Source organism: Pelophylax lessonae (genome assembly GCF_965119305.1).
Source record: "Pelophylax lessonae genome assembly, chromosome: 1".
Classification (NCBI taxonomy): Eukaryota; Metazoa; Chordata; class Amphibia; order Anura; family Ranidae; genus Pelophylax; species Pelophylax lessonae.
The window spans coordinates 570,097,865-570,674,580 of NC_138768.1; the positions used below are offsets into that span (position 1 = coordinate 570,097,865).

General features: G+C 41.8%; 1 protein-coding gene across 1 annotated transcript; it reads left to right on the plus strand.

Annotated features, from left to right (window-relative positions):
• The first annotated feature begins 131,976 nt into the window (after window positions 1–131,976).
• ADAMTS3 (ADAM metallopeptidase with thrombospondin type 1 motif 3) lies at window positions 131,977–396,563 on the plus strand. The gene is made up of 22 exons (XM_082244160.1): window positions 131,977–132,079; window positions 134,503–134,530; window positions 162,306–162,712; window positions 228,597–228,747; window positions 273,739–273,932; window positions 276,567–276,650; window positions 278,936–279,092; window positions 280,058–280,163; window positions 296,359–296,502; window positions 300,185–300,317; window positions 300,444–300,557; window positions 306,690–306,835; window positions 312,715–312,890; window positions 326,414–326,547; window positions 328,200–328,323; window positions 335,801–335,881; window positions 358,613–358,776; window positions 365,119–365,284; window positions 367,540–367,672; window positions 370,026–370,233; window positions 377,327–377,444; window positions 395,244–396,563. Exons 1-22 carry the CDS (start codon window positions 132,011–132,013, stop codon window positions 395,819–395,821), a joined length of 3,615 nt encoding a protein of 1,204 aa, XP_082100286.1. The 5' UTR covers window positions 131,977–132,010; the 3' UTR covers window positions 395,822–396,563.
• The last annotated feature ends 180,153 nt before the right edge of the window (window positions 396,564–576,716 follow it).

The window sequence follows — 576,716 nt, forward strand, 5'->3', positions numbered from 1 at the left end:
AGGGCCTCGAGGTCATTCGAGACTTCTTCAGTCTGAGCACCACTCACCCTGTTGGTGAATTCCAGTTTGTTTTGGATTTATTACGTTACATTCTTTCTCATAATGTTTTTTCTTTTGATGATTCCCACTTCCTCCAGGTGCAGGGCGTAGCGATAGGGACTTGTTGTGCCCCATCCTACGCCAATTTGTACCTGGGGGAGTGGGAACGTCAGCTCCTCCATTCGGATGAGTTCTCTCGTTTTTCCCAACATTTTGTTTTATGGTTACGTTACATAGATGACGTTTTTGTTTTGTGGGATGGACCACTCCCCCTTCTTCAGGAATGTCTTACTGCCATGAATTCAAATCACTTCAATTTATCATTCACCATGTCATATAGTTTGGATAAAATATCTTTTTTGGATGTAATGATAGAAGTTGCCCCCGATGGCTTTCTGACCAGTGATCTGTTCAGAAAACCGTCGGCAGGCAACACTATCCTGAGAGCGGACAGTTTCCATCCCAAACCTCTCATTCAGTCTATACCTTACTCACAGTTTCTGAGGCTGCGTCGTATTTGCAGTGACAATGACAAATTCAGACAGGCAACTTTTCAACTACGAAACCGCCTATTACATAGGGGTTATTCAAAAAACTGTCTACGTAAGGCCTACAATAAGGCGGCCTCCAAGGATAGATCCTCTCTTTTAAAAAATAGGGCAATGGACAACATGACCATTAAGCAACCTTTGCGTTTTATCACTACTTACAATTCTCAACATAATATTATTCGTAAGCACCTTTCTAATTTTTGGCATCTCTTGCAAGCTGACAAAAAAATTGCACAACTGTTACCCCCCAAGCCACTAATAACTTTCAGAAGACCTACATCTTTGAAAGATAAATTAGTTTCAAGTTCCTTTTCCTCCTCCATCTCGGTGGAAGATATGGGGAAGGCCAAGGGAACATACCCCTGTGGTGGGTGTCAATGGTGCCCCTTTCTCCTAAGTTCCAGATCTCACATATTACCCAACGGTCAAAAACACAGTTTGAAACATCATGTCAATTGCCTCTCAATAGGCATTGTCTACCTTCTAAATTGCCCATGTGGAGCCTTCTACATAGGCAAGACAAAAAGGGAATTTTGGAGAAGGATAAAAGAACATGTGACTTCTGCGGAGATAGGGGACCCATACACCACTATAGGTAAACATATTGCTAACAATCATGGCTACCATATGCCTAAACTTACCTTTTGGGCTCTTGAGGCTATGACACCTGAACAAATTGAAAGGGGGGGCGACTGGAATAAGTCACTCCTACAAAAAGAAGCGCGATGGATACACTCTTTAAAGGCTAACATATTTCCTGGGCTGAATGAAATTGTCAGCTTTAAACCCTTTTTAGATGGTTTTGTATCTGGTCGATCTGAACATCTCATGTAATCCCACAATGACCATGTTTCCCTTTTTTTCTCTCTTTCCTTTATATTTATCCTCACCCATGTATTTTTAGTTATTTTTGAAATACATCCTTTTTTTTTTTGTTCTTGTTTATGTTTATTGTAATTTCTACATTCATTCATTATGTAGTATTTTCCTTTTCATTTTTATCTTTTTGTTTTATTTATTTTCTTTTCCCTGTTCATCCAGATTCCTCTGCATGATTTTCTTAGTATTAGATCATGGACTGCGCATGTCTGCACTCTCCCGCTCTCGGATCTTCTTTTTGGGAGTTCCTCCTCCTTTCTAGGGACCGCCCGGCACATGTGGCCCCGCCCTCCTTTGGGAGGTGTCGGGGCTAGGAGGTTCCCCCCTTTGGGGTTGGGTCCTTCCTTTCCGGTGGTCGTACACCGGATACTGTGTCGGCGTGGCATTCTTTCCCCTGGTTTGCCCCGTTCCAAGATGGCCGCCGGACCATTTCCGGCTCCTGTGATGAGGTCACTTCCGGCCTGTCGGGCCGGATGTGTACCTCCGCCATGATGGGGACTCCATCGGAGACCAGCTAGCCCCGTTATCGGCAACACATGACCGCCTTGGCTCGGGGCGGTCTGGGGGATGTCTGCTACGGGGGGCAGGTGGGGTTTCTCTCCACCAGTGGGCGATGGCTGTAGGCGTTCACCTTGGTGGCGGCATGGCGGGATTGCTACATGGGAGCGAGAGGTGGGTCTTTCTTTCCCTTATATACCTGACTTCTTGGCTCAGGTGCTCATTCCCTACTTTCTGTGGGGAGGTACGTTTGTCGAGTTCCAAAAGCAGGTATGTTTTATTCTTGGTCTTTTGTTCTATTCATTCATGCTCATCTTGGCAATTCTTAACACACACTATACATTTTTTCCTTGTTGTCTCACCTCCTCTTTGCATCTACTTCTCCTTTCACTCTATCTCCTCCCCTCCCTTTTTTTCTTTTTTTCCTTTTTTTTTTTTTTTTTTTTTTTTTTTTAGTTTGGAGATCGTTGTTTCTTGCTCTTGAGGAGTGATTTTTCCTCCTTTTGCTTTTTAATATATTTTTTTGTTTGGCCTCTCTACATAGTCATCCCCTTGTCCTTTTTTGTGCTCGGGGGACTATTGACTGACAACTGAAGCAGGTACTTGGACTTACAAGTCCTTTACATTTATATATATATATATTTTTTCCTTTTCCAATCTATATATATATATATATATACATATATATATTTCTTTGGACTATTTTTGAAAAATAAATTTGGATTCTTTTGAATATTTTTTTCTCCTTCTGTATAGTCTAATATACATTTTTTTTTCCCTTTCTTCTTATTCAATTTTCTTTTTAGTTTTCCTCTTATTTTTCTTTTCACTCTATCTCTTTTTCTTCCCCCTTCCCCTCCTACCTGCCACCCCGCCATGTCTCCATCAGGTTCGGCTTCGGCCCTTCATTGCTCCTGCCCCTTGTCGTCCCCTGACTTGGATCGGGCTCTTTCCTTTCTTGGGGGTCCCTGAGGGGAGACCTGCAGAATATGCTACATGTGCAGACCTTCTAAGTGCAATTACCAATACTGAATGTAAGTGTACAATACATAATGGCCTTTCTACATAATTTTGATATTTAATATGTCAGTTAATGTGAATCTCTTCTCTACATTGTATGTTTAGATATATGTTCTGAGGAACTCTGGACCACCTTTCCCCCTGAGGAAGACTACTTAGTCGAAACGCGTAGGGGTCTTTGGGTCCAAGTTTCAGTTCCCCAGCACATGTGCATGGCACAAATTGAAGTTGGATCTGCTCTTTTGTTCTTTTGTCTTTAACAGGCATCTGGAGATATGTATATATGCCGTATACAATTTTGTAAATTTTATATGTGATTTATATGTGTTAATAAAGGATATATCTTTTTACTCTATCTACATCTTCTGCTTTACTTTAATATTTGACTATATGTCTGTACTGTTTACATAAGAGCATCAGAAACATCCCATTCCCCCGCTTTTTCCGTGCAGGAGGCCCACCTTTGGGTTCCATCCTACAGGATATTCCTTGTGATACTGCAGCAAAACTTGTGGGAAAAACAAATAAAAATAATCTTATTGCGAAAAATTTGTAGTGTTGGGCTGCATACCTGGCTGTGCCGTGAAAGGGGGGATTATAGCTGACCCTGAGCTAGTAGGTACCCATAAGGGGTTTGCCAGGGCATCAGGAAGGTAGGTTTGGGCATGGATTCTGGTTTGGTTTTTTCATTCAGTTCTGTGGAGTACATAGATCCACTTCCTTGTCTCAAGTATAGCACCCTCCTAGTCAGAGCAGGTTACTAGGTAAATTTAGTTTATCTCCTCTGTAATCTGAGGAGCAGGGGTTGATTGTTCCAGCCTGCTCGGTGCTACACAGTTTGCTGGTCTGATTGCTCCCCGTAGCCTTCTGGAAATTTCTAGACGTGCAGTGGGAGTGAAAGTGGGAGAGCAGCCTAAATATTTATGGAGATCCAGCCAATCTCTGGAGAGGTGTGTCCAGAAGAGGGCTAGAGAGTCCATAAGTAGCCTGGAGCACTAAAGCAGGGGGCTTTTGGACCCTGGGTGAGCCTGCCAAAAGGGTATCTTGTCTGAGGGCTCTGCCCTTTGGGCAGTTGGCTGGAGACACTGCTTAGAGATAATGGAGGTCCCTGCCATGGCTTTGGCTGTGGGGGGGGGGGGGGGTTGCTATTGCCTAAGCTCTGGGGTTTCCTGTTTTCAGTCTGGAGAAGCACACTGGAGAATAACAGATAGAGACTTGATGGAAGAGGGTCTTGTGGTTGGTGGTATCATGAGTCTGCATCTCCCTTATTAAGAAGAAGTGGATATTAGAGGGCGGCAACTGATGATCCTACGGGATATGAGTACTGACCTATGTTTTATGCCCCAGAGAGTGTATACAGTTCCTAGCAAGTAAAGACTTTGTGAAAGTCCTCCACCAGGATAATGAGAAGAGTCCTTATTTACTTCAGTTCCTTTGGGGTGTCCCCATACCTATCCAAGTTCTGCTCAACATTAAAAATACAAAAGATACCCCTAGACTGTTTTATTGAGCGAGAGAGAGAGAGAGAGGGGGGGCTAAGGAAATGCTTTATACCAGACTGCGTGTGTTATAAGTGGGGATAAGGGACCATTCATACCAGTGCCCCCTGTGGGGGTAGCAAGTAAATGTTCCTCAAACATTCATAAAAGCATTAGTGGCAATTTGAAAGGCAGCCTATTTTCCTACCTATTTGCTTATGGATGGGCATTGGAAAAACTGAAGAAAACACATGCAAACAAAAGGAAAACATACAAACGTTATGCAGAAAACATTTCAGGAAGAATTCAAACCCTGGTCATGGAGCTGCAAAACAAGAGTGCCATCCACTTGGCCACCATGCTCCACTACTACTTAAGTCAATTTCCATCAAAGTATTTGTCTACTAGTAAGAACTCTACATGAGAACAACATACTTACATTTATTAGATGTGTGTTAAGTTATACTGTAGTGTCACATGACAAATTCAGCCTGGCACAGACTTAAAAATGTTAAAAGCGATCATTTACTTATGAAAGGCATAAATAAAGATTTTTCACTGTTTATATATGAAAAAGTCAACCATATAGTTAGTCAATCAATCAATCAATCCACAAAAACATGTACATCAGCCATTTACCAGATCATGTAATAAAAATGAGCAATAGAAACTGACTAAACATTAATTAAAATGACACTAATCTCAATTTTTTACATCAATTGTTTTAAAATATCAAGTATACCTTGGCTCTATTATTTTTTTGTTTAACCTCCTGCTGACTCGTTCACAGTGGATGTACTGTGAGTGGATGGCATAGCCAGGCAATTCAGGGTATTTTGTGGTTTGGTGGCGCACATGCATGCGGATCCATGCTATGATTGGCTACAGCACGAGTTTATCAGCAGGTTTCAGCCAATAATTTTTTCCCGTGAACCTGCTGATCGACTGTAGGCAATGACAGCACGGCCCTGTGTCTTGTTTGCAAACACAGACATTGGATCTGTCCAGTTCTTCTCTTCTTGTGCCCCTTTCAGTTCAGGAAGAGAAGAAAGCCAAACCTGTGTGAGTAGAAACAGCAGATTTACACTTTCATACACCTGTTGGGAACATTGAACCCTTTGATTGCCCTGTCACCCAGCCAGTGCAATTAGTACAGTGTCAGTGTACACTATTTATCATTGTACAGTGCTTTAAGTGGCCCAAAAGAGGTGCCGGTACTCTATCTTGCGGCGATAGCATGTAATTCGGAGCGCACTGCTCCTTCATTACATGCGATCGGATGTGCAGTGCGAATTCAGCCATACACTTTGTATGGCTAAATTCGCACTGCACCCGCACAAAAGTCGCACATGACCCTTTTTTTCAGCCGCATCAGGATCGGATCGCACAGTGATTCACACTTGTGCGTTCCGATCCTGTGCGAACTGTCAGATTGCACTGCGATATGCAATCAAACTGGGGGTGTCGTTAACATTTAATTGACACCCCCTGCGTATTGCATATGGCAGTGTGAACTGCCAGATGTGCGTTTGCGACTTAAGCCAGGTTGGTTTTGGGCCTGGTAACTCACCTGATGTGTTGTGCTGGTGGTGGTGGCAGGAAGGATGGCACGGCAGGGCACTGACTGTGGTGGCACTGGCAGGCCAGGCAGGTGCTGTGGTGGCAGGCGGCAGGCAGGAGCTGTGGTGGCAGGCAGGTGCTGTGGTGGCAGGTGGCAGCCGGCAGACAGGTGCTGTGGTGGCAGGTGGCAGGCCAGGCAGGTGCTGTGGTGGCAGGTGGCAGGCGGCAGGCAGGTGCTGTGGTGGCAGGTGGCAGGCCAGGCAGGTGCTGTGGTGGCAGGCGGCAGGCCAGGCAGGTGCTGTGGTGGCAGGCCAGGCACGTGCTGTGGTGGCAGGCGGCAGGCAGCTAGGGCACTGTGAGGTGACAAGGAGTGGCAGCCAGGCTTTACTGTCTCTGGACACCACTCCGCGCAGGGCACTGCTGGAGGGGGTGGGGGATGGAGCACTGTTTAGGCGCGCGCGCGCGCGGAGGAATAGGTTCCTCCTCCGCTGTGAATGCTGGGGCGGCAGGCCGGGCGTATGACGTCACTGTTGTGATACACAGGAGCAGAGGCAGAGTGGTCAGCGGTGCGGCGCATCGATGGATTTACTGGTGTGTCGTGTGTGTCTGCAGAGCGGCGCCCCCCCTTTTCATCAGTGGATCGGCATTGCGTACCGTAACGCTAAAATGACGTTCTGAGCGCAGGGAGAGGTGGCGGTACTCGCAACAGCTGTTTGCAGAAGTGGCGGTACTGAGTACCGGTGCGTACCGGCCCACTTAAAGCACTGTCATTGTATTAATGTCATTACAGACATGAGATAGTATCTGAGTCAGTTAGCATCCCTCCCAGCCAGTGCCAGTTAGTGGTAGATTTGCCACCACACTATCGCAGTCACACTATAGGTTGCTGATCACTGCCATTATGCTATTACTAGTATAGTGTCTGTATGGATCAATATCTTGATCATAAACAGAACTATATCAATGTCCCCAATAGTATAGTGTTCCAAAAAATGTAGCGTTTGAAGAATTAGCCCCGATCACTGCAGACACTTGCATTTAGCCTCCCTCCCCCAACAAGTGCAGTGTCAGTATAATTTTTCTGATCACTGCCATCTCTGATCCATTGACCACAAAACTGCTGTTTTAGCAAGATCAGGCCTGATCTCTGGTAGCACTAGCTGTTAGTTTTATTTATAGCCTGCAAGCTGTCCCTGATCTCTAGCCATAAGCTCTTTTTCCCATAATTGCCACTAGGAACTTGTAAAGTTAGTGCCAAAATTGTCCTAGAAAAGGTACACTAGCGAGGAGGCCTACAGGATTTTGAGCATGACAGATGAGAGCAAAAGGGAAGCCTCACTGTCAGACTCAGGCTTAGAAAATGAACCTGTAGAAAGCAGTGGCACCCTGACAGCTAGCCCAGATGATGGTGAAGAGGTCCCTGCTAAAATCAGGCATACCCGACCCATGTTGCTGAAGTGCTAGAGATGCATAACTAAGCTCATATGCAGCAGGGCACAAGTACTAGCACTGCACTACCCTTTGGTGATCTGGCAAGCACCAGCAGCATAGCACATCCTGGCCTTTTGGACACCAGCACTGCTGTATTTCATGATGAAATGGCAGCACCAGCAGTGCAGTGCAAGTTGTTGAGTTGGCAAGCACTGGTAGCGTAATGCAACCACAGCCACCAAGAATTTGAGCACAGGCCTGCAGGGCCCATAATAGCTTTACAGAGGTGCTTGCAACCCCTAATTGGCTGCCCCCAGATTGAGCAGCACCCATTTTTCACCTATTTACAGCCCAGCTGGAGTTCAGGTGGAAACAGCCAACTTAACAACACCCCCTTGACTTTTTTTTAGCTGTTTTTCACTGAACTTTCCTATATACTGTAATCTGATTGTGGACCAAAGTGATCTTTATGCCCAACCGTACATCACCGTCAACACAAATTCAAACCTTGCCAGGCCATTCAAGTGGAAACCTTTCACAGTTTCTGAATTTAAAACTTTTTTGAGCATACCCTTTAATATGGGCATTACAAAAAATATATCACAAAATATAATTAATTGCGTGCATATTGGTTCATAGACCCGATTCTTCATATGCCCATGTTCTCTGCTGCAATAGCCTGGAAAATATATGATAAAATAATGTGTTTTATGCATTTCATTGATAATACCCTCTGCCGTCCTTGGGGTGACCCTGACTATGATCGGCTCCACAAAATTCGGCCCCTCATAAATGATCTGTCCCATACATTCGCAGATATGGTTACGCCCCAACAAAACATCTGCATAGATGAATCTCTTTACTGGTAGGCCTGTAATCAAAGAGGAGCACCACAAGATGTTGTGTCTGTGGTAAACGCAAAAAAAGACATGACGCCCAGTTTTTTGTCCCTCCTGTTCTGGCCAACCTTGCCTTTGGCTTAAGGACTGCTTCTGTCGCTACCACACACTAATGGACCCTTAGTCTAGGGTACCTCACGGCATACAATTCTGAACAAGAAGGGTCTCTAAAGATGTTGGATAGTCATGAAACTGTCTATGACATTTTGAGTAACCCTAAAATCAAAAGGCTGGAATAGTTATGGCTCTGAAAAGTTGTTGCAAAAACAAAAAAAAGTTAAAGTCAAAAATAAATAAAAAAATAAAAAGTAAAAAAAACTAAAGTTGTTGTTTATTGAGTTAATGTTATATTGTTAATGTGTGGAATTGTTAACTGTTGTTGTTTTCTGTGCAGGAATGCCAATCAACTGCAGCTCTGATTTGTGTATACTGAGAGCAGCAGGCTGCTGCTCTCAGAATACAAATGTCAGTGTCTGCAGTGTTGCAGGGGGAGGTTTTTCCATCTGCAGTTAAAAAAAGAATGCAGATGCCCAGCATTAGGAACATGGGGTGGTCAGTGGGCAGCACCTCCTACGCTTCGGCATATACCTTTTTCCCTTTTTTCTAGCGGTGACTTCTTCATCCACATCAATCAATGTAAATAGAGGAATCTGTTAGGTTCTTTTTTTGTTTAGCCCATGGTCTAATGAAAGAAAGAACATTACATGTATGCCCAGAATTAGAAGTGTGGGTGGATATGTAGCAGAAGCTTCTAATGGTGGTCATACCATACATTGTTTCTGGCAGAGATTTCTTCATCCACATCAATTAATGTAAATGGAGGAATCTGTTACGTTTTTTTTTTTGCTCCCCAAAAAAGGGGTCTTTGGGGGTGTTTATTTTGTTCTGGCATTTTAGAGCCTTTGAAAATGTGATAGATAGTCAGGAAATCCAATGTGTAATTAACGCCTCTTAAAAACTTGAAGGTGGTCATTAGATTTTCGGCCCCTGTAAGTGGCTAGGCCCAAAAAAAGTCTCTCACTTGTGGTATCCCCACAATCAGGAGCAGTAGCAGAATGTGTTTTGGGGTGTAATTCCACATACAGTGTAACCATGGCATGTATAAGAAATATCCCATTAAAGTAATAACTTTATGTTAAAAAAATAATCTTTTTTTTGTCATTTTCCAAAAACTTGTGGCAAAAAATAAAATCTTTCACGGACTCAACATGCCTTTTTAGCAAATACCTTGGGGTGTCTACTTTCTAAAAAGTTAAAGTAGCACAGCGCTGAATAGCAAAAAAATGGTCTGGTCATGAAGGGTATAAAATCTTCCTGTGGTCAAGTGGATAAAATGTATTTTACCATTATTTTCAGGCTTCTTTTTCGTCCTGTGCATGCATCACACCACTACTACTAGTGTAGAGAAAGTAGTTCCATTATTTCTAGTCACATGATCTGCTCTATGTGTACTACAATTGAGCTGGATGTGTCAGCACACAAATATGTAATTCATTTTGGGGGAGAGCAGGAAAAGATTGTTACATTCACATATGCAACGAGGGCATGGAGAACAAACGTAGCCACCCTAGAACAGGATATTTGAGAAAAGCAGAAAATAATTTGAATTTGAGTGCTAAAACAAAGTAAGAGAGAGATAGAAAGAACATTCTACTTTTATTTACACATATTAGATTTATTTTATTTTTTAAAACATGTGAGTTTAGTATCACTTTAAGAAAAAAAAATAAAGGGAGAAAGAAAGAAGAAAAACATGTTAGGTGTAAAATGCTTACCCATAAACATAATCTTGCTTCATAATTGACAAAAATCTTTTTGTCACTTGTTATACATTTATAAAGAAATCTATATGCATGGTCAATGACTATGTTATGGCTTCTTCTTTTACAAGGTAACTTTGTGAGAGTTCAATCTATAGTTCAAGAACTTAAATTCTTTTGTCCTCCAATTTACACTGGAATCCTTCTGTAAAGTCTGCAATCTTGGTGTAATGTGCCCCCTGGCAACAGGCTATAATGTGACTATTTTATATGGCCCGCTCACTTGTTTTATTGTGCTTTTTGTTCAGCATTTACCTTTGTCATTGATACAAGTATTTTAAGGGTCTTCCCAAAATCTATTATCATAAGTGGTTTCCTTTTGTTTTAATGTTTAGCCCTGGTACAAATGTATGGCATTTTACCCTTTCTTTTAATTGTTAACATATATCCTGGTAAAACAGCAGGCTAGGCAGCAAGTTATTGATATTGTTGCACAATATTCAATAGTAACACTGAAATACACCACCTTAATGAGCAATGTAGTTACGTCATTTAGACCCATTCTTTCAATAATTAACTGACCTTATCTATTCAGACATCACACCTAGTTTTCTAGTTTAAAGTACTGTGCGGATCTTTAGCTCTTAAAGCTGAATGTATGCATATATTCTGAAACAAAAAAAATAATAAATAGAACTAGAAAAAAAAGTTTGAGACAAACTTTAAGTTGGCTTGAAAAAGCCTGACCAGAAAGTTTGAAAAGTTTAGATCGATCGATTGATAGAAAAGGTTTGAAGATCGATCGATAGAAAGAAAAGGTTTGAAGATCGATCTATAGATAGAAAAGGTTTGAAGATCGATCGATCGATCGATTGAAAAGGTTTGAACATCGATCGATCGAAAAGGTTTGAAGATCGATCGATCGATAGAAAAGGTTTGAAGATCGATCGATCGATAGAAAAGGTTTGAAGATCGATCGATTGATAGAAAATGTTTGAAGATCGATCGATCGATCGAAAAGGTTTGAAGACCGATCGATCAAAAAGGTTTGAAGATCAATCGATTGATCGAAAAGGTTTGAAGATCGATCGATCGATAAGGTTTGAAGATCGATCAATCGAAAAGGTTTGAAGATCGATCGATAGAAAAGGTTTGAAGATTGATCGATCGATCGATCGAAAAGGTTTGAAGATTGATCGATCGATCGAAAAGGTTTGAAGATCGATCGATCGAAAAGGTTTGAAGATCGATCGATCGAAAAGGTTTGAAGATCGATCGATCGAAAAGGTTTGAAGATCGATCGATCGAAAAGGTTTGAAGATCGATCGATCGAAAAGGCTTGCGATCGAAAAGGTTTGAAGATCGATCGATCGAAAAGGTTTGAAGATCGATCGATCGATCGAAAAGGTTTGAAGATCGATTGATAGATAGATTAGATGAGTTTGAATGAGTTTACATTGATTAGCATCAAAGCTTGATTGAGTCTAATGGGATTTGGAGCTTGGGTCATCTGAACATCCTGTCAATGAAAGTCTATGGGCATTTTTTGGGTTTTTAATTTTAATTTTTAGGAAAACCATAACTCAAACCAGTCTGAAAAGATATAGCACACCGAGTCAGAACAGTATGAAGGTCTGTGCCGAGTTTGGAGTATGTAGCTTGAACGGTCTAGGAGGAGATAGTGTCCAAAAATTTACCGGCCAGAAAAATAATAATAAGAAGAAGAATAATAATAAGTTTAAATACAATATCAGTAAGTTGGCTTTTCCAAGCCAACTTAAAAATCACTCTCTCTGTTCAAATTTGAATTTCCACTAGAAAAAGAGGGGTAATCTTCCAACAAGGACTCTGGTGATAATTGTCTAGGAGTAGTTTTCATTGTTTGTGAATTGCGAGAGATTTCCTCAGATGGGTTAACCTTTTCCCTACTTTGTCCAAAATTAAACAAAAAAAACTGTATTTCAACCTTAGATGTACCTAAAACTTTCAAATGTGGAGAAGAAAATGATGAAGATGTGAAACAGACAGTGTGAAAGTGAGCTATAACATGCTCTGGAGCATGATCTCTACCTGGCAATCAAAAGTAGCAAGCATACTCCCCAACAATCCAGGATTCCACGGTACTGTCCCAGGGTTTCAGCCAAATCCAGGTGTCTAACAGACCTGGGCTATGTCTTGGAGTCAAGTGCCAGATCACTTCTACACTTCTTCCGACATTCAACTTCTAACAGGCCAATTGTTGGGTCCTGTACTGTATGCCTCTGCTTTCTGATCTCCAGCTCACTGGCTGGCTGCCTGCTGGATAATGTCACACAAGTGGCACTCACACCACTTAATAAGCTGGATCAGCACCCCGCGACTGTCAGGGGAAGTGTGATATAGTTATGTGTAAACAAGGTGCAACTGGCAGTGTACACTAGAGAGGCCAAGCACCTTCAGGTGGGTGACAAATGTGTACATGTAGTCTGCATATGCTTTGTTTTCGTGGAGGGTGATTACTATAGCGGAGAGGATTATCATTCTTATTAATAGTTTTGTAATCCGAAAAGCAAAATGTCAGAGGCATTAATTGGATTTCTTCTCAAGTCTATTTTTTAGCATTATTTACTGCAGATTTACAGAGGGCAAAATAAGTATTGAACACATCACAATTTTTCCAGGTAAATATATTTCTATATGTGCTATTGACATTACATATTCACCAAATGCTGGTAAAACCCATGCAATCCATACATGCAAAGAAACCAAAACAAATATGTTTAGAAATTATGTTATGTATTAAAAAAATTTAATGACACAGGGAAAAAGTATTGAACACATGAAGAAAAGGAAGCACAAAAGCATGGAAAGCCAAAACACCAGCTTAAATCTATAAATAATTAGAATGCAATCCTGCCTCTTATCAGTGCAATTTCAAATCAGCTTGTTCAGCCTCAACCGATGGCCTAAAAAAATGTGTTCCATTACCAAGGTGTCACGCAAGAAACATCTCATGATGGGTAAAAGCAAAGAGCTCTCTTAAGACCTTTGCAACCTTTTTGTTGCAAAACATACTGATGACATTGGATATAGAAGGATTTCTAAACTTCTGAATGTTCCAGTGAGCACTCTTAGGGCCATAATCCAGAGGTGGAAAGAACATAATTTCATCATAAACTGGCCACGACCAGGTGCTTCTCACAAGATTTCTGACAGAGGAGTGAAAAGAATTATAAGAAGAGTTGTCCAAGAGCCAAGGACCACTTGTGGAGAGCTTCAGGAAGACCTGGAATTAGCAGGTACAATTGTTTCAAAGAAAACAATAAGTAGTGCACTCAACCACCCTCACCATGCAAGACTCCATTGCTGAAGAAAAAGCATATTGAAGCTCGTTTAAAGTTTGATGCACAAGATTTAGACAAGCCTGTGAAATACTGGGTGAATATAGCCTGGCCAGATGAGACTATAATTGAACTGTTTGGATGCTATAATACATGTCTGCACTGCACATCACCCCAAAAACATCATACCAACAGTGAAGTTTGGAGGTTGGAACATCATGATGTGTAGCTGTTTTATACTGTACTGACAAACTTCATGTCATTGAAGGATGAATGTAAAAATGTACCAAGACATTCTTGATAAAAATCTACTGCCATTTACCAGGATGATGAAGATAAAATAAGGGTGGACATTTCAGCAAGACAATGATCCCAAACACAAAGCTAGAGATGGGCCGAACACCCCCCTGTTCGATTTACAGCAAAACTCCCGAACAAGGGAAAAGCTCTAATCCAAATGGCAAACCCAAGTGAAGTCAATGGGAGCTGAACTTGTAACTGGAAAGTCATTTTGAAGGCTTATATGCAAGTAATTGGCCATAAAAATGGTATTGGGGTTCGGGTATTGCCCTGGGGGACATGTATAAATGCAAAATTAAAAAAAAAATGATTGTTTTTTTCAGGAGCAGTGATTTTATTAATGCTTAAAGTGCAACAATAAAAATGAAAAAATCCTTGAAATATAGTGCCTGGGGGGCCTTTAGTCTGCCTGTAAAGTGGCACATCTGTAGCATGCATAGAAACTGCTGCAGCAAAAATGAAATTTCTGAAGAAAGAAAAACTAGTCAAATCACATTTACATTGACTCACAGTTGCGAATCCCGGCACCCTGCTATTGAAAAAAGAAAAAAAAATGGCGTGGGGTCTCCCCCGGTCCATACCAAACTCTTATCCGAACATGCAACTTGGTAGATCAGGAAAAGAGGGGGGGGGAGTCAACGCCCCCCTCCTGAACCAGGCCACATGCCCTCAACATGGAGGAGTTGGTGCTTTGGGGCAGGGGGTAGTATTAGAAATAAAGCTGGTATTTGATATTTCTTGTAAACATTTTTTAGCCACAAGGGGGCAATGTGGTAGAAATTATTAGTGTCCTAGTAGACTCTAGTTATCTGTCTTAAAGGAAGTAGCTGTATTCAAATCATTACTACTTCCTGGTGAAAGAGCTATGATTAAAACATGAAGTTAGAGTTCTCTTTGTAATTACATTTTCTAGATGTCAGAAAGTAATAAAGTTTCCGGATGACGTCCGCCTACTCCTCACGCTCTGAACTTTAGAGCTGGTCATCTTTTTACAAAGCTTTAAGCTATACATTGCACTGTATTAGAATTCGGGAAAGAGAATGTCGGAGAGATAATAGATAAACTCACAAGTTATGCCATTAATTTTATTTTTGTTGTGTACTAGAATTAAAGCTGGCAGACCTTTAATCAAAAATACTGTACGATTAGCCCACAATACTGTCATGATCTTTTTCCAATCTCCAATGGTACCAACCTACATGTAGGTTGTGAAGCAATGGTTTCTACTCTTAACGACTTAAGCCCCGGAAGATTTTACCCCCTTCCTGACCAGGGCCTATTTTGCGATTCGGCACTGCGTGACTTTAACGGACAATTGGGCGGTCGTGCGACGCTGTACCTAAACGAATTTGACGTCCTTTTTTTCCCACAAACAGAACTTTCTTTTGGTGGTATTTAATCACCTGTGCGATTTTTTAGATCATGCGCTATAAACAAAAACAGAGCGTCAATTTTGCAAAAATAACAATATTTTTCAAATTTTTTTATATGAAATTCCCCCCAAAAAATTTAAAAATCAAAATTTTTTAACATTTTAGGCGAATTTGTTTTATGCTACCTATGTTTGGTTAAAAAAAAAAAATCGCAAAAAGCGTATTTTGATTGGTTTGCGCAAAAGTTATTGCGTTTACTAACTAAGGGAAAGATTTTTGTCATTTTTGTTGTTTTTTTTTTTTTAACGAGTAATGGCGGCGATCTGCGATTTTTTTTGCGGGACTGCGACATTGCGGCGGACAGATCGGACCCTTGACTGACATTTTTGACACTTTTGGGGCTACCAGTGACATTACTGCAGTAATCAGTGCTATACATATGCACTGTTACTGTAAAAATGACACTGGCAGTGAAGGAGTTAACTTTATTGGAGAGGGAGGGGTTAAGTTTGTCCCTAGGGGCGTGTTTCTAACTGTGATTGGCTGTGGCTACTAGTGTAAGAACAGAGATCAACGGTCCTACATAGTAGAACCGTGTGATCTCCATTCTTACACAGGGAAGAATGACAGGCTGCTTTGTTTACATTAGCCGCCTGCCTTTCTTCCGGTGTAACGGAAGATCGCGAGTGCCCGGCGGACATCGGGTCTGCCAGGGCACACATGCGGGGGGGTCCGTGACCGCGCGGGAGCGCGCCTCCGGCGGCACGTGCTCACTCCCTAGAGCCTCACAGGCTAGCGACGTAGACCTACGTTGCTTTGCCTGTGAGGGGCTGACCGCCGCAGTAAATAGTCGTGCGGCGGTCGGCAAGCGGTTAAGGGACAGAGGAAAGATGAAATGACCTCATATATTTGAAATGACCACATATATTTCCCAGGATGCTGAGAAATCTATATGAGCTATAACAAGTGCTTGTGGCTGCTTCTTATTGCTAACCTCTACATGGTCCAATGCTAGTATCAATTCCACCAGCTGAATTCTGGGATAAGCAAATATGGTCTAAATACCAGAGGCATGTGTATTCTTATTTTTTCCAGAACAGAGTGTAGTAATCCAGTGAAAAACTTTGCCTCTGTACAGTAGCATCATGTAATAAAGACCAGTCACTGCCCTCTTTCACCTTTTGCAGAGTGACTGGTCTTGTATCCACCCTCCTCCAATAGTTTTCTGCAGGCAACCTATAGTGGGTGAGCATCTTGGGTCTCTCCCAGTGTATCCCAGTATAGCTGTGTAGCCCAGTGATTATGTCACAGGTACTTTTTCTAAAGTATATTGTCCTCGTGTTGATGGAGACAAGGGTCTCTTCCCCACAACCCTGGGATGTGGTTGTAGGGGTATGCGGACAGGGGGCTTATCGGAATCTGTAAGCCCTCTTTAACAAGGGGGTCCTCAGATCTTGCTCCCTCCCTATGTGAATGAGTATGGGGTACATAGCACCCCTACCCATTCACCCAAAATATTTCAAAAAGTAAGAAAACACAGACAGTTTTTGGCAATTCCTTTATCGAAAAAAAAAAAAAAACAGGGTCCCCCGATGTGAATCTATCATCAAGCACGTTGCTTGTCGCATCCGAAAAAGAAATAAAAAACGCTCTCGCCATCCACAAAGGTTGACCACCTATTGCAGGCTCCACCGTTTGACAGTTCTTTTTTATGTAAGGACGGGGCCACCTGGCGACATCACCTGGTGGCCCCGCCCCACTGCTATTTAAGAATTGTCAAAAAGGGGCCAGCCAGACCGTGGGAGCATTCATTGCTAGTGGACCTCTTTTGTTTTTCCTTTTTTTGGGTGAAGTGGTGCGACCTCACAATTTTTTTTTTTTTTTTTACATTTTGGCGTGGAGTTCCCCTTAAAGTCCATACCAAACCAGAAACCCATTGACAGCTGATGACAGCTTCTTCACAACTAGCTTTTACTGCATCCTGTCAGAGTGCAAAATGCACTGTGCAGCACGAAGTACATTGCAGGGTGTTCGTAGGTGCGAACACCCGCTGAACACCCTGCAAATTCAGGTGTTCGACGAACTGGGCAAACAGCCAAAATGGTTTGACCAACACTACACAAAGCCAACGAAACTCTCAATTGGTTTCAAAGAAAGAAAATAAAGCTGCTAGAATGGTCCAGCCAATCACCTGACTTGAATCCAATAGAGAATCTATGGAACGAGCTAAGGATCAGAGTTCATAGAAGAGGCCCACGGAACCTTCAAGATTTGAAGACTGTTAGTGTGGAAGAATGGGCCAAAATCACACCTCAGCAATGCATGCGACTAGTTTCTCCATACAGGAGGCATCCTGAAGCTGTCATTACCAACAAAGGATTTTGTATGAAGTATTAAATACATTTCAGTTACCGTGTTTAATACTTTTTTCCTGTGTCATTACATTTTATTACACATAACTTCATTTCTAAACGTATTTTGTTTGGTTTCTTTGTATAGATTGTATGGGTCGTTACCGACATGTGGTGAAAATTTAATGTCAATAACACCTTTAGAAATATATTTACCTAGAAAGATGGTGATGGTATATAGTGATTGATATATATACATACTGAATATTGTATATTGTTCATTAGTGGTGGTCAACTTACTACATACTAAGTCATGGCCAACATTTAATGTAATTTAACTATGCCCATTTTTCGACTGCCTCACACCCACTTGTTACCAATGAGCATGTAGCAGGCTGCAGGTTGTATTCTGGTCCTGTAAGATGTCACTCTTTCCCATGTTCTAAAGTTGGGAGGTAGAAATAAGGCAAGACACATAAGGTTAAAATGACTATAGAATGATGATGTTCTTGTTCAAATGTTCTTAGAAAAAGAAAGAAAATTGTGAATTTCATATAAATATGCCATAACAAGTCTACATGCAGTATTATTTTGTTGTGCTTCACTTTATGATGGCTCAATTTACATTATCAAAAATGTTCAGAAAAGCAGAACATATTGATATTTGATATTTCTAGTAAACATTTTTTAGCCACAAGAGGGCAATGTGGTAGAAATTATGAGTCATCCTAGTAGACTCTAGTTATCTGTTCTAAAGGAAGTAGCTGTAATCAAATCATTACTACTTCCTTTATGGTGAAAGAGCTATGATTAAGACATGGGGTCAGAGTTCTCTTTGTAATTACCTTTTCTCATTATCAGAAAGTAATAAGGTTTCCGGGATGACGTCCGGCTACTCCTCACGCCCTGAACTTTAGAGCTGGTCAACTTTTTGCAAAGGTTTAAGCTGTACTGCGCACTGTATCAGAATTTGGTAAAGAGAATGTTGGAGAGATAATAAATAGATAAACTTACAAGTTATGTCATTATTTTAATTTGTGTAGTACTAGAATTAAAGCTGGCAGACCTTTAATCAAAAATATTGTACGATTTACCCATGCTAGTCTACAATACTGTCATGATATTTCTTCAATCTCCAATGGTACCAACCTATGTGTAGGTTGTGAAGTGAGGGTTTCTATTCTTAAGGGACAGAGGAAAGTTGAAATAACCTCATATGTTTGAAATGACCTCATATATTTTCCAGCATGCTGAAAAATGTATATGCGCTATAACAAGCACTTGTGGCTGCTTCTTATTGCTAACCTCTACATGGTCCAATGCTTGGGTCAATTCTACCACTTAAAGCTGAACTCTGGGATAAGCAAATATAGTCTAAATACAAAAGGTGTGTATATTCTTACTTTTTCCAGAACAGAGTGCAGTAATCCAGTGCAAAATGGTGCCTCTGTACAGTAGCGTCATGTAATAAACGACCACTCTCCAATAGTTTTCTGCAGGCAACCTATAGTAGGTGAGCATTTTGGGTCCCTCTCAGTGTAGCCCAGTGTAGCTGTGTAGCCCAGGGATGATGTCACAGGTAGTTTTTCTTTTTAGGGGCATTTGGTGGATAGAAGGTGGTTTTACTTCCAATGTGGCTTTTAAAGATCATATTTAAATGAAAGTTTTTGTGCCTGCTGTTCAGCTGTAAGATATTGGACCATCTATGGTAAGGTTACCACCCAGCCCTGTTTCCTAGGGACAGGCTACATTTTAAGACATCTGCGATTTGTGTTATGGCTAGGGTTGAGCGGACACCTAGATGTCCGTGTTCGACGGGTTCGGCCGAACTTTAAAAAAAAGTCCGGGTCCGTGTCCCGGACTTTTACCGAACTTTTCCCGGACACCGAACCCCATTGAAGTCAATGGGGACCCGAACTTTAAGGCACTAAAATGGCTCTAAAACACCAAAGGAAAGGGCTAGAGTGCTGCAAATGGCAGCAAAACGTAATTAAGAGCATGGCAAGTGCTCTGCAAACAAATGTGGATAGGGAAATAACTTAAAACAACAAAAAAAAACAGAAAAATAAAACAATGTTCTTCTTCATCTCTGAAGGACGAGGCCCATATGGAGTAGGAGGGAGGTTGAGGTGGTGGTGGATGTGGCGGTGACATAGGCGTGCGCACAGGGTGTGCTGGGTGTGCCTGGGCACACCCTAATCACCTAGGGCACATAGCATTGCCAGTGAGGAGATGGGAAAGATCTACCTGGGACCTGCTCTGCTCTATTTCTCCTTGCCTACAGGTACATGGCCCCGATACATTACTCTCCCTGCTGGCAAACACATGCATGTGTATTTCAACTTTGGGGTGCACACCTTAATGCAATAGGCTGCGCACACCTATGGGCGGTGTAGGTGGAAGCGGCGGTGGAGGAGGACCAGGGCCGGATTAACAGCATCATGGGCTTGGTGCTGAGGATTTTGAAGGGCCTTAAGGGCCGTGCCTTGCCATGCACCCAGAGGAGGAAGGGTGCAGCCATGCATGCCTAATTCAACATGGGATGCTGTCTCTGAAGCCCATAAACACATCCATGCATCGCCAACTGTCCCTCCTTGTCCGGCCTTCACGCTGTGTGGGGAGGTTCTGAGGGTGCTGCCTGGGGAAGCGAGCATAGAAGCCAGACTTCTGTGTTTACAAGTGACAGAAGAGCGGTAACAGTGAATATGGCCAACCCGGGGCCTATATAAAAAGGTAGGGGCCTGGAGCTGCAGCTCCAATAGCCCCTACATTAATCTGGCCCTGAGGAGGAGGACGAGGTAGCCAACACTGCTTCTTTTCAAAAATTTTAAATGAGGGTACACCCCAAAAGAGTGAGAAAGAGCAAAAATGGAACAATGGGTGGGTAAGGTCGGTATCCATTGCTATTCTGCATAAGGTACGGAAAAGTCCCGTGGGATCCATGCCTGGTTCATTTTAATGAACGTGAGCTTGTCCACATTGTCTCTGGACAGGCGGCTGCGCTTGTCTGTTATAACGCCCCCAGCCGTGCTAAATACCCGTTCAGATAATACACTGGCTGCAGGGCACGCCAGCACCTCCAAGGCGTAAAGGGCAAGCTCAGGCCATGTGCCCAATTTGGAGACCCAGAAGTTGAAGGGGGCAGACCCGTCATTCACTACATGTAGGCGTGTGCACACATACTGCTCCACCATGTTGGTAAAATGCTGCCTCCTGCTAAGACGTTCCATCTGAGCTGCTGGTGCTGCTGTTTGTTGTGGCGTGCTGACAAAGCTTTTCCACATTTCGGCCATGCTAACCCTGCCTTCTGAGGTGCTGGCGGTGCCCTGGTTGCGTTGGCGACCTCCTCCTCCTCCTCCTCTGCCTTGTGCTTCCACTGTGGCCCCGCTGTCAGATGGGAATGCCAGCAGCATGGCGTCTACCAGCGTGCGCTTGTACTCGCGCATCTTGCGATCGCGCTCCAGTGAGTGAATTAAGGACGGTACGTTGTCCTTGTAACGGGGATCCAGCAGCGTGGCCACCCAGTAATCAGCACAAGTTAGAATGTGGGCAACTCGGCGGTCGTTGTGGAGACACTGCAGCATGTAATCGCTCATGTGTGCCAGGCTGCCCAGAGGCAACGAAAGGCTGTCCTCTGTGGGAGGTGTATCGTCCGTGTCCTCTGTATCCCCCCAGCCACGCACCAGTGATGGCCATGAGCTGGCCTGGGTGCCACCCTGCTGTGAACATGGTTCCATCTCCTCCTCCAGCTCCTCCTCCTCCTCATCCTCCTCATCCTCCAGAACTGTGCCCCTGCTGGACAATTGCGTCCCTGGCGTTTGCGTGTGCAGGAACCCATCCTCGGAGCCCCTTGCGAATGACTGCCCTGAAAGCCTTGGAAATGTTACCTCTTCATCCTCCTCCTCCTCCTCATCCTGTGCCACATCCTCTTCCATCATCGCCCGAATTGTTTTTTCAAGGAGGCATAGAAGTGGGATAGTTAAGCTGAGAACGGCGTCATTGCCACTGGCCATGTTGGTGGAGTACTCAAAACAGCGCAACAAGGCACACAGGTCTCGCATGGAGGCCCAGTTATTGGTGGTGAAGTGGTGCTGTTCCGCAGAGCGACTCACGCGTGCGTGCTGCAGCTGAAACTCCACTATGGCCTGCTGCTGCTCGCACAGTCTTTCCAGCATGTGCAAGGTGGAGTTCCACCTTGTGGGCACGTCACATATGAGGCGGTGAGCGGGAAGGCCGAAGTTACGCTGCAGCGCTGCCAGGCGAGCAGCAGCAGGGTGAGAACGCCGAAAGTGCGCACAAACGGCCCGCACTTTCTGCAGCAGCTCTGACATATCGGGGTAGTTTTTAAGGAACCTCTGCACCACCAAATTCAGCACATGCGCCAGGCAAGGGATGTGCGTCAAACCGGCTAGGCCCAGAGCTGCTATGAGATTTCGCCCGTTATCGCACACCACCAGGCCGGGCTTGAGGCTCGCTGGCAGCAACCACTCATTTGTCTGCTGTTCCATGCTCCTCCACAACTCCTGCGCGGTGTGTGGTTTGTCCCCCAAACAGGCAAGTTGTAAAACTGCCTGCTGTCGTTTACCCCTGGCCGTGCTGAAGTTGGTGGTGAAGGTGTTACGCTGTCCGGATGAGGAGGCGGTAGAGGATGAGGAAGCGGAGTAGGAGGAGTTAGGAACAGGAGGCAAACTGAAGCGCCCTGCAATCCTCGGTGGTGGAAGGACATGCGCCAAATTGCTATCCGCCTCAGGCCCATCCGCCACTGCATTTACCCAGTGTGCCGTTAGGGAGATATAACGCCCCTGACCGTGCTTACTGGTCCACGTATCCGTAGTTAGGTGGACCTTGGCACAGATGGCGTTGCGCAGTGCACACCTGATATTTTCCCCCACTTGGTTGTGCAGGGAAGGGATGGCTTGCCTGGAAAAGTAGTGGCGGCTGGGCACGACGTACTGTGGGACAGCCACCGACATAAGGTTTTTAAAACTGTGCGTCTCCACCAGACGGAATGACAGCATTTCAAAGGCCAATAATTTTGAAATGCTGGCATTCAGGGCCAGGGATCGCGGGTGGGTAGGGGGGTACTTCCTCTTCCTCTCAAGTGTTTGGGAGATGGAAAGCTGAACGCTTCCACGGGACATTGTGGAGATGGTTGTTGGTGACCCAGGTGGTGGTGTTGCTGACAGATCGTCTGTTTGCGGGGTGGCAGGTGCCGGTATCACTACAGATGTGGCTGGAGCGGGCGAGACTGCAGCAGAAGAGGAAGCAGGATGAGCCAGAGACGTTTCTTGGTTTTGAAGGTGTGTACTCCACTGCAGCTCGTGCTTTGCACTTAGATGCCTGATCATGCAGGTTGTGCTCAGGTTGAGAAGGTTTATGCCTCGCTTCAAGCTCTGATTGCACAGGGTGCAAACCACTCGTGTCCTGTCATCAGCACATTTTCTAAAGAACTTCCACGCTAGAGAACTCCTTTGAGCTGACTTTGGTGCGCTCGTTCCCTTGCTGCGTTGGGCAGTAGCGGGCGTAGTGTCTAGGGCACGGCCGCTCCGCTTCTGCACCCTGCTCCCTCTTCTGCTGTGCTGGTGGCTCTGTGCGACCACCGCCTCTTCCTCCAAACTACTCAGGTCACCTGCATGACGTTCATTCCATGTGGGGTCGAGGACCTCATCGTCCTCCACATCATCTTCCACCCAGTCTTCACCCCTGCCCTCCTTGTCGGTCTCCACAATGCTGAACGCCGCAGCAGTTGGCACCTGCGTTTCGTCATCATCGGAGACGTGCTGCGATGATCCTTGCATGTACTCATCTTGAGAAATAAGTGGTTGGGCATCGCTGCACTCAATCTCTTCCACTTCTGGGGCAGGGCTAGGTGGATGGCCCTGGGAAACCCTGCTGACAGAGTCCTCAAAAAGAATAAGAGACTGCTGTATGGCTTGGGGCTCAGACTGCTGGCCTGATTTGCAAGGGGGTGAGGTGAAAGACGGTTGGACATTGGCTGCAGGTGCCAACTCTGACCTTTCTGCAGTAGACTGGGTGGGAGACAATGTGAAGGAACTGGAGGCACTGTCAGCAGCAAACCAATCTACTATCGCCTCAACTTGTTCTGGCCTCATCACTTCTAGGGGCGTTTGATGCCCTACCAAATACTGATGCAGGTTCTGTCGCCTACTCACACTTGAGGAAGGTGTTTCACTTGTGCGTGTAGCTGGCACAGATCGACCACGTCCTCTCCTTGCAACAGGAGCTCTACCAGCAGCACCACGACCCAGGCCACGGCCCTTATTTGACGGTCTCCTCATATTTCTGTAATTTAAGATCTTGCCCTAGAAAGGTTTTTATTGAATAGCGGAATAGGAAATATGATCCAAAAAAGTGTATGTATCTCGCACGTACAAAACCACACTAGGCCCCAATTACTATTGTTTGTACCCCTAAAAGGCTAGATGAGGAGTAGGGGGGGTATGGAACAGGCAGCACCCTCAAACCTTCAGAAGTATGAGATGAACCCCAACAACTTGGAAAGGTGGATCTCTCTCACACGTACCAACACAGACTATCCCCCAATTTAACTGATCCCCAAAGGTTTTTGATTAAATAGCGGAATAGAAAATATGATCCAAAAAAAGTGTATGTATATCACACGTACACAACCACACTAGGCCCCAATTACTATTGTTTGTACCCCTAAAAGGCTAGATGAGGAGTAGGGGGGGTATGGAACAGGCAGCACCCTCAAACCTTCAGAAGTATGAGATGAACCCCAACAACTTGGAAAGGTGGATCTCTCTCACACGTACCAACACAGACTATCCCCCAATTTAACTGATCCCCAAAGGTTTTTGATTAAATAGCGGAATAGAAAATATGATCCAAAAAAAGTGTATGTATATCACACGTACACAACCACACTAGGCCCCAATTACTATTGTTTGTACCCCTAAAAGGCTAGGAGTAGGGGGAGTATGGAACAGGCAGCACCCTCAAACCTTCAGAAGTATGAGATGAACCCCAACAACTTGGAAAGGTGGATCTCTCTCACACGTACCAACACAGACTATCCCCCAATTTAACTGATCCCCAAAGGTTTTTGATTAAATAGCGGAATAGAAAATATGATCCAAAAAAAGTGTATGTATATCACACGTACACAACCACACTAGGCCCCAATTACTATTGTTTGTACCCCTAAAAGGCTAGATGAGGAGTAGGGGGGGTATGGAACAGGCAGCACCCTCAAACCTTCAGAAGTATGAGATGAACCCCAACAACTTGGAAAGGTGGATCTCTCTCACACGTACCAACACAGACTATCCCCCAATTTAACTGATCCCCAAAGGTTTTTGATTAAATAGCGGAATAGAAAATATGATCCAAAAAAAGTGTATGTATATCACACGTACACAACCACACTAGGCCCCAATTACTATTGTTTGTACCCCTAAAAGGCTAGATGAGGAGTAGGGGGGGTATGGAACAGGCAGCACCCTCAAACCTTCAGAAGTATGAGATGAACCCCAACAACTTGGAAAGGTGGATCTCTCTCACACGTACCAACACAGACTATCCCCCAATTTAACTGATCCCCAAAGGTTTTTGATTAAATAGCGGAATAGAAAATATGATCCAAAAAAAGTGTATGTATATCACACGTACACAACCACACTAGGCCCCAATTACTATTGTTTGTACCCCTAAAAGGCTAGATGAGGAGTAGGGGGAGTATGGAACAGGCAGCACCCTCAAACCTTCAGAAGTATGAGATGAACCCCAACAACTTGGAAAGGTGGATCTCTCTCACACGTACCAACACAGACTATCCCCCAATTTAACTGATCCCCAAAGGTTTTTGATTAAATAGCGGAATAGAAAATATGATCCAAAAAAAGTGTATGTATATCACACGTACACAACCACACTGGGCCCCAATTACTATTGTTTGTACCCCTAAAAGGCTAGATGAGGAGTAGGGGGAGTATGGAACAGGCAGCACCCTCAAACCTTCAGAAGTATGAGATGAACCCCAACAACTTGGAAAGGTGGATCTCTCTCACACGTACCAACACAGACTATCCCCCAATTTAACTGATCCCCAAAGGTTTTTGATTAAATAGCGGAATAGAAAATATGATCCAAAAAAAGTGTATGTATATCACACGTACACAACCACACTAGGCCCCAATTACTATTGTTTGTACCCCTAAAAGGCTAGATGAGGAGTAGGGGGGGTATGGAACAGGCAGCACCCTCAAACCTTCAGAAGTATGAGATGAACCCCAACAACTTGGAAAGGTGGATCTCTCTCACACGTACCAACACAGACTATCCCCCAATTTAACTGATCCCCAAAGGTTTTTGATTAAATAGCGGAATAGAAAATATGATCCAAAAAAAGTGTATGTATATCACACGTACACAACCACACTAGGCCCCAATTACTATTGTTTGTACCCCTAAAAGGCTAGATGAGGAGTAGGGGGGGTATGGAACAGGCAGCACCCTCAAACCTTCAGAAGTATGAGATGAACCCCAACAACTTGGAAAGGTGGATCTCTCTCACACGTACCAACACAGACTATCCCCCAATTTAACTGATCCCCAAAGGTTTTTGATTAAATAGCGGAATAGAAAATATGATCCAAAAAAAGTGTATGTATATCACACGTACACAACCACACTAGGCCCCAATTACTATTGTTTGTATCCCTAAAAGGCTAGATGAGGAGTAGGGGGGGTATGGAACAGGCAGCACCCTCAAACCTTCAGAAGTATGAGATGAACCCCAACAACTTGGAAAGGTGGATCTCTCTCACACGTACCAACACAGACTATCCCCCAATTTAACTGATCCCCAAAGGTTTTTGATTAAATAGCGGAATAGAAAATATGATCCAAAAAAAGTGTATGTATATCACACGTACACAACCACACTAGGCCCCAATTACTATTGTTTGTACCCCTAAAAGGCTAGATGAGGAGTAGGGGGAGTATGGAACAGGCAGCACCCTCAAACCTTCAGAAGTATGAGATGAACCCCAACAACTTGGAAAGGTGGATCTCTCTCACACGTACCAACACAGACTATCCCCCAATTTAACTGATCCCCAAAGGTTTTTGATTAAATAGCGGAATAGAAAATATGATCCAAAAAAAGTGTATGTATATCACACGTACACAACCACACTGGGCCCCAATTACTATTGTTTGTACCCCTAAAAGGCTAGATGAGGAGTAGGGGGAGTATGGAACAGGCAGCACCCTCAAACCTTCAGAAGTATGAGATGAACCCCAACAACTTGGAAAGGTGGATCTCTCTCACACGTACCAACACAGACTATCCCCCAATTTAACTGATCCCCAAAGGTTTTTGATTAAATAGCGGAATAGAAAATATGATCCAAAAAAAGTGTATGTATATCACACGTACACAACTACACTAGGCCCCAATTACTATTGTTTGTACCCCTAAAAGGCTAGATGAGGAGTAGGGGGGGTATGGAACAGGCAGCACCCTCAAACCTTCAGAAGTATGAGATGAACCCCAACAACTTGGAAAGGTGGATCTCTCTCACACGTACCAACACAGACTATCCCCCAATTTAACTGATCCCCAAAGGTTTTTGATTAAATAGCGGAATAGAAAATATGATCCAAAAAAAGTGTATGTATATCACACGTACACAACCACACTAGGCCCCAATTACTATTGTTTGTACCCCTAAAAGGCTAGGAGTAGGGGGAGTATGGAACAGGCAGCACCCTCAAACCTTCAGAAGTATGAGATGAACCCCAACAACTTGGAAAGGTGGATCTCTCTCACACGTACCAACACAGACTATCCCCCAATTTAACTGATCCCCAAAGGTTTTTGATTAAATAGTGGAATAGAAAATATGATCCAAAAAAAGTGTATGTATATCACACGTACACAACCACACTAGGCCCCAATTACTATTGTTTGTACCCCTAAAAGGCTAGATGAGGAGTAGGGGGAGTATGGAACAGGCAGCACCCTCAAATCTTCAGAAGTATGAGATTGTGTTCACTGTACCCCACAAAGATTGAGTTCACTGCACCCCACAATGATTGTGTTCACTGCACCCCACAAAGATTGTGTTCACTGCACCTCACAAAGATTGTGTTCACTGTACCCCCCAAAGATTGTGTTCACTGCACCCCACAAAGATTCTGTTCACTGTACCCCACAAAGATTGTGTTCACTGCACCCTAAAAGGATGTTGTTCACTGCACCCCACAAAGATTGTGTTCACTGCACCCTAAAAGGATGTTGTTCACTGCACCCCAAAAAGATTGTGTTCACTGTACCCCCCCAAAGATTGTGTTCACTGCACCCCACAAAGATTGTGTTCACTGCACCCCAAAAAGATTGTGTTCACTGTACCCCCCAAAGATTGTGTTCACTGCACCCCAAAAAGATTGTGTTCACTGTACCCCCCAAAGATTGTGTTCACTGCACCCCACAAAGATTCTGTTCACTGTACCCCACAAAGATTGTGTTCACTGCACCCCAAAAAGATTGTGTTCACTGTACCCCCCCAAAGATTGTGTTCACTGCACCCCACAAAGATTCTGTTCACTGCACCCCACAAAGGATTTTGTTCACTGCACCCCAAAAAGATTGTGTTCACTGCACCCCAAAAAGGATTTTGATCACTGCACCCCAAAAAGGATGTTGTTCACTGCACCCCAAAAATGATTTTGTTCACTCCACCCCAAAAAGATTGTGTTCACTGCACCCCACAAAGATTGTGTTCACTGCACCCCAAAAAGATTGTGTTCACTGTACCCCCCAAAGATTGTTTTCACTGCACCCCACAAAGATTCTGTTCACTGTACCCCACAAAGATTGTGTTCACTGCACCCCAAAAAGATTGTGTTCACTGCACCCCAAAAAGGATGTTGTTCACTGCACCCCAAAAAGGATGTTGTTCACTCCACCCCAAAAAGATTGTGTTCACTGCACCCCACAAAGATTGTGTTCACTGCACCCCAAAAAGATTGTGTTCACTGCACCCCAAAAATGATTTTGTTCACTGCACCCCAAAAAGGATTTTGTTCACTGCACCCCAAAAAGGATGTTGTTCACTCCACCCCAAAAAGATTGTGTTCACTGCACCCCAAAAAGATTGTGTTCACTGCACCCCACAAAGGATTTTGTTCACTGCACCCCAAAAAGATTGTGTTCACTGCACCCCAAAAAGGATGTTGTTCACTGCACCCCAAAAAGGATTTTGTTCACTGCACCCCAAAAAGATTGTGTTCACTGCACCCCACAAAGGATTTTGTTCACTGCACCCCACAAAGATTGTGTTCACTGCACACCAAAAAGGATTGTGTTCACTGCACCCCAAAAAGATTTTGTTCACTGCACCCCAAAAAGATTGTGTTCACTGCAGCCCAAAAAGATTGTGTTCACTGCAGCCCAAAAAGATTGTGTTCACTGCAGCCCAAAAAGATTGTGTTCACTGCAGCCCAAAAAGATTGTGTTCACTGCAGCTCACACACAGAAAAATGGATGTGGATCACTGACACCTGCCTATCTCCAATCCCACACCACACAGCAATATCGATTGTAGTTTGTAGAACACAGTTTCCCTAAAATTCAGCAGACTCTGTCCCTAACAGGATTGAGAAGAGATCGTAGATCAGGATTGAGTGCAGATTCACCCCACCCCCCACACAGCAATATCGATTGTAGTTTGTAGAAGACACTGACCCTATAATTCAGCAGACTCTATCCCTAAAATGCCTACAACTCGCCCTGCCTAAACACTCCGACCTGTCCCTCAATTCTATCCGGACACAAATGGTTTTTTCCTGCCTATCTTTCCCTAATCAGCAGCCAGCACATTGATGTGTGCTCTGTCCCTTAGCTAAGCAGCAGAATGACGCTGCTGCGGCGGCTGCCTCGAACTTATAAAGACTTGGTCACATGCTTCAGACGGCCAATCACAGCTACTAAGACATTTGCAGGCATGGCTGGGATGGCTTAAGGCACACCAGTTAAACGATTGTTGATTGGCTGTTGAAAGCCCGCCATGAAAAGAGCGCCAAAGCATGCAAAACCCGGAAATAAAACGACCGAACACGGATTTTTACCCGAACATACAGTAAAGTGTCCGTGTCCGTGTTCGGGTAAAAAAAATCCAATTATTCGGTACGAACACGAATAATACAGTCCGTGTTCGCTCAACACTAGTTATGGCTCCCTGAATGAAATAAAGGTTAAAAGATGTGTATGACATGGGGTGGTTTAAATATGCCACAATCTGTGGGTGAGATTTTTATGGGATGTAGTTAAACAGTGATGAACTCTCTGCAGACATTAATGGCAGAGGGGGAAAGAAGCAATTTTGGGATTTATTCTCTGTGGGACCCAGCATAACCTGTGGTTTACAAAAAACAGCAACTTTAAACCTTTAGAGGAAAGTATATCTTTAACCATTTTAGTGCCACCGCTGTAAGCCTTACAGCGGTGGCAGCGAGTGGTTGCGTACATACGGCGATGACAGCGAGTGGTTGTATACTCCACAAGCCGACTGTTGGCTTTCTAATTAAATCCAGTGGCAGGATTTAAAGAGGGTACTGAAAGCGGTTGTATACCCTAAAAAAACAAACAAAAAAAAAACCTGCAAGAGAATGGCATAATGTGTTTGTATTGTATAATGCGTTTGAACTAGCACATTTTGAAATACTTACCTTAGAACAAAGCCCCCGCAGTGGTGCCTGGTCACCGCTGAGGGGGCTGACATACTCCTCCGGCATCTCTTCCGGTTATGTGGGCTTTGGTGCTGTGAGTGGCTGAAACCGCGATGACGTCACCCCTCAGTTCCAGCAAGAAGCTCTGAGGTTCTGGCACGATATGCCGGAACCTCAGAGCGCATGCGCCGCTGATGTCAGTGGCTGCATGCAGGGTGAATATAAACGGTGCACATTTAGGAGATATTCATTTTACCAACAGGTTAGCCTTATTATAGGCTTACCTGTAGGTAAAAATAACAAAGTGGGGTATACAACCGCTTGAAGTTCATCTTCATTTTGCAGGCGCTTGCAAATTTAGAGCTTGACATGTTGGGTCTTTACCCAGCGCAACTTGATCTTTTATATTTTACAAAAATGGATAATATATTGCATTTTTGTGCTCTAAAATTAACTTTAGCGACTAAAGGTTTGTGCTTGATAAACGGTTGTGTAAATATCGTGTTGCATGAAACATTGAAACTACCATCATTTTATATTACATGGTTTATGCTTTCAGAAAATAAATATTTTAAACTAGAATTTAGGGCAAGAGTTTTTTTTTTTCATTTGTGATAGAGTAAGAAAAAGTTGTAACCCTTGCCATTTTTTTTTTTTTTACATTTTTTGTGTCCCATTGGAGAAATTTCCTTTCACTTCCTGTCCCATAGCTAAAATAGGAGTTGGGAAGAAAGCCCACCAAAGTGAGTGAAACCTAGGGTGTCAACAAGGTCACCAGAACTAGTGCTCCCATTGGAAGATTTCTCCTTTAATAATGTTCTGGTGTCAACCCAAAATTTGGAGTTTTCTTTTTACTTTCACTTTTGATGATAACAGTAAACAGGTCAAAGAGAGAGGGTGAAACTTCCTAACAGGGGCACAGACAGCAATAAAAACCTGGAAAATTCTCCTCTCTGTGCCTCTCCGCCTTCCTCTTTCCTCTGCCTTTCCCTCCCCTTCCCTTTGCTCGCCGGAGGGATCCGACCCCCTTACCCACGCTTTCTAGGTTTGCCTATTCTCTCCCCACTGACCCATGACCACCCTGAACATTTTGACCCTTAATGTCCAGGGTCTTAATTCCCCACAGAAGCGCCGCAAAGCCTTCTGCTCGCTTGCCTCGCTAGATGTGCATGTTGCCTGTTTGCAGGAAATTCACTTTTCTGACTCACATACCCCTAACTACCTAACTACCTCTTTCCCTCAGTTTTTTACAGCCTCTGCTACTGTCAAGAAGGGGGGGGGGTTTGATAGCTTTTCATCGGACAGCTCCATTCACGCTTCATACATCTATTGCGGACCCTGAGGGTAGGTACCTTATACTTGTTGGAACTTTACTGGACACAGACGTGACCCTGGCTTTGTACTGTGCTCACTTTCTTCAAATTGTCAAACACCATAAGAAAGGTACGACTATTCTTTGTGGGGATTCTAACCAGGTCCTCTATCCTTTTCTGGACAAATCTCCCGCGGCACCCTCTCTATCCCCACATCGACTCACCTTTCAGCATCTACTCCAAACTCATTCCCTAGTCTACACTTGGCACGAACACAACCCATCCAAATGTCAATAGTCTTTCCATTCTAATCCTCACAAAACCTCCTCACGTATAGACCATATCCTCACTTCAGTGGCGACTTCTCCCTCTCTATTGGCTTCTTCTATTTTACCAATTCCCTGGTCTGACCACAATGCAGTTGTTTCCTCTTTTGATTCCCTAATCCCTAAACAACATACTTTCTCCTGGTCCTTGAACAATACTCTTCTTGCTCACCCTGCCCTTAGACTTGAAGTAGCTACGGCAATAAAAGATTATATCACTCACAATAATACCACCGATGTTGCTCCACTCATGATTTGGGAAGCCCACAAATCTGTGCTCAGAGGTACCCTCATCAGCTTAGCATCCCGACGTAAGAGGGAACGTCGACACACCTATCAAGCCCTAGATTCAGCTTTTACCCGGGCCCATAATTGCTTCCAAGCACACCCCACCCCTGAGAATAAGAAGACTCTTGACAAGGCCACTCTAGAACTAGACCTCTTCCTCACTGATTCAGCTGAAAAACAAATCAGACGCTCCCAGCATAAGTTTTATTTTAAAGTGAATAAACCAGACACGTTCCTTGCCCTCTCTCTTTGCAACACCAACATCACCCGAAAACCAATCCACTTGAAAACTTCCCCCACAGCCTACACTAGCAACCCCGTCAAAATTCTTGAATCTTTTCGCCGCCATATCACCAAACTTTACTCCCAGTCTCAGCCCCCGACTGATTCCCAAGTCTCTGAGTTTTTCTCCAACATTACCTTGCCCACTCTGACTGATTCCCAACGCGATGCCCTGGAACAGCCTATCACTGACCTCGAAATTGGTACTGCGATCAAAAGCCTTAGGCTTAACAAACGACCTGGCCCAGGTGGCTTCACCGCTTCCTATTACAAAAATTTTTCCGACCTCTTGACCCCCATGCTCTCTAAGGCGTATAATTCTATACTTAAAGGCCACTCCTTTGGCCTGGATTCTCTCAAAGCGGCAATCTCCATGATACCTAAACCACAAGCTAATGACTCCTCCTGGTCCAATTACCGCCCAATCTCTCTTCTCAACATTGACATAAAAGTGCTGACCAAAATTCTGTCTACACGCCTTAACCCGATCATAGGATCGCTGATCCATAAAGACCAAACAGGCTTCATCCCTTGCCGGCAGACTGGAGATAATGTGCGCAGGGCTATACATCTTTCCTATCTTGCCCGTCGTCATAACATCCCTGCTTGCTTTATCTCCCTTGATATCACAAAATCATTTGACTCTCTGTCTTGGTCTTACTTGCAAACTGTACTGCACAGATGGGGTTTTGGTCCTCACTTTCTTTACTGGATCTCCTCGCTCTATTTTTCCCCGTCAGCGTTTGTCTGTTACGCTGGTTTTCAATCTTCTCCTTTCCCTATCAAATCCGGTACCAGACAAGTCGGCCCCCTATCCCCTCTCCTTTTTGCACTCGCGATTGAACCACTAGCCCTCAAAATCCGTGCCAACCACTAGCCCTCAAAATCTGTGCCAACCCTGATATCAAAGGCCTTGAGTTTTGAAAACGTCACAGGAAGTGACGAAACGCGCCAAGGTTGTGGAACGCACGTCAGCACGCTACGCACCACGTGGAACGCAAGCCGGAACACTCCGCTCGCAACTCTGCTAGGAGGTGTTTGTAAGCGGTTTCTTTGCCTGCAAACTTGGAGTTTGAGTCTTTGTTCGCTGCGATTTTTATGAATATTTGATGAATAAACTTTTAAAACGATAATACACTATCTGGAGCCTTTCTTTTAACCCCATATCCTAAGGACCGAGATCGGGTAAGGAGGAACCTAACCTGTATCCCACCAGGATCATCCACAAAGGGGATCCCTAATCCGGCCTGAACGGCCTCCAAGCGCTGTAGGTCCTAGTGCTATACAGCACATACGACCCAACAATTCTGGTAAGTCATTTATTTCTACCACAAGCCACAGGAAAAGAGGAATCCACATCACGAAAGTCACAAACTTTTATTTATTGAGCACGAAGCACTTTGCACCTGATCACCACTTGAAAAGACTTTATTTATTGAATTTTACATTTATTTTATTCACATATATTGATCACCACTGGAAAATACTTATTTATCTATTTATCAATTCATTGGAACTTTTTATTAATTTTCATGTGTTTTATTGATTTGTATTTTCACTTATACTGTAAAGATACGTTTTCAACATTGTTCACATACATTAAGTTAATTGTTTTTCTGCGGCAAGCGCTGTATATAGCCTAGGCTATTTTTCTATCTCCCACAATATGCCAAGTACTATCAGGCGGCCCAATTAGCCCAGCTGACTAAATGGCATGCCGCTCATGAAATCCCCCTTTGGGTGTCCCTCGAAGCGGTCGAATGCGATCCCCTCTCTGTTGCTAATTTATTATGGCTGACACCGCCGGACCATCGGTCTGTTTCGAATCCTATCTTATGTCATTCCCTGCATCTTTGGGACACCCTTAAATTTAAATATAAGCTCCAATCGCCCCACAACCCCCTACTTTCATTTCTACACAACCCCTCCTTCCCCCAGCTTGGGAAGCCCCATCTACATTCCGTAATTGGGCGATAGCTGGCCTCCTCAGAGCACATTCCTTGATCACATTCAACTCCTTTAAGCCTTTTCTGACGCTTTGTGAATCTTATAACTTACCAAACTCGGAAATCTTTCGCTACCTACAAATTAAGCACTTTCTGGCCAAATGTATCTGCATTGACTCTTCCTTGCCCAACATGACTTCTTTTGAACACACTTGCCTCCATGACCCACATGCCCGGGGCCTCATTTCGTCACTGTAGATAAGTCCAAAATCTGGCAATCAACTAAATCGGCCTCGCAAAATATAGTAGCCTTGGAAACAAACTACAAAGTGCTGATGTGGTGGTATTTAGTACCCGCACGCATTGCAAAATATTCGCCCTCCTACTCTGCAACATGCTTTCGGGGTTGCTTGGATGCAGGCACACACATGCACATTTGGTGGACCTGTCCACTGGTGCAAAAGTTTTGGCAGCCCGTCTTCCATATTCTCTCCACCCTGATGGATGTACCAATCTCGCCTGACCCCCTCCTGGCTCTCTTGAATGTAAAACCAGATAAGGTTTCCAAATTCCGCCACAAACTGTTCCTACAGGTCACAACAGCTGCTAAACAAACTGTTGGGAAAGCGTGGAAATCCCCACATCTACCTTTGCCTGAAGTGAAACACCGAATCACCAATGCTATGATTCACGCCAAAATTTATGCTATCCTGACAGATAAAGTCGAGAAATTTGATAGAATCTGGCAACCCTGGGTTGACAATTTTCTTCCCCCCAATTTTGATAGCTCCCTATTGATGCCCTAAACCATACCTGGGGACTCGATACCTCCACTCCTTGTGTACTGGCCCCCCCGGTGATCCTTTCCCTTCATCTTTCCCCTCCATCTACCCCTCTCCCCTTTTCTCCTTGTCCCCTCTTGTTACCCTTTTCTCCCTGTCCCCCCCTGCCCTACTTCCTCCCTTCTGCATACATCTGTTGTAGCACCTATAACGTCTACGTTTGGTTCTGCCTTGTCTTTTTCACTGCAGTTGACTGGTTACCTGTTCAACCTACTCCCTCATTCTGATTGACTGTAGCCCATGTTTCTCTTATTTGGTTGATACCCGTGAGGTTCCTTACATCCCCTTGCTCCTTCCCACACGGTACGGTAAACTTGGGTACTGTTCCCTTATAGTGTAACAATTGATTGGTTGCGCCTCCCCACATAGGCACAGTGTGATCCCTTTATGGGGTGCCTGTGGGTTGGCAGTGCCAATCACCGCTCTTTTGAGACCACCCAACTTACCGCCCCTTGTCTACCAAACCTCACACTTTACTGTAGTTCCAGTTGTTGGTTATACTATGTTACCAAGCTTTGTTTACGCTACTCCGCATTATTCTGTATGTCAAACGTTGTTACTCACTTGCATTATTCAATAAAATACCTGAAACAAAAAAAAAACCTGAAAAATGTTCTAATCCACCTCTATTCTAAACTATAAAAGAGTTTGCTTTTAGTTATACTAGTCTTCAGGCCTAAAATTATAATTTTAACACCTTTTTTAAAAAAAAACAAAACCAAACATCTCTGGCAGCAAAAGGGTTAAAGCATAGCTAAACTAAAAGCCAAAAATGTAATATATTTCAGATTCCTAGTCCTTTGGTGTAGCAGCAACATTCATTTCCTTTTTTTTTTTGTTTTTTTTTTCCCCTTTACTTTTACCTGGGGATCTTGTCTGTAACACACTTCTTGTCCTAAGGCAACAAAGCTCACTCATTATACTTTATCTGTGGAGCAGCAGCATTGCCACCTGAGGCTACTCTCCTAATTTGGACTACAAACTCCTTCTCTTTTTCTCAACTCCATTGCATAGGAAGGGGGTGTAGTAAGGTGCTAGGCTACAACAATATGGAGATGGAGACATTGCCCTTTATTGTTCTCTCCCTCTAATGAGATACTGATGTTATGCTGCACTTCCCTTCTCCAGCCAGCAGGGGGAGAGCTAAAACCAAGCAAGCCCATAGACATCTATGCAGAACGCTGAGAATCCTGGGAGTTGTAGTTTGAGACCGCACCCATATAATGGCTACACGATATGGGTAAAAACTGCATATCCCAATATGCATTTTTTAGTAGGAGTAGTGGAGAGAAGATTTTTTTCTAAACTCCCAGGGAAAGTTCTTCCTCTTGGCACTGAGGGGGTTAGAGAGAGCACCTCTGTCTGAATATTCACCTGCCAGTTAGAGACCATGCCAGTGAAGATCTAAAACTGGGAGTGAGGACATCTAGGGGGCAGAACAGCACTGCCCACATCACAGCACCTGCCCCGCTGCCACAGGGAGACAGCAATGTCCACTCACCCTCTGCTTCCCACCAATGATCACTGGAGGATTTTGGGGAGAGACTGAGGGGACCCCTCTTCTATAGCAAGAGGTCACCGTAGCATCCCAAGGACTGGTGTGAGGGCTATTCACCCATTGCTAATAATGCTAGCAGGGACTGTGCCACTCAGAGCAGGACAACAAGTGTACCTAATCCATACCAAACCCATATTGCACTCTATACCACACTTACTCTAAACTCAGACTGCACCTATATGAACCTTATATCACAATATAACCTTTACCACATCTGAACTACATCTACCTTGCACTTGTGCCAAGACTATATACCTCTACTGCACCTATGCTGCATGCATTTTAACTTTCACTGTCGTTAAATGCACCAATGCTCCTAAAGGACCCAACAATAGCCGGTAGAAGAACATCTCAAAGGACTGATCCTCCTGTAATATTTATATATGCTGCACTCAAGGTAGACTTGCTTCTGTTTATGCTGATCTGGATGTGAAAATAGATACAATGGGACTCTAATTGCAATGTACAAAGTCATATACATCTTCCTTTAAAAATATTGTTTTTTCATTTTTATTCACAATCCATATAATTTCAATGTACAAAATAATGAAGTTTATATTATGGCTGCTGTATTTGTAAACAGCATAGCATTAATGACAAACTACCTATTTGTCCATGGTTGAGGGTTTATATATACACTCTCCTTCAGTGCTTAGCTTGTCTGCACTGTTTTCAGATGCCGACAGACCCAATGCATTTCAGGGAATCCATCCTCAGGGGTATTTGGGTATGCCATGTCTACAAGGTAATTCAACATGTATTTACATCTACATTCATTCTGTAGAATTACATACCATACTCACATTTCATATTGTACACAGAGAAAAGAAACCAGCCAGAGTTAAAAACAAGATCACAATTGCCTTGCGCACATTCTCCAAACACTCAGTGAGCCGGATCCCTGAGGGGAAACGTACATCTGCTGGGGCCACCGACAGTACTGCTGGAAGGATGCAAAAGTACATTGTAAAAACTATAGAGCCATAATTTCAAAGAACAAAACATAATCAAATATAGGGTTGATTTAATAAAACTGGAAAGTAGAAAATCTGGTGCAGCTCTGCATAGAAACCAATCAGCTTCCAGGTTTTTTTTTTCAAAGCTTAATTGAACAATTGAAGAAGCTGATTGGCTACCATTCACAGCTGCACCAGATTTTACACTCTCCAGTGGAGATCAGGCTGAAGCCGATTCAACATAGCTGCATTTGTGGTGTGCAATAACAGTGTTCAGGAAGAAAGGAGAGGTGCCATTTTGTCATAGACTTGCATGTAGGTTTCAATAAGACTGCATAACTGCAGCCTGAAAAGAATCTGAAGTGCTGAGTCAAAATGTGGCAACAGCCAGAGTCACCTTGGTGCAGAATAGCGAGTAAACTAATTGCTGTGTGTAGCTGCAATATCCCCAGGTAGCAAGCAATTGTGTTGCAAGTTTAAAAATGGCTTGCTAAGCTATTGCTAGACTTGCTAGGCTTCACAAATTTGTTGCACAATTGCAGCAAGTCTGCATTGCATGACCCCAGATCAACTTTGCAAACATTCTACAAGTTCTGGTTCAGTTATATTGTGCAATAGTCATCCCACCACAAGGGACACTGTGGCTGAATTTTCATGCTGTAGACTTGCAGAGCTCTTGCTGTAGACTCACCACCACAACTTTGCTCTTACTAGACATGCCACACAAACTTGTTACAATTTAGAAAAGTGTCAACTAGAACTTGTGCTTCAAGTGTTCTGCAAATATTCAACTTGCCAGTGAAAATGTGCAGCAAGTTAACAGACCTACAATTCAACACTTCCACAAATTTGTCATAGGTTATCCTTGCTATCTGTGTCACTGGCACTGATGAGCTGCCGCTTTGGTGGTTTACTGTCTGCTGCTAGAGAGACTGAACCTTTTAGGAACTGACCATACAGCCATATAGTAGCCTTGTTGCTGCCTGCAGGCTTAACTGGGGCTATTCTCCTGTACACCAATGGTACAACTGGGCCCCAATGCTAGCTGGCCGAAGAGTTAAGATTAAAGGCTGTCCCTTTACAGCTCCTACACAGAGACCTATAGTGATTGCTAATGCTAAGAAGTTCCAGTCCAGTGGTACAGACCTCTATTCTAATTTACCTTGGCATAGTGATTATCCTGTCTAGCACCTACCGTCTGTGTGTTCATTTATGCTCAAACCACTTTTTATTCTTACCCATACCAATACTTTGAGTTAATTTACCACTAAATGGTCTTGTGTCTATTGCCTGGTGTTAAAGGTATCTATACTTGTGTTCTTATAAGTGCTTGCAGTAACTTTCATTCAACCAGGCATGTCAGAGGGACTGAGGTTGTTCTTCTCAGACAACATTGTCTTCCTTCCTTGGCTCCAAGAATTGTTTTCCTACCAAGTACAACAAAATTAAGAAATAAATATAAATCTTTCCTAGGTAAGTCCGCATGTTCACATGTAATATTTAGTTCTAAATTCATTTTCTAGTGTTCTTTAAAGAAAACCTAAGGCATTATAAAAAATAGGTAAGCTATTGTAATGTAAACCAGCCATTTCTCTGTGAGTGCTTCAGCACTCAAGACTTCTGAAACCTGGAGTATGCAAATATTGAATTCTTACCAATGTTAAAAGCTGGTCCAAGTCTTATACCAGTGACCAATTCATAATGGACAAGCTGCAAAAATAATAGCTAGGAGCAGAAGGTGGGAATGTCTGGAGTTTGTGGTTTTTCATCAGTAGCCCTATGATTATATAGATAAAATGAGGGGTATGTGCATATACCTGCAAGTGTACACCTTACACTAAATTAGCTGCATTACCATCTTTATTGAATTGATAGGTTTAATTTACAATATAGAATTTAATATGTAATATTCTTTAAATGCATGACTCCTTGATGGTGATTAAGATAAAAAATGAGTCTCTTTAAATTCCTTTGCTCTAGCTGTGTTTCTCAGAACAATAAAAAGATATATTTGGTGTTGTAAATGTCACAATAAGAGTGTCAGTAAACTCAATGAAAGACATCAACGTTGTGGAAGGTCAGTAGCGATAGAAAGCAGAAGGTTTATTCAGTGGAAGGATTAATTCCTCATAAATGAGGTTGAGTACCTATTCACTATAGTGTTTATAAGGTCAAAATCAATAGCATCAAAGTCAAAACAATGCAAGATAAAGAAGGTAAAGCTACTAGGATTAAGCCAAACACTATTACATACTGACATATACCATCGTCTGGTGACGTGAGCTATATAAATGCAAACATATATATATATATAAAAATAGAAAAAAAAAAAGTTTTCTTGGTACATTATACTACTTTTACTTATTGCCAAACGAAATCCCCAAAAATATTAAAATCTCCAATCATTATTAGTCTTGTCACTATTATGCATTTTTATTTTGAAAGTTTTTCCAGTATCTCATAAATCCTATATACTTATCAAGGGATGCTTTAACATTTAATGATTTCTGAACACTTTTTGCTATTTTGAGAAATTGTCTCTAAGCAGAGATTTTACTCAATTTGGAAATGTTAATTTTAAGAATGGTGTATTTGCTAGATGCATACTATGCCATTTTCATTAGTTAGGTGAGAAACATGACTAATATCCCTGGTACACAGAAAAATGTGCTAATCATATTGGGTATAAATAACAGAAACCTGGCTACTTTCATACTCAGAAGTCATTGAAGTAAAGTTTTCTTTTAGTATAGTTTCATTTTAGGACATATAGATTTTTCCTTTTGGTACAATGGTTTTATTGAAATATATTTCTAATAAAGTTATGTACATATTTATATATTTTGAAAAGTTGTAACCATTTTGAAAACCTTTTTTTCTTTACTAATTATATTTTTAATACCATAATTTTAGCAGACAGTTATAGTATTAAACTTAGGCACACTGCCATCTACAGCCTGTAGTAAACTCTGCACACAATTGAATGTTTATAGTGGACACAGGATTGCTTAGATTGAAAAATGTATTCACTTAGTAAATCATCCCATTGTATAATTTTAAAACTTAGCTACTATAATTACAATATGAACTTTATAAGGTGGCTATATAAAAATGTCCTACTAATTTCCCTCTGCACCAAAGAGGGTTATATCCCTCTTTTTTATTAAAGTCTTAAAAGCATCAACACTGTCCAGTTTGCATTCCCTATTTTAATGCTCATCAACATGATTTCCTGTGCTGGGCATGAAATAATAATTGTCATTTATTTGGCAGCTAACATGTCAACACTTTGCAAGACTGCTAACTGTCAAACTCGGCAGAAACCAATCATAATGGTTCCCCATCCTGTGGTCACTTTGTCAACAATTATATAGTTATCACATGCAAGGTGAAAGCCTAATTCAGAGAAAAAGGAATTTCATATGCATACAGTTCTAACCAACTTAGCAGATTGCTGCTGGTCAAAAGTGGGATGCAAAACCTGGCTAGGATAGGATTCCACATTGCCAAGGTGGCCAGAAAAACGTGGACCTGATTTCACTGTAATTTCCTCCATATAAAAGAGCAGTGTTAATTTTGGCAGCAGATTTCTATTTAGTTTTCATCTTAGTCTTAGGACTAACATGCCATTTTAGTTTTAGTCCCATTTTAGTCTTCTGCAAGTGTTTTAGTTTTAGTTGTACTGTATTCAGTCGACCAGATCTCCAGTATATTTTAGTTGACTAAAATGTCCTAAAATAATTTTAGTCAACTAAAATCGAATGTGTTTAGTTTAGTGCATTATTTAAGCATTTCTTTAGAATTTTAAAACTTATACACTCCTGGAGTAAAAAAAAAAAAAAAAACACCTAATATGTTATTATTTATGGTTTGAACAAACTACACAGACACAGCTAACATTATATAATGCCTTTACTCTTTTAAAACCAAGTTTCGTTACAAAAATATTGTTTTTTTGAGTCACAGCTTGATTCCTTGCTATAGGGGCTTGCTACTTTTCTGTTGTTGAGAACAAGTAGCCCAAAGCCCACCCACACACTGCACAGTCAATTAAATCACTGTGTGGACAAATGCTTTCACGAGTGGGACTTACCAAAGAGGAATATCCTAAGAGTTATAATAGACAATATGAGTAATATGGTGGCAGCATTTAAACAAACCACAGCAGCAGCAGAAGAACCACCCAGCTCTAGTGAGGAAAACTCCCCCATTACAGAAAGTGACTGTGAGACCAAAATGAATAATCTGTAATCGGTGAGCCATTTTTATTATTCTTTTACATAATGACAATACAGTCAATTATCAAATGGATAAGAGAAGAATGATCTTGGGGCTGTCTACTCTATTGGTGTATCTTTGTTATTTTTCCACTTTATTTGTATCTTGTGTAAAAGTATTCCCATAGGATGTTGGATTGGACACCGTGTGTTGTGTCGCCTGGTGCATACCTTGTGGTCTACATGATGCAGCAGAAGGAGACAAGTGTTAAGAGAATCTTTGATAAAGCAAGATCAATAATGAACATCTTCCAGTCTTCCATTCCATTGCAATACTGAAGGTACTGGAGCATATTGGCCTTACTTTTTTAAATGACTGCCCCAGACAGTAATACTACTAGTACATTTAACATGATCGAAAGGCTCCTCAAACTGAAAGACTCGGCCTGCCAAATCGCAAACAACATGGGATGAGACACAGCTTGCTCCTTAGTTAAATGAAAAAAACTCACATCACTGCATGACCTACTGCTTCCTTTTGCAAAGCGGAACATACTAAAACCCTCCAGAGGGACATCATGTCCATGTCCCTGCCCTCTTTGATTTACTCTCTACTCTACACTTCATAACACTAGCTTCCAAGACCTTGCTACAAGTGTATAGAAAACTAAAGAGAATGTGAACCACCATTTTGCTTCATTCATCCTTAGATCCAAGTAACTGATGAAATGTTCTCGCCAGTGCTTGTAGCAGCTGCTTGTTTTTTTTGTCTAGTCTGTGAAAACCCTTGGTGATGTGGCGGATGAGAATATTCAGGAACTGCTTAAGAAGGCAGAGGAGTATGCACATGCTGTAAGAAAATCCACATTGCCCCACTTCCAAGATGAGGATCTGTCTGAAGATGATGTGTAAGAAGAGGAGAATATTGAAAAATCACAGGAAGTGGAAGAAGCATCATTCACATCAAAGTAACCAGTCTTTCGGTTTCTTTCAAAATGTGGCAGAAGACCCAGGCAGAGCAGGAAGAGGCTTCCTTCTGGGAAGACAGCTTGCAAACCAATTTGATGCAGTGTGCGGCGTATGGTGTGAGCACTGACAGGCTGACCCCCCCACCCCTTCAACCTCTGCAGCAATGCTGGCAGCACTCATACATCTATTTCTTAAAGGCAACCTCTGGATATGACGCTGAGCACATGCACTAAACTTCTGTGGTTGTCCATGGCGAGGCCTGTTCTGAGTGTGACCTGTCCTGTTAAACCCCTGTATGATCTTGGCCACTGTGCTGTAGCCCACTTTCAGGGTCTTGGCAAAGTTCTTATAGCCTAGGCCATCTTTATGTAGAGCAACAATTCTTTTTTTCAGATCCTCAGAGAGTTATTTGCCATGAGGTGCCATGTTGAGCTACCAGTGACCTGTATGAGAGAGTGAGAGCGGTGACACCAAATTAACACACCTGCTTCCACACCTGAGACCTTGTAACACTAACGGGTCACATGACACTGGGGAGGGAATATGGCTAATTGGGCCCAACGTGAACATTTTCACTTAGGGGTGTGCTCACTTTTGTTGCCATCGTTTTAAACATTAATGGCTGTGTTGAGTTATTTTTAGTTGACAGAATATTTACACAGTTATACAAGCTGTACACTCACTATATTACATTGTAGCAAAGTGTCATTTCTTCAGTGTTGTCATATGAAAAGATATGATAAAATATTTACAAAAAATGTGAGGGGTGTACTCACTTTTGTGAGATACTGTATATATATATATATATATATATTTGTTTTTTAAATATATATATATTTAAAGTAATATATAATATATTTAATCAAATATTATTACATGCTAGTATAGCCTGCCAGAGCTTTTGCAACAAATATGTTTTTTTTTTTTGTGACCTTTATTGCATTTTGCTTGTATTTTTCCTGTTGAGTATATGCACCTGTATTGCCTCCTGTGGGTGCTGACGTCTCATCTACACAGGGAATAACCAATATAGGGGATGTGGAACACTAGACACTGAAGAGAGCAGTACTTTTAAGTGTAAATTGAAAAGCCAGTGAGGGGTAGACAGTCAACGTAACATGCAATCGACGTCCAGGGGAAGTTTTACAACTCATCAGCAACTAAAGTCAAATCAACAAGACATTTACTGGCCATAAAGAATTTAGACATTGTAAAGTTGAATACAAAATTTACCAAGAGAGTCCATAAAAGAAAGAATTTAAGAGCAAGTCAATAGAAGTCATACTAAATTTTTTACCAATCTATTTCTCGTTGTTGGTTCCTAGGAAAATTACTCTTCTCAACAGGATTTTATTAAAGTGGAGAATAACTGTTATTTTAGTGCCGTGCTCTTGGAAACTGGCATATATCTTAGAGATAAGGAAATCAGGAAAGATTCAGTTTGTAGAAGGTTCAGCCAATCCAGGTAAAAATATGAACAAGCCTGAATCCCACTGAAGTCTACTCTAGCAATACTGTTTGTTTATTCTTTTTTTTTCATATTTTACCCCTTTTTATTAATTTTTTTTTTAAAAAGAACACAGAAAGGCCACTACCAGAGGCGGCTCTTTAATTAGGCAAAATAGGCGGATGCCGAAGGCCTCGCGCTCATTGGGGCCTCGCAGCCACCTGATTTGCCTGAAGGAGGAAGGGGAGACACCAGCATCGGGAGGGATGGCGCTGGCTGCGGATGTGCGGGACCAAACTTCTCACGCCGGGACTCTGCACTAACATTGACTTGGCTGACCCCCTCCCCCCCTTAGCTGCAAGAAGCCAGGGAGAACCGAGCCCGAGGTGAGTCACTGTTCCTCGGCCGCTAGTCTGCACATGACAGGAGAGAAAGCCAGGGACCAATGAGCTGCAGGCTGCCGGGTTAACTGGTAGGTGAAGCCCCGCCCTCCAGGTGTGTTGTGCTTTTACCCGGCAAAGCAATACAGATGCTAGTTGTGATGGCGATCTGACGAGTTCAGGGATTGGGGTGAGTCTATTGAAAGGATTATTGCACACTGACAAGACTGCTCTGTCCATCGCAAGCCCCTGCATGCAGACAACTCCTCTTCTATGTGACCGGACCGACTCCTGGAGCCCACACACACCGACATCACATGTTATCCTGATCAACTACAGTGCAGAGTGCAGAACAAAAAGCCTTCTTCTCTCTTCTCTCTCCTCTCTCTCTCCTCTCTCTCTCCTCTCTCTCTCCTCTCTCTCTCCTCTCTCTCTCCTCTCTCTCTCCTCTCTCTCTCCTCTCTCTCTCGCATTCCTCTCGCATTCCTCTCTCATTCCTCTCTCATTCCTCTCTCTCTCTCTCTCTCATCCCAGGTATAGGAAGTAAGTGACAATCACTATACAGAGGGAGCTTGTGTTGCAGTGCATGTCCTGGCGTGATATGATCCAATGACAAAGCTGGACTGGCCATGGGTGAATTGCCATCAGTTCATTGTACACTGTTCAGTGCAATGTATTATAAAATTGAATTGCTTGAATTATTTTGCCATTACGGGCATGAGTGGGGCCTCATGTCTAAGTTTTGCCTAAGGCCTCACAAAGCCTAGAGACGCCTCTGGCCACTACCATGGTGGACATGTACCAATAAAAAATAAAAAAATACCTGTATATTATTCAGGACGGTATTTTAATTGGCAACATTAAAAGAAATACACAGGTCCTTTAAATAACATAAGCATGAATTCACCCTACATGTGAAGTTGCAGAGCAGTATAATATAAGTATGATATACACCTATAAAAGTCACTTTTTTAAATACATCAGAAGAGGATCTGTCACATTGCAGGAGTAGCACAGGACAACTGATCTGATTCTATTGTTATTTATTTTATTTTTTTTTTTCCATACATATTATAAAATGAAGAAACTGATTATTATGAGCAAGTTTTACATGTTCCCTTCTTCTGGAAGTCACAATATATTCTGTAATTACAGCAATATGGATTGCACATTAGATGTTGTTATTTTCTTATACTAAAGAATGATGGATGACTGCCATCATTTGCTCCTGGAACTGCAAATTGCCTGGATATCATACTGAATCAGAGGCTTCCATCAGGACCACATTTATACTTCCTGTCCTTAGATATCCTGAGACAACCGCATCCTATTCCATTCAACTGGTATCACACTTTCAAGGTCAGATATCATAGCCACGTAAAGAACACTAAAACAGATGTGGAAATGCAGTTTTCCCTCTCTGCATCAATACACCTAGATCTATGACTAATAGATTTGTAGGGAAAACTATTACCTACTTTGTGAGAAGTTCAGTTCTCATCCCACAGATGCAGAGAGAGAGAGAGAGAGAGAGAGAGAGAGAGAGAGAGAGAGAGAGAGAGAGGGTGAACTCTAAGAACACAGTGCACTATTCCACCCTTTACACTATTCAAGACATCAGTGGACCCAATCAAATCGCACTGGCAGGCAAGGCACCAGGGTGGAACCTTTTATTTAATCACTTAAGCCCCGGAAGATTTTACCCCCTTCCTGACCAGGGGGTATTTTGCGATTCGGCACTGCGTGATTTTAACGGACAATTGCGCGATCGTGCGATGCTGTACCTAAACGAATTTGACATCCTTTTTTTCCCACAAATAGAGCTTTCTTTTGGTGGTATTTGATCACCTGTGAGATTTTTTGATCATGCGCTATAATCAAAAAAACAGCGACAATTTTGCAAAAATAACAATATTTTTCACATTTTTTATATGAAATTCCCCCCCAAAAAAATGTAAAAATCAAAATTTTTTTAAATTTTTGGCCAATTTATTTCTGCTACCTATGTTTGGTAAAAAAATCACAATAAGCGTATTTTGATTGGTTTGCGCAAAAGTTATTGCGTTTACTAACTAAGGGAAAGATTTTTGTCATTTTTGTTGTTTTTTTTTTAATGAGTAATGGCGGCGATCTGCAATTTTTTTTTGCGGGACTGTGACATTGCGGCAGACAGATCGGACCCTTGACTGACATTTTTGACACTTTTGGGGGTACCAGTGACATTAATACAGTAATCAGTGCTATACATATGCACTGTTACTGTAAAAATTACACTGGCAGGGAAGGGGTTAACTTTATTAGAGATGCAGTGACTATGTGTGTCCCTAGGGGCGTACTTCTAACTGTGCAGGGATGTGGCTGTGTGTGTAACAGCACAGATCAACGGTCCTACATAGCAGGACCATTAGATCAGTGATTTTACACAGGGAAGAATGACAGGCGGCTTTGTTTACATTAGCCGCCTGCCTTTCTCCCTTCACAGCGGACGATCGCGAGTTACATATACTGCGGCGGTCAGCCCCTGCCAGGCAAAGTGATGTACCGGTACGTCACTAGCCTGGGAGCCAATAGCGGGCAAACGCGCGCCGCCGGAGGCGCGCTCCCGCCTCGGCTCGTTCACGGACACCTCCGTGCGTGTGACCGGCGGACCCGATGTCCGCCGGTCACACGCACGGAGGTGTCCGTGAACGAGCCGAGGCGGGAGCGCGCCTCCGGCGGCGCGCGCTCGCCCGCTATTGGCTCCCAGGCTAGTGACGTACCGGTACATCACTTTGCCTGGCAGGGGCTGACCGCCGCAGTATATGTACTTGCGGCGGTCGGCAACTGGTTAAATGGGGATCTGTGATTGACCATTATGCTTTGTGGGTGTTCGTGTGCTGTCCTTGGTATCCCTGCTGTTGGTTTTACAGAAATCTGGTCCTAGCCTGTGTACTGTCTGAGGCACTGACCTCCAACAAGTACAGGACTTTATGTGGATCAGTAGTTCTGCAAGTTACCTTCCTGAGCTGCATGATTTATCAGGTCAGTAACTCTGAAAGTATTAAAGCAAGAGTGATCAGACAACTAGCATTTTCAGAAGGAGGTCAGCCATGGCAGTCTCTGTGGGGATGATTTGCAAAAACTGGAGAGTGCAAAATCTGGTGCAGCTTCCCCTTTTTTTTTTTTTATCTGTCAAAGCGTAATTGAACAAGTTGAAGTTAGAAGCCTATTGGCTAACATGCACAGCTGCACTAGATTTTGCACTCTTCAGTTTTAGTAAATCCAACGCTGTATGTCCCAGCATAGGTTTCCTTTAAAGTGTTACTAAACCCAGGACCCTGCATTCACTATATCTGCTCTCCTACAGTACACAGATTATGGTGATGCAATTATTTTAGTAAATATAAACTGCCATAAATGCCTTTTCTCATCCACATTATATAGCAGTCTTATGACTTCTATTAGTGTCTGGTTAAAGCTTGTAGGAGGAGTATTCTTTCTCCTCTCACTGTCCTATGAGGCTGCGGGATCCCTGACCCTCTGTCTGGACAGTGCTAGTTGGCCCTTGTTGATCACATGCAACCTCCAAATAAATAAAAAAAATAAAAAACTCTCTAGCAATACACACCAAACTGAGCATGTGCAGAGTGCCTCCAAGGCTTTGTTCTATCAGCAGATGGATTGGGGACAGTAAAAGTAGGGGAGGATCAGAGAAGACAGGATCAAATAGCCTTTTTACACAATGCAGAGGATTAACCCTTTGGTTCCACAGTGAGTATAACAAGCATGCTTTACTGCATATTATTATTATTATTATACAGGATTTACATAGCGCCAACAGTTTGCGCAGCACTTTACAATGTATATACAGACTGATTTTACTGTTGTGGGTTTAGTAACACTTTAAGGCTCTATGAATACCAGTTCTGGTTTCAATTTTCTACTTTCCATCCAACTTTAGAATTAAAAATATGCTAAAATCATATTGTACAATATTATGTGCTGGGACATCAATGGGCTCCAGTTTAGAACTTTACATTTTCAATATAGCATTTTTATATCTACTCACACACTGTGTGTATTCTGTTCATGTTCTTCTCCCGAAAAACGGGAACCTTTATAGAAAACTATCCATTTACGTCAGACAAGTCTGTGAAACCAGTCTTATCTTTGTGCTTCCACTAATGTCTAAATAAGCTTTGACAGCCTGTCACTTCTTTCATGTACAAAGATTAACATGAGTCCCTGTGGACTCCAGCCTGCTGGATGAAGTTTATTAGGCTGAGTTAGACTAGTGTGCTGCTGGAAAATCCACTCATACCACTATCACTATTACTCACATTATACCAAAAGTTGAAACGAATATAAAAAATTACAAGATTAATTAAAGGTGCATAGTACCTTACAAGATACAAGGACATATTTTATATAAACCTTAGGTGAACTCTTTTTAACAGTTGATGATAGACATTATGTGATGGCTTCATTTAATTCTGCCTTATACTGAACCTTTATATCTGCATCATCTAAAGCCAGGCTATTAACAGGCTTGAAAAGGAAACAAAGAAAAGATTAACTGAATTGCTAGCATATGTTAATGTTTAGTAGCAATGGCTAAAAAAATGGAAACACTTGAGGAAATGGGGGTTCATATCTGGCTTGAAATTAACATTTCTATACAGTCTGCTGGGATATTATAATGACTTATCTTGAAAGTCTGTTTATTTACAGGCTATGTGCCTATGTATTTAATTTTACTTTAGAGACGTTTTTAAATGTTTGTGGTAGGTCCTAGCATGTGCTTTTCTGCCTACAGTGACAGGATCCAACTCAGTGTAAGACTGGACAGCTATATCAAAGATACATGGTGGTTGAATGGATATACTATAGAGTTGGGCAAACGGTTCTCCTCGAGCATGAATTCATCCCGAACATTGGCTATTTGCCCATTTGATAAACACCCGAATTGTCGGGGTGTTTGACTGTTTGTTTAGCCCACCGAAAGACCCCAATGCACTGCATTAGAAGCCCTGATTGGCTGAAGCAATGTAAGCTTTGCCCAGTCAGGGCACAGAGCACTGTCAGAGCTTGAAGAAAGTAATGATCACTCTATCCAATCATGGCTCGTTGCTGTAATTCCCACCCCGCACTATAAAAATATTCTCTCCATAGCTGGCCTTTTTCAGTGTGATATTGGCATAGAGAGATATAACAGGGCTCTGTTGAGTGCTACTAGCGAGTTAGTGTGCTATAGTGTGCTATTGTGATTCTATTGTCAGTGTAGAATATTATTTTGGTGTGAATAGAGTGATAGGGCAGTGTGAGTGTAATTTGACCAATTATTTTTACTTTAGTGTTAGTTTATTTTGTTAGGGCAGGTTTCCTACAGTATATTTCAGTGCTTTACTGCACATTTAACACAGTATATTTCAGTGTGTTACTGCACATTTAACAAAGTATGTTTCAGTGCATTACTGAAAGTTTAACGCTGTTTATTTCAGTGCAATGCTGCACGTTAAACTCAGTACATTTTAGTGCATTACAGTACATTTAACATAGTATATTTTAGTGCGTTACTGCACGTTTATCGCAGGCTGCTATTTCAGGGTGTTACTGCACGTTAAAAGCAGTATATTTCAGTACGTTATTGAACGTTTAACGCAGTACATTTCAGTGCATTACTGCATGTTTAACACAGTATATTCAGTTTGTTACTGCACGTTTAACGCAGTATACTTCAGTGCGTTACTGCACGCTTAATGCAGTATATTTTAGTGGGTTACTGCTTGTTTAAAGCAGTATATTTCAGTGCATTACTGCATGTTTAACGCAATATACTTCATTGTATTACTGCACATTTAACACAGTATATTCCAGAGCTTTACTGCACATTTAACCACTTAAGCCCCGGAAGATTTTACCCCCATTCCGACCAGGGGGTATTTTACGACTCGGCACTGCGTGACTTTAACTGACAATTGTGCGGTCATGCAATGTGGTACCCAAACGAAATTTACGTCCTTTTTTTCCCACAAACAGAGCTTTCTTTTGGTGGTATTTGATCACCTCTGCACTTTTTATTTTTTGCGATATTAATAAAAAAAGAGCGAAAATTTTGCAAAAAAATTACATTTTCAACTTTGTCTTTTAAAAAATATCCAATATACTCAATTTATGTATTTTTTTTGGCCAAAATATATTTAGCTACATGTCTTTGACAAAAAAAAATTCAATGAGCGTATTTTTATTGGTTTGCGCAAAAGTTATAGCGTCTACAAACTATGGTGTAAATACAGAAATTTACGCAGCTTTACTTTTTGACTGCCTATCTCATTTCATGAAGTGCTAAAATGGCAGGGCAGTACAAAACCCCCCCAAACTACCACTTTTTGGAAAGTAGACATCCTAAGGAATGTTCTGAGAGGCATGTTGAGCTCATTGAATATTTCATTTTTTTGTCACAGGTGTTTGAAAAATGACTAAAAATTTTTTTTTTTTTTTTTTTTTTTTACACAAAGTTGTCATTGAAATGATATATTGCTCACACATGCCATGGGTATATGTGTAATTACACCCCAAAATATATTCTGCTGCTTCTCCTGAGTACAGGGATACCACATATGTGGGACTTTTTGGGAGCCTAGCTGTGTACGGGACCACAAAAACAAATCCCCACCATCAGAATTTCAAAGGGCGTACATTTTTCATTGCATTTTCTCACTACCTCTAACGGTTTAGGAGGCCCTGAAATGTCAAGATACCACAAAAACCCCCCAAATGACCCCATTTTGGAAAGTAGACACCCCAAGCTGTTTGCTAAGAGGCATGGTGAGTCCATGGAATATTTTATATTTTACCACAAGTTTTGGGAATATTACTATTTTTTTTTTTATTTTTTTTTTTTACACAACGTTGTCACTAAAAGATAAAATTCTCACACATGACATGGGTATATGTGGAATTACACCCCAAAATACATTCTGCCACTTCTCCTGAGTATGGGGATGCCCCATGTGTGAGACTTTTTGGGAGCCTAGCTGTGTACAGGACCGCGAAAACCAATCAACACTCCCAGGTTTTCTAATGGCGTAAATTGTGCATGTCACCTCTGCACTACCTGTCACAGTTTCGGAGGCCCTAAAATTCCAAGATAGCACAAACCCCCCCCAAATGACCCCATTTTGGAAAGTAGACACCCCAAGCTATTTGCTGAGAGGCATGGTGAGTCCATGGAATATTTTATATTCTGCCACAAGTTCCGGGAAATACATATATATATATATATATTTTTTTTTTTTTTTTCACAAAGTTGTCAGTAAATGAAATATTGCTCACACATGCCATGGGTATATGTGAAATGACACCCCAAAATACATTCTGCTGCTTCTCCTGAGTACAGGGATACCCCATGTGTGAGACTTTTTTGCAGTCTAGCCGAGTACAGGTCCCCGAAAACCAGTCCCCGCTTTCAGGCTTTCCAAGGGCGTAAATTGTTGATTTCACTCCTGACTACCTATCACAGTTTCGGAGGCCCTAAAATTCCAAGATAGCACAAAACCCCCCCAAATGACCCCATTTTGGAAAGTAGACACCCCAAGCTATTTGCTGAGAGGCATGGTGAGTCCATGGAATATTTTATATTTTGCCACAAGTTCCGGGAAATATATATATATATATATATATATATATATATATATATTTTTTTTTTTTTTTTTTTTTACACAAAGTTGTCAGTAAATGATATATTGCTCACACATGCCATGGGTATATGTGAACTGACACCCCAAAATACATTCTGCTGCTTCTCCTGAGTATAGGGATACCCCAGGTGTGAGACTTTTTTGCAGTCTAGCCGAGTACAGGACCCCGAAAACCAATCATCGCCTTCAGGCTTTCCAAGGGCGTAAATTGTTGATTTCACTCCTGACTACCTATCACAGTTTTGGAGGCCATGAAATGCCAAGACAGCACAACCCCCCCCCCAAATGACCCCTTTTCGGAAAGTAGACACCCTGAGCTATTTGCAGAGAGGCATGTTGAGTGTTTTGCAGATCTCACTTTTTGTCACAAAGTTTTGGAAATTGAAAAAAGAGGAAAAAAAATGCATTTTCCTGTTTTTTCTTCATTTTCCAAAAAAAATTAGAGCTGCAAAATACTCACCATGCCTCTCAGCAAATAGATTGGAGTGTCTACTTTGCAAAATGGGGTCATTTGGGGGGGGTTTGTGCAATCTTGGCTTTTTATGGACTTCAAAACTGTGATAGGTAGTAAGGAGTGAGATCAACAATTTACGCCCTTAGAAAGCCTAAAGGTGCGCATTGGTTTTCCGGGTCCTGTACGCGGCTAGACTGGCAAAAAGTCTCACACATGGGGTATCATTGTACTCAGGAGAAGCAGCAGAATGTATTTTGGGGTGTCATTTCACATATACCCATGGCCTGTGTGAGCAATATATCATTTACTGACAACTTTGTGTAAAAAAATAAAAAAAAATAAAAAAATTTTTTTTCCTCGAAACTTGTGGCAAAATATAAACTATTCCATGGACTCACCACATGGACTCACCATACTTCTCAGCCAGTAGCTTGGAGTGTCTACTTTGCAAAATGGGGTCATTTGGGGGGGTTTTGTGCCATCTTGAAATTTCAGGGCCTCTGAAACTGTGACAGGTAGTCAGGGGTAAAATCAGCAATTTACGCCATTAGAAAACCTGAAGATGTGGATTGGATTTCGGGGGCGCGTACACAGCTAGGCTCCCAAAAAGTCTCACACATGTGGTATCCCTGTACTCAGGAGAAGCAAAAGAATGTATTTTGGGGTGTCATTTCACATATTCCCATGGCATGCATGAGCAATATATCATTTAGTGACTTTCTGTAAAAAAACAACAAAAAAAAAAAAAATAATAATTTTCCCGAAACTTGTGGCAAAATATAAAATACTCCATGGACTCACCATGCCTCTCAGAAAAAAGCTTTGGGTGTCTACTTTTCAAAAAGGGGTCATTAGGGGGGTGTTTGAACAGTTCTGGCATTTTATACTCAATCTTATCCACACATCACCCACTCTTCTAACCACTTGAAAACCAAGCCTTTTCTGTGCCTTTTTGTTTACATGAAAAAATATTTTTTTTTTACTAGAAAATTACTTTGAACCCCCAAACATTATATATTTTTTTAAAGCAGAGGCCCTATAGAATAAAATGGTGGATGTTGCAAATTTTTTTGTCACACGGTATTTGCGCACAGATTTTCCAAACGCAATTTTTGCGAAAAAAATACATTTTTTTTTAATTTATTGCACAAATACACTATATAATTCCAGTTTTTTTGGTAAAATTTAAAAGATGATCTTATGCCGAGTTCATAGACACCTAACATGACATGCTTTAAAAATTGCGCATGCCTGCGCAGCGACAAAAACGTATGTACATTTTTGAAAACCTTTAAAAGTCTCTACAGGTTACCACTTTAGACTTACAGAGGAGGTCTACTGCAAGAATTACTGCACTCGATCTGGCGATCGCGGCGATACCTCACATGCATGCTGCAATTGTGGTTTACATATGACACTAGACCACCGCTTGCGTGCGCCATTGCGCGCAAGCACCGGGGGTAAGGGGGGGGGCTCAATTTTTTTTTTTCTTTTTTCTTTTGCTTTTTTATGTTATTTTGACACCTTTCCTTTAATTTTTTTTTTTAAATCATTTTTATTGTTATCATAGTGAATTTAAATATCCCCTATGATAGCAATCTGTAGTGACAGGTACTCTTTTTTAAAAAAATTGGGGTCTTTTAGACTCTAGATCTCTCCTCTGACCTTAACGCATCTGACCACACCAAAATTGGTGTGATAAAATACTTTCCCAATTTCCCAATGGCCCTGTTTATTTCTGGCGAAACAGAAGTCATAAAATGCTCGTAGCCTCCGGCATCTTAGGCCATAGAGATGATTGGAGCCATTCTCATCTCCAATTAGCTCTATGGTTAGATAATTGAACCACCGGCTGCACTCTCGGGTTAACCGGTGGGACAGGAGAGCCAGAGAAAAACCATGGAAGGCTGCGGAAGGCGGCGGTGGGGGGGGGGAGGCCCCTCCCACTGCATGTAAAAGCAGTCTAGCGGCCAATTACCTGCTAGAATTGCTTTTACATGTAAGCCGACCGCTGGCTGTAAAAAACGATACCAAGATGATGCCTAAATCTGCAGGCATCATCCTGGTATAACCACTCAAAGTCCAGCAACGTACCAGTACATTGCTGGTCCTTGTTTGGCATATAGGTTTTTTTTTTTTTCATGCAGCCTGTGGGCTAAACGGAAAAAAAGAGAACCTATCAGAAATCAGCACAGGAATAATGCGTAGTATTACTCATCATTAACCGCCCAAACAACCACCCACTGAATTTAATGATGGGTATACACGACACTATCCACGTATACCAAAATAGGATTTTAACTGCAGTGCTGAAATCAGAAAATCACCACAGCTGCTATCAGCAAAGGTATCCATATATGCTGAGCGCAAACGCTGTTTGTGTCAGAATATATAAAATCAATGCGTGGTAGCCGACGAGGGACCTGCAAGAGAAACAGGTCACAAAAGAATGAAAAAACAAACAAAGGACATTGAAAAAAAGTATAGTAGGAAGGAGTAGAAGGACATATAAAATGACTGACAACAACAGTTTTTGGATCTTCATCATTAACCGCCCAAACAACCACCCACTGAATTTAATGATGGGTATACACGGCGCTATCCACGTATACCAAAATAGGATTTTAACTGCAGTGCTGAAATCAGAAAATCACCACAGCTGCTATCAGCAAAGGTATCCATATATGCTGAGCGCAAACGCTGTTTGTGTCAGAATATATAAAATCAATGCGTGGTAGCCGACGAGGGACCTGCAAGAGAAACAGGTCACAAAAGAATGAAAAAACAAACAAAGGACATTGAAAAAAAGTATAGTAGGAAGGAGTAGAAGGACATATAAAATTACTGACACCACAACAGTTTTTGGATCCTTTTATTTTTCTTTCTAACTGTTCCTTTACTTCTTGATTTGGGAGGGACTGCGATCATCTGCGATCTTCTCTTCCAGCTTGGGTCTCTCAAAATGTCGATGGACATCCAACATCCTTCGAGACCCTGTGTTTATGTGCCCTACACTGTGTCGTGCTGTACCCTACGCTAATAATCCACTAGTGTATGGTAGCGCTCGAAACATTCCCCGATGCAGAGACCAGGTTGGTCAGGACATTTGGGACAATAATAACGGGTGTCACGCCTAAATCCGCGCTTGCTACAGACACGACATCTTCTTTGGGGCCATCTTTGGGTAGGGGTACTCGGGAGGACATGTGAAAAATGCCTCTCATGCAGCCGGCTCACTGCATCTGGAAGGGGAAGTTGGGCAGGCATGCCTCCTGGGTACAGGTAGGCAAGGATGATCTCTTCCTGGAATTCCCGGAAAGATCCAGTTCGTCCTGACGCCCTGTATAGGACAAAGGCGTTCAGCATAGCCAACTGGTATAGGTAAACAGACACTTTTTTGTACCAGCGTCTGGCTTTACGGGCAACTAAATACGGCGCCAAAAGCTGGTCGTTAAGGTCCACCCCTCCCATGTTAAGGTTATATTCGTGGACACAGAGGGGTTTCTCCATAACGCCAGTTGCCGTAGGAATTTGGATCGTCGTGTCTGGGTGAAGGGAGGACAGAACATAAACATCCCGTGTATCCTTCCACTTCACCGCAAGTAATTTGTCCGTTTTCAAGCAGGCTCTCGCCCCCCGACTAAGACGGGAATCTACAAGCCGTTGGGGGAAGCCCCGGCGATTAGGTCGCACGGTGCCACATGCGCCAATTTGTAAATCGAGAAGGTGACTAAATAGTGGCACGCTTGTATAAAAGTTGTCCACGTACAAATGGTACCCCTTTCCGGATAAGGGTGACACCAAGTCCCAAACGATCTTACCGCTGCTCCCTATGTAGTCTGGGCAGTTGGGGGGCTCCACACAGCTATCTTTTCCCTCATAGATAGGGTTGAGCGAACACCTAGATGTCCGTGTTCGACGGGTTCGGCCGAACTTTAAAAAAAAGTCCGGGTCCGTGTCCCGGACTTTTACCGAACTTTTCCCGGACACCGAACCCCATTGAAGTCAATGGGGACCCGAACTTTAAGGCACTAAAATGGCTCTAAAACACCAAAGGAAAGGGCTAGAGTGCTGCAAATGGCAGCAAAACGTAATTAAGAGCATGGCAAGTGCTCTGCAAACAAATGTGGATAGGGAAATAACTTAAAACAACAAAAAAAAACAGAAAAATAAAACAATGTTCTTCTTCATCTCTGAAGGACGAGGCCCATATGGAGTAGGAGGGAGGTTGAGGTGGTGGTGGATGTGGCGGTGACTAGACATATGCCGGTTTTCGGTAATTCGATATATCGCGGTATTGCATAGCCACGGTATTGTTATTGTGGCATTTTTAAAATACCGAGTTTCTCTGTCAAGTCTGCCTGACTTGTGAATTGATACATTTCAGTGAGCTGGATGACTCATTCACTCACTCAGCTAACACCTTTCAGCATTAAGTCTCCTAACTATAAACAAAAATGATTACATTTGTATCTTTTCCTTCCCTCTGCCAGGGAGAAAGGAAGTTTAACCTCTTAAAGACTGGATCTTTTTCTGACACTTGCTGCTTGCAAGTTAAAATCAGTTTTTTTTTTGCTAGAAAAGTACTTAGAACCCCCAAACATTTTATATATTTTTTTAGCAGAGACCCTACAGAATAAAATGGCGATTGTTGTAATATTTTATGTCACACTGTATTTGCGCAGCAGTCTTTCAAACGCAATGATTAGACTTTAATGAATAAAAAAAAAAAAAAAAACGTAACAGTAAAGTTATCCCAATTTTTTTTTTTTTTGTTACACAGAGAATCGTGAGAGAATCGTGATCTTTATTCCAAGCTAAAAAATCGTGATTCTCATTTTGGCCAGAATCGTGCAGCTCTAATAAATATATATATACACACACACACGCCTAGCAGCCCACATTACATTATTATATAGCCATCAAGCAGTGTCTGGCCTACCTGGTGATGACTGGTCCTGGCGCTCTGATCCGATGGCCTGGTCTTTAAAGGGGCAAATCCTTGCGATCCAGAAGTGGTTAAACCTGCAGGAGGACCGGTGTTTTTATCTATTAATGACTTTACTATTGCTTTAGGCCTGGTTCACATGTATGCGGGTTGGTGGTTCACATGTATGCGGGTTGGCGGTTCACATGTATGCGGGTTGGCGGCCCACATTTGCACAGGCATAGCAGCCCATTGATTTGAACGGGCTGCTATGCCCTCATTTTCCGCAGAAAAAAGGTGCATGCAGCATTTTTTTTAAATTCAGTGGCCTTGAAATCCATCCTGCTTTTGCACCATGCGACTAACCTGCAGTTCCTGCTCTGGCAAGCTTTCTGCATTTTTTGTATACGTGGGCACGGCATTTAAAAATAAACAGTTTGCGTGTGCAGCAACGGCAGGTAAGTCGCATGGTGCAAAAGAAGGATGGATTTCATGGCCACTGCATTTTTTTAAATTCTGCATGCACCTTTTTTCAGCTGAAAACGCAGGCATAGCAGCTCAAGCCCATTCACATCAATGGGCTGCTATGCCTGTGCAAATGTGGGCCCCCAACCCGCATACATGTGAACCAGGCCTAAAGCAATAGTAAAGTCATTAATAGATAAAAACACCGGTCCTCCTGCAGGTTTAACCAATTAATGACTTTACTATTGCTTTAGGCCTGGTTCACATGTATGCGGGTTGGGGGCCCACATTTGCACAGGCATAGCAGCCCATTGATGTGAATGGGCTTGAGCTGCTATGCCTGCGTTTTCAGCTGAAAAAAGGTGCATGCAGAATTTAAAAAAATGCAGTGGCCATGAAATCCATCCTTCTTTTGCACCATGCGACTTACCTGCCGTTGCTGCACACGCAAACTGTTTATTTTTAAATGCCGTGCCCACGTATACAAAAAATGCAGAAAGCTTGCCAGAGCAGGAACTGCAGGTTAGTCGCATGGTGCAAAAGCAGGATGGATTTCAAGGCCACTGAATTTTAAAAAAATGCTGCATGCACCTTTTTTCTGCGGAAAATGAGGGCATAGCAGCCCATTCAAATCAATGGGCTGCTATGCCTGTGCAAATGTGAACCACCAACCCGCATACATGTGAACCAGGCCTAAAGCAATAGTAAAGTAATTTATAAACAACACCTCCTTCAGGTTTAACCACTTCTTGACCACAAGGATTTGCCCTCTTAATGACCAGGCCATCGGATCGGAGCCGAGCGCCAGAACCAGTTATCACCAGTTAGGCCAGACACTGCTTGATGACCTATTTTAGGCCTGGTTCACAGAGTCTGTACTGACTGACTATATAATAATGTGCATAAGTGAACCAAAGCCCCTAAATTCAGCAATGAAATTGAAGTGAGGTGGAAATTTAATAATTTAAATTTAATAATAGAATACCGTGATAATACCGTATACCGTGGCAAAACCTTAATCAATTAATCGCAGCATGAAAATCTGATACCGTCACAAGCCTAGCGGTGACATAGGCGTGCGCACAGGGTGTGCTGGGTGTGCCTGGGCACACCCTAATCACCTAGGGCACATAGCATTGCCAGTGAGGAGATGGGAAAGATCTCCCTGGGACCTGCTCTGCTCTATTTCTCCTTGCCTACAGGTACATGGCCCCGATACATTACTCTCCCTGCTGGCAAACACATGCATGTGTATTTCAACTTTGGGGTGCACACCTTAATGCAATAGGCTGCGCACACCTATGGGCGGTGTAGGTGGAAGCGGCGGTGGAGGAGGACCAGGGCCGGATTAACAGCATCATGGGCTTGGTGCTGAGGATTTTGAAGGGCCTTAAGGGCCGTGCCTTGCCATGCACCCAGAGGAGGAAGGGTGCAGCCATGCATGCCTAATTCAACATGGGATGCTGTCTCTGAAGCCCATAAACACATCCATGCATCGCCAACTGTCCCTCCTTGTCCGGCCTTCACGCTGTGTGGGGAGGTTCTGAGGGTGCTGCCTGGGGAAGCGAGCATAGAAGCCAGACTTCTGTGTTTACAAGTGACAGAAGAGCGGTAACAGTGAATATGGCCAACCCGGGGCCTATATAAAAGGTAGGGGCCTGGAGCTGCAGCTCCAATAGCCCCTACATTAATCTGGCCCTGAGGAGGAGGACGAGGTAGCCAACACTGCTTCTTTTCAAAAATTTTAAATGAGGGTACACCCCAAAAGAGTGAGAAAGAGCAAAAATGGAACAATGGGTGGGTAAGGTCGGTATCCATTGCTATTCTGCATAAGGTACGGAAAAGTCCCGTGGGATCCATGCCTGGTTCATTTTAATGAACGTGAGCTTGTCCACATTGTCTCTGGACAGGCGGCTGCGCTTGTCTGTTATAACGCCCCCAGCCGTGCTAAATACCCGTTCAGATAATACACTGGCTGCAGGGCACGCCAGCACCTCCAAGGCGTAAAGGGCAAGCTCAAGCCATGTGCCCAATTTGGAGACCCAGAAGTTGAAGGGGGCAGACCCGTCATTCACTACATGTAGGCGTGTGCACACATACTGCTCCACCATGTTGGTAAAATGCTGCCTCCTGCTAAGACGTTCCATCTGAGCTGCTGGTGCTGCTGTTTGTTGTGGCGTGCTGACAAAGCTTTTCCACATTTCGGCCATGCTAACCCTGCCTTCTGAGGTGCTGGCGGTGCCCTGGTTGCGTTGGCGACCTCCTCCTCCTCCTCCTCTGCCTTGTGCTTCCACTGTGGCCCCGCTGTCAGATGGGAATGCCAGCAGCATGGCGTCTACCAGCGTGCGCTTGTACTCGCGCATCTTGCGATCGCGCTCCAGTGAGTGAATTAAGGACGGTACGTTGTCCTTGTAACGGGGATCCAGCAGCGTGGCCACCCAGTAATCAGCACAAGTTAGAATGTGGGCAACTCGGCGGTCGTTGTGGAGACACTGCAGCATGTAATCGCTCATGTGTGCCAGGCTGCCCAGAGGCAACGAAAGGCTGTCCTCTGTGGGAGGTGTATCGTCCGTGTCCTCTGTATCCCCCCAGCCACGCACCAGTGATGGCCATGAGCTGGCCTGGGTGCCACCCTGCTGTGAACATGGTTCCATCTCCTCCTCCAGCTCCTCCTCCTCCTCATCCTCCAGAACTGTGCCCCTGCTGGACAATTGCGTCCCTGGCGTTTGCGTGTGCAGGAACCCACCCTCGGAGCCCCTTGCGAATGACTGCCCTGAAAGCCTTGGAAATGTTACCTCTTCATCCTCCTCCTCCTCCTCATCCTGTGCCACATCCTCTTCCATCATCGCCCGAATTGTTTTTTCAAGGAGGCATGGAAGTGGGATAGTTAAGCTGAGAACGGCGTCATTGCCACTGGCCATGTTGGTGGAGTACTCAAAACAGCGCAACAAGGCACACAGGTCTCGCATGGAGGCCCAGTTAAATTAAATAGCGGAATAGAAAATATGATCCAAAAAAAGTGTATGTATATCACACGTACACAACCACACTGGGCCCCAATTACTATTGTTTGTACCCCTAAAGGCTAGATGAGGAGTAGGGGGAGTATGGAACAGGCAGCACCCTCAAACCTTCAGAAGTATGAGATGAACCCCAACAACTTGGAAAGGTGGATCTCTCTCACACGTACCGACACAGACTATCCCCCAATTTAACTGATCCCCAAAGGTTTTTGATTAAATAGCGGAATAGAAAATATGATCCCAAAAAAGTGTATGTATATCACACGTACACAACCACACTGGGCCCCAATTACTATTGTTTGTACCCCTAAAAGGCTAGATGAGGAGTAGGGGGAGTATGGAACAGGCAGCACCCTCAAACCTTCAGAAGTATGAGATGAACCCCAACAACTTGGAAAGGTGGATCTCTCTCACACGTACCGACACAGACTATCCCGCAATTCAATTGATCCTCAAAGGTTTTTATTGAATAGCGGAATAGGAAATATGATCAAAAAAAGTGTATGTATCTCGCACGTACACAACCACACTAGGCCCCAATTACTATTGTTTGTACCCCTAAAAGGCTAGATGAGGAGTAGGGGGGGTATGGAACAGGCAGCACCCTCAAACCTTCAGAAGTATGAGATGAACCCCAACAACTTGGAAAGGTGGATCTCTCTCACACGTACCGACACAGACTATCCCCCAATTTAACTGATCCCCAAAGGTTTTTGATTAAATAGCGGAATAGAAAATATGATCCCAAAAAAGTGTATGTATATCACACGTACACAACCACACTGGGCCCCAATTACTATTGTTTGTACCCCTAAAAGGCTAGATGAGGAGTAGGGGGAGTATGGAACAGGCAGCACCCTCAAACCTTCAGAAGTATGAGATGAACCCCAACAACTTGGAAAGGTGGATCTCTCTCACACGTACCGACACAGACTATCCCGCAATTCAATTGATCCTCAAAGGTTTTTATTGAATAGCGGAGTAGGAAATATGATCAAAAAAAGTGTATGTATCTCGCACGTACACAACCACACTAGGCCCCAATTACTATTGTTTGTACCCCTAAAAGGCTAGATGAGGAGTAGGGGGGGTATGGAACAGGCAGCACCCTCAAACCTTCAGAAGTATGAGATGAACCCCAACAACTTGGAAAGGTGGATCTCTCTCACACGTACCGACACAGACTATCCCCCAATTTAACTGATCCCCAAAGGTTTTTGATTAAATAGCGGAATAGAAAATATGATCCCAAAAAAGTGTATGTATATCACACGTACACAACCACACTGGGCCCCAATTACTATTGTTTGTACCCCTAAAAGGCTAGATGAGGAGTAGGGGGAGTATGGAACAGGCAGCACCCTCAAACCTTCAGAAGTATGAGATGAACCCCAACAACTTGGAAAGGTGGATCTCTCTCACACGTACCAACACAGACTATCCCCCAATTTAACTGATCCCCAAAGGTTTTTGATTAAATAGCGGAATAGAAAATATGATCCAAAAAAAGTGTATGTATATCACACGTACACAACCACACTAGGCCCCAATTACTATTGTTTGTACCCCTAAAAGGCTAGATGAGGAGTAGGGGGAGTATGGAACAGGCAGCACCCTCAAACCTTCAGAAGTATGAGATGAACCCCAACAACTTGGAAAGGTGGATCTCTCTCACACGTACCGACACAGACTATCCCCCAATTTAACTGATCCCCAAAGGTTTTTGATTAAATAGCGGAATAGAAAATATGATCCAAAAAAAGTGTATGTATATCACACGTACACAACCACACTAGGCCCCAATTACTATTGTTTGTACCCCTAAAAGGCTAGATGAGGAGTAGGGGGGGTATGGAACAGGCAGCACCCTCAAACCTTCAGAAGTATGAGATGAACCCCAACAACTTGGAAAGGTGGATCTCTCTCACACGTACCAACACAGACTATCCCCCAATTTAACTGATCCCCAAAGGTTTTTGATTAAATAGCGGAATAGAAAATATGATCCCAAAAAAGTGTATGTATATCACACGTACACAACCACACTAGGCCCCAATTACTATTGTTTGTACCCCTAAAAGGCTAGGAGTAGGGGGAGTATGGAACAGGCAGCACCCTCAAACCTTCAGAAGTATGAGATGAACCCCAACAACTTGGAAAGGTGGATCTCTCTCACACGTACCAACACAGACTATCCCCCAATTTAACTGATCCCCAAAGGTTTTTGATTAAATAGCGGAATAGAAAATATGATCCAAAAAAAGTGTATGTATATCACACGTACACAACCACACTAGGCCCCAATTACTATTGTTTGTACCCCTAAAAGGCTAGGAGTAGGGGGAGTATGGAACAGGCAGCACCCTCAAACCTTCAGAAGTATGAGATGAACCCCAACAACTTGGAAAGGTGGATCTCTCTCACACGTACCAACACAGACTATCCCCCAATTTAACTGATCCCCAAAGGTTTTTGATTAAATAGCGGAATAGAAAATATGATCCCAAAAAAGTGTATGTATATCACACGTACACAACCACACTAGGCCCCAATTACTATTGTTTGTACCCCTAAAAGGCTAGGAGTAGGGGGAGTATGGAACAGGCAGCACCCTCAAACCTTCAGAAGTATGAGATGAACCCCAACAACTTGGAAAGGTGGATCTCTCTCACACGTACCAACACAGACTATCCCCCAATTTAACTGATCCCCAGAGGTTTTTGATTAAATAGCGGAATAGAAAATATGATCCCAAAAAAGTGTATGTATATCACACGTACACAACCACACTAGGCCCCAATTACTATTGTTTGTACCCCTAAAAGGCTAGGAGTAGGGGGAGTATGGAACAGGCAGCACCCTCAAACCTTCAGAAGTATGAGATGAACCTCAACAACTTGGAAAGGTGGATCTCTCTCACACGTACCAACACAGACTATCCCCCAATTTAACTGATCCCCAAAGGTTTTTGATTAAATAGCGGAATAGAAAATATGATCCCAAAAAAGTGTATGTATATCACACGTACACAACCACACTAGGCCCCAATTACTATTGTTTGTACCCCTAAAAGGCTAGGAGTAGGGGGAGTATGGAACAGGCAGCACCCTCAAACCTTCAGAAGTATGAGATGAACCCCAACAACTTGGAAAGGTGGATCTCTCTCACACGTACCAACACAGACTATCCCCCAATTTAACTGATACCCAAAGGTTTTTGATTAAATAGCGGAATAGAAAATATGATCCCAAAAAAGTGTATGTATATCACACGTACACAACCACACTAGGCCCCAATTACTATTGTTTGTACCCCTAAAAGGCTAGATGAGGAGTAGGGGGAGTATGGAACAGGCAGCACCCTCAAACCTTCAGTATGAGATTGTGTTCACTGTACCCCACAAAGATTGAGTTCACTGCACCCCACAATGATTGTGTTCACTGCACCCCACAAAGATTGTGTTCACTGCACCCCACAAAGATTCTGTTCACTGTACCCCACAAAGATTGTGTTCACTGCACCCCACAAAGATTGTGTTCACTGCACCCCAAAAAGGATGTTGTTCACTGCACCCCAAAAAGGATGTTGTTCACTCCACCCCAAAAAGATTGTGTTCACTGCACCCCACAAAGATTGTGTTCACTGCACCCCAAAAAGATTGTGTTCACTGCACCCCAAAAAGGATTTTGTTCACTGCACCCCAAAAAGATTGTGTTCACTGCACCCCAAAAAGATTGTGTTCACTGCACCCCAAAAAGATTGTGTTCACTGCACCCCACAAAGGATTTTGTTCACTGCACCCCACAAAGATTGTGTTCACTGCACACCAAAAAGGATTGTGTTCACTGCACCCCAAAAAGATTTTGTTCACTGCACCCCAAAAAGATTGTGTTCACTGCAGCCCAAAAAGATTGTGTTCACTGCAGCCCAAAAAGATTGTGTTCACTGCAGCCCAAAAAGATTGTGTTCACTGCAGCCCAAAAAGATTGTGTTCACTGCAGCCCACACACAGAAAAATGGATGTGGATCACTGACACCTGCCTATCTCCAATCCCACACCACACAGCAATATCGATTGTAGTTTGTAGAACACAGTTTCCCTAAAATTCAGCAGACTCTGTCCCTAACAGGATTGAGAAGAGATCGTAGATCAGGATTGAGTGCAGACCCCACCCCCCACACAGCAATATCGATTGTAGTTTGTAGAAGACACTGACCCTATATAATTCAGCAGACTCTATCCCTAAAATGCCTACAACTCGCCCTGCCTAAACACTCCGACCTGTCCCTCAATTCTATCCGGACACAAATGGTTTTTTCCTGCCTATCTTTCCCTAATCAGCAGCCAGCACGTTGATGTGTGCTCTGTCCCTGAATCTAAGCAGCATAATGACGCCGCTGCGGCTGCCTCGAACTTATAAAGACTTGGTCACATGCTTCAGACGGCCAATCACAGCTACTGAGACATTTGCAGGCATGGCTGGGATGGCTTAAGGCACACCAGTTAAACGATTGTTGATTGGCTGTTGAAAGCCCGCCATGAAAAGAGCGCCAAAGCATGCAAAACCCGGAAATAAAACGACCGAACACGGATTTTTACCCGAACATACAGTAAAGTGTCCGTGTCCGTGTTCGGGTACAAAAAATCCAATTATTCGGTACGAACACGAATAATACAGTCCGTGTTCGCTCAACACTACTCATAGACCCGGAAACTAACTGTATAGCCTGTGGCCCTGTCACACAATTTATACAGTTTGACCCCGTACTTGGCACGCTTGCTGGGGAGGTACTGTTTCATAGCAAGGCGGCCAGTAAATTTAATCAGGGACTCGTCAACGCAGACAACTTGTTCGGGGGTAAACAAGGCTGCAAACCGCTGATTGAAGTGGTCTATGAGGGGCCGAATTTTGTGGAGCCGATCGTATGCAGGGTCTCCCCGAGGACGACAGAGTTCATTGTCGCTGAAATGCATAAATCGCAGAATTTGCTCGTATCTCGTCCTGGACATAGAGGCAGAGTACATGCGCATATGGTGAACTGGGCTAGTGGACCAATATAGCCGCAATTCACTCTGTTTAGTTATGCCCATGTGGAGGGAAAGGCCCAGAAAGATCTTAAATTCGGAAACCGTTATAGGTTTCCAGCCGAATTGTCTGGCAAGGTGTGAATTTGGGTTGGCGGCGATGAACTGTTGTGCATATAAATTTGATTGATCCACAATAGATCTGTAAAGATCTTCCATGAAGAACAGCTCAAAAAAGTTCAGGGGCGTAAAACCAGCTGTCTCCACGTGGATTCCAGGTTGGGCGGTGAATGGGGGAAGTACTGGCGCTGTAGTATCAGTGGGTTGCCAATTAGGAAATGCCAGCGCATCAGGGAGGGCACTATGGGCCTGTCTTCGAATACGCGGTGGCTGCGGGCCACTACTTGTGCTAGCCACCGCACCAGCTTCAACTGCACTTAGGGGACTCGCCACGTCACCAGGTCTTACTGCAGTGCTGGTTGTACTAGGTCCAGGTTGTACTAGGCCGCTGGCGCTTGCCAGGTCGCCAGAAGGATGAGCGGCACTAGTACCCACACTCTGCTCCATACGAGCACCCTGCGATTCCTGCATCACAACAACTTCAGAATGGGGTCGGGTACGCCTGGGTCTAACAGGGACCCATCTGTCGTCGGAGCTATCTGTCAGGGAGCCGCTGCCGTCATCAGGTTCATATACTGACACTAATTCGGTCATTGTAGCTTCCCCTTCGCTATCAGATGACTCGGTCAGCATATAACTGACAAGCTCTTCATCCCTGTACGAACGTTTGGTCATTTTGGTAACTAAATTTACTCGTACAGTGATGCGACTCACAGGTAATAAAAGCACCTGGTTGTCGAAGATTATTTCAAGCGCTACAAAAAAAACTGCTAATGCTAGCAGGGATCAGGCCTGACTCTGCTAACACAGCGGTTTTGTGTCTTGTGTTTTTTTGCAAGTGACAGTAATCTATTGATTACTACACTTGCCTGGTTGAAAGGGTTAAACGCAGGTGCTGGCCGGAATCAGTACTGATCGTGCAAACACCGCGTTTTGGGAACCCTAAACTATGGGGGCGCTAGTATAGTTCTGATCAGATCAGATATTGATCTGTTCAAACACTATACTAGAAATGGAAGTGTAGGTGCGTGCGTGCGTGCGTGTGTGGCAATCAAGGGGTTACTTCTAAACTATGCGCTGGGGATCTGGGGGGGGGTGGCGGGGACCCTAAACCTCCTTTGGGAAAGAAACTAGCTAGCTAGCGCAACCTCAAGTCACAATGACACCAATACAAAATACAGTAAAAACAGTATATTATGTGTGTATTAGTGCTAATGTGACAGAGGGTGTAGGGGTTAACGGGATGTGATCAGGGGGGGATCAGGGGTTTAAATCTTTATTGGAAGGGACTGGCGGGTATCCTAAGGATAAAAGGAACGGTGGCAAGCGCTAAACCTGGTCACAAGTCACACTTATACGGGTATATAGAAAATGCTATATACTGTATACAGTGTGCGTTGTGGCAGGGGGTGTAGGGGTGATCAGGAGGGGATCAGGGGATTAAATCTTTATTGGGCGGGTGGCGGGGACCCTAAACCTCCTTGGGACACAAACTTAGTCGCCTGCGCTAATTCTGATCACAATGACACTAATACAAAAATACAAAAACACAGTATATTACGTTTGTATTAGTGCTGATGTGACAGAGGGTGTAGGGGTTAACTAGCGGTGATCAGGGGGGGATCAGGTGGGATCAGGGGCTTAAATCTTTATTAGGGGGGGGTGGCGGGTAATTCAAGTGGAAAAAGGGGGGTCGCAAGCGCTAGACCTGACCACAAATCACACTTATACGGGTATATAGCAAAATGCTATATACTGTATACGGTGTGTGTTATGGCAGGGGGTGTAGGGGTGATCAGGGGGGGGTCAGGGGCTTAAATCTTTATTGGGCGGGTGGCGGGGACCCTAAACCTTCTTGGGACAGAAACTTAGTCGCCTGCGCTAATTCTGATCACAATGACACTAATACAAAAATACAATAACACCGTATATTGCGTTTGTATTAGTGCTGATGTGACAGAGGGTGTAGGGGTTAACGGCGGTGATCAGGGGGGGGTCAGGGGAGATCAGTGGGTTAAATCTTTATTAGGGGGGGTGGGGGGTAATTTGAGTGGAAAAGGGGGGGTCGCAAGGGCTACACCTGTTCACAAATCACACTTATACAGGTATATAGGTATATGCTATATGCTGTATATAGTGTGTGTTGTGTCAGGTGCTGTAGGGGTTAATTGGGGGGGCGATCGGGGGTGAAATGTGCCTATCTAACTGTGTGTGGGTGTGCTTGGTGCAGTACTCACAGTAAGATGTGCTCTCCTCTCACGCTGGATCCAAAAAGACCGTTGTGGGGGGAGGGCACATCTCCTCTAAGCCTGTGTTTACATTTCACAGGCTTAGAGGATGATCTGATTGGGCAGGACCGATCAACAGGTCCAGACCAAAAATGATTGGCCTGGACCTGATGACTGATCGGTTCTGAACCCAATCGAGTCATCATCGGCGGCGGGGACGCGCGGGAGCGCGCACAGGGCCGGCAAATTGTGCTGACGTAGGCCTACGTCAGTTTGCCTGGCCGGGGCTGAGTGCCGACGTAGATCGTCGTGCGCCGGTCGTAAAGTGGTTAACACAGTATATTTCAATGAATTACTGCACATGTAATGCAGTATATTTCCGTGCGTTACTGCACATTTAACACAGTATATTTCACTGCATTAGTGCACATTTAACGCAGTACATTTAAGTGCGTTACTGCACGTTTAACAAAGTATATTTCAGTGTGTTACTGCACGTTTAACGCAGTACATTTTAGTGCATTACTGCACGTTTAGAGCAGTATATTTCAGTGTGTTGGTTCACATATGCCAAAGTATATTTCAGTGCGTAGGCGCACGTTTACCGCAGTGTATAGCAATGCATTGGTGCATATTTAATGCAGGATGTTTCAGTGCTTAGGTTTAACACAATACATTTCAGTGCCTTAGTGCGTGTTTACCACAGTATATTGCAGTGTTGAGTGCTACTAGCGAGTTAGTGTGCTATAGTATGCTATTGTGATTCTATTGTCAGTGCAGAATATCAGTTTGGTGTGACTCTAGTGATAGTGCAATGTGAGTGTAATTTGACCATTAATTTTTACTTTAGTGTCAGTTTATTTTGTTAGGGCAGGTTTCCTACAGTATATTTCAGTGCTTTACTGCACATTTAACGCAGTATATTTCAGTGTGTTACTGAACATTTAACAAAGTACGTTTCAGTGCATTAGTGCACATTTATTGCAGCATATTTTAGTGCGTTACTGAATGTTTAACGCTGTTTATTTCAGTGCAATGCTGCACGTTAATCTCAGTACATTTCAGTGCATTACTGTACGTTTAACATAGTATATTTTAGTGAGTTACTGCACGTTTGACTCAGTCAGTTTGTTGGTGCACATATACCACAGTATATTGCAGTGCATTGGTGCACGCTTAACGCAGTATATTTTAGTACGTAGGTGCACGTTTACCGCTGTGTATAGCAATGCATTGGTGCATATTTAATGCAGGATATTTCAATGCTTAGGTGCATGTTTAACACAATACATTTCAGTGCCTTAGTGCACGTTTACCACAGTATATTGCAGTGTGTCAGTGCATTTTTACTGCAGTATATTGTAGTGTGTCAGTGGAGTGTGTCTGTGTAGTGAGTACTTAAGCTAAAGTGCACCAAACACAACTTTCTATTGATTACAGTGCATCTATGTACATATTTCCACACGTTTATTACATTTTAATAATAAGCGCCCCCCCCCCCCATCATGTCTAGGAGGCCGACAAGGAGAGGCAGAGGTTCTCATGGCACTGTGAGGGGACCAGCAGGGTATGTCTCCCCAGGCAAACACATTTTGTTTGTTTTTTATGTCTCCACGGACAAAGGTGGATGTGGTTTGTCATCAGGTAAGGCAGCATTTCCTCTGTTTAGTGATGTTGCCTGCGCTATTCAGCCACAGCATGCAGAGGAGGTGGTGGATTGGCTTACTAAACCATGCTCATCCTCCATCACCCAAGCAGAGACTAGTGTGCAGTTCACTGCAGCTTCCAGAGTGGCTTATTCTGCCTCCTTGTCCAAAGCTACTCTGGCCATAGCCCCAGCATAAGGCACGGATGCGTCAGCTGAGTTATTTACACACAGCATCAGCCACTTGCTCCTTGACGATGCACAGCCATTACTTGATTCAGATTTTGGTTCTGAGGCTGAGGAAGGTAGGAACATTAGCCTACAGAGAGGGGAGAACACTGGTAAACAACAAATTGGCAGTCATGTTCCCCCCAGCCGCAGCGTATTACCAAGTAGTCCCCAGTGATAATGAGGATGGAGGGGATGATGATGATGAGGTTACTGACGCAACCTTGGTGCCTAATAGATCAGAGGAGGAAAGTGAGGGTGAGGCACAACGCAAAAAATGCAGACATCATGAAAGAGTAGAGAGCAGCCACCCTATTCCACCAGGTTATGGAGCTGTTATCTCCCGCCCACTTCCCACAGCTCAGCTGTTTTGGCCTTTTTTTAGCACACGTGCAGCCAATCACACTTTTGCAATTTGCAAACATTGCATCAAGCAGATCAAGCGTGGCAAAAACACCAGCCATTTGGGTACCACATGCTTGACAAGGCATTTAACCTCCCACCGCTCAGCCCGTTGGCAAGAGAACTTGGAAGCCACACAAAAGGCATGCAGTTTTGCTCCTTCTCTCTCCTCACCTTTCTGGTCTACCCCCACTATACCTCATGACCTCTCAACACCTCCACTGACAGGGATGATGGTATAGCACAGGGTGTCCCAGGTCCTTGCAACATGCCTGCCAGTAGCACACTATCACCTGTACACAATTGCAAGCACATTTCTCTGCCTCATCTGCTGCCACCCACATGCCCAGCATCTAAATTCAAACTTGTCAGAGCTGCTGGCTTTACAACTCTTGCCTTTCCACTTGGTGTATTCTCCCCCCTTCCGTGAATTTTCAGGGTGTGTTGTACCACAATGGCAGGTTCCTAGTCGCTATTTCTTTTCACGTAAGGCCATTCCAGCTTTCTACCTTTACGTGGAAGACAATGTTGTGGCATTGTTGGGCAATGCAGTCAGCCACAAGGTCCATGTTACTGCTGACACGTGGTCCAGCAAGCAGGGTGAGAGATTATATATTTAGTTCACAGCACACTGGGTAACTCAGAACTGAAGGCTTCCTCCAGGCCTGGGCAATTGTCTTCTTGGCAGAAAAAAATAAATACATTGCCAACTTTTGCTGATAAGCATAGTGGCTTAGGATAGGGCAGTGCAGCAGGGCTAATTTAGCATCCTTTCGGATAATCAGATGTGTAGCAGGCTGAGATTCGGGACCAAAAGCCCATCAAACATGGGCAGATCCACCATATGCATAAAACCTCCCTGCGATGGCCACAACCCCAGAAACAGCAGTCACTAGAGCCAGGATTGGCATGAGCAATATGACCCGGGACCCAATAACATTGTAGGGGTACTTTATATGCTGCCTCTAGGGTGGCAGAGGTAAATAAACATTTTGCTACAGAGGACCAGGCCTTGTTCCAGGTGGCTAGATCTATCTCGGACGCCATCTCCCGCTCGCACTGAGAAACATATGAGAGAGAAGTAGGGGGGATGCTCTACTATTCAGGAAACCATAGAGGATGAGACCAGGCAAATCTGGGGAGTGTTAGCATATGTGTTCGAAGGACTTTTTTCAAAATGGGTAGGTAGAGGTGCGACGGAGGGATGATATCCAATGTTGGAGTAGGAGGTAGCGGAAAGGCTCTATTTGAGGAGCCTCATTGGTCACGTTAATTTTTTCATCCACAGGGTTTTTCATAGCAATGACAGTGTCTGTCAAAGCAAAAAGCAATTAAACACACATGAAAACAGAGATGCATAGCAATGAGTTTCTAAAGGTTCTTTTTCAAAAAATCTAAAAAACAAACATGCTATACTTCCCTGATCTGTGCAATTGTATTGCACAGAACATCCTGAGTCTTCTCATCTATGGCCCCCCACCAGTGCTCTCAGTACCTCCTCTTCGCTGTGTGCCACACATGTGAGCTTTCTCCTGAGCTGGGCTATGTGCACCTATAGACACACACACAGCGTGGCTTGGCCCCGCACAGTCCAAAGTATTTGATTGACAGAAGCAGAAGCCAATGATTACCGCTGCTTCCAGCCAGGCTTGTGAGAGCGGGGGGATAAGAGAGAAGACCAGCATCCGGGCACAGCACTGGATCGATACAGTACTCAGGTAAGCATTTGGGAAAAGGGGGGGGGCAGCAACTGGAAGTGCTTTTACATTAATGTATAGAATGTATTAAAGTGGTAGTGAACTATCTTTTTTATTTTTACCTACAGGTAAGCTTATAATATTATATATAAAGCTTACCTGTAGATGAAAAATGAATATCTCCTAAATGTGCACCATTTAGGAGATATTCTGATGAGCAGTAGCCAGTGACATCACTGGCGCATGCGCTCTGAAGGACCGGCATACCCGTGCCGTTTTTTCAGAGCTGTGTGCCGTGGCCGAGACTTCTGTTACGCATGTGCGGTAGTGACATCATCGTGGCTCTGTAGCCACAGCCTGCAAACCCAGAAGAAAGACTGTGTGAAGAAGGTAGCAGAAGGATAAAACATTTTTTTTTTTTTTTTAACGGGAGTTTGCTACCACTTTACAACCACTTTAGGTTGATGCACTTGACAGTAACCTTGTCTTTTCAGTATTCTTGTACATCTAGTTACAGTATTCAGCAATCCGATTTCCCTGCCATGTAAAAACATTTATCTTTTGAAAAAAGTTATGTACACATTCTTAAAATTTCCATTTGTTTCCCTAAGTTTTGAATGTATATGTATATTTTTCATAGGGGAAATTATTTTTTTTTTACATACATTACAAAGAATTTCAAAGCAGCAATAAAAAGAACAAAATGAATCCTGGAAGAACTTGGATAAAAAGATTACCCATTCTCTACCTAAAGTGCACCTATGCCCAGACTATGGATATTAAACTATTTACATGTTCTTAACAAGCAGCAATAAAAGAACTGTAAAAGACGCCTTTATTTGCTTGTCAAACTGTTTGGAAGTAAAGTAATTTATTCTCAAAGATCCTCAAAGCTTCTAAGCCTAGGTTCACACTAATGCGGTGTTGGAAACCCTACGATTCGTGTACTTTTCCCACGCCCCATTCAAATTTTGCCCGCACCAAACTGCAGTGCGCACTGGTTACAATGCAGTTCCTAAATTGGTGCATGCACAACTTTGGTGAAATGCAGTGTGATTTGAGCCTATTCAAAATTAATGGGCTCAAATTGCACTGCACTGAATTGCATGTGAATTGGAAAGATGAAAAAATGACTGAAAGTCTGCGTTATGTATGCATAATCTGGGAACGGATCATGACATTTAATTTTATAGGGGACATTTTTGATCTCAATGGTTCTTCATAAAATCAGTTCAAAAAAATGTATATCAGTCATAATGTCAAAATCTGATATGCCTGGATATCGAATATTAGCTATAAGAAATAAAGATATTACTGTACTTTTTGTAGATTATTATTATTATTTTATTTTTCTAGATATCCTAGCTTTCATATCCCATGTAAATAAAATATGTGCATGCGCTACCTCAGTGAACATTAGGGTATCTCCAAAACAAACAATAAAAAATCTACAAAAAGTACAGAAAGATCATTATTTCTTGTTACCAAAATCTTATTTTTGTAGCTATCAGACAGCATTAAATTAAAGGAGATGTACAGTCAAAGCTCAGTTAGTTGTACATCTTCTTTGGATCACGGGAGTGCAGTTTGTTCTTCACTCCTGTGACCCGTTTTCACAGGAGAGTCTGCTCTCTGCTGATGTCACAGAAGTCGGTCCAGGCATAGCATCATCGCAAACACGGAGTCGGCATCCGCCAGGTGCCTGGACCAATAAGTGGCTCACCCTCTCAGCGAGCCTACTGAGAGCCTGGGCTGGCCATTCCCCGTCCCTCCACAGCCCAGCGCTCCAGTGAGTGAGAAGGGGCAGAGCAGAGAGCTGCTGACTGACAGGGAGCTGTCAGAACTGAGCGAACACCGGTGTTCGATCAATCTGTTCTCAGTGTAGAGGCGCCGAAGGACAGATGCAACATTTGACCAATGCTGCATCCACCTAGGTAAGTTTGAATGGGGAAAAAAAAAAAGAATCACATACATCTCTTTTAAAAGCACTAAAAAATACATGCAGCCACGCTTCCACATAATCTTCTCATCACAATTGGAACAAATCAACCAAATCTACAGTGCTTTGCCAAAGTATTCACCCCCCTTTTTTTTAATCTGAATTTTATGTGATGGATCAGAACACAATAGTCTAAGTTGGTGAAGTGAAATGAGAAAAATATATACATAAAACAATTTTTTAGAAATAGAAAACAGAAAATTGGCATGTGCGTTTGTATTCACCCCCTTTGTTATGAAGCGCATAAAAAGCTCTGGTGCAATCAATTACCTTCAGAAGTCACATAATTAGTGAAATGATGTCCACCTGTGTGCAATCTAAGTGTCACATGATCTGTCATTACATATACACACTTTTTTTGAAAGGCCCCAGAGGCTGCAACACCTAAGCAAGAGATATAATTTATAAAGTGCACATGTGACTCATAGTTTTCAGAGACTATTTATAGTGAAGAAACACACATACCCTGTGCCTTTAAAAAGTGCGATAATAAAGTGCATAAGTGCTAGTGCAAAACAAAAGACACAAAACTGAAATAGGGCAGTGGTTTTTTATTCTTCATTAAACATACCATGTGTGATGTGTGTCCAATCTAGAGAACAAATCATAAAGTGGTTGTGCACAATAAAAAAACTCTCAAAAGTTCTGTGCTGCAGTGAGCAGAAATGTGAAAAAATGAAACATTCAGTTGAAAATGATTGTGAACAAAAGGACTTTAGGGCTGCAGACACCTGCGTGACCGCTAGGTGTCGCACCCTGTATACAACCTGGTGAGGTTTTTCTGCTGGATGGATACCGTGTAGGGGTTATTTCCTCCTCTGGTTTCCTGATGTGCCGCGTGGTGCCTCAAAAAAGAAACACAGAGAAGAGAACCCCCTGGTGCCGTATCTCAAAACAAAGGCAGAAAAAATGTAGTGACTCACGGGGAAGATGCAGGCTGTCCGCGATCAGTGGTGGTGTGTGCCGGGAAGCTTCCGCGTTCCACGGCTCTGGCTCCGAATGCCGGAAATGACGTGTTGACGTCGAAGACTCCGCCCGTCAACACGTCATTTCCGGCATTCGGAGCCAGAGCCGTGGAACGCGGAAGCTTCCCGGCACACACCACCACTGATCGCGGACAGCCTGCATCTTCCCCGTGAGTCACTACATTTTTTCTGCCTTTGTTTTGAGATACGGCACCAGGGGGTTCTCTTCTCTGTGTTTCTTTTTTGAGGCACCACGCGGCACATCAGGAAACCAGAGGAGGAAATAACCCCTACACGGTATCCATCCAGCAGAAAAACCTCACCAGGTTGTATACAGGGTGCGACACCTAGCGGTCACGCAGGTGTCTGCAGCCCTAAAGTCCTTTTGTTCACAATCATTTTCAACTGAATGTTTCATTTTTTCACATTTCTGCTCACTGCAGCACAGAACTTTTGAGAGTTTTTTTATAGTGCACAACCACTTTATGATTTGTTCTCTAGATTGGACACACATCACACATGGTATGTTTAATGAAAAATAAAAAACCACTGCCCTATTTCAGTTTTGTGTCTTTTGTTTTGCACTAGCACTTATGCACTTTATTATCGCACTTTTTAAAAGGCACAGGGTATGTGTGTTTCTTCACTATAAATAGTCTCTGAAAACTATGAGTCACATGTGCACTTTATAAATTATATCTATTTATTTAATATCAAGCACTTTCAATATTTTTACGTTATTTATTCACCAAGTGTATTTTTTAACACGGTAGCGCCGTTCACAACCCCACTAGCACATATTTCACTCTTTAACCCTTTTGGGTTTGGTTGTTGGCAGCTTACACCGTACCTACTCTCACTGTATATTCCATAGCGCTGGTCACCTTAGTTTCAATTATTACCTAAGCAAGAGGCACCACTGACCAAACACTGCCATGAAGACCAAGGAACTCTCCAAACAAATAAGGGACAATGTTGTTGAGAAGTATGGTTAGGTTATAAAAAAATATCCAAATCTTTGATGATCCCCAGGAGCACCATCAAATCTATCATGACCAAATGGAAAGAACATGACACAAGAGCAAACCTGCCAAGAGACGGCTGCTAACCAAAACTCACGGACCGAGCAGGGCAAGGATGGCATTAATCAGAGAGGCAGCACAGAGACCTAAGGTAAACCTGGAGCAGAGACTGGAGTATCTGTACATAGGACGACAATAAGCCGTACGCTCCATAGAGTTAGGCTTTATGGCAGAGTGGCCAGAAGAAAGCCATTACTTTCAGCAAAAAACAAAATGGCACGTTTTGAGTTTGCGAAAAGGCATGTGGGAGACTCCCAACATGTATGGAGGAAGGTGTTCTGGTCTGATGAGACTAAAATTGAACTTTTCAGCCATCAAAGAAAACGCTATGTCTGGCGCAAACCCAACAGAAAACATCACCCAAAGAACACCAGCAGCCGGGACTGGGAAACTGGTCTGAGTTGAGGGAAAGATGGATGGTGCTAAATACAGGTAAATTCTTGAGCAAAACCTGTACCACTCTGTGTGTGATTTGAGGCTAGGACGGAGATTCACCTTCCAGCAGGACAATGACCCCAAACACAATGCTAAAGTAACACATGAGTGGTTTAACCACTTAAGCCCCGGAAGATTTTACCCCCATTCCGACCAGGGGGTATTTTGCGATTCGGCACTGCGTGACTTTAACGGACAATTGCGCAGTCGTGCGACGCTGTACCTAAACAAATTTGGCGTCCTTTTTTTCCCACAAACAGAGCTTTCTTTTGGTGGTATTTGATCACCTGTGCGATTTTTTGATCACGCGCTATAAACAAAAAAAGAGCGTCAATTTTGCAAAAATAGCAATATTTTTCACATTTTTTTATATGAAATTCCCCCCCAAAAAAACGTAAAAATCAAAATTTTTTAACATTTTCGGCCAATTTGTTTTATGCTACCTATGTTTGGTAAAAAAAAAAAAAAAAAAAAAAAAAAAAAAAAAATCGCAAAAAGCGTATTTTGATTGGTTTGCGCAAAAGTTATCGCGTTTACTAACAAAGGGAAAGATTTTTGTCATTTTTGTTGTTTTTTTTTAACGCGTAATGGCGGTGATCTGCGATTTTTTTTGCGGGACTGCGACATTGCGGCGGACAGATCGGACCCTTGACTGACATTTTTGACACTTTTAGGGTTACCAGTGACATTTCTACAGTAATCAGTGCTATACATATGCACTGTTACTGTAAAAATACACTGGTAGTGAAGGGGTTAACTTTATTTGGGAGGGAGGGGCTGTGTGTGTCCCTAGGGGCGTGCTTTCTACTGTGATTGGCTGTGGCTTCAGCTGTAAGGACACTGATCAACGGATCTACATAGTAGATCCGTGTGATCAGTGTCTTTACACCGAGGAGAATGACAGGTGGCTTGTTTACACAAGCTGCCTGCCTTTCTCCCTCTCCCCCGCCGATCGCCGAGTGACCGGCGGACATTGGGCGCGCGCTCGCTCCCTAGACCCTCACAAGCTAGTGACGTAGCCCTACGTCACTTTGCCTGTGAGGGGCTGACTGCCGACGTAGATCGGCGTTAGGCAGTCGGCAAGTGGTTAAGGGGAAACATGTAAATGTGTTGGAATGACCTAGTCAAAGCCCAGACCTCAATCCAATAGTAAATCTGTGGTCAGACTTAAAGATTGCTGTTCATAAGCGCAAACCATCCAACTTGAAGGAGTTGGAGCAGTTTCGCAAGGAGGAATGGGCAAAAATCCCAGTGTTAAGATGTGGCAAGCTTATAGAGACTTATCCAAAGCGACTTGGAGCTGTGATTGCCGCAAAACGTGGCTCTACAAAATATTGACTTTATGGGGGGTGAATAGATATGCACATTGACTTTTTCTGTTATTTTGTCCTATTTTTTGTTTGCTTCAAAATAAAAAAATAAAAAAAACACCCTCAAAGTTGTGGGCATGTTCTGAAAATTAAATGATGCAAATCATCAAACAATCGGTGTTAATTCCAGGTTGTGAGGCAACAAAACACGAAAAATGGCAAGGGCGTGAATACTTTTCACTGAAGGTCTTTACCCCGAATGTGCAGTGTCACCAATACTGTATCATTTGAAGAAACATATATAATAAATACTTCATATAAGTCGAGCATGGCTATAATGCTGTAATACTACCTGGAAAATGTAAATGTCCAGTAAATATGCAAAATATAGCTTTGAGCATCATAAACAACGATAATCCTGTGAGGGCATTTTAAAGGGACTGTCTTCTCTCAGTGAGAGAGTTAAGAATCACAACAGTATCACAGTATAGTGCACACAAGAGCTAGATCTCCACATGAAATTGTTGGGTAAAAAAAGTACATATCAAACAGAAATGGGGGACATCAGTTCTCCAATTAACTTAAGGTGCACTAATTATATACTGTTTGATTTATAAAGGATGTTAAAGATATAACTCTTGATATCCCAGACCTCATCAGGATAGTGCTATATGAATAATACTTATGAATATTGCTTATGATTAGTACTAGAGAGATAGCTTCACAACATGCCGATGCAGAAACACTCAAAATAATAAAAAAATAGTTTAATATATAGCGTAGAAAACATCATATAATAATACAATGTAAATATGTAGAAAGTGTTTCACCAAATCCTAGCTATTAGGTTACTGGACACTGCACAAAACAGGGCTTTAATCCAGCAAAATGGGACACCAATCTAGCAGAAATTAGATTATCAATACCTCTATAACTGCATTTTGAGGAAGAATTGGACAGTTACAAAAATTCTGTTGGGTCTGTTGGTCCGTGTATACAAATATATGTGCATACAACTAAAAAGAAGTATATATTATACAATAAAGTGCAAAACTAAAGCGTCCGTTTATTAAAATTCCACAAAAAGTGCAGTAGTGCTGATATCTTCAACAAATTCAAGCTTTATGCCCTTCATACAGTGAGGTTGATTTACTAAAACCAGAAAGTACAAAACCTGGTGCAGCTGTGCATGGTAGCCAATCAGCTTCCAGGTTTTTTAGCTCCCATGAAAGTAAACTCTTCCAAATCTTAGAACGGTAATTGTGGCCCAAAAAGGCTCCCAGTAAAGATCTAACACCATGTAGTCCCTAAAATATTGCCTCTTCGTATACAACAGATAACATGCATGGGAGCCTTTGTGGGCCACAATTACCATTCTAATAACTGGTAGAGTTTACTTTTTTGGGGATTGACCACATTATCTACTGTATACTAAGGCAGGCTATTATGGGCATGCATTTGAGCTGCCATTGAGATTCTTCCATATTTTCAAATAGATTACATATGATATCATTCAAATTGGTCAGTTTCCGGTTTTCTGTTCATTTTCCTCTTCTACAGAACATTATAGGATGGGATTAGGCTGTTACACTAAGTTTGTGGTCCTTTATTTCTCCTGTGTATTCCTTCTTGGGTTGGTCACATTCGGGTCTCCTATGTCTGTGTGTTTGTACCCTCACAAATTATCGGTCTTGAAGAAGCTACAAGCTAAGCAAAACACGCTGACCTCCTAGAACTGGACAAAAGTATCTGGAAGATATGTATAAGCGACAGACTATAAAATACTTATGGCTACTCTTATATACCCTATAGGGGGTGTCCCTTTGGTTGAGGCTCTTTGTGAAGCCCCATTTTTCATATTTATGAAATAAAATATATTTTTATATATGAGTGTGTATGTGTCTCAGGTAGTGCCTTTAAAATCCACCTTTGTCCACACAGGGTTTCCTTTAAGGGATACATTGTTTTATGTACTATTATTAGATGTGGCATGCTTTTGAAAGCTGATTTGCTGCAATCCCAGTGTACATATTATGAATCCTGTTGAATTCTCTAATGTTCACTTCATGAATACATGCAGACAATACACGTCTTCAAGTTTTTAAGAAGTGAACACAAGAGCACTTTTTTTTTCCTTTCAAAATTTTTTATAGATTTTTTAGTAGAAGAGCCAAACAGTATGAAAAATCCAACAAACAATAGAGCGTGTACAATGGTTAAACATGGAGCTTAAAGTTGACAGAATATAGATAACAAGCAGTCGAGAGTATTGTGATCTGAACTGAGATCTAATTGTAAGTGGAAAAAATGGGGTCTGTCATCCCCCTGACACCCCCAGTGGGAACAAACTGTGTCATGGGGGTCAGACAACACTCCAACCCAATAGGAATGAAGATATATGCCGTAGGTTACCGAAAAATCCAGAAACCACAATATACAGATTACAGAAGGCATGTTGATGGAGAAGGCATTAAAAGGTTTTAGACATAATACATTATAGGCATACTGGTGTGTGAAGAAGGAACTGATTAGCCACTCAAATAAGCAGAGGTCAGCCCTTCTCCCTTATGGGTAGACCAAACCCCTAATGAAGTAACTGCCTAATAACGTAAAAATGCTAATACTTGTTGAGCCAGATAAGAAAGAAAAGAACGGGGTAAAGGAAGGAGATCTCAGCAAGAGGGATCAATGAACAACAGGATGTCCATATAAGTAAAAAGAAGAGGAGGCACCTAGGAGTCCCACAAGGCAAAGTAACTTGAGAGGAATAACAAAGGTTGCTGTATGTTGTTCTTCCAAGGATCCCAGACTGCTTTGAATTTTTCAGATGTGTCCAGTAGAAGATTAGCTGTCTCCTTCTGCACAATTATCCAGGATACTTTTTGCTTAGCTGCTGTAAAGGACACTGAAGGTTGTTTCCAAGCCCTGGCTAACTTAATCTTAGCCCCCAATAAAATAAAGTGAATGAGTCTCTGGACTGGTTTGGAACAGCTGGCTGGCCTACTATTGAGAAGGGCCAGCTCGGGGGATTTTGGTAAGGTTAACTCAGTAACTTTACACAAAAAAGATCCTATTCCAGAAGCCCCAGTTTCGAAGGCATTCCCACCAAATGTGTATGAAAGATCCCAGGAGGCCACAACCTCTTAAGCATAGTGGGGAGGAGCCTGGGAAATATGTGGCCAGGTGGGAGGGCACTAGATACCAACAAGTTATAACCTTAATGTTAGCCTCCATAAGCGAGACATTTACCGTTCCCTTAAAGGATTTTTGAAACAGAGGGAATCAGGTCTCTGCCTCCCAACTGATCTCCAAGTCTTGCTCCCAGCTCAACGCATACGGGGTTTGTCCAAGGTCTCCGTCAGTGAGGCATAGATCAAAGAAATACCACCCCGCTGATTCATAGCTTCAGAACACCATTTTTCATAGGCAGTAACTCTTGGGGGAACAGATTTTGAATCCCATATAGATAGCAGAAAATGGCGAATTTGATGTAAGCAAAATTGTTCGGGCGCAGGCATACCCAATTTACTGACACAATGGCTAGCCGACAGAGGTCCTAAGGATGAAAGGAAATTACCAATCCTATATAGGCCCTTACTTGTCCACAACTGAAACGTCCGAATATCTTGACCCGGGGGAAAAAAAAGAGGGTTATGAAAGAGATGTGCTAAAAGTTTTAATCCAGAAACCAGGTAAGAAGATTTATATAAGGAATCACATAGGGCTATCAAGTGAGAGAGGGTGGGGGAGAGGATTGGGGGCCTGTCTTTAGCAGGGACCCATACCAAATAATCATTATTATGACCTGGAATCGCCTGTCTCTCTATATCTACCCAATCTGGTTTACCCCCCTGGTAGTATATAACTCAAAACTAAGCTAATTGGGCTGCTTGAAAATATTTCCAGAGATTTGGAACCCCTAGACCACCTTGAGTATGTCTTCTATATAAAATACTCTTTGGGCATTGATAGCCTTTATTTCCCCAAATAAATTTTGTTATCTTCCTCTTTAAAACCTCTACAGGGCGAGGAAGACCGTGAGATACCAATCTCATGTGTTACACTTGTGGAGCCTCCTTGGTGCCTGTTAAAAAAGAAGAAAAGTGAGATGAGAAGAAAAGAAAGAGATAGAACAAACAATAAGAGAGAACTGGGAAGGTCACGGATAAAAACTACCATTGACCTCCCCCAGAGGGAGGCGCATAGAAACTGCTCCAGCCCCACCAACCCCCTAAAGTCATTAAAAATTGAGAATATTGAAGGGCCCATCTGTGTTGGAGTGACCTGTAGTTGAGAACTGAGTGAAGACCCTATTATTCCCAAACACCCCCGAGGGTTTCTAGAGCCAGTGGGAAGTCGAGGGGAAAGAGATACCCCAAAATAAGGATACTAATCCCACCTCACCTCCCAGGACAGGTGATCACTAAAGCAAGGCATTGTCTCCATGCCTAAGGGGAAACTTATAACGATGGAGTAACCGGAGCCTAATTAGACATGTGCAACTGTAGAATTTTAACCCAATTCAAATCCCCACCAAGAAGTATCCAGAGACTGAAGATGGAGGTCAAACTTTGTCCCACACCCTAGTCCCAGGTCCTCCCAGGCAAGCAGAGGACTGGGTCTTCAAAGGACCAGAAAAACAATAACAAAGTATGGAACAGAGACTGACATAGGAAGAGTGAACTGTTGCATCTCTGCAGTATAAAGACCAATGTATGATCTAATAACACCATAAAAAGGAGTCATTTAGACCAAGAAAAGATTGGAGCCCCTGAATAACAAACTCAGGGGAAACATGTTGAGAAAAATGTTGAGAAAAAATAGGCAAAAGATAGGAAGTGTTGGAGGTCATGGCGGGTGCGAGTCCTTGGACCGTTTTGATTGTTGCTTTCGCCAGATCGGATTAATAGGGCTCTGCGGTGAGGGTCGTTTGGCAGAACCAACATTCTTGTGGCTTGAGGTCGAGGACGATTCCAAGGAGATAAGTTTGAGCTGGACCAGCAGACGTTCCCCATTATGGAAAGTAGAGAAGCCGTGAGTTTTGTTTCTGTATGAAAAGGAAAGACAAAAAGGAAATGACCACCAAAGCTTGATAGATTTTTGGGATAACATCTGGAGAAGGGGTTTCAGTGATCTCCCCGGCTGAATGGTGAAAGGCGATAAGTCCGCAAAGATCTGGACTGGGTGACCATGTATGGAAAGTTGAAAGTTATATCTTGAGATCTTGAGAAACACATAACTTCCTCCTTCACCCCATAAAAGTGCGGTTTGACCACTATGTGCCTGGGTAAGCCATCAGAACAGGGGGGGGGGGAGCTGGAGTGCTCTAAGAGCTCTGTCCAACTCCAAGCGATGGTCCAGGTTCTCAGGAATCATTTCTGTAATAAAGGCACGGACTACCCCTTGAACTTCTGTAATTGTTTTGGGTAATCCCCTAATCTGAAATTTATAGCGCCTGGAGCGATTTTCCGGGTCATCAATTTTGGAGAGGGGCGTGTCCAATTGATCTTGTCATTCTTGTATACAGGCTTTATTTTGGTTAGTCCTGGAGACTGTCTGTTCTGCTGTTTGCTCAATGGCCTCAATCTTGGTGCCTGGGTTTTGTAGTGCAGCTTGTATGGTGGAGGTAATTTGGGCCGCCGTATGGGCCAGCCCCCTGGAGAGCATTTTAGAGAATGTATTCACCATAATGTGAAAGTCCATCTGATTAGCAGGAGAATTTGGGCCTATTAAGTCTGACATGGCTGGACTAGCAACTGTGTCCCTCACTGGTGAAGTTATCAGCTCATCCAGCATTCTTTTTAGGAGGGAGACTGTGGATGCTGGTAATAGTAGCTGAGGGAGAAGATTACTCACTGCCTTATGCCCAGGAGGTGGATTGGCTTGTGGGTTCCCTGCACCTGCCTCCATGCCTTTCTCCCTTCTCATGTTGAGCTCCGGGCGCCATCTTGGTGCACCTGGGGCCGGGTTGCCGAATCTAGGCTGCCGGGACAAGTCTCTCCTGTCCGATCCCGGGCGCATTGGGACTGTTCCCTGCCTCTGCTGTCAAATGAGCCTGGGAGGAGAGGTCAGCGATCGAGCTGTTAGCTGATGCGCGGCTGGAAAGGCCGGAGTGGGCCTGAAGACCATTATCACAGAGGCAACATTTTGAGTTGTATAACAGAAATAGAGGGTATATCCTTCAATGTGGGCATGTGCTCTGGTGACAAATGTCCAGTAGAGAATTTCTTTCACTTTGGAGACATTTCTTATAAATTTTTGTTGTGTTTACAGGACCAGATACAGATATAAAAAAAAAAAAAAAAATTGAAAGGCTTTTAATCATTCCCTATACAAAATGAAAGAAAAAAAATGGGCCTTAAAATACTTTAGGATCACATAACATTCCACTGAAATACGACATGGAAAGGTTCCTGATAAAAAACCTAAAATACAAATTATGAAGGTTAAACGTATCACCAACGTCTAGGCATTTGAATTAAATTTTATTTTATAAACACATATATCAACTAATTAATCTAAACATAATCCAGTGGTCCGCATTTAATTGGCTTCAACCTCCTTCCAACTCTTCAAAACCTCTACCTAAGACACACACCATATACCTTTAAACATAGAAAAAGGAAAACAAAGAAAAAATATAACTCCCTTTTAAAATCACACAGTCAAATGGCCATTCCAGAGATGAGATGAGGGATCCACAATACAGCTAGCCTTTTCTTCGAAGTCTTTGTAAAAGGTATACAAATAACCCCTTTTGGAATATGTTACTTTTTGGATTCATAACATATAGTGGATCCCCTGGATCCATTCCTTAGGCCGGGTTCACACTAGCTGCGGCTGCAGTTCGCACCAGGGGGTCTGGTACATCCCTGTTCTCCATTTCAGGTGCGGATCAGGTCCACATTTTTGCCTGAATTCGGACCTGAAACTTGAGCCAAAGATGCCCAGGACCCTTTTCCAGTGCGGACAGCGACTGCTCCAGAGGAGTGGGAACCAGCTCCATTTAGAGCTGGTCACAGTCCTCTGTCATGCAAACCCGCATCCGATTCGCAAAGTGTAAACCCAGCCTTAACTTAACTGGAGTTACCAAGGAAGTCCATTTTCAAAAATAACTTCCTAGCTAGGAATGGAACTTCAACTGAAAAAAGAAACCTTTATTGATTGCTGGGTTTATAGTTGGAATATCTGTTTTTCAAGTAGGAGACCTCGAGAACATTTGCTGCCACCAATAAATATCATGTAAATTTTGAAAGATGTAAAATCTTATTGTAGCCAGCTAGATCACAAAGATATATCAATGGACTACCCAGAGACCAGTTTGCTAAGAACAAGGCAAGGGGGAATATCTATTATGCACAGTTATAGGACAGAGTTATAGAACAACCGTTTTGTCTACATCTTAACTAGCGAAAATCGAGTGTCAGACTGCCTACACATGTACACTACTGTCCCGTAGACTGGACTGGAATGTTACTGTTGCAGTACAGGTACATAAATAGGGCCACCATCTAGAAAGTAATTATGCACCTTCAGGGAAGATGCTTGGCTTAGGATATTTAAGGGGGTGCTATGGAGGTGGGTTGGTGGGTTTACTTAGTAAGGGAGCCTGTTCTATAAGCTATGGACCTGAAATGTGAAAAAAATTAATAGTGTTTGCTGGAAGGGAACAAACCAGAATCAAAGGCCTTCAAAGGATCTTCCCACAGCTTATAAATCAATTACTGCCGAACTGCAGACAGATATCTAAAAACACTAATTGATACAGTAATGTATTCATGAAAAGTTCATTAAATGTATTTTAATTGTGGTTAGTGTCAATACCTAAATTTGATTTGATTTCAGCATCTTGCAGCAGACCTCAGCAGAGGGAAGTGTAACAGTATGTGTCAATTCGTAATCTTGCATTTACATGAGCTGACAAGGAAAATACTGACATAAATGTCTGCTGTCAGATATGACAGTTCTGACAATTAAAGATCACCTTGAGATTTGTTGAGAAAAATAATTTAATTTTGATAATCTGTACATATTTCAAAGAGAATGAACATAGTAATGGTGGGCTTAAGTAAAAAAACAGAAGCTATAAGTATGTGTGTCTCTGCCATTTAGAAGGGACAGTAATCTCCCCCAAAAAAGAATATCTCACCGTTTATAGTCCTACTTAGAGCACTCCCCGCTGACACTGATCGCCGCTGGTGCCTGCCTCTCTATATACCCCTAGTGACGTCCCGTAGTGACGCCACATCACGGTCCAGATGCCAAAGAGGACACCACTCCCACTCAGCCAGATCTCCATCTGTAGAGAGGAATGTTTAGTCTTTTCCTGGGTATAACACCCAGGAAGGCTGTGCCTACCACAGTCAATTAAACATATTAGCAAAGCGGCCCCAATACAACAGAGCCATCTAGTGGATATGTAGCAAAAAGGCTCAGTAGGTTACTGAGCCAAGCAAAGAGTCTCTGTAAACACTACATAAGATTTTTGTTTATTGAGGGGAAAAGAACAAAAGGAATACAAAAATGAATAAAAATGTTAATTAAAAAATAATAAAAAATTAAAGAAAAAATCCTCCTTGTATTAATGTAAGTGTTACATAAAAAATATATATTGACTGACAGGGGCAATATAAAATTTGGGAAAGGAAGTCCTTAAAATGCACCCAGGGTAGAGAAGACCATTAAGTCAGAAAGACCGGAGTGGATCATTCAACTACTGGCGCCTGGATATCCGTATGGTTGACATATTAGTTGTTTGTTATCTGTTGGTATCATTTACCTGGTTATAGGCAAATTATAGTATTTGCTATAATCTCTTTGTTGGAGACAATTTTGTAAAGCTTTAGCCTCTCTTTCAAAATCTAGGGAGTTATTACAGTTGCATTTTATCCTCAAGTATTGACTATAAGGGATGTTAGAGGTTAGAGATCGGGAGTGTGAACTGGTTGCATGAAGAACTGTATTGCCTGCTGAGGGCTTACGAAACAAAGATGATCCAATGTTGCCGATTTTGGAAGACGGTCATATTCTTTCTATTTTACTCTGTTCCATTGCTTTCCTAATCTCTTATTTTCTATTCTTTTTTATTCAAATTCATTCTATTTGAAATTTGAATTTCTGAAGATGGTTAGGTTATATTCTTTCTATTCTATTGTTTTTTTATTCTATTCTTTCTATTCTCCTATTTTCTATTCTATTCTTTTCTATTTTTCTATTTTTGGATTCCATTGTATTCTATTCTGCACTGTGACAGATGTGCATGGGGCACTGGTGGTACCCTGTGACAGATGTTGATGGGACAATGATACACTGTGGCAGATGTTGATGGGGATCTGGTGATACACTGTGACAGATATTGATGGCGCACTGATACACGGTGACAGATGATGACAATGCACTGGTACACTGTGAAAGATGTTGATGGGGCACTGGTGCACTGTGACAGATGTTGATGGGGGCACTGGTACCCTGTGGCAGAAGTTGATGGGGCACTGGTACTCTGTGACAGATGTTGATGGGACAATGGTACACTATGCCAGATGTTGATGGGGCACTGGTGAACTCTGACAGATGTGCATGGAGCACTGTGGGGCACTGTGACAGATGTTGATGGGATAATGGTACACTGTGACAGAAGTTGATGGGGCAAACCTGTTATATTCTTTCTATTTTATTCTATTGCTTTTCTATTGTATTCTTTTCTGTTCGATTATTTTATAATATTTTGTATTCTATTCTTTTATATTATATTGTAATCTTTTCTATCCAAATTCATTCTATTCAAATTTGAATTTCGGAAGATAGTTATATTATAACCATTTCGAATTTCGAATAGCATGAATTTAAATTTAAATAGAAAAGATTAGAATAGAATAGAATATAATAGAATAGAATAGAAGAAAATAGAAAGAATATATAACCATGTTTCGAAATTTGAATTTCGAATAGAATAAATTTGAATTCAAATAGAAAAGATTAGAATAGAATAGAAAAGAAAAGAATAGAATAGAAAAGTATAGAAAATAATAAAATTGAAAATAAGAGAATAGAATAGAAAATCAATAGAATAGAATAAAATAGAAAGAATATAATGGTTATATTATTTTTTTTATTCTATTCTATATTTTTTGTTTTTCAATTCTATTCTATTCTATTATTTTTTATTCTATTTTTTTTCTATTATTTTATATTCTAATATTTTCTATTTAAATTCATTCTATTAAAAATTTGAATTTCTGGAGATAGTTATATTTTTTATATTTTATTCTATTCTGTTGTTTTTCTATTCTATTCTATTCTATTCTATTCTAGGGATGGGACGAACGACCCCCTGCTTGATTCGCACCAGAACTTACGAACATCACAAAAATTCAGAAGTCTATAGGACCTGAACTGGAAAAATCAAAAGTGCCCATTTTAAGGCTTATATGCAAGTAATTGGGCATACAATGGTTATGGGGATCCGGGTACTGCTCTGGGGGACATGTATCAATGAAAAAAAGTTTGTAAAAAAAACATCATTTTTAAATGAGCAGTGATTTACTGATGCTTAAAGTGAAAGCATCAAAATGAGAAATAACAATAAAAATGATAAAATTTCTTTCAATATAGTGCCTGGAGGATCCCTTTAGTCTACCTGTAAAGTGGCACATCTGTACTGTGTATTGAAGCTGATGTAGCAATAATTGCATTTGTAAAGCCCAAAAAAATAAAATTTTCCCTGCAAGTTTTTTTGTAAACAACGGCTAAGGGAGCCAATCTATATGATGAGGCCACAATGATTGGAGATTTTTTGAATAAATTCTGGTGGCTCTTCCACAGACTTTTAATAGAAGTAACAGGTGTGGAAAAATTGGTCTTTGTGTGTAGAAGGTGCCTTCACACCATAACTCTATAGAGGTACTCTTGATAAATGCAAGTATTGCCTTGCTGTCAAAAATTTTAATGATATGCAAACACATGCGGAAAAATTGGTCTTTGGGTGGTAATTGTGCCCATGAAACCTACACCAAAAAATTATTCCAGGTGAAATCACCCACAACACTAGGCAGCCTAGAAGTATTGCAGAGATTCCACATCCCAAAAACACTTAATCAGTGACATCAGCATCAGGGGCTTCATAACTGCTGGTAACCCAGGACTGATTCATTTTGATAAATGTCAGACAGTCCACGGAGTCTGTGGACAGATGCGTTCTATTATCAGTAAAAAAACCTCCAGCAGCACTGAATGCCCATTCGGAAAGCACACTGGATGCAGGGCAGCCCAGCAGCTCAATTGCATACTGGGGAAGTTCTTGCCAGTGGTCTATTCTCATGACCCAGTGGATAATCAACTGAAAAAATTCAGAAGCCTCAAAACATGACACTGTAATCTACCAGAGTCGGGAAAAGCATTAGATAAACTCCTCTTTAAAGTGTCCTCAATATATTTCATCTTCTGCACCCTCTGTGGGGACAGGATGAGTTCTGAGACTTTCCCCTTTTAACGATGGTCAAGGAGGGTTGCCAAACAAAAGTGATCCTTCTCCTTGATGCCACTTATTCTTGGGCCCTGTCGCAGGCTTTGAAGAATAAGTGAGCCCATGCACCACAAGTTTGCAGAGGCATGAGAAGCAGGCTCCTCACGGTCACTGAGGATTACAGTATCTGGACCTGCCTCCTTCCAGTCATGTACTACTCTCAAGGGTCCTGGGGATGGAAAATGATCTGTTGAGGGTTGACGTATGTCTTGCTCTACTTTAATGCCTCCAAAACTGCCAGAATCCTCCTCCTCCTCCATCTCCTCTTGTGCATTCTGTGGTGTAGGAAGAATGGTGTTTGCATAAAGCAGGCATTGAGAAGAAAGGAAGTCCTCCTCTTCCTCCCGCTGAGGATGCATTGTCACGGCTCACCATCCTTGTGGCCTCCTTTAATGGTGACAGTAAAGTCCATGCATCCTTTATCAGCAGCCATTGGCATGGAGCATTGACAAAGTCGAGTACTTTGTGAGCATGTCACAAATCAGGCAGTTTACAGGCATGTGCAATTCCCGCTGAATTTCAGCCAACCAAGCACTTGCTGTGTATGACCGCTTGAAATGTCTACAGACTCTTCTGACCTGCTTCAGAAGATCTTCCAGCCCTGGGTACCTATTTAGGAAATGCTGCACCACCAAATTAGGGACATGTGCCAGGCATGGCACATGTGTCAACTTCCCCTGTCTAAGGGCGGACAGGAGATTTGTGCCATTATTGCACACCACCTTTCCTGGTTCCAGCTGGTATGGCGTGAACCACCTCTTGGAATGCCCCTGCAGAACTGCAAGAATCTCTGCTCCAGTGTGTTTCCTGTCCCCAAGACACACCAACTGAAGCACTGCATGGCACCTTTTAGCCTGACTCGTTGAATAGCCCCTTGAACGCTTAGGGGGAAATTGTGGTTCGTAGGACAATTCAGCAGAGGAGGGCATGGAGGAGGAAGAGGGGGTAGAGCTGACAATCTCGCATTATCACCACTAGCTGTATGGAGACATGGCGGCACAACAAGTTGCAGCACTGGGCCCTGTCCTGCATCCTTCCAAACTGCAAGAAGAGTTACCCAGTGTGCTTTGAACGAAATATAGAGTCCCTTGCCATGCTTGCTGGACCACATGTCAGCAGTAACATGGACTTTGTGGCTCACTGCCTTGTCCACATTTGCCACAACATTGCCTTCTACGTGAGGGTACAGAGCTGGAATAGCAACTGGGAACCTGCCATTGTAGTACAGCACATTCTGCAAATTTATGGAAGGGGGGCAGAATTCACCAGATGGAAAGGCAGAAGTTGTAAAGCCAGCAGCTTTGATAAGCTTGCATTTAGATGCTGGGCATGTGTGTGGCAGTGACTGTATTTTTTTACGCTGCAGTAGATGGGGTAGAGTAATTGCCAGCTATAGTCTACAGCTGGTGGTGTGCTACTGGCAGATGTGCTGCAAGGACCTGGGACACCATCATGCCTGCCAGTGGAGGCTGCTGAGAGCTAATGAGGTATAGCTCGGGTAGACTGAGGTAAGTAAGGAGGAGGAACAGAATTGTGTCCCTTTTGTGTGGCTTTCAGGTGCTCTTGCCAACTGGCTAAGTGGCAGGAGGTTACCTTGTCAAGCATGTTTTACCCAGATGGCTGGTGTTTTTGCCATGCTCGATGTGCTTGAGACAAAGTTTGAAAATCGCAATGCGATCGGATGCACATGTGTTAAAAAAGGCCCAGATAGCTGAGCTGTGGGAAGGGTGCTGGGAGATAACAGTCCCACAACCTGGTGGAATAGGGTGGCTGCTCTCTACTCTTCCATGATGGCTGCCTTGTTGGATTTGTTCCTCACCCTCACTTTTTCCTCTGCTCTATCCAACACTCAAGTCACCCAAGTAACGTCAGTGACTTCATCATCATCATCTCCTCCATCCTCATTACCACTGGAGACAGCTTGGCAATACGTGGTGGCTGGGAGAACATGACTGCCAATTTGTGTACCAGTGTTCTCCCATCTGTAGGCTCATGCTCCTACCTTCCTCAACCTCAGAACCAACATCTGAATCAAAAAATGGCTGTGCATTATCAAGGAGCAATTGGCTGATGCTGTGTTCAATTAACTCAGCTGACTCTTCCATGCCTGATGCTGGGGCTATGGCTGGAATAGCTGTGGACAAGAAGGCAGTTTAAGCCACTCTGGCAGTTACAGTGCACTAGTCTCTTCTTGGGTGACGGAGAATGAGGAGGATTAGGGTGGTTTATTAAGCCAGTCCCTCACCTCCTCTGCATATTGTGACTGGATAGCACAGGCAACACCACTAAACAGAGGAAATTATGCCCTGCCTGAGGACTGACTACGTCCACCTTTGATTGTGGACACATACGCTGCTGGCCCCCTCACAGTGCCATGGGAACGTCGGCCTATCCTTGTTGGCCTCCCAGACATGATGGGAAGGTGCTTTTTAACAAAACGTAATAAAGATGTGGAAGTATGTAAGTGGACTTTAATCAAGGGAAAGTGGTGTTTGGTTCACTACACAGACACACTCCACTGACACACTTCAATATACTGCAGTAAAACTACACTAACACACAGAAATATACTGCGCTAAGTGTGCACTAATGCATAGAAATATACCGCGTTAAATGTACACTAATGCACAGAAATTTACTGTGTTAATTGTGTAGTAACGCACAGAAATATACTGCGCTAAACGACACGTAATGCACTAAAATATACTGCGTTAAATGAGCACTAACGCACTGAAATATACCGCTTTAAATGACAGGTAACACACAGAAATATACCGCGTTAAACGCGCAGTAATGCACAGAAATATACTGCGTTAAACATGCATTAACGCACTGAACTATGATGCAGTAAACCTGCCCTGACAAACCAAACTGATACTAAAGTAAAAACGAATGGTCAAGTCACTACACTCACACTGTGATGTGTAAAGAAAGTGCGCTGGAAAAATAGAAAAGCTGCGACCTTAGAAAATATATGTGATGTAGAAAATGTGTATCAGGTGCGCTAAACTATTAAATAATATGTCAAATATATAATCATATAGTGACAAATCAACAAAAATGGTGAATAGAGTGAAAGGACAAACCTTTCCACAAAATGATAAACAAAATGACAATCTATAAGAGGAATAAAATCCAAAGTGGAAAACAATCATATAAATATATATCAAAAATGTGAGTCCATAAATCAATGGTGAATGTCCAAAATCATGTTTAACCAACATGCATGTGAAGAAAATCCAAAAGTGCAAAATCCAATTAAATGGATGTGGGCAGTGAAGACCTCCACCGTGATTGGATAAGCCCCTTACCAGATGAAATAACACAAGGGCATGAGTGTTATCACATCCAATATTAATACCCAGGGAAGATAGGAACACCCTCAAATCCCTCTCTCCAAAAGAGAAGAGCAGGTCAGCCTCTTACCAGATGGTTAATGATTGTAGGCAAAGAAAGGTGAATTTCGCCTGTAATGGCAGCCTGTTTTCTTGCCTGGGATGGATGGATCTCTGAGCTCTGGTCATTAGGTATGGTCCCCCCGGTGGCCAAAAAAAGAAAAACGCTGATAGTGTAGTATTTCCAACAACATTTAATAAAGGAAAGGTAATGCACTTACAGTACACTTTTTTTTATATTCCTCTTATAGATTGTCATTTTGTTTATCATTTTGTGGAAAGGTTTGTCCTTTCACTCTATTCACCATTTTTGTTGATTTGTCACTATATGATTATATATTTGACATATTATTTATTAGTTTAGCGCACCTGATACACATTTTCTACACTACACTCACACTAACTGAACTATCACTAAATTCACACTAAAGTGACACTAAAGTAAACATGAATGGTCGCACTACACTCACACTGACTGAACTATCACTAGATGCACACTAAACTGATATTCTACACTGATAATAGAATCAGAATAGCACACTACAGCACTCTAACTCTCTAGTAGCACTGAACAGAGCCCTGTTCTATCTCTACCCTCACCAATATCACACTACAAATGGCTGCTATTGAAAGAATACTTTTATAGTGTGGGGTGGGTCTAAGAGCAATGAGCCATGATTGGATAGAGTCATCATTACTTTCTTCAATCATGGCTCTGACAGTGCTCTGTGCCCTGATTGGGCAAAGCTTTCTTTGCTTTAGCCAATCAGGGCTTCCAATACACTGCGCGGCGGCACAGTGTATGTGGTAATTCGACGGGCTGAACAAACAGTCGAACACCCGAATAATTTGGGTGTTCGTCGAACGTGCGAAGAGCCAATGTTCGCCCCAAACTCATGCTTGGGCCAAACCATTTGCCCACCCCTATTTTATTCTGATCTATTCTATTCAAATTCAAATTTAGAAGACGGTCATATTATATTTTATTGTTTTCTTATCTTTTAAATTCTATTCTATTCTTTACTATTCTTTCATGTTTATTCTATTGCTTTATTATTTTATATTCTATTTTATTGTATTCTTTTTAGAAAATCAATTTAAATTTTTTTTCAAATTTGATTCAAATTTTGTTTTAGAGTTCGATTCAAATTTAATTCCTAATTTTGGTTCATTATTTCGGATTTTTTAAAATTTGTTACTGTTGTAATTTGGTAATTTGGATACATCCGAATTTCGGAATAACTAAAAATTTTCTGAATTTCAATTTGGAACGAAATGGACCGCACATGTCTACCCCTCATTCTGTCCACAGAATGCCTCTGGAGTATCGGTGGTAGAAAGTAGAGGGTGAGAGAAAGCTCTGGTCTCCCTCTGGCAACATTGCAGATGCATTTGCATCAGGTGTCTCCAGTGGTCTGGCCTATCAGCAGTCTGGTCAGTATGCAGTAGATGTTCTCTCTGTGACAGACCTAGCAAGGGCAAGGCCTTTTGGAGAGGACTGGAAGCAAGCCTCTTACCCACTGACTATGGACCCTGGCATTTAAGGGAACACTACTCTTTGGAAGGTGTATGCCTGGGGGATCTGTGGAGTGGTCTTGTTTCTGATTGAAGTTCATATCTCCCCAAAACACACAGACTCTGGGAACTGATGTTTCCATATCCATATATGGGGCCTCAAGGCCTCAAACGAGCAATGATTGTAGATGTTATTGTAATCTTCTCAAACCACTCAGGTCCTTATAGTCTGTTGCCTACTAGTCTGAGGAGGGGGCGAGATCTCTGTTTGTATTGTTAATTGTCCTAATTAACTCACCTGTTTGTATTGTTAATTGTCCTAATTAACTCACCTATTGTCTGCTAGGGGATATATTTACACTTGGAATAATGTGTATTGTACTTTGTAAGCTCGATGCCGGCAAGTCTGACCTGGAATGAGATCTCTGATTTTCCAGGTGGCTAGTTATTTAATTAACTTAATGTGTATAATGTTAATTATATTTCTGTATACAGTTGTGTTTGCATATGATAATGGGAGTGTGTAGTGTATAAAAAGCATGTCAGTTTTGCAGTTAAACTAGTCCTGCCTAGTTATTGGTTGCAATGACGGAAGCACTCAAGTGGAGTGTGGGACTGTTTCATCACACTCCCATCGATTCCCTCTGCATCAAGAGGGAAAGTCTAACTAAACAGTCTCAGAAAAGCAGCTTCACTCCTTCACCTTGATTCAGTGTCTCTTGGAAATTATAGCACAAATGATTCATAAACTTCACAATATGGTTTACTTCCTGGTCTTCAAATTCTATGATCCTCAGCATTCTGAATAGGAATCCATAGGCTTTTCTGGCTATAGTTCTCTCTCTGCTGACTAGAGGGGTTAATGAAAACTAAACATTCTGCATAACATCAGAAAGTAAAAATAAACTGATTGCAAAGAGGGAATTGTCTCCTTCTGCATGGAGGTCGCAAAATAGTAAATATCTTTCCAAGGGGATGCTGTGCCTGATTTAAGTGTGGACAGGCACAACTGCAGTAACAGGAAGGTCAAGAAATCGTCCTAGTATTTAGATTCAAAGTACATCTTGCCAGCATATTGTGGATCGCCAAGATAACATCCAATCATTTTATAAGAAATTCACATCTTACTGCACCATACTGATATTATTTGATCTTCTTAATAAACATTTGGACATTATCATGAAAATTCATGGTGTTGGCAATACATATTTTGATTCATAGTATCACCAGTCACCAGCTGGTATCTGCTACAGCACCTACTTACGCTTTGGCATTTTCCAGGAATGTGTGCAATGGGAATATTGTATGAGGTTTTAATTGCAGGAGTCTAAAGCAGGGTATGCCAGCGAGTTAAACAAATAAAAACTGACTCATGCAAACACCTCCCCCCCCCCATCAGAATACACATCACTGTTGATCAAATGCTGGTTTTCCAGCAGGACTATTCGACAGAAGTCTGTTGTTAGATCAGCTTCTGTTGAACAGAGAGGAGTATACACATACTGAAAGTCTGGGGCTCACAAGGTACCCGTGTACTCAGCTTAAAAGAATTGCCTCAACAGCTTAAGATCAAAGTAGCCTCATTAGCTATGAAACTCTCGTAATCAGTTAAAAAAATAAAACCAGATACTGTAACATGGTCTGTAAACATGAATGGTCAGGAAAAAAAAGTCAAAGGTCAGCGAACAAAGAAAAGTGAGCAAGGCAGGAATCAGATTTAAAGTGGAACTTCATTCTCTCGATCAACATGGACTATTTCTAATCCTTATGTTGCCGGCGTTAGTAAATAGATAGCAAAGTATATCATATATACCTGTTTTACACTTTTCTTTTCATTTCTTCAGTTACTTCCTGGTTCCCATGCCTCGGCAAACAATTTCATACATCCCAGGAGTCTTTAGGAGGGGAGGGAAGGTTCTCAGCTCAGCCAATGCCTGAGACGGATTCCATGAAGTAAATGCTACATGAATCATCTGCCCTTACTCAAGATGGCCACGGCCAGAAATGCCAAGGGGGCGTTTTTAAAATAATTTCTCAGCAAAATAAAGCATGGAGACATGGATGGATGGGGGGGGGGGTTGTTTTAAATACTAAAAATAAATAAAACAACAATTTTTGTTTGTGGTGTCCAGATGCAATGCAGTTCCACTTTAAGTTAAACCAAAGCTGATTTTATATAACTGGGCATTAAGCAAAGTGGTGTCCTGATCAACATTCTAGCAAACCACATTAGCCAAACACGTTGTAAAAGCAAATTACATTTATGCAACATGTGGTTTACAGTGAGATTTTTTTTATATTTTAAATTACATTAAGGATCAAAACTGGAGCAAAAAGAAAAATGAGCACAGAAGCCAAGTTGTTGCCTGTATTGACCAATTGAAACCTTAATTGAATCGTTTCAGCGCTATTGCATTAGGGTGTGCACTCTAAGCTCAAACACACATTCATGTGTGTGTGCACACTGTCACGATTTTCCACGCCCACGGCGACTAGCTAACCGAGACGTGGTTTTGTGACTGGGGAGTATAAGGGAATAAAGGAAATTCCTACTGAGTAATAAGGTGTGAGATGGTGTCGCGCTAGTCCAAATACACAAGAAATGCTGATATAAGAGAAAAAACAAGTCCCAAGTGCAATGGCGGAGTCCACATAAACCGTAGATATGGAGGGGTGCAAAACAGGAAAGTCCACCACCGAACAGTATAATGAGGTACTCTTACCAACTTGATAGACCCCACAGGGTCAAAACACGCCCAGAGTATATTGAAGTCTCCCACTAGCGACCAGATTGGGTTCCCCCAAAGACTCCTTCAGTATTTGTGCTTCTACTGTGAATCAGGAAGAGCCAGAGTCCCAGTATAATTATCCAGACCAACAGAGATCAGAAGCCTCTATGTTATTGCCTTTCAGTTGTCTCTCCAAATCTCTGGTTAATAGATACAGATCACTGCACGCTGTAGCTTCCTGTTTCCTGTGCTCAGACTCTCCAGTACCATGTGACACAATTTGACCAATGGAAAAAGACAAGAGTAGGGCTGAGTAATAAGCCTGGCCACCACTAGAGGGAGACTCCACACCAATCCAGCTGGCTGACCACACACAGGCAGATACAAATCTTACATACAATCTGGTGCACTCTAAGGGTTGGGGAGCAGTCTAGCAATTGTTACACACTACTAGGATTCCTTCAGCTATCCTACAAGCTAGAACCCCGGTGTTAATCACTCTTCCCACTGTCCCCACACCCACACACCACAAACAATAACCTGCCACCACCCAACAGTTTGTCCGCAGACTGGTCTGCTGGTCCACCACACACACGCAGATCTCCGTCTGGTTTACAATCTGCATGCAATCTGCCAACACACAGTGCAATTGCATACAGATTGGCATGTAGCTTAGACCAAGAAATTAGGCACTAAAATGCAACAATCTCTCCAGAGATATGAGTCCTAGCTTAGTACACAGAAGTCACTTATTAATTTTATAATTGAATATCCCAAAAGTGGACAGTGCATAAGAAATATATACAAAGCAAAAGGAGTTACAAAAAATACAAAAAGATAAAGACACACAATTGGCAAATTGCTATGAAAATAAAAAGGAATAAAAACAGAAATAAACTTTACCGAAGCATATCCCTTGGTAGAAGCATACCGGAAACCGAGTGGGGACTCCCCAGTTTAGAACTGGCTTCATGGAAGAACAGTGTTCATATGGTTGTGGGCTGGACTTTAGCCCTTGGCCAATCAACCCCAGGGGGTTGTCCCCGTCTCACCCACAGGAGGTTTCGTGTTCTGAACTGACCAGAGATGAATTGACCCAGAACGGCGCTGACCGCTGAGTCAGGGATAAGAATTCTGACACCAGCGCATCGGTTTGATCGCGACAGTACCAAACACTGCCTGCCTGCCATAATCAGGTGCCATATAACGGTTTTGTGCATTTCTGTAGGATCCTACACACACACACACACTACAAATACAGATTTACATGTACTTGTAGCCCAACACGTGAGCCATAAGAAGGAATTATTTTCATCTCTCTGCCACTAATATTTTAACTTTTATGAGAGATAAAATACATTCCTTAGATCTGATGATACCAACCCGAGCTCGCAGACCATTTGGAGCCTCTACTTGTCCCCTCGTAGCCAAGATGTCTAGCAGTTTCCTTTGAGGCCTCAGGAAGGGGACAATTCCGTCTTCGAGGCTCCAGGAAGGTGACAATTTTGTTTCCTTGCATCGGAGACTTTTATTGCCATGTAGGTGTCAACTCTATCCTAGAGAATGGTCCTGTCCCTTTCAGATGCTAATAACAGGACATATGTGTATGACTGATACTAAATACTACAATTCTTAATAACCCAAAATGACACTACATCTAAAATTATACTATTTCTACAGATCACTTCATATCTCGCTAATGCAAAGCTACCCTACTCTGACATTTATGTTACACACACAAACACTGGTATAAATAAACGTAAACAAACATGGACAGTGTCAGTTGGGCAGTGGACGGCGTCAGTAGAGCAGTGGACGGGTCAGTAGAGCAGTGGATGGTGTCAGTCAGCAGAACAATGGACGGTGTCAGTAGTGCAGTGTATTTTGGGGAAATCTGCACTGCACAGTGTGATTAGGGTATGCCCAGGCACACCTGGCACACCCCCTGCGAACAACTATGACATGATCGGTTTCTGCAGTCTTGTGTTTTCTTCTGTCCAGTGATACTGAATCAGCCCCAACGTTAGTTGTTATGAATATCATGAACATAGGCAAGGGGCTTTAGTAATTGATGACAACAGATGAAATAGATTGCTTAACCACTTACCGCCCGCCCGCCGACGGGACGGCGGGACGGTGCGGCTATTATCCTGGGCGGACGTCATATGACGTGACCCAGTAAATGCAGGGCAGGCGCGCGATCGCGGGCGCGCCGCCGTGCACTGTCGGTGTCGGCGTGTCCCCGGGACACAGCCGGTCACCGGCAGGGGGGAAACAGCCAATAGGCATGGCTGTTTCCCACATGATCGGCTGTGTTCCAATGACACAGCCGATCACAATGGAGGCGCCCGGGAGATGACCGCGCATGCGCGATCGGGAGCGCGCAGCGCGGTCATGTCGGTGGCACTGTGTTCCCTAGGAACACAGCTGTCACCAGCAGTAGTAAACAGTCACTTACAGTGACTGTTTACTAAGTGATCGGCTGTGAATCCATTCACAGCCGATCACAAAATGTAAACAAAGAGCAGTAACTCACTGTTACTAGCTCTTCTCCCCTCATACAGTTTCCAGTATGAGGGGAGCAGAGCTAGAAATAGTGAGTTACTGATCTGTACACCTGTCAAAAGTAAAAATCAAAGTAAAAATCACACAAATAAAGGTCCCCACACAGTCCTCAGCCCCCCCCAATGTCACCTGTCACCCAACAGTCACCTCATCAGTGCCCAGAAATTGACACCCGCGATTGTCACCGCGATTCTGCCCGCGATCCGGAAATCATTGCAAATTGCGGGGACGCCTGTGCGTTGCCCGTGATTTGCAATAGCACCCCAAACGCTGTGCGATGTTGCCGCCATTTCCGCCTGCCGAATCGCGGTAACATCGCGCAAACATCGCATGACGCCCAAAAAAGGTACAGGAGCTTCTTTGGGGCGTCATGCGTTGTTTGCGTGATGTTACCTCGATTCGGCAGGCGGAAATCGCAGCAACATCGCACAGCATTTGGGGTGCTATTGCAAATCACGGGCATCGCACAGGCGTCCCGCAATTTGCAATGATTTCTGGATCACGGGCGGATTCGCAGTGATTCTGCCCGCGATCGCTACGCTCACATGTGAACGTAGCCTAAAGTTCACCGGTCACCAGAGACTGCCATCAGTACCACCGTGCACCATCGCCCGTCACCTGTCACCCATCAGTCACCATCGCCCGTCACCTGTCACCCCATCAATCACCGTCACCTGTCACCCCATCAGTCATCGTCACCTGTCACCCCATCAGTCATCGTCATCTGTCACCCTATCAATCATCGTCACTTGACACCCCATCAGTGATCGTCACTTGTCACCCCATCAATCATCGTCACATGTCACCCCGTCAGTGATTGTCATCTGTCACCCCATCAATCATCGTCACTTGTCACCTCATCAATCATCGTCACCTGTCACCTCATCAATCATCATCACCTGTCACCCCATCAGTCATCGTCACCTGTCACCCCATCAGTCATCGTCACCTGTCACCCCATCAGTCATTGTCACCTGTCACCCCATCAGTCATCGTCACCTGTCACCCCATCAGTCATCGTCACCTGTTTGCCATATACATGCAATCACTTACTGACCGCCTAACGACTATATGCGTCAGCCATTAAAAGCTAAATACTGGGGTTATGGCAGCAGATAGCCCCCATAACCCCGGTATTTTTTGAAACGGCAGGCAGTCGGCTTTCAGATAAGGGTGGTCCCAGTGGCAGATTCGCCGCGGAATTACCCTTACGGTGCAGGGGAAGAGGTGCCCCCCCCCCCCTCCTGCCACGTCCCAGACGTTTTCCCAGCTTACCGGACCCGCCGGCAGCGGGGAAAACTATCCGGTCCCGGATCCTCAGAGACAGGAAGTCGAGTGAGGGCAAGATGGCCCTCACTCAACTCTATGGTCTTGGAGGACCGGAGCTACGCCAAAAGACGTTGCCTAGCAACCGGTTTAAAGGGCCGCTTTTTTTTTTTTCTTTTTTTTTTTCCTCTTTCAACAATTTTTTTTTTTTTTCTTTTTTAGTGTAGTTGTGAGGTGTGAGGTCTTTTTGACCCCAGATCTCACAATAAAGAGGACCTGTCATGCCTATTTCTATTACAAGGGATGTTTACATTCCTTGTAATAGGAATAAAAATGATCAAAACATTTTTTTTTAAACTGTGTAAAAATAAAAAAATAATAAATAAAATAAATAGGAAAAAAAAAAAAAATTAAAGCGCCCTGTCCCCGTTAGCTCGCGTGCAGAAGCAAACGCATACGCAAGTCCCGCCCACATATGTAAACGGTGTTCAAACCATACATGTGAGGTATCGCCGCGATCGTTAGAGCGAGAGCAATAATTTGAGCCCTAGACCTCCTCTGTAACTCTAAGCTAGTAACCTGCAGAAATTTTTAAAATGTTGCCTATGGGGATTTTTAAGTACCAATGTTTGGCGCCATTCTGTGAGCATGCGCAATTTTGAAGCATGACATGTTGGGTATCTAATTACTCGGCGTAACATTATCTTTCACATTATGGAAAAAAATTGTGCTAAATTTACTGTTTTCTTATTTTTTAGTTCAAAAAAGTGAATTTTTTTCAAAAAAATCGCATTTGGAAGACTGCTGCGCAAATATGGTGTGATAAAAAATATTGCAACGATCTCCATTTTATTCTCTAGGGTCTCTGCTAAAAAAAAATATATAATGTTTTGGGGTTCCAAGTAGTTTTCTAGCAAAAAAAATGATTTTAGCTTGTAAACACCAAGTGTCAAAAATAGGCCCAGTCTTAAAGTGGATAAATGGACAACTTTGTGTAAAGCGCTACTTGGATGTTAGGCCTATGTATGTGGCCAGGCTGTGAAAAAGTGTTACACATGTGGTATCGCCATACTCAGGAGGAATAGCAGAATGTATTTCGGGGTGCAATTTTTGCTATGTACATGCTATGTGTTAGAAATATTGCATAAATGGACAGCTTTGTGTAAAAAAAATGTGTTTTCATTTTCTTTCCACATTTTCCAAAAACTTGTGGAAAAAAATGACATATTCAAAAGACTCATTATGCCTCAAAAATTATACATTGGGCTGTTTGCTTTCCAAAATGGGTTCATTTTATGGGGGTTTCCATTGTCCTGGTGCTCCAGGGCCTTCAAAAGTGCGATAGGTTGTCAGGAAATTATATGTGTAATTTGTGCTCCTAGAATGCCGGACGCTGCTACTTGGATGTTAGGCCTCTGTATGTGGCCAGGCTGTGAAAAGGTCTCACACATGTGGTATCGCCATACTCAGGAGGAGTAGTAGAATGTGTTTTGGGGTGTAGTTGCAAGTATACATGTGCTGTGTGAGAGAAATAACCTGTTAATACGGCAATTTGTAAAAAAAAAAAAAAAAATCTTCATTTTGCAAAGCATTGTGGGAAAAAATTACAACTTCAAAAAACTCACCATGCCTCTTATTAAATACCTTGGAATGTCTACTTTCCAAAAAGGGGTCATTTGGGGGGTATTTGTACTGTCCTGACTTTTTAGTGTCTCAAGAAATGAGATAGGCCTTCAGTACATCAGGTGTGATCAAGTGTGATCAATTTTCAATGATTCGCACCATAGCTTGTGGACTCTATAACTTTCACAAAGACCAAATAATATACACTTACTTGGGTTATTTTTACCAAAGATAAGTAGCAGTATAAATTTTGGCCAAAATTTGTGAAGAAAAATGACTAGTTTGCAAAATGTTATGACAGAAACAAAGAAAAATGCGTTTTTTCACGATATTTTCAGTCTTTTTTTATTTATAGCACAAAAAATAAAAAACCCAGTATTGATCAAATACCATCAAAAGAAAGCTCTATTTGTGTGAAAAAAAAGGACACAATTTTTGTATGGGTACAGTGTTGCATGACTGAGTAATTCTCAGTCAAAGTGTGAGAGCGCTGAAAGCTGAAAATCGGTCTGGGCAGGAAGGGGGTGAAAGTGCACTGTAGGCAAGTGGTTAAGCAATGCATATAAAAAAATCTATATTTTAGAAGATTTAGTTTTTTTGATATTTTGATCTCCTCCAGCCCTCACAAAGAATCTGGCCTGGGTGGAAGAACTGCCAATTTTTTTTATCAATCCCACTCTTGCACATAGCGAAGATTCTGGTTCTCGTATTTACCTACAGGTTTAGCGAACTATCCTGTTTGAAGAGGGCCATTTGTCATAACTCCCCATCCCCTAAAAGAGGGCTACATCTGTTTTTACAGTATCTCACATAAGTGAGTACACCCCTCACATTTTTGTAAATTATTTATTATATTTTTTCATGTGACAGCACTGAACAAGTGAAACTTTGCTACAATGTAAAGTAGTGAGTGTACAGCTTGTATAACAGTGTAAATTTGCTGTCCCCCCAAAATAACTCAAGACACATCCAATAACGTCTAACCCAGTGGCAACAAAAGTGAGTACACCCCTAAGTGAAAATGTCCAAATTGGGCCCAATTAGCCATTTTCCCTCCCCGGTGTCATGTGACTCAGTGTTACAAGGTCTCAGGTGTGAATGGGGAGCAGGTGTATTAAATTTGGTGTGGAGTGCACGTGCACGTGCACGTGCTTAGCGTCATATCCAGAGATTGTCTTTGGGAAATAGACATATGAGTGCTGCCAGCATTGCAGCAGAGGTTGAAGGGGTGGGGGGTCAGCCTGTCAGTGCTCAGACCATATGCCACACACTGCATCAAGTTGGTCTGCATGGCTGGCATCCCAGAAGGAAGCCTCTTCTAAAGATAATGCACAAGAAAGCCCGCAAACATTTTGCTGAAGACAAGCAGACTAAGGACATGGATTACTGAAACCATGTCCTGTGGTCTGATGAGACCAAGATAAACTTATATGGTTCAGATGGTGTCAAGCGTGTGTCGTGGCAACCAGGTGAGGAGTACAAAGACAAGTGTGTCTTTCCTACAATCAAGCATTATGGTGGGAGTGTCATGGTCTGTGGCTGCATGAGTGCTGCTGCCACTGGGTGCTACAGTTCATTAAGGGAACCATGAATGCCAACATGTACTGTGACATACTGAAGCAAAGCATGATCCCCTCCCTTCGTATACTGGGTTGCAGGACAGTATTCCAACATGATAACGACCCCAAACACACCTCCAAGACAACCATTGCCTTGCTAAACTAGCTGAGGGTAAAGGTGATGGACTGACCAAGCATGTCTCCAGACCTAAAATCTTTTGAGCATTTGTGGGACATCCTCAAACGGAAGGTGGAGGAGCACAAGGTCTCTAACATCCACAAGCTCTGTGATGTCATCCTGAAGGAGTGGAAGAGGACTCCAGTGGCAACCTGTGAAGCTCTGGTGAACTCCATGCCCAAGAGGGTTAAGGCAGTGCTGGAAAATAATGGTGGCCACACAAAATATTGACACTTTGGGCCCATTTTGGACATTTTAACATAGGGGCATACTCACTTTTGTTACCAGTGGTTTAGACATTAATGGCTGTGTGTTGAGTTATTTTGAGGGTACAGAAAATTTACACTGTTATAAAAGCGGTACACTCACTACTTTAATTTGCAGCAAAGTGTCATTTCTTCAGTGTTGTCACATGAAATGATGTGATAAAATATTTACAAAAATGTGAGGGGTGTACTCACCTTTGTGAGATACTGTATATTAGGTGATGATGGTGTGGTGACTTCAAGGGCTCATTTACACTTGCTTCAACTTTAACACACATTAAAACGCCTACAGATTCAACATGCTTTTTTTTACATGTTTTTGATGCTTCTGTAAAGCTTTTTTGAAGCTATAATGAAGCTTTTAAAATGCCATGTGTGTGTTAAATGTCAGTAGTACCCCCACTTAGCAGATCCTCAGCTCATTAGTACCCCTGTTCAGCAAATACCCAGCTTATTAGTACCCTTGTTCAGCAGATCCCCAGCTTATTTGTACCCTTGTTTAGCAGATCCCCTGCTCAAGTAGTACCCCCAGCTCTGCTGATGCCCCACTCAGTTGTAGCCTCAGCTTTGCTGATCCCCCGCTCAGTAGTAATTTCCAGCTTTGCTAATCCCCCACTTAGTAGTAACCCCTAGCTCTGCTGATCCCCCCACTTAGTAGTAATACCCAGCCCTGCTGATTCTTTGGTTTGTTCATCCTCTCTCTCTGGTCCCTGCTCACCTCCCACTATATTGCCCCTCTCAGTAGTAATTCCCAGCTCTGCTTATCCCCCACTTAGTAGTAACCCCTTGCTCTGCTGATCCCCCACTCATTAGTAATACCCAACCCTGCTGATTCTCTGGTTTGCTCATAAACCTCTCTCTCCTGTCCCTGCTCATCTCCCGCTATATTGCTTCCATGCTGCTCACCGCGTGTGACTTCTGCTAGTTTCTCTTTCTCTGGTCCCCCAGCTCTGCTGATCCTCTGCCACTCAGTCTTCTCTCTCCAGTGCCTGTTCAGCTTCTGTTATAGCTTTCCTATGTTGCATAACACATGTCTACTAGTTGCTCAGCTCCAGTCTGGACCCCACTCACCTTCCTGCTGCTCCACGCTGCACACCAGATGTGACATCTGCACCAGACACTTCCAGGATTTATACACATGAACCAGAAGTGACTGTTGATGATGTATTTTTATTTGTTGGTTTCCCAGTGCATCCTAGGATATTTTATACTTGCAATACCTCCAAAAACAAAACAAAGCTAACACTGAATAAAAGCCCCTCAATAGCTTTAGGTACTGCAAACAAGCTTTGTCATAGACTTCTATGGAGGCTTTGAACATGATTTGAAGCACCAAGAAAATGACATGAGGTATCATTTGTGAAGTGAAGCACAGCAAAGCCAACTCAGTGTATGAACAGGACTATAAGCTTACCATTTTATTTTGTAACAGATACTGTGAATATACAGTGCTTTAAAAAAGCCTGTCCAATGCCACATTTTGACACAAGTGTACACAAGCCCTAAAATCCATTTTGTTAATAAATACCCATTTGACAAACGCACCTAAAAAACATAGGAACTATAAACTTCCTGCGCATACTGCTTTATTATAAACTGATGTGGGCTACTGAATTCTGCAGTCCAGTAGCAAATAGCTAGCATATTTCACCAAATAGTTTTTAGCATCCTTTAGTCTTTGATCTACATGAGGCATGATAAGTTTTGCCGCGAGTTTTGGGAAAATGTCAAACATTTTTTTTTTTACACAAAATTAGCACTTAAATGATTTATTGCTCAAACCTGCCATGGGTATACGTGAAATTACACCCCAAAATACATTCTGTTGCTTCCCTTGAGTACGGAAATACCACGTGCGTGAGAATTTTTGGCAGTCTAGCCATGTACAGGATCCCGAAAACCAATCACTGCCTTTAGGCAAATTGTTGATTTCACTCCTCACTACCTATCACAGTTTTGGAGGCCATGAAATGGCAAGACAGCACAAAAACCCCCAAATGACCCCTTTTGGAAAGTAGACACCCCAAGCTATTTGCTGAAAGGCATGTTGAGTATTTTGCAGATCTCACTTTTTGACACAAATTCTTAAAAATAGAAAAAAAAATACATTTTCCTATTCTTTCTTAAATTTCCAAAACAAATGAGAGCTGCAAAATACTCACTATGCCTCTTAGCAAATACCTTGGTCTGTCTACTTTCAAAAAGGGGTCACGGCATTTGCGTACAGATTTTTCAAACGCAATTTTTTTGGGAAAAAAAAAACACTTTTTCTTTTTAATTTAATGCACAAACACAGTATATATTGCCAATTGTTTGTTAAAATATAAAAGATGATCGTATGCCCAGTTCATAGATACCAAACATGACATGCTTTAAAAAAGCGGCAACAAACTACATACATTTTAAAACACTTTAAAGCCTTTACAGGTTACCACTTTAGATTTACAGAGAAGATCTACTGCAAGAATTACTGCCCTTGATCTGACGTTCGTGGCGATACCTCACATGCATGCTGTAATTGCTGTTTACATATGACACCAGACCAATGCTTACGTTCGCCTTTGCGCACAAACACGGGGGGACAGGGGTGCTTGAATTTTTTTTTTTTTACTATTTACTTTACTTTTTTATTTTATTTTGACACCTTCCTTTAATTTATTATTAATTTTTAAATCATTTTTATTGTTATTGCAGGGAATTTAAATATCCCCTATGATAGCTATAAGTAGTGACAGGTTCTCTTTTTAGAAAAAAAATTTGGGGTCTATTAGACACTAAATCTCTCCACCAAGATTGGTGTGATAAGATGCTTTCCCAATTTCCCAATGGCGCTGTTTAGTTCTGGCGAAACCGAAGTCATGAAATGCTCGTAGCTACCAGGTGAGAAAAGAGAGTCCGAGAAAACTGTGGAAGGCGGCGGAGGGGAGGAGTCCCCTTCCACTGCTTGTAAAAGCAGTGTAGCAGCTAATTATCCACTAGAATTGCTTTTACATGAAAACCGACTGCTGGCTGTAAAAAACAATACCGACTTCCGGTTCCGGCGCCACATGGAGTAGTCACACTCCACCTCAGCTCCCGCACCCGGCTTAAAAATCTGCTTTTCGCCCCCCGCTATCATATCCCTCGGGGACCCGCAGCCCGGTCGCGCGCTCACCCGCCACCACGATGGACCTTTTCCTAGAAAAATCGGGTCCGCGGTTATCCCAGGAATCGCCCGCTGTCCAAACCGCGCCTTCCTCACAGCAAACGGCAGAGGCCTCGGAGCCTGCCATGGAGGTAGGCGGCCCCTCCTCTTCCCATCGATCGGGTGAACCCGACGGATCGCTCACAGGCTGTTGCCTCCCTGCTCTCCCCTACCATACAGAGCACTGTGGAGAAAGCAGTGCAGTCTGGAATGCTACTAATAAAGAAGGAGCTGGGGGAACATGCCACCAGATTAAACGAAGGCTGAGCAGCATATTTCCAGCCTGGAAGATGAAATCTACCACATGCAGGCACAGGAACAGATGCAGGAAAAGACAAAACGTATTCCTATCACAGAAACTTGAAGACTTGGAAAACCGCGCCAGGCGCAGTAACTTAAGATTTGTGGGGGTCCCAGAAACACTACCTTCTTCAGAGCCGATTGATTTCTGTTCCCGCCGCATCCCAGAGGCGCTTGGTCTGACCGGTGTTCATGTGGTGGAGCGAGCTCACCGCATTGGGGCTCCTTCTAGCGACCGCAAGACCCCTAGGCCCATCATTGCTAAATTTCTCAATTATGCTGACAAGAACTTGCTACTGCAGAAATACAGACAATCCAAATCTCTCCAGGTGGATGGGGTCAGAGTTTTACTATTTGCTGATTACTCCATTGAAGTGTCAAAAAAACGGAAAGCCTTTTGCTCTCAGCTTTTCCAACAGCACGTGAAGTTCACTCTAGCCTACCCCGCCATTCTGCATCTGAAGACATCTACTGGTGAGCAGCTGTCATTCCAGGACCCCTCTGATGCAGAAACATATCTAAGCTCTTTGCATCCGGACGAACAGCAACCATTTACCCCTAGACCTCTCTCCTTCCCGCGACCTGTGGATCAACGGAGCCCCCGAAAGGACTCGCCAAAACGCCAGCGCTTCGCTGATCCGTCTTACCGCCATAGGCATCGCTGACCTTTCTCCTGCATCTTCAGTCACAGTACTCTTGTAGTATGAATTTCCCATGTTTAACAGGTCTCCGGCCTGCCTGTTTTGCAGCTGAAGGTAATATGTTTGGTTTTTGTCCTCCATTTTCACGTACTCTCCTTTCAAGCTGGTATTTGCTCGCCTGACTATTGAGCCTCTCAGTTGCCTCACTCACCTACTTTATTTCATTTTTATAATACTTTGTTTGTTTGGGAAAACGTATTTATTTTTTTTCCTATGACTGCATTAATGTATTTTGTCATCCTTCCTTTTTCCCCCCTGGGTCGTTGGCCCTGCCTCTCGCTCCATCTCTCCCAGGGCACACAATCTTTTCCCCCCTGTCTTTTTCAGTAGGAGAAGTCATCCTTCTTGACCTCCTTGGGGCAATTTTGTGCGCATCTGCGTGGGCCGTTGTGAGTGGGAGGCCTCTCGATTGTGACCCCATATGGAAAAAAGAGAAGTCAGTACTGCATTTCTTATGTTATTGTTTTATACTTCCCTGCCTCTTCTCCTTATATCTAACCGTATACCCCATTTCCCCTTTTCATTATGGTGAAGGCCTCTACCCAGTCTATCTGCGTACCATCGCTGTTACCCCATCTAGAGTCAGTTACCTACACTCTGAGCTTCCAGCAATGGCGTGCTTATTCCCACTTCCGCGACCATTCCTTTATCCTGATTACCCTCCCTGAAGTTAGTATCATGGAATGTTAAGGGCCTCCGGTCCCCCCTTAAGCACATGAAAATCTTACGTCACTTGCACAGACTACATGCAGACATTGCCCTACTGCAGGAGACACACCTCGCCCCCTCAGACTTCCACCGGCTTAGGAAGCTCTGGGTGGGTGAGGTGCTGGGCTCAGCAGCTCTAGGTCGCAAAGCTGGGGTCATTATATTAATCCATAAAAGTTTATCCTGTGAAGTTCTGTCAGACACATCTGATGATCATGGCCGTTTTTGTATGGCTCACATTCAGATCGGCTCCACAGAATTGTCGATATCCAATGTCTATGCCCCGAACACACCGGACAAACCATTTTTGGAGAAACTCACAGCACATCTCCTGACTTTCCCTCAACTTCCCCATCTTATAGGTGGCGACTTTAACACTGTTATGCACTCCTTAGACGATCGGTCCTCTCCTAAATCCTTGTGTTCCACCTCTGCTGAACCGGCGCCTACACTCCTTGCCTCACTTGCTGACACACTCCATCTCACAGACTTTTGGCGTCTTCATCATCCCACGGATAGGGAATTCACCTTTTATTCACCACCCCATCATGTTTTCCCGCGGATTGATTACATCCTAGGTACTGATTTATGTGACCCTCCCGACCATCCATGACATTGCAGTTTCCGACCATGCACCGATTTCTGTTGACCTTGACTTCCCAGACACCCCCTCCACCCCAACTATATGGCGATTCCCTTCTTATCTGGCCCAGAACAAGGACTTTCAGTCCTATTTGACGAAGGCATGGGAAGATTACTAACTGATGAATGCCCCCTCGACTGATAACCCCCATCTGTTTTGGGAAGCTGGCAAGGCTTTCCTTAGAGGCAAAATTATCTCTTACGCCAGTGCCTACAAGAGACAATCCGTGCAACGCTACAAGGCGGCAAGCACGCGCCTGAGACTAGCCCAAAGAGCCCTTCTCACGCAAACCAATCCAACGGCCAGAGACGAATGGCAGGAAGCTAAACGCGCTTTCGACTCTTGGACTACCACACTAGAACTTATCAAACATAACCGATTCGCAGCTACTCTGCATAGATTTGCAATAAGGCGGGAAAGCTCTTTTCCAGACTATGCAAACATCCATTCCGTCCCACTCATATTGTAGCATTACGTAGCTCCAACGGTACAATAGAACACACCCCTAAGCGGATTAGTGAGGCAATGTTGGACTACTATTCCATGCTTTATTCTAAAGACCCCATTGACCCCCCGGCTGCCCGTGAGTTCTTGCAACGTACTACGATGCCTAAGGTGTCCCCTTCACAGCTCGAAGCTCTCAATGCTCCTATTTTACCCGATGAATTGCGTGCGGTCATAAAATCCCTACCCTCTAATAAAGCCCCTGGCCCTGACGGTTTTACCGGCGAATTCTTCAAAACCTTTCACGACGTTATCCAACCCACTCTCCATCAGGTTTACACCAACATTTGGGAAGGCGATGACTATCTGCCGACAGGTAATCAAGCTTTAATAAAACTCTTAGCGAAAAAAGGAAAAGACCCTTTTGACCCAGGTGCTTACCCCCCCTTTTCGCTTCTAAATTTGGATGTAAAAATTTTATCAAAACTAGTGGCGACCAGATTAGCCAATCTTTTACCCTCTTTAATCCATTCGGCCCAATCAGGTTTTGTGAAGGGCAGAACGGCCATGCTAAATATCCGCAAGGTTCTCGTGGTTTTGGAACAGGCCCAGCTCCACCCTGGGGAAGACCTGGCCATCATCACCTTAGATGGCGAGAAGGCCTTTGACAACATGGGCTTTTACTGGTTGTCGATGGTCCTTAACGACATGAGCTTTTCTGGGGTCTTCACCCATTTGATTGATTCCATGTACAAGGCACCTACAGCCAGACTGGTAGTGGCAGGTCTCCCACGAGACAAGGCTGCCCCCTCTCGCCCCTACTCTTTAATTTAGCCTTGGAACCTTTATCCCGATACCTAGCAGACCGAGCCCCTTTACATGGCGTCAAGGTGGGCGATCACGACCTCCGTACAGCCCTTTTCGCTTATGACATGCTCATTTTCACGTCCAACGCGGCTTCTGATATACCCACTATAAAATCCATCTTTGACACTTTTAAAATATGTTCGGGTCTCCGCATTAACTATCAAAAAAGCGAAATATTACCTATCACTTGTTTTCCAACCCGTCAATGGCCACAGACTTCGATATTCTCTATTGCCAAAACTCACATAACCTATTTAGGCATAAAAATTGGTAAGACCCCTTCCTCACTTTATACACTAAATTTACCCCCGTTGATATCCAAAATTGTGTAGGAATTGGGCAGCTGGATGGAATTGCCTCTCTCTCTCCTTGGCAGATGTCACCTGGTCAAGATGGTAAGCTTTGCTAAACTGCTTTATCCGATGCAAACCCTGCCTCTGTTGCTGAAACATAAGGATGTTCAGGTTTTAAACAAGGCTATTTCTCGTTTTATTTGGCGAGGCAGGCGTTCAAGGATATCTCTTAAGAAATTGCACCTGCACAGGAGAGAGGGGGGCATTGGTCTTCCCAACATTAGAATTTACAACTTATCATGCTTGCTTAGGATATGCATTGATTGGTTAACTCAGTCTAGCCGCTACTCTTTATATTCTTTGGAGGCCACTATGGTACACCCTGTCTACCTGTCGGCCTTGCTACACTGCAAATGGAAAACCTTGGCTCCTGTTCTTCAACATAATGTACTGCTCCGTGATACTGCCATTGCATGGAGGGAACTTAGAAAGCTCCTACATCTTCCTCTCCACATTTCTCGGCACCTCCCGATTCAGGGAAACCCTATGTTCCCACCGGGCATGGACTCTGGTATCTTTTCCCTCTGGAAATCCAACGGCCTCACAAAATTTTCGTATCTGTGCGACGTCACCTCTGGAATCCCTTTGGATTTTTCTGCTGTAGCCAAAGCCTTTTCCCTACCAATTTCTCATCATTTCTACTACAGACAATGTTTGAGCTTTCTTCGAAAGTCATGTGGATCTGACTCTGACCGCTTACGCCACTCCATCCTAGACGATTTTCTTACTGACAATATAAACACTATTTCGGGCATGTATAAACCGCTCCTTCTGAAGTCCATGCCTCCCTTATCTGAATCAACAGTTTTGAACTGGGGTACAGCCTTTCCGCATCCGGATCTTCTCCTCCGGCTTCAAGCAGGACTTATTGCAACTCTTCAACTGACACCGAATGAAACTTAGAGGGAAACTCAACTGCGCATCTTGCACCATGCCTATATGCCATTCTCTACGGATCCTCATAACCCACAAGGTGCGATATGCCCACACTGCAGAGTTCCATGCCCCACCCTAGCTCACCACTTTTGGCAATGCATGGCTATTTCTGGGACCATGTTTTATCCTATATCTCTGGAATTACACAAGTCCGCATACCCAAGGATCCCTTCCTTTTGCTCTTTGGATACTGGGTCCCACAAATTCTTTCCAGACCCCCGGACATTATTCTCCCCCACAAGGACTGGATCTTACTTTGCCTCCTTATAGCCAGGAAATTCATTCTGAATAAATGGACCTCCCCTCTGTGCCCTAAAATCTCACACATAAAACAAGCGCTACTATTGTGTCTCTACAATGAAAGATTATCCATGGATGATGGGAATATTACCTCTTGTAATCGCTTCTCCACCCGCTGGAATGCTTTTATCCTTAATACGCTCACGAACCAAGAACAAATAGACCTTCAGGATCGGCCAGCGTACCATACTGGCCATCTTGCTCAGCTGCAAAGGATGGGCTCATTGTAAGAATTCACTCTTAGAATGCTTAGATTGTTTTGCCAGTCCATCCATCTGCCCATGTTACCTTTGGTACTATTGTTGGTTCCTTTTATTTGTTTGAAGATTAGTATATTTTATCCCTACTCTAGTTGTCTTCAAACTGCTACTGGCCGCCTTCCATATTTTGGGCCACAGCACCTTCTGGATACAGAAGGGCTGTGATGATCACGTCCTGGAATTTTAGGAAGGATCCTCTCCTTTCTGACGCTTTGTACAGCACATAAGCTTTCAGCAGAGCCAATTGGAATAAGTATACAGACACTTTTTTGTACCAGCATCTGGACTTATGGACAATTAAGTAAGGCGCCATTATCTGGCCGTTGAAGTCCACCCCTCCTATGTTAAGGTTGTATTCGTGGACACAAAGGGGCTTCTCAGCAACACCATTTCCATTGCAATTTGAACTGTCGTATCTGCGTGAATGGAGGACAGAACTAAAACATTTTGTGTGTCCCTCCACTTCACCGAAAGCAATTTATTACACTTCAAGCAGGCTCTTTCCCCCCCTGTCTACGTCAGGAATCTACAAGCCATTGAGGGAAGCCCCAGCGATTAGGTCCCACAGTGCCACATGTGCCAATTCCAAAATCAAAAAGGTGACTTAAAAGTGGCACGCTTGTGTATTAATTATCCACGTATAAAAGGTACCCCTTTCCGAATAAGGATGACACCAAGTTCCAAACAATCTTGCCGCTGCTCCCCATGTAGTCTGGGCAGTTGGGGGGCTCCACATTGCTATCTTTTCCCTCGTAAAGCTAGAAACTACGTGTATAGCCTGTTGCCCTGTCACAGAGATTATACTTCTTGACCACATATCTGGCACGCTTGCTGGGGAGAAGCTGTTTGAAAGCAAGGCGGCCAGAAAATTTATTCAGGGACTCATCAACGCAGACAGCTTGTTGGGGCGTATACAAGCCTGCAAACATTTGGTTGAAGTGATTTACGAGGGGCAGAATTTTGTGGAGCCGGTCATATCCAGGGTCACCCCGAGGATGACAGAGTTCATTGTCACTGAAGTGCATGAACCGCAAGATTTGTGCATGAACCGCAAGATTTGCTTGCATCTAGTCCTGGCCATGGCAGCAGAGAACACAGGCAAATGATGAATTGAGTCAGTGGACCAATATGACTGCAACTCACTCTTTTTAGTAATACCCATGAGGAGGGATAGGCCCAGAAAGGTTTTAAATTTGGAAACAGCAATACATTTTCAAATTCTCTGTCAGGGGTCAAATTTGGATTTGTGGCGATGAATTTATCGACATATAAATTTGGTCCACAATAGATCTGTACAGATTTTCCATGAAATACAGCTCATGAAAAACAAGGGGAGTAAAATTGGCTGTTTCCACCTGAATTCCAGGTTGGCCAGTGAATGAGGGAAGTACGGGCGCTGCAGAAGTGGTGGGCTCCCAATCAGGATTTGCAAGAGCATCAGGAAGGACACTATGGGCTCTACGGCCTGTCTTCAAATTATTGGTGGCTGCAGGACAATATTTGTGCTAGCCACCGCACCAGCTTGAACTGCACTTATGGGACTTGCCACATCACCAAGTATTACTGCAGTGCTGGTTTGACAATGACCAGGATGTCCTAGGCCGCTGGTGCTTGCCAATCCACCAGAAGGTTCAGTGTCACTAGTAACGACACTCTGCTGCACATGAGAACCCTGCGATTGTTGCACCTCAGCAACAGAAGAACGGGGTGTCGGGTACTCCTGGCAGATCACTACTCCATCGTCAGAGCTATCTGTCAGGGTGCTTCTGCTCTCTACAGGTTTCGAACACTGAGCCTGATTCTGACAGTGAGGCTTCCTCATCGCTCTCATCTGTCATGCTCAGCCTCGAGTAGGCCTCTTCACTAGTGTAACTCTGTTTGGACATTTTGGCAAATAAATTTATAGGTACCTAGTGTGACTCACAGGTTAAAAAGCACCTGGTTAAAAAAAAAAAAAAAGCACCTGGTTGTCTGTTTGAACCACTACCAAAAAATGTAACTGCTAGTGCTAGCAGAGATTAGACCTGACTCTGCTAATGCTGAGGTTTAGTGTGCTGTGTATCGTAAGTGACAGTAATCTGCTGATATTGCACTTCTTGGGGGATGGGTAGAGGGGCTAAACGCAAATGCTGGCAGGTAACAGGGCTGATTCTGCTAACATTGCATTTTGAGAACACCATACTAAACTATTGGGGGCGCTAGTACAGTTCTGATCAGATCAAAGGTATTGATCCATTCAGATACTATACCAGTAATGAAGGTGTTTAGTGTGTGTGTGTCACTGGCAATCAAAGGGTTAAAATGTATTACTAAATATGGGGCGGACAATCCGACGCTATCCTGTATTGACGCTAACTAACGTTAACACTAACTGATGTCACCTGTGACACTAATAAAGTGATCAGAAAAAAAATCTGTACACTATAATAGTGAAACTGTGACAGGGCAATGCAGGGGGGGGGGAAGGAGTTAACTAGGGGTGATCAGGGGGATACATCTTTTTTAGTGGATGACTGCCTCTAACTACCACTAACTGTCTCTCACACTAACTGAAGTCACAAGTGACACTACTACAGTGATCAGTAAATTATCTTCATACTGTATATAGTGTACACTGTGACAGGGAGTAAAAGGGGTAACTGGGGGGTGATCAGGGGTTTAAATGTGTGCCTGTATGTACTGGTGTCAGTGTAGTGCTTGTGTACTCACAATTGATGTTCTCTTCTCCCACGCTGGAATCGAAAAGGGCTCCAGGAGAGAAGATTGCATCATTTCCTGTGCCTGTGTTTACATTACACAGGCACAGGATGTTCTGCAATTGGTCAGAACTGATCACCAGGTCCAGGCCAAAAATCATTAGCCTTGACCTTGTGACTGATCGGCTCTGAACCGAATCAGAACATTGCAGGGATGGTGGGCATGCGTGCCCACGCTCTCTAGCCCCGTGCACAACCGATGTACAGTTACGTTGGTTCGCGCAGCCGAGCCACCTTGCTGCAATAAAACTTTGGCGGGTGGTCGGCAACTGGTTAAAATGGTAAAGTCACAACTAATTTATTCTAAGCAAAAAAACCCAAAAAAACAAGCGCACTAGAATTACTCTAATGTTTCTTCATAAACATAAAATAAGTTAACTGAGAATAGCCAAAAATATTTTTTTAGTGCAATGCACAGGCATTTTCATCTGGTTGGTTGAATATATTTTCCTTATTTGTTTTTTGTTGCTCAAATGTAAATGACTGCTAGAAAAAAAAAAAAAACAGAACAGACTGCCAAGGGATAGCAAAGATTATTTTTTTATTTCTATGCTTCAGAAAGACAAAGCATTCCTTATATACAGTAGTATATCTGTATATTTTAGCTGGACAAACTAGTGATGTTGATAACGAAAGAGTAAATAAAATTAGTTGCTGACATGCAAATGCTAATTTTTGTGTCACATAAATTGCATTTAATGATGTTATATAAAACACTATTGTTTTAATGCCTTTTTGCTATGCATATAGGAGAAATCAAAAACTACACACAAACAGTATTATATAGCATGATTTGGTTCCCAGACGTCCTGTATAAATGATGAATTGAAGCACTGTGCTACTACACATGGGGTTGATTTACTAAAAGAGTACAGAATGTTAACTTAGCTTATTGAATAAGGAGAAGCCATGTTCACATGAAATACTCAATTACGTGTAAAAGAAATTAAAAAGACAGGAATTTTTCTTGCACACGATCAGATAATTGAAGAAAATAATGCTTCATATTATTCACTAAACTTTTTTAGCAAATTCACCCCAAGAAATGTTTATGTTTGTGTAGGTTTTGTTTTCGGTTGCTTCAGTTTCTTACCATAATACTCACAATAGTATACACTGCTAAAAAAAAATGAACGGAACACTTTTTAATCAGAGTACAGCATCAAGCCAATTAAACTCCTGGGATTTTAATCTGGTTGGTTAACCACTTGCCGACCGCCGCGGCGGTCAGCCCCTCCTGGGCAAAGTGACGTACCAGTCACTCGCCCACGAGCCTGTAGGGGGCGTGCGCGCGCTGCCGGAGGCGCGCTCCCGCCTCCGCTCGTTCCCTGACATCCCCGCGCGTGTGACCGGCGGCTTCGATGTCCGCCGGTCACTCGCAATCTCGTGCAGGAGAGGGAGAAAGGCAGGCGGCTGATGTAAACACAGCCGTCTGTCATTCTCCCTGAGGTAAGTACAGAGACTATACGATCCTGCTATGTAGGATTGTATGTCTCTGTGGTTACATCGCAAGCCACGCCCCCCCACAGCTAGAATCACGCCTCTAGGGATACATTTAACCCACTGATCACCAATAAAGTTAATCCCTTCCCTGCTAGTGTCATTTTTACAGTAACAGTGCATATTTATAGCACTGATTACTGTAGTAATGTCACTGGTACTCCCAAAAGTGTAAAAAATGTCAGTCAGGGGTCCGATCTGTCCGCCATAATGTCGCAGTCCCGCAAAAAAAAAAAAAAAAACGCAGATCGCTGCCATTACTAGTTAAAAAAAAAAACAATAAAAATGACATAAATCTTTCCCGTAGTTAGCAAACGCAATAACTTTTGCGCAAACCAATAAAAGTACGCTTATTGTGATTTTTTTTAGCAAAAATATGTAGCAGAAAACAAATTGGCCTAAAATCTTAAAACATTTTGATTTTTACATTTTTTTTGAGAATTTCATATAAAAAAATGTGAAAAATATTGTTATTTTTTCAAAATTGTCGCATTTTTTTGTTTATAGCGCAAAAAGTAAAAATTGCACAGGTGATCAAATACCACCAAAAGAAAGCTCTGTTTGTGGGAAAAAAAAGACGTCAATTTCATTTGGGTACAGCGTCGCACGACCGCGCAATTGTCCGTTACAGTCACGCAGTGCCGAATCACAAAAAAGGGCCTGGTGTTTGAGAAGCCAAATCCTCCGGGGCTTAAGTGGTTAAGTAGCAGAGGGGGTTGTTAATCAGTTTCAGCTTTGGTGTTAATTAAATTAACAACAGGTGCACTAGATGGGCAACATTGAGACAACCCCCAAAAAAGGAATGGTTTGACAGGTGGAGGCCACTGACATTTTCTTTCCTTACTCATTTTTTCTGATTGTTTTTTTACTAGTTTTGCATTTGGCTAGGGTCAGTGTCACTACTGATAGCATGAGGTGATACTTGGACCCTATAGAGCAGGGGTCTCCAAACTTTTTAAACAAAGGTCCAGTTTACTGTCTTTCAGACTTTAGGGGGCTGAACTGTGGCTATTGGAAGTAGAAAAGGTCCCAATGTCTGTGGTAAATAAAACAATGCCCCTGTTTGGTGTCAGTGGGAGGAATTGTGCCCCATCATTTGTGTTAGTGGGAAGAATTGCACCCCTTCCTTGGTGTCATTGGGAGTAATTGTGTCCTATCATTGGTGTCATTGGGCCCCATTGTTTGTGTCATTGGGAGAAATTGTGCCCCATTTATGGGTATCATTGGGAAAAACTGTGCCCCATCATTGGAGTAATTGGAATGAATTGTGTCCCATCATTGGGAGAAACAGTGCCCTATCATTGGTGTCTTTGGGCAAACTTGTGCCCCATCGTTGGGGGTCATTGGGAGGAATTGTGCCCCATACTTGGAGTCATTGGGAGGATTTTTGCCCCATCGTTGGGGTCATTGGGATGAATTGGACCCCTTCATTGATGTCACCAGGGGGAATTGTGCCACTTCAATGTTGACATTGGGGGTAATTATGCCCCATTATTGGTATCAATGGATAAAATAGTGCCTCAAGGGCCATATAAAAGCGAGCAAAGGGCCACATCTGGCCCCCGGACTGCAATTTAGAGACCACTTTTATAGAGGTTGCACAGGCAGTCCAACTACTTCAGGATGGCACATCAATACCTGTCATTGCCAGAAGGTCTGCTGTGTCTCCCAGCACAATCTCAAGAGCATGGAGGGAATTCTAGGAGACAGCCAATTACTCTGGGAGAGCTGGATGGAATCGTAGAAGGTCCTTAACCCATCAGCAGGACCAGTATCTGCTCCTTTGTGCATGGAGGAACAGGATGAGCACTGCCAGAGCTCTACAAAATGACCTCCAGCAGGTCAATGGTGTGAATGTCTCTGACCAAACAATCAGAAACAGACTTCATGAGGGTGGCCTGAGGGCCCGACATCCTTTAGTGGACCCTGTGCTCACTGCCTGGCACCGTGAAGTTCGATTGGCTTTTTCCATTAAACACCAGAATTGGCAGGACTGCCATTGGTGTCCTGTGCTTTTCACAGAAAAGAGCAGGCTCATCCTGAGCATGTGTGACAGACTTGAAAGGGTCTGGAGAAGCCAAGGAGGATGTTATGCTGCCTGTAGCATTGTTCAGCACGACCGGTTTGGTGGTGGGTAAGTGATGGTCTGGGAAGGCAAATCCATAGAGGGAACGCAAAGACTTCTACAGGCTATATAATGACACCCTGACTGCCATTAGGAATCGGGATGAAATCCTTGGACCCATTGTCAAACCCTACACTGGTGGAGTGGGTCCTGGGTTCCTCCTGGTGCATAACAATGCCCGGCCTTACGTGGCGAGAGTATGCAGCCAGTTCCTGGAGAATGAAGGGAATGATACCATTGAATGGTCCCCATGGTCTCCTGACCTAAATCCAATAGAACACCCCTGGAACATTATGTTTCGGTCCATCCGACACTGCCAGGTTGCACCTCAGTCTGTTTAGGAGCTCAGTGATGCCCTGTTACAGATCTGGGAGGAAATACCCCAGTAGTTTCATTAGTAGAGATGATCGAACGGTTCGGGTCGACCATCGGTTCGACCCGAACATTGGGAGTTCGAAATTCGGCCAAATTCCGAACTTTTTGCGGTAAAAGTTCGGAATTCGGTCACCAGAACCGCCCAGAATGCAATGGGACAGGAAGTGGGCTTTAAAAGCCTGTGATTGGCCCAGAAACGTCAGTAAAAGCCAATGAGGGGGCAGGAGTCTGCTAGGAACGTGATTGGAGTGACTACGGGGACCAGAGGCCAATCAGGAGTGAATACGCCCCCCAGTATATAACATAGCCCCGCCTAACCTCTAGCACTGTAATACAGAGGCTTTGGAAGAGAGTGGAAGCATTTGTGTTACTCCTGCTTTGTTAAACAACGTTTGCTGCATAGCCGATTGCTTGTAAAGCTCCATATCAGCAGAAGAGCAGTCAGCTTACAGAAAGATTGTCAGTGTAGTTAGAAAAAAAAATATAAAGGGACAGTGTCAGTTATAAATTATCTTCTGCTGTATGGAGCTGTTCTTTTAGTGTGAGGAAAGGGATATGCAGTGTAGTTAGGGTACTATATACCCCTATAGTTAGATTCAATAATCTAGTTTTTGTAGGGATACTTTTAAGTGTTAGGGTTCCGTCTAGTGAGCACGTTGCACTGCTGATATATCTACAGCAGGTGTACGTGCTTGCTAGTCAGCTATTGTGCAAAATACATTTCAGCGATACACACATCTGCTGTATTTAGCGACAACTTTGAGTCGCATAGCAGTGTGCGTTTTGCAGGTGAATTTCACCGTGCAGAGTTGCCAAAGCCTCAGTGAGAAGTTAACGCCTGTGCAAAAGGCATTGCTACTCTGCGTCACACACATCTGCTGTATTTACCGACAACTTTGGGTCGCATAGCAGTGTGCGTTTTGCAGGTGAATTTCACCGCGCAGAGTTGCCAAAGCCTCAGTGACAACTATACATAATCTAAAATTCATCACACAAAAAAACAGAGTATTTTTCTTAGAATTTCAGTAGCACAGGGATGGTGTTATCCTCCTTTCATAAAGTGCAAATAAATAAAGTGCATAAATTGCATAAATAATCCAAAACATCCAACTAAGCGAGTCCTTCAAAAGTCTTTGTTTATGTAGTGCCAGAGCAATACACAGTGCCTTTAATGCAGGGTCATTGGTGTCAGTTATAGGAACCACCGTACAATGTCACCAACACCAGCTCTGGCACTACATAAACAAATACTTTTGAAGGACTCTCTTCTTCCTTAGTTGGATGTTTTGGATTATTTATGCAATTTATGAACTTTATTTATTTGCACTTTATGAAAGGAGGGTAACACCATCCCTGCGCTACTGAAATTCTAAGAAAAATAATCTGTTTTTTATGTGATTCATTTTAATTTATGTATAGTTGTCACTGAGGCTTTATCAACTGTGCGATGTGAAAATCACCTGCAAGACGCACACTGCTATGCGACCCAAAGTTGTCGCTAAATAAAGTAGATGTGTGTGACGCAGAGTAGCAAAGCCTTTTGCAGTGGACTTAAAGCCTCAGTGACAAGTTAACGCCTGTTCTTGTTGTAAGCATTAAGTCCACTGCAAAAGGCGTCACACACATCTGCTTTATTAGGAGCAAAAGAAAGGCGCGGTTAAGCAAAAAAGTCATTTTTGAAGGTTTGGCATACTATAATTCTGGTTCTGGACATGCTACAGAGCTGAAACTTCACAGGTACACTTTTTAGACCACCCAGGCACTAAATCCAAAGAAATCTAGTTTTTTTTTCAATAATTTTTTTAATTATTGGCTCTCTATCAAAAACGACAATTTTTAAGAACTTTTTTTTGCTTGATTCATAGTCCCTGGGGCATGACCTAGAACCCTAGGCACTTTTTAGGGGCATTTATTAGATTTTAAGGCTTCAAAATGGTGTTTTTTGATTCCTGAAGTTCGGGTCCCGTTGATTTCAATGGGGTTCGGGAACCGAACTTTCGGGAAATTCGGGTGTTCTGGTCAAACCGAACTTTTCAAAAGTTCGATCATCCCTACTCATTAGGAGCATGCCCAGACATTGTCAGGCATGCATACAAGCACGTGGGGGCCATACAAACTACTGAGTACCTGAGTTGCTGCAATGAAATTTCAGCAAAATGTACTAGCCTGCTGCATCATTTTTTCACTTTGATTTTTGGGGATGTCTTTGATTTTAGCCCTCTGTAGGTTGATCATTTTCATTTTCATCAAATGATGTGGCATATTTCCTTCCTAACACATTACCCAGTCTGTATCATTATAGATATCCAGCATGGTATTTTTCCCCATTGAGATCTGATGTGTTTTCAAAGTGTTCCTTTAATTTTTTTGAGCAGTGTATATAGTTTCTCCTTATACAGGTCATAAATGATTAATTTTCTTTCATTCAACCAGCGGGTTGAATGAGAAAACAATAATTGATTCCCTCCTCCACAAAATTGAGGTGGATAGGGAAATTCCTCACGTGGAGCTATTGTTTTCTGATAGCAGGGAAGCTTTCCCGCCCTCAGAACACTTATCAGCAACGCCGGCTATAGCCTGCAGCACTGATCAAGCAAAGATTGATCAACAGGCTGGTTGTACAGAAGTCAATTGAGAGACTGACTTCTGTACAACCAGCCTGCCTATAGATGGATTGGCTAGTCCCTGCTGAACTGGTCAAATTTTGATCCATCTATGGCTGTGTTTTAATTTTTTTTTTACAGAAGATCTGTATTAGTGTTTTAACGTATGGTTTTAAAATAATGGTAAAGAAATTTCAAAATCCAGGCTAAATTAATATTTTGTAAAATGGTCCCCCAAAAGATTTCAAAATAAAAAAAGCAGCTTTTGCTGCAATATCGACCCCCTATCTGGTGCTGTCCAGCACAACATAAAATACACACTGGGGTGACCCACAAAGGGGAGGAGGTTATTGGCTTATAGGAGGGAGCCTGAAGTTGGAAATTTAGTGTCATTGTTCAAGACCTAAAAATAAATAAGATTATCTCGCTTTTTTTTTAATACACCAGATATGCTTCAACAAGGCATTTAATATTGTCTTCAATTTGTTGGTCCTAAGTTTAGTAGCCATATAGAGAGGTTTAGGTACTATAATGTTCACTAGCTTGAGGTCAAGTACTGTATGTATATGTCCAGGGGATTCTGTGTCTGTATTGGCCTACCTTGAATATATAAAAGAGAGTTGTAAAAGGGATAGAAAAGGTTACATTTCCTAGAGTTTCCTACTCCAGGTTAGCTATGATTTGTGATATGTGCTCACAGTCCTGTTTGGTTTTTAAACAAATATCCTGCTACCAGGTGGATAAAGACATATCAGTACATATGAAACATAGTTCCTGGTTGCACACATGACCAGAAACTGGCCAAAAATGATAGACATTCTTTTTGGATCAAGGTACCATCTACTGTATAAAGAACCTTAGCGTTTGCTTCTATAAGTGACACACTGAGGATTGCTTTAAATATGTGGTTACTTTGTTTATACCATGTTTGTATGGCCACGTTGTGGTCCATGTCTGCCTCCCAGGCCCTCATATAAGAAAGTTTGTTTGAATTTCTAGCCACCTGGCTATACAGTATTGAGATACTGGTCTTTGACCCAGACATCACACACCCTACTTTTGGAAGATGATATTGTTTTCTTTTTTAACACTTTTCTGTAGCCTAGTTAAGAGGAAAGTAGTTTCATATTGTTCTGGAAGTACTTTACTGAGTATATACCTTTATAAATATTAGAATGGCCTATACAGCAAAAACCCTTATTTGACCAAAAATGTAATTCCATAGGTGCAGGGCCAGTGCTAGACCCCAGGTAAGACCAGCTACTTGCACCCCCCTCAGTGGCGTCACTAAGGTTGGTGTCACCTGTTGCGGTAAATGGTGTCACCTCCTCCCCCCTGGTGGGGTGACACCATGTTGTCCTGCCATTACTCCTAGCACAAATTCCCCCCTAATCCCCCCTCCTAGCACAAATCTTCCCTCCTTAACCAAATCCCCCAAATCCTCCTTCCTCATACAAATCCCCCAAATCACCTCTCCTAGATATGGACTAGCCTGCTAAATTTAAATATAGCTGCCCCCAACCCCCCTCCTAGTACAAATCCCCCCAATCACCCCTCCTAGCACAACCCCCCCCCCCCCAATTCTCTCTCCTACCAAAAATCCCCTAATCCCCCTCCTAGCACAAATCTCCCCAATCCGCCCTCATAACACAAATCCCCCCCAATCCCCCCTCCTAGCACAAATCCTCAAAATTCCACTTTTAGCACACATCTCCCTTCCTCACGCAAATCCCCCAATCCCCTCTCCTAGCACAAATCCCCCAACCCCCTCTCCTAGCACAAATCCCCCCAATCCTCTCTCATAGCACAAATCCCCCAATACCCTCTCCTAGCACAAATCCCCCAACCCCCTCTCCTAGCACAAATCCCCCCAACCCCCTCTCCTAGCACAAATCCCCCCAATCCTCTCTCATAGCACAAATCCCCCAATACCCTCTCCTAGCACAAATCCCCCAACCCCCTCTCCTAGCACAAATCCCCCCAATCCTCTCTCATAGCACAAATCCCCCAATACCCTCTCCTAGCACAATTTCCCCCCCAGTACAAATCCCCCTTCCTCAACCAAATCCCCAACCCCTCCCCCTCACACAAATCCCCCTAATTCCCTCTCCTATCACAAACCCCTCCCCCCCATCTCCTCTCCTAGTACAAATTCCTCTAACCCCCATCTCCTAGTATCCCCCATATCCCCTTTCTGAGCACAAGTCAACCCAATCCCCCTTACTAGCACATATCCCCCAATCCCCCCTCCTAGCACAAATCCCCCAATTTCCCCTCTTGCACAAATCCCCCCGATCCCCTCTCCAAACACAAATCCCCCCTCCTAGCACAAATCCCCCCAATCACCCTCCTAACACAAATCTCCACTCCTCGCACAAATACCCCCAATCCCCCCTCCTAGCACAAATCCCAACCAATCCCCCCTCCTAGCACAAATTCCTTCTTCTTGCACAAATCCCCCAACTCCCCTCTCCTAGCATAAATCCACCCAACCCCCCCTCCTCGCACTAATCCCCCCAATCCCCTCTCATCTGTCTAGGCCTGTCACTTGGATATATTATACAGGTTCTTGCCTGGGACCTCTTTCCACAGTAATCCAGCCCCATACTCTATGTATGGGGTGTATCATATAGGTGTCCCCCCCATGTCATGTATAATATAAGGGTTCCCCCCATGTCTCCCCATCCAAAGCAGTGACAATAGATGGGACAGGACAGATCCCAGTCAGGGATGTTGAGGTCTCACCATGGGGAGGGGGGGGGGGGTGAGGGGCAGGAGGAGGATAGCTGGGCTGGTCACAGCTGCTCTCTGATGATAACAGACAATGGTATGGGGGATCTGGGTAGAATAGGATCTGGTACTGCAGACAATGCAATTTTGGAGCAGACAATGGCATTGATTCGGAATCGGGATGCGGATAGGATGGCTGCGGGGATTATGCTGTGGGTGCTGGCAATCGCAGCAGTCAGCCCGGCAGCAACACACCTGGATGGATGCCTGTCCCTGGCACCAGTCAATGTCATTAGCCCCTCTCACATCACAAGAGCTCAGCTACACCAGGGCGGGGAGGATTCAGTGCACCTGTGCTGCCCAGGTAATTGCACGGTCACTTCTAAATACAAAAGCTGGAAGTGACAGCAGTGAGAGGAAAACACAAGGCTAGTGTCGGCTGAAAAAAAAGCCTCCAGGACCAGGAACCATTGCCACCCTTGGAATGGTGTCACCCCTCTGGCAGTGGCTGGTAATGACATGTAAGAGGGTTGCTAGTTGGCCTCTCTCTTGCTGAGAGCCACATAGGTAGATCAATAGGTGTAGATTTGGAAAAACTGACTCTTAAGTCCAGTACTCACGAGCCCAATTTTAGGCTGCATCGGCCAGTTCAATAGAAACCGGATGATGTCTTGGCCCTTGGGTCCGACAGAAGCCGGTCTTTTGTCCGACTTCTATTGATGGGGCATGGCTGACAAAATTCTGCCGATCGGCTCCTGATCAGTGCTCTCAGCCAATTGCTGAACGACATTTGTTCATTAGAGAAAAAATTTCCATCCTGCTCCTTTGAATTTTCTTGTCACTGGAGTCAAAAACAAACACTGATTTGACCCACTATGATTAGAAATTCGAACAAACACTCTTAAAGCAAAACATTTCTAACTAGATTCTACTAGTGTATAGCCAGCTTAAATCACTATTAAAACCACAAGTAAAAACATATTCAACTGCAACTTACTAATTCTTAGATGTAATGGCTGCATTAGTTTTCTTTTTTAGTTTTTCTCTCTTCTATTTTTATCTGGTGATCTAGCCAATAAGTCTGGTGTTTAAAAAACAAAAACAAAAGAAAAAACAAGCTCTCTTGCAGATGTATCAGTTAAAGGGATGAGTCAAACCATTCAATACTGACAGGAGTGCTTACAATGATCATTTTAATTTATGTATTTATTTATTTATTTATTTATTTATTTATTTAAACCCTTATAAACCCATTAAACTCAAACCCAAACCCGTTATTAAACCCAAAAAGTGAAAATAAAAACAAAAAAAGTTTGCTATAACTGTTTATAAAGTTTTAGCTGGAGTTTGGCTTCAATTTATAATCTAAATCTAAATCTGTACATCTAAAGCCTAGTACACATGCAACAATTTTCCGCCGACCGATCGTCCGTCTTTTGTCCAGAGTGGTGTTTTGTTGGTTGGAATGTGCTCTAGACTGCACTGGACTTTTGTCGACCGACAAAATTCTACTTCAGAAGTGATGTCATGTGTTGGTTTGCTTTCTTTGTGTTCTTTCTTCTCTGAGCATGCCCAGTCTTACTCATAAGATTTTTCCTGTCGAAATCTGTACTGACTGCATGAAAATCGGCCGTGTTTTGACAGAGGACAAAAATTTTATAGCCTGCACACCAGATTTTTTTTCGGCGGAAAAGTCGGAGTCGGTTGTCGGAAGCATCGTATTAACAAGCCGAAAATCGGCAGATCAGTCGTCGGACGAAAATTCCCTGCCGAATTTTGACGCGTGTGTACGAGGCTTAACACTCTCCTCCCACCAGATTGACAATGCTGCCCCCGTGCTCCTTCATCCCGAGTGTAAGTATTCTAAATCCTGGTACACAGGAGAAGTTTTTTCTTTGTTCAACCCAGCAGGCTGAATGAAAGAAAACCTGAGAAATCACCATAGTAACACAAGTGATGTTAGTGTGGCGATCTCCCTCGCTGTGCTATTGTACTCTGAAAGGGGGACAGCCCTCCGGCAGAACACACTGATCAGAGCAGGCAGCCATTGGCTGCCAGCGCTGATCGGATGCGATTCAGATGCTGGTTTTCCAGCATGCCCGTTTGACAGAAGCCATTCGTGAGACTGGCTTCTGTAGAACAGACAGCTGTACACACGGGTCAAAAGTTGGCAGATTTCTGCTGAACCGGATGATTTCAGCTGATTTCCGACACGTGTGAACAAGGCTTAATACAGAAGATGTGTTACTGGTCAGATCACTAGGTGAAAACAGGGGGAAACAAATGGAACTACCAAATCTAATGATAAATAAGGTGCAGTATATTAGATTTTTGGTTTTGGGCTTAATACAGTTTTAAGATGGCAAACAGGGAAATCTATAAGCACACAGCATGTTGGCAAATGTCCCATCCTTAACCGCTTGCCGACTGCTCACAGTATATTTAAGTCGGCAGTCAGCCTCTCACAGGCAGAGTGACGTAGATCTACGTCGCTAGCCTGTGAGGCTCTGGGGAGCGAGCGCGCGCCAGCGGAGGCGCGCTCCCGCTCCCGCACGGTCACGGACCCCCCCGCGCGTGTGACCGGCGGACCCGATGTCCGCCGGTCACTCGGCGATCGTCGGGGGAGAGGGAGAAAGTCAGGCGGCTTGTGTAAACAAGCCACCTGTCATTCTCCTCGGTGTAAAAACACTGATCATACGGTTCTACTATGTAGAACCGTTGATCAGTGTCCCTACAGCTCAAGCCACAGCCAATCACAGTTAGAATCACGCCCCTAGGGACACACACAGCCCCTCTCTCTCAAATAAAGTTAACCCCTTCCCTACCAGTGTATTTTTACAGTAACAGTGCATATGTATAGCACTGATTACTGTAGAAATGTCACTGGTAACCCCAAAAGTGTCAAAAATGTCAGTCAAGGGTCCGATCTGTCCGCCGCAATGTCGCAGTACCGCAAAAAAAATCGCAGATCGCCGCCATTACGCGTTAAAAAACAAAAACAACAAAAATGACAAAAATCTTTCCCTTTGTTAGTAAACGCAATAACTTTTGCGCAAACCAATAAAAATACACTTTTTGTAATTTTTTTTACCAAACATAGGTAGCATAAAACAAATTGGCCGAAAATGTTAAAAAATTTTGATTTTTACATATTTTTTTTTGAGGAATTTCATATAAAAAAATGTGAAAAATATTGTTATTTTTGCAAAATTGACGCTCTTTTTTTGTTTATAGCGCGTGATCAAAAAATCGCACAGGTGATCAAATACCACCAAAAGAAAGCTCTGTTTGTGGGAAAAAAAGGACGTCAAATTCATTTAGGTACAGCGTCGCACGACCGCGCAATTGTCCGTTAAAGTCACGCAGTGCCGAATCACAAAATACCCCCTGGTCGTTTAGCAGCCAAATCCTCCGGGGCTTAAGTGGTTAACAAATATCCAGTTACGTAGATCATAAGGAGTTCATGCCAGAATGATCAAATTTACTCCATTCTTTTTTTTTATACTAGCACTTAAAAACAACAAATGAAATCATTTTGAGGGTGGAGGAAGCATTTAGTGCAGAATAATACCATAGCTGGTTAAAACTCAGCCATGTTTTTTTTTTTTTATTGCATTGGATAAAGGGGGGGGGGGAGGAATTAGAAATCCGCATGATCTGATAGCACTGTCTGTGTCTTCCTGTCCTGGCAATACCTGTGCACCCAATTGCTTGTTGTATGTGTCACAGGGACAGGAATTGAAAAGAAATATACGTAAAGCAGAGTTGTATAAAGTACTCGAAACCCATACTTGAGTAAAAGTACAAGTGCTCGATCAAAAAGTGACTTGAGTAGAAGTGGAAGTGCTCGATCAAAAAATGACTTGAGTAGAAGTGGAAGTGCTCGATCAAAAAGTGACTTGAGTAGAAGTACTAAAATATTCAACATTTTTTTTACTTAAGTATTGCAAGTAGTTTTTTTTTTAATTTTGCTACTCAAGTACTGAAAGTAAAAGTACCAGTAGTTTTGAAAAAAAAATGCTACTCAAGTACTGAAAGTAAAAGTACAAGTACAAGTACTGTGTTATATAGTTATTAAAGAAAGAAGTCAAAAGATTGAACATCATATTGTTTTTTATTATTTCAAATGCAGCTTTTATTTATACATACAGTAGCATTTATTTTCGTATGCGCTGATAATACACATGTTTTGAGCTTCATGAAACCTGCCATCTACTGTTCTGGCAGTGGTAATTTTTATAATTGTAACAAGTAACTATGCAGCACAAAAAAAAATATCGGAGTAGAAGTATTGAAATCATTGAAAAAATGTAGTGAAGTAAAAGTGGAAGTAGGAAAAAAAATTCTACTCTAGGAAAGTACAGATACCGCCTTTCGGTACTTAAGTACAGTAGTGAAGTAGTTCTACTTAGTTACTATACATCTCTGGTTACTCATTACTATTATAAAAATTACCACTGCCAGAACAGTAGATGGCAGGTTTCATGAAGCTCAAAACATGTGTATTATCAGCGCATACGAAAATAAATGCTACTGTATGTATAAATAAAAGCTGCATTTGAAATAATAAAAAACAATATGATGTTCAAACTTTTGACTTCTTTTTTTTCAAAACTACTGGTACTTTTACTTTCAGTACTTGAGTAGCATTTATGGGTTTTGAGTACTTTATACAACTCTGCTCACCGGGGATCGATCCGCTGATCCCCGCTGAGCAGGCGGATGACAGTTCCGTCTTGGCTTACTTTGCAGAGACAGACCTGTCAGAGCCCTGCTCTCTTCTATGAGAGATCGGATGAAATTTTTTTTTCAAAACTACTGCTACTTTTACTTTCAGTACTTGAGTAGCAAAATTTAAAAAAAAACTACTTGCAATACTTAAGTACAAAAAATGTTGAATACTTTAGTACTTCTACTCAAGTCACTTTTTAATTGAGCACTTCCACTTCTACTCAAGTCACTTTTTGATCGAGCACTTGTACTTTTACTCAAGTATGGGTTTCGAGTACTTTATACAACTCTGTGAGTAACTATGCAGCACAAAAAAAAGTAGAAGTATTGAAATCATCGAAAAAATGTAGCTGAAGTAAGAATCTGATTGGCTACTATGCACAGCTGTACCTGATTCTGTGTGCATTAGTTTCAGTAAATTTCCAAGGTCTTTTATCCAGCTATTGTTCAGTAAATTTCCCCCATTATGTCAAAAGAAAGAATAATACAAGTCTCTCCACTAGGGCGATGGATCTATGAAAAGATTAGCGTAGATTTTAAAGCGGAATACACTAAAATCTTTATTCTGACCCGACTTTAAATCAGTGAAGTCAGACACAGTCACACTATCATTTGCTGATATATTTAAAATCAGGGCTAAGTGGTGCCAGCCAGGGTGCATACTGTCATTTCCAAAGGATCATGAAAGTTGTGTTCTGTAAGAATCCACTGTATCCCAGCAGTTAGTTGATGATTTGCATCTGTGGATTGTTTCACACAGGAGAAGGAGGGGGGGAGGTTGACGTGTTCTGGGGGAGGTGTCTGCCAGACCCGTATTAGATCTTTGGGAGGCTGCAGGGGGAAAGCAGACAGCTCTCTGAGCAATAGAGTCACACATTGACTCTCTCCCTTTCCCTCCTCCTCTTCCTCTTGCAGGCTTTGCTTTCTTTTTTGCTCTTTTACATATAGATCTCCTTTTTAGTTGCTGCTTTAACTGGAAAGTTTACAGTTGTAAACACCTTTTATATACCTCCTTTATTTATCCTGGGCAAGAGAGTTTGAACTTTAAATTAGGGCACATATTCCAAAGAAGCAGGCTGAAAAGTTCTGACTGCCTGCCTTCCTCCCCGTCTGATTCTAAAGGGCTAGTTCAACTTAAGCTCTTCTCACCTATTAAAGTAACACTCAGACTGGAAAAAAAAAAACTTCCTGCTAAAGGACCCCCATTTCTTAGTATTCATTCTTTTCATTTGACAAGTCTTGTCTACTTCTCAGGACCTGCGTTAGAAGTACCCCACGACACTCCCATTCAAAAGTCCCAACCTAGAGACTGGTCCTTAGGGACCTGAGTGCAGAAGCAAGCAAGAATAAGAGAAGAAGTACATTGATTCATTCAGATGTGCTCCTGATGAAATCTCTTTAGATCTATTCCTTAAAGCGTCTTTCTTTTTATTTTTTTTGTGTGCGAACACATTTTTGTGGAGGATTAGCTGTAGACATTACCGGACTCGTGATGGTTCTTCTGTCACTTTGGTTTATAGTAGCTGTGGCTCTGATAGACTGCAAGACTTCAGCTGAACAGGTAAGTCAAATTTTAGTAAATTTTAGTTTGAAATTTTTCTTTGCTCAGATTTGTGCTGCTTTTTTAACAATATGGATTATATTAAATACCGTTTTAGTGATGGTTTGTCATATTGGATTACCTAAGCCAAGGGACTTGTGTATTTGACACATATAAAGATTATACATTTTATAAAGATGCTACTAATGGCTCAATGATAAGTTTCAGAAGTAGCATTACTCAGGCTGTTTAAAAATTGGATTAGAACTTGCGTAGATGTAATTTTTTTTCTGAACGTTGCCTTTGCGGTTCAACGTCACGCTACATGAAGGCACGTGCTCGGACAAACATAGTTGAGGGCTTAACCTTCTAGTCCCAGGTGTAAGCTGCATTTGGCTGTAGTGGAGAAACTTTTGACAATTCAAGCATTGATCTCAATCCACAAAATTGCACACATTTAAGGTAAATTAAAATTTGTAGGCTTGTGATTAATGTGTACTCCAAATTAAATTAGGATGCTAAAAAACAAAGTCAATTTGCATAAGCCCAAAGACATGCATATGCCACCCATAGCAACTGATGACTTCCTTAATGTCTCACAGTGCCATTTATTAAAGGACCTAAAAACTGGGTATCAGGAACAACAGCTCTGTTTATTCTTTGCTTAAACTTTGGTAAATCAGCCACAATGAAAAGTATATTCTTCTGAATGCTAAGTTTGTCTCAGGTGCATTCATCTGTTAGCAGATAATGGAGATCTCTGCAAAAATAGGCATAGGATGGTCATGTTTAAGTATAACGGAGAGTAGCTGCTACACGTGTCAGTATCAAGATGTAGACTACTTGACAGATCCGGACTACAGGCTCCCCCTACCTGACAAGTTCAGTTTCACATGTTCTGAAGTTCTTTGCCCACGATGATACCTTCAACCATGGTTTAATTTCGATTTTAAAGTCTTGATCCGCTCAAAGCTGGCATTTCAGTTTTTGGTAGTTGACGTGATAGTTTCTTAAAACTCTTGGAAACTTCACTGGTGAGGTCACTGCACTTGAGTTTTTAAGTCTGCACACCTGCTGGGGCCATGTTCCTACTTTACTGGTTGGACTTTTATTTGCTTTACATTATGGAGAACGTAACTGGAGGTGCTGGAATGCAAAAAGATGGGTGGAAACACATAAATCTTTTAGAGGGACAGGATCAAAATGGGAATTATGGCAGGGAGATCTTGCTCCAAGACTAGGGCTGACCACTAGGCTCCACCTATAGCTAAAATACAACTTTTGGGTGGACTCAGTGGCGTAGCGTGGGGGGAGCAGGGGGGGGGGGCGGCCGCACCGGGCACAACATCTGGGGGGGGCGCATCCGCAGTGTCACTCTGTCTGTCTGACTCTGACATACACAGTTCACACACTGTCTGCGGCTGCCTCCATCTTTAGGCTGGGATAAGTCCAGCGCGGCCGCCCTATGGCTGAAAATGGCGGGTCGGGCGGGGCTGGACTGTGCCTCACCTGTCCATTGGTGTAGGGTGGGGTGGCGTTGCAAGCCAAGCCTCACCTATGCCATCTCACGCTGGTCATTCTGCATTGAAAGGGGGCACGCTGGTCATTCTGCATTGAAAGGGGGCACGCTGGTCTCTCTGCATTGAAAGGGGGCACGCTGGTCATTCTGCATTAAAAGGGGGCACGCTGGTCATTCTGCATTGAAAGGGGGCACGATGATCTCTCTGCATTGAAGGGGGGCACGCTGGTCTCTCTGCATGGAAAGGGGGCACGCTGGTCTCTCTGCATTGAAAGGGGGCACGCTGGTCTCTCTGCATTGAAAGGGGGCACGCTGTACCTTGATTACTGAAGGCCCCTTTCACACTTTTGTGACCTCAAAGTCGGGTTAGGGGGCGCAAATTACTTGCCTTGCCCCGGGTGCTGACAACCCACGCTACGCCACTGCGTGGACTGACCCTTTAACCATAAAGAAAATAAAATGTACGAATGTTCTATTCATGGTACAAGTTACTATAAGTTTGGTGCATTTGGTATCTGGCTTTGTTTTCAGCCAGTTACACTGTTAGAAAATATATTCATGAATTAACAGGATGTGATTGATTTTTCCACCAGAAGTCTGAAGCACCCACAGGAATAGTTAATTAATTTTAAGGCCTTTGGCTACTGGATTTGTTGGCTCAGCCTCAGTGATTTATTGAATAGTGTAGTCATTGCTGAGCTTTCTTGGGTTGACCTATCTATGTTAAACACATTATGAAAGCCCATGGACTATAGGTGGTAAGACAGATGTTTATTGAGCTAGGAAAAACCCACCAGTAAACTTAAAAGTTGCCTGCAGCAATTTTGGTTTTCTGCTCAGCACAGAGCATGCAGTGTACTGTTAACCGTGAACTGTCCAAACAGTTAAATAAAACTAATGTTCTCTGTCTGTCTTTTCTTTTCAGGCTGGCAATGAAGGAAACACTCGAATAGGTAAGAGCATTCAATGACATTTGGAACAATTGTTGATTTCTTCTACAAGAAATGCAAATATCCTAAGAAGCTATAGACAAATATAAAGAATGCAGTCATCTGAGGGGAATGATTTACTAAGGAGTGAAAGAATTACACTGTTCTTTCAAATTTACATCCACTTGCATCCACTTCCAAGACCCAAACAAGTTTAAAGTCAGCCATACATGAAACAAAATCTGTCCAGTTCAGCAGGGAGTTTAAATCAATGGATGGGCAGGCTGGTTGTACACAAGCCGATGTATCGACTGACTTGTGTACAACCAGCCTGTTAGAAAATGTTCTCTTGATCAGCGCCATTGGCTATAGCTGGTGGTGCTGATCAGTGTTTCCAGATAGCGGGGAAGTCTCCTCACTGTCAGAATACAATAGCTTAGCAGGCGTGATTCCCCCATTCACCTCAAGTGTGTGGATTAGGGAATGTAGTCATTTTCTTTTCTTCAAACTGCTGGCTGAACAGAAAAAACAAAACATGGCCAGCTTAATGCCCCATACACACGTGCAGATTATCTGAAGACTTTTGTCTGCAGACTTACCAAAACCATATAATATGAGGTCAAACCTAAACACTTTCAATTTGTATGCAATCCCAATTTGTATGCATAAGGCCCTATTCACACATTTACATGTTAACCTGCACTTTGGAATGTGCTAAAGTGCATGGGTCATCAAGGGCAATGTAATAGATAAAGCCCACTCACGTCTGTGAACTGCATTGCAGTGCGTTTTTTTTTTTTTAGTTTGTGTATTGGTTCACAGAAGGTAATTGTAATGCATGAATTCAGCCCCTGGTAAAAAGCCTAAGGCTCGGTTCACACTGGGGCGGCACGACTCTGTACTACTTCGGGGGCGACTTGTGCATTCCCATGCACCACGACTTCGGAGCGACTTGCACGGACTTCACATAATGGAAGTCTATGCAAGTCGCTCCGAGGTCGCCCCGAAGTAGTACAGGACCCTTTTTCTAAGTCAGAGCGACTTGTGTCGCTCCTATTAGAACAGGTCCTATAGCAGTCAATGGACCGCGAGGGAGCGCGACTTGTCAGGCTGACAAGTCGCCTGACAAATCGCGCTGGTGTGAATGGAGTCTAATGCCTTGTACACACGCAACGATTATCGGCCGACCGATCGGCCGACTTTTGTCCAGTGTTGTTGTGTTGGTTAAAATGTGCTCTAGACTGCACACGAATTTTCTCGGCCAACAAAAATCTACTTCAGAAGTGATGTCATGTGATGGTTTACTTTCCGTGTGTTTTTTCATTTTTGAGCATGCCCAGTCTTGCTCATCAGATTTTTGTCTGCCGAAATCTGTACTGACTGACGGAAAATCGGCCGCTGTGGTGACGGCCAACAAAAATTTTATAGCCTGCACACCAGATTTTATTCGGCCGAAAAGTCGGAGTCGGTTGTCGAAAGCATCATACTAACAAGCCGAAAATCGGACGATCGGACGTTGGCCGAAAATTCACGGCCAACTATCGATGCGTGTGTACGAGGCATAAGTAGTTTTTTTATTGGCCAATATTAAAAATACACAATGCATTAAAATGCATTAAAAGTGTGAGTCAACTCATGTGCCAAACACATGGTTTGAACATAGACTTAGGAAAAGGGAAATGCAGAGGATGCCATTGCTGACTTCTGTAACTGGAAATGCCAGTTGTCTGGCTGTTATGATGGGCCATCGGCTTCCGTATTTTTTGAGTCACTGAAGTTGAACAAGTTACCTTTCTGTTATTTCCTCACTGCTCTGTTCAGCTGCTTGGAGTTAAAGGAAAGCCCCCTGGGATCTACAAGTTACTAGAATGGCTTTCTTTACCTGGAAGTACTTGGTATTTCATTAGGCTTATGTCGCTAAACAGAGCTGCATGGCAGAAAAGGAAAGCATGTACAGTATATACTACAGGGCATGAATAAGGAGGGGGGGGGGGGTAAAGTAAAGCTGTTGCTTTGCCCAAATGGTCAAAGCATAATAATTGCTTAAACCCAGAGACTGCCAGAAAAAAAAGGTTTCAGAAAATGATCAACAATGGCAACCTCCATTTCTCTCTGTGTTAAACTGTATATTTAGCCAACATTTTATTTTATTTTTCTAATAGAGTAGGCCCGCAGGGGTTTCAAATTGGCGGCCCTCCATCTGTTGCGGAACTACAAGTCCCATCAGGCCTCTGTCTGTGGGAGTCCTGCTTGTAACTGTCAGCCTTGCAATGCCTCATGGGACATGTAGTTCCGCAACAGTTGGACGGCCACCAGTTTGACACCTGTGGTAGGGAATGGTTAGACCCCCTGTCAGTGAGGATAATCCCCTCTTAGTTATCTGTCACCAGAAAAAATGACAAATTGGATGATTTTCCCTTCATCGCCTTGTCTGGTCACTACCGTGACATGTTGTATATTCCATTAATTTGTGTCCCTGAGAAAATAGTCCCTAGGACAAAAAGAGGGGCGATTCTCACTTGATGGACACAGACGGCACTAAAAACCTGACGTAGGATCCCTACTCTATCCAAAACAAAATAAAAATTCCATTAACTTGCCCAGCAAGCATCTGCTAATAGGCAGTCCAAAAAGCAGTTTCATGGGTTTATTGTCTACAAAAAAAAAAGAAAGAAAGAAAGAAAGATAAAAAAGCCTTGGCCAAACGCTGAACGTTGCCAAAAAGAATGGTGCCATCTTACCATTACAGAAGGTGCCACAATATTGAATAGTCTTTCAATTCTGCCGTAATATATTTATAGATGGAGACATGTTGGTTTGTTATCTATAAGCTTGGATAGAGAAGGAATGCAGTAGTTAGATCGTTGTTTACTTGTTCAAAATTTTTAAGTTTTCAGAAAGAACAATAATGGAAGGTAAACAATATTTACCATACTTTGCGGCACTGGATATAGGCTCACATGAATGAGTACAAATGACAAAGCAATGAGTTAGATCATTGTTTAATGTGCACCTGGAAGTCTTTTAATTTCTTTCACCAGGTACATTTTCGGCATGTGTTATCTGTAGATTGTTGTGTGATTAGTTTTCATATAAAGGATCAATCTTTCAAAATTTAAATGATGGGGTTTGTGCTGTCCTATTTTTTTTGGGACTCCCAAAGATTTGCCAAGTATATTTTCCTTGCTAATGGGCCATACACACTATAAGATTTTCTGAAGACTTTTTCCTTTAGATTTACCAAAACCATATAATATGAGGTCAAACCTAAACACTTTCAATTTGTATGCAATCTGGCAGGCCCTTGCACTACATAGAAAAGGTAAATCTGAAGGAAATCTAACCACAAAAGTTGGATAGTGTGTATCCAGCTTAAGCTCCTGATATAGTTTTACTGTTCCCACCCATTTTAGGAGAGTGGGACTCCTTCCTAATGGCTGTGGCAGGTGTGTAGAGATCTTGCCAACTGGGTCTCTAATGCCCCGTACACACGTGCAGATTATCTGAAGACTTTTGTCTTCAGATTTACCTTTTCTATGTAGTGCAAGGGCCTGCCGGATTGCATACAAATTGAAAGTGTTTAGGTTTGACCTCATATTATATGGTTTTGGTAAGTCTGCAGACAAAAGTCTTCAGATAATCTGCACGTGTGTACGGGGCATAAGAGATATAGGAAACTATATGAAAGTATAATTCTTCAACTTTCACCAAAATGTGAAATGTTAGTTTTGGGTGGACGAACACTAAAGTCATTGTTCGGAGCAATGATTTTATGTTTTTATCACACAGCTTTTGAGTTAGCATCAGAATACTTTTTCTTAGAAATATATCAGCGATTGCTAGAAATCTTTGGAGACCAGGAATGATATTAGAGGAGTGATGGCTCAGGAATGTCTATAAATGGTTCTTTCTGCTGATTAACGAGTATGAATATCATGATGGCAAACGACTAGCAAGCTTCAAACTATTTTCCACTAAAATATTGCCACTGGGTGGCATTGTTTCATTAAGTGTGTATATCTAGTAGTTCCTAGATATTTTTGAATACAGTCATTTTTTTGCCCTTTCTTGGAGCTGGTAATAGAAAACAGAACATGTAAGTTGCACAAGTTTGTATATACAGTACACAGTAGATGTATGTATGATATATCACTTGTTAGGATTTGTTACATGCAACACTGGGATAGTTAGGTTTCTTGGATTGTTTGGCTTTAATGTCCTCATTAATCCATATATTTTATTAACTATCTAACTGAAAACCAATTTCAACTTCACTCCCTCCTGCTGGTTTTTTTTCACCTTCCTCTGGATCAACTGCGGGTATAGGATTGTGTATAGGATTGTGTATATGGGATTGTATGGTTGGGTTTTCTTTACTGTTTTTTTTGTTTTTTATTTATTGAGCTAGATGGACTTGTCTTTTTTCAACCTGAGTAACTATGTACTGGCAGCAGTGCGGCCGCTTTATGGGGGGGGCAGACCAATTTACCTCCAAGGCCCTGCCATCCGGCCCAGTCCGGCCCGTACCGCAAGTGGTGGGGACTCTTTTCGTGCAGGAGATGGGAGTAGGCTGTTTTTTTCATGCAGGGCTTTTTTGTCGCTCCCCTTGCAAAGTGCCATCCCAGGCCTGGGCCTTGTTGGCCTAGGCCAAAATACAGCGTTGCTCCCTCCCCATCCCTATTTTTTGCCCCTCCTATTTTACCTGTAAAGCCAAGTTGTGCACATAATGCACATTGACACGCCTAGTGATCCAGTGCTGTTCCCTCCGGATCCACCACTTTGCCGCAGCACATCTGGTCCCAAACCAACATCTTCTTCTGATGTCACCAGGGGTTGCCAGCTTTCTCCTCTGAGTAGTGCAGCGGCGCCGTTGTGGCATTCATGAGCTATTGTGCATCATCAGAGAGGCAACTGAAAAAAACATTAATAGACAGTCAAGCCCCTTTATGAGCCTGTGTGGTACAAGCACCGTAGGGTACCCGGCAGCATCCTGGGACTTATGATGTGGATATTCCAGGGGGTTGTGACCACTGCACACGTAATTCTTGCCAAACCAAGTAATAAGGAAGTGTGGAGAGGGGTCCCCAAGAATCCTATTTCCCCTCTCCCCCACCGAAAAAAAAAAAAAATTCTGCTACCATAGGGGGGAAAGGTGAATGATACAAAGTTAATGCAGAGGATGAAGTTCCGCTTAAGAAGATGTTGTCAGATAAGCGTTAGGGATAAAGTATCAGGATTTTCACCTAGCTCAACCCCCCCCCCCCCCTAACAACGGTCAATCACTAGGCCTGAACACTGTCATATGGGGTAGGATTCCATTACATCATTTATCTATCTAAAGCTAGTCATACACAGCTAGATTTCTTATGTTTGGTGCACAGCCTGAACAAGGGAAAATCTATTGATTCCCCAATCCATGGTAAACCTCACATATAGAGGAATCCCCACTGCTGGCTACTGATAGGATGCAGTCAATGTTCAGCTGATAGTTTTCACCTGGCTCAATCAAGTTTTAAATTGACTTTTCTGAGCTGGGTGGTGCTCGCAGGAACACCCAAGCATTAAAGTATAACTAAAGGCAAAACTTTTTTCTTAGTTTTGGATAGAGGGGAGTGGGATTAGAACATCTGTCAGGCTTTATTGCTGTCTGTGCCTCCATTATGGAGAACGACCCTCTCTATTTGCCCTGTTTACCATTTTAATTGAAAGTGAAAGTAAAAGAAAATCCTACGTTTCGGATCCTCCCCAGAAAAGTAACAGAGGGGAAATCTCCCCAAATGAGACAAAGATGGCCCAGTTAAACCTTACAACGGTTTTTAATCCTCACTTACCCTATCCCAAAAGGAAAGGTTTTTGCCTATAATTCTACTTTATTTTCAGGCAATTCAGCAGTGTTTGGCCAGCTTAAACTCTGACAACACTCGACACCAAAGTTGCCAATGGAGCCTGGCTGTATATGTATACATGCCTGTAAGGTGGGATATGTGCAAACACTGTCATTTTGCACCTGAATGGCTGACTCTGCCTTCAATTCTTCCTTAAGCCCCGTACACACGTACCGATCGTCGGCGAACGATCGGCCGTCTTTTGTCCCCGGGCTGTCGGTGTCTGTTGAAAAGTGCAAAGACAGCACAAGAATTTTGTCCGCCGACTACAGCCGACTGCAGAAGTGATGTCATGTAATGGTTAACTTTCCCTGTGTTTTTTCTTTTCTGAGCATGCCCAGTCTTGCAAATCTGCGGTCTGTCGGCCGAATTCTGTACTGACTGGCGAACAATCGGCCGCTCTGGTGTCGGCATACAAAAATTTTAATGCTTGCATGACAGATTCTTGTCGGCAGAATGTGCGATGACGGCTGTCGGAGGCATCATACTAACAAGCGTACGATCGGCAGACGCTTGTCTGCCGACGATCGGTACGTGTGTACGGGCCTTTAGTCTTCGACCCAACAACAGCTTGCAACAGTGAAGTCAAAACTGAGTTATGCGTTTGTTTTGGAAATATTCTAGCTTAGAAATCAGCTGAAACAGCTGAGCAACTAACATTTTCAGAAGACAAGATTAGCAGCGATTCATATTTCTCTTAGTGCCGGCTTTGTTGGGGTTTATTCATGTTTGGACCCATCTCCCCTGCCTCCTTTGCACGATAATTTAATGTCCAGCTCCACTACCGAGAGAGACAGAGTCAAGCTTAAGTTTTTTATTTATGCCATACCTAACTGTTTCAGGAAAGGTCTACATATTTTACTGCTTTAGCTACCTATATGCCTGGGTCTACTGGTCTTTTTGACATGCAGTTTCCAGTGAAAAGAAACCTTTACTTATCTTAACCCATGCTTAATTTGAATCACCTAGGTTTATGCTTCCCTCTTGACTACTTTATGTATGATAGTTGCAGAAGGAAAGCTAGGTGTCCCAGAAATGTTTGGGATTACAGGAAGGGAAAAGTAAACCAGCTTTACTGAATAATGGCCAAAACTATGTACTGGCACCCAGCTGAGCTCAACAACTATTCTGTGCCAAGTCAGGCAGACCCTTTGCATAGTTGTTGGTAAATCTAAAGTATATTTTACAACCAGATTGTAACATGCATATAGAGCTTTACAACATACTCTCTAAATAGCACCATGGTAACAAAAACTGGATATAGATTTTTCATCTCTAGGCCAGCTACCTTGTACCACCACTTCCCACTCCCAAATATCTTTTGCATACTTCTTCTCCCCCCAATATTTCTTAACTGCATTGAAAAATAGACTTCCCCAAATAACAGGACAGAAAAACAGAAATGTCTCTGGAAAGATGCAATCGGTAATTGCTGACACAACTAGGAATGGTTCTGCAGAAACACAATCAGTACCATAGTGACACAATTAGAATCATTGTTTAATCTATCAATTTTAGTTTAATTCTCTTTAAATTAGAAAAAAACAGCATATACAGTATGTTGTTATATTTGTCCACATATTAGTATCTAAAGTGTAATGTAATGATTTTGTCATCTAATATTATTTTTGAAAATAACCCTAACACAAACCTCACAATAACCCTCCCTGTAATCCTTAAATTATCACTTACTTTAACCCCTAACACTAACCATTCCTGAAACCCCTGCTCTCACATTAACCCTAAAAATAATAATAACTTTCCCTAATTATACCAGTGAGCTTCATATTACCTATCTATAATCTTAAAGTCCAACCCCAGGAAGCACTGACTCTCTCTGTAATCCTGACACTAACCTTGTCTGTAATCCTAACAAGAACTATCAAATTAATCCTCCCTATAACACGAACCTTCACACTAATCCTCAGTGTAATCACAACACCAACCCTCACACTAGCCTTCCCTGACACCATAGCACTATCCTTCCCTATAACTCTAACATTAAACCTAAAACTAACTTTCCCTGCAACCCACACATTAAATCTCCTTGTGAACCTAAAACTATGCTTCCCTGCGACCTCAATACTGGCCTTCACACTAAACCTCTATGTAACCCTTAAACCAGTTTTTTTTTAACCGGGGTGCTGCAGCACCCTTGGGTGCCACAAAGAGTTCCTACGGGTGCCCCGGCAAGATGACACAAAGCCCTGTACATTCTGATTATGAAAGGGTAACTGTGTTAAGTTCTGTGTACAAAGAGGAGGGAGAGTACTTCCCATTCCTCCTCCGGGCTCTCTTCCCTTCTATGCTGTTTTCTTTATTTTGCTGGCAAAAGTTAAAGCGTGTAAGCCGCCCGTCTGCCCGCGTCCTACCAGCTGATGATGTTATCAGTTGCAAAGGGGAAGGAAGGTCAGGCGGCCTGTACAGCTTTTCTGGCAAAAATTTGATAACAGCTTAGAAGGGAAGAGAGCCCAGAGGAGGAACGAGATATGGTCTCCCGTCTCTCTGTACACAGAACTCAACACAGTAACTCATGATTGGACTGTACATAGGGCTTTGTTTCATTTTGATGTAGCAAGGGCAAAGAGGGGGTATGAGGGAGAAGGTGTCAGGAGGGGGGATCTTTTGGAGGGAGGATTTGTGCTACATGGGGGATTTTTCTTTTGGGGGGGGGGGGTGAGGGAGGATTTACAGCCTACTAACCACTTACCAAACTACATTTTAGGGCTTTTTCACACCAGGTACAGTTTGGAAAATGTGTGAAATTGCTTGTTTTCCTGCATCACATAAAAATTAGTTGCCTTTTTCAGTTGTGCATGGGAGCCTTTAATTCTCAATGGCACCCCTACACATCCACCCATTGCATGTTTGTTTGCACTCACTTAAACGCATGGTCCTGCAGTACCATGTTTTTTGGTAGGGCCCTATTTAAAAATCCATGTCAGCACCTTTTTTGCGTGTTTCACGAGCATAGAGCAGCGCAATAAAAATAGAACGTGCAAACAAGCCCTGGGGCTCGGATACACCTCTTTGTGTGAACAAGTCCTCAGACTGGTGTGCTCCGGGGTCGTTCACAATTCTAAAGGGTGCCTTGACTACAAAAAGGTAAAAAAACACTGCCTTAAACTAATGCTGCTCATACACGCACAGAATTTTGGCCGTTTGTAGACTGAAGATCATTAGTCTTTCGAAAGCAAATTGTCCACTAACTGATAGAATAAACTTGTTTATATGATTGTTTCCATGTTCATAGTGATCATTCGATAACGGTAAAAACATATAAGACAAAATATTATTTTTGTTTCGATTATACCATACACGTAAACACTTTAGTTGAAATGGTAAAAGTTTTTTGCTTCTGATCCAACAACATTAGCCGGGCCCATGGTCAAAATCGGCGGTAAAGTTGGATTCACTAACAGCACGAATGTGGAACCTGCTCTGTAACAATCATGTTAATCCTCTCTGAAACCTAAACATTAATTCTCTTACTTATCCTCAGTACAATGTCAGAATCCAATACTTTGTACTGTTTCACTTTAAATAAAGCTTGCTTGTTACTATTCAACTTCTGGATTTAAATCTAGGAATTTTAATTTTATTTACTTTTGAATCTCAAAGGAGCTGGAATGCATTGTTGTGTTCTGATGCAGTAACATTTATTAGGAACTTTTCAGTTTCTGTACTACACAAACAAAAGATTACATGCACCAGGATAATTACAGTAAATCCCAATCACTACCCAAACTAATAGGAACTATTTGCATCTTTAATAATTTAAATAAAGGTGACGTTTTCTTCTAGAATCCCCTAGAGTTTGGACTCTTTCTTCCTTGTCTGGGTCTATATGTTACTCCTATTATAATCACTAAACAAAGGCTCATTCGAATATTATATGCCAAATAGGATTTGGCAAGTAAATGGCTCTGAAACCACCTTGTAAATAGAAAAGACTGTGAACTTTGTGGCATTTTGCCTGGTTAACCTTATAGAAAATACATTCAAATAAATTGAGGTTGTATGAGGTAAAAGCTGATGTTGGCCTCTATAAGACTTTGCATAAAAATTGAACAAATAAAAAGCTTAGACAGACATCATTTAGATTCCAGATGCTAAATTCAAAAACACATTTTCTAAAAAATAGGCATCTGATTTCAAAATCTGTTTGATATATGCAGTGCCCTTATCTTTTCTTTTTCTGAATTGGTCAGTCCACCCAAATGTAATATTTCAGCTTTTACTAGATGCGGGATGAGCTGTGTAGCAGATTCTCTGCTACCATAGATTTGAGGCAAATCCTGTATGCTCAAGATTTATGGCTCCGATGAGATTATGGTGACTTTTGCCCAGGATAATTTTTTGAAAGCATCATGCATTGCATAGCTATTGAATTTAGTTCAGCTGGATTAGAAGGGCCATTACTGGTGGCTTTGCAATGCCCTTGCTCCTTTTTTAAAAAAAACTTAAGTTCCCAGCAGCCTTTTTATTTACAAAGTATTTTCTTCTTTCCAGAGGCTAAAAGAAGTGGTGGGAGAGTAAGGGAAAAGTATATGCAACTGGGTTGGGGGGGGGGGGGGCATTAAAGTGAAACTGTTCCTGTACCCTAAGGGAAACCTGTCAGGATAGAACTATGGGTGCTGATTTATTTTAGAGGGTGCATTCCCATGCACTGTTATTCTTATCCTTTCATGTGTACAGTAGGAATGGGCGAACGGTTCGGCCTGAGCATGAGTTTGGGCAAAACATTGGCTGTTTGCCTGTTCGACAAACAACCGAATTATAAGGGCGTGTCGACCATTTGTTCGGCTCGCCGAATGGCCACAATCCACTGAGCCGCTGCACAGTGCATCGGAAGCCCTGATTGGCTGAAGCAATGAAAGCTTTGACCAATCAGGACACAGAGCACTGTCAGAGCCATGATTGGAGAAAGTAATGATGACTCTATCCAATCATGGCTCATTGCTCTTAGACCCACCCCACACTATAAAAGTATTATTTCAATAGCGGTCATTTGTAGAGTGATAGCGGGGTGGAAAGATATAGAACAGGGCTCTGTTCAGTGCTACTAGTTAGAGTGCTATAGTGTGCTATTCTGATTCTATTATCAGTGTAGAATATCAGTTTAGTGTGAATCTAGTGATGGTTCAGTCAGTGTGAGTGGATTGACCATTCATTTTTACTTTAGTGTCACTTTAGTGTGAATCTAGTGACAGGTCAGTCAGTGTGAGTGTAGTAAATGTTCATTTTACTTTAGTGTGAATCTAATGATAGTTCAGTGGGTGAAGTGAGTGGCCATTTATTTTTACTTTAATGTCAGTTTGTTTTGCACGTTTAACGCAGTATATTTATGTGCGTTATGTACCGTTTAACGCAGTATATTTCTGTGCGTTAGTGCACATTTAACGCAGTATATTTCTTTGTGTTAATGCAGTTTTACTGCAGTCTATTGTATAGTGTGACCGTGGAGTGTGTCTGTAGTGAGTACTCGGGTTAAAGTGCACCAAATCCCACTTTGCATTGATTAAAATTAAACTACATACCCATTTCCACATCTTTATTACATTTAGTTAATAAGCACCTTCCCATCATGTATTTGAGGCCAACACGGAGAGGCAGACATTCCCATGGTACTATGAGGGGGCCAGCAGCGTATGTGTCCACAGGCATAGGTGGATGTGGTCAGTCGTCAGGCAGGGCATAATTTCCTCTGTGTAGTGATTTTGCCTGTGCTATGCAGCCACAGCATGCAGAGGAGATGGTGGACTGGATAAGTAAACCATCCTCATCCTCCTCATCCTCCGTCACCCAAGCAGAGACTAGTGGGCAGTCCACTGCAGCTGCCAGAGTGGCTAAATCTTCCTCCTTGACCACAGCTATTCCTGCCATAGCCCCAGCATCAGGCATGGAGGAGCTAGCTAAGTTATTTGAACACAGCATCAGCCACTTGCTCCTTGATGATGCACAGCCATTACTTGATTCAGATGTTGAATTTGAGGTTGAGGAAGATAGGAACATGAGCCGACAGAGAGGGGAGAACACTGGTACACAAATTGGCAGTCATGTTCCCCCAGCCTCAGCATATTGCCAAGTTGTGTTCAGTGACCAGTTTTACACCTGTTACTTCAATCTAGTCTGTGGAAGAGACACCAGAATTTATCCAAAAAATCATAATCTTGTTCCAAGTGCACTACATTGTGGCCTCATCGTATAAACTGGCTCCCCAAGCCGTTGTTTACAAAATAAAGAAAGCTTGCAGGGACATTGTCATTTTTTGGCTTTATAAATGCAAATATTGCTGCAGCAGCTTCTATACACGGTACAGATGTGCCACTTTAAAGGTAGACTAAGGGGACCCCCCAGGCACTATATTGAAATGAATTTTTCATTTTTATTTTTATTTTTTTTTTTCATTTTGATGCTTTCACTTGAAGCATCAGTAAATCACTGCTAATTTAAAATGTTTTTTAAAAACTTTTTTTTTTTCATTGATAAGTGTCCCCCAGGGCAGTACCCAGACCCCCATAACCATTGTATGCCTAATTACTTGCATATAAGCCTTCAAAATGGGCACTTTTTGTTTTTTTTATTCGGTTCCGAACTTTTGCCATGTTTGAAAGTTCTGGTGCGAATTGAACAGGGGGTCGTTCGACCCATCCCTAGTTTACAGTAAATTAGGGGCTAGGTTGGTGAATAAAAAAGTAAAGGAGCAAGGATAAGGTTGATAGCCATAGCAACCCCCAAAACAAGCCAGTGAAAACTCCTATATTTCTATTCTGACGGGTTTTAGGATTAGGAATAATACATTTGACAAGAGATGTGCAAGTATTGTGTCCAAAGTTTTTCAAAACGTTGTACTCTAATTTGTAATACAGTTACTAGGCAGTGTGTGTTCTGCCTATAGGTATTTTGGTACAGGAAAGGTGAAGGCAATATTAGCAATCTAGGTTTATGTAGCGGCCTGTGTCCAAACATCCTAGAGCGTTAAGTACACATCAAAAGGTAAAAACAAGCTGACCACTAATACTGGAATGCCAATCCAAACAAAGGTCCCTGTGCATAAACTGTGTTCACAAGATATCATTGGAAAGCAGTTCAGTCTAGGAGCATGGCTCCAGTGACTCTAGAGCGTGCCAAGAGGCTGAAACATTCAAGACCATTTTCTACTGACAGAGCAGTTAGATCGCAAGCAAGAAAATACTTCATATTCTAGCTATCATTGTGAGTCAGCAAACAGAGAAATTACTGTCTTTTTTTTCACAAATGTTATTGCTGAAATAAGACAGGAAGTTGGGAATGGATCTAGGATTACCATTATTTTGGAGAAAAGCTATATACATGATATCACATGATAGGCTTCCCAGTGAGTAGGGCTTATACAGCCTATATAATAATTAACTTTATTTCGAGACAAACAAATCAACCTAAATAGCTTATGGTGGCCAAACATGCTTCGATACATAATTGATTTATTTTCCGATTAATATCATCCAAAAGGACAATCCATAATCAGCAACCCATTCGATATGACACACAGGACTTAGTGAATTTCGATCTACGTATAGTAAGGATATGGTTGTAACTTGCAATTGTAAGTTACTGAATGCATCTGTGTTTCCACCATGTACTGTCATCAATCGAAATATGTTTGCATTCATGAACAAAGTATCAGCTTCCAATGGATGCAAAATGCTGACAATATTCCATCCTGGCTAATTGACTTTGTTTGATCGAATCAAAGTGGATCGGTCAAAGCTGAGTTTTAATCGATCAGAAGGAAAGTTATGGCTTTTTGATTGTTTGAGAATTTGATCGTTTTGATCAGAACGCACAATTAAAAAAAGAATGAAGTGTATGTGGCCACCAATATTTTAGATCCTCCAGAATGATTGGCATGTCTTATGCCAATTGGCTGTTATGAAACTAAAAGGTAATAGTGACCATCTATTGATCATAGTTAAATTCTCTGAAAAGACTTTTGACAGAGAGCCTAATGTAGGTAAAAGCCAATCTGAGACCATCAAAGAAGTGGTTTGTGATTGGTTGCAGGACCATACTGTCACATTTACATTGTTTTTTGTAAGATTCCTGCTACTTTGCATATTGTCTTTTTTTATGGACCACAGTATTATCGCAACTGTAATCTATTTACAGTATTCCCTCACTTATTAGCTTGTATGTGCAATCACATGGTTTCTCCACTTTCAAAGAAAAAGTATGAATTCCTTTCATGCTTTAGTGGGGCATTTGTCTTGTATGATGGGTGCTGTGTTGCCTGCAAAGTTGACTTATCAGAATAGAAGGGGTGGAGGACTACTATACTTTTGAAAGGACTTAAATTACTTTATCAAATTTATCATAATTGTATGAACAATTAGGAACACTGTGGTCATTTAATGGGATTTGGGGATTATCAGTTATTTTTTTTCATTGCTTTGAACACTAGTAAAATATCTTTTTTTGTACTCCAATTAGTTGTTTATACTGATAACTTTTCGATTGTCTGCAGAGATGAATTTTTCAACATGTTAAAGTATAACTGAAGGTAAAACTTTTTTAAAATTTTGGAAGTCAGCAGGGCAGTGTACAGGGGTCAGCAGGGCAAAGGATAGGGTTAGCAGTGTGTAGGGCAGGGTACAAAGGCTATTAGTTTGTAGGGCATTGACAGGGATTCAATAGGGCAACGGATGGGAGCTCAGCAGGGGTGTGTACAGGAATTGGCAGGGTGGTGTACAGGGGGTCAGCAAGTAAGTGGAAAGGGATCAGCAGGGCAGAAGACAGGGGTCAGCAGGGCAGTGTACAGGGCTTAGCATGGTGTAGCACACGAGTCAGCAGGGTGGAGGACAGGGCTTGGCAGGGCAGTGTACAGGGGTCAGCAGGGCAGTGTACAGGCATCAGCAAAGACAAGGATAGGAGTCAGCTGAGTTGAGGACTGGGGTCAACAAGGTGGACAACAGGAGCCAAAAGGTTGAAGGACAGGAGTCATTGCTGGCAGGGCAAAAGACAGTGTTCATGGCTGGCAGGGCCGAAGACAGGGGTCACTGCTGGCAGGTCAGAGGACAGGGGTCACTGCTGGCATTCAGTGGATAGGGATCGCTACTGGCAGGGCAGCCGACAGGGGTCACTGTTGACAGTGTAGAGGACGAGGGTCACTGCTGGCAGTGCAGTGGATGGGGGTCAGCAGGGTGAAGGACAGGAGTCAGAAGGGTGGAGAACAGGAGTCATTGCTGGCAGGGCAGAGGACAGTGGTCATTGTTGGCAGGGCAGAGGACATTGGTCATTGCTGGCAGGGCAGAAGACAGGGGTCAGTGCTGGCAGGACAAAGGACACAGGTCACTACTGGCAGGACAGAGGACAAGGGTCACTGCTGGCAGGACAGAGAAAGGTAATCACTGGTGGCAGGGCAGAGGACAGGGGTTACTAATGGCACAGCACTCCTGCTCTGCACACAATCTGAGCACAGGCAGCAGAGTTCCTCCTCCACACACTACACATAGTTGAGGTCCCTTACACATAGCCATGATCTATACAGTATGTAGCTGGCTGTGTGTAAGGTCAGGTCAGATCTGCAACATAGCACAGGATGTGGCTGTGGGTAAGGGAATGGGATCTCAACAATGTGTAGTTTGTGGAGGAGGAGATCTGCTGTCTGTGCCCAAGCTGTGTGAATTTCAGGGATAGTACAAGGAGTTCGGCGGCCAGGCACAGTGGCTGGGCAGATTGTCCAGGGTGAAGGAGGGGTGGGTGGAGGGCTTTGGGTGGGGCACAACTGAAATCTGGGAGGCGCAGTCCACCTCAACACCCACCTACATCCATCGATGCTTGAAACACATGCATGTCCCACCTGCCAACAAATTGTGTTATTCTATTCACTTTTGTGATTTATACAACTCTGTTACACTGAATAGCCAGCAGGTGCACCACATTTTCTTTTTGCAATTTTATATGTCCCATTATCACTTCTTTGACAATGAAAGAGTATTATCGCACTGCAGATGTGCCATTGTAGTTGCTTAACCCCCCCCCCCCCCACACACAGTTTCTAAAAACATCTTAGATCAGTTTGTAGCTAGTAACAGGCACACAGGGTACATTCCTCACACCTAGTGCGGCTCTGGGTCTTAACGCTGCCCACCATTTTTTCTCCATTCAACTGCCAATCAGACCTGATTTAAAACTCCTCCTTCAGCTCTGTGCTGTAGGTCTGACAGGCGGTGAGTAGTGACAGGAGATGGTTGCTAAGTGTGTCCTCCTACACTCAGACCCCATGGTTAGCAATGATATCATGCACAGCATAGATGCTGGCTGCTTATATGCTGCCTGACCGTGGCAGAGACCAAGCTTGGCAACTGAGCCTGGGCAGTTGAGGAGTCCATAATTGTTAGGTGAGCTGTAAACATATTCTGCACTCTGAACATTTTTCTCCACTCTCTTTCACTTCCTTTCTCTCTCCCCTCTTTTTCTCTTCCTCTCTCCCCACTTCCCTCTTCCACCTTCCCTCTCCATGCTCTCTGTGTCTCACTCCACCCTCCCCACTTTCTATCCCTCCCTCTCCTTAGCTTCCCCCATCCCCCTTCACTTCTCCCCTTTCTCTCCTTCACTCTCTCTCTCTCTCTCTCTCTCAACCTCCCTCTCTTTCACCCTTTTCTCTCTCCACTCCCCCTTTGTCTCTCTTCTCACTCCCTCTCTCCCTCTCCCATATCTCCCCCTCCCTCTGTCGTCTTTTTAATATCTTTTTTATCTTTTTTAATATCTTTTTATGTGACAACACTGAAGAAATTACACTTTGCTACAATGTAAAATAGTGAGTGTACAGCTTGTATAACAGTGTAAATTTGCTGTCCCCTCAAAATAACTGAAGACACAGCCATTAATGTCTAAACTGCTGGCAACAAATGTGAGTACACCCTTAAATGAAAATTTCCAAATTGGGCCCAATTAGCCATTTTCCCTCCCCGTGTCATGTGAATCGTTAGTGTTACAAGGTCTCAGGTGTGAATTGGGGGGCAGGTGTGTTAAATTTGGTGTTATCGCTATCACTCTCTCATACTGGTCCCTGGAAGTTCAACATGGCACCTCATGGCAAAGAACTCTCTGAGGATCTGAAAAAAAAAACTGTTGATCTATATAAAGATGGCCTAGGCTATAAGATGGTTGCCAAGACCCTGAAACTGAGCTGCAGCACGGTGGCCAAGACCATACAGTGGTTTAACAGGACAGGTTCCACTCAGAACAGGCCTCACCATGGTCAACCAAAGAAGTTGAGTGCACATGCTCAGTTTCATATCCAGAGGTTGTCTTTGGGAAATAGACGTATGAGTGCTGCCAGCATTGCTACAGAGGTTGAAGGGGGGGGGGGGGGATTAGCCTGTCAGTGCTCAGACCATATGCCACATACTGCATCCAATTAGTCTGCATGGCTGTCAACCCAGAAGGTGATGCACAAGAAAGCCTGCAAACAGTTTGCTGAAGACAAGCAGACTAAGGGCATGGATTACTGGAACCATGTTCTGTGGTCTGATGAGACCAAGATAAAATTATTTGGTTCAGATGGTGTAAAGCGTGTGTGGTGGCAACCAGGTGAAGATTACAAAGACAAGTGTGTCTTGCCTACAGTCAAGCATGGTGATGGGAGTGTCATGGTCTGGGGCTGCATGAGTGCCGTCGGCACAGGGGAGCTACAGTTCTTTGAGGGAACCATGAATGCCAACATGTACTATCACATATTTGTCAGGCTAGGAGCAGATAGGAAACAGTTAAGATGTGTTGACATGCAAAGAGTTCAATAAACAAGCGCACATACCATGAGCAGGCCTGAGCAGAGCAGGTCAGTTGGAACTTGTAGTTCACTGCTGCAGATGTAGCAGGAGGTTGGCTGGTACTTGTGGTTCACTGCTGCAGATGTAGCAGGAGATTGGCTGGTACTTGTGGTTCACCACTGCAGATGTTACATGAGGTTCAGGGCAGCCAAGTAGTAATGCTGAGTCTGGCACTATAGAAGAGTCAGGCAAAGCATAGTCTAGACAAGCAGGGTCATACACAGGTAGATCAGAGTCCAAACAGTACAGAATCAAAAACGAGCAAAGCAGGGTAAAACTAGCCGGGTCATACACTATATAAATATATCAGATATTAGCTGGGTCAAGCAAGAGCACATAAGATAACAACGCTATCACGAGCACTGGTGGTGTGCTTATACAGGTGATTTAAAGGTGAGCTGGCCAATCATCGTTGATTTCAAGTCAAAGGCTGTGTCAGGTGAGGTTCGCTTGGTCTTAAAGGGATCTTAGTACTGACAATACTGAAGCAGAGCATGATCCCCTCCCTTTAGAGACTGGGCACCAGGGCAGTATTCCAACATGATAATGACCCCAAACACACCTCCAAGATGACTACTGCCTTGCTAAAGTACCTGAAGTAAAGGTGATGGGCTGGCCAAGCATGTCTCTAGACCTAAAACCTATTGAGCATCTGTGGGGCAGCCTTAAACGGAAGGTGGAGGAGCGGAAGGTCTCTAACATCCCCCAGCTCCGTGATGTCATCATAGAGGAGTGGAAGAGGACTACAGTGACAACCTGTGAAGCTCTGGTGAACTTCATGCCCAAGAGAGTTAAGGCAGTGCTGGAAAATAATGGTGTCCACACAAAATATTGACACTTTGGGCCCAATTTGGACATTTTCACTTAGGGGTGTACTCACTTTTGTTGCCAGCGGTTTAGACATTAATGGCTGTGTGCTGAGTTATTTTGAGGGGACAGCAAATATACACTGTTATACAAGCTGTACACTCACTACTTTACATTGTAGCAAAGGTTAATTTATTCAGTGTTGTCACATGAAAAGATATAATAAAATATTTACAAAAAAGTGAGGGGTGTACTCACTTTTGTGAGATACTGTATGTACAAATAGGAATATGTGCTTGTAAAAAATTATTGTTGTATTTAACAGATTGTTACATCCTCCATTAATGGTCTTGAAGGAGCTATGCATTATAGTGAAATTGCAATGACCAGCGGAGGGGACCCAATATACAGACACCTTCAGTGGTTTATGCAACCTGTATCGCTCTATTACCTGAGAGGTGGTATATAGGGGGTCACACTCAAGATTGCAACATCACATTTATTGTTTTAAAGTTTTATGTTTCTTGGATGCTATGTAAGCGCCTTTCAAAGATATGAACTAATACATTTTTGATACTTTTATAAAAACAGTCTTGGTCTCGTGTAATGTGCCAGTAAAGTCCACCAGTTGCGAGACTAGTTCTTGCACTTTTTCTGTAGGCTTCTATTCGTGTTCTTGTTTATTTTATTTAGTGTATACATATTTTTCTCTCTTTCTCAACATTCTGTGTCTGTTTTTTTTTTGCTTGCTGTAGTTGCTGCTTGATTGGCATTGCATGCTGCTATTAAGTCTGTGATCTACCAGAACACCCAGACCTTTCTCTGTCATTGATTTGCCCAATTGAACTTCCTCTGGACTGTAGGATTTGAAAATAAATGACAATAGTGTTAATGAATACATACAGTAAGTAGACTGAAGGGCGTTTTTTTACACTCTCATGGAGTTCTGCTTTATGCTACTGTGGGTGTTTCCTACTTTCTCTCTGAGAATGGAAAACCACCTAAATTAGCATGGCTATTTTTATATCAACATGATTAAAAACAGATGGAGTAGACCCTGACCTAAAAAAAAATAAAAAAAAAATCCTGTTTGGTATTAACCAATTAATAGTCTTTCCTAGAACTCTATTTCTTTCTGTGCTGTTTTATCCAGCTGTAGTGAAAATAGGCGAATTATATCTCCAATACGTGTATCGCATAATACTACAAAATACATAAGCTGCTATTACAAACAGATGGTAAATAGTCATGGGTCATATAAACAGCTGCACACTATGCTCCTTCTTAAATCAAAGACAGCCATGATTCATTAGTAGTGGCTCCTCCATAATTTATAATTGGAAACATGTTTTATGTCTGCTTCTAGGATCAGTATTCTTCATACCATCTAATGCCTTTCCGCAATCGCCTCTATGTCATAGCACTTTGAGGCCTCATTTAGACTTGCAGTTGGAGGGGCAGCAAAAATGCATGGTTCAACTGCCTTTTTGACACCCAACAACTGCACCTCCTTAGGCTGCAATAGGCAGGATGATGCAATAGAATGGGGATGTTTACATGCTTCACTTCGCACCCATGGCAAAGTTGACCCAATGTCAGGTACCTGACTCAAGGCCAAGGTGCTGAGAGGGCTCCCCTTGCGGCTAAGTGTGGTACACCCCTGAAGGTGGTACAGGAGCATGGGTTGCCAGCAGAATACAGATGAGTAGAGCTGATGAACTCCAGGAGTTTGCTTGGAAGAGTAGCAGGGTATGGTCTCCAGGGAGTCCTGTGAGGCCAGACAACCTAGTGCAAAGGTAAGTCCAGGCAGGGGGTCAAACACAGGAATCAAATCTGGAGGTAAGCTGGGTAGAAGAAACAGGAACAGGCCGAGGTATTTGAGTAGGAGAATGCAGCAAGGTCCACGGTGGAAGCCAAGGTCAAGCACAGAAGATAAGCAGAAGCAAGTCGGTGGAGAGAGCCAAGGGTCAAGTCAGGTGGAGGAGATCAATCAGAGCCAGGAGCAAGCTGGGTCACAACAGAGAATCCAATAGCAGAAGAACAGGAGGCACAGGAACATGGGGAAGCTGATGATAATCCAGCAATGAAAGGCATTCCACAGTCACCTTTTATAGGCCAGCAAAAGGCTCCGTCTGTCACGCATTGCGTACGCCAATTCGCCCATTCACGCCGTTGCGATAGCCTGCACGCTATTCATGCGCAAGGGCGAACAGATATGCGCCGAGTGTGTCCATTGGTACTACTGGCAATGCTGCAAGTTCTCTCACAGCCATTTCCCTGACACCCAACATGTATTGATATAACATAACACTATACAATCAAGTCAATGGGTAGGCACCTCAAATGCCACACATTACCCCCTGCATTGCATGCAGTTGCGGCACATTTGTCAGCAAAAGTGGGGTTAAAACAGGCAATGAGGAGGCATGGCATCTCTTGCTTGCTGCCTGTCAGTAGCCTCTGAGGCACAATCCGAATACTGATCAGGCTTCAGAGGCAAGGGAGTATTAGATGCATGTCTAAATATACTCTGAGTGCTGGTACTAGGCATTGTTCACACAGGGCTTTAGGTTTTATATAGCCAGCATGTTTTATATGTACAACAAGCTTTACCAAAGCTTTTGTTAAGCTTTCCCAAAGTATATGTGTGACTTTCAGGATGTTTTGAGGAGCTTTCTTGAAACTTTTAAAGCACCCTTTAGCTTCAATTTAAGAATGTTGAACACAGATCTTAAGGTGGATCTTTCTCCCTTTCAGTAAACTTCTCAGATCACAGAAAAAAAAAGATGAGTGTATTGTTGTCACACAGCGCATGTGCAAGATGAGGAGCATTCCATAATCTTTTGAAGTAAAAAACTTCCTTTCACAAGATACCTAAGGAAAGTTTTTTGTCCTTCAATAGATTAATGTAATGTTGTTTGGCACATGACGTCATGTGCCTCATCCCATGCATATGCCATATGACGTTACACTCAAGATAGAGTGCAAATGTGACCATTAGGCCAGCAGAGAGAAAGGGGGAAGAAGCTGGCCCCTGATAACATTATTTTTCAAAATGGCATTAGGGGAGCGGGCAGAGCCAGGACATATTCAAAGTGGCAAGATAGGGAATAATGGCGCCTTTTAATTGCCCTTGTTTACCTTAATACTTTTAGATAGCGCTTGGTTTTAAAAGAGTTGGGGTGGGGGCATGCTTTATTGTGTTCTGATGGTCGATTTAGACAAGCTAATACCAGGTAATGGTAAGTTTCAACACTGCTTGAACTTTTTGGAAGCCTGTTAAAGTCTTTTTAGTTTTTTTAAGCAGCAGTCAGCACTCCAGTGATACTTTAAAAACTGCCTAAGGGCTCTTTCACACGGGCGTTCCGTATGTCCGTATATCACCCCATCCATTTGCGGGTGATATGCGGACATAATGCATGTCAATGGGATTGCGGATGTCAGTGGATGACCATCCGCTGACATCCGATTTCCGTCCTTTCAGTTCTGTTCCATTTTTTGGAACGGAACAGAACCCTATTTTTCTTCCGTTAAAAAAACGGAACGGATGCAAAATCGGACGCAGCGGTGTCATCCCCTGACATCCAAAATCCCCATAGACATACATTATGTCCGTATATCATCCGCAAATGGATGGGATGATATGCGGACATACGGAGCGGATGACACAAGTGTCATCCGTGTCCGTGAATAAAAAAAAAAGTGCAGCTGCGGAAGAAGAAATCGGAGCAGCCGTGTGAAAGAGCCCAAAATCTCTTTGAGTGCTTTGTAAAGCTTGCTTATGCTGCTGGCCAGTAGGTCTATCAAGATTCTGCTGGCATTGGATCACTAGTTCTCCTTTTGGAGTGATCAATTAGGGAATAGCAAACTCAGGTTGTCAAAGGCCTATCACCACTTAAGTCCTGATCCCCCAACTGAAGGCCAGTTGAGAGGGCTATGATTTGGTTGAGAGGACTAGGATTTACATGATTGCTTCATCAAAAGGCCAACAGAACCATAAGCAGATGCTGACCCTAGATGATGCATGAACAAAGATACGGTAACCATATCCTTTAGGGCAGAAAGGGAGAAAACATTGACAATGGTATTACTGTTATAATATTGAGAATTATATTACCTGTAATTGTTTTACTTACACCTTATTTAGCATGCATGCACCTTAAAATGAAAAAAATATCTAATGATAGGCATTGCCTTTATTATTAAATATGTTATCATTATAAAAGCCAAGCTACAGGACAATATCCTAGTTAGGCTTACAGCAGTTGGCCAGCATCCCTTTCACTGCTTGATGTGTAAGCAGAAAATGACTTGATTGATAATGGACCAATAATTATCAAACAAGGCTTTCATGAGTCACATTAACACCTTTGTATACACGTTTTTAATTCACAGTTCACGGTTTTTGGAAAGTTTATCCTTTGAAAATGTTTGACTTTTTATATTTAACCATAATTATGGGATAATCTAGATACTTTTTCCTGCAGAGATTGAAGTACCTGAATGGGCCCATTATTATTCCATATGTCATACTTTCTCACTTTTTCACATTCATATTTATGTTTGATTTGACCTGGTATAACCTCCTACAGAGCCAAATGAGGTTTTCTGATGTGTGAGGATTTCATACTTTTACCAGGTGTAAAAATTAGAATTAACGAAGAGCTGTAGCCTTAAATAAAAAAAAAAGGTGCAGAAATTAATTATAAGTACGAATGTACTTACCATTTTCTTTTAGTATCCCTGCAAAGTCCTGTAAATGCTTGTAAAGTCTGCCAGTGAAGTCCATCTATAATAGCTTCCTGTGATGGTCTGGCAACAATGCTGCTCTGCTCCTGAGTTCAGAACTGCTTGCACACCATACATTACAGTGGGATTAATTTATGTTGCAGGGGGTGTGGCTCAGTCAGAGAAGTTAAAGGAGGTTTTCTAATTTACTTTATGAGAATTTTGCATTATGTAGTAATTGGATTTGTAGCCTTGAGGTGTTATTTAAAAAATAATATAGATACATTTATTATAATTTGTTTTCCGAAAAGGTAGAATGTATCTTACAGCCCATTCACTGTGCGCTACATCACTTATTCTGGTTCAATACATTTTTATCGAGGGTTTGTAATTGTCATTAAGGTAGAAATATTTGTATTTATTGCGGCAAATTGGGTAGTACATTGCCAAGAGATGAAGATATATAATCATAAACAGTCTTAAGGCCCGTACACACAATACGAAAATTGGAAGTAAAATTTAATGTAATGAACGATCAGTCGATTTTTGGATTGTTAGTACAGTGTTTTCGACATCCGATTATGAATTTTCGGATGACAAAATCTGGATGTGCAGGCTATAACATTTTTATCGTACGCTAACACAACATCCGATTTTCCTTTAATTAGTACAGTTTTCCTCTGAAAAAAAATCGTAAGAGCAAGACTAGGCATGCTCAGGAACTTACAGACATACAAAACAATTCAACACATGACATCACTTCTGAAGTTGAATTCTGTCATACGGGAATTTTCGTATGAAAGTAACCTCTTCACTTTCGATATGAAACTAGCATGCAACAAAAATCGGACGCAAGATCGTTCGATAATCTGATCTTGTGTACGAGGCTTTACAGACTGTACAGCTCAGATATGTATGTAGCATCAAAACATACAAGTACATAGATTTTCTTAGTAGTGGTTGAATTTGAGAAAGGCTTTCTTTAGTACTCAAGAGTAAGGTGCTTGTGCAGGAGAGTGGTAACATGGTGGAATATAAGGTTGCCCTGCTTGTTTCCCGGTGATGGGTTACTTAGCGTATGACCATAAGCTATGGGCTTTATTAAGGCGTTGCAATGAACAACTAATCAAAAGAATAGTCAAGATGTAAAAAAGGAGTAGCAAATAAAATGTAGATGGGAAGGCATTGGTACAGGTGTCAGGGTAATGAGTGGGGATAAAAGCAGGGTGTAAATCTCTGCCAGAAAGCAGTATCATGGAGGCCAATCATCGAACTCAAAGGGCCAATAGTGACCAATCAACATATTTAGGGATGTACTGTTCTACTCATGCGATCCACATCCACTCAAATGTACTTATTGTATCCCTAAGAGCGTCACTTCACACTTCACAAAGTATTCATTGTGGTAAGGGAAAGTAAAATGCAATTTGACCCCTCACAAGGCAACACATGTACCACAGTGCAATGCAGTGCCATTCGTTGTAAATTACACCTAAATTCACTAACACAGTAGTGGGCCATGGTCATGCCTGCTTTTTGCCTAATTGTGGTGCTTTGGCTTTCCTTGTGCAATGCATGTTAACATACAACACATTTGACCCACGTTCCTTAAAGCACCACTAATTGGCCCTTAATATGCCAGGGTATTTGTTTTTATTGTCAAATTAAAATTAGCAACTAGGGTATCAATTATCTTAGTGCTGGCGATCCTGAGAGATGTAAGATACCATATATATTTTAAGCCAAAACCTAAACAGCAACATTAGGTGAAAAGGTCATTTAAATAGGATATATAAATTATCAATAAATATAAAACAAAGCTAAGATCGTATATGAATTGCTAGGAAGGTGACACCATCCTTCCTGCTACAGTTATGACACTTTCTGGTGTCACTGTCCACTGTTTAGTTTTTTTTTCTTCACACCCCAGTTCACAGTGCCTTAAGCATGTTGCACTAGCAGCACCATGTATAGTATTGGAGCTGTAATGGTTTCTCAGCACAAAACCTCCCACTCAGGCCAATAAATTATCCAAGTTCTAAAGTACAATGTATTGCATTTTTATTCATAGGTGGTTTTAAAGCCTAAATATTTTTAACTTTAATACTGTACATTTCCTGCATTAAGTGCCCGTTCACATTGGTGCGATGCGGGAACCCTGCAAATTCACTGCCTGTTCCCGCATCTCACCCGACTCGCAGGCAGTTCACACTGCCATATGCGAACTGCTAGGGGTGTCAATACAAAGTTAACGACACACCCAGAATAGTTTGCATATCGCAGTGCGAACTGTCAATTCGGACCGGAATTGGATTGCATAGGTGTCAACACCCATGCGATACAATTCTGGTGCGGACCAAAAAAGGGTCCTGCACAACTTTGGTCCGAATGCGATGCAAATTCAGCCATACAATCGCACAGACATTGCATGGAATTTGCATAGCAGCGTGGTGCGAATCACGTGCAATTTCTGACATCGCTATAGTGTGAACCGACACTTAGGTAAAAAAAAACCTTGCAACAGCAGCTATCCCAAGCACCCCCTTCTTCCTGGTCTCATAAGCTTTCCTGATAGCAGCAGGAGCCATTGGCTTGGAGTCAATCAAATCCTATGAGGAGGGAGCCTTCTGATTGCAAGGACAGTCAGGTTGGTTTCTTGGAACAAAATATTACCAAATTATCCTTAAGTAATTATAACTAATAAAGCTTTTGCTTAAAACTGACATTGGTTAACATACTAACAATTTAAGGACTGTTTGTGGAATTTATTTAAAGTGTGTATAAAAAATCCATGTACAAAATCCACATACAAAATACTTTAACGTATTGCAACTTATCAGTCCTTAAATGTAGTGGCTTAATTGGTTTTCCTTTTTATCCAGGATTTTTTCCATTATTCTCACCTGGTAATCCAGCCAATAATACACTGTGAGCTCATTCACATGGGCAGCAGTCCCTACCATCCTACTGAAAATAGGTCCACAGTGGATTGCTTTTTGGAGGTGTTTTGTAGTTTTGTAGGCATTCAGAGGTTTATACTACTGCCTCCTGAATGCCTTTTTTTTTTCATTTTTTTTTCCAGCCAAATAAGGATTTTGCAGTAAAATACTGCACTGCAATCAAGTTTTTGGCTTGTGGTTGTGGCGTGGTCCTATTGGCTTCAATGGGCAATTTTGTTGGGCAGTGCCATCCTAAGCATTGTGGGCGTGGCAATGTATACTCACCCGAGTGGTCGCTCTTTTTGTTAAGAGGTAGTAGATCGGGGGTGGTAAAAGCCGCCCATGTGGAGCTAATCTTCTTGTCGTAAGGATAGTATTTTAGCACTACCTCTCCTCCTCTCCATAACATGGGGGTCTTCTGTAGTCCAGAGAAAAAGCTAAAAACAGTGCTATTAGATAGCCGTCAGCACACACATAGTTTATAGCTATCAGCTTGCAAAATTTCTGGCAGAAATGCAACAGGCATCAATGGGACAAATACAGTATTGCATAACACATTTAGTGGTATATTTACCTTACCATATAAAGTAGCAAATATGAGAGCTTACACACATTTTAATGCTCACTGAAATTTCTGACTTGTCCCTTTACACTTGAGGTTGGGGTATGGTAAAAATAGGCTTTTGAGTCACATTTTTAATGCCCCCCCCCTTAAGCTGCAAAGGCTGCCAGATAAGGTTGTACACATGCACACATCCCTAATGCTTTGCAGTTTGGCAAAAATAAGGATCCCCATTGTCGCAGTTGGCAAGCAGTACTGCTGCTGAACCTGATCCATTCAAGTGAATGGGGCCACACCACAACAGCAAGCCAAAAGCTAGGCTCTAGTTTACAGGGCAGTATTGCCATTCAAAAATGGCATTTGGCTGTCAACAAAAAAACAAACGGCATTCAGAAGGCAGAAGTATCACATCCTGAATGCATGTCAGCCATTCATTCTCTTGAAAGGGATCCACTGTGGACCATTCTTCAGACAACAATGCAGATGTAAATGAGTCTTTCCTCCTACAGTTCTCTCGCTGAGTTTGCCCACAAATGTCCACAGGTGGACAAAAGAGAGAAAAGTAAAAAAAAAAATCACAATTTGTACAATTGAGGCTTGGTCCAGATTCCTTTTACCTTGCTGTCCTGGCCAAAGAGTATCATTATGATAATAACAATTCTAAACAATAATACTTTTTTGTTCAAATAGTTTATATATAACAGCTGTTTTAAGACCCGGTTCACACTAGCGCGACTTGTCAGGCGACTTGGTCGCCTGACAAGTCGCGGTGGGTCGCGTGCCATTGATTAGCACAGGACCCGTTCTAATAGGAGCGACACAAGTCGCTCCGACTTAGAAAAAGGGTCCTGTACTACTTTGGGGCGACCTGGAGGTGACCTGCATAGACTTCAATGATATGAAGTCCGTGCATGACGCACCGAGGTCGTGGTGCGCGCTGTGCACCGCGACCTCACAGGTCGCCCCAGCAAGTAGCATCGCCCCTATGTGAACGGGGTTTTGTGTACTTGTTAATGATAATGCATTAAAGTTACAAAAAAAAATTGTTCCTTTTTTTTTCAGATGTAGGCAGGATACTAGGAGAATATGAACTGGTAACACCAATAAGTACGGACGCAGAGGGACACCGCGTTTCCAATGTTGTGTCCATAAGTCAGAAAAGGAGGTTAAAGAGAGACACATCACATAGCCGTCAACCTCTCTACTTCAATGTTACGGCATTTGGAAAAGAATTCCACCTCAAATTAAAGCCAAACACTCGACTTATTGCTCCAGGGGCTGTTGTGGAGTGGCATGATGATGACCCTGGGAACAGTGAAAACAGAAGCCATATTGGAAATACAACCTATGCTGCAAATAACACAGAGGACATCTGGAAAAAAGAGCCACTGTGGACCAATTGTGCTTATGTTGGAGAAATAACAGATATTCCTGGTGCATCTGTCGCATTGAGCAACTGCGATGGTCTGGTAAGTTTAGCTTTCCTGTTTTTTTTCCTCCATTATTTGCTTTGATCATATGCATTTTTATGCCATATAATGGAAATCTGCATAGATGATAAATAGGTACAACAAAGAAATCTATTTATTTATGGTGGTTTATTTATTTAAATGTAGGAATGGTTATGAATATGATGCCATAAACAGTAAATGATTGCAAAAATAGGTTCATTCTTGACACATAATCTGGATTGGAGTAGGGCCATGCTAACATTCAACCTCTGCCATACAAAATAATGGCTGTGAAAGGGGATTAAAGGGAGAGTTCAGTGTACTTTTTTTCTTATAATCATGTTTGCAAAGTTTACCATGAACCCATTTAAAAAATATGAATATGTAACATTTGTACATGCTTGATCCCTCATATTTATTAACATTGCGTTGACCAACTGCTACCTGATCCAAACAGCTTCATGCATTGTGTATAACGTGTCAGCTGACAAGAGTTGTATAAAGTACTCGAAACCCATACTTGAGTAAAAGTACAAGTGCTCGATCAAAAAGTGACTTGAGTAGAAGTGGAAGTGCTCGATCAAAAAGTGACTTGAGTAGAAGTACTAAAGTATTCAACATTTTTTGTACTTAACTATTGCAAGTAGTTTTTTAAAAAAATTTTGCTACTCAAGTACAGAAAGTAAAAGTAGCAGTAGTTTTGAAAAAAAAAATTGCTACTCAAGTACTGAAAGTAAAAGTACAAGTACTGTGTTATGTAGTTATTAAAGAAATAAGTCAAAAGTTTGAACATCATATTGTTTTTTATTATTTCAAATGCAGCTTTTATTTATACATACAGTAGCATTTATTTTCCTATGCGCTGATAATACACATGTTTTGAGCTTCATGAAACCTGCCATCTACTGTTCTGGCAGTGGTAATTTTTATAATTGTAACGAGTAACTATGCAGCACAAAAAAAAAATATTGCAGTAGAAGTATTGAAATCATCGAAAAAATGTAGTGAAGTAAAAGTGGAAGTAGGAGAAAAAAATTCTACTCTAGGAAAGTATAGATATCGCCTTTCGGTACTTAAGTACAGTAGTGAAGTAGTTCTACTTAGTTACTATACATCTCTGCAGCTGACTCACAGACTTGAATTGTAAGACGGATAAGTAAAGCACATCCACTGTGTAGCACTGCAAAGAAGACAGCAGAGCTTTTTTGTGTAATGCAAAAATTAGGCAGCCCGATGTGCATATGTAATTACATACACAGTATATGTAATCATACACAGTGAACATTTTTTTCATCACACACACTGCCTGGCCAAAAAAAAAAAGTCACCACCAAACAAAAAGGTCACACTCTAATATTTTGTTGGCTTTGATTACGGCACGCATTCTCTGTGGCATTGTTTCGATAAGCTTCTGCAATGTCACAAGATTTATTTCCGTCCAGTGTTGCATTAATTTTTCACCAAGATCTTGTATTGAGGATGGGAGAGTCGGACCACTGTGCAAAGCCTTCTCCAGCACATCCCAAAGATTCTCAATGGGGTTAAGTTCTGGACTCTGTGGTGGCCAATCCATGTGTGAAAATGATGACTCATGCTCCCTGAACCACTCTTTCACAATTTGAGCCCGATGAATCCTGGCATTGTCATCTTGGAATATGCCCGTGCCATCAGGGAAGAAAAAAATCCATTGATGGGAATAACCTGGTCATTCAGTATATTCAGGTAGTCAGCTGACCTCATTCTTTGGGCACATGCAGTGACTATCCAATAGGATAATTACTGCATGCTTAGTTTAGGTAGTTGCTTAATTAATTCCAGGTGGCGACTTTTTTTTTGGCCAGGCCGTGTATATTGATATGATTGGCATCAAACTAACTTCTTTTATGCACATATCACCTTTATTTGTTTACTTCCTCACTCTGTTATCATGAGTTTTAGTTACTAAATCACACACCCGCTAACTGGCCTATAACTCTACTGCAGTGAAGCAGGGCTGTCTGTTTTAGGAGGTTAAAGTGGAAACAAACTTCCACTGATTGTTTGTACCTAAAGTGTAAGCCAATAATAAGGCTTACCTATAGGTACTGTAAATATCTCCAAAATGTGCACTGTTTAGGAGATATTTCCTGCATATGCTGCCGATGACGTCATCTGCGCATGCGCTTTGAAGGAACGGTCGCCTGTGCCGTTTCTTCAGAGCCCCATGCCATGACCGGCGGCTCCCGCGCCCATGCGTCCTTGGATCCGGAAGGAAGACAGGCGAAGATGGATGCGGCCTCCTGCTGTGACAACAGGGCTTCGTTTGCAGGTAAGTTTCACATAATGCCTTTATTACGCCAGCACGTAATATAATAATGTTCATAAGATGGTGTTAGATATTTTAACGTAGTCTTCCTTTCACCAGACATCTAAAGTAAAGAAAAAGGCCATGATAAATCTAGCTATCTAAGCTTCTGATTAATTGCAGTTAAATTATAAATATTTTTTCCAATTAAAGCATGTTTAAAATAATTACAAATACTAATTATTAGATTATTTTGAGCTTTGCTTGTATTTATTTGGTCATTTGGTCATGAATTGCAATTTGCAATAAGAAAAGCCTCAAACACTCATTATTGCAAAGGAAGATTTAATCACTTTTGAGATTTTCGATCAATTTAGACTACCCTGTGTCGATTAGCACGGCGGAATTGTCAGTCGCTTCAGACCACTTGAACAATTACACTCACTGGCCACTTTATTAGGTACGCCCCCTTTTGCCTTCAGAACTGCCTTAATTCATTGTGGCATAGATTCAGCAAGGAGTTGGAAACATTCCTCAGAGATTTTGGTCCATATTGACATGATAGCATCACGCAGTTGCTGCAGATTTGTCGTCTGCTCATTCATGATGTCAATCTGCTGCTCCACCACTTCCCAAAGGTACTCTATAGGATTGAGATCTGGTGACTGTGGAGGCCATTGGAGTACAGCAACCCCATTGTCATATTCAAGAAACCAGTGGTGAGATGATTTGAGCTTTGTGACATGGTGCATTATCCTGCTGGAAGTCGCCATCAGAAGATTGGTACACTGTAGTCATAAAGGGAAGGACATGATTAGCAACAATACTCAGGTAGGCTGTGGCGTTGAAACCCTGCTCAATTTGTGCAAGGGGGCCTAAAGCGTGCCAATAAAATATCCCTTACACAATTACACCACCACCACTAGCCTGAACCATTGCTACAAGGCAGGATGCTTTCATGTTGTTTACGCCAAATTCTGACCCTACTATCTGAATGTCACAGCTGAAGTCGAGACCCATCAGACCAGGCAATGTTTTTTTAGTATTCTGTTGTCCAATTTTGGTGAGGCTGTGCAAATTGTAGCCTGAGTTTCCTGTTCTTAGCTGACAGGAGTGGCACCCAGTGTGGCCTTTTGCTGCTGTAGCCTATCTGCTTTAAGGGTTGATGTGTTTTGTGTTCAGAGATGGTATTCTGCGTAGCTTGGTTGTAATGAGTGGTTATAATTGAGTTACTGTTGCCTTTCTATCGTCTCAAACCAGTCTGCCCGTTCTCGTCTGACATCAACAAAGCTCACTGGATAGTTTCTCCTTTTCAGACCATTCTCTGTAAACCCTTATGTTATGCATGAAAATCCCAGTAGATCAGCACTTTTTGAAAATACTCAGACCAGTCTGTCTGGTACCAACAACCATGCCACGTTCAAAGTCACTTAAATCCCCTCTCTTCCCCATTCTGATGCTTGGTTTGAACTTCAGCAAGTCGTCCTCACCATGTTTAAATGCCTAAATGCATTGAGTTGCTGTCATGTGACTAGCTGATTAGAAATTTGTGTTACCAAGCTATTGAACAGGCATACCTAATAAAGTGGCCGCTGAGAGTATCTATGCGTGTAAACCACTTTTAATACTGATACATGTATGTTTTTAATTAATTGTTTAAATTTATGACTGATTGTAATTTGGATTGTTGTTTACTGATGATCCTAAATACAGATGCATGTGTTGCATCATTTTGAATGGCAATGCAATGCACTAAAGCAATGTACATGTGTTGCAGCATGCTTCGACACACAGGTATACACTACCAAACCAAGGTCAGGTGTGGCTTTCTGTACTGGGTACATTGGCAGTCCATTCAAAATGAATGGGCTGCCCTAAAGCAGAACTAAGCCCTGGCTATTTCTAATCATATCAGATTGTAAGGGGAACAATACAGTGTCTCACAAAACTGAGTACACCCATCACATTTTTGTAAATATTTTATTATATCTTTTCATGTGACAACACTGAAGAAATTACACTTTGCTACAATGTAATGAGTGTACAGCTTGTAAAACAGTGTAAATTTGCTGTCCCCTCAAAATAACTCAACACACAGCCATTAATGTTTAAACCGCTGGCAACAAAAGTGAGTACAACCCTAAGTGAAAATGTCCAAATTGGGCCCAAAGTGTCAATATTTTGTGTGGCCACCAATATTTTCTAGCACTGCCTTAACCCTCTTGGGCATGGAGTTCACCAGAGCTTCACAAGTTGACACTGAAGTCCTCTTCCATTCCTCCATGACAACATCACGGAGCTGGTGGATGTTAGAGACTTTGCGCCCCTCCACCTTCCCTTTGAGGATGCCCTACAGATGCTCAATAGGGTTTAGGTCTGGAGACATGCTTGGCCAGTCCATCACCTTTACCCTCAGCTTCTTTAGCAAGGCAGTGGCCGTCTTGTACATGTGTTTGGGGTCGTTATCATGTTGGAATACTGCCCTGCGACCCAGTCTCTGAAGGGAGGGGATCATGCGCTTCAGTATATCACAGTACATGTTGGCATTCATGGTTTCCTCAATGAACTGCAGCTCCCCATTGCTGGCAGCACTCCTGCAGCCCCAGACCATGACACTCCCACCACCATGCTTGACTTTAGGCAAGACACACTTGTCTTTGTACTCCTCACCTGATTTCCCCCACACATGCTTGACACCATCTGAACCAAATACGTTTATCTTGGTCTCATCAGACCACAGGACATGGTTCCAGTAATCCATGTCCTTAGTCTGCTTGTCTTCAGCAAACTGTTTGAGGGCTTTCTTGTGCATCATCTTTAGAAGAGGCTTTCTTTCGGGATGACAGCCATGCAGACTAATTTGATGCAGTGTGCGGCATATGGTCTGAGCACTGACAGGCTCACCCCCCACCCCTTTAACCTCTGCATCAATGCTGGCAGCACTCATACGTCTATTTCCCAAAGACAACCTCTGGATATGACGCTGATCACTCAACTTCTTTGGTCGACTATGGTGAGGCCTGTTTTGAGTGGAACCTGTCCTGTTAAACCACCGTATGGTCTTGCTGCAGCTCAGTTTCAAGGTCTTGGCAATCTTCTTATAGCCTAGGCCATCTTTATGTAGAGCAACAATTCTTTTTTTCCAGATCCTCAGAGTTCTTTGCCATGAGGTACTATGTTGAACTTCCAGTGACCAGTATGAGAGAGTGAGAGTGATAACACCAAATTTAATACACCTGTTCCCCATTCACACCTGGGGCCTTGTATCACTAACGAGTCATATGACACCGGGGAGGTAAAATGGCTAATTGGGCCCAATTTGGATATTTTCACTTAGGGGTGTACTCACTTTTGTTGCCATTGGTTTAGACATTAATGGCTGTGTGTTGAGTTATTTTGAGGGGACAGCAAATTTACACTGTTATACAAGCTGTACACTCACTACTTTACATTGTAGTAAAATGTCATATCTTCAGTGTTGTCACATGAAAAGATATAATAAAATATTTACAAAAATGTGAGGGGTGTACTTTTGTGAAATACTGTATAATCATCCACATCAAACATATGAAAAGAAGAGTAATGGGGCTTATAGCACTCAAGAGGTATACAATGCATACATTGTTTCCAAAATAATTTTATAAATAGACATGCACAAAACCCCAATAGGTAAAAACCATCTAAAGTCCATATGTCAACATAGCTCAGCAAATTGATTAACCAGTGCATCGCCTTCCCTGCTGTCAACTGCTGCCTAGCTTACCGTGCGCGACCGACGTAGACCTACGTCGGTTTGCGCAGGAGAGCCATCCTGCCGCAGTAAATAGGCGGCGGGTGGTCGGGAAGTGGTTAAAAAATAGGGAACAACCACAAAGAAGAAAACACTAAAACCTAAATAAATAAAACAAGGGAAAATTTTAACATATTGTATAAACAACAAACCAAATGTTTTTTTAATGAACAATCACATAGCACAAAGTTGAATACACAGGGCACTTCAAAGCAGTATTTACCTCCCTCCAGTGATGTGACATCAATGTGCTGCCTTATTGCTGATGACATCTTGACTAGGGTTGCCACCTCATCCCTTTAACCACTTTACCACCAAGCCTATTTTTGACACTTTTTGTTTACAAGTTTTAATCAGTATTTTTTGCTAGAAAACTACTTAAAAACCCCAAACATTATATATATATATATATATATATATATATATATATATATATATATATATATATATTTTTTTTTAGCAAAGACTCTGGAGAATAAAATGGCGGTCATTGCAATATTTTTTGTCACAGCAATCTTTCAAACGCCATTTTTTTGGAAAAATTACGAAAAATCACATTTCACTGCATTAAAAAAAAACTAAACAGTAAAGTTAGCCCATTTGTTTTGTATATTGTGAAAGATGATGTCACGCCGAGTAAATAGATACCCAACATGTTATGGTTTAAAATTGCGCACACCCGCGGAATGGCGACAAACTACGGTCAATAGAAATCTCAATAGGCGACGTTTTAAATTTTTTTAACGGTTACCAGTTTAGAGTTAGAGTGTAACTCTTTTTTTTTAAATTATTGCTCACGCTCTGGCGATCACGGCGATACCTCACATGTGTGGTTTGAACATCGATTTCATTTGCAGCGCGACTTCCATATACGTTTTCTTTCGTGCGCGAGCTAACGGCGACGGGGGCGGCTACATTTTTTTCCCCTATTTATTTATTTCTTTTTTTTTTTATTTTAACACAGGTTTTTTTTTAAAAAAAAAAAATCTGATCACTTTTATTGCTGTCACAAGCAATGTAAACATCTCTTGTGACAGCAATATGCAGTGACAGGTACTCTTTATGGAGGGATCGAGGGTCTAAAAAACCCTCGATCCCTCCACTACACTTCCATGTATTCAAAACGCCGAAAACGGCACTTTTGAATACACTCGTTTTTTTAATCTGCCGCCTTTAGCAGCAGAGTAACCGGACGTGACGTCATGGACACCGCCTCCGGGTTACGTCATTGGAGACCCAATCGAAGCCGCTTCCAGCATTGATCGGGACTCCATCCAGCCCACGGAAGGGGGGACGTCCCCTCCCGCTCACCAGGGTAACGATCGAGCGGCTCCCGGGCCGCATTGGTTATTACCACCGGAAAGCAGACCGCCGGCTCTAAAAAACGGTACTGGGGTGATGCCTCTAGCTACAGGCATCACCCCGGTACAACCACGCAAAGCCAGCCGATGTAGGTCTATGTCGCTTGTCGTAAAGTGGTTAAACAAGGACACAGATTAATCTGCACAGGTTCTGAGGCTAATATAATGCACATAAGGTACTAAGTGAATTTAATTATCACCTTAATCAGCCACAGAACCTGTGTAATTAATGTGTGTCCTGGTTTAAAGGGATGAGGTGGCAACCCTAATCTTGATCCATCCGGGCCTTCTTCTAGAATTAGTATCTTTGGTTATCTTGATTGGCTATCCTGGGATGGTGTCACTCCATGCATGCCAGGATTGATCACATACTAGTTGTGCATGTTCAGCTCAGTGTACAATCCTTAGAGACCTGTTAGCAGGAAGGTAAGAAACTTTCATAACAGAAGGAACATACAAAGTCTCCTCTTCAATAAAAGTGTTTATACTAGCCAGTTTTTCTTTTATAACTAAAGATTCAGTTTAAGTAAAAGCTTATTGTTGTGGTAAATGCACAGGAATATGTATGTGCACAGTTTAAAGAGTACCGCCTTACTGAAACCAATGAAGCAAGCAGCAGATATTCAAATCTATCAGGTATAAAGAATGAATTTATATATCTTTTGTGTTTTTATTTTTTAATGAAAGCCTTGTGTTGGAAACGCAAAGAATGAGTTAGAGACTGTTCTTTGAGCACATTTTTGTTTACCCGTTCATTTGCATGTGCTGTGAAATGCACCAGGACTCCTTACACTTTCTAGCAGCAAGAGATCAGATTTAGTAAAACAGGTCCACTGTGTATTGAGAAATCATTGGCCAATGGATCGCTCAGAATCTGGTTTTGCTAAAGACTGTTTGCACGCTGCCTTATTTGGCAGATAGAAAGAATTATGTACGGTACTGGAAATCTTCTAATAGTTTGGTAATGGTCCAGAATACAGATATACATACTGAGTGTATGAAGGCAGTGATTTAGAAGAGCTGTAAATAACATGGAGGCCCTGCTAGCCTGTCTAGCAAAGAATGAACGACTATAGAATGTATGCACTTTCTACAGCAGATATACACTTGGTCTTCATTTTAACAGTATATACAGTATATACTGTATATATACAGTTAGGTCCATATATATATATTTGGACACAGGCACAATTTTCATTCTTTTGGCACTGTATGCCACTAGAATAAAATTAAAACAAAATAATCCAAATTAATTTGAAGTGCAGATTTTCGGCTTTATTTCAAGGGTTCGAACATAAATATCAAGTACAAATTTTAAGAACTGCAGACATTTTTATACACAGTCCCCCCATTTTCAGGAGCTTAAATGTAATTGGACAAATGAATATAATCATAAATAAAATACTCATTTTTAATATTTTGTTTAGAATCCTTTACTGGCAATGACTGCCTGAAGTCTGGAACCAATGGACATTACCAAAGACTGGGTTTCCTCCTTTCTGATGCTTTGCCAGGCTCTAACTGCAGCTGTCTTCAGTTTTTCTTTGTTTGTGGGTCTTTCTGCCTTTAGTTTTGCCTTCAGCAAGTAAAATGCATGCTCAATTGGGTTAAGATCAGGTGATTGACTCGGCCATTGCACAATATGCCACTTATTTTCCTTCAAAAGCTCCTGGGCTGCTTTTGTAGTGTGTTTTGGATATTTGTCCATCTGTACTGTGAAGCGTCATCCAATCAACTTTGCTGCATTTGGCTGAATCTGGGTTGACAGTATATCTCGAAACACTGCAGAATTAATCCGGCTGCTTCTGTTTTCTGTCACATCATCAATAAACTCCAATGACCCAGTACCACTGAAAGCCATGCATGCCCATGCCATCACACTGCCTCCACCATATTTTACAGATGATGTTATGTGCTTTGGATCATGAGCTGTTCAAATCCTTCTCCACACTTTCTCTTCTCGTCATTCTGGTACAGATTAATCTTTGTTTCTTTCGTTCGAAGAATGCTTTTCCAGAACTGATCTTGCTTTTTTAGATGTTTTTAGGCAAAGTCTAATATGGCTTTTCTGTTCTTCAGGCTTATGAATGGTTTGCACCTTGTGGTATACCCTCTGTATTTGCTCTCGTGGAGTCTTCTTGATTGTAGACTTTGGCAATGATACGCACACCTCCTGGAGAGTGTCCTTCACTTGTCTGGATGTTGTGAATGGGTTATTCTTTACCATAGAAAGGATCCTACAAACATCCACCACTGTTGTCTTCTGTGGACATCCAGGCCTTTTTATGTTGCTGAGCTTACCAGTGCATACCAAACTGTTCATTTGGTCACTCCTAATATTGCTGCTATCTCCCTGATGGTTTTGTTTCATTTTTGAAGCCTCACAATAGCCTGTTTCACTTGCATGGACAGCTCCTATGAACACATGATGTCGGTTCACAGCAAAAGATTCCAAATGCAAATACCACACTTAGAATTACTTCCAGACCTTTTACCTGCTTAATTGATGAAGAAATAACAAAGAAGTAGCCCACACCTGGCCATGAAACAGCCTTTGATTCAATTGTCCAATTACTTATGGTCCCTTGAAAAAGGGGGAAGGCTATTCCTAAGAGCTTCAATTCCCAAAACCTTCCTCTGATTTAGATGTACATACCCTATAATTAAACCTGAGAGTGTGCACTTTCAGCCCATATCTATTACATAACTATAGCTTAAATATGTTTTGGTGAATACCTAAAAAAATCTAAAATTGTGCCTTTGTACAAATATATATGGACCTAACTATAATATATATATATATATATATATATATATATATATATATATATATATATATATATATATATATATATATTGCCCCTACTATGTGTATGTATGAATGTGAGTTAGGGACCTTGGATTGTAGGCTCCTTAAAGGGTAGGGGCGGATGTGAATGTACAATGTATATGTAAGCGCTGCATAAATTGACAGGGCTATATACAGTAAGTACCTGTAATAAATAAAATAAATATATATATTTATATACATACACACATACACAATTAGGGTATATAGGTAGAGGTTATCACTGAACATATTGTATATCTAAAGTCACAACTTTTTTTAATTGAAATATCAATTGATGAGATTTCCCTTCATGTCCTACTTAAGAAACGCAAGAGGAAATGAGAGGAAATCTCTTCAAAATGAGTGGAAACCCCTGACAGTTGTTGCCAGAACACGTTCCCCTGTGACAATCATACCAGAAATGTGGGTGCAGAAGTCACTGGCGCAAGAAGGCACCAAAATAGTCAGAGGTTCCAACCTGTCCTGACTCTACTATAAACAATTTTTGTTTCTTGTCCCAATAGAAAGGGAGCGGAAATTTCCCCAACAAGAAGCAATAAAAACCTTTATACAGAAATAGTAAATAAACAACCAACTCTTCAAATAGTATTTCAAACTCCAGATTGTAGGGACCAGGAGCTTTAGTCGCATTCCCCTAATGGGGCATGTGATACCCCTGACCTGAAAAGGATAAGTTGAGGATTTATTGATGCCTGCTAAGACAGTGATTAGCTGGCATAGTGGGATGTCAGAGTTCATCTGTGCAGGAACAGCGCAGAGATTGTCTCCCACAAAGGTGCTGTTCCTGGACTAATATGTATGCTGGGACGGGTGCCACTGCTGTAGTGGAGTACCCATTTACTCATAATGCTTACATGCAGGCACAGATCCCAAAACTCCATTTCCCACAACTCCTTGGTTTCCTGGATATGTCTCGAGAGCTCCTCTGTGATTTCCACCAAATTAAACCAGCTACGGAGAGGTGGCCCTTTATCCATCCCCCCAGCTGTTCACCTGTTTTACCAGAGCTACCACAGACTTCACTGTGATGGATGTTGTCTATAAGGATAGTCACAAGTAGCTGTGTTCTGAAATTGTTTACCCCCAAAGTAATGTATAAAAGCTTATAGAGACTACCCGTCACATGTGACTGATTGAGTCACAAAGACATTGTTGTGAAGAGTCCATGCTTGCACAGCTTTCTTAATAAGTTTTGTATTATTCTGCAGACAGTGTATGCATGCTCTTTACCTTCCTGAACCTGTTTTGCATCATTGCTTATAATTTTATACCTGTTTAGTAAACCGCAGGTTATAGTTGCTTCCAGTCACATCATTCATCTGAATGCCTATTCTGTTAAACTGCTACTGGGAAAATGTAAAAAAATGGAAAGTCTTTCTGGCACAAGATTAACAGCTTAATATTATGTTTTTTCAGTGAGGACTGAACCTTGTTTTGCCATCTTTCGATCATTTGCAATCAATTTTCTTGCAAGCAATTGGATTGGTTGGAAAATATTAAATGATTTTCAATTAGGAGGTAGAATGTGGAATATGGAATTATAATCAATTTTTGTGCTCAGATCGGTAAGGGCTCCTTTAAAAAGTTGTTTTCCTGTGTTTGATGTTTAAAATGCATGTCAAATGCAGGTCAATGGAGTCAAATGCAGAATTCTATTGACGTCAAGGTCCTTTTGACCTGCTTTGTGTTTTTTTGGGCATGGCAAGTCCTATTAGGAATCGGATGCATTTGGATTGCAGGAAAGCAGAACCTTTTCTAATCAAACATTGCATATTGCATTCCAATGCATGTGCTTAAGTAGAACTACATTCAAATGGAAAAGGCGGAGTTTGACACAAACACCTGTCTACATGAGTCCTTAAAACATGGGGAAACAAAATGAACAAAATACGATTTATACCAGTCATAACTTGGTTTGCAATTGCAATGGAAGTTCTCATTGATATGATAAAATGGGAAACCCATGGTCAGCAAGTCAAATGAATGAAATGCCAATTGATTAAAAATGTGATATTAAGAGCCAACCTACTAACCTGTGCTTAAAGGTCAAAAGAGAAGTATGGCCAAAGTTTATTTGTCCGTTATTCTCTTCTGGGTCATAGGAATGCACTTACTTTTGCTCTCCTGTGACCCAGAGTCAGCTTTTAGCGGGCTGTTGCCTGCTATTAGCTGATGTCACAGAGCCACTCTAGGCTCTGGATAGATACCAACCATATTGTTGGGATCCACCCAGCTGTCTGATTAACAGCTGGCTCAGGATCTCAGCACATGGCTGAGAGCTAAAGCCAACTGCGCATGCCCCCTCTTCTGCCTGATGCTCCAATGAGTGCTGGAGAGGCAGAAGCTGACTGAGAACTGTGCAATCAGCAGTCATGTTATTGCTCAGTTCTTGGATGCCAAATGCACCTTATTACCAAAAGTATTGGGACACCTGCCTTTACACACACACATGAACTTTAATGGCATCTCATTCTTAGTCCGTAGGGTTCAAAATTGAATTGGCCCAACTTTTGCAGCTATAACAGCTTCAACTCTTAGAAGTGTGTCTATGGGAATGTTTGACCATTTTTCCAGAAGCGCATTTGTGAGGTCAGGCACTGATGTGGACTAGAAAGCCTGGCTCGAAGTCTCTGCTCAAATTCATCCCAAAGGTGTTCTATCAGGTTGAGGTCAGGACCGGTTAAGTTCCTCCAACCCAAACTCAGTCATCTATGTCTTTATGGGCCTTGCTTTGTGCACCAGTCCAAATCATTTGGTGGAGGGGGGATTATGGTGTGGGGTTGGTTTTCAGGGGGCGGGCTTAACCCCTTAGTTCCAGTGAAGGAAACTCTTAAGGCGTCAGCATACCAAGACATTTTGGACAATTCCATGCTCCCAACTTTGTATGAACAGTTTAGGGATGGCCCCTTTCTGTTCCAACATAAATGTGCCCCAGTGCACAAAGCAATGTCCACAAAGACATTGATGAATGAGTTTGGGGTGGAAGAACTTGACTGGCCTGCAGAAAGTCCTGACCTCAACCTGATAGAATATCTTTGGGATGAATTGATGCAGAGACTGTGAGCCAGGCCTTATCATCAGTGCTTGACCTCACAAATGCGCTACTGGAAGAATTAACAACCTTTTCTTTAGACACACTCCCAAACCTTGTGGACAGCCTTCCCAGAAGAGTTGAAGCTGTTATAGCTGGAAAGGGTGGGCCAACTCAATATTGAACCCTACGGACTAAGACTGGGATGCCATTAAAGTTCATGGGCCTGTACAGGCAGGCGTCCCAATACTTTTGATAATATAGTGTATGTAGATTGTTAAGACATTTAACAGTCCTTTGTTTCTCATGATAAAGTCTGTATATTTGACAGATTTACTTTTGCAGAACTACATACAGTATACACTGTATAATTATTTACTATTTTTCAAGAAGTGGTTTTAAAATAAAAGGTAATGCATATATCTACTCTATATTTACTATTTTTCAAGAACTGGTTGCAATATAAAAGGAAATACCTTTTTTTTATGATTAACAACATTTCCATGTTCCAATGTCCAAACTATATTTTTTATTTATACCCTTTTTTTTAGTAAAAGGTTAGTTTACATATTCTCATATTTCTGCAAAACACACTGTATCATATCATATACTTTGCTGTGCTAGCTTCAGCGTCTTAAGCTATGGTCCCTTAACAATTTTCCATACTTTTCTAAGTGAAAGTTACTTTTTCCGCTGAAGCTGTCCATTTTTCATAAGTACAGAGTGCTGGCTGGCCCCTAAGATTGCAAAAATATTATACTTGAAAATGTTAAAGTGTGATCAGTGTTTTTTCCACCGGAGTCAAACATGAGTCCTTTAAATCACAAAAATGACACTGTTTGGCTGAAATTTTTTCAGGATAAATTCAGATTGAGGTCACTGCCAGGTATACTGAAAGACACTTTGGCCTGCAACTCTATGCCACACTAAACAGTATTTCTGCAGAACAGCAGGAATGGGCGGGTATTTACAGTGGTAACTCAGTGGTCTACCAGGGTAAACATTTTGAAATCCCAGATACACACTGCTTGCAAGCCACATGTGCTACAAATACTAAGTCAATCAGTTGTGCAGAGCAAAAACAACAGCAACTATTTTGTGTTCATGTAGTTACAGTAGAAACTCCCTTTCCCAAGAGACCACATCTAAAAACATATTGGAAGCTGACCTTTGTCAATGGACCGCTTAAAGGAGACTTTAATGGAAAGCTTACTTGCTTTCTGTAGTTAATGAAAGTCAATGCTATTTGAATGTCTGACTCAATTTGCTTTGGATTTATGCTGGTCTGTATAATTATAAGTGATGTCACCAAAAATGCTTTGAAATTAAATTTATATTTCTATGGACACATTGTTGAAATGACCTTATTTAGATCTGAGTAGCTCTTTATCTTTGGTAGTGTGTACCCTAGTATATCAGCCCCGTTTCACCTTCTGAAACTTAAATGCTCTGTTAAGAGAAGCTTTGGTAAATACTCTATGTTGCCAGATCAGGAGTTCTGAGCTATAACCATTCCTGGACCATGGTGTATGTAAAAATATATTTCTATTACTCTTCCATAGCCCCATTCACTCTTCCTCTTGTTTAACTTTTTATAGGAACCACTTATCTAATTGTGTCAGTCCTTATTTCCTATGCAACTACTGTAATTGTAACACTTGTTTTTATCATCTATGTTTAGTAATAAGAAAGGGCAACTATTGTGTGATCAAGATCTGATACAGTAAGAATTCTCAAGTGGTACATTTTGTAAGACTAAATTTGTAGGCATATGGGGAAAAGAAATACTCACCCTATACTCTTCGCTAGGCATAAGTGCAATTGAGCATTTTAATTTTCTTAAAATTTTGCTGAGAATCTGGACTTTTTTGCAAACTAGTGCCATTTTGGGAGAAGGCTATGTGTTTTTAGGTTGTTTTAAGGATGCTATTGGCCTTAAATGGCTTTTGAAGGGTATACATGCTAATTTGTACTAAAAAAGCCTTCCATGGCCTCATTGTTTTACTTTTTGGACAGAAAGAAAAATTAAGCAGTAAAATAATAATCAAATATACAGTTCCAAACAGGGGAAACACCACAAATACAAAGAAAGCTAAATGGGAAAATATCCCAAATACACCCCAAAGAAACACACTAGAAACACATCTAAAAAACAATCGCTCCCCTCATCTCTAACCCCTATATTCACAGTAGTGGATACAATGCATTAGCTGCTACAAGTCTATGCAGTTGCTTGGCCATGCATTAACCATGTCTCCAGCCAGCCATGGATGGTGTTTTTTTCTTTCCTGCACCCACAGTCAGTTTTGATGTGGAAATCCCTCCCGCAGAGCAATTGTGTTCTCCTGGCAGGGTAATGCAGGGAGCCATCCCTGCCAGGAGAACACAGTGATTATTGCCAGCAGCTATAGTAAATAGCTGCTATATAAAAATCTGGTATGTTGGTTGTACCCAAGTTGTTTGATACATTCAGCCTGCCCATAGATGATTTGAATCTTGGGCCAGTCCCTGCTGAACTGGCCAAAATTGGAACCTATGGCCGGCTTTGGTTAGGCATTACATTGTATTTTCCTGGCTCATGATGGTCGCACACCAGGGGTTTGCTCTGCTTCTAAACCCCAAAGAACACATTTTCTTTTCATATGGGTCAACCCTGCTACTGCTCATTGTTTTTTTCTGTCCCTCCATAGACAGGTTATCTGTTTTCCTTTTATTTTTTCATCCTTACCTGTCATTTTCCTGCAGCTGGCCAGCCAATTTGAGTCTCCATCATTTGTTTCTATGTTTTCATCTCCTGTGGCTCCTATTCATTTCCCCACTCTCCCTTAGCTCTTCCATGCATTTCTTCAGCAGTGGGGGATTATGCTCTTGGCTCAAGGTGGCAGCCAAGCTGCTTTTTTCTTCTACATGTGCTAAGAGACAGGCCATGGCGGTGGGCTTGAGCTGCTCCCAGTAGAGTCATTTACATAATGGCAGCTGAGTGCCTGCCCCTATGCTGCCTGGAAAGTTCCACTCTGCCATTTGGGTCTGCCAGCTTTCACCTTATCCTACTGGCCTCCTCTATTGCTACTCTCTTGCATCTGGATTCTCAAAGGGTTGAATTTACTTTATCTACTGATAACTTTCTTTCTGCATACATTTTTTCTACCTGTATTTTTTTTCCTTCTTTGGTATTATGATGGACAGCATTGTTAAAAAAAAAATAAAGACACTACCTCCTCTAAAAGGTAATAGTGGGGTAAATAAAAGGAAAAAAAAAACAGAGTGTGAGATTGGGACTTATTTCATAAAAATTTTATGATTTTACAGCCCTCCTGCAATAATCAACACGTACTGAGATGCATGTCACCTTCTTCAAGACGTTATAATTTTCACACACACACAATCACTCATGTTCATACCAACAGAAATGCAGCTTTGGTACACATTTACGGTACAAATACCCTAAGATTTCTTGCTGGGTCTGTGGTCATCTTGCTCTTCCAGACAAATTGGTTTGTCATTTGTGCCTAATTGAGAATAGTCATGACCAGGTGCTGGCAACTCCAAATGTGATGGTTTAAGACTCCATCAGGGGACACTTCTGGAGGGCATTACGGTGATCACTTAGAAGAGCTATGGCCCACAGGATTTGATTTCAGCTTAGAAGAGCTGTTTGTGGCAGCAGTTAAGGAGGACATTGGGAGTTTCCTATTGAAGAACCTACAGAGTACAGCAATATTAACCCCATTTAAACAAGTCCTTTCTGTACATGAAGGAGATAAAAGAAGTTATCATAGAGGAAATCAAAAAAGTTGAACAGAAACCTATACCTTGTCAAAGAAAATTAGATATGCTAAGCTGAGCTCTCCCCAATGTGAAAGCCTCAGTTATGTTGTAGGATTGCCATGATACTGTCTCAAGACAGAAAACCTTACAGCCAGAGGCAACCGAGAGGAGACCTGGTCAGAGATAGATCCAAAGATTCACACCCAATCATTTATTTGATGATGTGAATGTCCACTTCTCTCTGGTGGTTGCTCATATTCAGGCATTTGCTCGGGTGTGAATGAATACTTTCAAAGATCCATGAGCGATTTCCACTATTTCAAAAGGCAATTTTTTGGGCTTTCAGGTCTTGTCCTCCTCTAAACCAGACAACTCTACTGGTCACATAAAAAAAATCTCAGATCTTCATCCAATATTTTCAGATGCACAAACAGAAATATTCTGTAGCATCTACTTTCTTTTTTTTTCTTGATAAAGAAAGAAAAGTGAGTTAGGATTAGTCCTAGACCTAAAGTATGTCTCAGCAAATGCATCCAAGTGTCATGCTTTTGTATGGAGCCTTTCCAGTCTATCATTCCACCAATCATATAGGGGACTGAGTGCTATCATTTGATCTCTCAGATGCATATCTTCACATCTTTATCCATCCACAGTTTCAGCATTTCTGTGGTTTGTGGTCCTGAAGAATGCAGTAATTCTAGATATGATTTCCTTTCACAATGGGACAAAAAAGATTTAAGACAGAAAATCAAAATATCATAGAGAATAAAGAACTCGCTATGGTAATGAATGCACCAATTAAATCTGTTCAGGCACTGCTCCATTGCTCCAGGGCAGATTGCTATGCTGAGCTCAGATGCTAGTCAGTGGAGCAGGGGTGCTCATTACACAGATTTAGCAGGACAAGGACGAATTTCCAAGCTTCCAGACTGATACCAAATATACTGGAGATCAGAACAGCTGTTATGGTCCTACAGTCCTTTGCTCCCCTGCACCAAGGGAAGTTTTAGGACAACTGAGGATGAACAACAGGACAGCTGTAGCTTATATTCACTCACAGCTATTCCATGAGAAAAGGGCTGGAACTAATTCTGATATGGCTCTGATCTAGGCCCTAATTGAATCTATGGGATTCGGAAGCAATTTATGTCCCAGGAAAATAGAATGATCTTGCCAATTTCCTCAGTTGCACCTGGATAGACAAACACCAGTGTGCCTTAAACACTGAGGCATATGAGCATATCGCAAAACTTTTGGGAATTTCCTGGTCATTCCAGAGAACTCGTAGTGCGGAGCCTTCTTAGGGTGGTATAAATTCCCAGAGGCTTGGCGTTTGAATGCCCTGACTTATCCCTGGACATTCTCCCTAGGATATGCCTTTCCTCAACTATGTAACCCTGTACCCTTTCTTATTCATCTAGTGGGGGGTAGAAATCCTGGAGCCCTTATTCGAAAGTGCAATAAGTTCCCTCTCCACAGACCCCCACATCCTTTTGGGGGACAAGCAATGGGGATGAGGCCCTTGTCGTCATTGACCAAATATGGCAAAAATTCCATCTGTTATTAGAAGATCGTTGAGCACAGTGGGTCAACGTGTCAGCAGGTCAGCACTGTCAGGTGTCGCTCAACGTGATTGATGTGGATTGGCACCACTGGATCATGTGATTGACAATTAATTAACATCACAGGACATGTTTTAATTTTTTTTTCTAATAAAGGATTTTTTTTGCCATAAGGGCGCTTTTGTTTTTGTTTTTTTTTAAATAAATGAGTAACAAAGTCATTGATAGGGAGAAGAACTTTCCGTAAGGGTGTTTTTATTTTTATTATTTTAAATTAATGAGTAACAAAGCCATTGATGGGGAGAAGAACCTCAACTATGCATACTCATTCACCTAGTGGGGCCAGATTTCTTGGCTAATATGACAACAAGGTGCCTTGAAAAGGGGGGGTTGGGGGGGGGCTTTTCCTCCCCTTACTTGCAAGGTACCCTCCTTGTTGAGGGCATGTTGCCAGGTATGGAGGTGGGGGGGGGGGGCACATGATTGCTGTCCCCTTTCACTGGCCTGCTGTGACTGGATATGGGTCATTTATGAATTTAATAGGGAACTCCATACCATTTTTTACTCATAATAATAATAATTATAATACTAATGAAAAACTGTTGAATTATGACAGAGGAAGGATTTAGTGTGCACCCCTTCCCTGCCCTCAACATTGGGATGTACCTTACAAGGCATACTGTTCGCCCAGATATCACTCCCCCCCCCCTCTCCAATAGTACCATAAACACTAGTACAAAGCCTCCTCTCTTGCAAGGGCCTTATCCCCACATCCTGTCCCCCAAAAGGAATGTGCAGGTTTGTGGGGGGGTACTTTAGAATCAGGAGGCCCCAGGTATCCCCACATCCTGTATTCCAAAAGGGATGGTTGGGACTTCAGGGGGAGGGGACTTTGAAAGCCCTTTTTAGAATAAGGGGGCCCCAGATAAAAAAAACCCCAGGTGAATGAGTTCCATGTTACTTATTCTAAAAAATAATATGAATAGTGAATAAAAACACCCCAGTGATGAAATAAGTTCTTTATTAGAAAAATAGTTAATGTCCATCGATGTAATTGCAACATGAATCACTTCATTCAGCAATGCACATCCATGTCAATCATGATGAGCAGCACCCATAGATGTTGACCCAAAGTCATATCGACTTGCCAAACCCTATGATATTCACCCACTGCTACGCCCATCGCAAAGGACAGATCCCCAGTGCTGATGGAATATAAACACAGCAGCGGGATCCATATTTGGTCAATGATGTAACCAAGGATCCCTGCTGGCTTGTTTACAAACAGAAGCTAGCGTTGATCTATAATGTCATTTAGTGGCAGTAGGACTACCACTTCCAAATGACAGATTTCTGGCTACATAAGCTCAAAGTCCGGGCAGGTGGGTGAACTGACCAAATATGGCCAGTTTGTTCACCTTTTCATTGAACTCATTCTCAACCCGAAGCATACCTCTAGCTCACAACAATAAACAGTTGTAGTCCATGAATGTTGAAAATGTTTTTATTTTTCATGTGTTTATAGAAGCTGGAGCAGAACAAAAAGTTGGCTTAATATAACCTGAAACCTGTCAATGTAAACTAGGTCCCTCAAGGGAATATGGAACAAGTTCAAACATGCAAAAAGTGCTTGATGATTGACTTTCTTATCTTGGCTTCTCCAGTTCAAAACCATATCCTCAGTTGTCCGACACCAGATGAAAGACATATCACAGTCATGTTGCTGAGTTACAGTTTTGGCAAGAGTTGATGTGGTTTTGTTTTTTATACATGCAAATAACATCTCTGCTCTCTTCTTTTAAAAGTCACATCTTGTAAGCTTCTAAAGTTTTTTTCTGATACAATTTAACTTAGATAAGTGGTAACAGCTCCCTGATGTTCATCTTGGATTTTAACTGGTACACAGTTTTAGTATAAAAAAAATACTTAGAAACTGAAAGTGTCTCAGCTGCTCACAGCAGCTACAAAGCTAGCTGTCAATTTATGTAGTACAGATTAGAAAATATTATTGGCAACAACCTAATTTTCATAACCTGATGTTTATTCTCAAAAGGCCCACAGTTTTTTGCACTTCTCATTGCTGGTATGTAAAATTATCACTCTCACAATGTTTTGCATTCTCTGACTTTGGAATTGATTTACTTCAAACAACCAATTATATGCAAACATTTCCCTTTATTTTTTTACATTTTTGTCCACTTAATTGGGTAAAATTGACTCATTTAGTAAATCAACTAATTTAATATCATCTTTTCTTATTGTAAAACTTTATAGAATATTTTAACAATAGTATCAATGATTTGCTTAGCACCACCGAATTGCCCTTTTCCTGCTTTCCCAGGAGGAAATAAGATACTGAAATACAGAAACTCAGATCCTTAACATATTGAGTTATACTGGCTCATGGCCAACATCTGAAAAAAAACTCAATGTTTGCAGACTTACTCATTAAAACTTTTCCGGTCTAATTTCAGAAAAGTGAATTCTGATTGGTTGCAATAAGCTTGATATTTGGATTAAAGAAATCATCGGACCAATTACAGCATTTTACAACTGCATTGGGAGATTACTTTCTAATCATTGTTGATCAGATTTCAGTCAACTTCAGCAGCCAGTTTTATCTCATGAGCAAGAGAATGTTAAGGTAACCCAATTCTAAAATGACAAAAATCAACCTTTGTTAGCCTACTGGTTGCCTGTCTGAGTCTGAAAAAGATACTTTAGAAGAAGCATCAGATCTCTAGTAGTTTAGAGATCTATAGATCTCAGGATCCCAAAACCTAAAAAAAATAATTTATAAATAATTAAAGTGGTTCTAAAGGCAGAAGGTTTTCTTTTACCTTAAGATCCCTTTCATACCGAGGCGCTTTTCAAACGCTTTGGCACTAAAAAAATCACCTGAAAAACTCACGAAAACCTATTCCCATTGAAATCAATAAATACTTTTACACTGAAGCGGTGCCCTGGCGGGGTGGTGAAAAAAATCCTGCAAGCAGCATCTTTGGAGAATGTTTTAAAAACGCCCCTCTCTATTGAAATGAATGGGAAGCGCCTGAAAAGCACTTCAAAAGCGCCTCAAAATGGTTCTTGAAGCAGTTTTTCAGTCACGTGTCCTTAAAAAAAAAGTGCACCGCTAATGCCTCAAAAGCACATTAAAAGCTCCACAAAAGTGCCGCAAAAGTGCCAAAAAAGTGCTGCAAAAGCACTCGGCGTCTTATAGCCATTTTTCAAGTGTGAAAGGGCTCTAATGCATTATGTTAAAAAAGCTTTCTTAGTTCAGCCTCCACCTTCAAGCCACCCATACTTACCCAAGCCCCATCTCGATTTAGAGATGTGCACGAGAGCAGCGGCTCTCCCAGGTATCTCTCTCCTCATTGGCTCACACAGCAGCGGAAGCCATTGGCTCCTGTTGCTGTCAATCACAGCCAGTAAGCCAATGATAAGAGAATGTGGGCAGTGCCGAGCAACACCCCATGTGTCAATGGACAATGTCCATTCACAAGAGCATGGCTCAGGAGCGAGCCTTCTCAAGTGTTCCCATAGCAAGAGGCCACCAACAGTGGACCCATAAAGAAGAGGATAGGGGCTACTCTGTACAAAACCATTGCACAGAGCAGGTAAGTATGACAAGTTTGTTATTTAAAAAAAAAAATCACAAGCTTTAGAGTCATTTTAAGGTCCATTTTCTATTTTTAAACTACTTTTAGTATACTGCTCTCAATTTTATTTTTTCCTGATGAATGGTCTTTGCACTTACCCACAAAGCCACAGTCACATTACTAACACGCCTAAAAAAAAACGAGCTTACAGACTAGTGCATGTGCGGTGGCAGAGATGGGTCTTGCCGTAAATTAAAATGATTGTCTCATGAACACAAAAATGAGTTCACTGGTGGATTGGCATTATACCGTAGAATACTAAGTCTTGTTTTCACCCCTGCATGTATACTTTTGTGGGGTAAGTGCAGAGATACACTAAAGTTGCATTAGATTGTTATCATATGCCTATGCTATCTTGTAATCTGGCCATACCTGAAATCTTGCTGTTGTCTGAGATTGAATTTTCTTTTTCTTGATTTGGTAAACAGCCTTTTACCTAACCCATCTATTACTGGATGTCTTAATTTGTCTATATTTTAAGGTCATCCTGGTGTATATTCTATTAAGTTTGATGAGTCATTGCTGTCCATATCACAAATGAATGTGTGAATTATACAGTATGAATATGTGCTAAAGCTCTAATACATTCTAATAATTTTTCCGATAAAGCGGATTTTTACATACAATCACATATTGAGATTTCACCACAGTTCTGCTTGGACTGAATACATTTTAGAAGTAGTATTTATTGGTTTCCCTTCTGATTTCCCCCTCCTGAAAACAATAAATTCTCTTTACAGTTACCAAATGCTATGTATTACTGAGACGTTTTTTTGTTTTTGTTTCCTGTAAATCATATGGCTTCCACCTGGTTTTAAATCAGTCCTGAGAATTATTATATTTAATTGCAACTGAAAATATTAAAAACAAGCCATCTAAGTCATATTGCATTAATCACTTATTACCTTCTATCAAGTTTGAGCCAACTCATGAAAACCATTTAGACAGTCTTCAAATATAATTTTGCTGATATTTGTCCTAAACCTCCTCGGTGGTTCATTCATTATCATTTCCATACATTTTGTTGTTCGCCTTTGTTGTCCTTTTCTGTTGTCAACCATTCCCAACATAATAGATTCTTCCAAGGAATCTTGTCTCATATTGTCTCCAAAATAAGTTCACTTGCTTACCTTGGCCTGGATTGAAAGGTCAAGCTGAATTTGGTCAAGGCTCAGTTTGACTTCTTGGCTGTGCACAGTATTTGTGAGCGATATGATTAAAGTGGTTGTAAAAATTACATATAACCAGTATTGTGACTAGACTCAGGTAATACACAGAGATGAAACAAATCCTCTTACATAAGTTGTACCTGTTTATCGGCAGCCATTTCTTTTGTAGACTGTTCTAAAAACACACAGATCAAAGGATTTTTTCTCAGCTCTAGCAGCAGTCAATGGGGATGTGACATCAGCCACACTGCAAAGCTTAGAGTTCCCTGATATCTGAAAGCTGATTGGAGGAAAGGTACACATCCCCATCTACACAGAGTTACAGGCTCATAGAAAAATACACAGAGCTAAGGCTTTGAATCACCTTGTCACATACCTTGGTTGGAGGCCAAAATGACAAGTGGTTCCCCTTGTGTTTCTGGTTGGAGCACCCCTGAGGATGGAGACAGAGGCACAAGGCACAAAGTATCATAGGTGCCAATAATCAGGTAGAAGGTAGCAGTAGAGCTTGTGCTGTAGCCAGCAGTGGTTGGTAGTCTGCTGAATGGCACCCAGAAGCAGAACTTTGGCAGCCTGGTGTGGAGTCCACCTAGAAGTGGGGTGCATTGAGTGCCAGGCTCCAGGAAGTAATCAGGAGGCAAGCCTAGATCAGCACAGAAGTATAGCAGGGATGTGGTCAACAGCCAGGCCAACGTCATACATGGAGGAGCAGGTGTGAGCACAGTCGAGCGGAAAGCCAGGGTCAGCACTGGAGACAGCAGAGGGGGATCAGAGAAAAGCTGAGGTCAGGATCCAGAATTCACAGTGCAAGATCAGGAGCAAGCCAGGTCAGCAGTGGAAGGTCAGTCAGCAGGAACAGGAACAGGAACACAGGTCATGGGGGGGGGGGGGGAGGGGTAAAAAATATCCAGTGATTTGTGACCACACCTCAGGGCCTCTGTGCCTCAGCGCCTTTTTTATATAGGCAGCTTAGCGCCATTCCCGGGTTTGGACGTGCACGGTGATGCGCACTGTTGCAAACAGATGTGCCAACATGTCAGCCCATGCCGGTTACTGGCCAGAGTCCATCTGTGTGCTGGCACATGTGAATGAGCATTAGTTGCACAAGCATTAGATCTATGAGTATTAGTTTCCTGACACACCTGCTTTGTTCAGAAGGGGGGCAGGGCTGCTGTGTCTGGAAAAACTGTCAGAAGTGACTCATTCAGATAGCAGAGAGAGGAGACATCAGAGAGGAGCCACACTTGGTGCTTTGGATTCAGGGTGGTACACACTATAGTGGGATGTGCTTTGTTAATTTTTCGTGTCTGAGGTTTACAACCACTTTAAATCTTTGTCTTTAAAGATAATTAGTTGTTTCTGATAATCTTCTCTAAGCCTATTACTGTAACCCTGCCAAGCGTTAGCCTGTGTTGTAACTGACTTAAGCTAGTGTCACACTTGCAATCCTGTCGCAAGCAAGAATTCACGAACAAAGGGATCGCTAGACAATGCAGGTAGGATGCTTACCTGTTTTTTACATGTTGCTTTCTTGATGGCTTTGGTATCAAGGTGTCATTCCGTTGGTGCCAAAAACATTTCAAAATGTAGGCCCCCAGCAAAAAAATGAAACCTGGAGACTGAGCAACACATGGAAGCAGGTAAATGTTTCTCCTCCATGCTGTGTCTACAATTTCAGTATGTTCATTGTTAACTTATAAACTGATCGTCACACCTTTTATCATCATTTCTTTTTAGATTTAGGCCTAAGGCCGGTCATAGATGGTGCAAATTTCTTTCCTGCAATTACGGAAATTCACATGATTTCCCCATCAACACAGGCAGTGCTAACAACAGAATCCCACTTGCCAAACAATTGCCTTCTCACAGGAAGCCCTTCCCACTGGGAGAAGATAGGGATTTTTGCTAGCTGCTATAGCAGCCGCTAGCGAAATTCGTAGGCAAATCTGACAGGGCTGGTTGTACCCTAGTTGACCGATTGATCAACTTGGTACATTCAGTCTGCCCACACCAATCTAATCTCGGCCGGTTCCTGTTGAGGGACCGAGATTCTAACCATCTATGGTTGCCTAACCCATGCTTCTTTTTTTTTTTTTTTTGAGAAAACATTTTATTGAAAATTCCATAAAATACACAGAAATCTTAACATTATGAACATAGCCAAAAATGAACAATCAAGAATCACAGTATATAACTCCTGGCTGGTTGGAATGCATATAGGAAACAATAAGGTACACTTTATGCATATAGTGGGATGAGGATACAAACAGTAGGCACAGAGTCATGTACAGATAGATAAATAAAAATAAAATAAAAAAAAGAAAAGGGGGAGGGAGGGGTGTAATTCATCAACAGATGACATTTAGGGCACTGCTAACAAATGCTGAAGAAAGAGCTCCGACACCCCCAATAGGGATCAAGCTGTGTCGGAGACCAGAGGGCCACCGCTGATCAACATATAAAGACATCTCAAATTCATGATACTGGTTGGATGTTAGCTCAGGTAGCATAAACATAGATAGTCTGACAGGTAGAGTGAGAGGGGGGGCAAGGAAAGGAAGAGAGAGAGAGAGAGAGAGAAAAAAAAGGGGGGGGGTTTGTTGAGGGAGGGAGGAAAAGGAGGGGTGAGGACTAGGGGCCGAGGGTTCCCAACCACTAGTTCATTCTTGTGGGCTCTATCTTGCGGGGTTCGCAGTGAGATAACCCATGCTTATTTGACTAGTAGAGCCATTAACCTCTTTTTGCCATAAGTGTGGTGTCATCTACAACCAAGGTTGTGGTTGTTTCTTTCATTGATTTAGAAGCCACATTCATGATTGTGTAATGTAGCTTTTCTAATGGTGTGCACAATTTTTGTATTAAAAAAAAACATTTCTTTAAAATCTTGACACCCAACAAATGATAGCATAAAAAACAAGACAACATTTTGAAGAAATTATGTAATATGATATTATGTTACCTTTAGCTAATTAAAAAAAAAATCCGCAAACTTTATTTGTAATAACACAAGTACAAAAAGATTTTTAAGTAGTCTGTCCTTAATGGGAAGTATTGCTAGAACAAATCAAACAATCTGCTCATTTAACATGAAGTCAACACATTTTTTTTATCCCAGTCGCTATTGCTATGGAAACCTGTCACTAATTAATGCATTGGCAGTTCTGAGACTGATGTATGGAGTTGCCAAAGTAATATGGTCTGGCATTCTCGTAGATTGTAAAAGAAGAAAAAAAACTAACAATGTAATTTTCATTTCAATGGGACGTTAATCTCTTAAAATAAGCTCTTTTTAAAATATAAATTACACTGTGCTTGCCAAAAAAACGTACCAGCTCAGTACTTCATTAAAATGTACTTATGACTCTATTGCTTTAATGTGCTTTTCATTTTTTTAGAAGCTTTTGCATAGCAGCAAACCCATAAAGAGAACTAAATGCGTACGCTTTTTGTCCTTTGCTGGGATAGCGGAGTAAGCACATTTTGTAAACTCCACTTATAACCCCCCTATAATATATTGTGAGAGTCCACATTTTATGAGACCATTCAAGTTCTCTTAGCAACTTTTACCACATTTCTTTACTTTTTCAAATAAGTTGAGAAAATCACATTTATATTAGCAGTTGTTTCTAACCTCTTACTATTCTAAACTCCTTGATTTAATGGAAGACTTACCCGTCCCCATCATGACCAGGCCATTTTTTTGTGATATGCAACAGCATTACTTTAACCGAAAATTGCTCATGGAACGCTGTACCCAAATAAAATGTATGTAATTTTGTCCCCACAAATAGGGCTTTCTTTTTGTAGTATTTGATTACTACTGTTTTAAATTTAGGGCACTATCCATCTTGGTACAAATTTTGGTAAAAAAAAATCTCAATAAGCATATATTGATTGGTTTATGTGAGCGTATAGCGTCTATTTATGGAATTTTTATTTATTTGTTTATTTATTTTTATAGGAGTAATGGCGGCAATCAGTGACTTATTGGGGCGGACAATCTGACACTAACTGAGACTTCTGACATTTTGCGTGACCTAGTGGCACTAATACAGTGACTAATGACACTGGCTGGGAAGAGGTTAAACATCTATCAATCAAATCAATCAAATGGTTAACTGTGTGCCTAGCCAGTGTTTTGTGTACTGTATGTGCTGCTTTTACTAGGGGAAGAGATGGATTTTATTCCCTGTTTTGCAGGGACACAACATCTATCCCTTTTCCCTTGTCAGAACTGATATCTGCCTTATTTACATAGTGTGTTTTACCGATGATCACTGGTGCCTGCGGACATCCACCCATCCAATAATCACAGCAGAAGCAGGCCACAGGCGGTGTGTGCATGCACCCCCTAGATGGAAATACAGAGTCACATATATACATGATTCTGCACAGGAGGGCTGCCCTGTAGCAGGAAATCTGCTATAGGGTGTTCTGGAAGTGGTTAAACCATGTTTACATATAAAGTAACTATGTACGTCAGCATTTTCAATCATGACTAAAGCACTGTATATCACCAACAATGGCCGCATGCTATTTCTCATAGCAAGTTTACTGATGGGGACAACAGCGGATCTTTCCTGCTTAATGCAGGTTCATATGCTCCACTTATAGTCTCCATCGGAAGCCCATCTAAGAACATAACAACACAGGAGCAAAACTGGGAGACAGGAATAATGTGTTGTCACCTCCTAAGAGGATGTTCCCTACCAAGGACTTTCATGGCAGATTCACAAAGAATTGTTTTAATGAAAGCCTCAGATTAAAAAGATTGAATTATGGCTTTTAAAATAACAATAACATGGTTAAGATTATAATTTGCATATACTGTATTTGGGTTTACATCTAGCTTACTTCAACTTTAAAGTGTAGTTGTACCTAAATTAATATATTCGTTGACTTGGACGCCGCTCAGAGATATTTATGAGTGTTGTCTAAGTCCACTATTTATTCTCTAATATATGCACAAAGTTTTTTTTTTTTTTTTTGTGGCAGATACCTGCCCATACAAGGGAGGAGAACCCCAATACTTTATGCATATCTTTGGATCTTGCCATAAGGTCTTATAATATATTTCTAGTTATACCTAAAGCCTAACATAGCCTATCATACCCCAATTATAATTTGAGAAAAACTACTGCCTTCCTATGAAATCAAGTTAATCTAATCCTTCTTAGTGCTTACAAACCACCATATGCTGGGATTCCAGTTTCATTCCTTTCAGATTTCATATGTGAGTTGAGCTAAGTATAAACCACAAAAAAAAAAAACATGGGAACATACTGCAATGCAAGTTTCATCCATTAAGGTTGATGTACTTGGTGCCTATGTCAACGAGCTTTGGGCTTGTGTTAAAGTTTGACATCAGTGTGAAACACTTCTAAAACCTTACAGAATTCATTGATTGGGCAGTTGGATGCAAAAACCATCGTATGCGATCAAAAGCCCATCAATACAGCCTCTAACGGAAGTGAAAGTGTAAACTGTTTTTTTTTTTTTAGGTGGTTTTTTAGCAGCTCCTCATTTTAAAGCAATACACTACTGTTAAATTAAAGGAAACCTTTTCCAAGACATGGAGGCTGCTTTTTCTCATTATGCAAATGCTAGGCTCTTGGCTATCATTGATACAATGGGTATCTTACCTGGAACAAGCATGCTAAAAGGGTATCTGACTTTACAGTGAATTTGCAGATCTGCCTTCTTGTTCGATGTCAGAAGAACCCAATTGATCAATGTACTAAACCAGCGTTTCTCAACCTTTTTTCCTCCAAGGCCCCCTAAAATTATGCACAATCTTGAGGAACACCATTCTAACAGGTAAAAAAAATTATACTAATAGTTTTACATAATGCAGCAGGATATACACGTGTAGGACACCCAACCGTAGAGGTGATTTATTCTTCAGACGTTAATACATCTTTGCACACTGGTCTTGACTAATATTCCAATGTTTCTCTTCTCCCTCAGTTTATCTCCCTTAGGCTTCTTTCACACGGCCGCTCCGGATTTATTCTCCGCTGCGGGACTTTTTTTTTTTTCACGGAGCGGATGACACTTGTGTCATCCGCTCCGTATGATCGCATATCATCCCATCCGTTTGCGGATGATATGCGGACATAATGTAAGTCTATGGCATTGCGGATGTCAGCGGATGACACCGCTGACATCCGATTTTGCTTCCTTTCCGTTTTTTGAACGGATGAAAAAATAGGGTTCTGTTCCGTTCCAAAAAACGGAACAGAACTGAAAAGAAGAAAATCGGATGTCAGCGGATGGTATTCCGCTGAAATCCGCAATGCCATAGACTTACATTAGGTCCGTAAATCATCCGCAAAAAAATAGGATGATTTGCGGACATACGGAGCGCCCATGTGAAAGGGCCCTAATTCAGCTAATCTAAACCCCAGTGCTAATGGAAACGGGCAGGGGAGCGGCAAATAAGGGTGCTGTGCAGGTGCCAAACATCCTCCTTATTAACCTATGACATCATTGATTATTAGGACGCTAGAAGGTCGTAATGGTGCACAATGAAAACCTGTGGCTTTATGTAACTAAAAAGCAGGCTTGATCAATTTGTTGACTTGTGTACAATTTTTGGCCAATTTGTGGCCAATTTTTAGGCATTTTGCCAAGGCACCCTTGCATAAACCTTCCCACCATCCCAGGGTGGCTGAGGACCCTTGTTAAAAAAGGACAAATAGCAACAACAGAAAGAGATTGGTACTGGCAACCCTGTGTTTACTTTAAATGTAAAACCACTTACACAGTTTGGTCACTAAATAAAGATTTCATCATAGAATGCCAGTAGACTCCTTGTGCAGGACAATGGTAGGTGTGAGCTGCACATTTGTGGAAATCCAATGAAGATAGTGGAATTACTTTTGTGAGCACAGCCCTTCAGCTGATGGAAGAAGTGAGGGTAATGCTGGATCAGCCCCTACGATATGTGTGCTCCACAGAAGCTATACTGAATTTATTCCTGCCACTGTAATTTTGTAAATTGAAAAAAATAGATACTAGGCGGTAGCCAACGCAGACCTCCTTTTGAAAATGCTAGCTCCCGGGCTCTTTATGGCTTCAGAGCTTTCTGCGTCATAGACCTGGAACAAGTATGCATGCAGTAAAGTCAGAATTTATATGCTTCCTAGTTTGACGTTGGTGAATTACGAGGCAATGAAGCCAAAATGTCATCAAGGCAGCCAGGCAGCTAGTGTTTCAAAAGGATGTTAGCAATGGCCGTATTTCTTAAATGACAGGCTTCCTTTAACCCTTGTCCGCCGATGTAAGACATTTATGTGGCTCCACTGTATTGGGCTTTTCTCCATGGGGCCGCATATATGTGTATCTCCCTTTGTGCTGGGAGTACACTGCTCACTCAACGAAAGCCCCGGGCCCCATACTAACAATTGAGACTCAGAACCCCCCATTCTGGGTCATCTAATCGCTGTGGTAGCCTCTGATTGGCTACCATAGTGATCAGTCACTGTGAGCCCCGCCCTTTGTTTCTCTCTCTGTGAATGGAGAGGAAAGATACATTGTATCTTAATCTTTCCTTGCAAAGAGGAAAAAAAAGTGTGTGTAAAAAGATAAATAAATAAAAAACAATGAAAAAATACCTAGATCAGGGTTTGATGTAGGTTAGTGATGGGTTAGTGTTTGGGTCAAGTAAAGGTCAAAGGTCAGGTTCATTATATGTTATAATATATGTTATATAATGTGTTATATGTTATAATATATGGTATATAATAATATATATATATTATATTTTGGGCTGGATTTTTCTTTTTTTTCTATTTTTTTATTTATTTATTTATGTTTTTTTGGTTATTCTTTGGTGGCAGGTTATGGTAGTAACTAGAAATAAATAGCTACATTTTTTTAAAATTATGTTGATCCAGTTTTGATTTGATAATGAAAAAAAATCAGGAGATATCTGTAACCGTTTACTACCAAATGAAAGCCCAATTTGTCCTGAAAAATCAAGGTATAATCCACCTGTATGCACAAAGTACTTGTGATGATATGTACGATTTTACTAACACATGTCAAAGTTGCAAAATTGTGCTTAGGCATTAGGAATTATTTTACCCTTAGGCGCAAAGGAGTTAAGGAAACACACATCTCATTTTTTTAAAAAGCAGAAAAATTGACATGTAAACAGCAAAAATGTATTGAGGTACAGCTTGTTCTATTGCCAGAATAACAATTTACATTCTCAGTCTATCTCCCTCCAGCACCACGCTATGGAATGTATCCAGAATCTGTGATTAATAATTATGTAGAGCCAGAGAAAAAAAAAGTTATTTTCAGTGTCAGAACGGGATCATATTTCTTATACACTAAAGCATTGTTTATCTGATAACCAGAAGTATACATCAAATAGTGTTATTTAATATGTCTGATATTCTACCTCTGCTATACCTATGCTATTCTACCTATGCTAACGAAATGAATATTTTCATAAACTTAATCCATGGGATTCCTGGGAAAGAAAAGGTTTTTGCCATGAATGAAATGAGGAAACTGCATAGACACAGAGGGCCTCTTGTGTGAAAAATTGTTCCAAAGGAAAAGTTTTCTTGTCATCTGTAGAACCAATCATATACTTCATCATGTTAATGGCATCCCCTAGCAGCCTGCACTGACTGCTTGGTTCTTGATTAAATGCCTCCTACCTGCCCTATTGTTTCCTCTGACCCCCCCTGCACCTTTCCTGTGTCCCCCTGTCCTTTCCAATAGGAAGGTAAAGTTTTACATCGATTTAACTGATGATTAATTAGAGCTTTCCAACAAACACAATTCTTTCTAAGGCAGGGGTGTTTCGAAGCTTTCGGAGGCAAAGAGTTAAAATTCTTAGCCCTATCTGGAAATAGGGGTTTTGCATCTACCCATTTTCATTCATTCATGCAGAACTAAGCAGCACTGTAGCTAACAGGTCATAAAAAGCTCTGAAACACAGGGGGAAATCAAAGAAAAAGCTTGTGTCTATGTTTATTTAAATGGTTGTGGTAGGGTGGGTGTCAAAGTGCTACTGGGGCGCAATGCCACATCCCGAAAAAAGTTTAAGAGAAAGAATAAATGGGGGCCCCCATAAGGATTTTTAGGGCATGGGCCAACCAGAAATAGTAAATAGGTATATAACAACAGTATAAAATAAATACATTTTTATTAGAAAATTGATATAAACAACACTTAAACCAGAAAAGCTATAAGAACATGTGAGAAATGTAATTACAAATCCAGTATAGGACGTGATGATTGTTGAATATGCTCTTGATTCTAGAACTTGAGAATTGTCTTGTACAGCAAAAGGCCAATCTGGTTCATGATATACATACATCCCAGCATGTTTTGAAATTTGAAATAATCTCTTCTTCAGGGAAAAGGAATGAAAGTAGAGCATAGTCTCCTTTCTATTAATATAATATTAGTAGATATTAGCATAATATATATATATAATCCAAAATAGATATAGAGTCGATCCATCATACTCACACTGTATCAAAATCTCAGTAGTGTAGGTATACATATACATAATATCTGGATATACCTCTATTTTGATTTTATACTGTTCTTATATACCTATTGACTATGTCTGGTTGGTCCTTTCCCTATGCTTATTTAAAAGAGCATTAGAGAGAAGAAAAAAGTCAAAGAAAAGGAGAAATGCACTAAAGGCAAATGTCCCCTTGCAACAGAATTTTCGCTTAAATTCGTGCATGTGATGAAAATTCTCTTTATAAAGAATACCCGCAATCACGTGCAAGGAAAAAAATAGTATTTTTTGCTTACATACTGTATGAGTGGATGACGAAAGTCAGCAAAACTTCATCTCATTCAGTAACCTAGGGAAATGTTGCCCCTTTCAAAGTGAGCATTTTCTTGCAAAGTGATCAGCCTATTTACCTTTAGTAAAGTAACTCTATAGTGTGCAGGAGGAATGTAAAATGAGATATCTACATAGTGTGAGACTGTGGTACCCAGGGGTCAAAATTAGGTGAAGGCCCACCCACATATAAAGGAATACACATTGATAGGCAGCATACAAGAGGACAAAAAGTAGGTGTGGCTCAATCTAAACATTCATGTTTAAATAGGTATTTATAGGAAGGTGTGGCCAATTCTAATCTCTTGCCACCCATGTACTGCATATGTGCAACAGCAAAGAGGGCAGTCTTTGGCGCCCACACACAGCACACATGCATCCATGGATGGACGAAGGTTCTGTGCTGTGAGTGTACCCATTGAATGCTCTCAACACAGTAATCGAGCTGTCAACTGTCATAAACAGCCTTTGGTTTTCCTGCTCTAGGATCAGCTCAAAAAATACCCAACAAGACAAATCCTATTCAATTTAATGGCCCCTGTTCACATCTGAGCGTTTTGACGTTTTAAGCAAAACGCCCAACGCTCAAAAAAGTACATGAGCTTCTTTTTGGGCAGATTACAGGCGTTTTTATTTTTTTTCCATTGGTCACTTGTCAACCTAAAAATGCCTGCACAAAACGCCTGTAAAACGCCTGAAAAAACGCCCATAAAAACGCCTGAAAAACACCTAAAAAATGCCTATAAATAGCAACGCCAAGATGTGAACGTAGCCTTTAAAGAAGTATGTCAACCTTGTACTTAGTAACGGCTTGAACCACCTTTAGCAGTGCACCACATTTGTTGTAGCGGCCTATTATTTACACACATATATACTGTATATACATAAATTAATAAATATATATATATATGTATGTATATATATATATATATGTTTATATATATACTGTATCTCACAAAAGTGAGTACACCCCTCACATTTTTGTAAATATTTTATTATATCTTTTCATGTGACAACACTGCAGAAATTATACTTTGCTACAATGTAAATTAGTGAGTGTACTGCTTGTATAACAGTGTAAATCTGCTGTCTACTCAAAATAACTCAACACATAGCCATTAGTGTCTAAACTACTGGCAACAAAAGTGAGTATACTCCTAAATTAAAATGCCCAAATTGGGCAAAATTTAAAATTTTCCCTTCCCGGTGACATGTGACTTGTTAGTGTTACAAGGTCTCAGATGTGAATGGGGAGCAGGTGTGTGTGTTTGGTGTTAGCACTCTCACTCTCTCATACTGGTCACTGGAAGTTCAACATGGACCCTAATGGCAAAGAACTCTCTGAGGATCTGAAAAAAATAATTGTTGCTCTTCATAATGATGGCCTAGGCTATAAGAAGATTGCCAAGACCCTGAAACTGAGCTGCAGCACAGTGGCCAAGACCATACAGCGCTTTAACAGAACACTCAGAACAGGCCTCGCCATGGTCGACCAAAGAAGTTAAGTGCACATGCTCAGCATCATATCCAGGGGTTGTCTTTGGGAAATAGAAGTATGAGTGCTACCAGCATTGCTGCAGAGGTTGAAGGGGTGGGCAGTTAGCCTGTGAGTGCTCAGACCATACGCCGCACACTGCATCTAATTGGTCTGCATGGCTGTCGTCCCAGAAGGAAGCCTCTTCTAAAGATGATGCACAGGAAAGCCCGCAAACAGTTTGCTGAAGACAAGCAGACTAAGGACATGGATTACTGAAACCATTTCCTGTGATATGATGAGACCAAGATAAACTTATTTGGTTCAGATGGTGTCAAGCGTGTGTGGCGGCAACCAGGTGAGGAGTTCAAAGATAAGTGGGTCTTGCCTACAGTCAAGCATGGTGGTGGGAGTGTCATGGTCTGGGGCTGCATGAGTGCTTCCGGCACTGGGGAGGTACAGTTCATTGAGGGAACCATGAATGCCAACATGTACTGTGACATACTGAAGCAGAGAATGACCCCCTCCCTTCGGAGACTGGGCCGCAGGGCAGTATTCCAACATGATAACAACCCCAAACATACCTCCAAGATGACCACTGCCCACTGCCTTGCTAAAGAAGCTGAGCGTAAAGGTGATGGACTGGCCAAGCATGTCTCCAGACCTAAACCCTATTAAGCATCTGTGGGGCATCCTCGAACAGAAGGTGGAGGAGTGCAAGGTCTCTAACATCCACAAGCTCTGTGTTTCTAACCTGGCGGGTACTTTTCAGTTTGCTTTCAAAGTACATTCTTCAAACCAGAAGGGCCAACATGCAGTATATTGTTCTGACTACCTGGCCACAAGCATCCATAAACATTTTTGAAACATCAAACTTCAAATGAATACTTTCTTTCATACTCTATTATATGCTCCAGGTATACATCTACAGAAAAATAGATTAACATCCAGATTTGTGCAAATCCCCAGAAGATAGGATTTTATATAATTTGATCATTGCTCTTTATGCAATAGATTTAGGTTAAGGGTGAGTTTAAGGTCAGAATGTGTCTATAAACAAGGGCATACATGGCTTGATTTTCTCTCATTTGGTCTGCGGGATTGAGAACTTTTTACTGCAGGATGGGGCCTGCCTAAATAAAGTGGCTGTACCGAACAGCGAATAACCCAGCTCAGTTATTGGCTTGCAGGGCCACCCATGGCTCAATATTTGTCTGAACCAGACAAAATGTGAGCCATCTAAGAGTGTTTTTACTTTTTGAGTGTGATTTCTAATTTTTTTTGGGCACACTAAACACATTACACATACAGTAAATATTATTGTGCTAAAAATGTTTGTACAAAATGTATAATTGCTAAACCAAGCCAAATTTCAGAAAATGAAAGTAAATATACTGGATTGTGTTTATTTACCAATATTCAGGAGATAAGAAAGGAACTCACCGTCACTCGCAGAATTAACCTAAGATTTTAGTAAAACAAATAGAAATTAAAATGGAGCTGTGACAACAGTGTTAAGTCCAACCGGTCATTGGTCATTTTACGTGGGGACCCCTATGTATTTTGAATACTCAGCTTGCTTACAGTATATGCTAAATGATTGCTGGCCCTAAACATTGTTTTCTGTTATAATTTATAAGCTGCAAACTCATTTACCTTTAACGGACTGTTTCTAGGTAAAACCTTATTTCTCAGCATACCATTTCTGCAGGACCTCAAATTTTAAGGATGCCGTGTTCAGCTCTAGATAAATTGTCCTAGAGAATATTTCAAAATAACTGAAAATTAGTAACACATTCTGTGGACATGTATATTAAGCCATTGAATGATGGTTTGTTTTTTTAGCCATTTTAAAATTTGATGGCAGTGTTCAAAGTAATCGAACCATTATTGCTTTTTCACATGATTTCACGATGACTCCAGCAAAATATTGCCTGGACTCAATGATTTATCTGTTCTGTAACTTTAAAGTGATTTATCATTTGATACAATAAAATATTGCGTATCTAACCATTCCCTGAATGATTACAGATCAATGGGATAAATGCATATAACATTTGTAAGAGTTAAAATTGTAAAATGCATAAAGAATATTTTAAATGATTTATAAACAATAATTTATTATGGCTTGGTTAGACTTACATGTATGTCACATTTAAGGTATATTTATAATAATATAGTATAAGGTTTAGAGTATCTTAGACATAAATGCTATTTGCCAATGGATACATGCAGTGGAATTTATTGGCTATGCTGCTAATTTGTCTCATTGTTCAGGAAACCTTTCCAGTAAGCTTTTCTCATTCTACGCTGGTGTATAAGAATAGGAGTCAAAGTCTTTGTATTGCATCATTGTGTTCCAAACATTGTATGTACAATGTGGGTGTTCTGAGATTTGTTTTCTCATTACTCAAAATCATTCCAAATGTAACTTTGCTTTATGTGTCCACCCCATACAAGACCAGGTCACCCTCATTATGTCCCTTGTAAAACAAGAAAAATGCACATCCTCCAATGCCCTGAGTAGTATCTTGTCTTTACCTAAATGTGTAAACTTTCTTTAGACTGTTTCCTGAAAGAAAGTGGCTCTGTAACTTTTTCTGCAGGGACTAGATATATTCAGTTTTAGGGACGGGCTTTATATTCAAGTCGAATGTAAGTTCGACTCGAACATCAGCTGTTCGTGTGTTCGCTGGCTCGGCGGGAAGTTCGCTCGCCAATGAGTGTCCCATAATGCACTGCGCTGTTTCAGTGCATTGATTGCTGATGATTGGCCAAAGCATGCACCTGACCTGTATGCTTTGGGCAATCACAGCACAATGTCCTGTCAGAGCCATGATTGGCCAAAGGCAGGGTACTTTTAGCCAATCATGGCTTAGGGGCCACGCCCCACACTATATAAGATTGCTGCTGACACTGAAGCCGTGTATAGTGTGTTATAATAGAGATTAGGTAGGTAGTTAGTGGATAGTGTGTTGTGTTAGTTTAGTGCAGTCAGTGTAGTGTACAGGCATAACCCCCTTTAAAATGTAGACGCCAATATAAAAGAGAGGGAACAGTGCTATGTCAAGCTGTCCAATATTTTTCATAGACGCCAATGATAAAGACAGGGAGCAGTGCCATGCCAAGCTGACCAATATTTTCCATAGATGCCAATGAGCATTTAAAGCTGAAAATTGGTCTAGGCAGGAAGTGGGTGAAAGTGCTCTGTAATTAGGTGGTTAAGGGTTACCCTATGACAGAATTAAAAAAAAAAGAAGAAGAAAAAACAGCTTTGGGTCTGGTACAGATTTTAAGGGGAATTCCACGCCAAAATTAAAAAAAAGAAAAATGGCATTGGGTCCCCCCCAAAATCCATACCAGGCCCTTTGGATCTGGTACAGATTTTAAGGGGAACTTGACACCAAAATAAAAAAAAACGGCATTGGGTCCCCCCAAAATCCATACCAGGCCCTTTGGGTCTGGTACAGATTTTAAGGGGAACTCCACGCCAAAATTAAAAAAAAAAAACGACGTGGGGCCCCCCTAAATCTATACCAGATCTTTATCCGAGCATGCATCCTGGCAGGCCAGGATAGGGGGGGGGATGAGCGAGCACCCCCTCCTGAACCATACCAGGCCACTTGCCCTCAACATGGGGAGGGTGCTCCCCAAAGCACCTTGTCCCCGTGTTGATAGGGACAAGGGCCTTTTCCGACAACCCCGGGCTGTGGTTGTGGGGATCTTTGGGTGGTTTTTTAAAATTTTGGCCTGGGATTTATCATAAAAAATATACCAGACCCGAAAGGCCTGCTATGGACTGGGGGGGGGGGGGGGGAACCCTACGCCGTTTTTTTCATGTTTTTTTATCCTCGTTGCCAGGAGCTGAAAATACATTGCTGCCGCAAGCAAGTTTAAATGACATTTTTTCCTTTAGAAATGTCAGTATTGCTGCAGCTGGCTACATACATCGTACAGATGCGTTACTTTACAGGCACATTAAGGGGACCCCCCCAGGCACGATATTTAACAAAATTTTTCATTTTTATCGTTTCACTTTAAGCATCATTAAAATTACTGCTCCTGTAAAGATGATTGTTTTAAAAAAAAAAAATGTTTGCATTGATACATGTCTCCCAGGGCAGTACCCGGGTCCCCATACACTTTTTGGGCAATAACTTGCTTATAAGCCTTTAAAATGAGGACTTTTGATTTTTCATGTTCGTGTCCCATAGACTTTAATAGAGTTTGCATGTTTGCTAGAACTTTTTCCCTGTTCGAGATGTGCTGGTGTGAACTGAACAGGAGGGTGTGCAGCCCATCACTATTCAGTTTATCCTTGTACATGCTGTTTTGTATAGTGCTAGCTCAATGGTGAATATCCACTGTCACCATATAAGTATCTATTCATTTTCCATGTAAATGATACCTTTTTGAACTACAGAAACGCTCTTTAAAACTTATTTATATTGGATAGATGATACAATTTCCTATTGCCTTGTGTCCCCATAAATATGGAATACTGAAAATGTGGACAAAGAGGAAATAATAACGACAGAGATGGACAAAAGCTCCACTTTTGTTCCCATTTTTGTTTCTACAGTTATAAAGTGTAAGTGTCGGTTCACACTTGGCGATCCAACCTCGGGGGCGACTAGTGGAGTCGCCGCGCACCGCGACTTTGGCGCGACTTGCACAGACTTCACATAATGGAAGTCAATGCAAGTCGCTTCGACTTCGGTCAAAAGTAGTGAAGGAACTATTTTCTAAGTCGGAGCGACTTGAGTAGCTCCTATTAGAACGGTTCCCATAGCACTGAATAGACCGCGACTTGTCAGGCAAGTCGCGGTAGTGTGAACCGGGACTAAGAGAACTTTTAGGCCCCTTGCATCATAATTTACTGATGTTTACTCAGGATGTGTTGACAGAAATCCCCTGAGTAAAAAAACTGTGTGTAAAGACCTGAGTAATGTTGAGTATAGGCGTGTTAAGGTGCGTAAGCGTATAGATGAATACAATTCTTCTTCATTGTCAGTGTTGTAATATGCTTATACTCACGTAAACATGCTTATGGATGAGTAAACATGTGTATGCGAATACATTACTGCACTAAAATGTAAAATTTTCAATTTTTGTTTTACTGCTCTGTACTCAACGCTATATTAATGATCTTTACTCAGCTGTGTGCATTGTTCCATAGTAAAAAACATGGTGTCTTTTACTTCCGTGTGCAAGAGGCTTTAGTGTACTTAACTTTCTTAGGACCCTTTGCCCTTCTCTAGTTTTTTTGCATAATATATTATATTTACTTAAAATGCAAGCTTTGTTGTGCGGTGGGCCCAACACTATACAGCAGTTCTTCAAAACCTTCTCAGTACTTTTAACTGCTTGACAGAATGCTGTTGGGTTTTGTTCCTTCAGGTTTCCTACAGCTGGTTGTCAATGGCAACGGGGATGCAGCACTAAGCCCAGGACTTGATTTGATCAGCTTCAGGGTTTCTGATCCGACTTCAGTATACTGTATATTACAATGCTTTGCTATGCTTACCAGGGATTTCCTGAATATGTAATCTCTGACATCATCAAAACTCCTGGAATCTCTGGGTAGAACTAATCTAACTCTGCAGCAACTAATCCTTGCCATAGTAATCTAATGACTGATTATAACAATGAGGTATATATCAATATTACAAATTATATTTTGCTGCAGAAGGGTGTGCAGGGCTACATCCTCCCACTGCAAAAATGCCTAAAGCAGGACTATCAAGTCATTTCTGTCTGCTCCAACCTTGCTCATTTTTATTTTAGTACTATGATACCCATTTATACAAGCTAAATATTTTTGATTTTGTAAGTTGCAACATTTTATGAAACAAAAGCTTCTTCTAAACTAGTTACATTTTGCCTGCCAAATAACAGAACGAATTTTGCCTGCTAAAAAAGTAAAAAGGCAGACAGTCACTGACTTATGAAACAAAAAAAAAAGTCAGTCAGTGATAAACCTAATCAATCACTTGCTAAAAATGTGGAATTATATTTAATATTCAGAATATCTAGCCTTACCGCATCTCCCACTAACAATATTTTTGTTAAATCCAGCATTTTATCCAAGCCCCAAACTCATACTAAACCCCACATTTTTTTTTAACAATTGACAGATGCGGGAACACATTATCTATATCATCTCCTATCAGATTCAGGAAAAAAAACACTTTCCCAATTTACAAGAAACGTATGCTCTTCCAAGCACAGAAATATTCCATTATCTCTAAATTAAAAACTTTGAAGTGTCGATCTCACCTTGATTCCTAACAATGTTTTGAAATGACCTGACTGGTTTTATTTCTCACACCTTTCACCTGCCTTATGCCCAAAAAAGGGAAAATGAGCTAGGAGTGTATTTGGAATGGAAAGAATATGATCAATTACCAAGTTTCACTGCTTGCTTTTGAATCAATATGGAAGATGGAATCTAATTTAAGCTGCTTAGATGGTATCTGGTCCCCGAAAACCTTAGCTTTTTACTCTATGATGCTACCGGGGCTGTCCAGAAGATGGTACTTTTAAGCAAATCTCCTAGGACTGGCTACAGTTTTACCACTTTTGAAATCTACAAAGATCTACACAGTCTTGGAAACCCTTTACCCAAAAACCCATCTGATGCCCTACTTAACAAAAAAACCTGGACTGCTGAGAACACAACAAAAGCTATCAATAAATCTTCACTAGCGCAAAACGGACAATAGCCACAGCATGGAAATCTGCAACTTTTGACTTCACAGCTTCCAAAAACTGTTTAACCTGTACAACAATCAGCAAAAAACAGTACTCACAGACTCTATTCCAAAATTTAAGAAAAATTGGTCCCCCTGGATAGATATTTATTTGACAAAAGTCTTTGATAAGTCTCATTAACCACTTTCGATAGATCACTACAGTGAGACTCAGTTCCGGGGTGGCATCCATAGACGTCCTCCCAGAACCACATTGGGCACTCTGTGATCGCTGTATCCTTTGGACCAAAGTAGAATTCAAGCTTTCATTCTTTGTTGTTAATTGATTGCCCACCACTCAAAATGAAAAATACAGCTTTAACATTCTGTCTTATGTTGTCCTCACCAGATACTCTACTCCCAAGTCCTATTACTGGATATTTCTTGGGTTGAGTGATGCCAGAATTCCCAAGCGTTGAGCTCAAGCTGTTGTGGACACATTCTGGGGATGTGTCATCATGCCAGTCTGGGCCCATAGGGGAATGCTGCAGATTTTCAGCATTCAGGATAACTGTAGCAGTGAAAGGACCCAGGACATAGTGTGACCAGCTAGAGGACATATTTATGCAGGATTTTTTTTTTTTTTTCATTTTGGTGGGTTTTGTGGGGTAAAAGCCGGAAACTGGTTTAGAAATATATTAAAAAGGAAAAAAGCACTTGTATTCTCATGGGATAGAAGGCTGTTGCCCTAAAGTGGTTTTATATGTGGATAGATTCTGTGGATGAGTGGAAACACTGTAAGATTTAGTTCCAGAAAGCACATACAGCAGATAGGTTCCTTGATTTATTTTGCACAATTGCACCTAATCATCTTGTCTACTGACTCCATCTGTGTTCATGTATATAAAATTTGTAGTTTTGCAAAGCTGTGGAGTTAACTTCTGGGATGTGGTGAGGTTGCATGTCCATCTCCAAACAGCCAGTTCCCAAGCGGTACTATTTTATTTGTGCCCTAAAGTGTTTACATACAAAAGAAGTAAATAATCATGTTATCATGTCATCAATGATTTCCAGTCTCCCAGTAGAGTCCTTTAAAGTCTCGAATATAAAGGTGCAGTTATTTAGTCCCCGTTTACACCTGAGAGATTTTCTGCTTGAAGCTTGTAGCTCTAAAACGCTCAACAAGCCAAATATGAGTGTTCTGTCGCCTAAAGCAAAACACTCGTTGCTCAAAAAAGTACATGAGCTTCTTTTTGGCAGATTACAAGCATCTTTGGCCCCATAGGCCTCAAGGGAAAAGCCTGACTTGAGCGTTTTACCAGTGTTTTACCAGCGTTTTGTCACTCATTTTAAAATCAAACAGCAGCTCTCCATCCCATACGCTCAGGTTTGAATGGATCCTGATGCCTCGTACACACGCATCGATTATTGGCCGTGAATTTTCGGCCAACGTCCGATCGGCCGCTTTTCGGCTTGTTAGTATGATGCTTCCGACAACCGACTCCGACTTTTCGGCCGAAAAAAATCTGGTGTGCATGCTATAAAAATTTTCCATCAGTCAGTACAGATTTCGGCAGACAAAAATCTGATGAGCAAGACTGGGCATGCTCAGAGAAGAAAAAACACACGGAAAGTAAACCAGCACATGACATCACTTCTGAAGTAGATTTTTGTTTGCCGAGAAATTTTGTCTGCAGTCTAGGCACATTCCAACCAACAAAGCACCACTCTGGACAAAAGTCGGACGATCGGTCGGCCGATAATCGTTGCGTGTGTACGAGGCATGAGACTTAGTCATAATTGCCTGCATTAGGAATCGTTAGTCTGTTAGATCCAGAAAACCCAGAAAAACTCTGATCACATTTACAGCAATTAATTCCCAAAGAGGGGAAAAACTATTTCTTCCCAATTTTAGATACGATTATTTATTTATTAGTCTATTATAGTGTGCACAGGGCTATGCCAAACAAGGCACTTTTGAACCAAACTTTGTGCATTCGATTTTTTCTTCTTTTTTTTCTTTTAATTCCTTGCACCTTTTTAGAAGATGTTGATGGTTGGATCATTTGTTGTATATTCTTTCCCCTCCCCGGGTACTGCTATGTGTCCTTATCCGTATGCTTACTGTGTGTATATCAAAAGTCGAGAGAATACAAAAATACATTTATTGAAAGGGATAGGGAGGTCTCTGTCTTGAATGTAATCCTTTTATCGTGGAACTTTTTGGCAGAATGTACCTGTTTAGACTAATGCAGTGTTTTATTCAGAAAAAATGTGCATTTCATAGGAGAAGCACAGATTCACTTCACACGGCGCCCAATCACTACAGTGCCCAATCTGGGGCTGTCCTTTTTGTTATTGCCTTGTTACTGAAGCACTTCTCAGGAACAAGTATGGAGGCCAGGGGTCTCAAATTATGCTGGTTGTGTTGTGTTGCTGTTATATATTAAAGCCTTTTCATCTTTTTGAAATGTATAAATTAGGAAAGCCCTTCTTAGTAGTTATTGTTGTAGAAGTGAATCAAATAGCCTGCTGAATATTAATTGGTAGTGCCATTGACAACAAGGAAAAAAGATCTTGCATACATGGGTTTTTGCTTATGTCATAATTGTTTTTGTACCTGTATTGTACCTGTATTTGTACCTGGATTTAGGGGGAATACAAAAACAGCTCAGAAGGAGGACAGAAACAGCTCAGGAGGAACTTGGAAGCCCCGCTGGTGCATTCCAGCTGCAAACTGAGTAAACCTGAAAGCATTATATATTTACTCATCTTAAGTCCTTAAAGAGAAGGGCAACCAAACTAATAAGAGGCATGGAGGAGCTCAGCTATGAGGAAAGATTAGAGGAACTGAATTTATTCTCTCTCGAGAAGAGGAGATTAAGGAGGGATATGATCAACATGTAAAAATACATAAAGGGTTCATATAGTGAACTTGGTGTTGAGTTATTCACTTTAACCACTTGCCGACCGGTCACGTTGACCGTACTGTGGCAAAGTGGCACGATTCCGTCCAGCGACGTAGACCTACGTCGCTGGACTCCTCCCCCTGTAGGCGGCGCTCGTGCTGAAGGGAAATCTCCACAATTGGACACAGAAAAATATTCTGACAGGGCTTATAACCCTCCCTTACTCTATCCAAAATGTCTATATTTTAACAATTAGATGTCTGTTGTTTATAGAATTGTAAGTTCAAAGACCAACACATGAATCATGGTAGAGAAGGGTCAGATGTGGCTGGTAAAGCAGATAATGTACTCAAACATGATGGATATGGAGTCTGACATATTGCAGTTACCCAACCTTTGGATAAAGGGAAATTGGATAAATGGGATCTGGATAACAAAACACAAAGCACACAAGATGTAGGTAAGAATACACTTACCTCTTGTATTTAGGCAGTATTTTGAAAGAGGATGATAAAAGAACAACTGCATGTGAATAGACGTGTGAGAGGGAGATAACATCAGTACAAAAGGCTGGCAACGTGTAAAAAGGGGATGGATACATGCTTTGATTCGACATGTGGAATAAGAAACACAATCGATTATGGAGTTCTGATGTGCCGTATACATAGGTATGATAAAATCATGGAGTGCATTAACATGGCACTGGAAGAAGAAATAAATAGGTAATGAGCGTGCCTAAAAATCAGATAGTGGAGCTTACTTCCAGAAACCTGTCTAGAGTTGTAAAATAAAATCTAGAAAAGGAGACAGAAGTTGGATACACTGATGCTGACAGTCTGGTGGTGAAAATAAAAACATGAATAGGATATGACGCTGTTGGCAGTGAAACCTCTGAATCATCTGAATGTGTCAGGTACGAGGGAAGTTGTACATAGCCCAGGTCCCTGTTACAGCTGTGAACTATGTTTTCAAGAGTTCATTTGGTGTTTGGTTGACTAAGCCAATAAGGAAAAATGAGTGCTCCATGATACCAAATGAAAGTGTTTTCCTATTGTAGAAATTGGCCTCATTTGATGATTAGCTATTCCTTCCAGCTGTCATTGCCTCATACAAGCTGCTGTCTAAGACTGTCCCACTCACTAATAAAAAGAAAAGTATTTCCTGCATTTTTGAACTAGAACTGATGTTTAAGATATAATGCAATTATTTTTTTGAATGGTGGCAATGTAAAACGGTTTGTACTTAGTAGTTTACATTTTGCAAACAGCTGTTGTTTCATCAGCCATGCATTTTATAGTGTTGTTAGATAAACCATCTGTTGGATGTAATCATAATCATTTCCTTTAGCAGTGGAAATCTTTTAATCATAGGTTGGTGTTGTATCCTATCTGTTTCACTGGGATGTCATAAAATGGTTATTTTTGTAACCTAGACATCCAAATTCTAAAAACAGGCTATTATGGAAGTGGATAAAACAGGTTTGTTTCCAGTCATTTTATTCTAGTGCAGGTTAGAAAATGAAAGCAGATGTCTGAATGTTTGCTACAGGTGGCAAACCCAAATATCATCATAGTTGAGGGTTTGGAGAATTGGGGAGAAGTTAAGAAATAGTTACACATAGAAATGTTTCAAAAACCATCACTGCAATATATGCATTAATTCATTTTGTTTAGATTTATGTTTTCACAGTATTATTTCCTCCCATATTTCTAAAGGATGCTTAGGTACTTAGACCTTTTTGGGTTCATATAAATAGCCTAAAAAAAAAAATACCATGTTTTATTATGCACTTAGCTGCTTTATGCTATATAGTCAAACTTTTTAAATAATACGTAGTTGTTTATGTCAATGAAAGCTCTACGCTGGAAGGCAGTAAAAAATTACTCTTGCAGTGGGGCCTCCCAAGACTGCAAGTATTAAATGCTGATTAAGTCTTTCGTTTAGAAGAATCACCTGTAATACTTACCTTATTCTTTGCTCCAGCAGGCTTCTGACTGTGCGACTGCTCCCTTTAAACCTAGTACACATGATCAGAAAATAGTACAAAAAATACCACTTTCGAATGGATTTTATGATAATCTGATCAATATTATACAGCTTTTGTCAGAAATGACCTGAAGGGACAAGCACAAACATTTTTCTCGTACGATACCAGATCATACGATTTTCATTTAATCAGTACAGTTTTTGTCTGAAAATACAATACAAATATAATACAATGCATTATATCTGTCACGCTTACCCCCTAGCGCAGGTGGTCACTCAGACACTATAACTGGCTTCTGTGTTCTTCACCTATAACAGTCACCTTTCCAATAGGGCAAGCAGGTCTACCGGTACCTGGCTACAACACCAGGTCATGCATGAACTGAGCAAAGCAAACAGGTACTTGTGGTTGGCTAACACGCAAGGTTCAGAATACTCAAGGTCAAAATCCAAAGTCAAAAAGGCAGGCAGAGTTCAGAGAGTACACAATGTTAACAGGCGCTTGATCACATATCGAACCAAAAGTCCATGGAGTTAAAAGTCATTAATGGCACAGGGGGAGAAAAAGTCCACCATGTAGGGCAGCCATCCAGAAAACAAAAGCCAGGGGTTCCACAGGGCTAAAACAAAGACAGACAGAGGCGCCTCTAAGTGCAGACTTTATGCAACAGGTTTAATGAATAAAATTATGCACTCACGTTAGTAAGCATATATTCATGCCCATAAAACAATGTTCCAGTGTAGAGAAGTGTACATCATCCGGTCATAGACATCCGTCCTGCTGGAGCCGAAATCCTTTCGCCGTGGCCGGCTTGTACGGCAAGGTTAGAACCAGGAAGTAGGCTCGGTGTATTTGCTTGACAGTATATATACTTGCCGTGAAGAAGGAGCGCGGCTGCCCTCCCCCAGGCAGCAAGCACGCTCGGAAACGCGTCGCATGCAGATGACATCATCCAGGTTCGACTATCCACCAAGCTTCGCTGTCAAGCAAATACACCGAGCCTACTTCCTGGTTCTAACCTTGCTGTACAAGCCGGCCACGGCGAAAGGATTTCGGCTCCAGCAGGACGGATGTCTATGACTGGATGATGTACACTTCTCCACACTGAAACCTTGTTTTATGGGCATGAATATATGCTTACTAACGTGAGTGCATAATTTTATTCATTAAACCTGTTACATAAAGTCTACACTTAGAGTTCAGAGTGTAGTGTCAGGGTGCCAGGAAATCAGACTAAATGGAGATGCAGGTAAAATAAGGCAGTTTATTGGAGCAAACAACAATAAACGCACAGCAAAAGAAAGGAGCGAGATCAGGAACAGCCAGGGTCGAGTCCAAAAGCGGGTAGTCTGCCGATGCCGGGTCATCTGCCGATGTGGTGTAGAGAGCTAGGAGAGTCATCAGCCAAGCCCGGTCAGACACGAAGGAACACAGAGAACAGAAGACTGCTAGCAGTGATGCACCTTGGAGCACAAACACAAGGGCAAGGACTGCAACCCTTCAGGTGATTGATATACAGTATCTCACAAAAGTGAGTACACCCCTCACATGTTTGTAAATATTTTATTATGTCTTTTCATGTGACAACACTGAAGAAATGACACTTTGCTACAATGTAAAGTAGTGAGTGCACAGCTTGTATAACAGTGTAAATTTGCTGACCCCTCAAAATAACTCAACACACAGCCAATAATGTCTAATGTTGGAAAGTACGATGTTAGATGCATTGTCTGTGTCGGGCATGTGAAACTATCATACTCTAATGTCTATACTCGAATGGGTATTTCTAATAATACTATGTGCTGGTATTGTTATTACTCTGATTGGAAATCTCCACTTTTGCAACAATCAGAGTAATGGGGCAGAGGAAATGTAGAAAATACTTCCTCCTAACTGCAGCAGACTGATGACATCATTCTTTCACATTCCTTCTCTAAACCTAGGTAGAATTGCTTCCCATACCTCAAAGCCTATATTCGGAATGTTGGAAAGTACGATGTTAGCTAAATTGTCTGTGTTGGGCATGTGAAACTATCATACTTTAATGTCTCTGGGTATTTCTAATAATACTACGTGCTGGTATTTTTATTACTGTGATTGGAAATCTCCACTTTGTAACTCTTTTTAAAAAATTCCAAACACCTACTTGACATCCATGCATACTCTAGCAAATAAACAGCTCAGTGCTTTTTAAGTATTTGCACTTTTAAATCATTGCACTCCTGTTCCCTTTGCTCCCTTCATGCACCTCCAGACCATGGAGCTCCAATTTCAGATATAGTTGACTCCTGCACTGAATGAACGCGCTACATTAAAAAGTCATTACTGAATATGTCCTCTGTACATAGCTAGTTCAGAATGCACTTTCAAATTCGGCATAAGCTTAGCAGTCAATAAGAACTTTGAGTCAAGTTACAAGGATTAACCTGTGAAGAGATTGACTATTTCAGTACCTGTTTACGTCGAAAAATCGACAGTATTTCCCTGTGCACTAAAATGTGGGAAGAAAGGGATTTACTGTTCAGTGTCTGAGTGATTGAGTACAAATAGCAATTTAATTGAAGTTAAAATACAGTTATTGCATTTGTGATAGTACGAGGTACAGTTCACAGTACAGTAAAGTTTTTTCTAGACTTTGACATTTATTCATTGAGTTGGGGAATATACATTTAGTACAAGTTCAAGTGTGTACAGTACACGTAATCCACTATTTGCCACCATTGCTTACCACCTGCACAAAATGCATTCATGGGTAAGGGTACATTATGTAAATGCCACAAAAATGGAAAGAGAAAATCTGATGGATGAAAACACAAGGACAAAAGGAAAAATGGATAAGATGGACACATCATTCCTTATGGGTTTTAACAGACAATATAAGGATATTGAAAAAATTATCAGGAAGCATTGGCCCATCCTAAAAGGGAATAAAACGCTGAAAAATCGGCCTGAAATGTTAAAAAATTTAGATTTTTAATTTTTTTTTGGGAATGTTATATAGCAGAATGAGAAAAATATTTTTTTTTTTGGTGATCAAATACCACCAAAAGAAAGCTCTATTTGCAGGAAAAAAAGGACATAAATTTTATGTTGGTACAGCGTCACACGACCGCACAATTGTCCGTTAAAGTAACGCAGTACCGAATCGCAAAATATGGCCTGGTCATTAAGGGGGAAAATCTTCTGGTCCAGAAGTGGTTAAAAACTTTGTTGTGGATATAGCCCCAAGGACAAAGCTTACCCCTACTGAATTGTATCCCATATCCTGTTGGCTGTTGCATGCTGCAGAAATCTTCCCTTCACTGATGCTGGATATTCCCCATTATGGTGATCTTAAGGTACTTTGGGGTTACGATAAGTGGCTAGGACTTTGAATGCTACTTGTCCTCCCCTTCCTCCTCTCTCACCCTCCTTCTTCAAATAACTCATAGTATTCTTTCCCAGAATGCAAAACACTCTGTGATTGGAGGATGTGGATCCTGTCATTCATCCTCCCCTCCTCCATTCACCGAACACCATGGAAATTCTCAGAAAAAAAAATACTATAGGTTCATTAGAGGTTAGTCCCTGGTGCTATATCCACAAAAAATGTTTAACTAAACTTTTGCTTTAATATACACTCACCGGCCACTTTATTAGGTACATCTTGCTAGTAGTGGGTTGGACCCTGTTTTGCCTTCAGAACTGCCTTAAAGTATTTGTAAACCTTTAATTTAAAATAAAATAGAAATAACAAACACACCTATACTTACCTGCTCTGTGCAGTGGTTTTGCACAGAGCAGCCCCGATCATCTTCTTCTGGGGTCCCCTGCCGGCACTCCAGGCACTTCTTTTTCATCAGGTGCCCCCACAGAAGGTTTTTCACCTTAATGCATTCTTGTCAGAACCTGGAAAAACATTGAGGCTTCAGAACCACTTTAATTCTTCCTGGCATAGATTAAACAAGCTGTTGAAAACATTCCTCAGAGATTTTGGTCTATATTGAAATGATAGCATCAGGCAGTTGCTGCAGATTGATCGGCTGCACGTATAAAATGCAAATCTCCCGTTCCACCACATCCCAAAGGTGATCTATTGGATTGAGATCTGGAAACTCTGTAGGCCTTTGGATTACAGTGAACTCATTGTCATGTTTAAGAAGCCAGTTTGAGATGATTTGAGCTTTGTGACATGGTGCATTATCCTTTTGGAAGAAGCTATCAAAAGATGGGTACACTGTAATCATAAAAGGATGGACATGGTCAGCAACAATATTCAAAGGTAGGCCATGGTGTTTAAACAATGCTCAATTGGTACTAAGGGGCCTAAAATGTGCCAAGAAAATATGCCCCACACCATTACACCACCAGCACCAGCCTGAACCATTGATACAAGGCAGGATGGATCCATGCTTTCATGTTATTTATGCCAAATTCGGACCCTACCATCTGAATATTACAGCTAAAATCGAGACTTGTCAAACCAGGCAACGTTTTTGCAATCTTCTATTGTCCATCATTGGTAAACCTGTGCGAATTGTAGCCTCAGTTTCCTGTTCTTAGCTGACAGGAGTGACACCCGGTGTACTCTTCTGCTGCTTCAAGGTTCAATGTGTTGTGCGTTCGGAGATGGTATTCTGGATACCTTGGTTGTAACAAGTGATTTTTTGAGTTATTGTTGCCTTTCTATTATCTCCTATAGATGGTTGTGCGTGAAAATCCCAGTAGATCAGCAGATTTTTTAAATACTCAGACCAGCCCGTCTGGCACCAACAACCATGGCACTTTCAAAGTCACTTAAATCCCCTTTCTTCCCCATTCTGATGCACAGTTTGAACTTCAGCTTGTTGTCTTCACCACTTCTAGATGCCTTAATGCATTAAGTTGCTGCCATGTGATTGGTTGATTAGCAGTTTGCGTTACCAAGCAATTGAACAGGTGTACCTCATAAAGTGGCCGGTGAGTGTATATCTAAAGCCAAAATTTTGTTTTAAGTTTGCATAGGTTAGGATGGAAGAAACCACTGTCAGCTTTTCTTTGCCATATATATCTAATTAGGGAGACTATGCTTCACCCCCTGTCCTGAAGACTCAACTGTAAGTAAGAGGATATCTCTCCAAGGTGAGAGAAATCCCCCCTCATACAGAAATGTCTCCATTGGAAGATTTCTCCTTTATTCCTGCTTTTTATCCTGAAGATTTACTCTGCCATTCATTTCCAGTGACATATGTGATCAGGACAATTAGAAAGTGGAAATGCCCTTATTGGGACACAGACAGCGATACAAACTTGACAGGGTTTTTATTCAAATAAAAAAAAATTGCCTTTAGTTATACTTTAAATATTATATAAGTTACAAAAATTAGAAATTTCAATATCAGTCTGGTTCACTACTACTTTAGACTTGTGTCTATACCCTGTGATTGTTTTTAGTTTGCATATAGATACATATCTGTTCATTTCTCATCTTTGCCTGATCTGACTACAGTGAAAAAAATTAGAGCGCTATCCCTTTAAGTAAATACTCAAACATGTGCAAAGTGTTAAAATGTAAACTATACAAAATTGCATACAGGTGTGTTTCATAAATTAATGTGCAAAAATAACAAGATAAACTTATTTGGTTCAGATGTGTCAAGCGTGTGTGGTGGCAACCAGGTGAAGAGAACAAAGACAAGTATGTCTTGCCTACAGTCAAGCATGATGGTGGGAGTGTCATGGTCTCGGGCGACATGAGTGCTGCCGGCATTGGGGAGCTACAGTTCACTGAGGGATCCAGGAATGCCAACATGTACTGTGACATACTGAAGTAGAGCATGATCCCCTCCCTTCAGAGACTGGGCCGTAGGGCAGTATTCCAACATAACGACCCAAATCACACCTCCAAGACAACCACTGCCTTGCTAAAGAAGCTTGGGGGAAAAGGTGATGGACTGGCCAAGCATGTCTCTAGACCTAAACCCTATTGTGGATCTGCGGGGCATCCTCAAATGGAAGGTGGAGGAGCGCAAGGTCTCTAACATCTCAGTGATGTCATCATGGAGGATTGGAAGAGGACTCCAGTGGTGCTCAGTGATGTCGTCATGGAGGATTGGAAGAGGACTCTAGTGGTGCTTAGTGATGTCGTCATGGAGGATTGGAAGAGGACTCCAGTGGCAACCTGTGAAGCTCTCGTGAACTCCATACCCAAGAGGGTTGAGGCAGTGTTGGAAAATAATGGTGGCCACACAAAAAATTTACACTTTGGGCCAAATTTGGACATTTTGACTTAGGGGTGTACTCACTTTTGTTGCCAGCGGTTTAGACATTGATGGCTGCGTGTTGAGTTGAGGGGACAGCAAATTTACAGTGTTATACAAGCTCTACACTCACTACTTTACGTAGTGTAGGAGCTGGTTGTAACCCTGTGATTTTTTGCATCTGTATATCATTGGAAAAATGTCCCTTCATTTTCTTTCCTGTAGACAAAACAGGAAATGTAAAAAAAGCATGTCTCTCAAGGTTCTCATCCAGGTCATGGTATGCCTAGTAGTAAGTCATGCTGAACTTGACCTATTCTGTAATGTCCACATTTATAGCTACACTAATCACCTGGAATGTGTCAAGACAGGTGTTGAGGGCAACCTGGAACAAAAATCCCTGAACAGGGGTGGGGGCCTTTGATGCCCATCTGTCTTACCCATATAATGCCTTTTTACCCTGGAAAATTGACAAGCAATTCATACCTTCAACCATGTAAATACAAAGATCAATACATCATACCGCCTAGTATAACATAATTAGAACAGAGTGGTTGTGGACTATCACACCTCCCATCATGTTCTTGGACAGTCAACATCTAACATTCCATTGCGATTGGATTAATGTGTTTAACTGTGTGGATGTAAATGCTGCTGGGGTATGTTCCTGACACTTATTGGAACTAAAGAAGCTTGGAAAATATGTGAAACCTCTTCATTATTACAAGTCCAGTTGAATGTGGCTAACTATTACTAGCATAATAAAAAAATCAAATATATTTTAAAAAATGCCATTGGTTTCCTCAGTTTAAGAGAGTAAGGTCTTTTTTTTTTTTTTTTACAATGTTTCCTGTTACATTTTTGTGGTAATATGACCTCTTTACCATTTCACTTAAAGAGTGCAGTTGTGATTTTTTTATTTTGCAAAGTAAAAACCAGCAAAATGCTATTAATTGAAGCATGTCCAGACTTGTTCCTAAGGTCAGCATCACTTCTTTTTCCTTTTAGCCAGATGTGGATGTTGACTGATGAAAATGAATTCAGTTGTTACGTGATTTTTTTCCATGGATGCTGTCTTTTTAGGCTTCTGTGCACTTATTAGCACAGTTCTTGAAACAAAGCAATTAATCTGATAAAGATACAACCTTTGGAGCCCTTCTATTTTTTTAATAATGAGTTTCATGAAAATGATTTGTCATTGTGATTGTTTGCTCTAGTGTTGTCACTGATTTCTACAACAACTCCATAGCCTCCTTACTTTCTTTTATTGTTCACAATGATAACACATTTCATTAACAACACTCTAACAAGAAAGATTTTGTTCGGTTGGAAAATGATGCTGTCCAATATTGTGAGTTTATGTACCATTTATTGATCCTTTTTGCACAGTATGTGCAGTATGACCTGCATTTCAGAAAACGGAGTAAACCCACAGGATATAATAGAAGTCTATGGCTAAGTGCAGCTAACCTACAGAAAAGCCACAAGTTCAGTGTGAAAGCAGTCTAATTAGCCTCTTTTTTAGAAGTGCCCTGTAACGGATCAACCGGCACCCCGACCGGGTACCTCCGTTGACGGATGCTCCTAGTGCTTCCCGAGGGCTCCAAGCACTCCACCAGACACCATAACCATGTCAGACCCCACGAACCGCCACAGCTTGGTTGGGGTCTTGGCGTCTCCTACCCACCCTGGACCTACGACAAGGCTCCAGGTTCCCGTGGGTGAACCTCTCTTTCCCCAGAGAGTGCAGCAGGAACAGGAACAAGCTCTTACACAAGCTCTTACAAGAGCTTAGTGATCATCCAAGGGAGTATGAAGAGCATAGCGATCCCTTGTAGCACGTTCCCCCAATGAGAGACAGGACTCTAGGTTGAGGGTGAAGTAGAACTCTTTATTGAACAAGAAACATACTTTTATACAGTTTTCCCCACAAGGGAACGACCCAGGTGGACCTTGTGGAGAACTGAACATGACATTCACAAACCAATGAAAACAGAGTTTTACACACCCATACAGTGTACACAACCCCTCCCCTCTGCCTGATTACAGTAGCATATGCAAATGAAAGTTTATACAGGAACAGAATTAACCAAAACGAATTATCTAGCCATCTGTACAGAACAATGTGAGGTCATTAACATTTAACAATGGGACAGGCACAATCCACATTCCCTCCCACACAAACAATAGGACAAGGCTGCTAGTGACAGTCTGTGTGTCTCTCTCACATTGAAGCTGAAATACACTTTAGCATCACTTGTAAATACAGACCCCATTTGAAGCAATCCAAACCGTCAGTCTTTCACTCCCAGTGTAAAGTGGGAATAAATCTTCATATTTCTATATGAAGATATTGCTGACAAATATTACTTTCCCATCTCAAGCAATTCAATCCATTAGGTATCTGTCTTTTAGTCATAGTGATGGCTAGTACCGTCGCATGCCCATATATCTCTCTATATCGGGTTTCCATTGGAGGTGTATGACATCATCTGGCACACTTTCTATTGATTTCTAAGTAAGCCTGAAATCCACACGGATACTTACAGCCACATTTTTTTCATCTAGCCCTTCAATGGACTCTATGGACATTTAATTATTATTTAATGTTTTGATCACATATAGCGCAACTTATTTTTATTATTGTTCTTTTGGGGTGTTGGTCACACTTGAAGTCGCTGCTTTACATATATACAATTTTTTGGTTGCACTAGCGCAGTTGTTTTTTTTCTTTGTTACATGCCCATATATATGCCTGTTGGAAAACTATGATGTTTAATGCAAAATATGCCCACTGACAAACTGTGTTTATTAAACTGACGTTTTATCTTTAAGAGTTTGCTGGCATCGCTGGCTATTAGAAAGACTCCTTTCCCAGGTGGTGTGATGCCAAATGCACTTCACCTGGGAAAGAACCAGTGCTATAGAGGAAGAATCGGCTTATGCATCTCCTACTCCCTCCGCAGCCACTTGCTTCCTCTGGTGTCAGCTCCATCCACTCTGATGTGCTGGGATGGCGGGTTGGCAACCTGCGATCTGGGCTTGTCAATCTTTCATCCCAGAGAAGGAAGTTGCAGGCCACATCAGAGGGCTCCACGGGCCAAATGTGGCCAGAGGACGACCGGTTGGGCACCAATGTACTACAGTAACTGACAACATGGCAGTGTGTTTGCTCAGATACTTTCAAAACATATGTTTAAACACATATGTCCCCCAGAACATCACTTATAAATGTAGGGAACATGTCAGCCCCTCCCATGCTTAGTGATATCACTGAAGGTCCTGAAGGTTACAGAAGGTTTGAATTAGCTAATAGGGTAAATATACATAAACAATGAATTGTACAGAGAGACACACTGCAGTTACAGTTGAGCTCGCATTACCAAGCAAAGTCAGCTTTTTTTTCCATGCCCCTAGCCCCCACCCCTCTCCCATGTCAAAACACTGTAGTAAAATGAAAAAGAAAAAAAAAAGTACGGTAATAAACACACTTATCTCCCTCCACCTTCCATGCTGCAGAGGGTGATGTCACTATCTTCCAACGAAGGTATCCAAGATATTGTGAGAAAGTAGTCCAGCATTTTGCAATGTCATCCTGCAAGATTCAGATCGGGTAGTGATATCACCCTTGGATAACTTTATTTACTATTTTTTTTTTCCTATCAAAGGTTTTCCTTTTACTTCAGGGTTTTTATTATTGGGAGACCATGAATATAATTCCCTGCTTTTTTGGTGCAAGGTCGACTTTAACGAAAGGTTTGCAAGGCAAGCAACAGGTTTGCTTTAATCCCCCCTAGCTGCATATAATTACTTTTCCTTTAGGCCGCTGCTGCTTCATTTAGTTACAAGAACTAAGGAAATACTTTTGGGCGACTTACTCCATGCAATGTCACATGGGGATTCTGTAAACCTCTAACCACAGCAACTTGTGTCACTCCCACAGGAGAGTGAACACAAAATGAGCATTTACTGCTGGTGAAGGGTCTTTAACCACTTCTGGACCGGAAGATTTTCCCCCCTTAATGACCAGGCCATATTTTGCGATTCAGCACTGCGTTATTTTAACAGACAATTGCGCGGTCGTGCGACGCTGTACCCAAATAAAATTTATGTCCTTTTTTTCCTACCAATAGAGCTAACATTTTGGTGGTATTTAATTACCTGTGTGATTTTTATTTTTTACGCTATAAACAAAAAAAGAGCGACAATTCTGAAAAAAAAAAAAACAATATTTTTCACATTCTGCTGCATAACATTCCCAATTTTTTTTAACATTTTAGGCCAATTTGTTTTCTGCTACATATTTTTGGTAAAAAAAAAAATGCAATAAGCGTATTTTGATTGGTTTGCGCAAAAGTTATCACGTCTACTAACTACGGGAAAGATTTATGTCATTTTTATTGTTTTTTTTTTTTTACTAGTAACGGTGGCGACATGGAATTTTTTGCAGGACTGCGACATTGTGGCGGACAGATCGGACCCCTGACTGACATTTTTGACACTTTTGGGGGGATCAGTGACATTACTACAGTAATCAGTGCTAAAAAATATGCACTGTTACTGCAATAATGACACTGTCAGGGAAGGGGTTAACACAGTAAGTGATCAAGGGGTTAAATGTGTACCTAGGGGCGTGTTTCTAACTGTAGGCGGGGGCGTGGTTTGTGAAATGATCACAGAGACCTGTGTTCCTATATAGAGGGATCACAGGCGCTCTGTGATCATTTCAGTGAGAAGATAGGTCAGCTGTGTTCACAACAGCTGACCATCCTTCTTTCTCAGCAGGGAGCGATTGCGGGTATCAAGAGGCAATCGGAGCCACCTGCCCCATGCATCGGCATCCCCCCTAGCTGCAGGTGCGCGAACTAGGTATACCTACGTCAGTTTGCACAGGAAGGGCTGCCTGCCGCAGTATAACTGCGACGGGCGGACGGGAAGTGGTTAAAGGGAACTCCTTGCTTTATCATGCATGAAAACACAAATTCACTAAGCCTATCATTTTTTCTAATTTATTTCAAAACACTAAACACTGAACAAGTCATATTTCAGGATCTATTGTCTTTGGTCAAGGGAACAATCAATATCTCTGCTTAGAAGCTTGGAAAAACTATTATAGATATTTCAAAAATCAATATGGTATGTAGCAAATGTACATAGTATAGATTCTTGCAGTTATAGAGGTCATCGAGTGCATACAAGAGTAACATACTTCTACAGTCTAGACTTTCCATATGGTGACCTATTATATTTAATTAAAGACATTGCATGAAGAACGGTTGCATATTTTACATGGTTGCCCACACTACCAACAAGATCTGCAGGTTCGAAGACTGCCAGGTGATTAATGTCAATCTTTTTTCTTTTTTTTTTTAAAGTGCAAAGTATAGCTTATGCACATGCAGAGCTCCAAGAAATATTTGCCTTTCTAGTCTGAGAAGACTGAATATATTTCAGGAATTTTCCTCTCATCTACTACTGTTCTCTTACTTTTCATAACTCCCTCCTTTTTTTTTTTTTAGTTGGACAATTGCAGGTGGTTAATAGAGCCCAAACCTGCCATTACCTAAATAGAAGTCCCACTGAAAGGATCAAGAGCTCTGTGTTTCATCAATTTAATATCCCTGCATTAACGCCAGCCAAGCAGACACAGAGCACATGCCAAGAGAAACATATGGGACTCAGCTGAAGGGGGGCCAGTTTTTAGAGACAGCTCTGTAGTCTAAACTTCTTAAGGAGTTGGTATAAGCGTGCTTTCATTCAAAAGGTGTTGCTTCGTCTAAAAACACAAATTCAGCTCAAACACTGCTACCTTTCACTCTCCCTGTTAGCTTAAGGTGTATTTAGTTCAATGGTTGTGCGATGCCTGCGTCACAGATACCTGTAGCTTAGTTTTTTTGCTTTCTCAAAATTATATATTTTCACAGTATGTTAAAAAAAAAAAAAAAAAACTGTCATAAGAGAAATGTGAGGGCTGTCTTTGCTGACCTCCCTATGAAAGTGCTGTTTAAAATGTAGGTAAGCCCAAATAATGAAAATCTCTTATTTTTTCCCTTTTAGTTTGGTAAATATTCCATGAAAAATAATTGTATTACTGGCGGGATCACCAGGTAAAAATAAATTGAAAAAGTCAACTACTTTTATGAAAAAAACTCCAGCGCTAACAAGTATGTGCCCAGTGAAAGTGTGTGGTTTGATGCGTCACAATGATCCCCTGATGAAATCACGTGACATTGTGACGCAACGCGTAGGGCAGTGGAGCCAGTGACGTTGTGCCGCAGAACGGAAGTACACAAACAGCCATTTTGTTGGAAGTACTAGAGTACACAAAGGTTGCATCCTTTTAAACACATATAGGCAAATATTCTTCTTATAATCTGTGAGTGCATATTTGTATATTTAAATATAAAGACATAATAACAGTAAAAACTACGAGGAGTTCTCCATTTTTGGTCTTAAATAGAAATTGAGGTTAAGAGGAATCAGAATGTCAATGGCTTAACACTGAAGAGTATCCTGCACCAGTAATGAAAGATCTATATCTGTCTAGAAATATACACATAAAAGAGCACAACAAGCCCATGCAATAGGACAATTTGACCTAGTAGATATTGTGTCCATCTGCTGAAGTGTTATAATGGTGGAGGGATCAGTGCAATCAAAATCCCAGCAAGCCTATATTTTCCACGGGTGAAGCAATTTTTTTTTTTTTGCACGAAGTTACTGTATATTGTTTTTTTTTTTTTTTGCACAGACTTATATTGTTAATAATTTCTTGCTACTAAAACAATGCATAAATGCAAATAGACACAAGACACAAATAGATATTAGATTGAATTAACATTTTTATTAAATTAACTGTTTATTTTCTGTATGTATACTTTTTCTTTATCCATTCCTTTTTTGTGATAAACATTTATTATGAATTGCACATGTTATGGCACAATAAGCACTTTATTGTATACTTTCCGCTGATTAAACTTTATTTACAGCGCAGGCACAGTTTCTATATTTTAAAAAGTAAACTGATGCAGCCAGCACATCTAAGGACTTGCAAGCTGCAATATATTAACATTTTTTTCTTGGTTCTAAATAAACTTTTTCTGCCTCTCTGATGTACCAAAAGGGGGCCTAAAAATGTCTGTTTAAACGTTGCCAAAGATAAAACTTGTTTAGGCTGTACAAGCTCCTTTTCTTCCCCATGCGACAGTGTTGAAGTCTTGTGGCTGGCTACTCAGGTTGAGTTTTCTGCACTATGTGAAGCTGGTGGTGGTGCAGTGGTGGAGTGCAGGGTAGGTAAGCACTTATCTTGTGTTAACCACTAAACCTGTTATTTTGACAAGTCCAGGCAAAGCACAGATTTGCTTCAAACATTTTGCCCATTCAGGTAAAATGTCAGGTTTTCTGCAAAGAAAACTCCCCTCGCTCACTTATTCTCATGTCCCTTCAGCTCTTCTTCTACTCTGGTGGTCTGCTAGAGTCCCGAGTCCAACCCCTGCATAAGCTCCATGTTGGGAGGTGTTGGAGTTTACATAGGTTTCTTCACATGACAGTGTTCTTGAGCAGTGTTTCTCAACTTCGGTCCTCAGGGCACACTAACAGGCCAGATTTTAAGTATTACCTTGGGGAGATGCAGACTACAGTACTGCAATCACTGGGCAGCAAATTATATACATGTGATGCATTTCAGTTTTCTTGCAAATCTGGCCTGTTAGTGTGTTCTGAGGACCGGAGTTGAGAAACACTGTTCTAGAGATTGGCCACACTACATTCTGGGAGGAAAGAGTAAGAGATTACATGTTTTACAATACCTCAAAGCTCTGACATAAGAAGTATAATGTGGGAGTGCATTAAAGGTGAGTATTAGGACCTGTACACTCCATCAATATGCAATATAGTGCAACAACACATGAAAAAGGCATTATTGTGATGCATCACCATTAATTCTAAATGATACCCCAATGCATCTTCCAACAATTCATGGTGTGAATGGGTCCCCGGTGTTTGGTTGCTTTCTTGGATTTGGGAGCCAGCTTCCACTTCCTGTTATTCAGGGAGTGACAGTTGGCTCCCTAATTCTAGATGGCAGCACTGGACACCTGATGACGCACTGCAGATTGTGTTCCTGGGATGCGAGACCCAGCTGCTTGTTGGCACATATATTGGGCTCTAGATAGCTGGAGTCTGTCTTTGAGCCTCCTGGAATGCATGGCATACAGTATCTCCGGAGGCGGTAGGCAGCTTGAGGCTATATCATTCTCACCTAGGTGAGAAATATGGAAGTGGAGGGACAGCAATTCCAAAAAAGGTAATCAATTAAAAAACTGAGAGGGTGAAAGTCCGCTTTAATTGCATCATCTGAAAAATGAGTTTTCTGCAGAAAATATAGAAACTAGCATCATTAGTGTTGTAGTAACCCCTCAGGCTTATTCTGACCTACAGTGGGGATCGAAAGTTGGGGCACCCCAGGTAAAATTTTGTATTAATGTGCATAAAGATGCCAAGGAAAAATGGAAAAATCTCCAAAAGGCATCAAATTACAGATTAGACATTCTTATAATATGTCAACAAAAGTTAGATTTTATTTCCATCATTGACACTTTCAAAATTACAGAAAACAAAAAAAAAATGGCGTCTGCAAAAGTTTGGGCACCCTGCAAAATTTATAGCATGCACTGCCCCCTTTGCAAGGCTGAGACCTGCCAGTGTCATGGATTGTTCTCAATCATCGTCTGGGAAGACCAGGTGATGTCAATCTCAAAGGTTTTAAATGCCCAGACTCATCTGACCTTGCCCCAACAATCAGCACCATGGGATCTTCTAAGCAGTTGTCTAGAAAACTGAAACTGAAAATAGTTGACGCTCACAAAGCTGGAGAAGGCTATAAGAAGATAGCAAAGCATTTTCAGATGTCTGTACCCTCTGTTTGGAATGTAATTAAGAAATGGCAGTCATCAGGAACAGTGGAAGTTAAAGCAAGATCTGGAAGACCAAGAAAAATATCAGACAGAACAGCTCGCAGGATTGTGAGAAAAACAATTCAAAACCCACGTTTGACTGCACGATCCCTCCAGAAAGATCTGGCAGACACTGGAGTTGTGGTACACTATTCCACTATAAAGAAATACTTGTACAAATATGGTCTTCATGGAAGAGTCATCAGAAGAAAACCTCTTCTACGGCCTTTACCACAAAAATCAGCGTTTGAACTTTGCAAATGAACATATAGACAAGCCTGATGCATTTTGGAAACACGTTCTGTGGACCGATGAGGTTAAAATTGAACTTTTTGGCCAGAATGAGCAAAGGTATGTTTGGAGAAGAAGGGGCACAGAATTTAATGAAAAGAACCTCTGTTCAACTGTTAAGCATGGGGGTGGATCAATCATACTTTGGGATTGTATTGCAGCCAGTGGCACAGGGAACATCTGACGAGTAGAAGGAAAAATGGATTCAATAACATTTCAGCAAATTTTGGATGGGAACTTGATGCCATCTGTGAAAAAGCTGAAGTTAAAGAAAGGATGGCTTCTACAAATGGACAATGATCCTAAACACACCTCGAAATCCACGGGGGATTACATCAAGAGGCGTAAACTGAAGGTTTTGCCATGGCCTTCACAATCTCCTGACCTCACCAACATAATTGAAAATCTATGGATAGACCTTAAAAGAGCAGTGCGTGACAGACAGCCCAGAAATCTCAAAGAACTGGAAGACTTTTGTAAGGAAGAATGGGCAAAGATACCTCAAACAAGAATTGAAAGACTCTTGGCTGGCTACAAAAAGCGTTTACAATCTGTGATACTTGCCGAAGGGGGCAGTGCAAGATATTAACTCTGCAGGGTGCCCAAACTTTTGCAGACACCATTTCTTTTGTTTTCTGTTATTTTGAAAGTGTAAATGATGGAAATAAAATCTAACTTTTGTTAAAATATTATAAGAATGTCTAATCTGTAATTTGATGCCTTTTGGAGATTTTTCCATCTTTCCTTGGCTTCTTTATGCACATTAATACACATTTTTACCTGGGGTGCCCAAACTTTCGATCCCCACTGTATGGTTAGCTTCATAATTACTTTATTAGGATAGTAATCAGCCAAATTATTAGGAAGTAACTGTAACTTGCCAGTTGCTAAACATGTACAAAGCATCAAAAACACAATGTAACCAAATATAAAACACAGAAGTCTTAATATATCAAAAGTGAATGATTACCTATCTTTAGTGAGTATTATTGTCATGATAAAACTGATAGGATGCTTTCTCTGAAATACTGCTTCAGTCCACAATATTCATGCTGTAAGAATGACAGACACACTTTAGTAAACCACAATCTCATATGATGCATGTGAACCTCCAAGCATACACATATTTGGCATAATCTGCTTTAGTAGACATTTAAAAAAAAAAAAAAGAGACTTTTTTTCTTTGCTGCATAGCATTTTGTCCACGTGTTATCCTAATAAGTCAAAAATAAATGGAAAATGGCTTTTTCAGACAATGGTTTCTGTGAGCCAAAGTAAGACATCAGTTTGTTAGCATAGCAACTCTAAGGAATGGTTTATTTAGCATATGAGAAGAAACTGTTTGGCATACCTTGCCATGAGTCTTGCCAGCCAGATATTAGCGCACCGGAGTGGGAAGATGACCATGATACAACGGCTTCTTCCAGACTAAAGCCTCCAAGGTTCATATGGTTCAACCTTTGGAACTGGTAAAGAAAAATGACATATTGTAGTAGCCACGGATAGACAAGTTACATAACATCTGAGAATAAAAATAAAGAAAATGATAGAAACAGATGACTTTATTATTTCAATGAAGCCTTAGTCATACATTTGGGCTACTTTACCTGAAAGAAACTTTGAGAGCAAGCTGGGCAAAACATGTATGGACTGACACTCAATTTAAATGCAACAGATAGTCTTTAAGGTAACTTGTAGGAATATGGGACCTGTCATAGTTGAGTTCTTTTTTTTAAAAGGTGTAATAAAGGCGTAAGGTCCTCACCCTTGCTTCTCTTAGTGAGTCACGAACCCATAATAAGTGTACAGGTCAAGGATCGTAAATACACTTTCTGCATACTTATTTGGTTTGGTAACTACCGTATTTTCCGGTGTATAAGACGACTGGGCGTATAAGACGACCCCCCTATTACATGATCTACCGGTAATACTTATACTTAGGTTACCTTGGAGATATTATACTTGGCGTATAAGACGACCTCCCATTTTTGGGGGATTTTTTTGAGGTTCAAAAGTAGTCTTATACGCCAGAAAATACAGTAAGTAAAAAAGGGATAATTTTTATAATATATATAGGGTAGCAGGGATACAGACAAAAGTTCCACAACCTTTACATTTACGAGTCGGAGTGGCAGGTTTTGGATTTATGTCCTTAGAGATTCTGTTTAACGCAAATTAACATTCAAGCAAAAAAAAAAAAAACATACCAGCACTGTACAATGTTGAGGGAAGCTATCTACCTCTTTTTAATATTCATATTTATTGCAATGTTTGACTTCGTTTTTTTTTTTTTATTAAATCAAGCTCTGGCATTGGGTGAGCTTCACGTCATTATTAAATAGTGCCGCTCAAGGCGCCACCAGGTTAGAGTGCAGACAAGGACAGAGTTTGCCCCAGGTCTAGACATCTAATGGAAAAGCATTTCACTCCAGCCATGGAGCTTAGTTATGGAGCTCTACATGACTAAGCTCAGTGGGTGTAGTCAAACATGTTGGGGTCATGGCCTGGTTGGAGCCCAGGCCATGACCCCTGGGCTCCAACCAGGGGTCCAACCCAACATGACCCCAACATGTTGGGGTCATGGCCTTGTTGGAGCCCAGGCTGAGGCTGTCCTACACCTTCTTACAGGGTTTTGCAGAGATGGAAGACTTCCAGGACTTTTCCCTAGGCTAGTGCTTTACATATCTGCTACTCATTTTTTTTACTTGATTATAATACCTGTGGTACAGTGCAGTGTACTCTCATGCAATCTGTAAGATACTCAGAATAGAGCTAGGGGCCAGGGCGATTTAACTACGGTGCACATGGGCAACAGTCACATCATCACTGGTTGCCTAATTTCTCTAAGAGAACACACGGGGCCAGAAGAAGACCAGTAACAAAAGAGTGGAGTAGTGGATGAAGCAACACTGGTATGTGTGATACTTGCATGGATAGAGGAGGTCATACTAGTGAGTAAAACGATACAAACAGTTTCCCCAGCACACCTTCAAGCTAGCAAGCAAAAATTGTCTAAACTACTGCGGTTAAAACAGAGTTTTTTTTATGTATACTGTACATTTTCAAATATTAATTGATGCTGCAATTTCTCGTGAAGCCTCTGTAAATAGTGGTCTCCAATTCAGAACTAGCCATGTTGAGCGGATGCCCTGCTGCATTGTTAACAGTGGAGGGTACTAGCTTGGCATAGGTGTGTCATCAAGAAACACCTTTTCATTTTCGCAATGAATACAAAGTGTTCACTGGTTAAATGAAGTAGAAAGCAGGGGCGTCAATCTCACAATCTCCACCTCATCCAAACAGACTATGGCACAGAGTTAAATCTGATATTTCATATTTTAATGGGCAAATAATATATATATATATATATATATATACAGTATATTTAGGGAAAATGCTTGTACCGGAGTGATGCCTGCAGCTAGAGGCATCGCCCCGGTACCGGCGTCCATAGCCGATGGTCGGCTGTCTTATAATGACAAACGATGCTGCTGAGAAGCCGCTCGGCTGTCATTACAAGGTCCGGGAGGGGACTCCCCCCCCCTCCCGCCACCTTCCGCCGCTCGCCCGGGTCTCCTGTCCCACCGGGAGACCCGGGCAACCAGCCTGCACGGCCACCGAAGAGAAGACCCGATCAAAGCCGCATTCAGCTCTGATCAGGTCTCCATGTAAAAACCCGGAAGTGATGTCATGACATCACTTCTGGGTACTCGGCGCCACATTAAAAAAATAACAGCATTCAAAACAGCCAAACTTAGCGTTTTGAATGCTTTTAAGTGCAGAGGAGGGGTTTGGGGTCTTTTAGACCCCCCCCCAGATCCCTCCACAAGAGTACCTGTCAAAAAAAATAAATACAGTAAATAAATAAATACAATTTTTTTTTTAATGTACGAAAATATCGGCTGATACCGATATGCGATGACCAAAATATCGGTATCGGCAATAAAAAAGCGATATCGGTCGATCACTAATATATATATATATATATATACACATTTTATTTTCATTCTGTATATAATGCTGCTATATTACACACACAGGCTCATTCACATCAGTAATGATTTCTTCATTTTTAGGCTGGAATGATACGCACAACTGAAGATGAATTTTTCATTGAACCACTTGAAAAAGGTAAACAAAAGAACGAGGAAGACGGCAGAATACATGTTATATACAAAAGATCAACTGCAAAGAAAATTTTACCTGAAGACATCCCAAACAGATCAGGTCAGTCAAAATTTACACTATGGGTCTACATGCGATGCTTGAAAAATCCATTTCCATTTCTTTATTACTTCTGTGAAACTTTTTGAACTATTTCCTGATGGTGGTAGAGTATGAGCTGGTAGTTATGGTTTACATTTTATTACTGAAGAAATATATAGAGATATAGATCGGTATGAAGCATAATGTTATTTAATTGATTGGTACAGTAGGTAGGTGTGTTTACATCAGTGCTCTATTCACTTTTGGCACTCTTTGCAAGCTATGCTCCAGGTAAAAAGCTAAAAGATATACAGCTGAAATATACTTTCCAATTGGTTTGTAATTCTGTTCAGAAGTATTTGTGGTTCATACATCTCTGCCAGACAGAACAGTAAAAAGGATGGCATGATTTCTCTAATTAAGGTATATGTGAAGTCACATACACTATATTTTCAAAAGTATTGAGACGGCTGCCTTTACATGCACATGAACTTATTTGGCATCCCAGTCTTAGTCTGTAGGGTTTAATATTGAGTTAACCCACCCTTTGCAGCTTTAACATCTTCAACTCTTCTGGGAAGACTGTCCACAAGGTTTAGGAGTGTGTCTATGGGAATGTTTGACCATTCTTCCAGAAGCAAATTTGTGAGGTCAAGCACTGATGTTGGAGAAGGCCTGGCTCGCAGTCTCCGCTCTAATTCATCGCAAAGGTGTTCTATCGGGTTGAAGTCAGGACTCTGTGCGGGCCAGTCAAGTTCCTCCACCCAAAACCTCATTCATGACTTTATGGACCTTGGAATTAGCATTCAGTCTGCAATAGTAGTATCAGCACATAATTATTTCAGATTGCAGTTTATGGTTCACATAGACTACTTCTCTTTGCACATACCATTTGGCCTTTCCACTGCATTACCGAATAAGTAATCGAATGCAGCTTATTTAACCACTTACAGACCACCAGTCGCAGTTTTATGTTGCTACTTTGACGTTTAATCGCTGCCATAACCCCGGTATTTTACATTTTTTTACGGGATGGTAGGTCCTCTTTCACATAAAAGTTGTCCCAGCGGCGGATTCACCGCAGGATCACTTTTATGGGCGGCGGGAGAGGTGCCCTCCCCCTCCCACCACTTCCCGGTCTTTTCCCTGCTTACCAGAGCCATCGGTAGCGAGGAAAATGATCCGGCCCTTTCCCCTCCTTGGCAGGAAGTTGACTGAGGGCAAGCTGGCCCCTACTTGGCTCTATGGCCTTGGAGGACCAGAGTGACGTCATATGCCGCTTCCTCCCAATGACCTTAAAGGCCCATTTTTTTCATGATAAAAAAAAGATTTTTTTTTTTTTTTGCTTTTTAGTGTAGATGTGAGGTCTTTTTGACCCCAGATCTCACATTAAAGAGGACCCACCCTGCTTATTTCTATTACAAGAGATGTTTACAGTCCTTGTAATAGGAAAAAAGTGATAACATTTCTTTTTTAAAAGGGACAGTGTAAAAATAAAAGAAAAAGGTAAAATAAATAAGAAAAAAAAAAAAATATTAAAGCGCGCTTTCCCTCCGAGCTCGCGTGCAGATAGAAACGCATACGTAAGTCACGCCCACATATGTAAACGGTGTTCAAACAACACATGTGAGGTATCACTGCAATTGTTAGAGCAAGAGCAATAATTCTAGCCCTAGACCTCCTCTGTAACTCTAAACTGATAACCTGTAGAAATTTTGAAAGCGTCGCCTATGGAGATTTTTAGGTACTACGAGTGTGCGCAATTTTGAAGCATGACATGTTGGGTATCTATTTACTCAGCGTAACCTTATCTTTCACATTATAGAAAAGGATTGGGCTAACTTTACTGCTTTCTTATTTTTTAATAAAAAAAATATTTTTTCCCAAACAATTGCGTTTGTAAGACTGCTGCGCAAATACCGTGTGACATAAAGTATCGCAATGACCTCCATTTTATTCTCTAGGGTCTTTGCTAAAAAATATATATAGAATTTGGGGGTTCTAAGTAATTTTCTAGCAAAAAATACTCATTTTAACTTGTAAAAAGTGTCAGAAGAAGGCCTGGTCCTTAAGTGGTTAAAAAGCAGCCTAAAGATCACTGATGACGTTAATGTAATTGCCATTGCACTTTCTGTTGCACTCTTTCCTAATGACACCAAACCAGTATGGTATATAACTTTGATTGCTAGAATAAACATCCTACTGGCTTTATTGTTATTAATGACAAATTATTTTCAATGTTTTTTTAAATGTAATAAAAACAAAAGTGTACTTGGGCATTTGAGATAAAACTTCTGGCTAAAAGTACCTTAGTCTGAATGGACATTTAATAATGACCTCTTAACGTTGTAAAGGCCACTAAGTGAGTCTTTATCATGCTTGCATTAAGCGAGAATGCTTGTTTATATGATGGGGTTGTCATGACGCTGGGTGGCAGTGTCTTTGTCACAGGTGGGAAACACGCACAAGTGAAGGATGATTGGAGTGTTGCTCCTGGTTGCTTGGGAATGCATATCTTGGAGCTGGACCTGACACAATAGAACATCTAATGAGCCCCTTCTGTCTAGGATCTTGCAGCGATTTAAACTAATAGGGATCTGAAAAGAAATTTGAAGGCTTTATATTTTTGACAGTCATGGAGAGGTCTGGTTATTTAGAGAAGGGAATAAATAACACTACATTATCAGTTGCTAACATTTCCCCATAGTTTTAATAAAAAAATATATATATCTATATATAAAATATAAGATACATACAGTGCATTGCGAAAGTATTCGGCCTCCTTGAACTTTGCGACCTTTTGCCACATTTCAGGCTTCAAACATAAAGATATAAAACTGTAATTTTTTGTGAAGAATCAACAACAAGTGGGACACAATCATGAAGTGGAACAAAATTTATTGGATATTTCAAACTTTGTTAACAAATGAAAAACTGAAAATATGAGCGTGCAAAATTATTCAGCCCCTTTACTTTCAGTGCAGCAAACTCTCTCCAGAAGTTCAGTGAAGATCTCTGAATGATCCAATGTTGACATTAATGACTAATGATGATAAATAGAATCCACCTGTGTGTAATCAAGTCTCCGTATAAATGCACCTGCACTGTGATAGTCTCAGAGGTCAGTTTAAAGTGCAGAGAGCATCATGAAGAACAAGGAACACACCAGGCAGGTCCGAGATACTGTTGTGGAGAAGTTTAAAGCCGGATTTGGATACAAAAAGATTTCCCAAGCTTTAAACATCCCAAGGAGCACTGTGCAAGCGATAATATTGAAATGGAAGGAGTATCAGACCACTGCAAATATACGAAGACCTGGCCGTCCCTCTAAACTTTCAGCTCATACAAGGAGAAGACTGATCAGAGATGCAGCCAAGAGGCCCATGATCACTCTGGATGAACTGCAGAGATCTACAGCTGAGGTGGGAGACTCTGTCCATAGGACAACAATCAGTCGTATACTGCGCAAATCTGGCCTTTATGGAAGAGTGGCAAGAAGAAAGCCATTTCTTAAAGATATCCATAAAAAGTGTCATTTAAAGTTTGCCACAAGCCACCTGGGAGACACACCAAACATGTGGAAGAAGGTGCTCTGGTCAGATAAAACCAAAATCGAACTTTTTGGCAACAATGCAAAACGTTATGTTTGGTGTAAAAGCAACACAGCTCATCACCCTGAACACACCATCCCCACTGTAAAACATGGTGGTGGCAGCATCATGGTTTGGGCCTGCTTTTCTTCAGCAGGGACAGGGAAGATGGTTAAAATTGATGGGAAGATGGATGGAGCCAAATACAGGACCATTCTGGAAGAAAACCTGATGGAGTCTGCAAAAGACCTGAGACTGGGACAGAGATTTGTCTTCCAACAAGTCAATGATCCAAAACATAAAGCAAAATCTACAATGGAATGGTTCACAAATAAACATATCCAGGTGTTAGAATGGCCAAGTCAAAGTCCAGACCTGAATCCAATCGAGAATCTGTGGAAAGAACTGAAAACTGCTGTTCACAAACGCTCTCCATCCAACCTCACTGAGCTCAAGCTGTTTTGCAAGGAGGAATGGGCAAAAATTTCAGTCTCTCAATGTGCAAAACTGATAGAGACATACCCCAAGCGACTTACAGCTGTAATCACAGCAAAAGGTGGTGCTACAAAGTATTAACTTAAGGGGGCTGAATAATTTTGCACGCCCAATTTTTCCGTTTTTTTATTTGTTAAAAAAGTTTGAAATATCCAATAAATTTCGTTCCACTTCATGATTGTGTCCCACTTGTTGTTGATTCTTCACAAAAAATTACAGTTTTATATCTTTATGTTTGAAGCCTGAAATGTAGCAAAAGTTCGAAAAGTTCAAGGGGGCAGAATACGTTCGCAAGGCGCTGTATGTTATTAAGCTAATTACATAATTTAAAGTGGAAAACCTGTAAAGAAATTCTAATATGTAAAACATATTAACTTGTAAATCATAGCTTTTGCTTCCGATTTTTACACAGCGGAGTAAATTATTACCAGCCCTGTGAATCCCACATACTGCACTTTAATACCCCACCTGCAGGAAAAAAAATTGTAGGCTGGGCCCAAGGTCCCCCTATTTAGACCAAGTTTAAAGAAAACCTATGATGAGAGAAATACCAGGACTTTCATTGTTGGCCTTCTGAAACTGGCTGCTAGTCTGAACTAATGGCTTGAATACTTTTTGACCCACCTGGAGGTGCGTCATCAGGCGTCCCTGGACTCTCTAACAGTGTCATTACCTGAGTGATGTTCTCTGAAGTATTCAGAACTAGCCACTGCTGGAGGAAGAAGAAGAGGACCTGTGATGTCACATACCTGGACTGAGGATGTCAGGATATAGGGGGGATATACAGGTAAAATGGGTGGGGGTGGGGGCTTGCCAAACCTGGAGTTTGAGTTTATTCAGTTAGACTGGGTAGGGGTGAGATAGGAGTGAATAGCATGTTAGGTAGACCCACAGCTGCTCTGTATTGCTAACATCAAGGTTAGCATAGTTTTATTCACTTTAAAGAACCAGCTGAGGTCAGTGTCCCTGTGCTTCAGGTCATACGACCCAGAACTGAAGAATTGTACATACTGCTAATTAAATGGCAGGTTCATTCACTTTCATGGCCCTTTCCATTCTTTTTGGTACCTACCTAATTGAATAAAGCAGATTAAAGTTTATAATAATTTTAAAGTGAAAAAAAAGGTGAATTTTCATTACAGATTACCATTACTAAAAGCAGCAAAATAATTTACTAATGTAACACTTTACGGTTCTTATATTGCTCTTTATTCACATCATGACCTCTGCAGGTTGGTGAACTTTGAGTTGACTTCCAATAACCTTAGAACAACAGTATATTATTAGATGTGCTATGTTTAACACTATTACTATCACAGACAACTGAATAAATACAATACCTAGCTGACCAGAATAAGCAGAATGACTCAACTAATGGAAATGGTCAAATATTAACAATGGCTAAAATGAAGGCTTTGTCCTTCTTCTGTATTAAAACATCACGTCTAAATGTGTAGGCAAGTCACCCATTTCCCCTTTCCACAGAACTGGGACAAATGGAAAGACAAGTGATCACTCTTTTGCTCTGAGAGCCTGGCTAGACAATAGTTTTTATTGAACGCCTTGTAAGTGGCTCTGATGGCCATTTGAAGTTTTCAAAAGAATCCTCACTGTGGTGGCTGGTCATGTTCCTTCTTTTTCTTCCCAGCCTTTTGCTGCAAGTCTTGTTTAAGTGTCATTCACGCAGAGGTCAGTCTGAATATCTTTTTATTATGACGAGACCTGCCCATTCTGCATCTCTTTCCTGTGGGAAATTGCCTTAATGAAAAATGGACTGGTTAGCCAGTTTGACGTAAATGTTAACAGTTTCAGGCTCTTTTAGTAAGACGGTGAAAAAGAGCAGTGGTGATGTCAAAAGTGAACCATCAATGCCTGTCCCTCCCTGACTCTAGTAAGCTAAAGTCTGGATGGCTGACATGGTTTATTATACTTTGTATTTCATCAATGCTTTTTACATTGCCTTTTTATTTATGCCTTGATGATTAACGTACAATCTTGCATGGTGTTTTTATATATTTATCTACTTGGCTTGGTTTACATTAAAAACAATATTTTTACTTTTTATAGACAGCTAAATAATGAACATTACTTAAAAAATTCCTATTGACAAATCTAGCTAACATGTTTTCCATGCTTGTCTTGACACCCTCCACACCCGCAAAGTGGGTACAAAGTGACATAACCTGTAGTACCCAGATAGGAATTACTTTGCACAACCTATTTTGTATTAACCTGTTATTCATTTTATGTAGTTTGCACATTTCAGAAGAGATGCTCAAATTACTAAGCCTTGTGTTCCAATGGCTATTTAATGGAATGCCTATTTACACTTGTTCATTGTGGCAATGCGTGCTAAATGCACATGTTAAAGCTTGTTACCATAACCCATGGCCTTGCACCTGCTCTATGTGTGGTAAGCACCCCAACACATTGTACTGTAGAGGCCAACACAACACAGCACCACAATGCCTAAACAATGTGTTTATGTGTGTTCCATTGCCTTACGTCAGCAGCCTATTCATAATGAATGAGCTGTGTTAACACAATGCACATTACCGTGGGTGCAGTAATGCACTCCAATTAACCATTTAAATGAATGGGCCCTAAAAGATATCCAGGCAGAAAAAAAATAATTTAAATTAGGATGGAATATGAATAGGATAAAGATCCAATGTGTAATTATACTTAAGGTATATCTAAAGCTAAATTGCTTTAGTTAGAGCAGGGAAGGTTTAGAATCCCTGTCAAGTTTTTAGTGCTGATTGTGTCCCATCTGCAGAGATTAACCCTTTCTATTTATCCTGGTGAACAATAGCATCCCAAAAATTTCATTTGTCACCAGAACAGGAGGTAAGGAGAAATCCCAGAAAATGTGCTCTCTAGAAACCCGGGGTAATTATTGCTATAATCCCATAAATTTATTATCCTTTTTATCCTGTTAAGGAAGGGGGGAAGGGGGGAAGGGGGGAAGGAAGGAGCTTATGAGTCAATCGGATGGTATTGTTTTTACCAAACCATTTCCAGCCAGGAAAGCTGAGTCTCCTTACATTCATTGCCAAATGTTGTTTAATCTGTCTTTCCGGAGGTAAAACCCTCCAGGAAAGGTCTGAAACTCTCCAATTCATTCAGACCAGGGGGGTGTGGCCTTAAGGCGCCTAATCCACTGCATTTGGTGTTGGAGCAAGGTCTTGTTCTAGTCTCCTCCCCTGGTCGGAATGTGCAACCTGTCCAAAGCCATGGGGATACCTATTCCATTGACATTTGTCTAAGAGGCACCTTCTCCTTATTTTAGAGATATTTCCTTTTACTTCCTTTTGTGTTAAAAAACAAATCTCTGCAACATGGCACAGATAGAAACAAAACCCTGATTGAGTTTTAGATGATCTGCTGCTCTTTCCAACCTAAACAAAAAATGTGGGCTCTGGATATACAGAACTTTAACATTGTAAAAGCTCAGTGACAATTATCTGTAGGGTTTTTTTTAGCCCCAAAGTGGTAAAGGGGATGGATTGCTAGTGGAACTATGGGGGGTGATTTACTAAAATTGAAGCACTCAGAATCTGGTGCAGCTGTGCATGGTAGCCAAACAGCTTCTAACTTCAGCTTGCTCAATTAAGCTTTGGCAATAAGTGTAGGTTCAAACTGAGGCCGGTTTGAAATTGTGCAAGTTAGGCTGAACTCGCATGATTTCAAAACAGCATTTTTAGTCTGACTTCAGAGGTGATTTCACAGACATCAGTGCATGCTCCTGCACCGATGTCTATTGAAATCACCCCCAAAGTCACCAAAAGTAGTACAGAAACTACTTTTTTGGAATTGGGATGGCACGGCAAAGTCAGCGTTGCACTGATTCGAACGGTGCCAATGCTGGCAATTGGCTCCGAATTGACATGCACTTTGACATGTCAAATCACATGTCAAATTGGACCAATGTGAGTGTGGGCTTAAACCTGGAAGATGATTGGTTTCTATGCACAGCTGTGCACGATTTTGCATACTCTAGTTTTAGTAAATCCCCCCATGTGTCTGGATAGCCTTGTTAAGTTTTACATTTTGTAGGTATAATTTCAAACACAAGCATGTCCCTTTCTTCCTCCGACCACAGCCTAAATTAGATTTGGATGAATGTCCAATTTACTATTTCTCATTCAGTTCTGTTTTGAAAATATCGGTATTTCTTTGTCAGATATTGTACTATTATGAGGCACTTTTATTACATTCTATTTAAAAAAATACATGCGTCAGAAGGAATTCAGCCTGCCAATGCTTTTATTAGGATAATAGAAAATTTTTGGCATAGTCTAGAGAGCACTGACTCCTCCACAAAGCCTGTGCTGGACTAAGCAGTAGCGTGCTTGTGATTGCCATAACACTATACACGTGAATTTTTATGAAGCAGCCATGTTAGAGCATACTTTCTTACTCTTGGGATTTTTAACCTCATGCTAAATTTTAGATTTTCCTCAACTGCCTCGAACGGGAACTTTTGTTTTTTTAATCTTAATACCCTCTCACACCATTTTATTCCAATTCTATGAATAAATATGGTTTCATATATATTGGTGCGTTTTTGTTATATTGCATATCTTCTCTTGTCTTCTTCTTTTTGCAATGGAAGGATCATGATCAACAATCTATTCTTGAGTTTTGTTGAAACTGCCTAGTAAATTGAAGCCCTCAGTCCAGCTCTGAGTAGTAGCACCTGTTTGCTCCTCTCAATCTTTTATATTGTATGTTCAGGTAAAACTATTCTTTTTACATATTGGATTGAGTTTGAGTAGATTAGTGGGTGTTAACTTCCCTCACTCTGGGGTTGATTTACTAAAGGCCAAAAGACTTTTGCAGTTGCTCCATAGCTTAGCAAAGGAGGCAAACCTTCACTTTGCAAAGAATATCCAATTATGAGCAAAGGAAATAAAAAAATGACATTTTTGCTTGCACATGATTGGATAATTGAAATCAGCAGAGCATTTGCTCATTTACTAAGCTCTGGCGCAACTGCACATGTACTTTGCGAAATACACAGTCTATTTGAATTTAGTAAATCTACCCCTCTCTCCAATATGAAAAAAAGTTTTGCTTTGTGCTAAGAATTCACCTGCAGGCTTGCTGCTATGACTTTGAGTAAGTACTAATATAAGTGTGCGTGCTGCAAACTACAGCAAACAAAGGGGCGTGGAGGCCTAACAAAACATAGGAGGAAGAAACCTTTCCATATCCTTATTTATCACTTTGCTCAGTACAAATCTGTGATTGAAGATAACATAGCTTATTACATCGTACAACTTTATTACATTTATTTATATATTTTAAAAATAAATTTAAAAAAGGCAAATCTTTCATGTGCAAGTATATCACCGTTTTCTATAGTAACAGTTTAAATGAATATCCTACGTTTGCCTGTTAAAATTTGTTGACAATAAACAATTACCATGGATGTATTACTTTTTTATATAACTGTATCTTTTGCTGTACCAGGGAAAATATATGTTTCAATTATATGGGCATTGAGCAACAACACTTAAAAAATACTTTGTAGATGGATATCACTGTACTTTACATATGGATCCTATGCCGTGGTGCAATTTTCTGGTCAGATTTCTGTCAATGCTGCTAGATCCTCACATTTGAAAGAATTAAGCAGCGTGTTTTTCTTTATCTTTTGTATATGCTCCTCACATCTGCTTTGCAGGTGGGCATGGAATTGAGGACAGTTTTTAGCTATTACAGTGGCATGCGAGATGTAAGACATGTGGTTGAATCCTGTTAGGCACAGGCAGAACAACTGTGCAGTCAATGCTGCATCATTTTAGATCAGTTGTGTATATAATCAATAATTTCCCAAGACATCTGAAATTATACAATCTGGTCCCATGAAATTAATATTCAGAAAGTATATGTAAATATTGATTGTATTTATCTGGTAGGCTGCTACTAAAAGATTGTGTGTTACCACAGTTTTGGGTTTCAATTTGGTAGATTAGTCTTTGTCTTTAGTGCCAGACCTGTTTACATAGTGGTCTCTGTATCTGCTATTAGAACCAGGTGAGAAAGAAACGTGGTGCCAACTATTGTCAACTGTTACCACCTGTTGCACTTTGAGTGACAAGTGCACAGTCATGCAATGCTCTACCCAAACAAATTTTTTATCATTTTTTAAAAACAGATAGAGCTTTCTTTTAGTGGTATTTAATCACCACTTGGTTTTATTTTTTGCTAAACAAACGTAAAAACACCAAAAATTAAAAAAAAAAAGGAAAAAAACGTTTTTCTAAGTTTCTGTTATAAAATGTTGTAAATAAGGAATTTTTCTTCTTTGCTGATTTGGGCTGATGAGACTGCACTGACGGGTACTGATAGGCTGCAATGGTGAGGCGGCACTGATGGACACTGATGAGGAGGCACTAATATGCAGCACTAATGGGCACTGATAGGCGGCACTGATAGGCACTGATAGACAGCACTGATGAGAAGGCACAGATGGGCACTTATTGGCATTACTGATGGGCACTTATGGGCATCACTGGTGGCCATCACTGGTGGGCACTGGGCACTGGTGAGCAGCACAGATGGAGAGTGGTGGGCACTGATGGGCATCACTGTAGGGCACTGACAGGCATTACCAATGGGGATAATCTCCCCTGTGGGGAAAGCTACTTATCGGCTCTCCTCACACGCTGTCAGTGTGAGGAGAGGAAAGCCGATAACCGGCATTCCTATTTACACTGTGATCAGCTGTGATTGGGCACAACTGATCACATAGTAAATAGCCTACATCATAGGCTCTTTACCGAGATAGGTGACCATAGATTCCTGCACTGCACGCTCTGGGGGTGTGCAAGAGCCACCCATTCTGAAGGACATCATATGACATCCAATTAGAAGGGTAAAGCCCCCGCCCGGCCTTTAGCAGAATGATAGTGAAAGTGTTAAGCAGGATTCAGTTGTGAAAAGAAAGGTGACAGGGTGGGGTTGCTTTACTAATCCTGTAGAGTGAAAAGTCTGGTGCAGCTGTTTACGGTAACCAATCAGCTTCTAACTTCAGCTTGTTCAATTAAACTTTGACAAAAAAACCTTAAAGCTGATTGGTTCTATGCACAGCTGCACCAGATTTTTTCACTCGCCAGTTTTAGTAAATCAACTCTACTGTGTCGAAAGTATACTTGCTTGCTTTCTAGGCTGCTATTAGTAAGATTTGTATATGCAGTTGCACCGTTACTTGGCTGTTTCAGCATGGGTCCCTTTTCCAACTGTATTGTTTTACCATATTCTAAAAGGTTATGATACCATTGCTAAACCTTCACTTACTGTATAAGTGCAAATAAATACACATAGTTCACACACATTAACCGCTTGCCGACCGTCGCACGACTATTTACTGCGGCGGTCAGCCCCTCACAGGCAAAGCGACGTAGGTCTACGTCGCTAGCCTGTGAGGCTCTAGGGAGCAAGCGCGCGTCGCTGGAGGCGCGCTCCCGCTCCCACGCAGTCACGGACCCCACCCCCGCGTGTGCCCGGCGGACCCGATGTCCACTGGGCACTCGCGATCTTCCGTTACACCGGAAGAAAGGCAGGCGGCTAATGTAAACAAAGCCGCCTGTCATTCTTCCCTGTGTAAGAATGGAGATCACACGGTTCTACTATGTAGGACCGTTGATCTCTGTTCTTACACTAGTAGCCACAGCCAATCACAGTTAGAAACACGCCCCTAGGGACACACTTAACCCCTCCCTCTCCAATAAAGTTAACTCCTTCTCTGCCAGTGTAATTTTTACAGTAACAGTGCATATGTATAGCACTGATTACTGCAGTAATGTCACTGGTAACCCCAAAAGTGTCAAAAATGTCAGTCAAGGGTCCGATCTGTCCGCCGCAATGTCGCAGTCCCGCAAAAAAAATCGCAGATCGCCGCCATTACTCGTTAAAAAAAACAACAAAAATGACAAAAATCTTTCCCTTAGTTAGTAAACACAATAACTTTTGCGCAAACCAACCAAAATACGCTTTTTGCGATTTTTTTTTTTTTACCAAACATATGTAGCATAAAACAAATTGGCCTAAAATGTTAAAAAATTTGGATTTTTACATTTTTTTTGGCAATTTCATATAAAAAAATTAGAAAAATATTGTTATTTCTGCAAAATTGACGCTCTTTTTTTGTTTATAGCGCATGATCAAAAAATCGCACAGGTAATCAAATACCACCAAAAGAAAGCTCTGTTTGTGGGAAAAAAAAGGACGTCAAATTCGTTTAGGTACAGCATCGCACGACCGCGCAATTGTCCATTAAATTTACACAGTGCCGAATCGCAAAATAGGCCCTGGTCAGGAAGGGGGTAAAATCTTCCGGGGCTTAAGTGGTTAAGGAACAAAGGATTGCTCATTGATTTCTCATAGGGTGGTTTATGCAGTGCCAAGACTGTGGTGTTTTGTTAGAAAAGGTTCCAGTCTATAATGGCTCTGAAATCTGGCCAGGGAAACACTGGGTCGGTTCCCTGGCCATCTCTACTCCTTAGGGGTTACCACAGGTCAAGGGATAAAAGTGGGCCAGTGCTTTTTGATAGAAAAACCTGTCCACCATGGTTGTGTGAAGTAACAAACACCTGTACCTGACACTCAAAAAGCTAGATATCTTTTATTATGATCAATGTATCCTAGTTGAGAAGACTTTATGCTACTTTGCCAGAAAGCCCTACAATTTGTTGCCAATCTCTAACTATACATTATCACTATTACTCAAACGTGGACAGAGTTGTTAGTCCCGAAAAATCATCAAGATGGCTGCATTCCAAAGTGGATAAAATTGAAATGTCTTTTTTGAGTTTATCCAAATGAAATCACAGAGACCACACACTTTCCAGGACAGCCAGTAAACGCGTTTTCACACGTCAGTGCTTATTCATTAAGTTGTTAATACCCTTCCATGAAAAAAACAAACACTCACAATTTTCTCTGAAATAATTTGAAACTGATCAAAGCAATTGGTATCCATTATTGGTTAGTTCCATATTTTATATATACACACTGTGCTGCTCTTTCTACAAAAAAAAAAGCTTTTCCCAAATATACAACAAACTATTAATAAACAATGTGAAAAACACAATAGTAATACTAAATCTGTGCTTGTTAATATTGTGGTAAAGCCACACAGAATTCACCAATTCCTAACTGTGAAATTACACTTTAATCATCAAATCCAAAAGGTGAAGTCCAAACAGTGATGTGAAATCCCCATATCACTGTTTGGATTTCACCTTTTGGATTTGATGATTAAAGTGTAATTTCACAGTTGAGAATTGGTGGACAAGGTGTGACTTTACTACCTTTTGGATTTGATTAATAAAGTCTGGATACAGTATAACTTTATTGCAATGTTAACAAGCACAGACTTACTGTTACTATTGTGTTTATTTTACATTGTTTATTATTTGTTTTTTGTATATTGGGTAAAAACGTTTTTTAGGATGTGCAGCACGGTGGGCATATATGTATATTCGCTATGACAAATATCTTATAGCGTGCTAGCCGCTATTTTTAATTTTTATTTGTTTGTTTATTTATATACTTCCACAAGCGCAGTTTCCTTTGTAGCATATGGGGGAAAAGTGCAGCGCCTCCTAAGTACAGCAACACATTTTAATATGGTGTAAAGAAGTAATACACTCACATAAACAGGTGGGTTAAAGGCACATCATGAGGAAATTGAGATTTCTCATCTGGGGCATCACTGGAGCAGAGGGTCCTGGTAGTGGAGGCAGGGGGTCCCGGTAATAGAGGCAGGGGTGCAGTGGGGCGGCCTCTGTGGTGCGTCCCGCATCGCTGCAAGAAAGTGACGTCAGGATCCCAGGACACATGAGGCTCTGCGTTCCACCAACCAATAGGGAGCCCATTGGCGCCACCAAAGCCTCCCTACCGCACATGGAGGAACACCCCTGCCTCCACTACCAGGACCCTCTGCCCCAGGTGAGAAATCTCAATTTCCTCACAATGTGCCTTCAACCCACCAGTCTATGTGAGTGTATTACTTCTTTACACCATATTAAAATGTGTTGCTGCACTTAGAAGACACTGCACTTTTTCCCTCTTGTCTCCCCCCCAGAGATCACTTCTGTCTCTCCTGCCAGCAGCTGCTACAGTGGACAGCTATCCCCTGACCTCCTTGGCTTTTTTCCCCTCCCCTACATCCCCCCTCATGGTCCCCAGGACCAGCCCACACTGAGACTTCCACTTGCGCCAATTTACCACAAACTATCCTTTGTAGCATATGTTTCATATTTAATAAAAATGAGACTTTACTTTTGATTTTTGATTCAACACACAAATTATGTGACCCTTAACCTAATATTTTGCTACTCAAGCTTTGGAGGTAATTACTGCAAGAAAGCTTTTCTGAAGCTCTCAGTAAGACTTTGTTACCTGCCAGTGGGTAGCTTGGCCTACTCTTTTTGAGCAAATTGCGCTAGATATCTCACATTTAAAGGGTGCCTTCTCCAAACAGTATGCTTCAATTCTTTCCATATGTGATCCATCAGGTTCCGAACATGGCTCATGGAAGGCCACTTCAAAAAATCCAATATGTTCTTAGACGTTCTTGGGTGCTTTTAGCTGTGTTTTTTGGGTTGTTATCCTGTTGGAGGACCCATGACCTATGACAGAGCTTTCTGACACTGGGCAGTGTGTTTCACTCCAAAATTTCTCGATAGTCTTGAGATTTCATTATGCCCTGCACAGATTCATAGCACACGTCCTGGACATGCCATAAAGCAGCCTCAAAACATAACCAAGCCCAGGCCAGTTTTCACAATTGGTAGGGTGTTCATCCCTTTGAAAGCTTCATTTTTTAACTGTGAACAGTTGGTCGCATCTGTCTAAAGGACATTCTCTCAGAGATGCAGCTTACAATGTGCATGTTAGTAAAGGCCATTCTGGCTTTTTTATGTTTTTTTTTTCAGCGCTTATTTTCACTGATGTACAGTGGGTACGGAAAGTATTCAGACCCCCTTAAATTTTTCACTCTTTGTTATATTGCAGCCATTTGCTAAAATCATTTAAGTTTATTCTTCTTCCTCATGAATGTACACATAGCACCCCATACTGACAGAAAAACACAGAATTGTTGACATTGTTGCAGATTTATTAAAAAAGAAAAACTGAAATATCACATGGTCCTAAGTATTCAGACCCTTTGCTGTGACACTCATATATTTAACTCAGGTGCTTTCCATTTCTTCTGATCATCCTTGAGATGGTTCTACACCTTCATTTGAGTCCAGCTGTGTTTGATTATACTGATTGGACTTGATTAGGAAAGCCACACACCTGTCTATATAAGACCTTCCAGATCACAATGCATGTCAGAGCAAATGAGAATTATGAGGTCAAAGGAACTGCCTGAAGAGCTCAGAGACAGAATTGTGGCAAGGCACAGATCTGGCCAAGGTTACAAAAAGATTTCTGCTGCACTTAAGGTTCCTAAGAGCACAGTGGCCTCCATAATCCTCAAATGGAAGACGTTTGGGACGACCAGAAGCCTTCCTAGAGCTGGCCATCCAGCCAAACTGAGCTATCGGGGGAGAAGAGCCTTGGTGAGAGAGGTAAAGAAGAACCCAAAGATCACTGTGGCTGAGCTCCAGAGATGCAGTCAGGAGATGGGATAAAGTTGTAGAAAGTCAACCATCACTGCAGCCCTCCACTAGTCGGGGCTTTATGGCAGAGTGGCCCGACGGAAGCCTCTCCTCAGTGTAAGACACATGAAAGCCCGCATGGAGTTTGCTAAAAAACACCTGAAGGACTCCAAGATGGTGAGAAATAAGATTCTCTGGTCTGATGAGACCAAAATAGAACTTTTTGGCCTTAATTCTAAGCGGTATGTGTGGAGAAAACCAGGCACTGCTCATCACCTGTCCAATACAGTCCCAACAGTGAAGCATGGTGGTGGCAGCATCATGCTGTGGGGGTGTTTTTCAGCTGCAGGGACAGGACAACTGGTTGCAATCAAGGGAAAGATGAATGCGGCCAAGTACAGGGATATCCTGGACAAAAACCTTCTCCAGAGTGCTCTGGACCTCAGACTGGGCCGAAGGTTTACCTTCCAACAAGACAATGACCCTAAGCACACAGCTAAAATAATGAAGGAGTGGCTTCACAACAACTCCGTGACTGTTCTTGAATGGCCCAGCCAGAGCCCTGACTTAAACCCAATTGAGCATCTCTGGAGAGACCTAAAAATGGCTGTCCACCAACGTTTACCATCCAACCTGACAGAACTGGAGAGGATCTGCAAGGAGGAATGGCAGAGGATCCCCAAATTCAGATGTGAAAGACTTGTTGCATCCTTACCAAAAAGACTCCTGGCTGTATTAGAACAAAAGGGGGCTTCTACTAAATACTGAGCAAAGGGTCTGAATACTTAGGACCATGTGATATTTCAGTTTTTCTTTTTTAATAAATCTGCAACAATGTCAACAATTCTGTGTTTTTCTGTCAGTATGGGGTGCTATGTATACATTCATGAGGAAGAAGAATGAACTTAAATGATTTTAGCAAATGGCTGCAATATAACAAAGAGTGAAAAATTTAAGGGGGTCTGAATACTTTCCGTACCCACTGTACCTTGACCTTAACCTGTAGAAGTTTTAATTGGCTCTTTGTCTGTTATTCACACTATCCTTCTGTGCAATCTGGGGTCTATTTTCCTCTTCCAGCCACGTCCACAGAGGTTGACAAATTTGCAGGAAAGTTCTTTGAGAAGCTGCTTGGAGATGGTCTTATAGCCTTTATAGACTTCACCTTTGACATGATGATCTACACGTTTCTTTCGGACCTCTTAAGATAACTCTCGCCTTTGCTTTTTCTGATTCATAATCAGTGTGGTGCAAAGATCGATACAAAAAAGCATAGTGACTACTTTTCTAAATTTGCATAGACTGACATGTGTGATACTAGGTGGAGAAAAAAACATACATTTTCAATAGTATCCAATTATTTATAATCTTTTTTAGGGCTAGGTTCCAGGTCATTTTGGAATCTCTTTGTGGATTAAGCAATAATTTATCTATTTTAACACTTTCTTTGCATTACTCCGTGGCATACCAAAAGCAATCAGGTTTTTATTTAAAGTGATAGTAAAGGTTCGTTTTTTTTTTTTTAATAACAAACATGTTATACTTACCTCCTCTGTGCAAGGGTTTTGCACAGAGCAGTCCCAATTCTTCTTTCCTGGTGTGCCCCAGCGTTGCTCCTGGCTCCTTTTCTTCGGGTGCCTCCACGGAGAGCTGCTTTCCATGGGGGCACCCATGCGGGTCCGCTCCCGAGTCCATTAACACAGACAGCAGGATTCAGCCCTGCCCCGCCGATCCCATATCACTGGATTTTATTGACAGCAGCGGAAGCCAATGGCTCCTGCTGCTATCAATCTATCCAATGAGGACCAGAGACAGCGGCTGGAGCTGCTGGGCTCAATGCTGGTCTCTGGAACAATCGGGTTCAGGTAAGAAAAAGGGTGGGGGGGGGGCAGGTGAAGCAGAAAATGTTTTTCACCTTAATGCATAGAATGCATTAAGGCGAAAAACGATGAGACTTTACAACTCCCTTATTTGCTTTAGGAGGAATGAAGCATTGTTTCAATTAGCTGTAGGGATACCAATAAATGAGGTCATGTCTGTATAGTGAATATTTTGCATCAAGGGTCAGGGACTCAATTCACCTGTCAACTTGCAATCAAGCGCTATTCTGGCCTATTTTACTTAAAAGAAAGAAAAAAAAGAAAAATTTTGACAGCAGGTTTCCCAGCAGGTTTTAACATCAAATTAATACCACAGACATTCTTTCGACTCCTGGGATGAGCCCTGACTGCCAAACCAAATATGTATTTTTTGGGGAAAATGCCTATCCAATCTCACATCTGTTTAGAGACCGTTTGCTAATTATTTGCTATATACTGGATTGCTGAGGTTGGCCCTGCTACATGCACCCTGGAGGAAATCGTCAAATGACTCACCTTCTCTGGTATATACACATATACACTGTGCATACTCCCTCCCCCCCCCCCGATGTGTGCAGTGAGAGTATAACAGTTAGAGACAGCAGTTTCTTTACATCTCACACTGCAGATATTCAGTTATATGCATGGGAGTGCCTAGTCACCCTCACATACCAGGAAGTGAGCTTCTATTTGTCAGGAGGAATTCAAGACCCCAGGTACATTTTTTAGGGTACTTCCTACAACTAAAATTTCCAGATATTGCCTATAACATATAAAATCTTTAATTTATAGTTTAGATCCAGATACTGTATGTCAAGCAGTAGTACTAAAGGTCAGTAAGGAAAAAAAAAATAGTTCAATTTTTGTCAGGTACATTTGAGGTACTTCTCAGACAAAATGGCTGACAATTTGAATAACTTTTTAGGATAGATTGAGACAAAGAAGAGGAAGACTTGGGTGTTTTCTTTATACAAGTAGTATTGTAGGTCAAAGGAAGTGATGAGCTCAATATGAGTGGTTGTGCAAAAGACTAAAAGTATTGGGCTGAGGACTGGACCTCAGGGTATTCCAACAGAAGAGTATTGAGAACGATAGTGTACTAATAAAGAAGATCATGAAGGATCATTTCAATAAGTATGAGGAAAATCAGCAGTGATTAGTGTGCCTCTGATGCCAGGAGAGTGAAGGTGGATGTCAGCTTCAGATGTGGCATTTGTCTGGAGCTAGTTTGATATATTGAGATGTCATGTGTCATTGTGGATTGCTTTTTTTTTTTTTTTTTAAGTAATTTACAAAGTCTTAAGTAGTGAGGACAGCAGTAATAACATGATGGATTGAATAGAGAAGTGAGTCAAATGTGGCAGAGAGGCAGCATGGATTAGAGGCTGGGAATATATGAGAGTCAATTAAATTTGCATGGCTATATTAAGAGCAAAGTAAGGTTACGTCTTGATACATGCCTAGACATGCTAAGACTGATTAGAATAATGCTAGTAATTGCAAAGAGAAGGTTGTCTAAATCTTGAGATCGTTACTAATGCAAGGAACAGGTGCTCAAGTGTATCATATTCATTTTAAATCAATTGTATCTAACAACCCTGGGAAGAATTGTGTGTTAATCCTATCGTCATTTCATGAGCAAAATGGAAAACTAGAATGGTGCTAGAAGTACTGTCCTCTAGCCTCTCCCTATTTATCTGTGTTTCTTTTAGATTTCAGAATTCCCAATATCTGAATGTGGTTTCTAGCTGATTTTTTATGATTAATAGCTAATGTTGGGTCAATTCTTAAATATATCCCATTTCTAATTTTATCTGTTTTACAGTATCTGTAAATTCCAGTAAACAGCTTTGATGTGAACATCCAAACCAGACATATATTCTCAGAAAACTTTCACAATAAAAATATGAGAAAGGTCAGGTGTCATAGTTATTGGACTTCTTTCTTAGCATTTCGACATTACTTAGCATTTAACAAAGCAGTTTTTTTTTTTTTTTGGGGGGGGGGGGGTAACTGAAATAGCAAATCTTAAAGTGCTTTCACCTTGTGACCTGTGAATCATGAATTAGTTAGAATAAAATTCTGATAGTTTAGTCTAGCTACTGAGATCATAGTTTAGGTGCATATGGATTTTTCATTACTTTCACAAGTGTTTTTTTTGTTTTAGCTGTACTACATTTTCCCTTGTGACCCAAATCCCCCACTAGCCCACTGGATGAGGTTGCTATATGTTTAGGGCCCTAAGGGTGTTTCACTTACTGGTTGCAGATGTTTTTTTAGGGCAGGGTGTAGAGATGTGGAAAAGCAATATTCTTAAAAATGCAGGGTGGGGTGGCAGAATTAAAGTGGAATTCCAGGCACCTCCTAACTAATCCTAAAAACTCTCCCTCCCTCCAACACCTAATCTGACTAACCTGTTAAAGAAAGGTCTGTATACTTACCTATTTTTAAGCCGCTGCGGTCTGGACATGTGATCCAGTTACTCTGTGTCAGCCAGTGCGGCTTCAGGGGAGAGGAGGACATGCCGACAATGTATGTGTCAAAGTAAGCCTATCGGTGATGTTACCGCTCCAGGCTTTGCTAGCTGTTTTCGGAGTGCTCTATCCTCTCCTCTGCAACTGAGCTGGCTGACACAAGGGAGATCAAATGACCAGACCAGAGCAGTCTGAGAATAGGTAAGTATACAGATCTTTCTTACAAAGGTTAGTCAGAATAGGTGTTAGGAGGAGGGAGAGAGCATTTTTAAGATTAGTTAGGTGGGGCCTGAAGTTCTACTTCATGTTTTTAGGCCAGTTCTTGTTGAAGGCAACAGGTACAACTAGTATGCCTCAAGTAGAACTGTAGCAATGTTACTGTATACCAAATGTTCACAATGTAACATTAGGGCTCCATATACACAAATAGCGAGAGGCTGACAATATGCTGGGTGTAAAATTTTGGCCATTTTTCTACACCCATGGAGCCACAGGTACTACAGCCTGCCATTAAAGAGAATGGCTGTACATGGCTATAGTCATGTAAACACCAATGCACAGATCCATCATCATTTACTTGTGCATGTGTGTATGACATTTTTTCCATACATGGGAGTCTATAAAATACATCATATTTATATGCGTGGGTACATGTTGATGCACAGAAGCATTGGCATATAAAAGAGTATGGCCGGGTACAGCCATTTACCTGTATGGCAGACTGTATGAGGCACCTGCTGCTCCCCAGGTGTGGGAAAATACCTGGAATTTATGCTCAGCATATTTTCAGGCTTTTATGCTCAGCATAGTTAAGTAGTTACAAGTAAAGCTTTTTATATATACTAATTTAAAGCAGATGTAGGCAAAGTCAATTTTCTTTTTGTTTTTTTTTTGTTTTTTATTTTTTTAAAGATATATTGATTAAGGTTTTGCATAAACAATAGACATTACCATTAGCGGTTGCAATCGCAACCAAAACCTGACAGTGCCTCCTTAGTCTCATGTACAAATTATATATAGAAGGGAACACATTTATAGTAATCTGACTTTTAGTAGAGATACAGCAGCATACAACAAATCATTTAGTCACGCGGAAAGGTAAATGATAGCAATAATATAGACTTGTCTCCTGAGCCCAAAGATGTCAAGGTAAGAGGGCTGGACACCCATCTATTCTATATTTTATCGAAAAGAAAGGGTCATTTTCGCAATTCAATTCAAAGATATAGAGGCGGGCTATTGGTAATCAATTGGCGCCAGGTGGTTATAATTGGCCCCGAGGTCTCCTTCCAGCTCAGGAGGATAGTCTTCTTAGCGAAAAAATATAAAATACGTAATAATCGTTTAGTGAATGTAGAGACTGATAGCTCACCAAAGATACCAAATAAACAATTTTGGATGTAGGATATTAGGAACACCCAGAACGGTGGATAGAAAGGTATTGACTGCGGACCAGAAAGAAAAAAACAATGGGCAGGACCAAAAGCATTGAATAAAGTCAGCCTCAGCTCCACAACCTCCAAAGAACTCCGAAATGGATCTTAATCCCATCTTACACATTCGATAGGGAGTGAGATGGCTGTGATGAAATATTTTAATCTGAATAACTCTACCTCCAGAGGCTATGACTGAGCTTTTGTAAGTATCTGCCAATTCGGCCCAATCATCATCAGTAAACTGGATGTCTAATGTAGCCCAACGTGCCTATGCCACCACAAATATAGGTTTAGAATCAGCTAGCAATGCCAAGTGATATTGGGATATCAGTTTGATAGTATCTGTGTTCCTAAGTAACTTCTCTAGGGGTCCATCTGTAGTGGAAGTGAGAGTGAGCCAAATTGTGCTCTTAAAGCATGGCGAAGTTGAAAATAAAAAAAAACAGAGAAGAGGGGGGTAGACTAAATTCTTCTCGTAATTGGATAAAGGACTTGAGGCCTTGTTCCGTATACAAGTGGCAAAGGTATTTAACACCCTTGACAATCCAATTGTGTGGGTGAGGGATCGTTATTAACCACTTTACCACCGGAGGATTTTGCTGTCTTCCGTCCAGGCCACTTTTTGCGATTCGGCGCTGTGCGACTTCAACTGACAATTGCGCGGTCGTGCGACGCCGTACCCAAACGAAATTTACGTCCTTTTTTTCCCACAAACAGAGCTTTCTTTTAGTGGTATTTGATCACCTGTGCGATTTTTACTTTTTGCGCTATAAACAAAAAAAGAGCGTTTATTTTGAAAAAATAACAATATTTTTAACATTTTTTTATATGAAATTCCCCCCAAAAAAGATGTAAAAACCAATTTTTTAAAAGATTTTTGGCCAATTTGTTTTCCGCTACCTATGTTTGGTAAAAAAAATCGCAATAAGCGTATTTTGATTGGTTTGCGCAAAAGTTATTGCGTTTACTAACAAAGGGAAAGATTTCTGTCATTTTTGGTGTTTTTTTTTAACGCGTAATGGCGGCGATCTGCGATTTTTTTTGCGGGACTGCGACATTGCGGCGGACAGACCGGACCCCTGACTGACATTTTTGACACTTTTGGGGGTACCAGTGACATTAGTGCAGTAATCAGTGCTATAAATATGCACTGTTACTGTAAAAATGACACTGGCAGGGAAGGGGTTAATTTTATTGGAGAGGGAGGGGTTAATGTATGCCTGGTGCTTACTGACGTGTAGGGGGGGAGGTGACTGTGTGAGTCATGGACAGATCGGATGTCCAGCTATGCTGAACAGTCCGATCTGTCACTCCCTGTCACTATGGAGATCCGCCCGCTGTGTTTACACACAGCGGGCGGATCTCCAGACTCGATCCCCGACGATCGGGTAAGAGCAGCGGCGATCGCCGCTGCTCCTCCCCTGGCCCGACTCCCGCTGTGAATGAAAACAGCGGGAGCGAGCCTCCGGCGGCGCGCAAGCGCCGCCCAGAAGGGGGAGTGTCCAGTCACGTTAATACTACGTGGCTGGACGATAACGAACCACTCTGCCGCAGTAGTATTACTGTGAGCGGTTGTAGAGTGGTTAATTCTTTCGGCATGGGGTTATTCCAAAGTGGATTGTTGGGAGAGGAGGCCCATGTATTTTTGGAAAAATGGATCACCAGCTGGGGGTTGCTTACGATATATGATATTGTGTAAAGTCCCAAGTGAAGAGGCTATAGCGGTTTCAGTGGTAGTGCAGGCATTATGTGGAGAGGGATGCAACCAGTCCTGCACCACCACCAGTTGATATGCCAAATCGTAAAAATAGAAATTTGGGAAAGCTAACCCAGCTAAATGAGAGGGCAATTTCAGAATGTCCAGGGCCATTTTTGGAGCACGTCGGTTCCAAAGGAAGCTCATGCAGAGAAAATCAATGCTCTTAAATAGAATTTTAGGGATCTTACAGGGGCATTAGCCATTACATATAAGAGTTTTTGGAGAAAGATAATTTTTAATAAATTGACTCTACCCCTGAGGTCTGATGGGAGATTCAGCCACTGGCTTATAGCTGTGTAAAAAGAGGACAAAGATTATTAGTCACATAAGAGTGTAAAGGTAACTGTACCATCACACCCAAATAGTGAAATGAGTGGACCTCCTGGATTTGGGAACTCGGAGAAAGCACCTACTCCGCCCTGAATCTAGGGGAAAAAGACTGTACTTGTTGATGCGGAAACCCAAGAATCCACCAAAATTCTCGCTCTCCTGTAAAAGGGTTTACAAGGCCTCAGAAGGGTCAGTCAGGTATATGAGGGTATCATTGGCATATAATGAAATTTGCTCTTTTATAGTGCCAACAATGAGGCCTTGTATATTAGAAAAAAAGCGGATACAAATAGCTAATGGTTCAATGGCCAATGCAAAAAGGAGAGGAGACAGGGGGCATCCCTGCTGTGTTCCCCTAGAAATGGAGAATGTTGGGGAAACCGAGGTATTAACTCGAACCCTGGCCACTGGCTTAGTGTACAAGAGCCATATCCAGGCAATCATCAGAGGACCAAATCCATAGAGCTGCAAGACCCTAAACAAGTAGGACCATTGAACACTGTTGAATACCTTACAAGTGTCCAAAGACACAATTACTCGGATAGAAGAGTGGTCATGGGGATATTGCATGTTCTTAAAAAGTCTACATATGTTCATTCTTGTAGAGCGACCAGGGATAAAACCCCCTTTTTCATTCTGTACCAGAGAAGGAACTATTCTGTTTAGTCCGTTGGCAAGTACCTTCGCCAATGCTTTCACATCTACATTAATGAATGAAATGGGTCTGTAGGAGTCACACTCCAGTGGGTCCTTGCACGGCTTAAGAATGAGGACGTTTAGAGCCTCTCTCATGGAGGGAGGAAGGATTCCTGCTTCCAGAGCTGCATCAAAGGTACGAACAAGGTAGGGACTCAGCAGATATTTAAATGTATTATACCATTCTGCAGGGAATCCATCTGGAACAAGAGTTTTGTGCTGTGGCATTTTTCGTGATAGCTAGTTCAATGTCCTCCTTGGTGAGAGGAGCATCCAACTCATTCCTGCATTTCTCAGTTTGTAAAGGAAGAGGAATATGAGCTAAATATGCAGATAATAATTTGTCATCATAGAGTGCGGTTGTCGAATATAGTTTGCTATAAAAGGGCATGAAGGCATCCAGAATAGCTTGGGGAGTGTCAATAATGTTATCTGGGGATGTTGCAGATTCTTGGGATTGAGGTAGGAGCGTAATCTGGACATGCCAGATAGGCCAGCAATCATCCTGCCTTTTTTTCCATGCTTAAATATTTTTATGAGAAGTGTATAGCATGCGTTTCTGTTTAAGATCTAAGAGGCAAAGTTCATAACTTCTACGGACATGTAACCAGGTGGCATGTGTATGGGGAGTGGGATTGGTATTATAGTCAGCCTCTGCTTTCAGCATGATACATTCAAGTTCCTCAGTGCAAAGTATAGTTTTCTTTCTAGGCACCTCAGTAATGGACATGAATGTGTCATGGATTGAGGGTTTAAATGCCTCCGTATGAGAGTTAAAGTAGTGAAGACTACGAGTCCAATAACCTGTTATGCCCTTCATGCATGCATTAAGGACTATTTGATCATCTAACCATTGTGGGTTTAAACGCCACAGGGGTGGGCAAGAAGGGGGAAGGATATCAATCTTTATCATAAGTGATGCATGATCAGATACCCCACGGGGCAGGATATTGGCACTCGATATGAGAGGGAGGGTGACGGGGGTGGCAAAAGCCATATTGATACAGGACAGCATGCGAAGGAAGTCCGAGTGGCGGGTAAATTGTCTAACATCTGGATGCCTCCATCTCCAAACATCCGTGAGATTATATACTTGTTTCCAGTCTAAAAGAGACTGAAAGGTTTTCCCCTCCCTCTGCAAGCAGTCCAATCACTGCACTGAAATCGCCAATGTACATCACTGGGCCATTAGGGAGATAAAGAGTCAACGAGGCAAGCTTAGTCAGAATTTCAGCTGAAAAGGGTCGAGATATGTCAAGATTGTTTATGTTTAAGAAGGATCGGCCAATCTGTAGTGATAGAAGGACAAAATGACCCTCTGGGTCAGTTTTGACTTGGATTATCTCAGTCGGGAGGGATTTGGCTAATAATATGGAGGCTCCTCTAGAGTAGGAGGTGTGAAAAGCATGGAAGGAGCATGCAATCCAAGCCTTTTTCAGGGCAAGGTGTTTAGGGGCCACTAAATGAGACAGATTATGTGAGGTTTGTGTTTATTAAGGAAGGAGATGACCAGGGACCATTTGCGGGATGAACCCCAACCTCTAACATTCCATAAAAGAATCTTCAAATGACTAGCCATATTAAGAAAACATAAGAGTATTTGCGAGTGTAGGACACTCCGTAGGGTGTCTAGCAGCCCTCAGCCAGCATGACAGAGCGAATTTGGTAATTGAGAAACAAGGGAGGCACGTAAAAGCAATAAACAACAATAGTAAAAAACAACAACAACAAAAGAGAAAAAAAATAATAGCACAACCCACCCACCCTGCTCATCCATCTCAATTATAGAGAGCTTATATCCCAAACGGGAAAGAATAGTCAACAAACCCGTGAAGCGGACATCACATACAGGTAGGGGGTTATAACAGGGATGAAGGACGGAAAATCAGGTGTCACTCTCTTCGGAGAAGTTGCGTGAAATGCAACACTCCTGATATAATCAAGGATTGAGTTTAGTATGGTTCCTCATGTGGGTCGATACCCAGAGTAAGGAGTATGAGCAACGTTGCAATGAGAGAAGGGTTAACAGTGCATCCAGTAAGAGGATTGTCCTCCAGCGAGGTAAAGAGAGTGAAAAGGATGAGTGTAGATGTACAGCGCATTGGCAGTAACAGCAAGATCATCATCATTCAATGTCTGCGAGGGTGTTGTGAGCCACCGAAGGTTTCATCCAGCCAGGAGGAGGCATCAGTAGGTGAGATGAAGAAATGAGACTTGCTCGCATGGATAACTTAAAGTTTTGCTGGATATAGCATGGAATGTTGGATTTCTTGAGCTCAGAGTCTGGCCTTAATGGAGATAAAAGAGACGCGCTGTTTTTGCACTTCAGTAGAGAAATCACGGAAGATGTGAATGATCTGGCTGTTGTAGCGTAGTTCGCCTCTCATTCATGCAGCGTGGAGAATAGCCACTTTGTTTTGAGAATTAAGAATGCAAGCAATTAGAGGTCACAGTGGAGTGCCCACAGGAGGAGGGTGAGGAGGAGTGAGGTGCGCCTGTTCAATGGCAAAGGAGGCAGGATGACATCTTGGCCCAGGGTTCCTTTCAGCCAAGCAAGTAGGAATTGCTCCAGGTTGGTCCCCTCAGATTTTTCAGAGAAATCCACAAAGCGTATTAACAAAGTTATTTCGACAGGACCTATTTTCAAGGTCATCCACTTTAGCTTGAAGTGCCATTAACTCACTGAAGGTTTCCCGCATGGTAATAATGATGGGCGCAAGGATGTCTTCTACATTACTTATGCAGTCCTCAGTGGCCCCAGTACGATCAAGCAGATTCTGAACATCATGATTTAATAGTGAAAAGTTAATATGCATGTTCTCTATTTGTGCAGTCAGTGTAGCTTTACAGTCCTGTATGGCAGACATGATCCGTGCCAAAGTGGTTTCTGCAGAGGGAATTGCAGTCTCACCTGGTTCTGCTGTATTGGGAATGAGTTCCTACATAGGTACAGGGTCCTGAGGGGAGTCAGGAATTCCAGAAGCCTCGGATTGAAATACATATTCCTGTGTATTCAGTAGGGGAAGTGAGGCTGCTGTAGCTGAGGAAGAAGCGAGGTCACCGGCCATTTTGAGTGAGGGACTTGTCCAGTGTTCAAGCCGCTGCAGGCGGTTTATGTGGTCCTATCTTCACCATTCTGTGGGCTCAGTGGAAGCACGGGATGTTGAGGAATCTAGCGGTGTAATCCAGAAGTGAAACCGAGCAGGATGGACAGCAGGATGGGAAGAGGGAGTTCAGAGCCTAGAATTTAGTGTGCCAATCGGTCTGCCATCAGGCCACGCCCCCCAGACAAAGTCAATTTTCATTATTTAATGGAGTGGGCAGATCCCAACTATAGACTACATTCTCTTCCCTTGTTTTGTATTTGCATAGAAACACCATTCCTTATTATATCCCATAAATCATACTAAGCAAAGTAAGTTTGACACATGCTGCTCAAATTGAAACTGCTGACATGACATCGTTGGTGGTATTTGCCCAACGGAAGTAGGGAACTACTGTTTTCTACAGGATTTGAGATTGGTATGTGGGCAATTCACTGTGGAATTCTGAAGCAAAACTGGCTGTTCATTGAATGTTAGACTGTCTGAGTTTTTCTGCATCTTGAAATCACTGTTGGAACCCTGAAAAAGAGAAAAATGAGACACTTAAACATATTTGTCTGCTGTTGAGATACTGCTGCTATAGAGATGAAGCTATTTGATACAGACTTGGGCTGAGATTCCTGTATCGCTGCCGGCTCAAAATATTGTCAATTGTGGTTTTGCTTTGTGTGTCTTTTCTGCCAAAACCTATACAGTTAAGCCCTGTTCTGATTTAACGTGATCATAACTTTGCTTTTTCTAATCCATACTAAGTTTGATTTGTTTCCAGCAGCATGCAATTCAAGCATGTTGGGGGAAGAATAGCAATAGTGTTGTTTCCAAATAAAACTTGTATTAAAGCTATGCAAATAATTCTAAGTTTTCTAAGCGGAGACGCCAAGATTTTTTGTTTTAGATTCAATTGGGCGTAGCAAGTGTATAACAGCTTTATTTCTTGTAAATTGTTACTGGCGAGGAAATAAAAAAAAAATTAAAAAAAAAAAGCATTTGCAACAGTGTTTGCCAACCAGTGTGTCAGGATACATTTGTTAATTGAAGTAGTAAGCATCTGCATCAGTAGAATATAGGTGTGGCCTAATGCATCACCAGAATATAGGTAGTTGAAAAGTAGTCTTCGAACAAGTACATCTGAGTGTTATTGACAGATACATTTTCAATATCTTTTAATTTTTACTTTCTGGCACCTACATCTTTTGTGGGACATTTTTGGCATATTTTTGTCTTTTTCCACATTTTTTCCATTGTATTCCTAAATAATGTAATCTGCTTTTGATCAGCAGAAATCTCTCTCAGTTTTCTGCTTTTTAAGATGGATGATTTTAACCAATTTTTTGTTGTCATGTTTTAATTTTCTATTTTTTTAAAAATGATAAGTTGTAATTTAATGGCGAAAGACATCAATGTTACTAGTTTACTACTAGTTACTTGCAATACAAGACTCTACCTGCTTCTGAAATGCAAAGTTGCAAAGTTTGACCACTTTTTCTAAAAAATTTAAACTTTTGCTATTGAGTTTCATATAACAATTTTGTTGTATTTTTTCCATTTTGCCCGTTAGCTGTTTACTGCTTCTTTTTTATTATTATATTTTTCCACCATGCTTCACATCTGTGATGAAGTTTTGGTGTGCAGTTATTTCCAAATATTAATGTCTACATTTAGGCTCCTGAGTGTAGCGAATTACTGGTGGGTTTTTTTGGGTGGTTTTTTTAAGCTTTTTACAAGCATTTTGAAAGCGTTTTAGAAGCGTATTACAAGCGTTTTACAGCTTCATGCGCTTTTGTTTAGCCAGTAGAAAGCACAAGGGGGAAGAGGAAGTGGAAATTAGGGGTGGAGAGCTGCTGTTTGACAAGAAAAAGCAACAAAACACATGTAAAATTCTCAAGTCAGGCATTTCTATTGAAGTCTATGAGGCCAAAAATGCTTGTATTCTGCCAAAAAGAAGCTCATGTACTTTTTTGAGTGAAAGGTATTTTGCTTCATGAGACCGAATGCTCATATATGAACAGGGGCCATTCAAATTAATGGGATTTGGCTTGTTCAGCATTTTAGAGCTATAAGCTTCAAGCAGAAAATCGCTCAGGTGTAAACGGGGCCTTAACAATAAAAATTAAAGTGTAACTAAAGGCAAAGCTTTTTAGTTTTGGATAGAGTGCAGAGGGATTAGAGTGCTTGTTAATTTTTACTGCTTTTTGTGCCCCATTAAGGGGATTCACCCTCTCTATTTGTCCTGTTTACCATTACCATTCAAAGTGAATGTAAAACCCACATTTTGGGTAGTCCCCAGAAAACTAATAGAGGGGAAATCTTCCAATGGAGACACTAATTCTGGTGACCTGGGTGTCCTCAAAGATTTCTCTTAATTTGCAAGATTTTGTATCACTTCCTGTTTGGCTATGGGGCAGGGAGTGAAGGGAATTCTCTACAATGGGACACAGATAGTGAAAAAAAAAACCTGACAGGGGTTAAAACACTCCCTTGTTCTATTCAAAATGTAAAATATTTTTGACAGGTACCCGCTCCCACTTCCGGGTAAGATCACTGATTGGCGATCTAAGAGCATTTCCGGCCCCTCCTCCTTCCCCCCACTGCCTTCTGGGACATACACAGGTCCCAGAATATGGTGGAACCATTCAGAAAGTGCAACGCAACTTGTGCATGCACAGTAGGAAACCAGCTGTGAAGCCTGAAGGCTTCACTGCCGGTGTCCATCACTTACAATGCCAGTGTTCTGCCGAAAACCCCAACTTGCCGAGAACGCCAACAACGTTATTTTCAGTGAATGTACACCAAAAATATTTGAAGATTTTGACCGCTTGGTGTTTTCACAGAACACCGGCAGCCTTTTATACTCCATTAGATGCTATAATTAGTGGAGATTGTTAGTCCGCCTGCTAGTTGTCGCTGTCTTGGAGACGGGCATGTTTTTTGGTTATTAGCGGGCAGACTAACGATCTCCACTAATTATAGCATCTATCGGAGTGTAAGGGCTGCCGGTGTTCTGTGAAAACACGAAATGGTCGAAATCTCAAATTATTCCTGGTGTATAGTCACCGGAAATAACGTTGTTGGAGTTCTCGGCAACTTGGAGTTTTCAGCAGAACACCAGCACCTGCACCCAAATCCAATTGACAAATCAGCTCGGGGTGCCGACATCACGGGATAACTGGACAGGTAAGTATCCTTATATTAAAAGTCAGCAGCTACAGTATTTGTAGCTGCTGACTTTTATTTTTTTTTCCACACTGGAGCTCCTCTTTAATGATTGATATATGATACCTTCTTTAAATTCTACAATATTTTTTTAGTTCTGTATGTATTTTCCAGGAGTGACCTCATACTTTCTTTGCAGTATTCTTAGCACAAGCATTATTAATTTCTAAAAACAACCTCTATCTGACATTGTCATAATACAGTAGCAGACAATTTATCTCAGTAAGCTTTTTAGGATTATGGTGGATGTCCTGCGTTCTTCCAGGACAGATCTGTTGGCTGAGATTATTCCAGCTAGAAGCTTTTACCCTGTTATTGCAAGGTCAATTGATGTTTACAGCTAAATATATACACCAAGATGTTCTTGGAGTATGCAAAAGTCTTTTGCTGTTTTGTTTTACTGTACATTACTTTGATCTATTTATCGATCACCTAAAGTTTATTTTTGTACTATACAGTAATATCAATAAAAGATTAAAGAGTAACTCCCCTTTCGTGGAGAAAAAAATAGCAAATAAAAGAAAAAAACAATATAGTGTATACAATTGCGACACAAATCATATTGTAATTAAATGTTATTAAAAATTGCATTTCCTTTTCAATCTGCAGCTGTTGTAATTTTTTGAAAATGCAATGTAATAATGTCCCAGAACCTGGAGCTGTTCTGTATACAGAAAGTGTACTGACCACACCCCATAAACATCACTTCCTGCTTGTGTAATTGGCTCACCAATTTTCCCAGAAGTCTGCCTAAGATACAAGTCAGTTTTCTGGCATCCCCTGCAACAAAAATGTCATTTTTGGTGAAATGCTCCCAATAGGAACATGTCTAAAGGGATGCAGGCCCAGCAGCTTTCCTCATTAGAGCCCTGCAGCTGCCACAGCTGATTGATAATTACGAAACCACTCCCATTAGACCCACTCAGAGGTCAAACAGGGATTTCTTCAGAATAACAAAAGGTAGGAATCTCCAACAAAGTTTTTTAAAATCCTTGTAATGTACATAGATCAATGTTTTTTTTCTCAACAAAAGTGGCGTTATGCTTTAAAGTTTGGCCAATAAACTTATAACACCACATTGCCCTTTTCTCTGCTAATTGCTGTTAGGAATATATATATTTTTTTAATTACACACCAACTACCCATTTATACATCTCCAGAAATCGTGCCAAAATAACCCTTAATAATAAACAGCATGAGATGAAGACTCAATGTGCTTGGATAGCCCCAGTACTCTGGCATTCAATCGTCCAATCAAAGAGAAAAAAAATCTGGCACCATGATGTCTCCAAAATAAAACATACAATTTTATTAGATGCATCCATTAAAAGGAATCAATACCTGTAATTATTGACACGTTTCAGCCTCTTACATAGGTCTTAGTCATTTGTCAAACTTAGTCAACTACCTGTTAGTTGCTTTAGGGCTCTTTCACACGGGCGATCAGTTTTTATTCTCCGCTCCGGTCCTTTTTTTTTTTTTTCACGGAGCGGATGACACTTGTGTCATCCGCTCCGTATGTCCGCATATCATCCCATCCGTTTGCGGATGATATACGGACATAATGTAAGTCTATGGGCATTGCGGATGTCAGCGGATGACATTTTGCTTCCTTTCTGTTTTTTGAACGGAGGAAAAATAGGGTTCTTTTCCGTTCCAAAAAACGGAACAGAACTGAAAGGAAGAAAATCGGATGTCAGCGGATGGTATTCCGCTGACATCCGCAATGCCATTGACTTACATTATGTCTGTAAATCATCCGCAAAAAAATAGGATGATTTGCGGACATACGGAGCGCCCGTGTGAAAGGGCCCTTAATGTAGCCATTGGAGAGATTACCCCACAAACTGTCCTGGTGAGAGGGGATCACGTGAACAGGAAGTGATTGGATATTTTTCCAGTGGGGACAGAGACAGCAAAAAACACACAATACGTGTTGCATGGATAATCTCTTTAAAGCGGTAGTAAACTGCCACTGAAATAAAAATAAGGTGGGCCCTGTGCAGGGTTAAGTCATAATGTACTAGCATGCACTGCATACTAGCAGATTATGATAGACTTCCCTGTAAAGCGGTCCCCTCCCACGCAGTGCTGTCACGGATCCCCGGAGCTACCATCTTCGCCCGGTCTTCCTTTCCCGGTTCGCGGAACATCACTCCCACGCATGCGCAAGGGAACCCTCTACTCCGGCATGGGGCTCTGAAGATATGGCATGGATATGCCGTCCCTTCAGAGTGCATGTGCTGGTGACGTCACCAGCAGCATTGCTTGTGAATATCTCCTAAACAGTGCAAGTTTAGGAGATATTCATATAGATACCTATAGGTAAGCCTTATTATAACCTTACCTATAGGTACGAGTTCAAAAGTGGACTTTACCTCCACTTTAAAAGAGTCACATAGAACTGTAAAAAAACTTATCAAATGTTCTTAGCTTTCACCATTTTATTCAAACTAAAAAATTAGTTTGAAGTAAACATATTGTTCTGTTACTCATTTTTTTTGTTCAATAAGTTTTTATTAGAAAGAAACCAACAATATGAAAACATATTACAGATCCAGATCAGCCATAAAAAAAACAAAAAAACAATACAGCAAAGAAACAAGTTATAAGCATCCAATAAGTGAAAAAAATTGTTTAGCTAGTAAATTAAAGTCAGTATAACGAATATAAATACTTGTAATATAACTGTTGTAAGGCAGATTCTGTTACTCAATTACAGTATGCATAAATTAAAAAAAATGCGTTTTAAATTTAGCGCCCCCCCCCCCAACTTCCGGAGGCCTGGTGATGACCCCCAGAGACAGAGAGGGTTGACATTCCTCCTCAGGGTGCAGATTACTAGGCATGGTGGATGGTGAACAAGATAGAAAGATGGGCGCCAGTCACTTTTATGCTTAAACAAGGAGAAGTTTATTTCTCACAACAGGAACAAAAATGGGAGAGAGGGGTAGGACACAGGACACCCTTAGTGAAATTAGCAGATTGGCAGACTCCTTACACAAAAATGAAGTATAGGCAGACAGCAGTACAGGAAAAGAACCTTTAAGCTTAGACTGACCTGGGAGGCAACTCCTCTCCCCTGGGTCCAGTCTCTTGTAGCAATCTGTACTTTGTAGAAGCAGCTGTCTCCTATAGCAAGAGCAGGTAACTCACGGAAGGTGCAGGAATTCTGTGGATGTTTCCATCTTGACACTTTCCCAGGCTCTCCATCATATGGCAGAGTCACCTCTGCTACTTCATCTCAGGTCTCCATCCTTCCTTCACTCTTCCAAGCAGTGTACAGGCTCTCCCTTGCAGAGCCCCAGCACATGGTTAGGCCTTAGGCTTCAGGCCTACCGAGCAGCAGCAATTACACACACACCCACCCCAGACAGGGGTCTGGGTGGTATGAGACAGATCACCTGACTTACTCCATATAAATAGCCTCTCCCAGCATGCTCCACTACCAGTGTGATTGGCTGGGAGAAACATACATATTCATAACCTGATTGACTGTAATGTATCACTATAATGTCAAAGGCAACAGTGCCACCTACTGACATAAGGGAGAACTACGGCCAAACCAGGATTATGAGGGAAATCCAATGACCACAGACTATAAATCAGCCAGGCTAGTTACCACCTAGCACACATAAATTTACTAGCAACCCTGCTTATGACAAGGGTGGGTGCTACATAAATATGCTTAGACATTGACATTAGTATGATATATAATACAGGAGCTAACTGAACAAACTGAAAGTGTAACTAAAGGCAACATGTTTTTTTTTTTTTTTTAGTTTCGGATAGAGTAGAGAGGGATTATAGCACCCATCACTTGTCATTGCTGTCTCTTTCCCCATTAGGAAGATTCACCCACTTTGTTTACTATTGTCATTGAATGTGACAATAGCAAGATGGCTTACTAGATGGCTGCAGCACCCATCCCAGCAGCATCTGTTCACCACCGACTCTTCTCCGAGAACTGAGCAATTAACACCACTGATCACTCAGTTGTCCACTTCCACTCTGAGCAGAGACCAATGACTGTTAGTCACCACCTCTCTGCTCTCCCTCTCCAGCATTTACTGGAGCGCCTGCCCGTGGAGAGGTTTGGAGGGGCTGGCTCAGGCGCTCAGAGGCATGCTGAGAGGTTGAGCCAGCTGCCTAGCCAGGCATCTGGGTGGATCCCAATTATGAGTTTGCTATCTTTCAGACAGTGGTCTTTCATCTATCGGCTGAAAACGGGTCACAGGAGTGCAGAATGAACTGCACTCCTGTGATCCTTTAGGGAGGAGTATAGCCAAAATAGCTTTGGGTATACTTCTCCTTTAAGAGAAAATTCCTAATTTTGGGTTGACACCAAAACAGTAATAGAGGCAGTGGCTTATCATCCATGTGTGTAGGGTGTTCACTGCACACGGGCCCCATAGGGGGGGGGGCCACTGTGACCCACCCTGCACACATGGAGGGCCCCCTGGTTCACAGCTGGAGTGGCAGGAGGTACATCTGTCAGCACCGATCTCCCTGCATGGCTTTTCAGCTGACAGCCACTTCTCCTCCTCTCCCCTCCGTGGCTGTCAGCTGAAAAGCTATGCAGGGAGATCGATGCTCACAGCTGTCCCTCCTGCCACACCGATCTCTGGCTGTTCCCTGTGTCCTCCTCGTCTGCCCCTCATGTGCTCCTCTGGCCCCCTGTCCTCCTTCTCCGTCCCCCTCCTCAATAAATATAAAAAATAATTCAATTTGAAAAAAAAATGATTAAAAATTAAAAATAAAAAACTACTATAGAACATAGTCTATAAAGATGCTGTAAAAATCTTCAAAGAGACTTTGTACTTCTTTAAATAAGTTTCTCAGATACCCAGAATTATGGTATTTAGAGGAGGTCCAGTCACCTACGTCATTAAGATTATTTTACTCCATGTTTTATGGTTACAAATTGCAGTATTCCTTCAAATGGCAGTATAGACCACTCATGTCTGAAGTCCGGTCCAAGGGACACTGCTGGCTTTCTCAATGTCTCTCTGAGACCCGTCAGATCCACGCCCCGATGCCCATGCAATGGCTCGGGGGCGGGACCTCGCTGCCTGTGGCCTCCCTCGGCAGCTCGGCTGGGCCACTTCCGAGTTCCGCCGAGTCCCGCTCCGCCCCCCTGCATCGCTCTATCTGGCCGGCGCCGCCCACAAGTGAAGTGGGGGTGGCGAGAGACACGCAACTGCGTGGCTGCGGAGTGTGGAGTGATCTCTGGGCCCTGACTAAGAGAGACTGAGACTGAGGAGTGGACTGACTAGTCGATTGTGCACTGCAGCACCATCGCCAAAGTGTGGGAGGAGAACTGGATGGAGGGAGGATTTAGACTCTGGAGGAATAAATTCTTGGAGACTAGAGAGATAGGCTGTTCTGGAGGACCGGAGACAACAGCCTAAGGTAGGCGAAGTAAGAAGAGAACTGTCTTGAAGTGCAGAAAGAGTCACTCACTACAGTACTCACTATGGATCAGATGTTTTCTATGGGGGAGAGACATATCCTGGCCTGCTCTAAGGGGATCTATAATGGGAGGGGGACTCTGGCCTTTTCTAAGGGGGATCTATAATGGGAGGGGGACCCTGGCCTGCTCTAAGGAGATCTAAATTGAGAGGGGGACCCTGGCCTGCTCTGATGTCAGGAAAAATGGTCGGAGATACAAAGTGCTGTGTGCTCATTTGCTTAGATCAGAAATAAATAAATAAATAAAGTGCTGTGTTTATAGTGTCCATATATATAGAGATCCAAAATCAGATGTCATTCCCTTCGATATCATTAAATAAAACAAGGTGCTCTCATGCAAAGTATGGGTGTTGTGACTTTTTGCCTCCACCAGGTGTCACATCTAGGTGCTCTATCTTCTCACCTCAATAAGGTGTATATTGCGCCTGTATACAAGCTTAGCCTCCGAATCTCATATGGGCTTTACTTATTCCGGTATCTTCCTCCACTTCCAAGTGTTTCCTGTCCTGTCCTCCTTACACCGGTCCAAAAGCTTTACCACTGCGCATGCGCAGAGCCTCCGTTACCGTGACAACACATTGCTACCCAGGTCTGCAGCTTCGGATTGGGTAGCAATGTGTAGCAATGTGTTGTCACGGTAACGGAGGCTCTGCGCATGCGCAGTGGTAAAGCTTTTGGACCGGTGTAAGGAGGACAGGACAGGAAACACTTGGAAGTGGAGGAAGATACCGGAATAAGTAAAGCCCATATGAGATTCGGAGGCTAAGCTTGTATACAGGCGCAATATACACCTTATTGAGGTGAGAAGATAGAGCACCTAGATGTGACACCTGGTGGAGGCAAAAAGTCACAACACCCATACTTTGCATGAGAGCACCTTGTTTTATTTAATGATATCGAAGGGAATGACATCTGATTTTGGATCTCTATATATATGGACACTATAAACACAGCACTTTATTTATTTATTTATTTCTGATCTAAGCAAATGAGCACACAGCACTTTGTATCTCTTTTTGAAGTATTTTCATTTTTATCTTGTCTACGGTTTATTTATTTGATACTTTTTAGGAAAGTATAAACACTCAGCACTTTATTGTATTGAAGACAACTGAATAGTTTACTTATATTGATATATATATATGAGATATAAATGAAGTATTGGATCACCTTTTATTAATCAACACCAACACTTTTTATCACTAGAACACTTTTTACCACGCCAGTTTATACATTTATTATATTTTTTCCTTTATATTCACTTCTGAAGCGCATCACCCACCTAAACTGTATACATTGTATTAACTGGTTCCTGGTACCAGTACTGTGGTGCAGCAGTAAGAAGGGAAAAATATATATCCTCAGATAGCGCAGGAACCACCCATACATATAAGGAAAAATGGTCGGCCTTCATGCATGTTCACTTCATCAAGTCTGGCCCTCTATGAAAAAAGTTTGGACACCCCTGCTATAGACAAAATCAATTGTATTTTTTAATTTGATTTGCTTTTGTCTTTAAAATATGTAGCGCTGTCCTCTAATTAGGTTGCTAGGCTAAATTAGTTTTTGACTTCACTGCAGTCAGAGGAACAGTGATATATTATTTTTGCCTGGTCAGAGTTTCCTAGCTGGGTGTTTGATTTATCCCTCCTGTTTTTGGAAGAAGCTTTCAGAATAGAGTGTAAAATGTCCAGTTTGAATGTTTATCATGCCCCAGCCAGTCCCTGGAAGGAGGTGTCCAGAAAATAGCTGGGGAGATGATAAATATTTGGGAGGCCTTTCCAGAGTGTTCCTTCCTCTTCAGGAAGGGTTCCAGTCCTCCTGGGACTGCTGCCCCTGGGATATAACTAGTGAGACAAGAGATTACAGTTGGAGCCTTAGAAGGTGCTGAACTGAGGGCATAGAGAAGATTACTAAAAGTATTTTTGCTGGAGGGCATGGTCCAAAAGTTATGGCCTGGAGAAGGATTTTTTGCTTACCCAATGAGGGTCTATCTGTGGAAGCTGAGTGGCAGACAGCTCCTAGGACATTGTAAGTAGGACCTTTATTTGCGAATTTCATATGTGTCTGCAGCTATAAAGATTTATGCTAGAAGTTGTCCTCTTATTGATAGTTTTGGAGCATTCTGATCCCCTGAACCCCTCTTCTGTTTCAAGTTACTCAGCAATAAATTATTCCCTAGACTGAGCCTGTGTTGTTGATGTGCATGGAACTGTGTCTGTGGCAGGCAGGCAGCCTCCATACTAGCAAGGGAGATCTGAGCATATTCTCAGTAGCCCCTCCAAGGATGAGCACTGCAAATACATATAAAAATATTTACAATAAAAGAAAACCCCAAAAGGAAAGCTTGTTTCCTCGCTTTCATCTCAATCTGGCATCATAAACAGTGACAATGATAAAGATATTGCTAAGTCATTATGTCTATAACTGAATGAAATATTTGATTTGGCATGTAAGCATGTTATTTTTTTGTTTTCATGTACTTTTAGTTCCGATACATAATATTGATCCCGCCAACAAAGGCAAAAAAAAAAATCATCTTCCTGCAATATGGGGACAACGCTCCAAAATCTCCTCTGATTTCACATCCTGTGTTGTCACCCTCTTCAAAGTGTTTTTTTATTGAGTTCCAACATTGCTAGCATTGTTACATCACTATGCTGTAAACATTATATCAATTTATACTCTATTGGCTCTATCTCAACTGTCACAGTTTTGAAGTGGAGGAATCTTCAAAGTAGATCTATTGATTAGAAATGCCCCAGCCTCTTACAAAAACTACTGTAAGTGCTGGGATTTGCATCAACAGAGAAAGGAAAGAGCACTGCTTACTGACCCAGTGCATGAATATGTGAATGAGTGTGGCCTCAGCCAGTGCTGCTTCAGCCACTCCTTCTGACATGTTTCGCCCCGCACACTGGGGCTCGGTCACAGACCAAGTGACCAAGCCTGTGTGTGTGTGGGGTGAAACATGTCAGAGGAGCAGCACTGGCTGAGGCCCACTCATTCACATATTCACACATAGTCAGTAAGCGGTGCTCCTTCCTTTCTCTATTGATGCTTCTACACCCATGAATTATGCATAGGCACCTGTACCCTTCACTGAAACCAACAGGGAGATCTTTGTCTCAGCATAGAGCGGCACTGCAAGGTTTACCTGGATCACTTGCTGGATATTGCTAAGGCATACCTTACCACACAGTGTGGTGGCACAGTGGTGCTGCAGCACACTCATGTAGGCAAGACCAGCTCCATAGGTACACGAAAGTAACAGGGTAATATAACAATATGTACTGAAAATTTAAGCACTGTACTAAAGCAATTGTTTTTGTTTATAAATAATTACTATATATTGCTCATTACAACAACATGCTCACCTACAACTTTTTGCTTTTTAGTACTACACAATGGTTGTTCTACACCTAATTTCTATGAGTCAGCTAACATATTGGTAACAATGCACTCTTTTCGTAATGTATATCTTGAATCATCAACTATTAATCCAGGAGGCAGAGGTATTGCAGCTGCTAAACTATACTGCTTTGAGTGGCAAAGCTACAAATCTTTATATTCAATGCAGTAAAAAAGTATATAAGTATGTTCAAATACAGTATCAAAATAAGCATTGCAATAATAATGTTTTCACTAAAACTACAGTACACTTCCCTTTAACTACATTGTAAAATACATATAACCCTTCGAGTGGATAACCACATGGCAGGTTGTAACATAACGTTCTCAGTTAGTACAACCGTGGACATGCGCATGGTCAAAAATCAGATAAACAGGCGACAGCTGTAAAGGTATTTTATTCTAGAATTTGCATATGGATTTGCCTTTTCTTTAAGAGCAAAATTGATCTAAAAGTTATTTTTGTATATCATTGCATTAGAATGCGAGAACTGGTGGCTGAGAAAGCTATAGAAGATGGACTTGAATATTACTGAAACATTTAGCATAGATGTGTGCATTCACTTTGAAGCATTTTTTTTTTCCCAAACATTTGCTTTAAATCATTTTGCAAAATGATATTTGTGTATAAAATGCTAAAACTGCTGCTCCACATATGAAAATATACCTATACTATAATATACCTCTAAACTAGATGGGAAACATTTTAATTATAGGCACCAATTTGTTTTGTAGTTTAAATACTTTCACATACCACAAAATACTGTGCAAGAAACATCATTCTTGGTGTAGAACTACAATTTCTTTGTAACCTTGTGCAGAGCAATGGTAAATTCCAGGTTTAGGGTCCCACAGCATCGAACCAAAAGTCATCTTTTGCAGATGTCTTTTTGCTCTAAGAAATATTAATGTTCATCTTTACCTCTTTAAAGAAAAGTCATACACAAATGTGTCTATGTTCTTTCTGTATACCTGTATGCTAGAATCTACTAGAGATTTGTAGCCCAGTTATTTATGGCAGTGTTACGTGTACAGTGACAACATCACTGAGGGGTTGGTGAATGGTTATGTATAAGCTTTTGTTACATGTTGAGGTATTTTTGCCCACAACAAACTTTCATTGGTAGTGGTGAGGAACAAATTATTTTTCAGGTGCCATGGGGACATTTAGTCCTCCAATAAAACAGAACTTTCTACAAGGCATGCATTTTAAGACATGTCTAGTGCTCCATCAAGCCTACAATTTTTATTTTTTTTTCATAATTGTATATTTATTGAGTTTTACAATAGCGAGAAGTAAAAGATAACCAATTTACATAGCCTAAACTTTTTTCTTTCATTGGATAGAGTGGGGCAGGGTTAAAACCTTTGTCTGGTTCTAGCAAGGTTGTGTAGGTTGCTATCTGCGTCCCAATTTTGTAGCTGGACCCTCACTGTTTGTCATGAAGACCATTGTAACCAGGATAGAAAAGGGAAATCCAAAATTCTGCAGATTATCAGTACAGAAGCATCTGGTATATTTTCCACAACATATTATACAAATGTGGGGCATAGAGGTGAGTCTTAGTCAGACACTCCAGCAATGAAGAGATGCCTCAGACAACTATTTCCACTTCCTCTATTTTAAGCCTTGATGCCCTCCTAAACAATCACAAGCTCCACTTTTTGAAAAGAATAATGAATCAGAGCCACTCACATCTTTGTATCTCCTTTTATTGCTGTTTTCAACCGAGGCTAAAAGCATTCAGACCAACAAGGTCATTGCCTGGATTGTGTTTAGCCATCCTTTGAAACAACAATTAAGTACATAAAAAGCAATGAATGCCACACATTCCATACTTTTTGAAAGAGAAAATATTTTCCACAACTCTGACAGCTGTCAAAGGGACTGCTCACTTTGGGAAGAAGTCTACTACGTACTTCCTAAAATGTCTCTGTGATAGAAAGCAAAGGGGATTTCCCAAATGGGGACATTTCTCTTAGAGGTATTTACACATTATGGTATGTTCACAACAAAATATTTGTTACATACCATGATAAAGTTGACTCTGCATGGCCCAAAACATCAGCCTCATGTAACTTTTACCTAAAAAGGAATAAGCATTGTCTGTTTGGAAGACTGGTGTGCAAGTGACATACACTTAAACTGTATCTAGTGTAAACCTAAATTTTTTAAAAAGGTATTCAACACGTTTTTCCCATGTGCTCATGCTTGTGTTTTATGTATTCTTAATCATTTCTTTCTCTTGATATAACTTCTTTGAACCCGTTGATCTTGCCAATTACAACCTCTTTAGAAACTTTCTGTTATCGAGTAACAATGCAACATGAGCAATTCACTAAGCTCACTGAACAGCATTGTTGCCCTCAGAATGCATACTTCGCTGTCTACTACAATCAGATATGCTGACACACAGCGTCTCCACTGGTTCTGCTTGATAGTGCACAGTTAACCCTTGTCCATTTGCACTGCCCACACCCCCTATGATGGACAGCGGCTCATCTATTTACAAGTCTGTGTTCCTGACCTTACCACTGTTTAATGTCCTTGTTCATTCTCCAGGTGCACAAACATAAAGTTAAGATACAGCACTATGCATGGCACTGTGAATTTCATAGTTGTAAAATGTAAGTTTGTATAAATGATAGATTCAGGTTGCATTGTATAGCAACATACATTATGCACGTTGGTGCGCTGCAGTGCCTTTATTTCTAAATGGCACCCCAACCTACCTTGCTGATGAATGAACATGCATTGGGGTTCAGCTGCTGCTACTGCAGGTTCTTTTGTTGGTGTTTTAGACAGTACATTCAAATAAATAGGCTTCTTTAAAGGAGAAGTATAGCCAAGGCTCATATGGATGTACCTCTTCTGTGGAATTCATTCGGTACACGTGTGACCAGTTTTTTTGCAGACAGTGGGCTGAAGCCCACTGTTGGCTGACGTCACAGAGCCGGTCCAAGGTTGGGAAAGATCACTAAAATATGGTCGGGATCTGCCCACATGCCTGGACTTGCACCTAGCTCAGCCTCTCAGCAAGCACTCCAGTGAGTGCGGCGGGGGGGGGGGGGGGGTGGGGGGCGGGGGGAAGAGCAGAGAGCCAGTAAATAACCGAAAACCAAGGGATCGGCAGTCATTGATCACTCTGATCACTCTGTTCTCACTCTTAGAGCCGGTCGGAGACAGATGCAGCATCTACGTAGGTAAGTATGATTAAAAAAAAAAAACCCATACTTCTCTTTTACCATACCCTAACTGACCTAACTGGGCCCACGATGCAACTGTAAGTTACACTACACTAATTGAACACCACCATTTTTACTTGCTGATATGCACATTCTACGTTTTTTCTAATTACCATATGTTACTCAAAATCATTTTTCACTTGTATCATGAAATGTGGAATGAGCTGCTTGGAAATGCTGAATAAGCTGTTTATAAACGCTGAATGAGCTATTTATAAAAGCACTGTATGGGATATTCACTTGTAAGAGACTCCCACCCATCAAATGCATTTTCACCAGAATGAGTGTTCTATTTAAAGGAATGTGTATGGCTTGTTTAAACTCTATTCCCATGGCATGCTATGCTGTGTCACCTATTTCACCCCCTGTAAAACAATTTTTAGAACATGAGCCAGTGTGTGAAATTGGCACCTATGTGCTGTCATACTGTTCTTCTAAAACATAACTGACTTCTGTGGTATTTGGTTACATTTTGTGAATGATCACAGTCACCATGTTAATATTTTGCACACAACACAAAGAAACTATTTGAAGTACGAGCTCTAGAGGTAGCATATTATATAGGATGGTTGAAGATCACAATGACAATGGTGACATGTCGCAGTTGTCCAGCGATCATTACAGAAGTTAATGGGTACTGTTAGATGTGGTTTCTGGAAGCTGTTCTCAGTCTTGGTTATGAAGCTGAATAATTTGACTGTGTTGCTAAGACTGCGATGGGTTGACAAATTTGTGAGTTAAAAAGCCTAACTCCAGCCAAACATGTTTTTTCCTAATTCCAGGTACATTGGGATAGAGTTTAAAGCTCTGCCATGTGAGCAATTTTCCCTCACTTCCCATCCCTGTGAGGCAATTAAAGGAAGTGGGGGTAGTGCTGGTTACCAGCACAGGAAAACAACATTGTTGGTAGTTGTAATCCTTCCTTGCTCTACTGAAGATTTATTTTGGTCTGTATCGCCACTGGTGATAGTTTCCATCACTTCTTGTCCTGACAAAAGGGGCACAGATGGAAATATAAGTTTGACACTGACTCTAACCCTTCACACCTCTATGAAAAACTAAATATAAAGTTTTGATTGGAGTATGGCTTTAAGGATTTATATTTTGCAGATCAGTATTCAGTATTTTAGCAGCAAGTCCAACCAAAACCTTCCCTTTTGCTACTAAAATTAGAGGACCTTTTGCACAGTTAGATAAAATTAATTAAAAAAAAATTATAAAGGGAAATTATAAAAATAAATTATTAAAAGTAGCGTAAAGGGAATCACTTTATTATGTAGATAGGCATTACTTTCTGCTGACTATGTCTGGATGTTACACTTAATTACTTTCAAGGTCCAGCAATGAGAGCATGTCATTTCCCAGAGCAGGTTTCCTGATAGTAACACCAGTGGAACATGCCTGAAAGATGTATGTTGTAACAGTCACTTGTAGTGAATGGGAAGCCAATGTTACACGGTGACAATGCATAGGCACACCCAGATAGAGTGTTGTCATCATATAACAGGAAGTATCTGAACATGGATCTTCATGACAGGATCAACAGGTATTATTTTAAGGAACTCTGCAGATTTACAGGTATTTAAAATTACTTTTGAAATTGTATCTAAAGCATACATGAGGCTCTAGTAATTGGTTTACATATACTTAGATAGATAGATAGATAGATAGATAGATAGATAGATAGATAGATAGATAGATAGATAGATAGATAGATAGATAGATAGATAGATAGATGGATGGATGGATGGATGGATGGATGGATGGATGGATGGATGGATGGATGGATGGATGGATAGATAGATAGATAGATAGATAGATAGATAGATAGATAGATAGATAGATAGATAGATAGATAGATAGATAGATAGATAGATAGATAGATAGATAGATAGATAGATAGATAGAGATAGATAGATAGATAGATAGATAGAGGAGATAGATAGATAGAGGAGATAGATAGATAGATAGATAGATAGATAGATAGATAGATAGATAGATAGATAGATAGATAGATAGATAGATAGATAGATAGATAGATAGATAGATAGATAGATAGATAGATAGATAGATAGATAGATAGATAGATAGATAGATAGATAGATAGATAGATAGATAGTATTAGAGTTCGGGAGGGTGTCAGGTCATGTAAACCCTATGTGGGTGATCTGGTCTTGGAAGGAGATATACATTTATAGAATCAACATTAAAGCTAGTTATTTCCAAATATCTGCAATCATTGCAATGCATATTAAATATTTTATTTTTTCTGTTTAAATTATCTATATATTTTTAAATTGCAGATTTGTCTGGCCTTGATGATTTGGACAGTGTGTACAGCAGTGTGGAGAGACAAGTGAATGAGACTCTTAGACGACGCAGGCACACAACGGACAATGATTACAACATAGAAGTACTGCTTGGAGTAGATGACTCTGTTGTCAGGTTCCATGGTAAAGAACATGTTCAGAACTACCTCCTTACCCTCATGAACATTGTGAGTATCCCTATCATCAGTCCTACACCAGTTGTGTCTGCTTGTTCCTTTATCCTTTATAATGCAGGATAACACAAAGTAACCAATTTGTACTCTAGTTGCTTTATTTTTTCATGCAAACCACTCCATTCATTGTTTTTTTTTCTCTGATCAACTAAAGTTAGCCATATAGTGATCAACATTCGGCAGGTTCACTAGGGACTGGCCAAATTTATATCAATGCGTGGCTTTGGCAGTCCCCGATCAACAGAAGTCAGTCTTTTGCTTGAGTTCTGTCGAAGGGACATGCTGGAAAACTCTTCTTAATCAGTGGCTGCAGCCACTCATCCATGTGACTTGACACCTGCGGGTGCAGTTGTCCAAATACAGCTGTTGATTTTTTTCATTTAGCCTGCTAGCAGAATTTAAAAAAAAAAAATCGAACAATTTGTTTTTATTGCTCCTGCTTTCCAGTGTCATGGAGCTCTCAACAGCAGGGCTGAATTCACCCGCTGGCTTCCTTTGGTCATCTTTTTTTGGCGCTCTCTCCTCTTCCCTCCATCACACAGAGGAGCTGGAGCTTCTGCGTCATCTGACATTATTTAAACAGTTTTGGGGGATGTAATTCACAGACATGGCTTGGACAGTGAGCATTGAAGACCTTAAAGGATTTGCGACTGTTCGCACAAGAAAATGTATGAATATTTACTTCAGTTATCCAATCATGTGAAGGGGAAAATCCCTTTTACCTATTTCATCTGCATGATTGGATAATTGATCTTCACACAATACATTTGAACTTTCACAAAACCTTTAGTAAATATGTGGAAGACAAAGACAAAAATGATGGTCCCCTTTTAATGTGTCCTTAGCTATATTTTTTAATAATGGCTTGCTCTATTACAATCCTATATATGTTTTTTCTTCTATTAAATTGCAGTCTACTGTATATCAGTATGGGAAACCCTGAATTTATCCCATTTCTTAAGTTCCAGCTTTGGTTTCTATATTTCAAGTTATTTTCCTTAAGCAGTCTGTTTTTTATCCAGTGGAAATGTTTCTATTGAAATTATATTTAAGAGTTCTGACTTCTAGGGGAGTTAAAAGTATTGCCTGCGACTGCTTTTACACATTTATAAATGGAAAAGTTGCATAGACTAATGATGAACTGCCAGCCTGCCAAAAGGATGTCCTAGTTTCCCACTTCAGAACATAAAGGAATGTTCTCCATTTCCATCATGAGGCTGGATTCTCCTGTGTTTTTTTTTTTTATGTTCACAGTCAAAATCCAGCCAAAACCTTTTTTTTTATTTTGTGGTTAGACCCTGAGACATCTTTAAGGTGCTTTCTGTGATCTACAGTATTTGGGAAAACTCTATTAATTTTCTGCAGGAACTGAAGTTCCACTTTAGGGCCCATTTATTCTATAAATGCACATAAAAAACTATAAAAACGAATCTCTGCTGGCCTGCATGCATTTCTGCGTATCCTTGTGTGTTTTTATGTCCATTTCTCTCATTTTTATGCTCGTTTGTGTTTTTTCTGCATAGTTCTTTTTTTTTTTTTTTTTTAAGGCATGTCATTTGTGTTTTTAAGTGAGGAAAAATGCAGGCATTTGCACAAAGTGTGAACTTGTAAAAAGTTATGTATCAACCAATCCCTTTTACTACAGCCTGCTCCTGGCTGTCGACTCTGATGTTTGTGCCATAGATGTAAACAGGCCTTCTGATTGCTCCCCTTTCCCCCAAGGTGTACTCATTGATCTATATTCCCTTACCCCTCCCCACTTTATCCATTGCTCTAATGGATATGTGTGACTTCAGACTGCAAATGGTGCCAAGAGATATTGCCATTACATATTTGCTGCCATAATCAATATTATATCACAGTTCTCTTGTCAATAATTAGACCTTGACAACAATTGAACATCCTCACTTAATTTCTGTGCTCAGTAAATCCGATACAAACCCCACGTGGTGTCTGTCCAACATACGCCTGACCACAGGAACATCTAGGAAGATATAGAACTCTTTTCCCTGTTTTCCCTGTTCTTGGGTGTGTGAAAAATTAGATTCTAATTACAAAATTGAATTGAACACAATGCCAGCATGGGCGCATGCCCATCTAACGAGCAGGGCCCTCTGATTCCTCCTGTATTGAATTGTATTGTAACTGTACTGTCTGCCCTTATGTTGTAAAGCTCTGAGCAAACTAATAATAATAATAATTGGTGGCTGATGTGTGTGCAATCATGTAGCACCTAAAATCGGCGGCTCAGTGTTTGAAAAAGCAGCATGGACCAATATGTCTCTAGGATTCGTAATATTTTATATGAAAAGAGTGGGGGCTCTGCCTGACAATTTTAGGTCTATGTTCTGGGCATTCCAATGCTTCTTTATGATATGATGCACATGAGGATCACAATTATTTAAAAAGAGCCGTAGGTATAATCATTTTTAGAAGGGGTTCCCAAGACCTCAAAATTATTTCAATGGTTCTTCAGGAGTAAAAAGGTTGAGAAACACCAGTTTGAATTCTAGTAAGAGATTTTCATTTAACTAATATTTGCTGCATTGGGTGTGTTGTTAACATATTCATGTTTTCAGTTAGTAAATAAGGTTAAACTCATTAATGTTGTCATTATCTCTTCTGTAGGTTAATGAAATTTATCATGATGACTCCATTGGTGCTCACATTAATGTAGTCCTGGTTCGAATGATTATGCTTGGTTATGCAAAGGTAAAAAAGATGATTAACATGATCTTCTGTTTTGTAAGCTAAAGCTGTTCAGGGTGACAATTGTCATGAAGGTTTATGTAAGCTTATATGTATAAGAAATGCAATGACCATAGTGACCAATCACATCCCAATCAAGGTAAGGCAAACTTGCTCTGGATAGGACGTTTGCTATAAGACCATACATCCTTAAACTGTAGCCATATGCTAATATTTTGGTTGGTCCAATAAAAGAACAAGCAATAGGATATTTTAAAGACCAGTCCTAAACAGCCCTAATCACATGGGTATTTTTTTTATTTTTGCTGGTAAACAAGTTAATTCAAATCTTAAGCCTCGTACACACGCGTCAAAATTAGGCCGGGAATTTTCGTCCGACGACCGATCCGCCGATTTTCGGCTTGTTAGTATGATGCTTCCGACAACCGACTCCGACTTTTCGGCCGAAAAAAAATCTGGTGTGCAGGCTATAAAATTTTTGTCCTCCGTCAAAACACGTCCGATTTTCGTGCAGTCAGTACAGATTTCGACAGGGAAAAATCTTATGAGCAAGACTGGGCATGCTCAGAGAAGAAAGAACACAAAGAAAGCAAACCAACACATGACATCACTTCTGAAGTAGAATTGTGGCGTGCGGGAAAATTTGTGTGCAGTCTAAGCACATTCCAACCAACAAAACACCACTCTGGACAAAAGATGGACGACCGGTTGGCGGAAATTCGTTGCGTGTGTACTAGGCTTAAGACTGCCTGCAAACATGTTCAAACACATTGGGGGAGAGTTACTAAACCTGGTGCACACAGCTTTGTGCTTTAGCCTGTTCAGTTAGGCTTTGGCAATCAAACCTAGAAGCTGATTGGTTATTATACACAGCTGCACCAAATTCTGTGTGCACCAGGTTTGGCAAATCTGCCCCAGTGTGACGTTCAAATGTGCAGGCAAAATCTGACCAGTGAAAGATCTTTTGCCTGAAACCTTTTTCCATGCACATGCATGTTCAGTTTATTCAAATGTTATTCAAAATTAACCACTTGATGACCAGCCGCTGCAGATGTCATGCCGCAGGCTGGCTCTCCCAGGCAAAACCCCGTACATGTAAGGCGCTCACCTGGGAGGAGCTAGGGGGCGGGCGCTCGCCGCCGGAGGCAGGCTCCCGCCCCCGCTCGTCAGCGGGAAAGCTGGCACGAGTGTCAGGTGGCTCTGATTGCCGCTTGACACTGGCGATCTCCCCATGCTGACAGAGAAGGACGGACGGCTGATGTAAACACAGCCATCTGTCCTTCTCCCTGAGATGATCACAGAAACCATGCGATCCTGCTATATAGGATTGCATGTCTCTATGGTTATCTCACAAGCCCATCCCCCCACAGTTAGGATTACTCCCCTAGGCTTATATTTAACCCCTTGATCACCCATAGTATTAACCCCATTCCCTGCCAATGGCATTATTACAGTAACAGTGCATAGTTTTAACACTGATTACTGTAGTAATGTCACTGGTACCCCCAAAAGTGTAAAAAATGTCAGTTAGGGGCCCAATTTGTCCGCCGCAATGTCGCAGTCCCGCAAAAAATCGCAGATCGCTGCCATTACTAGTAAAAAAAACAAAAGCAAACCAATCAAAATACACTTATTGCGATTTTATTTTACCAAAAATATGTAGCAGAAAACAAATTGGCCTAAAATGTTAAAAAATTTTGATTTTTACATTTTTTTGGGGAATGTTATAGTAGAATGTGAAAAATATTGTTTTTTTTTTCAAAATTGTCGCTATTTTTTGTTTATAGCACAAAAAAAAAATCACACAGGGGAGCAAATACCCCCAAATGAAAGCTCTATTTGTGGGAAAAAAAGGACATCAATTTCGTTTGGGTACAGCATCACACGACCGCGCAATTGTCCGTTAAAATAACGCAGTGCCGAATCGCAAAATAGGGCCTGGTCATTAAGCAGCAAAATCTTCCGGTCTTAAAGTGGTTAAATATAGAGAAAGAAGTGTAGCATTGTGAACAACCTTTCCCCGTGGCAATTTATTTGGTGGAGGAAAGACAAATTGAACAATATAATTTTGGCTAGAAAAATCCAACAAGGCAGAACTGCTCTTTCCCTAAAAAGGTTCATTCAGGGGAATTTGGTAAAGTTAGAGGCTGCTTATAGAGAATATACCGTTTTGCCTTAAAGCGAACCTTGTTGCTATCATTATGACAACTACAATAATGTTCATTAAATCATAGTGTAGCATTGCTTACTGTTGGGATTTTAGCGTATTATCTCTTCATTTCTTGTAGTCTATCAGTTTGATTGAAAGAGGAAACCCATCGAGAAGTCTTGACAATGTGTGCCGATGGGCATACCAACAACAAAAATCTGACCCCAACCATTCTGAACACCACGACCATGCAATTTTTTTGACAAGACAAGATTTTGGCCCGGCTGGAATGCAAGGTACACAAATTCTAAAAACAATAGCCAGTATGTGTACATTGTCCTTGCAAAGATTGTTTTCTTAGTTCAAATGCAACAAAGGAGGTCATAAATGCTTTCAGCCTTAGAAAGGAGGAGGATCAGAGCCTCCTCAAATTCTTTACTTTGTTGAGGGTCACCACAGGGCATGGAATCAGTTTTGTGCATGGTAAATGAGTCATTGCATAGACCCCCTCTGGTTTTAAGGGGCTGGTTGCAGTCGTGAATACAATTTTTATTATGTCATTGCATTATAAATTATAAAGAATTTTATTATCCACACTATCTGCGTAGCCATGCAATGGGCAATAGCACTAAATTGGAAGTCTAATGTGGAACCATTTTTGCAAGTAATTTCTTGAATAGACCAAATTATGCAGAGGGAACAATTTTTTCACACATTATATGATTCTAAATCCTTTTTCGATACTAAATGAGCCCCATGGTTCCTTTACAGGCATCCAGACTGATATGGCCTCCATAGTAGACATTACCCTATCCATTCACACCCAACGTTTTTCTGTTCTTACATAATGTTCACAACCTGCAAACCAGACATAGTACTATACAAAGATGCTATCCTCTTTTATGTATTTCTTTTCTTTTCACTTGTACACTTATTATTTTATTATTTTGTGTTTTTGTTTTCTTTTATTTGATAATAATAGATCGATCCTCCATACCTTACAGTATACTTCCATATGAACATTTAATATATACATTATTTTATTATATTTTTTCTTTACGATTTGTATAAACAATTGTATATTATTTTTATCATCTCTTTATTACCATTTCACTGTAACTTATTAATGTCATTTTATCATCAAATGTTTGACCTTTATATTGTTATAATGACTTTTTTTTTCAATACAAAAGTTTGTAAAGCAAAAAAAAATTATAAAGAAGTGAAAAATGTTATTACTATCTTGTGTTTGTTATACAAGGCTATGCTCCAGTGACTGGAATGTGTCATCCTGTAAGAAGCTGCACGCTGAACCATGAAGATGGTTTCTCTTCTGCCTTTGTGGTTGCCCATGAAACTGGCCATGTGTAAGTAGAACTGTAAATAAGAGGGTGGCTAATAATGATAAGCAAGTCTCTTTTCCTGACCAGGTTATAGTATCTGGAATGGCTTAGGAAAGGGTGTATCCCAGTTTGGATTAACAATTTATTGACAGTTTATTCTGTTTGAGTGAACGTCATAAAAAATTCCTGTGTACATTCTTTTTTCTTTTTTAAACAATTGAATTTTATTGAAAAAGAAAATTAAATAGCATATTCACTGAGAAAACAAATAGGTAGTATGTAATCATTATACAACTGATGTTGTATTGAGAAAGTAACGTTGAATATAGAAGTCTAATAAAGCTTATATATTATGACACTGAAATATAAGGAGTATTCAAAATTGACAAGATGCATTACTTTGATAATCTTATCATTTAGAAATCATTACAAAATGATGTTCTAGTAACAAAATTATTAGTAATACATTTTTGATAAGTAGTTATCAAAATCATTAGGGTTATTGAGGTTATTAATAACCTCAGAATTGAAGTCAAAGACAGCTATTCTTTTTATATAATATCTTTTAAGTAACCAATAATTTCCTGTATAAGTTTGAGTGGGTAAAGTTGTACCAACTACTCCAAATTTTGTGATATCTGGATAATTTATCATTGGGTTTGTGTTGGGGTGGCAAGTTATACAAGTTGGTATAGAGTTGTTGGAAGTTGGAGACTATTGATTTAGTGTTATGTTCTAATTGACCCTTGCTATTTTTAATGTTGAATACATTTTCCATATTTTTGGCATCTTTCAATGCTTTAGCAAGGAATTTTCCACTTTTGTCTCCTTCATAATAGATAAATTTTTTGAAGAACAAAGAATGTTTAAGATTGGAATCAAAAATATTTTGTAGCGCCTGTCTAGCCTCAAGTAATTTTGAAGTAAAGTGTGAAGCAAGTGATTGTTTATGATGAGACTCTAAATTGGCTATAGTGGAAGACAGTTCAGCTATTTTACTCTCACGCTCTTTCTTCTTTATAGCCACCCATTTAATAAGCTCACCACGTATCACACATTTGTGTGCTTCCCATATATTTAGGTTTGTTGAATCTTCTGTTGTATAAATGTTAAAATATGTTTTAATGGAATCTGTGATACTTTTAAAAATGTCAGGGTCTGTGAGTAGAGCAGGGTTGAGTCTCCAATTTAAATTTTTTTCAGTTTGCTCTGACATGCTTAAATGAAGCTAGATTGGGGCATGATCTGACAGAGTTTGTATGCCAATCTGTGTCTCTTTTAAGCTGGGGAGATCTCTTTGGGTAATAAAAAAAAATCGATATACGAGCATCTGTCATGGGGTGGAGAATAGCAAGTGAATTTTTTTCCCATAGGATTTAAAGTTCCCTATGTGTCTACCAGTAATAAAGAGCGTAGGAGATTTTTGATCTTTTTCAGCACCCTATAAGCAATGCATGTCTTCCCATTAGACGTATCCTGGAGTGGATTGAGCGGGATATTAAAATCACCTCCTAAGATCAAACATCCAGAAGCAAATTCATTCAATTCGTCTATCAGACATTGACAGAAGGTGGTTTGAGCCGAATTTGGAAAAAAGGCATTTGCTAATGTGACAGGTTTACATGCCCATGAGCCCTGTAAAAACAAATAACGATCCTCAGGGTCTATTGGATGGTCTATTATAGAAATATTTACATCTTTACTTATTAGGATAGAAACCCCTTTTATCCTGGCTAAAGCATTGGTGGCATGGTACATTTTAGTGAAAAAGCTTTTTAATAGGGTGGGAGTATGATGGGTTTTGAAGCGTGAAGAAACACTACCCATGGTTTAGCTCTTTTAAGTTCTCTGAAAATCTTTTTTGGGTATGTCTTTTCTGGGATCTTTTTTGGGTATGTTTAGACCCCTGACATTATATGAGATGACAAGGGTTATTTTGCCTAAGGAGGAGTATGCCATGTTTGATTAATGAATATGCTGTCTTGACAATAAAAAAAAACAATGAAGAGAAAGGAAACAAAAAAAAAAAAGATTGAACACAACAAAGATTAAAGAACAAGCTTTGCACAACCTTTGATTAGTGACATAATCAGATTGATCAAAGGTTAATTATAGTGGTAGGAGATTCTGTTTAGAGCTGCAAATTTAACTAAATCAGTATATTTAGCTCCGCCAGGTGCAGGGGTTAGGTGTCTATAAGTATGCTATCTAATGATAAGAAAGGTTGAAGAGCATGTTAGGCCCAGTTTTGATTATCTATAAAATAAGGCAATTGGATTAAAATAAAAAAAGTTGCATCTTTTTTTTTTTTTTTTTTTCAAAACGTTTTATTGAATAATAAAGATACAATACAGCAAAGTAAACAACCATATGCGAGCAAACATGCACATACAGTAGATAACAAAACAATTAAGTCACCCACCCACATATGCAAACATAAAAGGGCCAATAGGACTCAGGACCAACTCCAATCATTGCATACTCCGATCTATACAGAACGGTCCTGGAGCAAGTACTGAGTCTTGCATAGAATGTATAACCCGCAAGGGTACACCAAAAAACCCACTATAAGGCACTCAAAGCGAACGGGTCATGACCCTGTTTGTGGACGTGCCCTGGGCCCAACCGGCCCAGGCACAGCATCGAGGGGGGGGGGTAGTACCAAAAGAGAACATGAAAAATGGTCGTTAGAAAAGGCTGAGGAGAGGTGCGAGCCGCGTGGGCCAGCCAGACGGGTCAGAGCACCCAAATAAGGTAGGGGGTGGGAAGGGGGAAGGAAGGAGGAGGGAGGGGAAGGAAGGAAGAGGGAGGGCAAGGAGGGGGAAGGGGAAGGCGGTGAAAAGGGAGAGGAGAAAAAAAAAAAAAAAGGGGGGGGGGAGAAATGGGGACACCCAGAAGCTAATATCTATCCGTGTGTAATGATAGCCAGTCAAAATAGAAACATCGGGTATGAGGGCATCGATTCGGAAAACCAAGACATAATCTATGTAGCCTCAGTACGGGATGTCAAACCTGAAGGTAGCAGGAAAAGAGCAAATACAATTTAAGCGATAAGTGTAGAAAATTCCGGTGTGGTTGTGAAGTGAGCCCAGCACGCCCATTTCTTGTGATATTTAGTGGGGGTATCATTGGCTATGTGAATGAGCTCCTCCATTTCCGCAATAACAGCAATTCGATGCAGCCACTGTTTAATCGTAGGTGCCTGGGTAGAATTCCACAAAACAGGAACGCATTGGCGTGCAGCATTGATCATCTGAGCAGCAAGCGATTTCGTGTAGGAAGCATGCGAAGTGGGGGAATGGTGCAAGAGAAATTGAGCCGGCGAGAAGTCCAGATCGTCCGTAGTCACCTGCTTAATAAGTCGGTGGACCTCCGTCCAGAATGCTGTCAGACGCGGGCAAGACCACAGAACATGGATAAGAGAGCCGGTGTCCGCTAGGCACCTCCAACATGTGGAGGGTACGGAAGGTGAGATCTTATGAAGGAGCGTCGGAGTGCGGTACCACCGTGAAATAATTTTATAACCGTTTTCTTGGGTCGTAACGTTTCGCGAACATTTGTGGTTATTCAGGAAGATCTGCCCCCATTCGTCCTCAGAGAACGAACAGGCAAGGTCTTTCTCCCAAGCTACACAGCGGGAGCGTGTGAGCTGACCCGAGTCCTCAAACAGGAGAGAGTGCGTGATGGAGATGAGTCTACGGAGGGGGCCCTCCTGTTGACAGAGCCCATCAAACGTGGTCAGGGAGTCCTGACAGGGGAACCTCCTAACAAACGCTCGCACGTAGTGAGCCAGCAGAAGGAAAGACCAAGGTGGAATGGGGGGTTTCCCTGCTCTCTGAGCAATAGAAGAGGCCGGAAAGACCTCTACTCCATCGCTGACATGGTGAATGCACAATTGGTCCTGCGGTCAGTGGTCAAGCAAATAATGATGGTGCATTCCGGGGGGGAAGTCAGGATTGAGTCTGAGCGGGGTCATCGGACCCTGGGCCCACGAGACGCCACGCGCTTTACATGTCGTGCGGAAAGACTGGAGAGTAGGACCAATCAGAGGATGAAGCCGAAGAGAGAGCGGCAGATGAGTGGGACGCAGCCACGGGGATGTAGCCAAATCGAGTGTAGTAAAGCCACCTTCCAGGGACACCCAGTCCTTGTGCAGCTTGTGGACGTTCCAATCGATGATTCTGGTTAAGTGACACGCCATGTGATAGTTTTGAGCATCAGGAAGACCGATACCCCCTTTATGTTTGGGCAAGCAAAGAAGGTCGTAATGGATGCGGGGATGTTTATCATTCCATAAGAATGTGGACACAAGACGTTTGTAGTCCCCAAAGAAGGACCGCGGGATAGCTGCTGGAACCGTTAGGAGAACATACAAAAGCCGCGGCAGAACGTTCATCTTTAAGACCGCAGCACGCCCAAACCAAGACAGAGGCAGTCGAGTCCAAGCGAGGAGATCCTGCTTGATTTTGAGGAGAATTGGGGGAAAGTTCCGGAGGAACAGGTGTTGCAGATCAGCCGGAATCTGAATGCCTAGATACGTCAAAGAGTCTTGCTTCCATACAAAGCGAAAATTGGTTTTGCACATTTGTACTTCTTGAGGGGATAAGGAGACATTTAGCGCAAAGGATTTGGCAAAATTGATTTTCATGTTGGACAAAGAGGCGAAATGACGGAACTCCTGCATGACCGAAGGAAGAGTAGTAATAGGGTCAGTCAAAAACAGCAAGAGATCGTCTGCGTAAGCAGCTATCTTGTACTCCTTGGCAGCAAACTTAACCCCACGAATAGACGGGTTACCCCTAATACTGTTCAGGAGAGGTTCCAAAGTCAGCACAAAAAGTAGGGGGGACAAAGGACACCCCTGTCTAGTCCCGTTACGAACGGGGAAGGCACTCGATAGGGTGTCGTTAACCCGGACCCGGGCACACGGATTAGCGTAAAGGGACATAAGGAAGCACATCATGCGCGGGCCCAACCCCCAAGCGCGAAGGGCAGCTTCCATGTAGTCCCACGACACCCTATCAAATGCCTTCTCAGCATCCAAGGAGAGAAGGAACCCCCTCTGCTGGGACACCGAAAGAACATGGTGAAGGTTAATAGCTTTGATGGTATTATCCCTGGCCTCCCGACCAGGGATAAATCCAACCTGATCCAGATGAATCCCTTTAGAGAGGAGAGGAAGCAACCTGTTTGCCATAATTCTAGCAAAGATTTTTATGTCCACGTTTAATAACGAGATCGGCCTATAATTGGACGGAGAGGTCGAGTCCTTCCCCTCTTTCGGGATAACAACTATGTGAGCTTCCAGCATACACGGTGACAGGGGCTGGTCTGCTGAAAGAGAGTTAAACGCCTCCAGAAATGGGGTGGATAGAACATCTGCAAAAGATTTATAGTAAGCCGCAGACAGGCCATCCGGGCCCGGACTCCTGTTCGGCTTGAGCTGTTTAAGTGCTAACGACCACTCAAGTTGGGTGATGGGGGCTTCAAGAGAAGTCTTGAAATCCGACGAAATCCCCTGAGTCAGGTTTCTGTTAAGGAAATCGTCGAGGACATGCATTCTCGACTCAGAGGCAGAGGAGGGGGAGTCCCCACACGGGAGATTATACAGCTGGCGATAATACCTCTCAAATGCACCAGCAATGTCCCTATTATTGGAAATACGCGAGCCAGAATCAGATCGAAGGTGATGAACGACCGTTTTGGCTTTTCGGGCATGCAAGGCCCTCGCCAGAAGGCGGCCACTTTTGTTGCCGTGCTCATAAAAGAGCTTCTGAGACAGTAAAAAGCTCCTACGCGTCCTCCTGTCTAGCTCCAGCCGGAGCTTTTCTCTAGTATCCATGAGAGCGTCGTGCGTTGCCTGAGCCAGCGTCCTCTTGTGAGCCCTCTCCAGGGCGGAGATTTGAGACAAATACTCAGAAATGGTCGCTTCCCTCTGTCTTCGTAGTGCAGAGGAGAGCGCCAAAAGTTTTCCCCGGATCACACACTTGTGCGCAGCCCACTGGGTGATCAGGGACGTGTCAGGGGTAGAGTTACAGCGAAAATAGTCCACAAGGGCGGAGCGGATTTCGGCGAGTCGGGCAGGGTCCGTCAGCAGGGAGGCGTCCAGCCTCCAGATCCTGTCCCGCGGGGCATAGAGGGGCAGAGTCAACAACATCGTGATCGGGTTGTGATCGGAGATAACAGATGGTTCGATCGTAGCGTCCGTAAGATATATCAAGTCCCGCTGTGATAGAAAGAAGTAATCTATCCTGGAATACTTCTTGTGAAGCAGGGAAAAGAAAGTGAAATCTTTATCACGTGCATGCATAGTGCGCCAAGAGTCATGCAGGAACAATTCCTGAAGGCTCAGTCTAATTTGTTTCAGTGCCTTGTAGGGAAGGCAAGAGGAGCCCGTGGAAGTGTCCAACAGAGGGTCCAGAGGGACGTTGAAATCGCCCCCAAAAATGAGAGTGCCCTTTTGGAAGGGAATCAGTTCAGCAACCACAGCGCGGAAAAAGGAGACTTGAGAGGAATTCGGACTGTAAACATTCACTAAAGTAAGAGGCTGATCTCGAATAGACCCAGTCAGGAAGAGGTAGCGTCCCTGAGGGTCCACTAAAGAGGCCGAAATGGTTAAGGGAACAGACTTGGCAATCAGAATCGAAACCCCCTTAGTCTTAGAGTCAGCTGATGTAGCGTGAAAAACAATAGGATAATATTTGTTGTAACAGCGGGGAATGGCATCAGAGCGAAAATGGGTTTCCTGAAGAAAGACCACGTCCGCTCGGAGTCTACGCATATGCGTGAGAACCGTGGATCGTTTCTGTGGCGTGTTAAGACCCTTAGTGTTGAGGGAAACTATTTTCAGTTTTTGGGCATCCGGGTCTAACTGAGGGATACGCGGCATGGTATCAACAGGTACAATCCAAACCAAAAAAAAAAAAAAAAAAAAAAAAAAGGGGGGGGGGGGAAGGTAAGAAGAAAGGGAGGTGAGACGGGGGAGGGAAATCAGGGAAAAACAAAGAGGAAAGGGGAAGCGAGCAGGGGGACAAAGACCGAGGGTATTAGAAGACCAGCTGCTTTACCCCACTAGGGAAGGGACAGGGAAAGAATTCGGAACTAGTTCGGTAGAGGTATATACCTCAGCCGTTGGCGAGTGTGGAAGGTAAAAAAAAATCCAAAAATGGGAGTCAGCACCAAGCACCTGATAAGGCCTTTGAAAGCTAAAAGTGGAGCCCAAGAAATGCAGGAAACCAGGGGAGCAACTCCGGTATACAAGCCAAAGTATAGGGGCCTACAGCCTAGATTTATAAGGAAAAAGCGAGGGGGGGTAGCCCTACATGCAGGAGTACAGCAGTAGGGCACGGAGGGAGGGGCAGAACCTATCGGGACACGGAACAGCCCTGACAAAATAGCCCAAGAAATATCACAACCCTAAACAACAGTGAACCCTGTGACATTACTTAGATATAAAGGGATGGAAGGAAGAAAAGGAGGTAGAAAGTGAGCATCCATTGTCGCCCAGAAATGAGGGAGGGGAGCCTGCCAAACAACCGTATAGCCTAACACCTGTAGAGAGAAGAACATTAGTGAGCAAAGAACCCTGAAAGCAACATACATGCCCCAATTATCTGGTCACAAGAGGAGAATATTCCAAGGAGTTAGTGATAAAAATTCCCCCAGAGCCAGTCTGCCCCCCAGCACCCCCCAGATGGCGGGATCACCCCTACCACCAAGGGAAAGGCCGGAGTGCAGAGAGGCAAAGAATGCAGTGAATTAAAGGCAACAATAAAACAACCATAGCTCGAGACACCCAGCCCCCCCCAACCACCGCCATCACCCCCTCATCCCGTCCTCCCCAACCTGAGCAGAAGAAAACAATCCCCTCAAAACAGTCCCATCCAAAAGGCCGTCAAATAGGGGGCCACACACCGAAGGAGCCAGCCGGCATGACAATGCAAGACACAGCTCACATCCCTCAGTGCACGACACAGCATCGACAGCGATAGAGCAGGACCTTCCGAGAAAGGCACAGTCAGCAGCATCCAGAAGGAAGTCAGCGATGTCAGCAGGCAGTAAAGGTAAACTGGAAGCGGAGCAGTCAGTGGTAAGGGATGAGGCTTCACGTCCGGAGAATAGGAGGATCGTTCAAGTACAACACCGTGAGCGGGGACAGAGTCCGGCGAAGGGGGGGGGAAGGGCAGTCCCCACATCACCATCACGCAACAGCAGGGAAGTAGAAAGCAGCGTAGGGGGAGACCGGACATCCAGGGGAGCGAGTAATCCATGGATCAGCAGGTGAGGTGACCGAAACAGACAGTGCAGAGACCAGCAGGGTTACAGCACAGCATAGCGTCCGGAGGAAAAACAAGCTGGCAGGGAACCCCCTCGAACACAGCAACAACACAATGTCCAGGCCATGGAAAAACGGTAGTTACGGTGCGTAGGTGATGGGGATACTGAGCAGGCAGACCGTATCCGGAAGAACACAGGAGAAGTCGGGGCAAACTGACATAGGGGACAACCGGTACTCACGCTAGAGAGACTGCATCATTCAGGGCGTACATCGCGCTCGGCGATGGTCAGGGGACGCCGTCGGACTACCGTTGCGGGGTAGGCCTGCTCTCTCAGCCGGTGGAGAAGAAGGCGGGTGAGCCCTGCGTCTGCTGCTGCCAAAGTTGAAGTTGCCAGCCGGCTGTACGCCCTCCATCGGAGCGTCACGCTGAAGAGGCGAAAGGCGGAATTCACTGTACCAGTCAGGTAAGTGGACATAGGGGATGGCCAATGTGGAGCAGAAATGTTCCAAGTCCTCCGGAACCCGAAGAATAGCGGTGCGGCCCTGGGAAGTTGCCGAGAGACCAAAGGGGAACTTCCAGCGATATATGATAGCTCTAGAGCGAAGCTCATCCAGCAGGGGGCGCAGTTCTCTCCGTCTTTGTAGAGTTATGTTAGAGAGGTCCTGAAACATCTTGATTTCGGCGCCATGATATGTGAGGTGTTGGCGGACTCTGGCATTCCGCAAAACGTCCTCCTTCACCTGAAAGTTTGCCAGGCAGCAGACCACATCTCTAGGTGGATCATTGTCCCTGCCCCGAGGGCGCAGGGCACGGTGAATCCGCTCCAGGACGACAGGCGTTTCAGGGGGTCTGCCCAACAAATCATTACAAATGGCCACCACAGCCTGTGGAAGATTTTGGTGTTCCACACTCTCAGGGATGCCTCGCACCCGCAAGTTCTTTCGTCGACCCCTATTGTCCAGATCCTCCACATGGCGATTCAAATCCCTGAGGAGGGCTGCATGGGATTCCGTGACTTGTTGGACGTGACACAGAGAGGCATCATGGCGGGCCGTAGTGGATTCCACTTCTTCCACACGCATTGCCATAGCCTGGAAGTCGCTCCGGAGTTCCGCTATGGCCGCAGAGAAAGTAGCTTTAATGTCCAGTTTAATGTCCGTGGCCACCATCTGCAAGTCCGCAAATGACAGGGAAGCCGCTGATTTGGGTATAATCGCTTCAGGCGATGAGGCGCCATCTCCCGGGGGGGGCCCTACTCGGTGAGCGGGAACGAGGCAGGCTGGAAGGAGAAGGAGTAGGCCGCTGAACATCTTTAGCCTGGGAGCGGAAGATTTCGGGAATATTTCGGCTGATCTGGGTCTCCGGTTCCCGAGGTGACCGGGATCGGGTAGCCGATGAGTTCCTGGAGGTACTCCCCATGATGAAGTAGCAGATAAGGGAAGGTTTCGGGCAGCAATCAGAAAAGATCAGGCCGTGAGGTGCAGGAGCCCGGAGCTAAGCGGCCATCTTGGATCGGGACCAAGCCACACCCTCCAAAGTTGCATCTTTGCCAAATGCTCTCAGCCATAAAATTAAATTCAAACAAATAAATTTGTAAAAGGCAGTGGGATTTAAATAAAGCAATAATGTATTACCGTAAAGATCATCAAACTATTTATTCAGATAAAGCAAAAAACAGGTATGAGTATTAACTCTCAAATGTCTTTGTATGTTCTCAACTTTAAGATCAGGTATGACAACACCTCTTTGACCAGTTCCGAGAACCATAACTTTTGAGGGTTTCAGGGGTAGTAACCTTTCAGCCAAACAAAGGAACTTAGAGCTCAAGGAGGTGATTAATTTGGCTGAAAACCCTGGGAAACCAATATTTATTTGCATTATAAAGGGGTGGCAAAATTCTTTATGCTACCTCCATGTATGGGAAGTATTTATGAAGCTAAATGGCAGCAGTAGTTCAATTGTCTCTGAGCTCACTGCGACATGTATGACTGGAAATTTGCATTTTTCGGTGTATCCTCCATATCCTCTCTGTACCTGGATTGCTTGGATTTAGGGGATGAGAAATTGGATTCGGAACCATTCTGCCTATGCTGTTTATTTTTCTTTTGTGGAGATTTGGGTGGTGATATCTGCACAGTTGTTGGAATGGTATATGATGATATAGCAGGGATTTTCAATTCCCCATACTATGTAGGTTTTTGGCAGGAATTTGGTATTTCATTTGGCATTTTTAGCGTGTGTTGTTTTCCGTTGTAGGTTGCCTGCAGGGCAAAAGGAAACCGCCACCTATATATGATTCCTTTTTCCTTTAAGGAGGTCAGTAGGGGGCGCATCTCCCTTCTATTTTTCAAAGTGATGGGGGAGAGGTCTTGGAAAAGGGATGTATTGTCATCATTAAAAGTAATGAGCTCGTTTTGCCTGGCTTTTCTTATTATGTCCTCTACCAAACTCTATTTCTGTATCGTTGGGTCTTTCAAGCGGGTTATTAAAGATGGTTTGTAACACAGGCTTGACTTGCTCTGCCGTGACTGTTTCAGTGACTCTTCTCACTCCGATATTATTACTCCTTCCCCTGTTATGTAGGTCTTCCAGATGTCTGTTTATTGCAATCAGATGAGCAGAGTGTGTTTCAGTGACTTTCTCAAGCCTGGTAATAGCACTATCTCTTTGTATGCCTGCCCTCTTGTGAGATGCCATCTGCTCAGATAAAGTAATTATATCTGACCTTAGATCAGTAATCGCTGCTGGGAAAGATCTCTTCATATCGGCCGCAATGTGTGTAGTTTCTGGGTATGTGAGTAGCTGTTCACAAGCTATATATATATATATATATATATATATATATATATATATATATATATATATACAACACACTATTACATTTATATGCTAAAACCAATAGTTATAATCATGTTGTGACCTTGAGATTTAATGGTAAATTGTTTTTAAATCTTGCAAAAGTAAAGTGGTTCTAAAGGCATAGGGTTTTTTTTATCTTAATGCATTCTATGCATTAAGATAAAAAACCTTCTGTGTGCAGAAGCCCCCCTCACCACCCCTAATACTTATCTGAATCCCATCTTGATACAGCAAAGTTGCATGAGAGCCTCGGCTGTCCAGGACTCTCTCTCCTCATTGGCTCCTGCTGCTATCTATCAAAGTCAGTGAGCCAATAAGGAGAGAGAGGGGGCAGGGCTGAGCCGAGGCTCCATGTCTGAATAGAAACAGAGAACAGTGGCTCGGGTGCCCTAATAGCAAGCTGCTTGCTGTGGGGGCTGGAGGGAGGGGTCATGCCCCAGGGACTAAAAAAAACACACAAAAAACTAGTTCTTAAAAATTGTAATTTTTGATAGAGAGCCAATTATTGAAAAGAAAAAAAGAGATTTTTGGATTTTGACTTTGTATTTAGTGTCTGGGGGGTCTAAAAAGTGTACCTGTGAAGTTTCAGCTCTGTAGCATGTCCAGAACCATAAAAAAAAGATAGTTTGTATTAGGTCACTTAGAACAGGGATATGGCTCCGCTATTTTCACACCTTGCCAGTTTAGTAGCAAGCGTTTTTTTGGGCATTTTTTGGGGGTCTTTGGAGGCAGGCAAAACATCTGAACTTCTGTGTAGGGGTATATATACATACACCCATGTCTGTATATATACACATACACATATATAGGTGTGAAAATAGCAGAAATCTATGCTTGCGCTAATTCACACTAATATGGCTTCTCTCCTATAACACCTATATATGTGTATGTGTAAAATACATATAAGTGTGTGTGTATATATAACCCTATACAGAAGTTCAGATGTTTTGCCTGCCTCCAAAGACCCCAAAAAAATGCCCAAAAAAACGCCTGCAAGAACACACCTGGGCATTTTTTTTTGAAGCAGGCATTTTTTTGGGCATTTTTTTGGGTCTTTGGAGGCAGGCAAAACATCTGAACTTCTGTATAGGGTTATATATATATATATATACACACACACTTGTATATATTTATACACATACACACATATAGGTGTTATAGGAGCGGAGCCATATGCCTGTTAATTATTTAATTAGCGCAAGCATATGTTTCTGCTACTTTCACACCTATATATGTGTATGTATATATATACCCCTACACAGAAGTTCAGATGTTTTGCCTGCCTCCAAAGACCCAAAAAAAATGCCTGCGCCAAAAAAAAATGCCCAGGTGTGTTGTTGCAGGCGTTTTTTGGGCATTTTTTTGACGTCTTTGGAGGCAGGCATAACATCTGAACTTCTGTGTAGGGGTATATACACCCATGTATGTATATATACACATACACATATATAGGTGTGAAAATAGCAGAAATCTATGCTTGCGCTAATTCACACTAATATGGCTCCGCTCCTATAACACCTATATGTGTGTATGTGTATAAATACATACAAGTGTGTGTGTATATATATAACCCTATACAGAAGTTCAGATGTTTTGCCTGCCTCCAAAGACCCCAAAAAAATGCCCAAAAAATGCCTGCGCCAAAAAAAAATGCCCAGGTGTGTTCTTGCAGGCGTTTTTTGGGCATTTTTTTGGGGTCTTTGGAGGCAGGCAAAACATCTGAACGTCTGTATAGGGTTATATATACACACACACACTTGTATGTATTTATACACATACACACATATAGGTGTTATAGGAGCGGAGCCATATTAGTGTGAATTAGCGCAAGCATAGATTTCTGCTATTTTCACACCTATATATGTGTATGTGCATATATACATACATGGGTGTATATACCCCTACACAGAAGTTCAGATGTTATGCCTGCCTCCAAAGATGCCCAAAAAATGCCCAAAAAAAATGCCAGCTACAAAAACGCCCAGGTGTGTTTTTGCAGCTGGTGTTTTTTTGGGCATCAAGTATCAAGTATACTACACTACTATACTACAAATATAAAAAAAAAAAAAAAAGGGGGGGGAGGGGGGATAAAGAGTAGGAAATGGAAAAGGAAAATTAGATAGGTTACTAGTCAGATTGACACAATATAAACTATAGAGATCATATAACTGCCGGAAGTCGGCTCTAGACAAATGAGCCAGTGGTGGATATGAATTGGGAAAAAGGAGAGGTAAGATGGTAAATCTCATCTTATCTAGGCAGAGAGTCTTCTAAGGAACTTATCTGAGAATAAATAATGGTGCCAAACGTACCACAGTTTGTTGTGGTTTTCCCATTTGTCCAGTTCTCCAACTTGCATCCCCACCATTATCATGGTGTCATTCATAAGATCCACCCATAAATTTAGGGGAGGTGTAATGTTAGTTTTCCAGAACCTGGAAATAAACTGTTGTGCAGCTGATAAGAAAAATCTAAGAAGGTTTGATTTCTGAGATTTAATGGAGCCTGGTAGGATAGATAAAAGTGCGATCTTAGGAGAAGCAATGAGAGAATCATCGTAGCGTTCGCCATATATCAGGAAGATTTGTTTCCAAAATGGAAGAATTCAGTTACATTCCCACCATATGTACAGAAATATTCCTCTCCCTTTGTTACAATGCTAGCAGATGTCTGAAGAGTCAGGAAAGATCAAATTGATGGAAAGAGGGTCCCTATACCATTGAGATAATAATTCAAATTGTTTGTCTTGTGCGTAGCAAGAGACCAAGAATTTATGAGTAAACATAAATGAGGTATGCCAGGTATATCTCCAGGTTCCTTGACCACAGTTTTGTGTAAGTGGGGAGCGCACAATGGGTATGAAATAGAATTTCTTTATATATTAGGATATTGTATAGAGTCTTCGAGAGAGAACACATTATTTCAAAGGCCTTTAAGGGTCTATGGACCTGTCCCAACGTGTGTAGTAATTTACAGTATTTCATCAAATGTAGGTTTTTCAGCCAGTTTAGAGGAGCTATGGCACCATCTGTTTGAGTTCTGAAGAGGCCAAGTGTGGAATGTACAAATGAGCAGGCAGTGGGCCACGATAATCTTTCATACATGCCATAAGCCAAAGTTCCGCCACTGTTCGGTAATGAAGAATCATCAAATAAAGGAGTCAATAGGCTTGGCTCCATGGAAAGAGAGTAGGGCCCTCAACGACAATACCAGACAGATAGTACCACAAAGATCAGCGGGGAGAGCTATGACAATGAATGATGTGTGTTACTATAACCCCACAAAAATGCTTGTAGGTCCACTGGGGACATATCTTGTTCAACCAGATTAAAGGACTTTGTTATCGGACAGTGAAACCACTCAAGTAGACAGGAAAATGGGGCTGAGGCGTGATATATCTCAAAATTGGGAAGGCCGGTTCTTCTGTCAAGTTTAGGGTCACAAAAAAGTTTGTGTTTCAGTGTACATAAACATTGTTGCCACAAAAACTTGAGCTCGAGGAATTGTAAGAAGTGAAAGAAAGCTGTTGGGAGATTGATAGGTATAGCCTGAAAAAGGTACAATAATTTAGGTAAAATATCCAAAATATCCAAACCAGGAAATTTTCAAGTGGTGCCAAGATTCTAAAGATCTACTAATTTTAGTTAATAAAGGGCTGTAGTTAAGGGAATAAAGGTCTTGTAGGCAATGTGGAATCTCGTTGCCTAACTGCTTAATTGACTTGCCAATGAAAGTGGAAGTTATTCTGAAGACTAGACAGAACGTGTGTAGGTAATAAAATATTCAAGACTTCAATTTTGGAAATGTTCAGTTTTAAGTTGCTTACCCCAGTCGCAGTTCTGCAAAGCGATGTGCGGTTAAGTTGTTTCGCAGGACAGAGCCGACCTGCCACAGTATATGTACTGCTTGTGGTTGGCAAGTGGTTAAATGATTTAAATATTTTGATCATACTTTAACAGCCCTTTAACCACTTTAAGACCCGAGGATTTGGCTGCTCAATGACCAGGCCCTATTTTGCGATTCGGCACTGCGTTATTTTAACGGACAATTGGGCGGTCGTGCGACACTGTACCCAAACGAAATTGACGTTTTTTTTAACCACAAATAGAGCTTTCTTTTGGTGGTATTTAATCACCTGTGCAATTTCTTTTTTTCGCTATAAACAAAAAAAGAGCGACAATTTTCAAAAAATAACAATATTTTTCACATTCTTTTATATGAAATTCTCAAAAAAATATAAAAATCTAATTTTTTTTAACATTTTAGGCCAATTTGTTTTCTGCTACATATTTTTGGTAAAAAATTGCAATAAGCGTATTTTGATTGGTTTGCGCACAAGTTATTGCATTTACTAACTACGGGAAGGATTTATGTCATTTTTATTGTTTTTTTTTTTACTAGTAATGGCGGCAATCTGCGATTTTTTGCGGGACTGCGGACAGATCGGACTGATATTTTTGACACTTTTGGGGGTACCAGCGACATTACTACAGTAAGCAGTGCTAAAAATATGCACTGTTACTGTAAAAATGACAAGGGCAGGGAAGGGGTTAACATTACTGGTGATCAAGGGGTTAAGTGTGACCATAGGGGTGTGATTCTTACTGTAGACAGGCGTGGCTTGTGAGATCATCACAGAGACATGCGATCCTATATGCGATCCTTGATAGGAACTTTGCAAGTCTCTTTTGCCAAAAAAAGACATTTTTTTTCCTACTAATGGTTTGTGTGTACACTGCCTGCAAGCATGCGCAGGAATTCAATAATTAATTGCTACACAAAGACTGACGAAAGAAGATATAGGTTTTAAAGACATAAAGGAAAAGATGGCAGTAAAAGCCAAAGAGTGGCAATGAGGAACACAGGCCTGTCAGCAATGGCAGAGGGAAAAACCCAGATTTAGGATCTGGCATAATGTGAAAATACGCTCTGCAAATTATGGCAAGAGCTGCAAAAGGGCAACTCCACTAAACTTTTAATAAACCTAATTGCGATATAGTAATATTCATCTACTCCTGCTTGTACTGGTGGAATATCAATATCAATGAGCTTCATCCAACATCATTTGTTTATACATCCAGTCTAGGAATGGAGCATGATGGACAAGGAAACCGATGTGGAGATGAAACAAGCATGGGCAGTGTAATGGCTCCTCTGGTGCAAGCAGCGTTCCATCGGTATCACTGGTCTAGATGCAGTGGTCAGGAGCTGAAGAGACATATACAGTAATTCGATGTTTACCTTTTTTTTTACCTCTTTAGAGTTTCAAAGGCTCTTTTATATACACCTGCTTAGCACACAACACTGTAAATGACACACTTCTGGGCTCATTAGTCTTTAAATTTCAAGGAATTTTCAGGAATACTTCAATTGTTTTAATCATTATCCCTTCAGAACATTCATTGTTCTTTTTCATCCCCCCTCAGAGCAGTGTTGCCATCCGTCAGTATTTTTACTGGCAGCCAGTGAAAAATGGGCACTTTTCTCCTGCCAGAAAAATGCCAGTGGCAGGAAAAGATTGCCAGTAAAAAATATGGCTATAATGATAGGCTCAGAACTGCGCACGCGCGGTTCTGGTCCGGAGCTGGTCGAAGCCATCTGAGTGCCTACTACAGTGTGTGCGGGCGGTTACTTACTGAATTGAAAATAAAATAAGGAATATTTGAAAATATTTATACCCCTTGAAATTTTCCACATTTTGTCACGTTACAACCAAAAACCTAAATGTATTTTATTGGGATTTTATGTGGTAGAAGAAAAAGTTGCACACAATTGTGAAGTAGAAGGAAAATGATAAATGGTTTTCAATTTTCTTTTACAAATAAATATCCTAAAAGTGTGACGTGCATTTTTATTCAGCCCCCTTTACTCTGATACCCCTAACTAAAATCTAGTGGAACCAATTGCCTTCTGAAGTCACATAATTAGTAAATAGAGCCCACCTGTGTATAATTTAAACTCAGTATAAATACAGCTGTTCTGTGAAGCCCTCAGAGGTTTGTTAGAGAACATTAATGATCAATTAGCATCATGAAGGTCAAGGAACACACCAGACAGGTCAGGGATAAAGATATAGAGAAGTTTTAAAAGAAAATAGTAGATGGGGCCAACAAGCTAGACCTTCAACAGCACCAACATCCCTGAGTAGATAAATAAACAACATGGGGAATAGAGACTTTATAGGTGCCTGAACTACTGCATTTAGTTATACAGCAAAACAAGTTGAACTATATAGTAAAATAATAAAATTTTTATTAGATATCAAAAGTTATAAAAAGCTTGTAAAGATAAAAATATGCTGAATGAGGACATATTACATATATTGGTCCATTACACTTTACAAACTTTGACTGGTTTTGCCGGAAAGGCTTCTTCAGAATATAAGCGTAACTGGAAATCCCACTATCAAATAAACATACATAATCAGTATAGTTATTTTGAACAGATGAAGAACATAGTCGCATTAACACTTGTTGTACACACCAGTATTTAATGCCAATGCAAGCTCATGCAAAATACTCCACAAAGTCTAAGGAGATGGAACAGAAATGGTCCATACCTGTGGTGTGGAACATATATTGGGAAGACAGGAATGTATGAGCCCGAACCTGGAAGCCGGGAGCACCTGATAAACGCGCAGACCCCATCGGGATACCTGATAAACGCGCAGACCCCATCAACAATGTTCTTCATCTGTTCAAATTAACTATACTGATTATGTATGTTTATTTGATAATGGGATTTCCAGTTACGCTTATTTTCTGAAGAAGCCTTTCCGGCGAAACCGGTAAAAGTTTGTAAAGCGTAATGGACCAATATATGTAATATGTGCTCATTCAGCATATTTTTATCTGTACAAACGTTTTATAACTTTTGATATCTGATAAAAATTAAGTTATTTTACTATATAGTTCAACTTGTTTTGCTGTATAACTAACTGCAGTAGTTCAGGCACCTATAAAGTCCCAATTTCCGATGTTGTTTGTTATGGAGAAGTTTAAAGCAGGGTTAGGGTATAAAAAATATCCCACACTTTGAACATCTCACATAGCACTGTTCAATCCATCATCTAAAAATAGAAAGAGTATGGCACAACTGCAAACATACCAAGACATGGCCGTCCACCTAAACTGACAGGCCAGGCAAGGAGAGCATTAATCAGAGAAGCAGCCAAGAGGCCCATGGTAACTCTGGAGGAGCTGCAGAGATCCACAGCTCAAGTTGGATAATCTGTTCACAGGACAACTATTAGTCATGCACGCCACAAATCTGGCCTTTATGGAAGAATGTTGAAAGGAAGCCATAAGAAGTACCATTTGCAGTTTGCAAGAAGCCATGTGGGGGACACAGAAAACTTGTGGAAGAAGATGCTCTGGTCAGATAAGACCAAAATTTAATTTTTTAGTCTAAAATCAAAATGCAATGTGTGGCGGAAAACTGCTCATCACCCTGAATACACCATCCTCACTGTGAAACATGGTGGTGACAGCATCATGTTGTGGGGATGCTTTTCTTCACCAGGGACAGGGAAGCTGGTCACAGTTGATGGGAAGATGGATGGAGCCAAATACAGGGCAATCTTAGAAGAAAACCTTCCAACAGGACAAGGACCCTAAACATACAGCCAGATCTACAATGGAATGGTTTAGATCAAAGCATATTTATGTTTTAGAATGGCCCAGTTGAAGTCATGACCTTAATCCAATTGAGAATCGGTGGCAAGACTTGAAAATTGCTGTTCTCAGACACTCTCCATCCAATCTGACAGAGCTTGAGCTATTTTGTAAAGAAGAATGGGCAAAAATGTCCCTCTCTAGATGCGCAAAGCTGGTAGAGACATCCCCAAAAAGACTTACAGCTGTAATTGCAGCGAAAGGTGATTCTACAAAGTATTGACTCAGGGGGGGCTGAATACAAATGCACGTCACACTTTTCACATATTTATTTATAAAATATATTGAAAACCATTTATCATTTTCCTTCCACTTCACAACTATGTGCCACTTTGTGTTGATCTATCACATAAAATCCCAATAAAATACATTTACGTTTATGGTTGTAACATGACAAAATGTGGAAAATGTCCAGGGGTATGAATACTTTTTCAAGGCACTGTACTTGTTTGTAGCCTAAATACTAAAATTGGCACTTAAAACTGTAATATTGTAACTTTTGGAAATGTCAGAAAAAACTTGGCTTTGCCAATTTACTTCGGGTGTTGTGTCAGTAAATTTTAATCTGGTAGGTTGGCAACACTGCTTCAGAATGATCCCCATTTTTATCAACCCCTGTCCCCTTCAGAATGTTCCTCATTTTTCTCACCCGCTACTGTATGTACTGTATATATTGGTCATGATTACAAGATTTTCAAATCTCAGCAATGTTTACTGGTGAATTCTGGTACTGCAGAGCAACCATAAAAAAATTATTGTGTGAGTATCTGTAAATGAAAAACTAGACCAAAGTCTGCAAAACATTATGGGTGAGGTACTTGTTGCTGTAATCAGACAAACGACTGAGTACACATTTTAAATATGCATATCTTTACTGGTTAAGCCACCAAATACTTTGTAATTCTATTCAGCCAGTCTTGTGATCAACATAGCTCTGGCACAGAGCACACTTAGTAAGGTCACCAAACTGTTCCTAGTTCAGCTATACATTTTCCTTCTGATTCACTGTCTAATGAGCAGAATGGAGGAGTAGAGGTGATTCATCCAGCTGCAAACTGAACAAGGAAGAAGGATGACACATTATGGAATGGGGTGCTCGAATCACAAAAGTGGCTGAACAGAATTATACATTTTACATATAATAATACCTAAAGTCATGTGAGTAATTTGGGCAAAACATAATTTTGGCAGGTAGTGATAAAATCACTGTTAAGCATATTTTTATGTTTTCCAGTTTGTATGATTGCCTCCTGGATGACCCATTTGAGCACGACTGGCCGAAACTTCCAGACCTCCCCGGAATTAACTATTCCATGGATGAACAGTGCCGCTTTGACTTTGGTGTGGGCTACAAAATGTGCACAGCTGTACGCTATACATATTTTAAATGTTTGGTTTATATGTTTATTTGTATATTTTTTACCTTTTTCAGTTTCCATTAAAAGCTGTCTTGGTTATTTAAAGTTAATATTATGCATATATATTTTTTTCAGTTCCGTACATTTGACCCTTGCAAACAATTGTGGTGCAGCCATCCTGATAACCCATATTTTTGTAAGACCAAGAAAGGTCCTCCTCTCGATGGGACAGAATGTGCTCCCGGAAAAGTAAGTTACCATTTGTCTATATGAGATTAATCAAATGCAACCTTTTTAACCACTTAAGCCCCGGAAGATTTTACCCCCCTCCTGACCAGGGGTTTTTTTCTGATTTTTTACTGCGTGACTTTAACGGACAATTGTGCGGTCGTGCGACGCTGTACCTAAACGAATTTGACGTCATTTTTTCCCCACAAACAGAGCTTTCTTTTTGCGCCATAAACAAAAAAAGAGCGTAAATTTTGCAAAAACAACAATATTTTTCACATTTTTTTTATATGAAATTCCCCCCCAAAAAAATGTAAAAATCTAAATTTTTTAACATTTTTGGCCAATTTGTTTTCTGCTACATATGTTTGGTAAAAAAAAATCGCAAAAAGCGTATTATGATTGGTTTGCGCAAAAGTTATTGCGTTTACTAACTAAGGGAAAGATTTCTGTCATTTTTGGTGGGTTTTTTTTAACGCGTAATGGCGGCGATCTGTGATTTTTTTTTGCGGTACTGCGACATTGCGGCGGACAGATCGGACCCTTGACTGAAATTTTTGACACTTTTGGGGTTACCAGTGACATTACTGCAGTAATCAGTGCTATACATATGCACTGTTACTGCAAAATGACACTGGTAGTGAAGGGGTTAACTTTATTTGAGAGGGAGGGGTGGTGTGTGTCCCTAGGGGCGTGATTCTTACTGTGATTGGCTGTGGCTTGAAGTGTAGGAACAGTGATCAACAGTCCTACATAGTAGAACCGTATGATTACTGTTTCTACACAGGGGAGAATGACAGGCGGCTTGTTTACATCAGCCGCCTGCCTTTCTCCCTCTGCACCAACGATCGGCGAGTGACCGGCAGACATCGGGTCCGCCGGTCACACGCACGGACTTGCTGGGGAACGAGCCGGGGCGGGAGCGCGTCTCCGCAGGCTCGCGCTCGCCCGCTATTGGCTCCCAAGCAAGGGACAGGCTAGTGACGTATATATACGTCACTTTGCCTGGCCGGGGCTGACTGCCGACGTATATCGGCGTGCGGTGGTCAGCAACCGGTTAATGTTACATGCACAAACACCAGCAGCTTAGCGTTATTTGCATAAATGATTATGCATTTACATTAATTGCGTTAAAACACATAAAAATGTTGTGCCACTGAAGACATTACTTGAGGATTACAGTCTATGATTACAACTATGCTAACCTTTGCAGCCTTATGTGATCAATCAGCTCCATTAGGTTCCATAGTGATCTGCTCCACCTTGCTTGGACTGCTATCTTTAGAAATTGATGTCAGCTTTATTGACTTTACTGAGGAATCATCTGACATAACATAAGCAGAAGCACAGAGAGTGGAGATCATAGAAGGAACATTACAATGCTGAAACTAAACAGCAACGTTAGAAAGATAAATATCATTTCACTCAAATGCTCTTCTAATTACCCCTTATCCCAATCAATTTTAATAGTTTTCCTGGCGGTTCTCTGGTAAACCTGCCTTGAAAGAAATATATAGGCTGCCAAAGCTGAGCTCAAGGAGGCACTTAACACTAGACAATGTTTACTGACAGAATGGTCTTCACATTGTTAGGTGAAAGCTTTATTAATAAAACTGATAGAAGGGCTAAACTTTGTGCCTATCTTTTGGTGTGTCAGAAAACAAATAAAATAAAACATCGCAGGGAGCACTGTAACCAATTCAAATTTTGGATAGGGGATTTCAACCAAAATGTGCAGATTTCTGCAAAGTTTTGCAAATTTTGACAAAATGGATTGAAGCCAATGATAATATTAAAATGAAGGTGGGTATTGGTGGTGTTTAAGGGTCTAAATTACTTTAAATAGCTTCTGAGTGTTAGAGGAGCTCCTTTTAACTATACTGGACTTTATCTTGGGCCAAAAAAGGCTCATCCTCAGCCTCATTATTTGCCTTTTTCAGAAAACAGCAAACAAGTAGAAAAAAGTACAAAAATATAATCTAATACACCAAAAAATGAAAAAAAGTATAAAAAATACTATACTAAATAAACTATGCTAAATATTCCCCCTCCCCAGGAAATAAAAGGAAAAGGAGTAGATTTTTTTTTTTCCAAGAATTTTTGGGGTAAGCCACTCAGTGTGCAAAATTAAGCATTTCTGCTTTGTGAAAAATCAGTATTGCCCGGATTATATCTTGCCTTGGATTGGTGTATCTACAATAATGTGAATTCTGACTCACTGATGTGGGCTACTGCACTTTACACTTAACACTTTGCTTATGTGACTGAGCAGGATTTCAGTAAGCCTGTCATGAGTGAAGTAGAGGAAATGTCCTCCTTCTAAAAATATTAGCTGATTTTCTGTTATATCGACCCACTAGTTTTTATTTAATTTACTTAAAGTCAATAACCTGGGAAAAGTATACAAATCAGGCAAGTTGCAGAGAAGCCAAAAGTCTATATCTGCATACCTGTTTTGGATCAGTTATTGAAAGTACTGAAGTAGCAAGATAAACATTATAGACAGGCAACTAGCTTTTTCAGAAGGGGATATCAATAATTCCTCCATGCTCCCCAAATGACAGATTTACTTAAAATCCTAAATCTGTGCATGCCCCTCCTTTTTCCCAAGGACAAACAAAATGGACTGGCGCAACAAGGACTCAGAGGTGAACCTCAATAAAACCTCCTATGGAAACATGTGGGAAGGTAACGGACCTGAATGATGTCTGAAAAGTCCATAAAGTCCATAAATACACTGGTCTGTGAAATCTTGAAGGCAGCTTGATCACAAGTGGAGAAGAAGAACTTGCAGGGTACTAGGAGAGAAGACAAGCGCCACTCTAAGTGCAGTATGACTCGGTATTTATTAAACATTAACCATACTGGGTACTCACAAGATACAGGAAGTTAAACATGGTGAATATATGCTCAAGAGATAGGTTTGTCCAATGTCTGGGCGAGAAGGGACTGATGTGCTCCGAAGATCCGTGTCTGACCGTGGGAATCGGCGGTATCCGGACCCAGGGGACACCTGCAGCGCTTCCGGCGGCGGACTTCCGGGTTGGACGTAGAGCGTGGGGCGTGATGACGTAGGCGATGCGTTGTCGGAGCATGCTCTCCTTCCTCAGGCCTCTAGGAGCTAGAGCATATATTCAACATGTTTTAACTTCCTGTATCTTGTGAGTACCCAGTATGGTTAATGTTTAATAAATACCGAGTCATACTGCACTTAGAGTGGCGCTTGTCTTCTCTCCTTTTTCCCAAGGACCCCCGCCTTGACACTGGGAGCATTTCTGCACCCTTAAGAAAAATTGTGTATGCATACCTTTTCCAAGATAGCAAGCAATTTGAAAATGACTTGCTAAGCTATTGCTAGACTTGCCAGGCTTCACAAGTTTGTTGCAGGATTGGAGCAAGTCCGCATTGCATGACTCTAGATCAACTTTCTTTACACACATTCTGCATGTCTGCTGAAAGTTATGGTTCAGTTATGTTGTGCAACAGTCATACCACCATAGGGGTCACTGTGGCTTAATTTTCATGCTGTAGACTTGCAGAGCTCTTGCTGTTGACTCACCACTGCAGTTTTGCTCTTGCTGGAGTCTTGCCATGCAAATTTGCCTACAAATTGGAAAAGTGTCAACTAGAACTTGTGTTCAAGTGCTCTGCAAGTTTAAAACTTGCCAGTGAAAATGTGCAGCAAGTTAACAGACTTACAATTCAACACTGCCACAAATTTGTGGCAAGTTATCCTTGCTATCTGGGTTCCTGGGTGTATTCGGTTTGGTCTGCTGATGGTACATGTCCTCTTCCTTTTCTTATTCCTCTGGTGGTGGGTAGATCCTAAAAGTTGCAGAGACTGTAATTACATGATACTGCTGTCTTCTGCATTCTTGAGAAGGTCAAAGCTTCCTTGACCTGGGCTTACAGCAAATTGGTTGAATGGTGTTTGGCATCATTCAACCAGGAAGAGGACCACGACAGCATTGCTGGATCAGTCTGCGGAGGGCAGGTCCAGAGAAAAGGCAAGTATCGCAACGGGAAAGCCAGAAAATGGTGTCTTGGAGCCAATGTTTAACATTGCATAATCATTCTGTTCTGTTCTGTTCCACCAAACTTTAAATTCATTACATTGCTTTAAATGAATCATTTTAATTTATAATTTCTGTAAACCAATTGTCATTTTGCTAAAAAAAATTCCCTAGTATTTCTATGCAAATATAATTTTAACATCATTAATCTTGAATTTGGAATTAGAAATATTCAATGCAGAATTGTGTTTACCATTGCCCAGTTAATTTCACTTACAGCCGCTCGTAGCAAGACCAGTCCAGGTCTAGCCAGGCCACTGTATATATAGTGCTTTGCATTCCAGTAAGAAAGTTAAAATGTATTCCTATTTGGCTAGACTGGTGCCAATGTCATTCCATATAAGCAATCACTTTGCATATACCATCCTAAAATAACAAACCTTTAACTGAAATGACATAATGATGGTGGCTTCAGCTGCACATCTCAACCTGCCAAATACAGACTCCTGCTGCTTTATTGGAGACTTTTCCTGCCAATATTAGATGGTATTTTTATTACTATTAATTATATGGATATTCCTATTTTTACAAGGATTAATTATATGACAGCTTACCTTTTTTATTAGAATTTTTACATGGATTCCCGTATTGGCTAAAGTGAACCTGGTAACTGTTTGGAATATTGTTTTTGCAGACTTTCATTTTACAGTTCACATGTAAGTGGTACAGCACATCCATGCTTTATATCACTCAAGGGTACCTGGCGGCCCAGTTTGGACTATTTTATGCTTTCTAGACCAGTACCTAGTAAAGATTGTACAAGCCTGGACATAAGACCACACAAATTGGAAGAAATAGTGTTTTGTTTTTTCCAAACAGTCTTGCATTACAGCGTAGACAGAGAATAAAAAAGAAAATTCACATTTACCTTTAAAGAGAACCTGCCTCCAGTTTGTAACCTGACAATCTGCTTTTGATGTGACTACAAAACTGTTGTCTGCTGCCCCAATTTCCTAATTTTATTTATATATATATATATATATATATATATATATATATATATATATATATATATATACAGATATATATATATATATACAGTATCTCACAAAAGTGAGTACATCCCTCACATTTTTGTAAATATTTTATTATACCTTTTCATGTGACAACACTGAAGAAACAACACTTTGCTCCTTATACCATATTGGGTAGACTTGCTTGATGATTTATTATAATGAGAAAAATAACCGCGCTAAGTGAAAATAGAAAAATGGGAGCTGCAGCTTCAAGTGTGACAACACCCAATAAGTAATAAAGTAAAACAAGCGCAGCTTGCTTGATGATTGTACTTTTTTGAAACCGTATAAAAGAATTGATGCCCGAAATTTAAAAAAACTAATATAGATTGGATACCAGAATGCTGGTCATATATTTCTGATATACCACTACAATGTATAATAAAAATAATTATATAAAATAATAAATAATAAAAATTAATGAACTAATCATCTTCTCAATTCAGCCAAAACCTTAATTCCTTTACACTGGAAATCAAGTTCAATCTACTCGGTAAAAGATTGGTTGTACAAAATTAATTCTATATGTGCCATAGAAGAAACTAGAGCCTTGTCTTCAGACACTTTATTTCAGTTTCTCAAACTTTGGCTAAACTGGTACCTATTCAGAAATTCACCCGGATTTAAAGGATTACTATCACATTCTCCTAGATTTATTCCATGCCCCTACTCTTTATTTGTCTTACTAATATCCTTCTAATTTTCTCTTTTATTTTATTTTGTGAAGCAAGAAAATCATAATCCTTCAGATTTGATGCTTTTTCTTACATAAAAAATTAAAGATGAGCAATCAGAACACAATACCAACTTTAAGCTCTTTATTGTGGTGATTGTATATGATATACAAGGCCAGTCATACAGATTATGTATTTTTGTTATCATTACATAAATGCATTAGATATCATATCAATGTAATCTTTTATTTAATGTCCACATTTTCTGTATTGATTTAGAATGTATTATATGAACATGTTTTACATCTGTTTTCTTTTCTTTGATAAATTCAATAAATAGAATTTGAAACACATAATCACACTGAATTATTTTGTCATGTTCTTTTCTAGTGGTGCTACAAAGGTCACTGTATGTGGAGAACCACTAACCAAGTCAAACAAGATGGCAACTGGGGAGCATGGTCAAAATTTGGATCCTGTTCAAGAACTTGTGGTATTGGTGTCCGATTTAGAACACGTCAATGCAACAGTCCAATGTAAGGATAAATGTGCATTTAAACCTTTATATGAACACGTTTTCTAGGGATGCTTCTTTAGTTTACTGTTTCTCCTTTTTAGGTAGCATTTCCTGTTTATTATACATATGCTACTGGGCCCAATTTTGGCAGAGTTTCTGTCATATTTAAACTTTGACGTCACCATAATTTGGAGCTTCCCTTTTTTTTGTATTATTTTGTATTCTCTTTTGTTACATTTGACTCCTGTATTCAATTATGTAAGGGTCCCTGTCACTTTTAAGCCTTAACATCACCATGTTTTCTAAGGATGCTTCTATAGTTTACAGTCTCTCTTTTTTTTGTGTAAAATTTTCTATTGATTTCACCTAATAATGTCCAATTATGGAATGGCTTCTAGAAAGAGATACAAATATTTGCCCAAAAGTCCTGTGTATGTTTTTTTAATCTGGGCCCACGTATACTAAAATTTCCATAATGTGACATCTTTTACCATTTTACCTACCTAACGTAGAGGTCAGCAACTGATCAATCATGATCTACCTGTCGATCGTGGACATGGTGGGGACTATTTTGTGTTTTAGTCATAGTCATTTTTAAGTTTTTGAAAGAAAAAGCAACGTGACAGACCATAGTCATATCAAACAATGTTTAAAGGCAAGAGCCTCCCATAACAAAACATAGACATGATATAGTATAACAAAGTCAGGACCAATGACAGAATATATGAACAGAAATTACATGTACATGAGGTGTCCTATTCCTTCAATCAGACATTAAGAGGAGTCATATTGGGTCTCAAAGTGGGCTATTACATTCATAATGTTTAGTAATCAAATAGCACTTACAGGGGAACAGTAAGAACCACATATCAACGGTATAAGTAAAGATCTATAATAACGGTCCATATTTGTAAAAAACAGCGGGGGAGGAAAAGCAACAGGATAGGTTGAAGAGGGGTCGTAGAGGCCTTGACGGACCAGCATCCCCCGAGTACCCCAAGTGCTCATCATCTATTTGAATCGCCCAGGCAGCCTAAGAAAAGGTTGATGGGATTTGAGTAAAATCTGCAGACTTCTGGAAGTGGAACCAACAAGCCCACGCCTTAGTGAATTTTGTAAGTGTGTTGTGAGCAATATTACCAAGCTCTTCTATTTCTATCTGCCAAATGCGCTTAAACCCTTCCTGGAGAGATGACGGAGATGTGGTATTCCAATTGATGGGGGTGCAGCGTTTGGCTGCGTTAACCATATGCATGGCCAGGGATTTGTATAGGAAGAGAGTAATGCAGAAATTATTGAGAGGGGGTATAGTCTAATGCATGGGTGTCCAACCTTTTGGCTTCTCTGGGCCACATTGAGTGTAGAGAAATTTTCTCGGGCCGCATATAAAATATATACTATAGTTAAGGTATATAAGTAATAAAATGCCGCTGCGCCCTTCCCACGCCGCCACGCCCCCAGCACTAATTTAACACAACTAGAGGATGATCAAATGAAATGGAATGAGTATACAGAGGTTTACTTCTTCTGAGCGGTAATAAAGGAACACTCTAACCACCATGACCACTTCAGTGATTTAAAGTGATCATGGTGGTAGGAGTCAGAAACACTGCACATGCTCCCCTCCCCCCCCTCCCCTCTGAGGCAGCCTCTGCCTATCGTTAGTTGTCAGCTGCTGTGTCCATGCCCCCGACCTGACTTCCTTCCTCCAAAGCAAAAAAAAATTGTCAGGGGCAGTGGGCCGCATTGTCTGAGTTTCCGGGCCGCATGCGGCCCTCAGGCCGCAGGTTGGACATGCCTGGTCTAATGTATAGGTAGTGACTTTAGCAATAGAGTCATGTACCCCCTTCCAAAAGGGTTGACCACCACACATGAAGTGGAGAACGGGTTCCGATCTGCATCTTAAGTACATGAGTGACGAGGAAAGGGAGAATTTGTTTATCTCCCATTTCCTGTGTGGAGACATTCACAGAGCCCTTATGAAGATAGGTAAAAAACATTTCCCAGTTCTGCTCTGACAGATCAAGGGTAAGGTTTTGTTCCCATTTCTGAAACAGTCTAGCAATGGCCGGCTCATGTTTAGGAAAAAGGAGGGAATATATTGTGAATATCAGGTGTCTTTGAGGTGTGGATCTAGTACAAATGGCCTCAAACAGAATGTGCAGTCCTGACCAAACAGTGGAGACTATTTTAGCTTACAGTGATAGTAGGGACTAATACAATTTAGGTTAAAAACGTTGCTTAACCCACACTGTCCACTGTTCGTAAATGTGTTCTGGGTAAATGCCTTTTTTTTCATAGCTTCAGCGTCACATGACCTGAAAGCTGTGACTCCCCTGTGTAAGCGAACGACTCACCAACACTATCCGCTGCATTGACACAGGGGAGCCAGAGCTTACAAATCACATGCTTAATTCACCACCAGAGAATATTGGTAAAATTCACATTTACTGTACCTTTTTGTGTTTTTAGTTTTTCAGTTACTTTATTCTTGCTAATCCTATCCCAACTGAATTAATCAGTTTCACCGCTTCCTCTTGTACCTCTGTATAAATACAGTTTATTCAGTTTGCAAGCATAAACACTTTTATTTGCAGTGTAATTGACCAATAAATGAATCCACATTAAGAGCTATTAATTATTATAAAGCTGATGTTTCATGATTACATCTTTTTGCAGACATTGAAGGCAGGAGTATATAATTAAGTGATTGCAGTACTAAAACTGGGATCTGGGATTTCCAACTATTTGATATGGACCGTTTAATGCAGCAGAAAGAAAAAATAAATGTGGCTGCCACATTTCCATAGGCTTTTATGTGCACGATTCTCATTAAGTGCATACATTATCAAACAGTTTTACAATCATATTGTGACTGATTTACTAAAACAAAAGAAGAAAAGAAGACATAAACCGTGAAGGAACACTTAGTTTGTGGGCCAGCATATGTGCGAACATTAATGCATCACTTATTTAGCTGATTGTACAGAGATATTCAATGCATATGGTGGAGTGCTAGTCCTCCGTGCACATTAATCATACAAATAATGTTGCCTTTTTTCTTATGTTCTTGTAAGGTAAATCACAGAATGTCACAGAATGTCTACACTAATATTTTGCAGAAAAATAAAGGAATTGGTAAAACAAAAAACTACCGGAATGGGCTTGCCAAGCGATAAAATGTGAATGTACCAAATTGAAAGGCATGTCTAAAATGTATATACCATATTCTATCATAGGAATAAGGCAGCGTATGTATGGGTGTTTATCACAGGAATCTGTATTCTAAGTGCCATCGCTAGCCTCCTACTGAAAATATTATTTCTCTGTCGCTCATTGACAGACGCAGTCCTCTTTGATTAATATCAAATTGGGTTATACTGCCCTCTACAGGAGTAGGACACTAGGCAGAAGAAAACGTTCTGGCCACACCTTAGGGGCAGTCCCAGAGGGTATATCCTCTCTCTCTTTGCTACAGGATGTCAGTTTTTTTCTGCAAAAGGGGGTTGAGCAAAAACTGTCCTTGAGCATCATAAGGGTCAGGTTTCAGCGTTAGCAATCTTCTTTCAGAAGCCTCTGGCTACTCATTCCTTGATGCGGAGTTTCACCCAGGGAGTGCGGCACCTGGCTCCGCCGGTGCGCGCACCCTTGCTGCCCTGGGATCTTAATTTGGTGTTGTCGGTTCTTCAGAAACCTCCCTTTGAAAATATCAGGGAGATTCCCTTGCTTACTTTATCCCAGAAGGTGGCCTTCTTGGTGGCTATCACTTCTGCACGCAGGGTGTCAGAACTGGCCGTATTATCCTGTAGTTCCCCATATCTGGTGGTTCATAGGGATAAGGTTGTTCTTCGTCCGAATCCATCCTTCCTTCCTAAGGTAGTTTCAGAGTTTCATTTGAATGAGGACATTGTATTGCCTTCCCTGTGTCCTAAGCCCACTCATCCTCGGGAATTCGCGTTGCATTCCTTGGATGTGGTTCGGGCGATCAGGGTATACTTGAATACTACAGATTCATTTCGTAAGACGGATTCACTTTTTGTGATCACGGATGGCCCTAAGAAGGGGTTGCCTGCATCTGCCGCAACTATCTCCAAATGGCTCAGACAGACGGTGGTACAGGCTTATTCTATTAAGGGTCGGGACCCTCCGTTCCCTGTTAAGGCGCACTCCACTCGGGCGCTTAGTGCTTCATGGGCCTTTCGCCACCAGGCTTCAGTGCTTCAGGTTTGCAAGGCGGCTACATGGTCGTCGGTGCATACCTTTGCAAAATTTTATAAAGTTGATGTGATGGCATCGGCAGATGCCTCTTTTGGCCGCAAGGTTCTGCAGGCTGCTATTTGAGGAGACCGGTGGTCTACCTCGAGGGTTTTTTTCTGTTGGGTTTTCATTTGAGTCTCATCCTTTTGTCTGATGAGCCTTTAAGACTTCTAGTTGGCACCGGTTGGGCCTTCTGGATTGGATTTTGATTTCCGTTATCCCTCCCCTCATTTGTGGCACTGCTTTGGGACGTCCCAATTTGATATTAATCAAAGAGGACTGCGTCTGTCAATGAGCGACAGAGAAAAATGGATTTTTGTAAGAACTTACCTTAAAATCCTTTTCTCTTAAGCTCATTGACAGACGCAGTACCCGCCACTCTATTTTTGAGTTGGGTTGGGTTAAAGTCTCTGACATTGCTTTGTGATATATATAACGTTATAACTGACATCCTGTAGCAGAGAGAGAGAGGATATACCCTCTGGGACTGCCCCTAAGGTGTGGCCAGAACGTTTTCTTCTGCCTAGTGTCCTACTCCTGTAGAGGGCAGTATAACCCAATTTGATATTAATCAAAGAGGACTGCGTCTGTCAATGAGCTTAAGAGAAAAGGATTTTATGGTAAGTTCTTACAAAAATCCATTTTTACCTGACTGTCACTGTTTAAATTTACATTAATCATGGACAAGCAGCAAGTAAACTTCAGAACTCCTGATATACATACCTGCTCTAGGTCAGCAACCCAGAGGGCACTGGACCTGGAGGATTAAAATGATAGACAAGCAATATAATAATGCTTTTATATTGTTTAAAAACAAATAAATAAGCTTTAAAACAAGACCTAATGACCCATTTAGCTGTAGGCACTTTGGAGTATTTTAGTTCAAACTTTTTTATATTTGGCCCCCAGTATTCCTGTACTCTTTCTTGCGACACCAAAGGTCACCTTTCACACAGACTTTGCAATCAGGTCAGCCTGTTGGTTTTTGAGATGGACCCGATCAGAAGCATAATGCGGGTCTATGGGTGCATGTAAACAGAATTCCAGACATCCAGCTACAACAGAAAAAAACAGAAAACTTTATCTTTTTCCATTTTTTTCAGACCTAAATGTGATGGATAGGCCATAGCCTGATGTAAACAGACACAAGTCCATATAAATCCAGCCACCCATTAAGTCATCATGGGTCTGCCACAGTCCGCTGTCAAAATGTGGACAAAAAACGGAGGGGCATGAATGTCGCAAAACTAACATTTTTCTAGTTCAGCTCTGATTCAGCAGGTGATCTGCTCATGGATCCCTTCTTGAACAGGGTGGAGCACGCCCAGCTTAAAGGACCCTAAGAAATTATTGTGGGGTCCCATTTGGGGTCTGGGTACACAGATTTTACATCTAGGATCTAAAAGCATAAGCATGTCTTAGTTGCCAATAACTTTCCAAAAAATTTCAAAAACACTAGGATGTAACTTGAAAAGAATCAACTTTTGGATAAAGTGGACATTTCCCTAATATTAATGTAATTGTTGCGTGAAAATATTTCAAGAAAAGTATTTACCAAAAAAATTTGGTACATTCTTAACTTTTGTGATTGTTATTGTTGTTACACAATTTATCTCTGATCATGTTCTTTGTTTTTCTTAGGCCAGTGAATGGCGGCCAAGACTGCGTTGGATTGAACTATGAGTATCAGTTGTGTAATACTGAAGAATGTCCCAAGCAATTTGAAGACTTTAGAGCACAGCAATGTCAGCAGAAGAACTCCCACTTTGAATTTCAGAATTTAAAACATCATTGGCTGCCTTATGAGCATCCTGATAGTAAGTAAATATGTTTATTTTTTTTTTAAATATTAGATTGCATTAAAAGTATTATTTGTATTTGTTGTGGAAAAAAATACTTAATATTTGCAAAAAAATTATTTCAGCAAATTATAATGGTAGCCAAGAGGAATTTAAAGCCACAGTTAAGAGAAAAGTAAATGTTAGTGCTACAACTACACTTAAAATAATGAGAATCAGGTGCTTGTGCTTGGGCATAGGCTGGATATATTGTCCAAGAAACTGTAGAAAATAAAAGTCCAGCACCAAGTCATCCTGGAATAAAATCTTGTCCTTAATTGAAGATCCATGAAGACATAAAAAAAAAAAAATTCCTACAGTGGAAATGGACACATTTCAGCTATAAAGGCCTAACCATAATCAATGAGCCCCCACCCCCCAAAAAAAAATTAATACCAGATCCTTTGAGGAGGCTCTACTCCTCCTCCATAACTACTTACCGGTGGACACTGATAATGAAGTACTGGTGTGGGAGGGTGGGGTGCTCCACCCCTAAAGTCTGGTCAGGACTCAATGTGTCCAAACAAACAAAGGGTTGGGGGGGGGCACACCCTAAACATGCATTTCTAAAGCTGGTGCTGCTATAAAGACTAATATGTATATATATATATATATATATATATATATATATATATATATATATATATATATATACACACAAATATATATAGAACCACAGAGAATAGCACACACATACAAAAGGAGTAACTTTGAAATCTTACAAGGCTATTTAAGAACACCTGATCTCTATGAGTAAAAATGGGGATTTAGTCACACCATATGGCCATACTGTGCTGAAACCCACCACTGTGTCAAAGTACCCCATTTTTAGTGGGTCCTACACTATCCATAAGATGAAAAATAAATACCACTTCTCTTAACCATGGGAGATACTTACACCTTGCATGGGAGAAATGTGCTAGCTGCAGAAAACACTGATGAAACTGCACTATAAAGGGACTCCTCCTATAACTAATTGCTGGTGGACACTGATAATGAAGTACTGGTGTGAGAGAGTGGGTTGCTCCACCCCAGAAGTCTGGTCAGGACTCAATGTGTAACAAACAAAGGGTTAGATGGGGGGGGGGGGTGGTGGTAACTTTGAAATCTTCGAAGGCTACTTAAGAACACCTGATCTCAATGAGTAAATATTCCCCATATTTACTTACCTTTATCTTTGCCTTTAATTTAGTCACACCATATGACCAGTGCTTAGGGCCTGTAGGTAATTTGTCAAGTAGTCCCGAACCACTAACAAGTCTAATCGGTTCTGTGTAAGGGCGGAGTCTCCGGGAGAGCCCTTTGCCACTGGAATAAAATCAAGTAGTCTTCGTGTGGGTCAAAGGACTTCTCGTCCATTTATTACATTCCAATAGATCTTATACAAAATACACAGGATACAAAGTAAAGGGGCGTTGGTCTAGGGTAGGTTACTTGTAATTGGTTAGTTAGTCTTAAATACTTCTAAGGCCTTATATGGTGGCCACTAAGTCACTAAGTCTATTGGTTAAAACAAGAAAGTTAAGCAATACTGTTTTCAAACTAAACTGCGTCAAAGTACCCCATTTTCAATGGGTCCTACACTATCCTATAAATGAAAGATAAATACAAATCTTGTCCCTAATTAAAAATCAATGAAGACATTAAAAAAACAATTCCTACAGTGAAAATGAACACATTCCAGCTATATAGGCCTTAATCATAATCAATGAGTCCCCTTTGAGGAGGCTACCTCACACAAAATAAACAAAAAAAAAAATGTGTGAGGTCTCTCTAAAATTCCATACTAGAGCCTTAATCTGAACATGCAATTTATTTTGCCAGGAAAGGATGGAGGGGGGGGGGGGGGAGGAAGCAGCATGCACACCCCCTCCTCCATAATCATACCAGGTGACATGCCTTGGCAAAGCACCTTGTTCCCATGTTGATGAGGACAAGGACCTCTTCTCCCAACCCTGGTGCCAGTGGTTATGGGGGTCTGTGGGTGGGGTCCCCTTTACTAATAAGGGGGCCCCCAGTTACACAAAAATAATTATACCCTAGAGACACCTAAATCTTTATTAGTAAAATAAAATTCCCCCCAAAAAGGTCCCTCACTGTAAGTTATGGGTGCTCATCCTGTGAGCCACCAGCTGTTGCAGAACCACAAGTCCTATGATGCATTGCAAGCCACTGACAGTTACAAGAATGACTTACAAAGGCAGAGGCATGATGAGATATGTAGTTTTGTAACAGCTGGAGGGCCACAGATTGAGCACCTATGCTGTAAATCCATTACCAATCACAACGCCAGCTGACTCGCCAAACAAACAAAAAAAAAAACTGATGACTCATAGCCCAAGGCCAGCTCCCTGAGCTGTCATCATCTATGTAGGGGAAGGGACAGGGATGATGGTGACATCATTGCCAGTGGCCATATCTGGGAAGTGACATCACTGAAGAAATAACACTTTGCTAGTTACAATGTAAAGTAGTGAGTGTACAGCTTGTATAACAGTGTTCCCTCAAAATAACTCAACACACAGCCATTAATGTCTAAACCGCTAGCAACAAAAGTCAGTACACCCCTAAGTGAAAATGTCCAAACTGGGCCCAAGGTGTCAAAGTGTCCAATAATTCAGGTACTTTAAAGTAATTTCAGTTTTTGGATAGAATAAGGAGAAGATAAAGGCCAGGTCAGTTTATGTTTTGCTGTCTGTTTCTTTGCCTTTAATTCCTTTCAATGAAATGTAATGGAAAATGTGGGGAAATCTCTACAAATGAATTCCCCCTTGACAGTTGTCACTTGAACAGGAGGCCCCAATAAGAGATTTATCCTCCCCACGTGTTCTTGTGTGGACACAGGCATGAAATATATATATATATATATATATATATATATATATATATATACAGTATCTCACAAAAGTGAGTACACCCCTCACAGTTTTGTAAATATTTAATTATATATTTTCATGTGACAACACTGAAGAAATGACACTTTGCTACCATGCTACCATGTAAAGTAGTGAGTGTACAGCTTGTATAACAGTGTAAATTTGCTGTCCCCTCAAAATAACTCAGCACACAGCCATTAATTTCTAAAGCGCTGACAACAAAAGTGAGTACACCCCTAAGTCAAAATGTCCAAATTGGGCCCAAAGTGTCAATATTTTGTGTGGCCACCATTATTTTCCAGAACTGCCTTAACCCTCTTTGTCATGGAGTTCACCAGAGCTTCACAGGTTGCCACTGGAGTCCTCTTCTACTCCTCCATGATGAGCTAGTGGATGTTAGAGACCTTGCGCTCCTCCACCTTTCATTTGAGGGTGACCCACAGATGCTCAATAGGGTTTAGGTCTGGAGACATACTTGGGCAGTCCATCACCTTTACCCTCAGCTTCTTTAGCAAGGGAGTGGTCAAGAGGTATGTTTGGGGTCATTTTCATGTTGGAATACTGCCCTGCATCCCAGGGAGGGAGGGAGGGAGGGGATCATGCTCAGCTTCAGTATGTCACAGTTCATGTTGGCATTCATGGTTCCCTCAATGAGCTGTAGCTCCCCAGTGCCGGCAGGACTCATACAACTCCAGACCATGTCACTTTCAACACCTTGCTTGACTGTAGGCAAGACACACTTTCTTTGTACTCCTCACCTGGTTGCCGGCGACACACGCTTGACACATCTGAACCAAATACGTTTATCTTGGTCTCATCGGGCCACAGGACATGGTTCCAATAATCCATGCCTGCTTGTCTTCAGCAAACTGTTTGCGGGCTTTCTTGTGCATCATCTTTAGAAGAGGCTTCCTTCTGGGATGACAGCCATGCAGACCAATTTGATGCAGTGTGTGGTGTATGGTCGGAGCACTGACAGGCTGACCCCCCACCCCTTCAACCTCTGCAGCAATGCTGGCAGCACTGATGCGTCTATTTCCCAAAGACAATCGCTGAATATGACGCTGAGCACGTGCATTCAACTCTTTTGGTCAACCATGGCGAGGCCTGTTCTGAGTGGAACCTGTCCTGTTAAAATGCTGTATGGTCTTGGCCACCGTGCTGCAGCTCAGTTTCAGGGTCTTGGCAATCTCCTTATAGCCTAGGCCATCTTTATGTAGAGCAACAATTCTTTTTTTCATATCCTCAGAGCGTTCTTTGCCATGAGGTGACCAGTATGAGAGAGTGAGAGAGATAACACAAAATTTAACGCACCTGCTCTCCATTCACACCTGAGACCTTGTAACACTAACGAGTCACATGACACCGGGGAGGGAAAATGGCTAATTAGGCACAATTTGGACATTTTGATTTAGGAGTGTACTGAGTGTAGGAGTGTTGCCAGCAGTTTAGACATTAATGGCTGTGTGTTGAGTTATTTTGAGGGGACAGCAAATTTACACTGTTATACAAGCTACACACTCACAACTTTACCATTTTAGCAAAGTGTCATTTCTTCAGTGTTGTCACATGAAAAGATATGATAAAATATTTACAAAAATGTGAGGGGTGTACTCACTTTTGTGAAATACTGTATATATATATATATATATATATATATATATATATATATATATATATATATACATACAGTATATATATATAGATATCGATATAGATATAGGTATATAGATATAGATATATACAGTGGGGATCGAAAGTTTGGGCACCCCAGGTAAAATTTTTTATTAATGTGTAAAAAGAAGCCAAGGAAAGATGGAAAAATCTCCAAAAGTTATCAAATTACAGATTAGACATTCTTATATAATGTCAACAAAAGTTAGATTTTATTTCCATCACTGACACTTTCAAAATTACAGAAAACAAAAAAATGGCGTCTGCAAAAGTTTGGGCACCCTGCAGAATTTATAGCATGCACTGCCCCCTTTGCAAGGCTGAGACCTGCTAGTGTCATGGATTGTTCTCAATCATCATCTGGGAAGACCAGGTGATGTCAATCTCAAAGGTTTTAAATGCCCAGACTCATCTGACCTTGCCCCAACAATCAGCACCATGGAATCTTCTAAGCAGTTGTCTAGAAAACTGAAAATAGTTCACAAAGCTGGAGAAGATAGCAAAGCGTTTTCAGATGTCAATATCCTCTTTTCGGAATGTAATTAAGAAATGGCAGTCATCAGGAACAGTGGAAGTTAAAGCAAGATCTGGAAGACCAAGAAAAATATCAGACAGAACAGCTCACAGGATTGTAAGAAAAACAATTCAAAACCCACGTTTGACTGCATGATCCCTCCAGAAAGATCTGGCAGACACTGGTGTTGTGGTACACTATTCCACTATTAGGGATGATCGAACGGTTCGGGTCGACCATCGGTTCGACCCGAACATTGACTGTTCGAAATTCAGCCAAATTCCGAACTTTGTGCCGAAAAAGTTCGGAATTCGGCAACCAGAACCGACCAAAATGCAATGGGACAGGAACTGGGCTTTAAAAGCCGTGATTAGACCAGAACCATCAGTAAAAGCCAATTGAGGGGCCAGGAGGATGCTAGGAATGTGATTGGAGTGACTAGGGGGTCCAGAGGCCAATCAGTAATGAATACGCCCCCCAGTATATAACATAGCCCCGCCAAATTTCTAGCACTGTAATACAGGGGCTGTGGAAGAGAGTGGAAGCAGTTCTGTTACTCCTGCTTCAAACGTGTCATTTAGCAATTATTAGTGAGGAAAGGGATATCTAGTGTAGTTAGGGAACTATTTTCCACTATAGTTAGATTCAATAATCTAGTTTGTAGGGAAAGTGTTAAGTGTCAGGGTGACCGTAGTGTAGTGTAGGGTGAACTGACTCTGACTGCTATGGCAGGGTGACCAAACTCTTCCATGTCAGGGTGACCGCCATAGAAAAAAGATCGTTTGTCTTAGAATTGCAGTAGAGCGTGCATAGGGCTCCGCTCCTGTCACACCTGGCCGTTTTTGTCACATATAGGTGTGAAAGTAGCAGAACCCTATGCCTGCGCTAATGAAATTATTTGCAGGCATAGGGCTCCGCTCCTATCACACCTATATGTGTGTATGTGTATATATACATATATGTGTGTGTGTTTATATACCCCTATACAGAAGTTCAGATGTTATGCCTGCCTCCAAAGACGCCCAGAAAATGCCCAACAAAAACGCCTGCAACAACACACCTGGGCGTTTTTGTTGCAGGCGTTTTTTTGGGCATTTTTTGGGCGTCTTTACAGGCAGGCATAACATCTGAACTTCTGTATAGGGGTATATATATACACACACACATATATGTATATATACACATACACACATATAGGTGTGAAAGTAGCAGAACCCTATGCCTGCGCTTATTAAATTATTTGCAGGCATAGGTACGTTTGGAGAAGAAGGGGCACAGAATTTAATGAAAAGAACCTCTGTCCAACTGTTAAGCATGGGGGTGAATCAATCATGCTTTGAGGTTGTATTGCAGCCAGTGGCACAGAGAACATCTCACGAGTAGAAGGAAAAATGTATTCAATAAAATTTCAGCTAATTTTGGATGGTAACTTGATGTCATCTGTGAAAAAGCTGAAGTTAAAGAGAGGAGGGCTTCTACAAATGGATAATGATCCTAAACACACCTCAAAATCCACGGGGGATTACATCAAGAGGCGTAAACTGAAGGTTTTGCCATAGCCTTCACAATCTCCTGACCTCAACATAATTGAAAATCTATGTATAGACCTTAAAAGAGCAGTGCGTGACAGACAGCCCAGAATTCTCAAAGAACTGGAAGACTTTTGTAAGGAAGAATGGGCAAATATATCTCAAACAAGAATTGAAAGACTCTTGGCTGGCCACAAAAAGGGTTTACAAGCTGTGATACTTGCCAAAGGGGGCAGTACAAGATATTAACTCTGCAGGGTGCCCAAACTTTTGCAGATGCCATTTTTTTGTTTTCTGTTATTTTGAAAGTGTAAATGATGGAAATAAAATCTAACTTTTGTTGACATATAAGAATGTCTAATCTGTAATTTGATGCCTTTTGGAGATTTTTCCATCTTTCCTTGGCTTCTTTATGCGCATTAATACAAATTTCTACCTGGGGTGCCCAAACTTTCCATCCCCACTATATATATATATGATTCTGCACAGGAGGGCCACCCTGTAGCAGTAAATCTATATACATACATATAAAGTGTATTTAATAGTAAAACCTTGTTTTTGCTTTGAATAGTGTGGGTGGGGTTAGATCCTGTGCTTAATGATTTTTTATTTTTTATTTTGTCTGTATCCCCACTGAGGGGATTCATACCTCTGTTAGAAAACAAGTTCTAATTCAGAGAGTCACCAAAGCAAAAGGCAAAAATAAATCATTCAAATGGAACAAACAGTTTGGGGAGATTTCCTCCTATTTCCCTATACTGTATCCAAAACATGAATTAAAGGAAAAATCCAGCAGTAAACTGAACACAAAAGATAATCTGATTTATTATTATTTTCCCCACTCTATCCAAAATGAAAAAAAAAAAGGCTATACACACATGTATATGAGCAACATTCAACTATAACAAATAATTTTAGACCAAAATGTTAAAACCAGTTTGAGATATGTGTGTATTCCAGGTCTCTCTTGTGTTTTATGTGTCGCTCTCTGCATGACAAAACAGAAATAGTTAAAATAATCTTATAAACATCACGCTAGTATATTCAGTTGAGCAGGGAATTTGTCTAAACACTTAAAGTACCATAATATTTGTTTAAACATACCATAGACATAGAAATAAAACAAAACGAAGTTTATATAACAAATGGATTATAATTAAAAAATTTGAGGGGGTTAACCTTTTACATAGCTGAGTTTATCTGATCATCCGTTTATGGGAGTATAACAAAATTATTACTCACTAACTACAAAGTATAACTACATATTATTTGTCTTATTTAATGAAGTAATGATTTGCAGAGCCTGGAAACAATCCAACTGTGCCGTTTTTCCCATGTCGTTTGAAACGAAGGATCTTATATAGAGTAAAGTAGTACCCTCGGCATGTTTTAGGTTTAAGACATTGAGCACAATAAAGTAAATATTCCCCAGTAAGTAAACCGTTGGCTATAAAACTTACCCCAGCACTTGCAGTTTACACATTTCAATGAGGCTGGCTCTCACGCTGCTGCTTCCCTAAGCCTCCAGTCTTTACCGGAAATAATTAAAGTCCATCCTTAATCAAAAAGACTAAAAGATTTTTATGAATCAGGTTTACATCCACTTTAGACTAGTTTCATGTCTCTGTATCACCTGAGGCTAGTCACTTCACTGGGTATATGTAAGGGTTTACAACCACTTTAAATACTGCTTTAAAGCAATTAGCTAATCCACTATAGGACAGTACCTAGAGGGTTCAGAAATTACAAGGGTCAGGATCCTTGGTTAGGAGATGATGCATATTTTTTCAAAGGTTTCATGGGTACACCTTGCTCTATTTGGGCACAGTACAGATCGACCCTACTGTACAACATGCCAGCACATAAGGATAGGCATGTTACATCTTTAATATCAGAAACAATGATCCCAACACCTAGTACCCAGTGCTAGTGGCCATCATCCCTGAATCAATGTATACAAGAAAGACTCCCCAATGGTGTGGGACTATGAATGCCACTAGACACTGTATATCATAATTAAAATGTCAAATTGTATTAATCAAAACAGACACAGTTGTACAAACAAGAATAACACGAACATAAACTTCACAAGAAAAGCGGGGCATATAAAAATCGCATGCAATTGACAGACCATATACCAGACCACATTTGAAGACGCTCAGGTGCACATGGTAGCCTTGAACCGGAAACACGACCCTACGCGTTTCGGGCGTAAAAACAGCCCTTCCTCAGGGGTCAACCAGAGTTCAAAAAGCACCTAATATGCCTGTAGAGATTGATAACTTTTTAGTAAGTTATACAGGTAATGTATATACACAGCAATCACCTATATTATGGTGCATTCTCACAATAAGTGACCTACCCTTGACGTCTATACAAAGGATTGGAATGATCTGTCGTTTAAAAACGGTAACTAAGTACCGTGGGGAGGAATGCCCAAGTTCCAATGAGCCAGTTAGAGGCAAAAATGAGGAAGAAGATAAGAGGTATAAAAACTTTACAGATTGAGATTGGTAAGGTTTGCCACCATCCCGAGTTACATATAAGAATTAAATAAAGGCATTCTCCTCAAGGTGGGATTTTGTCGGCAAACAAGACAAAATATATAGAAAATATGTGATAAAATCATTCATTTTATTAAATAACATGAATTTGCAATTAGGTATTACATGATTTACATACAATAAAAAATGTATCAAAAAGCATTAAAGAGCTAATGACGTGCATGGATCAAGAGAAAATCCTTGGGGTAGTGAGCCCCTACAGTTGAAAGTGAGAAAAAGTCCTACTCCAACGCGTTTCAAACTTTTGGAACTGACAGTTCCGTTCTTCCTCAGGGAAATGGACTTAAACTCTAAAAAAAGAAAGAAGAGACATGGTATAATGATGTAATATAACTGCATATAGTGGGTAAGGCACATCCCTCTGTGAGTGCCAATATATGTATGGATATAAGCCAAGATTGTTAGACTGACCATATGAAGAGGGGGGGAGGAAATATGTGGAAAAAACATCCCAACAGATCCTTTATCCTTCCAAAAATTTGTACCCATAAATGCATTTACAAGGCTTGTATATTTCCCCAGTGCGTGTCTCACATCCTCCTTTTAAATTCATATGGTCAGTCTAACAATCTTGGCTTATATCCATACATATATTGGCACTCACAGAGGGATGTGCCTTACCCACTATATGCAGTTATATTACATCATTATACCATGTCTCTTCTTTCTTTTTTTAGAGTTTAAGTCCATTTCCCTGAGGAAGAACGGAACTGTCAGTTCCAAAAGTTTGAAACGCGTTGGAGTAGGACTTTTTCTCACTTTCAACTGTAGGGGCTCACTACCCCAAGGATTTTCTCTTGATCCATGCACGTCATTAGCTCTTTAATGCTTTTTGATACATTTTTTATTGTATGTAAATCATGTAATACCTAATTGCAAATTCATGTTATTTAATAAAATGAATGATTTTATCACATATTTTCTATATATTTTGTCTTGTTTGCCGACAAAATCCCACCTTGAGGAGAATGCCTTTATTTAATTCTTATGAAGATAAGAGGTATAGTAGTTGCCCTGGGGGACCATCGGGGACCACGACGATCGGACGAGTAGCTCAGAAAGGACCACTTCAAGGGAAGATCTCACTTGTGTAATCTGAGTAATTTGTAATAAACCTAATTGGGTAAAAAAGCAAGGGGGATAGGCATAAAGTCACTACTTGGTTATCAGAATTCTGATGTATGTACTAAAATGTGCATTTATAATTACCTGTGAGGTTTGAAACAAATATAATGACAGGAAGTCATGTGTAGAGAAGGAGTAATAATTCCGTATTTGAAGTATCACAGCATATGAGTATCTGTGAAAATGAAAGGATTGCTTGAGAGGAAATAATATCCAACTTATTTGATTATTATTCAACTAACCATTAAGATGGGAGTTGAAAGATAGAGTGTATATAAAACGAGGAGGGGATGATCAAATCATGGCTACCTCCACGGTTCGGAGCCACTCTCATCATTCCTTGCACGTGTGGCATGGCAGTTTATTTTATTCCTGTTTTTTTCTTTCTTCGCACATCTATTTTGGTGATTTGATCATCCCCTCCTCGTTTTCATAGTCCCACACCATTGGGGAGTCTTTCTTGTATACATCTTTAATATCACAGCTACCAATACCGGCTTTCATTTGTTTATTAGCATATTCTGTAGAATTGTATAAGTGAGGATATATCACACACCGTCTTATACTGACTCTGCTACTCAAATGACAAGCGTTGTCGTTTTTCCCAAGTAAAAAGAAGTTAAAGTTTTTGTAAACCCCAACAATGAACTTCTTTGATCTTATTTGTTTCCTTTTGGTCTGTTAAAGATACCATTGAAAGCTTTTATTATATCAGTTTACTAAATGTAAAAATGTAAAAAATAACGGTTGAGCATGTCAGAAATTAGGATCTCTCCTCCCTACACTTTCTGTGGTATCTCAAGGAATTCTCCCAGTTCTTACTTCTGGGTATCAATTAGCTACTGTTGTGGAGGTTAGGAGAGCGGAATTCAGTAGTTTAACAAAAGACAATAGAGCAGGGCTGACACCAATTCTTGCAAGTTCAGTCCACAAAAATGCTGTGCATTGTCAATCCACAGCAGGAGATTTCCAGGAGATCAGCAGGTATTTTTCTGTTCTTGCAGGGTTAAAATTGAAACATAAAAATTGGCAGGTAAAAGTCTGGGCCTTTTCCATCTGATCCATTAGTGTGATCGATTGTTAGGTTGGAGAATGTTATTCTGTGTTATCAAAGTTAAAGTGAACCTAAGAGTTGCCTTGAATAGGAAAAACACAGGGCTGCATGAAAGTACAGTATAACTAAAGGTAACACTTTTTTTTTTAGTTATGGATATAGCGGAGAAGGATTAGAACACCTGTCAGGTTTTTATTGCTGTCGCTGTCCCCATTAGGGAGTTTTGCCCTTTCTATTTGTCCTATCACTGAAAGTGAAGTAAAAGAAAATCCCAAATTTTGGGTTGTCCTCAGAACAGGAACAGAAGGGAAAACATCCAATGGCGACACTAGTTCTGGTGACAACCAGCGATTCCCTCACATGGGAAGGATTCTCACTTTCCCACTTTTGGCCATAGAACAGAAAGTTAAGGGAAATTTCCTAAATGGGATACAGATGACAAAAAAAAAAAATGACTGGTGTTATAACTCTCTCTTACTCCATCCTAATCCAAAATAATAAAAATAAAGGTTCTTATTTAATGTGAACCAGCGCTTTGCAAAGGAAGAGGTTCCCTTTAATGAAGGCCTTATTAGCTGCACATATCCTTACCTTTCCTTTGCTCTCCTTTGCTCTCCTGGCACTAAAGAAGACCAAATATATCCTTTTAACAGGTAAGTACACATAGAGCCATGGCTCGGCCCCGCCCCCTCTGTTTCCTGATTGGCTCACTGGCTATAGGTGACAGCAGTGGGAGCCAGTGGCTGCCAAAAAAACAATCAGGAGTGTGAGTCCTAGGAGAGGCAAGGCTCTCATGGACATCGCTGGATTGAGAGGGGGCTCAGGTAAGTATTAGGGGGGTCAAGCATAAACAAGTAAAATAGCAGCGCTCAAAAACGTAGATTGCAGGTAGTCCCCCAGTGAAATAAATATGAACACTGTGAAGGAGAAACACCGGTATGTCCACCACCAGGAGAGCAAAAACATGCAGCCTCCTACCAGCTGACCCAGGATAAACAGCAGTCAGATAGATCACATATCCATCACTTGGACGTTTAGATTAGATCCAACAGGACATATATCAGTTGCTTGAACGTTAAGATCCAATCACATAATCCATGTGGGTATTTACTCCAAGGTGTATATATAAGGAAACAATAGAGCAATCATTGCGCAGATATCTTAAAAAAGATGTATTAAAGCCAACAAAAGCCTGCACACAGAATACTCCAAAACATTATTTCCAAGACAACAAAGTAAAAATGGCAAAGAAGTGGTGTGGGTTTGTTTCAAGCCAAAATCATGGCCGACCTCCAGTAGCATGCAATGCCAGTGTCATGTGGTTAAGCTCCTCCCAACATGTTTCGTCATAACTGACATCATCAGGGGGCATGACCATACAGCATATCCCATCTCATTAATAGGTACTACACCGGAAATGGGCGGGGATCGAAGGTCAGAAACAAATAAGAACTATTTACGTATGTTAATAATATAAATAGTTAGGGCCATTAATTTACCTAAACAATATAAAGAAGTCCCCAATAATGTGTAACATTAATGAGGTGGCGCTCGGACAGAAGCGGTGTAAATATCAACCACTCTGTCCAGATTCTGGACCGGAAATGACGTTCCGCCAGAAACCGGAAGTCATCATTCTCGGAAACCCTGATCGAAAATGACAACACAGCATTCCGGAACTGGCCACGGGAGGATGCTAAATGCGTTCCACGGCCCGGAAAGGACTAAGACCAGCAACTGAAACATCCGGGACCCCGCATGGAGCATAACACTTACATCCTACTGGGGGCTTGGGGGGGGGGGGGGCTGGGGGGATGCTGCATACAAAAGATTTTTTACCTTCATGCAAAGAAATCATGAAGGTAAAAACCCTTGTGCCAACCACTTTAATCTGTTGAAGTCAGACCAGTACAAGAAGGATTCTGGCTGGTTGTCAGTGATGAATAAACTTCAGGGTTAGCACTTGGGAGCTAGAACTCCTTAATTAAGACTGAAAGTTCTTTTTACTACCTAATGTATTTGTCATTTGCTTGTTTTTGAAAGTTTTCCACTTTTTTTTATTAGCAATTTTTGCCTAATTCCCTTTTGTATGTAATTTATGAATCTAAAACTCTCTATACTGTTAGTTTTTCATGTTGTTTTTACTAACCTATGTGTATCTTGCAGCCAATAAAAGATGCCAACTCTATTGCCAGTCCAAACAAACCGGAGATATTGCATCAATGAAGCAACTTGCACATGATGGGACCCGCTGTTCCTACAAAGACCCATATAGCATTTGTGTGAGAGGAGAGTGTGTTGTAAGTTTTCCTGCATTTCTTTATTTACACTGGACTTGTAATACAACATTCAGAAGGCTGTCTCTGATATTTCTTTGATATGCAGTTACTGTTAAACGAGTTCTGTTATTCTAATGTAAATTCCATTGCACACTCCCCTGTGTATGAAATGTTATGTTAGCCATGCATGTCATAAGTATTTTGTCAGCCTCGGTTGTTCCATTTTCATTTAATATGATATTTTACTGTTTGCATAACATAAGGGAAATAATGTCTTGTCCAGAACAGCCATGGGGATGTTGGTTCACCAACTTTATACAGATGACAAATAACTTTTCTTCCATTTTAGTGAATAGCTTACTAAAAGTGAGATGTGGACTAAAAGGACCTATTCCCCAGTTATATTAATGCAGGCAGATCGGTAAACAGGCAGTCTTGGGATTCATTTTTTGATTTGCTCATCTTTGTTTGTGACTATTAAAAAAACCAAGTGACTATAATGTGAATCAACAAGGGAGAATTTGTGGGACTTTAAATGAAGTGCATGGTCAAATATGCCATACACCTCCTGTTAAATGGGAAAAAGGAAGGAAGTTGGGACTTTTAGTGAGAGGCATGACGCAACTGGTAAAAGAAGCAATACCACATTTATTGAACATATAAATATAAAATAGATACATAGCACATTCCAAATAGCACAGTAGAAATGAATGAATTGTAACAGGGATGAGCTGAAATGTAGTCCCCAAACCATTGACTAACAATAGTAACTGCGTCACAAAGCTCAACATGTTTCATGGGTAAAGTAACCACTTCCTCAGGAGCAGGCACTTAATGCATTAAATTTCCTGCTCCTGAGGAAGTGGTTACTTTACCCACGAAACGCGTTGAGCTTTGTGATTCAGTTACTATTGTTAGTCCATGATTTGGGGACTACATTTCAGCTCATCCCTGTTACAATTAATTCATTTCTACTATGCTATTTGGAATGTGCTATGTACTGTATTTTCTGGCGTATAAGACTACTTTTGAACCTCAAAAAAATCCCCCAAAAGTGGGAGGTCGTTTTATACGCCGAGTATAATATCTCCAAGGTAACCTAAGTATAAGTATTACCGGTAGATCATGTAATAGGGGGTCGTCTCATATGCCCAGTCGTCTTATACGCCGGAAAATACGGTATCTATTTTGTATTTATATGTTCAATAAATGTGGTATTGCTTCTTTTAACAGCTGTGTCACGCCTCTCACTCAAAGTCCCAACTTCCTTCCTTTTTCCCCCGTAGTGATTATAATGTGGTGCATGCTGGAAAACTCTTGAACTAACAGCCAAAGTTTTCATACCTTTTACTGTTTTTTCTGTCTCCCGATCTTTCTCATATACTATTTGTCTGCCTGACCATCTAAATTATTATTACTATTATAAATATTATTTTGATGATGATGATGATGATTATCAAATTACTGGCAGAATTTACTCCCTTGATGACAACTAACAAATGTTAACAAAAAGTTGCTGGTTCAGGTGATATGAACAAAATAATCTTTGCATCTATTTCAAAGGTGATAAACCAATTTTATGGATTTGTAAATGAGTGAAAATGCCTTCATACCTTCCAGTTTATCATGAATTATTAGTAATTCTGCTTTGCACACTCGTTTCTATATTGCAGAAAGTTGGCTGTGACAAGGAAATTGGATCAAATAAAGTAGAAGATAAGTGCGGGGTGTGTGGAGGAGATAACTCTCACTGCAGAACCGTGAAGGGAACATTTACAAGAACACCAAAAAAGACAGGTACTGAAAGACTTGTATAATGTTTGGTATATTGCTAAGATGTTTACTGATTGATATCAAACTTCTGTTGGCATTTAAAAAAAAAAAAAACAAATGTTACTTCTGCATTTAAAGCAGAGAAAGTAATTTTTTTTTTTTAAAATAAGCATTCAACATAACTCTAAAAGGGGCTGTATTTGTATCATACACCAGTCATTAATTCTTATTTTGATAGAGATTGGTATATTGACACAATAAGGTCTCTAAATGGATACCAAGACCGGTCCATGGCATTTGAGCTTCCTATCAGTCTGCATTTTACTTGTGCTCTACCATGGCCAGAGCAAGGTGTGCACCCAGAAGTGGCAGTGACGATTGGTGGAAAAGAAGCAAGGTAGAGAGTTATACACAGGTGATGCCGATGCCTCTCCCCCAAGGAAGTTCTGAAGGATTATTGGTGTTTTTCCTATTTTCTAAGCTACCCTAATTATCAGTTATATTTTTGGTCATATTTATTGTTTTAAAAGTTATGTCTGGACAAAATAAAAACATAATCAATATATTTGTGTGATACATAGACTTTTCCTGATGTTTGGTCTGTCTTAAAATAGTGCAAGTACAGAAGAGTACTAGGTGATCTGCCTGAAATCCAGGAAGCCCCTAGGTTTCTATAATGAGCAGACAGCTCTGCCTCTGTTGCACTAAAATCCCAGTCAAGCCTCGTACACACGCAACGATTGTTGGCTGTGAATTTTCGGCCAACGTCCGATCCGCCGATTGTCGGCTTGTTAGTATGATGCTTCCGACAACCGACCTTGACTTTTCGGCCGAACAAAATCTGGTGTGCATGCTATAAAATTTTTGTTGGCCGTCACCAGAACGGCCGATTGTTCTTCAGCCAGTACAGATTTCGGCAGACAAAAATGTGATTAGAAAGACTGGGCATGCTCAGAGAAGAAAAAACACACGAAAAGTAAACCAGAACATGACATCACTTCTGCAGTTGGTTGTTGTTGGCCGACAAAATTCGTGTGCAGTCTAGAGCACATTTCAACCAACGCAACAAGACTGGACAAAAGACGGCCGATCGGTCGGCCAACAATCGGTGCGTGTGTACGAGGCTTCAGTGTTGTCAGCTGTTCGCAAATTCTCATTGGATTTCTGACAGAATCAGCAGGTATTTTTCTGCACTAATAGTGTTTATAAAGAGACAGCATATGGGGAAATGTGTATTTATTACAGATATGTATGGGGTATGTTCCTATTTTTTTTTTGCCTGGACATTTACTTTAAATCTTGTCATCTTTAGCCCCTTGTTCCCACTGCCATGGCTTCAAAGTCACGCGACATTAAATCCAACATCCCAGCGTGACTTCATTGCGGCTTGCATATAACTTCTTTAACAGAAGTCATTGCAAATCGTGTTGAAGTTGCCCCAAAGTAGTGCAGGAACCTTTTCCTAAGTCAGAGTGACTTAAGTCACAACTATTAGAATGCCTTCCTTGGCCAATAATGGTGCGCTACTTGTCAGGCAACTTTGAACTCTTAAGTCGCATGACAAGTAGCGGCAGTGTAAACCGGGGCTTAATGTAATTTTGTTGTTTCCATCTAATACCATTATTATACGCCTGTCAATCCATAAAGTTGCAGACTTTATCTATACTGGCAATACAGTCATTAAACAGTTGGCCTCTTTCAACAGGGAAACAATTAAGCAAGCGGTGCCAAAAAGAAATCAAGTTACTGGAAAATGAAATTTGCAAGTATCCTCTAATCACTTACATTATTTCATTGACTATTACTTAATATTAAGCACACAATTTAGTCCTAAATACATTTGTAATGGTTCTATTCAAACATGCTAAAGGCATTAAGAATGCATGATAATGCATTCAAAATGCCATGGGGATATGTATCAAATTATGGAGCTTGGGCTAATTTAGGAATTAGTGGTTTTCAATGCTATGTTCACTATTTTAAATGTAGGTTATGGATATAGTGTGGTCAGAAATCAGTTTTGAGTTAGGATGCTGTGGGTGGAATGTGCTACTTGTTAAGAGTCTGTCATCTTTTTCAATTGAAGTGGACATTGCATCTATTGAACAATGCCACCTTGCTCACAGTTTTGAAAGCGCAGCTTTAAATCTACACTATCATAATGCCTGAAAAGAAAAGCATTAATCTGCTAAGTATTACACTAATATGTCTGCTCCCCTGACTGCCAGCAGCTTTTTGGAAACACAAGTTGGATGTAATGCACAAATGAGATGTTGATATCTGGCTCACATTATGGCTGCCTTAGTATAAGGCTGAACTTAATGTGCTTTTCACTGATGCAATAGCAATGAGTGCTGGTGGTTTTCGGCGCCTTGCTCTGAGGCCTGTCTCAAAAAAATCCTCACCATAATACTAACACTAAGCCTCACTGTAAACCTAACATTAACCCTCACAATAACACTACCCGTAACCCCAACACTAGCCCCGCACTGTAATCCAAACACTAACTCTCCACTCTATCCTGAACGTTAACATTCCTTATAACTCTAATAGTAACCCTCCCTGTAACTCCAACCGCATACTAATCCTCCCTGTAACCCCTACACTAACTTTCCCAGTAACCCTAACCTAAGCCTCATTATAACATTACCTACAACCCTAACACTACCTAGTCCTGTAACCTTGACACTAGCCATCCAAGTAAACCTAGCACTGGCCCTCACAACAACTTGTAATCCAAATACTACCTCTATGTCTTACACAATAAACCTTCCCAATAACACTACCTATAACCCCAATAAAAGTTCTCCCTGAAATCCTAACACTAACCCTCACATTACCTCTTTCTTGTAACCCCTACACTAGCCCTCGTTATAATCCTAACACTAAGCTTCCCTTGTGACTCTACCGCTAACACTTCACTGTAACTCTAAAACTAACCTTCCCTGTATCTCTAACTCACATACTAATCATCCCTATAACCCCTACACTAACTTTCCCTGTAACCCTAACCTAAGCCTCATTATAACACTACCTACAACCCTAACACTACCTAGTTCTGTAACCCTGACACTAGCCATCCAAGTAAACCTAGCACTGGCCCTCACAACAACCTGTAATTCAAATACTACCTCTACATCTTGCACAATAAACCTTCACAATAATTCTACCTATAACCCAAATAATAGTTCTCCCTGAAATCCTAACACTAACCCTCACATTACCTCTTTCTTGTAACCCCTACACTAGCCCTCCCTATAATCCTAACACTAAGCTTCCCTTGTGACTCTACCGCTAACACTTCTCTGTAACTCTAACACTAACCTTCCCTGTATCTCTAACTCACATACTAATCATCCCTATAACCCCTACACTAACTTTCCCTGTAACCCTAACCTAAGCCTCACTATAACACTACCTACACTCCTAACACTACCTAGCCCTGTAACCTTGACACTAACCCTCCAAGTAAACCTAGCACTGGCCCTCACAACAACCTGTAATCCAAACACTACCTCTACATCTTACACAATAACCCTAACACTAGCCCTCCACTGTAACCTGAACGTTAACATTCCTTGTAAATCTAACACTAACTAACATTCTAATCCTCCTTGTTACCCTAACACTACCTTCACCACAACACTACCTGTAACCCCAATTATCGTTCTCCCTGGAATCCTAAAACTAATTCTCACACTAACCCTTTCTTGCAACTGTTACACTAACTCTCCCTATAATCCTAACTCTAAGCTTTACTTGTGACTCTATCGTTGCCACTTCACTATAACTCTAACACTAACCTTCCCTGTATCTCTAACTCACATACTAATCATCCCTATAACCCCTACACTAACTTTCTCTGTAACCCTAACCTAAGCCTCACTATAACACTACCTAGACCCCTAACACTACCTAGCCATGTAACCCTGACACTAGCCCTCCAAGTAAACCTAGCACTGACCCTCACAACAACCTGTTCTCCAAACACTACCCCTACCTGTAAGTCTTACACTGACTTTCCCCAATCTTTACATTGCTTGCATATTCACTTTTCCTGTGCCAAAGACAGAAATACCTGCCCTGAAAAATATTAGAGCTAGAATTTACTACTTAGGCACGTTTTGTAAGCAATGTGCCAGATTCAAGCATAGTTTATGGAAATTGGGTAACGATTGAATCATGGAGATTAGTGGAGATAATAAATCCTTCTGACCATTTCAACTTGCTGGAAATTCTCTGTGCAAGCAAAAACATATCCGTTTTTCTAACTAGAAAAAGGAAGCAATTGCTTACTTTGCACAGTTAAAACAGACAGACATAGGGGTGGATTCACTAAAACTGGAGTGTGCAAAATCTGGAGCAGCTCTGCATAGAAACCAATCAGATTACAGTTTTTTTTTTTTTTTTGTCAAAGCTTAATTGAGCAAGCTGATGTTTGAAGCTGTCTGTCTGACATGCAGAGCTGCACAAGATTTTACATTCTCCAGTTTTAGTAAATCAATCCCGTTATGTTCATCCTGTTGTATATCCTGTTGCTCTAAGTGAGACATTGCTTGTCTGTGGCTTCCATACTGAGAAGTCTGTGAAGCTGATTAGTTGGCCTCTTCAGTTTAAAAGCCAGCCAATATCTCAGTGCAAGGGGCCTAGCCAGGGGGGTGGTGTGCAGATTTAACAGCTGTGAGCTTTGAAACATTTTTCTGTTTTTGGCCATCTTTGGGATTGTGTACAAGGGTATGAGACTCTGAAGCAAGTCAACGCAGCATGCTTTTGTATAGTTTCAAAGAAAAGTAGCTTGGTTTTTAGACAAGTCTGAATTTCTATAGATTTTGTTTGCATTTACATTAATTGATATGGGGAAAAAAACTCAGATGCAGAATAGGACCTTAGCATTTACCCAAAAGCAAAGCAAATATAGTAGAAAAAAAAGTGAACATAGCAGAATAAAAGCCAGTTAAAAATTTGAAAATTCAAACTTTAAATTCCCAATACTCGAAATTATTTTTGGAGTGGGGTATTACCCAAGTATTATTCAGAGGGTACCACATAAAGACAGCAATGTCTTTTTTTTGTTTTTCAAACTCCTGCTTTTTGGCTGTGACTTGAAGCAAACACTGATTTTCTTTTAATCAGGTATTTCACCAGACGTTACTGCTTGCAAGGACTAATTTTTAATAATTTGTTATCCATACATATAAATATAAATAGAATTTAAAAAAAAATATCCTGTCTATGGCCAGAATGAGAATGAATGAGAATTAAATCAATTTGTAAAGGAGAGAAAAAAATGGTTTAGATATTGGATTGATTGAGTGGAGAAGAGTGTGCATTGAGATTCAGATGTGCAAATACTCTGTAAATTGGCACTGTCCGGTATTTAAAACATTCTTACACATTCATCCCTAAATATTTGCAGTAAATAAAATGAAATCCCAAAGAATAGAATATAGTTGATATCTAATTAATTTAAACATTTTTGTCTTTAGCACCCAGTGTATGTCTGCCCAGAGGTCGTACTTTAGTTAAACTGTAATTAAGGGTCTTACACAGAGGTCACTGAGCTCATTCAGCTTAATTCCTGGCTCAGGTAGCCCAAGTGCAGTATACATCAGGTTCTTAACATTAAGGCTCCATTCACACCTGAGCGTATAGTTTTCAGGCATTTTCTTGGGCTTTTTCAGGCATTTTTTCAGGTGTTTTTTGGGGCTTTTTACGGGCATTTTTTTTTTTAGGCGTTTATTTTAGGCGTTTTTTGCAGGTGTTTGGAGGCAGGCATTGACATCTAACAAAAACGCTTGCAATCTGCCAAAAATAGAAGCTCATGTATTTTTTTTGAGCTTCAGGTGTTTTGCTTCAGGCGAAAAAACGCTCATATGTGAACAAGGGCCATTAAAATTAATAGGATTTTGCTTGTTGGGGGTTTTGAGACTTTAGAGATAAGAGTTTTACGAGCTGAAAACAGGGCCTTATGGTTGTACGCTTCTGTACCTTTTTATATGTATGGTGCTATCATAAACATGTGTACAATGAACAGACGTATGCAAAAAATCAAAAATATTCTATTTATTGCATATGTTGGTATGCTTTACGAGGTTTTTTTTGATAGCACCACAGTATACACGACTATAGTGTCTCACAGCAATTCATGTTATAGACAGGCTGTATGCTGCCCCTGTTCTAAATATACCAGGAATTACACTGAATGGGCTCAATGACCTGTGTTCAAGAGCACTAAAAATGTTCTATCTTACTTCTGGTGGTGTAATGAGGCAATGGAACAGGGTTTGATCAATAAACTTTACAGCTCTTTTGCACTCTCACAGTAAAAAAAATCCCCCATCTCCACATGGCGGTGGCAGGTTAATCTTAGTATATTAACCTTGAGCTGCTACCTACTGTGCTGAAGGTTCCTAAGTAAAGACCCGCAAGGATTGCCAACAGTAAAATGCCCTACAGATCCTAATCTCTTTTAACCATGCCAGGATTAGGGGTAATCCATTGTAAAAGCTGTGTATACCCTGTTGAGGAGTAAATCCCACCCCTCTGCATTCAAAATAGAATGTCTTGAGTAGGACTAAGACGCACCTAATGAAAATCTATGCTGTTTCTTTTTGTACCTTGCCTGACTGTTCACCTGTATGAAAGAGCCTTTGTTGAGCAAAAAAATTAAAAAATTCTAAAATTTGATACATATCCCCATATATTTACAATGCCTTCTAGCATTAGTCATATTATTTCAAAACATTTAGAGTAGTCAATGAAAAAAGTGTGTTTTTCAGTGGACTAATTATAAATGATCTATTTAGGGAAAACAAGAGGAGCATTCACATTACCTAAGGGAGCTCGAAACATCTCCCTTACTGAATCAAGAGGGTCAAAAAATACAGTGGGTAAGTGGCATCACAGACTTCAGAAAGTCTGTGATGATGACTGTACATGCCAGTAGGTTCTAGCAGGCTTCTCTATAGGGAAGACAAAGCCCTTTGTTTAATAAGGCAAAGAGCAATGTGCAGTACCGAGCTCAGCCAATCAAAGGCCATCTTTCACTGGTCAGACTCTAATACTGTTATAATCTGATTGGTTCAGTACATGTAACTGCACATTATTGCTGTTTGTAAAACCCCTATTAAACAAAGGCCAAAATGTTCTTTTTTTTCTTATGTCCATGATAGCTTTAAAAGCACTATAACTTAAATACTGTATACTAATCTGGAATTATCAGCAACTTCTAAAATGTAACCATCATAACATAAGAAAAATGAATGTTTTGTCCCTTGCTGTTATTTTTCATGTAATCATGGAAAAAAAAACAGACACCCTCTTTTTTTCTTAAGGGAAAATTAAGCCATTAACATTTATTATATGTATTCATGCAACTAATTAAAATGTATTCTTTCACAGTCCCAGGAAGGTCCAGTTGATTGGGCTTTTTTACATAAGGCTATACTAACCTCTGCTGTTTTTCTTTTGTTTCCCTCTGCTTGAACACACGCATGTGTAGGGTATCTTAAGATGTTTGACATCCCCCCTGGTGCTAGACATGTGTTTATCCAAGAAGACGAGGCTTCCCCTCATATTCTTGGTAAGTGTTTCATTTGGGGAGCTGGACCCAGTTCTTAAAAATGTAGAGGGAAACTGCTTATGAAAATGCTACACAAAGCTGAAAAATAGCCTTACTTTGCACAGACTGGTATCAAATGTATATTTATGCATTTGAAAATTCTTGCTAAACATTTAATGCTTAAGCTGCTGAAGAAGATAACTTTATGTAATTGATGTGATAGTAGTTAATCTCCAATTTTCTAAATCTGTATTTAATTGATAATTCCAATGAAAACTTTAAGCTATGGGCAAAGTCTAAACGTTTGCTGGTTTTCTATCTCTGTGAATCCTTTATCAAGACCATTCCATCAGAGGTCCCACCTGACTTTACCTTTCTACATAGACTCACTTTGTCTACAGCAGCTGGAGGTGTCTCATTCCTTTTATCTCATTCTCCATAGTCTAAAAAAAAAAAAAAAATGGCTTTGAAAGTTAAACACTCAGACCTGGGAATTTAGGTTGAAGCATCTTCATTGCAGTTTTAAAGAGTATATATATTGGAGCGTTTCAAAATGCCAACATCTTCTCAGAGCAGAAAGATTAAGGTTGAAGGCCCCATTAAAAACAGAACTAGTAGATTTTTTTATTGGACATAAGTGGATTTGATAACTTGCAGGATTCTTAAAGTTGTTCATAAAGCAGGGTTTTTTTTTTTTACCCTAGTGCATTCTGTGCATTAAAGTAAAAACCTTATGGGTGCAACAAGTGCCAAGATAAGGTCATCCAGCGCCAAGGGCAAAGTTTCCAAACTGCACCCCCCCTTTTCCTTAGAGTTAGGGTCAGGGTGCCCCCATCCCTGCAATAAACCATTGCTCCCAGGACAGCTTCCCCTCCTGCCCACCCCTTGTGCCAGCCCTGGGTGCAACTTCCCCCAGCCCCCCTAAAACTTATCTGAGCCCCATCTTGATCCAGCGATATGCATGACAGCAGCGGCTCTCCAGGTTAGGTCTCTCTCATCTCATTTGGCTCTGACAGCAGCGGGAGCCATTGGCTCCCGTTGCAGTCAATCATGGCCAGTGAACCAATGAGGAGAGAGTGGGATGGGGACATGTCCATTCATAGGAGAGTGGCTTGGGCTTGCTGTTAGGGGCACTCGGCAGTGGGAAGAGCCAGGACTGCCAGAGGGGGAACCAAAAACAAGAGGATCGGGGCTGCTCTGTGCGAAACCATTGCACAGAGCAGGTAAGTATAACATGTGTGTTATCTAAAAAAATAAAAAACAAGCCTTTAGTTGTTGTTTTAACTAGGTAGGTATAAGTGTAGTTATCATTGTGTTGTTTGCTTTAGTTATCTTGTAATTATGGGCTCCCATGTTGTGACTGCAGTTTGTAGTGCCTTGGCTGATCGATTCCCTTTTGTCCATGTATTCATTCATCTAGCTTGTCCATACTTGCTAAAATTGCAGGCATCTTCTTGTTCTGGGTCACAATCCAAGCCTCCCCATTTCTTTGGTGTTGCTTCACAAATGTGGGAGTGCTAATGTTATGACATATTGCGTGGTGGTGTTATATTCTCTGCTTGCCCACCTAAGAAGCACTAGACTGAGAGATCCATTGCGGAATGTGTAGTTTCCTCACAGTTAGTGTCAGTTCTTATTATATTATAGATAGAGGTCATGCATTAATCTGTGCAGCGCCATGCTGTATTCCTCATGTTTGAACACAGAAGAGAAGTTTGCTGACACTGAATTGTCAAGATTTACTCTACTATAGACTTTGCATACAGAGCAACAAAAGACACCTTGAAGTTACAGGATCAATGTACATCTTAGGCAGGTGAAGAACTTAAGGTGCAGGTAGGAAGGTTTATATTGCTTTAGGAGAGTTTTCCCACATTTATATCCATGGTTGCTACAGTTTTAGCCAGGAAAGGATTAGTCTGCAATAGGGACACAGAGACCAATAAAAAGCTGACAGTGGTTGTAGCCTTTACCTGCTGTGTTAAAATGCGATTACTGCTGCCAGGGACTCTGTTGCAGATTTTTATTCACTTCCTGTCTGATAATACATTGTCAAATGCACATATAAGTTATGGTAAATTTCTCCAGTGGAGTCCTGGATAGCAGTAATAACCTGACAAGGGTTTCTTGGTTGTTCCAATTTTATCCAAAGCTGAAAAAAAATTTTGTCTTGGCATACATTTTTGTTACAAAAAGTGGTCACCTCCCCAACCTATAACTGGTCTTAAAGCGGAGTTCCACCCTAAAATTATACTTACCTCCATCTTCTAGCTCCGGGTCACCTGAAAAACAAATGGATAATCGCAATTTTTTTTTTTTTTTACTTACCTCGTTTAGAAGAAAATATACTTACCTTACTTCCTCCCCTCCCCTCTGCGATTCGTCACTTCCTGGCTTGCAATGATTCCTGGGAGCTGAACGTCATCGCTCCCAGGAATCAATGTGCCTGTACCGGCCCCGACGTCAGTTCAGGTGCAGGCGCCGTCATACCTTGCTAAACAGCTTCTGGGCATGCCCAGAAGCTGTGTAGGGATGACGCTGCGGCACCGGAAGTGACGGCAGGGCCGGTGCAGTGCATCGCGGGACTGAAGAAGACGGAAGAGGACACAGAAGAGGACGCGCTGGCTTCAAGCTGCCCACACCTGAGATGGCAGCGCTGGACAATACATTTTCAAGGTAAGTATTTCTTCTAAAGGGTAAGTGCAACCCGGGACAGATCAGAGGCTAGCCATTGTGGAATGCACTAGCCCTGACTGTCCCGGGGGTAATTTTATTAAAAAAAAACTTTCCCAGGGTGGAACTCCGCTTTATCAGTAAGGAGCTCTGGAAGCGCAAATGCAGATCAAAAAAGCAAGGGGGTTTCCAGTCACTACTTACCAACCAGCCAGTGACCAACCAAATTAACCTGTCTAACAGTATGCGTTAAAAACAGGGGTTTAGTTGCACACATTTGCAAATACATGCACAAGCTGCAGGCTACCTCAAGGCACCCTAAAATCTGCAGACCCTGTCTCTACCTTTAAAGAATCTCCACAGTGAGAGCACATGTATTCTGATGGATAGATGGAGGACAGGTGACTGGAGGGAGCCCACCCCTCCTTAAAGGCACAGGGTCACACTGAACATCAAGAACATTGCACAATGGCAGCAAAGGTGTCAGAGCGTTGCCTGACCAATATAAACGATATTGCAAAAAGTGGTCACCTCCCCACCTATAACTGGTCTTAACAGTAAGGAGCACTGGAAGGGCAAACACAGATCAAAAAAGCCAGGGGATTTCCAGGCACTACTTACCAACCAGCCAGCGACCAACCGAATTAACCTGTATATATGTTTGTTAGTAGAATGAAGGTGTTAGGTTTAAAGCGGAATTAAACCTCCTCAACATTTGGGCCTCAGGAGCTTTTAGCCATAATGTGCTAGCATGCTTTTTGGCAGACTTACCTGGCAAGTAAGTGACTCAAAAAATCTAAGGCCACATGTACACTTGTGTGCAGGTGTTGTAGCATGTAATTTCTTAGGAGGGATTGAGCTGTATGTGCAATGCCATTCTTTTCTAATGGCACCCCAACTTAAATGGAGGGAGAAAACAAACTTGAACCACAGCACAGAAATAAACACATGCATTGTAAGGAAAAAAATAAAGCTGAGCTATACCTTCCTGTTCTTTACACAAGTAAGCTGCTATATTTGCCTTGATCAGTTAGGACACCAACCATTTTACAGGTATTATTCATGGCATGACTTGAATATAACTGGTTTGGAAAACCGTTAAATCGATGAGTTTAGTTCTGCTTTAAAGTGGAACTAAACCCATCAATTTACCTGCTTCCCAAAACAGTTATATTCAAGGGATGCCATGAATGATAATTGTCACAGTTGCTAGCATGCTTATTTTAGTTCTCAATGGAACTGTCCAGCCCTCGAATGACTGATGTCATAGCTGATCACATTGCTGCAGCAGCACCATGGCAGCTGCAGAGCAAACAGAAGCCAAGATGGCAGCTTTCTTGGTTGTAAAGGATGGTTTGTATACTATGTTAAAATTAAAAACGAATGGACACATAAAACATATGTTGGTGTCCACACAGGTGTGAATGAGCCCTTAAAGCGGTTGTATACTCATAAAAAAAAAAACCTGTAAGATAAAGGTATAATGAGCTAGTATGCATCACATACTAGCTCATTATGAAATACTTACCTTAGAACGAAGCCCCGGCACGGTCGTCTGGATAACGCTGTGGGAGCTGACATGCTCCCTAGGCGTCTCTTCCTGGTTTGGCGGCTCCGGCGCTGTGAGTGGCTGGAGCCACGATGACTTCACTCCCGCGCGTGCGCGCGGGAGTTTCACTTTCCGGCAGGGAGCTCTGAAGGTCCGCCGGATTCAAAAACTGTCCTTACAGTGCGCCTCCCCCAGCACTGCAAGGGATAAAGGCTACTTTTATTTTATCTAGGATTCCATAAAAAATCAGTTTTACATACCACATTCTACACTCCAGCAAGCTTCCTATTTCCCATGGACAGCTCTGCTGAAGCTGTTCCTCTTTGTGCTCCATCCATCAGTTGCACTTTGAGGTCCTTACATGCAATGTGGAACCAGTAGTCCTGTATTGTAAGTGAGGATGCTGAAGGTCTCCCACAACCCAGAGTGTCGGAGAGAAAAGGAAAGTGCTGGCTGAGGAAAAGAGGTATATTGTAAGTAAAATTGCTTTTTAATAGTATTATAGTCATAAATGAGCATTGAATTCTTGCAGTGTGAGGGAAGCCCCACTGCAAGGATAGTTTTAAATTGTCCCCAGAGTTCAGCTTTAAAGGCTAAGTTCACCTTTAGAACATGTTACATGGTGCAGGAGCCAAAGAGACTAAGCGGTTAGCACTTTCGACTAACAGCCGAAGGTCATTGGTTCAAATCCCAACCATGGCACTACCTGCCTGGAGATTGCATGTTCTCCTTGTCCCTCCCACACCCCAAAGTAATGCTGACAGGTTAATAGGCTAATGTCTAAATTTGCATGTATATGTATGTATGAATGTAATTTAGGGACCTTAGATTGTAAACTCCTTGAGGGCAGGGACTGATGTGAATATACAATATACAGTATGGGTAAATCATTGCATAAATTGACTGTATAAGTACCTGTAATCAATAAAATAATAAGTATATCTCACTGCACGGGAAAACTTTTTTGCCCCGTGTTGGGCTTTAAGGATAACGAGGGCTGTAGCAACAGCGAGCTGGAAAATGGAAACATTCTAGATCAGTGTGCCAGCACACCACAGATCCTCAAATAACGTACAAAGGTTTTTATTGAAGAATGACCACATCACAGCAATGTTTCGGAGCTGCGCAGGACCCCTTTGTCAGGCATGTGATGTCACAAGCATGACGATGGGGTCCTGCACAGCCCCAAAACACTTTTTTGCTGTGATGTGATCATTCCTCCAAAAAAAACTTTGGATGTTAGTTGAAGATTTGTGGTGTCCACCCCCATGACAGACAGGCTTGTAGTTATCAATGGAATATGAGTGTGGTAATCAGCACACTCGTAGTCCATTGACACTTCCTCCAGATTTCAAACTGAAAGCCCATACAGAGATATAGGCAGGCATCTGGAGAAAGATTTTGCAGAAGCGTGGCACTGCACCCGCGATAGACTGATCATGTGTGCAATGCTTTGCAGGCTTTAGCGGAAAAAATAATAAATGCACATTTTTTGGGGGAAAATTCTGTGAATTATTTTTTTTTCTATTAAAGGTCTAAATGATTGCTACTGTGCCCTCTACGGCGTGTGTTTTGCTTTGCATTGCAGTAACATGCTTTATTTTGTGGAATCGCAACACAACAAATTGAATGGGCCCTAAAAGTAATAGAGTAAAGTTTTATGCGTAAATGGTCAGGATTGTTTGTATCAGGCACTTATATTTCAGAATTGTGCAGTCAACTACTGACTGTGCATTGGAGAATGGTAGAGCTTCTTTCAACTGGTCTGTTCCACCTTCTGACAGAGACCATATCACTTCTTGTGTCCATACAGCCACTTGACTGTAACATGTGTGGTCTTGTGTATTTCTCAAGGATAATAGGCACTGCGGCCCCATGTTATCACTACTGAGCCTGGGAACAACTCTTATCTATTACTGAAGTTTGGTCTTATCCCTTTCTAAAGCATCTGCACCTATTATACTGTTAGGCTCATGATAAGTCTATGTGGAATTTTTGTTTTTAACATTTGTTCTTTACTTCAGTGCATCTGACACTAACGTGTTGAATGTTCCCCTTAATACCTGATTCTTTCTCTTCCTTTCTCTGTCTCTACATTCCTAATCTCACTTTTAAGTGTCATTTTACTTTATACGGAAGATAAGAAAGGTGATGGCTTACTACTGGACCAGACTTGCTGGGTACACCCAAAGTTCAGGAATACATTTTGGATGGGCTTTCCTTTTGAACTGTTACATAGTTTAAAAAAAGATACAACATGAGTTCAGCATCAAGAGAGGAAGGCTGCCAGGAAGCAGTTGAGCCACAGTTTTACTATCCACCTAAAGCCTGCTATAGCACTGCAGGGGACTGTTTACATGATTCGGCCACAATGCTTTGCAGTTTGGCCACAGTAAATTTAACAGGACATGTCGAACTCACCTATTCAAGTCAATGGGGGTAATGCCCCAACTGCAAGCCAGATGCTTGACTCATAGGTGCGACTAGACATGGGGTGATGACCCTCGGTTCGGTTCACGGCAGAACTTTCGAACATCGCAGAAGTTTATTGGAACCGAACTGGAAAAATCGACAGTGCCCATTTTGAAGGCTTATTTGTAACTAATTGGGCATACAATTGTTATGGGGGTCTGGGTACTGTCCTTGGGGACATGAATCAATGAAAACAAAGTTTAAAAGGAACATCATTTTTAAATGAGCAGTGATGTGCTGATGCTTAAAGTGAAACCATCAAAATGAGAAATAGCAATAAAAATGAAAAATTCCTTTAAATATAGTGCCTGGGGGGTCCCCCTAGACTACCTGACATCTGTACTGTGTATAGAACCTGCTGCTGCAATAATGGTATTTATAAAGCCAAAAAAAAAGAAATTTTCCCTGCAAGCTTTCCTTATTTTGTAAACAATGGCTTGGGGAGTCAGTCTGTATAATAAGGCCACAATTTAGTGCACTGGGAACAAGATTAGAGATTTTTTGGATATATTGTGGTGTCTCTTTTGTAAGACTTTGGATTGAAATAACAGGTGCGGAAAAATTGGTCTTTAGGTGTCGGTGATGCCTGGACACTGTAACCCTTTAGAGATGCTCTTGATGAAAGCAAGATTGGCCTTACTGTCAAAAATTTAAATTATATGCACCTGTCATACAGGTGGGGAAAATGTGGTCCTTGGGTGTTAATAGTGCCCATTAAATCTACACCAAAAAATTTCTTCCAGTTGAAATCCACACCCACAAATCTAGGCGGCCTAGACAGTCTTTCAGTAATTCCAGATCCAGAAAGCACTTAATCAGTGACAATGGCATCAAGGGCTTGATAGCTGTTGTTAATCCAGGACGCGCCCTCTTATCTGTCACAAAACCTCCAGCAGCACTGAATGCATGTTTGGAAAGCACACTGGATGCAGGGCAAGTTCTGGACAGTGGTCTATTCTTGATCCAGTAACCCAGTGGAACTGGAAAGCTCTCCATGTCTGTTTTCGCCCCTAGATAATCTCCCACCATATGATGCAAACGCTGCTGATGGGATGTGGTAGCTGACAACCCTGGGTGCCGAGAACTAAAACATTTTTGAAATGCATCACTAAGGCGGCCCCTCACTCCTGGCTCCTCCTCTTCATTGGGTGCCCCCACAAAGAGCCACTTTCCATGGGGGCTTCCTGCTGCTGCGTCCATTGTCACAGACAATGGGACTTGGCCCCGACCCCGCTCCCTTGTCACTGGATTTGACTGACAGCAGCGGGAGCCAATGGCTCCTGCTGCTGTCAATCTATCCAATAAGGACCCGACACAGCGGGCATGTGCTCATTGCTGAAATGATCGGGTTCAGGTAAGAAAAAGGGGGGGTCTGGGGGACAGCTGTAGCACCAAAGGTTTTTCAGCTTAATGCAAAGAATGCATTAAGGCGAAAAACCATGAGACTTTACAACTCCTTTAAAAGTGCCACCCATGGTTCATATATAGAAGCTACAAAAATACCTCTACTATATTTAACTTTTGGCTCCCGCCAAACAAGGGGGGCCAACACAGCCAAAGTTCGGTCCGCACATAGGTTTGGACCAAGCCGTCGGCTCTTCCCTACTAATAGCTTTGATGGCAGTGCTGTTGTGGTCACCTAAAGTAAATAGATTTAGCTTCACAGCCAAGGAATTAGTATTTGGCTATGGGGGTCTGAGAATAGCAGCTTTTATTTTCGCCTTCTCACACAGATATTTTGCTCTTTGATGGAATCCCTAAAAAAATGATACATTAGTTTACTAAGCTAAAATAAGAAAGTTATAGCGGTGATTGTGACAGACTTCCAGAAATAGCATCATCGTACAACGTATTTTCCAATTAGTAAACCTAACTTATTGATTTATGGCTATTAACAACTATTTCATTTTGTAAAACTCATAGTGGTTTACTAAAATTGCTTTTTTAGTTCAGTATCTGTTATTACAAATTTGCTTCTGCAAGTGGCTGTAAAACTAGCATATGGTACTTGTTAAATGTGCATTTATTTGTGTAATTCTGGGAATATTAGTCTTGGGGCTTCAATAATTCCTGGTAGTACTGCAGGATACACTACTATTACTGTTTCAGTAAATAGATTATTGCATTGCTCTTGCTTGTTCTATATTCTGTTTGTCAATGACATGGAGAAATACTTACGCAAGACAAGACAGCCCGTGTTAAATGTTCTCAACCACACCCACAATGCAGTTATTGTTAAAAGCCTTGCTGTAAAGTGGTCATTCATGGTTATTCATTACCAGCAATTTTTTTTTTTAAAAAACCTGATTGTTTTGTTTAATCACTTGAACTCTAGTACCTTTACCTCCTATGGACCAGAGCAATATTTGAATTTCTACAACAGGCCCATTGTAAGTGGAAGTATGTATTATTTAAAATACCAAGGTAACTCATGCATTGTTTTTTTGGGGACAAACTAGGCTTTCTTTTGGTAATACTTAATCAAAAATGTAAAGAGAGAAATGCATTTTTCTATTCGGACCAATGTTAGTTTAAAAAAGTAATTTTACTGTAAGTAAAAAGCAAACATTTTATTATTTAACCCCTTCACAACCACACAATACATTTATGCGGCATCCAGGAAGTGGGCTTTGATCCTGGGTGCTGCGTACTTAGGCTAGGTTCACCATTGTGTGGGCCATGGCACGATAGCCCATTGAATTGTCTGTCATGCCACGTGAAATGCAGTTAAGAAGTCCCTGCACTACTTTGGAAATCGCACCCCGTATGGGAACTGCGAGCAGATTGCGGTTCCCAGTGTAGGTGTGATTTACAGTGCTGGCAGCATGCCATTAGGATTAATGGCATCCACCCACGGGTTCCTCATTTCACTGTGCAAGTGGTCACAGCTGCCGGAATTTGCATGGGTCCAGCAGTGGCACCATCAGCACAGGTGTAAACCTAGCCTTATATGTGTCCCTGTGTTTGTGCTGGAAGTGCACTTGATTGTGCCTCCATAGCACTGAGACCAAGCTCTCGATAAAAGCTCTAGGCCTTGTACTAACAATCAGGAACCAGGATACCTGCTCTTGATCACATGATCACTGAGATAGCCAGTGATTGACTATCACAGTGATCATTAACTCTATAGTCTGTCCCTGTGTTGTTTCTCCTTGGTGAAGAGGAGAAACAATAGACTGCTCCTCTAGGGAGGAAAAAAAGATAAATTGCATCGTTCCCTCCTTGCTAGAGGAGAAGTCTGCACAAACAATTTCTGTTGAAAAATTAAAAAAATTAAAATAAAGAATAACTAGATCAGGGCTTGATCTCGATTAGTTAGTGTCAGTTAGTTACAGTGTAAGTGTCAGTTGGTAGCAGTATTAGTGCCGGTTCACACTAGGTCGCTCCGACTTCGGAAGCGACCTGTGAAGTCCCGTGCACCGCGACTTCGGCGCGACTTGCACGGACTTCATATAATGAATGTCTAATCAAGTTGCTCCGAGGTCGCCCCTTGTGTCGCTCCTATTAGAAAGGGTCCTGTAGCACTGCATGGACCGCGACTTGTTAGGCTGACAAGTCGCCTGACAAGTCGCGGTAGTGTGAATGGAGCCTTCAGCCTCGTACACACGCATCGATTATTGGCCGGGGACTTTCGGCCAACGTCCGATCGGCCGATTTTCGGCTTGTTAGTATGATGCTTCCGTCAACCGACTCCGACTTTTCGGCCGAAAAAAATCTGGTGTGCAGACTATAAAATTTTTGTTGGCCATCAACACAACAGCCGATTGTTCGTCAGTCAGAACAGATTTCGGCAGACAAAAATCTGATGAGCAAGACTGGGCATGCTCAGAGAAGAAAAAACACACGACAAGTAAATCAGCACATGACATCACTTCTGAAGTAGATTTTTGTTGGCCGAGAAAATTCGTGTGCAGTTTAGGCACATTCCAACCAACAAAACACCACTCTGGACATGAGTCGGACGATCGGTCGGCCGATAATCGTTGCGTGTGTACGAGGCATTAGTGTCAGTTTGTTGCAGTGCCAGTTAGCATTAGTGTCAGTGTCTGTTGGTGACAAAGTGGCAGTTAGTGGCAGTGCTAGTGTCACCTAGTGGCTATGTTAAGGTCAGTATGCTTTAGATAAGAAAAAAAGGTTGTGTGTTTAGGAAGAACAAAAAAAAAAGTGTACTACTGTTTTTTTAGCCCCACTATGGGTACAAAAAGCAAGTAATGCACATATATGTCGTATTGCTGAAATATTTAGGAGAAAGAGAATTTATATATTGGGCCACTCTTTCTTTTATAATAAAACTAAATCAGGAGATATCTTTCTTATTTTTTCACGAAATAAAAGCATAAAAAAAAAAAAAATCAAAGTATAATCTACCTGGATAAACTACCGTAAGAAGTTGCAATGAAATGTACAGTTTTACTAACGCATGTCAAAGTTCCAAATTCGGTTTGGGCATTAAAGGGTAACTCCACTTTCATGGGAGAAAAAATAGCAAATAAAAGAAAATAATATAGCATACACAATTGCGACACAAATTGTAATTGAATGTTTTTAAAAATTACATTTCCTTTTCAGTCTGCAGCTCTGTAATTTTCTGTAAAGTGCAATGCAATATGGTTACCTGGAGGTGACCACACATCACAAACATCATTTCCTGTTTGTGTGATTGGCTCACTGATTTTCCCATAATTTTACACTAAGATACAAGTCAGATTTTTGGCATCCCCGCAACAAAAATAGGAAATAACGTCTAAAGGGATGCAGGCCCTGCCACTTTCCTCGTTAGATCCCTGATTCTGAAGCAGCTGGTTGATAATTATGAAACCACTCCCATTAGACTTACTTAACACAGAGGCACAGAGGAACAAACAGTGATTTCTTCAGAATTACAAAAGGTAGGAATCTGCAACAAAGTTTTTTTAACCACTTTACCATCGGAGGATTTTGCTGTCTTACGTCCAGGCCACTTTTTGCGATTCGGCGCTGTGCGACTTTAACTGACAATTGCGCGGTCGTGCAACGCCGTACCCAAACAAAATTTACGTCCTTTTTTTTCCCACAAACAGAGCTTTTTTTGGTGGTATTTGATCACCTGTGCGCTTTTTACTTTTTGTGCTATAAACAAAAAAAGAGCGTTTATTTTGAAAAAATAACAATATTTTTAACATTTTTTTATATGAAATTCCCCCCAAAAAATGTAAAAATCAAATTTTTTTTTAAATTTTTGGCCAATTTGTTTTCTGCTACCTATGTTTGATAAAAAAAAATCACGATAAGCGTATTTTGATTGGTTTGCGCAAAAGTTTTTGCGTTTACTAACTACAGGAAAGATTTCTGTAATTTTTGGTGTTTTTTTTTAACGCGTAATGGCGGCGATCTGCGATTTTTTTGCGGGGCTTGCGACATTGCGGCGGACAGATCTGACCCTTGACTGACATTTTTGGCACTTTTGGGGGTACCAGTGACATTACTGCAGTAATCAGTGCTATACATATGCACTGTTACTGTAAAAATGACACTGGCAGGGAAGGGGTTAATTTTATTGGAGAAGGAGGGGTTAATGTATGCCTGGTGCTTACTGACGTGTGGGGGGGAGGTGACTATGTGACACAAGGACAGATCGGATATTCAGCTATGCTGAACACTCCGATCTGTCACTCTCTGTCACTTAGGAGATCCGCCCGCCTCACTCGATTCTCCGACGATCGGGGAAGAGCGGCGGCGATCGCCGCTGCTCCTCCCCTGGACTGAAAACAGCGGGAGCGCGACTCCGGCGGCGCGCGAGTGCCGCCTACAGGAGGAGGAGTCCAGCGACGTAGGTCTACGTCACTGGACGATAACGAGCCACATTGCTGCAGTAGCAGCAACGTGACTGGAGGTAAAGTGGTTAAATCCTTGCAATGTACAGAGATCACTCAGAGAGGAATGTTTTTTTTCTTAACAACAGTGGAGTTACCCTTTAAGGTTTTAACTTTGGCCATGAAGCAGGTAATACAACTGACACTAAAATTATGTTTCTGGTACACATCATGGCAAAGTTCTGGTCCTTTTTATTTTGTACATTTTTTGTGTGACACTGATAAAAAAACAAACAAAACAAATAAAAAAAAATAATAACTATTATAATGGTTAAAAAAGAAAGGAAACAATAGAAAGAAAAATATTGGCTAAGAGAAGGAAGGAGGTATTTAGGGCTGATTAAGATTAACTAAGGGTTACTAGGGATTAAACTGGAATACATTTTAATTAAAAAAAGTTTTTTTACCCACACAGTCTTTGTAGAAGTCCAGCAATTTGTAATACTTGTAATATTTGTAATACTTCTTCTTCCTCTTCTCTTTGCATAGCTTGTGGGACATACCGAACAATTTTTTAGTAACAGCTGCCAATAAAATATTGGCGCTCCAAGATATTATTGTGGTACAGATAAAGTATAGTCAATTGCACGGACAAAGTGTTTATATTAAATGGAATCTGTGTAAGAAGGCTCAGATGGAAGTTTCTATTGTCTGACATTTAGCCTTGAGCCTTTAGTTCATGAGAGCAGAGGCAACCCTTGCAGTACAAGCTGAAAAGCTTTTGGTCCAGATAATGTAAAAGTAGCAACTAGTCTGCTACATCTACACTATATTGTCAAAAGTATTGGGACACCTGCCTTCACACACGCTCGTGAACTTTAATGGCATCCCAGTCTTAGTCTGTAGGGTTCATTATTGAGTTGGCGCACCCTTTGCAGCTATAACAGCTTCAACTCTTCTGGGAAGGCTGTCCACAAGGTTTAGGAGTGTGTCTATGGGAATGTTTGACCATTCTTCCAGAAGCGCATTTGTGAGGTGAGGCACTGATATGGATGAGAAGTCCTGGCTCGCAGTTTCTGCTCTAATTTATCCCAAAGGTGTTCTATCAGGTTGAGGTCAGTCCTCCATCCCAAACTTGCTCATCCATGTCTTTATGGATCTTGCTTTGTGCACTGGTGTGCAGTCATGTTGGAACAGGAAGGGCCATCCCCCAACTATTCCCAAAAAATTGGGAGCATGAAATTGTCCAAAATGTTTTAGTTTGCTGATGCCTTAAGAGTTGCCTTCACTGGAACTAAAAGGCCAAGTCCAACCCCTGAAAAACAACCCCACACCATAACCCCCCTCCACCAAATGATTTGGACCAGTGCATAAAGCAAGGTCCATAAAGACATGGATGAGCAAGTTTGGGGTGGAGGAACTTGACTGTCCTGCACAGAGTCCTGACCCCAACCCGATAGAACACCTTTGGGATGAAATAAAGCAGAGACTATGAGCCAGGCCTTCTTGTCAAACCTCCGTGCCTGACCTCACAAATGCGCTTCTGGAAGAATGGTCAAACATTTCCATAGACACACTCCTAAACCTTGTGGACAGCCTTCCCAGAAGAGTTGAAGCTGTTATAGCTGCAAAGGGTGGGCCAACTCAATAGTGAACCCTACAGACTAAGACTGGAATGCATTAAAGTTCATGTGCGTGTGAAGGCAGGCGTCCCAATACTTTTAACAATATAGTGTATATTATTGCACTGTTTCCCGATTCACAGTTATTGAGCAGGATAATCTTAAAATATTATGCATCAGCATTATTGGAAGCAGAACATGTCATACATTGTGTGGCATTATCCTAATGCGTGCTATTAAAATATGTAAACAAGACCCTGTCAAAGTACAATAATGATTCAGTCTTAATGCATGTGGCTAACAGGTCAATTTTAAGTTCTTTTTTAGCTCTAATGTTTCTGAGGCATCTGAGGACACATCACCCTGTGCCAGCTTACTTTGACTGCAACTTTCCTAGTTACAGAAATGGTAGCCAAAGTACAGCTTGTTAAACTGACTGACTCTTTTGCTGATCTGTAAAAGAAATAAAGAGATAATTGTGAAAATGCTCTGCTGCCCTCTAGAGGCACACATATGAGCCATCACCAGACCATTTCAATCTAAACCCAGAATATGTAAAGTTCTCATGCTTTGTCAAAAATGTTTCAATAAATACTTTTATGGAAAAAAAAAAAATATTATTGTATTACTAAAGGCAAAACATTTTTTTTTTCTAGATTTAGATAAGATTTGTGACGCGGGAAGAACCACTGTCAGGTTTTTATGGCTGTCTGTGTCTCCATTAGGGAAAGTCACTTTCTCTAACCACTTAAGCCCCAGCCCTATTTCGGACACTTTTTGTTTACAAGTTAAAATCAGTATTTTTTCCTAGAAAACTACTTAGAACCCCCAAACATTATATATATTTTTTTAGCAAAGACTCTGGAGAATAAAATTCAGTCATTGCAATATTTTTTGTCACGTGGTATTTGCGCAGCGGTCTTTAAAATGCCATTTGTTTGGAAATTTTTTGACAAATCAAATTTCACTGCATTTACAAAAATACTAAACAGTAAAGTTAGCCCATTTTTTTGTATATTGTGAAAGATGATGTCACGCCGAGTAAATAGATACCCAACTTGTTGGGATGGCGACAAAATACGCTTTACATTTTTTTAATGGTTACCAGTTTAGAGTTAGAGTGTAGCTCTTTTTTTTTAATGATTGCTCACGCTCTGGCGATCGCAGCGATACCTCACATGTGTGGTTTGAACAGCGATTTCATTCGCGGCTCGACTTCCGTATACGTCTTTTTCCGTGCGCGAGCGAATAATGACGGGGGGCGGCTAAAATTGATTTTTTTTTCCTATTTATTTTATTTCTTTTTTTTAACTTTATTACAGGTTTTTAAATGAAAAAAAATCTGATCACTTTTATTGCTGTCACAAGCAATGTAAACATCCCTTGTGACACCAATATGCAGCGACAGGTACTCTTTATGGAGGGATCGAGGGTCTAAAAGACCCCAGAACCCTCCACTGCACTTTCATGTATGCTAAACGCAGAAAACAGCATTTTTTCATACAGCCGTTTTTTAAATTTGCCGCCTTTTGCAGCAGAGTAACCCGGAAGTGACGTCATGGATGCCTCCTCAGGGTTACATCATCGGAGACCCGATCGAAGCCATTTCCGGCTTAGATCAGGACTCCATCCAGCCGGTGGATGCGCCGGCTGGGTGCTCGGGTCTCCCGGTGGGACGGGAGGCCCGTTCAAAGTCGCGGGAGGGGGGGGGGACGTCCCCTCCCGCTCACCCGGGTAACGATCGAGCAGCTCCCGAGCCGCATTGGTCGTTACTGACGGAAAGCCGACCGTCAGCTGTAAACCACGGTACCGGGATGGTGCCTCTAGCTAGAGGCATCATCCCGGTATAACACCGCAAACTTTGCCGACGTAGCCCTACATCACTTTGCGGTAAGTGGCTAATTGTCCTGATTTTTAAGGTCACCTGAAAGGAAAGGGAGGGTAAATCCCAATTTTCAGTTGCCACCAGAACAGAAATAGAGGAGACATCTTCCAATAGAGGCAATTGTTCCTGTTTCAGCTCCATGCTGAGCTTAACTGCTTCCCACCCACATGACGTCATATGACGTCACAGACTTTGGGTGGGGATATCTGATGGATACCTGCAGTTACAGGCATCGATCAGATATCTTCTTTTCCCGCAGGCGATTCCCTGCACCCTAAAAACAATCATAGTGGCTTTTCAGCTGCTTGATTTTTTTACAGGCGGCAGAAGGGGACATCCCACCCCTCCTGCCACCCTCCGGTGCTTCTACCGGCTTGCCCGTGCGATCGGCTACCCATGGCGCCGGAAGTTCACTATAGAGAATATCACGGGCCAGATGCTCCCCGGCAGTCTCTATGATCTTTCAGGGGCCGGGCGGGATGTTATGACATCATACCCGGCCTCGGCAGTCTCTACAGCCTTTCAGGGGCCAGGCGCGATGGTATGACATCAAACCTGGCCTCAGCAGTTGTAAACACTGCTGTTGCCTTGGCTGAGAAGCCGAGATTGCTTTTTTTTAAATATTTTTTTATTTTAGGCTTTCCAGCCTAGAGGGGAGATCTGGGAACTTATAGACCACAGATCTTGCTGTAAAGAGGACCTGTCATGCCCTATTCCTATTACAAGGGATGTTTAAATTCCTTGTAATAGGAATAAAAGTGATTAAAAAAAAACTAAAAGGAAAGTGTCAAAATAGAAATAATAAAAGTAAAATAAACAATAATAAAAACAAAATTTAAAGCCCCCCGTCCCAGTAAGCTTGCTCGCAGAAGCAAACGCATACGTAGGTTGTGCCCACATGTGAGGTATCAACGCAAATGTTAGAGCGAGAGCAATAATTCTAGTGCTAGACCTCCCCAGTAACTCTAAACTGGTAACCTGTAAAAAATGTTAAAGCGTCCCCTATGTGAATTTTTAAATAGCGAGCTTGCCGCTATTCAACAAGTGTGCTCAATTTTGAAGCGTGAAGTATTAGGTATCTATTTACTCAGCATAACATCATCTTTCATATTATGCAAAAAAAAAAAAAAAAACCTGGCAAATTTTAGTTTTTTTTTTTTTTAAGTGCTAGGTAAAGATATAACGGGCCTTGTCTGTCTAACAGCAGGGCTGTGATTTATTAGTCAGGGTGTCAGGGTTTCCAGGTGTGTCTGCTGAAGGGGGAGTCTCCCCACTGGCTCCCGTGAGAGGCTTCTCATAGGGCAGTGGAGGAAACCCAATCAGGGGACACATCCAGGCTTGTAACTACCCCAGAAGGCAGATTGTGCTGCAAAGGATTCTGGGAGTAGGTATACATTTGGGGGTGGCACATGACACAATGTCTTTGGTGGGAGCAGAGTCCCAGGAGGGAGAGGACGGCTGTCTCTCCTCCTGCCTGAGGAAGGTGGATGTCTCGGGGTGTCGCCTGAGTGTCCAGAGCGTGCTGAGTTGAGCTGAGGGAATCCGGTGTGCCGACAGCCTGCGGAGAGAGAGAGAGGGGTCCAGTCCCTGGAAAGCCTACACAGGTCGGGATTACTGAGGATTGCCCCTGGGGGTCTGCCTGAAGTTAGAGGGGACCACTCCGGAAGAGGTTCTGGGATCCAGTGCCAGCTAGTTGTAAAGGGGGTACCTAGGTTGAGGACCCTGAAGCTACAGAGGGGGTACATAGTCAGTGGACCCTGAAGAGTTCCAGTTAAAGAGGGCACCTGCAGTTGGGCCCTGAACTGTACAGAGTGTGTCAGTTGCAAGCACAGCTATACAGAGTTTTACTTCATACTACCTCAAGCTGGTCAAAGCGGGGGACAGTATTCAGTGACTTCCACAGCACAACAGTGTCAGGAGTTCTACAGTTCTCAGTCCTGGATCTTCTGGACAAATAGTCGAGGATTCAGCACTTCTGTGTTCTACAGGATATTCACAGCATTAGTGAGTGTTGGCTGGCGCCGGCTGGTTCCGGCTGGCATGAAGGAAGCGCCAACGGGCATTTTCCAGGAGTAAAGTCCCACATGTAATTAGTTCAAGCCTCAATGAGTATCGTACTCAATCCCTTCTCCCATCCCCTTTAAATCAAATAAAAACCACAAACAAAGATGCCGGAGTTGTCGCTGCTTCAGTTATCACACCCAGGGGTCACAGCTTACATGGGTTGGAGAGAGTACCGGTACTAATGGCAGATCCACATCAGGCCACAGGCCTGGAAACTGTGCTACAAATGCATGAAACGACCACCATTTTATTCGGACAAAAGTACAAGAGAAAGGCAGCGCATGAACCACAATCCCCTGGCTGCTTTCCGGCTTTGTGTGCACACACTGCTCAGCAGTCCTGGGAGACTGACCTCCTCGCACTCGTGTTGCTTGCTGCAGGGTGCCCTTGTCCACTGCAGCCCAAGAGGATTGTGGTTCATGCGCTGCCTTCCTCATGTACTTTTGTCTGTATCAGCACCCTTCCTATGCTCATTGGCTAGCAGCAGAACAACCGCTAGGGAGCCTCACAGGCTTACTTCTATCCCTCCACCCTACAGGCACCCCAGGAGCACCTGGTTTGTGAGTATTGCTTTGACCACCATTTTATTCCCTAGGGTCTCTGCTTAAAAAAAACACATATAGTGTTTTGGGTTTCTGAGTAATTTTTGAGCAAATAAATGATGATTTTCACATGTAGGAGAAAAGTGTCAGAATTGGCCTGGGTGGCAAGGTAAAGGACAGGAAGTGAACAGAATTCTCCCCAATGAGACACATATGGCCAAAAATAAAACAAAAAAAACTTTACACACACAGTTTCCAATAAAAAAAAAAAAAGGTTGGGCTAATTTAGGTTATATTTTATAATACTATAATATAATAAATTCTATAATACCCCAATTTCCCATAATGGTGTACAACAGCAATTTTTAAAGAATGTATCCCACTGAAAAAAGCCATTGTGTACCAGATTACGTTGTACATGTATACCCTTACATGTATATATAGAGGTGTTGAAGCTCCTGTGATAGACCAGTCCACATTTCCAAAGTACTGCAAAGAATCATTTCCAAAAGCAGGGGCTTAACCTCTTAACTCCAGGATGCAAGCCCAGATAGCAAGCAATTGTGCTGCATGTTTGAAAATTAGTGATAAATTATATACTGCTCAATAAAAATAACACTCTGCTTTTTCTGCACATAAGGCAGGTGCCAATCCGGCATGCATCAGAGACATGTTGAAGACGAAAGTTTGGACGGCCGTCCACTGTTTTAATCACCTTTATTGGTTCCAAATATTAAAATGACAATCCATACAGCAAATGGTAGTAAAAACAGATTAGCTAACACATTTCACACCTTTCCTGGTGCTTAATCATATGACTAAGCACCAGGAAAGATGTGAAACGCGTTATCTGATCTGTTTTTTCACTACCATTTCCTGTATGGATTGTCGTTTTAATATTTGGAACCAATTAAGGTGATTGAAGCAGTGTATGGCCATCCAGACTTTCTTCTTCTACAAGTCTGAAAATGACTTGCTAAGCTTTTGCTAGACTTGCCAGGTTTCACAAGTTTGTTGCACAATTCACCACCGACTCTCCATAAGTGATACCTCAACAACTAGCCATACAGTGCTATAGACAACAGGGAGTCACAGATCAACCACCTACCAAGTAGTTATAAATGAGGACCAACTGTGGTATTACCAATTACATTAGCTTTATTAGTTTACTAAAATTTAGCAAAAAATCAGCCAAAAGGTCATAAATCCTCCAAACAGCAGAATAAAAAAGTTTAGACAATGTTGTCGCCCTAAAAAACATACACACAAGGGCCCAGGCAACATAGCCAATGCAGATAGCAAAGCTACAGACTCACAATACAGGGGGAACACAGCCAGTCTGCCCTATACAAGGCTAGGGAAGCATATCAGGGCTGCCCCTATGAAGGGGTACAATGACTGACAGCCATTGATAAGTTTATCCCTCCACAGTGTGGCAGCTCTGCTTGTTATCTGCTAACCCCTTGCTGTGTACTCCATTGCAGGTGGATCAATCAATAGCTTTGACACTGATAACAGTGCCTGATGTGCCTCCCTAGCCCTGTATAGGGCGGGCTGGCTGTGCTCCACTTGTATATGAGTCTGCAGCTTTGCTATCTGCATTGGCTAGTACTGCAGTTTGTCCTAATTTATAACTACTTGGTAAAAAAACATGTCTATTATGAAAAAAAAAACAAAGAACCTGAGCCTTTACAAATGCTGCCTTTTTTCAAATATTAAAGTAGTTCTATGGTCACAGAATACATTTTGTGAGTGCTGCCTGTCTGGTGGTCATCAATTTGCACAACTTCCGGGATTCCCTGCAAGCTTTGTAGTTTCTCCTCTGCTGTTTACTTTCAATTTCAAAAGGACCCAATATCCCCTAGTACCATGCTGCCTGCTAACTGTGATTTCTGTCTTTACACCTCTCAGCACCTCTGTAGTTCGGAAGGCAGGCTCTGTGAAATGTGTGACACAGCATAGGACATAGTGATAATGTGTTACAAAATCCAAGGAAATAAATTAATGTAGATCTTCATATATTTTTCAGGCTTCAAGATGGTTTAAGCGGAGTTCCAACCCCCCCCCCCCCCCAAAAAAAAATTTAAAGTCAGCAGCTGCAAATACCGTAGCTGCTGACTTTTAATATTAGGTCACATACCTGTCCAGGGACCCAGCGATGTCGGCACCCCAGATCAGCTCTTGGGTGCTGCTGCCGTCATTCGTGGACCGTCTCTGTCTCTGCTTTCTTTGCAGAAACAGACCGGTCAGATCCCTGCTCTCCTCTATGGGAGATCGGATGAAAATGGACCGCCTGTCCGTTTTCATCCGATCCTATCAGATCCGATCCTACAGGCAGATGGAAAATAGGATCACCATCCATCTGGATTTCACTGCATGGAGCATCCGAACAGGTCCACCTGAAAAACTGACAAGGGGGGAGATAGAGCAGAGCTGCTGCTCAGGGAGCTGTGAGAACTGAGCAATTGGCAGTGTTTGATCGCTCGGTTCTCAATATTAGAGCTGGCGGGTGATAGAAGCAGCATCAGACCGATGGTGCATCCACCTAGGTATGTATGAATCTTGGAAAAAAAAACAAAAACCCATATATCTCTTTTAACCACTTAAGGACCGGAAGGTTTTACCCCCTTAATGGCCAGGCCATTTTTTGCGATACTGTACTGCGTTATTTTAACTGACAGTTGCGTGGTTGTGCGACAATGTACCCAAATAAAATGTATGTCCTTTTTTTCTCACAAATAGAGCTTTCTTTTGGTGGTATTTGATCACCTCTGCAATTTAATTTTTTTGGGCTATAAACTAAAAAAGAGCGACAATTCTGAGAAAAAAAAAAAAACAATATTTTTTACTTTCTGCTATATAACATTTCCCCCCCCCCCCCAAAAAAAAAATGTAAAAATCACATTTTTTTTTAGTTAAAGCCAATATGTATTCTGCTACATATTTTTGGCAAAAAAAAAAAAAAATCCCAACAAGTGTATATTGAATGGTTTGCCGAAAAAGTTATCACGTCTACAAACTAGGGGAAAGATTTATGTTATTTTTATTTACTTATTTATTTTTTACTAGTAATGGCGGCGATCTGCGACATTGCAGCAGACAGATCGGACACCTAACTGACACTTTTGATGCTTTTGGGGGGACCAGTGACATTACTAGAGTAATCAGTGCTAAAAATATGCACTGTTACTGTACTAATGACACTGGCAGGGAAGGGGTTAACACCAGGGGCGATCAAAGGGTTAAATGTGTGCCTACGGGATGCTTTCCAACCGTGTGGGGGATTTAATTACTGGATGAACATAGAGACCTGTGTTCCTAAATAGGAGGAACACAGGATCACTGTGTTCATCACTGACAGAACAGCGATTTGTCGTGTTTACATCATCAGACGTTTCTGCAATAAATGTCATTTATCACTATGCAGAGAGCACTAGATTTTATATTTTATTTATTTTTTATATTCTAAACTTCTATTGGTAACACAACTATAGTATATAGCAAAAATAAAAGCACAATATGTATTCTGTACCTAAAGTGTACTTGTACTGTCCATATAACTAACTAAAACATGTTTTAAATAAAAAAATCAGAACATCTAGTCATTAATCAGGTTGTCTCTGCTACAGGGCTTTGGAGGGATGACATTCAATAGATTAAACCACTACAAAGTACCTTTTGTAGACATTATTTACCATTGTCACCTTATTTGCAGCATATTAAAAATAATGTAGTTCATGTAAAAATCAGTGGCATGGCCATATCAATGCTTTATAAAGCACAGCAGTGTGTTTTACAAATGTGCTTAGCGCTGTGAAAAATGCAGACAATGGCATGGAGTAGAATTATTAAGCGTCCATTACAAATGAGCCCAATGTCATGCTGATGAGCTGAGAGATTTAATTGCCCATGCAGTTCTAACTCTACAGGGATTTCTTCACCTCCTTATCCAAAACTAATTAAAAAAAAAAAAAAATTAAGAGTGGAGTTGTATTTATTTTAAAAAGCCATAAATAAAAGGAAAACCAGAAAAATCTATTCTCAGTTCTGATTATCAGTGAACATTTATATGAAAGAATAGGTGCAATATTATACTTTGTCATAAACAGGATGTAACATTCATTCTTTTTTTTGTTTCCTTCTTTTTTGTAAGCCATTAAAAATCAGGCTACGGGACATTACATTCTGAATGGAAAAGGAGATGAAGCTAAGTCGCGATCCTTTATAGATCTTGGTGTGGAATGGGAGTACATAATTGAAGATGATATTGAAACTATACACACAGACGGACCTTTGCATGATGCTATTGTAGTTTTGGTAAGGACATTTTTGCATTTCAGGATGTTAAATGGTATCAGTAGTCTATCATTTAGCAACAATTGCTGCTGTTCTATACAGGGCTTCAATTAAAGCAGAATTCCAGGATGTACGCTAACAAAGCCACTTGATTTACCCGCACACTGTGTATCATCTCGTTTGCATTTAATTTATGTTGCCTATAAATACACATAAATCTGTACTACTCCCAAGTGCTATTGCTTCCGCCTCAGTGGTTGGGTGGCTGGAAGTAGCAAAGCAAAAGCATAGTCTATCTCTCTGATATTCACATAAAGTGCAGCGCTAAAATAAAAAAACGATCATAAATACAGTGAAAAAATGAATATCACAATATAAACAAAAATTACATATAATAGAATAAAAAGTGTTTATAAGTTCCCAAGAAAATCCAAATCCAAACAAAAATAATAACAGTCCTTCCTTCTGTGACACCCAGGGAATGTGTAAGGTGGGGACACCACAGTGCACTAATGAGGGTAGCAGCTTACCAAAAAGCCGTGGCTACTCAACTTAATGAGAAAGCCTCACCAGGTAAAACAAATCACAGGAAATCCAAGGAACCATGAGCAGCGCCGTGAAAAATTAATTCCTTAAGGAAGCTCCATAGTGGTCAGATGGATATATGGAAGAAAGTAATAGAAAAGACCATTGCGTAATCCCATCAAGATTAAAATGATGTTTATTAAAAAAACTACTCACATGGATTTAGCACAAACAAGCACATAGAAAACGGTATGCTGGAGATTCGATCGCGGCGTCCCGCAAGTAACTCATCAGCATTAGACAAACAGCCGGCTCAGAGAAAGGGGCGTGTGGATGTTGCGTCTGGAGTCTCCAACGTTTCGTCATCAAAATACGTCGTCTGGGCGTGACTACCAGACGCAAGAGACACGCCATATACCCCCTTGAGCTGAATGAGCGGTATGCATCTCAGCCAATAACAGACGGGCAGGGGCGAGAGCCACACCCACACATCGCATGGACCGTAGGGTGAATGACAGATGGCTCAGCCTATCCCACTGATGTAGAGGCGGAGACTTGCATGCCGTATCGACAAAAGCAAAGTGAGTAGCGTATGTATACGCCCACCACTCTCTCTGTCTATCTCTATCTCATCTATCTCTCTGATGCCTGATGACTTTGCTCGCACACTACTGCTGGCCAAGCAAAGTGATGATGACACCTCCTGAGGACTGGAAGGGTTCTTTTTTTACCACCTGACTGGTTGGGTGAAGCAAGTTATCATGCAGCTTTGACATTAAAGCCCTATTAAATTCTGTTTAAATTGGCTAAATACATTCCTAGTGCATTACAAAGGTGATCAAAGTCGTATAGTTTGTTTTCTTTCAAAATCAGCCACAGACTGTGTGGGAAAGCCTGTCCCCTGCCAAAATGGTGTAGAGTGGGACCTTGGCCCTTTGTGGGGACTGGGGAGGTAATGATCTTTTCTCAGAGGTCTGACACATGCCAGAGCTCTCCAATAAGCAGGGAGCATGTGCTTTACTGATTGTAAAGCTATAGTTTTGATGCAGCAGGGTGTGTGTTGGGACCTCTGTAATGAGACCACTGCTTCCCCACAGAAAGCAAGGGCCCCACTTTGGAGCCAACGGGAGAGGACATACTTTTCTACTGAGGCAGTGGCTGCTATAGAGACAAAAGGAACTTTTAGACATTGAACATGTTTTATTATGATGCACCTGGAATGTACTTACCTGATTTAAACATAGGGTTCATTTGTACTTAAATCAGCACCCACTGAAATGCATAGAAGGTTAAAGGTAAATATTGGGGGGGAAAGAAGATAATTGTGCTGAAGACTGATGCTGTTATACAAAAACAAAGGGCTTGCTTGGGATGACATACTTTACAGACCATGGATGGTAGTGGTGTATCTAGCATATCTGGCATGCTGGACAGCTCTTTTTTTTTTTTTTCAACTAGCGTCAGTGGGTCAGGAGTACTTAAAACAGAAGTTCAACTTTTGGGTGGAATTCCGCTTTAACATTACCACCTTCTCCTTTACTTAAGTTTTGACAAAAAAACCTGGAAGCTGATCGGGTTCTATGCAGAGTTGCACCAGATTTTTACTATCCTGTTTTAGTAAATCAAACCCAGTGCTAAATATAAGTATCACTACTGAAAGCCCAGTGGGGACACTGCATGTTCAAGCATTAGGTTCTCTCTGAAGTTTCCTGATGCCAGAGGAGAGGGTATAGGAGAACGAGGTGAGCTGCGTTAAGAGATATTGGAAAGAAGCAAAGCAGTTTAAAGTAAGCTGGAATAGGAGAGAAAAAAGTAGAATACAGATAAAAGTAAATCAGCTGAGTATGGAGAAAAGAAAAGCAGCTTAGCTGTACAAGATAGAGCAAGACATCCGTGTAGAGATAAGCAGAGCAGCAGAACAGGAACATAAAAAAAAAGCATTAAGTAGTGTTATATATGAAGACTGATAAAACAGAGCTAAAGTTTAGAGGCACCATAGGAAAGTAACATGGAGAAGTCAAGTCAGCAAAAGGCAGGACATATATGGGATCATTCTTAATTATGCCATCTTTGTAAAACCTCATTACTACAGTTATCTTTAGGCAAATTGACCCCAGGCGGATGCACTTTATAGTGCACATAACACTTCCCTTTACTGTATAACACAGTAGAAGCAGTGTGATGTGCCGTTACAAGACATCACAGCGTTTATTTCTCATTTAAACTTGTTTGAAGTTAACACAATTTAATTCAACCAACCAACTTCATGCACCATAGTGCATTGAGACACACCGCAGTGCATTGGCATGAGGACATACAATTTTATACTATGCACACCGATGTATATGTAAGGTGTGCAGAAATTTTCAGAATGAATGGCACCCCGTTGCTTCAGCACTCTTGACATGCATTGTGGTAAAGTTCACTGTGGGGGGCCCTGTCAGGTAGGTTATATGAGGCCCCATGAATTGTAATAAAGGCCTTGGTTCTGTCCTGTGTTCTACCTTCTTGTTAAATAGACAGCTGCATTTGGTAAAAACAAGTAACAACTAGCTGATAAACTGATATGATGAATGATAGAGAGAAGAAGGGATAGACCTGTCTATTACACTCCTGCACTGGAGCGATTATCACCCTAGCAAGCCGTGCTGCTGCTATTGAGCCCCAGTCAGGATGATGGGGGTGTTGTTGAGACCCCAGGGATTAAAAGTGTCTGGCAGGAGATCTCCTGTTCTGCCAGTCACACTAGACCGTCCGAGCCCATCCAGGCCTCCAACAGTGTGGATCCCTCACAGGACTTGACAGCGTACCTGATCGCTGGTGCCATATGTAAACACAGAATCTGTCAGAGGAAGACTTCTACTACTATCTTTCTCTGTCGAACTCTACAATAGATGTTTTTCAGAGTCACAAATGAAGTAAGTAGTGGAAGACTTTCTGTGTTTATAAATTACAGCGGCGATTGGGTTAGCTGTCAATTCTGCATGGGTCCTGTGCTGGTGGAACTGGGGTTGGGTGGCCCAGTGTGACATAATAAATCATATACTGTAACTTTGGAGAAATTAGGTTATGGAGTTATTGTATGTCCATAGGCTGCTTTATACTCACCATTTATACATTTAGAAAATAGGTATACATTGAAGAGATTTGTTAAAGGGGTTGTAAATCTTACTTTTTTTAAATTAAATAAACAGGTTTATACTTACCTGCTCTGTACAGTGGTATTGCACAGAGTTGCCCCAATGGGGTCCCCAAGTTCCAGGCTCTTCCTCGTCTTTGTGTGCCACCATATAAACCCACTTTCTATGGTGGCACACATGCGGGTATGCTCCCGAGCCCTACTGTGTGCATCCATACACACACACACAGCGCAGCTCAGCCCTGCCCTGAGGAGAAAGCCGCTGCAGACTGGCACATTGCTGGATCAAGTGAGTATTTAAGGTGTGAAGGGGTGATACAAATACTGTAACATTGTTTTACCTTAATGCGGGGAATGCATTAAGGTAACATTTTTTTCCTTTAGAACCACTTTAAGAAAACATACTTCAATAAGTATGGCATAACTGAAGATAACAATTGGAAAAAAAACAAAACACATAAATGCTTAAACTCAAGGCCCTATAGTCTTAAACAAATGACACAGACAATACATTTAGTGCAACAAGAAAATGTGCACCTTTGACATGCTATGTAAGGAATGCATTTAGAAATGTTTTCCCTTTAGAGCCACCAAAAAAAAAAAAAAAAAACATACATCTAAGAAGTTTGGTGACTGGTATCAGAAAACAAACAAAACAAAGATACCAACAAATTACCTTCAAAATAATCATCATTCTTCACAATACACTTTTGGCAATGTTCAGAAAGCTTCTGGAAACTGTCAAAAAAGGCCTCTTTAGGAATTGATCACAGAACCACTGCTACACATTCTTGGATTTTTATGAGTAAGCGATCGGTAGAATCGTGAAACGCGTCAACCTGTCCCATGTCTGTGTGATGCACCTGTGTATTTAAGTTTGTGGGAATAAACACCTCTAGTTCATCTACTCCAGAGTGCGGTCAATTTTTCTCTTTGAATACCTGACTACTGGATGGGCGGGTCCGACCGGCACCGGAGTGCCTTGCCTCACCTGAGCGGCTTTTTTGTGTTTGCTACATTTGTTTCTCCATATCTTTGGATAGCCATGTGTATGTGCGCACCTGGCCCATGTTGCCGTTCAGATATTGGACCATTTATCAAACTTTTTATACACACCTCATACAGTAAATGCATCAAGAAAGTGTGTTGCCTTTACTCACTATGTACAGGTTACATTAAAGGCATACCAGCTATGCTAGGTGCTTTGTGTTTTTTTTATACATTTTGCACTTTCAAGAGGTCTTGAAAGTTTAAAGGATGATACATAAGTGGGTGTATTATCTGTTTTCTTTGAATAGATTAAGTTACCTGGTGTCTGAGGTTCAAAGGCACTACATCCCACCACACAAGTACAACAATTTTAGAGGAAAACTGGATTTTTAAGGTGCCAACAAAAATGTAATATAAAATCAAAAATGTTATTGAAATAAATGTATTTTTTAAAATAATCAATTCCATAAAAACCATCACAGAATATCCATGCGGTTATGGCACACATGCAATAGTTTCAGCTCAACGTGTTTCGCCAATCATTGGCTTCCTCAGGAGACTCTTTGGGCTACTGCACACAACTGCAGATAAAAACTTAATGTGTAAGTAAACAATAAACACATGCAGCGCATCTAAGTATTTTATTTGATGCAATATAAGAATTTTATTACTACTATAACACCCTAGGTGAGAGAGCCTTCCAAGCAATCTACTCATACTATATTTGTATAGGTGTAATAGTAATTATACAATTCTTGTATTGCATCAAACTATATACTTAGATGTGCTGCATATGTTTATTGTTTACCTACACATTAGGGTTGATTTACTAAAGGCAAATCGACTGTGCACTTTGCAAACTGCAGTTGCACTCTGCAAGTACAGTTGCTCCAGAGCTTAGTAAATGAGGTAAAGTTTCACTTTGCAAAGAATACCCAATCACTTTACAAAGTTCACACTCTATTTCTACCTATGTTTTTATCTTTAGTGACATTTTGTGCAACATCCCAAAGAGTCTCCTGAGGAAGCCAATGATTGGCGAAACATGTCAAGCTGAAACTACTGCATATGTATCACTGGATATTCAGTGATTGTTTTTATGGAATTGTTGATTTTAAATATACATTTATTTCAATACAATTTGAGATTTTTATATCACATTTTTGTTGGCATCCTGAAAATCCGTTTGTCTTTATCAAGGACAATTTTGTGCTTTGAGTGGATTGTCTTCTCTTATATCACTTTGCATCACTAAGCACCAAGCTGTAATTACTCCAGCAAGGCTTCCACTAAAATGAAAAGCAGATGATTATTATACTTTTGTTTTATGTTGTACATACAAGAGAAGCAATACAGTGGGACAAATAAATCCACATATGAAAGAAAACACCATCTGGTACTATTTTTCAGATTTATTTTACTTTTATTGACTGCCTCCTCTGTCTGAGAAACAAATTAAAAGGAAGGATCTAATGAACTCTTTCTTGGAGCTCATTAGTGGCCAACGGCATATAAGTTTCAGCAACACAAAAAAACACCAGGAGTATTCATGGAAAAATGTTCGTTTGGCTGCCAGGATCATTTGGAGGCAGAAGTGTTTTGTATTCTCCTTGCAGAATGTTCTGATTTCCAGGTACTGTCAGAATACGGTATTTCAAATTGTTATGAGACGCTAACTTAACACTTGCTCTGTGTTGTGGTTTGTGAAGGTTATACCCCAGGAGAACGACACAAAGTCCAGCTTAACCTACAAATACATCATTCACGAAGACTCCTTGCCATCCATAAATAATAACAACGTACTGCAGGAAGAACTTGATACCTACGAGTGGGCTTTAAAGACTTGGTCTCAGTGCTCAAAACCATGTGGTGGAGGTAAGAATTTTACTGAATGTTTGAGATGGATGTCAGCTGAAATTTTCATTAACCTCTTCTGGTGCAGAAACACAAAATTGATTTGGGGAAGCCTATTTATTACAATCTTGTTACATTGTTTAAAGTATATTTTTTCACTATTTTATTTATTAATTAGTTTAATTATTAATAATGAATTCTTATTAATAATACTACTACTAATAATAATAATAATAATATTAAAATATTAATTTTTTTAAGGATTATTGTGTTTATAAATACTTATAAAAAAACCTGATATTTAATACTACTCAGTACTCAATACTCTGTATGCTGATTTTTGCTTTCCGCACCCAGTGCCATAAATCTTATAACTACTGTCAATTGTCAGATTTAATTCTGCTAAATGTATGTGAATCCAGGCATGGTAATATGTAGATACCATTTTGAAATAGAAATGGAGTCACTGCAATGCGACATCCGTATATACAATAACATATGGAAAAGGAAAAAAAATGTTGTTGATTAGACTTTAAAGGCAATTGGGACACTGAATCGTATAAAACCATATTTTTTTTATTAATGTACAAAACTTTAACCAAAACAAAGCACTGAAAACACGTGCATTGAAAAAAACATGTACTAAGTTATGTATAACAATGACAGTGATGATACACCAATCACAGTAATGTACAATTGAGTGAGTCCTTGTGCATCAACGCGTTTCGTTCTACGCTTCCTCAGTATACACAGAAGGACAACATAAGATTCACTTGTCTGAAGACATAAACACACACAGGAGAAAGCTTCCTGGGTGGGCACAGTGGCACAAGAAGAAACAGCTAAATATCACCCCATAACTGTAGGGATAAGGCAGTAAGATTACACCAAAAAGGATTTAACATATATAAAAAGAGGGAGGAAATGCTGGTCCTGCCCCCCCCCCCCCCCTTCACTCCCCTCTTGTTTGAGTAACCCTATATGCTTCATAAAAGCTATACCCAATTTGCAGCCAATAAATGGAACTATGCAATATTAGCGTCAGCCAGTGGACAGCATTTCACCTTTTTATATATATTCTATCCTTTTGGGGGTGATCAACCATCTATGAGCCACAAGATCCAGCACTTGTATTCACTTCCAGAATATATGATCAAGTTTCCACCATCTTACTGCTCTATCCCTACAACTGTGGGGTAAAATTTGGCTGTTCCTTCTTTTGCCCTGGTGCCTACCCAGGGAGCGTTTCCTCCTGTATGAGTTTGTCTCCAAACAAGTGAATCCTATGTTGTCCGTCTGTGTATACTGAGGAAGCAGAAAGTAGAACGCGTTGATACACAAGGACTCACTTGATTTATTTTATTTTTTTTTTTTAATATTCTATTGAATTATAAAAATGCAAAGTTACAAGCATACAATCAGCCAAAGTTGGCAAAAGTAACAGAACAGAATTGCATATAACAAACGTCATTGGTAGCCAAGGGGACCTAGGACAACTTCACTCTGTGAGGCGCATACAGTCTAATAGGGACCTGAGGTGAAAAGAAGTGGGTGGTAAAAGTAGAGGTAAGAGAATGAGACACAAAAGAGGAAGCAAACCACCAGGAGAATATAGCAGTCGAGTCGGGCAGGTCCGTGTTGAGGCCCATACCCTGGGTGATCAAAACCCAGGGACGGGAGACAGGGGAGTCGTCCGGGAGGGGGAATGACGAAAAAGCCACTAAATCGTGCAGAGGAGGGGGGGAGCTAGTTGACCGGGGAGAAGAGGAAGAGGACTCACTTAATTATATAGTTCTTTGGAACTCCACTACTGTAATTGGTGTATCATTACTGTCATTGTTATACACATCTAAGTACATGTTTTTTTATCAATGCACGTGTTTTTGTTCATTAATAAAAAATATATACTTTTATACTATTCAGTGAACCAGTTGCCTTTAAAGTCCGACCAAAAATATTTTTTTCCTTTTCCTACGTAGATACTATTTTTTAATTACAACTCAGTAATTTCAGTGCGTGAAAACAAAAATAAATTTTCATTGCTAACCAGGGGCAGTCCAATCTTCTTTCATAATCATAAGCACATGTTTTCCATAATATAGGAATTTTTTAAATATTTATTGATAGTAACGGAGTTGGTACAGTCGTGGTACTGGATTTGGTATATCCTTCATTAGCACATGTGTGTTCTGTTTGTATAGTGAAATATTAGCTATAACAAGTGGGCAATTCTGTTTCCAAATTGCAAATAATTGTTTTCAATTTATGTTTTGAAGGTTTTCAGTATACAAAATACGGTTGCCGTAGAAAAAGTGATAACAAAATGGTTCATCGTAGCTTCTGTGAAGCCAACAAGAAGCCAAAACCTATTCGCCGAATGTGCAATTTACAGGAGTGTACACAGCCAGTGTGAGTGTTCCTTTTGTATAGCATTAGCTTTTGTATGCACTAGTTCTTATTCATATGTTTCCTGTAGTGCAGCACTGTGAAATGAGGAAAACCTTATTGGATTTATTTAAAAAAATATTTGTAGAAGTTTATGTAGGCACCGAAATCTGATGTGGCAATACACAAAGTAAGAAATACAAACAAGGTTGAATAATACCTAATCCTAATCCATAAAACAAAATGACGGTGAAACTTAAAAACAAGATACAATTGGGAATGAAAGTCCTGCTGAGAAAAGCTTATAGTCAAGAGAAAATAAAATGATAGCTATATACAAAAACAAATATGCCTCACAGAAATAGCTTATTATACTTAAAGTGAAGTTCCAGTCTCCTGATTAAAAAAAAAAAAAGTCAGCTGCTACAAAAACTTTAGCTGCTGACTTTTAAAAACCAGCCACTCTTGCTGCCTTTGCTGCCTTTCCTCTGCCCCGGCATCTTCACTATGTGTACCTAGCTGTGACAACTTGTGGCTTTACAGCCGGGTACCCACTGCGCATGCGCGAGCAGAGCTGCGCATTGTGAATGGTGGATGCATTGGATCCAGTTTCCCAGAAAACTGGAGGGAGGGAGGAGAACTTCTGCTCTAATCGCCTAGGTGAAGGGGTACCTGTCCCTGTCAAAATTGGGTACCCGTTCTCCCCTGCTCCTCAAAAGAGCCAATTCTTCAAGAGGAGCATAGGACAAGTCATTAAAACAGGACTTCCCCTTTTTGGTGGAGCTCCGCTTTAATGCAAGAAGAAGTAGTTGAATATGTTTCCTGGATTGTTTCATTAATGTTTTTTAAGCTCCGGGTACATATAAAACACCCATTATTGCAGTTAGGTATTTGCTATTTTTATTGTTTTCATTGTTTCTAAATACAATGAATATAATGCTGGCCAAATGTCTTAGAGTCCAGTCACACTGCCGCGACTTGTCAGGCGACTTGTCAGCCTGACAAGTCGCGGTCCGTCGTGGTCCATTGACTGCTACAGGACCCGTTCTAATAGGAGCGACACAAGTCGCTCTGACTTAGAAAAAGGGTCCTGTACTTCTTCGGGGCGACCTCGGAGCGACTTGAATAGACATTCATTATATGAAGTCCGTGCAAGTCGCGCCGAAGTCGCGGTGCACATCGGTGCACGCGACTTCACAGGTCGCCCCCCCCCGAAGTCGTGCCGCTTCAATGTGAATCGGCAAGAGAAGTGACACAATCCAATTTGCAGATTGTCACTTTTCGATAAAAACAATTGGCAATTGATTCAAATAACGGTTTAGCTGAATTGATTTATGTAAGCTATGATCCTCTCATCCAAATAATCATAAGTTGAATAGTCATATTGTTACACATATATATATATATATATATATATATATATATATATATATATATATATATATATATATATATATATATATATATACATATATATATATTGTGGCAGGTCGAGTCTGTGCCACTGTGTGAAATGGCGGTCTGGGAAACAGGCACACTAACGGAGCCATTGTGTGCTGCATATATGTTAGAGACAGAGTTAGACATCAGAGGCCCCACCATCCCAACTGGGTCAATAAGTGAAAGGAGCTGTGAGGTGCAAATCTCATCATACTGTCCAGGTCAGGACATACAAAAGGCCCGAGCCTGTGAGGATGTAACAGCTGGGAACTGCAGGGGGAACAGTCAACCTGACAAAGGAAAAGCGTTTTGTGCAGGAGCACTGGGACTGTGTTTGGCAGTCTGGAGGAGCAAGGTATGAGGCTTGAACACTAAAGCTTCAAAGATAGAGCAACAAGGCTGAATTCTATGTTTTGTTGCATTGATAATGAGAACCCCCCTGCGTCGGAAACTTTTTGCTGTTTTAAAAGAAAGGGGGCAGAAAAGCCCTAAAACGTACTTCTGGCATGGAGTAAACTCAGTGTTTGGTGCTACCAATGAGCTACAAATTCCCCAACTTGTTACTATATATATTTATATATATAAACTGTATATGGCCAGTATATGTTCCTTAACTTGCCTTAATACCCAGCCACCCAGCCCCTTCAATAAAATATACCGCATTTATCCAGTGGGGTTCTTGCAATTGGAAAACCTATCTCAGTGTTGCACTGAACCCACTGGGTGAAACCTTATTAATGAGGATAGACAAACTTCAAAACGGCAGCTAGTTATTAGTGTAAGCCGCAAGATGTGAGCAGCAATGCAGCGTTCATTTAAACCATAGGATAACAAGAATGGTCAGTTTGTTGCTGTATTGTCCAAATCTAGAGAAAAAATTAAATGTGCTTTCTCTTCTCCACATTAAGTAATAATAGTCTAAATGTGTCTCTCATAGCTGGGTAGCTGACGACTGGGAACACTGCACAAAAAGCTGTGGGAGTTCTGGATATCAGATTCGTGTTGTACGGTGCATTCAGCCCCTTCATGATGGTACAAATCGCTCAGTTCACAGCAAGTATTGTAGTGGAGAGCGTCCAGAGAGCAGACGAGCATGCAACAGGAATCCCTGCCCTGCACAATGGAAGACAGGTGCTTGGTCTGAGGTCAGTGTTATATGTCCACATCATTTGTTATAGATATACTACATTAATCACATTAATTACAATAGGTAGTGAAGCAGGGAATCGCTGTAGAGAAGACTTCACATCAATGTTTCTTAACTAAAAACCTTTTAACAAAAATGAGCACTATCCTCATACTGTATAAACAACACACAAAAAAAAAATAGAATAACAGAATTGTGGTGAGTATGTGAAAGCGCAGAACCAAATAAATGACATACATCCGCAAATCCTGCTTGGAACCAACCTAGGGGTAAAATGTGCAAGGAACCCAGTGCCTCAAAGCTAAATTTGATCTATGTTGGAATTCCCATTAAAGATTGGATTCCTATCCGATAAAGAGGTCTAGGTGTCCTGCTGGCGATCTTAAAAAATTGACCTGGTGGAGATCTTCAAAAAATATTATGGACTTATGCTGTGAATAAGGGTAAATTGAAGCTTAAGCATTTGCTATGATTTTATAGTATTTCTATATCTTAATGAAACCATGCCAATGCCAGAAGACAGGAAAAGTATTCTCACACTCCTATTATAATGTATTTTTTTTTTAGTATGATATAACTATTTTCTAGATATACCTATTGTATTGGGACGCATGCCTTTACAAGTACATGAACTTTAACTTTAATGGCATCAGTCTTAATCTGTAGGGGTTCACTGGTGCATAGTCATGTTGGAACAGGAAGGGGCCATCCCCGAACTGTTCCCACAAAGTTGGGAGCATGAAATTGTCCAAAATGTCTTGGTATGCTGACGCCTTAAGAGTTCCCTTCACTGGAACTAAGGGGCCAAGCCCAACCCCTGAAAAACTACCCCACTCCATAATCCCCCTCCTCCACCAAATTATTTGGACCAGTACACAAAGCAAGGGCCATAAAGACATAGATGAGAGAGTTTGGGGTGGAGGAACTTGAGGGCCTGACCTCAACTCGATAGAACACCTTTGGAATTAATTAGAGCAGAGTCTGAGAGCCAGGCCATCTCGTCCAATATCAGTGCCTGACCTCACAAATGGAAAAATGGTCAAACATTCCCATTGACACACTCCTAAACCTAGTGGACAGTCTTCCCAGAAGAGTTGAAGCTGTTATAGCTACAAAGAATGGGCCAACTCAATATTGAACCCTACGGGCTCAGATTGGGATGCCTTTAAAGTTCATGTGCATGCAAAGGCAGGGGTCCCAATTCTTTTGACGATATGAGTTATTTTTTATAGTAAAATTCCCTAATCCATATATATTCAATATGTTATATTTAACATTAGCAATGTATAGGTGTCAATTTATATTATATAGCTCACAGCAGTTTACAATGAAAATATCAGATGAGGCCAATAAATGTAAAAGCTTTCTTCAGTATCTGCTAAAATTCCATATCTATCTATAAGCTAATGCAGGGAAAAATAGCCTCAATCATTGAGGGTGTCTACAAAGCTGTAACTTTTGGAACCAAACAGGTGTTACTCAATGAAGGAGCCAGGTTTGACTGTGCTGCCTGGGAGTATTTGTGACTATCTAAAAAATCTGGCCTTTTACCAACCACTGAGGCTGAAAGTTATGCAGACCTGCAGACTGATTAAATATAAAGCAGAGGCTCACAATCATTTTTTCCATTTCCCGTCTTCAGCTAAACTTGTTTATATTTACTAAAAACAAAATCACTCTAGGAATGCTTTCCTATTGAGAGTGCTAATACAATATATTATTAACCAATAAATAAAAAAATGAAAATAATCCTTTAATGGAACACTGAACAAACAAGCAAAGATGAAAATGTAGTAACAATCATACAGTTTCACTTTATTTTCCTGATTAATGCCATATTTTCTAAAGTAGGGGTTAGGTCTGCCAGCAAGCGTAAAGTACATTCTATTACACTTACTGAACTGTGCTATTGATGGATAAGTTATCCGTGATCTATTTGTGCTAAATCATAGGAACATCAGATATAAACTGGTTGGAAAGAACAATATATAGTATCATATTAAAGTATACAGTATCTAAAGCCAAAAGCTTTTTTTTTTTTTTTTATCCATTTTGAGCAAGGTAGGGGAGTTTAAAACTGCTGTAATATTTTTTTTTTATTGCCATCTGTGTCGGTTTTACTAGGTACTGTAGATTCAGCATGAAGTGAGATCCAACAAAAAATGGTCCAGGCGCTAACCCTTTAGACAGGTTCCTGAGAGGTCAAAAAACCAAATGGCTATGGCATTGTTGATAAGACCAATAATAAAAGTTACACCCAGGCTGCCAAATCCCTAACACGGGATGATGTGTAAACTGTCAAAACTATGGGAAAGAGGGATGGCGCACTGTGGTGTACATATTAAAAAATTCTGCATAAATTACTGGCAAAAAAGTGTCAAGATGAAACAGAATTTTAATGAGTGCAAGTTGAAGTTAAAATAACAGCCAAACCGATCCTGGAGTCTCCGGTATCTCCCAGGGGTGCTGTGGGAATCCCAAGCCGTGGAAAGCAGGGCAGTCCAAATCCAAGAGGTGGTGACAGACAGGGAGAGGTGATGTAGGACCTTCGGTGTGCCAAAGGACGTTACTGCGGCTGGAGAAGCCTGGGTAGGTACTGTGTGCAGCCGCTACATAGACCCAGAGCCGGATCCTCTGCGATCACCGGAACTGTCGCGCAGATGACGTCACCGGAAGTGATGACCGGAGCCTCGGTGGAACGCTTAGCCGGATGTGGACGGTGACACGCACGCTTCTGGTTGCCGCAACTACATGTTTCGCGCGCATTTGTCTGTCACCACCTCTTGGGTTTGGACTGCCCTGCTTTGCACTAAAATTCTATGTTTCATCTTGACACTTTCTTGCCAGTAATTTATGCAGCATTTTTTAATATGTACACCACAGTGCGCTAGCCCTCTTTCCCATAGCATGAAGTGAGAGGCTATCTTTCAAATGTGGAGGAAGTCCCCATTTCGTCTTCAGGCAATATGTGTCCCTATTGGAAGGGTCTTCTACTGGTGGCATCTCAAAACATTAGAATTACCCGTACCTACATTCCTAGTGACATTGTTGATCAGTAAAATTAGGGAGAGTTAAAGTGATTGTTTTGTTTTCTATAAAAATAAAAAACATGGTATACTTACCTGCCCTGTGTAGTGGTTTTGCACAGGGCTGCTCAGATCCTCCTCTTCTCGCCCCTCCCTCCTTTTGAGTGTAGTTGCAGCAAGCAGCTTGCTATGGGGGCACCCGATCTGAGCTGCTGCTCTGTGTGTCCATTCAGACACAAAGCTGTGTCTCGGCCCCGCCCCCTCTCTCTCCTTATTTGCTAACTGACTTTTGATTGACAGCAACGGGAGCCAATTACATTGGGAGCAAGGCTCCAGTGGCACGCGCACACGCCCCAGATTTTGTGCACAAAATCACATACAGGTATGTGATTTTGTGCAGCCGGGCAGCCCTGCCGCCGTATATATGTGGCAGGCGGCCCGGAAGTGGTTAATGATGGATGTACATAGTGGGACACATTTCTGGGATTAATAAAGGGCTTGTTTGTGTGTCTATATTTAGTGTTTTTTTTGTGCGTGAATGGATGGGAATACTATGTACTACCCCTTACTCATTCATATAGGTGGGGGGGGGGCAGTATCTGGGTACCTTATTATTATTAAAGTGGGCATCCAGATTCTGATAAACCACCGTCCAAAGATCCCCACAACCACTGGGCCAGGGTTATGGGGAAGAGGTTATATGAATAAAGCCGGCACACGAAAAAACTTCTTCCAAGTAAAATTCTTTATTCCAGCATGGATAGAGGTGACAACATGACAAATGCTGACGTGTCCATGCTGGAAAAAGAATTTTACTTGTAAGAAGCTTTTTCGTGTGCCGGCTTTATTCATATAACATTTGGTTTGGACGTTCAGCCTGAGCACCGACACTTAGCTCTTTATCTTCTCACTAGCTAGGGTGAGTTGTTGCTTATGGGGAAGAGGTCCTTGTACTCATCAACATAGGAATAATGTGCTGGCAAGGCCCCCCCATGTTGAAGACATGTGGCCTAGTATGGTTAAGGGAGTGGGGGGAGTGGGGGGGGGGAACTTTCCAGGTCTGTCGGGCTTCATGCTCCGATAAGGGTCTGGTATGTATTTTTTTTGGGGGGGGGGGGGACCTCACAATTTTTTTACTTGTTTTTTTGCATGGGGCTCCACCTTAAAATTCTTACAAGCTCCTCATCTAGTATAAGGGTCTGGTATGTATTTTTATGTGGACCCCCATTTTTTTGTTTGAGGTCCCTCATTAACAGCTATATGGGATAAAGGTTCTGGTATAGATAATATTAAAAACACTCCTCCCGCCATATAGAATTATTTTTAATTTTTTACTTTTTTTCCTGCTTTGGTACATATTCCCCAGGGTAGTAATCAGTCTCCCTTGCCACTTGTTTGACAAACCTCTGCCTATTAGCCTTGAAAATGGCCATTACAATTTTTTAACATTTGGCTCCTATTGAGTTCAATGTGGTTTGGATTCGGAACCTGAACTTTATTCATGGTGTGCAGAACCTGCCTCTAACCAAACCCAGATACATTCAGCTCATCCCTTTGTACCACTTTGGCTCTTGTGTTGCCCCAGAAAAGCTGAGGACTGAGTGACTTCTAAACCTGACTCTGCAACCAGCCTGGCTGTAACCAGGGCATTAATTTAGACATCATGCAGCCCTAGACATACCTGGATGATTATAACCATTTTCTTTTATGCAATTATTTTATTAAAAATTAAAGAAAGAATATGTTATTGCAGTATTCATACCACCTGCTTTATTGTCACAGTTTACTTTTTAACTTGTAAAAAAAAAAAACGGGAAATGTTTTTATTTTATTGTTTCTTGAACCGTACTTTGCCTTCTTACTCCTCCTAAAGTCCAATGCTGGGAAACTATAAAATAAAGCTACAGCCCTACTGCAAGGGTGAATTGATTGTTTAGGTCTGGGGACACAGAAAAGCAGATTTACTCACCCTATCCTTTGCAGCTAGACCAGTCTTCGCAGTGTCTTCTCCTCTACGCTCCACTGGTCTAAGGTCCTGACATCATCAAGATCAGCACAGGGCCCATAGCCCTGCTCTGGACATGAGAGCGCCGAGGGACAGTCAACCATTGGAGCATGGAAGGGTGCCATCTGCTGGGGAGCAGAGGATCAGGTAAGTAAAGTTTCTCTTCTCCCCCAGACAATATAACCATTTAACACTTGCAGTGCAGGCACAGTCCCACTGCAGGTGATCATTTTTATAGTTTCCAGGAGTGGTGTTTTAACAACCCCTGCACACACTTTATCGTATATAGTTTTCACTGAATTAAACACAAATTAGAGTAACAAATGCAGCTTTAGCTTTCATGCACACTGGCCATGCATGCAATCCCAGTATTTTGGAGAAGGCATAGGCGCATCATCCAGTCCCATTGACAGCAGCCTGTAAAACTCTTTGAGCGGCTGAAAGCTGCTGCCACTGGACAAGGCTGGATGGTACACTAAGTGGTGCTAACATTTAGGCAGTGTGCTCCCAAGGATGAATGTGCAGAATGTAAACAGCAGTTCAGTTCATGTCAGAATATTGCACAGTCATTGGCTCTCTGGACAATATACAAAGCCAATGCTTTGACATATAGGGGTTGATATTCTAAAGGCAAATAGACTATGCACTTTGCAAAGTACAGTTGCACTCTGCAAGTGAAGTTGCTCCAAAGCTTAGTAAATGAGGGAAATCTTCCTTGTGCAAAAAACACCCTATCACGTACAAGGTAAATAAAAAAAAAACAGCATTTTTGTTTGCACATTATTGGATGATGGAAGTCAGCAGAGCTTCTGCTCACTACTATAAAAAGAAAAACAGAAGAGCATCTCCAAGTGTAATATTTCAATATATGCAAATGGGACAATCAGCCAAATAAAAACTCACATGGAGTACAAATATAAATATAAAAGGCTCATCTGGGGGTGACGATCTAGCAGCGGGGAGATCCGTGCATCCAATTCAGGTAGATGTAACGCCGCGGTATAGCGGGAAACTTGTCAGCAAGGACAGAGTAATTCAGGTTGAGAGCCAAATGGATGACAGTGTGGAGAGCAGCGCCAACTGGCGTGGGGAGCACTTAAGAAAGGAGCGCGCATGCTCTGTATGGGCCTTGCACATGCTCTGAAATGCGTTGTGTCTCCTTCGCATTGGTGACGTCACACACCAGTCGGCGCTGCGCTCCACACTGCCATCCATTCGGCTTTCAGAATTACTCAGTCCTGCCTGGCGAGTTCCCTCTATACCGCGGCTTTATATCCACCTGGATTGGATGCACAGATCTCCCTGCTGCTGGATCGTCACCCCCAGATGAGCCTTTTATATTTATATTTGTACTCCCTGTGAGTTTTTTTTTTTTTGGCTGATTGTTCCATTTGCATATTTTAAAATTTTACACTTGGAGGCGCTCTTCTGTTTTTCTTTTTATGCTATATTCAGAGTCGGCTTCACTCCAAATTAGAGCTGTGCCCTTAGTGTGTGTTTACTACCTACAGCCTGTTTCACGGGCCTTTTCCATTTTCTATAGACATTGTCATGGACTTTGTGTACCTTTTGATGTAACAATTACTTTATATCCTGAGCACTAGCATTTTACCTTTGTCTTCTGCTCACTTACTAAGCTTTGGAGCAACTGTTCTCGCAAAGCGCAAGTCTTTTTTCCTTCAGTAAATCCACCACACAGTCAAGCTTTCTGTTAAATAAAAATAATTTAATAGAGAGAAAAAAATATCTGCTAAAAACACATCTAATTCTGGGTAAATCAGCAGTAAAGAAAACTTGGTGGCCCAGGTGGTAGTACTTTTCTTTTGTTTAATTTGTGTGAACTCCATAAAATAACAGTCATTACTGTGATGTACAAAATGGACTGGCTGGGTTTCAAACAAATAAAGAATCCTGAAGCAGATAAGAGATCTATATTGCAGGAATAAAGAGAAAACAAGGCAGAAAAATACCGTCTTATAGTTGTATAGAGATGAGGTTCACTATTTTATTACTGCTTGCTTGTTGCTGATCTCAGCTGTGATCTTTTATTTCCGATGCAGTGCTCTGTAACCTGTGGTGAAGGTATTGAAGTGAGACAAGTCCTATGTCGTTCAGGTGATCAATGCGATGGAGAGAAACCAGAATCTGTAAGGGAATGCAAGCTAGCACCTTGTAATGGTATGTATTGCTCTTCACAGTTCAACACTCTCCTTTCAGGAACTGAATTAATAAAGTTGGCAAGCAGAATCACAAAGCTTGTAAAGCCAAGAGCTCAGGGTACATTTTTCTTTCAGTACTAAGGAAGCATTATTGATGTTATTTTTACATTTGTCCCCTTTGTTAGGAATAGATGTACAAGTGTATTTTACTGAAGGTGTTCTGGGTGACTGATAGGAACTAAGACAGATAGAGATCAAAAACAATGTGATACAGATGATTCCTGCTTAAAGATGGCCCGGTAAGGTTTGTACTAAAAAAAAACTATAGAACTACAGAACAGGGAAATCTACATTGCTGTACAGTAAATTAAACCCTCTAAAGATGGAAATGACCAAACACTCTAGGGCAGGGGTGTCAAACTCCATTTAATCGTGGGACACATCAGCAGTATGGTTGCCCTCAACGGGTCGGTTGAATTCCATAAGACTAGTTGTCCAGAGCAAGCCGCCCCACCGTCAAAAGTCAAGAGCCCCCCCCCTTCTACTTTGTGCTGCTGCTGGGAAGAAGCCGGTCTGGAGCTGGAAAGCAGAAAGTGCAGGATTTGAAGGAAGATTAGAGGAGGGTAGGAGTCTGCTGACTGCTGAGACCAGTGAGGCAGAGATGAGGTGGTGCTGCGGCTGCACAGAGAGGCGCAGGGTCTGTAGGAGGATTCCTGTCCTCCTCTCTGCTGCCGACTGCTGAGATGGGGGGGCAGAGACAAGCCTCTCTGTGGCTGCAAAGAGAAGTGCAGGATCTGGTGGAGGAGTTCTGTTGTTCTCTCTGCTGCCAACTGCTGAGACGTGGTGGGGGCAGAGACAAGGGGGGGGGGGTGTGAGGGCCTCATAAAATGACCTGGGGGACCGTATTCGGCCCTCAAGCCTTGTGTTTGACACATTTGCTCTTGGGTTAGTGTAGTTTCTACAAACCTCCCAGCAAGTGTGGCAGGAAGAGATAGGCCCACCTATCCTGGCAAGAATAGCATGCCCCTGAGACCCGTTGAAGTCTGTTGCCCTAATTCAGCCATTGTTTGTGGTGCATATGTACCAAGTAAATTTGCACATGGGCATATATGGGGCGTATGTTTATACAGAGTAAAATATGCCTGTTTTTTACATGTCTAGGAATCACAGCTACTATATAATTCTACCCATACACATATGTTACAGAATCCTCTATATATACTGTATGTGCATAGGTATTCTGTAATGCATGTCTACGGATTGAATTACACAGCAGCTGGGGCTCCAGGATGCAGCCAATACACCACACGTTGGGTAACCAACATTAAGGTAATAGATCCATTCGTTTGTATTTTTCTTTGCTCTACATGTTTCACACCAATTGCGCTTCCTCCAGAGCATGTAATTATGGGCCAGACCACTACTTCTATAAAAATAAGAAAAATACTTCATATTGTAGTTATTATATAAACATTCACCAATTCTAACTACACATATATAGGTATTCATACATATAGCACTACTTACAAAACTGCTAAACTGTGGTCGACATTTCTAGATGTGTCCCTGTAGTGGCTGCCCCGATGGAAAGAGGGGTTTCGCCGCCAGAGATGTTCTCTTCCCCCTAGTGGGAGGGATGCTGTAGAGTAGAGCAGGAAATGCTCTTACCAGAGCTAGTGATTTAGCGATCCAAGCAGAAGAGAGATAGAGCTGGTATAGCCTTCTCCCACAAACATGAGATGAGACTCTATTTTGAGGGTAAGCAAGAAGAACTGTTTATTGAACCTACACACACACATTATATACACTAGCAGGTCAGGTGAGTCTGGTTACATTAGCATATGCAGATAGATTTGTATACAGGGACAGAATAACCCTAAACTAATTATCTAGCCACCTGGCCAGAACAATGTGGGGTCATTAACATTTAACAATGGAACAGGAATACACATTCCATCTCAAAACACAGACAGTATTAGCATGTTTAACAATGTGTGGACGACAAGTGGCTGAGCCGATGACATTAGCAGTCTGCCATGAGTCTGACTGAGAAGATGAATAAAGTGAACATAAAATGAAATAAAAGGCAATGTCCCGAACTCATAGGAAAATGATACACAGGGTTTTTACCATCCAGGGACAGGTTGATCCGTCACACAGACCTCATGGCAATTGTCTATAACAGTCTACGTTTCCCAGTGTAGGATTGAATCTTCACATCTCTATATGAAGACATTGCTGCATTGCAGTACAATACACGTTAGCATCACTTGTAAATACAGACCCCATTTGAAGCAATCCAAACCACCAAGTATCTGATTTTTTAATCATAGTGACGGTTAGTACCGTCACAGTCCCCATCTCCTCACAATGGGATTGGATTCCCGTTGTTGTTTTCCCCCCTCGCTGTCAACCACAGTTGAGCAGTTTTGTAAGTAGTGCTATATATATGGATACTTATATATGTGTAGTTAGAATTGGTTAATTTATGTATATATAATAACTACAATATGAATTATTTTTCCTATATTTTTGGAAGTAGTGGTCTGGCCCATAATTATATGCTCCTGAGGAAGCGCAATAGACGCAAAACATGTAGAGCAAAGAAAAATACAAACTAATGGATCTATTACCTTAATGTTGGTTACCCATACTTACTGTTTTACAGGAAGCGTTGATGTTTAGGCTTCAATATATTGGTATATTCCTTGTTAGGATCAATATTTAACACCTGGGTTTAATATTCCATTTAGGGCCACTAATAATTATAGAAGACACTACTCCACAGGGATAAATGTCGTTTCTATATATATGTTTTATTTTTATATTGATTTTTGTAAAGGAGACCTTTTTAAAGATTTTTTAATTTTTAATGGTTTTGGAATAAAATACAATTTTTACATAAACTAGTGTTTTGTATGACTATGTTGTGCCATCAAAGTCCATTTTGTTCTATTGGTTTTTCGCTTGTAAATATTACATCATTTGAGCCTATTACTTCGGTGCTGTACTTTTAATGAACACTAGATGGCAAACTCTTCTCACTATTAAAGCCATCTGTAAATTCATGGCATAGTTGAAGAACATGAGGATTACAGTTTCGTTTAGTACGTTTTTCCCCAAATGCTGTAGAAACCATTTATTGGTGTTTTTAAGGGTTAAATGTGAAGTCTGGCAAAAAATGATACTTAGGCTTCACATACACGTGTGTTGTGGAAAAAAATGCAAAATCAAGTGCAACGCACAAAAACGCACAGCACTTTTGTAGATGCACGGTAGTGACAACCCACACATCTTGCTAATGCTAGTCTGTTTGCAGCAGCACCGTAGACTTTGGTGTGACACTCTTTTTTAAATTGGGTCAGGCAGTTCTTTTGTGCTTTTCTGGTGCATAGGGCAACCCATTGAATTACTTAACTGCCCTAAACACTATGTGTGGAAATGCCCAAAAAAAGCGCACATTCTGTCCCACCTGAAAAGTTTGCCTGGAGCCTTAGATTAGCTTCTCATCCTAACAGGATGACATTTACTTTGCTAAAGCATAAATTCCCATGTTTTTAAATAAAATAAAGTTTTTACTTCTATTTCTTCCTTTGTTGCATCACAGTGCTGCTGATCTGCTCCAATCTTTTTCAGCCACTACAAGCCCTCTCTCCAGTAGCAGGTGCATGTCATTGCTCTGCACTGGCTTGCTAATAGTGAACATGGTGGGCAATGCCTGTACAATGTCTGTTTGATCCACCTCTTGTAGCCCTAACTGGGGTGACCATGCAGGGGTGACAACGTAGGAGTACAATATGGAGAAAGTTGTCACCCTTTAAGAGGAAGTGCCTGAACAGCTTCATGGTAGAGGATCTTTTTTTATTATAAGTGGCATGTTAAAAAAGATTAAAAACAACTTTAATTTACTTGTTAAGCATATATGAAATTTAAAGAGATTGTAAACCCACTTCACAAACTTTTACCTATAGGTAAGCCTATATTAAGGCTTACCTATAGGTGCTATAGATATCTCCTAAACATGCACCATTTAGGAGATATTTAGAGTGCATACTGCCGATGACGTCATCAGCGCATGCGCTCTGAAGGAACGGTCACCCGTGCCGTTCCTTCAGAGCCCAGTGCCGTGAACATCATGCCTCCTGCCAATCAGATGGCCGGGGGACGCGAACCCAGAAGCAGGACGGCTGGACATGTCGGCCGTCCTGTCGCTGAGTGGGCTGGATTGGCGGGGGGCTTCATTTTAAGGTAAGTACTTCATAATGAGCAAGTATGCGGTGCATACTAGCTCATTATGCCTTTCTCTTTACAGGGCTTTTTGTTTCTCGTTTTTTTTTAAGTGACTTTACTTCCTCTTTAAACTGTTACAAAACCTAAACAGTAAAATCAGTCTGTATTTGCAGTGCATGCATGCTTGTTATACTCACTGTGCAACCTATGGGGTTAATCATCTGCATTGTGTAAAAGGGCTGTTTGATCCTGCCTTTTCTAGTCCTCCCCTTCTTTTACTTTCCCCCATCCATATGCTGGTAGTACAGAACCTTTGGGGGCAAGCTGCACATGTTTAGTTTGGTGTATATTTCTAGAGAGTTTTTTTACTTGGGAGAGTGCATGTGATCAGCACAAGGTCAAGCACTCCCCAGACAGAGGATCAGGGGTTCTGCAGCCTCATAGGACAGTCAGGGGAGAATTAAATCTCCTCCTACAAGCTTTAACCAGACACTGATAGAAGTCACAAGACTGCTGTAACTGCTGTTGAAAAAAGGCATTTATTATTTTATATTTACTAAAACTCTTGTATTTCCATGTTCTGTGTACTGTGGGAGACCAGATATAGTGAATGCAGGCTCCTGGGATAAGTACCACTTTAAGAAAATGGGTTTGGATTTATTTTAAAGTTATTCTTTTCCAAACTGCAAACACAGTAAAAATAGTAGTACCTTTATCATTTTCTCCATCTGTCGTTTCACCTGCAATCTTCCATTCTGCAAAAGGTGCAGTATAACCTGTCAAAACAGCCTGATTACTGATATACAAAATGTTACTGCCAAAAATCAGCAGCAGCTAAGCCTTAATTTCCATGTTTGTCTGCTGACATCTGCTGAGAGCACTAACAAGTGGTTGTCAGAGGAAGGGCAAAGGTAACTTTAAAGGGCAATATACCAGCGCCCAGTGCTGGAGTAATTCAATCTCAAGGATAGACAGAGAGGAGTTTTTGTTCTGTGGTTATTGCCCGGTAATTTGTAACTGAGCTAAATTGTTCATATTTGGCAGCACTTTCAGTAAACATCAGCTAAGGCAAGGATTTCTTTAAAGTGACTCTATCTACAAAATCAAAACTGTGAATAAAATTGTGCCCTGCAAAGATCGTAAATACCTCTCTCTCTCTGCCTTCGCTGCTGAATACTGCTGTAATAAAAAGAAATCGAAGGTCCTTAGAAACCACTCCTTGTCCCCTTCTGTGCTTGGTGGCGAAATAGAGGTTAATAGAAGGATTTGCTAACTTAAGTGGTGACTGGCAATCCTGGAAGTGTCTGTCTGAGGCCTTCATTTCTTTTTCATTATAGTGATGCTCATCATCAAGTGAAGTAAGTATATACTAGCTTCTCTCTATGGAACACTTTTATTCCCAGTTTGATTTCAGCAACTGTACAGTAAAATAAATGCAGACCAGGTGATGGCTGGATTGCAATACTCACAAAAAAGTGCAGCGCTCTCCTTCAGTAAAGTGCATTCAAATTATAGTGCATAAATAAATACCTGAAAACAGTGTAAAAATCATCTATGTATAATAAATTATTTAATTAACGTGAGTCCATCTTTTCTTTTAAATATATATAGAATCCATTAATAAATGATTCAACGTCCGTGAAAAAAAGGGTTGAAGTCCCATACATCAGAAGCTCCAAGGTAATGGCCTCTGATCACCACAGTGCCCTTCACCCCACCAGGGGAGGACTGGGCCAGGGGGCAGGAGGGCTTCTCTGCTGCCCCGTAATAAGGCTGCACTGTTTCTGCCACAGACATGCCTAAAGGATTTTTGGAGAAGAGAAGTAAAAAGTCCCCACTGCTAACTTACTGAGTGCAAGATGAAGACAAGGACAGAGCGCAGGCCTCTCCCCCCAGCATGGATGGTGTAAACTGTGTCTGAGCAGGGGCCGGTTCCATGCCCCACTAGAGACTCTCTTTCGCCAGGCAGCTCCAACCTAGCTGTCCCAGCTCCCCCCAACTGCCCCTTGCAGGCCAGGTCGGGAACCCGGATTTGGCCAATGAGTAGAGAGTACCTGGAGCGGAGCTTTAGCCTGGAATGGGGGTCAGGAGGAGGCCGGGAAGAGGGAGAGTGGGAGGGGGGCCAAGTCACTGCACCATGGGCCTTTGGTTTGTACTTGCCCCCTGGGCTGAAAGTGGCCAGTCAGCCCCTGCACCCCACCTATGGGTGTCTTCTCACCTGCTTGAATGGACCTCACTAATTAAACGGAGGTCCATATGCACTTTGCAGTGTTATAAGTGGCACCGATCCCACTAGCCATACACTCCAAATCTGTGGCTCTCAGCGTGGTGTCAATCATATAAGAGGCAAGAGAAAAGAACCATTGTGCAAATTGCTTATAAAAAGCATTTATTTCCATATAAAAATCCACTCGCATTTCAGAAGTAAAAAACAAGCATTTCACAATACAATCCTTTGCATACACAACTCCACCTAGTCCCAGCGTGATTATGTCACCGCCCACCTCTTGCGTAGCACCCATTGGGCTTTCTCAAAGGTTCAGCCTGAATATCAGCAATTTGCGCTATGGTTATTTCCTTTTGCCTCCTATATGATTGACACCACGCTGAGAGCCACAGATTTGGAATGTACAGCCAGTGGGAGCGATGCCACTTATAACAGTGCAAAGTGCAAAAGTGCATGTAGACCTACTTTAACTAGTGAGGTCCATTCAAGCAGGTGAGAAGACACCCAAAGGTGGGGTGAAGGGCACTGTGGTGATCAGAGGCAATTACTGAAGAGTTTCTGGTGTATGGGACTGCACCCCTTTTTTCACAGACATTGAATCATTTATTGATGAATTGTGTATATATATTTAAAAGAAAAGATGGACTCACGTTAATTAATAATTTATGAATAATTTATTATACATAGATGATTTTTCAGATATTTATTTATGCACTATAATTTGAATGCACTTTATTGAAGGAGAGTGGGACACTTTTTTGTGACTATATATATACTTTCTGCAATTTGTACAGGTGGTTGGATGCATAGTGGTGCTATCTTGTTAATTTTACTATTTTATGTAGCGCTACCCCTGCAGGAGCCCCTTTCATATATCTGGTTCTGTACTCTGCCTCTCACCCCAAGAACAGTCTTAACCTCTCTAGCACACCTGACAATAATGTTATTGTAAACACCACCAATGAAAGACACACATTATAGTAAAAAACAGATATAGTCTTTACTGTGAAATGTCTTTGAGATGGTAATAAACAATGGCGATATGGCTGAACAGTAGACAAATATATCTCAAATAGGTCAACAGTATAGTAATGACCAAGAATCAAAAGCAATAGAACTCTATGGTACTATCTGGCTGCTTTCAGGGGACTCCTCAAGACGAGTAACCCCGAGAGCAGAGGCAAACACATTAACAATGACAGATGACAAAAATAGCAAACTCTGTAATAAATTGGTCACCGCTCTACCTCAATTAGGATCTATGAGTCCAGGTAGGAGGAGAGCAGAGGAATGACCCTCTTTTATGTCAGACCTCTCCCTTCTGATCCCTGACACCACAGGCCCGCAAAACCATAAACACTGCACCCAGTTCAGTGGTAAATAGCGTAACTCTTAAGTCAAACTACCCTGCTTATACACTACATAAACTGAGCCCTGAGTATCTTTATGTGTGATTATATGGCACCAATAACTTCAGTCCCTTGGAAGAAGAATGCCATAAATCTTCAACTTGCCACTTTAGTTGGTGCACTTAGAAATCCTATTTGGTAGGAGTGATGCAAAGTGCACTGTGTAACTCCTGGAGCAGTAAGAACACTTTTACTGCCTGGCAGAGGATGAATTCAGCACAGTGTTGTTCTAGTGTAGGTAATCACAGGCAACGTTGTCTGCATGCAGTATCTCTGTAAAATGGACAAGGACAAGTGGTAATGGGCAATGGGCTCTCCAATCCTGCGACTGAGGCCCAAAGGAATGCCCTTTATCAAGCAGACGCTTCAGGTAGCTCAACTGGCTACGACTGGAACTCTTCACACCATCTGTACAGGTGCACTTGGAGAATGCACTTGGGATCCCCCTCTCAGGCAGGATGTCCCCGACTGGCCGTAGGTCTGTAGGAGAAATAGCACACCGACCTGGGGGGCAGCACCTCTCCTCTGGGTCCAGTCTTCTCCCTTCTCTTGTGGTGTCTCCCTAGCTCCCAGCCAGCCCCTGGTGTCCTTTCTTTATTTTCTCCTGAGGTCAGCTGCTCTGTGTAGTTTTTGTCTCCAGGAACTGCTATGGGGCTGTTTGTGTTGAGACAGTGAGAGGAGGAGAGGGAGGAGAGGGATGGGGTAATTCTTCCTTAGCTGCTGACAGGCACACTCTCCCTGCAAAGAGCCTGCCACTATTTGTGTCAGTCCCGGCAGCGGTCGGCGAGAGGTGTGGGGCCACGGGCAGGATGAGCGGAACCTGCTACAATAATATAGTTGAAGTTACAAAAAACAATGTGCTTGACTCACTAAAGTGTATTGGGAAAACATTGTCTAAGACAATCTATGTTACAAACAATAATCAATAAAGTTCTCCCTTCAAACAAGTTAGGCCCATTTTTAGTTTCTTAAAGTGACAATAAACAATATACTTATTTTCCAAAAATAATCCATACATGTCCACTACTTTATGGCACTGTGTGTTTTGAACAAGCAGTGCACGTTAGTTGTGGTCATGTGCACTGCTCTATACACACTAACAATCCCATAGTCTATAGTCCCCTGTCCTTCTCATGAGCAAGAAGGAGAAGGTGGTTACATTCCTACATTCAGTGGGACCATGAAAATGAACATAGCCACCCTCTAACAGGAAGTCAGATCACAGCAAAAAAAAAAAAAAAAAGGAGGAGGAAAAAAAAAGATATGTGGAGACTTGTAGGAGGCTGACAGCAATAGAAGACACTTTTTGAGTTAAGAATAGATATGCAGCGCCCTCTTCCGGTTAGGCTGTAAGGTAAATTTAGTTTTTGGCTACATTGCATGTGTGAATCGAGCAGTGATTGAATGATTGGTAGATCTGCTCAGGTATTCAAATGAACAGTTGAAATTTATCATGCCCCAGCCAAACCCTGGAATGCATCCAGAAGGTGGCTAGAGAGTTTTTGTGCAGGAGACCTGAGCAGATTTTATTTTCCCTCAAGGGAGGGTTCCAGTCTCCTGGGGGGTTGTTGCTCCGGGAGTTAGCCGGAGAAACAAAAAATTGCATTCTGGGCCCTTAGCAGCTGCTGGGCTGAGAGCCTGGAGAAGATCGCCTGAGGGTTACTTTTGCTCGAGGGTACTGCACTGAAGTCCTGGGTCTGGAAAAGGATCTAGGTAATATCCCACACTGAGAATCTACCTGCAGATGCTGGGTGGCAGACACCTCTTGGGACATTGTGAGTAGAGACTTTGCTGGGGACTGATAGCTGTGTGAGCGCCACAGGGGAACTAAGTGGCAGAATTGTTTTTATGGACTGCTGCTGTAGAGTCCTAGATTTATACTGGCCATTCCCTGCTACCTCCAGAAAAGTTGATATTGAAGAATTAGAGAAGTTTGTCCTCTTAGTGTTGTTATTGATCATTTTGGCCTATTGTGGGGCCATAAATCCCTCTCCTGTTAAAGTACTTCAACAATAAATACTAAAAAACCTAGACGGAGCCTGAATTGTCAGTGTACATGGCACTGTGCTTGTGTGACTGGCAACCTCTGTACTACTTTGGGAGATCGAAGAAAAGGAACTCACTGCTCAAGGTGGTATGAAAGCCTGATGACACACACCGGTGCACGCCCCGGCTCGCCTCTGTGGATAATCAAGGAAGAAAAAGAATTGGCTACACTCCAGATGAGGTCAAAATCCAGATTTATTGACTGGACATCCTGGGATGTCCAGTCAATAAATCTGGATTTTGACCTTATCTGGAGTGCAGCCAATTCTTTTTCTTCCTACTACTTTGGGAGACCTGGATATATTCTCCTCAGCCCCTTTGGCAGTAAGCGCTAAACATCCTGGAATAGATTATTTTTCTTTTGAAGCCTGAGGTTAGTGTCACTTTAATAATAGTATAAGTAGTATATCTGATCTGGTTTAGCTTTCTATCCTCACATAATGAATACTAAACACCAAAATACTAGTATTGGTACATAGAATGTTATATATTAATTCATTTATTTAAAGAAAAACAAAATATTTACTAACCCATATTTTCATATTAAAACCTCTTTTTCATCTTTACTGATGAATCAAAATGATTTCAACCAGAGAGTAACCCCCCCCCAAATCAATACGATTGTGTAAATTCTGTGAATTCACCTATAAAAAAGGGATCAATGCCCATGTTTGATACAGCAGACTGGATCTAGATATGGTACGCAACTAAGACCTCTTTGCCTAATGTTGTGGCGGTAGAAACAGTCTAAGAGTGCTTTGGATTACAAGCATGTTTCCGGAACAAACTATGCTCACAATCCAAAGTTTTACTGTATAAGGTCCTCACCTGGTGGTACCTAGTCCCAGCCAGAATAGCGAAATACACTCCCAACTACTCAGCGGCTTGTTTTTGTGGCTGTTCTGACCCTGGAACACATCTCCATGTGTGGTGGGAATGTCCGGTGGCACATCATTTTTGGAAGGCTCCCTCAGAGGTACTCGAGAATATGATCCAACCTGACCCTTCCATAACTCTTCTGAACCTAAAGCCAACTACCTTTACCCGTAACCAATTCAGACTTTTGTTACAGCTCATAACCGCCACAAAACAAACCATAGCTAAAGCCTAGACATCCCTGTCTTTAATTGTAACTGAAACTAAACTTAGAATGAATCAGGTCCTGATCCATGCTTAACTAGAAAGCCATTGCTTACCATCCAGTTTTGACAATTCTTGGCCAATGCCTTGGTAATGTCCTCCCCTAATCACCCTTATATGCACCTTGGTACCTAGGGCCTCACTACCTTCAGGGAACCAACCTCTCTCGTCTCAGCTTCCACTCCACCTTCAGTTTCCCTCTTCCCTTTCTTTGTCTTTCTACTCACCTACTCGCTTATTTCCTCTTTCTGTTCTCTGTTCTTCCAGCTCCAAGTTATACTGATGGTACTGATGGTACATAGACATTAGAAAGACCATCAATCTGTCGCACTATTTTTGTTAGTCATCTGACGCACACCCTGGTAGTCCTTCCAATAGTGATTTCTTGTTAGACATTTCAGATAAGGCAAAGGCTTGTAGTGAATTTTATCTGTTTGATGTATTTTCTGTTATGCTGTAACTGGCAGTAACCCTTACTTATGTACTTTTTATCTTTATCTGATGAATGTATGTACCATTATCTTTACCAGATACATGTATGTTAGGTTTTGTTATGCTCAAAAAACGAATAAACACATTTGACTTGGAAAAGGAATCAATGCAGTTTACATGGTTCAGTATTTAGTTTGGTAGTAGTTACTACTAAAACATTTTTTGAAGAAGATCAACTCCCATAATAATGAGCCAGGAATAAAGAAAAAAAATAACGAGCCAGGAATAAAGAAAAATAAAATGACTGAGCAAATGTAAATTATACATTTGGGCAGGTGAACTTTATGTCCCTAGGCAAAATCTATAGTTATCTAATCCAGGTATTAAAATTTTTGCATTATTATTTTATTTTTTACTGTCTTCAATTTGTACCCATACATTTTTTTAAAGTCCCCTTACTGCACATATTGTATAAAAATACAAGATCAGCTTTACTGACAACCCCTTTTCCCTTCAGTAAGAAAAAGTTAGGCTTTAAAAAATAAAGCCTTGTAATGAAAAATAAAAAAACCCTCAAATCTGGCTTTTGCCTACTTTCTAGACATGCCAGCACATTGCTGGAGCAGGTTCTAAAGGGATTACACGCACCAAGCTTTCCTTTGTGGCAATGATCATACACAGTGATGGCACCGTCACCCTATTGAAGCATGCAGAAGCCATGTCAGCAGTAGATATTTTTAAAACTTTTTTCCTTGCAAAGCTTTTTTTTTTTTTTTTCCAGCATTCACTAGCTGTTTTTTTTTTTTTTTAATCCAGAGGAAGGTGGCTGCATTTTCATGCAAGGTCTGCTTTAATTGAAAACAAGTTTTATCAGTTCTTAGAGGTTTCATGTTTTGTTCTAATGAGCCCCAGAATGCCATGACTACTTTCATAGCTACACTCTTAGCTTTTACAGCAACTAGGGATCATAAGATATACAGTATATCATAGTTTTTTTACAGCTGTGTGCTGTCTGCCACAAAACATGAATTAATTAGTATGCAGTGACTAATGTTCGTAGCTTTTAAATACCTTCCTCTTCCAAATGGAGAAAGTCAGAAGACATAACGGGCATCGAGAGAACTTTCCAGTGCTAAAAAAACAACACATAATGTTCCCTGATGTGTAATTTATTTTATATCCTGTTCTAAATGTATTTAAATTACACATATACTGTATATGATGCAATTTGGTAGCGGTTTCCCTTTACTATAAATTAAAGACAACATGGCAGAATCTGAAATTTGAAAGGAGTTTTCAGAACTAAGCACCAGAAGCAACTTTGTATTAATATAAAACTGTATATACCAACATCTAGAAAGAAAAAGAAATATTTTGGCATTCATATTATTCTGGTAGATGCTGCTTCCTGTTATACTTGTTTTAAATATCAGCATTTTTGATAATCGTCTGACACTTTTATATGCTTATTCAAAGATATTATTCAAAACTCTTACATAATCCAAAACATTAGAATTCTGAGTTTGGATACCAACCTCACTGCAGTTGAAGAGGACTTTAAGTGTTTTTTTTTTTTTGTTTTAGACTTGAGATCCACTAATTTTGTTTTTAATATAAAATTGCATTTTATATGCATTTGGGGTCCACTATCTTATAAATATAAGGGTACATTTCCCAGTGACTCTGATATTAAAAAAAAAAAAAACACCATGCAGCTGTTCATATTATATTTGCATAGGCTGTAGGTAACATGATGATAAATAAATACATTTTATGATTAACAAATAAAATACTATTTGGTAATGGTGACAGGTGTTCTGCTGAGAAATTGTATTGCATCTGTCACAGGCTTTTCCCACAGTTCATGCAGGTGGAAAGTGCAGCCATACAATCATAAGAAAAAAGGAATTTTAAGTACATTTAAAGAAAAAGAAGCTTTAATGCGTTTGGGACCGTTTAATTCGATTTTTTTTTTCATGTATAAATTTCAACCCAAGGTTTAATATCTGCCTTTTTACTATTTATATAACATCTTTGTTTTACAAATTACCCTTTAGTAGTAAATAGGTCACTGTGGGGTTGGTTTACTAAAATTTGAGAGTGCAAAATCTGGTGCAGCTGTGCGTGATAGCCAGGGCCAAAACTAGGATGGAGCAGGGGGGACACATGCCCTGGGTGCTGCATCTAGAGGGGGGCCGCTGTTGGAGCCGCCCCCACCTGCACTGGGTATCGCTGCTCTAAAGGTGCCACTGCTGCCCCATCATGTGTAATGCACAGGCAGCGCCTGCAGCATAGTTCAGCAAATACCAGAGAAACAAATAGGGGGAGACCACACAGTACTGAATAACTCATTTCCTCCTACCCGCTCGATAGAAAAGCATTCCTGAGCTACGCTTTAGCTTCTGTTGCTATGCTGCTAAGCAACAGTAGCTGCAGCGTCGCTCTGGAATGCTTTTCTATCAGGCGGGTGGGAGGACCGGAATGATTTAGTGCTAGTGTGCTGTGGGGTCTCTCTCTGCCTGTCTTGAGTTGATCGGGCAGCAGTGGCACCCTTAAAGGAGCTGTACCCAGTGCAGATGGCATCCCCGGTGTTGGAGCGGTGCAGAGGAGTACCCAGACTAGAAAAGGGGGGGGGTTGATAAGGCAAAGAATTGGGGGGCCCGAGGATGCCCTAGGCTTTGGGGGGGGCGTGCAGAGGAGGCCCGAGACTGGGAGGGGTGTGCAGAGGAGGCCCTGGACTGGAGGGGGTTGCAAAGGAGGCTCTGGACTAGAAAAGAGGGTTGGTTAGGCAAAGACTTTGGATTATAAGAATTGAGGGGGGGAGGGTGCAGAAGAGGCCCTGGACTGGGGGGTGCAGAGTAGGTCCTGGACTTTAAAAGGGGATTGGTGTGGCAAAGGACCTGGATTGAGAGGGTAGGGTGCATAAGAGGCCCTGAACTTGGGGGGGGGGCTGCAGAAGAGGCCTTGGACTGGGAGGGGAGGGTACAGAGCAGGCCCTGGACTAGGAAAAGGGGGTAGTTGTGGCAAAGGCCCTGAATAGGGGGGATAAAAGGGAGATACTGGACTAGGTGAAGGGGGTGCTTGAAGCTCCCAGATTAGGAGAGGGGTTGTCTGGAGGCCTTGGACCAGGACAGCTGGTGCCTGGAGGTTCAGGACTAGGAGAGGGGGGATAATGGAGGCCCTGGACCAGGAAAGAGGGTGCCTGAAGGACCTGCCAGATTCAGGTAGAAAGAGCCGGGACCTAAAGCCTGATCTGAGGAAGAGCCTGCCTGGGCCCTGGAGGGTGAGCCTGAAGTCAGTGAGTTCACAACATTAATGGGGACATCTGTCAATTGTTGCAAGTAATGCCAAACAGGAGCATAGAGACAAGTTGTGTGAGAGATTTATTATTTACCTGACATCTCCTCTTTCCTGCCATCTGACCCAGATGGCAATTAGGCCTCATTTGCATGGAGCGTATACATCCATGCCTCGTGTGATGGCAGTGTACTGCATGGGGATGCATGGTGTTCTGTGCATTCCTGTGCAGACAGTTCAATCAAAGTCAATTTGGATGCAGCAGCTGCATGGACATAGTAACGTGCTAAATGTGACATTTAGGCAGAAAGGGATGCATGTATCTGAATGCACAGTGTCTGCATTCAGATCTGTGCACCCACTTCTATGGATGAGTCTCTGAGGTGCAGCAAAAAGTGGCTCAGCATACATGACATGTCTTAGCACCTATCTGAATGAGCCCTAAGCCCTTATCAAAACTAAAACAGTGCAACCAATCAGCTCATAGCTTTCATTTTCAAAGCTTAACTGAACAAGCTGAAGATAGAAGCTGATTGACTTCTATGCGCAGCTGCTCCAGATTCTGAATGCACCAGTTTTGATAAATTCCCCTTACTGTGTTTTACATTTCATACTCCTGACTACTTAATTCCAAGTAAATCACATTCTTTGTTGAGGCAGGATGTGTGTAGAAAAGGATATGTATTATATCATTTTAATACCTCTTGCAACACCTGCCCCACCCCATTAGATTGTAAGCTCTTCTGAGCAGGGCCCTTTTAATCCTCTTGTATTTTATTGTATTGTATATGTACTGTCTCCCTCCAATATTGTAAAGCGCTGCGTAAATTGCTGGCGCTATAGAAATCCTTAATAATAATAATAATTAAAATTAGTGTGCTGAGGTTTGTATGTGTCTGTTACATACTCACTTGTAACTTGTAGCACAGTCACTAAAGCATATGTCCCTTTAAGCCACTCCCACTGTTCATGCAATCTAACCACACCCACATTTTGGTGCGCCGTTATGTTACCACATACCATTTTTTGGGGGGGGGGGTGCAAAATAATGACCAGCCCTGGATGCCAGATGTGCTAGCTACACCACAGGGGGCAGCCAGTCAGCTTCTAACTTCAGCTTGTTAAATTAAGCTTTAACAAAAAAAACATGAAAGCTGATTGGTTTCTTTGTAGAGCTGCACCAGGTTTTACACTCTCCAGTTTTAGTAAATCAACCCCAGTATGTCATGACATAGAAGTGGATTAGTCACTGCCATGACTCTCTCGGTTGTGTAGGTATATTTTAGCATAAGCTACTGAGCTCTGATTTTTTTGTCCAGCAAATCACATAAGGACAACCTGATACATGTGAAAAGTGGCTCAGAGCTCTACCTGTGGGCTGAAAATGAAAGTACAACCCTTTTTTTTTTTTACCGCAGTTCTTGGGTGTGAGAGAAAAGAAAGCGTTTTATTTATTAGTAATGACTGTAATAAATATGTATTTCCAGCAGCCACAATGTAATCTTCTTAACTCTCAGTATACTGTCAATCTGAAGTGATTGCCTGACATCTACTGTGCATCTGCAGCTCTCCCTATACCCCTAACGTATCACCAGGTGAAATTATATCAAATTAGTACAAAACCAAATGCAGTCCAGAAAAACAGTTTTTTTTATCACTTCTAAAATGTATCAAACAACCTCTCTCACATTCATAATGTGCTTTCCACTCTTCACCTTTTAGTGCTTATGTGCATCAAACTTGTTACTCACCCATTACAGAAAAGGTAATTTAGCTTTATAGAAAGGTTTCTCTGATCATTATTCACATGCAAGATTCATCACTTCATCTTGTTTTCCCCTTCAAATTACGGAAAGGTAATAAAGTGAATCATTCTCACGATGATTCACTTTCGTACAAAGTATTCTGGTAAAGGATGGAAGATGAGAGATCATAGAGTGTAAATCCGTTTTAATATAATAGCACACAATAAAAGGCTGTTACACGTATGTGTTACAAATGTTCACAGCACTACAGTAATCCCTGTGTTTGCTCTAAACAACTCATCTGGTTCCGCCTGTTGATTTTGGCCCAAAGTTGGTAATTCCTGAATCCTGACTTATGTGGATTTCTGCTTGAATGGTTTCCAAACATCGATTTGATTTTTATCTTAGTCTTTATTATAAACCAAAGACAGGCAGTAATCATAGCAGTTTACATTGCTACAAGTTAACCTATAGCCAAAACTTCTGTTTTAGTGCTGGGTAGAGTGGGGAAGGATTAGAACCCCTGTCAGATTATTCTGCTGTCCAGAAAGATTTTCTCCTACTCACTGTCCTGGGCATAGTGCCCAACTGTCCCTGATTTCGAGGGACTGTCCCTGAATCGCAACAAAGTTCCCCTGTTCCTCTTTCCTCCCGTCTGTCCCTGGTCTGATCTATATAGCTGTATATAACCAATCAAAAAAAACTTTTTTTGTACAATTCACTTTTAAGGGGGCATGGTAGTGGGAGTGCCGTATGCCTACATACTTTTGTCAATAGGCGTCCCCTCATTCTCCTCTCAAAAGGTTGGGAGGTATGGTCCTGGGAACAAACTTTTCACCAGACAAGAAGTAAAGGAAACTCTCTAAGGCCCCTTTCACACTTGCGGACCGTTCAGATCCGCCTGTCAGTTTTTCAGGCGGATCTGAACGGATGTCCCATGCATCTCTATGGGGCATCGGATGTCAGCGGAGACATGTCCGCTGAAATCCAATCTGATCCTGTCCGTCAAATCCGGATGGATGGAAAACCTATTTTCCATCCGTCTGGCAGATCGGATGGGATCGGATGAGAACGGACAGGCGGCCCGTTCTCATCCGATTCCCCCATAGAGAAGAGCGGGGACCTGACAGCACACAGAGCAAGAAAAACCAAGATTTGAAGGAAAATATGTAACCCCCCGTATTTAAACCCACAGGACCTCAGTTATCTACCTCTTCTCAAATTAGTTTTTTTATTTGTTCAGTTTAAAGTTTGGCTGTAACTAATATAATTTATTTTCTGTTGATTTTCAGATGAACCATGCTTAGGAGATAAGTCCATATTCTGCCAAATGGAGGTACTTGCACGGTATTGTTCAATTCCAGGGTACAACAAGCTCTGCTGTGAATCCTGCAGCAAACGCAGCACTCAGTCACCCCCATTCCTCACAGAGGCAGCAGAAACTGAAGATGAATTTTCTTTTGATCCCAGTGCATCAAGAGCAGGAATGATCCCCGCATCTTTATCATCTGACAACGAAGAAACTGAATCTGAAGCTAGAAGCCTTTTGACTATTCTTTCTTCAATAGAAAACAATGCAGATCTTGGCCTAGTGTCTCCAACAGAGAATCGTGCAAAGACAGCAGATCCAGCATTTAGAAGATCACAACTAGCAGCAAGCAAGACTTTTAAACTTGTTGCTGTCCCCCCATCTGCAGCAACTCATAGCAGCAACATCCATGCACATAAACCATCAGGAGCGGCCATGCCGCTTGCAGCAGGTACTAACATCAGCTCAACAGGTGCTGTTTCTTCAGTAAAAACCCTGAAGAGAAATGATAAGCCTCAAGAGAGGAGACGTTCTTTACAGCCATCCTCAATAGAAAGATGAACTTAAATATTTAGGGACTGGAGCAAAAGGACACATTGGTGCTTTCTGCTTTAAAAAAAAGTGCAAAGTGCTGGTTCACTTACTCATTCATCCATTTTCCAACTGTTATTTGCTTTCATTTGTAACTTGAAATTATTGTAGGAAAAACACCAAAGATTCCCAATCACGATTTGCTGAAGATTCCTGGCCGTTGATGGGTTTATTCGCTGGCCCATATACCATGAATCAGTTTGGTGTTCTTTTTTTCCTTTTGAAACCAGGAGACACTTTTTTTTCCACCTTCAAAGACAAATTTCTCCAGCTGTTGTGTAGATGTTTGAATGTTGCAAAGTCAGTATTATTTTTCATTTTTTTCTGATTATGTATTGTTTACTGGTTCTGTTTTTTTTTTTTTTTTTCGGTGCTATATGCCTGTCAGTACAATCTGCCTTACATTCCACGAGGTGAATCTTTTCAATGAATCCTAATCGAGTGGTTCTATACGACATGTTGATTTCACAAAAGTATTCCTCATCATCTTGAATGGTATTGTAACTGTCATTTACAAACATTCTGGAACATCTCATTGGCAAGACAAAGCATGTCTTTTAAAACCACTTTGCTTACTATCACTGTACAGTTATCCCTATCTGCACTTGGTGTTGGTTATATTATACTGGAAAAAAAAGATGGAATAGAAGAAAAATACACTCATTAGATAAAGGAAGTTAATAGATACATCTCCCAATGTTAGAAAACCATTCCTTAAGGCTGCATTCACATGTCAGCGTATTGATCGCTGGCAGAATCGCCGCGATCCGGAAATCATTGCAAATTGCGGGACGCCTGTGCGTTGCCCGTGATTTGCAATAGCACCCCAAAGCTGTGCGATGTTGCCGCGATTTCCGCCTGCCGAATCGCGGTAACATCGCGCAGAAAAAAAATTGCGGGACGCATTACGCCCAAAAAAGTACAAGAGCTTCTTTGGAGCGTAATGCGTCACGCAATTTTTTTTTGCGGGATGTTACCGTAATTCGGCAGGCGGAAATCGCGGCAACATCGCACAGCGTTTGGGGTGCTATTGCAAATCACGGGCAACGCACATGCGTCCCGCGATTTGCAATGATTTCCGGATCGCGGGCGGAATCGTGGCGATTCTGCCCGCGATCAATACGCTGACATGTAAATGCAGCCTAAATGTAAGACCAACCTTTTGTTCATCATAACCATGCCTAGAGGCACCAAACTAAATTTATGTTTTAGAAAATCTAAATTTTTTTTCAGTGAGGGCTTCCTTGTTGTAGTCCAAAATTAGAACTGTCCCACCAAATAAGGTTGGAGGATATTAAGTAGAGTCTAACCTACTGAGAAGAATATGTTTCATCTTACATTTGGAAGATGCACATGGAACAATAGTTAATATTGTAGGAGGAACTCAAATGGACAACCTCTTTATTGAGAGGAAGTAAAGCGAAGTAGAATAGACTTACTAACAAAACGACAATTTCATTTTTTCTATTGAAAGGAGCCATGAGCTCCAAGCAACAAGTAACTAACCACAGTTTAGTCATTGCACATCTTTACCATAAAAGGAATCATTATTCCAAATACCAATCATAGACCAAAGAGAGATATTTATTTTATTATTTTATTTTTTTTTTTTTTGCAAAACTCACCTCACATTTCACAACCACAATGCTTCTGACTGCAATAATATATTTGCAACATGGTCTCCAAGATCATATTTTTCACCAATTTCACCAGTCTCGCTCTCTCATGTAGCTGTAAAGTACTTGTATATAGAATATAAAAGTGAAGATATTTATTAAAAATTGATTTTCTTGATAGATTTTATTTACTGAATATTTACAATGATAGCATCCGCATAGTATTTCTTGTCTATATTAAAAAGCAGGTAAGCAATTTGCACGACAGTCCTTTGCAAACATAGGTTATAAGCTAAACCAGAAACTACTGCATAAAATATGGAGCTATTTGATGAATCCTTTTCATGTAAAACCTAACTAGTTTAAAGTTTGACAAACAATTTCTATTGAAAGAATTGTCCGTGATTATGACAAAAACGTTACACATCAATGATGTGTATAATTAGGTTTAGAAATCCAATGTAAAATTTTGAAGATTAAGTAACGCAACGGAACAAAGTCAATATGAAACATACCTGTAACTAGACCTTAGAATTAAATTGTGGGTTTTTTTCCCATGTAATGTTTTGTGCATAAGCTAACCCTAAAGTATTGACTTGACACCTTCAAAGGCTTTATGTGACACCATTATAAAGTTTAGAAGGTCAGAACTATAGTCTAGATTTGTATTCAGACAACCCCTGACCACAGACAGACAATTGAGTTTTTGACTGCCAAGACAGAAATTAAAAAAAAATGTTTTTCTTCATACCCTATTACTGTCTGGATGTAGATATTCATTATGCTGTATGTCGCTTTTTTTACCATATATTTCTTACAGAGCTCATTTTGTGACCTTTTTTAAGTGTACACTACTGATGCTGTTTGTTATATTGGGGAGCACTTAGCAATAAAAAGCTTTAATATAGTGTACATTGTCTTGCTTGTTTGTATATCCATTATGACTGTTTATTCAATGCCCCTTGTCCAACAGATTTTGCAATGATAATATAACCTTATTATGTTAAAGTACCCACGCTATGGCTCCTATTTAAATCAAAACATAAACGAAATTAAATTCAATTTTGACTGGTAATATAACCTTGCAATACCTAAGAGGTTGCTTTATGGACCTTGACATGTTGGAACAGGAAGGGGCCATCCCCAAACTGTTCCCACAAAGTAGAAAGCGTGTCCAAAATATCTTGGTATGCTGACACCTTAAAAGTTCCCTTCACTGGAACTAAGGGGCCAAGCTCAACCTCTGAAAAACCCTACACCATAATCCCCCCTCCACAAAATTATTTGGACCAGTGCACAAAGCAAGGTCCATAAAGACATGGATGAGCAAGTTTGGGGTTGCCGAACTTGACTGGCCTGACCTCAACCTGATAAAACTTATTTGGGATTAATTAGAGCGGAGACTGCGAGCCAGGCCTTCTCGTCCATATCAGTGCCTGACCTCACAAATGCCCTTCTGGAAGAATGGTCAAACATTCCCATAGAAACACTCCTAAACCTTGTGGACAGCCTTCCCAGAAGAGTTGAAGATGTTATAGCTGCAAAGGGTGGGCCAACTCAATGTTGAACCCTACAGACTAAGACTGCGGTGCCATTAAAGTTCATGTGCGTGTAAAGGCAGGCGTCCTAATACTTTTGGTAATATAGTGTATATCTAATGTCTCTGACTATTGAAAACTGCTGTGTCAAACATTCACGCAGCTCTCCTTTTTTCCTGCACAAAGCAATATTTATAAAGATTTTGCATTATTAGTTGCAATCCCATCATTTTGAACAAACATTTTAGCAAGTGGTGACCATAAAATACCATCACTGCAGATATAACACATATCTAGAATCCAGGTAAAGTATGCATATTTAATGTATGACAGGATCACTTCCAGATATATACCTTATTCAAACAGGACAGATTGGAAGGTAAAATAGAAATCCAAGGTAATGCTCAGCAATAGCATTCCTCCTGGACAAATTAAAGTGCTTGTCTGTGTTAGGGCTCTTTCACACGGCCATTCAGTTTTTTTTTCCCGCTCCGGTGCTTCTTTTTTTTTTTTTACACGGAGCGGATGACACTTGTGTCATCCGCTCCGTATGTCCGCATATCATCCGATCCGTTGGCGGATGATATACAGACATAATGTAGGTCTATTGGCATTGCGGATGTCAGCGGTGACACCGCTGACATCCGATTTTGCATCCGTTCCGTTTTTTAAACAGGACAAAAATAGGGTTCTGTTTCATTCCAAAAAACGGAACAGAACTGAAAGGACGAAAATCGGATGTCAGCGGATGGTCATCCGCTGACATCCGCAATCCCATTGACATACATTATGTCCGTATATCATCCGCAAAAAAATAGGATGATATACGGACATGCGGAACGGCCGTGTGAAAGAGCCCTTAGAATGTCACCAAAGTTATGCAGCACAATGTGCAATACAACGCTTCAGGTGTTATATCAAAGTGCAAAGCATACATTTAAACAAGATGAGTCAAATTGTATTGCAGTATGTGGTAGAGATTCCAGTAAAGGGGGAAACATTTATTATATTGCAGCTTACCAATTCTTAAATGTGATGGCTGCATTAGTTTCCTTTTTTAGAATTTCTTTCTTCTATTTTCATCTGGTGATCCAGCCAGAAAGTCTGCTGTGCTTCACAAGAACAAACTCTCCAGCAGAATGTATCAGATTACAGGAATGATACAAACCACTTAACACTGGTGCCTAAAATGATCAGATTTTATTTATTTCTATAAAACCTTTATCCCAAAAGGAAAAAACAGTTTGCTGTAACTGATTATAAAGTGCGAGCTGGAGTTTAGCTTTGATTTGTTAATGTATCTAAATCTGCTAATACATCTAACACTGACTCCCCCCCAGGTTGACAATGCTGCTGTCTGCTGTGTCTCCTGGGCTCATACACCCAGAGCTGTGTCTCACTAATACAGGTGGTGTGTTACTGGCTAGATTACCTGGTGAAGGCAAAGGGAAAAAAGACAAAGAAATAAAGCTAATGCAGCCACCACATCTTAGTTTTGGAGGATTGGTAAGCTGCAATATAATATTCTTTTTGTTTTGGGTTCCATAACGCTTTAAAATTGACCACCAAGCAGATATAAAAAACACCTATGAAGGCAGTAAGGTGTTATTTTAGTGTAGTGGAGTGCCCATTTACTTAGCATGCTCAGATGCAGGCCTTGACCCCATGACCACTTCTCTCAACACTCCCTGGATTCCTGGGCATTCCCATACAAATATATAACACACCAATGAAGGCAGTTATGTTATTTAAAAAATGAATAAATGCAACTAGTGTAGAGTATGTACCTGTTTTTGACTTGGCATCAGCCTTCTAAGTCCCCTGTGTACCAGCACTTGAAATGAATGAGGAAAGGGCAATTCTAGGAGTCAGCTGGGATCTTCTTACGCTGGAAAAGGACATGATTACAGAAGGAAAGCATTTACTTATCCTTGTGATTTTTTGCCTTCACTGCCTAATTACATGCTGGGGGTGAGGAGGTGGCCTAACTGTATTGCTAAACTGCAAGAAAATGGTCAGGTCGACAATCTGGCTCCGTAGTCTGGTAGTGCCCTGTATTTCTTTGCATGAACAGAAAAATAACACAGCACCCATATATATACATTTCAATATCTATTTGCTTGGAGTTCAGCTTTAATACATATAGCCCCCATATAGGCTTTACAAGAACTTGCACAGTTTCATCGGGGAGAATTGTGACTGAGGAATAGTTTGATTTATGACTTATTATGAGCAGCTTATTATATATTTTTTTCATAAGTTTGCTATTTGTGTAGTTGAGAATAACAAATCCGTCTTTTTCGGCTGGTTTGTCTGACAATCCGACAGACTCAATGATGTTGAGATCAGGGCCCAAACTATCACTTCTAGGTTTTCTTGTTCTTCTTTAGCCCCGGTTCACACTACTGCGTGTGCGGGGTTCGCATGTCATGTCGGAGCGCACTGCTCCGACATGACATGCGATCAGCTGTGCGGTGCGAGTTTAGCCATACAGTTTGTATGGCTAAATTCGCATCGCACCCGCAGCAAACACGCACAGGAGGCCTTTTTGCTGCCGCATCAGGATCGGATCGCACAGCGGTTCACACTTGTGCGATCCGATCCTGTGCGAACTGCACGATCGCACTGCGATATGCGATCAAACTGGGGGTGTCGTTAAGATTACATTGACACCCCCAGCGGATCGCATATGGCAGTGTGAACTGCCGGGGGTGCGTGTGCGATGCGGGAACAGGCTGCGAATTCGCAGCCTTCCCGCATCGCATCAGTGTGAACCGAGCCTTACATTGAAGATAGTTCTTAATGAGATTGGCTGCATGTTTGGAGTCGTCCTGCAGCAGAATAAATTTGGGGCCAATCACACGCCTTCCTAATGGTATGGCTTGATGGATAAGTATCTGCCTGTATTTCTCAGCATTGAGGACACCACTGATCCTGACTAAATGTCCAGCTCTATTTGTAGAAATGCAGCTCCAAACTTGCAAAGAACCTCCACCTTGCTTCATTGTTGCCTGCTGACACTCATTATTGTAGAACTTTCCAGCCCTCAGCAAACAAACTGTCTCCTGCTACAGCAATTTTTTTTACATTTGGACTCTTCACTCCAAAGCACCTGCTGCCATTTTTCTGCACCCCAGTTCCTATGTTTTCATGCATAGTTGAGTTGCTTAGCCTTGTTTCCATGTCCTATGTATGAAAACATAAGGGCTGGGGTGCAGCAAAATGGCAGAAAGTGCTCTAGAATGATGATTCAAAATTTGTGTTATTTGGCTGAAGCAAAAGGGTGAGTTCCTTAAAAAACTGAGTGCAAGTCTACCTAGAAGAATTTATGCTTTTTTGAAGGCAACGGGTGGTCACACCAAATATTGATTTGAGTTGGATTTCTCTTCTGTTCATTTACTTTCCATTTTGTAAATTGAAAAAAAATAAACTACTTGACACTTCTATTTCTGAAAGCATTCTTAATTTATAGCATTTTCCACACCTGCCTAAAACTTTTGCACAGTTCTTTATATACCTAGATATATGTGCACAAATCCACCAGGACTTCTGTTGGGCTCATTTGCTAATGTTTTATGTTTGTATGTTGGATGTACTGTATGTTCTATTACTAAACTTGTATCCTATAAAGTTTGTATTGTTTCTATACTGGTGTGTATCTATAAGTTTATAGTTAAGGTTGTATGCTGGTTGCAGTAGTTCCCCTGCTCCTAATTACTTTGCTTGGATTCATTTCCCAGGAAGGGAAACCCATCTGCTCACAGAGACCCTGTCCTAGGTGGAGGTACTGCCAAATTTATTATCAAACCAATTTTTCCACTTAGCAAAGGTTCTGGTTCTCTTTTTTACCTGCAGACTTAGTGCCACATCCTTTTTAGGGAGGGCCATTCTACCATAACCCCCACCAAAGAGGGCTACTTTTACTTTGCAACTCCTTCCATTAAATTGATTAACATTTTAGGACCACAAAGATGTACACTTACTGGCCACTTTATTAGGTACACCCATTCAATTGTTTGGTAATATAAGCCAATCACATTGCAGCAATTCAATGGATTTGGGCATCCGGACCTGGTGAAGAAAACTTGGTGAAGTTTAAACAGAACATTAGAATTGGGAAGAATGCATAAGAAAGGGGATTTAAGTGACTTTGAACATGGCCTGGTTATTGGTACCAGACCGGCTGGTCTGAGTATTTCAAAAACTGTTGATCTACTGGGATTTTTACGCACAAACATCTCTAGGGTTTACAGAGAACGGCCAGAAACAGGGAAAAATATCCAGTATGTTATATCCAGCTGCAGTTGTGTTGTCAGAGGTCAGAGGAGAATGGGCAGACTGGTTTGAGATAATAGAAAGCCAACAGTAACTCAAATACCACTCGTTACAACCAAGGTATGCAGCTTACCATCTCTGAACGCACAACACATTGAGCATTGAAGAAAATGGGATACAGCTGCAGAAGACTACACTGGGTGTCACTCCTGTCAGCTAAGAACTGTGTCTGTATTTAACGCTTCTACATTTCCCTTTTTGTACTTTGTACTTAAACGTGTCAATAAATGAGAATTTGCTCCATTCAAGCTCCTTTGTGGTGTGCGGCCATTTAGCTCTTTTTGTCAGCTAAGAACAGGAAGCTGGGTCTACAATGTGCACAGGCTCACCAAATATGGACAACAGAAGATTGGAAAAACAACCTCTGCTCTGATGAGGCTCAATTTCAGCTGTGACATTCAGTTGGTAGGGTCAGAATTTGGCATAAACAACATGAAAGCATGGATCCATCCTGCCTTGTATCAATAGTTCAGGTTTTGGTGGTGGTTGGTGTAATGGTGGTGTGGGGGATATTTTCTTGGCACGCTTTCGACCCCTTAGTGCCAATTAGGGAACATTTAAACGCCATGGCCTACCTGAGCATTGTTGCTGACCATGTCCATCCCTTTTTTATATACAGTGTACCCATCTTCTAAAGGCTACTTCCAGCAGGATAAAGAACCATGTAACAAAGCTCAAAATCATCTCAAACTGGTTTCTTGAACATGACAATGAGTTCACTGTACTCCAATGACCTCCAGATCTTAACCCAATAGAGCACCTTTAGGATGTGGTGAAATGGGAGATTTTCATCATGAATCATCATGGTCAACGAATCTGCAGCAACTGCGTGATGCTATAATGTTAATATGGACCAAAATATTTTGAGGAATGTTAACAACATCTTGTTGAATTTATGCCACGAAGAATTAAGGCAGTTCTGAAGGAAAATGGGTGGTCCAACCGGGTACTAGCAAGATGTACCTAATATAGTGGTCAGTGAGCATGGATTGTGAAATATCACTGGTTTGAACATGGATCCTGCTCTTATTAATGTCTGAATGTGCAGAGTATCTCTACCCAGGGCCACCAGTCTAACCTATAAAGTATTATTTGTATTGACCAGGGGGAGCGAATGCCTAGTCCTCCCTTGGTGCCAACTACATTTTTCAGTTGAAGGCAGTGCATGTGAACCAAGTTGCCCACGCTGTGCTTGTGCTACAGTTGGAGTAAGAGCCCACATACCATTAAATATTATTGTATTTTGCTAGTGGAAACATGATTTCAGTCAACAAATAATACTTTCTGACCATTATTTTATGCTATTTGTACACCAGGTGTTTCAGTACCAAAGATTAAATAGCCTTTCCATTAGCGTGGGAGGCCAAGAACACCAATTACAGTTAAAGTCCCACAGGAATGTATTGTGCTCAACTTTTTACATAAAGACTTCCTTGGAAATTACTTTTTAATTTCACCAACTAAAGGTTTAAAAGCAATACTATATTTTTATTATTTTTCTGCAATTATATGCATTGTTTACTCCACAAGTATTCTTTATCCCAAGCCATTTCTAAAGCTATTTTAGGGTTTAAATTTGCATACGGTATAGGCATAGTTATTTTATCATGTGGATACAAATGAATGCTAATTCATAAAAATCAAAACAGGGAGGCTACAATTTACTTTTAGTTAGACAATTTGTTTTTTTTTTAGCTTTTGTTTGACTAGTAGATTTAGGACTTTAATTTGTAGACTAAGGTAATAATATATAATGTTTCATTGTGTGTTGTAAGCTCTAACGAGCTGTATTGAATTGCATTGTAACTGTACTGTTTGCCCTAATGTTGTAAAGCTCTGCGCAAACTGTTGGCGTTATATAAATCCTGTATTATAATAATAATATTAATAATAATAATAGTGTGATTCCACCCATGTTGTGATATATTCGTCCATGAGATTTGACATTTTCCAATGCAGAAGAAACTTGGCCTGTGATTAAATTAAAGTACAACTAAAGGCAAAACCTTTTTTTTAGTTTTGGATAGGGTGGAGAGGGATTAGAACATCTGTCAGCTTTGATTGCTGTCTGTGACCCCTGTTAGGGAGATTCACCCTCACTATTCAACCTGTTTACTGTTATCATTTAACCACTTCCCGACCACCCGCCGCTTTTTTACTGCGGCAGGGTGGCTCTCCTGTGCAAACTGATGTAGGTCTACGTCGGTTACGCTCGGGAAGCTAGGGGGTGAGCGCACGCTGCCGCCGGCGCACTCCTACCCCCACTCAGCAGCGGGGAAGCCGATGCACGGGTCAGGCGGCTTTGATTGCTGTCTGACACCCGCAATCGCTCCCCGCTGAGAGAGAAGGACGGTCGGCTGTTGTAAACACAGCTGACCATTCTTCTCCCTGCAATGACCATAGAGCCCATGTGATCCTTCTATATAGGTACACATGTCTCTATGGTCATTTCAGAAGCTAGTAACTTGTAAAAAAAAAAAAAAATGACATAAATCTTTCCCGTAGTTAGTAGACGCAGTAACTTTTGTGAAAACCAATCAAAATACGCTTATTGCGATTTTTTTTACCAAAAATATGTAGCAAAAAACAAATTGGCCTAAAATGTTAAAAAATTTAGATTTTTACATTTTTTTTGGGGAATGTCATATAGCAGAATGTGAAAAATATTGATTTTTTTTTTTCAAAATTGTCGATCTTTTTTTGTTTATAGCGCAAAAAAATAAAAATCGCACAGGTGATAAAATACCACCAAAAGAAAGCTCTATTTATGGGGAAAAAAGGACGTCAATTTTATTTAGGTACAGTGTCGCACAACAGCGCAATTGTCCGTTAATGCAAAACAGTGCCGAATCACAAAATAGGGCCTGGTCATTAAGGGGGCAAATCCTTCCTGTCTTAAAGTGGTTAAAGTGAAAGTAAAAGAAAATCCCTGTCCTCAGAAAAGTAATCGAGGGAAAATCTTCCAATAGGGACACTATCTCTGGTGACCTGGGGGGTCTCTTAGGAGTTATTTTAATTTGCATGGGTTTCCTCTTACTTCCTGCTTGGCTATGGGACAGTAAGTGAAGGGAAACCTCTGCAATGAAACAGAGATGGCAAAAAAAAAAAATCTGATGGGGGTTATATATTCCTCCCATACTCCAAAATGAAAACAAAAGTTTTGCCTATAGTTGCACTTTAAGTTCTGATGACTCCAAACTAAGAAGGGAGAATTAATAAGTTGAATTGCACACAATGCAATGGCACTCCGTTTTTAACAAAAAAGTCAGATTGAAACCTTTTGATAGCAAGACACCTGTTAAAATCCCTACTAGAACATAACTCACATTAGGACACAAAGCAAACAATGTTAGCTAGAAGGCAGAAGTATCATAAATGCATACAACATACATACACACTGCATACAACATACATACATACAAACAACATACATACACACTGTAACACACTTCATTCACATGCATTAAATATACATGCAACATGCATACATACTGCATAGAACATTCATACAATATACACACACACAGCATACAGATACACTGAAACACTTACCTCTTTGTCGGTAATGCTGGCATCTTCGGTTCCCTGTGTCCCCCGCACCTGCTAGTGGCAACAGTTTTTATGCTTCCACTTATGGATGCTGTTTAGCCCTGCCCCATCAACTTTGCACCCAGCTCCTCCTCCTCTCCTTTCCAGCTTCTCCCCTGGCAGCCAGTGATTACTGGGCGCAGCATGCATGGACTCAGAGAAATGAGGTTATGCAGGCTGCACTCTGTTTATTTCACTGTAATAGGAATTCCAGAGATGTAACTATTTTGGTCATTACTGGTTTGATTCTGGTACGTTTCCAGGTATACATGTTTGATCTAATACTAAGGATGATGTTAGAGCAAGTAAATTTAAAGAGCACACCTCTCCACAGTTCTCTGCACACTTAAAACAGAAGTACGGCAAAAGCATTTTTGACCATACTTCTCTTGTGGGTCACAGGAGTATCTTTTGCTCACTATCAGCTGACAAGTCAGAGCAACTCCAGGCTCTGTAAGGATACCAACAATATTGTTGGGATCCACCCAGCCACCTGATTGACAGCTGACTCTGCCAGTCAGCACACAGCTAAGAGCCGGCGCTAGCGACAGCTGCCCCTCTCCAGCCCAGTGCTCCAGTGATACTGGAGGAGTAGACCAGTGAGCAGTGACTAACAGTCACTGCTCTCCGTTCTGGGCAGACTGAGAGCTGAGTGATAAGTGGTCACATGATTGCTCAGTTCTCAGTCTTAGAACCAGCTGAAGCGTCGCTGCGATCATTTATTTTTCATAACCCCATACTTCTTTGCCTGACCTTTACTTTTAGGTTGTGGGCTTAAAAAAAGAAAAGGAAGATTTTTCTCTTCCACTGGGAATGTTTTCAACACAATGGGAGGAGATACATCACACAACAACTGTGACAGCTCTGGATACATTGAGTTAAACTAAAGCCTATCTCCAGGCAAATTTTTTTTTTTATAATTTTGGATAGAATGGGGAAGAATTAAAGTTTTATTCTGAACATTTACAAAAGTTTTTCTTTTAATTCAAGAAACAGATTAGTTGGAGAGGGGGGCTTGGAGAGGGAAAAGCCTAAGTGTTCAGTATTCAGCTTAAAACTTTTTTGTAAGCATTAATACTTTGCTTCATTTGTTCATAGAATCAATTCGTTAGAAATAGTAAGATAATAGAAAACATCCGACAACTAAGTACTATAAAATAACATTTTTTAACAATGAATGTAGGAGATTAGAAAATGAAACCACATTGTACTATTTTACTGGATTTATGAACATTTTTCATTGTTCAGAACCTAAAATGAATCTTGTAATATCTTTGGTTTGCCATTTTTTCATTAGACAGATTGTTTAATGACTTCAGTTCAAAATAGGCATTATGTACTGCACAGATGGAACAAAGCATGGTGCTGCAATATTCTTCACAGCTAAGGCAGATGATGAAGTAATTTGTAAAGCAGCTGGCTGGCTGTCAGTAAAAAAAATCTATCGGGTGTCGAAAGATGAATGTTAATCAAGTTAGAGAGGCAACTCTCATAATCCTTTGCCTTTATATTTTTGCTAAAACTTAGGAACGCAGAGTTAGATTAAGGCAATACAATTTGTGATAGTAATGAGTGAACCAAGCAAAACTTTTCAGTTGAAAAAATGTACAAACCCTGAACATAGTGGTAAACCCCATTATAAGAGCCGAATCTTATAATTTTTTTTCTAGCCTTTTTTTAGGGAAAAAAGAGGCATGGGCACTGGCACGGGGGACAAGTAAAACTTCTTTAAAAATTCAAGTTTAACCTTTTTTGAAAAGGTTTAAAGCAGAACATTTTAAAAGACACAATTCTTTTAAATAACATGCTTTGGGATGCTTTAAACTTGCAAGTGAAGTGGCACATCTGTATAATGTACTAAAGCAGAAGGGGCATTTACAAAGAAAAAAAATAGCATATATAAACAAAGCAGCCGGAAATTACCCTCAAACATCTACACCAGAATTAGTACCTTAGTTTAGATGATGGACTAATATGGATTGTAAGGGGGAAGCCCTCAGCAAAAGAATGACATTAATTTCCCCCTAAAAGTCCATAGCAGACCCTTATCCTTGATGAGGGTCTGGTATGGATTTTTAGGAGGTTAACCCATGCAAAAAAACAAAAAAGCATGACTCCTCCCAAAAAATTCACACCAGAGCCTTATCCAAGAATTTAACCTGGCTGGCCAGGAAAAAGGATGAGGGCAGCAAGCATGCTGCCCCCCTCCTGACCCATGCCAGGCCACATTATTACCTCCTCCCACCTTGCCAGGTATATAAATGGCCCGGGTGAGAGCACCATCGTTCTTAGTAGACATACCCGGACATCCCTAAGAAGAAGCGGCCGCGAGCCCATGCAACGACACAATCCTGTAAAGGCTGTGATCACAGGACACAGCCAAGACGAGATCGGGGTATGGGTGCTGTAATTGGCCCTCCCAATCATGTGATAGCTGTGTCCAATCACAGCCTTCACAATGTAAACAGAGACACTTGTCTCTCTTACAGTTATCCCCGCTGAGCTCAGTGAAAGATCAGTGCTGGGGGGGGTAGGGGGTTTTGCAGGGGAATCTGCAAGATCTGTGACACCTCTGTGTGTGAGGATGATTTTACACACAGAGCTGTCACAGATCCCCCAAAAATAGTACACCAAGCACCACTGTCACCCTTGCCCCTATAATATCTGTCAGTGTCTCCATAAAACATCTGTACCAGTGCACAAAACATCTTCAGTCCCCCATCACATCTGCACCAGTGCACAAAACATCTGTAAGTCCCCCATCACATCTGCATCAGTGCACAAAACATCTGTAAGTCCCCCATCACATCTGCACCAGTGCACAAAACATCTGTAAATCCCCCATCACATCTGCACCAGTGCACAAAACATCTATCAGTCCCCCATCACATCTGTACCAGTGCACAAAACATCTGTCAGCCCCCCATCACATCTGTACCAGTGTAAAGGCAAATGCACACATTTGTCCTGTACACATACGTAAACAGAAATATGTGAGATATCGCCACGACGTCAGAGCGAGAGGAATAAGTACCAGACCACCTGTGTAACTCTAAACTGGAAACCAATAAAGGCTTATAAAATGTTACCTATGGAGATTTTCAAATACCAAAGTTTGGCACCATTTCACAAGCATGCACAATTTTAAGCCTGATATGATTGGTATCTATTTACCCAGCGCAACACCATATTTTGTATTTTACTGAAAATGTGGGTATTATATTGTCTCTGTGTGCATTGAAATTTATTAAAATGTATTTATGCATTAGTGTGTAAAATTGTGTTTGAAAAACTGCTGCGCAAATACCGTGTGACATAAAATTTGTAAAACCCACTATTTTATTCTCCAGGGCCTCTGCTGCAAAAATATATAATGTTTGGGGGTTCTAAGTCTTTTTCTAGCAAAAATACAGATATTTACTTGTAAACAAAAAGGGTCAGAAGAAGGCCTGGTCTTAAAGTGGATTATGGTTGAAGGTGCTTTTGTGATGTTGCGCTTATCTATGTGGCCAGGCTGTGAAAAAGTCTCACACGTGTGGTATCGCCATACTCAGGAGGAGTAGAAGAATGTGATTTGGGGTGTAGTTGCAAGTATGGCATTTTGTGTGTATGAAATAACTTGTTAATATGACATTTCTGTGAAAAAAAATAATAATAATATTAATTTCCTAATTTTCCAAAGAATTGTGGAAAAAAATTACAACTTCAAAAAACTCGCCATGCCTCTTGCTTAATACCCTGGACTGTCTAATTTCCAAAAGGGGTAATTTGGGGGGTATTTGTATTGTCTTCAAATGTTAGGGCCTCAAGAAATGAGATAGGCCATCAGTACATCAGGTGTGATCAGGTTTCAATAATTGGTACCATAGCTTCTAGACTCTATAACTTTTACACAGCCCAAATAATATACCCCGATTTGGGTTATTTTTACCAAAGAAATGTAGCAGTATGCATTTTGGTCAAAATTTATGAAGTACTTATTTATAGTACGTATTTATAAATTACTTATTTGCAAAATGTTATAACAGAAACAAAGAGAAACGCATTTTTTTCAAAATTTTCAGTCTTTTTTTATTTGTAGCGCAAAAAATAAAAACCCCAGTGGTGATTAAATTCCACCAAAAGAAAGCTCTATTTGTGTCATTTGGGCATAGCGTTGTATGACCGCATAATTGTTGTTCAAATTGTAAGAGCACTGAAAGCTGAAAATTGGCCTGGGAAGGAAGGCGGTCAAAGTGCCCAGATGGTTATAATGTCCTTCAAGTGCTACACTCTAACAACCTATCTCCAACTAATTATGACGGGATCAACTCTGGAGTGTCTGACCATACGCCCCAAAGTTTTATACATTTATTTGGGCATCTTCTATGTTGATAAACCATATGTTCTCTTTGTAGGACTTAATTTACTGATTTTACCCACGAAGAGTAAGTTTGGGGAGCCATGGAAATCCATTTCTGCGCTATCAACGTTTGCAATATATACAGCAAACAGATAATCACTGTATACATCTTAAGGGGTATAAAACTCTCCATCCAGCCACCCCAATACAGATATCTTGGGCTCCATCAGGACATTTGTCCTGAACAATTTGTTAATATTATCCAGGACTAAGGTCCAATACCTAACCAACTTAGGACATCTCAACATCATATGCACTAAAGTACCAACATACCTTTCACATCCTGGACATAAAGGGGTATCCCTCTTATGCCACTTAAAATGTTTCTGAGGGGTATAATAGGCACAATGTATGTAATAATGCATGTAAAAATGGGTAAGTCTCTGAGATGCAAAAAGAGATACTTATCCTACATTATTAGGAACATCCTCATCACAAAGGGGAGCAATGTCTTTTAACCAATATGTCCTGCACCTCAGAGAATTCAATTTTGACATTTTCTGTAACAATGCACTATACAGCTTTCTTATTTGTCCCCACTTAGAAGTTGCTACTAGACTTTGGTTAAGAATTGTGGGTGTAATATAAACCCAAGGGGTCAATCTTGACTGTGTTTGAATAGCATGACGGAGCTGTAAATATTTAAAAAAAGCCAAATTCCTCCTGCAAAGTGTGAAAATCTTTCAAAAATTGACTATATAATTGCGTGAAGTACACTAAACCTCACTCTGACCAATAATTAAATCGTTGCTTTTAATAGCTCAAGGTATTTAAAATTCTGAAAAATGTGGGTTTAATCAGTATATCCGTTATAATGACAATAATCTTTAATCCTTATCTATCATGACTAACGTGAGGTATTGCCTAACAATTCTAAATGTACCCGCCTCTAAACAATCCATCAACTTTTTACCTAAAAGTACCATAGATAATATTTTCCTAGTTAAATCGATGCTCAAATTCTCATCCCACCCCGTGAAATGCTAGAACTGTGCTGACAGGTAATATAAATGGGTTGGGAACAGCCAGCCCAGCATTCTCTTTAGCTTCCTGCAATGTTTCTAGCTTAATATGTGAAGTACCCTTTTTCCAAATAAGCATACATAATGTAGTGTCCATTGGTTTAAAAAAAAGTTTAGGAAGACAGACCGAAAGTATTATGTAAAACTAGAGATGCAACGAAATTTTGGCAGCGGAAAACATATTTGGTGAAAATTTCGGCATTTTGCCCATAGAGAAAAAAGGTGTAGATAATGACGCCTTACATGATTTTGTAAGGCACCGTACATGATTTTGCTGTGATTTAAAATGATTTTACCACAATTTTTTGCGATTTTATCATGATTTTACTGTGCTCATGGTAAGTTTTTCATAGGTCATGTGACTCAATAACCACATCAAAAACGTAGTACGAGTGTGTTATTGATGCAACAATAAATTCATATTAATTAAAATTTATGATATTCATTATAAAGTCGTAAATAATATAATTATATGTACAAATATATATATATATATATATATATATATTTTAAACTGTCATTTTCAGTTTTGGTTTTCGGCCTGCATTTTTGGTTTCAATTTCGGTTTCGGCACCAAAATTTTCGGTGCACTTCTATATAAAACATATATGTGGCACCCATATCATTTTAATGAGGTTTATCCTCCTTACTATTGAAGGGGGTAGTTTACATCGCATTGTGGTTTTCTGTTTTAATACAATAAGTAGTGGGTTAATATTCAACTATATGCTCACTCGTCGCCCCCCCCCTTTTCCTGACCTGTCAGGCTGCATACTCGGATAAGGGTATGGTATGGATTTTGGGGGTACCCCACGCAAGTTTTTTAAAAAACGTTGGCGTGGGGTTCCCTTTAAAATCCTTACCAGACCCAAAGGGCCTAGTATGGACTGAGGGGGGGGGGGGAGGGGGAAACCTTGTGCAGTTTTTCTTTTCATTTTTTTTATCTCTATTGCCGGGAGCCGGGAATACATTACAGCAGCAAAGTTTAAATTACATTTTTTTCCTTTAGAAATGTCAGTATTGCTGCAGCTGGCTCCATACATTGTACAGATGCGCCACTTTACAGGCAGACCAAGGGAACCCCCAGGCACGATATTTCAAGGAATTTTTTATTTTTATTGTTTTACTTTAAGCATCATTAAAATCACTGATCCTGTAAAAACGATTGTTTAAAAAATGTTTTTTTTTTGTATTGATACGTGTCCCCCAGGGCAGTACCCAGGTCCCCATACACTTTTTATAGCAATAACTTGCATATAAGCCTTTAAAATAAGGACTTTTTATTTTTCATGTTGGTGTCCCATAGACTTTAATAGAGTTTGCATGTTCACTAGAACTGCTTCCCTGTTCGAGATGTTCTGGTGCAAACCGAACAGGGGGGTGTTCGGCCCATCACTAGTCTGGAATGTAGTATATGTTATTCCATGCATGGAAGCTACCTAGGTGCATATTATAGATTGGACATATTATGTTAAATGGTGTAGTGTCTCTATGCTTGCTATGACATGAATGACGAATGGGACTTTGAAGGTTGCTGTTCACTGTAACATTTACAAATACTCTGCTGGATTTTGTCATCTGTTGCAAGTACCTTATGGACTGTTTTGGAATATGGAATCTAATAAATGTCTCTCTCTGGGAAAGAACCATTGAAGTAATTGCTGCAGAGATTTGTTTCATATTAATTAATATTCACTCATCATCCTCTCTATAGGACAACAAGTAGGTTTCCTAACATTGTATTATAATGAAAAATGTCTCATAGATTAGACACAGATGGCAAAAAAAAAAACCCTGACAGCGGTTTTAATCCACCCCTACCCTATCCAAAATTAAGACATGGCTTCAGCTATACTTTAAACAGTTCCTGTGGGCGGGCACCATGAGCCGGCTTAATCATGTATGTCATCCAGCCTGTTCCAGGTTTAGGGCATGCGTGGCCCCCAACCGATCTGTGCTGTATTTCATTACAGTTTGTTAGCAGGTTTTGGCCAGTATATATACCATAGTTTGCAGATGCTATAACTTTAACACAAACCAATTAATATACACTTACTGGGATTTATTTTTTACCATAGACAGATAGCAGAATACATTTGGACTACATTGATAAAGAAATTTGATTTCTTGAATCAGCACTGTCCAGACAGAGCGTCTTGGATCCTGCAGCCTCATAGGACAATAGGGGGAGAATGAAAACTCCTCCTACAAGCTTTAACCAGTCACTGATAGAAGTCACAAGACTGCTATATACTGCTGATGAGAAAAAGTATTTAGCAGTTTATATTTACTAAAATAATTGCATTTCCATGTTCTGTGTACTGTGGGAGACCAGATATAGTGAATGCAGGCTCCTGGGTTTAGTAACACTTTAAGCATATACTCTTAACATTTTTTTTTTTTTTTTCAAATAATTTTTATTGAATTTTCAAGATAATAACAAGCAATGGAGAACCGTAAGATAACGTAGTACAATACACATAAAGGGTAATGTAATGCAATACAATACACAAAAGAGGGGAGGGGGGGGGGGGAGGACAGTCCGTCACCCAAGATACAAGGAACAGGGAACAAGGAACAAGGAACATAGTGTCATAGCATCATAGTGTCATTTCGCAACAAAAATAGTCACATAAATGTATGGGTAGTATAAGAAAATACAAGCAATTTTTCTGGGCACAAAAATGACTATTGCCGCAGCCTGGAAGCAACGAAAGGTGCCCATGAGACAAATCAGAAACAAAATCACGTGGATTATGTCCCAAGAAAAGATGGTGGCATCCCTGACAGACACGGTAACTACGTTTGAAAAGATTTGGGAACCATGGGCTGCTTATGTGGGAATATCCCTTGTTCCGGGATTGACTTAGGCCATGAGGTTGGGGCGTGCCTCTCTGGAGTTCGGCTGCTTCCCCCTCCCCCTTTTCTCTCTTCCTTTTTCTACTTCCTTCACCTTTCCTTTCTAGCTTCACTCTCTCTGTTCTTTTCTTCTTCCTTATGTTCAGCAGTCTGGGTCAGTTTTATCTTAGATAGGTCCAAATTTGTACTATATTTCTATGCAGTCCTTGACCCACCCAACGATGCTGTAGATTCCTCCCACCTACTCAGCTATGAGGGAGCTTGGACTCTTTAGCCATAACTTAGACTGTAATTACTCTATGCAGTCAGTCCTTCTCCTTATTGTTAACTTAATTGGTGCGTACTTGGTATCACAGCTCCCAGATACATCTCTGTTGTATTTCTCACTCTAGCCTCATCAACGCATTGTCATCAATGTTGGATCTGCTTTATTGTACAACAATCTTATGTAACCCAGATTGCAAATGTTTCGATTGTTATCTTCTTTATGTTCTTGCTTTTGCATTATTAAAATAAAATATTTGAAAGAAGAAAATACAAGCAAGGCAATAGGGACATACTGTATTTCAGGGAGGATGGGGAGCCCGGGGGTATTGCAAGAGTCCCCCACGCGTAGGCTGCCCTATTGGGTCTCCAGCCCACGTGTGAGAGCCAACCGCCATCATGCAAAGTACAAATTATGCAGAGGTCCAGAAGTCTCAGCGGTAGTCAAACCTTTTTAGAGACATATCATTTATAGCTATAGACCGTTCAAATCTGTGATTAGTTTGCAGTAGTGAAATTACTTCCTGCATGGTTGGGGGGGGGGGGGTAGTGGTTTTCCACTTTTGCAAGATCAGAAGATGTGTTGCGATAAGTGTATGTGTAATCCAGGCAAGGAAACAGTATGGGTGGTTTTCAATGCCCAAGTGGAGAAGACCCATTGCTGGATTTGGGGTTATAATACAGCCAGTTTGGGATGCTATGTATTCGAAAACAGTGTTCCACAGACTCTTGAAGGAGGGACACTCCCAGAGAATATGTAGAAGCGTCCCTGTGCGGCCACAATCCCTCCAGCAGAGGGGGGAATAGGCATGTAAGAAGCCAGCTAGGCGGTAAGGAGTATAGTATCACCTGTTAGTGATCTATTCTTCATAGCCATTTCCCAGTGGGTAGCACAATGAGTATGTTTGTGCACTATCCTCAGGGCCTGTTGCCACTGTGTGATGGAGAATGTTGTGCCGAGGTCCATTTCCCATTTGAACATAGCAGGGGTTTTCAAGAAGGAGGTATTATCTAGAAGGATATCATAATAGTATGGTGGCTAATCCGGACAGCGGGATCTCCTCGGGCTCTACATCGCCGCCATCACCCCCTCTGTCACCCTCTTCCAGGAGCCCAGCTAAGAACAGGCCTAGAATGGTCTCTCCACCTAGGCCTCATCAGCATGCAGGTATGAATGTTACTCAGTCTCCCCATGCTGCAATGACTGTGTCCCAGCCTGCTTCTGACCCCTTTGCTGCCTTTCCATCAGGGGACCATCCTGTATCTGTATCTGTCCTAAAAGACATGCTCCTTACGCTGAAAACCTCTATGCACACAGACATGATGTCCTGTATGCATCAGTTTAAATCTGAGGTACACTCCTTGGGCTCCAGGGTGGACAGCGTGGAACATGCAGTATCCACTCAAGCATCTTCTTTCAATGACATGGTGGATGCCTTTAATACCCAGAGAGAGGAAATTCAGTGGCAGTGCACAGTCGCCACCATGTTTAAGGAACACTAAAAAAAACCTGAACCTTTGGAGCTGTGTCCAAAAAAGCAACCAGAGTGCAAAGCATTCCCTTGTAGGTATGGTTTAAAGGAGTTGTAAAGTCAGAAGGTTTTTTATATTAATACATTCTATGCATTAGGATAAAAAGCCTCCTGTGTGCAGCAGCCTCCCGAGCACCCTTAATACTTACCTGAGCCCTATCCCTATCTGGGACTTGCCCTCCTGATTGGCTGAGACACAGCCACTGGGCCATTGGCTCCTGCGGCTGTCAATCAAAGTAATTTAGCCAATCAGAAGAGTGAGGGGGAAGGGCCGAACGGCAGCTCTGTGCAAAAGCAACTGCACAGAGGAGGTAAGTAAAACATGTTTGTTATTTTTATTTTAAAAAAAACTGAGACATTACAATCACTTAAATGACTCGCCATTGTCTTGTGCCATGTACTCTGGCCACTGTAATTACTTGTGAAGTTGGAGCTGTAGTAGGGAGCAGGAGCCGCATAAGCCAATGCCTCCTCTGTAGTGCTGGGTTCTGTCCCATGCGGAGTGATACCAACTGCACTCCGTCTCTTATCCCGGCTAGCAATCTCCAGAGTGGTGCCAGCCACAGGAAAGAAGAGATCTTCAGGTCAGTGTAAAGCAATACACTGGGCATAATAGTATAGGGCTGCTTTCACACTGATGTGCTGCGGTTTACCCACACCGTTGGTGCAATGCAGTGTACCTGTTTGCTGAGCTTAGCCATACACTTCTATTATATCCTGCAGGATTGGTGCACTTTCTAAATGCAGGAGTCTTGATGTGCTTTCAGAAACATGCACCACACCTGCAGGATATAATAGAAATATATGGCAAAGTGCAGCTAATCCAGCAATGTTGCAGATGCACTGCGCTGCATCTGCGGTGCAGATAAACCGCAGCACATCGGTGCGAAAGCAGCCTTATAAGGGGCTCAGAACAGTAAATGTTTATTTACATTTGCAGTTTGGGGGGGGGGGTAACCCCATGGTTAAGATGTGTTTTTACCACCCTGCCACAACCACACCTCCTTTAGCTGCAGTGGCCAGGTTTATACACACAGCTGCATCAGGAGATATATGCCCTGTCATAGTTGGTGGGTGTAGCACCTGCCAAGCATGACTCATTCAAGTGAATGAGGCTTCTCTGCAAGTGCCCTGCAACCTTGTGCAGCACAGCAAACAAGGGGTTAAAGCAGGCAGTGCTGTGTTGCTTTCTCACTATCTGCTTTAATCCCTTGGACCCCAAAAAAGCATGTAGTTGCAGGGCGCTTGCAGAGTGGCCCCATTTACTTGAATGGGTCGCAATTGGCAGGCGGTAGCACCCATCAAAAGCAACAGGGGGCTTAATCCCTGCTGCGGCATGTGTACACCTTTGGCTGCTGCCTCAGGAGCTAAAGGGGGTAGGAGTAGGGGGCAGTAAAACTGGAACTAAACTGCAGGGTTTTACCACCTCCCAACTTTCAACGAGCCCTAAGGATACCACTGCTGAATGCAACTAAGGGCTCATTCACAAGTCTGAAAAGTGATCACAGTGTGTTTGACAGGTGATGAGGAGACGATATGTTGCCTCCTCACCACCTGATTTAAACCCATGATTGCCGTGCAATGCACATGATTGTAACACGGTAGCACGGCAATTAGAGTTTTAAATCAGGTGTGAGGAGGCAACACTGTTCCCGGTGATCTTTAACTTCTCCCATATTGTTCAGGTAGATCTCCACCTTTTTGAAGTTGCATACCGCTCAACAATGTACAAAGATGAAAGGTAGGTCACTATTTCCAATTTCCACCTCTTTTGCTAGTCATTTGTCACCCAAATGTGTTGAAATTGCTAATATGTGTAGATTGCTATCTAACGTTACCACTTAGCCTCAGTTTGCATGCTTGCTAATTGAACATTATAGATAGTCTGGATAGCATGGAAAGTACAGACTTCTTTATATGATGACTATGTCAGAAGTTCACATTGTCATAAAAATAAATAAATGCTCAGTACTAAATGTTCCTAATGTATCTAACATTGGAAGAGTGAGTGGCCCTGTGGGTGCCATAAATAGCTTTGTCAGCTTCCAGTATGTATTATACCAGAGAAAAAGTATGCCTTCTTTTTAAAAACTTCTTTATTCTTGCCAACTCCAGATCACCAACAGGGATTTTGTAACAATGTTTAAAAGCTTTTTTTCCCCCCATGTTTCCACTAGTTTTTTCTTTTCTAGGTCTATTTAAGATTTGTGTAGATGAATGTAAATGAATCTCTGACGTAAAAGCTAATAATCTACCTAGGGATGATAGATTGAGAAGGCTAAGTGGTGTTTAGCATTTAATGTTGTTTTCTTTTTTTTTTTTTTTTACTAACAGAAAATGATGATTTCTCATCTCCTTTGTGTTCTTTCAAACAGATCTGCCTTGCATTTATGTAAATAGACATAAATGTTCCTAATTGTCTTTGTACTGAAAACACCTCCAAAAGAAAACATTTTTTGATATTATGTCTAACTATATATTATACTAGCTCGTTTGGGATGGAAAGTATTTACATCACTTTTCTTTACAATGGTTTGCATGATTTGAACGTTACTGGGTCTTAAACACTTGAAGACCAGGCTTTTTTCTGGCACTTTTTGTTTAGTTAAAATCAGTATTTTTTTTTGCTAGAAAATTACTTATAAAGTTATAACTCCCAAACATTATGCATTTTTTAAGCAGAGACCCTAGGGAATAACATGCAGATTGTTGCAATTTTTTAGAATCACACAGTATTTGCGCAGCGGTTTTGCAAACTCAATTTTTTTTGGGAAAAAAAAAGACTTTATTGAATTAAAAAAACAAAACACAATAGTTGCCCAAATTGTTTTGTATAATGTGAAAGATAATGTTAGGATGAGTCAATATATACCTAACATGTCACACTTCAAAATTGTGCACGCTTGTGGAATGGCGACAAACGACGGTACTTAAAAATCTCTATAGGCAACGCTTTAAACGTCTTTACAGGTTACCTGTTTAGAGTTACAGAGGAGATTTACAATTAGAATGATTGCTCTCACGTTCATGGCGATACCTTACATGTGTGGTTTGAATACTGTTTACATATGCGTATACGACTTACATGTGGGTTTGCTTATGCGCGCGAGCACGGAGGGATGAGGGTGCTTTACATTTTTTTATTATTATGTATTTTACTTTTTATTTTTACACTGTCCGTTTACATTTTTTTTTATCACTTTTATTCCTATTACAAGGAATGTATCCCTTGTAACAGAAATAAGGATGACCATTCCTCTAAATGAAGAGATCTGGGGTCAAAAAGATCCTAAATCTCTTCTTTACCTTTAAAAGCAAAACATTTAAAAAAAAAAAAAAATGTATCTTTTGCCTTAATGTTTTCTTTTTTTTTTTTTCTTCCAGCCTGGACTAGAAGTGATGTCATGACATCACTATGGTCCTCCAAGGACATAGAGATGATCAAAGAGTGTTAACAGCCGCTCCACCGGATCGTTTCTCGGGCAAACTGGAAAGAATGGTAAGCAAGAGAAGCACCGGCAAGCGGCTCATTAGCCACTCGGGCCGGAGTCATAAGAAAACGCGCTGTCAGCTAAAAAAAAGAAATGGTGCTAGGGGGTTATGATATCTTCAGTCATAATCCCGGTAAACCACTTGCAAACTGTCCATTGAGAATCTCCCTCCACATTCGTCACAGCTTTGATATAAGAAAGTTCTTTATTGACTATTCACTCAAAATCACTTAGAATTCACTATACCCAGCAACAAAATTAGTTAAAAAAGAGGAAAGGAAAAAGAAGGTGGAGTACGTTAGGTTTGAGAATAAAAAATAAGGCTGTTTAAAAGTACACTTTAACTACTTGCCTATCAGGTCAATGCTGACATTTCTCTTACACATGTAAAAATCTACATTTTTTGCTAGAAAATTACCCTCAAACATGATAAATATTTTTTAATCGAGGCCCTAGAGAATAAAATGGTGGATGTTGCATTTTTTTCTGTCACACGGTATATGCGCATCGATTTTTCAAACGCACATTTTTGGGAAAAAATAAACGTTAATGAATTTTAGGTAACACAAACAAAATATAATACCTAATTTTCTGGTAAAATATAAAATATGATATTACGCCCAGTAAATATATACCAAACAAGTCATGCTTTAAAATTGCGCACGTCCGTGAAACGGCGACAAAACTACAGTAAATTAAATTATCAACAGGCAACGCTTTAAAAACAAAATATGATTGTGCAGCGCTCAAAACTATGATGCAAAAAAACCCCAAATAAAACTATATATCCAAACATTAACAGAGAAATTGCTCATAAAGTGCTAAAGTGTTGCCAATAACTGGGTATACAACAAAGTAAGAAATTACTTGTAAAGTGCTTGAGTACTAACCAAAAGCAAAATAGAAACAAATGCAAGCCACTCTCTCATAAAGTGTTGTTGTGTAATTATAAGGTCCCAAAATTAACATGTGCAGCATTCATTCTTCTCTATCATAATGTGCATAAAAAGTTCCCAAAGTGTAAAAGGCACTCCACTCCATCACCAGTAGTGTGCAAAACCAGCACTTCCTCTATGCACTCACCAGATGGCTAAGATACAATGGCATGTATAATAGCTAACCCTCTATCATCAGACGAGGACGAGCATGCACATGAAATGCATTGGGAGGGACCATCACATGCTGACTTCCCGCAGCTGTTTCTGCAAGTTGGATGGGCGGTCATCAGAGTGAGTCCGGACTGTTTTTTATATTTTGTTTTATCACATGACATATTTTATGTACTGGCCATTTTATTTACAATAAAATACTGCACTATATGTTCTATCGCTGGGCGCCATTGTGTGAGCTTTTTTGCTTAGGAGATTGATGCTGTCGTCTGAGGCTGGAGTCAGGGCCAACTTTAATATTGATTGGACCCTGGGCAAACATTTTCTTGGGCCCCCCATGCAATTTTACTCCCCCCCCATCAATACACAGAATACCTCTGCCATACTACCCCCATTATTACACAGGACCCGCCCTCCTACATCATTACACAGGACCCCATCCCCCCCAGGGAGGTTATTGTTGGGCTTGGAGAGGCGGGAGGGGAGTTATTGTTGAGGGTGGAGAGGCAGTGAGGGGGTTATTGTTGTGGTGGAAAGGTGAGAAGGGGTTTATTGATGAGGGTGAAGAGGTGGTGGGCAGTGAAGGGATTGTGTAAACAGCGGAGTTGATCAGCATTCAATGAGGGGGGGTTTGTGGTAGGCAGCGAGGTGTCAGTACTGGCAGAGGAGAGGGCACATGCTGCACTAATTTACTGTACTCAGGGATCACTCTGATTGGCTGCACTGGTGGTCAGTCAATGCTGGTTGCCAGGAGACCTCACAGACAAATGCAGGGAGGGAGGAGGGGAAGGGAGGTATTCAGGGCTTGCTAACCCCACAGATGCCAATCACTGCCCGCACTACAACACCCAGCAGCCCCACCTTCCCCCCTCCAAGATGTTCTGCAGCAGTTGAGATTCCCTTGGAAAGTTATCAGAGGTGGGGGGAAGGGGAGCCTTGCTCAAGGCAGCACATGTTGTCACCAAGGGAGACACATTACTCACTTAGCAGAACTGAGAAACCCAGCAGCTGCCCCCAGTGGAGGAGGTGGAGGGGCAGGGCACAGTATGTCGCTGGAGAAGAGATTCAGACCATTCCGACTGAGCTAAGGGGGAGGGGTGGGGTCAGTAAAGGAGACACTGCGGAGATGTGACTTAAGCCATGTCCTGCTGGATACACAGTTACTGTACCGGGAGAAGAAAACTGCATACAAAGTAATATTAACCAAAACCGTTTGACTTTTTCAGCACAAGCTCAAAGGACAGCTGCTTTGGGCCCCACAACAATGACTGCTCCTTTTGACCTGTCTTAAAGACGGCCCTGGCTGGAGTACTGAGGAGTACCTGGTGATGTTACACAGTTACATAGTGACATAGTTTGTGAGGTTGAAAAAAGACATCGACATCAGTTCATCCAGTTCAACCTATGATGTGTGTGTGTTTGCTGTTAATCGTATACCCCTGTATGTTGTGGTCTTTAACGTGATGCAGGATTAGCTATCATACACGTCATTGTATTTTAGCCATCTGATGAGTGCATAGAGGAGATGGAGGTTTTGCACACTACTAATGATGGAGTGGAGTTCCATTTACACTTTATGAACTTTTTATGCACATGACGGATTTAAGGCTGCACATGTTAATTTTGGGATCTTATAATTACACGCCAGCACTTTATGAGAGACTGGCTTGCATTCATTTCTGTTTTACTTTGGTTAGCTCTCAAGTACTTTATGAGTCATGTCTTACTTTATTGTACACTTTGTTGCATACCCAGTTATTGGCAACACGTTAGCACTTTATGAGCAATTTTTCTGTTAATGTTTAGATATCACATCCCTTGTGATAGCATAGGCCATGACAAATCCTCTTTTTTGAGAGATTAGACTCCAGATTTCTCCTCTGGTCTCTAAAGCATCTGATCAAACCAAGATCAATTTGATCAGATGCCTTCACAAGCCATGTAACGGCTTGTATAACAAGCCAAAACCATAAGTGGCTAAATCCTTGTTGCTTCCTGTTTCTGATATCACACAGTGGGAGGAACAAAATCAGTTCCTCTCACTGTGCCCAGGGAGGCCAATGCTGCGAGTTGCATCCTTACCTGGCTTCCCCAGTAGAGGCAGTGGCCCCTTACACCACCAGTAAAAGTGATGCAGTAGCTGTTTAGTCGCTTGGATGATTCAGGGCTGATCCTGGGTGGGTGAACAGAGTGCACCGCGCCCAGGCGCCACAAGCTGTCACAGAGGAGGGGCACTGAAGCTCAAGTGCCAGGGTCCTCCCCTCCCTCCCTCCCTCCTCCTCTCCTTGTGTGTGTCACACATAGTGGGCATCTCCTGCTGTGACACAGAGCTTAGGTCTGAAATGCCGGACAGCCATTGTAACAAAGTCCCGCCTCCTAGACCGGGGTCTGTGATAGGCAGTACACTGATCCGATGTCAGGAAATTGGATCACTGTGAGGGGTATCATAAGAGCCAGTCTAAGAGGCGAGACCTTGTTACGGTGGCCGTCCAGGAAGTTCAAAAGCTCTGTGACACAGCAGGAGACCGCAGCTCTGTGATCCAGGCACTAATAGGCTGCATTTAGTGGGCACTGATAAGTCTGCATTTGGTGGGCACTGGTAGGCTGCATTTGATGGGGACTGGTAGGCTGCATTTGGTTGGCACTGGTAGGCTGCATTTGATGGGCACTGGTAGGCTGCATTTGATGGGCACTGGTAGGATGCATTTGATGGGCACTGGTAGGCTGCATTTGGTGATGAGGCTGCATTTGGTGGGCACTGATAAGGCTGTATTTGATGGACACTGGTAGGCTGCATTTGATGGGCACTGGTAGGCTGCATTTGGTGGGCACTGGTAGGCTGCATTTGATGGGCACTGGTGAGGTTGCCTTTGATGGGCTCTGATAAAGCTGCATTTGATGGCCACTGATGAGGCTGCATTTGATGGGCCCTGTTGAGGCTGCATTTGATGAGCACTGAAAAAACTGCATTTGATGAGCACTGATAAGGCTGCATTTGATGGGCACTGGTAGGCTGCATTTGGTTGGCACTGATGAAGCTGCATTTGATGGGCACTGATGAGGCTGCATTTGGTGGGCATGAAAAAGGCTGCATTTGATTGGCACTGTTGAGGCTGTATTTGATTGTCACTGATGAGGCTGCATTTGATGGGCACTGATGATGTTGCATTTGATGGGCACCGATGAGGCTGCATTTAGTGGGCACTAATGAGGCTGCATTTGATGGGCACTGTTGAGGTTGCATTTGATGGGCATTGATGAGGCCTCATTTGATGGGCACTGATATGGCTGCATTTGATGGGCACTGATAAGGCTGCATTTGATGGGCACCGGTAGGCTGCATTTGATGGGCACTGGTGAGGCTGCATTGATGCATTGATCTCTTGTATCATGTCTGCAGTCTCTGACCATCTCTTGTATCAAGTCTGCAGTCTCTGACCATCTACTGTAGTATGTCTGCAGTCTCTGACCATCTCTTGCATCATGTCTGCAGTCGCTGACCATCTCTTGTATCATGTCTGCAGTCTCTAAACATCTCCTGTAGTATGTCTGCAGTCTCTGACCATCTCCTATAGTATGTCTGCAGTATGTCTGGGGGCTCTTTCTAAAAGACTCTCTAACAGAGACCCTCTTTTTGTCCATTAGAGAGACCCCCCTCCAGGTCCCTTTAGAGTACTCCGCCTCTCTTCTATTTTGTTTATTGTTGAAAGATCAGGGTAGCGAAGACTCCTTAGGGAGCATCTCTGTGTTTATGTCGTTGCCATAGAAACATTTGCAAAGGGGAAGAGTTATTAAGATGACCGCGCCCATGAGGGGGCACCAGAAATATTTCTGCACCCAGGCATCTGTGACCCTAGGATCGGCCCTGCTTGAATTACTTTTACATTGTGCAGAGTTGCCTGCTGTAAAAAATGATACAGGGATCATGATTTCTGCACTATACTTAACCTGTTATTACACCCAAGTCTGCCCTAAGGAAAAAAGAAATCAATTTGCAAAGGGTTTCCTTTTGGAATGATGAAACAAGGAGGGATGTGAAATACATGTAAATTAGATTAAATTGTATGTTTTATGTTTGTGTATTCTGTATTGTGTGAGAGACTGGCAATAGAGCCCTCATCAAAACCCCTTGCAGCTGCAACTCTTACTTAGACTTCAGCTATGTGTTAACCAGGCCTTTTTTTCTCAGAGAATAGGTGCACTCACCCTGCCCCTTCTCAGCCAACTCTTTGCCCCCAACCTTGTCAAAGTAAATTGGCACCAAAAAATGGGTGTGGTCAAGACTCAGAACTGGATATTGCACAAGGCGCAAGGTTAAGAAATGTGTAACAGAGTACAGGACTCACACAAGGTGCAGAAAATAATCAGCACATGGGACACTTTCAATCTTTTGTGCTGCTGACTGCTGTTCTAGTTGAAATGTCAAATCCTCTGCCCCCTGTGACAAGTCCCTTGGCCTTTTTAACCCCCGCAGCACTGGAAGTTGTGGGGTTATATGCACACACAATACAGACAATTTTTTTTTGTCCTCCCCAAACAAAATTCCACCTTCTTTCAAGTGTCCCCCCAAAAACTAACCACCTAAACCCCCTATCCACAACTCATCTATGCTACCCTCATCCACAGCTCACCTCTTCCATCCCCTATCCAGGAAGCTGGCAGCTGGCACTGGTGTTGCCTTATGCTGAGAGCTCAGGAGGAAATCTGCAGGGGCATGCGCTAGAGCCCAGGACCAAGTGCTGAGGCACTGTGCCATACTGTTGCTTGCACTTTGCAAAGCATATCTGCCTGAAGAGAACAGTGAGAACTGTTGGACCACGTGACTGCTGTTAATATCTACTGTTCCAGTGTTTTGGTTGTTTCAGAATGTCCCAGTGTTTTGTGGAGTGATCCAGTGGTTCCAATTTTTCTGGTGTTCCAGTGTTCCAGCTGTTCCAGTGCAGTGCTACCACTGCAAGTGGGCCTGCTATTTTACAGAGAGTCTGCTGTGTTAGGAAATCTATGGGTATTGGTAGAAAGTGCAGTCATAATTCAATGCCGTTCGCTTTTCCAGGGATCACCTGAGGCAAGGACCATCTCTATCAGTGGTGAGAGACCTATTTGCCACAAGGGACTGTTTTGCAGTGTATCTAGGCCCATTTTCCAGTGGAGTAAGGATTAACAGGGCCTCTTGCTCTTAGCTAGAGCCTTTGCTTAGGATAGGCCATCTTTATGCCAAGGGTTTTGTTGTGCTGTAAACTGTTTGACCTTGTATTTGTTTGCCTAAACTATTTCCTTTTTAGGGCTTCCCTTTGTTAATAAAGCCCATTTATATGGTCCAGGTTTGTTTAAGTAATTTGGGTCCAAGTAACGGTGGGTCATCATTGGTGCAGGGCAAAGGGGCAAAAAAGGACCCAAACAATCCAGTGGCCTCTCCAGTAGCACCACACGCTACTAGAGATGTCGCGAACATAAAATTTTATGTTCGCGAATGGCGAACGCGAACTTCCGCAAATGTTCGCGAACGGGCGAACTGGGCGAACCGCCATAGACTTCAATAGGCAGGTGAATTTTAAAACCCACAGGTACTCTTTCTGGCCACAATAGTGATGGAAAAGTTGTTTCAAGGGGACTAACACCTGGACTGTGGCATGCCGGAGGGGGATCCATGACAAAACTCCCATGGAAAATTACGTAGTTGACTCAGAGTCGGGTTTTAATCCATAAAGGGTATAAATCAGCTAACATTCCTAAATTGTTTGGAATAACGTGCTTTAAATCATCCAGTGTGTGAATATGATCAGGTATGATGTTGTATTGATCAGGTAGTGTAAGTGTTATGCCCGCTTCAAAGTGACAGACCAAACTCTGACAGACCAAACTCCCCGTTTAATGCACCGCAAACAACAGCAAACAGTACAGTCTGTGGGCCTGACACTCACTGGCAGGCAACTGCAATTATATTACAGAGGAAAAATTAAAATATATAAATATCACTACTGGTACTAAATTGATAGACAATGTTGTAATCCACTGCGCTTTAGGAAATACAGGTAACACAAACCTGACAGAATAACACAAATAACACAAATTGCTGCTACTTAAATGAGTAAATATATTAAAAAATAAAATTCATGCAGAAAAAACAGGAACTGGCTTTTTCATTCGAATTTCAGTAGCGCAGGGATGGTGATAACCTCTTACCAAATAAATAGGATGATAACATATACCAAAATATATGGATCAGATGTGATAAATATAAGCATAAAATCATAAATACATAAAAGCATGAAATCACATTAATAGGAGTCCATAAAGTCCATAGGAATAAAGTGCATAGAGCAATGAAAGTGCAAACATGAAGGATCACAGGTGCAACTTATGGGGGCCACCCTTGCTTGCCACCAGCACACAGTGCCATGAGAAGTATCTGAAATTCAGACTCACCAGATGCCCATGCCTAGCCACTCTCATGGACTAGCCAACAACAGCATATAGTAAAATCAGGTTTCCTCCAGATCTCTGAATTGTGCTGCAAAGACTCTTCTGGAAGATTTCCTGGTAAATTTATAGTGAGTCTGAATTTCAGATACTTCTCCCGGCACTGTGTGGTGGTGGCAAGCAAGGGTGGTCCCCATAAGTCGCACCTGTGATCCTTCATGTTTGCACTTTCATTGCTCTATGCACTTTATACCTATGGACTTTATGGACTCCTATTGATGTGATTTCATGCTTTTATGTATTTATGATTTTATGCTTATATTTATCACATCTGATTCATATATTTTGGTATATGTTATCATCCTATTTATTCGGTAAGAGGTTATCACCATCCCTGCACTACTGAAATTCGAATGAAAAAGCCAGTTCCTGTTTTTTCTGGATGAATTTTATTTTTTATTATAGGAAAAATTAAATAAATTTTTTATCTGCAAGGTGCTGTGCCACCCTATATGAGTGGTGGGCAGTGGGCACAGTACAGTCTGTGGACCTGACATTCACTGGCAGGCAACTGCAATTATATTACAGAGGAAAAATTAAATTATTTTTTTTTATCTGCAAGGTGCTGTGCCACCCTATATGAGTGGTGGGCAGTGGGCACAGTACGGTCTGTGGGCCTGACACTCACTGGCAGGCAACTGCAATTATATTACAGAGAAAAAATGAAATTACTTTTTTATCTGCAAGGTGCTGTGCCACCCTAAATGAGTGGTGGGCAGTGGGCACAGTACAGTCTGTGGACCTGACACTCATTGGCAGGCAACTGCAATTATATTACAGAGGAAAAATGAAATTATTTTTTTATCTGCAAGGTGCTGTGCCACCCTATATGAGTGGTGGGCACTGGCAGTGGGCACAGTTCAGTCAGTGGGCCTGACACACACTGGCAGGCAACTGCAATTATATTAAAGGGTAAAAATTAAATGACTTTATCTGCAAGGTACTGTGCCACCCGACATGAGTGGTTTGCACACAGTACAGTCTGTATATATATAGAAAAAAATAAATAAAAGCAGACTGATATACAAGCCCTAAAAAGGGCTTTTTGGGGTGCTGTCAGGGTGCTGTCCTTACAGCAGGAGTGGACACAGAACACTGGCCTAGCTAATGATTTCCCAATTAATTCAGCAGCAGCAGCACTCTCCCTGCTCTAACTAACACTGCAGCTTCAGAATGAATCTAAGATGGATGCTGTCCTTGCTTTTTTATAGGATGTGGGAGGGTCTGGGAGGGATGGTATGCTGATTGGCTGGAATGTGTCTGCTGACTGTGAGGTACAGGGTCAAAGTTTGCTCAATGATGATGTATAGGGGGTGGACCGAACATCGCATATGTTCGCTCGCCGAGGAGAACGCGAACAAGCGATGTTCGCCGGGAACTGTTCGCGGGCGAATAGTTCGGGACATCTCTACACGCTACATACCATAAATGCGGTCCTGGTTATGACAGGTCTTTAACATATGCTTCAGCATGTTTTCTGAAGTACAATTAAAAGAAATTGTAGCAAGATATGGATGTATTTGAAGTAAAAAAAAAAAGCAAAAATTAGCCGACACTACCTAATCTCTGTACATGAGCACTGATTTGTGAATGAACGCCTCAAACTGTTTTTAGTTTTCATTCATAGAGGAAGGATGGCCAGACCTCCTGTGGCACAGGGCAGGACTTGGCAGTCAAACTTACCAGTGCAATCTGCAGGACTAAACTGCCAAACAACCCTCCTGGTGGTAATCTGCGGGGTACCACTGCTAATTTGATAAGTTGTCTTTAAATGCTCTGACTGAATTGGTCCTAACTAGAACTCGTTTCCACAATTGAAAAGCCCTGTTAAAAATGTAACTTCAGGGAAAGTTTAGGGTGAATGTTTCTAGTATCTTTCATATATTGTGTATATATATTTTAAAGGAAATCACAATTACAGTACAACTTTTTTTTCAGCTCAAAGCAAAAAAAGGCTAATTAATTAAACAAGAAGTATGAAAAGAAAAGGAAAAACACAAAATATTGGTACAAGAATGTACTATACATACTGTAGGTATTCATTTGAAGGTCCCATTTTTGTGGATATCTCTCAAGTCAAAGGAAAGGCAGCAAAGTCACTTTATATAAGTAAGCTAATGTAAGTTATGTTTTTTATGGCATATATCTAACTCACTTGTTTATATTACAATATATGTAAGAAAGTGTGTGGTCCCAAAAACGTCCGGACATCTGCATCAATGCAATTGTTCATTTATATAGACTTATGTAAACCAGAAAAGATGATGCCATATCCCAAAAGGCAATAAATCCACACATGTGATGTTTACTTCTCAAAAAAATAAATGATTGGAAATAGTGAGGTTACACAGAAACAATGTTTGGTTAATTTTGACAATTTAAAATTCAAAAGAATTACTGTAATTTTTGCTACATGTTGTAGGTTTAATATATTATCAAAGAGTAAGCACTTTTCCAATATGTCTTATGGACACCAGTAATTCAAATGTACATTATAGCACTTTTCATTCAATTGAAAAAAATAAACTGAAAAGCTCGCCGTCTGAGATCAAATTCAAAAATGTAATACACATTTATTTTATTTATAAAAATACAGACATAACATTATCGGTCATCTGGTTCAATGCAGATACAAGAATGGTAAGAAATATTTTCTTTGTGACATAAAGACCCCTGAAGATAGACAAAGATTTCAAGCACTTAGTGTTCAGAAAATATGGTGCATATTGAATAAGAAAAAAAGAGAACCTTTTAATAGCTAACTTTTTCTCATTCCAATAATGATCTATTCAAAAGTTTTAAAAAATGTACTTTGGTAATGGTTATATAAAATGATCTCTTTGTATTGTTTAGTTAAACTGTGAAGCAGAACAATAGTGCACTGTTTATATTATTAAGCTGGAAACGTATTCCTTGAATAAATGGAGTTTGAAACTGTATAGACATGCAAGTCCTAATTAAGGGAAACTGTTCTTAACCCCAGAAATGCATTTTGGACTTTAAAACCAGTGGTTTGGTGCTACCATTATTATTCTTGTCTTTTAACCAATTTAGGACTGTACCCACTGGACTGCAATGCTGTACCCAAATTAAATTGATGTTTTTTTTTTCCCCACAAATAGAGCTTTCTTTTGGTGGTATTTGATCACCTCTGCGGTTTTTATTTTTTGCGATATAACTAAAAAAAGACTGAAAATTTAAATTTTCTACTTTTTCTTATAAAAAATATCCAATAAACTCAATTTTTGTCATACATTTAGGCCAAAATGTATTAAGCTACATGTCTTTGATTAAAAAAATCTCAATAAGCATATATTTATTATTTTGCGCAAAAGTAATAGGGTCTACAAACTATGGTGTATATACTGGAATTTATGCAGTTTCTTGAAGTGCTAAAATGACAGGGCAGTACAAAACCCACCACAATTACCCCTTTTTGGAAAGTAGACACCCCAAGGAATTTCCTGAGAGACATGTTGAGCCCATTTAATATTTAATTTTTTTGTCACAGGTGTTTGAAAAAATGCCAAAAAAAAATATATATATATTTTTCTTACACAAACTTGTCATGGAAATGATATATTGCTCACGTATGTCATGGGTATATGTGGAATTACACCCCAAACACAATTGTTGATTTCACTCCTCACTACTTATAACAGTTTCAGAGGCCATGAAATGCCAAGATAACACAAACCCCCCCCCCCCCCCAAATGACCCATTTTCAGAAAGTTGACACCCTAAGCTGTTTGCTGAGAGGCACGTTGAGTCCATGGAATATTTCATATTTTTCCACAAGTTTTAGGAAAATGACAATTTTTTTTTTTATACACAAAGTTGTCACTCAAATGATATATTGCTCAAACATGCCATGGGTATATGTGAAATGACAGCCCAAAATACATTCTGTTGCTTCTCCTAAGTACGGAGATACCACATGTGTGAAACTTTTTGGCAGTCTAGCCTCGTACAGAACCCTGAAAACCAATCACCGCCTTTAGGCTTTCTAAGGGCGTAAATTGTTGATTTCACTCCTCACTACCTATCACAGTTTCGGAGGCCATGAAATGCCAAGACAGCAAAAAAAAAACCCCCAAATGACTCCTTTTCAGAAGGTAGGCACAATAGGCTATTTACTGAGAGGCATTTTGAGTATTTTGCAGGTCTTGCTTTTTGTCACAAAGTTTTTAAAATTGAAAAAAGAAAAAAAATACATTTTCCTTTCTTTCTTAATTTTCCCAAAAAAATGAGAGCTGCAAAATACTCACCATGACTCTTAGCAAATGACTACTTACCGGGGGGGGGGGGGTGGGCTATCTTGGCATTTCATGGCCTCCAAAACTGTGATAGGTAGTGAGTGAAATCAACAATTTACGCTCTTAGAAATCCTGAAGGTGGTGATTGATTTTAGGGGTCCTATACGTGGCTAGAATGCCAAAAAGATGGTATCCCTGAACTCAGGAGAAAAAGCAGAATTATTTTAGGGTGTAATTTCACATATAGCCATGGCATGTTTGAGCAATATATCATTTGAGTGACAACTTTGAGTATAAAAGAAAAAAAAGTTTATGCCACACATCACCCCACTTTTTTAACCAATTAAAGGCCAAGCCTTTTGTGACACTTTTTGTTTACATGATAAAATTATTGTTTTTACTAGAAAAATTTTTTGAATCCCCAAACATTATATATTTTTTTAAAGCAGAGGTCCTACAGAACAAAATGGTGGGTGTTGCAATTTTATTTGTCACACGGTATTTGCGCAGAGTTTTTCCAAACGCAATTTTTTTGGGAAAAAAAACACTTTTTTTTAATTTAATGCACAAAAAAACTATATATTGCCAAATTGTTTAGTAAAATATAAATCTTATGACGAGTACATAGATACCAAACATGACATACTTTAAAATTACGCACCCCCGTGCAGCAGCGACGAACTACATACAGTTTTAAAGCCTTTAAAAGCTTTTACAGGTTACCACTTTAGATTTACAGAGGAGGTTTACTGTCCTCAATATTATGTCTAACATGCATGGTGCAATTGCTGTTTACATATGACACCAGACCGATGCTTGCGTTTGCACGCAAACACGGTGGCACAGGGGTGCTTGAATGTGTTTTTTTTTTATTATTTATTTTGCTTTTTTATTTTATTTTCACACCTTCCATTTCATTTATCTTTTTTTTTATCATTTTTATTGTTATCACAGGGAATTTAAATATCCCCCATGATAGCAATAAGTAGTGACAGGTACCCTTTTTTGAGAAAATTGGGGTCTATTAGACTCTAGATCTTTCCTCTGCCCTTAAAGCATCCGTCCACACCAAGATTGGTGTGATAATATGCTTTCCCAATTTCCCAATGACACTGTTTATATCTGGCGAAACCGAAGCCATGACATGCTCATAGCTTCCAGTATTTTAGGCCATAGAGATGATTGGAGCCGTTCTGGTCTGCAGTCTCGGGTTACCGGTGGGACAGAAGAGCCCGAGAAAACTGTGGAAGGTGGCAGGAGGGGGGGGGGGGGTCGTCCCACTGCTTGTAAAAGCAGTCTAGCGGCTAATTAACTGCTAGAAAGTGTGTGGTATGCCCACCATTAGACCTCCCAGCATCCACTCACTTCTAATGATGGACATACATGCAATGTTCTTTTTTTTTCCTTCAGCCCATCACACATTTGATCGATATGGATAAAGAAATCTCTGCCAAGAAAAGCGTTAAAAAATATATGGCAAAGAATAGGGGAGATCAGCCCTCTTTTTTTTTTTACCGCGGTGGTGAAATCACCTCCTACAGCACTGCAATCATTGATTTACGTATATACTGAGAGTAAACGCTGTTGCTGTCAGAATAAACAAATCAGTGATGCAGCTGATGGGCGTACCTGCAAAGCAAACAAAGGTTAACAATAAAACACAGTAATAATAAACCATTACAATATAATAGTATACAGTGCAGTAAAACAGTTGAATGGTGGTATCTGCCAAGAAAACTATGGTTAACAACGAAAAACAGTAACAATAAAACATTACAGTATAGCAGTATATTATAAAGTACAGTAAAACCGTAAGAAAAGAAAATTAACTCAATAAAACGACAACTAGTTTTGGCCGGGGCTGGGCAGAGGGGCTAAACTCAGATGCTGGCAGGTGTCGAGGCTGATTCTGCTAATGCTGCATTTTGGGAACACTATATTAAATTTTTGGGGACGCTAGTATAGTTCTGATCTGATCAAAGATATTGATCCTTTCAGACACTATTCTAGTAATGGAGGTGTTTAGTGTGTGTGTGTGTCACTGGCAATCAAAAGGTTAAAATGTAGTGGATTGGTTTCACAATGCCCCCACTAAACTGTGGGTGCAACTTGAAAGTCTTCTTGCCCCCTTTGTACATCTTCGTGGTCACACTTCCTCTTTCAACACTTTAACACGTCAGACCTTGCGGGTCTGGGATTGCCTGAATAAATCGGGCCGTCTCTCAGGTCCTCAGGGCCCCATGACGCCCTTCTTTGGCACCCCAGCGTTCCCCCCGGCAGCCTCGTGTTCTAGATTTGGACCCTGGACTGCAACGGATCATCGACGGGTGTCCCAAATTCTCCGAACTGACCCGTCCTTGTTGATGACTCCTGCTTCCACCACTTCCGACGGTGATCTTGTGAGCTGGCTGCAGCGCGGCCAGGCTCTCTCCTATATATGCATCCTGCTCTCGCTGACGGATGTTCGGGGAGACCCTTCGGAGTTTGACTCTATCCTACTTCAGGATGTTCCCCCCATGCACACGGTATCTTTCTTATATTCCTTACTCCTACGTGCCCTCCGCCCTGACCTGCCGACATTTACTGCTGTCTGGGAAAATGTGTAAAATCCGCGCTAATGGCAAGTGGGGAGGGTGGCTGCAGCCTACCTTCAAATAGAAGTATATACCTCTAGAAGGGGTAATATACTAAAAATAAAAAAGAAAAAGGGGGAACGTACTTGACGCTGCCACTAAATAAATGAGGGTAGTGAATGTGAATAATAAGGTGCTGATGGCAATAAATACAAAAGAAAAAAATGATTATACAATCAATGCATAGTATAATCATGTACAAATATATTGAATATATTAAAAATAAAAATAAAATGCAACAGATGTCCCGTGATTGGTAATAAAGTGCAACAGTGAAAGGTGCAATTGCAAATAAAAGTGGGGGGGGGGGGGGGGGTTTGGAGTGTCCCCAGAGATGGCAAAAAAAAAAAGTGCCAGTGCTGAGAAGAAATCACATAAAGTGATCTGTGATCAAAAGTGCACAAATAAATAAGTGCGTAAGAAAGGGAATATAGAACAAAAAAGGGAAAATGTTTATTTTTTTTTCATACGACGAAACATGTAGAGCGTCCTTCCGTCACGTCCGCTTGTACCTGTGAACCGCATTTCCGGTGTTTGGAATGCATCGCGTTCCGGAAGTACCCGGGAACGGTATTGAATCATCTGTATTTGAATTGCTTATGTTTCACCGCTAAATTGTGAGTACCTTTTCAACTTTAAATAAAAAACTCATCATACAGTACTTCACTATTATAAGCCTTTTTCCTCCCCATTCATGATCCGGACCTCTTAATGTATACATGACCGCTACATGCCATGAGGGTTGATGGGATTCTGGAGACGATGCATACTCCCAATTGAGGCTATTGTGAACTCCTACCCTTGATATTCAACTCTTGTCACCCCTGTAGGGGTACCTTTATCTGGTGAGTGCATAATTCATTGGGGGACGACAAGAATTCACCTGCACGCATCACCGTATACAGAAGTCCCACTATAGACCATCACGGCCCGCTATTGGATGATTGTCATTTTCTTCAGATTATGAACTTTTGATTCCACATGGAATCACCTGCTTAGTCACTTTTTTCCCCATACTGGGCATTCATCAATATTTAAAAGTGTCATTGGTTCTTACCTGCATACCATATTGATACTGTTGTTTACTTCACGTCACTATTTATAAAAAAAAAAATTAAAAAATGTTTTCCGTACTTTGTTCTATATTCCCTTTCTTACGCACTTATTTATTTGTGCACTTTTTATCACAGATCACTTTATGTGATTTCTTCTCAGCGCTAGTGATGGACGAACATCGGCTGGGGCGGTTCGTGAACGCCATTGACTTTAATGGGAGGCGAACTTTGAAAACATTTAGGTCATATTTGCAGCCAAAAAAGACGTACTAGCTGTGCAAAAATGGTCCCAGCACATGGGCAATGTCATAACAGAAGTATTGCAATTGAAAAAGTTGCCCTAAATGTTTTTTTTTGTTTTTTTACAGCAAAATATATATATATATATATATATATATATATTTTTTTTTTTTTCATAAATCAGCCAGAACTGACAGCAGCCGGTAAATACATTGTCTAATACATATGTCCATTCACACATCTGTGTAGTAAAGAGACTAATAGACCCTAAAACGACATTGGAGCATTTTAAATGACTTTTGTGGACATTGACAATCGATTTGTGTGTGACTGCAGCCGATCTCTAACTGCCCCTAAAGCAACCACAGGATATCTGCCCCTATAGTAAAGAGACTGTAATAGACCCTAAAATGACATTGGAGCATTTTAAATTACTTTTGTGGACATTGACAAAGCAATTTGTGTGTGACTGCAGCCGATCTCTAACTGCCCTAAAGCAACCACAGGATACCTGCCCCTATAGTAAAGAGACTGTAATAGACCCTAAAACGACATTGGAACATTTAAAATGACTTTTGTGGACATTGAAAAAGTGATTTCTGTGTGACTGCAGCCGATCTCTAACTGCCCCTAAAGCAACCACAGGATACCTCTCCCTAAGATCAAAAGATACTAGTAGACCTATACCGAAAAATACCAGCCCTGAAAAGGACTTTTGTGGATCTTCACAGCACTACATGTGTCTAGCAAACTCTCCCTGATGAGCACAGCAGACCTCTCCCTACACTGGCAGAAAGCGGAATGTGAAATGACCGCCAAATCGGGTCTAATTATAGGGTAGGGGGACTGTCCATGTGCTGGAATGTTTCAATTGGCTGTCCCGTTCCACCTGACAGCTGTGTCATGGGTCAAAGTTATTCTGAATGAAAAAGAAAATGGCAGCGCGGACATATTCGCGAACATCGGCAAAAGTCCGACTTTTTGCGAATTTGCGAACAAGCAAAATTCGCCACGAGCCGACCGCCGGGCGAACCGCAAGGCCATCTCTACTCAGCACTAACACTTTTCCTTTTTGCCATCTCTGGGGACACTCCCAACCCCCCCCCTCCATTTTTACAAAGGCGCATCATCATTTTTATTTAGTGCACTTAGCCACTTTTATTTGCAATTGCACCTCACTGTTGCACTTTATTACCAATCACGAGACATCTGTTGCATTTTATTTTTATTTTTAATATATTTCATATATTTGTACATGATTATACTATGCATTGATTGTATAATCATTTTTTCTTTTGTATTTATTTATTGCCATTAGCACTTTACCATTTGCATATTTTGTTTATTGCCATCAGCACCTTAATATTCACATTCACCACCCTCATTGGGGTTTTGCACACATCCACGCATCCACATTTATTTAGTGGCAGTGCCAAGTACCTTCCCCCGTTTTCTATATACTGCTGTCTGGGACAGAGACCTGGGGCGAGCTCTTTCATCTAACTAATGGTACAAATGCTTTGCGCTGACCCACTCGCTGTCTCCTGCTACACAAGTTCAAGAAAAGGGGTTCAAACTCTTGAGCAGATGGTACAGATGCCCTTCCTCAGTTACCTATATTGATCCACTTCAGTCGGACCAATGCTGTCGATGCACGTCATCTAGGGGAACACTTCTTCATATTTGGTGGGAATGTCCACAGATCCATGAATTGTGGACTAGAATTATTGCTCTGTACTGCAAGCTCCAGGCAACCACAGTTTCTGCGACACCGGAATTGGCCCTGTTGTCTTTGTTACGGTCCTTCCGGTCGATCAAGAGAGACGTCCTGCGGTTTTCTTGGCGGCTGTTAGGACGGTGATACCCAGGCACTGGAGAACCAAACACATACCCTCTAAACTTGAGTGGGCTCTGGAACTAGACAGGCTTAGGGACATGGAAAACCTACTGGCACGAGAGGGGGGCAGGGAGGAACAGTTCTCTGCTGTGTGGATGTCCTGGGACATGTTTCGGTGTTCGGATGCCTTCAAGTCCTGACTCGAATCACCTGTGTCGCCGGGTGCTGGGGAGCAGTAGTGGGACGCGGGCGGCCCCTCCTGATTTCCTCTACCTTCTTCACCCTCTTGGCTCACCTCTGTTTTCATCCTCCTGCTTTATCCCACCTCCCTTCTCTCTATCCCCCTCTTTGGCTATACCACTGGCACCATAAGGCAATCCTTTTTGTGCTTACTTGTTGTTTTTAGGCGCTTCTCAGCAAGAAGCCTGAGTATTTACTAATGCCTTACACACTACACACCATCTTCTAATGCAACGCCAGCTATGGCGGTGTCTCTACCAGTGTTGTCCTTTGTTTGTCTTTTCTTTTGCTTATGTTGACTGCTGTTTGTTAAGCTGCGATGCAACTGTGATCCAATGGACCTGGTAGTTACTCAAAGTTCACTATCTGTCATGCCTGTAAAAAAAAAAAAAATTCTGTATGTTTTTTGCTCCCTCGCTTCTCCCCATATTCTGTAAAACCCTTCTTTCTCAATAAACTAAGATTGAACTAAAAGGTTAAAATGTATTACTAAATATGCGGCGGGCAATCTGATCCTGTCCTGGATTGACGTAAACTAACGTTAACGCTAACTGATGTCATCTGTGACACTAATACAGTGATCAAATAAAAGATCTGTACTCTATAATAGTGACACTGTAACAGGGCAATGAAGGGGTTAACTGGGGGTGATCAGGGAGTAAATCTTTATTAGGGGATAGATGGCTGGTACCCAAAACCTATCTGGGACAGACACTAACTACCACTAACTACAGGCATTTGAGCTTTTATTTGAGCTTTAAGAAGCTTGTGCTTCTTTGTACTCTTGTGCACATTTGTATTGAGCTTCTTTGAGCTCCTTTAAACTTCTTTGAGCATAAGCGTTTTTTTATTTCACAAACCCCCCTTAACCACTTCAATACAGGGCACTTTCACTCCCTTCCTGCCCAGACCAATTTTAAGCTTTCAGTGCTCTCACAATTTGAATGACAATTACTCAGTCAAGCAACACTGTACCCAATCAAAATGTTTCAAAAAAAAAAAAAATTGGTGGTATTTAATCACCACTGGTTGTTTTTTTTTTTGTTTTTTTTGTTTTTTTTGCGATTTGTTCATATATTTAGGCCAAAATTTACACTGCTACATATCTTTGGTAAAAATAGTCCATTATATTATTTAGTCTGTGTGAAAGTTAGGGTCCTTTCACATGGGCTTTCCGCCCAACAGACTCCATTTTGCTCAGCAGGGATTGATTTGCCGATCCCCGCTGAGTAGGTGGATGACAGGTTCATCTCGGCTTACTTTGCAGAGACGGACCTGTCAGATCCCCACTCTCCTTTATAGGAGATTGGATGAAAACAGACCGCCTGTCTGTTTTCATCCGATCCTATCCGATCCTCCAGACGGATGGAAAATAGGGTTTTCGATCCGTCTGGATTTCACGAACCTGATCGGATCAGATAGCAGAGGGTGTCAGTGGACATGTGACCACTGAATTTCAGCCGAGCACTGGCTGTGTATGACCTCCTAAAATGCCTACAAACTCTTCTAGCCTGCTTCAGCATATTTTCCTACCCTGGGTACCCATTTAGAAAATGCTGCACCACAAATTTTAGAATGTGCCAGGCATGGCACATGTGTCAACTTTCCCGGTTTAAGGGTGGACAGGAGGTTTGTGCCATTATTGCACACCATCATTCCTGGCTCCAGGTGGTGTAAACCACCTCTGGGCCTGCCCCTGAGCTGCAAGAATCTCTGCTCCGGTGTGGTTCCTGTCCCCTTAAACACACCCCGACTGAAGCACTGCATGCTTTGAGGAGACCGAGGTGCACACATTGATTCTCCTGTTTGCCCATGTTCTGAGGTTGAGGAAGGTAGGAACATGAGCCTACAGAAAGGGTAGAACACTGGTACACAAATTGGCAGTCATGTTCCCCCAGCCACAGCCTATTGCCATGATGATGATGACGAGGTCACTGATGCATCTTGGGTGCTGGATAGAGCAGAGGAGGAAAGTGAGGGTGAGGGAACAACCCAAACAAAGCGGTCATCATGGAACAGTAGAGAGCAGCCACCTAATTCAGTCACATTGTGGAGCTGTTATCTCCTGGTACCCTTCCCACAGCTCAGCTGTCTGGGCCTTTTTTAGCACATGTGCAGCTGATCACACAGTTGCAATTTAGAAACTTTGTCTCAAGCACATCAAGCTTGGCAAAAACACAAGCCATTTGGGCACCACATGCTTGACAAGGCATTTAACCTTCCACCACTCAGTCCGTTGGCAAGAACACCTGAAATCCACACAAAAGTGATGCAATTCTGTTCCTCCTCCTTACTCACCACAGTCTACCCCTGCTATACCACATGACCTCTCAGCAGCCTCCACTGACAGGGATGATGGTATAACGCAGGGTGTCCCAGGTAATTGCAGCACACCTGCCAGTAGCACACCACCAGCTGTAGACTACAGCCGGCAAATTTCTCTGCCTCATCTGCTGCAGCGGGAAAGAAAAATGCAGTCACTGCCACTCACATGCCAAGCATCTAAATGCAAGCTTGTTAAAGCTGCTGGCTTTATAACTTCTGCCTTTCCATCTGTTGGATTCTGCCCCCTTTAGTGAATTTACAGAATATGCTGTACCACAATGGCAGGTTCACAGTTGGTATTTCTTTTCACGTAAGACAATTCCAGCTCTGTACCATCACGTGTAAGGCACTGTTGTGGCATCATTGGGCAAGGCAGTCAGCCACAAAGTCTAGCTTACTGCTGAACCGTGGTCCAGCAAGTATGGGTAGGGACACTAATTTCTTTCACAGCACACTGGGTAACTCTGCTTGCAATTCAGTAGAATGCAGGACAGGGCACAGTACAGCAGCTTGTTGTGCCGCCACATCCCCATACAGCCAGTGGTAATGATGCAAGATTTGTCAGCTCTACCCCCTCCTTCTCCTCCTCCATTCCCTCCTCTGCTGAATTGTCCTACGAACCACAAGTACCCCCTAAGCGTTCAAGGGACTATTTTAGTTATACAGCAGGGGTGTCAAACTGGCGGCCCTTCAGCTGTTGCAGAATTAAAAGTCCCATCATGCTTCTGCCTATGGGAGTCATACTTGTAACTGCAAAGACTCATGGGACTTGTAGTTCTGCAACAACTGGAGAGCCGCAAGTTTGACAGGAACATTGAACTGGGGGCAAAAACAGGAATGCTTTAGGAACATATTAAACAAAAGTATCGCACAGTGCATTCCAATGGGAAATACATTTAGAAGAGCCAAGGTCAAACCAGGGTGGCTAAACCGTAATGTAAAAATGCTTATTAGAGCAAAAAAAAATGGCCTTCAAGAAGTACAAATCGGAGGGGACATTATCAGCTTTTCACCAATACAAGGAATCTAACAAGAAATGTAAAAACGGAATCAGGACGGCGAAAATTTTATTTCGAAAGATACATAGCAGAGGACAGTAAACAAAACCCTAAGAAATTCTTTAAATACATTAATAGCATAAAAGCGAGGTCAGAGCACGTTGCTAACAATGATGGGAGGATGGTTACAGAAGACATAGAGAAGGCAACTGTACTAAATATTTTCTTCTCCTTGGTTTTTACACATGAAAAGGAGGGGTATACAGACCAGGACTGTCTGGTTAGCACAACACTGCAAGACTTGCCGCAGTGGCTATCAGAGGGCGAAATCAAGGAAAGACTTGATAGCATTAATACTAATAAACTGCCTGGACCGGATGGCTTGCACCCGAGAGTACTCAAGGAACTCAGTAGGGTTATATCTAGACCGTTGTTCCTAATCTTCACAGACAGTATATTGACAGGAACTGTACTGGGTGACTGGGGGAAAGCTAATGTGATACCAATATTCAAAAAAGGGAGGAGGGATATTCCCGGGAAACTATAGGCCAGTCAGCCTGACATCAATTGTATGTAAATTATTGGAAGGATTGATAAGGGACTACATCCAAGAATTTGCTAAGGACAACAGTATCATCAGCAGTAATCAGCACGGGTTCACAAAAGGACGTTCTTGCCAAACCAATCTGCTAACATTTTATGAGGAGGTGAGGTGTGAGCTAGATAGGGGGAGACCTGTGGATGTGGTGTATCTAGATTTCACTAAGGCATTCGACACTGTTCCCCACAAACCCTTAATCTACAAGCTAAGGTCTGCAGGCATCGACCTCAAGGTTTGTTCTTGGATAGAAATCTGGTTACATGGGTGGTAATATATAACGTGTACTCAGAATGGTCTGGAGTGGTAAGCGGGGTGCCCCAGGGCTCAGTCCTGGTACCAATTTTGTTTAATTTATTCATCAATAATATAGAGGACAGAATCAGTAGCTCAATCTCAGTTTTCGCAGATGACACAAAGATATGCAGGGCAATAAATTCTCATCAAGATATAGAAATCTTACAGAATGACCTGAACAAAATAACAGAGTGGGCAACTACGTGTATGCATAGGAATAGCAATGCATGAGGAATGCATGAGGACACGAGGTCAAACAATGCATTTAGAGGATAAGAGATTTAACATCAGGCTACGCAGGGGGTTCTTTACTGAAAGGGCTACAAGACTGTGGAATTCCCTGTCACAAATGGTAGTAACTGTGAGGAGTATGGCTACTTTTAAAAGATTGAAAAGAAAGGGGTGCGCTGATTAGGTGAAAGGCTGCAACCAGATGATAGGACGTGTATATGTTTAAAAGTGATGGTGCGCTTTTCTTAAATGTGAAAAATCATATATTGAACAATATATAACAAAAATGGGAAAAAAAACCCAATCGAAATCACAGTGATGAGTGAGTAGGTGTAAAATGAACAAACAAAATTATCAAATAACACTCGATGTGACTATACAAATATTAAAATAAAAGTCCATTGAATAATGTGATCCAAAATGTGAAAAATGGTGAAGAGAATCCAATAAAAAATCAAGGTGATGATGTAGTGTTCCCTCCTTTTAAATATTTTGCATATTCAGGATCCTTCCAAGAGAGCAGGTATTACAGATAATTAACAAATGACTTGTCCTTGAAGAATCCCCTTTGTGCTAGAAAGTTAAGGTAATTAGGATTTGCCAGGCACTAAACAAACTCCAATTCCAACTGGAACCGATATCAGGCTTGTTCATCTCCCAGTCAGCAGAGCACAGCCATGGTTCCAGTTGGAATTGGAGTTTGTTTAGTGCCTGGCAAATCCTAATTACCTTAACTTTCTAGCACAAAGGGGATTCTTCAAGGACAAGTCATTTGTTAATTATCTGTAATACCTGCTCTCTTGGAAGGATCCTGAATATGCAAAATATTTAAAAACATCGCGGGGAGTCTATAACCCCAAAAGGATAGGAGACACACGTTGGCTTATACAGAGGGAAGAAAGTGTGAATGATTTCATCCATCCATGGTGTTAAGGAAGCATCCTCATGATCAGGATATTTAGAGGCTTGATTGTCTCTTACATCTGGTAAGAGGCTTGTATTTATTTATCACCCGGGTGACCTTGCACTTGTGCAGGTGGAATTAGAACACTGGTTTTTCCATATTAGAATATCATTATCAGGCACTTACCTTCTTTCCGCCAGGTAAGGAGGCATTTCACCCGGTGGAGGGAACACTACATCATCACCTTGATTTTTTATTGGATTCTCTTCACCATTTTTCACATTTTGGATCACATTATTCAATGGACTTTTATTTTAATATTTGTATAGTCACATCGAGTGTTATTTGATAATTTTGTTTGTTCATTTTACACCTACTCACTCATCACTGTGATTTAGATTGGGTTTTTTTTCCCATTTTTGTTATATATTGTTCAATATATGATTTTTCACATTTAAGAAAAGCGCACCATCACTTTTAAACATACTTTTAAAAGACTCTTGGACGTACATCTCAAGGATCTAAACATTCAGGGGTATAAGAAATGAATACATCCACACACACCTACACAGATTGAACTGGATGGACTATTGTCTTTTTCTATTCAACCTCACCTACTATGTAACTATGTAACTATGTGGCAAATGAGATTTAATGTAGAGAAGTGTAAGGTATTACACTTGGGGGCAAAAAACATAAACGCAAATTATGCTCTAGGGGGGGAACCTCTGGGGGAATCCAGAATGGAGAAGGATTTGGGGGTTCTAGTGGAAGATAAACTAAGTAATAGCATGCAATATCAAGCTGCAGCTGTCAAAGCTGGCAGAATATTAGCATGCATAAGAAAGGGGATATACTGCAAAGATAAAGCTATAATCCCGCCACTTTATAAAACCCTGGTCCAACCGTGCCTGGAGTATTCTTTTCAGTTCTGGTCACCAATCCTCAAAGGATGTGCTGGAACTGGAATCAGTCCAAAGAAGGGCAACTAAACTAATCAGGGGATTGGAGGACCTTAATTATGAGGAGCGATTACAAGTGCTTAATTTATTCTCATGGAAAGTAGACGCCTGAGAGGGGACATTATAGCGATTTACAAATACCTCAATGGCGATCCTAGCATAGGTAGAAAACGATTTAGCCCCAAGGAGTGCAAGAAGACACGTGGCCACACAATGAGATTAGAGGGGAGGCGGTTTAACTTTAAGCTGCGTAAGGGGTTCTTCACTGTAGGGCGGTGAGAATGTGGAACTCTCTTCCACAATTGGTGGTAGCTGCGGGGAGTATGGCTACGTTTAAAAGACTCTTGGACGTGCATCTCACAGATCACAATATTCAGGGTTATGGGAAATGAGCAGGACACACACACACACACACACACACACATGAACCCCTCACTAGAATCGGACGCATAACCATCCGAAGTAATCCTAGTAGTCCTAGCAACCAATGCTTCTTCAAACATCCTCAGATCCTTCCTACATACCCCTGTTCCATTAGAAGCGCGTACGCAGTCAGGTGCAAGAATCTCAATGTTTTCATTGGAAGCTAAAAATGTGCTTGCAAAAATAGGAGTATCTATACCAACATCTGCCAATTTCTGGGTGTCCTTTTCTGATATAGAACGGGGACAGGGCTGGCAACAGCCTTGGTAATTTCCAGGCTGTTTTTCAGGGAAGACCCTTCGGATTCGCCTGGCCTCCATTGGGAGAGCCTTAGACCTATGGGGTCTGATTGGGCAGAATGTAATGAAATGTCCTCCTTCACCACAATAAAAACAAAGGCCACAGATTCTCCTGTGATCTCTTTTTTCTTGTAAGGACAACTTAGTATGTACGGCACCAATCTCCATAGGCTCTTCATCCATCTCTGTAGGATCAGGGTTCAAATGGGATGTGTCAGAGTGACAAGGCTGACTGTTTAAGGCAGGCTTGGACCATGACCAGGCAGGATCACCATATTTATTTGGTTTCCTATTTTCCCTAGGTAGCCGGGGTCTGTGGTTACCTGGAGCAGGTTTAGGAGTGGGGTCAACGGCCGAAATCCGAGAAGAACTGGATAATGGCATTCCCATTTTTTCAGACTTCCTTTCTCGTAGTCTTCTATCTATGGTGATACTGAGTTGTATCAATGCATCCAGGGTTTTTGTCAGATCCGCTCGGGCCAGCTCGTCTTTAACGGCCTCTGATAGGCCAAGCCTAAATTGGGTTTTCAGAGATGCATCATTCCATTCTGAATCAAGGGTCCATCTCTTGAATTCTGCGACAAAGTCTTCCACAGGTCTCCCACCTTGGTTCAAGGATCTTAATTGAAAATCGGCAGTACTCTGCCTGTTGGGATCATCATATAGGCTAGTAAGTTCTGCTAGAAACAAGGCATAGGAGCTGAGAAGCTGGTCGTTTTTCTCAAAAAGAGAGTCTGCCCAGGCCCGAGGATCGCCTGTTAGGTAAGAAATAATAGTACAAACCTTAATATGATCAGTAAGGTAGGTACGGGGTCTTAACAAGAAAAGTAACTCACATGCGTTTTTAAATTCGCGAAATTTTTTGCGATCGCCTGTAAATACCAAAGGAGGATTTATTTTGGGTTCAGGGGACTGAGCAGAGGTAAGTTGTGGCAGTCTAATTACCTGCTGCGACAGAGCCTGATTGTCTTCTTTTAATTCAGCAAGTGCGTGTATTAACGCAGTTACTTGCTGTTTTAATTGTGTCACCTGAGTGGTTATTTCTGCTGAATCCATTTGTAGGTTCGTTCAATCTGTAACGCTCCTGCGTTTCATGTATGGTGTGGATTTTCAGCTGCAGAAATATTCCACTTCAGTAGTCATGTAAGAGAGATGCTGATTCCCAACCTCAATGACTCATCATGTGTGGAAGGTCTTAATTCAGCTAGTAAATACACACACTCAACAAGCTGGTTCCTAGAGTGACTTTATGTATGTAGTAACACAGTGATGAAGATTTAAGAGACAGGTTGAGTGGAGGTGGTAGGTGACAGACACTTGAAGGTAAGACAGTAGCAGATGGATGCAGGTAGGTTTAGCAATCATGTATGGTAGCAGATGACAGAGTAGCAGGTGGACATACAAGAGAGATCAACCCAGTGCAGGAATAAGTAGCAGTAGTCTTCAGAGCTAGCAATCTAGATATGCAGATGTGATAAACAGTCTTTACTATGCAGAGCTAGATAGTGTAAGCTTAGTATAAGTTTATAGAGGGTTCCCCTGCGGGGTACTTAGCACTAATAGCAATACAGCCGAAGGTTGGTTCAGGAGGAGCGGATGATCCGGAAGCGGGATGCAGGAATCAGCGCAGCGAGGTTCCGTCAGCGAGGTATGCTTGCAAGCACGAAAGCTTCAAGCCAAGTTAGCATCCAGGTAAGGGTGTTTGAACGAACACATGTCAGTGAGAACCGGCGATTTAAATAGCCATCTAGTCCGGCGCTGAGTGATGACAGCATCAGTCTTAAAGGGAAACACACCTATATGTGTTTCTTCTATCTAGGTAGATGGAAATCACCCGGAAATAATGTGATAGGAGGCACTGAGAGTGCCAGAACCTTACATAAATACAGTCACCCAGCATGCTTTGAGTCACTTTCCTTTACCAATGGCCAGGGCTGTATCTACACCCATGCTCCAATTTGTCAGGTTTCCTCCCACTGTTCAATGTGCTCCGTCCAATTAGACCAGTGTGAATCAGGCAGACAACATGAGCACCATCTGATCACACTGAGCAGAGCCTATAAATGGATCACTGCTCCCTGTTAGGCAGAGAGTTCTTAAATGTGCCTGACAGTTCCCCTGGTAAGCAGGGAAACCCAAAAACTATGCACTCTCTAGCACCTACCTAGGAGGGTGCTACACAGGTAAATAGCAAGTCTAAACAATTTTAAATGCACATATAATCCTATAGCAAGATTTTTGTTGAAATAAATGGTCTAGCAACAGGACCTCTTTGAGGCTGAACTTCAGCTAGATAGAAAAAAAAACATAAATTAATGTGGGGATGTGTTCATTAAAAATACTTGTAAATAAATATGTTTGTACAAACAACTAGATTAAACATCTTAATAGGACTTGGAATCTGACTCTTGCAATCCACTGTAGAGCAGAGCGTAGACTGGGAAAGGGGCATAAGCAGCACAAGTAGCCAATCATGTTTTGCTGCAGTGCTTTTATGCTAACAAGAAAAATACTAACAGGATCGAAGAGCAGAGTGGCAGAGAGATCAGTCTTCTGCTGCTCCTTCAGAGTTTATTTACAGGCTGGGGGCAACAATAATACCTAGCTGTATTATATTTTAACTTTTGTATTAGTCCTCTTTCACACTAACAGACCAATTGGGTCTGCCTGTTCCTTTTTTTTTTAAGCAGACCTGATTCGATCATTCATTGCTCTCTATGGAGTGGAGGATCTGCTGACACCTGCCGACATCCAATCTGATTCTGTCCACTAAAAACAGATGGTAAGGGGATCCGCTTCTCGTGCATCTGGTGGATCGGATGACAGTCAAAAAAAAAAAAAAGACAGGTGGTCCATCCCTATAGAGAACAGCGGGCTGTGTCTGTGTCCGTTCTGCATCAGCTGAGTGGACACGGACCTGTCATCGGCCTGCTCAGTGGGGATCAGTGGGCAGATCCCCCACTGAGCAGGTGGATCCTCTGGTAGAGTTTGCCCCATGTGAAAGGGGCCTTAAAGTAGATGTGCAGCTTTCAGTGAAGTTTAGATACTTTGTTTTCATTACCAGATGTATTGGCTGTGTGAGCTGTATAAACTGGATGTAGCCTTAGCTATATACAGTATGCAGCTCAGTGTTCCAACAATGGCAACTTCCTGTCCTGCTCTGGGAATGAATATGAATAAATACAAAACTTCCTCTGACGGGCTGAGCCAGAGAGGCAGGCGTATGTTGTCATGATCTTTGCCGCAGTGAATCAGAAGAAGCTTTTTATTTATTTATAGAATACAAAACTCAATGTGAAAGGTTGAACAGTATTCAGTCCGACTTCATTTTGTTCCAAGTGGGACAGGAAGTTTACATTCCTTTTCTACAACAAAGCGCTTCACTCTGTATGTAGCTGAAGCTACAGTTTATAAAGGGCTCAGATACGCTGCATGTTAGTGAAGGTAATAGTTTGTATTTAAAGCGGAGTTTCCGGGCAAAAAATTTTTTTTAGATAAAAATACCCCTGGGGCAGTCAGGGCTCGTGCATTTAAGCAATGATAGCCTCTGAACTGTCCCCTGTTTCACTTACCTGTAAGAAGAAATACTTACCTGGAAAATGTCTTGTCCAGAGCTGCCATCTCAGGTGTGGGCAGCTGAAGCATGAGCGTCCCTCTTCGTGTCCTCTTCGGTGATGTCAGAGTCCCAGAATGCCCTGCTCGTCACTTCCGGGGCAGGCCTGTCATCCCGCAGCTGGTTCTGCGCATGCCCAGAAGCTGTTCAGCAGGGAATGACGCGCCTGCACCGGAAGTGATGATTGACACTGGTGCAGGCGCATTGACTCTTGGGATTGAGGACGCTCATCTCCCAGGAGTCAATGCAAAGGAGGAAGTGATGTGTCGGGGGCCACGGTCGCAGAGGGAGGAAGAGGAAGGAAGGTACGTTTATTTTCATTAAAAACAAGGTAAGTAAAACAAAAAAAAATTATTATCCAATTCTTTTTTAGGTTTTTTTAAGCTAACAGATGGTTGAAAGTTCATTTTTAGAGTGGAACTCCGCTTTAAGCTTCCCTTAAAACTGTAGATCAACTTTAACTGTGGTAGAGAAGGGTTACGTTTCCAGGCTTGGTATGACGAGATTGTGTGAATCTCAGAAATGAATAGATTGAAATAGAAATGATTTGCCAGGTTCCACCACTGTACATTTACCGTACATATTTCATTTATGTATAACACAAACATAATGTAAGTCAGCAGCCCAAAGTACCTGCTATAATAATATACTTGGATAAGATAACACCAGAGAATTAATGTATTAATCTGCCATCAGCTTTTGTTATGACATGGATTACTTCACAGATAAAAAGAGTTCAGATGAGCTAAAATGAATAATGCAATGCATTTTTGAAATTATACATTTATTTTTATGATATTATTAAAAGCATGCAGGCAATGGATGTCACCTGGAGTTGGGTAGTTTGTTTAATGTTTCTCTTGTATAACATGATAGCTGTAAAATAATGTATTTATGATTATGGATGGTAATTACTATATATAGTTATGATATTTTGAACAAAAGCAGTGCCTTCTATATGTATGTATTATTTACTTTAAATTATGTTACAAGTATACAGTTTTTGATAAATACTTCACAGCATTTAAGTTGATTCAAACAATTATGGGAATATTTCTCTTAACAAAAAGCGGGACATTCATGAAAAGCAGGCTTCCACAACTGCTTGCCTATATTTCCCCAAAGTATTTCTGAGTGTCCTGGAGCCACCAAAACCCAGTGTGCTTCTTATAAAGTAGAGCAATTTTCATAACTCAACGATGAGCCTATTCCTTTGCCAATAATGTTGCTCTTTCTTATGATAATGCAGTAATACATCATTCTAATATAATGAATATGTTTGTATATTGACGTTGTCCTTTTTCATGTGCAACTGGGGGTTAATGCTTCCAGTCTTGAATTTGTCTGTAGAAATCACAATTTTGGTACGCATTGGTTATTCTGCTTCTGCATTCTAAGCACTGAAAGCTTGATCTCTATAACGGATCCAGTTTTGGTGAGATAGCCTAATTTACAGTCTCAGTAGCTTGGCAGACATTGACTCAATCCAAATGACATCTTGCAGATCATAGAACGTTTTCATTAAAAACACGTGTGCCGATCATAACAGATGAACAGCAGATAGGTAAAAAAATCATAGTGTGTCTAGCTTCAGCAGAATACATTACATGCAGTGAATTGGGGCAAACGCATGAAGAAGGATGGGACTACCTATATAGAGCTACCCCTTGCTACAGAATAAGGTAGGAACAAAATTATTTAAAGGCAAACAATGCATCTGTAACTCTCTGCCAAATGGGGATGACCATGAAATTTCCAGAAAATGCAGTAGCTGAATAGGTAACGTGATCAGCTGGGTTGAGGTTTTTAGGCCCATAGTGCCATTGATCAGAATTAGAGAACCTTTTTTATTCATTCTACTCTGGTTCTGGCATACATATAGAACTGTTTTCTGTGCTTGTGTATGTATAATAACACTATCTTGCTGTCTGTATAAAAGTGAAAAACAGACTATTTCAAAGTCTATTTTACATTTTATAATCTCAGCAATTTCAATTGCTTTTAAGACTACACTGTTTCAGCCTTGTGATGGTATGTGCTTGTTTTGGGTTCAGCCTCCCCTTACCAAGGACAAAACCCACATTTGGTAGTCTGTGACTTTATCGCTGACATTCATTTGGTAGTCTATAACTTAATCGCTGACATCATTGTTGCAATATCATCGGAACCTGAGGTTCCTGTTGTCTTCTTGAATGATAAAACAGTGGAATATTCACTGAATGTTTGCCATAATAGCAAGTGGTCCTTGTTTGAAGAAGAGAAAAACTCCTGTAAGGTTGTTCAGATTAGGCCCACTGAGAAGGACGTTGTTGAGGTAAACACCTTCATATCGAGCACTTGAGTCAAAGGCCACTCCGATCTGATCTGGATGGCAAGGATGGTACATGCCAAAGCATGGGAGTTAACAACATTCCTCTCCTTCCTTGAGAGGTAATACAGGCCCAGCAGTAGCTCTCACAAACACCTTCTGCATAAAGTCAAAGTGCTCTTTCGTCACAGGTTTTCTGTTCAGGTTGCATTATAGAGAAATAAATTGTGCTTCTACATGCTATACAGTCTTAAAACTTTTTTGGGTTGAACTTTGGGGCATACAACAACTAAGCATATTTTAGCACAGGTTTGTCACAGAGTCCTTCTCCAAAAACATCTGTACATAAAGTGAAAACTGTATGGGGCATTGGTGATTTGTATTCTTGATATTCTTGTTCCGATCAGTCTTTTCAGGGACTGTAGTAGATGCAGGTAGAATATCAGTTCTTTTTACAGACACTGGACCTATGTGAAATGCGTGAAATTGCATTCCTTGGTGAAGGTGGACTGAGAGGGTTGGACTCCTCAAAGCAGAAACTTGCATAGTTCTTAGTATCTGCAATTCTCTTAATGAATTTGCAGAAGTAGGATAAGTGAGGAAAGGAAACTTTTTCTTTCTTGTATCTTGATCAGTGATGCTACTTTTTCCTGCATATCATAGGGTAACTTGAAGACCATTGGGTTAACACCTCAAGCGTTATCTGTGTAACTGAGGCCAGGTAGGTGAGCATCAGCTTTGGCAAGTTGAAGAACCAAGAGAAGAGCACTGAGCTCTACAAACTTTACATTGTCTCTGCTAGATATTTTTGGGAAGTTTTGTAGCCTTTTAAATAAAAGATCCTCAATGGCTTTGGGGCTGCTGAAGCTATGCTCAGATCTGTCTCAAGAAGTGTTAAAGTAATGCTTAAGGATAAAATTGTATTTTTTAGAAATACAAGCATGTCAAGCTTACCTGTTTTGTGCAGTGGTTTTGCACGAAGCAGCCGCAAACCTCCTTTTCTAAGGCTCCTTAGTAAACCACTTGGTATGGGGTAATTAATGCGTGCTCACTTCAGAGCCCAGCCCTCAATTCCTCCTCACTGGTTGTGAATGTCTCTGAGCCAATGAGGAGGGAGAGAACCAGGAGAGCAGTTGCTCTTGTGAACATCGCTGGAACGAGATTGAGTTCAGGTAAGTATTAGCGGGGGGGGGGCTTGGGGGGAAGCTGCATGTATAGAATGCATGAAGGTAAAAAACCTTCGGCCTTTAGAATCACTTTAAGACCAGTGGTAGGGCTGTCAGTGTTAACAGCTTTGAATCATTTGATACGTTCAGCATATTGAGGACCTAGCCACCTGATAAGCAGATCTAGTTCTTCTGTAGTTGTGACATCTAGTTTATTGATTATGGCTTTTAGCCTTGGTTCACACTACTGTGATGTTAGACATCGCATGTGATTTGCATCGCATTGCTACAGCTGTATGGCTGAACTCGCTGTGGATTCATACGAAAAAGGTGCAGGAACCTTTTTTTTCACCAAACTGAAATCACCCTCACCCATGCGATCTGATTCCTGTTCAAATTCACAGTTCACACTGCGATCTGTGAACCGATCTGGGGGTGTCATTAACTTTGTATTGACACCTGCAGTGGTTCACAGAGGGCAGTATGAACTGCCTGTGGGGGAGATGTGATGCCAGAACCCACACTAGAATCGTGCGGGTTCCCGCATCACAGTAGTGTTAACCCAGGCTGAAGGTGGATTTGCAGCCTCTGTAGTTTTCTGGTTTGTCGCCAAATTTAGTGAGACCTGTCTTTGCAAACCATGTATTTAACCCCTTGCCGACCGCCGTAATGCGGTTTCAGTCCAGTTGCCACAGGATACTGACTGCTGGGAAGGGAGCCAGATCACTGATCTCTTGCTACTGGAAAGGCCCCTCACCTACACCAGGTACCTCGCTTGACGACTGGCTGCAATGTACCTTGTTGGTTACACATGACAACTGCATGACCCCTCCTGTTTGTCTTGCAGAGTAGACCTTTTTGTAGTAGCTTTGCTTCATACCCCACAGGTGCTTTACTGACCCTAGTTCTTTCATACTTTCATTCTTTCCCAGAACCATCATGGACTTCTTTAAATTACTTAGAACATGCTTAGAACAGTTGATGCAACTTTTAATTGAACTGTCTGCATAATACTGTCCAACATGAACAATAACATAAGAATGTACCTAGCTATCTCTAGCATGCTGCCCAGGCATACCTTGACAAGAGGATAGTCTATTTTGGCGTTCTCCAAGATTGGAAGATCTCCAGACTCCCAGTGCCTCAGATGGACTGCCAGAGGCAGCAGTCCCCCTCTGCAGCTATCACATCCTTCCTTTGGGTGGGAACCGGCCTGCCCTGGACCCCATCCTTCTCCTTTTTTGAATATCGGAGGAATAGGCTAGGCCTAAAAAGCCTGGGAACAGCAAAGTACAGTCTTAACCTTTTCCCAGCCTGGGTTAGCCACTGTCTAGCTAGGAAACTGTAGGCAACCTGCCTTCATGGTTGATATAGTGTTTGGTATTAGCGCTGCTTATTCTAGAGATAATCTCAATATACCAGTGCTCAAACAGTATATCCTAAAGTGCAGTGCATAAAAATTATACAATAATTCATCAAAAATTATTTAAAAAATTAAATTAAAGTGCAAAGTGTAGATTGTCCTTTGTGCTTAAAAGTGACAGTGCCTAAATTTGTAAATAAATAGCCCTTCCGTGCTTTCAAAGTGCCAGTGATTAATACATATATCGGTGAATCACTCCGTGCTCCCCTCTTGAGTCCCTACTCACCAATAATATGATAAACATCAGCATATAGTGCTATATAAGCACTGTGGATTATGGAGATATTCCTCCTTCTCCTTCCTGTACTCAATTAATTGTAAAGAAAGTGGTGCAGTTCCACATAGGATATACTGTTTGAGCACTGGTATATTGAGATTAGCTTTAGAATAAGCAGCGCTGACACTGAACACTATATCAACCATTTTGCGAGGCTCATACCTCTGTAATCAGCAGCGGCTATTTTAAATATTCCCCTGTGTATTTAAATTGAGCGTGGGTACACCCACACTTAACCTGCCTACATTTACCTATTGAGAAGGTACCTGTGTTAAAATAAAAAAATAAATAAACTAAACAGGAAAAAAAAAAATGTTGCCGCCCCGTCGACCGTGAGCTCGCGCACAAAAGAAAACGTATATGGAAGTCGCGCCGCAAATGAAATCGCTGTTCAAACCACACATGTGAGGTATCGCCCTGATCGCCAGAGAGTGCGTAATAATTTTAAAAAAAGAGCTACACTGTAACTCTAAACTGGTAAATGTTAAACATTTTTAAAGCGTCGCTTATGGAGATTTTTATTGACCGTAGTTTGTCGCCATTCCACGGGTGTGCCCAATTTTAAACTGTAACATGTTGGGTATCTATTTACTCGACATGACATCATCTTTCACAATATACAAAAATAGGCTAACATTATGGTTTAGTTTTTTTAAATGCAGTGAAATATGATTTTTCGTAATTTTTCCCAAAAATGGCGTTTGCAAGACCGCTGCGCCAATACAGCATGACAAAAAATAGTGCAATAACCGCCATTTTATTCTCCAGATTCTTTGCTAAAAAAAAATATATATATATATATATATATATATATATAATGTTTGGGGGTTCTAAATAGTTTTCTAGCAAAAAATACTGATTTTAACTTGTAAACAAAAAGTGTCAAAAATAGGCCCGGTGTTGAAGTGGTAAAAAAAGAAAAGAAAAATAATGCAGTCACCACAAGGACTGTACACTGCAACACATTACATTTCTGTTCTAGGGTTTGGCTATCCTTTATTGTACACATTTTCATTAGCTGAAGCTTGTTTAGATAGCCAATTCATTTTGAATTGCCTGGCAGTACACCTGTATGCACAAAGTGCTGACCCTGCAGCATTTTTGATAAAGCAGCACAGCACAACGCACCGTATGTGTGTTGCAGTGTGTAGTCACATGAATGCATTTTTTCCCCACTTATTCTTCCATTTTTACTCCTATCACTGATGTATATTACAAATAAATTGTATGGTATTTTCTTTGTGTTGTACTGTTATTTATTACAGACACTGTGTTATGATAAAGGTTTTTTTTCTGTATGCATGCATAACTGGATCCTGAAGAAGCTCAACGATTGTGAGCGAAACGCGTAGATCCACAGCTAAGATCATATGGTCTATTCTTCTAAATTCTAAATCTACCTTTACATTCTGAATAAACATGGAATAACTTCTTTTAACCCATTTTTGTTATTTATGTCCGGGCACACTCAAATCCCCATATCCAGGTTTGGTTAATATACCCCCCTCTCCTTTCCTCTTCCCCCCCTCTCTCCTTCCCCCTCCCTTTATCCTTTCATCCTTCTTACCTCTCCCACCACACCTGGTCATATCTACATAGTTTCTACATTTTGAGGGGATGGTTCCAGAATTTCACAGACAGAGCCTTTCTCTTCATCCAATTTTCTGGCATCTACTATATACATGGACTGGGTGCCATTCTAAATAAATAGAAACACAACACAAGAGGATCAATTCACAAAGTTAAGGATAAGGCTCCTTTTTTTCAAAAATTGACAGGTATTTTCAACAGCATCTAAGATCTATGGCAGAAAATAAAGATCTATATTCTTGGGCAAGGGTCCATAAACTAAGCCTATAGTTCCACGTTGGCCTTTGATAACGTCTTATGTGATGACGAAACGCGTCAGTTGCGCCGGCCCGCACGCAGACACGCCCCTAGCCGTGGCCATCTTGGAACTTTTGTTTGTTGTCATATACCATAATGTGAGGAGTTCACTTTGTCTTTGTTAATTTAATAAACCAAACGTACTTCACCATCTGAGTTCCATTTGTTTTTTGGAGGGGCAACCTAACCATCTATGTAAGGGACTTAGGAGAAGTGAATTAATTTGGGAATAACACCTTTAAGGACCGAATGTGATTGATCTGGTGCTCACACAAAGAGATCTGGTATCTCTTTGGAGATACCGCGCACTCTGGGTTTCAGGCTCTTTTGATCTATGCCTGTTTGACCTCTCTTGACTGGGGGTCAAACATTCTGGTAAGGAGACATCTATTACTAGAACATGTGGTTTCTCCAAGATTTGAGATCTAAGCTGTATCGTGTTGGATTTTCTCTTTCCACTCACTACTGACTTTATGCACCTGTTTATGGACTTTGGTCTTTATTGAGTTTTTTAATATATGTTTTTTATATATGTTATCAATTTATATTTGGCGCTGTACACCTTTTTAGCTATTTCTATTCGGTCTGATTTACCTATGTACTGGCTGCCTTGTAACAACTAAGCGCCCCCCCCCCCCTTTTTTATTCCACGTGTAAACATGCATTTCAGTAAAACAGGCTTTTTTCTAACACATAAGTGTGAAGCTGGCTTTACACATTACTATGGACTGCAATTCATTCCTTTTTAGTACAAATGGCACAATATCACACGGTTCCTTCCAACATTGTTGCTAGTGTGGTGAGCATTGCTAAACTTTTTAGTATGCAAATTCAATTGTGCTGTGAAATTTAGCTATACTGGCGGCTATGTGACCAGTAGGTGGCGATGCACTACAATTTTTAATTAGAGCATTACAGAACATCGAGAAGAACAATTACAGATACCAGTCTTGGTTAGCAATTTCACTGAAAAGACAACTGTATTTTCAGCAATAGCATATCTTTACCGAAAATTGGCTAGCAAGCTTACATTTAATTTAAGAGCATATTGTTAATATGAAATTAGCAATTGCAGCAATTCAATAATGTCAGCAAACAGAAACTTTCAGTGCCCACAATTTTAATAAGTGCAAATACATAAAAAAGGGGCATTTAATAAAGGGAAAATAGGTACAGGATCACCAGAGCAATAACCATTAGGATACTTGTATGTAATGCAGCTTGGATCGGGAATATACATTTCTGTCTCCTGTAGTGTTATGTAGCTGGTAAATTCCTAGATTTAAAGTGTTACTAAACTCAGGATCCTGCATTCACTATATTTGGTCTCCCACAGTACACAGAACATGGAATGCAATTATTTTAGTAAATATAAACAGAAAAATACCTTTTCTCATCAGCAGTATATAGCAGTCTTGTGACTTATATCAATTCCTAGTAAAGCTTGTAGGAGGAGTTTTTATTCTCCCCTGATCCTCTGTCTGGACATGTCTGGACAGTGCTGATTGGCCCTGTGCTGATCACATGTACTCTTCCAAGAAAAAAAACTCTAGCAATACACACCAAACTCAGCAGGTGCAGCCCTTCCACTGGCTCTGTAAATATCATTTTTTTTTTTTTGGAGACAGTGAAAGAAGAGGAGGATCAGAGAGACAGGATCAAAGAGCCTTTAGACACAATGCAGAGGATTAACCCCTTAGGTTCCATGGTGAGTATAACAAGCATGCTTTACTGCATATACACACTGATTTTAATGTTGTGGGTTTAGTAACACTTTAAGTAGAGTATTTTTCCCCCGATACGTGGTTTCTTCTTTCTCCTCTTTTTCTTTTTTTCTTCTCCCTCCCTTCCCTTCTCTTTCTTTCTTTTATTTTTTATCTTTCCTTCAAAACTTCTACTCCCCTCAGTGCACTGACCGATGGCAAACGCCTCCCCCAGTTCGGTATGCGATGGTGGGATTTGGGGGGTGGGGGCCGCTTCCCTCCTAGGGCGTAGTGTGTTCCCGTAAGGGGCGCTGGGGGGGGGCTGGGGGGGCCCGTGGGCCACCCATGGGGCGGATTGGAGGCCCTATTTCCATTTTGACTTGAGTCACCATTCTACGGTTTACTTTGTTTACCTGGTATTCCTTATTCCCTGCAATATTTATATTTGTATTTCTCTAATCCATGTCTTGAAGTTGCTATGCCATTTCTGCCATGTATGACTGAGCCCTATGGGCATACTTTGCACTGTTGTAAGTTTTGTTTACCTTTTTTCATAAAACCTTAATAAAAATATTGGAAATTAAGTAGAGTATTTTTTCTTTAAGGCAAATCTATTTATAAATAAAATAAGAGAGCTTTTATCAAATAACTGGCACTGGCAACTGGCACTGCAAAATCAGAGTAGTTGACTGTATCCTTGCATGCCTACTGTTCCTATCCAACATGAAAACATGGGTGGCAGAGCAAATAACATGCTCAGACATTGTCATATCTATCCTCAGTTCCTCCTTCTCTTCCAATAAGAGGGAATTATTTTTACCTTGACTTTCCACCTCCAGTCCTTTCCTTTTCTCTCCTGTTGGGTCGCATTTCCCCCGTTTTCAGATCTGGCTGACCTAAGGGTGCACCTGCGCTCTCTGGACTTTGTCACCAGACATAGTGTTTTTTTTTCTTTCCAGTTCTCAATGCTCCCTTTTAATTAGACAGACTCTGAACAATTTTGCTTCTGAACTGCTACAGGATTTACTGCATGGAGTACATTGGAGCTTTCTTCCTTGCATGTAATAGCTTTCTCGTATAATGTCTCACATTTTCTAGCAGGCTTAACCAATCCTCTTATGAAACATCTTATTGTTACTGCAGCTTTTACCAATTCACTGTGCACTGTACTGATCTGTGTAACCATACTTTCTGAGCTGTATTTTCTCGTGTGCATATCAGAAGTATTACTTTTGTTACATTTTATTGTAAATTTCTGAAAAAAAAAGACAATGTCATTTGGGGGGGGGGGGGTGAACATGCATACTCTTATTTAGATAACAATTTGCCTAGCCGATGGCTTTAGATGATGATGACTCAGAATTGGTTATGTGCTGTCGTATGCATCTAGTTACCACCTGCTGTTATTTTTTTTTTTTTTGTTATTTTTACGAATGGCTTGAATTTTTGATAGTGCTATATTAATAATTCAGGGCCATGTTAAAATTATCTCTAAACATCTGTGGTGAACAGATCTTTACTATTGGGAACGACAACACCCAATGCCACTGTAAATACTATTTCAGATAAGACAGTTGAGGGGAAAATTAGCATCTGGATGGTAAAATGGCAAAACAGAAAAAAATTTAAAAAAAAACCCTCAGGCTTCTGGTCAATTTTGAATACAGAGTAATACATGGGACCATGGCTTAGGTTATCTGCAACATAGAACGCAGCATGTTTCCTGGCCATTCTACTTCACAATATTTTTCATCATGTTGTGTATGCTGCAGTGACCAATGCATCGGTTGCTGTTGGTAGGAGCTAACAGGTTTTGATGGTGCTGGCAGATGTAGGGTTGGTAAAGTTATGATAAAGCAGAGAGGGGTCTTATCATCTGAAATGGTCCTTTGGGACATCTACCAAGTGTGTGTAAGGTGGAAAATGAATACAGTACATACAAATTGATAATATCTTAGTAGGGCCCAGGCTCAAATGTGTGCAACTGTGAAATGTATCACTCCATTGCAATCAAGAAGACATATAAGTCTCCCATCTTATATCAGATGCATAGAAAAGATTAATTGGCTTCCTGAAACTGTGCAACAGAAGCCTTGCCTTGATGCTGTTGTTAATAATCTTGTTGATGCTAGTTCTGCCCTTTTTAAGGCAGACATATTTAATGTTGGTGGGGGTCAATTCATAGTGCCATTTCTGTATACATATTTCTATAAGGATAATTAAAACATTTTTGACATTTTGATGGTTGTCTCTGTGGAGGCTTACTATCGCAGCTGCCATATAAATATGTTTTTCAGTGCAACACAAAATGAAAAAGATTTTATTTTAAAATTCAAAATGTGTATTTTGAAGACAAAAATTTTCGTCAGAAGTAAAGGTGTCTATTAATCACTTAAGAATTATGCAACTTTTTTTCAAGATTCATGCATGTTTCTAAACTAATCATACGTAAAAAATTGGTAAATTTTAGATAAAAACATTTATGGATACATCTCTAAATATATGATATCTTAAATCTTTCTATTTTACTAACTCTGTAAGCAAAGTATTTTGATAGTTTAAAGGAGTTGTAAAGGCAGATGGTTTTTTTAATCTTAATGCATTCTATGCATAAACCACATTACAGCGGACAGATCGGACCCTTGACTGACATTTTTGATACTTTTGGGGTTACCAGTGACATTACTACAGTAATCAGTGCTATAAATATGCACTGTTACTGTAAAAATGGCACTTCCCTTGGCACCTAACTGAAGCAGGGTGCCCAAGGGAAGTGCCTTTTTGGCCAGCTCCAGACTAGCCCTGCATCAGGAAATGAAAAAACAAAACAAAAATACAGTCTTTTTAAATCCTATAAATATTTTAGGCCAGTTTCCCTTTGATAATAAAAAAAAAAAAAAAAATCAGAAGATATTCATTACCATTTACCCCCAAATGAAAGCGCAATTTGTCCTGAACAAAAAAAAACCACGGTATAATCCACCTGGATGCACAAAGTAGTTGTGATGATATGTATGGTTTTACTAGCACATGTCAAAGTTGCAAAACTGTGCTTATGCATTAACATTTGTTTTACCCTTGTGCACAAAGGTGTTTAACGCCACTTCACTTAGGTTTAGGGATCCACTCTAAGCCAACCCACTTCTTGCGTATCTGATTATAGATTTATGTTATATGATATTTTTTTCAACAGTATAAATCTGTAAACGTAAGCATGAATCAAGTGAGTACCATCCTGTAATTCAATGGTCAGTGCAGAAATTGCATTTTATGTATTAATCTTTTGCGTGTTTGATATCCTGCATGTTTAGGCCTTTATAGCTAATATTTCAGTCCTGGCTGTTCTATCCATGAAGGTATTATTTGTTGTTTACAAAGCTGAAAATCTGCTAAATGGCAGAAAAGCTCAAAAGATGCTATTGGTGGCAGAATATTCTTTCTACATAAAAAAAGTAAATAAATAACATACTATCTTTTGGCTTTAAAACCTTAAAATGATTTTGCTGAGACTCACATAGGTATCACAAAAAACTTTCCAAAAGAATTCCTTCATAGGTTATTGTGTTTTAATAGTAACAATCTTATTAAAAAAAGATGACAGCATTGCAGAAATTCCACAATACTGAGCATCTGGAAACCCAGGAGACAAAATAGATTAATATGCCTTCTTTTTCCTTTTATAGTAAATTTCGAAGTCTTCTATCTCAGCGTAAATTCATGTTGGCTAAAGTTGATCAAAACTTCTATACCTAATAACAATACTATGAAAAAGATAACAAGGCTCATACTTTTTGGGCCAATAAACTTAGATATAAAGAAGATCAGAGCAAATATCTTCCAAAGTTAAGCCTGGTACACGCTAACAGTTCTTTTTTCTCCCCTCCACCAAATAATTTGGACCAGTGCACAAAGCAAGGTCCATAACCTGTCAGCTCTGCTGTACGAACCGATGTGCGAACCATCCGACATTAGTACAGGTCTCCCCCACTGAGCTCTTGCGTTCTGACAGGGGGATGACCCCGCCCCCGCCAGAACAGTCTGATCAGCGCTCTCTGCCATTGGCAGAAAGCCCTGATGAGGAATCCGGTCGGCTGCTGGTTTTCCATACATGTCGACATACACACGGGACGAATGTCAGCCATTTTATTGGGGGGATTGTTTTTTAGGGGTTGTGCTTAGCCCCTTAGTTCTAGTGAAGGGAACAGTTTGGGGATGGCCCTTTCCTGTTTAAAGATGACAGTGCACCAGTGCACAAAGCAAGGTCCATCAAGACATGGATGAGCGAGTTTGGGGTGGAGGAACTTGACTGGCCTATACAGTCCTGACCTCAGCTCGATAGAACACCTTTGGGATGAAAAAAAGTGGAGACTGCCAGCCAGGCCTTCTTGTCCAACATAAGTGCCTTACCTCACAAATGGAAGAATGGTCAAACATTCCCATAGACACACTCTTAAACCCTGGGAACAGCCTTCCCAGAAGAATTGAAGCTGTTATAGCTGCAAAGGGTGGGCCAACTCAATATTGAACCCTACGGACTAAGACTGGAATGTCATTAAAGTGTGCGTGTAAAGACAGGCATCTCAATACTTTTGGTAATATCACACACACATATATCTACAGTGAGGCCCATAAATATTGGGACATCGACACAATTCTAATCCTTTTGGCTCTATACACCACCACAATGGATTTGAAATGAAACAAACAAGAGCTTTAACTGCAGACTTTCAGCTTTAATTTGAGGGTATTTACATCCAAATCAGGTGAAAGGTGTAGGAATTACAACAGTTTGTATATGTGCCTCCCACTTTTCAACCACTCAACCCCCGGAGGATTTGGCTGTTCAAAGACCAGGGCCTATTTTGCGATTCGGCACTGCATGACTTTAACGGACAATTGCGTGGTCGTGCAAAGTTGTACCCAAATGAAATGAAATTGATGTCCTTTTTTTCCCACAAATGGAGCTTTCTTTTGGTGGTATTTGATCACCTGTGCGATTTTTACTTTTTGCGCTAAACAAAAAAAGAGCGACAATTTTGAAAAAATAACAATATTTTTCACATTTTTTATATGAAATTCTCAAAAAAAAATGTAGAAATCAAAATGTTTTAACATTTTAGGCCAATTTGTTTTCTGCTACATATTTTTGGTAAAAAAAATCGCAATAAGCGGATTTTGATTGGTTTGCGCAAAAGTTATTGCGTTTACTATCTACGGGAAAGATTTATGTCATTTTTATTGTTTTTTTTTAAACTAGTAATGGTGGCGGGCGATCTGCGATTTTTTTTGCAGGACTGCGACATTGCGGCGGACAGATCGGTCCCTTGACTGACATTTTTGACACTTTTGGGGGTACCAGTGACATTACTACAGTAATCAGTGCTATACATGTGCACTGCTGCTGTAAAAATGACACTGGCAGGGAAGGGGTTAACTTTATTAGTGATCAAGGGGTTAAGTGTGTCCCTAGGGGCGTGATTCTAACTGTCAAGGGGCGTGGCTTGTGATGTAACCACAGAGACATACGATGCTACATAGCTGGATTGTATAGTCTCTACAGTTACACCAGGGAGAATGACAGGTGGCTTTGTTTACATTAGCCGCCTGCCTTTCTCCCTCTCCAGCAGGAGATCGCGAGTGACCGGCAGACATTGAGCCACCGGTCACTCGCGCGGGGATGTCACTGAATGAGCGGGGGCGGGAGCGCGCCTCCGGCGGCACGCGCTCGCCCCCTAGAGGCTCGCGGGCAAGTGACGTAGCGATACGCCGCTTTACCCAGGAGGGGCTGACCGCTGCAGTATATGTACTTGCGGCATTTGGCAAATGGTTAAGGGACCATAAGTAATGGGCAATTGGCTGCTCAGCTGTACCATGGCCAGGTGTGTGTTATTCCCTCATTATCCCATTTACAAGGAGCAGATAAAAGGTGCAGAGTTCATTTCAAGTGTGCTGTTTGCATTTGGAATCTGTTGCTGTCAACTCTCAATATGAGATCCAAAGAGCTGTCACTATCAGTGAAGCAAGCCATCATTAGGCTGAAAAAACAAAACAAACCCATCAGAGAGATAGCAAAAACATTAGGTGTGGCTAAATCAACTGTTTGGAACATCCTTAAAAAGAAAGAACGCACTGGTGAGCTCAGCAACACTAAAAGACCCGGAAGACCACGGAAAACAACTGTGGTGGATGACCGAAGAATTATTTCCCTGATGAAGAAAACACCCTTCATAACAGTTGGCCAGATCAAGAACACTCTCCAGGAGGTAGGTGTATGTCTTTCAAAGTCAACAATCAAGAGAAGACTTCACCAGAGTGAATACAGGGGGTTCACCACAAGATGTAAACCATTGGTGAGCCTCAAAAATAGGAAGGCCAGATTAGAGTTTGCCAAACAACATCTAAAAAAACATCTAAACAGGATCCTATGGACGGATGAGATCAAGATAAACTTGTACCAGAGTGATAGAAAGAGAAGAACATGGATAAGGAATGGAACTGCTCATGATCCAAAGCATACCACCTCATTAGTGAACCATGGTGGTGGTAGTGTCATGGCGTGGGCATGTATAGCTGCCAATGGAACTGGTTCTCTTGTATTTATTGATGATGTGACTGCTGACAAAAGCAGTAGGATGAATTCTGAAGTGTTTCGGGCAATATTATCTGCTCATATTCAGCCAACTTATTGGAGCAGAACTCATTGGATGGCGCTTCACAGTGCAGATGGACAATGACCCGAAGCATACTGCAAAAGCAACCAAAGAGTTTTTTAAGGGAAAGAAGTGGAATGTTATGCAATGGCCAAGTCAGTCACCTGACCTGAATCCGATTGAGCATGCATTTCACTTGCTGAAGACAAAACTGAAGGGAAAATGCCCCAAGAACAAGCAGGAACTGAAGACAGTTGCAGTAGAGGCCTGGAAGAGCATCACCAGGGATGAAACCCAGCGTCTGGTGATGTCTATGCGTTCCAGACTTCAGGCTGTAATTTACTGCAAAGGATTTGCAACCAAGTTATCGTTATCAGTTTTTGCAGATGACACAAAATTGGCCAGGGCAATAACTGCACAGCATGAAGCAGATATCCTACAGAATGACCTGGACAAAATTACGGAGTGGGCAACGACATGGCAAATGAGGTTTAATGTGGAGAAGTGTAAGGTTTTGCACTTGGGGACTAAAAACATAAAAACACAATACACGTTAGCAGGGGAACCCTTGGGGGAATCAAAAATGGAGAAAGATCTGGGAGTCTTGGTTGATGATAGATTAGGCAACAGCATGCAATGTCAAGCGGCAGCTTCCAAAGCCAACAGAATATTAGCATGCATAAAGAAAGGGATGTATTCCAGAGATAAGACTATAAACCTTCCACTTTATAAAACTCTGGTCCGACCGCATCTGGAGTATTCTGTCCAGTTCTGGTCGCCAGTCCTCAGGAGGGATGTGTTGGAGCTGGAGAGAGTCCAGAGAAGGGCAACTAAACTGATTAGGGGGTTGGAGGACCTTAACTATGAAGAGCGGCTGCAATCGCTCAATTTATTTTCCCTGGAGAAGAGACGTCTGTGTAACGTTCATTCGTTTTTGTTTGTGGATGGATTTACAGCTGCAGAATTATTACACTCAGTAGCCTTGTAGAGAATCTGTTGAACAACATATCCAACTCTCAGGACTTCATCACCGTGTACAGCCTTTTATATACTATATATATATATATATATATATTAGTAGATGTTTACTTGGAGGGATAGAGTATATGAGGATATATAGATGAGAGACAGGCTATTGTATGGTGAGCACTAGAAGTAGTATAGGAGAGTTGCAGGTGATGGTAAGCAGATAGGTTCTGGTGTCAAGTATAGTGCAGATGGTAAGAGGACACAGATGGAGTATACTTTAGACAGAGTAACCTAGTGCAAGGATAGTTCAAGGTAGTCCCAAGAGCTAACAGTCTTATGCAGATGATAGTAAATAGATAGATATAGATAGTCTTGGTAATTGCAGTAGATGACAGTAGGAGATTGGTTAGTAAGAATCCCCTGCGGGGTACTTATCACTTAGACAGGTTAGGAATAACAGTGTCCATTGGAGAGGGGTGATCCCGTAGCGGGATACGGATCACCAGCGAGGTTTCCGGCTTTAGTTCAGCAAGGAAGGTATGTCAGCAGCTCCGACTTCTCAGGCGTAGGTGCGATGAACATGTGGGTTTGAACGAGCGATGAGTGAGAGCAAACCGGCGATTGAAATAGCCGCTTATAGCGGCGCTCGGCAGTGATGTCATCCGTTCTTAAAGGTGTATGCGTCCTTTGTTATACAAGATGGGACGCAAGGAGAGGAGAAATATAGGAACAAGGGTACCATAGGTACCGGAACATTACAGTCTGAGAGGGGACATGAGAGCAATTTATAAATATCTTAATGGGGATCTCAGGTTAGAAAAAAAGCTGTTCATTCGAAGGAATTGCATGAGGACTCGAGGACATACAATGCGATTAGAGGAGAAGCGTTTTAACCTCAGGCAACGAGGAGGGTTCTTTACTGTTAGGGCTACAAGATTGTGGAATTGTCTACCACAAGAGGTGGTTTCTGCGGGTAGTATGGTGACTTTCAAAAGACTTACATCTCAAGGATCAGGACATTAAGGGCTATGTTAGCTGATTACAGCCACACACACCTACACAGGTTGAACTGGATGGACTATTGTCTTTATTCAACCTCACCTACTATGTAACTATGTAACTATGTAACTAAGTTTCAAAAAGTGAAAGTTTGATTTATGATTGTTAATCCGTTCCATTACTTTTGGTCCCGTAAAAAGTGGGAGGCACATATACAAACTGTTGTAACTCCTACACCATTCACCTGATTTGGATGTATATACCCTCAAATTAAAACTGAAAGTCTGGAGTTAAAGCACATCTTATTTGTTTCATTTCAAATCCATTGTGGTGGTGTAGAGAGCCAAATAGATTAGAATTGTATCAATGTCCCAATATTTATGGACTTGACTTTATATCTATATATATATGTATATATATATATATATACACACACAAACATACTGCTCAAAAAAATTAAAGGAACACTTTTTTATCAGGGCACAGCATCAATTCAATTAAACTCATGGGATATTGATCTGGTCAGCTAAAGTTAAGTAGTGGAGGGGATTGTTAATCAGTTTCAGCTGCTTTGGTGGTAATGAAATTAACAACAGGTGCACTAGATGGACAACAATGAGACAACCCCCAAAACAGGAATGGTTTTACATGTAGAAAATATATTTTCTCACAATTTTTATAGAATTGTGTACATGATAATTCCCACCATATTTTATCAGAAGAAGATTGTACTACACGTATGCGAACTCGTATGCGCTGACTCACTTTTGCGATTTGATATTGATTGGTATTTGGTGAATTTACCAGGGCTGGCTGCAGGTGGGATAGGATTTTATCCTAATCTCATTATCATCACCAGTTGCAACACATTTTAGGAATTCCTCCTTTTTGAATACCCAAGTGACAGCGCACATATCACCCCCCAATCTTTACATGTGGAGCTACTGAAATTTTTTTCACTACTCATTTTTTCATGACTGTTTTTCACTAGTTTTCCATTTGGCTAGGGTCAGTATCACTACTGATAGCGTAAGGCGATACCTGGACCCTATAGAGGTTGCACAGGCAGTCCAACTCCTTCAGGATGGCACATCAATACTTGCCATTGCCAGAAGGTTTGCTGTGTCTTCCAGCACAGTCTCAAGAGCATGGAAGAGATTCCAGGTAACAGGCAGTTACTCTAGGAGAGCTGGACAGGGATGTAGAAGGTCCTTAACCCATCAGCAGGACTGGAATCTGGTTCTTTGTGCATGGAGGAACAGGATGAGCACTGCCAGATCCCTACAAAATGACCTCCAACAAGCCACTGACATCCTCGACATCCTCTAGTGGGTCCTGTGCTCACTGCCAGGGACTGGTGAGCTCAGTTAGCATTTGCCATTAAACACCAGAATTGGCAGGTCCACCACTGGTGCCCTGTGCTTTTCTCAAATGAGAGCAGGTTCACCTACAGCACATGTGACAGACGTGAAAGGGTCTGGAGAAGCCATGGAGAACGTTATGCTGCCTATAACATCGTTCAGCATGACCGGTTTGGTGGTGGGTCAGTGATGGTCTGGGGAAGCATATCCATGGAGGTACGCACAGACCTCTACAAAGTAGACAATGGCACCCTGACTGCCATTAGGAATCCGAATGAAATCCTTGGATCCATTCCTCCTGGTGCATGATATTGCCCGGCCTTATGTGGCGAGGCTATGCAGCCAAGTCTTAGAGGATGAAGGAATTGATACCACTGAATACCACGCTCGCCTGACCTAAATCTAATAGAACACTTCTGGGACATTATGTTTCGGTCCATCCGACGACACCAGGTTGCACCTCAGTCTGTTTAGAAGCTCAGTGATGCCATGGTCCAGATCTGTGAGGAAATACCCCAGAACAACATCCATCGTCTCATTAGGAGCATGCCCTGATGTTGTCAGGCATGCATACAATCAGGCGGGGGCCATACAAAATACCATTTTCAGTTACTGCAATGAAATTGCAGCAAAATGGACTAGCCTGCTGCATCCCTTTTTCACTTTGATTTTTGGGGATGTCTTTGAATTTAGCTCTCTGTAGGTTGAAAATGTTAATTTCCATCAAGCGATGTGGCATCCTTTCATTCCTAACACAATACCCAGTCCATATGAGTATAGATATCCAGCATGATATTTTTCCCCATTGAGATCTGATGTGTTTTCAAAGTGTTCCTTTAATTTTTTTGAGCAGTATATATATATATATATATATATATATATATATATATATACACATCACTTCCAGCCACTTCCTTCCTTCATGCACTTGCTTCAACACTAGCTGCATATCATTGCTCTACATATGCTTTGTTTTAATGACAGCAGCAAACTATGCCTGCACACTGTGTTGATATGGCTGCTTGTAGTTTCTATGTGGGAGCATGCGACAGAGTGACAATGCAGGGGCACAGTTGGGAGATAGTCCACAATATAAGCGTCTGACTAATGAACTATGTGGCAGGATCACCAGGTATTCTTTTAATGGAAGCTACAGATAAAAAGGATTGAAAAAAACATTAACATGTTAATACTTTAAGAAATTATAGTGATGACATTTTTAGCGATTGGGTTGAGATCTACAAACGACTTTTTTTCCCTCTAGATGGCACTGAAGACATTTGTGAGTGTCATTCTTGTTCAATTCAGTTTTTCTTGCAGTTAATATTTTTGCTTTCTATCAAATGCTTTTGTTACAAAACACATTCAGCAATTACACGCATTTAATTAAACATATATTCAAACAGTTTATTTGATGTGTATTTTTAAAATTGTGTCTGCATTAGCTACAGTACATAAAGGAAGCACTTAAAGTAAATTAGAATCAAATATGCAAAATAAATGTCTGTATGAATTTGATTCTATCTTTTAAGGCTTAAAGCAGTAGTAAACACTGCTTGGTGACTTGTACCTATAGGTAAGCTTATAATAAGGCTTACCTGTGAATACAAAGATTATCTGCTAAATATTCACTATTCACTATTTCTGCAGCTGGTTACGTCAAGAGCACATACACATTGTGCTCTGAATGAACAGCATAATGAGTATACAAACAAAGATATTTGCCTAGGTTAATACGGGCTATGAATACGTTTTTTTTTTACTGAAACGCGTAGGCTGCTGAAATTTGGACACTGTACCCTTTATCAATAAGGTACTTTTATCGGGACGATGAATTGCTGGCTTTTCACCTTATACAAGCATAATGAGTATGCTGTGCATTCAGAGTGCTGTGCTGCGACAGTGGCTCCTGTGCGCATGCGTGGGAATGATGTCATTGTGGCTCGGCTATTCAAATGTCAGGAGCTCACGAACCCAGAAAGAAGACTGGGTAAAGATGGAAGCCCTGTAAGCGGTTACAGGTCATCACTGGAGGGTTTCGTTTTAAGGTAATTATTTTATAATGTGTTAGAATGCGGTGCATACTAGCACATTATGCCATGGGGGAAGTTTATTTTTATTTAAAACCTTTCCTAACATTTTAAATGCCCCTTGAAGTAATTGTAAATGCTCCATTTATTAAAATAAAATACCCAACAAACGTAGCTGCTAATTGAAATGGTTTTGCACAGAGCAGCCCCAATCCTCTTCTTCTGGGGTCCCCCACAGGCGCTCCTGGCTCTTCCCCCCTGCCGAGTGCCCCACAACAAGCCATTTGCTATGGGGCCACTTGTGCAGGCTGACTTCCAAGCCCTGCTTTGTGTGTCCATTGACACGCAGAGCAGGACTCTGCTCAGCCCCTCATCCCTCCTTTTTGGCTGTGACTGACAGCAGCGGCAGTCACTCCTTCTACTGTGTCTTAGCCAATGAGGAGGGAGAGAGCTGCTGCTCTTGAGCACATTGCTGGATCAATATCATGCTTAGCTAGGTATGGGGGGGGGGGAGCTACATGAAGATGTTTTTTTGCTTTAATGCATAGAATACAATAAGGGAAAAAAATCCTTCTGCCTCTAAAGCCACTTTAACTGAACATTTCTTGCAAGCAAACTACGTTTACTAAGGCAATCTCACTCCTGCAAGTACTTTGCAGTAAATGCCTTCTCTTTAAAGTTGAAAAATTGACAACTTACTGTGTAATGATATAAGGCTACAAGTTCTGACTAGATGAACCATTACTCTTCCAGAGCTTACTTTTAACTGCTGAATAGGTCCTCCTACTCATTAGCTAAACCAGCTAAACCTTTAAACTCTTCAGCTCATCAACTCCTTCAAAAAATTTCTCATTTCTGATCAACCTCTACATATTAATGATATACAATAGTTTAATAAATCCTGCTTTAAATAACAGTACAACAAGTATTAATAATCTTTGAAGCCAAACTACAGGTAAAAATGTTATTTAAATAGTACATTGCACATCAATTACCCTACTTCTTAAGGCCCGTACACACGTAGTGATTGTCGCCGTAAATATTCGGCCACCGACCGATCGGCCGATTGTCGGCTTGTTAGTATCATGCTTCCGACAACCGACTGCGACTTTTCGGCCGAACAGAATCTGGCATGCAGACTTTAAAATTTTTGTTGGCCAACACCAGAACGGCCGATTGTTCCTCAGTCAGTACAGAATTCGGCCGACAAACAGCAGATGAGCAAGACTGGGCATGCCCAGAGAAGAAAAAACACACAGAAAGTTAACCATCACATGACATCACTTCTGCAGTCGGCTGTTGTTGGCCGACAAAATTTGTGTGCAGTCTTTATCACTTTTCAACCGACAGGACAGCCCTGGACAAAAGATTGCCGATCATTCGGCCGACAATCGGTACGTGTGTACGGGGCTTTAGTCTTGATTCCAAACATCTCTTCCTAAGCCATCCTACTGTGTAATGAATCCTAATCACAGCCAAGCTAATTTCCTGAGGAACAGGCATTTTTCCTTCCTCTTTAAATTTAAGTTCTCCTGCCTCTGCAGCCTATGAGAGAGGACCTAGCTGCTATAATTGTCACCTCTACTAATAGAAGATAACTTCATTGTGATTTGGAGACCTGTAGAAGGACTTCAGGAAGTAAAGAGAAGAAGAGAGAAGGATCATCATATGACCATGGCTTAAGGTTTGTAATACACATGTGGATAGTTTTTTTTTTTCATGCCATCGGTAATTTAGAGGGTGGCAGGAGGGAGGGTTGCTAATATCCAGTTGTTGAGCTTTAATAATAAAAAAAAGTCCTACTTCCATTTTTCTATTTGGAGGAACAGAAATAGAGGCATACGCAACACAATGCCTCTGTTTTCAGTCCTCCAGTGGAAAAAAATTAGAAGAGGCAGTGTTCTCAACGCAGTAGGTACAGTGGCCATTTTGTTGTAGCTCAGAAGTAGTTGTGGAGTCCCTTTGTGGAGACGAGTGTGCCCGGTGAGGAGGAGGTAATAATGCCTGCATCTAAACTGCAAGAAGATCGCATCCTTCTTCTTTAGGTCATGAAAGACTGCTGCAGCCATCCCCACATTGCTTTCTGGCCTTGATTTTACTATTTGGTCTGTCAAGGTTTAGAGAGCAGTCTCAGTAGTAAATGGTTGTAGTGGCACAGAAAGCATTCTGTCATCCTTCAGGCAGCAGTGGCTGGTGGAAGGGAATTAAAAGATACACATAGTGGCGCAAGCAAAAAAGGTGTAGGAAACAAATAAAATGTCCATAGGGTAGTCATGCAGACTACCCTTATTGTCCCTATTGTATGTGGGGAAAAGTCTTTTTACTCAGGGTCAGCCTAGTGGAGAGCGGAATCAATCTCCAAACATGTAAGAAAAACAAGGAAATACAGGCGCATCTGAGTTAAGACTGTGAAGATTTATTGTTGCAAAGTACATTAAAAACTTACATGGAAGTAAGTAAATGCAGGTGCACAGATGATCCGGGTCAGCATGGGGTCACTTCTTGGGTTGGCTGTACTTGCTCGTCTCGAGTTTCTGTCTGGCGGGAAGTGGTGATGACGTTGGAGGATGAGCCCGAGGCCAGGACCACAAGATGAGCCACAGCATCTGCCATCTGGGAACTTCCAGCATGCTCACAATGCATTTTGGAGCATTCGAAGGGAAGGCTTCCCACTCTGCATGCAACTTTGGTTAGTGGAGGGATGGGAAGATGGGGACAGACAGCGGAATAGCTGAGGGTTCTGCTGTCATGCCTCCAGGTAAGCTGGGTATACACTAGTAGAATTTCTGCAACATTTTTCTTTATAAGAATGTTGTAAGAATGTTTGTTCGCTTTTCTAATCATTAGTGGGGTAAAAATGTTTGTTTCCGACTGCAGCGTCATAGTAAAATTTGAAGGAGCAGGATCAAAAAGTTTTCTTGAATGTACAAATTTCTAACAGTGTTTGTGGTTTTTGTTTGGTAAAGCCCATTTATTCCAAAATCAATTGTTTTTGCTTTTGGAGGGGACTGCAGGGTAGCTTCTTTCCCACTGACCTTGGACCCTTGCATTTGTGGGAGCTACAAGCATTCAGGAAGATGTCCTGTTAAAAAAACTGCAAGATGACATGTTATTACTACCTTTAACAGTCAAGGTAGCCATGATGGTCTCTGCCAACTTGAAACTCAGTGAGGAGATGAATGTGAAAAGAAAGCTGGTTAATGAGATTTGGATAGCCCTGGGTCTTCTTGAATACTGAGGGACTTGTTTCTGGGCTGTCTGGGGTGGACTCCCTGACCAATCAAAGCTGTCTGGGTGCCTGGCTGTTGAATACCGTCTTGTTACTTAAAATACTGTTTTAAGTAGATAACTGTTAACTGCTAGCTGTTTATTAGATGTATTATTAGATGTACTGATGATATTACTGTTTATAGTTTGCATTGTTTAGGATAATGTGATCAAGCTCTGATCTGATTTTATGTGGTATACAATATTTGTGAATTTTCAATAAAGAGAGTTCCACCTAAGCTAGTGTCATCTAGTTCTCAGGTGCAATTTTCGGTTATAATACCTGGTTCCTGGTTCCGGAGTGGAGGAAGCTGTATCTTGGTGGGGGGACCCAGGCGGGGTGCTAGGCATTCCATTAAAAAAAAACAAACACAATCTTGAACTGCTTTCAAATGACATTAAAATGTTCTGAGAATTTTCATACAAATTTTCCCTAAAGTTTTATACAAGTTTTTGGTTGAAATTATACTAGCGTATGCTCACCTTTAGTGTTGGGGCTAAGTAGTGACTAAGAGTGTCAAAAACTCTGGAAAGCTTGTTCAATGCAGGTATTTGTGCTGATGGCAAACTCTCTGCTCCCCCCCCCCCCAATAATGTCAGGCAGTTTTCCTCTACACTTTTAGCCCCCGTCCTTCGGCAGTCTCAGCCTGCTGTCCACTCATTGTCCCTCAAACCTCCTCCCTGCAATCTCAGCCAGTCACCTCACCATGCCCCCCCCCCCAATAATGTCAAGCAGTTTTCCTCTACACTTTTAGCCCCCGTCCTTCGGCAGTCTCAGCCTGCTGTCCACCCATTGTCCCTCAAACCTCCTCCCTGCAATCTCAGCCAGTCACCTCACCATGCCCCCCCCCCCCCAGAATCTCAATTTCCCCTTTCAAGTGGTTGTTAAGCTACTTTATACCATCCTGTCTCGTCTGTTTAATAATCGTGTGCCTGTGTGTCTGTGTATGTGTTTTAAAAAAATAGGCTGTTCTTTACCAGTTTTCAGAGGACCGAGCACCGCTCACATGACCCGTTGGCTCTCTCCTCTCCCCGTCTGACAGTTGCCTGCAGCAGGTGGGGCTGAGGGTTGTCTGATGTCAGAAAGGAGGGGAGGAGGAGAGGAGGGGGAGAGGAAGAGAGAGGCGGCAGGTCACGTGAGCGGTGAGTGGCGCTCTAAAAACTTGTAAAGAATGGATTATTTTTATAAAACACAGACACAGGGGCACACAGGATTATTAAACAGACTGTAGATAGGATATGAAACTTTAAATGAATCTACAGCAGCAGGAGAAGGGGGGGGGGCGGGCATTGACACGGGAGCAGACAGGCAGAGAGAGAGGGGGGAGAGAGGACAGAGGGGGACAGGATGGCTGTGGATGATGGAGGCACGTAAACTGACCACAGTGTCAGTGCTCAGCAGCCATGGTATACCGTGGTCAGTTTACAGAGGGAACGACATAGCCAGGCAGGATCAGCCAGGTATGTTACCCACTAGGTTAACCCCTTCCCTGCAAATGTCATTATTACAGTAACAGTGCATATTTTTAGCACTGATTACTGTAGTAATGTCACTGGTACCCCCAAAAGTGTCAAAAAGGTCAGTTAGGGATCCGATCTGTCCACCGCAATGTCGCAGTCCTGCTAAAAATCACAGATCACCACTATTACTCGTAAAAAAAAAATAATAATAATTAAAAATTACATAAATCTTTCCCCTAGTTTGTAGACGCAATAACTTTTGCGAAACCAATCAAAATACCCGTATTGTGATTTTTTTTAACATAAATATATAGCAGAATACAAATTGGATGAAAAAAAAGGTTGACAATTTTTTTGGGGGAATGTTATATAGCAGAATGTGAAAAATATTGTTTTTTTTTCAGAATTGTCGCTCTTTTTTTGTTTATAGCGCAAAAAAAAAAAAAAAAATCGCAGGGGTGATTAAATACCACCAAAAAAAGCTCTATTTGTGGGAAAAAAAGGACATCAATTTTATTTTGGTACAGTGTCGCACGACCACACAATTTTCCGTTAAAGTAATACAGTGCCGAATCGCAAATAATGGCCTGGTTATTAGGGGGGCAAATCCTTCTGGTCCAGAACTGGTTAAGGACCCTTGGGTGTAAGCCATTTGGACCCGGTGACTTATTTATGTTACATTTTTCAAGTCTATTTTTGAGTCCGTCTTCTGTTAACCATGAGGGTGTTTTCTGTGACGTGTTACTAACATTAACGTCTAGGTTACTGTATCCCCCCGTTAATTTTGTGAAGACTGAGGAGAAAAATGTATTCAAAACCTTTGCCTTCTCTGTGTTCTTTGTAGTAAAATTCCATTCATTGGGTTTTTGGTACACGGACACGGACACGAACATTTTACTGTATATTCGGGATACAGTCCGTTGTTCAGTTGTTTTGGCGCGGTTTCAACAGCTGCAGGGCAGCCAATCAACAAGCGTTTAACTAGTGTGCTCTTAGAAGCCATCACAGCCATGCCTACTAATGGCCTGGCTGTGATTGGCCAGTGCAGCATGTGACCCAGCCTCTATATAAGCTGGAGTCACGTAGCGCCGCACGTCACTCTGCTCTAACTATTGTAGGGACAGGTCCCTGCTTTCTGCTTATTTGAGGGAGAGATAGGAGATTGTAGGGGCAGGCTGGAGATTGCTTTCAGGGAAAGAATAGGACACAGGACAGAAGAATGTTCTTTAATCAGACAGCGATCTACATCGATTTTATTGTGTGGTGGTGCAGTGCAATCTTGTGGCCCTGACCTGAGCCCAGTGAGGAGGAGGGAGAAGAAAAAAAACTTTTATCAGTCTGTTTGGTGGGCGGCGTGCGGCGGACATTTAATGCAAGCTCAGTGCATATGTGTCTGCTTAATTTGGATTTAAAAAAAAAATACAAATTTTTCCTTCATATTTTACTGTGACATACCGCGTTTAGACACTGCTGTTCTAATCTGCTATTCAAAAATCACCAATTTAAGGGAAAAATAATTATTTTTCAGTTTTTTATTAATTATTTACTGTGACATACAGCGTTTAGACACTGCTGTGTTCTAATCTACTATTCAGAAATCACCAATTTAAGGGAAAAATAATAATTTTTCAGTTTTTTATTCATACTTTACTGTGACATACAGCATTTAGACACTGCTGTGTTCTAATCTGCTATTCAAAAATGACCAATTTAAGGGAAACTGTTTTTCAGTTTTTCATTCATACGTTACTGTGACATACAGCCTTTACACACAGTGCTGTTCTAATCTGCTATTCAAAAATCACCAATTTTAATTTTTTCCTTAATATGTTACTGTGAGATAAAGCCTTTAGACACTGCTGTGTTCTAATCTGCTCTTCAAAAATCACAAATTAAAGGGAAAAATAAAATGTTTTCATTCCTACGTTACTGTGAGATACACCCTTTGGATACTGTTGTTCTATTCCGCTATTCAATAAACACCCATTTAGGGAAAAATAATAAATTGCGGCCTAGTCTGCATATGTTACTGTGAGATAAACCCTTTGTATACTGTTGTTCTATGCCGCTATTCAATAAACACCCATTTAGGATAAAAAATATTAAATTGCGGCCTAGTCTGTAGCTGTATGTGTGAGATACACCCTTTGGATACTGTTGTTCTATTCTGCTATTCAATAAACACCTATTTAGGGGAAAATTAATAATTTTGCAGCGTTTGCTGATTATGTTACTGTGAGATACACCCTTTAAATTTGTTTGGCGCATCTCCTTCCACCACCGAGGATTGCAGGGTGCTTCAGTTTGCCTCCTGTTGCTAACTCCTCCTACTCCGCTTCCTCATCCTCAACCTCTACCGCCTCCGCATCCTGTCAGCGTAACACCTTCACCACCAACTTCAGCACAGCCAGGGGTAAACAACAGCCGGCAGTTTTACTGATTACTGATTTAACTGATAACAGATACTACACTTGATCTTAGCCAAAAGGTCGAGAAGCGAAGCTGGTGGCATTCCCACCTGACAGCGGGGGCACAGTGGAAGGACAAGGCGAAGGCAGTGGAGGAGGAGGTCGTCAACGCAGCCAGGGCACTGCCAGCACCTCAGAAGGCAGGGTTTGCATGTATGAAATGTGGAAAAGCTTTGTCGGCATGCCACAACAACCAGGACCACCAGCTGTTTTTATTTTTTTAAGCCCGTGGTGTGTGAACACACTCAGACTATCACCCGGTGGGTGCATTAAAAAGTGTACACCAAAAAAGTGAAACACAAAAAGTGCACAGGGTGTACACATGGTCCCTGACCCTGATCCCCGGGGCACAAGGCTCCTGACAGGGACTCGGGTACTTACACTGGCTAACCTGGCCGAAACCAGGCAGCCCCATTCTTTAGGAGGTCTGCTGAAACAGACCACCCCAAGTACTAGGTGGGGCTCTCCCGAAGAGAGACCCAATGAGAGAGGGCGAACCAAGCCAGAAGGCCATATCCACCCCCTCCCAAGACTTTCAGGGACAGGCCCAAGGACCTACACCCTACTAATCACGCTGTGCAAAATAAAGTGTACCGCCACAATAAAAAACACAAAACGTGAGACACACAACACATAAAGGTGGGGAAAGGGATAGTGGAGAAGTGCAAGGTTAGTGCCACGTTGCAATACTATGGCAGGCCCTTCGGCCGGGAATAAAAAATTCCTATGGTCCTGACTCCTGACCAAAAGGCCCGGCCCTAGAGGCAGGTGTGAAAAACGTGTGTAGGAAGTGCAGTGTCCTTGGTTCCATACTCATAGTGTTGCCATCCACTGTGAATTATGGCACCCCTGGACTGCCACTGCAGGGGCACATACACCACAGGTTTTCAGAATCCCGGTCCCTGGCAAGACCAGTGCAGCCCCGTCCCTACCAGAAGGCCTCAGAACGTAGACAGCTTTGGGAGAGCCCGGCCCACAACCAGGGACACATACCTTTTCCAAGGCCAGACTCAACCCAGAAGGGGGAAAAAAGCCCCCCCCCCCCGCCGCCATCACCGTTCCTTACCAAAAACCATATACAGTTCCTTACCGTTCCTTACGTACTATACACGTACTGAATGACGGGTCTGCCCCCTTCAACTTCTGGGTCTCCAAATTGGGCACATGGCCTGAGCTTGCCCTTTACACCTTGGAGGTGCTGGCCTGCCCTGCAGCCAGTGTATTATCTGAATGTGTATTTAATGTGGCTGGGGGCGTTATCACAGACAAGCGCAGCCGCCTGTTCAGAGCCAATGTGGACAAGCTCACGTTCATTAAAATGAACCAGGCATGGGTCCCACAGGACTTGTCAGTACCTTGTGCAGAATAGACATGTATACCGGCCTTACCCAGCCATTGTTGTATTTTTGATCTTCCTCACTCTAATTTAAAAAGAAATAAAATGAAAAACAAAAACCAGTGTTGGCTACCTCGTCCTCCTCCACCGCTGCTTCCACCTACACCGCCACATCCACCGCCACGTCAACCCGCTACTCCATATGGGCCTCGTCCTCCTAGATCAAGATAATTATTTTTTTATTTTTATGTTTTTTATGTTATTTTAAGTTATTTCCCTATCCACATTTGTTTGCAGAGCACTTGCCATGGTCTTAACAAGCTTTTTCTGCCATTTGCAGCCCTCTAGCCCTTTCCATGTTTTTTGTAGAGCTATTTTAGTGCTCAAAAGTTCGGGTCACCATTGACTTTAATGGGGTTCGGGATTGGCTTTAAGTTCGGGTCACAAACCCGGACTTTTTTTTCAAGTTGCCGGACCCGCCGAACCCGGACATCCAGGTGTTCGGTCAACTCTAGTCATGGACAAATGATGCAAAGCACTCTGACAAATGAGGCCAGTAACAATACACAGTTGATACAAACAACTCAAGACCTCTCTCACTGGTGGCTGACCATCTAACTCTAGGAAACACTGTCTAGTTGCTATCGGAATCCACTTCAGTACTAGAGACTGGTATAAAGCTTTACAAACATTTAAAAAATGTTTCAACCTTAATTAATCTTTCATCATTTATTGATTACCTATTGACCCCTAGACATTTACTGACCCCCCTTTTGATCCCAGGATATTTCATTGACCATTTGGATAGTTCCATCACCCCTCTGAGATCGATAATAATTACTATGGGGAATGCAGAGCTAAATATGACAAGCTGTCCCAATTATTAATGGATTTATGGATTATAATTACAGCCAGAAAACAAAAATGGATTTGGTAAAAAAACAGGCATGTATGTAGACATACATTAAAGAAAAGCCTTCTATCAAGGGATATAGGTCTCTCTCAATGTAGTTGCTTACTTTCCCCAAATGGACACCACCATGATGGCCGCCAGCAACTTACCACTGTGTGTGCAGCATCCTAAAAGGTGCCACAATTTGGGCAACAGCCAATCCCGACTCGCGGTAATTGCGCGCCAGACCCGCCGTCAAACTGAGCACGTGCGAACAACGCGCATGCGCAGTGCCAGTTTTCCAGAATGCGACAGAATCCTTTTTGCACTTATGTGAATTGTGGGTTGAGTGGCTGTCCTCTAGGGTGCCATTACATCTGCCTGGGGGGATTTTGGTGTGGTCTGGTTGTTTCCTCCTCACATTCCATCTGGTGGTGGTAGCACTGTATGGTAAAACTCCAACTGGGAATTTTTGTAATCATTGGCGCATTTCTGTTAATTTGTATTTTTGGATGTCTGACATTTTATATTTTATCCACCACATTGTATAAACTTAAACTTCTGAAGAAGCGGAATAAATCCGCGAAAACATGTCAAGTAAATAGTGGATGGGCACAGACCATGTTTCCACATAGTTGCAAGTGGTTTCGGTCTGGCAGGTCTTTTGATCATGATATTTACCAGTCCGTAGCCCATATGACATAATTCAAGCTGTATCTGGTGGATGTTGTATATGCATATGTGTTATGGATACACAATGTATGAAAAACATTGTTTTAAACTTTATGCCTTTTTGAAATAAAATTATGTTTTAAATATTATTATGTGTGTCTGTATCCCCTTTTTTTTTTATTCATTCAATTTTATGGCACCATTAAAGTCCTAATTGCCCCACTTTTTGAGTCTCAGCAGTGCACCTGTATGAACCCAATATGCCGAGGAGATCTATATGCGCCACTCTAAATCACGGTATATGTAGTTGGCTCCTCAGAGTTGCCCTGTAGAGTACTATTTTGTTTGTCTATATTGTATTGGATGTAGGTGCCTGGCTCTATTAACTTTAAACTAGCCTTATGCAAAAATCCTCAATAAATCATTATTGAACATCAAATGTGCATTTTTGTGCATTAATATGATGTAGGAAGATGGAAATATGATTGACACTAGTTTTCATTTTTTAGGTCTTTTTTTACTTTACATGTATTAGCAATTACATTAGATATAATTAATACAGATTTACAATAAAACTAAGCTTTTTGTGAGTTTCTTATTGAATGTAATCAATCAGCATACTATATCCTGCCCTCATTGTGTTTAGAAATGAAGAGGACCTGGAGGAGGACATGGAGGAGGACATGGAGGAGGAGGAGGGAGGGGGCGAGTGTCAGTTACCACCGTGTATACACCCACATTTGGAACTCTATAGTCATGTGAGCTGAACAAGAGGAGGAAATCAAGAGCTTAGAAAGGAACTGAAATTGAGCATGCTCCGTAGAGGAAACCAGAAAGTCTACACAGTCTCAGGCAGAGGGATAGCTAAAGGACGGATTAACCAGGTTTATTTCACTCCACACAAAACAAATGGTGGCTTTGTGAGTATGCACACTGTTATAAGCATGTGATGAGAGTTTTTTTTTTTTTTATAGTCTGGCTTTAATGACACTTTAAATAAAGAGTAATTAGACTAAACATTTTTATGTCCTAAGTGTTAATTGTAAAGACAGAATAGCATAGTTACTATTAATAATTCATATAGAAGTGGTCTTAAGCAGCAGAGCAATTCTTTTTGATTGTTCAAGGTTATTGCACTTAGCACTAGTGTTGAGCGAACACGGACTGTATTATTCGTGTTCGTACCGAATAATTGGATTTTTTGTACCCGAACACGGACACGGACACTTTACTGTATGTTCGGGTAAAAATCCGTGTTCGGTCGTTTTATTTCCGGGTTTTGCATGCTTTGGCGCTCTTTTCATGGCGGGCTTTCAACAGCCAATCAACAATCGTTTAACTGGTGTGCCTTAAGCCATCCCAGCCATGCCTGCAAATGTCTCAGTAGCTGTGATTGGCCGTCTGAAGCATGTGACCAAGTCTTTATAAGTTCGAGGCAGCCGCAGCGGCGTCATTATGCTGCTTAGATTCAGGGACAGAGCACACATCAACGTGCTGGCTGCTGATTAGGGAAAGATAGGCAGGAAAAAACCATTTGTGTCCGGATAGAATTGAGGGACAGGTCGGAGTGTTTAGGCAGGGCGAGTTGTAGGCATTTTAGGGATAGAGTCTGCTGAATTATATAGGGTCAGTGTCTTCTACAAACTACAATCGATATTGCTGTGTGGGGGGTGGGGTCTGCACTCAATCCTGATCTACGATCTCTTCTCAATCCTGTTAGGGACAGAGTCTGCTGAATTTTAGGGAAACTGTGTTCTACAAACTACAATCGATATTGCTGTGTGGTGTGGGATTGGAGATAGGCAGGTGTCAGTGATCCACATCCATTTTTCTGTGTGTGAGCTGCAGTGAACACAATCTTTTTGGGCTGCAGTGAACACAATCTTTTTGGGCTGCAGTGAACACAATCTTTTTGGGCTGCAGTGAACACAATCTTTTTGGGCTGCAGTGAACACAATCTTTTTGGGGTGCAGTGAACAAAATCTTTTTGGGGTGCAGTGAACACAATCCTTTTTGGTGTGCAGTGAACACAATCTTTGTGGGGTGCAGTGAACAAAATCCTTTGTGGGGTGCAGTGAACACAATCTTTTTGGGGTGCAGTGAACAAAATCCTTTTTGGGGTGCAGTGAACAACATCCTTTTTGGGGTGCAGTGAACACAATCTTTTTGGGGTGCAGTGAACAAAATCCTTTGTGGGGTGCAGTGAACACAATCTTTTTGGGGTGCAGTGAACACAATCTTTTTGGGGTGGAGTGAACAACATCCTTTTTGGGGTGCAGTGAACAAAATCCTTTTTGGGGTGCAGTGAACAAAATCATTTTTGGGGTGCAGTGAACACAATCTTTTTGGGGTGCAGTGAACACAATCTTTGTGGGGTGCAGTGAACACAATCTTTTTGGGGTGGAGTGAACAACATCCTTTTTGGGGTGCAGTGAACAACATCCTTTTTGGGGTGCAGTGAACACAATCTTTTTGGGGTGCAGTGAACACAATCTTTGTGGGGTACAGTGAACAGAATCTTTGTGGGGTGCAGTGAACACAATCTTTGGGGGGTACAGTGAACACAATCTTTGTGAGGTGCAGTGAACACAATCTTTGTGGGGTGCAGTGAACACAATCATTGTGGGGTGCAGTGAACTCAATCTTTGTGGGGTACAGTGAACACAATCTCATACTGAAGGTTTGAGGGTGCTGCCTGTTCCATACTCCCCCTACTCCTCATCTAGCCTTTTAGGGGTACAAACAATAGTAATTGGGGCCTAGTGTGGTTGTGTACGTGTGATATACATACACTTTTTTGGGATCATATTTTCTATTCCGCTATTTAATCAAAAACCTTTGGGGATCAGTTAAATTGGGGGATAGTCTGTGTTGGTACGTGTGAGAGAGATCCACCTTTCCAAGTTGTTGGGGTTCATCTCATACTTCTGAAGGTTTGAGGGTGCTGCCTGTTCCATACTCCCCCTACTCCTAGCCTTTTAGGGGTACAAACAATAGTAATTGGGGCCTAGTGTGGTTGTGTACGTGTGATATACATACACTTTTTTGGGATCATATTTTCTATTCCGCTATTTAATCAAAAACCTTTGGGGATCAGTTAAATTGGGGGATAGTCTGTGTTGGTACGTGTGAGAGAGATCCACCTTTCCAAGTTGTTGGGGTTCATCTCATACTTCTGAAGGTTTGAGGGTGCTGCCTGTTCCATACTCCCCCTACTCCTAGCCTTTTAGGGGTACAAACAATAGTAATTGGGGCCTAGTGTGGTTGTGTACGTGTGATATACATACACTTTTTTGGGATCATATTTTCTATTCCGCTATTTAATCAAAAACCTTTGGGGATCAGTTAAATTGGGGGATAGTCTGTGTTGGTACGTGTGAGAGAGATCCACCTTTCCAAGTTGTTGGGGTTCATCTCATACTTCTGAAGGTTTGAGGGTGCTGCCTGTTCCATACCCCCCCTACTCCTAGCCTTTTAGGGGTACAAACAATAGTAATTGGGGCCTAGTGTGGTTGTGTACGTGTGATATACATACACTTTTTTGGGATCATATTTTCTATTCCGCTATTTAATCAAAAACCTTTGGGGATCAGTTAAATTGGGGGATAGTCTGTGTTGGTACGTGTGAGAGAGATCCACCTTTCCAAGTTGTTGGGGTTCATCTCATACTTCTGAAGGTTTGAGGGTGCTGCCTGTTCCATACTCCCCCTACTCCTAGCCTTTTAGGGGTACAAACAATAGTAATTGGGGCCTAGTGTGGTTGTGTACGTGTGATATACATACACTTTTTTGGGATCATATTTTCTATTCCGCTATTTAATCAAAAACCTTTGGGGATCAGTTAAATTGGGGGATTGTCTGTGTTGGTACGTGTGAGAGAGATCCACCTTTCCAAGTTGTTGGGGTTCATCTCATACTTCTGAAGGTTTGAGGGTGCTGCCTGTTCCATACCCCCCCTACTCCTAGCCTTTTAGGGGTACAAACAATAGTAATTGGGGCCTAGTGTGGTTGTGTACGTGTGATATACATACACTTTTTTGGGATCATATTTTCTATTCCGCTATTTAATCAAAAACCTTTGGGGATCAGTTAAATTGGGGGATAGTCTGTGTTGGTACGTGTGAGAGAGATCCACCTTTCCAAGTTGTTGGGGTTCATCTCATACTTCTGAAGGTTTGAGGGTGCTGCCTGTTCCATACCCCCCCTACTCCTAGCCTTTTAGGGGTACAAACAATAGTAATTGGGGCCTAGTGTGGTTGTGTACGTGTGATATACATACACTTTTTTGGGATCATATTTTCTATTCCGCTATTTAATCAAAAACCTTTGGGGATCAGTTAAATTGGGGGATAGTCTGTGTTGGTACGTGTGAGAGAGATCCACCTTTCCAAGTTGTTGGGGTTCATCTCATACTTCTGAAGGTTTGAGGGTGCTGCCTGTTCCATACCCCCCCTACTCCTAGCCTTTTAGGGGTACAAACAATAGTAATTGGGGCCTAGTGTGGTTGTGTACGTGTGATATACATACACTTTTTTGGGATCATATTTTCTATTCCGCTATTTAATCAAAAACCTTTGGGGATCAGTTAAATTGGGGGATAGTCTGTGTTGGTACGTGTGAGAGAGATCCACCTTTCCAAGTTGTTGGGGTTCATCTCATACTTCTGAAGGTTTGAGGGTGCTGCCTGTTCCATACCCCCCCTACTCCTAGCCTTTTAGGGGTACAAACAATAGTAATTGGGGCCTAGTGTGGTTGTGTACGTGTGATATACATACACTTTTTTGGGATCATATTTTCTATTCCGCTATTTAATCAAAAACCTTTGGGGATCAGTTAAATTGGGGGATAGTCTGTGTTGGTACGTGTGAGAGAGATCCACCTTTCCAAGTTGTTGGGGTTCATCTCATACTTCTGAAGGTTTGAGGGTGCTGCCTGTTCCATACTCCCCCTACTCCTAGCCTTTTAGGGGTACAAACAATAGTAATTGGGGCCTAGTGTGGTTGTGTACGTGTGATATACATACACTTTTTTGGGATCATATTTTCTATTCCGCTATTTAATCAAAAACCTTTGGGGATCAGTTAAATTGGGGGATAGTCTGTGTTGGTACGTGTGAGAGAGATCCACCTTTCCAAGTTGTTGAGGTTCATCTCATACTTCTGAAGGTTTGAGGGTGCTGCCTGTTCCATACTCCCCCTACTCCTAGCCTTTTAGGGGTACAAACAATAGTAATTGGGGCCTAGTGTGGTTGTGTACGTGTGATATACATACACTTTTTTGGGATCATATTTTCTATTCCGCTATTTAATCAAAAACCTTTGGGGATCAGTTAAATTGGGGGATAGTCTGTGTTGGTACGTGTGAGAGAGATCCACCTTTCCAAGTTGTTGGGGTTCATCTCATACTTCTGAAGGTTTGAGGGTGCTGCCTGTTCCATACTCCCCCTACTCCTAGCCTTTTAGGGGTACAAACAATAGTAATTGGGGCCTAGTGTGGTTGTGTACGTGTGATATACATACACTTTTTTGGGATCATATTTTCTATTCCGCTATTTAATCAAAAACCTTTGGGGATCAGTTAAATTGGGGGATAGTCTGTGTTGGTACGTGTGAGAGAGATCCACCTTTCCAAGTTGTTGGGGTTCATCTCATACTTCTGAAGGTTTGAGGGTGCTGCCTGTTCCATACCCCCCCTACTCCTAGCCTTTTAGGGGTACAAACAATAGTAATTGGGGCCTAGTGTGGTTGTGTACGTGTGATATACATACACTTTTTTGGGATCATATTTTCTATTCCGCTATTTAATCAAAAACCTTTGGGGATCAGTTAAATTGGGGGATAGTCTGTGTTGGTACGTGTGAGAGAGATCCACCTTTCCAAGTTGTTGGGGTTCATCTCATACTTCTGAAGGTTTGAGGGTGCTGCCTGTTCCACACCCCCCCTACTCCTAGCCTTTTAGGGGTACAAACAATAGTAATTGGGGCCTAGTGTGGTTGTGTACGTGTGATATACATACACTTTTTTGGGATCATATTTTCTATTCCGCTATTTAATCAAAAACCTTTGGGGATCAGTTAAATTGGGGGATAGTCTGTGTTGGTACGTGTGAGAGAGATCCACCTTTCCAAGTTGTTGGGGTTCATCTCATACTTCTGAAGGTTTGAGGGTGCTGCCTGTTCCATACTCCCCCTACTCCTAGCCTTTTAGGGGTACAAACAATAGTAATTGGGGCCTAGTGTGGTTGTGTACGTGTGATATACATACACTTTTTTGGGATCATATTTTCTATTCCGCTATTTAATCAAAAACCTTTGGGGATCAGTTAAATTGGGGGATAGTCTGTGTTGGTACGTGTGAGAGAGATCCACCTTTCCAAGTTGTTGGGGTTCATCTCATACTTCTGAAGGTTTGAGGGTGCTGCCTGTTCCATACTCCCCCTACTCCTAGCCTTTTAGGGGTACAAACAATAGTAATTGGGGCCTAGTGTGGTTGTGTACGTGTGATATACATACACTTTTTTGGGATCATATTTTCTATTCCGCTATTTAATCAAAAACCTTTGGGGATCAGTTAAATTGGGGGATAGTCTGTGTTGGTACGTGTGAGAGAGATCCACCTTTCCAAGTTGTTGGGGTTCATCTCATACTTCTGAAGGTTTGAGGGTGCTGCCTGTTCCATACCCCCCCTACTCCTAGCCTTTTAGGGATACAAACAATAGTAATTGGGGCCTAGTGTGGTTGTGTACGTGTGATATACATACACTTTTTTGGGATCATATTTTCTATTCCGCTATTTAATCAAAAACCTTTGGGGATCAGTTAAATTGGGGGATAGTCTGTGTTGGTACGTGTGAGAGAGATCCACCTTTCCAAGTTGTTGGGGTTCATCTCATACTTCTGAAGGTTTGAGGGTGCTGCCTGTTCCATACTCCCCCTACTCCTAGCCTTTTAGGGGTACAAACAATAGTAATTGGGGCCTAGTGTGGTTGTGTACGTGTGATATACATACACTTTTTTGGGATCATATTTTCTATTCCGCTATTTAATCAAAAACCTTTGGGGATCAGTTAAATTGGGGGATAGTCTGTGTTGGTACGTGTGAGAGAGATCCACCTTTCCAAGTTGTTGGGGTTCATCTCATACTTCTGAAGGTTTGAGGGTGCTGCCTGTTCCATACTCCCCCTACTCCTAGCCTTTTAGGGGTACAAACAATAGTAATTGGGGCCTAGTGTGGTTGTGTACGTGTGATATACATACACTTTTTTGGGATCATATTTTCTATTCCGCTATTTAATCAAAAACCTTTGGGGATCAGTTAAATTGGGGGATAGTCTGTGTTGGTACGTGTGAGAGAGATCCACCTTTCCAAGTTGTTGGGGTTCATCTCATACTTCTGAAGGTTTGAGGGTGCTGCCTGTTCCATACCCCCCCTACTCCTAGCCTTTTAGGGGTACAAACAATAGTAATTGGGGCCTAGTGTGGTTGTGTACGTGTGATATACATACACTTTTTTGGGATCATATTTTCTATTCCGCTATTTAATCAAAAACCTTTGGGGATCAGTTAAATTGGGGGATAGTCTGTGTTGGTACGTGTGAGAGAGATCCACCTTTCCAAGTTGTTGGGGTTCATCTCATACTTCTGAAGGTTTGAGGGTGCTGCCTGTTCCATACTCCCCCTACTCCTAGCCTTTTAGGGGTACAAACAATAGTAATTGGGGCCTAGTGTGGTTGTGTACGTGTGATATACATACACTTTTTTGGGATCATATTTTCTATTCCGCTATTTAATCAAAAACCTTTGGGGATCAGTTAAATTGGGGGATAGTCTGTGTTGGTACGTGTGAGAGAGATCCACCTTTCCAAGTTGTTGGGGTTCATCTCATACTTCTGAAGGTTTGAGGGTGCTGCCTGTTCCATACCCCCCCTACTCCTAGCCTTTTAGGGGTACAAACAATAGTAATTGGGGCCTAGTGTGGTTGTGTACGTGTGATATACATACACTTTTTTGGGATCATATTTTCTATTCCGCTATTTAATCAAAAACCTTTGGGGATCAGTTAAATTGGGGGATAGTCTGTGTTGGTACGTGTGAGAGAGATCCACCTTTCCAAGTTGTTGGGGTTCATCTCATACTTCTGAAGGTTTGAGGGTGCTGCCTGTTCCATACCCCCCCTACTCCTAGCCTTTTAGGGGTACAAACAATAGTAATTGGGGCCTAGTGTGGTTGTGTACGTGTGATATACATACACTTTTTTGGGATCATATTTTCTATTCCGCTATTTAATCAAAAACCTTTGGGGATCAGTTAAATTGGGGGATAGTCTGTGTTGGTACGTGTGAGAGAGATCCACCTTTCCAAGTTGTTGGGGTTCATCTCATACTTCTGAAGGTTTGAGGGTGCTGCCTGTTCCATACCCCCCCTACTCCTAGCCTTTTAGGGGTACAAACAATAGTAATTGGGGCCTAGTGTGGTTGTGTACGTGTGATATACATACACTTTTTTGGGATCATATTTTCTATTCCGCTATTTAATCAAAAACCTTTGGGGATCAGTTAAATTGGGGGATAGTCTGTGTTGGTACGTGTGAGAGAGATCCACCTTTCCAAGTTGTTGGGGTTCATCTCATACTTCTGAAGGTTTGAGGGTGCTGCCTGTTCCATACCCCCCCTACTCCTAGCCTTTTAGGGGTACAAACAATAGTAATTGGGGCCTAGTGTGGTTGTGTACGTGTGATATACATACACTTTTTTGGGATCATATTTTCTATTCCGCTATTTAATCAAAAACCTTTGGGGATCAGTTAAATTGGGGGATAGTCTGTGTTGGTACGTGTGAGAGAGATCCACCTTTCCAAGTTGTTGGGGTTCATCTCATACTTCTGAAGGTTTGAGGGTGCTGCCTGTTCCATACTCCCCCTACTCCTAGCCTTTTAGGGGTACAAACAATAGTAATTGGGGCCTAGTGTGGTTGTGTACGTGTGATATACATACACTTTTTTGGGATCATATTTTCTATTCCGCTATTTAATCAAAAACCTTTGGGGATCAGTTAAATTGGGGGATAGTCTGTGTTGGTACGTGTGAGAGAGATCCACCTTTCCAAGTTGTTGAGGTTCATCTCATACTTCTGAAGGTTTGAGGGTGCTGCCTGTTCCATACTCCCCCTACTCCTAGCCTTTTAGGGGTACAAACAATAGTAATTGGGGCCTAGTGTGGTTGTGTACGTGTGATATACATACACTTTTTTGGGATCATATTTTCTATTCCGCTATTTAATCAAAAACCTTTGGGGATCAGTTAAATTGGGGGATAGTCTGTGTTGGTACGTGTGAGAGAGATCCACCTTTCCAAGTTGTTGGGGTTCATCTCATACTTCTGAAGGTTTGAGGGTGCTGCCTGTTCCATACTCCCCCTACTCCTAGCCTTTTAGGGGTACAAACAATAGTAATTGGGGCCTAGTGTGGTTGTGTACGTGTGATATACATACACTTTTTTGGGATCATATTTTCTATTCCGCTATTTAATCAAAAACCTTTGGGGATCAGTTAAATTGGGGGATAGTCTGTGTTGGTACGTGTGAGAGAGATCCACCTTTCCAAGTTGTTGGGGTTCATCTCATACTTCTGAAGGTTTGAGGGTGCTGCCTGTTCCATACCCCCCCTACTCCTAGCCTTTTAGGGGTACAAACAATAGTAATTGGGGCCTAGTGTGGTTGTGTACGTGTGATATACATACACTTTTTTGGGATCATATTTTCTATTCCGCTATTTAATCAAAAACCTTTGGGGATCAGTTAAATTGGGGGATAGTCTGTGTTGGTACGTGTGAGAGAGATCCACCTTTCCAAGTTGTTGGGGTTCATCTCATACTTCTGAAGGTTTGAGGGTGCTGCCTGTTCCACACCCCCCCTACTCCTAGCCTTTTAGGGGTACAAACAATAGTAATTGGGGCCTAGTGTGGTTGTGTACGTGTGATATACATACACTTTTTTGGGATCATATTTTCTATTCCGCTATTTAATCAAAAACCTTTGGGGATCAGTTAAATTGGGGGATAGTCTGTGTTGGTACGTGTGAGAGAGATCCACCTTTCCAAGTTGTTGGGGTTCATCTCATACTTCTGAAGGTTTGAGGGTGCTGCCTGTTCCATACTCCCCCTACTCCTAGCCTTTTAGGGGTACAAACAATAGTAATTGGGGCCTAGTGTGGTTGTGTACGTGTGATATACATACACTTTTTTGGGATCATATTTTCTATTCCGCTATTTAATCAAAAACCTTTGGGGATCAGTTAAATTGGGGGATAGTCTGTGTTGGTACGTGTGAGAGAGATCCACCTTTCCAAGTTGTTGGGGTTCATCTCATACTTCTGAAGGTTTGAGGGTGCTGCCTGTTCCATACTCCCCCTACTCCTAGCCTTTTAGGGGTACAAACAATAGTAATTGGGGCCTAGTGTGGTTGTGTACGTGTGATATACATACACTTTTTTGGGATCATATTTTCTATTCCGCTATTTAATCAAAAACCTTTGGGGATCAGTTAAATTGGGGGATAGTCTGTGTTGGTACGTGTGAGAGAGATCCACCTTTCCAAGTTGTTGGGGTTCATCTCATACTTCTGAAGGTTTGAGGGTGCTGCCTGTTCCATACCCCCCCTACTCCTAGCCTTTTAGGGGTACAAACAATAGTAATTGGGGCCTAGTGTGGTTGTGTACGTGTGATATACATACACTTTTTTGGGATCATATTTTCTATTCCGCTATTTAATCAAAAACCTTTGGGGATCAGTTAAATTGGGGGATAGTCTGTGTTGGTACGTGTGAGAGAGATCCACCTTTCCAAGTTGTTGGGGTTCATCTCATACTTCTGAAGGTTTGAGGGTGCTGCCTGTTCCATACTCCCCCTACTCCTAGCCTTTTAGGGGTACAAACAATAGTAATTGGGGCCTAGTGTGGTTGTGTACGTGTGATATACATACACTTTTTTGGGATCATATTTTCTATTCCGCTATTTAATCAAAAACCTTTGGGGATCAGTTAAATTGGGGGATAGTCTGTGTTGGTACGTGTGAGAGAGATCCACCTTTCCAAGTTGTTGGGGTTCATCTCATACTTCTGAAGGTTTGAGGGTGCTGCCTGTTCCATACCCCCCCTACTCCTAGCCTTTTAGGGGTACAAACAATAGTAATTGGGGCCTAGTGTGGTTGTGTACGTGTGATATACATACACTTTTTTGGGATCATATTTTCTATTCCGCTATTTAATCAAAAACCTTTGGGGATCAGTTAAATTGGGGGATAGTCTGTGTTGGTACGTGTGAGAGAGATCCACCTTTCCAAGTTGTTGGGGTTCATCTCATACTTCTGAAGGTTTGAGGGTGCTGCCTGTTCCATACCCCCCCTACTCCTAGCCTTTTAGGGGTACAAACAATAGTAATTGGGGCCTAGTGTGGTTGTGTACGTGTGATATACATACACTTTTTTGGGATCATATTTTCTATTCCGCTATTTAATCAAAAACCTTTGGGGATCAGTTAAATTGGGGGATAGTCTGTGTTGGTACGTGTGAGAGAGATCCACCTTTCCAAGTTGTTGGGGTTCATCTCATACTTCTGAAGGTTTGAGGGTGCTGCCTGTTCCATACTCCCCCTACTCCTAGCCTTTTAGGGGTACAAACAATAGTAATTGGGGCCTAGTGTGGTTGTGTACGTGTGATATACATACACTTTTTTGGGATCATATTTTCTATTCCGCTATTTAATCAAAAACCTTTGGGGATCAGATAAATTGGGGGATAGTCTGTGTTGGTACGTGTGAGAGAGATCCACCTTTCCAAGTTGTTGAGGTTCATCTCATACTTCTGAAGGTTTGAGGGTGCTGCCTGTTCCATACTCCCCCTACTCCTAGCCTTTTAGGGGTACAAACAATAGTAATTGGGGCCTAGTGTGGTTGTGTACGTGTGATATACATACACTTTTTTGGGATCATATTTTCTATTCCGCTATTTAATCAAAAACCTTTGGGGATCAGTTAAATTGGGGGATAGTCTGTGTTGGTACGTGTGAGAGAGATCCACCTTTCCAAGTTGTTGGGGTTCATCTCATACTTCTGAAGGTTTGAGGGTGCTGCCTGTTCCATACTCCCCCTACTCCTAGCCTTTTAGGGGTACAAACAATAGTAATTGGGGCCTAGTGTGGTTGTGTACGTGTGATATACATACACTTTTTTGGGATCATATTTTCTATTCCGCTATTTAATCAAAAACCTTTGGGGATCAGTTAAATTGGGGGATAGTCTGTGTTGGTACGTGTGAGAGAGATCCACCTTTCCAAGTTGTTGGGGTTCATCTCATACTTCTGAAGGTTTGAGGGTGCTGCCTGTTCCATACCCCCCCTACTCCTAGCCTTTTAGGGGTACAAACAATAGTAATTGGGGCCTAGTGTGGTTGTGTACGTGTGATATACATACACTTTTTTGGGATCATATTTTCTATTCCGCTATTTAATCAAAAACCTTTGGGGATCAGTTAAATTGGGGGATAGTCTGTGTTGGTACGTGTGAGAGAGATCCACCTTTCCAAGTTGTTGGGGTTCATCTCATACTTCTGAAGGTTTGAGGGTGCTGCCTGTTCCACACCCCCCCTACTCCTAGCCTTTTAGGGGTACAAACAATAGTAATTGGGGCCTAGTGTGGTTGTGTACGTGTGATATACATACACTTTTTTGGGATCATATTTTCTATTCCGCTATTTAATCAAAAACCTTTGGGGATCAGTTAAATTGGGGGATAGTCTGTGTTGGTACGTGTGAGAGAGATCCACCTTTCCAAGTTGTTGGGGTTCATCTCATACTTCTGAAGGTTTGAGGGTGCTGCCTGTTCCATACCCCCCCTACTCCTAGCCTTTTAGGGGTACAAACAATAGTAATTGGGGCCTAGTGTGGTTGTGTACGTGTGATATACATACACTTTTTTGGGATCATATTTTCTATTCCGCTATTTAATCAAAAACCTTTGGGGATCAGTTAAATTGGGGGATAGTCTGTGTTGGTACGTGTGAGAGAGATCCACCTTTCCAAGTTGTTGGGGTTCATCTCATACTTCTGAAGGTTTGAGGGTGCTGCCTGTTCCATACTCCCCCTACTCCTAGCCTTTTAGGGGTACAAACAATAGTAATTGGGGCCTAGTGTGGTTGTGTACGTGTGATATACATACACTTTTTTGGGATCATATTTTCTATTCCGCTATTTAATCAAAAACCTTTGGGGATCAGTTAAATTGGGGGATAGTCTGTGTTGGTACGTGTGAGAGAGATCCACCTTTCCAAGTTGTTGAGGTTCATCTCATACTTCTGAAGGTTTGAGGGTGCTGCCTGTTCCATACTCCCCCTACTCCTAGCCTTTTAGGGGTACAAACAATAGTAATTGGGGCCTAGTGTGGTTGTGTACGTGTGATATACATACACTTTTTTGGGATCATATTTTCTATTCCGCTATTTAATCAAAAACCTTTGGGGATCAGTTAAATTGGGGGATAGTCTGTGTTGGTACGTGTGAGAGAGATCCACCTTTCCAAGTTGTTGGGGTTCATCTCATACTTCTGAAGGTTTGAGGGTGCTGCCTGTTCCATACTCCCCCTACTCCTAGCCTTTTAGGGGTACAAACAATAGTAATTGGGGCCTAGTGTGGTTGTGTACGTGTGATATACATACACTTTTTTGGGATCATATTTTCTATTCCGCTATTTAATCAAAAACCTTTGGGGATCAGTTAAATTGGGGGATAGTCTGTGTTGGTACGTGTGAGAGAGATCCACCTTTCCAAGTTGTTGGGGTTCATCTCATACTTCTGAAGGTTTGAGGGTGCTGCCTGTTCCATACCCCCCCTACTCCTAGCCTTTTAGGGGTACAAACAATAGTAATTGGGGCCTAGTGTGGTTGTGTACGTGTGATATACATACACTTTTTTGGGATCATATTTTCTATTCCGCTATTTAATCAAAAACCTTTGGGGATCAGTTAAATTGGGGGATAGTCTGTGTTGGTACGTGTGAGAGAGATCCACCTTTCCAAGTTGTTGAGGTTCATCTCATACTTCTGAAGGTTTGAGGGTGCTGCCTGTTCCATACTCCCCCTACTCCTAGCCTTTTAGGGGTACAAACAATAGTAATTGGGGCCTAGTGTGGTTGTGTACGTGTGATATACATACACTTTTTTGGGATCATATTTTCTATTCCGCTATTTAATCAAAAACCTTTGGGGATCAGTTAAATTGGGGGATAGTCTGTGTTGGTACGTGTGAGAGAGATCCACCTTTCCAAGTTGTTGGGGTTCATCTCATACTTCTGAAGGTTTGAGGGTGCTGCCTGTTCCATACTCCCCCTACTCCTAGCCTTTTAGGGGTACAAACAATAGTAATTGGGGCCTAGTGTGGTTGTGTACGTGTGATATACATACACTTTTTTGGGATCATATTTTCTATTCCGCTATTTAATCAAAAACCTTTGGGGATCAGTTAAATTGGGGGATAGTCTGTGTCGGTACGTGTGAGAGAGATCCACCTTTCCAAGTTGTTGGGGTTCATCTCATACTTCTGAAGGTTTGAGGGTGCTGCCTGTTCCATACCCCCCCTACTCCTCATCTAGCCTTTTAGGGGTACAAACAATAGTAATTGGGGCCTAGTGTGGTTGTGTACGTGCGAGATACATACACTTTTTTTGATCATATTTCCTATTCCGCTATTCAATAAAAACCTTTGAGGATCAATTGAATTGCGGGATAGTCTGTGTCGGTACGTGTGAGAGAGATCCACCTTTCCAAGTTGTTGGGGTTAATCTCATACTTCTGAAGGTTTGAGGGTGCTGCCTGTTCCATACCCCCCCTACTCCTCATCTAGCCTTTTAGGGGTACAAACAATAGTAATTGGGGCCTAGTGTGGTTGTGTACGTGCGAGATACATACACTTTTTTTGATCATATTTCCTATTCCGCTATTCAATAAAAACCTTTGAGGATCAATTGAATTGCGGGATAGTCTGTGTCGGTACGTGTGAGAGAGATCCACCTTTCCAAGTTGTTGGGGTTCATCTCATACTTCTGAAGGTTTGAGGGTGCTGCCTGTTCCATACCCCCCCTACTCCTCATCTAGCCTTTTAGGGGTACAAACAATAGTAATTGGGGCCTAGTGTGGTTGTGTACGTGCGAGATACATACACTTTTTTTGATCATATTTCCTATTCCGCTATTCAATAAAAACCTTTGAGGATCAATTGAATTGCGGGATAGTCTGTGTCGGTACGTGTGAGAGAGATCCACCTTTCCAAGTTGTTGGGGTTCATCTCATACTTCTGAAGGTTTGAGGGTGCTGCCTGTTCCATACCCCCCCTACTCCTCATCTAGCCTTTTAGGGGTACAAACAATAGTAATTGGGGCCTAGTGTGGTTGTGTACGTGCGAGATACATACACTTTTTTTGATCATATTTCCTATTCCGCTATTCAATAAAAACCTTTGAGGATCAATTGAATTGCGGGATAGTCTGTGTCGGTACGTGTGAGAGAGATCCACCTTTCCAAGTTGTTGGGGTTCATCTCATACTTCTGAAGGTTTGAGGGTGCTGCCTGTTCCATACCCCCCCTACTCCTCATCTAGCCTTTTAGGGGTACAAACAATAGTAATTGGGGCCTAGTGTGGTTGTGTACGTGCGAGATACATACACTTTTTTTGATCATATTTCCTATTCCGCTATTCAATAAAAACCTTTGAGGATCAATTGAATTGCGGGATAGTCTGTGTCGGTACGTGTGAGAGAGATCCACCTTTCCAAGTTGTTGGGGTTCATCTCATACTTCTGAAGGTTTGAGGGTGCTGCCTGTTCCATACCCCCCCTACTCCTCATCTAGCCTTTTAGGGGTACAAACAATAGTAATTGGGGCCTAGTGTGGTTGTGTACGTGCGAGATACATACACTTTTTTTGATCATATTTCCTATTCCGCTATTCAATAAAAACCTTTGAGGATCAATTGAATTGCGGGATAGTCTGTGTCGGTACGTGTGAGAGAGATCCACCTTTCCAAGTTGTTGGGGTTCATCTCATACTTCTGAAGGTTTGAGGGTGCTGCCTGTTCCATACCCCCCCTACTCCTCATCTAGCCTTTTAGGGGTACAAACAATAGTAATTGGGGCCTAGTGTGGTTGTGTACGTGCGAGATACATACACTTTTTTTGATCATATTTCCTATTCCGCTATTCAATAAAAACCTTTGAGGATCAATTGAATTGCGGGATAGTCTGTGTCGGTACGTGTGAGAGAGATCCACCTTTCCAAGTTGTTGGGGTTCATCTCATACTTCTGAAGGTTTGAGGGTGCTGCCTGTTCCATACTCCCCCTACTCCTAGCCTTTTAGGGGTACAAACAATAGTAATTGGGGCCTAGTGTGGTTGTGTACGTGTGATATACATACACTTTTTTTGGATCATATTTTCTATTCCGCTATTCAATAAAAACCTTTCTAGGGCAAGATCTTAAATTACAGAAATATGAGGAGACCGTCAAATAAGGGCCGTGGCCTGGGTCGTGGTGCTGCTGGTAGAGCTCCTGTTGCAAGGAGAGGACATGGTCGATCTGTGCCAGCTACACGCACAAGTGAAACACCTTCCTCAAGTGTGAGTAGGCGACAGAACCTGCATCAGTATTTGGTAGGGCATCAAACGCCCCTAGAAGTGATGAGGCCAGAACAAGTTGAGGCGATAGTAGATTGGTTTGCTGCTGACAGTGCCTCCAGTTCCTTCACATTGTCTCCCACCCAGTCTACTGCAGAAAGGTCAGAGTTGGCACCTGCAGCCAATGTCCGACCGTCTTTCACCTCACCCCCTTGCAAATCAGGCCAGCAGTCTGAGCCCCAAGCCATACAGCAGTCTCTTATTCTTTTTGAGGACTCTGTCAGCAGGGTTTCCCAGGGCCATCCACCTAGCCCTGCCCCAGAAGTGGAAGAGATTGAGTGCAGCGATGCCCAACCACTTATTTCTCAAGATGAGTACATGCAAGGATCATCGCAGCACGTCTCCGATGATGACGAAACGCAGGTGCCAACTGCTGCGGCGTTCAGCATTGTGGAGACCGACAAGGAGGGCAGGGGTGAAGACTGGGTGGAAGATGATGTGGAGGACGATGAGGTCCTCGACCCCACATGGAATGAACGTCATGCAGGTGAACTGAGTAGTTTGGAGGAAGAGGCGGTGGTCGCACAGAGCCACCAGCACAGCAGAAGAGGGAGCAGGGTGCAGAAGCGGAGCGGCCGTGCCCTAGACACTACGCCCGCTACTGCCCAACGCAGCAAGGGAACGAGCGCACCAAAGTCAGCTCAAAGGAGTTCTCTAGCGTGGAAGTTCTTTAGAAAATGTGCTGATGACAGGACACGAGTGGTTTGCACCCTGTGCAATCAGAGCTTGAAGCGAGGCATGAACCTTCTCAACCTGAGCACAACCTGCATGATCAGGCATCTAAGTGCAAAGCACGAGCTGCAGTGGAGTACACACCTTCAAAACCAAGAAACGTCTCTGGCTCATCCTGCTTCCACTTCTGCTGCAGTCTCGGCCGCTCCAGCCACATCTGTAGTGATACCGGCACCTGCCACCCCGCAAACAGACGATCTGTCAGCAACACCACCACCTGGGTCACCAACAACCATCTCCACAATGTCCCGTGGAAGCGTTCAGCTTTCCATCTCCCAAACACTTGAGAGGAAGAGGAAGTACCCCCCTACCCACCCGCGATCCCTGGCCCTGAATGCCAGCATTTCAAAATTATTGGCCTTTGAAATGCTGTCATTCCGTCTGGTGGAGACGCACAGTTTTAAAAACCTTATGTCGGTGGCTGTCCCACAGTACGTCGTGCCCAGCCGCCACTACTTTTCCAGGCAAGCCATCCCTTCCCTGCACAACCAAGTGGGGGAAAAAATCAGGTGTGCACTGCGCAACGCCATCTGTGCCAAGGTCCACCTAACTACGGATACGTGGACCAGTAAGCACGGTCAGGGGCGTTATATCTCCCTAACGGCACACTGGGTAAATGCAGTGGCGGATGGGCCTGAGGCGGATAGCAATTTGGCGCATGTCCTTCCACCACCGAGGATTGCAGGGCGCTTCAGTTTGCCTCCTGTTCCTAACTCCTCCTACTCCGCTTCCTCATCCTCTACCGCCTCCTCATCCGGACAGCGTAACACCTTCACCACCAACTTCAGCACGGCCAGGGGTAAACGACAGCAGGCAGTTTTACAACTTGCCTGTTTGGGGGACAAACCACACACCGCGCAGGAGTTGTGGAGGAGCATGGAACAGCAGACAAATGAGTGGTTGCTGCCAGCGAGCCTCAAGCCCGGCCTGGTGGTGTGCGATAACGGGCGAAATCTCATAGCAGCTCTGGGCCTAGCCGGTTTGACGCACATCCCTTGCCTGGCGCATGTGCTGAATTTGGTGGTGCAGAGGTTCCTTAAAAACTACCCCGATATGTCAGAGCTGCTGCAGAAAGTGCGGGCCGTTTGTGCGCACTTTCGGCGTTCTCACCCTGCTGCTGCTCGCCTGGCAGCGCTGCAGCGTAACTTCGGCCTTCCCGCTCACCGCCTCATATGTGACGTGCCCACAAGGTGGAACTCCACCTTGCACATGCTGGAAAGACTGTGCGAGCAGCAGCAGGCCATAGTGGAGTTTCAGCTGCAGCACGCACGCGTGAGTCGCTCTGCGGAACAGCACCACTTCACCACCAATAACTGGGCCTCCATGCGAGACCTGTGTGCCTTGTTGCGCTGTTTTGAGTACTCCACCAACATGGCCAGTGGCAATGACGCCGTTCTCAGCTTAACTATCCCACTTCTATGCCTCCTTGAAAAAACAATTCGGGCGATGATGGAAGAGGATGTGGCACAGGATGAGGAGGAGGAGGAGGATGAAGAGGTAACATTTCCAAGGCTTTCAGGGCAGTCATTCGCAAGGGGCTCCGAGGGTGGGTTCCTGCACACGCAAACGCCAGGGACGCAATTGTCCAGCAGGGGCACAGTTCTGGAGGATGAGGAGGATGAGGAGGAGGAGGAGCTGGAGGAGGAGATGGAACCATGTTCACAGCAGGGTGGCACCCAGGCCAGCTCATGGCCATCACTGGTGCGTGGCTGGGGGGATACAGAGGACACGGACCATACACCTCCCACAGAGGACAGCCTTTCGTTGCCTCTGGGCAGCCTGGCACACATGAGCGATTACATGCTGCAGTGTCTCCACAACGACCGCCGAGTTGCCCACATTCTAACTTGTGCTGATTACTGGGTGGCCACGCTGCTGGATCCCCGTTACAAGGACAACGTACCGTCCTTAATTCACTCACTGGAGCGCGATCGCAAGATGCGCGAGTACAAGCGCACGCTGGTAGACGCCATGCTGCTGGCATTCCCATCTGACAGCGGGGCCACAGTGGAAGCACAAGGCAGAGGAGGAGGAGGAGGAGGTCGCCAACGCAACCAGGGCACCGCCAGCACCTCAGAAGGCAGGGTTAGCATGGCCGAAATGTGGAAAAGCTTTGTCAGCACGCCACAACAAACAGCAGCACCAGCAGCTCAGATGGAACGTCTTAGCAGGAGGCAGCATTTTACCAACATGGTGGAGCAGTATGTGTGCACACGCCTACATGTAGTGAATGACGGGTCTGCCCCCTTCAACTTCTGGGTCTCCAAATTGGGCACATGGCCTGAGCTTGCCCTTTACGCCTTGGAGGTGCTGGCGTGCCCTGCAGCCAGTGTATTATCTGAACGGGTATTTAGCACGGCTGGGGGCGTTATAACAGACAAGCGCAGCCGCCTGTCCAGAGACAATGTGGACAAGCTCACGTTCATTAAAATGAACCAGGCATGGATCCCACGGGACTTTTCCGTACCTTGTGCAGAATAGCAATGGATACCGACCTTACCCACCCATTGTTCCATTTTTGCTCTTTCTCACTCTTTTGGGGTGTACCCTCATTTAAAATTTGTGAAAAGAAGCAGTGTTGGCTACCTCGTCCTCCTCCTCAGGGCCAGATTAATGTAGGGGCTATTGGAGCTGCAGCTCCAGGCCCCTACCTTTTATATAGGCCCCGGGTTGGCCATATTCACTGTTACCGCTCTTCTGTCACTTGTAAACACAGAAGTCTGGCTTCTATGCTCGCTTCCCCAGGCAGCACCCTCAGAACCTCCCCACACAGCGTGAAGGCCGGACAAGGAGGGACAGTTGGCGATGCATGGATGTGTTTATGGGCTTCAGAGACAGCATCCCATGTTGAATTAGGCATGCATGGCTGCACCCTTCCTCCTCTGGGTGCATGGCAAGGCACGGCCCTAAGGCCCTTCAAAATCCTCAGCACCAAGCCCATGATGCTGTTAATCCGGCCCTGGTCCTCCTCCACCGCCGCTTCCACCTACACCGCCCATAGGTGTGCGCAGCCTATTGCATTAAGGTGTGCACCCCAAAGTTGAAATACACATGCATGTGTTTGCCAGCAGGGAGAGTAATGTATCGGGGCCATGTACCTGTAGGCAAGGAGAAATAGAGCAGAGCAGGTCCCAGGGAGATCTTTCCCATCTCCTCACTGGCAATGCTATGTGCCCTAGGTGATTAGGGTGTGCCCAGGCACACCCAGCACACCCTGTGCGCACGCCTATGTCACCGCCACATCCACCACCACCTCAACCTCCCTCCTACTCCATATGGGCCTCGTCCTTCAGAGATGAAGAAGAACATTGTTTTATTTTTCTGTTTTTTTTTGTTGTTTTAAGTTATTTCCCTATCCACATTTGTTTGCAGAGCACTTGCCATGCTCTTAATTACGTTTTGCTGCCATTTGCAGCACTCTAGCCCTTTCCTTTGGTGTTTTAGAGCCATTTTAGTGCCTTAAAGTTCGGGTCCCCATTGACTTCAATGGGGTTCGGTGTCCGGGAAAAGTTCGGTAAAAGTCCGGGACACGGACCCGGACTTTTTTTTAAAGTTCGGCCGAACCCGTCGAACACGGACATCTAGGTGTCCGCTCAACCCTACTTAGCACTTAAAAATTAATTGTTGATTAAAAAAAAGGAAAAAGATATAAAAATGTGCTTGAGCTTTGAACAGTAGACTTACAATTGATGTCTGTTACCACAATTGCCACTACCTTGGGAACGATATAGAAAGTGAAATATGATAAAAATATAAATACTTTCAGAATCTAATCTAAAAATGATGAGATTGTGAATTCTAAATAAAAAAAGTTAATCAAGAACTGTGAGCATAGACTGGAGATTGAGATACACAGAAAGTCTGACAGTAAATAAGGCTGAAGGTTCTGTTATCAGTTGAGAAGATTTCTTTCGATTTAACACTTTACTTCTGTACATTTGTTTGCTTTTCTACTCTTAGAAGCACCTCTTCCTTTTATCTTTCTTTCTTGTTTGCCTATAATTCAATTTCATACTTCTGAACACTACCTTCTGGGGGACTCTGGGGACACTGATATAAGGGGGGCTCTTGAAACTTGATGTAACCAGGGAAACTCTGGGGACCCTCCTTTTAAGGGAGGGAACTACAGGGAACCTGATGAAAGGAGCGGGTTCTGGGGACCCTGACACAAGACAGGGTAACTCTAGGGACCCTGACATAAGGTGGGTGACACTAGAAACCCTGATGTAAGGGGAGTGACTCTGGAGACCCTGATGTAAGGGGGAGGAACCCTGGGGATCCTGGGGTAAGGGGGAGGAACCCGAAGACCTTGCGGTAAGGGGGAGGAACCCTGAAGACCCTGAGGTAAGGGGGAGGAACTCCAGAGGCCCTGAGGTAAGAGGGCGGAACCCAGGGGACCATGAGGTAAGGTGGGGAGGAACCCTGGGGACCCTGAGGTAAGGTGGGGTGATTCCGAGGACCCTTATGTTGGCAGGTGGGACTCTGAGGATCCCGATGTAAGGGGGAGGACTCTGATGTGGGGGGTATTCTTCATGTAACGGGTAAACTGATGTGAACAGGTGGACCGGATGCTGCACTCTATATGTTGTTTTTCTACATTACTTACTTCTGACCCCTGCATTCTATACATTATGTTGCACATTACATAGTCATAACCAAAGTGTTCATTGTCCCAACAGTTACTGGTTTTAATTAGGTTATTTTTTAAGATAAATTTAGACAGACAAACGATCACATTTTGTGTGCAGAAAAGCAAATGTAATGGAAACATTTAATAAAATGTAGTGGAAACATTTACATTTTAAAAAGATCCTTTGTTATTTGTAACATAATAAATTGAAGTATTTTGTGGGTACAAGGACTGTGGTATGTGCAGTGTATACAGCAATCAGGCACAGATTCTTTTTAACCACTTTCAGACCGGAGGATTTGGCTGCTCAATGACCGGGCCCTATTTTGCGATTCGGCACTGCGTGACTTGAAAGGACAATTTAGTTGCCTTGCGACGCTGTACCCAAACCCTTTTTTCCCCCACAAATAGAGCTTTCTTTTGGTGGTATTTGATCACCTGTGTGATTTTTATTTTTTGCGCTATAAACAAAAAAAGAGTGACAATTTTGAAAAAAAATATATATTTTTCACATTCTTTTATATGAAATTCTCAAAAAAAAAATGTAAAAATCTAAATTTTTTAACATATTAGGCCAATTTGTTTTCTGATACATATTTTTGGTAAAAAAAATCGCAATAAGCGTATTTTGATTGGTTTGTGCAAAAGTTATTGCGTTTACTAACTACGGGAAAGATTTATGTCATTGTTTTTTTTTTTTTTTACTAGTAATGGCGACGAGCTGCGATTTTTTGCGGGACTGTGACATTGCGGTTTACAGATCGGACCCCTGGCTGACATTTTTTACACTTTTGGGGGTACCAGTGACATTACTACAGTAATCAGTGCTAAAAATATGCACTGTTACTGTAAAAATGACACTGGCAGGGAAGGGGTTAACAGTACTGGTGATCAGGGGGTTAAATGAGACCCTAGGGGCGTGATTCTAACTGGGGGGGTGTGGCTTGTGAAGTCATCACAGAGACATGTGATCCTATATAGCAGGATCACATGACATCTGTGATCACTTCAGGGAGAAGTACGGACGGCTGTGTTTCTCTGTCGAGACGTCCCTCCTATCTCGGTGGAAACGCGTCAGAGAGGAGGCGCGTCGCGCCGTCACTCGCGTCATCCCGCACGTCCGTTGCTGCAGCCGGACAAAGGATCGTTCCAGACTCTAACATTCGGATATTGCTTGTGATCCTAAGGATACATGTAAGTGTATTTGCCTATTTCTTTCAAATAAACCGGGGGTAATGCACTATTGGTCCATTTGCATCTTTCTATATGTACTATTGCGGAGCCATAAGGAGACAGAACATCACTTGTATTGGGATCGTTGTATCAGCTGACAGCCTTTGTTCTGGAGTGAGGAGAATCTATTCCCTATGCTAAGCCTATTTGACATCTGGTAAGCAGCTTGCTGTGTATACACACTCCGGGTGAAGGTGCATGGGGATTGAGCTGGCATATATATATGTATTTAACTCACGCTTGACCTAAGTCTATCTGGTAAGAAGATTAACCTGTCGGTGGTGGGGATCATCTCACGTGGTCATCACAAGTTATCGAATTGAGTTTGCAGGATTCACATTATTGTTCCAGTCACTAAAAGTTTATTTATTTGCACGTTGTCACAAGAGAATGGACTTTTAAGTTTTGGATTTTTCTTTCACATATTTTTTCAATTTATTGTTATTATTGTGAAAATTTGATAGTTTAGCGCACCAATTAATTTCAAATATCACTTTCATTAACACATCTTGGTAGCAGCTTTACGCACGTTTATCAGCGCACCTTTATTTTTCACATACAAACCTTTTGGCTACAGGTCATCACGTTCCTCCATAACCACATGGGCTCCCCTCTCCAGCTCGACATTAAACAGTGTGTGCTGGGCCTCTTTCCAGACGACGTGGCTGACAAATTCCTCACTACTTTCCTACATGAGACGCTCTTCCACGCCCGCAAACTTCTAGCAAAATTGTGGATGCGAGCACAGTCTCCCACCCTCCGGCAGTGGATGGCCGAGGTCAACTCTACCCTCCCTTATAAACATCTGATCTACCTCCACAGAGGTTGCCCCAAAAAATGTGATCGGGTCTGGAGCGGATGGTTGGAGAACTCCAGTACATGCACTGGTCAGCTGTAGGTATACCCTTCCTACGGAGGGACTTCCTTTTGTTTTTTCCGGATGAGCCCCATGGGAATGAAGATATGCGTTTCTACTGTTATCTACTCAGTTGTTTTGGAGGGTTTAAATATCGTTCTATTTTTTTGTAAATGGCGTGGTATCCTGTTCTGTGCTACATTCTCCTGTGTTGTAATAATTAACTGTCTGTGTTTATTTTCAATAAACTGCTCTTTGAAAGTCAAAAAAAAAAAAAAGATGAATTATACATCCAAACTATACTACTTCAGAATGCAGTGTCACTGCCCATGAACAATTTCCTTTGACTTTTCTGTAACACCACATGCAGTTAAAAGCATTTCCCCATGCATGTAAATGAAAGGATTGTGTTTTTCCATGTCACCCCCAAATCCCATTTAATAAACACTCAATCTGCTGTCCAGTATTTATTTATTTTTTGCTTTCTTAATTAAAATTCCTTTATGACAGTGCCAAGCTTGCTGTTCCATTTTCTGAAAATAGCTCACACTATAGCCTTGAAAATGGCCAGAGGTTAGTATTAAGATTCACAGCTCCTTAAACTTTAATCGATTTTTATGCTGAGTTTGTGTTGCGTAAACTCCAGACAGGATTTGATGAACTCCCCATTGATTGAACATGGGCAGCCCATACCTACTCTTCATTAAAGGAGAAGCACAAAACAGTATGCATGCATGAGTATTTTATTGCACTAGTACTTGCAATTAATGGTATTGCATTGCTTTACATTGTATATTATTGTATGTAAATGTATTTTATGTAGGCCTAATTGTACAAAAAAATTATCTATTTTATTATTATACAGTGCCTTGCGAAAGTATTCGGCCCCCTTGAACTTTGCGACATTTTGCCACATTTCAGGCTTCAAACATAAAGATATAAAAATGTAATTTTTTGTGAAGAATCAACAACAAGAGGGACACAATCATGAAGTGGAATGAAATTTATTGGATATTTCAAACTTTAACAAATAAAAAACTGAAAAATTGGGCGTGCAAAATTATTCAGCCCCCTTAAGTTAATACTTTGTAGCGCCACCTTTTGCTGCGATTACAGCTGTAAGTCGCTTGGGGTATGTCTCTATCAGTTTTGCACATCGAGAGACTGAAATTTTTGCCCATTCCTCCTTGCAAAACAGCTCGAGCTTAGTGAGGTTGGATGGAGAGCGTTTGTAAACAGCAGTTTTCAGTTCTTTCCACAGATTCTTGATTGCATTCAGGTCTGGACTTTGACTTGGCCATTCTAACGCCTGGATATGTTTATTTGTGAACCATTCCATTGTAGATTTTGCTTTATGTTTTGGATCATTGTCTTGTTGGAAGACAAATCTCCATCCCAGTCTCAGGTCTTTTGCAGACTCCATCAGGTTTTCTTCCAGAATGGTCCTGTATTTGGCTCCATCCATCTTCCCATCAATTTTAACCATCTAGCCTGTCCCTGCTGAAGAAAAGCAGGCCCAAACCATGATGCTGCCACCACCATGTTTGACAGTGGGGATGGTGTGTTCAGGCTGATGAGCTGTGTTGCTTTTATGCCAAACATAACGTTTTGCATAAAAAAAGTTTGATTTTTGTTTCATCTGACCAGAGCACCTTCTTCCACGTGTTTGGTGTGTCTCCCAGGTGGCTTGTGGCAAACTTTAAACAACACTTTTTATGGATATCTTTAAGAAATGGCTTTCTTCTTGCCACTCTTCCATAAAGGCCAGATTTGTGCAGTATACGACTGATTGTTGTCCTATGGATAGAGTCTCTTACCTCAGCTGTAGATCTCTGCAGTTCATCCAGAGTGATCATGGGCCTCTTGGCTGCATCTCTGATCAGTCTTCTCCTTGTATGAGCTGAAAGTTTAGAGGGACGGCCAGGTCTTCGTAGATTTGCAGTGGTCTGATACTCCTTCTATTTCAATATTATCGCTTGCACAGTGCTCCTTGGGATGTTTAAAGCTTGGGAAATCTTTTTGTATCCAAATCCGGCTTTAAACTTCTCCACAAGAGTATCTATCTCGGACCTGCCTGGTGTGTTCCTTGTTCTTTATGATGCTCTCTGTGCTTTAAACGGACCTCTGAGACTATCACAGTGCAGGTGCATTTATACGGAGACTTGATTACACACAGGTGGATTCTATCTATGATCATTAGTCATTTAGGTCAACATTGGATCATTCAGAGATCCTCACTGAACTTCTGGAGAGAGTTTGCTGCACTGAAATTAAAGGGGCTGAATATTTTTGCACGCCCAATTTTTCAGTTTTTTATTTGTTAGCAAAGTTTGAAATATCCAATAAAGGCCCGTACACACGTACCGATCGTCGTCATACAAACGTCGGCGGACGAAAGATCTGCCGATTGTACGCTTGTTAGTATGGTGCCTCCGACAGCTGTCTGCGCACATTCTGCGGACAAGAGTCTTTCTTGCAAACATAAAAATTTTTGTATGCCGACACCAGAACGGACGATTGTTCGCCAGTCAGTACAGAAATCAGCCGACAGACCGCAGATTTGCAAGACTGGGCATGCTCAGAAAAGAAAAAACACAGGGAAAGTTAACCATTACATGACATCACTTCTGCAGTCAGCTGAAGTCGGCGGACAAAATTCTTGTGCTGTCTTTGCACTTTTCAACAGACATCGACATCCCGGGGAGAAAAGACGAACGTTTGTATGACGACGATCGGTACGTGTGTACGGGGCTTTAATTTCGTTCCACTTCATGATTGTGTCCCACTTGTTGTTGATTCTTCAAAAAAAAAATTACAGTTTTATATCTTTATGTTTGAAGCCTGAAATGTGGCAAAAGTTCACAAAGTTCAAGGGGGCCGAATACTTTCGCAATGCACTGTATGTACATTTATTTTATGTAGGCCTAATTGTACAAAAAAATAAAAAATAACAAGCTATTAAGAGCATACATTGCAGATGACATGCACTTAAGGGATAATAGTTGAAATAAAATGTTCAAAATAAAGAAAAAAGGGAACAGTGGTGGGTGAAACAAATACAGCAAACATATGATTAAATGTTTTAAAAAGATGGTCTATGCATATGTAAACAGCTTCAGTTCACTAAAATGGATGAGATGTTTTACTACTATTTTATCTAATACAAATGATCTCCTAAAAAATGTTTTTTGTTTTGAGGATACAGAACGTCTCCAGGTTGCCATATTGCATTGCATTTTTACAGAAAATTACACTGCTGTAGACTGAAAATGAAAAGTAATTTTAATAACATTTAATTACAATATGACCTGTGCAGCAATTGTGTATACAATTTAATTTATTTGCTATTTTTTTTTTACATAAAAGTGGAGTTACTTTAAAGCCTATCCTCGGGCTAATGCAACCCTTTTTTCTTCCTCCAGTCCCACCTCAACTCTTCTTTCACCATTGAAACCAGTGATCCAGTGTTGTAGTCTGTGCCCACTACTCACCATTCCCCTTGTGGAGAAACCAACCCTTCTTCAATCTTTTGGAGATTGTGAGGACCCAGTCAATGGACAGCCACTGGGAAGTGTCCTTGTGACCCAGAAGCACCTTCCCATTCTGCAGTGAGGAAGATATACGTAAGGCTTGGGAATCTAAGCAATTTTAGGTAGGTGGGGGTATTTCTGGAGAACAGCTTTAAATAAAACCTGTTACTGTGCCATATAAATCCCATGTTTGTTTTTTAATGATAAATTCTCACTGAAGTGTATCTTTTAAAAAATGGCAGAAAAACTGTGTATTGAAAACTATTGTCGAGGATTAAATTGAGTAAAACACAAAGGGGCTGGCTTATACACTATATACACTATATCATTTTGACAGCAGATCATGGGCTGTATCAGTGTTTATTTTTAATCTTAATGTCATAATTTATTGCACCAATATTTTGAGAAATTCTCGGTATTAGCCTGCACACCTGGCTGCGCGGTAAAAGGGAGTATGCTTGCTGATCTCGAGTTGGAAGGCAGCCATGTTGGGTTGACAAGAGCATCTGGAAGGTATGTAGTGGCACTGATTCCCTGGGGGGTGTGACACTCCAGTGCTTGTAGTTGGGGGGATTTGAAATTTCTGTGCTGGTACTTGGGGGTGATACTACAGCGCTGGTGCTAGGCCTGGGCATTTGATCCTGTTGTCTATCGCTGGTGGCAGCGCTGGTACTGGTCCTGGACATTTGATCCTGGGGTCTATCGCTGGCGGCATCGCTGGTTTTCAGAGCACCATGCCCTTTGAGGAGGGGCCCATTCTTCTTGCGATTCAGTCGCTGATCCACTGCTATCAATCGGTTCAAATTCAGAATTGGATTTATAATTGAAATTGGAATCTGACGAGAACTGCCCGCTGCTCTCATCATCACTGCCCGCATGCTCTCAGAGCATCTGAAACGCCTCCTCACTGCTGTACACTTTTTGGACATGCTGCTGATGGTGGCTGTGTGATGGGTACTTTGGTGATGGGCTGTGCGATGGATACTTTGGTGATAGGCTGTGCAACGGGTGACAGATGACTGCTGATGGTGACTGATGGATGGCAGAAGACGGTGACTGATAGGTGACAGGTCACAGGTGACGGTCACTGGTGGGTGACAGGTGATGGTCACTGATGGGTGACAGGAGAAGGTCACTGATGGGTGACAGGTGACGGTTACTGATGGGTGACAGATGATGATATGTTTTTTTAAGTGGACAAACTTATAAAATCTGCAGGGGATCAAATAATTATTTTCCCCACTGTATTCCTGCATGGAGAGTTGTAGAGTGGTCTTTTGATCACAAAGGGCTGGTGCTTATAGTTTGCTTTCGAAAGTGTTTCTTTGGAAGTCTGCTGCTGGCCAACCCATTACACCTGGGGAAAGAGTGTGTGTGTTTTTAGATCTCTGTTATTCGAGATCATTTATAATTGATAACAGGACCCTCTTCTTAAGGAGCACTTATGAGCACGGGAGCACTGATGAGCGATTTATAAATGTTAGTTCAGTTATTGTTCACTTATTGCTTGTTAGACTTATCCAGTTTTTTAAATGATGGTATTGATGTATGATTTTTCAATTGTTTTTTTGCACTGAGTTATGTATTTTATCATTTAAAGGGACAATGTACTTTTTTTAGTACATGTATATCAGTTTACTTTTTCAGAAAATGGTAAAGTGTGACTGCTATCGGTTGGCTGATCTCATAAACAGGGAGATTCCAGTGGTAGGTGGGGGATGGGAGAGAGTGGATGTTAATACAAATGCATTGTTTGTTGGTTGTAAAATGTCTCCTGCAACAGTACTGTGATATAATTCTTTAAAATAGGGGGTTGAGCTACCAATACCAGGGATGGCATGTTTAAAGAGAAACCAAAAAGGGGGGAAGTTACGCTTGTTTGCACCCCCACTCACTACCTCATTTGGCACTTTTTTTGGGGGGGGAGGGGTAGTGGGTACCTGGATTTTACAGGTACCTGCTCCCACTTCCGGTCAGATGCACTGCGGCGATCTGAATTAGAAGTTTGGCCCCCCTCCGTCCCCCGCAGCCTTCTGGGACACATCACAGGTCCCAGAAGACTGTGGGACCAATCTCAAAGTGCAGTACATGTCATGCATGCATAGTAGCTGTATTTGTAGCTGCTGACTTTTATTTTTTCCAGGGGAGGCTGGAGCTCCTCTTTAAGTCTTTAAAAAGAAATTAAGGGAATTGGGAAAGGATGCTATTATTTAATCATAGAAGTGCTGCACCTACAGTGCTGTTTGACTGACTGCTGAAAGAATGCTGAATGACATTTAAAATGTATGTGTACAACTTAATTCAGACAAACAGCCAATTACACATCGTAAATACCTACATAATAAGTTTTTAAAGATTTGTAGTTTTTTTGAGCCAGTAAAAGCAACTTCAATTTAGCAGAGACAGGGCTGGCACTGTCTCAAATACTGGCACAAGCAAATGTCAGATGTTGGGGCCCTTAAATTCTGCTGGAGTGCTCCCTCTTAACATACAGTAGATTGGTAATCCACAGAGAAATTAGGCTTTCCAGTCTGCTCTTGCCAGAACTCCACTCTGGAGGCAAAATGTTAGCAACAATAGCAAAACAACACGTCAAGGTTGCCAATAGGCCTCTCGGACGCATCATTTCCTAGAAATGGCTGCTCGTCCATTCAGGATGCATGCAGAAAGAAGCTAGGCTGCAGCTCCTTAGTGGGATCAGTCAAAAGTTAGCCCAATAGGCTTTTGACCTGCCTCTCCAGCATGCACATCTTGGTAATTCCAGTGCCGGTCGGCACATTGCTTACATCACAGTCCTGGACAGAATCTAGCAGCTCTCTCACACTTCTGGAGCAGCAGGGAACAGTAGCACAGCAATACAGCCCAATAGCATGAGATCCTCTCACAGCAGCTCCTGCCTGGGCTCTAAACATACTCTCTGCATACAGCAACAAAGTTCCAAGTCCTTTCTCCAGGCCCAAGGTAGATATGCAGCAGCAGCTTGCAGCTCAGATACGGCAGCATCAGCAGCCACATGACCCCTGAGGTCTCTTCAGGCTCACAGCAGGATCATTGGGTCCTGACAGCTCTCCAGCAGCACATACAGCGCCCTACCTCTCAGCTCCTGTCACACTTTGCCCTGGGCTCTCAGTTGGTGCAGTCACAAAGGCAGCCCATAAAGCATATACACAGGCTCCTCTTGCTCACAGTAAACCACCAACCCCATGCATCATGACTATTCTCTTCTTGCAACTTCAAGTTTGATAGGTGGGTTGCACTTTTTGGTTGTGGGGCAGCCAATTTGGATCCTCCCTGCCTCATTGTCAGAAGCCGGTTTGTCCTAGGTGGCAGCGGCAGGTGTCGTCTTAGCTCTCCTCCTGTGTCCTCCATGCTTTCCTTGGATTTTGTCAGTGCAGAGACAGGAAGGGAGCAACAGTCTGCAGGTTGAGAAATGCTCTGCTGAGCATCTTAAAGAGGCTGTCTGCAGGTGCTACAGTAGTTATATCTTAGTTTTTTAATTGATTTTAAGTCAGATAGATATATTAGTATAATTTCTTTTACTAAGGGACCACTAAGTGTTTGTTTCCTATTGGGGGAAAGTTTGTTGGTTAGATTTCTGTTTGAAAATTCAATTGTAAGCTTGGAGACAGTAAGCAGACAGCATACTGGCATAGAGTTTTTAATAATGGATTATATAGCCATTAGAGATGTACAGAACTGTTCGCCGGCGAACAGTTCCCGGCGAACTTCGCATGTTTGCGTTCGCCGCTGCGGGCGAACATATGCGATGTTCGGTCCGCCTCCTATACATCATCATTGAGGCAAACTTTGACCCTGAACATCACAGTCAGCAGACACATTCCAGGCCAATCAGCATACCTCCCTCCCACACCCTCCCACCTCCTATAAATAAGCAAGGGCAGCATCCATTTTAGATCATTTCTGTGTTACTGAGAGCAGGGAAAGTGCTGGTGCTGCTGCTGCTGTTATAGCTGGGGACAGTTCCCGGTGTTGTTAGCCAGTGTTCTTGGTACACTCCTGCTGTAAGGACAGCACCCCAAAGAGCCCTTCCTAGGGCTGGTATTTGAGGTTTTTTTTGGATATATATATATATATATATTGTCCCCAAAAGCCCTTTTGAGGGCTGGTATTTGTGTAATTTTTTTTGTTCTGTGATATATATATATATATATATATATATATATATCTATTGTCCCCAAAAGCCCTTTTGAGGGCTGGTATTTGTGTAATTTTTTTGTTCTGTGATATATATATATATATATATATATATATATATTGTCCCCAAAAGCCCCTTTGAGGGATGGTATTTGAGTATTTTTTTAATATATATATATATATATATATGTAGCATGTCCAGAACCAAAAAAAAAAGATCATATAGGTGTAAAAGGGGTTCCCACCATCCCTGCTCTACTGAAAAATTATCTTTTTTTTCTGGTTCTGGACATGCTACAGAGCTGAAACTTCACAGGTACACTTTTTAGACCCCCTAGACACTAAATGACACACAAAAAGTTCTTAAAAATTGTCATTTTTGATAGAGAGCCAATTATTGGGGAAAAAAAAAAAACTTAACAAAAAAAAATTTCTTTGGATTTATTGTTTGGGGGGTCTAAAAAGTGTACCTGTGAAGTTTCAGCTCTGCAGCATGTCCAGAACCAGGAAAAAAAGATCATATAGGTGTAAAAGGGGTTCCCACCATCCCTGCTCTACTGAAAAATTATCTTTTTTTCTGGTTCTGGACATGCTACAGAGCTGAAACTTCACAAGTACACTTTTTAGACCCCCTAGACACTAAATCACACAAAAAAAGTTCTTAAAAATTGTCATTTTTGATAGAGAGCCAATTATTGGAAAACTTAAAAAAAAAAAAAAACTTAAAAAAAAAATTTCTTTGGATTTATTGTCTGGGGGGTCTAAAAAGTGTACCTGTGAAGTTTCAGCTCTGTAGCATGTCCAGAACCAGAAAAAAAATAGAATCAGGGTTAGGGCTAGGGTTAGGGTTAGGGTTAGGGTTAGGGCTAGGGTTAGGGTCAGGGCTAAGGTTAGGGTTATTTTTAGTGCTTAGGGTTAGAGTTAGAGGGGTAGGGGTAGGGCTACTAACTCTAACCCTAAGTATCTCACCGTAACCCTAACCCTAGCCCCTAACACTAAACCTAACCCTAACCCTCTAACCATAACCCTAACCCTCTAACCTTATCCCTAACCCTCTAAGCCTAGCCATAAAAATAACCCTAACCCTAAACCTAACCCTAACCCTAACCCTAACCCTAGCCCTAACCCTAGCCCTAACCCTAGCCCTAACCCTAACCCTAGCCCTAACCCTAATTTGTATTTTTTTCTGGTTCCGGACATGCTACAGAGCTGAAACTTCACAGGTACACCTTTTAGACCCCCCAGATGCTAAATCCAAAGAAATTTTTTATTTTTATTTTTTTTTAATTTTTCCAAAAATTGGCTCTATATCAAAAAATTACAATTTTTAAGAACTTTTTTTTGTGTGATCCCTCTCCGGCATGCCACAGTCCAGGTGTTTGTCCCCTTGAAACAACTTTTCCATTATTATTGTGGCCAGAAAGAGTCCCTGTGGGTTTTAAAATTCGCCTGTCTATTAAAGTCTATGGCGGTTCGCAATGTTCGCCGGTTCGCGAACATTCGCCGATGTTCGCGTTCGCCGTTCGCGAACAGCGAATTTTATGTTCGCGACATCACTAATAGCCATCTGCCCTTGAGCACATTTATGTTTTGAAGTGTGAAATAGCTAGTTCAACCTCCTATTTAGAAAGCTATGAACGTTGTATCATTCTCCATACACTCCTAGGTAGAAATGTAGATTAATATAAAGTTTAAACATATTTATAGCATACTAGATATAGTATAATTAAGGCCATGGCTGCGTTACACTAGGCTGAAGTTATGGCTTTATATCTCATTTATTTAGACCCATAAAGTCAACAATGCAATAACTACAGATGGTACATAAAATCAACTCCCTTGGTAGTGTTAACACATTGTTATCTGCAAATCTGATGTATTTACTTCAGCTGGACTGTTTATAAACCATTAAAGTGATACTAAAGTCTTGTTTGTTTTTCTAAAAATAACAAGCATGTATACTTACCTGCTCTGTACAGTGGTTTTGCACAGAGCAGCCTGGATCCTCCTTTTCTCGGGTCTGCTGCCAGCCCTCCTGGCTCCTCCCTTCTGCGAGATACCCCCACATCGAGCAGCTTGCTGTGGGGACACCCAAGCAGGTGCACTCCCAGCCCTTGGCTCTGTGTGTTCCTTCAAACATGGAGCTGCAACTCAGACCCGGCCCCGCTGTCTCCTTATTGGGTCACTGGCTGTAAATGACAGCAGTGGGAGCCAATTGGCTCATGCTGCTGCCAAAAGCCAATGAGGAGTGTGAGTCCCCTGAGAGGCAAGGCTCCTATGGACATCACTTGATCGAGAGGGGCTCTGGTAAGTATCTGGGGGGGAGGTCTGGAGGAGCTGGTTGAATGCATGATGGTCAAAACCTTGTGCCTTTACAACTACCAGTTGCTGCGGGCCCTATACTTGGCATCCATTGCTTTGCTTTCAGTGCCTTTTGCGGTGTATATCTTTTATCAGACTAAAACCACAACCCCCACTATTTTGAAATATTGTAATATTGTGCATGATTGGTTGCTTACAGTTGCAGGAAAGGTTGGAAAAGCTAACAGGGGTTTACTACATTTCAGATATACACAGTGCCATATTGCAGAGAGACTAAAATATCCTCCTTGTCACTCAACCATAGCACCCAACTGACCCTGATTTTGAGGGACTGTCCCTGATTTGGAAAAATGTCCCTCTGTCCCTCATTCCTCCTCATTTGTCTCTCATTTTGGTCTGACCTATATAGTTGTATATAAAATGCACTATTTATCTATCAAAAAGTGTTTTACAGCATTTCAACTTTTATCCAAATTCCATATTGCTGCATTTGTAAATGTTAAAAGCCAATATAAAGGAATATGAGTGGGGGAAAAAAACACTTGTGGGTTTAACTACATTTTTTTTGTATAATTCTCCTTTAACCACTTGCACGACTATTTACTGCGGCAGTCAGCCCCCTACAGGCAAACCGACGTAGGGCTACGTCGCTCATTCCTGCCGCTCTGGGGCGCGCTCCCGCGCGCCCCCTGCTGCCGCTGATGTCTTACTTGGCTTCAGAACCGATCAGTCATCAACAATTTTTGGTCTGGACCTGTTGATCGGTCCTGCCCAATCAGATTCTATGCTGAGCCTGTGTAATGTAAGCACAGGCTCAGAAAAGACCTGCTCTCCCCTCCCATGTTCCTTTTTGGATTCATCGAGAGGAGAGAGCACATCTAACTGTGAGTACTGCACCAAGCACACATACACACACTTAGATAGGCACATTTCACCCCCGATGGCCCCCCCAGTTAACCCCTGCACCGCCTGTCACAACACACACTGTATACTGTATATAGCATTTTCCTATATACCTGTATAAGTGTGATTTGTGACCAGGTGTAGTGCTTGCGGACGTGCCTTTTACACTTAAAATACCTGCCACCCCCCAATAAAGATTTAACCCCCTGATCCCCCCCTGCTCACTCCTACACCCCCTGTCACAACACACACTGTATACAGTATATAGCATTTTCTATATACCCGTATAAGTGTGACTTGTGACCAGGTTTAGCGCTTGCCGCCGTTCCTTTTACACTTAAAATACCCGCCACCCCCCTATAAAGATTTAACCCCCTGATCCCCCCTGATCACCCCCAGTTAACACCTTCCCCTTGTCATATTGCACACTAATAAACAAGTAATATAGTGTTTTACTGTATTTTCTATTAGTATGATTGTGATTTGAGTTAGCGCTAGTGACTTAGTTTCTGTCCCAAGGAGGTTTAGGGTCCCCGCCACCCACCCCCAATAAAGATTTAACCCCCTGATCCCCCCTGATTACATCCAGTTAACCTCTTCCCCCCTGTCACACTGCACACTAATACACACATAATATAGTTTTACTGTATTTTGTATTAGTGTGATTGTGACTTGAGCTTGTGCTAGCGAGTTTGTTTCTATCCCAAAGGAGATTTAGGGTCCCCGCCACCCCCCCAATAAAGATTTAACCCCCTGATCCCCCCTGATCACCCCCAGTTAACCCCTTCATTGCCCTATCACAGTGTCACTTTTATAGTGTACAGTTTTTTTCTGATCACTATTATTAGTGACACAGGTGACATTAGCTAGTGTTAGTGTCAGTCTAAAATAGTGCAGATCCCCGGCGCATAGTTAGAAATAACCCCTTGATTACCAAACACACACACATACACTTCCATTACTAGTATAGTGTTTGAACAGATCAATATCTGATCTGATCAGAACTATACTAGTGTCCCCATAGTTTAGGGTTCCCAAAACGTGGTGTTTGCACGATCAGCACTGATTCCTGCCAGCACCTGCGTTTAACCCCTCTGCTCAGCCAACCCCACTCAGGCAAGTGTAGTAATCAATAGATTACTGTCACTTACAAAAAAACACAACACACAAAACCGCTGTGTTGGCAGAGTCAGGCCTGATCTCTGCTAGCATTAGCAGTTTTTTTTGGTAGCGCTTGAAATAGTCCTTGACAACCAGGTGCTTTTATTACCTGTGAGTCACACTACTGTACCGGTACATTTAGTTACCAAAATGTCCAAACCTTGGTACAGTAGTGCAGAGGCTTATAGTATACTGACCATGTCAGATGAGAGTGATGGGGAAGCCTCACTGGCAGAATTAGGGTCAGTATATGAACCTGATGACAGCAGCGGCTCCCTGACAGATAGCTCAGATGACGGATGGGTCTCTGTTAGACCCAGGTGTACCCGACCCAATTCTGGAGTTGTTGAGATGCAGGAATCGCAGGGTGCTCGTATGGAAAGAGTGTCGGTACTACGGCCACTCATCCTTCTGGTGGCCTGGCAAGCGCCAGCGGCCTAGTACACCCTGGACCTAGTACAACCAGCACTGCAGTAACACTTGGTGACGTGGCGAGTCCCATAAGTGCAGTTGAAGCTGGTGCGGTGGCTAGCACGGGTAGTGGCCCGCAGCCACCACGTATTCGAAGACAGGCCCATTGAGCCCATAGTGCCCTCCCTGATGCCCTCCATAGTGCCCTCCCGATCATATCCCAATTGGCAACCCACTGATTCTACAGCACCAGTACTTCCCCCATTCACTGCCCAACCTGGAATCCATGTGGAGACAGCTGGTTTAACGCCCCAGAACTTTTTTGAGCTGTTCTTCATGGAAGATCTTTTCAGATCTACTGTGGATCAATCAAATTTATATGCACAACAATTTATCGCCGCCAACCCAAATTCGCCCCTTGCCAGACCATTCGGCTGGAAATCTATAACGGTTTCCGATTTTAAAATCTTTTTGGGCCTTTCCCTCAACATGGGCATAACTAAACAGAGTGAATTGCGGCTATATTGGTCCACTAGTCAACTTCACCATATGCGCATGTACTCTGCCTCCATGTACAGGGCGAGATACGAGCAAATTCTGCGATTTTTGCATTTCAGCGACAATGAAATCTGTCGTCCTCAGGGAGACCCTGCATATGATCGGCTCCACAAAATTTGGCCCCTCATAGACCACTTCAATCAGCGGTTTGTAGCCTTGTTTACCCCCGAACAAGTTGTCTGCGTTGACGAGTCCCTGGTTAAGTTTACTGGCCGCCTTGCTATGAAACAGTACCTCCCCGGCAAGTGTGCCAAGTACGGGGTCAAGCTGTACAAGCTCTGTGACAGGGTCACAGGCTATACAGTTAGTTTCCGGGTCTATGAGGGAAAAAGTAGCACTGTGGAGCCCCCCAACTGCCCAGACTTCATAGGGAGCAGCGGCAAGATAGTTTGGGACTTGGTGTCACCCTTATCCGGAAAGGGGTACCATTTGTACGTGGACAACTTTAACACAAGCGTGCCACTATTTAGTCACCTTCTCGATTTACAAATTGGCGCATGTGGCACCGTGCGACCTAATCGCCGGGGCTCCCCCAACGGCTTGTAAATTCTCGTCTTTGTCGGGGGACGAGAGCCTGCTTGAAAACTGACAAATTGCTTGCAGGGAAATGGATGGATACACGGGATATTTTTGGTTCTGTCCTCCATTCACCCAGACACGACACTCCAAATTTCTACGGCAACTGGCATTATGGAGAAACCCCTCTGTGTCCACGACTACAACCTTAATATGGGAGGGGTGGACCTTAACGACCAGCTTTTGGAGCCGTATTTAGTTGCCCGTAAAGCCAGATGTTGGTACAAAAAAGTGTCTGTTTATTTATTCCAATTGTTTATGCTGAACGCCTTTGTCCTATACAGGGCGTCAGGACGAACTGAATCCTTTCAGAGAATTCCAGGAAGCAATCATCAAAGCCTACCTGTACCCAGAAGGTATGCCTGCCCAACTTTCCCTTCCAGATACAGTGAGCCGGCTGCATGAGAGGCATTTTCCCAATGTCCTCCCGCGTACCCCTACCCAAACACACCCCCAAAGAAGATGTCTTGTCTGTAGCAGGCGTGGATTTAGGCGTGACACCGTTATTATTGTCCCACCTGTCCTGACCAACCTGGTCTCTGCATCGCGGACTGTTTCCGTTGATACCATACACTAGTGGAGTTTTTGTGTAGGGTACAGCACGACACAGTGTAGGGCACACAAACACAGGGTCTCGAAAGATGTTCGATGGCTATCAACATTTTGAGAGACCCAAGCTGGAAAATCGCAGTTCACAGAAAAAACTGTGTTAAAAAAAAAAAAAAAATCCAAAAACAGTTGTCGCGTCAGTCATTTTTATGTTCTTCTACTTTTCCTACTCTACTTTTACTGTACTTTGTTTGTTTTTCATTCATTTGTTAACCTGTTTCTCTTGCAGGTACCCATCGGCTGCCACATTGATTTAATATATTCTTGACACAAACAGCGTTTGCGCACAGCATATATGGATACCTCTTGACTCCCGCCCCCCCCTCCCGCCGCCTTCCGCCGCCTTCCATGGTTTTTCTCGGGCTCTCCTGTCCCACCGGTTAACCCGAGAGTACAGCCAGTGGTTCAATTATCTAACCATAGAGCTGATTGGAGATGAGAATGGCTCCAATCATCTCTATGGCCTAAGATACCGGAAGCTACGAGCATTTTATGATTTCTGTTTCACCAGAAATAAACAGCGCCATTGGGAAATTGGGAAAGTATTTTATCACACCAATTTTGGTGTGGTCGATACGTTAAGGTCAGAAGAGAGATCTAGAGCCTAAAAGACCCCAATTTTTTTAAAAAAGAGTACCTGTCACTACAGTTTGCTATCATAGGGGATATTTAAATTCACTGTGATAACATTAAAAATGATTAAAAAAAAAAAAAAATGAAAGGAAAGGTGTCAAAATAATATAAAAAAGCAAAATAAATAAAAAAAAATCAAGCCCCTCCTGTCCCCCCGTGCTTGCGCGCAAAGGTGCACACAAGCGTTGGTCTAGTGTCATATGTAAACTGCAATTGCAGCATGCATGTGAGGTATTGCCACAAACACCAGGTCGAGGGCAGTAATTCTTGCAGTAGACCCTCTCTGTAAGTCTAAAGTGGTAACCTGTAAAGACTTTAAAAAGCTATTAAAAATGTACGTAGTTTGTTGCTGCTGCGCAATTTTTAAAGCATGTCATGTTTGGTATCTATGTACTCGGCATATGATTATCTTTTAAATTTTACCAAACAATTTGGAATTATATAGTGTATTTGTGCATTAAATTTAAAAAAAATGTATTTTGTTCGCAGAAATTGCATTTGGAAAATCTGTGCGCAAATACCGTGTGACAAAAAAAAATTGCAAAATCAACCATTTTTTTCTATAGGGCCTCTGCTTTAAAGAAATATTTAATGTTTGGGGGTTCAAAGTAATTTTCTAGTAAAAAAAATGTTTTCATGTAAACAAAAAGTCACAGAATAGGCTTGGTTTTCCAGTGGTTAGAAGAGTGGGTGATGTGTGGCTAAGATTGAGCATAAAATGCCGGAACAGTTCAAACACCCCCCAAATGACCCCTTTTTGAAAAGTAGACACCCAAAGCTATTTTCTGAGAGGCATATTGAATCCATGGAGTATTTTATATTTTGCCCTAAGTTTCGGGGAGGTGACAATTTGTTTTATTTTACAGAAAGTTGTCAATAAATGATATATTGCTCACGCATGCCATGGGTATATGTGAAATGACACCCAAAAATACATTCTGCTGCTTCTCCTGAGTACAGGGATACCACATGTGTGATACTTTTTGGGAGCCTAGCTGTGTACGGGACCCCGAAATCCAATCCCGATCTTCAGGTTTTCCAAAGGCGTAAATTGCTTATTTTACCTCTGCACGACCTGTCAAAGTTTCAGAGGCCCTGAAATTTCAAGATAGCACAAACCCCCCCCCCAAATGACTCCATTTTGCAAAGTAGACACTCCAAGCTATTAGCTGAGAGGCATGGTGAGTCCATGGAATAGTTTATATTTTGCCACAAGTTTTGGGAAAATTATTATTATTTTTTTGTTTTTTTTTACAGAAAGTTGTCAGTAAATGATATAATGCTTACAAATGCCATGGGTATATGTGAAATGACATCCCAGAATACATTTTGCTGCTTCTCCTGAATACAGGGATACCCCATGTGTGAGACTTTTTGGCAGTCTAGCCGCGTACAGGACCCCGAAAACCAATCCGCACCTTCCAGCTTTCTAAGGGCGTAAATTGTTGATCTCACTCCTTACTACCTACCACACTTTTGAAGGCCATGAAATGCCAAGATGGCACAACCCCCCCCCCCCCCCAAATTACCCCATTTTGCAAAGTAGTAACTCCAATCTATTTGCTGAGAGGCATGGTGAGTATTTTGCAGCTCATTTTTTTTTTTTGGGAAAATGAAGAAAAAACAGGAAAATGCATTTTTTCCCCTCTTTTTTCAAATTCCAAAACTTTGTGACAAAAAGTGAGATCTGCAAAACACTCAACATGCCTCTCTGCAAATATCTTAGGGTGTCTACTTTCCGAAAAGGGGTCCTTTAGGGGGGGGGGGGTTGTGCTGTCTTGGCATTTCATGGCCTCCGAAACTGTGATAGGTAGTCAGGAGTGAAATCAACAATTTACGCCCTTGGAAAGCCTGAAAGTGGGGATTGGTTTTCGGTGTCCTGTACTAGACTGCAAAAAAGTCTCACACATGGGGTATCCCTGTACTCAGGAGAAGCAGCAGAATGTATTTTGGGGTATCATTTCACATATACCCATGGCATGTTTGAGCAATATATTATTTAGTGACAACTTTGTGTAAAAAAAATAAAAAACAAAAAATAATAATATATTTCCCGGAACTTGTGGAAAAATATAAAATATTCCATGGACTCACCATGCCTCTCATCAAATAGCTTGGGGTGTCTACTTTCCAAAATGGGGTCATTTGGGGGGGTTTGTGCTATTTTGGAGTTTTAGGGCCTCCGAAACTGTGACAGGTAGTGCGGAGGTGAAATGCACAATTTACACCATTAGAAAACCCGAGAATGTTGATTTGGTTTTCGGGGTCCTGTACACAGCTGGGCTCCCAAAAAGTCTCACACATGTGGTATCCCTGTACTCAGGGGAAGCAGCAGAATGCATTTTGGGGTGTCATTCCACATATACCTATGGCATGTGTGAGAAATGTATCTTTTAGTGACAACTTTGTGTTAAAAAAAAAATTGTAATATTCCCAAAACTTGTGGTAAAATATGAAATATTCCATGGACTCCCCATGCCTCTCAGCAAATAGCTCGGGGTGTCTACTTTCCAAAATGGGGTAATTTGGGGGGGTTTTGGGGTATCTTGACATTTCAGGGCCTCCTAAACCGTTATAGGTAGTGAGAAAATGCAATGAAAAATGTACGCCCTTTGAAATTCTGATGGTGGGGATTCGTTTTCGGGATCCCGTACACAGCTAGGCTCCCAAAAAGTCTCACATATGTGGTATCCCTGTACTCAGGAGAAGCAGCAGAATATATTTTGTGGTGTAATTACACATATACCCATGGCATGTGTGAGCAATATATCATTTCAATGTCAACTTTGTGTAAAAAAAAATTTTTTTTTTTAGTCATTTTTCACCCTATAACTTTTGCGCAAACCAATAAAAATACGCTCATTGAGATTTTTTTTGTCAAAGACATGTAGCTAAATACATTTTGGCCAAAAAATTTGACATAAATTGAGTATATTGGATATTTTTTAAAAGACAAAGTTGAAAATGTCATTTTTTCTCAAAATTTTCGCTCTTTTTTTATTAAAATCACAAAAAATAAAAAGCGCAGAGGTGATCAAATACCACCAAAATAAATCTCTGTTTGTTGGAAAAAAAGGACGTAAATTTAGTTTGGGTACAGCATTGCATGACTGCGCAATTGTCAGTTAAAGTTACGCAGTGCCAAGTTGAAAAAAGGGCTCTGGTCTTTGAGCAGGAAAATCCTCCGGGGCTTAAGTGGTTAAGGGGCGTAGCAGTGAGTTTGTACTATGCATACAAGTTTTTGGTATTAAAGCGGAGTTCCGGGCACAGATGTCATTTTTCAATAAGCATACCCCCGGGACAGTCAGGGCTAGCACATTCCACAATGGCTAGCCTCTGATCTGTCCCGGTTCGCACTTACCTTTTAGAAGAAATACTTACTTATAAAATTTCTTCCACAGCGTTTCCATCTCTCTTGTGGGCAGCTGAAGCCGGCGCGGTCCTCTTCTGCGTCTTCTTCCGCGTCTTCTTCTCCCAGTATGCGCCGCACCGGCCCCTCTCGTCACTTCCGGTGCGGCACCGCATTCCTAAACAGCTTCTGGGCATGCCCAGAAGCTGTTTAGCAGGGGAATGCGGCCTCGCCCGGAAATGACGTGCGGGGCCAGTGCCGTCGCATTGATTCCTGGGAGCTATGTTCAGCTCCCAGGAATCATCGCGAGGCAGGAAGTGACGGGGTGAGCCGCGGCTCCGAGGGAGGAAGTACCCTGAGGTGAGTATTTACGATCTACAATTACAAGGTGAGTTTTTAAAAAAAAAAAACCTAACTATCCAATTCCTTTTCAGGTTATCCAGAACTAGCGGACGGGCACAAAAAAAAAACATTGATTTTGTGCCCGGAACTCCGCTTTAAGTGTCTCTCGTTTCCATCTCAAAAAGTTGGAAGGTATGCTCAACTAATATGTTCCACTAAGTGTCCACCTTTCAGAGTGCTGGCATGTTGTAGAAGAATACCGTATAGCAAAGAAGTGTCCTGCTGCAGAAATGGGACTTACAGCGGATGCAATGTTTTAAGGTGTCTTATTGCTGAAAAATGCTTTGGAAGGTGTCTTATTATAAACAAAGGTATCCTGTTGTCAAAAAGGTGTAACGCTGTAACTTGTTTTATCGTGAGAGAGGCGGCTTACTACAGAACCTGGGTTAATGCAGATATGTGTTTTACTGCACAAAGGTGCCATACTTTGCTGGAAAGTGCCTAATTACATAGCCAGAGAGGCAATATGTATTGCAGAAAATTAACTATTTAGGAGATGAATGAATGTTGCATAATAGAGGCTTATTTCTGTAGAGGGCCACACTGATGAAAGAAGACTTGCTTCGAAGGAATATTCTGCTGTAGAAAATAGTCTTACTGTGGAGAGAATCCCAAATGTCTTATAAATGTATAAAATACCTAATGAATAGACACACACACACACACACACACACACAAATATAAACACACACACAACACACGCTTACTGTACATACACACACACATATACACACATAATTACGCACACACACGCACACACACTACATGCCATTCTTCTGTGAAACCCTAAATTTTTTTGAACAGCAGAAAATAGCCAATACCTGATGACAAAAGTAATAGGGAGTCATGTACCATCTCTCAAAGTACAAAATAATCCTTTTTTTCTGAAATTGAAAATGTATGTGTGTATAAATCTGTACAGTTGTATCTGACTTTCAGCAATCCATATAGGCCTTGTCTCTGGCACTATATCTAATAGGGCTCTTTCCATAAAAATGTGTTGGCAATTTTGGTATGAGGTAGGTTTAGACAGGAGTCAATTACCTACCAGCATATCTTTGGAATGTTAGATGACATGGGATACCTGAAGGAAACTCACACAATTACAAGGCAAACGTGTAGATAGTGTTCTGATTTGAAACAAGAACCCCAGTGCTGCAATGCAGCTTAGTGGTTAGTGCTAACCACTAAACCATTGCGCTTTCAAAAACTGAAAATATTGAATACTAACTCATTTTTTCTTTAACATTATTCAGTTTATTGAAAGGTTGTAAAGACAAGTTACATGGTCCACAAGGGACTATAATATGCAACAAAAAAATAAACCTAGTAACAGGTAAAATTGAAATAGCCATTGAACCAGTAAGATAAACATATTCAGTCTAAGAAAGTACTATGTAGAGCTTTACTGTTACAATACAATGGGTCAGGTGTTGGGGTAAGAAAGTAGTCTTCGATATGACTAGATAGGCTACATGGAAGCATTAGGACCTGATCCTGTTAGTCTTATCAAATCTTAATGACCCACAAACATAAACCATACTGATGTATATTAGTAAGTAACTTAAACAAAAAGGAGTCAGGTGTTTTGTAGAAAGAAAAGGAGAGGAAAAAAAAAAAGGATCTACATAGGGGGGATAGGGTGTTGAGAAGAAAGATTAGGGGTGGTTGAATAGTAATCATCTTCCCTTAAATAAGGTCCGGTTTTAAGAGGTATGTGGGAAAAAAGAAGTGTATGAATCGAAAAATGAACCAGGGGGTCCAAGTTTTGTGGCAGCGTTCGACCCTGTCAGTTGCTTGGGCCAAGGTTTCTTAAATTTCACAGATCAGAAACACTCTGTGTAGCCACTCCTGTAGAGAAGGGGCTTGGGTGGATTTCCACAATGTCGGTATGATCAACTTAGCTGCGTTGAGTAGATGCCTCGATAATGAATTTTGATATTTTTTAATTGGAAAATTGGAGATGTGAAGCAAGCAGCATGCTAAATCTAATTTCAGTTTTGTTTCTGTAATTTGCAGAATGATGTCTCTAACCTTGGCCCAGTATAAGGACAGAGCAATACAATGCCACTAGATATAGAGGAGTGTACGTTTATCAGTCTGACACTGCCAGCATGTGTCTGGGGTGCTCGAGGACCATTTGTTTATCTTGTCTGGTGTTAAGTACCACTGAGGGAGTAGTTTATATGCCATCTTGCGTTTTTGTGTTTAAGGAGCATTCGTGTGCTAAAAGGCATGCCTTTTACCATTGTTTATCAGTAATATCTATATTTAGATCCTTTGACCAGCTCGCCTTGAACTTGTCTGAAGTGGAAATTGCAGCTCTTTGTAGCCATGAGTAGAAGATTGAAGTAGTTCTTTCTAGTACATTCCCCTAAAGGCAGACCAACTCCAGATCAGTAAGACGCCTTGTGAAATTACCTTATCTTGAGCTATCTGTGATGTACCTATGTATCTGTCTATACTGTATGTTCAGTAGTTTAGACATGGAGTATTCAGGTCTAGTGACAACATTTCAAGTTTGTTAATATGGCGATCTGAAAAACAATTCCCAGCAAGCGGAGATATTTTTGAGTCAGGTGACCCAAGATATGAGGTGTTGAAACCAGGGGGAAAATCAGCATTATCTTTCAAGGGGGTGAAGGGGTGAGGGTTAGCTGAAACAGTCTTTGAACCTGGTAAGGTTGTGGAAGACTTCTAAGGTGGTTCCAATTAGGAGATGGCATTTAAGCGTCAGTGAGTAACTAGGCCACAAAATCCATGTCAAAAACCTTAAGGGTACTGTGGACTCTCACCTGATTTCAGGGAAACCCATTCTTTAAAATCACTATCAGTCAATAATTCTTGCCAGGTATGAGGCATAGTGATAATTTCTGAAGTCAGGGAGTCCCATTCCCCCCTGGTTCTTTAGGTATAGTCAACAATGAGAATTTGATTCTAGGGTTCTTGTAGGCCCAGATAAATTGGAGTTGTATTGACTGTAAAACCTTGAAAAAGGACATGGGAATTTTAAAAGACAATGTGCGAATCAGGTAGAGTAACCTCAGTAGGACAATCATCTTGATAATGGCTGCCCTTCTGAACCATGAGAAATGTTTGTTGTGCCAAATCTTTAAGTCTTGTTCAATGTTTTTAAGCAGTGGTGGGAAATTGCGATGAAAAAGTAATGGTAGGGTGGGCATAAGATAGATCCCCAAGTATTTGAGTGCAGATTCGACTAAAAAGGAAAATTGTCTTGGGTCTTGTCAAGTGCTGTGTTGGAGAAGGAGGTATTCATCGCCTTTCAATTTTGAGTAATTTATTTTTCAATTTGAGACATACCTGTAAATTGCAAATGTTTGCATTAAGTTGGGAATTGGTATATGTGCGTTGGTCAAGAAGAATAACAAGTCGTTGGCATAGGCCGCTATTCTAAATTCTCTGTTTCATGCCCGAAATCCCTGAATTGAGCTTTCCACATTCACTCTTCTGATAAATGGCTCAAGAGATATTATAAGTAGAGTTGAGCGAACACCTGGATGTCCGGGTTCGGCGGGTTCGACCTAACTTGAAAAAAAAGTCCGGGTTCGTGAACCAGACTTAACCCAAACTTTGCCCCGATCCCGAACCCCATTGAAGTCAATGGAGACCCAAACTTTTGAGCACTAAAATGCCTCTAAAACAAACATGGAAAGGGCTAGAGGGCTGCAAATGGCAGCAAACTCATCTTAAGAGCATAGCAAGTGCTCTGAAAACAAATGTGGATAGGGAAATAACTTAAAATAACATAAAAAACAGAAAAATAAAAAATAATCATCTTGAATGATATAGGAGGAGGACGAGGCCCATATGGAGTAGGAGGATGAGGTGGCGGTGTAGGTGGAAGCGACGGTGTAGGTGGAAGCGGCGGTGGAGGAGGAGGAGGACCAGGCCCATATGTAGTAGGAGGTTGAGGTGGCGGTGGATGTGGCGGTGTAGGTCGAAGCGGCGGTGGAGGAGGACGAGGTAGCCAACACTGGTTTTTGTTTTTAATTTTATTTCTTTTTAAATTAGTGTACACCCCAAAAAGAGTGAGAAAGATCAAAAATACAACAATGGCTGGGTAAGGCCGGTATACATGTCTATTCTGCACAAGTTACGGACAAGTCCTGTGGCCTAGTTCATTTTAATGAACGTGAGCTTGTCCACATTGGCTATGGACAAGCGGCTGCGCTTGTCTGTTATAACGCCCCCAGTGCTAAATACACGTTCAGATAATACACTGGCTGCAGAGCAGGCCAGCACCTCCAAGGCATAAAGGGCAAGCTCAGGTCATGTGCCCAATTTGGAGAGCCAGAAGTTGAAGGGGGCAGACCCGTCATTCAGTACGTCTAGGCGTGTGCACACATACTGCTCCACCATGTTAGTGCTGGGTCGTGGTGCTGCTAGTAGAGCTCCTGTTGCAAGGAGAGGATGTGGTCGATCTGTGCCAGCTACACGCACAAGTGAAACGCCTTTCTCAGCTGCGAGTAGGCGACAGAACCTTACAGCAGTATTTGGCAGGGCCTAATGCGCCTCTACAAATGTTGAGGTCAGAACAAGAACAGGCAATAGTAGATTGGGTTGCTGACAGTGCCTCCAGTTCCTTCACATTGTCTCCCACCCAGTGCTGAAAGGTCAGAGTTGGCACCTGCAGCCGATGTACATCAATCTTTCACCTCTCCCACTTGCAAATCAGCCAAGCAGTCTGAGCCCCAAGTCATGCAGCAGTCTCTTCTTCTTTTTGATGACTCTGTTACCAAGTTTCCCAGGGCCATCCACCTAGCCCTGCCCCAGAAGTGGAAGAGATTGATTGCACCGATGCCCAACAACTTATGTCTCAAGATGATGCAGGTGACCTGAGTAGTTTGGAGGAAGAGGCAGCGGTCGCACAGAGCCACCAGCACAGCAGAAGAGGGAGCAGGGTGCAAAAGCGGAGCGACCATGCCCTAGACACTACGCCTGCTACTGCCCAACGCAGCAAGGGACTGAGCACACCAAAGCTAGCTCAAAGGAGTTCCCTAGCGTGGCAGTTCTTCAGACAATGTGATGATGACAGGACACAAATGGTTTGCACGCTGTGCAATCAGAGCCTGAAGCGAGGCATAAACCTTCTGAACCTGAGCACAACCTGCATGACCAGGCATCTAAGTGCAAAGCACGAGCTGCAGTTGAGTAGACACCTCAAAAACCAAGAAAGGTCTCTGGCTCCTCCTGCTTCCTCTTCTGCTGCAGTCTCAGCCTCTTCATCCACCTCTGTAGTGAGACCGGCACCTGCCAGCCCACAAATAGAGGATCTGCCAGCAACACCACCACCTGGGTCACCAACAACCATCTCCACAATGTCCCGTGGAAGCGCTCAGATTTCTATCTCCCAAACACTGGAGCGGAAGAGGAAGTATATCCCCCTACCCACCCACGATCCCTGGCCCTGAATGCCAGCATTTCTAAATTCCTGGCCTTTGAAATGCTGTCATTCTGTCTGGTGGAGACGCAGAGTTTTAAAAGCCTTATGGCGGTGGCTGTACCACAGTACGTCGTGCCCAGCCGCCACCACTTTTCCAGGCAAGCCATCCCTTCCCTGCACAACCAAGTGGGTGACAAAATCAGGTGTGCACTGCGCAACACCATCTGTGGCAAGGTCCACCTAACTACGGATACGTGGACCAGTAAGCATGGTCAGGGACCTTATATCTCCCTAACAGCACACTGAATAAATGCAGTGTTGGCTGGGCCTGAGGCGGATAGCAGTTTGGTGCATGTCCTTCCACCACCGAGGATTGCAGTGCGCTTCAGTTTGCCTCCTGTTCCTAACTCCTCCTACTCCGCTTCCTCATCCTCTACCGCCTCCTCATCCGGTCAACGTAACACCTTCACCACCAACTTTAGCACAGCCAGGGGTAAATGACAGCAGGCAGTTTTAAAACTTGCCTGTTTGGGGGAAAAAACCACACACCGCACAGGAGTTGTGGAGGGGCATTCAACAGCAGACCGATGAGTGGTTGGTGCCAGTGAGCCTCAAGCCTGGCCTGGTGGTGTGCGATAATGGGCGAAATCTCATAGCAGCTTTGGGCCTAGCCGGTTTGACACACATCCCTTGCCTGGCGCATGTGCTGAATTTAGTGGTGCAGAGGTTCCTTAAAAATTACCCCGATATGTCAGAGCTGTTGCAGAAAGTGCAGGCCGTCTGTGCGCACTTTCGGCGTTCTCACCCTGCTGCTGCTCGCCTGTCAGCACTGCAGCGTAACTTCGGCCTTCCAGCTCACCACCTCATATGTGACGTGCCCACAAGGTGGAACTCTACCTTGCACATGCTGGCCATAGTGGAGTTTCAGCTGCAGCATGCACACATGAGTCGCTCTGCGGAACAGCACCACTTCAGCATCAGTAACTGGGCCTCCATGCGAGACCTGTGTGCCTTGTTGCGCTGTAACATATGCAGACTAGGCCACAATTTAATATTTTTCCCCTAAATGGGTGTTTATTGAATAGCGGAATAGAACAACAGTATACAACGGGTGTATCTCACACGTACAGATACAGACTAGGCCACAATTTAATATTTTTTCCCTAAATGGGTGTTTATTGAATAGCGGAATAGAACCACAGTATCCAAAGGGTGTATCTCACAATAAAATATGCAGACTAGGCCGCAATTTTTTTTTTCCCTAAATGGGTTTTTATTGCAATGCGCAACACAACAGTATGCAATGGGTGTATCTCACTGTACCATATGCAGACAGGGCCGCAATTAACTTTTTTTCCCCCTAAATCGTTTTTTTTTTTTTTTTTTTCAAAAAACAAACGTTTATTGGTTTCACAATAAAAATTACACATACAGTCAATAAACCGAGTTACAACATGGCAGCAGTATAAAAACAACAAGAAAAGGGAAAGCAAAGACATCATACAAGAAAAAATTAACATATTCGGGGCAGAAAGGTGCAATACCCGTTAAATGAGAGAAACACAAGCCATCATACAGTGTCAACTCCCACCCACACACCACCAGAAGCAGAGAACGAGGATGTACATAGCAGGGCAACCCATACAGGGGAGACGGTCACAGTGAAGCGAGCAATCACCCAGGGGAGCAAGTATCCGAAACATGAAGCCATCTGTCCCAAACCTTGTGATAACTACCAAGAGAGCCCCGACTGGCGTAAATAACTTTCTTATAGGGCAGAGATTGATTAACATCCGCCTTCCACATAGCCAAGTCAGGCCACGCAGGCTGGATCCAGGTGCGGGCAATTCGTTTTCTAGCACAGAAGAGGGTTTCATGAAGGAATTTAATGGTATGCTTATCTATATCCTCATCGGGAAATATACCCAGAAGGCAAACCTTAGGATCCAACGATACAGGAGCGCCCATGCGGTCATGTAGGAAGCGGATGACCTGCTCCCAGAATCCCTGGATACGGGGGCAGTGCCCTAACCTGCCCGGAGACAATAGACATTTGGGCCACGTGGGGTCTCTGGAGGGAGCAAATCTAGCTATTCTATCAAGGGAGAGGTATGCTCTGTGAAGTATGTACACATGGGTCAGTCTAACGGACAGTTTGGGTGAAACAAGCTTACAGGTTTCAAGGGCCTCCATCCAGTCGTCATCGTCAAGGTCACCTGTATCCTCTGTCCAACGAGGGTGAATGCTGAATGCCAGGGTCGTGGCTCATTTGGATGTCAGCAATTCGTACAGAAGGGATATAAGCTTACGGGAGTCAGAGCCAGTCAGGACGTCCAAAAGGTCAACCGTGGGCAAGTCCTGGTAACGGCCTCCAAACTGAGCATGGAGGGCATGTCGAAGTTGATAGTAGCGGTAGTACATGGTAGGGGGGAGATCAAATTCATTCTGCAACTGGGAAAAGATGAGAAAGATACAATACCCCCTGGGTCATCCACAGCCCAGAATCCGGTAATTGAAGCAGTTCAGGTAAATGTTGATTAAACCACAGGGGAGTCTTAGCGTGGAACACCGGGTCACCCGTTTTGGACAGAGCCAAATCCCATATCCTCCTATAGTGAGAAGAGATAGCGCTCGACACCAGGGCATTTGAGGGCCCGCCTGCTCCCCTGAGAACATCACAAAAGGGGTGAGGACTCGAGGCCAAGAAGGGGGGCAGGCCAAAGTCGTGTACCTAGGAGCGTCCAAAGCGTTAATATGGTAGAAGTGGGACAATTGAGACGCGATGTAATATGCCCCAAAATCAGGGACATCGAGTCTCCCCAGCTTGGTAGGTTTTTGAGCATGTCGCCAAGCCAGTAGGAGAATGCCACAAGGCATAAAGGTTTTTAGGTAGGAGGATCATATTAATTAAGTTCATGCGACCCATCACTCCGATGGGAAGGCGGGACCAAATTTGAGTTTTATGCATAATCAGGGCATACAAGGGCTCAATATTGAGAGAGATGTAATCCGCAAGGGTACGGGAAACGTGCGTTCCTAGATGTTTGAGGGTGGATACGCGTACCAATGGCAAAAGAGACTGTTCCCTCGACTGGGGGAAGACATCCAGGGACAAAATCTGTGATTTATCCAAGTTGATCAGGCCCGAGAACCCACCAAAGGTAGTAATGTGTAACGCTCCTGCATTTTATGTATGATGTGGATTTTCAGCTGCAGAAATATTCCACTTCAGTAGTCATGTAGAGAAACGCTGAGACACCAATCCCAACTCCCAATGACTCATCATGTGTGGATGATCTCAATTCAGCAAGTAAATACACACACTCAATAAGATGTTTCCTAGAGTGACTTATGTATATAGTAACACAGTGATGATAGGCTGAAGAGACAGGTTGGGTAGAGATGGTAGATGACAGACACTTGAAAGGAAATGTTCTTGAAAGTAAGATAATAGCAGATGGGATGCAGATAGGTTTAGCAATCATGTATGGTAGCAGATGACAGAGTAGCAGGTGGACATACAAGAGAGATCAACCCAGTGCAAGAACAGGTGGTAGTAGGCTCAAGAGCTAGCAATCTTAGATAATGCAGATGTAGTAATAGTCCTTAGTATGCAGAGCTAGATAGTGTAAGCTTTAGTATGAAAGTTATAGAGGTTTCCCCTGTGGGGTACTTATCACTAATAGCAATGTAGCAGAGGAGAGGTTCGGCAAGAGCGGATGATCCGGTATCGGGATACAGGGATCAGCGCAGAGTGGTTCCGACAGCGAGGTATGCTTGCAAGCATGAGAGCTTCAAGACAGGTTAGCATCAAGGCACAAAGCAGTTTGAACGAACACATGTGAGTGAGAGCCGGCGATCTAAATAGCCATCCAGTCCGGCGCTCAGTGATGACAGCATCAGTCTTAAAGGTGTATGCGCACCTTACCAAAAGAGAATGGTGGGGCGCATACACTTATGAAAGAGTAATTAGGGTACCCAAAGGTACCAGAACATTACACAATGAGGGCCAGAACTGTTGACAAAGAAGTGCCAGGGTCGGCTAAATAGAGAATCATATAGTCTGCATAGAGGCCTATTTTATCAACGTGGTCGCCACGGTGAAGGCCAGTGATAGCGGGGTGTGCTTGTATGGCAATGACCAGGGGATCGACCGCCAAGGCATATAGTAGTGGGGAAATTGGGCAACCCTGCCGAGTACCTCTAGGAAGAGGAAAGAACCAGGAAGTATGACCATTCGCCACCACCCAAGCACAGGGGCGATGGTAGAGGATGGTCAACCACTTCACGAATTTAGGCCCGAAGCTGAAGCGCCCCAGACATTGCCACAGGTATTGCCACTCAACCGAGTCAAAGGCCTTGGCAGCATCCAAGGACACCTGCACATTCATGAACAATCGCCAGGTGTTTCACGCCGTGTTCTTGGAGGGCATAAAACCCGTCTGATCTGGGTGTATGAGGGAATGGATAACCTTATTAAGGAGCAGGGCCAGTATCTTGGCTAGGATTTTTTTATATCGCACTGGAGGAGGGAAATGGGACCATAAGATTCCAGGTATTTAGGGTCCTTGCCGGGCTTGGGTATAAGGACAATCAGGGCTTCGCTCATAGACACAGGACTATCCTCAGCTTCAAACATAGCATTATAAACCTCGAGGAGTTTTAATATCGGCAACCGACAGGGGGGCATCAAGAGCAGAGGCCTGTTCGGCAGATAAAGTAGGAAACATAATGGAGTCGAGTAGAGCTGTTAGATCAGAAGGGGAATACCGCACCTTGGACGTGTAAACGTCCTCGAAGAAGGAGGCGAACTCCTCCTACAACCGCAGCCGGATCCGCAGGGTCTCCGGACGCGACCCGGTGAAGCGAGATAACAACCGGGGGTTTGTCATGGAGATGTGCCAAGTACGCAAGGAGCTTACCTGCCTTCTCACCAAACTCAAAAGCCCGTTGTCTGCAGAAAAAGAGCTTGCGATTGGCGCGCTCCCGGTAGAGTTGTTCCATTGCCCTCGTCTGCAAATTCAAATTAGCAAGTAGCTCCGGGAAGGCGCAAGAGCATATTGATTCTCCAACGCCTCAAGTTGGCGCTCCGCCGTGGAGCACTCCAGCCGAGAAGACCTCTTGAACCTGGAGATGCGCTCTGATAAGAGCATTTGAGCATGAAGTTTAAACGTCTCCCACACTGTTAAGGGGGAGGCTGTAAGGGCATTAGTATCAAAAATGTGCGTCCATTCCCCTTCAAGGCTGTCCATCCCTGGGACCACAGAGAGCCAGAAGGGACTCAGGCGCCAGTGACCCCGAGGAGGGCCAGGAAAGGAGGTCAAAGAGATCCAATACGGGGCATGATTGGAGAGCAGGCGGGGCCCAAACACCGCGGCCGGCAGACCAGGTGTCAGGGAGCGCGATAGCCAGATAGAGTCAATTCTCGACATGGAGGAATGGGTGGCAGAGTAACAGGAGTAGGCGCGAATAGTAGGGTAGAGACGTCTCCAGGTGTCCACCAAGTCAAAGTCCGTAAGCAGTCTACTAAATCTAGTGTCAGGCCCAGGGACAGTGTCCGTCAGGGAGGGGCTCTGTCTGTCTAATACAGGATTAGAGACCATGTTAAAGTCCCCCAACCATATTGCAGGGATGGAGGGGAACCTGGCCATAAAGTCAAAACCCACTGTAAGAAGGGAAGCAGCATAAGGGGGCAGCACATGCTAAAATTAGGATGTCACGACCACCAATCACACCACGTACAAAAACGTATCTGCCCTGAGGGTCCGTGAGCACATCCCCCGCCTGGAAAGGAGTAGTTTTGGATACGAGTAGGGAAACCCCCCTCGAGTACGAGGAGTAGGTGGCATGAAACGACCATCCAATCCACGGGCGGCGCAGAGACTGTAACAGGTGACCCTCTGCATGCGTCTCAACCAGGACCATAATGTCAGCACGCTGGTCCTTCAAATAGGATAGGACAACAGATCGCTTAATCCTGTCCCGTACCCCCTCTTATATTCCAGGTAAGAATTTTTAAAGAGGCCATTGTAACGGGGACAGGAAGTGACCAGGGGAGGGAAACGGTAGGACCCCCAGAGCAGGCAGCTGCACCCACCCCAACCACAAGCGACAAGCAAAGTTGACTGAACAACAAATAAAATGATAAACATAAAAAACTGAACCCAAAGAAAAACACATGAGCAGGAACACATAGGTCCCAAATACATTAATCCCACCCTACTGTAACGCTCCTGCGTTTCATGTATGGTGTGGATTTTCAGCTGCAGAAATATTCCACTTCAGTAGTCATGTAAGAGAGATGCTGAGATACCATTCCCAACCTCAATGACTCATCATGTGTGGAAGGTCTTAATTCAGCTAGTAAATACACACACTCAACAAGCTGGTTCCTAGAGTGACTTTATGTATGTAGTAACACAGTGATGAAGATTTAAGAGACAGGTTGAGTGGAGGTGGTAGGTGACAGACACTTGAAGGTAAGACAGTAGCAGATGGATGCAGGTAGGTTTAGCAATCATGTATGGTAGCAGATGACAGAGTAGCAGGTGGACATACAAGAGAGATCAACCCAGTGCAGGAATAAGTAGCAGTAGTCTTAAGAGCTAGCAATCTAGATATGCAGATGTGATAAATAGTCTTTACTATGCAGAGCTAGATAGTGTAAGCTTAGTATAAGTTTATAGAGGGTTCCCCTGCGGGGTACTTAGCACTAATAGCAATACAGCCGAAGGTTGGTTCAGGAGGAGCGGATGATCCGGAAGCGGGATGCAGGGATCAGCGCAGCGAGGTTCCGTCAGCGAGGTATGCTTGCAAGCACGAAAGCTTCAAGCCAAGTTAGCATCCAGGTAAGGGTGTTTGAACGAACACATGTGAGTGAGAACCGGCGATTTAAATAGCCATCTAGTCCGGCGCTGAGTGATGACAGCTTCAGTCTTAAAGGTGTATGCGCACCTTTCCAAAAGAGAATGGTGGGGCGCATACACTTGTGAAAAGAGTAATTTAGGGTACCAAAGGTACCGGAACATTACAATACCCCCCCCCTTAAGGCCGGCTCCTGAAGGCCTCTGGAGCTGGTTTGTCTGGGTATCTCGCATGAAAATTGCGGATTAATCTAGGGGCATGTATTTCAGAGGTGTTTAGCCAGGTGTCGTCTTGGGGCCCATAGTTCTTCCATCTAACCAAGTACTGAAGTCTTCTTCTGTAGATACGAGAATCCAGAATCTCTTTTATCTCGTATTCTTCTCCACCTTCAACTTGTACAGGAGGCGGAGGTGGAATATTAGGCCTTATTCCTTGGTCCGGAACATGGGGCTTCAGTAGCGACACATGGAAAATGGGATGGATTTTTAGGTCTATTGGCAATGTAAGCTGTACTGCAGCTTTTCCAATAAGTTTTTTGATGGGGAAAGGTCCCAAGAACAGAGGTCCAAGCTTTTTGCTAGGGATCTTCAGTCTTAATTTTTTTGTTGAGAGCCAAACGAGGTCCCCGATAGTGTACTGTGGAGAAGGTCTTCTGCGAAGATCATAGTACTTCTTTTGTTGACTGTGAGCGTGTGCAATGGTAGTATTTAATAAACCCAGAGAATCCTTTATTTGGGTAAGATAGTCTGAGGCTACTGGGTTGTTTGAAGGAAGGATGCGTGGTGAAAGAATAGAGGGATGAAACCCATAGTTCAAGTAGAACGGACTCTGCTTGGTTGTACTGTGGGTTGCGTTGTTGTAGGCAAATTCTGCCAGAGGGAGAAGATCCACCCAATCATCCTGTTGGTAAGAAGTGTAACAACGTAAATACTGCTCGATGCATTGGTTGACTCTTTCAGTCTGTCCGTTGGTCTGCGGATGGTAAGGAGAAGTGAGCTTCCGCTCGATCCGTAGTATGTGACATAGTTCTTGCCAGAACTTAGAAATAAATTGGGATCCACGGTCAGACAGAAGAGTTTTTGGGATACCATGTAATCTAAAGACATGTTTCATCAGGAGTTCTGCCGTTTGTTTGGACGAAGGTAGTCTGCGAATAGCAATGAAATGTGCCATCTTTGTCAGATGGTCCACTGACACCAAGATGGTATTAAATCCTTTGGAAAGAGGCAATTCTACGATGAAGTCCAAGGACAAAACTTCCCATGGAGTTTGGGGTATTGGTAGACTGCATAGTAGACCGGATGGTCTCGTAGTGTCAATTTTGGACCTGGCACAGACATTGCATGAAGAGACGAATTTTTGTATAGATGTTTTCATGTCAGGCCACCAGAATTGCCGGGAAATCAAATTAAGAGTCTTTGTCATACCCATATGTCCTGCCATAGGCAGATCATGAGATAATTCCAAGATCTTGGTGCGTAGGGTAGGTGGTATGTAAAGTTTGTCGTTGTAGTAGAGGAAGCCTTCTGCATCAGTATTTAGTTGTGGTGGGGGTGAATCCAAACTTATACCATGCAAAACCTCTTCCTTCAAGGAACGGACAACTCCAATAATGCGTTTGTGAGGTATTATAGGAACGGAAGGGATTTCGAAGTAGTTTTCTTCAGTTAGTCGTGATAGTGCATCCGCCTTTTTGTTCTTATCTGCAGGTGTGTAAGTCACTAGGAAGTTAAACCTTAGAAGGAATAGTGACCATCGTACCTGTCGGTGCGAGAGAGTTTTGCTAGTCTGGAGATATTGGAGGTTTTTATGGTCCGTGTATATAATTATTGGTAATTGGGTGCCTTCGAGTAAATGTCGCCAATTCTCCAGAGCCAATTTTATAGCAAGCAGTTCCTTTTCACCCACGGGGTAATTTATCTCGGGACTGCTTAGGGATTTAGAAAAAAAGGCGACTGGATGAAGTGGTGAAGTGTGGGTTGGTCGTTGGGAGAGTATTGCTCCTACTGCCATGTGTGACGCATCTACCTCCAGAATGTATTGGAGGGATGGGTCTGGATGGCGTAATATGGGAGCGGAAGTAAACCTTGTCTTTAACAAGTGAAAAGCTTTATCGGCTTCTTCTGACCATTTGAATGGTTTTTTTATGCTAGTGAGCTGTGTGAGGGGTCTCACAATAGCAGAAAAGTTTTTAATGAACTTCCTGTAGAAATTTGAAAATCCCAGGAATCGCTGTAGCGCCTTGCGTGTGGTTGGTGTAGGCCAATCCTGAATGCAGGATATTTTACTCATGTCCATCTCGATTCCTGTTTTGGATATGATGTAGCCTAGAAAGAGTACCTCGTCTTTATGAAACAAGCATTTCTTCAGTTTCACATAAAGGTTATGTGCAAGCAATCTCGATAGTACAAGTCTTACATGTCTTATGTGTTCAGACAGGGATCGTGAATATATAAGTATATAGTCCAGATATACCACAACACAGACATCTAGTAAGTCTTTAAAAATATCGTTTATAAATCGTTGGAAAACTGCAGGGGCGTTGCATAGCCCGAATGGCATCACAAGATATTCGAACAATCCGTATCTGGTTCTGAATGCAGTCTTCCACTCGTGTCCATCACGGATTCGAATGAGATTGTATGCTCCTTTCAGGTCCAATTTTGAAAAATAGGTAGCTCCACGCACCTGCTCAATGAGCTCAGGGATAAGCGGTAGAGGATAGCGATCTTTTATTGTGATAGCATTCAATTTCCTGTAGTCGATGATAGGTCTGAGACTTGAGTCCTTATTGCGAACAAAAAAGAATCCTGCTGCTGTGGAAGAAGTGGAAGGTCTAATAAAACCTTTTTCCAAATTCTCATCCAAATAGGTTTTGAGATGGGAAAGTTCATCCTGTGAAAGGGGATAAACATGACCGAACGGCAATTTGCTATTTGGGAGTAGATCAATGCTACAATCATAGTCTCGATGAGGAGGTAATGCTTGAGCATTTTTCTCAAGAAAAACCTCAGAAAGATCCTGATAACATAGTGGTGCAATCTCATCTGTCACCATAGACAGAATCTTCCCGGAAGACGGGAGGTTACACGTATCCTCGCAATAGCAAGAGAGGAAGGCCAAGGACCGTTCCTTCCAATCTATGGTTGGTTGGTGTGTGTGTAACCAGGGAAGTCCCAACACAATGGGAAAGTGGGGTGAAGGTATTAAATCGAAGGTAGTAGTCTCCCTATGAGACTCGTTAATAGTGACTAGAAGTGCTTGTGTCTGATCGGTGATCGGACCAGAGGATAAGGGAACACCGGTAATAAGACTTACTGAGACAGGTTTAAGTTTAGAAATAATAGGAATTTTATTTGAAGCAGCAAAACATATATCAATATAATTTCCACAAGACCTTGTGTCAATCATGGCCTTAGTAGTAATCCTGTTCTGGTCCCACTGTAATGTCAAACAAACAAAAATGTAAGGGTTAGTATATGAAGTTGTCAATCCCCCTAGGAGGACATGTGAACACTCACCCTTCTTTTTGTTGACTAGGGGACAGACATTTATCTTGTGATCCGGGGATGCACAGTACAAGCAGAGATTACCAGATCGTTTTTTGGGTTTTCAGAGATGCATCATTCCATTCTGAATCAAGGGTCCATCTCTTGAATTCCGCGACAAAGTCTTCTACAGGCCTCCTTCCTTGTTTCAAGGATCTTAATTGAAGATCGGCAGTACTCTGCCTATTGGGGTCATCATATAGGCTAGTGAGTTCTGCTAGGAACAAGGCATAGGAGTTGAGAAGCTGGTCGTTTTTCTCAAAAAGAGAGTCTGCCCAGGCTCGAGGATCGCCTGTTAGGTAAGAAATAATAGTACAAACCTTAATGTGATCAGTAAGGTAGGTACGAGGTTTTAGCACATGCGTTTTTAAATTCGCGAATTTTTTTGCGATCGCCTGTAAATACCAAAGGGGGATTTATCTTGGGTTCAGGGGACTGAGCAGAGGTAAGTTGTGTCAGTCTAATTACCTGCTGCGACAGAGCCTGATTGTCTTCTTTTAATTCAGCAAGTGCGTGTATTAACGCAGTTACTTGCTGTTTTAATTGTGTCACCTGAGTGGTTATTTCTGCTGAATCCATTTGTGGGTTTGTTCAATCTGTAACGCTCCTGCGTTTCATGTATGGTGTGGATTTTCAGCTGCAGAAATATTCCACTTCAGTAGTCATGTAAGAGAGATGCTGAGATACCATTCCCAACCTCAATGACTCATCATGTGTGGAAGGTCTTAATTCAGCTAGTAAATACACACACTCAACAAGCTGGTTCCTAGAGTGACTTTATGTATGTAGTAACACAGTGATGAAGATTTAAGAGACAGGTTGAGTGGAGGTGGTAGGTGACAGACACTTGAAGGTAAGACAGTAGCAGATGGATGCAGGTAGGTTTAGCAATCATGTATGGTAGCAGATGACAGAGTAGCAGGTGGACATACAAGAGAGATCAACCCAGTGCAGGAATAAGTAGCAGTAGTCTTAAGAGCTAGCAATCTAGATATGCAGATGTGATAAATAGTCTTTACTATGCAGAGCTAGATAGTGTAAGCTTAGTATAAGTTTATAGAGGGTTCCCCTGCGGGGTACTTAGCACTAATAGCAATACAGCCGAAGGTTGGTTCAGGAGGAGCGGATGATCCGGAAGCGGGATGCAGGGATCAGCGCAGCGAGGTTCCGTCAGCGAGGTATGCTTGCAAGCACGAAAGCTTCAAGCCAAGTTAGCATCCAGGTAAGGGTGTTTGAACGAACACATGTGAGTGAGAACCGGCGATTTAAATAGCCATCTAGTCCGGCGCTGAGTGATGACAGCTTCAGTCTTAAAGGTGTATGCGCACCTTTCCAAAAGAGAATGGTGGGGCGCATACACTTGTGAAAAGAGTAATTTAGGGTACCAAAGGTACCGGAACATTACACCTACCCACCAAGCTCCACGCAGACCCCAACACGTGGGAGAATCAACCCAGAACAAAAACCAAAAAAAATAAACAGTAAGGCACATGTGAGAGACTCCAGCAGGGCAAACCGAGCCAACAGAGGCCACGAAACACCAGCTGGGGCACCAGACTTAAAACAAGTAGCACCCCCCAGAGCAGGGGGAGAAGGGGGCAAGCAATCTCCGAAGGAAGAGCCCAAGTCCAGGGCCCTGTAGTCATATAGGTCATCAAACATGAGAGGTTGTAAGTAAACAATGTTCTGTACTGAAGGGATGGAGGAGGCTCAGGGGAGTAGGAGGTAGGTGGCAGATCCCACGGGGGACTCGATGCAGGACTCCCCTCCCCACCCCAGCCAAAAGAGAGAGTAATATCTCACAACAGGAAGGCATGTCCACAGGATGGAATAGAGATTCAGCCAGGTAGGAGAGGAGCCGTTCCACAATAGAGAGGCATGGTCAGGGAGAGTACACAGAGCACAGCAAGGCAGGGGATCCAACATCGTGCAGCAGAGAGGCATGTCCATAGGAGAAAATGACAGTCCAAACAGGAAATGCAGCAGCTGGAGAAGTAAAGGGAACTTAATGATAGCGCTGCATGGGGACAGCTGCTACACAGGGAGGCACAGGGTAGCAACCGATTATAGTGGAATGCAGCTTCACTGGAGGCCATCCAGCCAAGCCACCGCAGCATCAGGATCCTCAAAGAATCGCACTCTGTCATCAGCAACAACACGCAGTCTTGCAGGATATAACATTGAGTACTCGAGATTGCGGATTCGTAAGCGTTGTTTAACTTCAGTGAACTGACTGCACTGCTTTTGAATAGCTGCAGAGAAATCAGGGAACCCCATAACAGTGTGGTTATCCAAAGGAATGTTGTCCTTCTCACGGGCCAGGCGAAGCACCGCATCCCTGTCTCTGTAGTTGAGAAACCTGGCTATGAAGACTCGCGGTGGGGCACCCTGGGGAGGCTTCTTAGCAGGCATCCTGTGGGCCCTTTCCACCACAAATGCCTGGGAAAAGGCGGCTCGGCTGTATGGGGTGACTAGCAGGTTTTCCAAAAAAGTAACAGGGTCTGCACCTTCCGATCCCTCAGGGAGACCGATAAAGCATATATTATTCCACCTTGCACGGTTTTCCAGGTCATCTTGCTTAAAGAATAGTTGCGCAATGTCCCTGGAGGCCTGCTCCACTGATGTGCGGACCGGAGGGAGCTCATCTTCCACCACTCCCAAACGGTCCTCCATCTCGGTCACCCGCCCCCTGAGTTTCTGCATGTCCTGGTGGATTAAAGATATGTCCACCTTAACCTCCTCAATTTTCAAGGTGAGAGTAGCCTGGCAGTGTGAAATAGCATCAAGGATCTTACCGCTGTCCGAGAGCTGCGTAGCCGGATCCGGAGCGGGGGGATGGGCCGCCGCCATCTTGGGCCTGCACTCCTTCCTCCAGACGGCGGAAACTATCCAGCTTAGCGGCGGCCTCGGACCCTTTGCGCGGCGGGGACATGTCGGCGGGGAAGCACGGCAGGTATATAAGTACACCAGGACGGAATAGCGGCAGGTAGCGGGACACAGGATGGGTAGAAAACGTAAATGCCGGGAGAGAGGAGCTCACGCACGTCTGTTCACATGAAGCTTCAGGCCATGCCCCCCCTAAATGGGTTTTTATTGCAATGCGCAACACAACAGTATGCAATGGGTGTATCTAACTGTACCATATGCAGACAGGGCCACAATTTATTTTTTATCCCCTAAATGGGTTTTTATTGCAAAGCGGAATACAACAGTATGCAATGGGTGTATCTCACTGTACCATATGCAGACAGGGCTGCAATTAACTTTTTTTTCCCCCTAAATTGTTTTTTTTGCAATGCGCAACACAACAGTATGCAATGGGTGTATCTCACTGTAACATATGCCGCTAAGGCCGCAATTAACTTTTTTTTCCCCTAAATGGGTTTTTATTGCCAAGCGGAATACAACAACAGTATGCAGTGGGTGTATCACACTGTAAGGCCCCTTTCACACGGTCCGCATTCCGTTGCGGACCGCGCTCTGCTCAGCTCGATCCGCCGATCCCCGCTGAGCTGGCGGATGACAGCTCCGTCTCCGTACTGTGTGCGGAGAGGGAGGTGTCAGAGCCCCGCTGCTCTCATCCGATCCCATCCGATCCAATCCCCAGGACGGATGGAAAATAGGGTTTCCATCTGTCCAGATTTCACGGAAAGGATCGGATGCGGATGGCAGCGGGTGTCAGCTGACATGTCACCTCTGACATCCGCTGCTCCATAGGGCTGAATGGGGCATCCGATCAGATCCGCCTAAAAAACTGACAGGCGGATCTGATCAGAACGCCCGTGTGAAAGAGCACCAACATATGAATGAAAATCTGAAAAATAATTGTCCCCTTAATTGGTGCTTGTTGAATAGCAGATTTGAAATGCAGTGTCTGTCTAAACGCTGTAAGTCTTTTCTTTTTTAAATTCAGATTAAGCAGACACATATGCACTCGGCTTGCAGGAAATGGCCGCTACACCCCGCACGCCTAACAGGTTGGATACTGTTGTTGTTCTATTCCGCTATTGAATAAAAAAAACCCCATTTGAATGAAAAACTGAAAAATATTTTTTTTTTCCCTAAATACCGACAAATAATTATTTTCCCCTTACATTGGTGCTTTTTGAAGAGCAGGTTAGAAAAGCAGTGTCTGTCTAAAGACTGTATGTCAAAGTAAAATATGAAGGAAATTTTTTTTTCTTTTTTAAATGCACGCCTAATAGGTTGGATACTGTGGTTGTTCTATTCCGCTATTGAATAAAAAAAACCCATTTCAATGAAAACCTAAAAAAAAATGTTTTTCCCTAAATACTGAAAAATAATTATTTTCCCCTTACATTGGTGCTTTTTGAAGAGCAGGTTAGAAAAGCAGTGTCTGTCTAAAGACTGTATGTCGAAGTTAAATATGAAGGAAAATTTTTTTTTTCTTTTTTAAATGCAGATTAAGCAGACACATATGCACTGAGCTTGCATTAAATGTGCAGCACCGCACACCTAACAGACTGATAAAAGTTTTTTTTTCTCCTTTCTCCTCCTCACTGGGCTCAGGTCAGGGCATAAAGATAGTGCAATGCACCCCCACACAACACAATCAATGTAGATCACTGTCTGATAAAGAAGATTCTTCCTATTCTTTCCCTCAAAGCAATCTCCAGCCTGCCCCTACAATAATCTCCTATCTCTCCCTCCGGGCAAAAAGATCGTACACTGCACCCCCACACAATCAAATCAATGTAGATCGCTGTCTGATTAAAGAAGATTGTTCCTATGCTTTCCCTCAAAGCAATCTCCAGCCTGACCCTACAGTAATCTCCTATCTCTCCCTCCGGGCAAAAAGATTGTGCACTGCACCCCCACACAATCAAATCAATGTAGATCTATGTCTGATTAAAGAAGATTGTTCCTATGCTTTCCCTCAAAGCAATCTCCAGCCTGACTCTACAGTAATCTCTCTATCTCTCCCTCAGCAGAAGCAGCAGGAACCTCTCCCTAGTATAGTTATAGCAGAGTGACGCTCGGCGCTATGTGACTCCAGCTTATATAGACTCTGGGTCACATGCTGCACTGGCCAATCATAGCCATGCCATTAGTAGGGCACACTAGTTAAACACTTGCTGATTGGCTGCCTTGCACCTGTTGAAACTGCGCCATTAAAACCGTGCCAAAACATCAAATAACGTTACCGAACATACAGTGAAATGTTCTGGTTCGGGTCCGGGTACCGAATACCCAAAAGTCCAGGTTCGCTCAACCCTAATTATAAGTCAGGGGTCCTCAAACTAAGGCCCGCCAGGGTCCTGAACTAGGCCCGCCGGCCGGGATCGGCATAGGGCTAACTGCCTGTCACTCACTGAAGCTATAATAGGCTTCAGAAAATGGTGGACCCGGGGCACAGAGCACTACACCCTAGCCTACCCATTTGTGTGACAATAGCGAATGAAAATTCACTATTGTCACACGAATCCTCCTCCTGGCCAATCAGTAAGTGGGTCCGAGATCCGCTTCCTGCTTGGCCGAAAGGCGAACCCATGCCATTGGCCGAGGAGGAGGCGGGAGGACTCGAGGAGATGCGGGGGACTGAGGAGAAGCCGCCGCTGCAGGTAAGTGCACTGGTCTCTCTGCATTGATGGGGGAATGCTGTGGTCACTCTGCATTGATGGGAGCATGCTGTGGTCACTCTGCATTGAAGGGGGCACGGCACGCTGTGGTCACTCTGCATTAAAAAGGGGCACGGCACGCTGTGGTCACTCTGCATTGAAAGGGGGCACGCTGTGGTCACTCTGCATTGAAAGGGGGCACACTGTGGTCACTATGCATTGAAAGGAGGCACACTGTGGTCACTCTGCATTAATGGGGGCATGCTGTGGTCACTCTGCATTAATGGGGGCATGCTGTGGTCACTCTGCATTGATGGGGGCACGCTGTGGTCACTCTGCATTAAAAGGGGGCAAGCTGTGGTCACTCTGCATTGATGGGGGCACGCTGTGGTCACTCTGAATTGAAAGGGGGCACGATGTGGTCACTTTGCATTGAAAGGGGGAACGCTGTGGTCACTCTGCATTGAAAGGGGGCACGCTGTGGTCACTCTGCATTGATGGGGGCATGCTGTGGTCACTCTGCATTGAAAGAGGGCAGGCTGTGGTCAATCTGCATTGATGGGGGCATGCTGTGGTCATTCTGCATTGAAAGGGGGCACGCTGTGGTCACTCTGAATGGAAAGGGGGCATGCTGTGGTCACTCTGCATTGAAAGGGGGCACGCTGTGGTCACTCTGCATTGAAGGGGGCACGGTACGCTGTAGTCACTCTGCATTGAAAGGGGGCATGCTGTGGTCACTCTGCATTGAAAGGGGGTACGCTGTGGTCACTCTGCATTGAAAGAGGGCACACTGTGGTCACTCTGCATTGAAAGGGGGCACTCTGTGGTCACTCTGCATTGATGGGGCACGCTGTGGTCACTCTGCATTGAAATGGGGCACGCTGTGGTCACTCTGCATTGAAAGGGGGCACACTGTGGTCACTATGCATTGAAAGGAGGCACACTGTGGTCACTCTGCATTAATGGGGGCACACTGTGGTCATATATATATATATAAATAAAACAGTAAATATTGTATTGTTTTTCCTGTTTTTTTGTGCACTACAAATAAAATATACACAAACTATAGTCTGGCCCCCAACAGTGTCTGAGGGACCGTGAACTGGCCCCCTGTTTAAAAAGTTTGAGGACCCCTGTTGTAAGTAGTAGAGGAGAAAGCAGGCACCCCTGCCTAGTTCTGTTGGTGATGATGACTCTCTCCGAAAGAGTGTCATTAATCAGTTTTGCTGAAGGGTTATTATATAGGGCCAATATCCAGGCCATCATATGCGAATCCAGGCCAATAAATTTGCAAGTTTTCAACATGTTGTCCAAAGCTACTCAATCGAAGGCCTTCTCTGCATCCGTAGACAGGAGAAGGCTCTCAATCTTAAGTGGGTAAGCCTTGTGGATCAGTTTGAAGGATTTGGTGACGTTATCTTTAGCTTCCCTGACTGGCATAAAGCCAACTTGTTCCAGGCCTAATATGTCATGTAGTAGTGGTCGCAATCTGGTGGCTAGGATTTTCGCCAATAGCTTCACATATAATTTTAAGAGGGAAATAGGCCTGTAACTAGCACAGTCTGAGGGGTTTTTGTTCAGTTTGGGGATTACTGTGATAAATGCGGCTAAGAAGTCAGGAAGAACTGTTAGAGTTTTCAACAGTGTGTTCAGGGCTTTCATGAGAGGCTCTGTGAGGATCGATGACAGAGTCTTGTAATAAATGGACGTAAAGCCGCCTGGGCCAGGGCTTTTCCCTGGTTTTAAGTCGTTGATGGCTTGTCTCAATTCCTCTGGGTCAATGGGTTATTCTAATTGAGCGATATCTGCATCATTCAATGTGTGTAGGGAGCTTTTAGATAAGTAGTTTTGATTAACGTTAATTCTGTCGCCAAGTAGGTTTGCTGGTCTGTGTTGTTTTGGGAGGTTGTATAGTTTTGTGTAATATGTGTGGAAGTGATTAGCAATTTTATCTGTGGTAATGTCTAGTTTCCCTTCATGGTTTTTAATGCCCATGATGGTATGATTATTCTGGTGTTTTTTTAAGGCCCTGGCTAGAAATTTACCAGCCTTATCTCCGGACTTTGTATGTCAATATGAGCTTCTGTAACTGTTGGAATATCTCTTTGGGTAATAAAAAGATAATTGATACGAGAGTATCTAATATGGGGTGGAGAAAAAGGTATAGTCCTTATATTCAGGGTGTAAGAAGCGCCACGCATCTATGAGTTGTAGGGATTTTAAGAGTGACTTGATTTTCTTAAGGACTTTATAAATCACACAAATGCCAAAATGATACAGCCTGATACAAACCCTGATAGTTTCTTAACCACTTCTGGACCAGGAGGATTTGCCCTCTTAATGACCAGGTCATATTTTGCGTTTCGGCACTGCGTTACTTGAACGGACAATTGTGCGGTTGTGCGACACTGTACCTAAATAAAACATTTTTCCCCACAAATAAAGCTTCCTTTTGTTGGTATTTGATCAACTGTGCGTTTTTTTTAATTGCGGAATAGACAAAAAAAGAGCGACAAACAAAAAAAAAAAAAACAATATTTTTCACTTTCTGCTATATAACTTTCCCAAAAAAATAAATAAATAAATAAATAAATAAATAAAAATCAATTTTTTCATCCTTTTAGGCCAATTTGTATTCGGCTACATATTTTTGGTAAAAAAAATCCCAATAAGCGCATCTTGATGTATATTTTTAGCACTGATTACTGCAGTAATGTCACTGGTCCCCCCAAAAGTGTCAAAAATGTCAGTTAGGGGTCTGATCTGTCCGCCGCAATGTCACAGTCCAGCAAAAAAATCACAGATTGCCGCCATCACTAGTAAAAAAAAACAATAAAAATTACAAATCTTTCCCGTAGTTAGTAACTTTTGTGCAAACCAAACAAAATATGCTTGTTGCGATTTTGTTTTACCAAAAATATGTAGCAGAAAACAAATTGGCCTAAAATGTTAAAAAATGTTGATTTGTAATTTTTTTGGGGGAATGTTATATATCAGAATGTGAAAAATATTTTTTTGTCAAAGATATGTAGCTAAACACATTTTGGCCTAAATATATGACAAAAATTGAATATATTGGATATTTTTTAACTGTCAAAGTAGAAAATGTAAATTTTTCGCTCTTTTTATTAATACTGCAAAAAATAAAAAGCACAGAGGTGATCAAATACCACCAAAAGAAAGCTCTGTTTATGGGAAAAAAAGTATGGGCAATAATGACTCACAGCCCTAAATAATCAAAATAAAAGCTGATTTAACGATCCCGTCTGCTCTTTACAGCCCATGGGAAGCACAACAAAGGTGAAGATAGACTGTAGGGTCTTAATAACAGTCTAGGCCTTAGTGTCCATTCACATTGATCTGACTTGTCAGGCGACTTGACAGCCTGACAAGTCGCGGTCCTCCCGCTCCCACTGTGTAGTGCAGGAGCCATTCTAATAGGAGCGACACAAGTTGCTCCGACTTAGAAAAAAGGTCCTGTACTACTTTGGGGCGACCTGGAGGAGACTTGCATTGACTTCCATTATGTGAAGTCCGTGCAAGTCGCGCCGAAGTCGCGCTGCACGCGACTTCACAGGTCGCCCCCTAAGTCGGAGCGACTGTAGTGCTCTGCAGTGTTTTAGTGTAATCTCTGACAAGTCCTGGAATAACATTATAGTCTCTCCATTAAAGATAATTTGGTCATTACGATAGGCTTTCCGTAGGATGCAAAGTTTTTTAGGCAGCATATTATATCACGTGGGGGAGCGGTGTCAGGGCCTCTCGCTTTCAGAGCTCTATGAGCTCTAACAAACTAAATCTCCATTTCTTCTGGTCTCTCTTACAGGCTATTGAATACTCTCTGAGCAGGGATGATTTGGTCAGCTTCAACTGATTCTGGTATCCCCCTGACTCTGATATTGTTATGCCTGCTCCAATTATCCAAGTCCTCCAAATGCCTGTTCATCTCCATGAAATGGAGAGAATAAGTAGCAGTCACTCTCTCCAATCTAGTGATGGCTTTGTCTCTGTGTTTCGCTGAAGCTAGTTTCTCAGGACAAGCAGATTGGATTTTTAAAATCTGATGGCTGCTGAGAAAGTGGATTTAATGTCAGCTGCAAAGCCTGACATGTCTGCATATGTGAGTGGGTGGTCTGCAAGAATGTTCTCCCTACCTGCGTCCTCTGAGGCTGCTTGAGACTCCTCCCTGAACTCGTCTATCTGCCGGGGTGGCACCATCTTCCTCCCAGCCATGCTGCTGCAGGGCGGTTGTTGTGCCTTGAATATGTCTGATATGGTCCGTGTAGACGTGGCAGCCAGGGAGCGATGGGTGTGGGGTGTATGGTGGTCCTGTCTGCTTATACTCAAGGTAGATAAGGGCTGGAATCAGGCACTAGGGCTGTGAGTCTGCCGGAGCTCCTTCAATGTGCTTCCATCCACACTGGGCACCAAGCCAGGCCCCTGGAAATGAGAATGCTAACTCATAGGTAATGAAGAGTAGGAAAAGGAGTGAGTACAGTAACATACAGGGCTTTTTTTTTCAGGTGGAATTTGGTGGAACTTAGTTCCACCACCTCTGGCTAAGGCCCTGTGCTCCCTGCTCACCACTTTCACTTGGGTGTGTGGAGGGGGGAGGTGGGTTTTGGGGGGGTCATGTTTGAATTCCTGAACCTATTTTCTGAGAAATAAAGCCCTGGTAACATATATACTGCTACTGCTATAGATCAAAATAAAAAGGGGTTGGTTCATTTTGACACCTTTACTTTGGGTGGAGGACCCCGTCATGGTACTGCATAACATAGCACTTTTCAAATCCACACATGCATTCTGAAAATGATCTGCACCTGCCTACTTAATAGAATAAATCCCTTCTATACTGTATTTGTGACAAATATTAATATTCTAGATAAATAGAGAGCGAAGGTGGACATAATAATCTTTTTATCATTATTTATTACAAGCATGGATCCATAACTGTCTCTCTTATAGTTTATGTGTCACTTTTGTCCTTGCCAAATTCAAATAATGACCCAGGCTGATGTATTGGAAGAAGATTTTGCGAAGGAAGCATATACCTTTTGTAAAAAGCTGAAAATTATTGATAGCACGTTCATGAAGACCTTGGTTAAATGAAGCTTACCGTTTAAGGGCAGCGGTGAGAGTTTTTGTTGCAAGATCCACTGATGTATGATAGAGATTTGAATAAACACCTTAAAGGCATTCGCTGGGAACAAAAAAACTTTTTTAACATGATATGAAGTTAAAAATGTAGATCAAAGAACAGCATCATATATCGATTAAATATTAAAATGTTTGAAATACATATCTATTTGTAATAATAATGTAGTATTTTATCTACCTACCTTTTTATTTTGCAATATTTCCATGCAACTGTAAAAAATTATATAGGGTATTTTTGCTGATGTAGGAAAACAAACTGAAATACAATTTAAATATAGTATGTCACTTACAGTGTAGTTTAGTAAAGGTATGGCTTATGTTAGCACTGTGGTGATAGGGTAATACCTTCAAGAATATATAAACCCAATATTTAATGTTATATAAGCTTTAACATATTAACCAGTTCCCGACCACCCGCCGCCTTTTTACTGCGGCAGGGTGGCTCGTACAGGCAAAACGACTTAGACCTACATCGCTCCCCTGAGAGAAACTAGGGGGCGAGCAAGTGCCGCCGGGTGGGGATGCGTGTGTCAGGTGGCTCCGATTGCTCTTGATCGTTCCCCGCTGAGAGAGAAGAACGGTCAGCTGTAGTAAACACAGCCGACCGTCCTCCCTAGGATGATCGCAGAGCTCATGTGATCCTACTATATAGGATCACATGTCTCTGTGGTCATCTCAGAAGCCCAACCCCCCCACATTTAGAATCACTCCCCTAGGGTCACATTTAACCCCTTAATCACCTATACTGTTAACCCCCTTCCCTGCCAGTGTCATTACATTAACAGTGCATATTTTTAGCACTGATTACTGTAGTAATGTCACCGGTACCCCCAAAAGTATAAAAAATGTCAGTCAGGGGTCCGATCTTTCGCAGTCCCGCAAAAAAATCGCAGATCGCCGCCATTACTAGTAAAAAACAATAAAAAATGACATAAATCTTTCCCGTAGTTAATAGATGCGATAACTTTTGCAAAAACCAATCAAAATACGCTTATTGTAATTTTTTTTTCCAAAAAATATGTAGCAGAAAACAAATTGGCCTAAAATGTTAAAAAAGTTTGATTTTTAAATTTATTTGGGGGGGAATGTTATATAGCAGAAAGTGAAAAATATTGTTTTTTTTCTTCAAAATTGTCGCTCATTTTAAGTTTATAACGCAAAAAATAAAAATTGCACAGGTGATCAAATACCACCAAAAGAAGGCTCTATTTGTGGGAAAAAAAGGACGTAAATTTAATTTGGGTACACACGACCGTGCAATTGTCCGTTAAAGTAACGCAGTGCTGAATCGCAATATAGGGCCTAGTCATTAAGGGGGCAATTCCGTCTGGTACAAAACTGGTTAATGTAATTTCAAAAATAATTTGAAATCTTTTTAAAATTGGAGATTTCATTAAAATAATGACTTTTGATCATGACTAGGCTTGAGCGAACCCGGACTGTATTGTTCGGGATCGTACCAGACTTTTGGGTATTCGGTACCCGGACATTTCACTGTATGTTCGGGATACTGTCCGTTGTTTGGTTATGTTATTTGATGTTTTGGCACGGTTTTAATGTTTTGGCGCGGTTTTAATGGCGCGGTTTCAACAGGTGCAAGGCAGCCAATCAGCAAGCATTTAACTAGTGTGCCTTTAGAAGCCATCACAGCCATGCCTACTAATGGCATGGCTGTGATTGGCCAGTGCAGCATGTGACCCAGAGTCTATATAAGCTGCAGTCACATAGCGCTGCGCGTCACTCTGCTATAACTATACTAGGGAGAGGTTCCTGATGCTGCTGAGGGAGAGATAGGAGATTATTGTAGGGGCAGGCTGGAGATTGCGTTCAGGGAAAGAATAGGAAGAATCTTCTTTAATCAGACAGCGATCTACATTGATTGTATTGTGTGGGGGTGCAGTGCACGATCTTTTTGCCCTCAGGGAGAGATAGGAGATTATTGTAGGGGCAGACTGGAGATTGCATTCAGAGAAAGAATAGGAAGAATCTTCTTTAATCAGACAGCGCAGTGGCGTCACTAGGGTTGGTGTCACCCGGTGCGGTAACTCACGGTGTCACCCCAACCCCTTTCAATGTGTTTTTTTTTCTTTTTTAACTAATGTAACTTGTAAATCATAGGTCCCATATAACACTAGATGTAATGGCAATAGCAACATTAATAACTAGGAGAATTAAAATTACCTTTAAATTACAATATCATAGGAAAATAATAAAACACAGCTGTCAGGTCCCCATGCATCTCTATGTGGGAATTGGATGGGAACGGACCGTCTGTCTGTTCTCATCCGATCCCATCCAAACCGATCCCCTGGACGGATGGAAAAAGGGTTTCCATCCGTCCAGATTTAATGGATTGAATTGGATGTCAGCGGACATAGAGATGCATGGGGTGACCGTTCAGATCCGCCAAAAAAACTGACAGGCGGATCTGAACGGTCCGCCTGTGTGAAAGGGTCCATGCATATAAAGACCAAAGTGCATTTCCTTAGTGCAAATTCATATACAGTACTCTATTCAAAACAGAAATGCAATATCCATACATAATATTTGTATTATTCAAAAAAAGTGCAATTACATTTACTCATAAAAAAGTGCCAATGTGGAAAATAGTGCAATTAAACTTAAGGTGCCCAGACAGATATAAGGTGCTTCTTTTTGATTTATGCTGTTAAATAGTCCGTAACTTCAGTATGTTTTATTTATCAGATGCAGTGCTTCTCTCCCTCTCAGCAATCAGTTTATTCACCCTTAGGGCTCTTTTACACACGTTCAGATCCGCCTGTCCATTTTTTTTGGCGGATCTGAATGGTCCCCCCATGCATCCCTATGGGGCATCGGATGTCAGCTGACATCTGATCCGCTCCGTCAAATCTGGACGGATGGAAACCCTATTTTCCATCTGTCCAGCGAATCGGATGAGAACAGAAAGACGGTCCGTTCTCATCAGATTCCCCCATAGAGATGCATTGGGACCTGACAGCTGTGTCTCCGCACACAGCAGAGAACAGCTGTCATTCTCCTGCTCAGCAGGGGATCGGCGGATCAATCCCCCGCTGAGGTAAACGGAGTCCGTCCGATGGATGGACAGTGTGAAAGGGGCCTTAGTGTCAGTGTGAATTTGCTATTCCTCCTCCTCTGTGTGCAAGGGCCACTCCCCAGACAGATTTGGACCTGCAAAGACCCCCTGCATTTTGAACACAATACAGATGTCCTTCTAGTGGGTCTCCCCTGTTTCATCTTTCATGCACTGGGGAGAGAAATATAAAAAATTGCATCCCCCATTCAATGCAGATGAGAGAGCAGCGTGAGATCAGCGTATCCCCATTCAATGCAGAGAGATCAGTGTGCCCCCATTCAATGCAGAGAGATCAGTGTGCCTTCTTCAATGCAGAGAGATCGGTGTGCCCCCTTCAATGCATAGAGATCGGTGTGCCCCCATTCAATGCAGAGAGATCAGCGTGCCCCCTTCAATGCAGAATGATCAGCGTGCCCCCTTCAATGCAGATAGATCAGTGTGCCCCCATTCATTGCAGAGAGATCAGTGTTGTCCCATCAATGCAGAGAGATCAGTGTGCCCCCATCAATGCAGAGAGATCAGTGTGCCGTGCCCACCCCCCCCAGAGACCAGTGCACTTACCTGCAGCGGCGGCGGCTTCTCTTCAGTCCCCGACGTCTCCTCGGCCAATGGCATGGTTTTGCCTTTTGGCCAATCAGGAAACGGCTACCGCTTCCTGATTGGCCAGGAGGAGGATCCGTGTGACAATAGCGAATTTTCATTCGCTATTGTCACACAATGGGTGGGCTCGGGGCGCACTGCTCTGCACCCCGGGTCCACCCTTTTCTGAAGAGAAGGACCGGGAGCTTGGGCAGAGGCAGAGCGGTGTCACCCTCCCCCCGGTGGACACCCTGGTGTGGTCCGCCCCCCCCACACCCCCCTTGTGACACCCCTGAGACAGTGATCTACATTGATTTTATTGTGTGGGGGTGCAGTGCACAGTCTTTTTGCCCTGAGGGAGAGATAGGAGATTATTGTAGGGGCAGGCTGGAGATTGCCTTCAGAGAAAGAATAGGAAGAATCTTCTTTAATCAGACAGCGATCTACATTGATTGTATTGTGTGAGGGTGCAGTGCACGATCTTTATGCCCTGAACTGATTTTTATGCCCTGAACTGAGCCCAGTGAGGAGGAGGAGGGAGAAAAAAAAACTTTTATCAGTCTGTTAGGTGGGCGGCGTGCGGTGTGTAGCGGCCATGTAATGCAAGCTCAGTGCATATGTGTCTGTTTAATCTGCATTTAAAAAAGAAAAAAACTTGTTTCCTTCATATTTTACTTTGACATACATTGTTTAGACACTGCTTTTGTAATCTGCTCTTCAAAAAGCACCAATGCAAGAGAAAAATAATTATTTTTCAGTATTTAGGGAAAAAAAAATATTTTTCAGTTTTTCATTCAAATGTTTTTTTTTTATTCAATAGCGGAATAGAACAACAACAGTATCCAACCTGTTAGGCGTGCGGTGTGTAGCTGCCATGTAATGCAAGCTCAGTGCATATGTGTCTGTTTAATCTGCATTTAAAAAAGAAAAAAACTTGTTTCCTTCATATTTTACTTTGACATACATTGTTTAGACACTGCTTTTTTCTAATATGCTCTTCAAAAAGCACCAATGTAAGGGGTGTAAGAATATTTAATAATAAATATCTTGCGCTCGTACTATGTCAGAATATTTATACTGCTCTGAATATAGCAGTGTCTATGGTTAATAAGCAAAGATCTGTGAAAAAGGAGAGTCTTCACCTATTGCCATAAATCAATGTCGAGAATTCTTTTTAATTGATTAATTTCTTTTTAAAAGCATATACCAATCTTAGTGAGTACAGTCTACAGCGTGGAATATATATAAAAATATTTATTCTCAAGACATGCAAACACGATATATGATCAAACAAGAAGTGACACAAAAAGATAACTTCTACATAAAAATACTAACTTCAAATAATCAATGCAATGTGATGTTTAGCTCAATAATGAAAGTGAAAGTAAAACAAAGTGAAACAAAACAAAGTGAAAGTGAAACCAAAGTAAAAGCAAGATTACCATTTCTTCCCAGGTATAGTATAAGCCATAAATTAATGTTCTATATAAACAGACTACAATGGTCTGCGAATCACAGGGCCCAAAGTCATTCCACTGCAGAAGGAATGAGAATAAGCCATGCAAAACGGAAGACTTAAAATTGCAAATAATGCACTGAATCTGATATTAATAAAAATGTATAAAACCAAAAATCGGCTTTTTAGGAAAAAATCTACCATGGCTTATACGGCTGGGATTATAATCTTATTACCCTTAAATATGCAATATAAAACATATAAGGAAAGAATAAACAATTGTTGAATAAAATCAAATAACATAGCAAGGCATAATTACCACACTTAAGATAGCTGCTAGCTTCAAATCGTTACCAGAGTCCTAAGATGGATGCCTTTCTTAAGATGGTGGCTTCCCTTCAAGTTTCAGATGAATGATGTGGATCAGGGAGTATGTCTGCATGAGTCTATTGAAAAATGTAATAGCGTGTGTGGTGTAAGTGTGAGGTGTGTTGTCAGTAGTGTAAAGTGAGGTCCTCTCTCTCATCTGGGTTGGTCTTTTATATGGTAAGAACAAAGAGCTATAAAAATTACCATAAGTAAAACCCAGAGGGATGAAACATTATCTCCATTGGCTGGGATATTCTATACCTAAACTGGTGAGGTCAGAGACACACCCCTTAAAATAATTAACCCCATACTTGGTCTAATAAAATTAAGGATGATTCCTCTATATGTAAGATTAATCATATAACACAACATAAAACTTTCTCCAGACTCCCAGTACATACATAAATGTCCACCTGTATTTCCATCATTCATCTTGGCAAGTAATGCCATTTCAATAATTATATTATTTAACACAATATAATATTTTTATATTGGAATATCTCAAATTATCTCAAGACTGCACCTGGTATTTCGTCTCCAGAGGGCAGTATTGTACCGTTCATTAGATTTTGTATTTAACATAATTTGAAACAATTACCCATCCTTCTTATCTCATGACCTCTTGACCTCTAGCTAGTGAATAGCCATTACTTATTTGGATTGTGACATAGGGCTGTCAGACATAGTCTAGGTTTGGGAATATTTACGACACCTTGAGCACTAAACTAGCCAAAAGCAATTCTTATATAAACACTCCTACCACATGCCTTAACATGAAGTAATTCATTTCACTTTAGTTTTAAGTCTAAGTAAGATGCTACTATGAGAATATAAACCTAAAACGTGATACAATGTTCCTAAATATATATGTATATGCCTTACATAATATAATGACATAATTATAGCTAATATCTTCACACATATAATAATGTATCTATGAAAACTTATATGGTTCATCTTTAAATGTATGCTGAAAAACACTGAGCCATTGTCTATTGTTAAATACTTATAGACAGACTGAGATATCCCCCCTTAACATAGCGTCAGACTGACTAAGTTTTATCTGATCGAGATGTCAAAAGAAATCTTATTTACGATTACATAGAAATACAAAAAACTCTGTTGAAACCATAGACCCTTTGTAAGCCTGTGAGAGACATTTTGTTTAACAAGTATATATATGAACTTTGTTTCACCTTAAAAACAAGATGGACGCCATGCATCACCATTCAGAATCTCTTATGCATAATATGAATACATGGCTTTTAAAATCACTTTTCTTTTTACCTATTATTATTTTAATCAACCCCCAATAACCCCGACAGGGGAAAATAATTATTTTTCAGTATTTAGGGAAAAAAATATTTTTCAGCTTTTCATTCATACTTTACTGTGACATTGCCATACAGCGTTTAGACACTGCTGTTCAAATCTGCTCTTCAAAAATCACCAATTAAAGGGAAAAATAGAAATTTTTCATTCATACGTCACAGTGAGATACACCCATTGGATACTGTTGTTGTATTCCGCTTATCAATAAAAACCCATTTAGGGGAAAAAAATTGATTTGCGGCCTAGTCTGCATATGTTACAGTGAGCTACACCCATTGGATACTGTTGTTGTATTCCCCTTATCAATAAAAACCCATTTAGGGGAAAAAAATTTAAATTACGGCCTAGTCTGTATATGTTACAGTGAGCTACACCCATTGGATACTGTTGTTGTATTCCGCTTATCAATAAAAACCCATTTAGGGGAAAAAAATTAATTGTGGCCTAGTCTGCATATGTTACAGTGAGCTACACCCATTGGATACTGTTGTTGTATTCCGCTTATCAATAAAAACCCATTTAGGGGAAAAGAAAAAAAATTAATTGCGGCCTAGTCTGCATATGTTACAGTGAGCTACACCCATTGGATACTGTTGTTCTTTTCTGCTATTCAATAAACACCCATTTAAGAAAAAAAATATTAAATTGCGGCCTAGTCTGTATCTGTACGTGTGAGATACACCCCTTTAGATACTGATGTTCTATTATTCTGCTATTCAAAAAACACCAATTTAGGGAAAAAAAATTAAATTGCGGCCTAGTCTGCATATGTTACTGTGAGATACACCCTTTGGATACTGTTGTTCTATTCCGCTATTCAATAAACACCCATTTAGGGAATAAAATAAATTCCAGCCTAGTCTGCATATTTTAGTGTGAGATACACCCTTTGGATACTGTTGTTCTATTCCGCTATTCAATAAACACCCATTTAGGGAAAAATAAATAAATTGCGGCCTAGTCTGCATATGTTACAGTGAGATACACCCATTGGATACTGTTTTTGTATTCCGCTTATCAATAAAAACCCATTTAGGGGAAAAATAAATTGCGGCCTAGTCTGCATATGTTACAGTGCAACAAGGCACGAGATTTCGCCCATTATCGCACATCACCAGGCCAGGCTTGAGGCTCACTGGCAGCGACCACTCATCGGTCTGCTGTTGAATGCCCCTCCTGCGTGGTGTGTGGTTTTTTTCCCCCAAACAGGCAAGTTTTAAAACTGCCTGCTGTCGTTTACCCCTGGATGTGCTGAAGTTGGTGGTGAAGGTGTTACGCTGACCGGATGAGGAGGTAGTAGAGGATGAGGAAGCGGAGTAGGAGGAGTTAGGAACAGGAGGCAAACTGAAGCGCACTGCAATCCTCGCTGGTGGAAGGACATGCGCCAAACTGCTATCCGCCTCAGGCCCAGCCGCCACTGCATTTACCCAGTGTGCTGTTAGGGAGATATAACGTCTCTGACCGTGCTTACTGGTCCACGTATCCGTAGTTAGGTGGACCTTGCCACAGATGGAGTGCACACCTGATTTTGTCACCCACTTGGTTGTGCAGGGAAGGGATGGCTTGCCTGGAAAAGTAGTGGCGGCTGGGCACGACGTACTGTGGTACAGCCACCGCCATAAGGCTTTTAAAACTCTGCGTCTCCACCAGACGGAATGACAGCATTTCAAAGGACAGGAATTTTTAAATGCTGGCATTCAGGGCCAGGGATCGCGGGTGGGTAGGGGGGATACTTCCGCTCCAGTGTTTGGGAGATAGAAAGCTGAAAGCTTCCACGGGACATTGTGGAGATGGTTGTTGGTGACCCAGGTGGTGGTGTTGCTGGCAGATCCTCTGTTTGTGGGGTGGCAGGTCCGGTCTCACTACAGAGGTGGATGAAGAGGCCGAGACTGCAGCAGAAGAGGAAGCAGGAGGAGCCAGAGACTTTTCTTGGTTTTTGAGGTGTCTACTCCACTGCAGCTCGTCCTTTGCACTTAGATGCCTGGACATGCAGGCTTTGTGCTCAAGTTGAGAAGGTTTATGCTTCGCTTCAGGCTCTGATTGCACAGCGTGCAAACCACTTGTGTCCTGTCATCAGCACATTGTCTGAAGAACTGCCACGCTAGGGAACTCCTTAGAGCTGGCTTTGGTGTGCTCTGTCCCTCTTCTGCTGTGCTGGTGGCTCTGTGCGACCACCGCCTCTTCCTCCAAACTGCTCAGGTCACCTGCATGACGTTCATTCCATGTGGTGTCAAGGACCTCATCGTCCTCCACATCATATTCCACCCAGTTTTCACCCCTGCCCTCCTTGTCGGTCTGCACAATTCGGAATTCCACAACAGTTGGCACCTGTGTTTCGTCATCATCCGAGACGTGCTGCGATGGTCCTCCCATGTACTCATAAGTGGTTGGGCATCGGTGCACTCAATCTCTTCCACTTCTGGGGCAGGGCTAGGTGGATGGCCCTGGGAAACAGAGTCATCAAAAAGAAGAAGAGACTGCTGCATGACTTGGGGCTCAGACTGCTTGGTTGATTTGCAAGGGGGTGAGGTGAAAGATTGATGGACATCGGCTGCAGGTGCCAACTCTGACCTTTCAGCAGAAGACTCGGTGGGAGACAATGTGAAGGAACTGGAGGCACTGTCAGCAACCCAATCTACTATCGCCTGTACTTATTCTGGCCTCAACATTTGTAGAGGCGCATTAGGCCCTGCCAAATACTGCCTTAAGGTTCTGTCGCCTACTCGCAGCTGAGAAAGGTGTTTCACTTGTGCGTGTAGCTGGCACAGATCGACCACATCCTCTCCTTGCAACAGGAGCTCCACCAGCAGCACCACGACCCAGCACTAACATGGTGGAGCAGTATGTGTGCACACGCCTAGACGTACTGAATGACGGGTCTGCCCCCTTGAACTTCTGGGTCTCCAAATTGGGCACATGGCCTGAGCTTGCCCTTTTACGCCTTGGAGGTGCTGGCCTGCCCTGCAGCCAGTGTATTATCTGAATGTGTATTTAGCACGGCTGGGTGCGTTATCACAGACAAGCGCAACCGCCTATCCAGAGCCAATGTGGACAAGCTCACGTTCATTAAAATGAACCAGGCATGGATCCCACAGGACTTGTCCATACCTTGTGCAGAATAAACATGTATACCGGCCTTACCCAGCCATTGTTGTATTTGATCTTTCTAACTCTTTTGGGGTGTACCTTAATTTAAAAATAAATAAAATTAAAAACAAAAACCAGTGTTGGCTACCTCATCCTCCTCCACCGCCGCTTCCACCTACACTGCCACATCCACCACCACCTCAACCTCCTACTCCATATGGGCCTCGTCCTCCTCCTACATCATTCAAGATTATTATTTTTTATTTTTCAGTTTTTTTCTGTTATTTTATTTCCCTATCCACAGATTTTGCTGCCATTTTCAGCCCTCTAGCCCTTTCCATGTGTTTTTTAGAGCCATTTTAGTGCTCAAAAGTTTGGGTCACCATTGACTTTAATGGGGTTTGGGGTAAAGTTCGGGATAAGTCTGGGTCATGAACCCGGACTTTATTTTCAAGTTCGGACGGACCCGCCGAACCTGGACATCCAGGTGTTCGATCAACTCTAATCATGACATAAAGGTCCTTGTTCGAACACTTGCTGTTTTAGACTGGGCACTTTGCATAGAAGTTTTCTACACAAAGCAGCAGTCTTATTGATGTGGGACATATTTTATTACTGTTAGAATTTCTGTATTAAGCCCTACAGAACAGACAAGCAGTGGCCAGTCCACTTCGGCTTTACTGCTTAAAGGGATTGTAAAGGCAGAAAGTCGTTCTTATCTTAATGCATTCTATGCAGTAAGATAGAAAAAAAAAACTTCTGTGTGAATCAGCCCCCCTAATACTTACCTTAACCCATCTTTATCCAGTGATGTAGCGGGAGTGTGTCAGCTCCCTGGGACTCTTCTCCTCATTGGGTAAGACAGCAGTGTGGCCTGATTGGCTCCTGCTGCTGTCAATCAAAGTCAGTCAGCCACTCAGGAGCGAGAGGGGGTGCAGCTGAGTTGCGGCTCAGTGTCTGAATGGACACATAGAGCTGCAGCTCAGCTCGGGTGGCCCCATAGCAAGCTGCTTACTGTGGGGGCACTCAACAGGAGGGAGGAGCCAGGAGCATAGAAGATGGACCCTAGAAGAGGAGGATTCGGGCCACTCTGTACAAAACCAACTGATCAGAGCAGGTATGTATACCATGTTTGTTTGTTTTTTTTTTGTTTTTTTTTTTAAATGAGACTTTACAATCCGTTTAACTGCAGACAGGAAACAGGAAATTTTATTAAAGAAGAAGGCATAGAATATAGTCAGGCAGCTAAAAACTTAAAAATATTACCATCTCCTGGCTGAAGAATATATATGTAGTTGTTGTACAAAAATACATGAGCAATGTATTCCAACAATTACAATTAAGGAATGTGACTGCAGCTATTGGGGAACAATTATTGGATTAAACCTCACCTGTAAAGCTGTACAAAGTCAGGCACATGTAGCAACACATTTTTTTTTAAAAAACATTGAAACACGTTGATTATGTTATTTACATCAAACCTATCTTTTTCACATTTTGTAAAAATAAATGAAAAGATATTACCATTTTCATAAGAAATGTGAAGGTTGCCATTGTTCTCTTCTTTTTTAAAAAAATACATCTTTCACTTCTATACTTCTATACAAGCATTACGTATAAATTCTCACCTCTGATGTGGTTCTTAGTTAAGGATTTACAAAAAAAAAAAAAATTTGCAATAGCATACTTATCTGGTTTAAAAATAACCTTCATATTGGCATGCCATAAAAATGATCAACATTTCAGCTATAATGATGAAGCCTGACTTTAAAGCCTGGTGATGGAGGTGTATGGTGTCCTTGGATACATCTAGTGTATGTTGTAAAACAAGCAAGGACAAAGCCTGCAACAGTTTTTAGAGAAGATTATTAAAATACAGAGGTATACAACATAGGTACTTAACCAAGGCTTTCAATAGCCTGTGACCATAGAAGCTTGTGGGGAATCTGAGTGATCTGAGTGAATAATGTGATGGAGCTGAAAGGAGAGCTGTGAGGAAGCACAAGATGTACCAATGAAATCACTGTGGTGGAAAAGCCTGGGGAGAAGAAAGGGACTGATATTGCTGTTTGACAAGGTACTATGAAGAATTTACTTTTTCTTGAAAGGAAGCACTACTTTGTGTGTCTTTATGAGATGATAAACATTACACTGGCTGCCTTTGAGCCCTAACTTTTGCAACCTTGTCAACATAGAAGAGTCTCAGTAGAGGAGGAAAAGCAAGGCTTTAAATACAGGCGTATTATCATAAAAGCTTGTGGGTTATTCTAGTGATATAAGATAATGTGGTGAAGTTGAGAGGAGAGCAAAAAAAAAAATAAGAAAAAAATAAAATAAAACACAAGAAGCACCGCTGATAGTACCGTGGGAGGAAAGTCTGGAGAAAAGGAAAGAGACAGATAATCCTGCCTACCATGGAGAATTCACTGTTTCTTGAATTGAATTACTACTTGATTTATCTCATTAATATGCCCAAACAACAGTACAGTGTCTGTCTTTAAACCTTATAGGAGTTCTATGGTCAGTTGGTCACAGCATACACTTTCATTTTATAACATCAGCATTGTAACAACATTACAATCAACAGTTATTTTTGACAAGCCAATAAAAAATGCACTTGCAAAATCTCCTTCCATGTTGTTAATTAAGACAAAAAAAAAAACTTGGTTAAAAGTAATCAATATTGGTGCTGCTGCTCAGGTGTGAACCACTAATAATTTAAAATAATTTATTTTTATAACACAGCATGTAATGGTCATGCGTACAGGGCCCACAATTAGCGGTGCATGTAGCAGCCATTTTGTCATGTCTCAGCTCACTTCAGCCATATTGTCATGTGAAAGGCAGACCACAGTGACCTTGCCCCCCACCTTTTTCCTTTCAGTTACACAATACACAAACTATTAACTGAGAGGACCTTATCAAACAATTGATCAGAAACACAGGCGTTTCCATTACCCAATCTACATTCCCATCTGGAAAGTCTAATAAACTGTTACCCTCTCAATCCAGAGAACTACCAGAGACTTGTCGTAAACAGCTCCATCCACATAAAGTGCAGACAGTTTAGCAGTTATAACTTCTGAAACTTTCAGCATGTTTTATAACTTCCAAAATAACAATAGCACAGCCATAATATTATAGCATCCATGTCCTAAACAGGGCTGCTAATAAATTTAGCTGTGCTAGGTGGTGGCTAGCCTGGCTAATTTGTAGTGTCTTTGATCATTTGATCATTGAGTTTCCTGCTAAGTCTGGTTTAGTTGTGGTTCCTCTCTTCCATCCATAGGTGGTGCTGTTTCCTGTGGCATTAGTATAATGAATTACAGGGAGTCTAGGTTATGGATATGTACTTTTTTCTTAGCCAAACATACTGGTCGCTGAGCATGCTGGGAGAAGGTATTTATTTGGAGGAAGTCAGGTGATCTGGATCCCTTTCCACCCAGACTGCAGTCTGAGTGGGTGTGTGAGGAACAGCTGCAGCTGAGTAGGCCTAAAGCCTGAAGCCTAACCATGTGCTCAAGGTTCTAAAAGGGAGAGCCTGCTCACTACCTGGAAGCTATGCTGAGACTGATGAAGTTCTGAGGAAGTACCAGAGGTGACTCTTCATGAACTGGAGACTTTGAAGTGGCTGGGAAAATTTCAAGAAAGAACTCATCCAAGAGAATTTCATATAATGCTGTGAGTTGAGTTTAGTTTCTATAGGAGACAGCCTCTGCTATAAAGTACAAATTTCTGGTTCAGCAGGAGCCTTAGGGGCTCTATTTAGAGCCTTAAAGGCTCTATTTCTGTACTGCTGTCTACCATTTTTGTCTGAGGAGTCTGCCGGTCTGCTAGTCTGCTGCTTTATCTGACTAAGGGTGTCCTGTGCCTTACGTCTCTCTTCCACATTTTTCCTGTTGTGAGAAATAAACTTCTCTTTGTTCAAGCATAAAAGTGACTTGAGCCCATCATTCTACCTTGTACACCACTCATCATGCCTAGTAACCTGCACCCTAAGGTGGAATGTCAGCCCTCCCTGTCTCTGGGGGTCACCACCAGGCCTCTGAAGGTTGGGGGGGGGGGGCGGCACTACAATATAGACATATTTACTTTCCTCAGGTAATTTGTAATGTTTCAAGTCCAGACACCCCTATGTCAAATCATATGGGGAATCACTAGCAACCCGTATTCCTCCTAGGTACGATAGACATTGGAAACCTGCCATATTTATATTTGTTTTGAAGCAAATTTCCTGCTGGATAATAATTTACTCTTTCTCAAACTGTAAACTAGATATATTCTGAGATATAAACACTTATCAGAAATTGTATCTGAGACATGGTCATGAATGTAGAGACCTCCCAGCAACTACCCCTAAGACCAGACGATTGGTCAGAGGGTCACTGTCAACACCCCTTTTAACCCAAAGAATAAGGAGATAAATGTAAAATTGTTCTCTATAACTTTCTACATGTAGAATTACCTCTACAAAAAAAGGAGTTCATCGGCTGTAGACCTTGCTATTTTCTGTTTGAATAAGTCTCTGAAGATCTTGTCTGATGTCCTAGTTTTTAAAGACAATGCAGATTAGAGGTTGGAAGCCACAATCCTCTCTGGTGGTAGCAGCTCTGCCTCCTGTTGTGGCTGCTTTCAGAGTGTGCCAAGTCCTTGAGATATTGGGAAAGCAGATATTCTGTTCCAAAGAATTTTATCTGGAAGGCTCTGCAATTTGACAGCTATTAACCGCCTTAGCGGTAATCCCGAGCGTGACTCGGGGTTGATTTTTCATTGCAGGAACGGTAACCCCGAGTCACGCTCGGGGTGGATTGCAGAGAGCGCAGCGGAGCTTCTCTTACCTTATCCTGGCGATCCAGCGATGATCTCTCATTGCTGCGACCGCCAGCCGAGAGTCCCGCCGCTCCTCCGTCCCTCCGTCGGTACGATCACTTCCTAGTTCCGTTCCCTGCAGCAGCAATGCTGCATGGGAGCGGAACTAGGGAGGGAAATTCAAAAAAAAAAAAAAAAACGTTACACAAAACACACTTTATATTATATTATATATATATATGCATATATATATATATATATATATATATATATATATATATATATATATATATATATATATATATATATATATATATATATAATATGCACACACACACACACACATATATATATATATATATATATATATATATATATATATATATATATATATATATATATATATATATATATATATATATATATATATATAAAATTATATTATTGATTCAATTATAATTCATGCGTTATATATTATATATATATATGTGTGTGTATATATATATATATATATATATATATATATATATATATATATATACACACACACATATCTGTATATAATATATAATGCATGAATTATAATCTAATCAATAATATAATTTTATTATATATATTATATATTAAATAATAAAATAATATTATTGATTTGATTATAATTCATGCGTTTGTGTTTCAAATTTATCACATCTGGGATGTCTACTAGAGTCTTGTTTTGGTCAGGTTTAAGTCAGTAATTACTAAGAATTGTAGGCCTATAATACATAACGCCAAATTTCCATGAAAAGAATTGTACCGCTTTTGGTATGTAATTCCAGACATAATCATACCGCCAGGGAGGTTAATACTTTCTGACATCCCTAAGCGTCTCAGTAGATGTCTTAGGGGATTCCATAAGGCAGCTTTCATGAGTGGGCACTGTGTGTAAGAGATACAGATTGCAGGTATTATTATTATTATTATTGTGCATTATTTATTTAGTGTCAACAGTTTATGGAGCACTTTACAATTTAAAGGAGGGCAGTACAATTACAGTGCAGTCTAATACAGAAAGAATAGGAGGGCCCTGCTCATGGAGCTAATAATCTTTTTTTTTTCCAAAATAATCTAAAGGAAAGGGGAGATGGTAAAAAAGGTAATAGCTTCAGGCAGTGCTGTATTTTGGCCTAGGCCAACAAGGCCCAGGCCTAGGGCGGAACTTTGCAGGGGGCAGCAAAATAGCTACCCCCACCTCCACCTGAGAATCTATTGGCCACTGTTTGCTAGCAACCAGTGAAGTCACGGCCGTGGCTTCCTGGCCCTGGCCATGATTCAAAATGGAGGAGGATTTAACTTTCTCCTCCGCACCTAGTGCTCGTGGGGCCCAAAGAGTACTGCCGGTCCGGTGACAGTGGGGTGCAGGGCAACAAAGCAAAATCCACCAATCCACTGCCGACATCAGTTGCTGCTGCTGAGCTGCTGTGTCTTCACACAGCGAGTGGGCAGCCTGCCGGTCCTGGAAGCTGGCTAGAACTAAGAGCCTGCGAGAGAGAATACCTCCACTGCCACGGCGCCACCCTGTCCTAAGCAGAAGCGGGTGCAGCATCCCTGGCGCCTCCAAGAGCCTGCACTCAATCTCAAAACTTCTCTCTGCTCCCAGCTGGGACATCAAGAGGCTGACCGAAGGCCCAAAAGACAAGGACGTGCGGAAGGTAGGTGCATCAAACACACCTACCCATAGACAGGGGGGAACAGGAGGGACTGCAAGCAGGGCTAGGGGTCTCCCACCCCCCTCTCTCTCTCCCCCCTGCTCTCTCTCTCACCCCCCTCTCTCTCTCATCCCCCCTCTCTCACACCCTCCCTTACCCATCCCCCTCTCTATCCCACCCCCTCTCACCCACCCCCCCTCTCTATCCCACCCCCTCTCACCCACCTCCCTCTCTATCCCACCCCCTCTCACCCACCCCCTCTCTCTCTCTCATCCCCCCTCTCATGAGATCTCAGTGGTTCTTGCTGGGACTTGTAGTCCTTCAATTTTGGAGGGAGTCGCATCTGTTAAACAGGAAGGCGTGGCCAATTTAAATAGGAGGGGGAGGGGGCACCCAATTTTAGTCTTGCCTAGAGCAGCACAAAACCAAAATACACCACTGGCTTCAGGGAATGATCTGATGGGGGTGACTCAAGTACAGTTCTTAGGTGGAGGTGGGGTAGGCCTCCCTGAATAAATTCATTTTCAAGGATCACTTAAAGGTGGACATAGTAGGAGCTGATTAGACATACTGGGGTAGGGAGTTCAGAGGATCGGATAGGTTCTGGAGAAGTCATGAAGGCAAGTGTGGGAGGAGGTAACAAGGAAGCTAGAGAGCAAGATGTCTTGGGAAGAGCAGAGAGGACAATTTGGGCAATATATGCAGATGAGGTTGGTGATGTCACTGGGGATGCCATTGTGGATGGCTTTGTATGTTGTGGTTAGTATTTTGAATTTTAATCACTGGGCTAGTGGAAGCCAGTGGAAAGATTGGCAGAAAGAGGCAGCAGTCATGGATTGGTTAGTAAGGTATCCTGCAGCAGCAGGGATGACCAGTTCAGCATAGCTGTAATTAGGAAACTGGAATCACACTTAAAAAGATTAAAATAATGTATTAATTATTATTGCACACATAACCAAACCAACACCAACAGACCATAAGCAAAGCAAAAGTGAAAAACAAATGTGACAGTGAAGCAAAACCAAATCATCAACCTAACTATAATACTGTAACCCATATACAAATGGGAATCTGACATAAACAGGGCATGACCAGAACTGGGAACGGGAACAAGGGGAACAGAAATATTTTAACAGGATACGTGAACTGGATGCAAGGAACAGGACAAAACAGGGATCAGGAAAATCAGCAAGCAGGCATATGGCTAGCAGGAAAAACACTAAAGCACTGATGCAAATCGTGTGAGGGGTTATACACTTTCTCGGCAGTCAGCATCAGGTGGAGCTTATTTACTGTAATCTGCTGGCTGCTGGAAGATGCCCAATGGTGGCCACCAGAACTGCACCCTTCAGCTCTAGGACCCACAGTGCCACCTGCAGGTGATCCAGGTCCTGATGTTGTATCTGTTGACAGGAGAATAATCCTATTTCTTAAAGAGGTTGTAAACCTCCGAATTTTGAAAAAAAAAAAAAAACACCTGAAAGACAAACACATAATGAGCTAGTATGCATCGCAAGGGACCCTGTGTTCTGCAGTCCCTAACTCTACAATTTAAAGAGTCTCTACAATGAGAGCACATGCATTTAATGGGATAGATGGAGGACAGGTGACTAGAGGGAGCCCACCCTCTAGTCCCCTGTCTTCCATCTATCCCATTAAATGCATGTGCTCTCATTGTAGAGACTCTTTAAAGTGAAGAGTTAGGGACTGCAGATCACAGGGTGCCTTGCCGGGGCCTGCAGCTTACGCATGTATTTGCAAATGTGTGCAACCAAACCCCTGTTTTTAACGCATACTGTTAGACAAGGTCAATTTGGTTGGTCGCTGGCTGGTTGGTAAGTTGTGACTGGAAATCTCTTTGTTTTTTTGATCTGCGTCCGCCCTTCCAGTGCTCCTTACCACTAAGACCAGTTATAGGTGGAGGCAGTGACCACTTTTTGCATTATTGATATCTACATTGAGCCAGGCAACGCACTGACACCTTTGCCACCATTGTGCGATGTGCTGGGTGTTCAGTGTGACCCTGTGCCTTTATGGAGGGGTGGGCTCCCTCTAGTCACCTGTCCTCCACCTATCCCATTAAATGCATGTGCTCTCATTGTAGAGACTCTTTAAATTGTAGAGTTAGGGACTAGTGTTGAGCGAACACGGACTGTATTATTCGTGTTCGTACCGAATAATTGGATTTTTTGTACCCGAACACGGACACGGACACTTTACTGTATGTTCGGGTAAAAATCCGTGTTCGGTCGTTTTATTTCCGGGTTTTGCATGCTTTGGCGCTCTTTTCATGGCGGGCTTTCAACAGCCAATCAACAATCGTTTAACTGGTGTGCCTTAAGCCATCCCAGCCATGCCTGCAAATGTCTCAGTAGCTGTGATTGGCCGTCTGAAGCATGTGACCAAGTCTTTATAAGTTCGAGGCAGCCGCAGCGGCGTCATTATGCTGCTTAGATTCAGGGACAGAGCACACATCAACGTGCTGGCTGCTGATTAGGGAAAGATAGGCAGGAAAAAACCATTTGTGTCCGGATAGAATTGAGGGACAGGTCGGAGTGTTTAGGCAGGGCGAGTTGTAGGCATTTTAGGGATAGAGTCTGCTGAATTATAGGGTCAGTGTCTTCTACAAACTACAATCGATATTGCTGTGTGGGGGGTGGGGTCTGCACTCAATCCTGATCTACGATCTCTTCTCAATCCTGTTAGGGACAGAGTCTGCTGAATTTTAGGGAAACTGTGTTCTACAAACTACAATCGATATTGCTGTGTGGTGTGGGATTGGAGATAGGCAGGTGTCAGTGATCCACATCCATTTTTCTGTGTGTGAGCTGCAGTGAACACAATCTTTTTGGGCTGCAGTGAACACAATCTTTTTGGGCTGCAGTGAACACAATCTTTTTGGGCTGCAGTGAACACAATCTTTTTGGGCTGCAGTGAACACAATCTTTTTGGGGTGCAGTGAACAAAATCTTTTTGGGGTGCAGTGAACACAATCCTTTTTGGTGTGCAGTGAACACAATCTTTGTGGGGTGCAGTGAACAAAATCCTTTGTGGGGTGCAGTGAACACAATCTTTTTGGGGTGCAGTGAACAAAATCCTTTTTGGGGTGCAGTGAACAACATCCTTTTTGGGGTGCAGTGAACACAATCTTTTTGGGGTGCAGTGAACAAAATCCTTTGTGGGGTGCAGTGAACACAATCTTTTTGGGGTGCAGTGAACACAATCTTTTTGGGGTGGAGTGAACAACATCCTTTTTGGGGTGCAGTGAACAAAATCCTTTTTGGGGTGCAGTGAACAAAATCATTTTTGGGGTGCAGTGAACACAATCTTTTTGGGGTGCAGTGAACACAATCTTTGTGGGGTGCAGTGAACACAATCTTTTTGGGGTGGAGTGAACAACATCCTTTTTGGGGTGCAGTGAACAACATCCTTTTTGGGGTGCAGTGAACACAATCTTTTTGGGGTGCAGTGAACACAATCTTTGTGGGGTACAGTGAACAGAATCTTTGTGGGGTGCAGTGAACACAATCTTTGGGGGGTACAGTGAACACAATCTTTGTGAGGTGCAGTGAACACAATCTTTGTGGGGTGCAGTGAACACAATCATTGTGGGGTGCAGTGAACTCAATCTTTGTGGGGTACAGTGAACACAATCTCATACTTCTGAAGGTTTGAGGGTGCTGCCTGTTCCATACTCCCCCTACTCCTCATCTAGCCTTTTAGGGGTACAAACAATAGTAATTGGGGCCTAGTGTGGTTGTGTACGTGTGATATACATACACTTTTTTGGGATCATATTTTCTATTCCGCTATTTAATCAAAAACCTTTGGGGATCAGTTAAATTGGGGGATAGTCTGTGTTGGTACGTGTGAGAGAGATCCACCTTTCCAAGTTGTTGGGGTTCATCTCATACTTCTGAAGGTTTGAGGGTGCTGCCTGTTCCATACTCCCCCTACTCCTAGCCTTTTAGGGGTACAAACAATAGTAATTGGGGCCTAGTGTGGTTGTGTACGTGTGATATACATACACTTTTTTGGGATCATATTTTCTATTCCGCTATTTAATCAAAAACCTTTGGGGATCAGTTAAATTGGGGGATAGTCTGTGTTGGTACGTGTGAGAGAGATCCACCTTTCCAAGTTGTTGGGGTTCATCTCATACTTCTGAAGGTTTGAGGGTGCTGCCTGTTCCATACTCCCCCTACTCCTAGCCTTTTAGGGGTACAAACAATAGTAATTGGGGCCTAGTGTGGTTGTGTACGTGTGATATACATACACTTTTTTGGGATCATATTTTCTATTCCGCTATTTAATCAAAAACCTTTGGGGATCAGTTAAATTGGGGGATAGTCTGTGTTGGTACGTGTGAGAGAGATCCACCTTTCCAAGTTGTTGGGGTTCATCTCATACTTCTGAAGGTTTGAGGGTGCTGCCTGTTCCATACTCCCCCTACTCCTAGCCTTTTAGGGGTACAAACAATAGTAATTGGGGCCTAGTGTGGTTGTGTACGTGTGATATACATACACTTTTTTGGGATCATATTTTCTATTCCGCTATTTAATCAAAAACCTTTGGGGATCAGTTAAATTGGGGGATAGTCTGTGTTGGTACGTGTGAGAGAGATCCACCTTTCCAAGTTGTTGGGGTTCATCTCATACTTCTGAAGGTTTGAGGGTGCTGCCTGTTCCATACTCCCCCTACTCCTAGCCTTTTAGGGGTACAAACAATAGTAATTGGGGCCTAGTGTGGTTGTGTACGTGTGATATACATACACTTTTTTGGGATCATATTTTCTATTCCGCTATTTAATCAAAAACCTTTGGGGATCAGTTAAATTGGGGGATAGTCTGTGTTGGTACGTGTGAGAGAGATCCACCTTTCCAAGTTGTTGGGGTTCATCTCATACTTCTGAAGGTTTGAGGGTGCTGCCTGTTCCATACTCCCCCTACTCCTAGCCTTTTAGGGGTACAAACAATAGTAATTGGGGCCTAGTGTGGTTGTGTACGTGTGATATACATACACTTTTTTGGTATCATATTTTCTATTCCGCTATTTAATCAAAAACCTTTGGGGATCAGTTAAATTGGGGGATAGTCTGTGTTGGTACGTGTGAGAGAGATCCACCTTTCCAAGTTGTTGGGGTTCATCTCATACTTCTGAAGGTTTGAGGGTGCTGCCTGTTCCATACTCCCCCTACTCCTAGCCTTTTAGGGGTACAAACAATAGTAATTGGGGCCTAGTGTGGTTGTGTACGTGTGATATACATACACTTTTTTGGGATCATATTTTCTATTCCGCTATTTAATCAAAAACCTTTGGGGATCAGTTAAATTGGGGGATAGTCTGTGTTGGTACGTGTGAGAGAGATCCACCTTTCCAAGTTGTTGGGGTTCATCTCATACTTCTGAAGGTTTGAGGGTGCTGCCTGTTCCATACTCCCCCTACTCCTAGCCTTTTAGGGGTACAAACAATAGTAATTGGGGCCTAGTGTGGTTGTGTACGTGTGATATACATACACTTTTTTGGGATCATATTTTCTATTCCGCTATTTAATCAAAAACCTTTGGGGATCAGTTAAATTGGGGGATAGTCTGTGTTGGTACGTGTGAGAGAGATCCACCTTTCCAAGTTGTTGGGGTTCATCTCATACTTCTGAAGGTTTGAGGGTGCTGCCTGTTCCATACTCCCCCTACTCCTAGCCTTTTAGGGGTACAAACAATAGTAATTGGGGCCTAGTGTGGTTGTGTACGTGTGATATACATACACTTTTTTGGGATCATATTTTCTATTCCGCTATTTAATCAAAAACCTTTGGGGATCAGTTAAATTGGGGGATAGTCTGTGTTGGTACGTGTGAGAGAGATCCACCTTTCCAAGTTGTTGGGGTTCATCTCATACTTCTGAAGGTTTGAGGGTGCTGCCTGTTCCATACTCCCCCTACTCCTAGCCTTTTAGGGGTACAAACAATAGTAATTGGGGCCTAGTGTGGTTGTGTACGTGTGATATACATACACTTTTTTGGGATCATATTTTCTATTCCGCTATTTAATCAAAAACCTTTGGGGATCAGTTAAATTGGGGGATAGTCTGTGTTGGTACGTGTGAGAGAGATCCACCTTTCCAAGTTGTTGGGGTTCATCTCATACTTCTGAAGGTTTGAGGGTGCTGCCTGTTCCATACTCCCCCTACTCCTAGCCTTTTAGGGGTACAAACAATAGTAATTGGGGCCTAGTGTGGTTGTGTACGTGTGATATACATACACTTTTTTGGGATCATATTTTCTATTCCGCTATTTAATCAAAAACCTCTGGGGATCAGTTAAATTGGGGGATAGTCTGTGTTGGTACGTGTGAGAGAGATCCACCTTTCCAAGTTGTTGGGGTTCATCTCATACTTCTGAAGGTTTGAGGGTGCTGCCTGTTCCATACTCCCCCTACTCCTAGCCTTTTAGGGGTACAAACAATAGTAATTGGGGCCTAGTGTGGTTGTGTACGTGTGATATACATACACTTTTTTGGGATCATATTTTCTATTCCGCTATTTAATCAAAAACCTTTGGGGATCAGTTAAATTGGGGGATAGTCTGTGTTGGTACGTGTGAGAGAGATCCACCTTTCCAAGTTGTTGGGGTTCATCTCATACTTCTGAAGGTTTGAGGGTGCTGCCTGTTCCATACTCCCCCTACTCCTAGCCTTTTAGGGGTACAAACAATAGTAATTGGGGCCTAGTGTGGTTGTGTACGTGTGATATACATACACTTTTTTGGGATCATATTTTCTATTCCGCTATTTAATCAAAAACCTCTGGGGATCAGTTAAATTGGGGGATAGTCTGTGTTGGTACGTGTGAGAGAGATCCACCTTTCCAAGTTGTTGGGGTTCATCTCATACTTCTGAAGGTTTGAGGGTGCTGCCTGTTCCATACTCCCCCTACTCCTAGCCTTTTAGGGGTACAAACAATAGTAATTGGGGCCTAGTGTGGTTGTGTACGTGTGATATACATACACTTTTTTGGGATCATATTTTCTATTCCGCTATTTAATCAAAAACCTTTGGGGATCAGTTAAATTGGGGGATAGTCTGTGTTGGTACGTGTGAGAGAGATCCACCTTTCCAAGTTGTTGGGGTTCATCTCATACTTCTGAAGGTTTGAGGGTGCTGCCTGTTCCATACTCCCCCTACTCCTAGCCTTTTAGGGGTACAAACAATAGTAATTGGGGCCTAGTGTGGTTGTGTACGTGTGATATACATACACTTTTTTGGGATCATATTTTCTATTCCGCTATTTAATCAAAAACCTTTGGGGATCAGTTAAATTGGGGGATAGTCTGTGTTGGTACGTGTGAGAGAGATCCACCTTTCCAAGTTGTTGGGGTTCATCTCATACTTCTGAAGGTTTGAGGGTGCTGCCTGTTCCATACTCCCCCTACTCCTAGCCTTTTAGGGGTACAAACAATAGTAATTGGGGCCTAGTGTGGTTGTGTACGTGTGATATACATACACTTTTTTGGGATCATATTTTCTATTCCGCTATTTAATCAAAAACCTTTGGGGATCAGTTAAATTGGGGGATAGTCTGTGTTGGTACGTGTGAGAGAGATTCACCTTTCCAAGTTGTTGGGGTTCATCTCATACTTCTGAAGGTTTGAGGGTGCTGCCTGTTCCATACTCCCCCTACTCCTAGCCTTTTAGGGGTACAAACAATAGTAATTGGGGCCTAGTGTGGTTGTGTACGTGTGATATACATACACTTTTTTGGGATCATATTTTCTATTCCGCTATTTAATCAAAAACCTTTGGGGATCAGTTAAATTGGGGGATAGTCTGTGTTGGTACGTGTGAGAGAGATCCACCTTTCCAAGTTGTTGGGGTTCATCTCATACTTCTGAAGGTTTGAGGGTGCTGCCTGTTCCATACTCCCCCTACTCCTAGCCTTTTAGGGGTACAAACAATAGTAATTGGGGCCTAGTGTGGTTGTGTACGTGTGATATACATACACTTTTTTGGGATCATATTTTCTATTCCGCTATTTAATCAAAAACCTTTGGGGATCAGTTAAATTGGGGGATAGTCTGTGTTGGTACGTGTGAGAGAGATCCACCTTTCCAAGTTGTTGGGGTTCATCTCATACTTCTGAAGGTTTGAGGGTGCTGCCTGTTCCATACTCCCCCTACTCCTAGCCTTTTAGGGGTACAAACAATAGTAATTGGGGCCTAGTGTGGTTGTGTACGTGTGATATACATACACTTTTTTGGGATCATATTTTCTATTCCGCTATTTAATCAAAAACCTTTGGGGATCAGTTAAATTGGGGGATAGTCTGTGTTGGTACGTGTGAGAGAGATCCACCTTTCCAAGTTGTTGGGGTTCATCTCATACTTCTGAAGGTTTGAGGGTGCTGCCTGTTCCATACTCCCCCTACTCCTAGCCTTTTAGGGGTACAAACAATAGTAATTGGGGCCTAGTGTGGTTGTGTACGTGTGATATACATACACTTTTTTGGGATCATATTTTCTATTCCGCTATTTAATCAAAAACCTCTGGGGATCAGTTAAATTGGGGGATAGTCTGTGTTGGTACGTGTGAGAGAGATCCACCTTTCCAAGTTGTTGGGGTTCATCTCATACTTCTGAAGGTTTGAGGGTGCTGCCTGTTCCATACTCCCCCTACTCCTAGCCTTTTAGGGGTACAAACAATAGTAATTGGGGCCTAGTGTGGTTGTGTACGTGTGATATACATACACTTTTTTGGGATCATATTTTCTATTCCGCTATTTAATCAAAAACCTTTGGGGATCAGTTAAATTGGGGGATAGTCTGTGTTGGTACGTGTGAGAGAGATCCACCTTTCCAAGTTGTTGGGGTTCATCTCATACTTCTGAAGGTTTGAGGGTGCTGCCTGTTCCATACTCCCCCTACTCCTAGCCTTTTAGGGGTACAAACAATAGTAATTGGGGCCTAGTGTGGTTGTGTACGTGTGATATACATACACTTTTTTGGGATCATATTTTCTATTCCGCTATTTAATCAAAAACCTTTGGGGATCAGTTAAATTGGGGGATAGTCTGTGTTGGTACGTGTGAGAGAGATCCACCTTTCCAAGTTGTTGGGGTTCATCTCATACTTCTGAAGGTTTGAGGGTGCTGCCTGTTCCATACTCCCCCTACTCCTAGCCTTTTAGGGGTACAAACAATAGTAATTGGGGCCTAGTGTGGTTGTGTACGTGTGATATACATACACTTTTTTGGGATCATATTTTCTATTCCGCTATTTAATCAAAAACCTTTGGGGATCAGTTAAATTGGGGGATAGTCTGTGTTGGTACGTGTGAGAGAGATCCACCTTTCCAAGTTGTTGGGGTTCATCTCATACTTCTGAAGGTTTGAGGGTGCTGCCTGTTCCATACTCCCCCTACTCCTAGCCTTTTAGGGGTACAAACAATAGTAATTGGGGCCTAGTGTGGTTGTGTACGTGTGATATACATACACTTTTTTGGGATCATATTTTCTATTCCGCTATTTAATCAAAAACCTCTGGGGATCAGTTAAATTGGGGGATAGTCTGTGTTGGTACGTGTGAGAGAGATCCACCTTTCCAAGTTGTTGGGGTTCATCTCATACTTCTGAAGGTTTGAGGGTGCTGCCTGTTCCATACTCCCCCTACTCCTAGCCTTTTAGGGGTACAAACAATAGTAATTGGGGCCTAGTGTGGTTGTGTACGTGTGATATACATACACTTTTTTTGGATCATATTTTCTATTCCGCTATTCAATAAAAACCTTTCTAGGGCAAGATCTTAAATTACAGAAATATGAGGAGACCGTCAAATAAGGGCCGTGGCCTGGGTCGTGGTGCTGCTGGTAGAGCTCCTGTTGCAAGGAGAGGACATGGTCGATCTGTGCCAGCTACACGCACAAGTGAAACACCTTCCTCAAGTGTGAGTAGGCGACAGAACCTGCATCAGTATTTGGTAGGGCATCAAACGCCCCTAGAAGTGATGAGGCCAGAACAAGTTGAGGCGATAGTAGATTGGTTTGCTGCTGACAGTGCCTCCAGTTCCTTCACATTGTCTCCCACCCAGTCTACTGCAGAAAGGTCAGAGTTGGCACCTGCAGCCAATGTCCAACCGTCTTTCACCTCACCCCCTTGCAAATCAGGCCAGCAGTCTGAGCCCCAAGCCATACAGCAGTCTCTTATTCTTTTTGAGGACTCTGTCAGCAGGGTTTCCCAGGGCCATCCACCTAGCCCTGCCCCAGAAGTGGAAGAGATTGAGTGCAGCGATGCCCAACCACTTATTTCTCAAGATGAGTACATGCAAGGATCATCGCAGCACGTCTCCGATGATGACGAAACGCAGGTGCCAACTGCTGCGGCGTTCAGCATTGTGGAGACCGACAAGGAGGGCAGGGGTGAAGACTGGGTGGAAGATGATGTGGAGGACGATGAGGTCCTCGACCCCACATGGAATGAACGTCATGCAGGTGACCTGAGTAGTTTGGAGGAAGAGGCGGTGGTCGCACAGAGCCACCAGCACAGCAGAAGAGGGAGCAGGGTGCAGAAGCGGAGCGGCCGTGCCCTAGACACTACGCCCGCTACTGCCCAACGCAGCAAGGGAACGAGCGCACCAAAGTCAGCTCAAAGGAGTTCTCTAGCGTGGAAGTTCTTTAGAAAATGTGCTGATGACAGGACACGAGTGGTTTGCACCCTGTGCAATCAGAGCTTGAAGCGAGGCATGAACCTTCTCAACCTGAGCACAACCTGCATGATCAGGCATCTAAGTGCAAAGCACGAGCTGCAGTGGAGTACACACCTTCAAAACCAAGAAACGTCTCTGGCTCATCCTGCTTCCTCTTCTGCTGCAGTCTCGGCCGCTCCAGCCACATCTGTAGTGATACCGGCACCTGCCACCCCGCAAACAGACGATCTGTCAGCAACACCACCACCTGGGTCACCAACAACCATCTCCACAATGTCCCGTGGAAGCGTTCAGCTTTCCATCTCCCAAACACTTGAGAGGAAGAGGAAGTACCCCCCTACCCACCCGCGATCCCTGGCCCTGAATGCCAGCATTTCAAAATTATTGGCCTTTGAAATGCTGTCATTCCGTCTGGTGGAGACGCACAGTTTTAA

Bases quoted from the DNA above. Each gene is read 5' to 3' on its own strand.
- ADAMTS3 (XM_082244160.1), top strand. From the start codon at position 132,011: ATGGTTCTTCTGTCACTTTGGTTTATAGTAGCTGTGGCTCTGATAGAC. The intron at 279,093-280,057 runs GTACACAAATTC...TTGTTATACAAG, and splicing joins TGGCCCGGCTGGAATGCAAG to GCTATGCTCCAGTGACTGGA. The intron at 280,164-296,358 runs GTAAGTAGAACT...TTATACATCCAG, and splicing joins GCCCATGAAACTGGCCATGT to TCTAGGAATGGAGCATGATG.